The 572,532-nt window shown below is 52.1% G+C and overlaps 1 protein-coding gene across 3 annotated transcripts; it reads left to right on the top strand.

Annotated features, from left to right (window-relative positions):
* Positions 1-164,869: 164,869 nt before the first annotated feature.
* On the top strand, positions 164,870-504,502 carry HS3ST4 (heparan sulfate-glucosamine 3-sulfotransferase 4; the record flags this gene model as incomplete). 3 transcript variants are annotated; one of them, XM_081132803.1, is made up of 3 exons in its annotated part: positions 164,870-165,268; positions 165,425-165,687; positions 502,675-504,502. In XM_081132803.1, the coding sequence occupies 3 exons, from the start codon at positions 164,870-164,872 to the stop codon at positions 503,309-503,311; spliced, it is 1,299 nt and encodes a 432-aa protein (XP_080988929.1). In that variant the 3' UTR covers positions 503,312-504,502. The 3 variants fall into 3 exon arrangements, with proteins under 3 accessions (XP_080988929.1, XP_080988928.1, XP_080988927.1); XM_081132802.1 differs by having other exon boundaries at positions 164,870-165,271; XM_081132801.1 differs by having other exon boundaries at positions 164,870-165,277.
* Positions 504,503-572,532: the final 68,030 nt, after the last annotated feature.

Here is a 572,532-nt window from a genome sequence, read left to right as displayed (position 1 = left end):
GAACCTGCAGCCTCGGTGTGCGCCCCGGCTGGGAAGGGACCCTGCGCCTTTTGGTGTACCCGACGGCGCGCCAACCACCCGAGCCCCCTGGCCAGGGCAACAGGAAATGTCCTTGGAGGGCTTTAGGCTGTGTGTTTTGCTGAGGAACTCATTCTGGATCTAAGATTATAAACATATTCGCCTGCATTTTCATTTAGTATCTTCATAGCTTTTTCCCCCTGCTGTACTTTTATCTATCTGGGATCTATGTTTACATGTAGTGGGCGTGTGTGCATGTGTGTGTGTGTGTGTGATGTGAGAAGAATCTAACCTTTTTTTTGCAAGAGGCTATGCAGTCATCCCAACCCCATGAACCGGCATCTCATCATTTCATCATGGGTATCACGCGTCAGCTTTCACCCAAAGTGAATTCCTACGCACACATGAATCTGCCATGAGACACTATGGAATTTTACCGATTTTTTCACCAGCATCAAGCTGTTTTAATGATTAGAGCTGCGTGGTATTTTGGAGTTTGGCAGGTTAGTCCGTGTCAGTGGCCGCTTGCTGTCCAAGAAGAATGAATGGCACGTGTGAGGGGCTGGAAGCATGAAGGGCGTGATGTGATCAAGGCGCCGACACGCGTGTTATCACCGGGGAGTAACCGGGGGGCGAGGAAGCGAGGCTGGAGGCACAGGCGGACCTTGAGGTCGGGTCTGTGCCGCCTAAGGGGTTAGGGGAGTTGCTTCAGGATCAATCTGGGGGCCAACCTGGTTAACTTGTCTGCTGGACGGACACTTGGGCAGCAGCAAGAGATGAGGCTTCAGGCCCTAGATCTTGAGATGGAAGTGCAGGAGGGAGAAAGGGGCCACGAGAGGCCGGAGGAGGCACGGTCCGAGCAGGCGCAGCACACTGGCCGCACTCTGTCGCTCCGCGCAGGACGCTGGTTCTTCCAAACAACACAATAAATGAAAAGGCATCATTCCTGAGCACTACATCCCAGACTGGTGCCAAGTACCTTCCACTTGCCACCTCGCTCTCTCTCTCTAATAACACTTTTGCACTAAGCTTTCTATTATTACCCCCATTTCATAAATGATAAAAACTGAGGTTCAAACAAATTAGTACAACTAAACTGAGATTAAAACCTAGACTTGTCTAATTCCATCGCTGTCTTATCTCTTGAGTAATTAGCAGCCTTCCTTTGCACCTGGGCATTTCCCAAACATGTATAACAAAAAATGTGAAAAAAATTGAAATAAACAGACATTCACCTGACTAAAAGAAGCTGTGTGCTTAGTTTTTTATGTGAGGCTCATTCGGTGTCTCTGAAGGTTCCAGTACACTTGAGAAATTAATATTTGATAGCACGTCGAAAAATATCTTTTTCTATCCTGCCTCCTTTAAGACTTGTACATATATCTGGGCCTTTGTCTAAGCCACTTTCTTGAAGGAACCTAACTCCCTAGATTCTGCAATCTTTAGTTAAATTAAACCAGCCAACCCATTTTTTAAGATTGTGATAGTGTGTTTACTGAGGTTTCTTTCCTGCACTCTCCTGACCTCCCTCTTTCATTCATCCTAAGAGCGTGGAAATCTACCATTAAGAAAATATTGATGTAGAGAATTTAATTTACAGCGCCTGTTTTCCTCTGTAGTCAGAGTTATGCCTAGAGTAAGACTAAAATAAGGTTTGCCAATAAATTAAGTAGATCTCAGAGTATTGGCCAAAAGTGGAAGGGAATTTTCCAAGATTATGTGATTGAGATACAAAGTTAGAGGAGCAGAGCCCCCCCCACCCGACGCCCTGTTCCTTGACATCTTCTGCCCCACGCCACCGGGAGGGAGTGCGGAGCCAGTTTTGAACCGGGTCCTCCTGCCCCCCCCCCCCCCCCCGCGGCCACAGCTGACGGAACCGGGCTGGACACTTGGCCCCAAGTGGAGCAGTGATGCTAAATGGACCAGTGCTTTCTTCCTCCCGGAAACTTTGAATTGGATTTAGAAATGTGATTTATTTTCTGCTGGCTATTTTGAAACAAGAATGCAAATTTGGGAACTATGGGGCAGCCACGTTTGGCTCTTTGCTCTTCCAAGTCAGCCAAAGCTAGTCTGAGACAGGGAATAAAGTGGACGCATGGAAGCAGAAATGAAAGGACATCTGGCCCCAGAAAGGGAGTGAGAAAGCAGAGGAGGAAGGTGGGGAGAGAGCAGTTGGGGGGAGAGAGGAGGGTGGAGGGGAGAGAGAGAGAGAGGGAGGCAGGGAGGGAGGGAGGCTGGCTGCAGAGTCCCTGACTCTCCTCCAGCTGCTGCTCAGGCTCCTGCTGGGAGGCCTGGCTGCACTCGCTAACCCTCAGTTCCAGGCCATACCCCTGCATGATTCTCATTCCCTGTTTTGGTTTGAGATAACAAAAGGGACCTTGATTAAGACACATTTGCTCCCTGGTGCTTCTCCAATCGCGGGATGGCAGGCAGGAGTCGGGAGTGTGTGGGGCAGTGTCTGCGTGTGGATGGCGGGGCTGCGGCCGGAGTGGCCCGAAAACGCAGGTCAACTTTGTGAAGAGAATGTGTTGGGAAGTTTTCTGACCCCCAGTGGAAAGGCGGGGATGCCGGGGGATTCATGGGCATTTGGGGTAGATGGTCCAGTGGGAGAGGAGTTGGGACATCCATTTTTTGGGGGGGCTATCCAGAAGATCAGTCATACGGGTGAAGCACAAGGTTGAGGCGGCACAAGATCCTGGGTCACAGTCAGGAGGATGACGACCTCCAGGGTCTGAGCCACCGGAGCAGAACGCTCTGACAGGTGACCTGAAGCAGCGCTTAAAGCCTACACATCTGTAAGCAGAAGTGAGCCCACTGTAGCCACCCGAACTACTAGCTCCAGAGGGACGTTTTATGATGTTTCAGAGGACGTGTCTTATGTATCTGAAGGAAACAATGGTTTTAGCTCAGACCCCAGGTGGGAATGACTTTCTCCAAAAGGAGCTTTATATAAACTGTCTCTGCACCAATGTTCAAAGGATACTGTTCACGGCAACAAGGATTCATCTAGTAAAGTGACCAAGCTCAGAGCTTCTGTGAGAACGAGACAGAATTAAATCGGAGCCACATCAGCCCTCAGTACGTTTGAGCCGGGCCTGCCGCTCCCCCGGCTATCTGCGCCGGCCGCCGGGCCGCCGCTGTGGTTTCCCACGAGCAACGCCTGGTGCGTTCACACCCCCTGAATCCAGCCTCGCAGCTGATCAGCAGGGAGGCTGCCTTCTGTTTTTGGCCACTAGGAATGGAATCTCCGTGGTGTGCCCTGAAAAACATCCCCTTTCGCAGTGTGCCTCCTCTGGGAGGTGCCCGGAGAGGACCCCGGTCCTCAAATCGCAGACTCTGAGTTGAAGAGGGTCCTTAAAGGTGAGTGCCATGCCTTAAAGTCCCCCAAACTGACTGCGTGGACAGGCATTCATCCCATTTGCTGCGGCCCAGGCCCTGGGCCGGGCCATTCAGTGTGGGGCGGCCTTGGTCATTTCCACCCACTTGAAATGTGCTTCTCCGGAGTCTGCACTTCTGGCCCCCCGAACCACACGGGGTAAGCACAGCCTGTCCCCCACAACAGAAGCCAGCGCCCCGTCCTCTGCGGCCACCTTCTGCAGCTCACCCACTCTGTTCTTTCAACATTTCACGTCCTACGTGGTTTTAGACTCTAATTCTCACTCTTCCCTGGGCTTGTCCCAGTGTGACCAGAGCCTCTTTTAACAGATGTGTCATTTAAAATGGAACAGTGAAGTCCTGAGCTGCTCAGATAGTGCAGGACAAGCGTGGCGGTGTGTCTCCCGTAATCTTGACACCGCATTATTTCTATCGCTGCAATCTAAGTTCGATTAGCTTTCGCCCCTTTGAAGCCATGTAACACGCTGCCTCGGTGAGAGCCTGAAGTGCCTTTCACATGACTGTCATTGCGGTTTCTCATTCCCGCGCGGAGATCCGTTGAACCCACGCTTGTTAACCCATTCAGTTCTGCTATAAATGGGTTCCTTTGTGTGTCACCAAAGAGCCTATTACAAGTGTTACACTGACAGATCCAGTGATGCCTTGTTGCTTATAGGACACTATAAGCCCTGAATGACATAGACTTTCTCTTGTGACTTGAATTTTGGCACCATGACTTAAAGCTCCCTCTCATTCTACCCTTTAGCCATCTCAACTATAACAGCTCACCAAACATGCACGGTGTCATAGCACATGCGTTCCTTCTGCTGAGGATGTCTTTACTCCCGCTGTAGGCCTGGTGAACACCCACTCATCCTTAAAAACCCAGGTCAAATGTCACCTCCTCCGTAAAGGCTTCCATGATTTCACCCTCTAGGGCTCCTGGGAAGGCACAGAGTGCAGTGGCTTTCCCTTTGCCGCACACTTAGGGTCACAGTCAGAGTCCTGTGTTGAGGAAAGCTATTTGCTTTATTTACATATTTCCAGAAATGTTGGTATCAACTGCTACTAGTGTGTGCTTTCCTAGGTGCCAGTCTCAGAACGCAGGGCTTGGCGGGCATTCCTGCTCTTTGACTTCCCAGTGCAGCATGTCCCTGCCCTGGCTTCTGCTGGTGCTCCACCATGTTCCCCTCCTCAAGGCTTCTTACTGACGACGTCTGCGCCTCTCTGCTCGGAGGCTCTGGCCTCAGGGGATGTGTGGCTGTTGCTCAGGTGGCCTGACGAGCCCGAGTTGACACCCCTGCAGCAGCTCCGTCGGTGACGAACAGTGGTTGCTGGAGACATGCCGAGCTCTTTGCCTCTCAGTGGCACAGCTCTGGCGAATGTTCTACCGCATCTCCCAAAGGTGCCCAGAGGGGCCGAGCAGCAGGTGCCCCGCTGGTGACCTGCTCACTAACGTTCCTCGAATTTGCTCCTCCCACCCCATATCACCGCCCCGCTGCCCTACCAGCACTTGCTGTCACCTCCCGAATCAGCTACTTGCACTAAAACCCTGCTCTCAGGGTCTACTGCTGGGGAAACACCAAGTAAAACGATGCCATTTGGCAGATGAGGAAACTGAGGCTCACACAGGTGAAATAACGTGTCCAAGCTGCCTTTTCAGTAAACGGCAGAGTCAGGGTGAAAGCTCAGCTTCGTGGGAGAGCGACTTCATTGTCTCCCTGAGACCTGGGAGGGGAGGGGTCTGGGCCAATGAGACCTGAGAAATGCCTCTGGGGGACTCCTTCAAGGGCTCGAGTCCCGACACCCCCCTTTCTGCCTTTATCCACCGCTTGAAAACCAGCCGGCACACAAGCCTCCCAAGGGCAGTAAAGTGACACTGAGTAATTGAATTCTGAACAAGCCAGACTAATGCAAATATCTGACAAATTGATTTAATTGCATTCTCATACAATAAAGCTGAGCTCTAAAAGGTCAGCTAGAAAATGGGAGAGGACCCGTGGGAGCTTCCAGGAGAGGCCGAGTTTACTACACATTCATCACATTTTATCATCTAATTAGTCCACACAATGCCAAGCTGATGGACGGAGACCAGACCAGGGTATTGACTGGTTATCTGCTTGGCATCTATCATATCACCTTAAGGCTGTCCTGGCACGGTTGGCAGAAGTTAGCCAGTGGTTCAGCAAAAACGGCTGTGCATTTGGAGAAATTGTTTTTCTATAAGGGGTTTGAGGCTCCCGAAACATTTCTCCCCTGCACTGGGCTGCCTCAGAGTGTGACCATCTCACAGCCTGCTCCAAAGGCAGCCCGGAAAGCAGCTCTCCCTGCTCCCGCCCTCTGCAGAATGAATATTTATAAATCAGGTGGCCAGAAAGCCCTTGCAGACTGTGAAGTATTTAATCCAGGTAATTAACCAGTATCAGCCACGTATGGAAATACGTGGGCAGAGAAAGTGGTCTGGAGAAGTTAATGGGAAGCCACTGATTTCTACAGTTTTATTCCATTGGAAATAAAAGTACAAATTTCAGCTGAACCATTTGCGAGGTGGGTGGTGTCAGGTGAATGCGGGCTCTGTTCTGCTGTCTACAGGATGCCGCAACAGATCCCGAATTGGAGGTGTGGGGTGCGGGGCACGGTGTGGGGTTAGAGTCACCTGGATACTCCCCTGGGCGAGGTCAGGTCAGCAAGTGAGTGCACAGCTGGGCTCATTCGTTTTGATTTGTCCTGGAGTCTGGGGGTTGCATATGTATTTGTTTAATTATGTCTTGTAATTATGTAAAATACTAGCCTGGCTTCCAAGGCAGATCTCTAATACAAGTCTGATTCAAAGAAGTCTACTTTTACTCACTGATTCCTCCACATGTTTCCTGCCTTTTCTATTTGTGTTAAGGCTTATTCTACTCTTAACATAAATATGTGTCAATGTAGTATTTTTTATCACGTAACAGCACATAATAAGGTTATAATAATGCATGTATGATAGTAATAATGTTATGTGTTATAACATTATCGATGATGGCGTTAATATATTATGTTAATTGAACACAATGCAACACAACATATAATAACATCATTACACGTCAGTTAGCACAATTTAACATATTATAACATACATGTATCCAACATATATATCAAAGATAGTCTATGTGTTAATTCAACAGAATGTGTGTTTGTGTCTGTATCTCCCTTTTCTCAGATGAATGGTAGCAGGGGAGACACACATTTCTCCAATTCGCTTCTCCCCTTGACGGTATATCCTGAAGACCACTCCACATACGGGGTGTTGAGGAGGAAAGGTTTTAAGTCAAGAGCAAAAGTCTTGTTCAAATTTGAAAACAATAGGAAGACAATTTTCAGATATGCAAGGCCTTGTATGTATTTTATTAAAAGCAAACCAATAAACAGACTCCACAGAGAATGTATCTGTCTAATGTCTGCATGAATTAAAGAAGGTAAATCTTAGGAAAGAAATTGGAGCCCTAAATGGACTGGCAGAAAGTGATGGGAGCAATTGAACACAGAGTTAAGATGTAGAGCCGTTGTCAACTAACAGCATGCAGATGTGAATAAACTCTGAAAGAGTCCCATGATAAAAGTAGTGTTTTGGAAATGAGAACTTGAGTTGAAAATTTCAGATAATAACGAAGGGGGGGACTAATGAAAACAAAGTGTGCCATCTTTGCCATCTTTCTCACCTACGGATGCCGCGTATTCTCGATTTTAATAACTGAAGAAACACACTCGGTTTTTCCAGGGGAACCGTGGCTGCGCTCTCAGGGCTGAGGAGGGGGGCGGCGGGAGACCCGGGGGAGCCTGGGGGAGGTGGGGCCTGCGGCTCCGGGGCGGGCCGCCGACAGGGTGGCTGCAGGCAGAGCCGGGCCTCCTCCTGGGCGTCCGGCAGCCTCTGCTGCTCCCCAGATGTGCGCCATTAATCCAGGAGGAGGCGCCTCCTCCGTTCTCCGTGTTCACACCGCCGAGGTCAGAGGTCAGAGAGGACAGAACAGTCCACCGTTGCCGCCTGTCCTCGTGGGATCAGCTTGTGTTCCTTCTGGCCTTCAAGCTCCGGCATCAGACGTGAGAAGAGCCTTCCAGAAACTGCTCAACTATCTCAGTTGTGCACAAATTCCTATTAAAATGTGTGCGTGTTATAACAATACCAACACTAACGCATGTATACACTACATACTTAGGGATATAAGTACATTAGGGAAATGGCCTGGACTTGATAGTTACCTCTAGGCTTGGCTCTGCCATTCGCCTGTCGGGCAAGTCCCATTCCTCTGGGAATCTGGTTCCTCATTTGTAGTATGATGAATGGTCCCACTGATCTCCGCGGTAGTGAGGCCTTCCTGCTGTGGTTGGAGACTCACTATAGACTGTGCGACCGATACAGGGCACAGCGAGCGAGCAGCGTCACAGCAGTTCCGTGGGACGGGAGGGAGCAGGACGTCACTGTGCTCTCAGGGCGTCAGGGTGACCTCATGCTCCAGGCAGGTGACGGGTGGGGTGAGTGCTTGCGAAACGTAAAATGTATTTCTTACCGGGAGCTGGGCTAGAAAAGCTTCAAAGCTCTTTCCTTTTGTAACGAAGGGTCAAAGCGCACACAGCTTGGGTCTAAAGCAGTTGCTTAGTCTGGATGGTTCCAGGGGCCGAGGACGGAAGGGCACGGGCCACAGTCTGCAGCTCTGCACAGGGCTCCTCACAACCTCCGTTTCTGTTTTCCTCGGCTTTCCAACGCCTGGGTGCACGCATGAAGCACACAGCATTTTAAGTCTGAATTACTTACCAATGGGAAAACTTCCAGGATGAAAACCCAGGCTCTGGCTTCTCTGGAACATTCAATGTCTGTGATGTTGGGCTGGTTCTGTCGGGCAGCAGCTGTCTGGAAGTGAGGAGGCCTTGCTCCCTGCACAGGGGCACGTGTGTTAAAGTGCAGGCTCTATTTATTACTATTTAGATGTGGGGAGGCCAATAGACCAGGGACAGTTGTCATTGAAAATATAGTTTGTCGCTCGAAGTCCCCAAGAGGAGGGTGTGGTGTGTGTGGTGGGGACACGGGGAAGCATGGGGTGGGTCAGGAGGCAGAGGGGCTGGGCAAGGTGGGCAAGAACATTTACCGTAGGGTCTGCAAGGAAAGGCGAGGTGGGGGGGGTGGCAGGTCCAGGACTGGCCAGCAGGAGTAATTTCGGGCTGGGGCCGTAGTGGTGTCCCTGGCGGGCTGGTAGAGGGCCCTGTGGGGATTAGTGGCCCAGAGGGGAATGGTGGCCCAGAGTCTGGATAAAGGAGGTGGTGGGGGTGTGAGCGCTGGATCAGGTGGTTTGCACCTGAAAAGGGTGCTGGCAGGAGGGTCCTCTACCCTCCAGGAACTGGCTGGCCCTGAGGGGCAGCCTCTCCAGAGTCAGAGGGGACCCCAGTGTTAACGCAGAAAACGAGAGGGCGTGGTCAACGCGGCCTGTGGGAGAGTTCACTCTGGTCCCACCAGCCGGGTTCACGGTTCTCACAGGCATTGGGGTTTGGGACTCCTCGCCTGGGGCAATCTCCTCCTGGCCCAGTGGTGAAGACTATTTTTTGGCCTAGAACCCGGCTATCTGCTTGTCACACACACTGAACAGCAGAGAACACGAGGCAGCTGTCCTGCAGGATGTGAGGCCCGCGGAGCTCACCCTGGGGTGGTGGACTGGCTGACGGAGGACACAGTGTCTCTATAACCTCTGACTGCAAATGATGCAGTTCCAACGAGGTGGGATTTTTCTGGGGTTATTGGTAGGACTTGAATCCCTTTGGGCAACAACTGTCTTGGTCAATACCTTCCAGAGCGTCACTCTGACTCCTTGTTTTTAAAATTCTAGTTTAGGACCAGCACTCAGCATTGTCTCTCCCACCAACACTGGGGCGTTTAGGGGCTGGGGGAGAAGTTGGCATTTAGGACTGTTCCCCAGCTGGACAATATGCCAAAGGGCCCTGTCTCATGAAGCCTTTCTGTGCTTTGCAGGGGTTGTTTGAGATCTGAAGGCCGTCACCAGAAAGCCCTCTCCTCCGGGTCCCCGTTCAGCCTAATGCAGGATCAGAGTCATGTTTCTCGGTGATGCCCAGCGTCTGGCATCAGAAGGACCTGGTTCAAGCCCCCGCTGGCACCACTTCACATCAGGTGATCTTGCAATGTATTCAGCATCCTTTAGGCTGCTCTTCATGCGTTAAACTGGGATAAAACCTGTATACGCTGTTGTGAGGGCTGAGTCAGTCAACTAAGAAAAGCACTTAAACCATGCCTGGCGCAAAATAAGGGCACACAAACATTGGCTGTCATCTTACTATTATTCATCAAATGTCCCAGGCCAGGCACGGTGCCGTGCAGCAGAGCTGACACGGCAGGGCCTGTGCCACGGAGAAAGGCAGGCTAGTGCTGGGAGAGCCGCAGGAGGAGCTCTTCTTGGGGCAGGGGTAGAGGAACCCAGGGGAGGCCTTAAGGACAGTGCCAGGGATGGGGGAGGGTGACTGAGGCCCCTAGGGCACAGCATTTAGGAGGCAAGTGACTGACCCTGAGAGTGAGTGTCTCTCAATTTTGCATCCTGGCGCCTCTCCTGCCTCACCTTGGTCCTGGCCCGTTCAAGGAGAGGGGCTGTTAAAGTAGATATTTAAGTGTAAGCAAGTAGGAGGTGGCCATCTGACTACCCCAGCAGAGAGGAAGGCGTCTATAAAAGCATTCCAAGCGAATGAGGCATAGTGTGTTTGGTCTCCAGGATGGGTGAGAGGGCGCCTAAGGTAGGCAGGGTGGCAGGTTAGAGCTCTGCAGAATATGACGCAGAGATGTCACTGTCTCAATTTTATAGTGAACATTCGTACACACACAAAGGGACTTGACATTGATCTGCGGCAATGGGCAACCTCTGTAAACAAACTTAGCAACACACTTAACAAGAAACGCGCAGGAACCAAACCCACACAAACACGGGTAGAATTTTTCGGAGAGACGGGGAAGTTTTGAGCAAGTGGAGAGACGTAGAGCTGTTTGTACTCCTGGTATCACCGGGACTTGTAAACTCCAGACTGACTATATGGCCATGAAACTGTCCTTACTTTCAGGCTCAGTCTCAACGGAAGGCTTTCCCCTGGGCGTGCCTCAGTCCACTGGGTCACGTCAGCCAGGAGAGGGCCGGAGCTTCCATTTCACGCTGCGACCCCTGAACTTGCTCACAGCCGCGGTGACCGGTGGCGCCCCAGGGCAGCGAAGGCCCTTCCTGCGTTTGTCTGGTGACACACGGCCCTGGGTTCTGGATGTGACCGTATAGTGGGGAGAAGCTAGGCCTGAGTGACCTTGGTCGTATCAGCACGGTGGCCCTCAGAAACTTGGGGCTGTAACTAATTTGCGTTAAGAAACATACAGAAATGGAGCATTTCTTGCTTCGTATATCGTAGCCAAGTGCTTACCATCTACCACCTACAGTCCAGAATCCTTTTTAAAAAAAGTCCCAGTGGGCCCCGTAATTTATAACCGCTGTTTCTAGTGAAGGCAGTGGGGTTGGCCAACTATTTTCAGACTTTTTCACATAAACTCTCCCAAGGCGTGAGAGCTTGGACCGGCGCGTTTTCTGCTGCTCAGTGGCCGGAGGCGGGGCTGGGCCGCCATCGCTGCGCTGGGGGACCCCATACTTGGGGCACCGGGACGCGGGTTGGGTTCCGGGCTCCCGTGTCGTCATTCTCTCTAGGTCAGCCACTCCCCAGGGTGTGCTCTGGGGGGTGTCACGTGAGTGAAGGGGGCTAGTGGCACCATGGCGGCTCTTCAGGGCTCGGCTGGGAACTGGGCTGCCCGTGAGGCGAGCCACTCGTGGGCCGGCCTCGGGACAGCCTGCGACAGTCAGCCGCCCTGCCCGCCTTGCAGCAGGACTATGGGTTTGCTCACCAGGCCAATGCTGAAAGCCGCTCAGTTGCCTGCTTTTCTTCAGTAACTCACTTTTTAAAAAAATTATCTTTATTGTTGAAAGCATTACAGATGTCCCCCTTTTTCCCCTTGACCCCCTCTGCCCCTCCCGCCCCTCCTGGGCCTTCCCCACACTATTGTCTGCGTCCGGGGATTGTGCATATCCGTGTATACGTTCTTCGCTAAGCCCCCCGCCCCACGCCTCGGTGTCGGCCACCTCACAGCCTCTCCTGAGAGGGCAGGTGTGGGAATGCTCTGCAGAAGCCGAAACACCCGGAGGCTGCTCGACCCGATGGCTACAACGGAGAGGCTGAAATTAAATGGGCCTGAGCCCTCCACCTGCCCTCCTGTTAGACATTAACTTTCTGCAGGCGGCCCCCCGCCAGCCTGATGCGCCCTCGGGCTCGACGGCGCGGTCACCCCGCTGCTGCTGGGAAACCCTGGGCGGCAGGGAGAAGACGGAGGGGGAGCGCCCCGCAAACACCCGGGGCCCTTCTAACTTTTGATGTTGGTCTCACCCTGGCTTGTAACCTGCCCTCCACGGCGGTGGAGAAAACCTGGAACTTTATGTTTTCCTAGAAAGCCCACTTGGCAGCGCACAACACGTATATAGACAAAGAGCCTGGTTGCCTCAGATCCCGCACAGCGCGGTGCAGGAGGCTGCTGTCCCTCAGGCCCTGTCGCCTCCCTGTGGAGGAGCCAGGTGCCTGCCACACACAGGGCGACCTGGGCTCGAAGCCGGCCGCCTGCTGCCAGGGCTGCGTCTTCTGTTTCCTCATCTGCAAAAGGGAGGCAATAATAGGTGCCCTACTTTCCGGACGGGGGCTGTGGAGACAAACCGAGACACGTGTCCCAGAATAAGCCACACTGTTCAAATGCAGGACGGTTTTCGATCCTCGCTGCCTCTGAACTGACGACAGCCCTCGGGCAGCGCTGCTCCCTTCCCAAGCCTCGCACCCAGGCCGCAGCTCTGCAGCGGAGATGGAGGACGGGCGGGGGGCACCCTCCTGTGGCTGCGAGGCCATCGGTGAGCGACAGGGCTGGGGGACTGCCCCCAGCTGCTCCTGTGCTTCGTCCACGGAACCCGCTGCTTCGGCTCCGCCGCCATAGCTCGAGATCTCATCACATTTCTCAGAACAGCGAGCAATTGAAAACCTATGAATTATTCATTTCTGGAATTTCCCATTTGATATTTTTGGACCCCTGGTAACTGAAACTGGAAAGTGCGACCGTGGATAGGGGCTACTACTGCTCTTTCCTCCCGTGGCCATAGTGCGTACCTCTGAGCTGCGAGATTTTGGATGACTTATCTCTCTTGTTCTCACATTAATGTTTAAGTTTTCTACACTAAACATTAATTGCTTTTGAAACGGGAAGACCAGTTATTTATGCATTTATGTGCTGTTTTACTGACAATACCCAGCCCTGGATGGCCGGGGAGATGGGTGTTCTCGGGCTTCCACAGTGGAGTATAACTTAGTTCAACATTTCTGAAAACTGATTTGTCAGGAGAGAAACCTTCGAAGCCTACATACCTTCAAGCTGACAGTTCTGCTTTATTAAGTTCATCTTAAAATGTATGAAGGCATAAGATCTAGGAACAAGAATATTCATTACAATGTAGATATTTGTAGTTAAAATTATGACAGCTTAAATGTATAAGGAGGCAAGACTGGAATATAGAGGAGTCGGTGTTGCTGAAGCGTGTTATTCGAAGCCCGCCTCCAAAAAGGGAGTCATGCTCAAATATGTTTGAGTAATACCATGTTAAGCAAAGTCAAATGTTTTTCTTTAGTTGTAGGGTTTTAGAGACTTTACAGTTAATGTGGCTCAAACAGGCAGTATTTTCCAAACTTACTTTACCATAGAATTTATTTTTTCTCAATGTACCTATTAGAGTCCTTCAGAACAATGTTTAGAACATCGATTTTGGAAGCACTGCCGTGCAGAGCCATTCATACGGTATTGTAGGAGAGCGTCTCGTTACATGGGAGGGTGTGCACAATACGTATAAAGTGTTAAGACGGGCTACAGAAGAGAGCTCATAACCTGATCCCGTTAATGGAAGACTAAAAGGAACTGGAAAAACATACAGCAAAGTACTAGAGGTGGTTATGCCTGGGTACTGGAAATGAGTAATTTCTTATTTTTTCTCCTTGCTTATAGACAGTTAATAAGATTTCACAATGAACATATGTTACCATTAAAATAAAGAAATGATAAAAGTTACAAGAATGGTTTAGAAGAATATGCACTGTATGTTCTATGGGGAAAGGAGATCAAAAGCAGTTTGTCCATTATAATTTCTTTCTAAAATTACTTCCATTTGTGGGTAGCTGTGCAGAGAAAAAGGTAATGTACCAAGGTAGCAACAATTATTATTTTGGGGTTATATCTGGGATTACAGATAATTTATTGTAAACACATATCCCTTTCTTACTGGTCCCTTGCCCCTAAAAATGTGCCTTAAGCCTCTTCGTCCTCATGGGAGTGAGTCTCCAGTGAGTGCAGGCAGCCCAGGAAGGGTGTGAGACGATATATTGGATGAGAAACATATTAAAGCATATATTTTTAAAATCATCCTTTAAATGTCTATTTTTGTGTGCTTAGTAATGCACATAATATATTAGCACAGTAGTACATGTATTAAACTTATAGACATGTGTGTATGCGTTGGTGGTGCGTTCTCCAAGATTGTTTTCCAAAGGGTTTCATGATCAAAAATGTTTGTTAACTGTGCCCTGGCAGGTGACATCACTGGCCACATTTCCAGTTTTTGAAAAGATACTGTCCTGATGACATGGGCACAGTTTCAGTGACATAACTGCTCAAACCTCTTCCCTGGATTTGCTGACAGGATCCTGAAGATCCTGATTTTCCTCTCGGTTGATCCCCGGACCCCAGTATCTGCTGTGAGGATATGAGAACTGGCATTATCGATACGGTCGCCACTAATGCGAAACGCTAAATCGCCCGGCTCTTCACCTCCTGCATGCCTGCTAAGCTTGCCCGTCTTGTTCCTGTTGGGTGGAGCCACGTAGCCAGTCCCGGCCAGCGAGGCGTGAGCTGTAGAGTCAGGTGTCCCTCTTAGTGCGATCTCTTGATTCCTATTGTGAGACCCTCCTTTCCGCCACCATGCCCCGCGATGCTGGATATTGTGAGGGCTCCATCAGCCTGGGTCCTCCAGAAAAGAGTGATGACAGCGAGCAGAGCCCCCGACTGAACGAGTGAGAAATAAGCTCTGCAAGCCCACCAATGCCGAGCTGGTAAAGAGAGCGTGGCGCATACACACGCAGCAGAATACTATGCAGTCGTCAAAAAGAAGGAAGCAGTGCCACTTGCGACAACATGAGCGACCCTGGAGGGCACTATGCTGAGTGAGATAAGTCACACACACAGAGACAAATGCTGTACGATCTCACTACATGTGGGATCTAAAAAAGCCAAACTCCGAGAGCCAGAGAGTAGAATGGTTATTGCCGGGGCCTAGAGGGCGAGGGGAGAAGGGTACAAGCTTTCAGTTATAAGGTGAGTAAGTCCTGGGGCTCTAATGTTCGCATGGCGATTGCCGGCAGGAGTAGCGCGCTGTATGCAGCGACGCGCCCAGGAACAGCGGTGCCATCGACGCCGACCACACGTGCACGGCGGCTGGAGAATTCCACTGGCGTGGAGACATCGTGGCCGTGAGACGTCTTAGCGCAGCTCACATGCTGCGTGTTTGTGATGATGCTGGTGTCAGCGGACCTCCTGCACCGCCAGTCGTGTGGGTAATGCACATAATGCTTGATGACGATAATAAATGAGCATAATACTGGTTCATGTATTTACCACACTTTTATCGTGGTTTTAGAGTGTCCTCTGTCTACTATGAGGAGAGTTTGCTGTGCACACTGTGCCACGTTACCCCAGCAGCGGCCTTTCACATCCCGTGTTTGCCTTGTGTCTTGGTGGCGTCATTGTCTCCCGTGGGCCATTAAACCTCGGGCTGTCCCACGCAGCGTCGCGCTGTCCGGGCCGGTAGCCGGCCGCAACGGGCTGTGCGCAGCCTCGGCGTGCAGGGCCTCTCCCAGCTGGGCTGGAAGCACCCCTGTGCTCGCACCAGGGTGAGGTCCCTGGCGGCATGTTTCCCAGAACGCATCCCTGTCAGAAAGCAGCTCATGTGCTTGACATTTACTGAGAGTAATTTTAAGTGTTCTCAGAAGAAAAAGGTAACTATGTGAGGTGATGGATGTGTTAATATATTTAATGTGTATATATTATATGTAAATATATATACACACAATTTTTATTTTTCAGCTATACACCAATAAAGTTGGGGGAAAATAAGCCCTTATGTGTTTAAGCCCCTGAAGTGTGGGGAATATTTGTTACTACAGCACAGCCTAATCCATGCTGACTTGAAGATCAGAGTTCAGTAGTTAACCCCAAGAATGTTCTAGAAGCTTCCAAACTTGTCCAATATGAGAGCCCTACCCTTGGTTTTTATAAGTGAATGGCAAATAATTACATAGATTTTTATTTCTCTTTTAATTGAGGGCTACTTATTTGTGACCTCCTAAGGGATTATTAAACATCTAGAAGTGTTTATATAACAAAAGTTAGTAAGTTACTAGAGGTTTCTGGGGACTTTAACTCATTATGGCACTAAGAGAGCCCCTTTCATTCTGTACCCATCTCCACAGTGGATTCTCCATCGTTTCCTTTCTAATTCCTGCCAGGGTGTTGAGGTGTCACCACAGAGCCATAGCTTAGGCAGGAGTGAGATTTTAAAGTCAGCGAACAAAAACAATACATAAAAACAGGCAGTTCATTCTCAAAAATATTTTTCACGAGGTTTTATGATTTTAAAAAGTATGTTGACAACTCTAAAGCCCTTGAAAAGTGTTTTTAAAGAACAGTGCATGTGATTTTCTGTGTGCAAACCTGCACATATGCATGAATATTAACATACATAGTAAAATAAAATGTGTAGTAAAGGCTATGTAAGTGGCTGCATCTACACACACCAGAATCCACGCAGTGTGGCAGATGCTTGCACTCTGGGAGGCTCAAGGGAACTGAGACCAATGGGGGACAGAGGATTAACGTCACCCAGCTCATGTTCACTCTCACATGTAATCCTGTGGAGTGTGTGGTTGGCAGAATTTCCCGCATCATTTAAACACGTGCTCGTTTCCCCCGGTGGCCACCCTGCAACACATTTTAATTTCCAGATGTTAAATGCATGACTGTTAACAGTTACACTGTGCTTCCTAATTATAGTTTCTCTTCTATGCATTGTCTGACTTTCCCCTTAATGGAAAGCTAATGGAAAGCTAATATGTCCATCCAACCATTGGTTCCTGAGGAGGAGGCTCCCTGTTTCAGTCAAATGGATACCTGTCCCCCGGAGCACGCCACAGCCGGCCCGCCGGCCTCTGCTGCTCCGCCGAGAGCGGGCCCGGGCAGGGGCGGCTGGCTTCGGAGCCGATGTCCACTCTGTCTCTCTCTCGCCTCTTAACCCACCACTTTGTCCTACAGGTGACTGGGAGCCACCAGAGAGTTTCAATCAAGGACATGATGCAATTTCTCTTCTGTTTTGCCTCTGATCTCAATGGCAGCAAAAGAGAGAAATGGCATTCTAAAGCTGTCAGCCAGTGATTTAGGCAGGAGGTGACAAAGACGGGAAGGCAGTAATGGGTGCAAGAAACATCTGGAGGCCACGTCAGCGGGATGGTGACGGAGAAGTGGGGTGAGAGTTAAGGCTGGAGAGAGAGACACAGAGAGAGAGAGAGGGACAGACAGACAGAGTGAGACACAGAGAGATTTCCTGTCTTGCATTTGAGGCGGGATCGGAGATGTAAACAATTGGAAAACAGGTTTTCTGATTCCTCCCACTTCTCCATCATAAGCCGCCTCTCTGTTTTCCTCCTTGTGCCTTTTCTCCCCTTGTCTCCATTTTCCTTCCCCCCATTAATTCACTGGCTCATTTCACGTCCTCGCCGGGAGTGGCCCTGTGCCCGCCTCTGCCTCCCTGCTCCCTGCCCCGCCGGCACTGCTGGCTACCCGGCTCTGCAGCCCTGCGGACAGCTTTTCCCCGGATCACACTGTGCGGGGTCTGCGCTGTTTGCCGTGGCCGTGGGGCTTCCCGGGGACTCTGGGGCCTGAACTGTGGAATCTGATAGCCAGCCACACTGCTTGTGCTTGCTCACAATGTCCTGTGTCTCAGCTGTGCAGTGACAGGGTGTTTAGCTTCCAGAGAACTGTCACTCCTTAGCAGCCACGCGCAGTTCACGGGGATCATCCTTAACAACTGGATTTTCCATCCTGAGTCCCCTGGAGGTTCAGGGCTGTGCCTGCAGCAGCCGGCCGCACGCTCATCCTTGCACTTCCCCTGGGAAGCCGGCTCGTTGCAGGCAATGGGATTGGCAAAATACTGCTGGAATGACTGAGTTTCCCAGCAGGCTCCCTACTTACAGCCTTGTTACTTAGAGTGGCCTCAAATGTCCCGCTCCACCCTACTTCCTCCTTGCTATCACCTTATTTCTGTTCAGATCTTCCCGCAACATCCTAGCAACTTGTCAGGTAGTGAGAGGTCAGGTAGTGAGAGGTCAGCAAGATGAAACCCAACACAGACTCCGAGGTGAAGATGCCTGGAATCTGTACCCTTTGAATCACCTCCGCTCCTGAAATGACTGCTAAGGCTAGAATGGGTAAAACCCAGCAGCAGCGGCCTCCTCTGCTTGGGACCTGGCTGCTCGTTAGGTCCAGATCGTAGTGTCTGCTCTTTGCTTCCTTCTACTGCAGGCGGCAGGGCTTGGCTTTTCTCTTGTGGGTTTGCTAAAGCAAAACTAACAACTTTACCTTCCTGCCAGAGAGTAAAGAACAGGAGACGCTACTTTGGACTAAGAGGGCTCTTGTTATAAAAGGAATTTTGATAAGTCTATTAAGATAGAGTCCAGCTTGGAGTAGCCTCAGCAGCCTGACAGTTTTTTTCTTACGTTGTTCTCTCTGTTGCTGGGCTACTGAGGCTGGGATCAGAGTGGCTGAACACAGGTGGCCAGGACACTGCTGCTCAGCTGATGGCCAAATATTATTCTCCGACTCATGATGTAAAAACACTAACAATTTCTTTGTTAAGTCATTTTTAAAAGTGAACACAGACGTGGCATCTAGGTCACTTATTCATTGGCCAGTCTAAGTATGTGGTCCAAGTGAGATGGGCAGTGAGGTCAGCTTTTGGCTGGCCTTCAGGCAGCAAGGAAATCTCTCTGATGCTATTTCCAATACTAGGTGGTGCCATGGTGAGCAAGAAAACCTTGCTTTCAAGTTTGCTGGATTACAAAGTTGTCTAACATAGCTCATTAATATTCATTTTAAGTCACCATTGACACTTTAATTTCAGTGACTATATACTTCCCTATAATTTCTATTTGGCTCCTGTCAAATACTCTTGTTGTTTTTCATAATGATTTGTTTTTTCCAAAGTTGGCTCCCCCAAATGGCTGGAAGTTGGTGCTATCTGCTAGATGAAAGTTTAGCTTGAGTTGGCATCAAATTCAGATTCCAGGATTATATTTTCTAAATCAGGTCCAGGTGTGGGTGAGGCTCCTTGGTGTGGCTCCTTGAGTATGCTTCCTCTCAAGCTAAAGACTTAGAGAGACAAAGCACCTGTTTCTCCACACTCTCAATATACAATGATGATCTAAGGACAGAAAACTGCAATAGACACTCCTGTTCAAAAAGGTGTGTGTGGGAGAGAAATACACATCCATTGCTGGTCCATAGCAGTTCTGAAATCTAGCCAGGCTAGTGTTGTCAGTTCCTTGATTAGCACTCGGTCTTACACCTTGAGGGTCGTTCTCCATCACTCTTGTCTTCGCCCTCTTGGCCTCTGGTTATATAATGTGAGTCATTCCTCCTTACCTTTCTTTCTCCACTTTCCCAGCTTTATTGAGATATAATTGACATATAATATTGTGTAAGTTTAATGTTTAAAATATAAGAATTTAAGATATATAAATTTGTGGAATGATTACTGCAATAAGGTTAGTTAAGAACATCCATCACCTCACAGAGTTACAATATGTGCATGTGTGTGATGGTAACTATTTTTAAAAATATATGTTTTTATTGATTTTTTACAGAGAGAGGAAGGGAGAGGGAGAGAAAGAAACATCGATGAGAGAGAATCATCAATGGGCTGCCTCCTGCATTCCCCTTACTGGGGATTGAACCTGCAACCTGGGCATGTGCCCTGAACCAGGAATCGAACCAGCGACCTCTTGGTGCATGAGATGATGCTCAACCAAATGAGCCACACCTGCTGGGCAGTGGTGATAGCTTTTAAGATCTACACTCTTAGCAGCTTTCAAATATAGTCACCATGCTGTCCATTACATCCCCAGGACTTACTCATCTTAAAACTGGGAGTCTGTGCCCTTTGACAACCTTTACCTGTTATCATCCCCAACCCTCACCCCTGGCAACCACCAATCTGATCTCTGTTTCTATGAGGTCAGCTTTTTAAAGATGCCACATGTAAGTGAGATCGTGCAGTTTGTTTTTTCCTATTTGATTTGTTTTATTTAGTATAAGGCCCTCAAAGTTCATCCTTGTTGTCACAAATGGAGGAATTTCCTTCTTTGTTATGACTGAGTAATATTCCATTTAATAACACTTAGGATGTTTTCACGTTTTGTCTTTTGTGAATAATGCTGCAATGAATATGGGTTGAAAATATCTCTTTAAGATAGTAATTTCATTTCCATTGGATATATACCTAGAAGTGGAATTGCTGGATTATGTGATAGTTCTATTTTTAACTTTTTGAGGAACCTCCATACTGTTTGCCATAGTGGCTGCACCAATTTATATTCTTACCAACAGTGTATGAGGGTTCCTTTTCCTCTACCCCCATGCAAGCACTTGTTATCTCTTGTATTTTTATAGTAGCTGTTCTAACAGGTATAAGGTATTATCTCATTGTGAGTTTGATTTGCTGTTGAACACCTTTTTATGTACCTGTAGTGTATTCGTATTTCTTCCCTAGAAAAATGTCTATTCTGGTCTTTTACCTAGAATTAATTGGATAATTTGTGTGTTTTTTGTTGTTGATGAGTTGTATGAGTTTCTTATGTATTTTGAATATTAACCCATTACCACGTAGATGGTCTGCAAGTATTTTATTGCTGATTTTTCCTTTGTTGTTTGTGTTTTGGTGTCATATCAATAAAAATCATTGCCAAGATCAATGTCAAGGATTTTTTTCCTCTCTTTTCTTCTAGGAGTTTTAAGGTTTCAGGTTTTACATTTAACTCTTTAATCCATTTCAAGTTAATTTTTGTGAGTGGTATAAGATAGGGGTTCAGTTTCATTCTTTTGCATGTGAATATCCAGTTTTTCCAACACTATTTATCGAAGAGACTACTTTTCTCCATTGAGTATTCTTGGTTCCCTTGTCAAATATTAATTGAGTGTATATGCATGCTGGGCTCTTGATTTTGTTCCATTGGTCTATGTGTCTATTTTTACACCAGTACCATACTGTTTTGATTACTTTATAGTTTTGTATTATGGTTTGAAATAAGGAATTGTGATACCTCCAGCTTTGTTCTCTTTCAGGATCATTTTTTTTTTTTTCTATGAGAAGTGGCCCATTTTTATAATTGAGGGACCTGCTCAGGCTGATTCCTTCCTATAAAAGTTTGGGTATTCAAGGTCTCTTTTCACTTTGTATTCTCACTGTCCCTTACAGCTATATCTCATACAATTCCTTTAAAGACTTGAAGAGATTCTCTATATAAATTTAAAATTCACTCCACTAGACAAAAGTCACCCTGACAAATGTGTTTAACATGAGCCCTTCTCTACCTTGGGCTTCCCATGAGGCTGCTGTGGAAAAACACCCCTCAGTTTTTTGAAAGTCCCATTGTTTAGTGGAGAAGATCCCCAGACATCTTCTATAATCATTGGATGGTTTGTTGTCTGCTCAAAAGGGTCTATGATGCACCACCTTTGACCTCTCTGATGTGTTAAGAAAGGATCTTACGATTTCACCCTGGATCTGTTTCTTGCCCTGAGGCCCTTTCCTACATTGAGGATCTTTTGCTGGGAGAGAATGAACATAAGAAATAGTTTTATTTTTGAACCCAAAATATCTAGGCTTCTTTATAAGTCTTCTAAATTTTACTTGAAAACTGAGGAGTTCACTCTCTAGTTCATTTCCTTCATTTCAGGTTTTTCTACAGGTTTTAGATGGAGACAGATGCCACCTTCAGCAGCCTGTGAAGAAACCTCCTTAGCCTGATGACTGAGTTCTTAGGTGCATTTCTCATTATGCACATTACTGAGGAGGACAGTTTTGTTATATTTCATGCCACTACAAAGCTGTGGTCTTTTTTCTATCAGCTTTTAATGATATTTTCCTTACTTTCTTGTAAGCTCTTACTTACAGCCTCCTTGAGCCCCTTTAACATTCATTAACACTCTATTTGATGTCCTTTGGGCTTTTACTAAAAGTCTCCTTGAGATTTTTCAAGCTTTCACTTTTCATTCAGTCATTAAGCTATGCCTTTTTTTTTTAATGGAAGTATTCCACTTCCAGGCACAAAAATTTTGTTCCGGTAGTATTGCTGCATAAAAATTATCCCAGAACTTAGAGACTTAAACTAGCCATTTAAAATATATAATGAACTTCTATAACTCAATAACAATAAAACAAAACCCAACTAAAAACGAGCAAAGGATTTGAATAGACAATTTTCCAAAGAAGATACACGAATGGCCAATGAATATATGAAAAGATGCTCAACATCACTACTCATAAGAGGAATGCAAATCAAATCCACAATGAGATAGTCCCACATGTTCATGAGGATGGACACAGTCAAAACCCAGAAAATAATAAGTGCTGACGAGGACATGGAGAAACTGACTCTATACACTGCTGGTGAATGTAAAATGGCACAGCCACTGTGAAAAAGGCTCCTCAAAAATTAAAAATAGAATTTCCAGATTATCTGGCAACTCCAATTCTGAGCAGATATCCATTAAAGCAGGACATTGAAGAGATATTGGCATTCCTCTGTTTATCACAGCATTACTCACAGTATCCCAGAGGTGGAAGCAACCCAATGTCTACAGACAGATGAATGGGTAAAGAAAACACAGTGTGTATATGCAATGGAACTTTATGCACTTCAAAAAATATGTATTTTTTTGACACATGTTACAACATAGATAAACCTCAAGAAATGATGTTAAGTGAAATTAGCCAATCACAAAAGGACACATCCTGAATGATTCCACTCATATGAAGTATCTACAGTCCTCAAAAATCTTAGAGACAAAAGCAGAAAGGTGGTTGCCAAGGGCATGGAAGAGGGAGAATTAGTGTTTAATGGGTATAGTTTCAGTTTTCCAAGATGAAAAAGTTCTAGAGATCTGTTGCACAACAGTATAAAATGTATGCTTAAGAAAGGTTAAGATGGTAAATTTAATGTTATTTTTTGCCATAATAAAAAAACCTTGAGCCACTTCAATTTCTTCATGACCTGGGAGTCAAGAATTCAAGCAGGGCCCAGCTGGGGATTCTCATGAAATTGCAGTCAGATGTTGGCAGTTGCTATAGTGATTTAAAGGCTTAACTGGGCTGGCTGTACAAGATCACGTATGCACATGGCTGGCAGGTGACGCTGGCTGTGGGGAACTCAGCCAGGATGATTGGTTAAACAATCTGCTCAATGGCCTCTCCGTGTGGCTTGAGATTCTTCACAGTATGGTGGCCTCAGGTCAATGAAAAGTCTTAAATGGTGGCTTCAGACTCCAGTACAAGTGTTCAAACCAATACTGGACACATGATGAAAGCTAGACTGTATTTTTCTCATGTGTAGCTTCAGAAGCCACATAGAGTTACATTTGCCAGAGTCTTTGGGTTGTAGATGAGTTAAAAGCCTGCCCATGTTCAAGAGGAGGGGATACAGACCACCTCTGGATGGAAGGATTGTTCAGGAATATAAATATATTTAAACATACATAAAATATAAGTATATAATTTGTGGATATATCTTAAAACTGATGTAATACATAAGCTTTAAACACATTAATTCATGATACCTCCACCCCAATTACAAGCTAGAGTATTTCCCTAAAAACTGAGACAGTGAGCTGTGCAGAACATAATTCTCAACTCAGGGACCTGAGCCAGTCTCTGTGGATATCCAGAGGGCCAGATTGTAAATATTTTAGGCTTTGTAGTCCATATGGTCTGTGTCATAACTCCTCAACTTTGCTGTTATAGTACAAAAGCAGCCATAGACAATACATAAACAAATGAGCAATAAAACTTTATAGAAACAGTCAGTGAGCCAGGTTTGGCCTGCAGGCCATGGTTTTCTGACGCCTGGTCTAGACCGTGGTTCTTTCCTGAGCTCCAGACTAGCCACGGAGGGGGCAGCACTCAGTGGTACATGCCCCAAGGTGATGCTGATGTTGACAAGCCTGCCTTAGGTGAGATCCTTTCCCTACTGACCTCTGATGGTGGCTCACTGAGGGTCTGAAGCTACTCCTGGATTTTTCTTACGATCAAGGAACCAGCTGGGAGAGTTTACATAAAATTCCATTTACATAAAAATAAAATATCTTTTGAAACATTCAAAGATCTGGCAACAGAGCCCCTCGGTTAAGGCACTGTGACTTTTCAGTCTTGTTTGGTGGATGGCAGAATCCGGCCTGTCAGCAGGTTCTAGAAGAGTCTTCTGGGACTGTGATTAGTGGAGAGAATGGGGCAGGTGCAAGTCCAGGGCTATAGTTCCAAGGAAAAGTCTTTGTCAGATTAGGGCCGCTCCTCTGTCTCAGGAGATAGCCTGGGGGAACCAGAACATTATCAGAACAGCAACTTGCAGTGAGGATCACATGAGAAGCCCAGCCTTAAGGTTTAGATTTAGGGGCACAACAGAGGCTGAGAGGAAGGCTAGGCACCTCTTTCTCAAAGGGGTCGGACCCAGGACCTAATTCATCACACATCCCTCTATGGTCAGTGTCATTACCAGGCCTCGCCCTTGCCGGTTAGGAATCTGTTAGTCCGAAGGGCAGAGGGAGACGTCTGACTTCTTGCCAAGGCCCCGCGTCTGCTCTCTCTGAGCTCACAGTGGACTCAGCTCCTGTTTTCCATACAATCTGTGTTTCGGGGGGCAGTGCGCACTCTTGTTTACGGGTCCAGCTCAAAGGCCAGGCTGTAATGTGAAACAGCTGACGCGCCACCCGATATTTACACACCATTATTGGGGCAGAGTTACATTTTCGTTTTTATGATCTCAGTCTCCGAGCACATGGAAAGGGACAGCTGCCACGGGAGGGGCGGCCTTCCTCCGACAGCCCGTTTGCCTTCCCCTCTGTTCCTTTGTGTCTTGTAACCACAGGGATCTGGCCATGACTCTGACCGTCTGACGCACAGACATAGATCAGCTATTGATCAACTGACACATTCCTAAGGCTCAAAAATATCGTGAGTTCCTGAACTAGGCAGTGACTTCTAGGGTGTGAAAGAGGCTCGGTCCAGTGTCACATGGTGGGGAAGGGCACAGGTGGCCTGTTTTCAAAGTGGGCTCTGCCGCTTACTAATAAATATGTGTGGCATCCTCCAAGCTGTTTAGTGTCGCTGACACTCAGTTTCTATATCTGTGAAATGGGGTTGACTGTACATACTACAGAGGGCTCTTGTGGAATCGCATTTGGTAATATTTAGAAAGAGCTCGATGCGGTGCCAGGGCAATGCATTCCTTGAATTAATGGAAGCTGCGGCAGACACGATTGGTGGACAGTGTGTTTCGTTTCCCCCCTCACCCTGATCTTCATGGGGTTATGTACTTGATGTCCCATTGATGCTGGGACTTGCCAGATGACCAGCTATGGCCTGAGGAATGTGGGTGGAAAGGGCAGCACTTAAATTCTGAGCCTCGGCTTTAAGGGCACGAGTGTTTCGCTCCCCCTCAGGCAGCCACTCGTCCTTCCCCTGTGCAGCCAGGGCCCCAGGGTGGGAGCAGGGCTCCTCCCGGTGACCTGAGCCACCTGGTACCTGGAGCCCAACCCAAGAGAGTGTCGCTGATGACAGCCGAACCCCAGCTGACCTGCAGGCAGGCGCCAGTGAGAAATCACTGCCTGTCGTGGTATGCCGCTGATTTTTTTTGTTATGCAGAAACAGCTGACTGATACAGCGGAGAAAAGATTAATCAAGCTCATGCTGAGCTCTCAGCCTGGCAGGAGGGGCCCAGCAGGGAGAGTCAGCGAAGCCAGTGGCCGCTCCGCTGGGCCAGAAGCACATCGCATGAGCTTTGAGCAGCACGCTTTGTCCACTGGCTCTGGTCTCTTCTAATGCGAGGAGATTATACTCACGTTAGGTGGCCTGATACAATTGCAGTTTTAGTTATAAGCCTTTCTATATCTATAGAAATACTGTCCTATGAGCATAGACTAATCTGAAATATTTGTTCAGAAACAAGAAGGCTGAAGGGGGTTATGATTAAAGTAAATAAAATGACCAACGCCATGGATAAGTTCAGCAGGGTCTTCTTCCTAAATTCCTGGCACAGCAAAAAGAAGGACCTTAACATATATGGAAGAATTCGGTTTAGGGCCAAAGAAAAGAGCTAATTTTATAATTGAAGGAAACTTTTGGAGCTCCTTCTCACAGAGTCGTCTCAAACTGATAGCACAAGCCAAATATGTAAGCTTTTAGCTTCAAGAAGGTTTAAGGTCCAGGGTCATGGATAAATTTCATCGGTTAGCACAATGTTTTTAAAAATAAATTGTCAAGGCACAGAAATGGAAGCGTTTACATAAAAATCCAGTTCCATAAAAATATTTCTTTTGGAACATTCGAAGACCTGTCAACACAGATTCTCTCTTAAGCTCAAGGACAACCATTTGGAGCTAAGTAAGAGCTTTCTCCTTCGGACGGGACTTAAGCTTTCTGATTCACTCTGCCTTCCTCTGACCTGCTCTCCCTGCCTTGCCCAGGGCCCTTTGAGGACCTTGGTTATGACAAACCCAATGACTCTTCCTAAATTGATATGCAATGGTCTTGAGTGTGTGAAAGTCATTAACAGTCTATGGCTGTTGTCATAAAAGGTGACTGGGTCCTTTCCCAGGGAACTCTGGTGTCCCCATCCTGGAGCAACTTGGAGACCTATTTTTCTTCACACTTGATAGAGAGCAGGTTAGTTGAGGGTAAGAAGTAGGATGGGCTGTTTCGTGTCCAGAACTGAACCCATCCTCTCTTCTCCTAACTGGGTCCCATTTTGGTTAATGATACCTCCCATTCACTCAGGCTAGAAACCTAAAGATCATCTGAGTTTCTTCTTTCTTTCCTTCACCATAGCCGGGTTCACATTCAAGCCACCGGCTTCTCTGAAATCTCCTCTGTGCAAATCTCCCTTTATTCTGTTCTCATGGCCCCTGCGTGAGCACCGATTTACATCTGGACCATAATAATAATTGCTCTGTGCCCCTCCTCTACTTAACCTCCCCCGGAACCAGAGAGATTTCTAAGCAGGCGGCAATCTGTTCATGTCACCCTCTCTTTAGAAACTTTCAGTAGTTGATTTAGTCATTACCCAAAGAGTACAAACTCCTCAACTCAGGGGTCTTCAAAATTTAGCTCTCACTTCTTCAGTCTTGTCTCTTGCTATCCTTTGCTGTAGATCCTGTGCCGTAGCCACTCGACACAGTTGTCAAAATAAACTTTTCATGTGTATTTTTTCTGGTTCCCACCTTCCATGCTGTCCAACAGCTTTTACTCAAAGATCACCTTTTCTTTGAAGTCTTTTCCAGTTCTCCTCAACCATAAGTCAGATTTAATTATGTCACTCCCTCCTCACCGCTCCAATAGCTTGTTCCAATTTTATCTGTTACAAGGTTTACTCTGATGGGCATAATTATGTTTACATATGTTTCCCTGCCTCATTATTGACTTCTGGGAGACAGGATTAGGTCTCATTAATTGTCGTAGCACCACCATCCATCACGATGCCGGGCACATTGCGGGTATCCGTCAAGGGCTGCTCAGAGAAGGGATGGATTATAAACACACCTCTCTGAGCGCCCTCAGTGCAACAAGCCTGGGCGATACCAGGGCCTTTTAGTAGGGGCTTAGGGAACATCATGCTCACCCCACCCTGTCCATTCCACAGTCCAGACACCTCCCACCTGCAACCCAGCCCTCGGCCGCTCTCCCCTTTCCTAGATCTTCAACTCCCTCCAACTTCGCACCCGGGCCCAGCACTCACCTGGCACTGCCTGCTTACCGCTGGCTGTGCGTTGGCACCACCTGGGGAGCTTTCAGGAGGTCACTGAACAGGTTTCATTAGCAAAGATTTTGATGTAACTGGTCTGGGGGCAGCCTGGGGCGCCCGTGTGATTCTAACGTGCAGCCGGGGTTGAGAGCTTCTGCTCTGGGTCTTGAGTTGGCCCTTCCTCCCAGCTCAGTATAGCGATGCTGCGGACAAGGGGACACCCTCACCTTTTCAATGGCCCTGCGGGTTCCAAGTTGGTCGGGTCAGCACCATCCAGCTTCCCATGTGCAAGGGGAACCAGGAGAGGAAGTTCAAACTAACAAGCTGATATGGGCTCTTCATGAGCCTCTAAGTAATCGTGTTTTTTTCTTGATTTATAAAATAAACCTCACCCCTCAGACTCTATAGTTGTTTGTTTCTCATATATTTTGTTTCTGGGACCTAGGAGCCAAGTCTCTTATTTTCCTTTCTGACTTTTCTCTCAACAATTGCCTGGTTCCATTGAAAACCTGGCTTCAAAATGTCATGCTAAGAGGCTTTTAGTGTCCCGCTTCTAAGCCAGGGTGCACCCCGAAGCTGGCTCCCTGATAGAATATAATCGGCATGGCCCGGGTCTTTCCCACCAAGTCCAGCTGGAACCTTCTTCGGGGACAGGCCCCGCGAGCCTGCTCGGTGTGCTGGGGGTAGGGACAGTGGGACAGACGCAGGAGAAGGGTGAGCAGGGAGGGCTTTCTGGAGGGAGAGAGCCTTCCAGGCCCGGCTGGGGGACTGGATCTAGCAAGCGGGTGTTTCTCCCGGCCTGGAGCCTCTGCAAGGGGAGGAAGATGTCCTTGGGCTGGGCCGCAAGGACAGCAGACAAAACAGGGCCTCACAAGGTGGAGCGCAGAGTGCGGGGGGCCTGGCTCCGGGCCGGGTCTGCATGGCCGCCCCGCAGGGCTGCTGGAAGGGACAGGCGCTTAGTGAGACAGCACAGCACCATGGCGCGGGGAAGAGGAGAGGTGCCCCGAGGTGGGGGCTGAAGCACCCCTAATGTGCAGGGAGCAGGTAAGATCAGGCTCATGAGAAGCAAAATCGGAGGAAACAGCTCACAGTGGGAAAGTAGACTGTGGACAAGTAGGTGCAATTAAAGAAAAACTCCACTCCACTCAAAGACCACTTTAGGAGCACACACTGAACTATCCTCACTCTCGTGTGCATGCCCCTTCTCTCTCATTTTAACTGGCGATGCTTGATGAGGACCCAGGATCTCCAAATCCATTCATTGTTCACCTGTCTCAGGTGGAAACACACAAGTGAGATAGGAAAAATCATATTATTTATTACTGCAAAGTCCGGGGCTTTTAGTTTCTAAGCTACGCAATTTCCCATAGAAATGAACACATATGTTGTCATACACACACACATGCATATAGATGCCTGGGCCCCACTCACCCTTCGTGAATCAGGATTCCTGAGACTCCCAGTGTCCCCATGTCTAAGAGTTCCTAGAGGACATTCTGAGGCTCAGAGTCAGGACCACTGTCACAGGCATTTGCTCTGGACCCCGGTTTAGATTTGGGGTGAGTTTAGCTGAACCAAGACAGATTTAACACATGTTTCAGGACAACAGAGAGAATGGAGAGCTGGAAATAAGTTGATAGCATGAGAAACATTTTCAGAGGTGAGTAAAAATATTCTCTCTAGATCAGAAGGCCCTCCGAGCACCGAGGACCGTGAGTGAGAGGAAGACCCACCCCAGCCCCTGTAGTGTCCTCTTTAGGCTCATGCCCTGAGCTCTGACCCACGAAGCAGAAGGAGGGCATCGTCAATGCTTCCAGAAACATCGAAGCTTAGGTGTGGCTTAAGTCCTGCAGCTCAGGAGAGGAGAAATGTCAGGAGCTTCATAATTATTGCTTCTGACTTTCCATGCCTTAGTTTCCTTTTCTCTGTAAGATGGGAAAATAATAGTTCGGACTGTTAAATGCATTCCTACCTAGAAAATCTGACCATAGAGAGGGGCACAAAATAAATGCTCAATAAATACTTATTATTATTATTTCACAATAAGTATGTCTATCAAGACTGTTCAGTACTTTTCTTGTGAAAACATATAGGGCACTTCAGTGACTCCAGGGAGAGGGGTCCCAGTGGTTGTGGGTGGTGAGGCATCTGGAGGTGCATTAGGGACAGAGGGAGGCTGTCCTGGATGGTCCCCAGGAAGGTCCTGCCAGCCTGGCCCTGTATTTTATTTATTTATTTATTTATTTATTTATTTATTTATTTATTTATTTATTTAAAATATATCTTTATTGATTTCAGAGAGAGGAAAGGAGAGGGAGAGAGAGAGATAGAAACATCAATGATGAGAGAGTCATCGATCAAGCCCACAACCCGGGCATGTGCCCTGACCAGGAATCGAACCCCGATCGCCTGGATCCCAGGTCGATGCTCAACCGCTGAGCCACGCCCGGCCGGGCCAGTCTGGTCCTTTAAACACGCATGAGGTGGCCCCTTCCAGATGTAATAATATACTCCAAGTGTAACTTACTATTTCTAACTTTCGTTATAACCAGAAAACATGACTGAGGGAGCTGAGAGCAGGAATGTGACTTCCTGAGGCGCCAAGTTAACACCCATGGAGGACCTGGGACCCCACAGGGTGAACCGGAGCCCCCAGTCCATGGCAGGGTCTGGAGCCAGATGGAAGCAGCACCGGTGGTTTGGGGACGAGCCCAGAGCCTGGGCAGTCGGGACGCACTCAGTGCCCCTCCTGAACTCACAGCTCGCTCTGGCTGCTCACCTCTGCCCTGAAGTCTCGTCTTTCTTCCACATGCAGAGCTGGGGAAGAGGCCAGCTTGAAGGTGTATTCTCTGCACACAAGCGTTGCCATCTTGCGTGGCGTGTCCCCAACACAAGTGCAGAAAACGACACAATACTACTGTGGCTGGGGAGTAACAGAGCCGACCTGGAGAGGACTGAAAAACCCATTTTTTTTTCACAATCTCTCTGAAGCGTCAGGCTTGGTAAAATTGGGGGTACCAGTGAAGGGTGCCAGAACATGCCACCACAAAACAGGCCTCGGGCATAGGGATTGTCTGAGCTAAAGGCCAATGAAACCAGTGGATGCAAGGAACATCCTAAACACAGGGCACACGGTTTTCTTTCGCTTTCACAAAATTACATTTATGAAGAAAATGTCCATTCGTAGAGCTGTCTTTCTTTCTCATGCCAGAAAGAAGGCTCTTAACTCACAAATGGAGGAAGCATGGAGCTAGCTGAGCCAAGGCTTTACTAAGCAACCATGTTTACGACACTCGCCCTCACCTTCCGGAACCTTCCTGCCCCTCCGCTCAGCCCGGGCGCGATGCCCGTCGGCGCAGGGCCCCCGGTTCCCAGCGGGAGCCGCAGCCCACAGCCGGGCCGCGGGGCCTGCGCGGCTTCCGACTCGGGTTCGGAAACCGAAGCGCCTGCTGGCGGGGTTACGGCGTTTGTAACCCGGAATGTTCGTCCACAGAGATGTTCAAAAACCGAGTTGCCACTGTAATTGTTTGTTTTTCTCCTGTTGATCTCCACTTTTTAAATTTTATTTTTCAGTTGTAATTTACAATCAATATTATTTTGTATTAGTTTCAGGCGGCCAGCTAGACACTCATATACTTTACCTGATATTTCAAGTACCTACCTAGCACCATAAATAGCTATCACAATGCTACTGCTGTACTCCCTAAGCTGTACTTACATCTCCGTGAACAGTGTGTAACCACCAATTTAAAGGCCTCAGTCCCTTCACCCTGTTCAGCCGGCTCCCAGCTCCCCTCCCCTCTGGCGGCCATCAGTCTGTTCTCTGTATCTATGAGTCTGTTTCTATTTTATTTGTTCATTTATCTTGTTGGATTCCACATACAAGTGAAGTAGTGTGGTATTGGTCTTTCTCTGTCTGACTTATTTTACTTAGCATAATACCTTCTAGATTTATGCATGCTGTTGCAAATGGTAAGAGTTCATTCTTTTTTATGGCTGCGTAATATTCCATTGGTGGGCACTTGGGCTGCTTCCATATCTTGGCTATTGTAAATAACATTGCAATGAGCATAGGGGCGCATATATTCTTTTAAAGTGGCATCGCTGGGTCAAATGGCAGGTCAATTTTTAATCTTTTGAGGAAATTCCATACTGTTTTCCACAGTGGCTGCCCCAGTCTGCATTCCCACCAGCAGTGCACCAAGGCTCCCCTTTCCCCACACCCTCACCAGCACTTGTTGTTTGTTGATTTGTTGATGGAGCCATTCTGACAGGTGTGAGGTGACACCTCATTGTGGTTTTAATTTGCATCTCTGATGATTAGTGACATTTAGCATCTTTTCATATGTCTCTTGGCATCTGTGTGTCCTCTTTGGAGAAGTGTCTATTCAGATCCTTTGCCCACTTTTTAATTGGATTGTTTGTTTTTTGTTGTTCTTGAGTTGTCTGAGTTCTTTCTAAATTTTGGATATCAACTTCTTATTGATGTACCATTGACAAATACCTTCTTTTACTCAGTGGGGTTTCTTTTTGTTTTGTTGATGGTTTCCTTTACTGTGCAAAACAACTTTTTAGTTTCATGTAGTCCCATTTGTTTAATTTTTATTTTGTTTCCCTTGCCTGAGGAGGTATATCAGAAAAAAATATTGCTAAGAGAAATGTCAGCTATTTTACTGTCTTCTTCTAGGAGTTTTATAGTTTAAAGTCTTACATTTAAGTTTTTAGCCCATTTTAAGTTTATTCTTGTATATGGTGTAAGAAGGTGGTCTAGTTTCATTTTTTTACATAAATCTTCAGTCCAATTTTCCCAACACCATTTATTGAGTAGACTATCTTTACCCAACTGTATGCTCTTGCCTTTTTTGTTAAATATTGGCTGCCCATATAGGTGTGGGTTTACTTCTGGGCTCTGTTCTGTTCTACTGATGTTGGTGTCTGTTTTTATGCCAGTGCCATGCTGTTTTGATTGCTATAGCCTTACAGGATAGTTTGATATCAGACGTAGGCGAGGCAGTGCCTAGCCCGCTGCTTCATTCAGCAAGGGGCTCAGGGGCCAGGAGAACAGATGAGCGCATCGGCTGAGAAGTGCGCCAGGCTCTGAGCTCCTTGGAGGAAGAAGCGCAGACTGTGCCCCATTGTTCTAGGTAGGTACCTACTTGTTTATATAATGAGTAGCTTGATGACTAGATGGTTTTAAAAGGGAGGGCACTAGGAGTTAAAAAAGAGAAAAGTTACCTGCTGTTCTTGGCTTTGTTATGGGCTGGTTGGCACTTATTTAGTGGGTGTGTTAACTGTGCTTCAGGGGCTCAGAGTGGAGCACAAACATCCAGGTGTTTTTTTTTTAGTCTCCTATTGGTTTCCAGGTACCGTGCAGGGGCGAGTGATGCAACAATAAAAAAGACACGGTGCTTTCCCCTGAAAAGCTCAGTTTCACAAAATAAATGACATTCTTACTCAACAAAGCGTTGACACTGGAAGCAAAAGATCAGTTGTGTAACCATTTCATTGCCCACTTAAGAACTGATGAGACCAAGAACTAATATCCAGAAATGGCAGGGACGGCACACAAGAAGACAAACTTGACAGTAATTTAGGAGCTAAAATCAAGATGATTTGATGGCCATTTAAATGCAGGAGAGACTGAGGAGTTCCATGAAGTTTCTAACTTTGAAATTAGGTGGATGCTGGTGCTGTTGGCCAAGATCAGAACACAGGGCACAAGCCCGCTATTGAGGAAATGACTTCATTTTGATATATTAGTGTTGAAATGCCTGTGGACATTTGAACAGATTTGCCCTGTGTGAGTCTGGAGCTCAGTGCAGGGGCGACCTTGGCTTCCATAGGGCTCCTCCTTTTTCTACGGATATTACTTCATGAAGAGGAAAATTACTCCTGGGCTCTCTCCAGCTGCAGGTAAACTGAGTTTACTCTCCTCCATGAATATCACCTTAATTCCCCAAATGTATGTCTTGTGTATAAAATGAGGTCTGACTGCTAAACCTGAGGTCCAGGTGCTCAATGCTGGTTAGTCCAGGACATCTGGGGCCTGATCTTCTCCGTGAACCGGCAGAGCCTAACCGTGCCCACTCAGCAGTCACCGCCCCAGCCCTGGCCTCCCCGTCCTCTCAGTGACTCCTCGCTGCTGTGTGCTGGCCTCTTCCAAAGTCCCCAGAGGACCCCTAGCTGCTAATGTCATGGAATAGTGTTTATGCTTTTCTTGGTTGACCTCTCCACAGCATTTGAAACTGACTACTCCCTTCCATATTAAAATTTTAACTTTCTTAATGGGCCTTTTCCTGTGTTTTTTTCCTTCCTAACTCTGGCTACTTTCTTTTCATTGTCTTAGCTCTATCCTGACCCTTTGGAAATGTCTTTTTATTATTTTTACCATAGTGAAATTATTTTTCTCATTTTATAATAGACACACAATTATTGAACACTGAGGCCATGCAGGACATGGCAAAGTTGACTGACAAACCTTCCGCAGGGTGAGCCCCTCAACTCAGGTCAACGTTTCGATGTCCATCCTGTCTTCCTCCTGATCTGGATTCAAAATTGTGCCTAAACAATTCTCTCTTCCTTGATTTTTGGGGGCTTGCTTTGAATTTCGGAGGCAACTCTACCAGCCATCACTGCCAGGGAACTGTTACTTTGTATGCAGTTGGAAATACTCGACACAGCATCCACAGTTGGTTGTCCCCATAGTGAGCGTCTTACAGGGAAATCTTTTCTGTTTGCAGCCAGCCTTCTGCAGGAAATTAAGATAAAATATGCCTTGCTGAACATCAGGTAGTGAGTTCTGCAATGCACATAAACATATGTGAGGATTTGAAAAATGAACAACTTGTACTAGATTGTGGGATATGATGGAGAAAAGATGAACAGTTTTTATTTTACCTCCAAAAGCCACTTATTACAGTACAATCCACGAGGACATTGTGTATCTCCCTGCAAAGCACGCTTGATTGGAATAAAAACTTGAGTTGGGGCAACATCACACGAAGGTCCTGCTTTGCCATGAGGCTAAGAAAGAGTGGAGAACAGGGGAGGCAAAGCGCTGAACTGGGGTTAAAGGCGCTGAACTGGGGTTAAAGGCATGCCCGATGGGGCCTCTGTCATGGCCAAGCGGGGCAAGTTCTTAACAGGTTTGCTAGGTAGCTATTGATTTTCACCGGGAGTTGTTTCTTCAGAATTCCAAGCTGAAAATAATGACCTGGGTGTGCACACCCAGAGGCAATCCCGGGTCCCAGGCACCTGCCCCGAAAGCCGGCGCGCTGCCCAGGGGTTGCAATTCCCGGTCAGGGAATCGTCCTGAATTTCCCCTCACAGGTGGTTTTGAAAATCACTAGACAAGGAAAATGTTTGCTTCAGGAGACTTTAGGGGACCCAAATTTCAGAACAGGAAACATATTTCCCCACCAGGATATTTGCTGTCCTCAGCCCTTCATTGTTACAAACTCCCCCTGTCTGTCCGAATACACCCGTGGTCCCCAATTGGTGGAGATTTTGTCCCCAGGGGACCTCTGGCAATATCTGGAGACATCTTTGATGGTCACAACTGGAGGAGGTGCTGCTGGCATCTAGTCGCAGAGGCCAGGTGTAAAGAAGCGGCCTGGCCCCAGGGTGCAGGGCCGGGCTGAGGGCCTGTGACAGTGCCCACACAGACGCCAAGCCCTAGCTTCCCCTGCACTGTCACGTCCAAGGGACAGCCTTACCGCACTTAGGCTGCTTTCACCCGTAGTTTGGGGTCCGTTTTTTTCTTCTTCATATAATACGGGATAGTAGGGCCTGTTGGGTACCGTCCTGGAGAAAAGTACATCACGAGAGCTGGATCTTGGCATCGCCCACGCACTAGCTACTCTCCTTCTGCTTGGGCTTGCGCCTGGAGGTGGCCGTGCCTGCTCGCTAGGGAGCAGGCAGGTGGAATATACTGGGTGCTGCTGGTTTAACTGGCTAGTTCTTCCTCCTGGATTTCCTGGGCATTGTCCTCATTTTACAGAAACACCACCACCCTCCCCACCCCAGGCCACCACAAGAACAATTTTATAAATATTGACACTGTTACCCAGTTAACAGTTGGTTGAACCAGGGTGAGATTGGGTCAATCAGAGCGGATTCTTGAGGCCTTTGAGGTGAGGCCAGGATATTCCAGGTTGTGTTGGCTGCCTCACTGAACTAAAGAAATGCAAACGTAGAATATGATATTCGTAACTGTTTTCTGCCATATGAACTGGGAAGCAAACAAACAAAAAGAGGGGAGACTTAAGAATGAAACGTACGTCAAAGAGGAGTAGAGAGGCTGAGGGGCAGCCATGGCAGCTGTGTCGCTGCTTCTGGCTGCGGGTCAGTTCCTAGGGGCCGTGGGGCTGGATTGTGAACATAGCCTTAATGTTTATGATCAGACATCACAACTTATTAAACAGTATAACTTAGCCCACTTTCCAGGTAAACTTCCAGGGCTGTATGTCATTGCTGATGACCATACAATGGTCTAGTTAACAAGTTCTCCTCACTAATGGGCGCTAAGGCTTCCAACAGCTTCATCCCTACAACGAACAGCCTTTAAAAAATACCTGCACAATTATCTTCCCATAAGGTCTTTAGTAAGGTCGCTGGGTCAAAAGATATTTTTATTCAAAATTGTTTACATATTGTCACACTTCCCTCCAGAACAATATTAATTCACACTTTTACTAGGAGTGATTGGGCGATACTGTTTTCCCCAAGTTATTACTAGCTCTAGATTTTCTAAATATTTTCAGTATTTACAGTCTGGTGGGAAAAGTTCACGTCACACTCTAAAAGCTGAGTTTATTTGATTGCCAGTAAAAATGAACACCGTGAGCTTACTGGCGATTTGTATTTCTTATTTTGTGTGCGCTTCTTCATGTCTTTTGACCATTTTGATTTGGGAGTTTATATTTTATTACTTATTTATAAGCATTTTGTCTCTGTTTCCTTTTATTTTGGACCTTGTTTGTTGGAAGAGTGCAGGCATTTTTAAAGCTTTGGAGTCAAAATTCTCAACTTTAAAATTTTCTAAGTTTCCTAATTATGAAAAGAAAGGCAATAATTTTTACCCACATTTTATTCTGGGATGTTAATTTTAAAATATTTGATCCACCCTGGTTTCTGACGTTTTGGATTTTCTGCTCACAACCATTTGTTCCTTAAGTTCTTTCCATTCTATCTTACGCTGTTTTTGGACTGTATCCCTTTGTTCCACCTTCAACTTCAGCACCTTGGCCAGAACTCATTATTTTTGGCCCACAGCCTCCTCACTAGTCTTCCTGATTTCAATCTTAGAACTCTAAAATTCAGCCCCAGATGTTGCCAGAGTGTTTTTTTGTTTTTGTGTTTTGAAGAGCACTTCTGGGAGAGTCTCAGGAAATATTTAGACCTGGACACAGTCATTTAATTTTCTCTCCAAGATTTTTGTGGAAGATACTATAGTGAGAAGTTTGAACTACTCTAGAATATTCAGAGTGCAGATCCAGCCATGTTTTTGAATTTCTTAAAATTAAGTTAAATTTTAATAGGCTCCCATGCTTCAGAAAGACAGGAAGCTTAGTGTGGCCTTAAGTTGGACCTTCTGATTTAGGACACAAAGCTCTGCTGACCATTTATTTAAATAGCCCCAGAGCAAGAGGAGCTTCTATGAATCTGATGTTCCTTGTATGACAAAGCCATTTACTGCTTACCAGATATTTATGAAGTCCTTCACATTTCCAAGTTTCCTTGAGCTATGTGACTGGTTTTCATGAATGGTCTGTGAGCAGATGTGAGGTCTGACATGTCCAGGGAGAAGGTCCCAGACCCAACACATGGCTACCCCATCTTACTGTTCTCCTCTGCCATGAGACCATTATTCGTCCTGTGACCGCAGTGAAGAACATGTGGGCCAGAGTTGCAGTCAACTGAAGTAAACTTGAACTAGGAGAAAGGAACACATCGATGAGGGTTTGCCATTATTTGTTTCTGCGGCATAAATGAATCATAATTCCAAGACGCCAAGGTAACACCTGCAAGTCCTTTTAAAACCTAGGCTCTGAACTAGTACAGGGACACTTCTTCTATACTCTAGTGATCAAAGAGTTTCCAGGCCATCTCAGATTCAAAAGAGGGGGAAATGGGTAGAGGTGAGTGTCAAAAACTTTGTGCCATCTTTCATCTGCCACAGTCTGCTCTCCGGCCACACGTACATTTCTCTCACATGACAAACATACTCATTGTCTTCCAAGACCAGCCATTTCTCACTCCATGATGGCCTTGGTTCAGATTCCAGGATGCTGTCATCTAAATCAGGTCCGGGTATGGATGAGGCAATTCGGATGTGGTCCCTTGAGTATGGTTCTTCTTGATCTGAAGACTTATGGATTAAGGAGTTCAGCTATCTATCTTTCAAATACACTCAACATGCAACAGAGACAAAGGTCAGGTAACCACAACAGTAACTAAAGGGGGGAAATGGGGGCCCACACATATAGCAGTTGCTCATCTATAGCAATGCTGAAGTCCAGCCAGGAATGTGTTGTTAGCTCCTTGAGTTGGGCCTAGTTTTACTCTCTGGTAAGGATTTTCCATGGCTCTTGGTTCCATCCGCTGAGACCATTCCATTTCATAAGAAATAGATCAGTATACAACTGAGTAGCCTTCTCAGCTTTTTTCTTCCCAAAGAAAGTTGGATACTCAGTTTTATGCCATTTCTGTCCCTTTTAGTACAAATTGCCAGTACTTTCTTCAATTGACTTCTCTTAAATATTATGTGAGTTTCCCATAAATCATATTAGGTTTCATTCCATTAGGTAAAAATAGCACTCACAAGTCTCTTCATGCCACTCTCTGTCTGGCTTCTTTTAAGAGTCAGTGTGCTGTGAGAAAACCTCTACAGAAGCTTTGAAGACTTTTTGTCTGGTTGAGAGAGTCCATGAGGCATGTCGGTAAGTCTTTCTGAAGTGTTACAAAGGGTCTCAGTCTCTTCCTTGAGATTATCTTTTACCCTGAGGCCATTTTTTTGGGTATTGAGATCGCTTTGCTGTCTTGAGAGTCTGAGAATAAGAAATGATTTTCTTTCTGAAACAATGGGTTCTGGGCTCCCTTATATTTCTTCTAGATTCTTATTGAAATAGAAAACTACAGAGTTCCTTTTTTATTTTAGCTTACCTCTCTCCTTCCGTACTTTATTATATGTAGCTAAACAAAATAAACTGGCAGTTTCAATATTTTTTTCTGGAAATTTCCTTAGCAAAAATCTATAAATGTATTACATATATTTTCTGTTTTCCACATTCCCTCTGGCAACAATGTTGCCAAACTTTTCAGCATTAAGGGTACATATCTCCTATACTCCAGTCTCTAATGACAAGCTCCTACTGGACTTCAAGCTTTCACTAAGAATGCTTGAGGCTCTTCCAGCTCTTCGCTACAACTCATCCCAAAAAACAGTGTCATTTATCTTAGGTTTGTTTTTTTTAATGGAAGTGCCCCACTCCACATACCAACCTATGTTCTCATCATTTGTTGATGTGTCACAAACCACTACAAAACTCAGAGGCATAGAACTATTCTATGCTCATAATTAGTTGAGTGTGGGATTCATTCGGTGCACAGCAGGGGTTATTATTATTTGTGTCTGCTCTACCCTGTCTGAGATCGCAGGTGTGGAGGCTCAGGTGTCTGTAGATGGCGTGGATGCCTTGACTGGGGCCTAAGTGGAAGGATGACTTCATCTTTGGTTCTCTGTCTCTGTCTCCTGCTCTGGGGCAGCCCTCAGGCAGGGGAAGCCCTGTCAGGAGGACACTCAGACAGCCTAAGGAGAGGTCCACATAGCGAGAAATAGGTTTGCCATCAGCCGTGAGTGATCCTGGTGGTGGATCTTCTGAGGTGGGCATGCAACCACATGAGTGAGTCTGGAGGTAAGTTCCCCCTCAGTCAAGCCTTCACGTGGCCACAGCCCTGGTTCTCACCCTGATTGCCACCTTATGAAGGACACTGAGGCAGAGCCACTCAGCTGCTCCTGGATTCCAGATGGACAGAAATGGAGAGAAATATTTGCTGTTGTTTTAAGCTCCAAAATTTGGGGCAATTTGTTATGCGGTACTGGATAATTACAAACATTATCCCACTCTTTTCTCGTGATAATACGTTGGACATGTGCATGGCAGAGAACTGTTCTCTGGATCAAGAGCTGCCATATCTGCCCTGATGTAGACATCCTGGGCTTTGTGCCTAGTGCCTGATCGAATGGGACTTTCAGACTGGTCCCCCCGGGAGAGGAAGAGTGTGCTGTGTCTCCAGAAGGGAGGGAAGTGAATGCTCACGAAAAGAGGGTGGACTGTGGGACACAGCATGCTATGCAAAATATCTGCTGCCTTTCCTGTGGGGGAAGGTGGTCCTCACTCCACTGGTACCTGATGGGCATGTGGTTCTCCTCGGAAATGAAATATGAGCAGACGTGAGGTGTGCCGCGCTGAGCAGCAGTTTTAGTCACCTGAAGATTCTTCCCTTTTATCTTTTCCCTTCGCCAGAAGAGCACCAAGTCCCAGATGAGGGCTGCTTCTTCAGCATGAGCCCTGGAGTGAGAAATGTGTGCCGCAGCTGATCTGTGATGGGCGTGGAATGTGGGCCAGAGACCGGCCTCTGTGGACAAGCCGGGGGATTTCAGGTCGCTTGTCACTGGAGCATTTCGTAACCTAAGCTGACTCAGTCAGGGACTCGCCAGCTCTGCTTTTCTCTGCTGCAATGGTCACAGAGGCCCCTGCTTGCCCTGCGTCCCTGTGTGCCTGTGGGGAGCAGAGGTCGTGGAGACCCCTGGATCCGAACAGCAAAAATCAACATTTTCTCTGATAAGCCTCTGAGATATGGGAGTTATGCTTTTTAACAGATATAGCATAGAAGAGCCTATTCTAACACACGTCTCTCCGTCATGAGCATCGGTTCTATCTTCATCTAAAATTTTGATATTTGTTTGATGTGGATTTTTGCATTAATTTGATTTTTAAAAGCAGGCATTAAAATAATATTTATCTCAATCACTGAGTTTGAGGGCCCCCTCAAATTTTGCACTGATGTGAATGTCTCAGTGACCTCACTGCAATTCTGGTCCTGCCCTGAAGTGCTGCAGGGGACAGGCTTTGTCCAAGGCCACAGGGTTGCCCTCATTACCTGTTATAACTGCACGGCGTTGGCCCCGACACATCCTGGCTGGAGCATTAGGGCACCGTCAGAGGCGTGAGGTTGTGGGTTTTACAGGTAGAAGGATCTTAGAGATACAATCCCAAGACCTCCTGTTAGAGGGAAGGAGCTGGAACTCAAATGGGGTGCAATGGGGTGCAATGATTTGGCCACAGTCTGAGTCTGGGAAATCACAGCTCCTGTATCTAAACACATTATCTTTGGCCTCAAGTTGAGCATTCTTCCCGCTACAATAAAACAGCCAATTCTAGATCCCTATCTTCACAAAAAAGAAATCATCTCCTTGTTAAATTTCACTTGGGTATTCTGGATAAAAATGTCAGGAAATAATAAAAACCTGGAGCTCCTTTCCTGTAACTCCAGAGCCCAATTTTACTCCAGCGCAGCCTATAAACTGACATGGATTATGAGGTTATGTGGTATTTAGCTTCATGGTAATTACCTATTTGAATAGCTGATAAGAGTTCATTTATCCTGAAGACAACTAGAAATAAAAGAATAATTGGGTTATAAAATTAAAGCAATAACATCTGTAGTTTCTAGTACATTGAACATATTAGAAGCAGAGACTGTTTCGATTAGGCTGGAAACCCTGTGTGTGCCTTTCTGCCTCACATTCTTCCAGAAGAGAAAAAGGCCCACACACTCAGAAACAGTCATAATCGAAACTGGGAAACGCCCCAGCCCTTCACATTGCCCATGTGTCTGGAGAGAAGCACAGCCCCCAACCGCGCCCTGTGACCTGTCGCCGCCGAGTGAAACAAGCGGCCAGCCGCCTGTGAGTTGAGTTGAGTAGGAAGAATGGGCGGTTCCTGCGTGACCGTTGGCTTGGCTTAGCCCAGGGGTCACGGATCTCCACCCTGGCACTGTGGGTAACTCTGTGACTCTGGGCAAGTGGTCTAACCTCTCTGGGCCTTGGCTTTCTTAGCTGTGTTCACTCACGGCTTTTAACTAGACCAGCGAGAACCAATGGCCTTCTTCGTTTCGGACACCCGGCTGGGCGTTGGGGAGGGTGGAAAAGATGTGGTCCCTGATGTCAAACAGCTTATGATAAAACAAGGGCACAAATATCCTCCACACAAGACAAAGTTTGATCAGTTATATATATAAGTGGGGAACAAAAACACGTAGGAAGTAAGGGCGGCTTTTGGGCCCTTTGGCATAGCCATGTGGGGTGGGGAGGCAGGAGGAAGTCTGCCCTGGGTGTGGCAACTGCAGAAAACTGAAAAACAGCAGGAAAACCAACACAAAACGAGCCTCCTTTTTATTGTTACTGTACGCTGGTGGCTCTAAATACCATAAGCGATCCATACCCTGTCCATGGGGCTGACCACCGTGTCGTGCCCCCACCTGGAGGGGTGAGGAGAGGGTTTAGGAAGGCGGTGGGCGAGGACCCTGACCTCGGAGCACCAAGTTTATGGAAGAAAAATGGGAGGCCTGGTGTAAAGTTGGGTGGTGGCCAAATTGCAGAAAAACACATACCTTGTCGTTTTATTTATTTAATCCTGCTCTACGACGAGCACAGTATTTTAAATCTAATCGTTAGTATTTAAAAGGAGTTCATTGTTTGCTCTTTAATGCGTGCATATTTATTTTTAAGTGTATTAACTGGCTGGAGAAATATGCGTAAGTGTAATGTGCGCAGGGAGGGTCTTCAAGAGCTGCTGCGGTTACTGTGACTCGGAGAAACAGACCTGGCGCGGAGAGGGCGAGGCGGCCGGCTGGCAGGGTCCTGGCCAGAAGCGGCGAGTCACAACCCGCATCCAGCTCCACCAGCTTCTTTCTTTGTTTTATTACTAACAATTTCTTCGCTAATTAAGATACATTAGTTGACACAGTAAGAAAGAGGCTCCTTCTGATGTGTTTGACTTAAGATTTAAGAAGACTGTTAGGAGGGATTCATATTCGATGGATCCACCGTGGAGCATCTGGACGGGATGAGTGGCAGATGGAGGGAAAGAGACGGGGGCAGAGCCGGGCGGTGGGAATGACTTGGCTTTTCCAGCAGCAAACGCTCCTCTGTCCTTACGAGCTCCTCTGAGAGCCGGCGGGTCCCGGAGGGGCCTCCACGGCTGCTGTGCGCCTGCCAGGCCGCTGCCAGGGTGGGCAGCACGGCCGGGGGCCTGCCGCTGCGCCCAGCTGCCCGGCCCGCCGGAGTCTGCGCCTGGAGAGCGCCGCCTCCACGCAGAACCTTCCCCGGCACTTTTCATGCCAACTGCGCGAAATCACCGAGGGCCGCATCTTCCCGTCCTCCGCGGCTAGCTGGGGAAACAGAGTCACGGGCAGCCTCTCTTGGGAAAGCGGCACTGACTGGAGGCGGGCTCTCGGCCGCTTGCTGCCCTCCCTTCGGATGCACCCGGCTCCGCCCCCGCCCTTTCTGACCCTCATCAAGAAAGTAGAGGGGGGCCAGCGGCTGGGCCGGGAGGACTTCTGCCCGTAGCTGCGTGCGGGAGGACTGAGGCCTTTGAAGGTCTGCAGGGCCAGTGTCACCTCCTGTGCCCGGGAGGGGGTTTGGAGGGCCACGCAGTCTGCAGTCCCATATTTACCGGTTCATGCCAGCACGGCGACACCCAGCTGAAATGACCGGGACTCGACTCCCCTTCATCGCCCTTAAACGCTCTTAATGGACCCCTCTGCCTGGAAGCACATTCGGACACAATCAGCCTTTTCAGTCTCAGCTCTTCCACCCGCGGGCCACGTGACCTCATTGCTCCCCATGACTGATTCTTGAAACACCCCACGTGTCCACGCCCAGCGGCCTTTGTCCCCGCGCCCTGCCTGAGCTGCTCCCGGCCCGCGGCCTGCGGAGCTGGAGCACAGCCCTGGGGGCCCGCGGCCTGGGCTGACCCAGCGCCCACTCTGCTCCAGAAGCGCCTCTTCCCGTAGCCGCCCCTGTGAGCGCCGCGCGGGTCCGCAGGTGTCTGAACGAGCCTTTACTTTGCCTGTGCACTCAGCAGGTAGAAACTGGACTATGGTTGCCTTTCCCTGCGCCGTGGGGACATGCTGCTCCGCTGTCTCCTGGCGTCAGCCGCTGGCGCGAAGTCTGCTGAGGGTGTAACTGTCATTCCTTTGGGGGCTTCTGCAATTTCTTTCTGGCAACTTAAAGATCGTTCCTCTTGACGCCCCCAAACTTTACTAGGTTGTGTCCAGATGTGCCTCCGTTTTCGTCTATACTGCCTGGACTTGGTGCCTTTCTCAGCAAGTCCGGAACATTCTCAGCCATTGTCGTTTAATATCTCTGCTCCGCCCCTTGCTGCATCGTGTGCTTTTAACATTCCCATTAGATCTATTTTGAAGCCTATCAATTTATTCTCCACAGTTTCTTAACTAGCGTTCAGTGAAAAGACGTTTTGATCTCTCTACGCTGCAGTCCTGAATTCTCAGTGGTGTCGTCCAGTTCACTAATTCTTGCTAATGATACCGTTTAGCATTTATGTCATCTACTCATTTAACATTTTTAATGACCATATTTTTCATTTCCAACATTTCTAGGAGACACTTTGTAAATATACTTTTGTAACTATTTGTGTCCTCCCATAACTTCTTTTTAAAAATAATGTTATTTCTTTCTTTATTTCATTAAAGGATATGAGACATTATTTTATTTATTTATTTAAATTAGATGTTTGCTTTTTCCCAGCGTTGTTGAGGTGTGATTGACGCAACACCGGTAAGTTCATGGTGGATTCGATACTCACACGCTGCAAAATGGTGCGTTAACACTCACACAGTTACCATGTATTTCCTGTGGCGAGAACATCTAAGATTTGCACCTTAACAGCTTTCAAGTACGTCATCCAATATGATGAACTGTAGTCGGTGTGCTGCACATTGTTAGATCCCAGAGCGTACTTAGCTTCTCCCTCAGGTGCGTTCCCTGTGATCAGCATCGCCCGTTTTTCCCTCGTGTCCCAGCCCTGGTAACCAGGGCTCCGCTCTGTCTCTACGAGCTCGGCTTGTCCAGACGCCACACGGCAGTGAGACGAGGCAGCATTTCTTCCCCTGCCTGGCCTTTCTCACTTCGCGAAGGCTGTCCGGGTCCGTCCGGGCTGCTGCGATGGCAGGGCCCGCCCGGCTCACGCGAGCGACACGCCGCTGGGCACGTGCGCACCTCGCTCCCTTCAGCCGTCGGGGCAGCTGCTCCGCTGCCCCTCGGTGCCTCCAGCCGCGCGTCGGGCTGCTCTGACGTGCGCTGAACTTCTCCGGCCAAACCCTGGACTTCGGAAAAGCCCTCTCCCCTGGCGGGGATTGTCCAAGACCCTGCTTTCGGGCGGCTCCCAGGCGGCAGCTGAGAGGCCACTGCAGGGCCCACAGCCAGGACGGGGTCCGCTTGCCTCCTGCCTGACCTGGGCCGGCGGGGCTCCCCCAGGCCCCTCCGCCTGTGATGCTGGACCCCACGGTCCCTACAGCACTTGTGTCTCTGGGTGGATGCTGGATTTGTGTTATTGGGGTGAACGGCAATGACAGATGTCTTATGCCACCCTGCTGCTGACGCCTCCCTCCAGAACATAATTATTTTTATATTAAATTCAGATTATTCTATTGTTTTTATTACTGTTATTTCCATTAACGCTCACCCACTGTTGACTGTTCATTGCTGATTCTGCAAGATTTCCCCCTCACAGTCACATCTCACTGTGTGTGCTGTGGCTTTGCATTGTCGGCTCATCTTCAGGGAAAGTCTGTTTTTGCTCTCCCGGTTTTTGCTCCCCCGCTTTGCTCCCCCCGTTCACTCCTCCCCACTTAACAGCTTTGCAGCTGGCTCTCTAGGAAGCCCAGCTCAGAACCCAGTTCTCTCGCTGGACTAACAGTAGCTGGTGATACTGGACTGACCCAGGCCCAGCTGCCGAGCCATCCGGCTGCTTGTCCAAGGGGCTGTCTACTCGCTCCCGCTGCCTCGCCGCCCACGGGAGTCCGTCTCCGCTTTGCCAGCTTTCTTTCAGACGCGGGCAAAGGCAGTCTGTCTCCTGGGCCCGAGCGGTAATCTTGGCTCGGTCCCCTTCCCACGTAGGGGATGGACAGACCCATTTTATCTTAGGAGCCAAGCTCCTGGCTGCCTTTCGACGCTCGGGCCACCCATTTACCACCCTGGGTTTCTGGACTACAGATGTGTCACCCTCGTCTGTTTCTGGATTGCTGCGAGACAGGGCTGGAGGGAAGGATGTGCATTTCGTGGTTATTGGAGAGGTGAGTTGTCCCTCTCACCCTCACAGGATGTGACTAGGAAACCTGTTGCTCTAATAGCTACAAGAAGGCATCTTATTGCTGCAAAGACTCATCTTGCGACCAGGAAGGAAGTTATATCAGGGCAGTGTGTTAAGTGTGGTACATGGCACATATCTTTTTAATTTTTGTTTTTCATATATTATATAAATACACATTTTTACTTAATACTCTTCATAATTTATCTTTTGTTGCCATGTTTGGAAGAGCAGTAGGGCTTCGAGATGATACCTTCTAATTCTGCCTTGACCAAGAGTCGAGCTGTTATGTTTGTGACTCCGCCGCCTGTAGCAGAGCAGGGGTGACATGCCCAGGCTCCCTCGGGCGAAGCCCTCCTCCCGCTCCGCGTGGGCGCTGCTGGATGCTTGCAGCCCAGTCACTGGCGGGTTTCTCCAGCTGAAGGTGCTGCCTTGGCCAAGCTTATGGCCCTGCCGCGGGAGGGCCAGATGGAGAAACGGAGGCCTGACCTCCTCCAGGCGTCCCGGTGGGAGAGCTCAATAGTCCCACCTCTTCCTCTGGTCACCTGTGTCACCCACTGCCCGCAGGCCTTAATCCCAGCTCCTCGTGCGGACCCCCACTCACAGTGTCGTCGCCTCAGTGTCTGTGTCCCGGGACCTTTACTGCAGACACCACGCTCGAGTCCCCAAGAGCCTGTCCCGTGGCTTCTGCGTCCTCACAGCAGACCTTCGGGAATGTCTGCAGCAAATCCACGGAAAACAGAGTTGCCCGAATCCGACCTGCTCAGCTTTCCCAAGCTGCAGAATTTTTGATTTTGCTAACAGAATTCGGACCTCCGAAGTCTGGGAAGTTAATCTTGGGCCTCGGTACCACAGCTCACTTTGCAGTTAGCTGCATGTGAGTGCTGCCTGGATGCGCCTGGCCCGTGTGATACTCCCAGATTCACCTGGCCCGTGTGACAGTCCTGGATGGGCCTGGCCCATGTGACACTCCTGGATGGGCCTGGCCTGTGTGGGCCTGGCCTGTGTGACACTCCTGGATGGGCCTGGCCCATGTGACACTCCTGGATGGGCCTGGCCTGTGTGGGCCTGGCCTGTGTGACACTCCTGGATGGGCCTGGCCTGTGTGACACTCCCAGATTCACCCGGCTAGTGTGACACTCCTGGATGGGCCTGGCCCATGTGACACTCCTGGATGGGCCTGGCCTGTGTGGGCCTGGCCTGTGTGACACTCCTGGATGGGCCTGGCCCGTGTGACACTCCTGGACCTGCCGGAAGATGAGTGGGCGGCACACTCAGTATTAACGTGGGAGGTGAGAGTGGGAGCAGTGGGATTGGGATCAAGGGCTGAGCCTGGGCTGTGGATTGGAGCTGGCGGGATGTTAAAGAGTGGTGGTGACAGTAATTCCCTCTCAGACGTCCGGGGCGGGCTGCCCCCCTCACAACGCCTCCTGGAAGCCTTCTCGCAGGACTGGCATTGAGGCTGGCCAGGCGGCCCTCCTGGCAGAGGGCAGCGCCCCCGCGGGCTCCTGTGGGGGGCTGGGAGGGTGGGGGGCGCACACCTGGAGGGCAGCGGGGGGAAGCCTGGTTTCATGCCTGTGGCCAGGCGCTCGCGAGCTCTCTGTGCGGACCTGCAGATGGTGCACTGCCATTGGCATCAACAGTGATTAAAACACAAGCCTGTCCTGGGGCGTGGAGGTGACCGCCCACCGGGAGCCTGCTGTTCGCCTGTCCCGTCCCGAGTCTTGTTTCCGCTTGCTCTGTCAGGTGCTCTCACCCCCCTTCGGCATGTTCTAAGACAGAGCCTGGTTCTTTATGCAGTCATGGCAACCCCAGCTCCCTGGAAGTATTTGTTTAGAAACCGGGTTTCTGTAACCCAGCATCGTCCGGCGCGCAGGTGTGGGGCAGGCACAGGCTGTGGGACGAGCTTTCACTCTGTGGCTGGAGAGAAAGACTTTTCTCTCTCATTTACAGGATATAAAAATGGGAGGCGGTTTCCACGGTTGCCTCTAGTGGCCGTGAAGGACGTCCACTTGTGTCCATGCGGGAAGCCAGCTGTGTCCACGTGGGAGACATGTTGTCACCAAAGGGAGTTGACTGTGTGTCCACGTGCAGACAAATACACAAAATCTCAAAAAAAGGAAACTGAGTCCCAATTTTACTTACGCTGGGTCCTGCCTACCCTTGTCTCAGTGTACATGAGGTAATAAATTTCCCTCTTGGTTAAACAGGTTGGGCTGGGGGCCCTGCTACGAGCAGACCTCGGCACACTGCGCTTCGGCCCAGACCACCGCTGTAAAGCGACAATTGCAACAGAGACAGTCGCCCGGATCTTGGCTCCCCGGCCTGTGACAGTTGTTTACTCCGGGCTGTCGTCTACTAAGTGGGCACCAGCGTTACGCGTATGTGATGCGGCGTGTTCATAAACAATGCAGACCCTTCATTAAAAACGCTCTCCTGCCATAAATGCTGGCCGTCACTCCAGCCGGGGTAACCTTGGAGCGGGTGGAGGGCCCTGCCTCGATGTCGCTGACGTGCAGCGCCCACAAAGCACAGAAACGGGAGGCCTGGCTCGCAGGTGCGCGCGTCTTATTTGGCGCATAGTCTGGTGCTGTCTTGGCATGTGGTTTATAATTTCATTGTCACCAAGTAATCATGGGTGTCAACTAAAGGCAGCGTTTACCTTCAGAGATCCAGGTGAGCAGATCAGGCTGTCGGTCGGTCGGTGGGCATTTCCGATGCCAAGGCTGTAATAAGAGCTTCTGGCTGGAACTGCCGACTCCACCACGCGAGTGTATTCCTCTCTCTCCCAAAGCCTCAGTAAGAGGGTAGTTTAGACATAGAATAATATCTAAATGCTCAAGGGTAAGAAGAAGAAGAAAGAGCCGTCAGAGGAAAGGTTGTGTCAAGTTTCTGGAAGACGGATATAATACGCAGGATTGAAAACCGGTGAAGGCGAAGGAAGCCACAGCCCAGAGCAGCGAGAAGGAAGTGAAGAGGGAGCCGCGTGCCCTTCACGCACCCAAGGGCTCAGCGCCCGGGCCACTGCGTGCAAGAGGGGAGCAGTGCACCGTGGGCCGAAAACAAGCTGCTTAATCAAAAGCGTACCCATGAGAGCCAAACCCGCTTCACCCCAGGGCGTAGTTCTTGGAAGCCAGGCTTAAAAAAAGGAATATTGCCTTCCAGAGAAACTGGGAGGCCCCAGGAGATGCCCTGTACAGCTGAGCACTTAGGGGCTCACCAGGTAATAATTCATTCGTTCCCCCAAACTGATGACACGTAGAGCAAATTAGCAAGATCAGCAGGGTCTGTGGGCGCTACAGGCCCTGCTCAGGTTTAACTGGTTGTTCTTAGCATGAGCTCAGGAGCATCTTCAAATGGGGGCCCCGCCGTGGACGAGACATGGACACGCGCGGGGAGAACACACGGCCCTGAGTGTTCTGGAGGGACCTGCGCAGCGACAGAGGAGCGAGCACGTGCCAGGGAATAGCTCCTAGAGAGGGAAGGGCTGTCTGCCAGCACAGGCATAATTCAGCAGGAACGTTGGAAAGCTACTCCCGGGACGTTGTTCAGAAGCAAAGCAGAAAAAGGACGGTGGAAGTCTGAGCGGGAGACAGAGGCCAAGGCCGGGGGAGCAGCAAAGACATCGCGACGTCCTCCACGCCCACGGCGCTGGATGCTTAGGTTGAGATGTGCGCCCAGCGCCCAGCCCAGCGAATGAAAACAAACGAGACCCAAACGAAACAAACCTTACGCAACGTGTTACCACACGGTGTCCGAACATCAGGATAAGAGGAAAAATCCTAAAAGTAAACGAGAGAAGCATCGAAAATGAAAACGGTGAGTCAGCATGAGACTCTACTCTCAGCAGCCCGGGAGTGAGGAGCTCTTGGCTTTCTGAGGGGACGCGGTACCGCCCGAGGGTTCAGCGCGCAGCTCCCGGTCCCGGTGGCAGGGTGGAAGGAAGGCGCCATCCGGCACCAGGCCGGGAGGGCGCCCCGGGGGCGGGGGCGCTGGCACAATGCGAGCCTGCGAGAGGGGCAGCAACGTTAAATATATGCCCAAGTAATTAGTTCCAGAGAAACCGAACTCCAAGAAAGTCATACGAGAAAGGAAGCTCGTGAGAAAACGCAAGGGCCGTGCAGTGAGCCGCGTTTACAGTCGGGACCCTGAAATCGCTGTCGGTTTCAGAATCGACCTGTGAGGAAGCTCGGAGGGCCAGCTGCGGTTACACAGCGACACGTAAGTGCCGTGGATGTGATACTGCGACTGCAGCAGGTCAGGGAGTAGAAACAGGAGCAGAACTGAGACAGGCACCTGCATTCTCTCGTGGGAACGTCGGAAATGCCGAGCGTCGCCCACAGCACGGAGGGGTCCCTGGGTCGATCCCCAGATTCCTGGTTGGGGTGCATGCGGGGGGCACGGGCTCAGTCCCCGCAGGGGGCCTGCAGGAGGCAGGTGATCGATGTTTCTCTCTCTCTCTTTCTCCCTTCCTCTCTCGCTCTAGGATCAATAAAAGCATATTAAAAAGATAAAAAAGAAAGTAGGAAGTGAAAATACACTCTTGTGATGGAAGAAGTAATAAGGTCTTTTAAAATGATTTTCAAAAATTAACAAACAACAAAATGACACATAATTTCACAGCTCCTGGTTCTTGTAGTCATTTAGGATTATTTTGGCAGCAATAAAAGCAAAGGTTCCCTTTTGCAACCGAAAAATATTTTCATGAAAGATTTCAGCTCTTGATGTTATGATTAATCAAGATTTTGATTTGTCATTATGAAAGCAGCAACACTGTCATCATTGTCACCGCTAATGCAAAGTAAGCCGATAAAGGTGCCGTTGAGTCAAGCTGAGGCCAGGAAGCGGCGTGGTGAGCCAACAAACACGCACGTGCGGTTAGTGCGTGCACATCCAACCCCGCCAAGGTGAGGAGAAACCGGCCCTAGTCATTTACATCCCATTTGCTCAGTGGGTGCTCATTCACCACAATATTAAACAAATTCAATTAATGTAAAAAATTTAATTTTATTAGTTTTGCTTCTATTTAATGTTCATTTTTTAAAAGCTGTGCCATTAGTTACCACATTAAAGCATTTCAGTTCCATTTGGAGAACTAAGGAGAGATGTATGTGGACGGCCCCGGGCCCCATCTCCTCGCTGCTGTCCCCTTTCCTAAAAGAGCAGCTAGCTGGCTCAGCAGGTTGGAGTATCTCAGTGGCAAAACAGGCCGAGGCCAGAGCTGAGCAGGTCAGTTCTCCAACCACGAGCTCCATTGCTGCGTAGCTGCCTCCATCCTGGCTGATCCTAATGCGATCTCGTGATCGGGGACCAGCAGCAGAGCCATTCCCCAGGGACCGAATCAGGGTCCACATCTCTGACGACCCCCAGGTGACGCACTCACATTAAAGTCTGGGAGGCACTGACCCTGCCCTTTATAACTCGGCCAGTCCGGGAGCAGCGCCCGCCTCTGGGGACCCTCACCCTGGGTGCTTCCAGCTCTCCCTGCCCGAGCCCCCTCCTCCGAGGACAGCCGGAGCTCAGGGACCCCGTGCGCTCCCATCCCCAGCACCTGGCCCACTGTCCGTTGCTTCCAGCTGCCCTGATTCCTTCTCTGTAAGTCAGAATAGCAATAATACTTTTCTCAGAGTTGCTGTGAGGGTCACAGGTAATAATCTGTGTAAAGGGCTCAGCACACAGTAACATCTCAATAAGTGGTATTGTGACGATGCCCAGCAGGAAAAGGCCTGTGCGCAGCGGCCCCCAGCCTCTGTCCTCAGGCTCATTCCCTCATCACTCACTCATTACTTGACTGTCAAGTCACAAACACTGTGAGCCACAGGCCGTCACACCCACTCACGGCGATCACTGCAGGTCTGCGTGTAAGGCGGCAGAGTCCGTGCCCGTCCTGAGAGGTGCCTGCCGGAGGGGGTGTCGAGGAGCAGGTGGCACTGCTTGTGTCCGTGGGAACACTGTCCTCTCTCACCCTACTGTCCAGTCCAGTTTCAGGCCCTTGCAAGCGTCCTGCCCTGTGTCACAGTATTTCACGAAGCCGAAGGGCTCTGTTCCATGTATTTTCCTTTTACTCGCTTCTTGATGTGCCTTCTCCTGGGACAGACGGCACATCTCACAGGCTGTGCTACCAAAGACCTTTCCCTGCGCCCACCCCACCCCCAAACTGAAGTGTTGTAACTAACTGAACAAAACCCTTCCCCTGGACTCTCTTCCGAAGATGCCCCCTTTCGCGGGTGGGTCCTCAGCCCCTCAAACAGGCCTCCAGGGGCTCCCTCCGTCCCAGCTGCCGACATGCCACCTGTCTCCCCGAGCGCCAGGAGCGGCTGCGCTTAGTGTCCATGTGCGGCTCCTGCCCTTGAAATGGCCGGTTCTACCGAGGCTGGAGAAGAGAAGACATGGGACAGGTGAACATGAGCTCTTAGTTTTGTGAAATTAAGGCCATGATGGGAACATATGCTCAGGAGGGCATTTCCAGGACAACTGGACAGGAAAGAATAAATGAGGGAAACCGCCACCATGACCCTCTTACCTCCCTGTGAAAGGTACAATATGCTGTCACATTGAGTGTGGTGGCACCACATTCAATCCCCCAGACCAGCGTCTGTTTACCAGTGAAACCGCAGCTGGCTCAGGCTGTGGAAGCAGCTGGGATCTGGACTCCTGCTTGTTTTCCTCAGAACCCACGTCCTTTCCACGACGTGAAATGGCTTCGTAGAATGGAATCAGCTGTGGGTGGCGGTCAGTTCCCTGTGGGGAGAGCACTCAGCTGGGGCTGGAGGCTGGAGAGCCTGCCCAGTCCCCCAGACCAGGGATGGAGTCAAGGGCAGCTGAGGATCGGAGCCTGGGTAAGTCCTGGAGTGACACCGCAGAACCAGTGGTCCAGGAGGAGGTTATCAGTTCCATGCAAGCATGAGAGTAAAGAAGACCCAAAACACGAAGGGGAAAGTCCACAGCAGCTCAGCAAGCTGGACCTGTGGGCCCTGTGGAGTGGCTGACGGAAGACCAGGAGCCTAAGATCACACCCAGGGCTCAGGTCTACCCACAGACATGCTTTGTTTGGTCTGCAAGCATTAATTCCATTTTAGCTAATTGCCAACATCTAAACTTGGTAGATTTCACCCACAAATCCAGATTCCAACTCTTGGAAAACAGGGAGGTCTGACAATACTGGGCCCACATGTCTGCCTGGCAACAGCTGAGTGGTGGCTGGTTCCACAGGCAGGACACGTGCTCTGGGATCGCAGGCTCCACCTCCTTATGTGGCCCATGTCCTTCTGTCTTTACGTGTTTTCATTATCTGCCTGGACTCTGAAAATGACCAGGACAATTTATGTTTTCTGCTGCCACGTCAGGAGGAGTGCAGCTTAGAGAGACAGGCTGCTTCTGTGGCACATGTCGTGGCTCATACTCCCTCCAGACTGACTGAAGCTACAATACGCAGAGTCTGAAGGACCAGCCATTAGGACACTTGCCCTGATGCAAAGCAATTACTAAGTGGCATGTGCAACCACGTTCCAAACGGAGTCATGCCAGCCACTGAGCAATGGAGAAGTGGGATATTTAAAACACAGATACACCAAGACAGGCAAAAACTAGGGCACACGTGTCCTGGCAGGTTTTGCTCGGTGGTTCGGGCATCGGCCCATGGACTGAAGGGTCGTGGGTTAGATTCCTGGTCAAGGGCAGGTACCTTGGTTTCAGGTTCAATCCCTGGCCTTGGTCGGGGTGGGTGAGGGAGGCAACTGATCAATGTTTCTCTCTTATATCGATGTTTCTCTCTCTCATCGATGTTTCTCTCTCTCTCTTTCTCTCTCTCCCCCACCCCCTTCAATGGGGAAAAAAATAATCTCGGGTGACAATTAAAAAATGTAGAACTAGGGCACACATGCCCTGGCCAGTGCTGCCTGAGAACTGCACTGATACCTAGTGAGAAGATACTGATGGTTGTACTTTAAATATTCCTCATTGTGGGGTGGCTTCAGAAGACAGAAACCAAGAAAGCATGAAATATTTTCTAAAGTATGACTTCAGTTACCTTCAATTATATGTTTTGTTGTTTTTATCAAACTAATAAAAAACACACACCTATCCAGGTTTGGGTAAGATGAGCCATCAAGCTAACTTAGTGACCATGTAGACAAACATCAGTGGAGGGCCTTTGCTTTCCAGCAATAAAAACTGTCACCAGGAAACAAAAATAAAAGAGGATATTATTAGAGGCTTATTGGTGCTCATGGAATTGCTGGGAAGGCTGGAAAATGGGATATAGATATAAGTAAGCAGGCAGGAGTCCCTGTGCATGGAAGTGTCAGCAATTCTGGGGTCCAAGAACCAAAGACTCCCCTCATGACTCACAAGGGAGCCACGCTGGATAGATGAGCCAGTCATTTTTAGCTATTGCGTCATTCTGTATAAGATCCTGTTTCCAGAGAGGGAGCTTACCAGTTGGCCAAGCTTGAGTCAAGGGAAACTGGATTGCACACCAGTGTGTAAGCTCCATAAAGTCAGCACTGCTAACTAGCTACATTTGTTTTCAGCACCAAGGACAGTGTTTGAGACGAAGTAGATGCTCAGTGAATATTTGTGACGTGGAGCAATGTAGGGATGCCAGCTGTTTTTGCTCTTTGACTAGGGTAAGATAGAGCATCTGGAAAACTACTCTTAAAAGCCCACATCCAGTTGGGGAAGAGACAATTTTCCAAGAGGAAATCAGGGTGCTATATTATTAAGAGAGAGATGAGTGGGTGCTGGTCAGGTGATGGAGTGGGCATGTAGGGAGCCGCTTTTGCATCCCCAGCAAGGTTTATATAACACACAAAAAATGTCAGGTCTCTCCCAGTCTTTCACACTTCAACACAGCAATAAGGGGCCAGGGCTCAATTGCATCTAAGTCCATCTCGTTTTCTTGTACACACAATGGTCGCCAGATTTGGGGTGCTGCTGACTGGTGACCTGAAGTGTCATGTCTCCCTGTTCTGGTTCTGATGGAGAAGGCCACCTGCTGGTGCCAGCCCTGCCCTGCGTGATTCCCTGAGATGCAGGCACATGTCCTCCAAGAACATGCCTTATGTACAAGAGGCTGTTCCAAGGAGAGCAAACATGCACATCCCACTCAAAGGAGTGAAGGCAAAGACGGATGCAAGGAGCCCCCGGGCTTCCTGCTCTTCCTCTGAGGCACTTGAGGAAGGAGGAAAGGACTTATTTTAAGGATCAGGAAAGAACAACACCTGGAAAGGGGAAACGGCCAGGAAGGCTCTGACAGTGCAGCAGCCTTAGTTAAGTTGATAAGGAAGCAACGTCCTTCTTACGCTGATCTGACTGATCATTGTGGCTATGGCCCAGTCCACTCACTGCCAGCTGGTCATACAATTTAGCTCTTAACTTTCAGTTCTCTTGGGAGGTCCTTGGAGTGCATGAACCTCATTCAGGCAGTTGGAGTGCAGATCGGAGAGGCCTTCTGATCATGCCACAAAGCAGGCTTGCTCTCCAGCTTCTGCTCGACTGTAAGCTGGAGACCTCTGTGGTATTTCTGCTACTGGGGTTGGAAGCATGGATGCTGAGTATTGGGGTGAACTTGTTTGGAGAAGAAGGGATACTATATGCTCTCAGAGAGATCTGAGGGCCCGAGGACCTAATCTGACCAAAGACCTTTTTTCCAGCCTGCATAGGAATTAACTTTTTCACATATTATTTTTGAATTCTATAAAATTGGGGGGCTTTACATACACATCTGGATTTCCAACTTGTCTTTTTTTTTTACTTTATCTTTATTGTTGAAAGTATTACAAATGTCACATTTTTGCCCCAAAGATCCCCTCCCCCCATTCTTTCACCCCACTACTGTCTGTGTCCCTGGGTTATGCATATATGCATATAAATTCTTATGTTAATCTCTTCCCACCCACCCCGCCTTCCCTCTAAGATTCATCAGTCTGTTCTAAGCTCTTATGTCTCTGGATCTATTTTGTTCATTAGATTCCACCTATGAGTAAGATCATGTGACACTTGTCTTTCTCTGGCTTATTTCTCTTAGCATAATAGTCTTTGGGTCCCACCATGCTGCCTCAAAGGGTAAGGGATTCTTCTTTTATACAGCTGCATAGTATTCCATGGTGTAAATGTCCAAGAACATGCTTGACATGATTTCAATCTTCTTGAACTTGTAGAGACTTGTTTTGTGTCCTAACATGTGGTCTATCTTTGAGAATGTCCCATGTGCACTTGAGGAGAATGTATATTCTGCTGCTTTGGGGTGAAATGTTCTGCAAATGTCAATTAAATCCATCTCGTCTAGTGTGTTATTTAGAGTCACTGTTTCCTTGTTGATTTTTTTTCCTGGAAGATCTATCCAGTGAAGTCAGTGGGGTGTTAAAGTCCCCGACTGTGACTGTATTGCTGTTGATCTCTCCCTTAAAGTCCTCCAGGAGTGTTGATTTTTCTCCCCCCAAACCCCGTGTGAGTCTTTTGTTCTGAGATGGGTCTCTTGTAGACAGCATATATTTGGGTCTTGTTTTCTTATCCATTCATCTACCCTATGTCTTTTGATTGGGACACTTAATCTGTTTATATTTAAGGTTATTATTGATAGGTACTTATCTATTGCCATTTTATTTCTTTATGCCTATGTTTCTCATTCTCTCTATTTCTGCTTCTTATTACAGCAGTTCCTTTAACATTTCCTGCAGTGCTGGCTTGGTGGTGATAAACTCCTTTAGCCTTTTAATGTCTGGGAAGCTCTTTATCTCACCATCTATTTTGAATGAGAGCCTTGCTGGATAGAGTAGTCTTGGTTTCAGATCCTTGTTTTGCATTACCTTGAATACTTCGTGCCATTCCCTCTGGCCTGAATAGTTTCTGATGAGAAGTCACCTTTATGGGGGCTCATTTATAGGCAACAGATTGCTTTTCTCTTGCTGCCTTTAAGATTCTCTCTTTGTCTTGATTTTTGGCATTTTAATTATGATGTGCCTGGGAGTGGGCCTCTTTGGGTTCTTCTTACTTAGGACTCTCTGTGCCTCCTGGACTTGTGTGACTTTTTCCTTGACCAGGTTAGGGAGATTTTCTGCCATTATTTCTTCAAACAGGTTCTCTAACCCTTGCTTGCTTTCTACATCTTCTGACATTCTTATGATGTGAATATTGTGACATTTCATGTTGCCCCAGAGCTTCCTTAGACTGCCCTCCTGTTTTTTGTTTTTTCATTTTGGATCTCTGATTGAGTGACTTTTTTTACCCTGTCTTCCTATTTGCTGATCTGATCCTCAGCTTCCCCTAATCTCTTGTGCACTCCTTCCAGTGTTTTTTAATTTTTAAAAAATTTCTCCTATGTCTTTCTTAATTTTCTTCAGGCTTCTATATCTTTTTTTGTGCTGTTGAGCATCTTTATTATTAGTATTCGGAACTCTATATCTGATGGATTATTTATCTCTATTTCATTTGGCTCTTTTTCTGGAGACTTCTCTTGTCTTTTCATTTGGGGTTTGTTTTTTCTCTCCCCATTTTAGCTTCCTGTTTGGATTTGTTTCTATGTATTAGGTAGATCTGGTAGGACTCTCAGTCTTTAGGGTGGTCTCTGGTGCAGGCCAATGTCAGATGCTGTTTGTGACTGGCTTTGAGTACCCTGTTTGAAGTTTTCCACACTCCACAGCTTCTGGTTTCTTCTGCTGGGGTTGGGTGAGTTTTGATAGGACCAAAATGTGCACCAAGGTCTGCTTTTCCAAGCTCTGGGTCCAGAAGCAAATCAGGCAAAGACTCAAATAACCTAGAGGGTGATTGTTATTCAGTCTTTTAATGAACCTCAGGCTGAAGAAGCTCCACAGGGTTGGATGAGAGGTTTTTCTTCAGGGTGGGGCAACTGCTTCCCCCACCCCACTGCAAAAGATGCTTGGAAGGTAAATGTCCTCTGCTGTATGGGGCAATGACTCAGCACAGGAATCCAGATGGCAGAGATCCATGATGGGTGCCCTCTTAGCTCTATCTCCAGAGTCTGCAGCCCTGGTTCTCCTCACACAGCTCCAATCCACTCTGCCCTCCCTCTGCTGAAGCCCAAGGTGAGTGGCTGCACATGAAACTTTATGCATTGGCTCTTTAAGAGGGGGCCTGCATTTGCAGCTGTCTCTCTCTGGCAGACAGAAACCCGGCTGCTTTTTACAGCCAGATGGTATGTGGGGCACCTTTCTCAGTCCTGGTGCTCTGGGTTGGTAAACCCAACCTGGGGTTTAGGCCCCAGAGTCCTCAGTGGGAGCCCCCACAGCTGAGATCTCCCTCCAGACCTTCAGCTGCTGCCTGTCGGAGCCCAGCCAGCCTTCTCATGCCTCCGCATTTTCTACCAGTCTCTATGGGGTCTCCCTTTTCCTCCTTGGTTATGAGGGTGCTCTCCAGCTTGTCTTAAGTAGCAGTTGATTATTCAGGATGGTTCTTCTATATTTTAGATGTAATTCCAGTTTTGTCCTGCGAAGGTATCAGTGTAGCTTCCACTCAGTCCACAGCCATCTTGGATCTCCACCTCCAACTTGTCTTGAAGCATGAAACAGTGCCGTGGTCTGAGCGCTGCTTCCCCACGAGGATGTGGGCATGGAGCTGAGCCGAGTAGGGGCAGCTCCTCTGGCCAGGGCCTGAGCTGCCCGCTTACCTGTGGTTATACACAGTTTGTGTGTGTGTGGGAGGGGTTGTGTCAGTACATGAGTGTGCAACCCCAGACCTACAATTTACTCCTCACTAGGTGTGCACAGGTCTTAAATTGCTAACAGTCTTTCCTCTGCTTGGTGGATATAGAATGACTATTACGGGCTATAGGCAGCGTGATTATAACTTAGAGCAGACCCAGAGGATGCTGTGACCTGGAGCCAGAACTCTGTGCCCTGGGGAAAGTTGAGCAGACCCTTCAGTTCACCTTGGCAGCTCTTATCTCCTGAGAGAGCTAGGCCTGTGTCACCTCCTTATATGATGTGTCAGATCGTAAAAGGCCTTGAATGCCACCCTGAAGGTTTCTATGTGGACAGTGGGTTTGAAAACACCAGAGTATACAAGCCCTGTGGCCCTGGACCTGGTGCTGTGTGCAGTACCATCTGCCATTCCGGGTCCTGGGTTGGTGTCCACGGCTTCCCCAGAAGCCCTACAAGCCATGGGAGTGGGTCCTACTCCAGGGATCGCCACACACAAGAGGACTTTCATTTTATTAAAAAAAAGCTTTTTACTTTTATATCTTTTGACCCCTAGTCTTTTATTTGGTGAATTTATGTCACAGACATTAGCATATGTGCACCACGACATAAGCGTGACCTGTTTGTGGCAACACTTTGCTAAGTGGAGACTGGAGACAATCTGAGGGTCTGTCAGCAGGGAGGCTGACCTGGTTGAGGCCCAGACACACTATTCAACCCCGGGCAGCAGGGAAGAAGACACCGTCCTTGCTCACACAGAGTCACCTCCAGGGTACAGTCAGGAAAAGCGGCAAGGTGTTGACAAGGGTTTCTAATGTGCTTCCATTCATTTAGAAAACACGCAGACACTCACTCATTCTCATGTCAGGTGGAGTACTTTAGGAGGTAACAACTTCCGGGAGAGGGCCAGGGCCCATGGGTGGAGGGAAATGCACTGTCCACTGTATGTCCCTCTGTATGTTTGCTGATGTTGTCACGTTTATCTGTGCTATTTTTTTTCAATAATAAGAATCGAGCCTTGGGATTGTGTGTGCTTCATTCTAGCTTTATTTCTCCTGGAGGCTGCTTCATTCCTTCTAAGAAAATGTCCCCCCAGTCCAGTTCAGCGACGTCCCACAGTGCAGTTTCCTCGAAGGAATCACCCATGCTCCTGGCTGGCAGGACAGAACAGGTCACACCGGGCTCCTGCTGAGAGCCGGGTTCTTTGTTGGTGCTCTGGGTGGGCTCAGCTCCCAGGACCACCCAGTGCCAGGCAGCTGCTTAGAGGGGCAGAGCCAGGCAGCAGCTCTGTGCTGCCCCCTCATCTCAGGCTGCTGCGACACCGTCACTGGCTCCGACCCTCTCTCTTTTCCACATGTTGAATGCATAGGTCATATCTGTCCTTTCCTCTCTGGGAAACTTCAAGAACTAAATAGTGAGGATAAAACTCGGTCTCAGGGGACTGTCTGCCCCTGCAGCTCCCACAGAAAGGGTGATGTACTCCTGCCCAGTACTGAGCGAGGCCTTACCCAGTGGGGTAGGGTGAGTGGGGCCAAGTGTGAGACCATGAAGGGCTGGCCAGGGGACCATAGCAGATAAACTGTTCTCCCAGCCAAACGGGGAAGGAATTCCAAGGAAAGGAAAGCTAAAGGCATGAGCGCCCTGGACTCAGATGCGTCTAAGAGCAGACAGAAGCCCAGAGTACGGTTGGAACACAGACTGAGACAGGAAAAGTAGCAGGGGTGAGATTGGAAAATTCTCTGAGGAATTCTGAGGAATTTAGACTTTATTCTGAAAACTTTTGATTCCTAAAAGGTTTTTAAAATAAGAAAATATGATCTAGTTTTATTTGACAAAGATAACTGACAGAAGTATAGGATATATGTTACTAAACAAATCCCTCTTCCTAGCTCAAGATGGTGAGTCCTGAAGGAAGGTGGTGACAGTTGGGACCCAGGGGTGAGGGCAGGTCTGAAGGGGCTTTAGGACTTTGTGAAGTAAAATCAAAGAGCGAGGGAGGGACCAGATGAAGAAGGAATGTCAACAATGACTCTTTGGCTTGGAGTGAACAGTGACTTAGATCCACGGGACAGAGCACACAGCTGGAAGACAGAGCACACAGCTGGAAGATGGAGCACACAGCTGGATGACAGAGCACACAGCTGGAAGATGGAGCACACAGCTGGATGACAGAGCACACAGCTGGAAGATGGAGCACACAGCTGGAAGACAGCACACAGCTGGAAGACGGAGCACACAGCTGGAAGACAGAGCACACAGCTGGAAGATGGAGCACACAGCTGGAAGATGGAGCACACAGTTGGAAGACAGCACACAGCTGAAAGACGGAGCACACAGCTGGAAGACGGAGCACACAGTTGGAAGACAGAGCACACAGCTGGAAGATGGAGCACACAGCTGGAAGACAGCACACAGCTGGAAGATGGAGCACACAGCTGGAAGACAGAGCACACAGCTGGAAGACAGAGCACACAGCTGGAAGACAGAGCACACAGTTGGAAGACAGAGCACACAGCTGGAAGACAGAGCACACAGTTGGAAGACAGAGCACACAGCTGGAAGATGGAGCACACAGCTGGAAGACAGCACACAGCTGGAAGATGGAGCACACAGCTGGAAGACAGAGCACACAGCTGGAAGACGGAGCACACAGCTGGAAGACAGAGCACACAGTTGGAAGACGGAGCACACAGCTGGAAGATGGAGCACACAGCTGGAAGACGGAGCACACAGCTGGAAGATGGAGCACACAGCTGGAAGACAGCACACAGCTGGAAGACAGAGCACACAGCTGGAAGACAGCACACAGCTGGAAGACGGAGCACACAGCTGGAAGACGGAGCACACAGCTGGAAGATGGAGCACACAGCTGGAAGACGGAGCACACAGCTGGAAGACGGAGCACACAGCTGGAAGACGGAGCACACAGCTGGAAGACGGAGCACACAGTTGGAAGATGGAGCACACAGCTGGAAGATGGAGCACACAGCTGGAAGACGGAGCACACAGCTGGAAGACGGAGCACACAGCTGGAAGAGTGGCTTTTGACCTGGAAGTTTTAAATCTTTGTATTTCACCTACAATAAGAGTGTTTTTGTGTGTGAATGTCCTCTGATATCATGAGTTTACTTGACCAAACATTTATCAAGTCCTCACACAGGGACCTGGAACAAGAAATGGTGTAAGCCGTGAAGGTCAGGGGAGTCTTTGGAGCTGAATATTTTACATCTCACTCCCACTCCTTCTCCTCCAACAGAACCAGGCGGATGCTTCCTCCCCCTAAAGAACAGTTACCGTATCCATAGCAATTAACAAGAAACAGCGCTACTGTCCTTTGGAGATTAATCTCAAGCCCTTGCTACTTCAGGGCTTTCCCCCTGCACCAACCAGTCCAATGTCTCTTCTGCCTCAGTGGCAATAGTTTGGGGTTCCCCAGGAAGCCAGCACGGAGACGACTAGATTATGAACAAGTCATTCGTCAAAGGCTGTGCAAGACTAGAGAGGCTCACGCTGCTGAGCGGGGATTGCTTCCGCTTTGCTGCAAACAGCTCAGGCCCAGCAACATGGGAGTCACCGGGGTGGGGGGAGTGAGAGAAAGGAGGGGTGGACACCCACTGGATGACTGGCTTCTCTCTCAGCTGCAAATCCTGCTCAGTGGCACCCTGGGGAAGCGTCACCTTGGCCCCGCTGGGATGTGGTTGCTGCACTGTCTTGGGGAAGGCAGTTCCTCCTGGTGACAGCCTCCTGGAACCTGCTGGCTCGTGGCTGCCTTCTCTGGCCTCCAGCAGGATCTCACAGGCTGGGTGGGGAGGTTTCGCTCTGCTGCTTTTTCTGCGTCTCTTTTCTTGCTCAGGTGCCAGCAGGCCCCCGTCCTTCTAGGACTTCAAGCTGCAGCTTCTCTGTAGGCTGATGTAATGGTCCTAAGCCCCAGAACAGAGGACCCGCTTCTGATACGATCTGTTGTATGTTCACCTCGCTGGCTCCTCTTTCCTCTCTCACCAGCCCTTCTAAAGCCTCGCCGGCACCTTTCAGTGTCTTTCCCCAGAGGCTCTTCGTGGTCCTCTGATCTCTGCCTCTTCTCGCTCTGCTTGGGCTGCCCCAGTAAATGGTGTGTTTTCAGGTAATGGGGTCTTTATAAAAAAACCCCAAGACACTCATGTCCAGGCTCAGCTTCTTGTCTGAATTCTGGTCCAGAGTCTGCTTTTGGGGGGGCACATGATGCAGTGTGCAGATGATGTTTTGTTGAGTTGTAAACTTGAAACCTGTTTGTTTTGTGGACCAATGTCACCCCAGTAAATTCAATAAAGAAAGAGAGAGATCACAGGTATTTCCACATCCCATCACAGTTCTCGTCGCTCTAGATGCCAATCTAAAATACTGATGTATGACACAGCTTTGACGTAATGTCGGTTATCAGACAGGGCTAGGTCTTCTATTCAATATGTTAAAGAATCACATATATTACTATATCAAAATGTATGTCACTATTTAAAACAAAAAAGGAAACATTTGTTGACCATCTATGCTATGCCAGGCCCGGCCCTAAGCACGGGGCCTGTAACAAGACAGGCGCAATGGGCCCCATGGAGCCCCTTCCAGCTGCCTGCAGGTGCCCAGGCTCCGTGTGCCTCACGCCTGTCCCAGCCTGGGCTTCTTGTCTTGGCCTTCAACCTGTCCCTCTGTGGGCAGACTTCTGGGCAGCACTGCCTCTCAGCATGTGCCCCCGGGCCTCATCCTCGGGCCTCCCTCCCTCCCAACCTCACATCAGCCTGCTGCCCAGCGTTGCTGATTCTGCCTCCTGATTTCCCTAATTTGGCCCCTCCCCTCCTGTCCCGCCTCTGCTGCCTTCCTTCAGGTCTCCTGTCCCTCCCTATGTGGCTTCTCTGCTCATTTCTCCCTCCGCAGAGAGTCGCTGCGGGTGTTCTTGTGATGCTTTTCTGTGACATATCACCCTCCATGGCCCCCGCCACCTGGGAATAAGACCCCGGCCGTGGCTCCCAGCCACATGACCCACCCTGGCCTGCCCTTCGGAACGTGTTTGCTTTCCTGGAAGAAGGGAGAAGGGGAGGCGGGTATAGAAAGGAAAGGGGGCAGACTGGAGCAGGGGGGTCTCGGCCCAGGCAAGCAATGCACCAGGGGAGCAATTCGCTGACTGTGGACAGTGTGCTTGGCCTGAGCTGAAGCCTTATATCACCAGGCCACTTAATAATCCTTCCCAAGGGGCAACTGTTTTAAGCTCCCGTTAAACTATAAGAAAAGTGAAATTCTGAGAGTTTAGACAACGTATCCAAGGTGGATGGCGTAATAAATAATAAGAGTCAACCTCTGTTGAGAAGCTGCTATGGGTCCAACACTGCCAAGTGCTTTATTAACATCATTCCCAAGCGGCAGGTGCACTGGCATCATCCCCACGCAGCAGGTGCTCTTTGGTTCACATTTTACAGTTGAAGAAACTGGGCACAGAGGGAGAGTGACACCCTGGGCCCAAGGCCACCCAACCCCTGTGTGGTATAGCAAAACAAACTTTCAACCTATGTCCAAAAAAAAGCAATTTAAACAGATACTGGTCTCTTCTCTGCAGGAGCAGCAAAGGGAACTCCACTGCTGGACATGAAGAAAAGCCTCTTGTAATCCCCTCTCTCCCTCTCCCTTCCTCCCAACATCTTACACAGTATTGGCGCAGCTGATTCCTGTGGCTCCCGCCCTCCCCAGTCTCCCCAAACTCCCCCATCGCCTTCTCTCTCCCCCTCTCCTCTCCTCCTGCATCCAGGTCTCTTTTCTCCTGGGAGTAGCTCTGCACCTTTTCTAATGAAAATCCATCAAGCCTTTCTCGGCTTCATCCAATTTCCCTCTCCACACCAAATGTCCCAAACCAATGGCTCACAGGCTGTATTCAGCCACCAAGTGGGTTTTATGTTCAGCCAACACAATTTTAAAACAGTTCTAGACAGCAGTGAAAAATGGATGGCTTTCATCCGGACTCCCAAATTTCTGAAACACCTTTGCCTTGTTTCCCGGAGACCTAGTAAGAGTGGGCCTGCGTCATGGGCCACCAGTCACACACCCTCCATCTGCCTGTCCCCACCACCGACCTTGCTGTCTCCCCACCCCCAGGGCTTGGTGCCAATCATGCTTGGTTCCAGGTCACCTTAAAGATGGGAAATAAAAGTTAGAGAGCAGACACTGCAAATCTCAAGACCCCGTTTTTACTCTGGACACAAACAGTCATCTTCCACGTGTAAAAAATTCAAGGGCCTTTGACAAAGGGACACGACCCTTGCTGGCTGCTTGCTCCTTTACGAGTTCCTGGAGGCATGTGAGTTTATGAACAAAAACCTTGCTCACCTCCCAAGCCCAGATCAAAGGAACAGCAGAGGCCCAGTCGATCAGACAAACTCCAAACCCCTTCAGCGGGAGGAAGGAAGGCCAGAGAAAGAAGTGGCTACAGGCCATGTTTCCTGCTGCTCTAGGTGCAGCTTTCAACCCCACATAGTAACAAGCCAACCAGCGGGCAGGAGAACAGCTCCTTCCTAGCAGAAGCGGCGGCTTCTAAGTGCCGGGGCTGTGGCTGAATGTAAGTGGACTGGCTGCCTCGGCAGCCACCTGGAGCCCAGCTTTACAGCAGCTTCCTGACGCTCACGGCTTCGCGAGGAGCCTGTAGCCTTTTACTGCCACGCGTTACATGCCGAACAGGAAACTTAATAAGATTTTCAGTGGAGATTTTAAGAGCCCCATCATAGGACTTAACAACAACTGTGATCTATTATTTTTAGTGCATTTTCAATTTGACTTTATGGCCCCCGAGTTGTGTTCAAGTTAAATGAAAGTTAAAAATTGGTGCTGGGAGAAAGCAAAAACTTTAGGCTGCAACTTTGGTGTGAGTCCCACGGTTACTCACTTCTGAGCTAGTGCACTGCAGGCAAGTTGCTTAACTAATTTGTGCCCCAGTTTCCACAAGTACTAAAGGGAGTAATTCTATTGCATAGCACTGTTGCAGCAAAGATCATGGTGCAGGGCCTGGTATACAGCAGGACACCCTAAATAAGTTAGGTTGTATGGGACAGCAACTCCCCTTCAAAACAGCTTAAGCAAAAATGGGAACTTCCGGACTTGCCTAGCTGGAAAGTTCAAGCGCGTATTGGCTCAGGCATGGCTGGATCCAGGGGCACGAACAGCATCGCCAGGCCTCAGCCTGCTCCATACTGGGCTCTGTTTTCTCCTGGGTTTGCCTTCATCCGTCCCTGCGCCCAGCGACGGGCTGGTTGACTTTTGGGGGAAGGAGACTGGACTCTGAGCTGCCCAGCCGAGATGATGGCCTCCTCGGGCAGGGTGGAGCTAGTGTGGGCATCGTGGCTCACGCTGTGTGTCCTAGAAGGGGTGCCGGTCAGGGCCAGTGTAAGAACACAAGACATCGCACCCTCACCAAAGCCACGCAGAAGAGGCAAGTCTAAGACAGTGACTCCCATTTGACAGGTAAGGAGACTGAGGTCTGTACTGGTTTCCTGTTGCTGCTGCAACAAATTATCATAAATGTAGTGGCTTAAAACCACAAAGTTTATTATCTCGGCTTGGGGCCCTCCCATCGGCAAAGCCAGCAGCACAGCATCTCCAGTGTCTCTGACCCCGACTCTCCTGCCTCCTTTCCTTTGTCAGGACCCCTGTGATTGCATCGGGCCCACCCAGGTAGTCCACGGGAATCTCCCCATCTCAGATCCCAAATTTCATCCCACCTGCAAAGTCCCTTTGCCGTGGTAGTGACACTCACAGGTTTCGGGTATTAGGACAGGGGCCTCTCTGCGTAGGCCGCTGTTCAGCCAACCACGGGCTTCTGAAAGTGAAGCCCCTTGATCACTCTGTAAGTTAGTAGCTGAGCCCCGACCAGAATCGAGGCGAATGGCCCTGAATGAAGACAGCGGGTAAGGATCCTGCTCCCCTGCCGAGTGGCTGTGCAGCCTCAGCCGGCTCCTTGGAGCCTCTGCATACTCACCTGTGCAATGGGCGTCGTGTCTAAGGATGAAAGGGGACACTGTTGAAAGTGCCCAGCACCTCCAACACAGCAGAACACCAGCGACGCCAGGCGCTCCTGTTTCTAACTGCCTGGACCAGCAGGGGCCCTGAACGTCTGCTGCAGGGAACACTGGGGAAGCGCCGGCCGCATATTGGGGTGACAGGCCTTTGGGGTGAGCCAGCCATGTGCCAGTTCCTCACTCAGAAGCGAAGGCAGTAGGCCCGTCCCTGAGAGAACCGAGCAGCGAGCCCCTGCGGGTGCTGCGCCCCCAGTAACGCGGCCTCCCTGGGAGCTTGCCCCTCCGCCCCCTTTCCTCTCCCCTCTCCTGCCCTCCTGGCCCCTTTTTGCCTTCCTGCCCCGCTGGCCTCCCCGTCCCCCGTCCTGCTCGTATTTCCTTCTTCCCTCCCACCTTTCTCGCCCATACTTGAGGCCTCTGTTAGGGGCGATTGATCAGGGGCTTCTGGCGCCTGCGCTTGGTCCCTCCTTGTCTGTCACAGCCCAGCCGCACTGCTTGGCGCTCATCTGTCCCCGGCGGGCAATCTAAATGCTAATGCTGCTGCTGCCGGCCCTCACCCTCCGCTGCCGGCCGCTGAACACGGAGAGGCGGACAGGCCCTCCTCTCCCACCGCCCGCGAATCCGGCCCGGCTGGGAGCCTCTCAAGGTCCAGCAGGGGGGCCTTCCCCGGGCGCCCGCGCCTTCCTCCCAGCGGGGCCTGTCTCCGAGCTGGCGATGCCACGCCGCCCGCCTCGCCCCGGTCATGCTCCGGCAGTGCCCAGTCTGATGCTGAAAGTGCAATATGCTGCCAGTAATGATGTCTTATTGGAGTGTAAAGATTTTCCCATTTCACTGCTTTATCCTGAATTTAGAGCATTTTGAAATTCACTTAGATGGGAGAGGACCAGCAGCCAAAAATAAGCTGGTGCCTCCTAAGGTGTTATCTCTGAAGTGGGGGATGGATGGGCTGTGGGGGGCAGGCTCGGTCCTGAGCTTTTCCATCACCAGGACCAGGCGGCCGCTTCTCCTCCGTCCCGGTCCTGCGCCCCGAGGGCGCTCTGGCCTCATCTGCTCACTCTGTTCACTTGAAGTTTGTCCAGCATGTTGAATTGGAAGATCACTTAGCTCTTGAGTCTCTGCTTTGAAAACGGGGAAATCTTAGAGGCAGTGCAGAGGCTGGCAGTGGAGGGGCCCGCAGGGTGGGCCGGTGGCCGTGACCGAGGCTGTCTGCAGGGCAGCTTGCTCGGGTTGTCTTCACTGAGCCTCTTCACCCGTAAGGTACCGGGGGCCACTGAATCTGGCCGGTGCCTCTGGGAGCCTCGCTGTCACCTAGCATTGAGGCCATTGCCACCGGTATCTCTGGAAAATACACCGGGGCGGTTCTCACGCAGCTCGAGTCAGGTGCTTAGAATTACTGATGTGTCACAGTGGCCCGTTCATGACCAGAGTGGCAATGACGGCTGCCTGAGACTCTTTGGACCCAAAAGCAGGGTTTTGTCGGCCACAGTGGTGTCAGTCCTGGCCCCTCTGGGCTCTGTTCCCTCGGGGCCGTGGGGGATTCCGTGAGTCACCGGCTGTCGCTTAGGGCAACGCCTGGCACGGGGCACAGGTGCGTGAGCCTTCCTCAACCAGACGCTTCAAAACTGCCTCGCCCTCCCAGGGCTGGCTCAGTGGCATGTCCTGGTGACAGGCAGCCGAAAATGGGCTCGAAAGCTACCTGCTACCCCTCCGCTGCCAGTCCTTCCTCAAGACTGGTGTGGGAAAGAGGTGGCTGCACAGGGCAGCCGACTCCCCAGTTTGTCGGGGACCTTCCAGGTGTTGGCCTGCACGTGCTCCTGGGAGCCCCGAGTCCCAGACCAGCCGAGAGACAGATGCGCTGCTGTGTGGGTGTGGGAGGACAGGTATCCGCCTGCAGGCCACGAGCTTGCGAGGGAAGCCCTAACAATCTACCTCGGCCTGCGGCTTGATCACAGAGATCACTTCCCACGCTTCTGGAGGCTGGAAGCCCAAGGTCAAGGGGTGGGTGGGGCTGGTGCCTCCTGAGGCCACTTTGCTGTAAATGGAGGAGTGAGAACCCACAGGTGGGGCTCACGAGCAAAAGGCATTGTTGGGGGGCTCGTCGGTGCCTTTGAATGTCCCTGGGTCACAATCAGGGGAGGGCACAAAGGGAGCTTGTAGTGGGGACTGGCCTACTACACTGGTGCACCTGATCACCTGGGCAGGTGCTCACAGCCTGTTTGTGCGGATGCTGAGGTGTCTGGAAAATAGGAATTTTGAAATGAACAGCATCCTTGGCTTGCAGGTGGCCTTCTCACCTTGTCCCCATGTGGCCTCTGTGTGTGTGCGTCCAGAGCCCTCCTACGACAGACCCCTCCTCCCAAGGGAACTTACACTTTGAAGTGGGGAGGCAGAGGGTAATCATATAAACATCCAACGCAGCAATTTCTGGTTTAGTGTGATGCTTTGAAAAAGCAGTCATGTAAAACTGTTCATCCTGGAAAATTGTTGGACCCTCCCATAGGGCCTGAAAATCCATTTCCAAGCTCCCGCTCGAATGCAGAGCTAGAAGGTTCATCTTGGGTTGCTTTCCAAACTGGGAAAGCGGGTAGATCCTTCCTTTCCTTCCGGGGCTCTCAGGCTGCTTTGGTTTAGGAGGGGTCTGAGCTGTCAGCCACTTCTCAGTCATACTCAAGCACAGTGCTATTGGAGGGGGGAGGAGGGAAGGTGGCCTGTTGAGTCCCTCTCCCCTTAGCTTTCCTGGATCCCAAGCAGGAAACATCGCTAAAGGAGCCACAAAAGGAGGTCTGATCTCAGCGAAGGAGACAGGAAAGAGAAGGTGTCTGCAGGGAAACTGTGCGATCCCAGAGCCCCCACTGGGGAAGCGGGCTGGACCCAGGACGGCCGTATCCAGCACTGACAACCTCCTGCATCTCTAGAGATGTGTTGTATGTGCCCCTGCTTCCGGCTCTGTGTTTGTACCCAGGTCTCCTTAGAGCTTGGGTAATTATATGTATAGTTGTGTTACAGTGACCTTGAGAAGGGTGATGGCAGGAGTGCTTGGGTGTGTGCAAGGACAGGAAGGCCCGGTTTTGGTGATAGTCTGCTCCTTCCATGTCTAACATCGAGGAGGGACCCCTCTACCCACTCCTGGCTGTCAGCTGAATCTGAGCCTGCTGTGGGCTGGACGTCCACGAGCCCTGTGAATCCGGTGTTGAAGCCCTCGCCCCAGTGGGATGGTGTTTGGAGGTGGAAACTTTGATAGCTCAGTTCAGATGAGGCCCTGAGGGTAGGGCCCTCATGATAGGATGAGTGTCCTTACGAGAAGAGAGCCTGCGGTCGCTGCTCGCGGGCGGCCCGGGTGAGAGGAGGCTGAGAGGGCGCAGTCCGCCAGCGGGGGGCGCTCTCACCAGAACCCGACCACGTGGGTGCGCTCACCTGACTTCCAGTTTCTTTCGTGTCCACGCCCCTCAGTCCGTGGGACCTTGTTGCAACAGCCAGAGCTGAGACCCAGTGTCAAGTCAGACGTCCTACAGGATGGCACCCTGCGTGTGAGCTTCATTCCAAACCTCTCCAAACAGTCCTTTTGTTTGAAGCAAATGTTTGACATTCATAACCACCCAAGATGTCAAAGGCAACAGAATTGTTTTTTCTCATATTACTGGGAAAACTAGAAAATTCCTGAAAAGCAGAAAAGAAAAGAAAAAGTGACCCATGATTTTGCCACCCAAGCAGAGCCAGTATTTACATTTTAATGTCTTCTTCAGGGCTTTTAATGCAGTTTTTAAAACATAATTATATCCATTCTCTGTGTGCGATTATTACCTTGGTGTTTTAGTGACTATTAGAAGCATTTCCCACATTGCACAGTCTTTGTGAACATTGCATTTTATGGCTCTATAATGTGAGGATTATGGCATGGATTATTTAACCAAACATTTAAATCTAAAAACATTTATCTCATTACTTTTTCTGTTGTGATGATAACCCTTTGGCATGAACTCATCCCTCCCACAGCCCAGCCCACCGCCAGTATTTGTTAGGTCATTAAGTTGCACCCTCCAATATGTAATTACTGGATCAAAGGGTGTGGCCATTGCAAGGCATGCAATTCACGTTTACAAATTACTCACTTAAAAATGCTGTGTGAGTTTACGCCCAGATCTGCAATGTAAGAAAATTCCCACAGTGCTTCCCTTGTGCTAATGTGCCTGTTGTTTTAAAAGACCAGGAACGTGAAAGGCGGGAGGTGCTGCTGTTGTATTTGCATGGCTCTGATTAGTCGTGATAGTGGAGGCATTTCCCGTGTTTGCTCCACAGCAGCATTTCCTCCTCAGGGACCTGCTGCTGGTGTCTGCTCCCGTCATCTCCTGGCGTGCTGTTTTTCTTAAAGATTTGTACTAATTCAAATGCATAAATGCACAGTTCCTTTCGGCTGCATTTGCTTCACATGAGGTTGCCCGTTTGTTGTTCCCCTTTTAAGTTTGATTACACTTTTTCTGTACAGATTTAAATTTTTGTAATCACATCTGCCCATCATTTCCTTTGTGAATTTTTGATCTTCTCTAAATCTAGATGCTCCTTTTCTCTCCAGAAGCTTGATAAATATTCATTTCTACTTTCTTATAGTTGGGCTTATGCTTTGATTAAAAAAAATAACTCTGCTCTAACTGGGATTTCAGTGCATAACACTGAAGATGCTTTCCACATGGCTAACCGTTTATCCTAGTAAAATTTATTCAATGGTCTTATTGTTTCCTTCTTTATCATATGTCGAAAATTCACATGGATTGTAGTATAGGCTAAGCTATTTGTCTTGTGGAAGTTTAAGGAGAGACCTGCTTCGGATTTGAGGAGTGACAGCTGGAATGGAGGGTCTCTGTTCCCCCTCCTGTCTCGTGGTCGGAGGCGGGTTCAAGACAAGCAGGGCCCTGGCTGGGGTGGCTCCGTGGGTGGACGTCGTCCGGTGCATGGAAAGGTTGACGGTTAGGATCCTGGTGAGGGCATGTGCCCAGGTTGTGGGCTTGATCCCTGGTAGGAGGCATGCAGGAGGCAGCCAATGAATGCTTCACTCTCACATTGATGTTTCTCTCTCTCTCAAAGTTAATAAAATATATTTTTTTAATTGCTAAAAAAAAAAGGGAAGTAGTGGTGACAGGGAGATGACCCCGAAGACACAGAGGGCAGATCCCAGTGAGCCTGTGCCCCTCACTGATCTCAGACTCCTTTTAATTTTTACTTTTCAGTCTTATTGAGGTACAGTTGACATACACAACAGTAAATATTTAAAGTGTACACCGTGATGATCTGATATATATACATCATGAAAGGATTCCCTCCATCTAGTTAATTAACACACCCATCACCATGTATATTGATTTTGGTGAGATCATTTAAGTTCTACTCTTTTAGCAAATTTCAATCATACAGAGCAGTGTAGACACCATGTTTTAAATGCGATCCTCAGAACTTACCTTCCAGATCAAAGCTTGTATCCTTTCGCCAGCCTCTCCCTATTTCCCCCACCACCCGGCTCCCGCCAACCACATTCCTACTCTCTGTTTCGATGAGTTTGACTTTTATTTTAGATTTCACACCATGCATTATTTGTCTTTCCCTATCTGGCTTAATTTACTTAGTATAATGTCCTCAAGGGGCATGTAAGTTGTTGGAAATGGCAGGGTTTCCTCTTTCTCGTGAGTGTTATGTGCTGGTGAGTCAGCTTCGGTTCCTGACGACCCCGTGGATGAGTGATGCCCGCAGTGTCCCGTCCTCAGCCTGTGGCTTCTTCCATGGAGTCCATCCACCTCATGTTTGGCCTCCTCTTTTCCTGCTGCCTCCCAGCGTTATTGTCTTTTCCAGAGAACACTGCCTCCTCATGATGTGCCCGAAGCAGGACAGCTTCAGTCGTGCCATTTTGTCTCCAGGCCTAATTTGCTCTAGAGCCCACTCGTTCATCTTTCTGGTGCCCAGGCGTCCACAGAGCTGTCCTCAACACCACATACCAAATGAACCAATCTTTCCCCTCTGCCGCCTTCACTGTCCAACGTTCACACCGCACGTAGTTATTGGGAGCGGGAGCCTGTGGATGGTCTCAGGCTCTGTCTCTAATGACACATCCTTGCTCCTGGTGATCCTTCCTAATTCTCCCATTGCGGCCTTCGGAGTCTCCGTCTTCTCTTGATTTCTTGGCTGCAGTCTCCACTTGAATGTGTGACTGAACCCAGGCCAGCAAAATCATAGCTTCACTGTCTTCACTGTCCATGTTCAAGTTGTGTATTTCTCCTGTAGCTCGGTGTTTGTCTTGATGTTCAAGGGCAGCCCCGTCCTGGCACGGCTTCTTTCACTCCATCAGAAGTCGGTTCACGTCATTGCTACTTTCTGCAGTAAGGTGGTGTCATCTGCATATCCTGCTATTGCTGTTTCTTCCACCAGTGTCTCGTCTCCTTTCTCTGAGTCCAGCCCGTTTTCTCTGTGGTACGTTCTGCATACAGATTAAACAAATCGGGAGATAAAACGCACCCTTGTCTGACACCTTTGCTTGGAAGAAATCATTCCGTCTCCATGCTCTGTCCCGACAGTGGCTTCCTGCCCACAGTACAGGTTACTCAAGTGCTGAGGCTCACCCCCGTCCTTCGGAACAATTCATAGCTTTTCATAATCAACACAGCCAGGCTTTGCTGTATCTAGAAAACACAGACTAACCTCCTTCTGAAATTCCCTGGAGCCCCCCGTATCCAGGGACACTCGCAGTTAGGTCTGCATGCCTCTTCCTCATCTGAACCCAGCTCGAACCCTGGCCTTTCTGGCTCCGTATAGGGTTGTTGCGTCCCCCTGAGCATCACTTTACTTCGTGGGAAATTAGAGCAAGGGCCCTGTAGTTACTGAGCTCCTTGGCGCCTCCTTTCTTGGGGACGGGGGCGTATAGTGACTCTTCCAGCCTGTGGGTCACCGTCCTGTTTGCCGCATTAGTTGGGATATTTCCGTTAGGACTTGAACAGCTCCAGGCTCTACGGCTTCACCTAATTCTATCCCACAAACCGCTGGCGATTTATTTCTTCCCAGTACTTTCAGGGCTGCATTCACTTTTCTTTCTAGAACGACGGGGTCTTCCTCATAGGAACCTTCCTCAAGGGCGTCTGCCGTCCTCTTGTCTCTCCTGCACCGATTTTCCTTACACCGCTTCCACTTTTCTTCATTTTCTCCCGGCGAGGCAACGGCTTCCTTCTCGGTCATTCCGCTTCCCTAGCCTAGCTTTGAAGTTCCCTTTTGTTTCTCGAATCTTCCGGTAGAGACAGGCCTCTTGCGCTTCCTTTCTGCGTTTCTCTTCTCTCACCCTGCGTGTCGTGAGAGTTCTCTGCATCTCCAGGGGACAGTCGTGGAGAATCTGTGCGGGCTCGACCCCCGCTCTGCCACCTGTTGCCGTTGCCTCTCGCCTGCCGAAGCTTTCGGTTTCTCCCGGCGTGGCCCTCGGTCTCTCTCTCCTTTTTACCTCCAGGCTGCCTTTCACATCCCTTCCTGATATTCCTGGGTGAGTCAGGGTGAGCAGCGTAAATCCCTCCTCAGGTGGCCTTCGGGTCTCCGGAGGGCACTGGCGCTGTAGCCTGGCAGTCCCTTCCAGTGCCCCCCTTAGCGCCACTGTCGAGTTGGAGGGCAATGGCTCGCGGACGCTTCCTTCGCCCGAATCAGACCCCAGGGTGCGCACCCGCCTCCTCTGTCCCCCGCACCCCCCCGCGAACACGGCTCGTTCCCAAGCTTGGCTGCTGCGAATGGCGCTGCAGTGACCAGGGCTGCGGCGGAATCTTAGGGAAGGTGGTTTCATTTCTTTGGATACACACCCAGCAGTGGGATTGCTGGGTCGTAGGGTAGGTTTCCATGTGATTTTTAAAGAAACCTCCACACTGTTTCCACAGTGGCTGCACCAAGTTGCGTCCCCACCGCCAGGCGCGGGCCTTCCCCTCTCCGCATCCTCGCCGACACCAGCTGTCTCTTGTGGTTTGGTGACAGCCATTCCACCAGGTGGGGGGTGGTCTCTCATGTGGTTTGGATCTGCATTTTCCTGGTAATGTGTGAGGCTGAGCCCTTTTCATGTATCTGCTGCCATTCGTATGGCACTCTCTGACGCTTGAAGATGACCTTGTGTCTAGCTTTACTTCTGTCGTCCAGCCTGACTTCCACTCATTGTTCCAGGTTCAGAGGGGAGCTTGGCAATGCGGACGACCTTCCTAGAGGGCAGTTTCCCTTGGCAGCCGAGCCTGCCCCTTCACCAACTCTTCTTCCCTTTACCTCGACCTGGAGCTTCTCCCTCCCCCGGCCTGACACCTCGCCTTCAGGGTGCTGATGCTGGCTTTCTTTCCCAGACTTCATTTCCTCCTGGTATGAGACAGATGCTCCTCCTAAGGCCAAAACCTTATATTTAAATCCTTAGAATATATCTTTATTCCTTCCAGACCTGGTAATTTTCAGATTTTTGTTACTTCTGATTTTTCTCATGTAATCTCAGGTCCTTTGCTACACAAAGGGGAGGAATGGGAAGAGGTAAATTATGGGGTATCCAATTCCTGATAGATAGGGGGGCCTAGGAGCTGCTCCATAAGACCCACCAGCCCTCTGAGTGCAAGGACACATGTCCCAGAAGTTAAGGAGCAGTGTTCAACATCCACACTGCCGTAGCAGGAGGGCAAACAGACCACAGGAAATTAATACTCGGCCAGAGCTGCAGGCCCCTTGGACTTGTCTCCCTCTCAATCCAGCTATATAGAAGCTGCTCTCCTCTGTTTAGCATTTTGAAAATTTAGAGTTCAGATGCTAAAAATATGCTTTCAAAACTCATCAGAAGGATCTGAGCAGGTCTGTCACTGTGGGTCCAGTGTCAGCAAAGGTGCCCGGTGTGGTAAAAGTGTCCGGGGCAGGATTCATTCATTCATCCATTCATTCATTCATTCATGCATTCATCTCTCATGTGACAAACGCCCATCAGGTCCCTGCTCTGCGGCAGGTCTCATTCCCATTCTGGGAGTGTGGGATTCGGTCGTGAAATCAACTCAGTCCAGGGAGGAGGCGTTCTAGCCAACAAAGGGAGGAGGCAGGTAACATAATACACTATTTCTCTTCCTATTTATTTTTCAACCATCTGCATTAACTCCCATAGATAAACCGTGGAAATCGATTCTGGTTTGTGGTTTATCAATAATCAGTAGAGACCCCTTCCTTCCACGCCGGCAACGCTGCTGGGAGCTGTGGGGAACGTGCACTGTGGCTCTTTCATAAACATGCCTGCCCGTCGCTGCTCTTTGAGAGGGAATCGCTCCACCCCACTGGGGGCCTGTATGTGAGGCACTTTGCTAATAAACAACCGAACAACAGCTAGCCATCAAGCAGGGCTCCCTACGTGGGAGCAGAGAAACTGAGGCCTCCAAGGGACTGCAGAATCTTTGCTTGTAGATCTGCCCAGTATGTCAGGCTGATGGAAAACAAAGGCATTTTCTCCCCCTTTCTTCTCAGAGGTTAAAAATGGGAGAGAAAAATTGTTGAGCATTTATACAAGGGGGGGGGTTCAAGATTCATTACAGATACTTTAATGGCTTAATGGACAGTTGGAAAATTCTTAATTATAAAGCACAGTCTCTTGACTTCTTAATTCGATGCAGCAAATCCATGCTTAGCCACAGCTTATTACTGGACTTGCACAGCGCTGGGCATAGAGTGGGCGTTGAATGGTTTTTAATGATGCACAGTGACAGACTCTGAGACACAAGGCACTGCCACTAGCCTTAAGGAGGCCATAATCTAGAGTAGAAGGAGGCTATGTGAGCTGCTGACGCTAACGCTAATGCTAATGCAATAATGACCAGTGTTTACTGAGCACTGACTGTGTCTCAGGCACCAGGCTACACACGTGCACATTCCCCCCTCTAGTGCTCACAGTAACCCTCGGGGGCCGAGCGTATTCTGGTGAAAGATGAGAGCACAGACGCCATAGAGGCCCCAGAGCTCTGGCCGAGCTGTGGCCTGAACCCAGGTTTTGTGATTCAAATGGCCCTTGAGCGAGCACCCACCTGCGCGCCTCTCCCACGGTCCCCGCTGCTTCCAGATGTGAATGACATATCTAGAGACAGGACGGGGAGGCACTGCTCTCCTGGGAAGGGACTGGAAAACCTTCACAGGGAAGGTGCTATTCCACTCAGCAGCTTGGACGTTTCTAGAGTGGAGCTGCCACCAGCTGAGGTGAAATGTGTGGGAGACTGGACATCACACCACATCATTTGCAGCTAGCAGAGTCCTGGCTGGATGCCCTCCCCCGTAGCAGTGAGCTCATCCATGCGTGGGCCCCTCCATCCCCGGCTCACAGGAGAGCGTGGCCTCCCTCCCACTCCTCCTCCCCGATTAGTGGCTGAGGCTGTCCCCTGACAGTCAGGCCCCTTCCTACCTCGATGTTGGGGCCCTCTACTTTGGTGCTCCCTGTCTCCACTTCTATGGTTACACCGAGCTGGGCGGTGCTGATTCAGGCCGAGCCACCACCTCTGTTACTGACACACCCATCCTGGGAAGCAGTCCCAGTTGGCTGTCCTCTGAGTCCGCAGCCAGCCCTCACCCTGCCACCCCACCAGTGAGGATGCCAGGTCAGGGGCTCCAGGGAGCCCCAGATAACGGCTCTTTCATGCCCCTTCTACCTGCAGATCACCCCACTTCCAGTCTTAGGTGGGTGGCTCCTGTCCTGCTCTTGGAGCCAAGCAAGAGGGATTCCTGTGCCTCAGGGGACCCGGCTGGTTCCCTGTGGCTATACGCCTCTCCCCACCCAGCATGAAGTTTAATGCCAAGGGAACATGCACATCTGGAGACAGTGCCCTCCTAAACCATACTCTGTTCCCCAGGGTCCTGCGATTCCCTGTTCAGATGGCCCCATGGCCACATTGAACCTGGTGAGAGCTGTTTGAAGGCGGTGTGGACAGAGTGTGGACATGCAGGCTGGAGGACCCACCTCTTGTACCTGAGGGTATCCTATGGGACAGAGCTGAGCGTGGGCCATGGGCTGGCAGCTGACTTCCCCACACAGGGGAGGAATCCAAGAACTTGGTATGAGGACCTGGCCTTCAGGGTGGTTGTATTTATCAAGGAAGGAAGCTGGACACATTTTATTTAGGTTTTCATTTTATAACTGTCTCTCTAACACATGGTATGTGGGCCTCTGTTTTCACTCTTGCCCTAGGTTGTGCAACTGTACCCAGATCTCTCAAAACCAGGACCAAATCTGGTCAGTTTTATTTTCTGCAGGGAAAGGTGCTCCGTGGTGTGGGGAAATCAGTCTCCGTTGTTCAAGCCGCCATCTGTGACACTGCGCAACGGCAGCCGAGCTGCCTGCCACACACGGCACTGGAAACCCGAGAGAGTGACACCCGTTGCTTTCGCTGCATCCGGTTGGTTAAGACTAAGTCACTAGATCCAACCTTGGGGAGGTCACACGGGCCTGGGACCAGGAGGTGGGGCCATAGTAGCAGGCTGCCTTCCACAGATGTATTTAACAGAAATATCATTTAGCACATATGCCGAACATTAGGGGGTGTGAGCTGCTTGTGGACACTGAGATTTGGGGGTAACTCCAGTCTGTAAAACCACCTACGCCGTGCGCACCTGTGGCACTGTCCTATCCCCACGTGAGCCCGGGAAACCTGTGCCTCTTTCTCTTTGCTCAGGCGGCGGTGTGCACAGTGGCACGTGGCACACCGTAGGTTCAGCTCCCAACCCTGCCCGTTGTGAAGTGTGTGTCTTGAGCTCTCTGGGCCGTTTTCCTGCGTGTGAGGTGGGCACGAGCGTGTTTTACCTCCAGCCCCGCGAAGAGCACTGACTGCCAGGTGTGCTCCAGCCTGCACAGGGCCGAGCGCTGCTTAGATGTCACCCCTTGTCATCAGTGTTGACACAGGAGAGGGCACAACAACTGTAGAAATTAACTAAAGTCAAACAGAGTGAAGCCTGGGGCCTGCTCGTGCTGCCTGACCCAGAACTCACCTGGCGAATTCCTGCAGATCGGTCAACAGCTCTTCACCCAGACCTTACAGGGAAAGCGGACCGCAGACAGACCGCGTAAAGGTTAAAGCGAATCCAGCATTTGTCCCACTCCTACTTCCCCACAGCGACAATTCTCCGTAGGAACTATGGACACGTAAGCTCAGCCTATGGAGACGGGTGGGGTCTCCCCCTTCTCTCGTGAGGACAGTCGGCCGCTGCCTGTGGAGGGGCTGCTCCTGCGGGTCCCCGCCTCGCCTGTAAGGGGAGGCTGCTGCTCTGCCGGTGGAGAGGCCGCCCTCGGTCCCAGCGCGTCACTAATAAACTCTCTTTCACTTTAAACTCCATGCTGGCCCATGTCTGAATTCTTTCCTGTGCAATGAAGGCCAAGAACCCTCTTGGCTCAGGGCCAAGTCCCCTGGGCCTCACCCCTCCGGGGCCAGTCTCAGGAAGGTCTCCCAGACTACTCAGAATGCCACAGACATGTCACAGTGGAGGAAAGAAGCTCACATCACTCATATATTTTAGTTCATGTAATCACAGCCCACCCTAGGAGGTAGGTATTTATTATCCCCAGTTTACAACTAACAAGACTTACAAACCCTGGGGAGGCTGAGGGTTGGGAGCCAGGATCCGCACCCAGGTCCCCAGTGCTGCCTCCACCGTGTCCACCTGCGCTGCCTGTCAGAGCCCGTGTTTCACGGCTCAGGACTTGAGCAGCCGCGGCCCAGCTCCACGTTATAGCAAAGAGCGCATGGTCTGCCCATGAAAGCACTTGGGGCCAAGGGGAGGTTTCTTTCATCCAGGACACTTGGGTCACCAAAAACTGCAACTAATTAAAGTTTTACTGTTCTTCACCTTCCCTCTGAAATTCCAACACCACAAGCTGGAAACGGCACCGTGAGGCCTCCACTCAACCCTTGGGGACGGCATGTGGGACGGGCCAGATGGGTCTCCCTCTGCGCCTGGCTCGTGTCACCCGCAGCTGCAGCCAGGCGCTGAGTGTCAGGCCGATTCCTGGGGCAGGAGAGGGCTGGATGTGAGTTCTCCACCCCCATCCCTGCTCCTGACCCCCCAGTGCACTCAGTTAAGGAATTACATTCATGCTACAGCTTTCTGCTGAGAAGTGCTGTTCTGCTGGGGCCTCCTGAGGGGCCGCTCCTTTCATTTCCATTCATTCTGTTCTCTGGATCCCTCAATTTAATGAGGCCTTTACTTTTGCCTTTGAAGAGTGCTCTTGCCCCATGGAGCTAGCTGTTAGCTGGCATTTGAAAGCTGAGGGGAGCCTGGAGAGAACTGGAAGAAAGGGACCCGAGGTCAACCCCCCACATACTGAGAAGGGCTGCTATCTGGGCTCCCCTCACTGGCCGGCCCCACCTCTCCCTTTCCCGAAATACCAAATTTGGTGTCTGTCTCAGAGACCTCCCACCTACTGGTTGGACGTGCCCCAGTTCCAGAGCAGACTTTCTTAGGGGCACATTGTTTATTAATAGTCGCTACCCCTGCCCCCGAGTGGGGATCAGAACGAATTCAGATTCTCAGAAAGTAGAGCCAACACAATGGTTGGGCCTCTGGCTGCCTGTCTCCCCTGCTCCTCCAGGCTCTGTTGCTGGCACATAGACACCAGCCACTGGACTCAGTGCCAGGAGACCCTCATAGGCCACACCTGTCGCAGGCTGCACTTCCGAACATGACGCCCCTCTCACGGCTTACCCCTCTAGAGACTCAGCTTTCAGCTTGGCCGGCTAGGCCACAGTCCCCCCAGTGACCCTGCTTAGTGCTGTAGACTCAGTTAGGCCACAGTCCCCCCAGTGACCCTGCTTAGTGCTGTAGACTCAGTTTTGGCCTCAGGCTCAACCTTGGCCTAACTGTCCAGAACCCTCAGACACACTTAGGTCCTCAGAAACTGGGTCACCAGGGAGAAGGAACTGAGACCAGGCATGACCACTGGGACGGCACTCCACTGTCCTTCACACTGGAGTGACAAGCTCAGGCTTGGGCTGGCCATCGCCTCATGCTCAGAGTCAGGCAGGTGTGGGCAATGGAGCCACTGGAGAGTGGCTGCTTCTTCATGTCACCAGTGGTCATCTGAGGCTGAACATGGCCCTTCACCGGAATCACCAAGGGAGATTTTGAAATTTTAGATGTCTGGTCTCCACACTCAGAGATTATGAGTTAATTGGCCTGGGGTGAGGCCTGGGGTTTAGCACTTCTGAAAAACTCCCTGAGTAATTCTAATGGGCAAGTGTTGGCAGTAATGAGAGTTACTGGCCCAAACAGAGTAGGATTTAGAGCCTGATGGAGGTGTGGTGCACGTGATAGACAGGAGCAGAGTGATAGGCCAGGTACTGCAGATCACCAGGGTGGAAAGCCCTGGGTGCCTAGCAACAGACAAAACTGGGCTGGGACCTTGCCCTCAGGTTGACCTTTTCTCCCCTAGCATATCACTAGTCATGTGGTTTAGACCCCTGACCTTTCCTATCCCAGGTCATGTGGTTTGGACCCTCCCCTGACCTTTCCTCCCTTAGCCCGTTGCTAATCATGTGGTGTAGACCCCCTTAAAGGAGGAACGAGGGGGCAGGAGAACAGCCCCATAGACTCCCATACAAGCCCATGTATGACCACTCCCCTCAGCATTAAGCCCTCAGGACAGTGAGGTTCTGACCTGCATCAAATAATCTTAGGAACAAAGCCCCCAGTCTGCTGACCACAGAGACAGAGTTTTGATCAAACTAGAGATGTATTTCCTTTGTGTTTGAGCTCCGGGCCCAGAAAAGCAGCAAGGTTAAGCTGGACAATGCCTTGGCTGGCATCAGGACTGGCTGCCATGACTAATGACCCACTGCTCTGACTCCAACCAATCAGTGGAGAACAGGACCCCAGGGAACACACCTGGAAAGCTGATGAATATGCTATGGAGATCCTCCAGTAGGACCTTTCCTAGGGCCCCTGTCTTTGGAAAGCAGATAAAAGCCCTCAAGACTCAAGACAAAGCACTCAAGGTGCACTGTCTCTCTTGAGTGCACTCAGACCTTCTCCCCTTCCCGCCTTCCCCTCTTCCCCCAGGAGCATTTTCTTTGCTTTCTTTCTCCTAAGCTCCAAGAGCCCTCCTTTGCCTCTGTAACTTGCTTCCTGAGCCCACGCGGCCCAGCTGGCTCCCTTCTTCTATGGCTCCTTCTCCTACCTCTGTGACTTTCTAAATAAACTTTTGCGTGTATTTGAGTCTTGGCCCTGAATTCTTTCTTAGCCGAGGCTTGAGGACAAAGGTTTCACATTCTGGTGCTGCTTCACGGTCCACAGAGGTGATGAGGCAGAGGGTCTAGCTCTGGCCTGGAGGTGGACTGAGGCAGGAGGAGATGACACACTTGACTATAGTCAAGACTCAAATTAAAATTTCCTAACTAAAGATGAGTCATGGAGGGTAGTCATGTCCTAACCTGGTATCTCCCTGACAAAGGCCAACCTTTACCTCGATGGAGCCTGTCCATTGTCTTTTTGCATCTAGGATAATGCACCTTTGGAATGTAAGAGTGATCCCCTTTTCCAGACCCCCCAGCGCACCATCTCCTACAGAGCGGAGACCAGAGAGCCCCTCATTGTTATCTTGTCCCCCACAGACCATCTCTATGTGCTGTAAATGTTAATGGTTAACTATCCTCTCCCCACCTAGGTAAAAGAAGTGTGTGTCTTTATTTCACTTTTTATCTAATCTCAGAGGTTTCCCTACTTTGCTTTCTCCCGCCTCCCTGATCTATCACCAAGAACTTCACGTAACCAACCCCCTGATGTCTTCCCCTTTGATTGTAAATAAGTGGTAAACTGCCATTTTCTGGAGCATTTTCTCAATCCATTGAGATTTTGCTTCCTGGCAACTGTCTTCAGTTTGGCTCAAATAAACTCATTAAAATTCTCTACAGGTTTGGAATTTTCTTACGTCAGCAGAGTGAAGGGTCCCACTGACCACACCTAGATGAGTCAGGGGCTTACGCTTCGGTAACATCACTGTTCCCAGTAAAATTACATTTTTAATATTATTCGCTGACATAAAACCCTCCAGGAGTCTCTTTTAAATTGTTACAATAAGAGGAGGCTATAACCTGGGATGCAGAGAAGATAAAATGAGCCATTTATGAGCCTTCCGTTCTCAGTGAAATGGACTGAGTACATTCTTTTTATAAAGTTAACCAGGAAAGAAAACCATCTGCAAACAAACCCTGTGGTTGTTGGCGAGGAGCGCAGAGGGGACCTCGCCTGGAGTTGGTGCAGGAGGGGAGCCGTGCTAATGGTATAACAATGGCCTGTTAGCTTGCGAAGCTGAGCAGCCGTCGGGTCCGCTACCAGCTGGATCCAAGTGAGGGCTCTTCAGGGACCCCTGGGGGCTGTCAGTCTCGGAATAAAGCTGTGTGAGGCTGCGGAGGCCTTTGGCCGATTTCAGTGAGCAGATGCCGCCTGACAGAGCTCAGGCTCATTTCCATCCAGGCCGCCCCTGCCCTGCCCCGGCAACCTCTGCGCCCGCCTCTGCTTCCCGGGATTCGCAGGGCCCTGGGGCCCGGTCAGGGTGGAAGGGGCTGCAGGGAGCTTCGGAGACTGAATTTCGAGCAGGGAATAAATAAACCAACCATCTAATCCTATACTTTCCCACTGCTAACACGTAGCTCACAGTCCTGGTTTTTGCTAGGACAGTATAAAGAATCTTTTACTCATTCATGTAAAATATTTATCAAGTGTCTGCTTTGGGTAACAGACGTTTTTAGGTCCTGAGATGGAGCAGTGAGCACAACAAACAAGTTCTGTCTTCAGAGTAAGTATATTCTGGTAAGAGACAGGAAATAAGCAACTATACCAATAAATAAATAAAATATCAGTGAGCGTAAAAGCTATGAGGAAAACAGCACGAGGTAACCTGAGAGTCAAGACAAACTCAGCACAAGCAACAATAGAAAAATAGATAAATTGGACTTTATCGTAATCTAAAACTTTTGTGCTGCCATGGAAGCGATGCAGTGGAAAAGATAAATAACCCAATTATTTTTTAAAAAGGCCAAGGATAAGAATAGATATTTTCCAAAGAAAATATACAAATGATCAATAAGCACATGAGAAATTGTTCAACATCGTTAGCCATGAGTCCAATGCAAGCCAAAACTGCCGTAGGATAGCACCCCACACGCCCTAGGGCGGCTGCAATAGAAGACAGGTGAGGGTGTGAAACTCCTCGGCTACCTTGGAAACAGCGGGCGTTCCCCCCAGACTTAAACATGGACTTACCACATGACCAGCGGGTCCACGCCAACTCGTACAATCAAGAGAAGTGAAAACCAAAGTCCACACAAAAACGTGTATGTGAATATTCACAGCAGCATTATTCATAGTAGTCAAAAGTGGAAGCAACCGAGACGTTCATCCCCTGGCACAGCCAGACAGTGGAATATTACGTGGCAATGAAAAGGAATTAGGGGCTGACTCATGCTGACATCATGGGTGGACCTTGAAAACATCTTGCTGAATGAAGGAAGCCAGATGCAGAAAGGCACATATTGTATAATTCCATTTACATGAAATGCCCAGAAGAGGCCAATCTCCTGAGACAGAAAGGAGATTAGTGGTGGCCAGGGGATAGCAGGAGGAGGTGGGGGAAGGGGAGTGACTACTAACGGGTGCAGGTTTGTTTAGGGGGTGGTGATAAGCATGTTCTCAGATTAATTGTGGTGAGGGTAGCACAGCTTTGTGAATATACTAAAAACCACTGAGTCTGCTTAAAACAGGCGAACTGTGTGGTATGTGAATAGAGATTTTATTAAAAGAAGAAGAGGAGGCGGAGGGGAGGTGGGAGGGAGAGAAAGTACCAGCATCTGCCACAGCCGTAGGGGGATTAAGGATCTGGGGAAGCGTTCTGTGCAGAGAGAACAGGTAATGTCAGCGCCCTAGCTTGTCTTCAATATTTCATGACATAATAATCAGAATATGGGCTTGGGGCTGGGAACAACAGGGTTAGAATACCACCCCCACCATTTACCATGAGTACTTACCTTTAAGTATTTTTAAGTTCCTTTCCTAACTTGTTATGTTCTAGGTGTTGTGCTGATAGGCCTACTGCATTGGTGACTGGATCGTTGCAAACCCATCTGGGGAAGGTGGTATATTCCCCTTTCACGGGGAGCGGAGGCTCAGGGGGCCTTCACCACCACGAAGCACTGAAGGGTGACCTGGAGACACGCCACCTCCTGCGCACTCAAGCACCTCGTTTATGAAGCGGACGTGATATCTCGGCAAGATGATACTGTAGGGTGGGAACCCACGTGTACCTAGCACTGTGCCTACAATTACTTTATCATTTTTTAAAATTGAATTTATTGGGGTGACATTGGTTAATGAAATTATACAGGTTTCAGGTGTACAATTCCATAACATCATCTGTATATTGTGTGGTGTGTTCACCACCCCAAGGTGAGTCTCCCTCCACCACCATTTATGCCCCCTTACCCTCTTCTACCCCCCCACCCCCTTCCCTCAGGCAATCGCCACACTGTTGTCTGGGTCCATGAGTCTTTCTTTTTTTTCTTTGTTTAATCCCTCCACCCTTCTCACCCAGCCCCCAGCCCATGACAGCTGTCAGTCTGTCCTCTGTATCTATGAGTCTGTCTCCACTTTGTTGTTGTTTTTTGTTCACTAGATTTCACATATATGTGAAATCATATGGTACTTGCCTTTCTCTGACTGGCTTTTCTCACTTAGCATAATACTCTCCAGGTCCCTTCATGCTGTCCCAAGGAGTAAGATTTCCTTCTAGAAGTTGGGTTTTTTTTTAAGTTTTATTTTAACTTCATAGCACACAGTGTGTTTGATTCTCTTAGTGAGTTAAATAATGGCCCCCCAAATATGTTCAAGTCCCAACACCCAGGCGCTGTGAGTGATTTGGAAAAGGGTCTCTGCAGATGTAAATAGTTAAAGATCTTGGGATGAACTCATTGTAGATTACCTACGTGGGACCCACATCCAGTGACAAGCATCTTTATGTAAGACGGAGGAGAAGAGGCAGACACAGGAGGCCATGTGGAAACAGAAGCAGGGGCAGGGGCCGGGCAGCTACGGAACATCAGGGGCAGCAGCAGCCGGATGAGGCAGGAAGGATTCCCACCCTAGAGCCTTTGTTTTGGGGCCCAACAGACACCTTGACCTCAGATTCCGGCCTCCAGAACTCTGAGAGAACCCATTTCTGTTGCTTTAGGGCTCCCAGTTTGTGAAAATTTGTATGGCAGCCACAGGAAACTAATACAGTACTTAGTAGGTTATGTGTAAGTAAATATTGGTTACTTAAGGATGTTAATGACAAAGCCACCAGGGAACAGAAGGAAGAAAAAGAGGATTATAACCAGGAATTCTGAACACCCACTATACTGCTTGGACTTTGGAGTCAGAGCCAAGTTCAAGTCCTGCTTCCGCCACCTGTTTTACACGTGACGCCAGGCCATCGGTGTAGCCTGTGTGTGTCTCAGTTCCTCCACCTGTAAAACGGGGGAAACCATAGCATCTAAGGTGGTTGTGAAGAGCAACGAGAAGTTGAGTTAATATTGAGACAAACCATTTCTCTGAATAAATAGTGAGGTCTTGAAGGGCTAACGATTCTGCACAAAGTGAGCTTTGTATAGATTTTCAGCAGTTGACTATGATATGCTTAAGAATGGTTTCCTCATGTTTCATGTTTGTTTTGTTTTCTGGGCTTCTTGACTGTAATTTAATGTCTTTCACCAAAGGTGGGAAGTTTTCAGCCACAATTTACTCAAATAATTTTTTCTATTCAATCTTTCACTTCTTTGCTTCAGCAATTTTAATTATTCATATATTAGATCTCTTGACTTCCCCCCACAGATCCCTGTACATTTTTTTTCAGTATTTTTCTTTACTGTCTTCATTTTGTATAATCTCTATTGATAGCCCCTCAAGTTTACTTTACTGTCTTCCCTATGTCGTCTCCATTTTGCTATTAACACTGTCCAATAAATTTTAAATTTCAGACACTATATTTTTTTAGTTCTAAAATTTCCAGTTGACCCTTTCATATTTTCTATTTCTCTACTGAGCTATCCTATATTTTTATTCCTTGCAAGCATATTTTGCTTTACCTTGCAGAGCATAGTTATAGTGTTTTAAAGTCTTTATCTGACCATTTTAACGTGGAGACATCTCGGGGTTGGCCTCTGTTGATTGTCTTTTTCCTTGAGAATGGGTCACATTTTCTTTATTCCTCATATGTTGACTAGTTTGGGGTGGTATCCTAGACATTGTGAATGCTGGGTTGTGGATTCTGTTATATTACTTTAAAGAGTATTGATGTTTATGACCTGCATGAACTTGATTAGGTGGGTGGTAACTCAAGCCTCAGCTTCAATATTTTATATTTAGCTGGAGCTGCTTGCATCACTTGGGCGCTTGGGCAGAATCTGAACACAGAATTTAGGGCTGTGCTCGGATTCTTTCCTTTTGACGACAGAGCCTCCTCAGTCTTCAGCAGCCGTAGGTGTTCCAGGTTCCATCCCTTTGTTCCTTAGTTCAGAAAATTAGTGTGTGTTTTTTATGGTTTTAGATTCCCTAAATCATAAGTGGAGTTTGCCATGAGGGCAAGGCCCTCCCAAATGGAATCGCGCTTTCCAAGTTTTGACTCCCCTCCCCTCTTGCCTTTCTTCACACTGCAGGTCTCTCCTCGGGGTTGTGTGGGGCCTGTTTGCCGAGCTCGCTATTCCCCGTAGGAGCGCCAGCCTGCTGACGCCGACTCCTTTGTCCTGGAAGTGGAAGGTGCACTTATGTGGAGGTGGAAAATGTGAGAAGCACTTAGATAATGTCTGGCCCAAAGGAATCCTCAACAATAACCACCTCGGACTATTCTCATCACAACGCTGTGTGAGATGAGCACTATTATTCCCATTATTATTATTATTATTATTATTACAGGTGAGGGCTTAGAGAAGTTAAGTAACTTACCCAGTGCCTTACAGCTAGCTAGTAATGGGAGGGAGTGAGTTTCAATTTGGAGTTTTGGCTGGATATTTCCAATCCTGCTCTGCCTTGAATTTTGAATGACTTTGAACGACCCTGCCTATCTAAGTGTCACTGGATTCCGCCCAGAAATGGGGCTTCATAATCGTGCCTCTGAACCCCTGCTGCTACTTTTCATTAGGAGAAAGAGGCTTGAAGAAGCTATTGAAGGGCGTCAGGTCCAGGTCTGGCTGGAGAGGAGACACAATAGGCAACAATAGTCGCTGCTTAAGTGGGATGAGAGGACACACGAACCCCAAAGCCCCTGCTGGGCTACGGCAAAGACACCCGGCTCCTTTATTAACTAGGTGGCCTTGCTCAGGAATTCTCCCTTTGAGTCTCAATTTCCTCATCTGCAAATTGGATATAACAACTCCCCGGGCCAGACGGCGAGGACTCAGTGAGCAGGCTGGCTTTCCCACGCCCCACCTTGTCTTTCACAAAGGGCAGGGACAGAGTTAAAGCAGCAGACCTGGAAAGCGGGCTCCGTGTGCGGTGCAGAGAGAGACGGGTCCGCGGCACGGGGGCCAGCGGTTCCCTCTGTGCTCCCCTGACTCAGTTTCTCTCTCAGCTGGCGGGGAGGGGTCCCCCTGCCAGGGAAGCCCGGCCCCAGGCAGCGCGCTCCCCGTGGCCTGGGGCCTCCACAGACGGGCAGGCAGCTGACAGGACGCACGGTTCCTGGGGAAGTGGCTCGTTCCTAGTTGATGCTTCATTTTTATTTTTAATTTTCTCATCCTGTCCTGCCCCAGGGAAGGGAGAATCCTCACATCTGCCACCAGGCTCTTGCAACGGAAGGAGCCGTACCAAGAAGAATTTGTCAGCCTCTGGTCTCTAGGGATCGGCTCGCATAAGCAGAACTTTGTTCGTAAGCCTTTGGACTTACATTTGGAAATATTGGTTCGCCTCAGGTTTATCGCATAGGTTTTATTATCCCCATTTAACACATGAGGAAACTGAGTCAGGGATGCCGGGACCTGTGCCCAGTCCCCCAGCCTCTCAGTGCAGGCACCGAGGTCCATGGAGAGGAGCTGTGGCTGGACGGGCGTCCCTTCTGTGGACTCTGTCTCTGGTTTTTACCTGTACTTTGTCAGCCGCAGTCCAAATTACAGGCTTAATCTTATATTTCCTGAGATTTTTCCTTGGGGCTTTTTCGTCTGGGAGCTGGAGGGTGGAAAGCCAATGTGCGCATCCATTTCAGCGTGGAGGGGACGGTGTGAGGGTCTGGGGGCTGCAGGAGAGCAGGTGACACGACACTCTGAGCTGCAGCCGGCCTGCGCTCGCCCGCTTGTCTCTGGCGCCTGGCTCTGTCTCCTGCTGTGCCAGCTGCCTCCCCTCCAGCACAAGGCTTTCCTGCCTCCGATTGCCCAGGAGCCACATGGACAAGTGGACAGAATAGCCAGGCAGGCGGTGCTTTCGGGAGAGTCGGTGAGCTCCCCAGGCTCTGCGGAAGGGTTGATCTGGGAGGCCTCTGAGCCCCGTCTGTTGGGGACAGCTGTCCACATGCAGGAGGTGCTGTGCATTTGGAGAATGAAGTTATTTGGCTGGAGTGATGGCATGTGACCGTGAGCGGCAGATGTCTGTTTCTGTGCGGGCATCACACCCTCACAGCTCTTGGTTTCCAAACCAAGGCACGTTGGAGAGAAATGAACTTGAGGAATGAATAACATTATTCAGAGCGTGTGCTGTCCTGCCTCAAGCTCTCTCCACCCTAAAGCTAGTTCCTTCCTCCCGCCTTCCGGAAAGCCTTACCGTTTTCCCCTTGGCCTCAGTTTCCACGGTGCTCAGAGGACAGTGGCCACCGAAGGTCCCACTTGCCAGCCACATCCCTGGGGCTCTCATGTGCGTCTGCAGAATGGGATCTGCCCTTTAGGGCTACAGCATCTCCCTAGTCGGACACAGACGACAGGCTGGCTGACGGCCCAAAGGACAGAGCTGGATCCCCGAAGGACAGAGGCACGTGAGAATCTGGTGCCATTTCAGCCTCCACTCGGGGCAGGTGCTCTGGACCAGCACACATCTTCAAGCTGCCAGGTCCCAGCGCACAGCCAACCCTATGGCCCAAAGTCACTCCTTCGGGTTTACAGTTTCTGACCAATGAGGTAAAAATACCCAAACACCGTCAGGTGGAAAGGAAGAAAAGTGTGCTTGGAGAAGGTTATGTGGGGGGAGAGGAGTGTGCTGGAGAAGGTCAGGTGGGGGGAGTGGAGTGTGCTGGGGAAGGTCAGGTGGGGGAGAGGAGTGTGCTGGGGAAGGTCAGATGGGGGGAGAGGAGTGTGCTGGGGAAGGTCAGGTGGGGGGGAGGAGTGTGCTGGGGAAGGTCAGGTGGGGGAGGAGTGTGCTGGAGAAGGTGAGGTGGGGGGGAGGAGTGTGCTGGAGAAGGTCAGGTGGGGGGGAGGAGTGTGCTGGGGAAGGACAGGTGGGGGGGAGGAGTGTGCTGGGGAAGGTGAGGTGGGGGGGAGGAGTGTGCTGGAGAAGGTCAGATGGGGGGAGAGGAGTGTGCTGGGGAAGGTCAGGTGGGGGGGAGGAGTGTGCTGGGGAAGGTCAGGTGGGGGAGGAGTGTGCTGGGGAAGGTCAGGTGGGGGAGAGGAGTGTGCTGGGGAAGGTCAGGTGGGGGGGAGGAGTGTGCTGGGGAAGGTCAGGTGGGGGGAGAGGAGTGTGCTGGGGAAGGTCAGGTGGGGGGGAGGAGTGTGCTGGGGAAGGTCAGGTGGGGGAGAGGAGTGTGCTGGAGAAGGTCAGGTGGGGGGAGAGGAGTGTGCTGGGGAAGGTCAGGTGGGGGAGGAGTGTGCTGGGGAAGGTGAGGTGGGGGGGAGGAGTGTGCTGGGGAAGGTGAGGTGGGGGGGAGGAGTGTGCTGGGGAAGGTCAGATGGGGGGGAGGAGTGTGCTGGAGAAGGTCAGGTGGGGGGGAGGAGTGTGCTGGAGAAGGTCAGGTGGGGGGAGAGGAGTGTGCTGGGGAAGGTCAGGTGGGGGAGGAGTGTGCTGGGGAAGGTGAGGTGGGGGGGAGGAGTGTGCTGGGGAAGGTGAGGTGGGGGGGAGGAGTGTGCTGGGGAAGGTCAGATGGGGGGGAGGAGTGTGCTGGAGAAGGTCAGGTGGGGGGGAGGAGTGTGCTGGGGAAGGTCAGGTGGGGGAGAGGAGTGTGCTGGGGAAGGTCAGGTGGGGGAGGAGTGTGCTGGGGAAGGACAGGTGGGGGGGAGGAGTGTGCTGGGGAAGGTCAGGTGGGGGGAGAGGAGTGTGCTGGGGAAGGTCAGATGGGGGGGAGGAGTGTGCTGGAGAAGGTCAGGTGGGGGGGAGGAGTGTGCTGGGGAAGGTCAGGTGGGGGAGGAGTGTGCTGGGGAAGGACAGGTGGGGAGGAGTGTGCTGGAGAAGGTCAGATGGGGGGGAGGAGTGTGCTGGAGAAGGTCAGGTGGGGGGGAGGAGTGTGCTGGGGAAGGTCAGGTGGGGGAGAGGAGTGTGCTGGGGAAGGTCAGGTGGGGGAGGAGTGTGCTGGGGAAGGACAGGTGGGGGGGAGGAGTGTGCTGGGGAAGGTCAGGTGGGGGGAGAGGAGTGTGCTGGGGAAGGTCAGATGGGGGGGAGGAGTGTGCTGGAGAAGGTCAGGTGGGGGGGAGGAGTGTGCTGGGGGAGGCCCAGGGGTCGGGCCCTGGAGATCTACTCCTGTTCCATCTGAATGTTCTGAGCTCTTTGAAACCTTGGATGGTGAGCACTAGGAGCCAGAACGGACACGCTGCTGACAGCAGGCAGTGCAGCCCCAGGTCCCTGGGCTCCACCTCCTCCCTCTGCCAACCACAAACCATTTCTTGACACAACCCTGGACAGGCTGGCAGGGCTTTACCAACTCATTCCCTAAAAATAGCCAATACTCACTAAACAGAGGGCGGTCCAATAAGGTGCAAACACCTTATATACTTAATTCTCCTAATCTCCATAAAAGAAATACAAACAAGATGCTACCAGTATCCCCATTTGAAAGATGAGGAAACTGAGGAGCAGAAAGGATCGGTCACTCATCCAGGTCCATAGCTGGGCACTCAGGAAGCTGGTGTCCAAGGCCACACACTTACCTTCTCTGCTGCTCTGAGTCAGGGGCATGACTCGGCGCCAGGCCTGGTGCAGGGAGACAGGCTCCGTCTCCACCACGTGGCGAGCACTCAGTCCCCGCCTCCTGCAGGAATCTGCCCTCTTGTCCCACCCCAGGCTGTGGCTCGGCCCCTGCTTCACACTGTGGCTTCTCTGTGCAAGGGGGGTTGGGTGGGAGGGACTTTTGTCGTTTATTTTTATTTGTGGTACAACTTATTTATTTATATACTTTCAAAGCATTTTATTAATCGTTTCTGTGTTGGGACTGGAAGGTGGAGATCTTGTTTGGCCCGTTTTCATCCCGTGCACACAACCTGGTCACAGCTGATCCCTCTCCTGTTGCTGAATCTCCCTCCACCCACCCTCCCCGCCCCCCAGCCCTGCAAAGTTGAGCAGCAGTGAAAAGGGCTGAGGAGGCCAGCGTTTCTCCCACGTCCCCCAGCCACAGCCCTCCAGCCAGCTCGGGAAGGTTGGTTCTGGCAGGGCCTTCTATTTAGTACCTGCTGTAATTTTGGGAAGGGGAGCTGGACTGCCCCTTGCTGCTCCCTTTCACCCGGATTCCTTTGCACCCTCTCCAGGAGAAATTCCTGCATCGTCTGGCCACGGACGGCACTTGTTCCTGTTCTGGTGCTAATACGGACTTTCCTCCTATTTTTGTAATCTTTCGATGGTGTCAATGAGGACCTGACAAAGGGGGTCAGAGCATGAGGGTGAGGTGGTTATTCAAGACGCAAGGGTGCGAGGGCTCCTCGCCTGTCCCACCTCGCTCTTCCTCAGAAGGGAGCCATGCCAACCACGCGTGGTCAAAGTCAAGGACACGGGCCCGGTCAGGTTTCTGATGAGCAGAGGCCACGCACGGTGAAGGTCACAAGGGTGTTTGTGGCCCTTTCTCCTTCCTAATGATTCTTGAGGCCAAAGCAGCAAGTTTACTGTGGACCTCTCTGACCTTCCCCAGCACACTCTCCCCCACCTGACCTCCGGCACACTCCTCTCCCCCACCTGACTTCTCCCGTACACTCTTCCCTCCACCTGACCTTCTCCAGCACACTTCCCCCCACCTTGCATACCCTAAGCTTTGTGTCCATCTGACCAACGCTTACTGTCAAGCGATGCGACTCGGGTTCGCAACACTGTAGTCTGCACTTGGAGGCGCTAAGAGGAGACCTCGTGTTCTCACCACAGAAAGGAAGCAGATGGGGCTGCGAGGTGATGGGTGGGCCGATGAGCTTGACTAGGTGACTGTTTCACAGCGTGCGCACATCAAAGCATCGAGTCATGCATCCTACACACACGCGATGACCATGCGAGTGGCCGAGTGGCCGGCACACTGAGGGCTCGGTAACTGTCGGAGTGAGCGGGTGAGCGGGTGAGTGGAGCTGATCTCCCTGGGAAACTTTCTGCCCATCTGTCCTCCGGTTCCCTCCACCCCCCTTTACATACATGCGTTTGCCACCCTCAGACCTACCTGGCATCCACGAAAGACACTGCTAGGATGTGTGGATGACTCCGGGATGCGTGAATAACACAGGAACCTGGCCCTGAACGAGCACATAGCCTGAGAGGGCGTGAGGGGACCCAGGAAGCCCCTCTCTGTTCTGCAGGTGGCATTTTTATTAAGCGCCCGTTTTTTCCCTGAGTTCCTATAAGACACAGGAAGCCATCCAGAAGAATTTCGCAGTTGGCGATAATGGAATAGCAGCCAGGCTGCAGTGTCTGAAAAAGGAACCTGCCACACCCCGGGCTTGCTCGGACCACGCAGTTTGCCGAGGAGTCTGGAGGAAGTAGGTCAGTTTGCAGAGTTCGCTGCCATGGATTCTGCAAACAGCTGCCTTAGTTGGAGCCTGTGTTCTCAGGAAAAATCACAGATGGGGCCTCTTCAAAATATCCCATAGGTGCCTGCTGCTACCGAACTTTTTAAAGATTGTTTTACGAGATGTTTCCGTACTGACTTACTGAGAAATAGGTCACTTCTCCCACACAATTTGATGGCATCTAATTGCACATGCAAACTTTCTTTTCAGTGTTACCACTAGACTTTCAATAACCCCCCTCTGCCATTGGCTGAAGAGAACTGCCACACAAATCCAGGAGCGGTGCCGGTGGGCTGTAGGGGACACGGCTTCTCCTTCTGGAGTGACCAGCTGGCCCGGTAAGGGTACATCTACAGCAGGACAGAAAACCCTGCCTGCTTTCCATTTTCCTGGTGGAGAAGCCCACGATCTAAAATAAGGGCTGGAAAGCTACAGCTGAGGCCACTGCCTGTTTTTGTAAATAAAGTTTTATTGGCACACAGCCACACTTTCATTTACATGTTGTCTACAGATGCTTGTAGGCTGCGATAGCAGAGTTGGGTAGTTGTGACAGAAACTCCAAGGCTTGCACAGCCTGAAATACTGACTCTCTGATCTTTTATGGAGAAGGCTTGATTTAGGAGGCCGACAGTGCAGATGCGTCCCTTTGCTCAGGGGAGGGCTGGGGTTTCCAGAGCGTGCCCAGGAGTGGTGGAAAGAACACCGCGGGCTGATTTAATTCCGACTTGCCTCTGCCTTTTCAATCTGAAGTGCGCCAGAGGGTATCAAAGTCTGCTCCACCTCAAGAGGAAGCATTTTTATCTTGATGAAGGTATAGGTGAAATAAGACAGGCCCATAAATAACTGTGATATAAAGATCAAAACTGTAAGAGGTACAAAGAAAGGTACTCTGGGAGCTCAGTGCTGGAAAAAGTACTTAGACTTAGGGAACCGGGAGAGCGTTACAGGAAAAGGTATTAATCCAGGCTTTGAAACATGGGCAGAATCTGAACAAGAACCTCATGTGAGGGATCAGAATCACAGATCGCTTGTGGGAAAACCATCCCGGGTCTTGGGGCGTCTGCATCCATCTCTCTGTGCACCCAACGGAAAGTTACAAATTTTCTGCTAAGTCACAGGCACAGCATCACAGAGATCCAAACCCAGCAGCCCAGCTCTCTGCCCTCTCCTCTCAATCTTCAAGGTCTTGCCTAAGATGACCCAAGGAATATACAAAGAGGCTGCAGGGTAAAGTAGGGAGATGGCATACATACAGACTCCAAGGAGTGTCTCTTGGGGTTAGAGAACGAACTTGGCCAGGGAGGGATGCCCAGGAGGCTGGTACAACACCCTTTCTGGGCATGTCTGTGGTGCTTCTGGGGGAGGAGGGCATTTGAATCGGTGGGCTGAGTAGAGAAGCCCCCGCATGTGTGGGCATCACCCACCCTTGGGGGCCCAAAGGAGCCAAAAGGTGGAGGAAGGACAAATGCTTTCTCTTCTTGAGCTGGGACATGGTCTCCTCCCGCCCTTGGCCAGGGGAGCTCCTGGTTCCCGGGCCTCCAGGTTCTGCGACTTAACGCCAGCGCGCTAGCTTTTCTGGTCTTAGGACCCGGACTGACACCAGCTTCTTGCTTCTCCCACTTGCGACAGTAGATTGTGCAACTTCCCAGCTCTCATGCCCGTGTGAGCCAATTCTTGACATGCACCTCCTCCTATATATTTGCATCTCTCCCAGGGGCTCTGTTTCTCTGGAGACCCAATAGAGGAAGGCAGCAAAGGCCGCAAGAGATGTGGGAGGAGAACAGCAGAACCACACCGCTCTTCCAAAGTAGGGCCCACGCCTGGACCGCAGGAGGAGGCGTGGTACACGCGGGACCACTTCATGTGAACTCAATTATCAGCCAAGGGGAGCTGCCTCCACTGTCGGAGGCGGTGACCTCCAACAGGGCACTGGGGAGCTGCAGGGCCTCTCTGTGCCCTGATACGAGTTCCCCTGGCAGAGTGGCAGCATCCCTAGGAAGGTCAGTGGGCCAGTATCCACTGCAAGCACAGGCCAAGCTTCCAGAATAAAGAAAAGCAGCGCCCAGCTCAGTAGATTACCAAACACAAAGAAAACGCCGGGCAGGGCCGTCCTACAGCACCGGGATCCCTGTCCACGCCCGGCAGGCCCGCAGCCTGTAGGCGCCGGCACCTCAGGGGGCTGCGGCCGCCTCCGGAGGACAGTAGAAAACAAGGAAAACCTTCACAATATTAGGCACAGATAGAAATAAGGAAAAGAAACCAACCTGTGTCCCATGTAAAGCTATTCACATAGAGGAGGACAGAAAATACAGGATTCAGGAAAGGTACCTTAGGAAATAGAAGTGCGTTCCAGGTGACGCGCACCCGCTCCTCTCTGAGGGTACCGCAGCCGCCGGGGGAAGTGGCAGCCTGAGATAAAGGGAAATACACGGAAACCAATCACGCAGCAGAATTTTAAATCACATTAGGGAACGAAGCCCGTGAACCTGCTCATAAACGCGGGAGGCCCGGGAACTCAGAACCAAGGGAAGGCATCAGAAGCAGCGGCGAGAGCGTCACAGCCTCTGCCGGGACAGAGGCCGAGCTTCAGGACACAGAGCTCTGGCGCCCCGAGAATGAGAGGAATAAATGCATGTGACCATCAAGGCGGCGTTGAATGCAGCACCCCCGGGCTGGAGAAAGAGCCACACCCGGGGTGCAGGGTCCAACTAGTTGTGGGCAAATTTAACCAAAATTTATCAGCAAACTCTGCTATGTGCATATTGAATTGAAGGTTAGAGATAGAATTCTGAGCCTAAAGTTGATATGAAATGGAGACCTGCAAAGACAGGTCACTGGCCTGGCAGCTTTCCTGTGGTCCTCGCGCGCCCTTTCCTTCCCTCAGTCTCGAAAGAGAAGGATTCTGTCCAGGCTCAGCGGTTCCTAAAAGTGCCTTATAAAACGATTCTTCTGTTCAGTCTTGTGGTATCTAAATCCCATCCTTCCACTTATCCATCCAAAGTATTTATTGACCACCTACTCTGTGCCAAGTACTGTTCTAGACCCTGCAGACATGTCAGCAAACAAGAGACAGGTTTCTTCTGGTGTGAACCGTACATCCTAGTGGGGGGATGGCGTCCTCAGTGCTGTGAGAGAAAACACAGCGACGAAAGGAACGGACCGTGGCAAAGGCTCCTCTCCTAAGGGCGTTTGCACAGTGAATGGAGGAAACCCCCGGCAGATGGATGTCCCGTGTGGGAGGAACTGTAAGCAGTGGGAACGTGTCTGAGAAGAGCGGAGGCCCGCGTGGCCGAAGCAGGGCGAGTGAGGGGTGGTCAGGACAGGAACCGGGACACGTGGGTGGGTCGGGGTTAGACCCCTAGGGCTTTGCCGCTCTGAGTGGGATGATGGGGACCAACTGTGGCATTTTGAACCGAGGAGTGACACGATCTGACGTACATTGTAAAGGCGTCTCTGTGGCTGCCGTGCAAAAGGTGGCCTAGGGGAGGCAGGGAGAAGCAAGGAGACGGCTAGGGAGCCGCCGCAAAGGCCCAGGGCGGGGAAATGACGGGCCGGAGCTGATGGTTTCCCCCAGACCTCCAGCTAAAGGCAGGGGGCGCAGCTCCTGCCAGGCCTCAGTCTCGTTCAGCCCCTTCCTAGGCGCCCCTCTCCCCCGCAGTGAGGCCTCCTCCCATCCCCCCTGCCAGGTTCCCCCACTGCCAGGTTCCCCCACTGCCAGGTTCCCCCACTGCCAGGTTCCTCCACTGCCAGGTTCACCCACTGCCAGGCCCCGCAGCCCCTGAACTAAAGTTCCACCGACAGCACCGATTGCCGCTGTCTTCAGCCCTGGTGCTTTTCGGGCGGAGAGGACCCCTCCACGGGCTCAGCCCATCCCCTTCTCCCAGGCGGGCCTCTCCCTCTGACTGTGGAAGCGCGTGGGGCAGTCCAGGACGGCTGACCAGCCCTCTGATGGTTGCAGCCACCCCGCCCTGTCTCTGGGCCAGGGAAACACTGACTAACACAATGTCATTTTACGCTTTTCTGGTGCTTTGCTTTCAGGAATTAACGTAAATGAAAACCCAAGTAGGCTTTTTTTTTTTTTTTTTTTTTAATTAATCCAGATCCATTTACCCTATAATTGAATTAAGTTCTCCCCAGATCCAGGCATTACAAATTGTGTAGTTTTATTTTTTTGCTGTAAATATTTACCTTCAGTGTCTTTGTAGTTTTGGAGAGAGGAAAGCAGAGCCTTACACCTGAAGCTTTAGCCAGCATCACATTAAAACAGATATTACCAAGATTGTACTTAAAAGCACCAGGTAAGAGAGTAGAGACTAGTCCACGGCAGTCAGGGACAAGACCAGAATGGCAGCAGTTACCACTGTTACGAGCATTGTCCCAACAGAATGAGTCTTCGAAGAATTAGGTATACATGACATTAATTAGGGAACACAGTTTGTAGCATGGGGCCCACTAGAGTTATAACAAAACGTCAATTTTCCCAGAGACATAGAAGCATGGAACAGACTGAGGAATCTCAGAAGGAAGGTGGGGTGGGTGGGGAGAAATTAATCATAGAGCTTATATGCATATATGCATAACCCATGGGCACAGACAATAAATAGTGTGGAGAAGGCCTGGGGGGGGGAGCAGGTGGGGGGAGGGGATCAATGGAGGGTTAAAAGGGTGGCATCTGTAATACTTTCAACAATAAAGACAAATTTAAAGAAAAAAACCCCAAAACCTAAATTTTCTACAAACTCACCGAGAAACAAGTTGTTGCGTAGAACAGAGATACACACTTGCTTTGCTTTGGAGGTGGGCTGTGCTTTATATGCTGCACTATTTTGTTTATGTTTGATTGCTATATATCAATCAAAACTTCAAACTCAAGGTCATGGGTGAGGAAAGAGCCCAAGAAGTACCTGAGTGTGCAGATGAAAAACAAATAAGGGAGTGTTTAAGTCTGTTTATGTCAATTTTGATTTGGCATTTTTATATCTTATAATAACAAAAGAACTCTCAAAGCTCTTTTCGGTAAATTCTTGCAGGACAAATAATGTTACTGTCAATCGAAAGTCCTTTAACTCCATGATTATTTTTTCCAGTGGAATTTATGTTTATGATGCATTTTTGAAATTTTCACAAAATGTTTAAAACAAAATAATTCAGTTACAGCAAAATATACTTTACACTGTTTTAGAGATCCTTGCCAACATAATAAAACAAGAAAAGGGAAATTATCAGTATACATATTAAAAAATCAGAGGCAAAGCTATTATTTTTAAGTGATAGGAAATCTACCTCAAAAACCCATGCAAATCAAGTTAAAATCTATTAAGGTTAATATGGAAGTTTAATAATCTCACCAAACACAAGGGAAATATAAAAAAATTAACAATTAGAAAAAACAGCCATTTATTCGGCCATGAGTCTGAGGACTGGCAGCATAGGCTGGGCTCAGCGGGGCAGTGCGGAGTCAGCTGGCTTCCTCTGTGTCTGCAGTCAGCATCCAGGTCAGTTGCCGGCTTGTGATCCTAGTTTTATTTTTAATTAATCATTTAAAAATTTTCAATTACAGTTGACATTCAATATTATTTCATATTTTGTAGTTTCAGGTGTGCAGCATATTGGTTACACCTTTATATAGTTTATGAGGTGACTTCCCGATAAGTCTAGTACCCACCTGGCCCCAAACATAGTTATTACAATATTATTGTCTATAATCCCTATGCTGTACTTTAAATCCCTGTGAATTTTGTAACTACCCTTTTTACCCAAAAACTTTCTTATATGCTTGAAAAAAAGAGAAAATGGAATGGATTAAAAATGTGCCATTCCTATAATGATGTAAAAGTAAAATGTCTAGCAGTAAACTGAATGAATAAAAATAAAAACTTGGTGGGAAGACGTAAAGGAAGATTTAAAGCAACTCAAATAAATAATGCTAAGCCCTATCGAGTTACTGGGTAGAAAGATAGGTTTCCACAAAGATTTCTGTCTAATTTCCTGAATTAAATCTGAAGTTTAGCCATATCTCAATATAAATAACAAAAGTAGTTTTTAGAAGCTTGGAGGATGACAGAGTAATTTAATAGCTCATTTGTGAGAAGACACCGGATTGTCGCCGATGCTCTGAGAAGAGCTACAATGCACTGGGCTGCACTGGAGGTGCGAGGCCATGTGAGGGAGCAACGCGCTGTAGACTGTGTGACCCCCGGAACAGAACGGAAAGCGTAGAATTAGAGTTAATACGAACGAGCATTTATTACCCTAGAATGTTAGCATTTTAACTAAGTTTAAAAAATACTAATTTAAAAAATGACCCTGAAGTAAATGGCTAAATATTTGGGGGGGGGGGGGAGAGGGGGAGTGAATTTCTATGTGATACTATGCACCAAAATAAATTTCAGTCAGGTGAAGGAATTAGATGGAAAAGTTAAAATAGAAAATGAAGTGAGAAAGCGTTGGTAAACATGTAACATAAAGGGAGGTAAGATCAAGCTCCCTGGTACCCTCTAACCCGGTTAGTAGGAATGAGCTCTCTGGTATCCTCCAACCCAGTTGGTAGGAATGAGCTCCCTGGTATACTCTAACTCCATTAGTAGGAATGAGCTCTCTGGTATACTCAACCCGGTTGGTAGGAGTGAGCTCTCTGGTATACTCAACCCGGTTGGTAGGAGTGAGCTCTCTGGTATCCTCTAACCCCGTTGGTAGGAATGAGCTCTCTGGTATACTCTAACCCTGTTAGTAGGAATGAGCTCTCTGGTATACTCTAACCCTGTTAGTAGGCATGAGCTCTCTGGTATCCTCTAACCCTGTTAGTAGGAATGAGCTCTCTGGTATCCTCTAACCCTGTTAGTAGGAATGAGCTCTCTGGTGTACTCTAACCCGGTTAGTAGGAATGAGCTCTCTGGTGTACTCTAACCCTGTTGGTAGGAATGAGCTCTCTGGTGTACTCTAACTCTGTGCCAGCTCTAATGGAGAGTCACACATATCTGAGGTGGCCAGTGGCCTGGGTAGGGTGGGTTTCCGAAAGTTATTTATCACAGAGGCTTCCCAGGAAGGACTCGGTCATTGGAAAAATGAGTGATGTGACAGAATTGCCCCAGTATGTAGCACAGTGAGTGTAGTGTAGGATTACGTGGGGTCCCACAGTGACTGTTACCAGTTTTTGTCCCTGTCTAGCCCCGTGACTGATCACTGGGGTCTGGTACAGAGACTTGCACATTGAAACAGGAAGAGTGTTTCACCCAAGTTTGCAAAACAATGTGGCTCCAGCAGCCAGCCCACTGTGGTACCAGCTATAACAGAACACAAGGCAAATGGACGTGGGGCACACGGATGGGTGTTTTCTCAGTCACGCTGGGCCCGAGGAAGCTGCACTAACAAACATCCCAGATCTCCGTGACTTCTAACAGCACACGTCTGTTTCTTACTCACATTAAATGTCCACCTCTTCTCAGCACAGCTCTGAACAGGGTCTCTTCCCTCAGGAGCCAAGCTAATGGGCAGCCTCTCCTGGGGTCACCACAGCTCTCAGGTCAAAGGGAGAAGAAACGTGGGCAACCCCACGCTGCCTCAAAAGCCTCCTTTCGGAGTGACCCTGGCCAGAGGCAGTCATATGGCAATGGCCAGGAAGTATAACTCTCCCGGGGCGGGTGTCCCTGGGAGGGGACAGGGATGCTTGGTGGGTCGATGTTACAGCATATCCCCCTCATCTGCAGTTTCAGTTATCCATGGTCCACAGCAGTCCCAAAATATTAAATGGAAAATTCCAGAAATAAACTATTTGTAACTTTAAATTGTGTGCCACAGTGAGTGGGGCGGTGAGATCCTGCAGCGGCCCGCCCCTCCTCACCCGTTGTCTAGGGTACCCACAGCCCGCACGCTCCCCACTCCCCACTAGTCCCTCAGCAGCCTTCTGGGTGATCAGATATTTTCAGAGAGAGAGAGACCGCATTCACATAACTTTTATTACAAAATAGTGTTATAATTGTTCTAATTTACTATTAGTTATTTTTGTCAATCTCTTTTGTACCTAATTTATAAATTAAATTTTATCATAAACATGTATGTCTAGGGGGAAAAAAGCACATACAAGGTTCGGTATTACCTGAGCTTTCAGGCACCCACTGGGGCCTTGGAACGGATCCCCGTGGGTAAGGGGGGGCAACTGAACAATCTAGCAAACCCACCCTTCCGAAGACCGCCCTGTGGCTCTGAAACCCGCCAGGCCCCAGACACTGTGGGTCTGTTTGGGAAATTGCCCCGCGGCCTGAGGCGCAGCAGGACCGGCTGCCTGCTCCTCCCTTCCTGGGGTGAGCGCTGGGCCGGGAGCAGATGTGGGCGCCTGGGAGGGCCGGAGCCCACTGTGCCGCGGCTCCTCTGTTTTGTTTACTCCTCCAGGCAGGGTGATAGATTCCCTTCTAATCAGGTTTGGTGTCTCTCACTCGGCATGGACCCTGCTAATGAATGATTCACTGACGTTAGCAGCTAAGGCCCTGCGGTGGCAGCTCACTCTGCCTCTGCTATGCAAAGTCATGCCCCAGGTCTCCCCAAAACAGAACTGAGATCCCAGGATGGCGACGAGGGGTGATGGAGTGCCGCAGCCTCGGGTGATTTGTTCCCAGTGATTCAGGCCACTATATACGGCCAGGCCTGCTGCGGAATACATTTGGTTTAATGCGTGAGGGACGAGGGGGGTCTCTGCAAACAAAGTCCAGAGAGGCCCTGGCTGCCGTCCAGGAGGCCTGGGGCGTCCATGGCCCTGCACTGCACCCGGAGAAGCTCCATGCGGGGAGACCCGGGAGCCAACTCCAAGGAGCCCCGCGCCCTGCTACCCAGCACCAGAGCTTAAGAGAAATCAAATTGAATGCAGAATGGAGAGATTTTTTTTTCTTTTCTTTTTCAATCTGGTCATGTATTTCCCCCCTCAAAATTCATATTAAAACCAAGACCAGTCAAAAAGAGGTAAATGAGGAGGGCTCTTAAACCACAGCCCTTCTGCTGAAGCCACTTTCCAAGCAGTTGGATGTTAAAAATGGGTCAGGCTTAGGGGCAAGACTTGCTCGGACCTTAGTCACAGGGCAGAGAAGGGCACTGGCTGTGGGCTGTGTCTCTATGGGCAGCTTGGTCGTGAATATCTATGGGCAGCTTGCTGTGAATATCTAAAGGGTGGGAAGATGCTGCTGGGAAAGTGTTGCTTTCACGGAGGAGGACAGAGCTCAGCAGTGACAGTCCACATGCCCAGGGAGAAGGCAGAGCTCAAGGTCAATCGGGCAGAGGAGTTGTAGTCACACAACTGATTCCTTCACAACCTGTAACCTGAGCGTTAAATCAGCCCATGTGGCCTGATAGGCAGCTGAGTCAGGACGTCCATCCCAGTACTCACCTGGAGTCCAGGTGTGGCCTGAAACGGTGGGCAATACTGACTGTAACCGGGGAGACTGAGATTCTGTGGACAGTGGCTCCCAGTCTGCACACATGCGCAATGTGTCCGTGGGAGAAAACCCATCAGGGTTAGGCTTGGTTCTGGTGTTGTAATCACACCGACATTGACTAACCTGTACTGACAAGGAACCTGCATTTTTAGGACTTTGCGGTAAGCACTGAATGAAGCAGCCAGAGAGAAGACTGAGTTGATACAGATGTGCTTGGCTCCAGCTGGTTTACTTTCCATATGGACCATCTTGGTCAAGAATAGCTCTGACAGGAACAGAGACCCACCTGAGCCACCTTCAGTAAAGAGAATAGTTATTTTAAATGCAGTGGGTACAGATCTTATCCTAAAACTTGGATAAGAATATATTTTTTTTCCCTAAAACAATCTCTTTCCCCAAGTCCCTGACCCCCCAGTGATGTCAGAAAATGTAACTCACATAACTCTTCCTGTGGGGTTTCGATGCTACACTGCATGGAGGCATCCGGGGCTTGGATTTTCGGCTTTCCACTTCTGGCCTTCGTAGAGTGCTGCTGAGACTTCCATCACGTCTCCCCATGTGGCCTGTTGGGCTCAGGGGCTCTCTACTCTGCTTTCATGCTTGGTGTGAGGGTGCTCCTGCTCCCACTGCCTGGGCACACCGTGGGTCCCATGTTAGTCAGGGTTCTGCAGAGAACAGAACCCACAGGAGACAAAGAGAGAGATAGAGAGAGATTTGCTATGAGGGACTGGCTCACGTGGTTATGGACACTGAGGGGAAGCACAGTCTGTTTTCTGCAAGCTGGAGGCCCAGGGGAGCCAGTGGTGTAGTTCTGGTCCCGGTCTGCATGCCCGAGAACCAGGGCACGGTGTCGGAGGTCTGGGGAGGATGATCCCCAGCTCAGGGAAGAACAAGGGCCCTTCCTCTCCTTTTGCTGTACCAGGCCCTCCGTGGATGGGTGATGCTCACCACACTGAGGGGTCTTCTCTACTCAGCCCACCGATTCAAACGCTCATGTCCCCCAGAAGCACCACAGACACACCCAGAAACAACGTTGTAGCAGCCACTCACCCGGTCGAGCTGATGCATGAAGTTAACCCTCAGAGAGCCTCTCTGGAGTGTGTGCGCTCTCTTGCTGGTGTGACTGAGAACGGTCAGGGTCCCTCTTTAGGGCTCGAGACACGCACTCTTCCTCCCCCCTCCCCCTGACTAGGGAAATGTCTTGGGTTAAATATCTGCTAACCCTGAGAATAAATACCTGGGACAGTGATTTTTGAAAATAAAATCCAGGACAAGAAGAGATATTTGTATCTTGGGTTTTCCCAAGATGCTTGGGGCAATGAGCATAGAGCCAACGTCTACGAATAAAGGCCGGAGGGAGGAAAGTGAGGATGGTGCACATATACCATCTGAAAACACTAGAGCAGGCGCGTGAGGGAGCAGGCTGCTCCGGGACCCGGGAGCGGGCGCTGCTCAGCTCAGGGAGCGGCAGGCGCGGGCCCAGGGCTCCAGGGTGGCTGCCCTCCGCTGGGGCCCACCGTCTGCCGCCTCTCGCTTCTTGGTGAGCTTGATCTGCCTTTCTTTTTAAAAGACTGGTCTCCTGTCGTTTCTTACACGTACTCGCCAATGCCGGTCCCCCATGGCATGCCCCCATTCTGAGGTTACATGACCTTCACGTGGAGAAACGGTGGCCAGCAGCCTGCAGTCCCTGGCCTCCACCACACGCCCCTGGGGGAAGGGCCTCGCTGTGCCTGCTGTGGACAAGCTGACTGGCAGCGGCCGAGGGACGCGAGGCGGGGGCACAGATATGCCTCTGGGACCAGTGTTTTGGTAGCGCTGCTCTCCTTCCCCGCGGGGGCACCGGCTGGACTGCACTCAGGAGTCGCCACCACAATTTCTCACTGGATTAGCCGCTTCCTTGCATCTCTGCTCTAGTCCAGGCCTTATTATATTTTATTTGGATGGTTCCAACATTTCTAATTGATCTTTTTTTATCCCTGGATATTCTAAGAATCCATTAATCTCACGGATGACTTACAGGCCTCAGAACATCCCCTACTTGTTTACAAGCCTCTGATGATCTCTTCTTATCTCAAGGGTAAAATCAAAATTGTGTCACTGCCATGCACGTGCCTTCAGATCTGACCCTTCTGTCCTCTCTTGTCCCTCCCTCCTTTCCTCCCTCCCCTCCTTCATGCCTTCTTCCTCCCTTCAACTCTTTTTCTAGGTGCAGAATATCTAAATGCGTTCTAATCACAATTACCCATATGCGTGCGTGTATATTGAATGCAAATATATACAAAACACAAAGCGAAATTCCCCTTTGCGCCCCTCGGCCCCCACTTCCACAGTCCTCCCCCAGGGAGTCCTTGGCCTCCGCTTGGGGTGCACCCTTCCCGTTGGCCCACGTGGTGCGCGCGTGTCTAGCTGTAGCCATATCTGCGTCCGCGCGCACCGACACCTGCGTCTCCATAATGACCGTCTGTGTATTCCTTCAAAAATGCAGCTTACGCTGGCATTTGTGAGACTTCTTTCTTTGATCAGGAATTGTGTCGTACTATATGCATAGCTGCCTTTTAACTTCTTTACTTAACTCTACAGGGAAGATATTCCCAGATAAACTCGTAAAAACCTACCTCATTTGTCTAACAGCTGCATGCCTTCTATTGCGTCGGCACCCGAGCATTTATTTCACTGTTCTGCCCTGGACCACTTCGTGCCCATGTGTTTCTCTAGGAAAGCGACCAGATTTCGTGGCCCAGAGACGCAATTCTTTAAAAAGAAATTAAGATACTGTTGAATTGCTTTCTAGAAACGCCTTGCTGGATGGATCTTCCGCCACGATGTACGAAAAGGCTCATCAGTATGCACCGGGCAGCACCTAAACTTCACAGTCCCCTGGGAAACCCACGAACATCACTGCAGCTTCATTTTACATCTTCTTGGTTACTAGCAAGATTAAACGTCTTTTCATTTGCATTCTTTTCTTTGTTCATTGCCTGTTTATATTGTCTGCCCAATTTTCTATTACGTTTTAGTGTTTATATCTTATTGATTTTTGAGAAATCTTGATATATTTGGATATCAATCTCTTGGCTATATTTTTCTGCTTTATAGAGATACAGCTGACACACAACATCCTGCAAGTTTAGGCTGCACGTGTTCATTTGATACACATATGCATTAACACGCTGCAAAAGGGTTACCGCCGTGGTGCTGGCTAACACGTCCATCGCTTACTCCCAGGTAATGCATCAGTGTCCTTGCATTTTGGCTCTGGCATTCATTTCCTTCCATCCTTAGCACTTTTTGTAGGGTAGGGTGTGGCGATGACCTCCCTCAGCTTTCATTGGTCTGGGTAAGTCCTTCATCTCCTGCTTTTCTGGAGGATAGATTTGGCAGGTATATTTAACTTTTTAATTCATCTAGAATTTACCTTTTGAGTATGCTACAAGGTAAGTATCTATTTCTTTTTCTTCCCAAAGGGTTAAATACTATTCGTTCAATAACCTGTTCCTTTCCCCCATTTTGAAATGCTGCTTCTAGAATATACTGAACTCCTACACCACCTGAGCCTGTTCTGGGCTCTCGGTTCTACTCCACTGATCTGTTTGCTATTCCTGTCGCAGGCCACACTGTGACAGGCTGTATCCTTAGCCAGGGCTTTCCTGGAGATTCGGGGCAGGGGAGGGAGTTACCGCACAGAGCTGGGAGGACTAACCTCTCACCCTGCTCAGAGCTCTCCTGGGGACTCCGCTCTGCATGGCTCCTGCTTCCTGGGGCTGGCGAAGCCCGTGCGCCGCTGGAAGGGCTTCAGGCATTTTCAAACCTCAGGGTTTGGCCTATTGACTAGTGATTGCAGAAAGAGGAGAGAAAATGCCCCATCGTCTGAGCCCAGGACTGCCCCTCAGATCCTCACGTCCTGTCCTAGGGCCCAGGATGATCGGTGATGGGAGGAAGCATTCGCTTCTGGACAGGCTCCACCTTAAGTGTGCAACCATGTGGCCCTCCACGTGGCCCGCCCCTGCAGGACGACCACGCAATGCCCAGCGTCCGTTACTCTGGAGTGCCTGGCATTAAATTATATCCTGTGTGATGCCACAGCATGAGAATGTGAAAGCCAATCTTGTTACTATTCAATTTCTTATCAAGAGCTGAAAAAAACACCCGAAGTATGAGCCCTGCTGCCTGAGCCGGCCTCTGGGGCTGGACTGTGAGCTGCTCTGAGGCAGGCGCCGCGTCCACACCCCTCTGCATCTTACTTTCCGGGGCTTAGCACAGAGTCTGGCACGAAGTACGTACGTTATTCCAATACCATTTGTGTAAGTGGGCTGAATAATTAGCACTGTCTCTCATTTTTCCGACATGGGCCTCATCACAGAAAGCTTTCCTCGCCCCTGTCACTCGTCCCATCATTTCCACTTGCTCCTTGGTCCCCCATTGTGCAATTTCTTTATCTCAATATTTGCTCAATTGTCCGTGTGACCCTCGTGTCTGTCTCCATTAGCGCCTTTTACATTGAATCAGATATCCGCCCCCACAGAGGCTCTGAGCCGATCCGTGAGCAACGCGTCAGACAGCTGAGCGGGGCACGCGACTGGCACGGAATAGCGGGGCATCTGCTCCGCGGCACAGGCCTCCTAAGCCTGCTCTCTCATCTGCTCGGAAATGTCTTGGCCACTTGGAAAGACCCTGAGTGTCAGATGGCAGGTCACGAAAAATGGCTGCTTTAAGACAGAGAGCAGGAGTTTAAGGGAGGCTGAAGAATTTCATGACGCTGTCTTTTATCCTGCCTTCTCTTTGCAGCACTGACCAGTACCTGCCCGATTACACAGTCGCTTGTCTGTCTGTCTCTCTCAGTAGAAGCTGAGCACCACGAAGGCTGGGACTCTGTGCTGTGTGCTCCCTCCAGCTGGGGTTTAGATCTGCTATGACCCGGTGTTACACGGTCCACTGGGAGTCCAGGTAGGTGGAAAGAGGGTGCAGAGGCCAACACGGAAGGAGCCTTAAGTGCAATCTGGCAAGTTCAGTGCCTGTGGCAAACTTGATTTATGAGTAGGGTGGCCCTGGAGTTCCCAGGGTCTGTCCTAGAGGGGCAGAGAGGGCTCGGCGAGGTGGACTTTGGCAGTGTTGACCTTTCTGAACCTAGGTGTGTTCATTGTAAAGGGTTAGTACTTACTGCTTTCAGTTTATGAAGATTAGATGAGCTAATGTGCATGGAGTAGTAGGAGCACATCTAGTACTACATGCCCGGTAATGCTGTAAGTGCTTGGTATGTCCTGACTCACTACAGCTCTCTGGATTAGGAACTATTATTATCCCCAGCTTATTTAGAATGGGAAACTGAGGCACAGGGGTGTGCTCAAGGACTCCTACCTAGTTAGAAAGTGGTAGAGCTAGGATTCAAACCAAGGCCAGCCCCGGAGCCCACGAGGCCTGGTAGGTAATGGAATACAATGAGTGCTTCGATGCTCGAGTGTCCGACTTCTTCCCGCTTTTCTAGGCATTGGTGATCAGGAAGGCAAGACAGGATGCCAAGTAGGTTGCAAAACTGAATGCCTAGACCGTGTGTCTGGGTCAAAGCAGAGAGTCTGAGTGTACATCTGGAAAGAGAGGTTAAAGTGAATGAAGGAGGCGATAGACCCAGCTTCCAAGGGCATTGGGACGGGCGTCAGTCCAGTGGGAAATTTGAGAGGGACTCAGGGTGAGCTACGAGCAGGGCATGTGCAGGGAGATGGCAGTTTGTACTCCTGGTTGGGGGAAGGACCTGGTGATATGCTGCCCGGCAAGCTGCTGCTGGCCTGAGGCCTGGACAAGCCACATGCTTCAGGCGAGTATCATTGGTGCTCAGGCAAGGCTGGGCCTGGCCCTGTGTGCCAGGCTCTGTCCTAAGCAAATGACACAGATTAACTCACTTAATACTCTCAACAGCCCTGTGAGGTAGGCCCTATTCTCCTCATTTTCAGATGGGAAACTGAGAAACGGAGAGGACAGGAAGTCAGGGCAGGCAGACAGTGGACATGGTCAGCACCGGGCCTGGGTGGCGCCCTCAGACTTTCCTTCCATCCTGAGGTCTTTGAAAAGTGTTCAGGCTCAGCTTCCAAAGCTGCTTGGTCTTTCTCTGTTCTAGTCTCTTCCCCCTCCTCCATGTCCGTGACAGCCCCTCCCTCAGGCTGGCTTTGTTTCCTGACCACTCCCAGGTCTGAAGTTTTATTTGTCCACTCAAGTCGTTGTTCAGATGCCATATTGCCACCCGCTGTCTGGGCTCCAGTGGTCCTGCCCTCTTGGAGCTCTCATTTCCAGGGTGTGGGAGACAATGGAATGAATCAGCACTTACACACCCAACACTCGTTGAATAACAATGAGCGCTATGAAGCAGATAAAACAAGTCAACCAGGGAAGGCTTCTCAGAGGAGGTGGCATTTGGGTGAGAGTTGAGAAATGAGAGAGGACCGATGATATAAAGACCCTGGAGAGAATTCTAAGTAAAGGAGATGGAAAGTACAAAGTTCTGTGGTGAGAATGAACTTGCTACTTTCAGACACGGAGAAGAGGGAGCAATCGGGGGTGTGGGGCACTGGCAGAGGGGCAGCTAGTGAACAGCCTCCGGGAGTGCACTGAGGAGTAGCCAGCGGCTTGGTCTCCACCTGTCCATCCTGACAGTGTGGTTCACTAACATCCTCTAGGAAGAAGGGGTGTAGCCCAGTGGGCATGGCTCAGTGGTTGAGTGTGGACCTATGAACCGGGAGATCGCAGTCAGGGCACACGCCCGGGTTGTGGGATCCATCTCCAGTGGCAGGCGATCAGTGATTCTCTCACCACTGATGTTTCTCTCTCTCTCTCTCCCTTCTCCTCTCTGGAATCAATAAAAACATTAAAAAAGAAAAGAAAAGAAGAGGTATAGTAGTCTGGCGCCTGAACATACATTTCTGCAGTTGAAGGTGAGCGGTTCCAAACTTGGCTTATCCGGTCCAGCTTCAAATAGTGGTGGAAAATGCCTTTCACTGGGTGGAGGCACCAGGGTTTCCCAGGACTCCTCCAAGTCCAGAAATTTCCAATGGCTCATCCAGTTTCTCACAGAAACTTCTCTAAAGGCAGTGAGTTAATGATTCTGTTTAGTAAGGAGAACAGAGTTAGCCAGGGCTTCCTCCAGGGAAGGCTGCCAAGGAGGCCACCTGCATTTGGGCCGGTGGCTGTGAGTCCCAGCAGGTAGGCTGACTGACTACCTGATGCTGGATTGTTGCCGAGACTTGGTTGATGTTCCATTTGGGAAACTTGTGAATGGTGAGTGTCCCTAACCCCGTGGCTTTCAGCCTCCAGGTGCCTCTCGCCCTTAGACTCTACCCATCCTTCAGCATTTCCAGATCCTTCAGCCCGACTGTGGAGAATCAGCCGCCTGTGAACTTGATTGGGGTGGGTGTGGAAGAAGATGCTGGGTCCAGTTCTGAGATTCTGGTGGACAAACAGAAGAACATACATTCCTGCAGCTGAAGATGAGTGGTGCACAGCAGAGCGGTGCTGCGTGCAATGCAACCACCCTACACGCACTAATGTGCAGAGAGCACTCGTCAAGGGGGCCTAGGTCATATGTATATGGTATTATTTTGTAAATATATGTGGTATTTTATAAGTATTATCTACCTATATCTAGATAAATATCCTTCTATCTATGCAGAGACCACTCCGAAGACCCAAGTTAACCATCCCAGTAGACAAGTACATATAAAGGAAGCGCATGGAGATGCGGGATCCACTTCCACCACTGTGTACGTGAAGGCACAGAGAAAGTGCACTGACCGGCATCTGCTCTCGAGCTCCAATCCCTTCTCCATACGGTGACCTGGGTGGTCCTCCAAAAACACAGGCCAACTCTACCAGGGTCAGGCCTGGAGCTCGGGTGAACCAGGCAACCTCACTGGATCCTGGCTGCATCTCCTGGGTAGAAGAATCAGAGCCCTATAAACATTTCAGGATTGGATGATAGGAAATGTGAATTGAGCTGTCAGCTGGGGACACTGCTGGGAAACGGCAGCTTCCATTACCTGGTAGTCTGGAGAGCTCCTCGTCAGTAAGAATTTGAGTTTAGGCAAAGCTCCTTTTTCAGCGGTGGCTGGGGCATCATCACTGTCTGACAAGCTAAGCATTTGTCCAGCCCACTCACTAGAAAGTCCTGCTTGGTCAGAGCCTTTCAAGGCCATCCCATGCCGCCTGAATAAAACTCTTGAGTCCTTGCATTGTGTGCTGGGTGATTCTCCTTGTTCAGTGCGCCAGCTGGACTTCCCTCCTTTCCATTTCCTGAAAGCATCCTGCTCCGCCCTGTCCCTGGGCCTTTGCACAGCCTGTTCCCTTTGCCAGGGTCTCATTACAGCTCTGGCTTAAATAGCTACTATTCTTCCTTCAGACGTCAACTTGAATATCACTTCCTCTTGGAAACTTTTCCACATCCCTGAAGGAAAATTTTTCTTTAAGGAGAGAGTTTTCCTGTTAGTACCCTATAGTTTTCTTCCCATGGGTTACATGCAATTCTTTGCACTGTTTTTGTTTGTGATCTGCCTCCACACCCGCATGAAACCTCCATGACGGAGGTAACTATACAGTATGTTTTCTTTGCTATCGTAACCCTAGTGTTCAACACAGTGCCTGGAATACAAAAGGTACTCAGTGAATATTTGCAAAATGTGTGAATAAACCTTTAGAACATGCTGTTCGAGTTCAAACTATTCATCAATGAAATCAGACAACCTCAGTCCAACCTCAGCCATTGCTTTCCCCATTGCAGGGGCTCAATAAATATTTGTTGACCAACTGACAGACATGGAAGGAGGTAAAGAGAGATGCTGCTCAAAGAGGCCTGTTGCCTTCAGTATCCTTTTTCCAGACCATCAGCTCAGCCACAGGCATCCCATAAATGTTGGCATCCACCTGCACCCCGCGGCCTCTGGGATGCCTTCCAAACTGTGCCTTCAGAGCCCACTAGTGCTGCTTTGCATTCTCTCTGTTGCTAGTTGTCTACTTTGGCTCCAGTCTTCACTTCGTGTACCTGGAGGACCTGACCACTCCTGCTATTTCTTTGCTCCACCCTCTGCCACCAGGAACAGGCCTGTGGTCCTCTGGGATTCTGATATTGGTTCTTTCCTTTGTGTTCAGGAGCCCTAGGTCTGTCCCATTTTCTTGCTCAACTGGTCTTTAGAGTGCCCAGTCCAGGCCAGAGTGCGTGGCTGTCACTCCAGAGGGAAGTCAGGTGTCATATCCACTGAGATTAATATTGCTATTTTGGACATTTAACTGGTCATGAATTAACTCATAAAACCAGAAAACAGAATGGCCTGCATTTTAACTCCACAGCCAGGCGGAGCCCTGAAGCCAGGCCTCTGTGCCTGACCAGATGGGCTGTCTGTGGATCAGTTACTTTGGCCATTGGCCACTCCAGGCATTGGCTGGTATCATCGTCCAAGTGGCCAAGTGTGGTGGTGGCTTCTCTGTTGGCAGGGTCTCAGTTGTGGGAAGAATCGTGAGGTGCTGAGGCTCTCGGTGGCGCTGCTTCCTGGGACCTGGGGCAGAGTTAGGCCTCCCGCCCAGTAGCCTCTCAGCGTTTCCACCCAGCAGTGACCGCTGTGTAGCACAGTGACTTAGGTATGTTCAGCGCCAGCCCCACACTCTAGCTGAAATCACCTCTTCCTTTCAGAAAGCATGCTCCTATTTCTCCTACAGGGACAAAACACACAAAAGACGCTGAAGTCCAGGGCAATGGCCTTCAACCCTGGCTGCGCAGTACAACCAGCCTGAAGCTGTAGACTCCTGGCACCCAGCTCTGCTCCCACGTTACAATGGTAGAGGTGTCAGCGCCTGAAAGCTCCCCAGTGATTTCAGCCCCACAAGGAGGGGACGCTGGTGCAGGCTGCACTGCTCACCCACTGCTGAGCAGAAGAATGACCGAGAACGTGCGGAAATACAGATTCTCAAGCACCGGCCCTGAAACCTGGATGCAGTGGGCGCCTGTGAGCACCTGCAGGTCAACAAGCCTCAGCGGTGCTGCTGCTACTGCGGCGGATCCACAACCACACTCTAAGCTGCCCTGCTCTGGAGCTTTGCAATGTTTGGTCTACGGAGCAGCGGAATAAAAAATCGTTGGAAATTGAAAATCTCCAGCACACACAGACCTGTTCCCTCAGAATCCATGTTTTAAAAGGGGAGTTAGGTAATTGTATGCTCACCAAGGCCTGAAAAGCATTGATATGTACAGGGTGCCCATGTGCCTGCCCAGGCCAAGTTAGATGGCAGATGTGAATTATCAGGCTTGTACGGTGTTTTTTGAAATTTAAAATTAATTGACAGCACTTAAAAATTGGGATATTTGGCTGCTCTTGAAAAATTGGAAGATGTAGCAACATTGGGCCTCCATTCTCACCGATGGCAGCTGGAGACAGGTGTGCATGCTCCAAGCTGCCACAGAAACCGCTCCCCTCACTAATGATCCCTGCGTGGCCTCTGCAGACATTTGTTTGCGGCTCCTAGTTCATGCCTCTCCTCTCCGTGGAGGAGATTTGCTGCTCCCAAGCATTTTATCTCAAATCTGCCCATTTTATCACTCTGTACCTCACCCTATCCATCTGTAAAATGGAGGGTATCACTTAGTCAGGGCTCTGAGCAAGGCTAAAGGGAGGTGGAGATCATGCTTTAAGCTTTCTACCCTTTGTACCCATGACTTGCTATTATACCCAGAGTTTCTCAAAGTTTGTCCCTGAACCAGCAGCAGTAACATCAGCCAGGAATTTGTTAGAAATTAAAACTTTCAGGGCCCACCCCAGATCCAAACCCTGGAAGAATTACCAGGAGTCTCCAGGGAGATTGGAACTTGGCATGGATTTTATAGGACCAAAAGCCCACTGCAGGCTCCATAATTTATGTGCAGAAAGTGAAACCAAGACAGGGAGGCTGAAGTTTTGCAGGTGAGAGACAGTGAAAGAAAGGTCAGTATTGTAGGGGGAGCCTCCCCAGCCCTTTCCTCCAGAATCCCCAACCCCGTCCCGCCAGTTTTCCTGGAAGGCACTTGAGGTATGACTCTGGGTCTGCCTGCTGCCTGGACTCCCCTCACTTCACCATATCTGCTAGATCCTGCTCCTCAGGACATGATGTCACTTCCCCCCAGCCCCAAACTGCTGCTCCCTGGTAGACATTGCCTGTCAGGACCCGCCAGCTCTACGGTGAGGTCACTCCTCAGCCCCTGCCTCTCGGGTCTACACTGGCTGAATTCTCAGAGTCCCAGGAGACCTATGACCAAAGCCTGCTGGAGTAACAGGAGAAGGAAATTGGGGTCATAGGACCTTCAGAGAGGAAGCTATGAAGTCACCAGGCATTACGCTTAAGGCAAGAGGAGTGGCTGTTGAGCAAAAACTTCTCCCTCTTGACTGGCAGGAGAACTCAGCAGCTCAGGGAGGGCTAGAAGATACACATTTTCCTGGAGGTGATGACAGATGTGTGCTGGGACGGACTGGCCTACAGAGGGTTCCTCGGGAACCCTTGCTCCGGCTCTACAGAGTGAGTCAGCAAGATAAGTCATAGAACCAACTGGAGTTAACACTGATGAAAACACCGTGGACTAGCCGATCTTTCAGAACTGCTTCAAAGCAGAGGAGCCAGTCAACAACGACAACAACAGTGACAATGGTATTGATAGTAATAATGGCAGAACCATTTCTTGAGTGACAGTATTCTAGGTAGTTTCTAGACATTACCTCAGGGGTAGGCAACCTTCTGCTGTAAGGGGCCAAATAGTACGTATTTTAAATGCTTTTTTTTAAAGATTTTTAATTGATTTTTAGAAAGGAAGGGAGAGGGAGAGAGAGAGAGAGAGGGAGAAACATTGATGTGATCAAAACATCAATCAGCTGCCTTCTGCACGCCGGGGATGGAGCCTGAAATCTGGCCAGGTGCCCTGACTGGGAACTGGACCAGCAACCCTTTGGTGCACAGGAGGACACCCAACCCCTGAGCCACACCAGCCAGGCCTAGTCAGTATTTTAGGTTTGAGGGCCACGTGGCTGCAACAACGCAAGTCTGCCCTTATAGCATACAAGCAGTCAGACAGTAAGTAAGCAACCATCTGTCTGTGTTTCAATAAAACTTTATTTACAAAAACAAGCGGCGGGCCACACCTGGCCGGCAGCTGTAGTTCACGACCACCCGCTTTATCTCACGGGCCCCCGTGGCCCTGTGAAGTGGGCGCTTTTGCTCTCCCGCCTTTGCAGGGGGAGCTGAGCCGGGAGCGAGAGCCGCGCCCCCGAGACCCCGCGGGGAGGCCCGCGGCGCCCCCGGGGGCCTTCCTCCCCCATCCTCCAGGCCAAGCGCCGTCGCCTGGCCCCGCACGCCCCAGACCCGGGTTTGAATAATTACTGAGCAGCCGCAGCACGCCGCCGGCCCGCGTGTCCGTTCCCGCGCGGCAGCTGCGCGTGGCGCGGTTTCAGGGCGGCTCGCGGATGCCAGCAGAAGGCGCCGGGCAGCGGGCGAAGCCGCGCTCAGGACGAGGGGCAGCGTCGCGGGCGCCGCGGGCACAGCGCGTCCTCCAAGGGCGCCGCCCCAGCGGCGGAAGGCGGCTCTCCCCGCGGCAGGGACCCCCCGGCAGGGACCCCCGCCCCCCGGCGAGGCCGAGGGGGAGCCTGCGCAGCCGGAGCCACCCCGAGCGCGGAAGGCGGCTGCCCCTCCCCCCCCCAGCAGGGACCCCCGCCCCCCGGCGAGGCCGAGGGGGAGCCTGCGCAGCCGGAGCCACCCGCGCCCTGGGCGGGGCGGGGCCTAGCGCGGGAGACTCGGGAGGATGGCGATTGGCCCGGGGAGGCCCGAGCCGGGATTGGGTGGTTTGAAAGCAGGCTGCGCACGCGCAGGAGACACAGGGAGCCTACCGGGCGGGCGGCGCCTCTCCGCCGGGGCTGCGGGCGGCGGGGGCGCGGCGGGGGCAGCGGGGCCGGGCGCAGGGCCTGGCCCTCGTCCTGGGCCTGGTGCGGACCAGGGGGGCCTGTGGCCCAGAGGCCGGGCTGCGCCCCGGGGCACGGTGCTGGCCGCGGGCTGGGCCGGACCCGGGACCCGGGGCACGTGGGGAGGCCTTTGTCCCGCGCCCGCCGCTCCGCGCCCCGCGCCCCGCCGGCTCTCCTGCGCGGGAGGGGCCTGGTCCCCAGCCGGGCCTGGGAGGGCGAGGCGGGCGCGAGGCCGAGCGGCAGCCGGGCCGGGGAGAGACACAACATCCACGATGAGAGTCACGGGCCGGCCGCCCCCGCAGGCCCCCGACGGGATCGAGCCCACCCCGGGCCTGTGCCCTGACCGGGAACCACCCCGATCGCCTGCATCCTAGGTCGACGCTCAGCCGCTGATCCGCGCCCGGCCGGGCAGGCGTTGGTTATTTTTAAAGTACTTTAAACATAATTACAGATTGTATTATTTTAGAAATTTTTTCTTTTGTTCACCTCATTTGGTCAGATTTACCTAAGCCCAAATCAACAATAGAATTTTTAAAAATTTGATAATTTTGTGGATTAAAATGTTACATTTTTACTAAGTAGTGAGGCTTAGGGGGTTTCTTGTTGATTTGCTAGACTTTTTTTATATCTTAAGGACATGAATAGTCATTTTTCTGGCAAATATTACCTGCAGGTTTGTATTTGCCTTTAAAAGGAAAATAAACACATCTCTACTTACTTATGGCATTCGTAGCGAGGGTTACTCAGATCATTACCATTCAGCGCGTTCAGCAGCAGGAGAGTAGCAACAGCATGCTCCCTGAGCAAGCGGAGTTCGCCAGGCGGCTGAAGCCACACCGAGAGGCTTAGCAGACACCCCTGATCTCTGTGTGGACTGGGGCTCGCTGGGCTGCGCTTTCACACAGGTAACTCCAGGCAAGAAGTCAGCGAGGCAGGAGGCCGCGGGAGTGCAGACAGGAGCTCCTGATTGTCGGCGCTAAGCCAGGGGCTGCCTTTGTTCCATGTGCAGCCACAAGGCACTGACTGTCTCACTATTCTTTCAAATAAGTACAAGGAGGTAAGAACAACATCACGAAAAATTTTACTTAGAGGCTATGGAATTGAAGACTAGCAAGGACTTCATTTTCATACTTTTTGGGAAAATTTAGAGAAAATAAAAATGCTTTGAGGCCTGACATTTTCTCCCCTCAATCCTCAAGCATATTTCATTTTGAAGCAAAATAACCCTCTTGCCATGTAGGGCCCATCTTTGGAAACAATAACATTTCTCTCTGTGTATTGGAATGGGTTAGGTCAGTGTTTCTCAATTTTGGCACCATTGGCAGTTTTATTTTTATAACAAATAATTATTTGTAGTTGGGATTAAAGAATGAATGATCCAATAGACTCCATTTAAATATTTGGAGAATTGTGATATGAGAAAATCACCTTTTCTACCCTCCCGTCCCCCGTTGATCCATAGGGTTAAATCACTTACAAGAGAAATATCTTGGGGTCAGTGTAAAAAATCTTTGTTGTAATGAAAACTGCAAAACCGGAATGGTCTAGCTCCAGGATGGATGAGCTCCTGTTCCCTGGAGGCGTCCAAGGGAGACTGGATTGTTCTCAGGCAGGATGCTGTACAGACTCTCAACAGAAGATGGGGGGCTCAAAGTTTAGGGGTATCTTCTATCCCCCAAATTCTGTGGCTCTGTTTCTCTCTGTCTTTCTTTTTAAGTGTTTCATATTTAGGTTGTATTGCCTCTTGGGGAACTTATTTCTTCTAAAACAGAAGATAAACTTTCCTAGAGTACTCAAACATCATCTCACACTCTGCAAATACTGGCTTCTTGGGGCTCCACAGAGAAAGAATTCTTTAAAGAAGTTAAATTAGAAATTTTCTGCAAACCAAACTATTTTTACCAGCCTAGAGCTGGAAGACTTTTCATGGTCTCTCTCAGATACCATATGGTTGAAAATGGGCAATGGAATCAAATGTAGTGGGGAAGGCACAAGTGTGCGTGTGTGTTGTGGGGGGACAGGTATTGCACTTCTAGGCACGTTCCATAATTAGTGCTCCAGAGCTTGGTTGAGATCCCAGGCCTACCCTGAACTAAGATCTAGGTTTCTGGAACCCTGAACCTTCTAAAGGGCTGGATCTTTTTCTTCCCTCCAGAAGCCATGGGTGACCAAAAGACATGGATTAACAGGAGCTATGTATCAGCGAAGGACATGGGTCAGTAGAAGACATAAGTCAGCAAGAGCCATGGGTCAACAGGGGCCAAGACTAGTCAAGTCAGTAGCTGCCACAGATCAGCAGGAACAAGGGGTCAACCAAAGCCATGAGTCAGGAAGGCCTGCAGATCTGGTGAAATCAGGAGTCAGCTAGGATGAGCCGTGGGTCAGCAGAGGCCACAGGTCAACGGGAAACATGGGTCAGCAGGAGCCATACATCAGCCAGAAGGGGTCAGCAGTAGGTGGTGGGGCAGAGGCTAAAAGACACACAGAAGGAGCGCTAGAGGACGAGGTGGCTGATGCCACCACTGCTGAGACAGTGGAAGCCACACCTATGAAAAGCTATCAGGTAACATCAGGAAGCTGAGTAGAAATCACTTAGTAACAATAGTAACCAATAAAATACAGAGATAAGCAAGTCACCATCATATAGGTCAGGGACAATGTGTTTCTGAGAGGGTGGCACAGTAGCCTAGTGTCTGCCGGAGCATGGAATCCAGAGTGAGTGACCCAATTCCGGAACCTTCTAGTCTCTGAAAACTGGCAGTTTGGCCACTGAGACTCTTATCTTTCCTAATTTCCCAGGTGTCCTTATCAAAAACCCACCCTACTAGTTATTTTTTAGGTTGGATGCTCATGAAGGGAAATTCTTGAGATAGAGTGTTCAAGCCTACTTTTGAAGGTTCTTGATCCGTATTGCTAAATTACTTTTCAAAAATGCTGTAAAAATTTGTTCTTTCCCACCTTCTAATTAAAATACTTATTAAAATGTATTCTCTCAGGTACAAGGTTTTGAGGAGTACTGAACGCTATTAGTATTGCTATCTGTCAGGAGGAATTTCCAGTACAAAAATTAAAGGTAGATTCTCGAAGTGCAGAGCAAACGCAAAGGAGAGGGATAGCTCCTGTTTTGGCTGTGTATCTCTACCATGCGAGTCAGATGCTGTGCAATGCAAGGGGAAGAATCCAATTCAAATAAAATTGGCCTAATTCAACAAACTGATTTATAAGGACATGTGACTTGAGACTCTAGAAAGTAGGGTGGTAGATTTCAGGTGTGGCTGGATCCAGGCACTTGGCACTGTCAATAGGATAAACACATGTGCTCTTTTCTGTCTGTCTCAGCTCTGGCGGATGGAAGCTCTGATCGCCACGCACCACGCAGCGCGCCTGGTCTTGGAGCCAGATGTTGAGGGAGTTGCCTACTGACCTCCCCCACTTCAAGTGACATGACTTGGGAAAGTTGTGGTTTTGAAATGGAGATAGAGTAGGCAAGTCAAAGCAGATGGCCCATCTTATGGACATGGGACACTCTTCGACTGGGTAGCAGCCGCCTCTGAAAGAGTTCGAATGGTTTGGACACTGTCATCGGTTATGCCCACTTCACACGTCTTTTAGAATGTAGGCTATACTTTTCAAAGTCACAATGTTACAGGCTGGGAGAGAGAAGATGTACCTGCCTGTTATATCCAAGATGTGGAGTCCTCAGAGATAAAGTCTGTGCCTGGAGCAGGCCTAGGAACAATGCATAAAAACTTTAAAAAAATATATTTTAAAATTGATTTTTAGAGAGAGAAACATCGATGTGAGAGCAAAACATCAATGGGCTGCCTCCTGCACATCCCCTACTGGGGACCGAGCCTGCAACCTTCCGGTGCAAGGGATGACAATCAGCCAACTGGGCAAAAACCAGCCTGGGCAAAAACTCCTTTAAGTATCATTTTTAGTAACAGCGTTCCAGTCTGTCACTTCGCGGGGTGAAGGCTGACAAACGCGCCTTCCATGGTGCAGCATCCAGGAACTTTCTGGTGGCAGGGCCAGCCCCTCTCCCAGACCCAACCCCGACCCCCAGGTGGCATACTGTAGGAAGAGGCACCCGTTTTTATTTAATTTTGAGTGTTTCTAATATCTCATTAGGCAAAAACAGCTGTCCCTGGGTGCTCCAGAAATTCCAAGTCATCCATCCTCTAGACCCGTTCTTCTTCTGCATGGAGACATTTCCAGAATACCACATGCTCCTGAAAATGTACTTCCCTGCATGTGAGACCCGCTAACAGTCCCCCAGAGGAGCATCTGAACGTGTAACGAGGGCCCGGGCGCCCGGTGTCAGCGCTTGATGGAGAGGAGCCTCTCCCCAAGGTGGCATTCCCGTCAAGAACGCCCACCGGCGGCTCTGGGGAGCAGTTGGCGCTAACTCCAGGCTGCTGTGGTGGGGAAACCACTTTTCAAAGACTCAGCTCTTCTTTTCCTCTTAGCTCCAACTCTGGGTGGGAAATTGATTCTTCACAGGCTGCTCCTAATCTGCTCTTCCCCTCTGAGAACCTGTCCCTAAGGGGTCCCCACCCACCCTCATGGGCCACTCCGTGGTGGACGACACAGAAGTGTAATTAAGCCACAATGATATGGTTTAAAAAGTAGCAATTGTAAGACTAATCAAAATGCTAAACAACCTTAGAGGTGGGAGAAAGGACATTTTCCTGGGAGACCTAGAAGGCTTAGCGGAAGAGGAAGCGCTCACACGCGCCTCGAGAGCACGGGGGTCTGCCGGGTGGAGGCGACAGTGGGCAGGAGAAGAGCTAACATCTGCTGAGCACTCGCTGTGCCAGTCACCGTCCCAGGGCTTCCCACGTATTTGTGTGCGTTACATGTATTACACCACATGCACATGTGTTAGCTCATTTAATTCCCACAACACCCACACAAAGTAGGTGTTAATATTATCCCCATTATGCAGATAAGAAGACCAAGGCCGAGAGAATAAGTCTAAGGTCACATTGAAAGTGTGTGGTAGACCCGAGTTTCCAACCTAGACATGTGGACCTAGAGCCTGTGTTCTTAGTCTCTTTGCCACACTGTCTCAAAGAGCATAGGATCAATGCCATCCAAGGCATGAAGGCCTTGGGGTGGTTTTAAAATGTGTTCAGATGCTTTGATATTTGTTTCTACAAGTGGTGGAGGCGAATTTTCCTGTCCTGGAGTACAGGCTGGACTTTGTGACTTGCTCCAATTAAAACAATGAAGTGGCAGTGACAGGCTGTGGCTTTGGAGATTGGATATAAAAGCACCGTGCTGCATCCTGATTCCGTTTCAGGCCCCTGACTCTGGGCAAAGGCGGGGGACATGCTGTAAGGACACTCAGGAAGCCGATGGAGAGGTCCACATGGTGAGGACGGAAGCGTGTCGCCAATGGCCAGCAAGGAACCGAGGCCTCCTGCCAACAGCCATGAGTTTGAAAGCAGCCTCTCCAGTCCTGGTCACGCCTGCGAGACCACAGCCTTGGTGGACGTTTTGACTGCAGCCCGTGAGAGACCTTGACTGGAACACTCGACTAAGCTGCTCTGAACTCCTGGCCCACGGACACCGCGAGGAGATACGTGTGTGGTTCTAAGCCGCTGGGTTTTGGAGTAACTTGTCACACAGCTCGGATAACTAATTCTGCCATCAGAATGCCCATGTTTTCAGTGTAGACAGGCAGCCAGTGTGTGGGGGCGAAGGTCAGAGTTTGCAGACCAGTCGCCAGGAGCAGTGAGGCCTTCGGGATACATTACAAAGCGCTACAGCCGCTGTGCACACTCAAGGCCACAGCAACTCGCTACCTCTCCAACCCTGACCTCCGCGTCCGGCCAGAAAATGCTTTCGTTTCCGTAACCCCTTGTTCCTGCGCTGTAGCCGTCACGCCATCCCTTGCTGGCAAGCTCCTGGGAAGCCGAGCTCACACTGTACTCCCCCCTCCTGGCACACAGGCCTTCGGCGCTGCAGGAGCCCCGTGAGCTGCTCGGAGACCACACGGCCGATCGAACGTGCTTCCTTGTCTTCGGCCTGGAGTGTAATGCCCACCAGCCGGACAGACTGGGACCCAGCAGGCAAACTGGTTTAAACTCCCAGCAGGTAAGCTGGCCCCTCGGCACGGTGGTGCGCGATGACTCACGCCTATGGGGTGACAGGGGTGACAGGCCTGCGAGACAGGGCCGGGAGCCAGGGTAGAGACATTCTTGGGAAAAGCGAGGCCGACCACCAAGGGAGATGCGCACCAGTCCAGCTGTAGCTTCTGTGCAGCACGGGAATTAATTCCCCTGCTCTGCCTTGCTCTCCACTGTGTGCCCAGTGCCCGCACATAGAGTGTGTTGCGTATGTATTCGCCGGACTGAGGAATGCTGACGTAGAGGGTCATTAATACTCATGACACCCAAGTTCTCTGGGCTGTTCCTACAGCTAAGGAGTTGGGGCTCATTTAAGAGGGTGTTTATGGGTCAGAAGGACTCCCTCCACTCACAGGAGACCCAAGGCAGGCACATCCTCACAGGAGTAGGCAGGCAAGGTTGTCAGAGCTCCGGGATGCTGGGCGGGGGTTCAAGGAAATAAAATTCATATAAGAGGAGAAGCCCAACCACATTAGTTTATATTGGAGACACCTGTTTTTATTCATTTACTTTTTTAAAGCTATTAATTAGTTTATCCTTTTAGTCACAGTCCTGAATTCCACCGGAGAACCACCCTTTTGCTGGTTCTTGGTCCATATGATTTGAATGGAGTTAACTCTCTACCCCTGGGTCCTGGAGAGGACAACATGGCCCACACGTGGCCACTAGAAACTCAGTGCTCTCCAGGTACCAGTGATTGGTTCAGGAGTGGCATGCGACCCAGTCAGAGCCCACGAGGGTCTGTGGGACTTGCGCAGCTATTGCTGGGAGAGGACTGTCCTGGGAGGAGCTGGTCTCAGAGCTACTGGCTTGTTTGCCACCAGGAGGTGGAACTGGAGGGTGACGCCCACAGAGTGGAAGCTGTAGATCGAACAGAACAGGAAACAGAGTTCTAACGACAATTTCAGATCCTTGACGAGACCATTTCCCAACTATCTCTGGGATTTTAAGTTGAATACGTCCAATTCCCATTTTATTTTAAGCCAGTATGATTTTAGTTTTCTGTCACTTGCAACTTTGAGAGTCCTGACCAAAGGGACCAGCGCTGGATGCTACACCAGTAGCCCCGGGCCACAGGGGTACACAAAATATCAGGCTCAAGGCCGGAAGAGGGAGTCATTTTCCATTGATTTTTACCCTTACTTTTGTAACTTAATAAGAAAGTTTTTTTACCTTTATGCATTCAGCTATATAGGGGCAATATTTTTTCTCAAACGATTAAGCAATTATCTCTAAATTATTATCCCCAGGAGTGTGAAATGTCACCTTTATCATATTCTAAACTTGCATACAATTTTCTTTTATCTATTTCTACACTCCCCAGTCTTCTCCACTGATATGTGTATTCCTGGGACATCAACTGGCTGTTTTATCATTTAGCTTTATAATACATGTTAATATCTATTGAATGCTCATTACCCTTTTTTGCCTTCAAAATTCAATTTTCTGTTTTTGGCATGATATTCTTATAGACGAGAATTAGAAACTTATAATCAAGGTCTAAAAAAGTCCCACTGGGATTAAGATTAGAGATAATTGGAGATAAATGAGTCTTTCAATTCAGGATTTTAGTGTATGTTTTTCATCTATTCCAGTCTTTGTACACCTCCTGGTAAAATTTTCTAACCTCGTACTAAAAGAAACTATTATTCTGGCCTAGCTGGTGTTGCTCAGTGGTTGAGTGTTGACCCACGAACCAAGAGGTCCCCAGTTCGATTCCCGGTCAGGGCACATGCCCGGTTGCAGGCTTGATCCCCAGTGGGGAGCATACAGGAGGCAGCCGATCAATGTTTCTTTCTCATCATTGATGTTTCCATCTCTCTCTCCCTTCCTCTCTCTCAAATCAATAAAAAAACATACTTTTTAAAAAAAGAAACTATTATTCTGAAGCTCAGGTCGCTCACCTCTGACACCCTATGCCCCCATATCTCTTTCATCCAATGACATTCTGGGCCCTGCTTCATTGTTTCCCACTTTTTTCATTGCGCTGAGGCCTAACTGACGCATAGCCCGGCACACATCTAAGGGGCGCAGCGTGATGTGATGATCTTACTTCCATGTACTGTGGAATGATGACCACAGTGAGTGTAGTTAACATCCATTGTCTCACACGGAGATGAAAAATGAAAACAAGATTTTCCCTGGCAGTGAGAACTCTGAGGATTTCCTCATCCACTCTCGGAGTCGGCTGCAGTCATCACGTTGTACGTTCGTCCTTAGGGCTTGTGTATCTTACAACGGGAAGTTCGCCTTTGACCTACTTATTTAACTCTTGGCACACGTGTGTCCTCTCCATCCGGGCCCTTGCCATCCTCTGGGCGGGCGGCAGTGGCCACGCAGGTCATCCCAGGTCTATGACTGCCTCCTCTCTCTCGACCTGGACCTGCCCTTGGTCTCTGCTGTCCACTCTGACCAAGCGCCTGGTCATCACTCCCAAACGGTCCCTCTGAATTACTCATTCAAGCATCGGCCCTCTCCTCCTTACAATTTACTTACTTAAATATTTTTATTACTATGAAGATTAAATATTTTACTACTGCTCTTTCATTCCTTAGGTTCCTCTAGCTCAATGTTTCCTGCATCCCTCAGGGCCCATTCAGGAAAAAGAAATGACACAAGTTATTTGAACAGAAAGAATTTAATATTAAAAGTGCTAACCGGTACCGGAGAAATGAAAATTCTCTGACTTTGAGGCGTCATGGAGGCGGCACCAGCAGGAAGCAGCTCATGCCGGTGGGAAGGTGCTGGAACTGCCCGGTGCCGGGTCGCAGACCTCGGGGGAGGCTCACTGCCCTCGGAGGCGGTGCTGCTGACCCTGCGAGGCCGCCAGCAGGCTGGTGCCAAGGCTGCCGGCAAAGCTGCTGCTCGGGAGGTCACTGCCAACGGGGGAGTCTGCTGGGTGACGGTCGCAGGAACGAGGGGCTCAGAGGAACGAGCCAGTCCCTGCTCCCCGCTCCAGGCCCCCTCCAGGGCTCTCTCTCGCCCCCTCTATGGGCAAAGTCTAACGCAGCCAGCTGGCCCTGCGGAAACGCCACTTGCTGAGTCCCGGTCCCAGCTCCCCGTGACCCTGAAGTAGAGGCTGTAGCTCAGTGACGGAAGCAGCTCTGGGCTGTCTTTCTGTCCGTCGCCCGCCTGTCTCTGCTTCCCTGCCCAGGGGCATTACTCCCCAGCACTCAGTTTCTCTAGCTCACGTCAAACTCACTGGCTCCAGGTGGCAGGGTTGGTGTCACCGAGGAGCAGCCCAGCGCCACCCAGACCTCTCCCTACCTTTCCCCAGGCAGCTGGTTTCTCCACACCTTCAAACGCCCCAATCTTCTCCACGCTCCTCAGCTTCACCTCCTCTTTGCTTTCGCTGGCTTCTGCCTCAAAGGTGGGGACGCCTCTCAACTCCCTGCTAGCAAGCCAAGGACTGCACCACAGGGAGAAAGGTGGTGTCCCTCCAGGGAAGGCCGGCCCTGCTCTTTCTCTGGGTCCCACGCCCTTCCTCTTCTTTCTGGAAGCTAAGATTCACCTATCCTTACCTCCATTTTTTTAAAATGATTTTTTATTGATTTTTAGAAAGAGAAGAAGGGAGAGGGAGAGAGGAGAAACATCGATGTGATTCTCCTCCCGCACGCCCCTACCCGGGGTCGAACCAGCAATCTCTCGGTGCACCGGACAATGCCATCCAACTGAGCCACATGGGCCAGGGTCCCTGCTCCATTTTATATCTCTGCTCTCGGTCAACTCTGTCTTTGTCTTTGTCTTTTCATAAATTTTGATTTTATTCACTAATTTTTGAAAACCAATTACATTTGGCAAAATGGCACAGCCACTTCAGAAAAACAGTTTGGCAATTTATTATAAAATTAAACATGCAATTACAATATGACCCAGCAATCCCACTCCTGGGTGTTCATCTGAGAAAAAGGAAAACTTGTGTTCATACAGAAACCTTCGAGTGAAAGTTCACTGCAGCTCTCTTCATAACTGTCAAAAACTGGAAATGAGACAAACGACCTTCAGCTGGTGAATAGCTAAAGAAACTATGGTACCTCCATACAATGGATACTACTCAGCCCCGAAAATGAGCGAACTACTGATACACACAACAGCACAGATGGATCTGGAATGCATTTTGCCAAGTGAAAGAAGACAGACCCAAAAAGGGACACACAGTAGGATTCATTTATACAACATTTTGGAAAAGGTGAAATTATAAGGGCAGAAAACAGATCAGTGAATACCATCCAAATCCCTGTGAAATTTTTATAGACAAGACTCTTTCATTAAAAAAAAGTTCTCACCAAAGGCTCTTTTGGGCGTCTCCTAGACAAATTGCCAATATTATTCTGACTTTCACAGGAAATTTTACCAAAATGATTGTCCGCCTCTCTCTCTCTCGCTCTTTTCTTTTTTTAAAATATGTCTTCATTGATTTCAGAGAGAGGAAGGGAGAGGGAGAGAGAGATAAAAACATCAGTGATGAGAGAGCCATTGATAGGCTGCCTCCTGCAGGCCCCCGACTGGGGATCGAGCCCGCAACCTGGGCACGTGCCCTGACTGGGACTCAAGCTGCGACCTCCCGGGTCCCAGGCTGACGCTCAGCCCCTGAGCCACACCGGCCAGGCCACTGTCTCTCCTTCCCAGCCAGCGCCAGCCGCTTTCACAGGATGGAGCCCGCTGAGCTGAGCACGTCTCCCTGCCCCGGCCCCCGGCCCCGGCCCCCGGCCCCCGGCCCCCGGCCCCGGCCCCCGGCCCCGGCCCCCGGCCCCGGCCCCCGGCCTTGCTGCAGCACCGGGAGAGCCGGCGCCCTCCAGGTTTAGTCTGGGGAAGACTCTCCCTGCGGAGACCGAGTGAGGCGGGTGCCCTGTGGCATCCGCCCAGCCATGGCCCTGGGATCTGACCGGTCATGGAGGATGAGGGAAGACTGTGGACATTTCTGGGAAGCAGCTTTGGAACAGGTGGCTGGAAAAGGTGGCGCCAGCCCTTGTTTTCAGAAAAATTCAGTCTCTCACCTGCTGTGCACTGAGGATGTTTCCTCATCAAGACCTTTCCACGTTTATCCTGACAAGGGAAGAAAGAGACAAAGACAAATCGTAACGGTCCAAACTAACAAGGCCCTCTCATGTGTTTAACTTTTGCCCCTCTGAATATATTTCCCACAGGGACGGCTTCTCTTATCCAACCACGAAGGAGGAGCTTCTCTTCCCCGGAAGGGGTTCCGATCCCGGATCTATGGCCTGTTGTGTGTCCTCTGTGACTGGCTGGGCCGAGCCGGCGGCAGCATCACTGATTGCCCTGCGATGGAGTCACTGGAGGCATCGAGGACTCTACATTTGGAAAGCATCCCAGCCAAACGGAGGACCCCCCCCCGCCCCAGCCAGGCCCCGGGGCTCTCTCTCACTCAATGTGGCATCATCTATACCCTAGCAGGTCCACTGCAGCAGGGCATCCCTCTAGTTTTGCATGGTGATGACGGTGAATTCTGTGGAAATGCCCACTGTTAATGCCCACTGTTAATTTTCCTCTGCTCCTCCTCGGGTGGGCTGCTTAGGGCAGCAGGTGGAATGGGCTGGTGGGATGGGAGGGACCCAGATCTTCCCGTCAGCCTGTCTGATGCCTGAAGTTCCGCTGCTGACTATAGTGGGTCCTTATGAAACGGAGAAATTGTGGCCTGATTTCAAACACAAAGTGGGAGGGAGGGTAGGTTCGCCCCGACTCAGTAACTCAGGTCAGGCGGCCAGCACGCAGCACCATGTCCCGAGCATGTGCAGTGCTCGGTAGGCACCGGCTGCTGTTCCTGTGACTAAACTAAGCAGATTTTTGTGGACCAGCTACCTGGTGTCAGGTGTGAGGCGTACAGGCATGAACTGCCATCATCCCTCCCTCGCGGCTCATGCGACCAGGGCGGAATAGGCAAGGCCACGTGACAAGGAACAAACGATCACAGGGCGAACAGAAGTAGTCCCATGTGTTCAGGACATAGGTCTCGTGGAGGGTGCGGGGGCAAGTGCAATTAGGGAACCGTCCTGAAGGGTGAAGCGCTGCGCCTGGGTGGGTGATCTCGTGCCTGTAAAACCACAGGCCAAGGGCAGCTCCCTGAGCGGGACACAGTCAAGTTCACTGTCTAGGGAGACACCGTCAAACTGTAGCTGGGAGCCAGGTTCAGTCCTCAGGTTTTTCGTTTTATGGTTCATGAGCTAAGAATGTCTTTTGCATTTTTAGATGCTTGAAAATCAATCAAAGAAGAAGATTGGCTGGCACATGAAAATTATAGGAAATTGACACTTTAGTGCCATGAGGGTTTTAGTGGAGCTCAGCCACGCCCATTTCTTTATGCCTGGTGCTGGAGGACAGAGACGTCTAAAATATTTACCACGTACCCTTTACGGAACAGCTTGCTGGCCCTGGTTAGAGGGTGTGGATTAGACCAGAGAGAAAGCCGCAGGGAAGCCGGGGCGCAGGTCTGAGGGAAGACCTTCGCGTGCTCCTCAACCTGAGTAATGTGCAGATGCTCTCTCAAAGCTCCTCAGGAGTCTACGTGCCCCATAAGTTCCTTATACTCAATTATAAATTACATATTTACAGACATTGTGGTAAAAATTCCTTATTCTTTTAACTCTTACACAATTGTGAAACCAAAACAAACTTAAAAATGAAATACAAACAAAACCACAAGACCAGTCCGTTTGCATTACACCCTTAGTTTCACATGCAAGATGACGCCTTCCTGCTGCCACGAGCCTGCTGTGTGGAGGCCCCAGGCCGGTCCCCAGGCCCGTCTGCGTGTGAGCGCAGGTGTCTGCCACCATATCCCGGTGAGGATCTAGCTCTCCCACAGCCTTCTCTGGGTGCAAGTACTTTAGGAAACTTCATTCATATAGAATAGGGATTGACGAATCTTTCCGTGAAGAGTCAAATAATAAAAATTTTAAGTTTTGCAGATTCCTTTTGCACCTCCTCAACTCTGCCATTATTGCTTGAAAGCACTCATAGTATGTAAATGATGTGTTCCAATAAAACTTTATTGACAAAACAAACAGTGGGCCAGAATTAGCCTGTGGACTGTAGTTTGGTGACCTTTGTTAGAGCTAATGGACTTCCTTCAGGAAAGGGGAAAATTGGTAGGATTTCTGTTCTGCTGTGGACACACTTGCAGGCCAGGTGACCACTGTGAAATGGAAGGACTCTCTGCTACAAGCAACTCTAAAATGTATTTGCAAAAACAGGCAATAAGCTGGACTTTGCCCACGAACCATAGTTTGTAGGCCCTGGATATACAATAGTGTCAGGTAACAGTTACCTCCTTACCTAACATCTGTGTCCAAACCTGCTCACAGAAGGAATGGCCACACATTGCCACTTTGCTTGGCCCAGTATGTGGTTTCCACCTGTCACCACTTAACCTTAAGAGGCTCAGAGATGCCTGCGGGCTCCAAGGAGCTGGTAATCCTGGGTTCTGCACATTGGTCACCAGAAACCAGTGCCACTGGTGCAGTCTGAGCACCACGAGGTCAAGGCTCGAAGCTCTAAAACCAGCAAGAACGGAGACTTGGGGAAAGTCTTTCTCATCTGGTCCCTAGCGTTTTACCCACACCACAGGCATTCAGGAGCAGATTCGATTCTCTTTATGAAGCCCTCTGGACCGGAGTCTCATCCTGCCTTATCTTGCAGCCCGACATCCCAGAGAATCGATTTTATTATTGTTGTTGGGCTTTAATTTTAGACAAAGAATACATTTTAAAAGAAAGAAGGGCCAGGAAATACTATAATTAGGAGAGCAACAGTCTGCTTTAATAGTGCTGCGAGGAGAGGAACCTTTGCCATCCTTTCCCCCTCACCTGGTTACTCTCCCCTCCTAAGACCCTGCATTCAGCGGGGAAGGGGGTAAATCTGATTCTGGCTTGTGTGTGTTTAAACTTCTCACCTGGTGAGTGGATGGGTGGCTATTTACCAACCAGGCGAGGATGGTGAGTTCTACAGGGTTGGTGTGTTTTTCTAGGATCCTTGGACACACTGCCTCCCATTACTTGTAACAGTTTAACTGCACCAGGCCTGTGCGAGGCTCCTGTAAACTGGAATAGAAGACGGGGGGCCTGTCCCAAAGGAGACCACCCAAAAGTGCTAACTTTTGGGACTACCCGAAAGTGTTAATTTTTAAAAAAATATTGGACACTTCACAAATTTGGGTGTCATGCTTGCGCAGGGCCATGCTCATCTTCTGGGTATCGTTCAATTGTTAGCGTATGTGCTGCCGAAGCGAGCACAGCAAGCTTTAACTTTGTTTACTGTCTGCCCAGCACTGTGCTAAGTGCTCTACGTACAATTTCTCCGGCAATACTAATGATAAAACCACCTGATAGATGGTATCTCATTACAGATAAGGAAGTTGAGACTCATTGAGGTTAAGTGACTTGCCCAAGGACAGTCGGTATTACAGGCACAGTCAGGCTTCGTTCGCCCCCGTCTCCGAGCTTCTAGACAGACGGCGCACAGCCAGGCTGATCATCCCACAGCCTTCCCTTAATTGCCCCTCAGAAGACTAAGGTGAGGGCCCTGGGAGCACGGGCTGGGAAGTCCTCGGGCTTGGGAGGGCGGAGGGCTAGCTTTAGAGTTCACATTGACAATAACCTATGACTCACGGGGGGGGGGGGGGGTCGTAAGCAAAACCGAGCTTCTGAGCCCAATGAAGCGCTTTGCCCAAAGTCCCATTTAGATTGCTCGGGACTATTTCAGAGGGAAAGTGAAAGAAGAATCAGCCAGGTTCTCCTCCTAGAGACCCCCCCCCCCACTAACTCCCTCATCTCTGTCAAATCTTTCAAACACCTTCACAGTGAGAGCAACTCAAGCATCTTATTTAAACTGCAGCCTTCCCCTCAACGTCACTCGGATCAAGTTTACCTGCCCCCTTTCCTCAGGGAACAGCTTTCACCTCCGGCACGCTGCACTGTGTCACTTACCTGTCTCTTATGCTCGTTGCTTATAATCACGGTTCTTCACCCGAGTCCTCTCCTTACATCATCAGATCAACCAGAGGAGAGAGCTGTGTCTGTGTGGTTCACTGATATCGCCCAAGATCCTGAAGAGTGCAGAGTAGACAGTAGGTGCTTGATAAATGCTTGTTAAATTAATGGGCCAGTGAATGAATGCTTGAAAAGCAACGGTGGGGGTGAGACTGGGCTGCATGGTTTGGAGGCCCACCCGCCCTGGCATTCTGGTCTCATGCCCAAGAAGAGCTTCCTTTGGGACTCGGGTATTGAAAGCCAGGTTCTCGCCTGCTCGGGCCTGACGTAGGTCTCCCTGCGGCTGTGCTTCAGAAGCTGGGCTAAGCCCACGTGCTCCGTAAACTCATCTCTGGCTGCTGCGCTCATTTCTATTCCAGTCCTGTGCTCTCCTGACAGGGGCCGTTAGAGGAGAGAATTTAGTGCGTTTCGCAAACATTCCCCACTTCCCAGCGGCAGGCAGGACAAACCCTGCGATTTCAGTTGGAAATATTTTTTAAAAAATTCATGGGAGTGTCTTTGTGTTTGAATTAACATAATTATAAGATTTACAGGCACCCAGTGTGCTTTTTATAAGGCCTCTATAACAGATGTGTCAAGTGTCTCGTTTGAAAGGACTTCATAATTCAGTTACGATTTCCTCTGGGTTAAATATGGGAACCTGAGAGTTGGTGGGGTGGGGGTGGGGGGCAAGATTAATACATTTATTTCTTGACGTGCCGTCTGAATGCAGGATGGATGCCTCCTGCTTTTCCTTTTCTGTTATGTTGAGTCATCCCGTTGTCAGGGTGGGGAACACTCCCCTTCTACAAAGGTTGAAACCAACCTCCAGACTCTTTCTTGAGCACGTTTGGGTTCCCAACAGGCCCGGCTCTATCTGAACCTAGTATGGAAGGGACCGAGGGCACCAGCACTTATTCCTGTGCGCCCAGCAGTGATCAGGTCTGGAGCTCTGACCTGCCGCTGATGTCAGAGAGCAAATCTGTGTTGTTTGTTGTGTGCTCACTCCTTTTTCACGCAGGTCCCTCCAGCTTCCAAAGCCAGGAAAATCCGCAGTTCATTCTTGACTATTTCCCCCCAACCCACCGTCTTCCTTGGCTGTCCTTTAGCCACCAAGTTCTATCAACACACCTCCAAATGTTGTTTGAGCCATCACGTGTCCCGTCCTCACTACGCTTGCCTTGATGATGGCATTTGGCAAACATTCCTGCATCCGAGTGGCAGGCAGGACAAACCTGTGATCTGAGTTGGAAATGTTCCATCACACCATTCTTTTGCTGAGGTCCAAACTCTTGAATGAGGCCTGTAAATGGGACCAAGTCACCCTGGTTTGCTGGAGACTGTTCCAGTTTTAAAACTGAAAGGCCCACCTCCTAGGAGCCCTCCCCACCTCAGTCCTAGCCAAACTGGGGTTGCCAGTCGCCCTGCCCCTAAGTCTTTGTAACTCTCTGCTTCTTCTGTCCCCTCCGGCCCCACCGACCTCGGCGTAGTTCCTCGGCCTTGGCCCTGTGCTTTCCCATATCCGTGCCTTGCACAGGCCGGTTTTCTCTTGGGGCTGCTTTTTCAGTTGGGATCTAGCACCCGGCCCAAGTTAATGCATGACCTGCTCTGACCTCTCCCTGTGCTCTGTACTTGTCCTTCCTGGACTCTCAGTTTGCAGTTATGTTTCATCTGAGTAATTACTTGTTTAAAGAAGCAGGTCCTCATTCAAAATTCAGCTCCTGGAAGGCAGAGGACAGGCCTCTGTACAGCCGCTGCTCCCAGCGCGTAGCCCCGGGCCTGGCAGATGCTGAGCTCTAGAAATACTTCTTCAGTACATTCCCCTGCCCTGTGCTTTCCTCTCCCCATCATTAAACTTGCAACACCTTTGTCCACCCCACCCCCGTCTCTTGCCCTTTCTTTTGAAGGAAGGACTCTAGAAACTATTTGTTAATTCCACTGTTTCTATGACTTTTAAACCAATAATTTCTGATTTTATCAATATTAATTTTCTTCACCTAATTTTTGGGTATATTCTTTATTTTCCTTTTTGAGCCCCCAGGCCCATTTGCTGCCACTCTCTCCCTGCCACCTGATTAGCTGACGGAGTTGGCACTTTTCCTGAATTCACTGAGCTGTTCCAACATCATGGCTCGCACAGTTGTTGACTCTGTGCGACAGGACCCTCCTTCACGGATCTAACAGGTATTTAATGGATGCCTGCCCACCTTGCTACTGAACTGCGAACTCTTTAGGACCTGGCTGGGCTGTACCTCGTCTGTAATGCTTTCCTGCTCCCACCCCGTGAGTTCATCATTTCTTTGCCCCACAGCCGCACCCTGGGCAGCGTCCACACAGCACCCACGCTGCTCTGCTGCGCCTTCCCCACTGCACCGAGCTCCACACGGACAGTCACTCTGTGTCCACTTGGGGGAGGGTTAGATTCTCAGAAGAGGAGCATATACAAAATTAACATGGCTTTTCTGCAGCCTCAGCTCCCTCCTAAGTAAGGGGACCCTCTAAAAAGTAAGTCTAAGAAGTCAATAGGGAAATGGGCAAGGAGACAAATAAGAAAAAAATATTGGGTCATGGACCGTGCATGTTTTCAACTTTATTAGATAATTCCAAGGGAATTTCATTTTTTGAGGCAAGAAGAAAAAAAGAGGTAGACAAATACAAACATAAATTTGATGTAGATTAGAGAGATTTTGATAAAACTCACACTGGATGAACCTGGTCCCCACAAAATATTAATTTCTCAGGGTTTGGTGGTAGGGATGGGATATGGAGCTTGATCAGAGTGGAATAGGTTTGAAATCCTTTAGAAATATGTTATGTAGTCAACCAGTGCAGGATCAAGGACATTAGAGCCATCAAAATTGTTAGGATCCAGTAGGTATAGAGCAAATAATGTGCTTTTACTTAGTGTGGCCTGGCATTCTAGACAACAAAGGGGAAGTGGGGGCACAGCCGGGGATGGGGCAGGGGAGGCGAGGGCATCAGGGACGGCGGCGAGAGCCGGCGAGGCGGCTGGCCACGGGCTGGGCCAGCGGGGCCAGAGGCGTGCGGGGGAAGCTCCTGGGCTACGCAGGCACAGGCTCCGGGGAACAGAGGCGGGAGGTGGAAGGAGAATTCAGTGACCGGGGCGGGGGGGATTTCTGAATTCAAGTTAGGTTTAGGGTAGGTCCCCATAGCAGCCAATACCGGGCGTTCACGTCATTGGATGGAAAGGTAGTAAAAGTTAGGAGACATTAAAAAACTAAAACTGGTTAAAGGCTTTATCCATCCCTTCACTGCCAACCAAATCCTGCACCGAGGGGATGTGGCAGGGATTATAACTCACAGGACTGCTGCCTCTGGCAGTGGGTGGGCTGCTCGCGGCCTCCCGGTGATGGAGCATTTCAGGGTGATCGTCCCAGCTTCTGCTGAGCCTTTGCTTGGGGACAGCTGGGGAGGGTCCCCTCTTTCTTTCCTGGTGCCATCTAAGCATGGGTTTCCTCGATCGTATTTGGATGACTGAGGATAAGATGCTGTACATCTAATAGGAATGTAAAAGGCAACGAACAGTGACTTTTGAACACAGGGAGCTTTCGCTGCAGGCCTGCAAGCACGGCTCCCCCCCTGGTTGCGCACCCCTGTCCTCTCGGGGAGGAAACCCAGATCCTGGCGTTGCTTTCTGTAAAACAAGAGCAGAGTCAGAGCAGCTAACCTCACAGGCTTCACGTGATAGAAACAGTCGCGCAGCTGGTGTAGGAGGGGGCACTGGCAGGGTCGCAGGGGAGCGGATTCCCCCGGGTCCCCATAGCGGGGTTCCCGCAGGGGGATTCTGTAACGTGAAGATCCAGGGTGCCGCCAGGCCCAAGGGTAACCAAGCCCTTGGAAGGAGGCGGGGAGCCACAGCCAAGGGCCATGCGGGTGGTGGCCCTGAGGATACTGACGTTAGAGGAGAGGTAAGAAGGAAAAGGCACTAGGTCAGAGTCTCAGGAACCGAGTGACGGTGCGATAAACAGATGGCGCAGAGGAAGGGCGCGCTGCGTGTGCGGAGGGCCGGAGGCGCGGGGACTGAGGCTGTGGGGACAGAAGCTGGGGGGTCAGAGGGGGACGGCTGCCTGAGCAGACCTGCAGCTGCTCCATCTTCCTCTGGCGAGATTCCCCGGCACCTTCGTGGCCTGGGTTGTGCGTTTAGACAACCAGTTTCAAGGGCGGCCATCCCGGTGGCTGACGTGGGGGCAACAATCACTGTTGGGCAGCTGCAAGGGCTTTAAGCTCGAGTGCGCTCACATGCACGCTCCCCGCTCCTTCCTCCCCTCTGCCCTGGCCTGGGGGGGATCCTCGGTGGACTGCAGGCCCCTTGGGCGCCAGTGCGCGGTGCCCGGGCTGCGAGAGCCCCTCCCGCCCTCACCTGCCGCCTGAGCCCAGCGCCTGCCCAACCAAATTTCACATCTCAGCCTCACTTTCAAATCATCTAAATTTCAAGTATAGCATGTGTAAGTGACAAGAAGTCGTGTTCAAAAATATTTGCATATGAACTAATTTCTAAACCGTCCTGTGGGGCTCATACCGTTAGTCAGATTCTCCGTGAGTGCCTCGAACATGAATCCTTCATGTTTTATTAGTGTGTGTTATCACTGTGGCTCCCAAAGGCCTACATTTGGGAGGAGATACTTTATCATGGCTTTGAACTTTAAACTTTTTGGTAAATTAACCCTCGAATCTCCATCCTTAACCGTAGTAGTTTCCCTCCAGGGAAAGAACGGGTCTGGGATCGACTTGGCACTTAAAGATGAACACGGAGTAGCAACTCTATTGAATTTTAGATCGAATGGTTTTCCTAAAGCATCTAAAAAACAACCCTTTCCACCAGACCATACAAACCACTTTGCTCGCAGACCCCAGTCCTGCCTCCAGGGTGAATGGCTCGCTTACCCTTTCTTTCCCAGCCTCACTTCCCGGGGAGATGCTCTTCCAGCTGAGGGCTCCTGGGGGCACTATTCCCACTGGGTGACGGTGAGAGTCCCCACCCCACCGTCAGAGTTAGAGGCCTGGGGGTCAAAGAGAAAAGTCCTTCTCAGTTACGTAAATAACAGCCTAGGTCTTTATTCATACACAGGAACCAACCACCACGGGTCAACGAACCTCTGAAGAAAAGAAATCACATACCAGAGAAACATGGAGATTAACAAGTAAAATAATTATTTCTCTTAGAAAACAAAGATTACTCAGGAAAGAAAACAATCTTTTGGCCGTGGTCAGGTAGCTCAGTTGGTTAGAGCATCACCCCTAGGTGGCAAGGCTGCTGATGGGACCCCTAGTCAGGCACATACAAGGACCAACCAATGAATGCAGCAATAAGGGGAACAATGACCAGTATTTCAGTCTCTCTCTCTCTCCCGTCCTCTCTCTCTCAAATAAATAAATGAATTTTAAAAATAAATTAATAAATGTGCCCAGCGAGATTGGCAAGATGGTGCCTCCATCAGCAAGCACAGGCTGTTGCTACACAAGGCGTGATAGAGCCGCAAATGAGGCCTGTGAAGGAAAGCTTTTTTTGGTGTTAAAACAAATTCTGTGGGCAGCGTGGGATTTTGGAGGCAGAGAACAGAGGTTATAAAAGGGAGGAAAAATTCAGGGATCTATTAAAAGATAATTTCCCTGAGACAAAGGCTAGGAAGGTCTCTCGGCCCCTTTTAAAAGGCCACTGATCCCATTATGAGGGCTCAGCCCTCCTGACCTAATCACCTTTCAAACATCCCGCCTCCAAATACCATCCCATTAAGCCTTATGATTTTTTAAAAAATATATTTTTTTAATCCTCACCTGACGATATTTTTTCCATTGCTTTTCAGAGAAAGTGGAAGGGACAGAGAGAAACATCGATGTGAAAGGGACACATCGACTGGTTGCCTCCTGCCTGTGCCCCAACTGCGGCCAGGGATTGAGCCTGGAATCATGGTATGTGCCCTTGGCTAGGACTGGACCTGGGACCCTCCAGTCCAAGGGCCTGACGCTCTAACCACTGAGCTAAACCAGCTAGGGCTAAGCATTAGGATTTAACTTATGAATTCTGGGGGGACACAGCCAATACAACATTCAGACCATAGCAATGTGGCCACAGGGAATGCTGTAATTGGTTTTGCTTTGGGTACCTGGGAATAGAACACAGAGGAGATGCTATTTCTGCTCCACTTTGAAGGAAAAGTAGGAATTTCCAGCTGAGAGGGAAGGCACTTCAGGCAGAAGGGACGGCAGCTGAGCAGTGGAAGGGTCTGAAGTGACCTGGCACGTTTGGAGAAGCAGGTGAATAGTCTAATACGACGAGCGTCTGCAACACACGGCAGGAAGTCAGGGAGGGTGAAACGCTGGTTGCTGCCAGGCTGTGGGAGCTCACATCTGTTCCGAGAGGCTCACACACCTTCCGCAGTGTGCGGCTGGAAACCTTTGTGGGCTTCATGTCGCAGAGTGACACAATCACAGCCACTTAGTTCTGAGTCAGGACGATAGGAAGCCAGGCTTTCTGATTAGCCATTCCCCAAACTCACACAGCTAGAAGAACTCAAGAGGAGATGGAGACACCGGGAATATTATGCAAGGACCAGCTGGAAAACAGGGAGAACTCCCAGGAGTTAAACCTTCGAAGCCTATAAACACAATGGTGGAACCACTGTGGAAAATACTTCCAGATGCTCACAAGCTCAGACTCTAATTGTCAGAGTGAAGGAGTTCACATCTCGCTCAGTACAGGAACTGTTTGCTAGAGAGTTTAAAGTCTGTTCACACCCATGCCCGGCATTCGCCGTGATCTGAAATCTGCATTTAGGAGGAAACGAGCTGTGCAGCGGCTGTGGCGAAGGCTGTCGGTTTTAGCCATGAGTGCAGAAGTAGCCCGTCCAGGAATAAATTCTAAACAGTGTGGAAAGACAATGAGGTCGTGGATCACACTACCCCTCCTTGGAACACTGGAGGATTATTTTTAAGAATAAGTGACTTTTTGAACTAGAAAGTTTAATGATAATTAGCTGCCATAAACTAGAAATTTGGCTAAAGGGTGTGCACATCAAATAGTTCAGAGCAGGAAGAAGGAAGGGATCGCAGCAACCTGATGGTTCCTGAGGGACTGAGGGGAAATTACATATATAACAAATAGGAAAAAGCTATAAATTTTTTCTTCCTTCATAAATACGCAGAAATGGAAATAAGAATAACATATATCTCAGCCCTGCATCTTAGTCTTTTTTTTTTCTTCCCAAAATCGTATAGCACAAAGACAAAAATGTTAAGCTTAAGGGTCAGAAGAAGAGTCTTTGGACAAGTACTATCAGAGGAAACAAAAGCACACTCTAGAAAGCATCTGCTGCGTTTGTGTTCTCAATAAAACTCAGGAAGTTGTTTGCTCAAAACAAGAAATGGGAAACTAGATGACAAGTTGAGAGATTGGGAGGTAAAGGGAGAGGGGAGCATGACAGAAAATAGAGATGAAGGGAAATGCTTTGAAAAGAGTAAAAGTTCTGTTGAGATTAAATGCAGCTTAGAAATAATAAAGATCAGAATTTAAATGACTGAGGATTAAATTAATAATGCTGAAGCCATTCTTGAGAAACTATTTCAGAAAGAAGGGGATGAGAGAAGAGATAATGAACGAGAAGATTCCAGAGGTGGAAGAGGTTTCCATGTATGAACAATTTGACATGGCTGGTGGAGAGCACAGAGCAAATGGGGAAAATAACACCCAAAGAAGTGCAGAAAAAAATTTCCAGAACTCAAGGAAGACCCCAGTCAGCAAAAGGACACATTATATACTAGGCAAAAGTAAAGAGAAAAAAAAGTATTACCGTAATACATATTGAGAAAGTTTTTGCATTTAAAGAATAAACAAAAGTTTATAGGTATCTAGGAATAAAGAAAACAAGGTCATGCTGGCATTAGACTGCTCACCCACAATTCTAAAATACAATGGAGCAGTGGCGTGGACATAGATGAGGCACAACACTTTGTGAGATGAGCATTCTGTAGCCAGACAATCTCTCATTCGTGGGTGAAGACAAAAAGAAAACAAGGTTTATACTCATGCTCAAGGACGCAGAAAATCACCATATTGTTTAGCAGCAATACTATAAACAGTTAAAAGATTTCAGACTCAGAAATAATATTAGCACACACATTAACTAGACAAATGATTCATATCAATACTGAAGAAGGAGCTCTAAACCCCAATTAGCAAATGGGCAAAGGATATGATAAGCAGATCACTGAGAAATAAATACAGATGATCTAGATGCAAAAATGTTAGAATTGATTAATTAAAAATAAAATTGGTGATGGAATACCATCTTCAGTTGTCATATTGAGATGGGGAATGATGCTGATAATATTACATGTTGGGGAGGCATGTGAACATAGGTACTTATAAGAACTCTGGGAGAGCATTCAGGATTTGGAAGATAATGACATCTACATGAGTACAAATCCCTCCACAACCACACAGTCAATTCCTCCAAACCATGTAATCAACAGGAAAACAAAGGTACATGTAACCAAGCCCTCAGCATTACAAGAAGACAGGGAACACCATAACCTTCAAACTCTATGTAGGTTTATAAATAAACACTCAATTCCAAGCTGGCTCCTGCCACTACTGAGAGCCTTTGGAGAGTCAAGGCTTAGAAGTTTTAAGAGACTCTATGAAAAGGAGGAGAGGAATCACAGAAAACACAGATAAAAATCAACCCAAAGAGGAAGCCCAGCACTAAATTCTAAAATACTGAACACAGGCCTAGGACTTGGTAGTTCTCAGCATTGACCATAAGCAAACTGCTTGCAAGTGAAAGGCTCTGGAGGTGTCAGCCTGGAAGAAGTGATGCTTCTGTGGGAGAATCAGAAATCTGGGAAAGAGGTGGTGCTCCATAGAGATGTGTCTATGAAGAGAAAAGGAAGTAGGAAACAAGAAAGTAATATTAAAGATTTTGCATAAATGAAAAAAAAGCAAAAGATCTCTCTCACTTTCCAATGACATTATTCATTAAAAAAACTGAACCTCACTATACTGACAGAAGTGGGCTCTCTCAAACCCTGTCCATAAAGTAGCGAGGGATATATGCATATGGCCCCAAATACCAAACAAAATTACTATAAGAAGAAAACAGAAAAAGTGAATCATAACATTTCAGCTAATAAAAGTTATCTCCACGGTTCCTCCGAAGATGTGAAGGAAGAGCAAAACTGCAGCAGAACTCTCCACATTGAATCACTTCAAAGGAGTGTTTGAAGATGCTAAAAACACACCTAGAATTAGAAATCCAAACAACAGAAACAGAAATGAGCAGAACACAGGAAGAAATGCAGTGAGATTTGATCAAATTTAAGAAAAAATGGAAGAAAAAGCAAAACTATCTCAGAAATGAACACTAAACAAGATGCCTCAGCAAGAATTGATTTGAATGTGAATATTTAATAAAATTGAAGAAAGGCAGTAAAACGACCAAATGGGTGTAATGGGAGATAAGCAAAGAAGGTCCAACATAAATATAATTAAAGATTCAAAGGGAAGTAGAGGGGAAAACAATAGAATAAAACTAGTATTTAAGTTACAACCCAAAAAAACTTCCTGGAAATGAAAGAAAACTTAAATATGCATTTTAAAAGAGACCACAATACTCCCGGGAAATTGACTGGGAACAATCAAAATTGATTCAGGGAGGTGCCATATCTTAGTAAAGTGATTAAAATTCAAAGACCAAAAAATCATTTGGGCTTCCAGGCATAAAATCAGAATTATTTACCAGAATAAGAAAATTATGCTGCCATCAGACTTTTAAAAAGCAACAAACAATTCAAGGAGACAAGAAACGCTAGCCAAAGGCTTTACATTTAGCAGCTGTCCTCCATGTATCTGGGCTGCAGGACCGTGGGGCTATCCATACCTCGCCCCTCAGGACAGTTGTCAATGTCTGAGGCATTTTCTGTTGTCAGGAGTGGGGTCTGGAGTGCCACTGGCAGCTAGTGGACAGCAAGCAGGAAGGCTGCTAATCATCCTACCATGTGCAGACCAGGACTATAGAGCAAAAAATTACCCAGTCCCAAACAGTAATAGTGTTGAGGTTGAGAAATCCTGCTATAGAAGGAGTTCTGAACATGCAGGAATTCAGGAAATACTGTACACTTGTGACCATCCTAAAGAATTTATTTGTGGATGAACTTTGGCCAAACTAGAAATAATATGGAAAATGTTGGCAAAAGGGCCAATAATGAGCATTTAATGTATTTAATTGTAGAGGTAAGGCTAATACAGGGTGGGGACATGCGTGAAAGAATAGTGCATAAATGTTATAGGTTCTGATAAAACAGAAAAAATGCAACTAAGATGCTAACATTCTGCATATTAAAAAATAAAATGTAACTGAAAGACACACAAAGACATAGAGGCTAAATAACATGTTTCTATACAATGAATGGGTTAACAATGAGATCAAGGAAGAAATCAAGGAAGAAAAGAGGGATCCTACTTCAACATAATAAAGGCCATATATTACAGACCTACAGCCAACATCATACTCAGTGAGCAAAAACTAAAACCATTTCCCCAAAGAACAGGAACAAGACAGGGGTGTCCACTTTCACCACTCTTATTCAACACAGCACTGGAAGTCCTCGCCACAGCCATCAGACAGGAAGAAAACATAAAAGGTATCCAAATTGGAAAGGAGGAAACAAAACTATCATTATTTGCAGGTGACATGATATTGTACAAAGAGAATCCTAAAGATTCCACCAAAAAACTATTAGATTTAATAAATGAATTCAGCAATGTAGCAGGATACAAAATTAACACCCAGAAATCGATGGCATTTTTATACACCAATAATGAACTTTCAGAAAGAGAAACTAAGAAAACAATCCCATTTACCATTGCAACTAAAAAAATAAGATACCTAGGAATAAACTTAACCAAAGATGTAAAAGGCCTTTACTCAGAAAACTACAGGACACTGAAAAAAGAAATAGAGGAAGATATAAACAAGTGGAAGAATATACCATGTTCACGGATTGGAAGAATTAACATCATTAAAATGTCCATACTACCCAAAGCAATCTATAAATTCAATGCAATCCCTATTAAAATACCAACAGCATATTTCACAGATCTAGAACAAACACTTCGAAAATTTATTTGGAACCAAAACACACCCTGCATAGCCACAGCAATCTTGAGAAAGAAGAATAAAGTTGGAGGGATCACAATACCAGATACCAAGGTATACTACAAAGCCACAGTAATCAAAGCAGCCTGGTACTGGCACAAGAACAGGCATATAGATCAGTGGGACAGAACAGAGACCCCAGAAATTGACCCACGCCATTATGGCCAATTAATATTTGACAAAGGAGGCAAGAGTATACAAGGGAGTAAAGACAGTTTCTTCAATAAATAATGTTGGGAAAATTGGACAGATACATGAAAAAAAATGAAACCAATTACACCATACAAAAAAGTAAATTCAAAATGGATAAAAGACTTAAATGTAAGACATGAAACCATAAAAATCCTAGAGGAAAACATAGGCAGACATCTCTCGTAGCAATATGTTTGCTGATACATCTTGTAGGGCAAGAGAAACTAAGGAGAAAATAAACAAATGAGACTGAATCAAAATAAAAAGATTCTGCACAGCAAAAGAAACCATCAACAAAGTGAAAAGGGGGCCCACTGTATATGAGAACATATTTGCCAATGACACATCTGATAAAGGGTTAATTTCCAAAATATATAAGGAACTCATACACATAACAAAAGGAAGACAAATAATCCAATTAAAAAATGGGCAAAGGACCTAAATAGACACTTCTCCAAAGAGGACATACAAATGGCTAAGAGACATATGAAAAAATCCTCAATGTCGTTAATCATCAGAGAGATGCAAATTAAAATCACAATGAGGTATCACTTCACACCTGTCAGAATGGCTCCATCAACAAATCAATGAACTATGGGTGCTGGCGAGGGTGTGGAGAAAAGGGCACCCTAGTACAAGGCTGGTGGGAATGCAGATTGGTGAAGCCACTATAGAAAGCAGTATGGAGTGTCCTCAAAAATTAAAAATTGACCTGCCATTTGACCCAATGATCCCACTTCTAGGAATATATCCTAAGAAACCCAGAACACCAATCACAAAGAACTTATGCATCCCTATGTTCATAGCAGTGCAGTTTACAATAGCTAAGATCTGGAAACAGCCCACGTGCCCATCAGTAGATGAGTGGATACAAAAGCAGTGGGACATTTACACTATGGAATACTATGCAGCTGTAAAAAAGAAGGATCTTTTAACCTTTGGAACAACATGGAGGGAACTAGAAATAAGCCAGTCAGAGAAAGACAAGTACTACATGATCTCACTTATATGTGGAATATAATAAACAAAATAAACTGATGAACAAAACAGATCCAGAGACATAGAAGCATGGAAGAGACTGAGGGATCTCAGAGGGAAGGTGGGGAGGTGGGAGGGGCGAAGGACATATTAATCAAAGAACTTATATGCTTATAAGCATAACCCATGGACACAGACATTGGTATGGGGAGAGCCTGGAGGTGGGATGGATGTGGGGTGGAGGGGATCAAGAGAGATAAAAAGGGGACATCTGTAATATTCTCAACAATAAAGATAAACAAACAAACAAAGAAATCAAAAGATACTTTGAAATAAATAAAAATGAGAACACAACAACCCAAAACCTATGGGACACAGCAAAAGAATCCCTAAGAGGGAAATTCATAACATTACTGGCCAATCTCAAGAAACAAGAAAAAACAATCTAGCTTCACACTTAAAGGAACTTGGAAAAAAACAACAACAGAAACAAAGCCCAAAGTGAGTAGAAAGAAGGAAATAATAAAGACAAAGGCAGAAATAAACAAAATAGAGTCTAAAAAAAAATACAAAAGATCAATGAAACCAAGAGTTGTTTTTTTGCAAAAATAAACAAGATTGACTAAACTTTAACCAGATTCATCAAGAAAAAAAGAGAGGACCCAAATATACAAAATCAGAAATGAAAGGGGAGAAGTAACATCTAACACCAAAGAAATACAAAGGATTGTAAGAAAATGTTACAAACAAGCATGCCAACAAATTGGACAATCTGGACAAAACGGATAAATTCATAGAAACATAAAATTTTCCAAAACTGAATGAGGAAGAATCAGGGAGTCTGAGTAGACAAATTACAACTAGTGAAACTGAAGCAGTAATAAAAAAATCTACCAACAAACAAAAGTCCTGGACTGGATGGCTTCACAGGTTAATTTAAGGAAACATTCAAAGAAGAACTAACATGTACCTTTCTCAAACTCTTCCAAAAAATTCAGAGGAAGGAAGACTCCCAAGCTCATTTTATGAGGCCAGCATTATCCTAATTCTAAAACCAGATAAAGACACTACGAAGAAAGAAAATTACAGGCCAATATCCCTGATGAATGTAGATGCTAAAATCCTCAACAAAATATTAGCAAACACTGTCCAGCAATATATTAAAAATATCATAAACCATGATCAATTGGGATTTACTCAGGATGCAAGGCTGGTACAATATTCACAAATCAATGAATGTGATACATCACATAAACAAATTGAAAAACAAAAATCACATGATCATATCAATAGATGCAGAAAAAGTATTTTATAAAATCCAGCTCCAATTTATGACAAAACTGTCAACAAAGTGGGAATAGAGGGAACATACCTCAATGCAATAAAGACCGTATATGAAACACCCACAGCCAACTTCATACTCAGTGGGCAAAAACTACAAGTGTTTCTCTTAAAATTGGGATAGACAGGGATGTCTGCTTTCACCACTCTTATTCAACATAGTACTGGGAGTCCTGACATAGTACTGGGAGTATTGGGAGTCCAGCCATCAGACAAGAAGAAGAAATAAAATGCATCCAAATTGGAAAGGAGGAAGTAAAACTGTCATTATTTGCAGATGACATGATACTGTATATAGAAACCCTAAAGACTCCACCAAAAAAAACTACTAGAACTGATGAATGAATTCAGTAAAGTAGCAGGAAAAAAATAAATACCCAGAAATCAGTTGCAATTTTATACACCAATGACAAACTATCAGAAAGGGAAACTAAGAAAACAATCCCATTAACAATTGCTTCAAAAAAATAAAATGCCTAGGAATAAATTTAACCAAGGATGTAAAAGACCTGTGCTCAGAAAACTACAGAACACTGAAGGAAGAAACCGAGGAAGATACAAATAAGTGGAAGCATATACCATGTTCATGGATTGGAAGAATTAACATCATTAAAATGTCCAACTACCCAAAGCAATCTACAGATTCAATCCAGTTCCAACAAGATACCAATAGCGTATTTCACAGAATTAGAACAAATACTCCAAAAATTTATATGGAACCACAAAAGACCTCGAATAGCCACAGCCATCTTGAGAAAGAAGAACAAAGTTGAGGAATCATGCTGCCTGATTGATATCAAGCTATACTACAGGCCACAGTAATCAAAACAGTATGGTGCTGACATAAAAACAGAAACATAGATCAATGGAACAGAATAGAGAGCCCAGAAATAAACTCATACCTTTATGGTCAATTAATATTTGATAAAGGAGGCAAAAACATATAATGGGTTAAAGATATTCTATTCAATAAATGGTGTTGGGAAAATTGGACAGATATGTGCAAGAAACTGAAACTAGACCACCCACTTTCACCATACACAAAAGTAAACTCAAAATGGATTAAAGACTTAATTAAATGTTAGACTCGAAACCATAAAAATCTTAGAAGAAAACATAGGCAATAAAATCTCGGACATTTCTTATACCAATATCTTTTCTGATACGTCTTCTTGGGCAAGGGAAACAAAAGGAAAAATAAACAAATGGGACTACATCAAACTAAAGTGTCTTTGCAGAGCAAAGGAAACCATCAACACAATGAAAAGACAATCCCCTGAATGGGAGAACATATTCACCAATGATACATCTGATAATGGATTAATATCCAAAATTTATAAAGAACTTATATAACTCAACACCAAAAAACAAACAATCCATTTGAAAAATGGGCAAAGGACCTGAACAGACACCTCTCCAAAGAGGACATACAGATGCCAAGAGACACATGAAAAGATGCTCAACATCACTAATCATCAGAGATGCAAATTAAAACCACAATGAGGTGTCACCTCACACCTGTCAGAATGGCTCCATCAACAAGTCAACAAATGACAAGTGTTGGCGAGGGTGTAGAGAAAGGGGAGCCCTGGTGCACTGCTGGGGGGATGCAGACTGGGGCAGCCACTGTGGAAAACAGTGTGGAGTTTCCTCAAAAAATTAAAAATGGAGCTGCCTTATGACTCAGCGATTCCACTTCTGGGAATATATTTGAAGAAAGGAATACATGAATTCAAAAAAATATATGCACCCCTATGTTCACTGCAGCATTATCTACAATAGCCAAGCTATGGAAACAGCCCAAGTGCCCATCAGTAGGTGAGTGGATAACACAGCAGAATACTACTCAGCCGTAAAAAAGAAGAAACTCTTACCTTTTGCAACAGCATGGATGGATGTAGAGGGTACTATGCTAAGTGAAATAAGCCAGTCAGAGAAAGGCAGGTACCACATGATTTCACGCATATGTAGAATCTAACGAACAAAATGAACTAACAAACAAAGTAGAAACAGACTCAGAGGGAGCAGAATGACAGCTGTCAGAGGGGAGGGGGTTTCGGGACTGGGTGCACAAGGTGAAGGGATTAAGCTAAAAAACAACTCAGATACGGACAGCAGCAGGGTGCTCGCCAGAGGGAAGGGGGTGGGGGAGGTAGAAGAGGGTACAGGGATAAATGGTGATTGAAAGGGACTTGATTTGGGGCTGTGAACACAGCACACAATATGCAGATGATGTATTGTAGAATTGTATTTCTGAAACCTGTATAATTTCATTAACCAATGTTACCCCAATAAATTCAATAAAAAATAAAATAAAATGTAATCATTATAAAGAGAAAAATAAAGCCTAAACTGAGTGCAAACAGAGGCCAATGAACCCATTTGCTTGCAAATTTAAGGTGCAGGGTAAACTAGCAATGCAAGTAACATCTGAACACAGCACTTTTCCTACATACTGTCAGTCCAGGCAACAATGAATTGCAAATTAATATCGAGCTTTTCTACGTTTTTCATGGTATATAGGTGCAGCAATCCTGACAACTTTCTGTGGGATACAGGATTGTGCAAATGGTAAGTGTTTGTGTTGGGAGCCAGCGTCCCACTGGGGAGTGGGAGAAACAGGGAAGAACCCTGCAGGGCTAGATTGGAATTTGGGGGGCGTCAGTATAAATCTGTAATTTCTAATATACAAATACAAACATTTCACAGCTCTGTCCACTGAGAGGACGGAAAGGTCATCACGTCTCTGTGACAGTGAACAAACCCAGGGCCCAGATCTAGGTTCCAGTCCCCAGCAAAGAGAACCAGGAATCCTGGAACAAGTCCCACCTCAGGGCTGGGACAGGAAGGTGCAAACACTGGGAGCATATTGTGCCAGAAGGCGAGCAGGTACTAAAGGATCTGTAGGGGACTTATTGGAAGAAGGCAGGCGCCTGCTCAAAGGGCCTGCCAGCCAGATCTGGGGAAAAAGTGGGTATCAAAATAAGTAAGGACAGTAATGCAACATAATTCAGTGAATAGAATAGCAACCCACTGATCTACGCTAACAGCGAAGAGACAGGCAACTGGATGGATGGGGGGATGGATGGGTGGACAGCGAGACAACGGGCGAGCTGGATAAACACGAAAGGACAATATGCTCTCTCTTCAATGAAATGCCAACTGATAAGCAGGAGGGAGTGGCTGGGTGGACACGGCCGTTTGGGAGTCACTGTAGTAAAGACTTGTCCAGACAGTAACTGTCAGTGGCGAGCATGCCCAGGACATGAGGGTCTCATGAGCAGCAGGGTGTTCCCATGATCCGAAAGTGTCTCCCTCCAGAGAATTTAGTACTTATGAGTGCGTGGCGGTGATTACACTGGGAAACACAGCTGGACAAGACTTTTATCAGCTGAGAGAAATTAGAGTGAGCATTGAGTGGGCCAGTGGCGTGTGCCTCCAGGGGTCCCTTTCTGAGAGCACGTCATCACCCCCACGGTGTTGTGGCCAGAGATGGAAACATGGTTTTAATCATGAGGAAACGTTGGACCGACCCAGGCTGATGGACCTTCTGTGACATGACCTGCTGTGTTTACAGAAAGGTGTAAGTCATGAAAAACAATGAAAGGCCAAGTGAGGACCGTTTCCAGATTAAAAGAGGCTAAAGAGCCACAGCAATGAAATGCAGAACATGATTCTGGACCTGATCCTGCGCTGGCGGGAGAAAGGCGCTGGAAAGACATTGCTGGGACAACCGGCAGAAGTGGAGTATGAGCTGTGACGCAGGTGAGAGCGTCACGTCAGTGTTGAAATCGCAGGCCCGATGGGTGCTGTGAGGTTACGTAAAGGAACAGCCTTGTTTTCAGAAAACAGAGTGAAATATTATAGGATAAATCGGTATCACACTTGCAACTCCGGAATCAGGAGGAATGAGAAGAGGAGAGGAGGGTGAAGGGCAGGGCAAGGCTTAGCGGTGAACCTTGTTAAAGGCATTCCGGCGCTCCAGGTACTAGCCTTGTAGACCTTAGGTGAATTTAATGTTTCATCAAAATAAAAAAATTAAAACTAACCGTGAAAATACAAATTGCCACAGAATTTTAGTTGTTTGAATTAGGAAACCATGTATAAGCGACACAGCAATCCTGCTGCGCATGTACACACGTATATATATTCAGCATCTGAGGGCGGATGGGTTGACACTCGGTGGTCATTCGGGGGAACGGGCTGGCCTGTGCGTGCTGATAACAAAGGGCTCCTTCCTAAATCTTTGTGACAAAATGAATTTGGTAAATAACAGTATTTATTTTGCAATCCAGTTATTATTTATAACAGGGGAAAAAGGCCACGCCTATGGACGCGCTAAGACCCGCGGGCTGCCCGGGAAGCGCGCCTGGGCCCCGGCCCGAGGGACGTCTGCGGGCCCCGTGCCCGGCGCAGGGCGGCGACCCGCCCCGTGGGGCGCGGGCCGGCCTGGCCTCCCTCCCACTCGCGTTTTCCAGCAGATTCTTTCCCCAGAGAGACACTGTGCCTTCCTTGGGAATCTACGGCAGGTGATTGTCTCTCCCGCGGGACCTTCGCGGGCGCCACGCATCATTCTTCACAGTCGGAGCCCCACGCGTGTCACTTTGTCATCCACGCCCCTGGGTGATGATCCCCCCCCCCCCGAAAACCGGGTCCCCCGCGCCCCTGCAGGTGGCCTGGTCCTTCACCCGCGGCACCAGGTCCCGCACCATTCGCTCAACTTTCTCCAAATCGTTGGCTCCCGGGCGGCCAGGCAGCGCGCGTGCACCGCGGTCCCCCGGCCCCAGAGACCCCTCTCCTCCCCCCTCCAACCATGCCCCCCCCCCGTGACTTTTTCGACGTCCTTCTGCTTCTCCACTTGCCAGACGGGACGGCGCGGGTCTGTGAGGCCCCTGAGCGCGGGGCGGGCGGGTGCCCAGGGCGCGCCCCTGGCGCCCGGAGAGGGGCGCGCGCCGCGTGCGCACAGGGGCTTCCCCTCCGTCTGTGTCCTTGGAGCCACCTTTTGCTGCATTGACGGCTACGTATTTACCCCGCATTTTGTAATCACAAAGGCAGAAGATAGTAGAATAGAAAGATGCTTTATCGTGGGGCTGGGTCCGCAGGCAGAGGGGCGTTTCCCCACGTTTACCCCACCGTGGAAAATGCTTGGTGCCTTTGCCTGTTTTGATCTAATCACAGGTTGAGAGTCCTTTGTGTCAAGAAAAACAACTGATTTTTGTCTTTTATGTGAAGGCACAGGGCTGGATTGGGAGCCCTGCCAAGCTCTGCCCCAGCCCGGAGCTCAGACCTTGAGGAAAGCTGTGTCTGGAGAACCAGAGTCAGTTGAAATGCTAAAGGTAGGGATGTAAAGGGATGGGTGACCCATGAGGACTGAACTCCGCGGGCATTAAGGGTAAGTGATTGCACACACAGGCTGAGAATACATGTGCTATAAAAGAGGGCAATGAAAATGTGGATTCAGCCACGGCAATAAGGCTGAAACTCCAAAGTTTATTTGCAGGATTCGGTGAGGGGAAGGTTGGAGGAGCTCAGAGTAAAAGCTGGCTACTTTATTCCACACGGGAGGGGTGAGGGTTGATTTTATGTTTCAACTTGATGGGGTCACAAGGTGCCCATGTGTTTGGTTAAGGGTTAGTCTGGGTATTTCCATGAGGGGGTTTTGGATGGACTAACATTTGAATTGCTGGACTGAGTGAAGCAGATTGCCCTCCCTGAGGTGGGTGGGCCTCATCAATCAGGTGAAGGCCTGAGCAAACCAGCTGACCTCCCTCCAGTGAGGGGGAGCTTTTCCTGCCTGTGGATATGAACTGAAACACTGGCTCCCTGGTTCTCAGGCCCTCAGATTCAGACTGGAAAGACACCATTGGCTCTCCTGGGCTCCAGCCTCCCAACTCCATAATTGAGTGAGCCAATTCCTTACAATAAATCATCTCTATCTATCATCTATCTATCTATCTACCTATCTATCTATCTATCTATCTATCATCTATCTATCTATCTATCTATCTACCTATCTATCTATCTATCATCTCTATCTATCATCTATCTATCTATCTATCTATCTATCTATCTATCTATCTATCTATCTATCATCATCTATCTATCTCTCTATCATCATCTATCATCTATCTACCATCTATCTATATCAATATATCTGTATCTATCATCTATTAATATCTCTTATTGGTTCTCTGGAGAACCCTGAGTGATACAGGAGTTAATATTCTTTTATTGATGGCATTTAAATGTAATAACTTCACAGTGTGGGTAGGCCTTGTCCTGGGTGCCTAGCAAGGCAGATTCCAGGAACTTGCAGTCAGATGCAGTGGGGACTGTGTCTCCACGGATGGAGTGGGAGTGGGAGTGGGAGTGGGAGTGCTGTGCACCATTTCCAGGCTGAAACGAAGCAGGTGTGTCTGCTCCATGCTCCTTCTGCAGGTCCGTTTCAGGCAATGATTCTGCTCTTAGGTTGGCGGAGCCAAGAGATGGAAAGTCCTGTCCTGCGTCCAAGATACACACACCGTAGGAGAGACCCATCTGCCCTAAATAATACCCTCACCTTGGCCTGTATGGTGGTCAGAGATACACTTTTATTGTATTTGTGTCACTCTTTTATGGAATCTTGTTATTTTCTTAACTAATATGGACATATGTGGAACATACAGAAGAATACATGATATAATCTGTATTCATGGTCCCAATAACTAGTATAAACAGATGTTAAATTTTGCCGTGCTTGCTTCAGATATTGTAATAGTTTACTAGGCCTGTCATAACAAAATCCCACAGACTGGGTGGCTTAAGCAACAGAAATTTATTTCCTTACAGCCTGGAAGCTAGAAGTCCTGGATCGAGGTGTTGGCAAGTTCAGTTTCTCCCGAGGCCTCTCTCCTTGGCTTGTGGACGGCCACCTTCTGGCTGTGTTCTCACATCATCTCTCTGCAGTCTGTGTGCTGTCTGTGTCCTAATCTCCTGTTCTTAGAAGGACACAGGCCTTATCGGATTGGGGCTTATCCATATGACCTCATTTTACCTTCATCACCATTTTAAAGGCCCTGTCTCCAAACAAAACCACATTCAAAATGTGCATTTTGAAGGGCACATTTCAGCCCACAACAGTGTTTTTAAGAAACAAAATATTGCAGTTACACTTAAAGTTCATCGTTCCATCCCATTCTCCTCCCTCCCTCATCACAGGTATCAGTAGCCTGAGGTTAATACGAATTATTCCAATAATATATGTGTGTGTCACCATTAACAAAGTGTTACATTCTTATGCATCTAACTGTTTACACAAACAGTCTTGCAATGCACCAGCCCTTTTGAGCTGCACCTGTGTTGACACGTGGAAAACTGGTTGGTCCCATTTAACTCTAGTGCATGAGAAAAGCACAGTAGTCCCCCGTGCTGATGGGAAGTTAAGTTGTTCCGCCTTTACCTGCACACGCAGTCAGACCACATACACGTCTTGTGTGTGCAGAGCAGGAAGTGGTATTTGGTCAGACGGTGACACATTCACACTGTCCTGATATTGCTGTTTTCCCCAATGGACTTGTACCGACTCACTCCTGTCGGTGGGATGGGATCGCTTCTCCCCCACATCCTTGCTAAAATTTGGAGCCATAAGGCTTTAATTTTTGCCAATCTCATGGGCATGACATGGAATTTTTACTATTTAATTCTCACTATTCTGATTGATAGAGAGGCTGAGTATAATTTTACGAATGTCTGCCATTCAGATTTTCTCCTTTGTGAATTGGCTTTTTATACCCTTTTCATTTTTTCTAGTGATTTTCAAATTACTTCTGAGAGTTTCTTATATGTATTCTGAGTTTAAGTCATTTTCCCAGGCTACTTTGTTTTTCATTTCTTTTTATGGCATCTGTTGATTCAAAGAAATTTAAAACGCAGGCAAATTTATGGATTTTTTCACTGTGACGCGTGCTCCCTGCATTTTGTCTGCAGCACCCTCTCCTACCAGGGGCATCGAGATCGTGTCCTGTGTTTCTCAGAAAATGCAAACAGCCCTTTTCCTACTCAGGCCTCTAACCTGCCTGGACCTGGTTTTGCGTCCGGTGGGTTTTTTCTTTGGACTGTGGACGGCCAGTGGTCTATTAAACAGCCCGTCCTTTCCCCCTTCTTTGTTGAGGTCCAGCTGTCTGGTGCTGGGTCTTCTGCTCTCTTCTGCCCACTGGTTTGCCGCCCGGGGCCACTGTGCGCACTGTTCTACCTTCCAAAGCTCTCTGTGGAGCAGACGCACTTTTGCCGCCTGGTGGGTGAAAGCCCTGTTCTATTCGCTCCTCAGAGTCCTGTGGGGTGTTCCTGGCCCCTGCCCTTGTGTGGAGGGCTCAGCGTAGCCCTCTGCTGTGCTGTAAACCTAGGGGCTGTGGGAGGGAGTTCAACAGCAATTGTTACAGAGGGCAGACGACAGACCAGGCTGAGAGTTAAACAGCTAAAAGAGCCCTAAGGTCTTTGTCATATACACTAACCAATAATTCAGTTTAAGGGAGGAGAAAACCTGGGCCTGCAATTTCGAGGCCACTCTGTACGCCTCCTGGGGTTGTACAAATAAGTGAAAAGTCAGAATACTGGGAGGCAGAGAAAGCAGCTGCAGATCAGCAAGCGCGAGGCCCAGGGCTGGGCCAGGGCTCGACGCATCGGCGCGGACTCACGATTACAGACGTGTGAGAGTTGGTGTTAACACGCAGGTGTGCACATGCGCTCCTACTCCTAGGTCTGTCCTTGAGGGAGCCTAAAAGCAGTGACCGTCACGCCCACTGGCCGTGAGCACACAGCGCCTGCCTCTCGGTTTCTCTCTCTGGTGACGGGAGCCAGGACTCCCTGGAGAGATGGCTGGCGTCAGGGTCCGGGAGGAGGGAAGGACAGATGGTAAAAGGTGGAGCCAGCAGGAAAGAGCCCCCAGGGACCACATCTGGAGCACGAACAGCAGCAACGCTCACTGTAGCAGAATGAGGTTATACCGACTGCATGGGTCAAAGAATAAAATAAACATCCAGGAGCCCAGAGCCCTGTACACGAGGAACTGAACAAACAAGCAGATGGAGAAACGGCACCAACCTTCCCTCACGAGGAGTCCAGCGAGTAAGTATGAAAACGGTGAGAGAAACGGACAGTCGCCCTCAGGCACCAGTCAGCACTGCTGTGGGAAAGGTCCAGATGGGCTGCCGCCGGGGCGTGGGCCTTTAAAGAGAAACGGGGTGGCTGGGCAGCCTCGACATGTCCCCCAGTACTTATTAATTGTGCCCTGGTTTTAACAGGTGTTCGCACCATGTTTGATAGTCCTTCCTCCAGGAGGGGAGACTTAATTGTCCTTTTGGGTATGAGCGGGACTTAGTCACATCTAAAACATAGGCTATGGGGCCCTGGCGTTGTCCCGTACACCGGAGCGTCACGGGTTTGATTCCCAGGCAGGGCACATTCCCAGGTTTCGGGTTCCATCCTGGGTCAGGACGAGTATGGGAGGCAACCAACTGATGTTTCTCTCTCTCTCCCTCTCCCTTCTCTCTCTAAAAAATCAATTTAAAAAAAAGTTCAATAAAACAGATTATGGAAGGAGAAAGAAATAACTTTACAGTGCAGAAACCTGGCAGGCAACCCCTTAACCTTGTTTTCAAGGTTACTATCACCAATAAGTCACATTGCTGTCATGTGTCCCCAATATGATGCCATGAAGAGGACACTTCACCTCTGTGGTCTTCTCCCAAACCTATCACCCCAATCAAGTCATGAGGAAAACCTCCGACAAATCCCAAACTGAGGGATATTCTACACAGCGTTGGTCCGGTGCTCTGCAGAAGTGTCAGAGTGGTGACAGGTAAGGAAATCCAGAGGCCCGCGTGGCGTGAGCTCACAGCCGCGGGCAAGGAGAGAGGGAGTAAGAGGCAGCTGGCCAGCCAAGGGCGCTTGTGGGGCTTGTCTGGGCGACTGCGAGGCGAGCGGGTCTCCACCCGACCCCCAGGTCGAGGTTCCGTCGCGCATTCAGTCCAGATGGTCTCAACACGTTACCCTCTCAAAGCTTTGAACTCGAAAAGGCTCCCACTGGGGGACCGTGAGGGAACACATTCCGAAGAGGGGCGGGGGCCAGCCTGAGGGCCAGCTGGTGGGCCGTCCTCTGGATGACCACGTCCTCACTCAGCCCGGAGGAGGTGAAGGAGACGCGATGATGAAGCAGCGCAGTCGGACGCTGGAACAGAAGGGCACCCGGGAGAAATCGGTGCAATGCGGGGAAAGCGCGCGGTTTAGGTGGCAGCGCCGTGGCGAGGCCAGTGTCTGTGCCCGGCACCTGCGCCGCTTCTATGAGCTGCGGGCCCCAGAGGAGCTGGGCGGAGAGACTGAAGGAGCTCTCGGTGCCACCTCACACTCATTTGTCATGTTACAATAGTTTCAAAGTAAACGTGTTTTTAAAAACCCATCGAATTAACCGCAAGTTCATTTTTGTCACTCACCGAGAGGAATACAATGAGTAATCACTGCCTCTCCGGCGTTAGTCATATTTTTTGACTTCTCACAGTTATGGAAAATGTGTTTCGCACATCAACATTCACGCACGTATAAATTTTTACAGTTCAGATCCGTAAAGACATGCTCTGCTCTAAAAATTACTTCATAATGAGACTTCTTTTCCCTGCGAGGGTCGGGAGGCGCGCGGGGTCGGCCCTGTCACTTGGGGAGACCGGTGGCTTCGGCTTTCAGGACCTTCTGCTCGGGGCTCCTCCTCAGTCCCCACCAACACCTGAGCTCCCTGACTAGTTCACGAGCCTGGCCATTCAGCCTTCTCACCAGACATGGAAAGAATTTACAGCCCAGCACCTGGATAATCAAAGCACTTAGGGGCTAAGGAATTTACTTTAATCTTTCCATTTAATTACAGTCCCTCTGCCTTCTTAAAGGGACACTAGTTTTCCTGGCTACATGTTTACTTGTTTTTCTAAAGGAAAGGTTGGTATTAGTTTTCTTCTACATCTGATGTGAAATATAAAATTAACGTATCCAAATATACACATAACCCACCATACTTAATACAAACCTACGTATGACCCTATTGGGGATTTTGTTCAAAATTACATGGAATTTATTGACTAATGGTGAGAATTTTATCATTACAGTACTGAGCTTTTCATTTATAAATATAATAAAAATAAATATAATAAATGCATAAATGTGTAGGTTTTATTTGTTCATATATATTTTTTAATCCTCCCCCAAGGATATGTTTTTATTAATTTGTAGAGAGAGAGAGAAACATTGATGTGAGAGAGAAACATTTATCCATTGCCTCCCATATGTGCCTCCAGGGGATGGAACCCACAACTCGAGCATGTGCCCCAACCAGGAATGGAACCCAAGCCCTTTGGTGTATAGGATGGTGCTCCAACCTGCTGAGTCACCTGACCATGGCTGTTTATTCATATATTTTCCCGCCTGCCAGGAGCTGAATTGTGTCTCCCAAAAAGATATGTTGAAGTCCCATCTCCTAGTACCTGTGAATGGGAACTTATTTGGAAATAGGGTCATTGTAGATTTAATCAAGTTAAGACAAGGTCATTAGGGTGGGCCCTAAGCCAATATGACTGATGTCCTTACAAGAAGAGAAAAGTGCCCTGAGAAGACAGAGACACATGGGGAGAAGGCACGTGGCGGCAGGGGAGAGACTGGAGTGATAAAGCACCGGTATGGAGCTCCAGGACCGCTGGCCGCCGTCAGAAGCTAAGGCGAGGCCGGGAAGGATTCTGCTGAGTCTCCGAGGGAGAGCGGTCCTGCGACACCTTGATGTCTGACCCCTAACCTTCAGAACTGCAAATACATTTCTTGTTTAAGCCACACAGTGTGTTGTACTTTGCTATGACAGCCCCAGGAAACATATTTAATTCAATGCCCTTCCAAAAAGTTGTATAATTTTATCTATAAAGAACTTACTTGCCTTTTATTAGGTTTATTTCTAAGCACTTAATGGATTTTATTGTAGTTTTGAATAGAATCTTCTATTAAAATTATATTTTGTGCCCGGCCAGGCGTGGCTCAGCGGTTGAGCGTCAACCTAGGATCCAGGCGATCGGGGTTCTATTCCTGGTCAGGGCACATGCCTGGGTTGCGGGCTCGATCAATGACTCTCTCATCATTGATGTTTCTATCTCTCTCTCTCTCTCCTTTCCTCTCTCTGAAATCAATAAAGATATATTTAAAAAAAATAAAAAAAAATATTTCCTAATTGTATTCTGATTGTGTATGAGAATGTTGTTACTGTTTGCACTTTGAATTTATTCTTTTGTTTGTAGATTTCCATAGATTTTTTTTTTTCCTTCTTCCCAGCTCTCATGCTTCATTGTTCTTTCTTGCTTTATGGCCTTCACAGGGACCGGCCGAAAGCTGAATAAAGGCTATGGTGGGAGGGATGCTTGTTTGCTCTTGATTTAAGGGGCTCTCTTCTACCGTGTTTCTTGTAATGTTTGCTGTAGGTTTTTGGCAGATACCCCTTTTCTCTTAGGGAAGCTACCTTCAGTTTACTTTGCTAAGTGTATTTATAATAAATGAAGTGGGTGAGATGTTGCACATGCTAAAAATAATCTTGCTGTACCTGGCTTACTCCAGTTTCTCTTTTGCACGTGGGCGTAAATGCCACTCTGCGAAGGCCTTGCTGTGCGCTGGCTTCCGTGCGCACCGTGTGCTCCACAGCATCCGACTGCCTCTTCTCGAGCACTTGCCTCACTTTAGAAACGCGCTGGTGTAACTGCTGACAGGGAACTTACTTTCTGTCTCATTACTGCCTCCATGTCTAATCCAGGGCCCAGAATATACCAGTCACTTCAAATGGCAATTGGGAGAATGAATAAATGAGTGAAACAGAAAGAGCAAGAAACTTTATAAAATTAAACGAAGCACAATTAGATGTCAGAACATTCATCCAGGCAAAGATCTGAGCAAGGTCTAAGTCAATAAAATTAGAGAAGTCCCACAAGAGATAAAAAAGAAGGCTGAATGAGTGGAGATTCATGGTCTGTGTTTCTGGGTGGGAAACTCCAACATTATGGGTTTATTATATCACATTTGAGTTTCAAACTGTTAGGAAGTAAATAGTGCCAGGAAAATGAACAACAAAATACAGTTAGGTCCTTGTGTAAGACCAAAATAAATTTCAGATGCTTTCAACACTTAAGTTTAAAAAATAAACCAAAAATGTACTAGAAGAAAATGTACGTTGACTTTGGGGACACCATTTTCCACCACAGGTAAGAGCTACAAAGGGAAGACCGAGTATATAAACATGAAAAACAGATGTAATTAAAAACACTAGAACAACTTCCTGGTAAAGGCAAACTGGTAACTCAATAATTGGAAAATATATGATAGAGGGAAAAAATCTGATCTCCTGAATACCTAAGAGGGTTTTATGAATCAGTAAGAAATAGAAACCAAGCAATTGACAACTGATGAAAATAAAAATGATGCCTGTCTGAATGTGCGCTCACACTCGTGATCACAGTGGGGCTGAAGGATGCCCCAGCACTCAGCTTTCTGTTTTTCTGGTGCATCTGGGAAAGGGGGTGTGGAAAGGATGCTGGTATGACCCCAGTTCTTGCCAGTGGTGGACAATGATGATTGTCCTTTTCACTCTTCTTCCCCAACTCACCTCAATATTTCTTTCCTACATGGTGCAGTGGCCACGGGACCAGGGCTGCAACTACAAGGGCTGGGAACAGGGATGGTTCCCAAGCAAGAAGCCATCCCTGTGTTTTCACCTTGTGTCACAATTCCCAAGGGCCTGACTGAACAGGAGGTGCCTTCACCCCATCCGTCCGGCTAACGGGGATCAGCAGAGTGCAGCTGCACTGCCTGGTGGTGAAGCTGTCCCTCGAGTTCTGCTCCTGTGTCACTTCACCCCACGCAACCAGCTTGGGTGGAGGGAGGCGCTTGCTGGACCCGCGCTGCTGCCTGAGGTCCAGCCCAGCCCTGCGGCACACTCCACGTCCCTTCCGAGCGCAGAGCTTGGTTACACAGGTTCATTCCCGAGGGCAGGGGACGAACACCTGGGCTGGGTGTCGTCACCAGGGACGTCCCACACTGCATCAGCACCTCGAAAGAGGCCCAGAGCAGGAGACAGTGTTGTCTCTCGGGTCGGCTTGGAAGGGGGGCGAGTATTGCTGAGACCACCTCCTTCCGAGACCTGAAGAGGTTGGATGGCAGCCTGCAAACCTGAGTGGCCTTGCCTGCGAGGTGGGTTCACATGATAAGATGATGGGCCCGCTGGTTACTGTGACCCAGTGGGGTTCCAGTCACGTGCCAGTACCTTTTGACCTTTGTGATTGTTTCACTTTAAGGGATCCCTGTGAGAAGACCAGAAGCTAAACTGTGATGTTTTGATTTATAATAAGAAATATATATTTGGTCTTGGACCCGTTCCTGGCACAGAGTTCCTAAAACCTGTGGACTTTTCTGTGATAAGAGCAATAACGGTGTCTTGTTATTGAGGTGACTTCTGGAAAGCCTTGTGCTAACCTAAGGATGGGGCCCAACCACATACTTGGAGGGCTGGAACTTTTAGTGCTCCGCACCCCAACCTCCGGGGAGGGGAGGGGCTGGAGGTTGAACCTGTCGCCAACGGCCAATGATTTAATCAACACGACTACGTAACAAACCTCCACAAACCCCCCAAAAGACGGGGTTCTGAGCGCCTCCAGCTGGTGAACACCTGATTTAGGGAGAGGGACACCTCAGAGAGGGCAGGGACTCCCCGGGCCCCTTCCCCACACCTTGCCCTGCGCATCTCTCCCAGTGGCTTCCCTAATAAACCAGCGATCTGGTGAGTAACAGGTTCCTCCGAGTTCTGTGAGCCGCTCCAGCAAACTCACCAAAGCCAAGGAGAGAGTTGTGTGAACCTCTGATTGACAGCAGTGGGTCAGCAGCACGGGGACAACCTGGACGGGCGCCTGGCCGCTGAGGCGGGCGTGCTGTGGGACTGAGCCCTTCCCCGCGGCGTCTCATGCTCGCTCTGGGTAAAGCGTGTCAGAACTGAGCTGACCTGCAGGACACCCAGCTGGTGTCCGGAGAACTGCTTGTTGGTGTGGGCCCCACCCCCGACACGCACACTGGAACTGGTGCCAGAGCCTCCTTACAAACTGAAACACAAACGTAGCTCCGGGGACCAAACGGATACCACAGGCCGGCGGCTTAAGCCAGAGATTCGTCTCACAAGATTCATGCTGGGGCCTGGAAGCCTGAGATCAGGGGGCAGCAGGGGTCCAGTGAGGACCCTATCTGGGCTTGCAAAGGGCCCCTTCGCCCCATCCTCAGATGTTGGGGTGCAGGTACCTGTGTGAGGAAACAAGGCCCCTTCGCCCCGTCCTCAGATGTTGGGGTGCAGGTTCCCGTGTGAGGAAACAAGGCCCCTTCGCCCCGTCCCCAGCTGCTGGGCTGCGGGCAGCTTTTCGACTTCCTGTGAGGCCACAGTCCTAGCTGGTTAGGGATCCAACACGGTGACTCCATTTTCTCCTTCGTTACGTCCTTAAGACCCTGCCTCCGGACATGGTTGCTTGGGGGGTCAGAGCTTCAACAACTGGATTTTGGGGGGACTCAGTTCAGTCCGCGGCTGACTGAACAGCAGTGGCTGCTCAGCGTTGGTGCTGAGCTTCATCACCTTCCTCCTGCCTTCACGCCCTTGCTCTGCTTCTGGCTTCTCGAGGTAAACGTGCAGCCCGTTTGCCTTTAACTTGTCTCCTTTTGGGGCGAGTACACTGAAGATCCAATCTTTCTTGTCGGTATCGCCTGACCCCCCCAGGTTCTGTCCTGGCGCCTCGGCTCCAAGTGCTTCCTGATTTCCATGTGGGTCTCTTTCAGTGCGAAGTTCTGGACGCTCACGATCGTTATTGTTAGATTTTGCTCCTTTCACAAACAGATAGTGTCCGTCTTTGTCACCATGTTGGTTTGTCAGAGCTTTTCCTCCAGGTTTCTATAGGTGCACCTTTCCACTGACAGGCCAAAGACAGGTGGGGAATACCCTTGCTGTACGTGAGACAGGCCCCGTCTACACGGCCAGCACGGCCTGGACTCCTGACCTGCACATGAGATGGGTCCCGTCTACACGGCCAACACGGCCTGGACTCCTGGCCTGCGCATGAGACGGGCCCCGTCTACACGGCCAGCACGGCCTGGACTCCTGGCCTGCGCACGACACGGGCCCCATCTACACGGCCAGCACGGCCTGGGCTCCTGGCCTGCGCACGACACGGGCCCCGTCTACACGGCCAGCACGGCCTGCACTCCTGGCCTGTCCGCATCACCTCCGTGAGAGGGAATCCTAACGTCGGCTTGCTGAAGCCACTCGGTCAACAGGAGAGGGAATTAACAATACGAGTGTGTTCATCAGGCAGAGAGTGTAGGTTGTGTTATATTTACAACCAACCCCCAAGTCTTAGAAGCTGAAAACAACAAGGGGCACTCCTGGGTCACACTGCCTGTCACCAGCGGCTGGCCCCGCGCGATCCTCACTCAGCGTGGGAACTAACTAGATGGCGGCGCAGACGGGCTCTCCCTGACTCCCGGCACAGTCGCCAGGCAGGAGATACACTGCCCCCGGGCATCGCCCACCGCCTGCCCCAGCTTCCGCCGGGGAGAGACAACCTCAGCTGTGCCTGAGCTTAGTCAGCGTGTGGGAGTCACACCTCACTTGAAGGGGCCAGGAAAAGATGTGCTTTCCGTGGGCCTCTGGACAGCCGAGAACATGGTAAAGGGCAGTAACGACATTTATACACTGTGTCCTTTCAAAACCTATGTTTGCTTCTTGTTGTTTGTTGATTTTTTAAAAATCCCCTTCAGTTATGTGAGTTATCATACATCTCTCTAGTAAACTTATTTAATAAAATACCAAACAAAAGTGAAGTTAGCCAGTTAGCTTCTATTGCCTAAAAAAAATTTTTAGAAGGCATTTGACTTGGCACGATGAGTGCTACTGACAGCTCAGGAAGGCGAACCTCAGCTCGCACGCTGGGCTGCTGGGACACAGGGGCACGCACGTGTGCTCCGAGGGTAAGGTTTAGCTAGGGGCAGGTGTGGCACAAGCCAATACTTAGATTCAAATAGTTATTGGTGCCACCATGTCAGGCATGAGGCTGGTATTTTTGCATAAACTAAGTCAATTTCATTCTTTATAGAAGCAATTTGAGATGAGGTTTATCCACAACTTATATATACAGAAAATGGGGTGCAGGGAGGTGACATGGCCTGTCCGAGAGCCGCTTAGCTAGCAAATGACAGCTTTGTTTTAGCTGCATCCTCTCACCACATGCAGGGGAAGGAGAAATGCAGTGTGTTCGGGGGGCACGCACTTACTGGTTTGGCAGGACCGTGAGCTATAGGGAGGGTGGGAGTGGACCTGAGTGCAAAGGGGAAGACCCTGGAGTTTCTTAGTTAGGCAGCCAGAGGAAGCTTCCTGGGTAAGAGAGGGTAGACATGAGGCACGCAGGAGGCCCGGACACCAACCAGAGGAATATTATAAAAACTCAAGACAGTCCGACAGCATGGGTGCTAGCTGTGGAAACAAAACATCTCTCTAGTCTCTAGACCCACTGAGGACTGCTGAAGTCTGAGCTCCCCTATGCAGATAGCCCCTATAGGCTTCTTAAGGACTTGCTCCCAGAAAAATCCTGGATCAAGAGTAGAAAAAAAGCCCTGCTGGTGTGGCTCAGTGGTTGAGTGTCAACCCAGGAACCAAGAGGTCACTGGTTCAATTTCTGGTCAGGGCACATGCCCTGGCTGCAGGCTCTGTCCCCAGTAGGGGGCTTGTAGGAGACAGCCAATCAAGATCAATGTTTCTCTCTCATTGACGTTTCTATCTCTCTACTTCTCTCTTCCTCTCTCTAAAAAAAAATCAATGAAAATCGTATTTTAAAAAAAGAGTAGGAAAAAAGAACAGGCGGCCACCTGAGTGAGAAGTCCACAAAGCGCCTCTCCCACAAAACCAACACTTGCCATCAGCGGCAGGGCTCAGCTGCACCAACGGGCTCCATTCCTGCAGAATCTCTTATCACCTGTGACTATTTGGGGACCAGAGGGCAAAGGGATCCTGGGGAGTTTCCTCATTAGCAGCCTCCAGGCAAGTAAGATAAATGCAGGGGGCAATCTGGGTGGGCACCACGAAGAACAGGGCACCATGAAGACCGGGCACCTAAAGTTGCTGGATCTGTTGTTTCAACAGAAACCTCATATCGAGATATATTTGGGGAAAGCCCTTAATTTTACAATATTGCAACTGTTTTAAATTTCTTCATATCACTGTGCCGGCCACATTAAGCTCTCAGTTTGGCACCTCTGGGTTAAATTTTAATACCATTTTGTGTAAACCTTTCCAAATTTGAAAGTACGTCTTTAGTAAAGAGAACAGGTTTTTTGAATTGCTGAGAGAGTGGGTAGAGAGAGTGGGCACTGTCTGTACTGGGGGCCCCGGGCCACAGGCTGGGCATCGGGTACCTGGGCCTTGGAAGGGCGATGGCCCTGGCAGTGACAGTTTTTGCTGTAACCGGGGCCTCCTGGCTGGCCGCCCTCAGCTGGGCTGGAGTGGAAAGCAGGGTGGGTAAGCCCTACTCCCCGTGGCTCCAGTGGGCCCTTCCCAGGAGCAGCACAGGCACACAGCTATGTGGGGTTCGAGAAAGCACCCCCAGTTCCACGAGTGAGCTACAGGACAACAGACGCTGCACTTCAGAGGTCTCCAGTGCTCCATAAACATGTGTTATGAAGGAATAATCTTTATCTGAGCTGAAGCTGCAGTGAAGGAAACGCATGTCCAGCTGAGAGCAGCAGTGAGCTTCTGTTCGCTCGGGGAAAGCCCCGGCTCTCCGTCTTATTTGATTAACACTTCTCTCTCCTCTTTGACACTAGGCATCTAGTTAATATTTAGACATTATATACATGCTCTTTCAACCGCTGTATCTACTATGTGATCAAACACAACCAGAGATGCCAACCACATCGCAGCCGCCGGGCACCCAGCTGTGGCTGGCAGGGTACCTGGACTCCCTGGAGCCAGGCCCCGGGAGGGACGGCCCAGGGGTGCGCAGGGCGGGCTCCTGTGCCCAGGAAGCAGCCGCCCAACTTGTTTGTTTATTAGGTGTTTAGAGCGATGACGTCTCGGTCTATTTCAGTCCGGGGAAATGTGAATTCCTTCGGTGGCAATGTCCCCAAGGGACGCGGGTGTGACTGGTTAAGGAGGGGACCTCATCTTTCGGGGCAGAAAGCAGTCACCTGGTGGCAGGGCGGAGGCAAAAGGTTTGGGGCAGGAAGGTCTGGGGCTGCGGGAAAGCTCCGCCCACTAGGGGCTCCGCGCCGACAGGGAGGCTGGAAAGATGGGAGTCGGGATGGGGAAGCGGCCGCGGAGAGGAAATCGCTCCCGGGCGCCCGGGGGGGGGGGGGGGGGCGAGAGGGCGGGCCAGGGGCGCGCGGTTCGCCCGGAGGCCCCGGGCGGGGGGAAGCCCGGGCCCGCCCGCCTCCGGCCCGGCTCCGTGGCGCGCGGCCCCGGCGGCGGCCGGCTCCGCGCCCCCGAGAGCGCAGGGACGGGATGGAGAGCGCGGCGGCCCGGCTCCCGGGGGGCGCCGCGGCGCGGGGCGGCAGCACCCCCGTCCGTGCGCGCGGCGCGGGGATCCCAGCTCGCGCCCCGCGCCCCCGCCCGCGCTCGCCCCGCCCGCTCGCTCCCGCGCCCTCCGCGGCGCGCGGCGCACTCCCTCCCCGGCGGCGCGGCGCGCGCCCGGCCCCCTCCCCCGGCGCCGCTCCGCTCCGCTCTCCGGCAGAAAGTTAGCAGCGGGGAAGGAACTCGGGGCCGCAGCGGCGCGCGGCGGAGGCAGGCGCCGCGGGAGCGGAGGAGCCAGCGCCGCGGGCGGAGCAGGTGCGGCCCCGGCCCGCGCGCCCCCCGCGGGCCCCTCGCCGGAGGCCGAGGGGGGTCGGTGGGGCCACCGGACTCCGCGGGCGGAGCGGGGAGGGGCCATGCGGCCGGGCTTGCCCCCGGCGCAGCGGGACAGCGGCCGGGGCCGGGGGCGCGGCGGCGTCGCTCCATGCAGCCGGGGCGGCGGGGCGGCGGCGGGGGCGGCGGCTGAAACCATGTCCGGGCAGCGCCGGGGGCCGCCGCGAGCCGGGAGCCGCGATGGCCCCGTGGCCCGCACCCCCGCCGCCGCCCGCCGCGCAGCCGCCCGGGGCCGCGGCTAAGGGGCCGCCGGCGCGCAAGCTGCTGTTCATGTGCACGCTGTCGCTGTCCGTCACCTACCTGTGCTACAGCCTCCTGGGCGGCTCGGGCGCCCTGCAGTTCCCGCTGGCGCTGCAGGAGCCGCCGGGCGCCGCCGCGCCCCCGCCGAGCCCGCCGCCGCCCGCGCTGCCGCCGCCCCCCGCGCGCCTCGGCGCCCCCGCGCCGCCGGACAGCGCCGGCCGCGGGCAGCCCGCCGCCCCCGGGGCCGACGGCTGGGGGCCGGCCGGCGGCGAAGCCCGGGACGCGGGGCTGCGGACCCCGCCGGCCCCCGGCGAGACGACCACGGCGCCCGGCGAGACGATGGCCACGGCGCCCGGAGAGACGACCACGGCGCCCGGAGAGACGACCACGGCGCCCGGCGAGACGATGACCACGGCGCCCGGCGAGACGACCACGGTGGCCGGAGAGATGACCACGGAGCCCGGCGAGACGATGACCGCGGCGCGGGGCGCGCAGCCGGAGCGGGACGCGCAGGAGTCCAGCGCCGCCGACGAGGAGCTCGCGGGCCGGAGGGCGGCCAACGGGAGCGGCGAGCCGGGCGCCGCCGGCACCGCGGACTACGGGGAGCGGCGGCTGCCCCAGGCGCTGATCGTCGGGGTCAAGAAGGGGGGCACCCGCGCGCTGCTGGAGGCGATCCGCGTGCACCCGGACGTGCGGGCGGTGGGCGTGGAGCCGCACTTCTTCGACCGCAACTACGAGAAGGGCTTGGAGTGGTACAGGTAGGACCCGGGCTGGGCGCGGGCGGCTCGGGGGGGGGGGCCGGCGAACCCCGAACCCCGCGGGCCGCCCGGGGCGCGGCGGGGCTGGAGGCCGGCGGGGACCCCCGCCCGCCGGCCCCGGCGGCTGCCTCCCGTCGCAGCCCCGGCCCCAGGGCGCCCCGCGCGGGCTCGTGCGGGGCTGGGCCTGGCCGCGGGCGCCGGGCGGGGCAGCGGGGCTCTGCTGCTGAAGGACCTGAGGTCCCCGGGAGTCTCCAGACTCGCCCTCGATCGCGTTTGCGTGGCCGGAATCCAACTTCAAGTGTTTTCAGGTTGGAGCAAAATGAACGGGGCAGTTAGGAAGATGGTGCCGCGAGTTCGGGCTCCAGAGACCCGGCTGCTCGGGCCCCAGCCCTCTCCACCCGGCCGACGAACACCGCCCTGGGGCGTCCAGTGGGGCGGCAGTGGTGCCCGGTGCCGGCGGCCTGCACCTGCCCTGGCCCGGGACAGAGGCGCCCGCCCCTCCTGCCCCCTGGGCCGGCGGGGCGAGCGGAGGGGCTGGGGGCGCAGCGGGCAGAGGGAATTAGCCCGGCTCCAGGCAGCTCGGCGCGGTGCCCCCTCGCACAGCGCCCTGCTTCCTTCCCCGTCCCCGTCCCTCTTTCCGCCGGCTCGTGTCTCTGGAAAACAGATCTGGATGGCTGGCCCCGTCTCTGTTGCAGCTCAGTAATTAATTGCAATTGTCAAACAGAAACACAGGCCGTGTCAGTTAAAGTGATGTTATCATCTTAACAGAGCCAATGGGCAAAATAAGGATCGTTCCCTAACAAGTTGCTTCCCTGTGGAAGAGATGGGCTTTCTGAGTTTAAGTTACAGCCTGGGAAAGTTTTGGAAATAACAACCTCAGAAATATGTAATAAATGTGCATATTGTGATTGATTCTCCCCACTTTCAAAAACGTGCCTGGTGCTTTGAAAGCCTGAGAAAAGTAGACTTAGGCATAAACATTCCAGCACATTAAAGCAAATAGCAAATGTGTCTGTTAAGATCGTATCTGTTTCAACAGAGAACTAATTGCAATATTTTAGGAGGCTTCAAACAGCCCCTTCCTATCAAAACTTAAAACAGCAAATGCCTAATTTAACTGGAAAACGGTATCTGTCACATTACCGGCCACAACTCCAGTTTGCAGTTATCATCAAAAGGTGTTAGGATGATAAATGCAACCACAGAGAAGGCGCATGGTGTCTGGGGAGGGCTCAGTTTATTGTGGGGTACAGGAAGGTCCTGGCCTCTTCTGTGGGGGCAGCTTTGGCCTTATGAGGGTAACTGTCCCCCCCCCCCCCCTTCTAATTTTAAAGCTGTGTATCTTGTGAAAGGTGTCAGATGCCCTTTCGGGGAAGAGGGTGACATAAGGGTCAGGTCTTTCTAAATTGTGTTTGGGTAGCTTTGCAACGGCTGGAAACAGACGGGGGTGTTTGATTCCCACGACCTAAAGCAAAGTTGGTGGAGGGTGTGTGGTGGAGGGCCTGTGCGGAAGCCCGTGGTGGGGTCTGGGGGATTTTCTGACTGAAACGATAGGAGGTGCCCGCTTTTCCGCTGTTCTTTCACACGGAGGCTGGAGAAGTGGGTGCGCAAACCGCCTGGCTGCCAGGACTCGGCTGTGGAAGCCGCTCCAGCGCTGTGGAATTGGGGCTCGGTGTCAGCGTTGAGTAGCTGCCTTACAGCTGTTGCACTGCAGAGAAGTGGTTGGAAGTTGAGGACCACCTGATGTCTCTGTGTCCTCAATCCCCTGCCCCAGGCTCTTGCCAGTGGTGGGTCCATGTATTGCTTACTGGTGTGACTGGAAGTGCTGGGGAAGAATCTACCAGACACAGGGAATCAGCCTCCCACACCTGGCTGTTGCTCGGACCCCCTAAGCCCCTGTGCCCACAGGAGCCATGCGTGCTGGGCGACTTGGTTACTCTCCAGCCTCACCGCTTTGAGGGTACCTGTGGGACTTTCATCAGCTCCTCCTCAGGCTCCTGTCTCTCGGTTCCGTGGGAGAAGCGGGCATGGCATCCTCGCTGCTTCACAGAGGAGGCAGAGGCACAGAATGGACCCTGTTCTTGGTTCCCTGGTGGGCCTCTGTTTTTTCACTGGTGGCCTCAGTGCTGAAGGGGCTCCACTTGCCCTCGACACCCCAAGTCCTGCCTGGAATCTGACTCTTCTGTCTGCCTGATGAGAGCCCAGGTTAATCAGGGTTTGGATCCTCCTCTACGCTTACTTGTTTCCCCTTTCTCTTCAGTGTGCTTCCCAGTGGCCCACCAATTCTGCCAGTGTTTCTGGTGGTTGTGTTTTCCGCAGGGAGGTAGCAAGGAGAAACGGGGGCTGCTCTCAGCAGAGCGGGCCTGGGCTTTCCTTGGATCCGGCTAAGCAGCGCTAGCAGTTTTATTTCCTCCGTGCCACTCCAGTTGTGTCTAAATCCGGGTTTTGCTTTCTCCTGTGCTGTTGATCTAATGTGATTTAAAAACACATTTGGGATTAGAACATGTGCCTCAGATTTTCAGGGCAAGATAGCCGCCTGGATTAGGGCGTGTGTGTTACAGCTACAGGGATGTGAGCCTCCCTTCGTGGACTGACTCAGGCTGGCGGCTAATAAGGGAGTGTGGGGGTAGGTTAAACCCTGCACTCCCCGCCCCCAGCCCCTCTCATATGAAAGGGCAGAGCTGCAGTGCGCCTATCGCCTATCGGGACGAGATGATGCAGGCGGCTCTAAGGGAGGGGACCTCGTGGCAGGCCCACGGCAGAACTCATCAGAGTGACAAGGCGGCTGGAGCTGTGGCTTCCCTCGTGGTTTAGACAGTACAGTAACTGTGAGCACCCAGCCCCAGGGCGACAGGAAGAGACCCTCCAGGGTTTCAGGTTGTGCTCACTGCTAATGGCTAACACATGACCCATGGCGTCCCATGGCTGGGGCAGTCGCTGTGGTCGCCATCACGCCGCCCAGAGGACAGTGGCCAGCAGCGCCACTCGCACGCAGTGTGAGTGAGTGTGGCAGCGACAGCCCTGTTTCACAGGTGGCTCCCAGGTGAACAGCTGGCTCGGGTTTCTGGGTGGGCGGCGGGTGAGCTGACCGTGTCTGCTCGGCCGCAGAGCTCCTCCCGGGCCCTGCCCTGCTGCACGGAGCACTGGCACGTCCTTCCCGCCAGCCTCGCGCCCAGCGGGCACTTACCAGTGTTTACCACGTCCCAGGACCATGTCCGTGCCGGGGCTGAAGTACCGACAGAGCTGAAGCGGGTGCCTGCTGCTCCGGAGCCGACGTTCACGGGGGTGGGGGACACAGCACACCACCCAGTGTGGCTGCTAGATCATTGAAGTTACACCTGAGACTCACATTTTATTTCCACTGGGCGGGCTCCTGCGGAGCAGTGGGAACTGGCAGCCAGCGGGCTGCACCCAGCCCACAGGTCTCACCTGCAGATTCTGACCCAGCAGGTCTGGGGAGGGTCTGAGGTCGTGCTTTCCTGACTTCCGGGGGACGCTGAGCTGCTGGTCCCTGGACCTCACTTTGAGTAGCAAGAGCTTAGCAAGTAAGAATAATTGGCGCTCACGCATGAGTTACTTTAAATCAATTAATCAGGGATCCCTCTCTGTGGAGTTGATAGAGTGAAGTGATGGAGTAAGGTCCCCCCATGTGAAGATGTGGGTGGAGAGGTTTTCAAATGGAACAGCAAGTGCAAAGGCCCTGAGGTGGAAGCAAGGCCCGAGGATTTCCAGTGTTCTCTCATTTCCAAAGCGTGACGTTTGTAGCTGGGCAAACTGGCTTCAAAACCTGGCTTTGTGATGTACTAGTCGGATGCTCTTGGTTGGATAACGGATTTATCATCATTTGGTTCAGTTTATCTGAGAGTCATTCCTTCCTTGCAGGACTGTTGGAATAAATGAAATAATGCCTGTGAATTTAGTGGGTATCCTAGAGCAGAAATCCAGATGGGCCCACACTCGGTTTTTCCATTTCTCAGATCATGGTCTCATCTACTTATCTTCTGTCTCAGCTGTCAGAATGTTGACTGACTTTCTTTACTGTGGATGTTTTTGGGGAAAAGTCTAATACTGATCGGCTTTGTAACGTATCAGCTTAACCTTTTAAGCAGGCTGTGGGGATCCTGTAAATGAGGGACATGAACGAGCTGGGGGAAGTGGGTGCGTGTTCTCTCTCAGGGGCGGCCGCGGCTCGCTTCCATCTGCTCTTCATGCTCAGATGTGGCGTCAGGGTTACCCGATCTCTCACTTGGTAAGAGAAAGCGGAAATTAGGTTTTCATGTGAAATCTCCTGGTTTTTAATGTTGGCAACAGAATGAGGTTTCTTAAAAGTGCTGCGTGGGCCAGCACTGAGACCAGCAGAACCCACCTGTGGGCTGGGTGCCGCCAGCTGGCCACCAGTTCACAACCTCTGCTCAACCCGCTTCAGAGAGTAAGCGGCACACCCGCCCCGGGCAGCTCCAGGCTGTTGCTGACACGTGCTGCTTTAGATTCGACGTCCCCCTTTCCAGACCTTGCAGCAGCCTGGGAAACACCTCCCAGGTATTTGCAACAACAGCAAAAGGGGCAGATGGAAGGAGGGACTGAGGCAGAAAACGACAGTTCACAAATACATTTCCCGTTTGTTCCCAAGGGACATTTTCTGGGAGGTGGGAAAATTCTCATTTGTTCGCTTTCATCAGGAGTATCTGATCCGGGATGAATTGCGCTTACGAAAGAGACTGGTCAGAGTTGGAAAAGTTGGGTTCTAGGCTGTGCTTTGCCACCTGCTGGTTCTGCGGGACGTCGGGTTACCTAAGTGACTCTCTCGCATCTTTGTTTCTCAGGTGGTGAAGCTGTGTTGTCTCCAGAGGCTGCCCATTCACTAACTAAAACACTTCGTTTCTAGAACAAATTTCTGTATTACTCAGGGGAAGAAAAGGCAGAGCGGAAGCAACATTGTTTGGAGCACGTTTTGTAGCTTCGAGCCAGAATCCACTCACCTTCATTGTGCGACACTGGACAGGCTAGTGTCACGAAGCCTCAGTTTTGTCACCTGCTTAATGGGCTCCATATTACTTCCAAAGGGTTCGTGAGGATGAAGCAAAGTGGCATTTACGGTGCACACAGAGTTTGCCCCGTGGCAGATTTCCCTTCCCCCCTTTCCCCTTTCCCTCCCGGGTTTCATTTTCCTTTCCTTTCCTTTCCTTTTCTCTTCCTTTCCTTTCCTTCCTTCTTTTATTTTATTAGTCCTGAAAGCCCCAAAGAGAAAGCTGTAATGCATTTTTCATTTGAATATAGTCTTTTATTTCAAGATTATGTCTGAAGGAGGGATTTCAAACCCTGAAGCAGCTCTTCAGTAGCTCTACAGAGAGTAATCAGAACCCAATTCCCGAATTTGGTCTCTGGGAACTTTGGCAGAGGCGGCAAGCCTGATCTCACGGGGTGGCTGCCGCCAGGGTTGTCTGCCCGGGGTGAGCTGCGGGGCGGCAGGGCTGCGGGCCCGCACCTCTGGAGCCGCAGCAGGCACGATGCGGCGCGGGCAGGGCCCCCCGCGGGCCCGCTTTCTGCCCAGCTGAGGCCGAGACGCGGGACTGGTCAGGAAGACCCCGTGAAGCTCCCGTCTTGGCGTTTGGCTGCTTTCACTGGTGTCCTGCCATCCTCGCATAATTCATTTTTAGTTTACTTCTCAGTCAAGTCAGGAGAGCGGCCTGGAGACTTGGGGTGAAGGGGCGGTTGCCGGGGCCGTGGGTCAGAGAGTTTCCAAGGCTCTGGTTCTGCCTAACGATGGTTGTGGCTGCCCCGTGCCAACTGAGCCATGGCCAGTTATGGTGATCCCTTCATCTCATTGGCTTCTGTGGTTTAACAAGCGCCTTGGCCACTGTCTTGGGAATTTCAATCTGAAATTATAATTCACCGAGGGAACCTTTCAGCCCATCTTGCCATTAATTAAAAGCAGGCAGTTATTTTTTTAAAACACTCACTAGTTAGGATTGCCTTCTTTTAAAAATTTTTTTCTACCTTTACTTAGGGATGTGAAAACGTATTTGCAGGGAAACAAAGCAACGCATGAATTGGAAAAGATATTTTTGGTTGTAACTGTTAGGAATTCAACTTAAACTGTTGTAAACAAAGAAGGTAATTTATTGGCTTATGCACTTAGGGATTTCAGGGGTAATTGGCCTTAGGAAAAGCTGAATCCAGGGCTCAGATGATGTCACCAGATCTCTGTTTCATTCCGTTCTTTGCCATGTTGGTCTCTGCCTCGCTTCATGCTCAGATAGGTTGTTTCACTACATTTAGGGAAGGTGGTAATCAGCAACCCCAGACACACATATTTTATGTTTATCAGTTGTTTTAGGAATAATTTTGCTTCAGAGCTTCTGTGAGAAATTCCTGCAGATGCCTTTGGCCCCAGTTGGGCGTGTGTCCACTCCTAAGGCCGCCGTCCTGTAGCCCTGTCAGGCTGGCGGTGTAGCCACGCTCGTCTTGGGGGGTGGGGGTGGGATTAGGGAAGCAGGGCTAGTCCCATCGAAACCATAAGGAATGAGAGTCCCCCATAGAGAATGGGGGTCCAAGGGTTCTGTTGCTGGAAGAAGTGGGGGTAATTTAAACCACATGTCCATTAAACACACAGAGATCCCCTCTGGGACAGGCTCAAGATCTCTCTCAGTGTTTTAACCCAGGAAGAGGAACAAAGGGTTCACTTGGGAGGTTCATGCCTTTCTTTTAGTCATTCGTTTATTCGGGCATTGACATGCATTGATTGTGAGCTGGGTCAGACATGAATCAGTCCTGGCCAGTGATCTGAAAGAGCTCATGGAGCAAAGAAATGGACAAATAACTGATTACATTCAAGGTCATAAAGGCCCTGACAAAGTAGGATTCACTCCAGGAATGGAGGGATGGTTTAATTTAAGAAAAATCTAGTAGTTTGATTTATTATTAATATGTGTAAATGAGAGAAATCCTAGTATTTGTTTTATGGATGCTAATAAGATGTCTGATTAAATTAAACATCTACTTCTGATTTTAGTACAACCTGTAATAAGGTAGAGTCATTCCCCAAACTGGCACCGTGTTTAGTGCTGTCACACTGGAAACATCCCAACTCCAGAGCAACCCCCAGAACCCATGGTCATCACTGCTTTTTACCATTGCTCAGAATTAATAACTAACAGATGTGGAAAAGAATAAGAGTGGGAGGTGGTATTGTCACCATTTGCCAGTAAATCTCTTTTTTGAAAACCTAGAAGTAACCAATGACTCTATTAGGAGCAAAGAGCTCATGGAGCAGAGAAATGTTGTTACAAAGCACTTATTAAGGTGTTTGAAAATATAATAAGAGAAAATAGTCTAGTTATAGAATCAACCAAAGAGACAAAATAACTAGGAATAAACTTAGCAAAAATTGCAAGGGACTTGTAAGAACAAAATTTTAATACTTGACGGAGGGTCATTAAAAAAGAGGAGTAGATGGAGAGAGACCTTTCTCTAGGACAGTCTTTCTTTCTGTCTGCCCTCTGTCCCCCACACCCTTTTTGCTGGAGCTCTTTGCTGCTAGATTGAGATCGATCCTGTGCGTTGAAATACTGTTTACGTGAATGTGGCCAAAGTGCTGGGCTTTGTTTATAGCATTCCCTTACTGTCCACATTTTGTTTGGGGAGAGGATGGTAAGACAGCTGTTACTATTCAGATTCAAAAACTGTGTTTTAAATCCTTGGTGGGGGGTGTTGATTGATTTATTTCCCAAATTTAGGGGTGGTAAGACTGTGCCCAGGTGTGGATTAACAGCTGAGTGGGTGTAAATTAGTAAATATAGATGACTCCTGTTGTTACAAAGCAAAAAGTAAATCGGACAAGTGTTGGTTCTTTTTAATGCACCAGAAAGATGAAGATTTGGAGCTGAAACAATGACAGTATCAGTTGTGGCAACAGTATCGGCCTGGCAACTGTAGCAGTGGTAGCAACAGTGGCAATGGTAACACACTAGCGGTGGTAGCAGTAGCTGCAGCAGTAACACTGGTGGTGGCAGCGGTGGTGGTGGTAACGGTGGTGGTGGCAGCGGTGGTGGTAACAGTGGTGGTGGCAGCGGTGGTGGTGGTAACAGTGGTGGTGGCAGCGGTGGTGGTGGTAACAGTGGTGGTAACAGTATTGGTGGTAACAGTAGCAGTGTGGTAACAGCGGTGACAACAGTAGCTGCAGTAGTAACACTAGTGGAGGTAACAGTAGCTGCAGTGACAGTAGCAATGTGGTAACAGTGGTGACAGCAGTAGCTGTGGTAACAGTAGCTGCGGTAACAGTGGTGACAACAGTAGTGGCGGTAGGTAGACATGTTTTGTACGGGTGTGTGCCAGGCTCTGCTCCAAGCAGTGGCTTCATTCAGTCTCCACAAGGACTTGGTGAGACATATGCTGTTTCGTCCATGTTTTACAGGTGAGGAAACCGAGGCACAAGGAGTTCAGAATGTGGAGTTGGGGTTCAGGCACAGGTGTTTGGCCCCAGTCGCAGCGGGTCCTGTTTGTCCCACGGGTGCTGTCCTCCAGCCGTCTTTACTCGCCTTTCCCTCCAGCGGCTCTGATCCCGGCCTGCAGACCGGGCAGGCCCACAGCACAGCTCCTGAGGGCTCCTGTCCCAGCCCAGAAGTGGCTTCCATTCTGTTCTGGACCGAGCTCATTCCCGCATTAGAGCCTTTTTACTCTGTTTTCTCCTCCTGGGATACTTGGCCCCCTGACCCCTAAGCTGAAGGTGTCTCCTCACCTGCCCCTCGGACGGGGGCTCGGATTTCAGCTCCTCGGAAGGCCCCGCCCCGCGTCCCGCTGGGACCCTGCTCCCCTGAGCAAGGTCTGCTGCTCCTCAGAGCAGGGGCTGCTCGCCTTTGCGTCCTGAGTGCCTCTGTCCCTCACTGCGAGGTCCGCTACATGGGTCCGGGGGTCTTGTCCAACCTCTTTGTTGCCGGTGCCCAGAACAGTATTTGGCACACAGTGGGCACTCAGTATGGTTTATTAATCACTAATTATGACTCAACAGATGAATGAATGAAAAGGGTGCCTTCTCTGTGCTAAGTTGTCTTCTGAAAACTTCTGAAAAGAAGTAACACATCTTTTGGTACCTCTGGCTGAGAATTGTTCTCAGGTCTTCTGCTATTTTTGTAAGGTCATTTTGGGTGTAAGGAGAAACCCTCTCGGACGAGCTGTGTGGCTTCGGGGGTTAGAGAGTCTCCCCGAAAGTTCCTGAGCATGGCGCTGTCTCATTTCTTCTCCCGCACAGCAGCCTGGTGAAGTCGCTGCTTTCTCACCCCATTTTAACAAATGAAGAGAACGAGGTCCCAAAGCCAGGTGACAGTCCCAGGATCACGGCTGTCACAGGCCAGGTGTCTTCACTGCAACACGTGCTTTTGGTTTCGGCCCTATGCTGCTGTCACCGCCAGAGATCCAGGAGAGCCGGCGCTGTTCATGGTGGCTGCCACGCTCCAGGAGTAGCTGGATCATGTTTCTCTAAATGCATTATTAAAACTGCATAATTGCCACTTAATAATCAAACTGTTACACTGAGGCCCTGTGCTTGATTTGTTGCTCCCTGTAGGTGGAGGTACACCTCTCCCTGTGCCCCCAGGTGAAGCCTCGTGTGGCAGGGCGGAGGATTGGGTGTCCCAGCAGCTGGGGAGATGTTTGAGTCAGACTGCCTGAGTGCCTCTACCGTAGGACACTTGGGCTGCTTGGAGCTTTGTGGCATTTTGAGAAATAAATCTGAACTTGGAGCCAGGAGTTAAGGATTTGAGGCCGAGTCTGCGTCTACCTTGCTTTGTGTCACAGGTGAGCATTTAGCCTTTGAGCCCTGGCCCTCCTCTCTGCAGTGGGGCCAGCCTCTAGGAACCCGTGATTTCGCAGGGCGGGATGATGGTGGCACGCTGGGATCTGCCTTGCCTACCCAGGTTACTTGTTACTAATCCATGCACGTTTGCATGAATCCCCCTGGTAATTGGTTTTCTGGAATGTTGCACTCCAGGGAGTACCTGAAATACAGGACAAGCACTCTTATCATAAAGTTAGATTAAGAAGTTTAATTTACAGAAACATTACAGACCGTGGATATGAGACCCTGTGAGCGCAGACCGCGTAGATGCCCAGGACTCCCCAGCACCCTGTCTGTGCAGCTTTTCCACTTGACTCATAGCCACGGCTGCATCTGCTTTCACACTAAGAACATGAAAAGCTCCAGGGCACGTTTCCTTTTTAGGATTGCCCCGCAGTTGAGCTTTGGAGGTGACCAGAGACGCTCTCACTTTGTCCTCAATTGGCCTGTCTTCTGTCCTGTGCACCCTGTCAGTGTTTCCTTGTCAGGTTGGCATATTTATGTCCACCTCTGGCTGCCTGACTAGCCTACTTTCTAAACTATGGACGGCAGGATAATGGCTCCCAAGATAACCGTCCTAATCCCCAGGACCTGTGAATTTGCTCGATTATGCGGAAAAGGGGAATTAGGGTTGCAGATGGAATTATGGCTAACAGCTGGCCTTGAGGTGGGGATTATCCTGGGTTATCTGGTGGGCCCAGTGTAACCACAGGTCCTTTCGAGTGGAAGAGGGAGGCAGAAGAGCTTGAGCCAGAGGGACGGCAGCGTGAGGGGCTCCGCCTGCCGTCGCTGGCTTTGAAGGCGAGAAAGGGGCCACGAGCCAAGGAGTTCAGGCAGCTTCTAGAAGCTGGAAGAAGACAGGAAATGGGTTTTCCTTTGTGCCTCGGGGGGAAGGCAGCCCTGCTGACACTGACTTTGCCTCTGGGGGCCTTTCTGGGCTTCTGATCTCCAGGGCTGCTGGTGGCCGTTGGTGACAGGAGCGGTACACTCCTCGTCCTCCTCTAGCAGGTGCCCCTCGGCTTTTCCTTCCCTTTGCTTCTTCTCCCCTCCTGGCGGGAGCACCTCCAGGGCCTTTAACGTCTCTCACCAAACAGCCTAGATGCAAATGGTCACTGCTTGCAGATGGTCACCATGCTAGTGGGCTACAACCAGACTTCTGCCGCCAAGAGACCCAGCATACGATGGTTTCAGTAAGACCGATGGCTTCTCTGCTATGTGACGAAGCCTTAGTCACTGCGCAGAGCCGCGTGGTGGCCACGCACTGAGGGAGCCCCAGCTCAGAGCTGCGTGCAGGGGCACAGGGGTGCGCGGTGGGCTGCGGGGGACGGAGCTCCAGGGACCTCTCAGGGACCCAGGGTCTCGTCTTCCCATCCTGTTGCTCCACTGACCCCCAGGGACCTTGTCAGAAATGCGGAAAATCGGACCCATCCCAGTTTCCGAAGCAGAATTTACATTTAAGAAGATTCCTAGCAAATTATGGTGCATGAAGGTTGAGAGGCGCAGCCTTGGAGTAAGCTGATTGCACTCAGCACTGAGGACGTTTGGGGCCAAGATGGTCTTTGTTGTAGGGGCATCCTGGGCATTGTAGGGCATCTCTGGTCTCTCTCTACCTCCAGATGCCAGGAATTTGGCCCTCTCACCAATATTAACGGCCAAAGCCATCTCCAGACATTGTCAAATGTCCCCTAGGGTAGCATCACCTCTGGTGGGAACCTGTCCCTGCCCCAAAGGTTTTCTCCTCTGCCCAGTCAGAGCTGGGGTTCGGCCACATGCCTTCCAGCCTCGGGACCGCAGTGAGGGCCGAAGTCCAGGAGGAGATGTCCCCTTAGGCAAGCCTTCACTCTGTTGGGGACGTTTCGTGGCACGGCCAGGTCCAGCTGCGGAGGAGTCGGGGGAGCATTCGGAGTGTCCCTGTGCCCATGAAGGGGAGAGGAGGGGCCGGGGACAGTCAGCTGTCTGCCAGAGAGGTGACACGGGGTGTGGTCGCACTGCACCTCCTGTTCTCATGTCAGAAAGTGATCCGTCGGAGGGTGAACTGAATAGAGAAGGCTGATGGTGGTGTGTGTGTGTATACATGTATGTATGAACACAGAGCTACTCCAGGAGGTCACGGGATGTTTTAGAACATGTAACATTTACCTGGTTCGTGAAGGGTGTACTTTGATATCAAGATTTTGGTATCTTCTCAGCCTCAGTTGTGAGTATGACTTGTGCAGGTTTTTTTTTTTTTACCATATAGATGCACTTGCCTATATTGATTTTTATATGAAAAATAATTTTATTTAATAACTTTAAAGACTCTTACCATTACCATAAATGTGTATGTGAGATGGAGATATGCATACATACATAGCTGTATGCATCTGTTTATGTGTGTGTGTATGTATCTGTCCATCATGTCAGAATCTCTGTCGCTGTGTCTCTGTCTCTCCCTGCATCCGTCTGCCTGGCACCACCCTCACCACCCTCGCCGCGTGCCCAGGCTGCTGCAGTAGACGTCTGCTCTTACTCATGCGGATGCTCTTGGCCCTCTGTAGCCAGCTCTTCACACGGTCAGTAGAGTAAGTGACCCGTTCAAAGCAAACCACAATCATGCTCCTACTTTGCATTTTCCTATGCCTTCTTGTCAACCTACAAAAAAATTTTGTCTTGACCGTGGTCTGCAGGCCCTGCAGGTCCGACCCTGCCCCCTCTTCAACCCCACTCACTTGCCGCCTTCTGCTTGCTCCTCTGCTGGAGCCACCTCGCTTCCTGCTGTACCTGAGAAGCCAAACATGGCCCTGCCTCAGGGCCTTAGCACTTGTTGCTCCGTCTACCTGTACTGCTTTTTCCTCACATAGTTGCGTGGCTTGTATCCTCCCTTCAGTTCAAGCCTCTGGTCAACCACGTCCCCTCAGCATGGCTTCTCTTGTACCACCTGGACTGCGCTCGGTCACTCCTAGTGCTCAGAGCTCCATTCATTGGAAATTGCTGCAGGGTTGCCATTAACGTTTGCCTGCATTCCATCATCACTTCAGCTTCCCCAAATGAGGAACCAGGTGTCTTCATCTGGTTCTTAATTCTCCCATTCTGGGGGGAAGATCTCGTTCTGATCTGGTGCCACCAAATGACCTTGAGGCTGCTGAGGCCAATTTAAAATACGTTTATGTTAGGTCCGCTCTCCCTGTAATTTAAGGACACTGCCCCTAGGCGGTGGTTATGTGACACAGGCCGAGTCCAGAGTAAGGCGTGTCCTGAGATGTAGACCCGTGGCTCCGGGCCCCTTCCAGCTGGGTGACCCTGCCTTTTGCCCCTGCACAGTAAGAGGCTGTATAAAAGGTTCGTTTTTGGTAAACAAAAACAGGCATCAGAACAGGTGTTTACACATGTTCAAAACAAACAAACTCAAATACAGTCGGGTATCTTTTTTCTGTACCTATTTCTTACCAATTTTTTCACCTGTGTTTGGACACAGGATATCACCAGGGGGCATTTTTCTTTCTGTTTTAGCGCTCTTATGACTGGCTGGGTGTGGACACAATGAACAGACCATGTTACCACAGAGATACGTTGAGATGTTTAACATTAGGAAATGTTACAATACACACATCAATACCAACAGGGGCTCTGCCCACTGCACGTCTGAAAATGGCCTGGTGACTTCCACCAGCGAACCCGGACCTCCCCAGGCCCACGGTCCTACTGAGAGGAGGCAGGCGTCTGTACGGGCTGGTCCTCGCCCGCTGGTGCGCTGCTGTGTTGCGTCCCTTCGTTAACTTTACCTTCAACTCTGGGTCTTGCTGCTCCTAGATTTTCTTGGGACTGTGTTTCTTATCAGTCTTTCTATCTCTTGATCACCAGGAGTAAAAATTGCCAAAAATCATAATATATTAGAGCACGTTTACAGAAAAATTTGCCTGTTGGTTGGAAGCTTGGCATTAGCCATAGGACTCTACTATCTTGGAGTCTTCTGGTTAAAACACAAAAATTAGAGGGAAGATTGGAACCAAGCATGAACCGAAAAGGAACTGAATGGCTTGTGCATCTGAGAAGGCCTGGGCGGGGGGCCTAATGAGGGCTTAAACGGAGTCACCAGGCCTCCTGCTTCTGGAGCCTGCTGCCTGTGAGGCAGTTGGCTACTTTCTTGAACCCTGTCCCACGTGTTCGTCAGTGGGCACCAGCCCAGTTTTCTTGCCCCACATGCAATCGGAAAGGTGCACCATCTTTGTCCCAGACATCTCTGCTGAAGTGTCCTCGGAGCCCACTGTTTCCTTTGGGGTCCCACAAACAGCACAAACAGCACCCAGTCCTGGGCCAGGGGGGGTATGAGGCCAGGGGCACAGCCTCCCTGTGGGCACGAGGCGGGAGCAGGGGCGGGACTTAGCTCCCTGCGGGCATGAGGAGGAAACGAGGGCATCTTCCCAAAGCAGAAGCGGATGCAGTTATCGAAGATGGGGAGGGATGCTGGTGCCAGAACAGCAGATGTCTGTTTCGAGACCCGTCTGTTCAGATGTAATCTTTCGCTGAAGTACAACCAAAGGGAGCACCCACACCCAGACCTCCCCTGGCGTGTGGGGCGACGAGGACCTGGGTGCTGTTCTGTGTCCCCCCCGAGGAGGGCACCCCCAGTGGCTCGGGATCCCCCTCTCCTCCCTGCTTGAGGAGTCCGCAGGAAGGAAGGAGGAGGGGAGGGAGGGAGGGAGCCCGGAGAGGACGCTAGTCTAGCCTCTGCACCTGAGCTGTGTTGGGTACTGAGAAAGCTCTCTAAAGACCCTGCCCTCGCAAATCACTGATTATTTATTTAGCATTTTCTGTTTCCATCACTTGCTGAGGACCCCTGGAAGCTGCCTGGAATGTTTAAAGGGATTGCGTGTGTCTTACTGGAGAACCCTCAGCGAGCGCGTGGAGTGGTTTAGCATCAGTCTCTGTGGGTCCGCTTCAAGGAGAGAGAGCGAGGGGAGCCGGCGTCTGTCTGTCTTGCAGTGTGTGGCCCAGAATTTCTGGGACAGCCCCCATCGCATGTCATTTTACCTCTGCTTTACAGAAGGCCTACCATAGAGACTTACATGTGGCTTGTTTTTTCATGCTTTTGGAAGACTTTTTATGGAAATAAATCCACATTTTGGGGAAAGAACTTCTTTTGTCGAATGTAGTGTCTTGACATAACCGTAGGTACGTTGTGTGTTTGGAGGATTCTCAGTGGTGCACGTGGTGTTTTTTTGGTGCGTGTGCATCTGTGCGTGTGTGTGCATGCGTGTGTGCATGTGCAAACTGCTTCTGGAAGGTTCTTTGTGAAGATCCCTCAGCAGGGATTCTTTGGAAACTTGCAGAATTTGGGCTTGTAAAGCCTCAGGGTCTCTATTAGGTCCAGGCCATTTTCTGTGTGTCCTTTGACCTTTGAGCTCCAGCTCCAGGCACCCCTGCACTGTTCCTCTTTGCTGTGGGGTCCTCCCCCCGTCCCCGTGGAGTGGGACCTTTTCCCATTCCCCCAAAAGAAAATCACAGGACTTTTTCCTGTAAGGGTTGGCCTGTCGGAGGAGAAATGGAGGAGGCAGGATTCTAACGGAAACCCTTCTTGCTGGTCATACGGTCTCGGCAGGTGTATGTTTGTGCTGCTGCTGACAAAACCAAACACAACACAGCGAAACAAGAAAAAAAGCAAAAACATACACGAGACCCAGTCCCTGGGTGGTTTCTGTCCTTTCTTGATACAAGTCGCCGCCTCAGCTGGACCCAGCTGGTAAATCCCAGTGAATGTTCCCAGTTTACTTGAATTTCCAGCCTGGCCCTGGGAGGCGGTGCAGGAGAGGTCTGCCCGGTCCTCCCTCCTGCCTTAGGGGAGCCCTGATTGAGGGACAGGAGCGACGGCCTGGGAGGAGAACGCAGGGAGGTCCCCTCGGACAGGGCTGAGGGGGTGGCCGCAGGCGTGGACGCTTGTGTTCAGAGCTCGCGTCCAGAGAGCTCGTGACTTTTTAAAAGAGTCTCAAGACTTCTTCATAAGTCTCTCTTATTTCAAAAAAAGGCAAAATTGAACCACCAAGAGATGATGCAGGAAGCCGACTTCCCCAGCAGTGTCGTGTGCACAGTGTGAATTCTCAGTAACCGCAGCTGACTTCCTCTGAGCGCTTGTGATTAAAAGGAGTCCCCAGCGTGCTCCCGCCCCTCCTTCATCTCACGTAGTTCTCAGCAACCCACTGAGTTGGGGACTGTGTTTTTGTGGAAACTGAGGCAGAGGAAGTTGAAGACTGATACCCAGAGACCCACGAATCACCACTGATGGGACCTGGATCGGAACAGGGGCGTCTGGGCGCGTTGCTGGGCCTCAGTCTTGTGCTGCTGCTCCGAGAGAGGGTGCTGAGGTCCTGTCCCAGCCGCGGCGACCCAGGCCCAGCTGTTGCTGGTGCCGCCTGCGGACGGGAGCGGCCTCTGCACGTGGGGTCTGCGGCGATGGGGCTCCGAGGCTGCCCCCGGGGGCTGTTTGGGAAACAAACCCACCTGGTCCAATGCTGTGGAAGACAGCGGGCAGCGTCCACCTCCCCGGTCGGGGCAGAGGTCTCGGCGCCTCGGATGACTTTGGAGAGTCCTGGTGATTTTCCAGGCCCTGCTGAGACCTGGCAGCACAGAGACCCCGCGCCCCAGCCACGCCTTCTCCACGTGGCCAGTGGCCCGAGAGTGGCTCTGGGCTGTATTTTTAAAAGGAAGCCGAGGCTGCCTCAAGGCAGTGTGCGGATGCGGGGGACAGAGCAGCTCCTCCGACCGGGGCTCCCTGCGACGGCCCGCCGGGCAGGGCGCAGGCGGCGTTGGCTCCTTCACAGCCCGTTCTTGACCCTCCTGAAGAACCGCCCAGGCTGAGCCTGCCTTGGGAAGGTGTCCTCATGAGCATACTTTGGTCAAAGGCTAGTAACAGCGTCACTCCCTTTTACAGAGCTCCGGACACGGACACTCCGGTGTCTATGAAGCGAGTGCCGGGCACCTGGCCCCCCCGCGCCCGCTTCCTCTGCGCCGGCCCTGGCGGCACCCAGGAGCCACATCTGCGACGGTCATGTCCTGACGTGGCAGCTGCCCTTCCTGCCACTTCGCCCTCGTCACACCGTGAGAACACCGTGGCACGCTGGGGGCTTGTTACACGCCCGAGAATGTTCACATGTGGCCTCTCCAAACAGTCCTCATAACAACCCCATGAGAGAGACTCGCTTTTTAAAAAACAGTTCAGTTTGTTTTTCTTTTATTATAAAAAATACAAAATAGGCACTTTCCCATCCTGACCTGTGAGCACAGCCGCACTGTTGGGAAACAGGTCTCCAGGACTCTTCCATCTTCCAAATCCACTCTACGGCCATTAAACTTTATTTTCCTTAGCAATCAATCTTCCCAAGCACCGAGAGAGAGGCTGCTCTCATCTCCGTTTTACACATGAGGAAACTGAGGCAGGGAAGCTGGATGACGTGCCAAGGCCACCCCAACTCTGCCATGAGCTGGCCTGAAGCCAGAGCCTCACCGTGGAAGTCCGTGGTTGGCCGTGGTTGTGCCCTAATCTTCCGACTGCCCAGCCCTTGGGCACAGCAGGGCTCCACATAAGGTTATTAGTTAAGTGATACGTACTCAGTGAGGACAGTTAGAAAGCATTAAAAATTCTGTTACCCAAAGGAAGCTGTTACTAATAATTTAGTGTCAGCTCTTCAATAATTTTTTCAATAGTTACAAAGTACATATAAATAGTTTTTTTCAAAAGTGTGTATTTTTTTAATTATTATTTTTACTCTTCACCCGAGGATATTTTTCCATTGCCTGTCAGAGAGAGTGTGGGGAGGGGCATCGATGCGGGAGAGACGCCAATGGGTTGCCTCCTGCATGCGCCCTGACGGTCCGGGGATGGAACCTGCTGCTGAGGCGTGAGCCTTTGGCCAGAATCGAGCCAGGGAGCCTTCAGTACTCAGACCGATGCTCTAACCTCTGAACCAAACTAGCTAGGGCAAAAAAATGTGTACTTTTAAAAATAATTTTCCTTTTTCACCTAAAAGTGTATCGTGAACATCTTTCTATGGCCTAAAACACACTTTTATAATAAAAATTTAACCTATTTGTGTAAAAGTAGTGTAAACAATGGGCTATTCCACAAAGTTCGGGCATGATCACTAACAAATTCCAGAAATGACCTGCCGGTGACTAAGGAAGCAGAAGAGTGCCACATACGGCAACAGCAGGAGTGGCCAGAGGAAGAACGATAGAGCCTGTCGGGAGGCAGTGTGGATGTATCTCAATAATGTGGGCATGGCGGAGTCCTTTCAGATTAAGATTTTAAAAAATGACCACCCAGAATCCGTAAGGAAAGGCTGGTGGATGTGCACGTGGGAAGGTAAATCCCGTGTGGGAGAAGACTCCCCTGCGCGTGCTAGCCTGTGCGGGCCCCGCGGCGGGCACCGCCGCCAGGGCCTTCAGAGAAACCCGTTTCCACCGCTCTGGGGGCTGAAAGCCCAGGATCAGGTGTGGACAGGTTGGTGTCTTCTCCGGCCTCTCTCTGGCTTGCAGAGGGCCGTCTTCTCTCCCGGTGTCTTCGCAGGTCTCCCCTCTGCGTGTCTCTGTCCCAACTTCCTTTTCTTCTAAGGACACTGTCATGATGGATCAGGGCTCACCTGAGTGACCTCGGCGTACCCCAGTCACCTCTTGAAAGGTGCTGCCTCGAGATCCATCAAGTTCGGAGGTGCTGAGGGTGGGGCTTCAACACACGAGGCTTGAGGGACAGAGCTCGGGCGTCAACGCGGAGCGAAAGGCGAGTGAGGAGCCTGGAGGACACGCGGGCCTAGGGCCGAAGCCGCCTCTCCCGGCAGCGTCTGGGATGCCGGCCCCGCTGCCGTCCTTGCTTTCCAAGCCGCTCGGACTTGGGGCCACTCCCACCCCCAGCTTTGCTTATCTCTGCTCGAATCTCCATCAAGAGATGCAATTAAAGTTCAATTCTTACAGGCCAATCTTGGAAAAAACCTTATTGTAGAAGTAACATGAGCTGGTATTAGAAGAAAAGACACTAACAAATAAATGAAAATAAGATGAAAGACTTTCCTGTCTGTGTTTTCCACCCTGTCTCCTGCTCTGCGGCTTCGTTCCCAGAGGCAGCTGCTGCTGGCACTCGCTGTTACTTCCCTTGGAGCTGTTAGCACGGGGGTAAGAGGTGGCCATCGATACAGCCTGACGGCATTGATGAGGTGTCACTGATGCCACTAACACCGGCGTCCTGCCACTGGGCACCCTCCCGCCCCCCGGTGCCCCTTCACCACCACAGGCCGAGGGCCCGGTTTTCTCCGTCCAGGGCGCTGTGGGGTGGCCCTGCTGTCACCCCGTTTATCAGCTGAGCACACTGCAGCTCAGGGACATCCAGGAACTCGCTCACAGTCCCAGAGCTGCTGGCTCCCCAGCCGGCATCAGCTGTGGTGGCTCCTCGCTCGCTCCTGAGCACCTTCCACGGCACTGCACAGGGGCCAAGGCACTTCGCTGTGACCTCGACACGGTTTTCCTGTCGGGCTGTGCCGTGAAAGCAGTGCACTCCCCTCGCGACGGGCAGTTCTCGGGGTGCTGTCCTTCGACACTGCTTCCCTGCTGAGCTGGATTGAGATAGGATGACCACCTCTCCCGACGGGCAGCTCTGTGGGTGCTGTCCTTCTGCACTGACACTAGTTCCCTGTCGGGCCGTATCGAGACAGGACGGCCACTCCTCTCTCGATGGGCGTCTCCGCAGGTGCTGCCTTTTGCATTTACAAACAAGGCGCGGAGGAAACCCTTGTGCTCTTGGGTGCACGTGTCTGTAGAGAAAATGGACAGATACCCTTTGGTATATTTTGATGAGTTGCCAGAGAGCAATCTTATTTCTAAGTTCTTGGGAAAGACCTGCACGCAGCCTCCACGTAATGATACAGATTTAGTAGAACTCAGCCCTTTTCTGCCCCAGGCACCTACTGACTCCTGATAAAAGCTTCTAATAATAAGGATGGATCCAGTGTACAATTACCACGGGATGAAAGAAAATAGGCAGGTGGAGTGAGGTTATCGCTCCTGGATGCTCTTATTTAGAGTTTAGTTTCTATTATCAAAATAATACTCAGTGCTCCTTTCTTTTTGGCATGAAAGGGGGAAGGTAAATACTTCCTCTCTCTCTTTGAACTGTTGCAGAATCATATTTCTGGGAGACTTGAGAATTCACAGTGAGGCCAAAGATTCCTTTTTTAACTTTCCCAAGTAAATTTGAGCAGAGTGACAGGATTGTTTCAGCTCTGAAGCAGGCCCCAGTTTCCCAGATGCTGGATAGTGGTGGAGGGGAAGCCTGGCATCAGGTACAGAGCAGCCGGGGTCGTCCTGCCTGGGACTTGCCCCCTGTGGGATTCTGCAGGCAGAAGACTGCCCAGTGCCCCGAGAAATCCAGCGTGGCACCTGTTGGCATTTTTCAAATCCTGAGGCAGGCAGATGTGAGTGACGGTGGGAAGGACCTCTGGAGGCTCCTCTCCTGCTGGGATGAGGGAAGAGGTCAGGGGATGGGCAGGACCCGAGCTGAGCAGGCTCAAGGGGACCCGTGAGGCCTGGGTCCGTGGGCTAAGAAGGCTCGCATAGGACAGGGTCATGGCATTTTCTTTACAATGAAGAGGTGTGCTCGCCTGCTGTCACTGTGACGGGGGAGCTGCCGGTGACGCGCCTCTGCAGCCTCTGTGCCCCTGGAGGGCTCCCTGAAGGAGTCCCCCTTTCACGCCTGCTGGGAAGAGCTGCTCTCCGACTCTCGGTTTCTGTTGGCACCTGACAGTCAGTAGTGAAGACTGTCTGGGCTTCCTTCCGCGTGATGCGGCTGAGCCGGGCCGTGGGAGTGGAGAGCGGGTGCTTTAGGTAGACTATCTTACGAACTCTTACCGTTGTCCATATTTTATGGATGAGGAACCTGAGGCTTAAAGAAGGAAATTACAAGGGACTTGTCCAAGGGGCCACACCTTGATTTTGACTGACCCAGGATTTTAACCTGTTTGACTCCAGAACCTGTGCGTTTACTCTGTATCGCCCCAGAAATTACTCCAACATTTATTTCTCAGTTCCTGTGGATGGCCTCCCGTTGTGCCGGACACTGCGTGCTGCTGGGCGCACAGGTAAGGAAAAGCAGTCGGTGCTTGCTCTTGGGGCCCTTGCCTTCCAGCGGAGAAGCAGCGTAATCGGTCAAGGTCAACAAGTTAGAATGAGGAGCCTGACGAGTTCTGGGGGGAACGGACTGTGACGGGTGGAGTTTGAACAGCAAGAGGCTGACCTCTGGAGGATGGGAGAGATTGGGTAACCTCCTGAGGAAGTGGCATCCGAAGGGTGAGTAGGAGGTAAAGGGGGGTGTATGTGTGTTTGGGGGTGATCCAAGCAGAGGCACTGGCGTGTGCAATGGCCCATGACGGGAAGGCGGATGGCGTGCTGGAGCTCAGGAGAGGCAGGCATGGCGGAGGGAGGGGCTGGGGACGGGAGCTGTGCAGGGACCTGTAAGTCGTGTTAAAGACCTGGGGCTGTGTCTTCAGAGCGATGGAGATGGAAGGCTGTTAAATGGTTTTAGCAGACGGGTGACGCAGTTACTTTCCTACTTTGGAATGATCAGCCTGTTTGCCGTGGAGGGAAAAGCCTGGAGGGACAAGAGTGTGGCCATGTGGGAAGAACTCATAGTAGGGCACAAAAAGTTCCCAGTGGCTCAGGTAGGAAGAGGGCGGTGAGGAGGGAAAGGAGGGGTGATGTCTGGTGGCTCAGACTAGGAAGAGGGCGGTGAGGAGGGAAAGGAGGGGTGATGTCTGGTGGCTCAGACTAGGAAGAGGGCGGTGAGGAGGGAAAGGAGGGGTGATGTCTGGTGGCTCAGGTAGGAAGAGGGCGGCGAGGAGGGAAAGGATGGGGTGATGTCTGGTGGCTCAGGTAGGAAGAGGGCGGTGAGGAGGGAAAGGAGGGGTGATGTCTGGTGGCTCAGGTAGGAAGAGGGCGGTGAGGAGGGAAAGGAGGGGTGATGTCTGGTGGCTCAGGTAGGAAGAGGGCGGTGAGGAGGGAAAGGAGGGGTGATGCCTGGTGGCTCAGGTAGGAAGAGGGCGGCGAGGAGGGAAAGGAGGGGGTGCTGTTGAGTGATATGTGGGAGGCAAAATTGAAAGGCTATATGTTGGCCTTCCTCCGGGGATGAGATGGAGGGAAGCCAGCGGGACCTCGTAGGTTTCTGGCTTGTGTAACCAGAGGGGAGAATTTTGACTTTTTCCCCAAGAGGTAGCCACAGAAGGAGCGTGGGCTCGGGGTAGGCAGAGGACATCTGCTCCGTGAATGTGTCCTGCCTGCCCTGTGCCCTGGTCCTTTGAAGAACAGTTAATCCAGTCACACACTTTATAGTTAGATTTCGCTTAGAAAAGCGCAGCTGCCTGGCCGTGGCACACGGCGCTTCAGTGTCACAGCGCGCTTGGCTCCGGCGCACCGCCCGAGGCTTGAACACTGCGAAATTCCTCTGTGGGACTTCGAAGGCGGACGGGACGGGGCCTTGCCCCTGGAGTGCTGGAGTGAGAAGGGTGCTCCAGCTGTGGAAAGGTTCCAGCCTGTGGAGAAGGCTGGGGTGCCGTCGGGGAGACAGCGTCGGAGGGAGATAAACAGGACAGACAGGAGAGAGAGCGAGGGAGAGAGAGAGGGAGACCTTATTTTATTTAATTCTTTAATCCAGCACGCCTGAGACCAGCTCTGTCCAAAAGCTTTCTCGTGACTTGAGCCAGTACATTTCCTTTACTGTCTGAAGCTTGAGGTAGGTTTACGATACCTTCATCTGGGCCCCGATTAGTCAGGGGAGATGCCAAGCTCGGTTTAAGAAATGCTGAATGTCACATGGTTCTGCGTCCTTCATATGTAGATATCAAATAGTTGGATGTATGTGTCTGAGCCCAGGGGAGAGGACTGGGCTGGGAGATACACATTTGGGAATTATCAACATAAAGGTGATAACGGAAGCCACGGTCACGGTGATTTTGCATAGGGAACAAGTACATGGTGGGAGGAGAAGGCTTGGAATTCGGCTTTGAAATTGGGTGGAGACTACGTAAGGATGAAAAAGAAAGACGTAGGGGCCTGTAGAACGCAAGACACATTTTATGGCACTCAGGGTTTTGGAAAGGAAGGAGTGAAAACCACTTGGAATGTCACTGAAAGATCTTCTAAACCTAAGTCTGAAAACATCCCTTTGGTTTAGGGAAAGCTTGAGGAAGAGGGATTTTAAGATGTGTCCTGGCATCTAGGAGCTGGAGCCAGCAGCACAGGCCCAGAGAGAGAGAAGCGGCTCAGCTGGAGTCTTAGTTCCTGCGCACCGGGCGAGGTGGAAGTGGGGACATGCTCCTTGCCAGGCACTGTAGAGGCCGGGCAGATGGTAAATAAAGGGCTTTTTATCTCTGTGGAACACAGTCCAGGGAGGAAGACAGACCGGCACATGCCAATCGCAATTTAGATTAATAAGTGCAGAATGTGTCAGTTTGGATGCTCTTGGCCGTAAGCAAGAGAAACCTCTCGCGCAGTGACTTAGGGTGCGTAGGTCTCACTTAGCAAGAGGTGCAGATGGGTGGTCCAGGGCGATCCAGCGGGTTACCTGCGTGAGGGGTCGGCTGGCTGCTCTCCCACGCTCCCCCGTGAGCCTGTCAGGTTTTGCAGGTGGCTCGTAGATCGTGATCTGGAGACGGGGCTGCAGCTCCAGGCCTCTGCTCTTGCTGAGGGTGTGGGAGGAGGGAGGGCCAAAGAGTGAGGATCGGGGGATCCCAGGCAGTGTTGCCTTGTGAGGGAGAAACTTCCTCCCGGAAGACTCTGCTGGCCACACCTGGGTCACATTCACTTATTACATTACCACCTATTAAAATCAGTTAGGTAGCTGCACCTGCCTGGCGCCCTTGAGGATCTGGAGTAGACACAGTGACGAAAGCGGGGAGCTCCCGAGGGAGGCGACGCTTCAGCGGGGAAGCGAGGGCCTCCAGGGCTTAGCTGCTGAGGCTGGAGCCCTGGTGAGCGGAGTGTCGGGCATAAGGAACAGAGTGGGTGGAGGCTTGGGGCAGAGAGGACCTGGTGCATGAGCTCCCCGTGGTGACATGATGACTCTTTTTTTTAAACCTGTCATTAGTGCGGATCAGCGATTTTCAACCTTTTCATCTCATGGCACGTAAACTAATTACTAAAATTCTGCCACACACTTAAAATATATTGTATTTTTTGATCTGAAAATAAATAGGTATAATTTTGATTCATTTACACCAGACAGCTATTGCTGTGTTGGCTGTTTTCATTCTTTTAAATCTGACAATCTCGGGGAAAAGGGGCCAGTGCCCCCTGAGCCGTCGGCACCGCAGGCTTTACACGCTCGTGCTCAGGCCGGCCGGAAGTCCTGGTGTGGGTTTTTACTCACCGGTGGGGCTGTCACTGCCGCCCCCGTGGGCACTCAGGCCTCCGGGCTGCGGGCTGCCTTGTCACACTGCCTTCCACGGGCAGCCTGAGCTTGTTGGGGTTTTTCGCTATTTCTCCCTGATGCCCTGTGCCGGCCTGGCAGTGAGATGCACTCCTGCCACCCAAAGCGATCTTTCACGTCTCGCCCAAACGAACGAACGTGGCCACCGCCCCTCAGAGGTGCCCACCCGTGGGCGGGGCTCGGCGCTCGGTCCGCAGCGGGGAGCGCCGTTCTGCGCAGCCGCCCGACAGGCGCCACCCGGCCTGCATCTCGCGTGGCATCTGCCGAGGGCACGTGGCCTGTGGGCAGCGTCGTGGCTGCTCAGGGCGGGAGCGGCTGGGACGGGAGAGCGGAGGCACTTTGTTTCTCAGCCAGGTTTTCTCCCGGGGCCGCCGCCTCTTTCTCTCTGCGTCTGAGAAAGTCCTGGGTGGGTTTTTCTGATTCAAATGCATGTTTATACTGAAAGTTTGCTTCTCTTGACGAGAAACATCGAGCGGAGGGAAGACACAGAGGACGGAGGCTTTTGTGTGCCCCCTTGTCTACGTGTGACCAGATTTCTTCGGCGTGCCTGGGGTTTTTTATTCCCAAAGAAGGTTCTGACCCTCGGCTGTCGGCACTGTGTGGCCGGTTCCGGCAGCTCCCGTTATCAGGTGACCGCCTGGGGGTTCTCCTGGGAGCGGCTGGCCTAACAGACTTTTTTGGCGAATAAAACTAACCAGCTCTCTGCCCTGAAGTTAACCTGCTACCTAGCGCACCCTGCGATGCAAGAGGCTTTTGTCACGGCTGCTGTCAGATCCCGGCGGCTGCGAGCCCCGCACGGGGGCGGCTGCCCAGGTCTCTGAGGCTCCGGGCCGGGCCCTGGCCCGCCAGGCGTGCGCGCGCGACGCCCTTCCCCGTCGAAACCGTTTCATTTGCTTGGGTCCCATACGCAGAGCGTCCGAAGAACTGCTCATTCTCTGCCTTTAATTTTGTTTCCTTTTTGCTTTGCTTCTTAGCTGGTGGGAGTGAAGTTGGCGTTGCCGGAAATTACCTGGGTCGCAGGCAGCGCCCCACCGGGCACGGATGTAGAATGACTGGGGAGGGTCATCGTATTTTAACAAGCTCTTTCCGGGGGCTTGGGGAGGAAGGATAAAGGGTCAGCCGCTGGACGTTTCGACTGGTTTGGAAGTGGGGCCGGCAGGGCAGTGGGCCCTGGAGCCAGTTGCCTGGCTAAGAGTATCGGCTGTAAGGCCCGCTGGCTGTGCTGCCTTGAACGAGTTGCCGAATCGGCCTGTGACTCAGTTTCCTCATCTGTACAATGGAAGTGTTAATGCCTATTTCATAGGATCGTTATAAGGAATAAATGAGGCACACGTGCAAAGCTCTGTAGAAGTTGTGAAGGATCAGAGGTCAGCTACCTCGGAGGGTAGACAAGTTGGTCCCGGTGCCTTGGGCGGTTCCTGTATGTTTCTTTTCTGAAATCCTTTAGGATCCCACTAAAAATTCAAGCAACTATGCTTATCTCACGTTGGGTACCTGTTTTCACTGTCTGTTCTCTGCGGCACCTGGCAAGATGCTAGGGATGCACAGACGAACCCCAGGCCCGAGACAGGGATATAGTCTGACCAATGTGCTTGTCGACGATTTTATGTGACCAGTGAAGCCACCTTAGTTTGGTCCCAGATTTTGACAGGAACATCCAAAAGGATGGGTGTGTCCATCTGTCCAACAGTTGTGTACCTCTCATGTCCAAATTATAAACCGTGACCCCCAAACACTTTCCCCCTCCGCCCCGGAAGATTGTCACCCCGGGCCAGCGCCCTCCTCCCGTTGCTCTCGCGGTTCCTCACGTCCGTCTGAGCGGCGACAGAGGGCGGTTTCAGCTCCTCTCAGCGGTTGTTGCCATCCGCAGGCATCCCCCTCGCCCCAGTGGACACCCAGCGTCCCCCGCAGCGGACGTCCTGGAGCCGCCATTGTCCGTCCCACAGGGTGGAGACGCTGGGAGGACAGGTGGCTCCTGCACTTGAGAAGATTTGGGACGTGGAGGAGTGGATTCGTAAGGAAAGCTGCCATTCCCTTTTTCCCGCTGAGCGGCCACGTGTCACACTGGGTGCCACCGAGCAGGGCGGAGGAGGTGCGGCGAGCGGTGCTGTGCTTTCGCTCCAGCGCCCACCGCCTTCTCCCCGGTGTCCCTGCTTTCCTAAGGAGGGGTCACCGCAGGGCCTGAGGGACTGGCTCCGGCTGGAGCCTGAGGGACTCTCTCCGGCTGGAAGAGAGGCCAGGTCGTCGGCACTTCGTTAACTCATTATGAGTTAAAATAACAAGCTTACTGAGTCCTTGGGCAGTTTAAAATGTAATAAACTCGGAAGGACACTTGGTGGCCGAGACCCGTATCATAGGAAAGCTTTGTCAGGTTTTTTGCTGCTGTGTTTTAAAGACAAGCCTTCCTTTTTTTAGGATAGCAGATATTTTTGGTACTTCCTTTTCTTTTTACTTTCCCTCCTTTTATTTTTTCTTTTAAATATGTTTTTATTGATTCCAGAGAGAGTCATGGACCGGCTGCCTCCTGCACGCCCCCGACTGGGGATCGAGCCCGCAGCCCGGGCGTGTGCCCCGACCTGAGTCAAACCCCGATCTCCTGGGTCCTAGGTCGGTGCTCAACCTCTGAGCCACGCCAGCTGGGCCCCCCTTTTATTTCTTTTGCTCTCTTCCTTCCTTCCTTTCTTTTTTATGGAAACAGCAGTCCCTCGTGTGTTGTTTCACTACAGTGCACGATACTTCCAGCTCTGACACCACTGGTTTGCTCTTCACGTGCCTGTGCCCGTAGGAACGCGCCGCTCGCCCCACGCGCTGGAAGCACCGTTTCCGAGGGGCGGTTTTTCACGGGCGTGTTTCAGGGGCTGGGACGGCTGCCTGGTCACCGCTGTCATTTCTTCTGTCCCCATTTCCTCCCCGTTAGGAGCCATCTTAAGGTTGTACTTTACTTAACCACAACCACACTTGAAAAATAGCCTTGTTTTTTTCTGGTTATTAACCTAATAATTATTCATTATAGGAAATTTAGAAAATACGAAAAGCACATAGGAAACACGGCACTCTCCCATAGTCCTCTGCACAGATGCTCCCTTTCTGTGACCATATGTGTGTATCTATTTGGTTACTGATATTATCTCAAACTTGGGATTATACTGTGTAATTTTTAACCTACATTTTCCCCCTAAACATAGAATTTTAACATGTTACTAAGCTACTGAGTATTCTGTTATCATACAGTGGCTTTTTATTTTTATAATTAGGGAGGAAGGGAGAGGGGGCGAGAGAGAGAAACATCGATGTGAGAGTGAAGCATCAATCGACTGCCTCCTGCACGCCCCCTGCTAGGGGATCGAGCCCACAGCCTGGGCATGTGCCCTGACCGGGAATCGGACCAGCAACCTTTGGTCACGGACGGCCCTCAGCCAACGAGCCACACTGGCCAGGGCCCACAGTGGCTTCTCATTAATTTTTTTACTATATCCTGCTGTAAGAAATGTATTTTATATAGTGACCTAGTGCAAACACACATGCCTTTAAAAAGGTCTCCGGAAACCACCCTTGCACTCACTGTGTGCATTGCACTCGTATTTTCCAGTCTTCCTTTTGAGAAGCTGGCCATGGCCCGCAAACACTGGCTTCACGACTCAACACAGTTCGCTCACAGTGGGAACTCTGTTCCTTTACCGCATAAAGTTTATTGGCTGTGTGGTGTTCACTGTGTGGTTTCGGTGTATTACGGTGTATTTAACCACTGCTGTAGAGCCAGACAGCTCCACTGCTTCCGAGGTTTCCCTAGGATTGCAGTGGAGAAATGGGTACACAAAACACAGGCGCGCACACACACTTTCTTCGGGTAGATTTCTAAGACTATGTGAGTATACAGTTGTTGGTCAGAAGGCGAGTAGAGCCTGATTTTGCAGCTGTTGGTACACGCGGCTGAATCGCCCTCCGGGAAGCCTATGTAAATGTTTACACTCTCTCCAGCTGCGTGGAGCGTCCGGTTGTCCCGCCCTGGCAGGTAGAACCCGCATCCCCTGAGTTGGCGCCGAGCCTCGTCACAGTGAAAGTCACAGCGGCCCGGGGTGCCGCGCGTGCTCTGTGACTGAGGACTGCTGTGGCGTCTAAACTGATGTCCCGTGCACCGTGCCCTGCGGGCGAGGCGTAGCATTTCCACTTCTCACTTGTGCCACCAAAAAGAAACGCGTGGTTTCCACACTGTGCGGTACTGTTTACACCATGGTCCCCCGAGTTTCCCAGGAGTATACACACAGGGACCACGCCACACAGTCCAGGACAGAGCCCACTTGCAGTGGTCATGCTCTCTGTAGGCCCCTGTCTTCCTACTGCAGTCGGAGAGCCTGTCTCCGTGAGGACAGACGTGCCCCGCACTGAGAGCCACCTGCTCTGCCTTCAGTCTGCGGAAAGCTCAGTGTGCGGCAAAGGCTGTATACAAGCCCTGTCTTATTTTATGGCAAAAGACTGGCACCACCTGCGTGTGCATCAGTGTGAGCTTGGCTAAGTAAGTGGTGGCTTGTCCACAGATGGGACACGATGGGTGGTGAGGAGGCAGCACTGCTCATCCAGCGGGAGGCCGCCTCCCAGGCCTCTGTTGGGGAGACGCGGGTGCAGGGGTGTGTCGTGGGCATCCTTTAGACCGCGAGCTTCCCTGTTTGAAAAACACGTGAGTGGTTTCCGTCAATTAGAAATAGATCATGGAAAAAGTAGAGATAAAATGTCTAACATGTTTTAGAAAAATGTCCCTTAGAAAAACTCCCCAGTGACCTGATATTGGTACAGTGTTGTTTCTAGTTGAGGACTTTGGGCTGATTTCTTCCGGGGTGGAGAAGACGTCTGGGAATCACACAGGGGTGGGTGCCACAGCCCAGCATGGCCTGTCCCCTCCACCCGTTTACCATAGGGGCACCCACATCACTCAGTCCTCAGTCCTCTCACAGGCAGCCTTTCCGAGCTGAATTATACCAGTAGCTACCCCTCATGACTAGGGTTACGCTCGGCCTCTTGGGTTGCTGATCGTCATGTGTTAGAAGGAAGACTGAAACTGGGAGTTAGCACCCCACTCACACTCCCCCGTACACGTGGTGAAGCGGTGAAGTCAGTACTGAGTTCAGCACTCAGGACCTCATGGAAACTCGAAGGTGAGCACAGCCTGGGAATGTGCGTTCTACACCCCACACACCCTGTCACCTGAATTCAACCTATTCTTCTGGGTGGCTTCTCAGTAGGTTTAGATTCAGGTTTTAGAGTCATTCTGACCTGGCCTGAAATCTCAGGTCTGCCAAATCTTAGCTGTGTGACCTTGGACTAATTGCTTGACTTCTCTGAACTTTATTTTTTGATCTTGCAAAGTGGAAAATGTGATAATAGCTTTGCCTTAGTCTGTTGATCGGGTTAAAGGAGATACACGAAACACCTGGCCCACAGCAGCCCCTGGGTGGACACTGAGGATTCGCAGCTGCTGCTGCTTACGATGATGTCCTTCCCAAGGGGCCATGAGACCTGCGGTGTCTGGCTGTGTGGGGCCAGGGCCGGGAGGGCCAGGGCAGCAGCATCCGCGGCTACAGGGACTCAGCAGTCCCGAGGGCTCTGCAACCAAGACCCTAGAAGAATCGGTCTCCAGGTTTGCTGCTTCGCCTTCTATTTCCCAGCTATGGGAACTAGTTAAACCCTGACAAAGTTTTAGTCCTATAGATTTGGGCAGGGCCACCAGGGAAGAGCCTGGAGAGGTGGGCCCCCCCTGAGGAGCTGGCTGGGAGCAGCACACTAGGGAACCCAGTGGAAGAAGGGGACCTCCTTCCTGGGACCCTCCTGAAACAGGAATGGGACACAGTGCTTGGGAAATGACCCCAGAAACCTGAGGGTGTGAAAATCCTGTGGCTTCCTGCATTGGCCACAGTCTGTACACCTGTGCGTATGGAGCCCTCCTGTCCCCATCTTGTGCCATCTGATCCCAGATGCAGGAGGCGTCGGGGGGACTCAGGTTGCACCTGCTGCCTGGGCTCCCTCTCCCCTCTTTGATGAGGTGTGTTAGGGTTAACAGTACCATCCGGGCAGACAGGGGAGCAGAGGGGGGGAGAGAGGGACCCGCTGTCCCGGATTTCGTCCTAAAGACGGATTTCCAGGTACAAATTAGTGAGGCCTCGTATGTGAGGACCTCAGAGCCTCAGATTCTCTCATTTCCTTTCCCTTCTAGTTGTCACGGGGACTTCTTTTCCCTGAGTTATTACATCTTGCATTTCAGCAAAATTTTATTGTTTCGGGACCATCGAGTCTCGTGTGGGACATTCGTCACTGTGTATGGTGTAATACACAGAGGTAATTTCTTTCAAATGATTTTTGCTGGAAGTGGCTTTCAGTGAATGGAGAGGGGCGAGGGTGTGAATGCAGGGCCGAGATTCCCGCGTCGGGCCCTGGCAGGAGCACATCCTCGGCCCCCGGAGCTCGGCTGCTGTGTCCCGGTGCCTGCTGCACAGACATTGCATTTCATCCTCGCGTTCGAGCACAGAGAGAAAGAAAGGCATTGTTTAATGCCATGAGTGCTGAAGTCTCTGCCAGGCCACTTGTGAAAGTCTTTTTTGTTTCACGGAATGTTTTCATCAGAAGGGAGTAGTTATTCTCGAAGGTGGAGGCACGTTGCTGTTCTGGGGAAAGGGTGCGACGGGGTAGTCTCGGTGACGCACGGTGGATGTTTGATTACACTCTGGCTGTCGCATAGGCGGCCTCTGATTGCTGTCTGTGTTTGGCGCCTTTTGAGGCTCCTGTGTACATGGACACAGTAGGGAGTTTGGCACCAGAACAGGTCCCTGGCTAGTTTTCTACTTGTTTCATTCCTTTCCCTTCCCCGCCCTCTTCCCCCTCCCTGCCTGGGTTGGGGGTTCTCTCAAACCACTTGTTGGGCCCCAGGAGTTGATGGGCCCCGGGACTTGCACGGAGGACTCAGAACTCAGAACAGCTGTCAGACTCAGTTAGGGTTTATTATGGTGAAGGCGACATGTAAAAATCAGTGAAGGAGAAGGGTGCCAGGGCCGAGTCCAGGAGGAACCCGACCCAGCTTCAGCTGCGCCCTCCCTGGGGAGGATTCTCCCAGCAACCCTGTGACCATACGGCTGAGTGTCACTGACCAGTCAGGGAAGCTCACCGAAGCTTGAAGTCCAGGAAGTTCCTGGGGTTGGGTCATGTAGGCATCCCTTGCCCGTGGCCAGACCTTAGCCACTTAGTCACCAGGACAGGTCAAGCTGGTAGGGCGTGGCCCAGGGTGCAGCCTTCACTACAGACCACAGCGTTAGCAGAGGCTGCTTGGCAGAGACTCTGGCATCAGGCAGGGTATTGCAAGGGCGCAGAGCTTGTGCCCCAGGACATGGTCAAGGGTTGTCCTTTCCTTGGGCCATGCAGGGTTTGGCCTCAATGCCACCAGCCCCCAGGGCAGGCAGTGCAGCTTCAGGGGAAAGATGGGCTCATGTATTACCTGCAGATCTGAAGGCAGCCTGCCACTGAGAGGGCTTGTTTTCCGCTCTCCTGTCCCACAGTTCAGTGAGAGCTCGCCTTGGGAGAATAAACATGGCCCTGATGTTTGCCGAGGAGCAGTGACCACACTGCTGGGTTTCCGTTGCCTCTCCTGATCCTCGATTGGGGTAGAATTGTGGTGAAACCCAGGGGCACTCGGCCGGAGATGGCCTGTCCACTTAGGATCCCGGGATGAGTTTCAGTGACATCAACTGGATCATCAGGCTTCTTGTGTTTGAAACTTAGTTCTTAAAACAAACACTGCAGCTCTTCCCCCTTCTTCCCTTGCCCTCGCCTGTCACTCCTCAAGCCCTGGGCACCAGGGGAGCGTTAGCAGAGTTCCCCAGGTAGGGGGCTCTCTTCGGAGGCAGTTATTCCCACCAGCCCCGTTTACGTTGTGTGAATCCTGTCCACACGTCTGCTCAGATACAGCACTGTTCTCATCCTGGCTGACTCCTCTGTGAGCCACGCTGACAGGTCAGCTCTTAGGCTGACCCCGCGTCTCGGCCGTGGCCAGCAGGAAATGAGCACGCTCTCCTCTCCAGCTCTCCACGGGGACCCCACTGACCTGCAGCTGGCACCCTGGCTGTCACCCTGCATGTTAGCCTAGGTGACCCCGGGAGCTCTTGACAACCTCAAGAAGCCTCAGGAAATGGGTTTTGGCAATGATGTTGTGCAGTCCTGACCGACTGAAAACAATAACAACCAGAAACTCCCCAAAGCATCCCAATCCTTGCCGATTAAGGCTTCTAGAACAAGGCAGTACAGAAGCCCGGGCACTCTCTCTTTGTTTTACTTTTCCCATCACCATGTATCCCCTCCGTGCCCCCCCCCCCGTCACCACACTGCTCTCTGTGCCCATGAGTTCACCGTCTCTCTTTTTTTTCTTTTTTGCTCAATCCCCCCCCCCCCACCTGTCTGCCTGCTCTTTGTCTGTGGGTCTCTGTTTTGCTTGGTAGTTAAGTTTGTTCATTACATTCCCCTTTGGAGTGAAATCCTGGGGTGCTTGCCTTTCCCTGGCCTGCTTCGCTTGCTGCTGCCCAGCCGTGGCACTTGGGCGTGCTGTGTGCCCCTTAGGCTGCCCTTGCCGGGGGGGCGGTGGCGCCCGCCTCGTGGCTCCGTGGGCCGAGGGGGCGAGTGTGCGCTCCCAGCGCTGTGCTCAGCCGCGGAACGGCGGCGCTGTTGATAACATTAACAGGATTAATAAAAGCGATACCAGCCGAGCGCCTCTGCACTACCCACCCTGCAGGTTTACGGGCGAGAAGTGCCTTCCCCATACCACGGCCTAGTGCCTGAGGTCCGGCCCGGGGGAGGGATTTCTAGAACCTGCTGCCTGGGCTGCTGCTTCCTCCAGGATATGGGGACGTGGGAACAGTGGGAGAGGTGTTTTAGATAGCATCAAGATCGAGCACGTGCCTTTTATTATTTTAAAAGTTCCCATAAGCCGGTGATGTTGGATATGTCGGATATACTTCTGTTATCTTTGACGATGACTCCTCTGAGTGATACCGACTCTCGTCCTGACCTGGGCTCGCTAACTGGCTTTGTTCGGCATTCCCCTCTCTCGAGCACCTTAGTGCAGGAGCTGCCCCGCTCCCCGCAGACCCTGTGCACATCCCCCTGCATTCGGGCCTCTTTCCCCGTGGACCTGAGCGTCAGGCCTGGTCCTGGGGGATCACAGTTTACATAGTGACTGAGAGTCTAAAATGACTCAGTTCCCTGGTTCAGAAGGAAGCCGTGTGAGGATTTCACTCCATCTGGGCTCCAGGATTAAGCATCACGGTGCAGCAGAAAGAGAAGTGGGCTGGAAGTCGGCTCGCTTGGATTATGGCCCTTGTCCTGTCTCAATTTTTTTGCATAAATTTTGGGGGAACAAAAGACTTCCTATCTCTGGGAGCTTTAATTGGTTGACAGGTGAGTGCAGCGGTCTAGGTGTGAGTCAGGTCGGCTGGGCTCTGCCAGCTCAGAAGCACCTTGCAGTGTGTGTAGTGGGTACTTGCAGGCTGCTTGGGCTCCTGGCTCTGTGACCTTGCACAAGTTGCTTAACCTTTCTGTGCCTCAGTTCTCTCTTTAAAACGATGGATACTCATGGCACCTATCTCATGGGGTTGCTGTGAAGATTGAATGGGCAAGTGGATGTGTTGTTTGGACCTGGCACATGTAGTAGATGCGACGTGGACGGTTGATTGCATTATTGAGTATTTGGGGTTTAAGCTTACTCCTGTTAAGAAATATGCTCTCCCTAAAAGATTTTAAAACATGATTCTCTCTGAATCTTTATAGATATTTATTTACTAAAAGGAAAGAAATAGGGCCACGCAATCCTAAATGGCAGCTGACCCTTGGCCTTGGCGCAGGGACTGCGGGGACTGTGCGGGTGGGAGATTTGGGCCTCATTTAAAGGCGCAGCCATCACTCTTCTCTGCCCCTGCTGCCCTATGCAGAGTGGTCCCAGGGCTGCCAGAGCTTCTGTTCTGCAAGAAAAGCCAGAGACCTGAATTTATGTATGAAATCTCTCAATTTTTTAGATTGCTACAAACATGTAAAATCTAGGATGGGCCAAACCCAACTGTGCAGGACTCCAGCTTTGCCCTCAGGTCTCAGAGGCCCACCTCCTCAGGCTGGAATGAGACCCCGGCCTCAGGGGCCACGGCATGGATGTGAGGTGAGGACTTGAGGCAGAGCTACAAGCAGAAACCTAACTCCCAACCCCAGGACTGTCACCCATAAGCCATTTATTCAGTGCATATTGGTTGTGTGCTTGTGTTCCAGGCACTGTATGGGGTGCTGGGTACAATGGGCCCGGGAAAGACACACTTCCTCCCTCTTAAGGAATTCACAGTGCAATGGAGCCATTAGCACCAGCAGGCAGTGCCAGGCCTGTTTGGTTTTTCTGGGAGGCTGCACCTAGTGTGAGGAGCGTACCTGTGTTATCTGGGCAGGTGGCCCCTCCTGTGTGACACAGATTTACCCCAGCAGAAGCCTTTGAGAGAGAGGAAGAGAGAGAGAGAAAGAGACCGAGACCTAAGGGGGTACTTGGTGGTGGGGACCTCAGGCTTTGTGATAGGGTAGGGAGGGCCCAGTGGCTACCTTGGCCCCGTGGAGTTTTCTGTGTGTCTCACATCACTGCCCGGGGACCCCCGTGCGGGACCGTGGAGGGCTGGCCCCACCGGGAGTGCTGCGTGCAGTGCAGTGTGCTCTGGATTGCAAACCAGGCTGCGACTTGGAAAGCCCTTGATCATGTAGCTGGCTCCCTAGGGTCCTGCAGCGAGTGCAGGGCTGTGTGTGTGCATTTCAGAGCCGGGCACCAGCCCCTTGCATGTGGGCAGAAATTTCACTTAAAGCTTGGGCAAGAGGCCAGTGCCCTCCACCTGCCTGAACATTTAGCCGTCGGCTCTACAGGACATCGCAGTATATAGGGTTAGCTTAGTCAGGATTCTGTCTGTTGGAGGTGACGTCACCTTCCCTATGGAGAATTTATTTTCTTAGCAGACTGTAAAGTCTGTCATTGTACAGAGGTTTCATGCTCAGCTGGACCCAGGATTCAGACCACCAAGGCTCCGTCTCTCTCCGGCCCTTTACCCTGCATTGGCCTCACTCCCTGGCAGGCCTGCTGTAGGTGGTGGCTGCAGGCAGTTCAGGCTTCCTCTCAAATAGCCCATTGGAGCGGAGGAAGGGGAGTACTGCTTTCTTAAGGAGATTCAGCAGAAGTTTTGAGGCTGATGGTTACTGGCCCCAATTGGACTGCATGCCATCCCTGAGCCAGTCACTGTACCTGATGGCATAGACCTGGGTCTTTGCTGTCCCTGGAGCCAGGGTGGAGATGTTGGGGGCAGAAATATTAGTCATGCTCTGTTAATCACAATTTTAGCTATAGTTACAAGAAATATTAATCATGTTCTGTTAACTGTGATTGTTCTGTTCTAATGAAAAGGAAGCACATTCTAACCTTCTTGGGAGTTGTAAGGCCTGGGACATGGGAGTTGACCTTGGAATGTGAGCCATTCACCTTAACTGCCTGTCAGCAGGGAAGGATGAGCAACCTTGTTGCAGGAACAAAGGAGTCCCAGAGGGGCCCCACCGGTTTGCAGACCCCCAGCCCGCATGTGCATTTCCTGTACCCTGGAAACCATTGTACCCATTCATATTTCTTTTGCCCACTTCCTCATGTACTCTTTGTCCTTCTACCCAATAAAAGGATCTGGTTTATGGGGGTGAGATGGGTAGAGCAGATTTTATGTGGACAAATCGCTCTGCTCTCCCATTTTGCCAGCAGTTTCGGAATAAACACTCACCTGTGATTCAACCTTGTCTCTGCTTAATTGGCTGAAGTAGCGACAGGCAGCCCAGACCCATTCTGTCCAGTTTCAGGGGAAGCCTGCCTGGAACAGCACAGACCAGAGGAGGAAGGGATGTTCCCCAAAGGAAAATTAGGGTGCTAAGTACCAGAAAATTGAAAACTAGGAAGAGAGGCTCTGATGGGTCAGATTCTTTGCTGAGGATCTTACAGCAGTTTGCTTTCTTTGATCACTAAACTCCATGTAACTGCAGTGCCTTTCACAGGTGCACCTCCGTCTGTCCTGGCCCTGGTTTTCATTTCCTCATGCCTCTCATGGTGTCTAAGCAGAGGTCAAAGGACATTTTCCAAGGCTGTGGTAGCCAGGGCTCTTTAGAGCAAGAGAACCAATAGCATATAAGTGGAAAGAGAGAGGGGGAAGGAGAGGGAGATTGAGATTACAGGAATGGGCTCATATGATTGTGAAGACCAAGAAGTCCCATGATCTGCCATCTGCAGGCTGGAGTCTCCTGAAAGCTGGTGGTACAATTCCCTCTGGGTCAGAAGGCCCAAGATCTGGGAGTGTTAATGTTTGCAGCAGGAGAGTGTGGATATCCCAGCTCAAGCTGAGGGAGAATTCACCCTTCCTCCACCTTTTTGTAGTACTTAGGCCCTCAGTGGATTGGATGATGCCCACCCACATTGGTGAGAAGGATTTTTCCTTACTCTGCTGATTCAAATGTTAATCTGTTCTGGAAACACCCTCAAAGACACACCCAGAAATAAAGTTTTACCAGCTGACATCCCTTAGCTTGGTCAGGCTGAGAAGTAAAAAAGATAAAACAAAAAATAAACAAACAGACAAAAACATCACAAAGGAATGGGGGAAGTTAATTAGAAAAACAATCTTGGAAGAACCTGCCTGTGAGGTTAGGACCATTCTTGGTCATCATGTCCCTACAGACTGACCTTGATCCTTTAAATATTGGATATGATTTGTTTGGAGTGAGAAAAGAAATTGTGCTACATGAAGATACTTCTAGTACTTGTGAAGTGGAGTTCACACCTGGATTCTCAGTTGTATGAGGTGACCTGCTGTGTAGCCTGTTCGGAGTTCCTGGCACTCCCTGGGTGCTCAGTGAGTGCTCTCGGGTTTCCTTCAATCTGTAAGGTGCACTCTCATTCTTATGACCACTAGGAATAAAGCTACTTGAATCATAACACTGCTTTTACATTGAGAATTTTAAAATTTTATATTTATTGAAAGAGCATTCTTAGATATTTATCCTCTGTCACGCCTGCCCATTCATGTGTCAGAAAAAGTAAATGAAATAAACTGGTTCGAGTATTCCTTGGATCTCCTGTTCAAGCTTTGACACCTCTGCGTCACCCCCATTTGCAGTGTCCCCTTTGCCCTTTCTGTATTTTGTTTTCTGTTTGTCCTGGCTGCTACTCTTGCAGCCTTTCTTACAGAGTGCTCCTCATCGATCCAGGACTTCTTTAGGCTTCTGCTGGTTCCCATGCTCACGCTGAGGCAGTGACAATACCTCTACCTGCCCAGTGCTAATTGTGAGACACATTCTGATATCAGATAGGTTGAAATGTCAATAAAAGTAAACATTTAGGACTGATGACATAAGGTAGTCAGGTCACTTTCCCTTGCTTCTCGCATCTTTTGCAACAGCAGCACTGGGCAGCACATTTACTCAGATTGCCCCCCAAATCATAGTCCCTCTCCTGATACTGTGCAGAAAGGGGTTGGGAACCGGCTTCTTTGCTCTGCTCATTGTGTCTTTTATGTGAAACTGTTATCAGTGGGAAGCTCTCCATGTCTCCACCTGTTCCCAGGGGATGTGGGTTTCTTGTGATGTCACGAGAAAAAGAATTTTCTGAGACTCACATGGGATAATGAATGATATTTATTTGCATGGGATTAGGCCCCAGAGTTTCCAAGGTCCCATTTCCCTTCATCCCCCCAAGGAGGAAGTCCAGCTGTGGCTTTAGCAGGGCTAGGATTAAAGCCGTTGCCCAGAGTTTCCATTCCACGTCTGCACAGTCTAATCCAGCATCTGGCTGGCTTAGTTTGTGTTTTCAACTGTAGTCCATCAGTCCATTGCATGTGGGGTCTACAGGGCCACATAGCTATGGAGGGAACATGGCAGCAGCTCAGGCAGAGGAGCAAGAGATCCCCGAGCACCAAGAGCCAAGGGCGCACCAAGCAAGTGAACTCCTTAGTCTGGGGGATTATGTATTCCCAAATTTTCATGGGCTTGCATTGGCTCCATCTCCTCTGACCAATCCATGGTTCCCCAGGCTAAACTGATAGGCACCTTCCCTACATCACCCCTACTTCCCTGTGCATGTGTACATTTCCCCTTTGTCCAGTCCCTTCCCCCAGTGATCTGCAGGGAGTGGACTGGTGGTTCCCTGGGGAGTGTGAAATTGCAGCTTCCTGGTGAAGCTGCCCAGATGGTCATGCCTATAATGTCTGGCCTCCCTTTTGTTCCTTTCCTGTTATTCATAACCAGCTAATTACAACAGCATCAAAACCTTCCCAGCTGACAGCATGCGGTCTCTGTGTACCTTAGCTAAGCCTGCGTGACGATAAGCTCACCCTCCATCTTTCCCCATCACCCATTCCATGCCAGGTACCCAGCCTTCTCGGCTGATTGCACAGCCCATGCTTGTGCATAACTCAGGCTTTGCCTCTGTTCTTTCCTTTGTCAGCGGTTATGAGGGGGTTATGGCCCTCCCCATTGGGAGGTGAGTGCCAGCATTTCCTGCTACCCTATGACTACAGGGGAACCCTGCAGATAGTAGGTGGGTGGGATCATGAGATTCTACATGTTCTGCAGTGCTCAGGACAGACCCACATAAGAAAAACGAACCATTCCAAGTGCTGGTGGCATCCCCTTCAAGGAAACCTGCATCCACCTCAGTGGCGCTTGCCCAGACCTCTCCTGGCTGTCTCTTGTCACTCATTCATAAATGTTCAGAGCAGAACCTGCCTGTGTAGACCTCAGCCCTGCTCCCTCCAGCCCAGGTCTCTTCCCATCATGCCGCTGAGTGCAGTCCCACCCGAGCACTTGTCACTGCCCACGGGGCTCTTGTTCACCTGCTTATGTCATTGTTTGTTTGTGTCCTTCCTCTGGCACGTACATTCCATGAGAGCCAGGTTGTCCCTCGTTTCTTTACTGCTGCGTCCTCAGCATCCAGAACAGAACCTGCACTTAAATATTTATTGAATGAATGACTAAATGTTGAATGAATGAGTGGAGACTTAGAATGCCTGCTAATTATCTTAAGCCTCCAATTAGGCAGCCATCTGTACCTGCCCACTTTCCTTGTCTCCTCTTTAGTGAATGACACACTCGAAAAAAAAGCTGAAAAGACTGGCCAGTAGCCAGCTGTCATCGTGACTGTATGCGGTTCTCGTCCCTGTTTCCTAAGGAACAGTGACACTGCTCATCAGTGTCAGAGTGAACTGGATGGGTGATGTCGTGGCTGATTGTTTCCTGAAAAGAGCTTTCTCGACCAGGACTCCCTGGACGTGGCTGTCTGTTTGCGATGGCAGCGCGTGGGGGAGATTATGATGTTGGTTATTGGAAGATGTCTTTTCCACTTACGCTTCCTTTGAGATTCCAAGTGCTGTTCACAGACCTTTGATTGCAGTGCGGCAGGGCTCTCCTGGCCCCGGTGTCTTCCTGTGGTTGAAGCCGTGAAAGTGACAGCATCTCGTCCTGGCTTCTCCTGGGCAGTGGGATGTGGTCCCGGAGAGACTGGGTCAGCACACAGGGCTCTGAGCCAGGGCACGTCTCTGCCGGTTCCCTCAATAGGAATAGTTGCCTGCTCTGAGTAGGCCCAGGCTCTTAGATGAGTGAGCCTCAAAGATCTTAGGTTCCAGGTGAGTCCTTTTGCCGGTGGTGAATTCTCTTGGTGAGGTGGGGGACAGGTAGCTGGAAGCAGTGCCAGCATCTGCAGCCTAATGCTGTGGGTGTGCTGTGTTCGTGAGGGGGGGCTCTTTGATTTGTGGTCTGATTTAAACCAGGCACCATGAAAGGATAAATAAGCCAATGATGGGTCCCTGTGGTAAGCGCTTCCTGAGCCATTTTCTCACTCAATCCCAGCTACCCAGAGGGCATTACTTACCCCTTGTATGGATAGGGAAACTGAGGCCCAGAGAGGTGGAGCGATTTGCTGAAGGTCACACAGCAGCAGAGCCAGGGACTCACATGTCCCCTTCCTCCCAGACCCCTGTTCTTAATCACTTAGTGGGCGGGCTTTCCTCCTTCCCCGACATTTACCCTTTAACCTGATTGCTGAGAACCAGGGGAAGAACGTGTGTGAGTGACTGTGGGTGGATGGTGTGGTGAGGGTGTCTCATTACTGGGCCTAGTGTGGATTTTTAGTTCTCTCTGGAACCGGTCACTGTTTCATTTTTCACGATAGTATCCTGTGTGTGTGTGTGTGTGTGTGTGTACTTTACTTTTACAAAAAGTGTTTGAATTGAAGAGATTTCTATCTTTGAATCATCTGTCTTCTTTCCTTCCCATGCAGGACTTTAGCAAATGTTGTAAAATTCATTACACACAGACATTTCTCTGTCCCATTTTGCATTTGAACATCAGAGATGGATCATAAATTGTTTTTTTATTGCTTTTAATGATGCGCTGCTCAGTCTTTGTTGTTTTGTTTTGTGTAAGGGAAAGCATTTGCCTCGCCGAGGTCTGGCTTTAAGTACCAGCACTGCGTTCCCTTTCCCTAACGGTGCAGTTGAGAAAGGAGGGAAGACAGCAGAGGGCAGGCTGGGAGACGGAAGGTCGCCGAGCAGAGTACTTTGAGGGCACCTCTTCTTGGCGAACCTGATGGATTTCTGATCCAGTACATTTTAAAAATAAAGAGAGGCTATCATATCATCTCTGTTTGAAATAGTAGTAAAACACTTCACCGTTCATAGCACCGCCTTGCCTGTATCATTTCATTTAACAGGTGAAGTTAATTCAGTGGCATTTGTTCCTCCTGTGAGTGGCCTGCCCCGTGCTGGGTGCTGCCCTGGGGAGGGGGCCCCTCTCTGCTCCCAAGGAACTGATGGTGGAGGGCAGAGTGTGGGTGCATGAAGGCACCGCCGGGTCGAGGTCTGTCCGCAGATAGCAGCGATATCTTGGCCATCACTGTCAGCAGCAAGTGACGGAAACCAACAGAAAAGAGAACTTATTTGCTTACGTAACTGAAAAACTCAGGGATACATGTAAATAACCAAGTGGCTGGGTCTGGGTGTGCGAACACCCTCTCCCCTAATCCCCTGGCTCTACTTTCTGTCACGTTTGTTCATTTGTGGACAAGCTCTCCCCATAGCGCAAGGCCCCAGCGCGCCCCGCAGCCATCCTACCGGCGCAGGTCCCCTGCTGGTACAGAGGAAGTATCGTCCTAATACTTCCACCAAAGTTTACTGTTGATTCTCACTGGACCCCCGGGGCCGTATGTCCACCCTAAACCAGCCGCGGTGACCACTGGTCAGGTCTGAACGTGGGCAGCTGTGGACTCGGGGGTCAGGCATAGCTGGGAACGCAGAGACGGGAAGGCACGGGCGCCGCTGGGAGGACGAGGGAGGCGCGCCGGGCGAGCGGAGCGGCAGCGCCCTCGGGCCCGTCGTCGGACCCCGACACGCTTGGGCCCGTCCTGTGGGCACGAGGCCCTGCTCGCTGCCGGCTCCTCTCCCCTCCGTGCCGCGTGTGCCCCACGGTTTGCGCCTTAGCATCTGTCTCCTCGGTCTCTGCTTTGTGCCGTCTCAGGTGCAAATGATTTGTGGCTCAGCCGTCACATAGCCAAGGGAGGGATTCACTCACCCTTTGTCCCTTGCCCCGACCTTTCTGACAGATGGGTGCCTCTGATTTCCAGTGCATCTCTTGAGCCCGCACAGTTGTGTTACACTCACATCAAGCTTCACTCCACAGACCCAGCAAATCAATGGGTCCACTAACCAGAGTCTCCCTGAGCTTCCCCCGGCCCCCGTCGCTGACAGTGTGGCAGAGATGTGCAGTACGTGGCTGCCATCGCAGTGCATGGCCAGCTCCCCCGGTCCGCCCCGGGACAGGCGGTCGGCTCCCCCGGTCCGCCCCGGGACAGGCGGTCGGCTCCCCCGGTCCGCCCCGGGACAGGCGGTCGGCTCCCCCGGTCCGCCCCGGGACAGGCGGTCGGCTCCCCCGGTCCGCCCGGGGACAGGCTGTAGGCTCCCCTGGTCCGCCCCGGGACAGGCGGTCGGCTCCCCCGGTCCGCCCGGGGACAGGCTGTAGGCTCCCCTGGTCCGCCCCGGGACAGGCGGTCGGCTCCCCCGGTCCACCCGGGGACAGGCGGTCGGCTTCCCCGGTCCGCCCCGGGACAGGCGGTTGGCTACCCTGGTCCGCCCCGGGACAGGCGGTCGGCTCCCCTGGTCCGCCCGGGGACAGGCGGTCAGCTCCCCTGGTCCGCCCGGGGACAGGCGGTCGGCTCCCCCGGTCCGCCCCGGGACAGGCTGTAGGCTCCCCTGGTCCGCCCGGGGACAGGCGGTCGGCTCCCCTGGTCCGCCCGGGGACAGGCGGTCGGCTCCCCTGGTCCGCCCCGGGACAGGCGGTCGGCTCCCCTGGTCCGCCCGGGGACAGGCGGTCGGCTCCCCCGGTCCGCCCCGGGACAGGCGGTCGGCTCCCCTGGTCCGCCCCGGGACAGGCGGTCGGCTACCCTGGTCCGCCCGGGGACAGGTGGTCGGCTCCCCCGGTCCGCCTGGGGACAGGCGGTTGGCTCTCACCGTCCGCCCCGGGACAGGTGGCCTGGGCAGCCTTACCTGCGTCGTTGAGAGGAGGCCACACAGCTTCCTGGGGGCAAATGCCCCAGCTTCCAGGCCAGGATGCTTGCCCTGGAATCGGCTTTGCCTCCATCCCTTCCTCTGTGTGACCTTGGGCAGGTTGTTGAACCTTTATTCTCAGTTTGCTCATCCATAAAAATAGGGATAATAATAGTAGTTGCTAAAGGTGTTGTGCGAATGAAATGAATTATACATGTAAAGCAGTCAGAACAGTGTCACCACATAATCACTTTAGAAATGTTAGCTATTTATTCTGGGCGCAAGGTGAGGGGTAAATCAATTAATCAATCAGCGTGCGAGAGAAGTCAATATTTTGTGAGGCAGCTCATTTTCGGTTGGGTGGGTCTTGCACTGCTTCCCTCTGGTGCCCGTGTGGTGCCCCTTCGGCTTGGGGAGTGAGACCTATTGTTCCGACCGAGTGGCTTTGCAGGCATTTCCGTCGCGTCTCTCCACCCGTGCCCCCTTCCCCAGCTTACAGATCTAAGTTCTTCAGTTGCTGTTTCCTAGGCCTTGACCACTCTGTCCCATCTGGGTCACCTCCACTTTGTCAGCATTCTTCTTCTGGTGAAGTGTCCAGAAGTGAATTCGATATTTCATCTGCTTTCTAGAAGTATATCAGGAGGCTCATCTCTATGCTCCATGTCCATTAATATAACCTGACATTGAATTAGCTTTTTAAAATCCTCTACATCACAGAGTGGACTCATATTGAGTCCCGTGGCCAACTAAGACCCCTAAGGGACTTTTCCTTTGTCCCAGTTTTGACAAGATGTCTTTTATTGTTTTATCAGATTTGTCTGAAATTTGATTCTGGCACCCAGCACACTAGACAATGAAACCAGCTTGGTGTGAAATGCAAAATTAGTAAGCCAAATGTATGAGTTAAGATTAGGCTCAGCTGCACATAGCAGAAACACCCCAAATAACTGACTTAAAATAAGACAAGATTATATTTCTCTTCAACGTAAAAGAGTTCAGCCCCGGCCACTGTGGCTCAGCTGGTTGGGTGTCGTCCCATGGACCAGGAGGTCACCAGTTCAATTCCCAGTCAAAGGCACATGCCTTGGTCACCAGCTCGACCCCAGGTGGGGCCCTGCAAGAGGCAGCCAGTCAGTGTGACACATTGATGTGTCTCTCTCTCCCTTTCTCTTCTCTCTCTAAAAATCAATAAACCATTAAACAAAAAAGAAGTCCAGAGTGAGACTTGGTCTGATATAGTTGATAATTTCTCCACTGCCATCAGGGACTCAGGCTGCTTTTAACAGGTGCTTCTCCATCTCTCACATGTTGCCTCAGGGTTAAGGATGGATCTGGGACTCCAGCCATTGCATTCATATTCTAAGTGGGAGGGATGGAGACAAAAAAGGGCACTTTTCTTCTTTTTAAAGGAGCTTTCCTGGAAATCTTGAAACCCACTTCTCATTGGCCAGGACTTAATCTCATGGCCATATCTGTTGCAGGAGAGGCTGGGAAATACAGTGTTTCACTGGGGAACTAGGTACCCAGATAAGATTCATCTCATACTAGAGGTGAACGAGAGAATAAATGGTGAGTTGAGCGGCTGGCAGTCTCAGCCACACATATGCTGTTAACATTTTGCACAATTTAAAGTGTTGTGTCATGTGTCACACAGCTAGAGACCTCCACAAGTATGACTTTGAATAGACGATCAGTCTGCCAACATTTCTAAAGAGGTTGTTTTCAGACTGTCCACATCAGATTTGCTAGAGATGCTGATTAAAGATGCAGTCCTGGGTTATGTCCTGTATTTTATACACATTAAATATTTTATTACTCCGTTTAAAATCAATTTTATTGAAGTGTAACTTACATTCCATATAATTCACAAAATTTCAGTGTAAAATTAATGAGTGTTAATAGCTGTGCATGGCCATCTGTCCCGCCGAGGTACAGAATATTTCTGTCACCCAGGAGAGATCCCTTGTGTTGCCTTGCAGTCCCTCCCCACTCAGGCCCCTGTACATACGCTTTGGCTGTGTCTAGAATTTAGTATAACAAGAATCTTATAGCATGTAGTTGTCTTTCGTGTGCCGTTTAAACCTGAGATTCGCTAATCTACATGTTTCGATGTAAGTGGGCTTGGACTTGTTCTAACCATCGTTTCATGGGCTCTAATTTCTTCATCTGGTCTCTACAGTGTCGTGGGACAGTTTGCCAGGTGTTATGTTTGACAAATCCTGAAACCCACAGCCTTTGCCTTTGTTTCCACCGACTCAGGCGTCCTCCAGCCCCTGTAGAGGTTCCACGTCCCTTGGGAACGCTCTGCATCCCTCTCATCTGCACTGGCTGCTTGCTCATTAACATGGGGCGTCACGTCACGGGCTTGCCTGTGATTCTACCCTGTCTGCTCCCTTAGACTCTGAGTATCTGGACCTTAAAGGAACTGGTGGGCAAAGACTGGGATTAGGGCTTCCTAGATAAAGCAGTCAGTGTGTGCAAAAGCCCGGAGATATGAGTGGCTATGAAGTGTTTAAAGAGGAAGAGGTGCAGGTGGTCAGAGGCGAGGTGCAGCAAGCAGGAGGGGCTCAGAGCTGCGAGTCAGAAGCTGATGCTGACCGTCACAATCAGTCAGAAAGAAGTGGGAGACACTGGATGGCCCACATGGAAAAGTACCGTCTGCATTGTTCTCGAATCCAGTGTTGCCTACTCCTCTTACCGCCCACGTCTGGCCCGTTGGAGGCTGTGGACACGACAGTCGGGCAGCCTGAGGGCTGTTTCAGGAGGCGGGAGTGTGGCCCATTTTCAGGACCGCAGCTGTGGACAGCACCGGTCGCACTGCTGAGCTTTTTGCCGCCTCCCTTAGGCCAAGGTGCTTGGTTTGTCTCCACTCGGGAGTTGGGGCAGGACGGCCCCCCAGCCCGTGGTGGCAGATCATGGAGACAGAGCGCTGGCCAGGGTATGCATGACCCTTGCATCTTCTCACCCAGTCCTGCCAGCTCTCCCCCGGCAGATGCCATTTTTATTTCTCTAGTACTGAAGGAAGGAACTGAGGCACAGACAGAACAGGTGAGTGGCAGGGCCAGGACTCAGGCCTGTGTTTTCCTGACACCAGTACCTGTGCCCGTAGCCACTAGACTTGTCTTCCACTGGGCACGAGCAGACCCTTGTGGAGGACTTCAGCTTCGCCAGAGGTCCACGTGTGGATTCTTCCCAGCGGAGAGGCAGTGCTGCGGATAGTTCCTGGTGGGGTCCTGCTGGAGCCAGCTCATTCGCCTGCGGTGGTGGGGGGAGAGGGCGTTGCCCAGCTAGCCTCCCCCGAGCTGGAAAGGGCGCGCAGGCAAGCACGTCAGCTGGCGAGCGGGTGTGTGCACCTGCAGTGCTCCCGCAGCCCCACCTGTGGAAAGGGAAGTCAGTGGCATTCAGGAATTAAGTGTCCCTCACCCGTAGATGCTCCAGGGGAAAAACCCTTGCCTGCTTCCGTACCAATTTCATCTACAGCTGTCCTTTCCTAATGGCCGCCTGGGACCTGGTCAGTGGGAGGTCCCTCTCCCGGTCCGCGGGGGAGAGGCGCAGAGCTCGCCCAGCGCCACGGTTCCCGGCGGTGCGTGGGTGGGCTGCTCACGCATGGCACGGGCCCTGCTTCCCTAAGGGCTGCGCGCCACGCCCTCGCTTCAGACGAGCGCTCCGTGCCCAGGAGCTGAAATGGACGTGGCGCTTATTTTCAGGGCCGCTCTCTAAAGAGCCCAGGCTCGCTGTGCCTGCCAGCTGCCCCCTTGCTAAGCGGAAGGAAGAACCCCGGAAAGTGTGGGGCAGCTTTTCCCACGACAGAACCCCACTCCTGCCTCTCTGCCCTCACACCTACCGCTCAGAGAACGTCACACATTATGCGACATTAAGGATCCGGCCCTGAGCGCGAGTCCTCCGGAAGCCTCGCCTCGAACACTCCGTGATGAAAATGCACCAGGCACTGCCCTTCTTGGTAAACGTACGTGTCCAGCTGGGCACCGCATGTGATGGTGCGGTTTTCTGTGCAGAAAGGCTGTATCTCCAGCCAGATACGATTCCAGTTATTCATGGTAGAGGCGTGATCGCTGTCTCAGGTTAACTGATTGAATTTTGGGAAAGACAGCTTCCAGCTTATCTTACCGGCCATTGCCTCACTTCTTACAAATCGCCATTAGATTGGTAGGAATGGATAAATGTACACTCCATTAGGAAATATACAAGTTTTTACACTGCTTTAGAATAAAAACATGATTAAAGGGGGCCATTCCTAAGGTTCAGTACAGCATGAAATTGAAATCTTTTGGGCACAGGAAGAACACAATATGAATAGTCTTCCCGCTGTTTTCTGGGAGCTGGGAGGGGGTCTGAAGAGTGGACAGAGCCCTCTAAAGTTCACCTGTAGATGCTAAAACCAGAGGCAGGAAAGCCCACTCTGGTATTTCCTAAGTCTGTGCCTGCCGATTATCAGGTTCTTGAACAACAATAATAAATAACAATAGTAAGCTGTCCTTAAGCTTAAATATGTGTCAGGCACTGTCTTACATGCTTGTCTCCATATAAGCAGATTTTCTGAGCAGTTAAGGAGCTGGAGGAGACCGCTTTGTTTCAAGTTCACATCCTGCCTCTTACCGCATATTTCCAAAGGCCGCTCTTCTCTCTGTGCCTCAGTTTCCTATCTTTAAAGGGATAATAGCAGCTTTTTACTTCATGGGGTTGTAAGAATTAATTTATGCAATATGTGTGAGAAGGACCCTGAGACACAGAAACTCTAAGTAAATGGTGGTGGTGGTAGTGGTGGTTATAATTTTATGCTGATGGCTCTTCAAAGAGCTCTGTGAATGAGATATTATAAGTCTTAGTCCCATTTTCCAGATGCTGAATTAAGGCCAGTACTGTAGAAATTATTCCTTGAAGCAGAGAAAATAAATACCTACTATTCTGGTTTGCTATTATGGTGTGACAAACTCACAGCATTTTGCACCATGAAACAATGACCATTTTATTAGGCTCATGGATTCCGTGGGGGAGGATCAGAGCAGTGCCGGGGCCTCCCCTGGGAGAACCCAAATGGCCCGGCGCTGGAATCGCCTGAAGGCTCCTCTGTGCCTCCGGCTTCGCCCGGGCTGGTGAGCCACAGGCTGGGCCCGTGGAGAGGACTCAGGAGGATGCCTCCATGGCCCCTCTGTGTGGCTGGGGCTTCCTCCCAGCCTGGTGGCCTCAGACTTCTCACAGTGCGGCTCCGGGCTCCCGGAGCAAGTGTTGCAGCGGCAAGGGGCGGGGCTGCGGGGCCTTCCGTGAGCGGCCCTGGGAGGCGCAGGGCGCTGCTCCTGGGGGCCAAAGGGGACGAGCCCAGCTGGCCTCGAGGGAAGGGAGCTCAGGCTTCCCGACCCCGATGTTTGTGGAAGACGCGTCATAAAACTTGCAGCTGTGAGCTGGAGCCCCCGCTGCTGCTGTTGAGGCTTGACGTGAGTTACTGTTGAGTCTGGACCCAGGCTGCTGTTGGTGCTCCGCCTGCTGCAGGGCAGCTCTCCAGGAGCCCGAGGGGAACTGCGGGGATGGGGGACCTTCTCAGGCCCGCGGCCCAGCCCCGGCCCGGGTGCCATCTCGGAAGCTGTGCATTCACACGTGCACGGCTCCTCTCCTGTGCCTGTCCCGGGCGCCTGCCCTGCCTGTGTGCCTGTGCCTGTGTGCGCGCACTGGGTGCATGCATGTGCGTGTGTGCCTGTGCCTGTGTGCATATGTGCACGTTTGTGCACATGTTGGTGTGTGCGCCTGTGCGCACATGTGTGTGCACGTGCACACACATGTGCCGGTGCATGTGTGCACTCGCGTGTGTGTATGCACGTGTGTGCGCGCCTGTGCGTGTGCGCGCGCCAGCCTCTCCGCCTTCCACCGTGTGCCTCCCGCTCGTCTCATCCCTTCTCCTTCCTTCTCTCCAGTGCATTCAATTAGTTCTCTTTGCTGCCTTAGCAATAAAACAGTTTCCTCCACAGCATCAGAATGAGTCTCTCTCATTATTTCATTTAAATTGTTGTTATGTTTGAAAACTGGAGGGCAGGGCGGGCAGGAGGGAGGAATGCTAATTTGCAGGGAGTCCCTGCTGTACGGTGGGAGAGCTGCTGCGGGAGCCAGGGGCCGCCACCGCCCTGCCCCTGGACGGGAGGCGTGGGGGGGCCGCGCATGGCCTGCGACTCCTCAGGCCCAGGCCGGGCTTCACGGGAGCGGGAGCCCGCGTGTCCTGGCCAAAGGCCAGTTTAAATGATTCATTGTCATGACCCCGTTGTCCCCCTCAGAGAAGGCATTTCCCATGGCAGTGTGGGCGGATGCATGTGCGTGCGTGTGTGTGTGCACGTGCACGTGTGTACGCATCTGTGCGGCCTCATTCAGCTCTCCATTCTCTCAGTGATGGGAAGGCTCTTTCACTGTGGCCATCTCTGGGAAGACGAAGTGGCAGCGACCAAGCTGAGGGTCCTTGTCATGTGACTCACAGAACGTCACAGAGCGCTGCACAGGGCAAGGAATTAAGCTGTGTGCGTGCCGGGGCGGCATCGGTGATGTAGGCACGACACATAAATAATTACAGAGCACTTGGGCTTTCTGCCGGAATCTGTTTCGAGTCCCTCTCAGGAGTTTGGAAATGTCACCGGGCAGCCCAGTCGTGCTAACAGACCGGCACCCACTCCTGCTTCACACTGTGCCCAACAGGAACGACGTTTGCTACGGGACCGAAGAGCTTCTTAGTGGGGGGAGAGGAGGGCTGCTGGGGAGTAGGCAGGACTGGATTGAAATCTGTTTGCCTTTCACGCTCCCCCTGCTTTTGCAGGGGTGGTCTTTGTGGGGAATGGGGGCTAAACAGTCCTCTGGAAGGTGGAGTGAGAGCAGGCTGGCTCTGCTGCCCTTGGGGTGAGGTTCCCGCCCAGCTTGGGTGGAAGGAAGGCCCCATGTCCTTATGTGGGAGATCCTTTTATTTGTTTATTTTTTAAAGCCAGCATTTTAATTTCACTTTTTAATTTTTTCTTAACCCTCACTTGAGGATATGTTTTCCATTGCTTTTTCAGAGGGAGTGGAAGGGGGAGAGAGAGACATTGATGTGAGAGAGACACATGGATTGGTTGCCTCCCGCACACGCACACTCCCCGACTGGGGCCGGGGATCGAGCCTGCAACCAAGGTATGTGCCCCTGGCTGGAATTGAACCCAGGACCCTTTAGTTTGCAGTCTGACCCTCTAACCACTGAGCAAACTGTCCTGGGCCACTGGATCGTTTTAAAAATGCTTTTCCGACTGTGCATCCGTTTCTTTCCTGTTTTCCTTCTGCAATCAAGCCTGGGGCTGGTTGGTGGCTTCCGCAGAGGGGGTGGCTCAGGCCAGCTTTGGAAACACAGGTGGAGGGGCCTCCGAGGGGCCTCTGGGGGGCTTCTGAGGGGCCTGTGAGGGGCTTCCAGTTCCCTTCATCCCCGAATACGTTTGTCCTGGGGAGAGGAGTTTCGTGAAAGACTCTGAGGGTCACAGCCACAGATTATGCCAACTCGTTACCCAGTGGGGGAGCCGTGCTCTTCTCCAGCGCTGCCTGGCTGGCTCCGGGTACATTTCACATTTGCAAATGGCCAGTTTTCCAAATGGGCCGATTGCAACTATTATTAATAACTTGGAGACGTGAAATGGAGATGTTTGAGTGGCGCAGGTACGTGCACTTGGACAGGGAAGGCCATTCCGCTCATGAAAAATGAGACCATAGAGTGGGGCAGGAGTGAGGGAGCAGTTCAGTAATTAATCACACGGGTCCTAATGAGGAGAGGAAACCGACGTGATGAAAGGATTTGTCTGAATGGATTATAGGCAACTTGAAAAGGAGAAAAAAGCAACAAAGAGCATCGCTGGCTTGGGAATTGGGCGCCTAAACCCCCATCATTCTCAGTCAGCTCTGCGTTTCCTCTTAGCCCGGGAAACGTGGCTGCCTCCTCAGGCCGGAGTAACCACTGAGGGCACACCGCACGTTCCATGGGGATCGGGTATTCGTCTCCCCAAAGTGCACGGCCCGCGGCCTGTCCCGGGGGGCCGCTCTGCGGTGGCGGGGCCGCCTCGCCAGCTCCGCGCTGCACTTTAGTGTCTGCGCCTGCCCGCCTCCAACCGCGGGCTTGGGAAGCAGCTGTGCGGGCCCCACAATTACAGATAGAATTCTTCTCATAAACTGTTTAATTGTCTGCTTCTGGAAACAATTAGGCTGACGGTATTATGGAGCGAGCGTCGTATTGCAGCCAGCAATCCTCTTTATGAGTTTTCTTAACAAAATGCCATGTTGACATATGCTGGCCCACGGAGGAGACTCACATGCGGTGGCCTGACCCCAAGGGAACGGCTCGGAAGAAGCTCCCTGGCGAATGGCACCGCCGGGAGGAAGCGGGTCTGTGAATGGCGCCTTCCCGATCCGCTGGCCCCCGGTGTGCAGCCCATGTCCCCGCCGGAGGGGCGGCAACCGGCCACTTTCTTCAAAGCCCAGTGCGCGTCCCTTAACGCTCTGTGCAGCGCAGGAGGCTCTCCCCGGGCTGGCGCTTGCGGAGCCTCACCGCGTGCCATGCTCGGGGCGCCGGGTGTGCTGCTGCGTTTCACAGGCTCGCAGGCCAGGCCTGGAACACTCGTCATGGGCAGAGGCCTCACTGCTTCCCCGTGACAGCAATCCCGCGGGTGTTCAGCCCGTGAAGAGCCTCACGTCGGGTGCTTTTCACGCATGACCATCTCACTCCTCATGGGTGCCCTAGGAATCTGTGTTGTTACTATTCCTATTAGATGGGGAAACTGAGGCTTAGAAAGCTCAGTAGCTTGTCTGAGGTCACGTAGGATGACAAGTGACAGATCCTAGTCTCAAACCGAGGTCTGTCTGCATCTAAGTGCAGGCTCCTGAGAACTGTGGCAAACAGCTCCCTGGAGGGAATTCTCAGTAAGGACAAGAGGCTTCTATTCCCAGGGGGTTTGTTATGCCACAAAGACCAATTAAAGCACCAAAGACCTGGGTTTCACTCACTTATTTAATTGATTATTTCTCCTTCCGTAATCAGTTTACTCAGTCTTTCCGCATTTATTCAGCACTTGCCGTGGGCAGCACCGTGTAGGCTTGTGTACCGCAGTGTTTCCACGAGGCTTCCTAGTGGGGGGATGGGCCGCGTAACGTGCCAGGTGAGCAAAGGTGTGCCCAGGCCAGTTTCCGACCGTGAGATTGAGTCCCTAACGAGCACAGGAGGCACAGTCGTTGACTCGGTTGTGGGCTTTGGATTGGGATGGCTGAGAAGGGCTTTTCTCAGGAGGCTGCATCTGAGCTGTGGCCTGGCTCCTGAGAAGGAGCTAGTTTGGGGAAGACCTGGGGAAGAACAGGCTCCAGTCCCTGGTAAAGGAATAAGCTTGGTGCGTTTCAGGAACTTAAAGTGAGAGTGTCGGGGACTAACCTCAGCCGCTGTACTGAAGGCCCTCGGGAGGAGCCTTCAGTCTCACAGTTCACCCACCCGGCCTTCCCTCCCTCCCTCCTGCCATCCTTCTGCCCAGTCACTCTCCTACCTATTCACACCGCTCATGCCAGCCAACTCCATAACCAGCCCGTTGTGGGCACGGTAGCCACAGAGATGAAACAGGCACAGCTTGTCTTTAAGACATTCGCACACTGTTCAGAGAGAATTAGTGCAGGTGACGGGGAGTGTTTTCCACTGTGGTGCTCAGAGCACTGCGGGAGCCCTGGGGGTCTCGGGGGCTCGGGAAAGGCTTCCCTGAGCAGGTGACCCTGCAGGCCTGCTTTGCAAGAGGAGGGGCTTCCCAGGTAGAACAGGAGTAGAGCATGCCCAAAGGCCCACTGGGTAAACCTTGCACCCAGGGAGGGTCTGGGTGCAGGGAGTGACCCGGCAGTGCTGGAAGGTGAGGATGACCTTTGAGTTCGGAGGTCATAGAATGGAAGCCACAGGTTAGATGTGGCTTATAGCTGTGCCTTGTTTAGACTGAAGTTTTAAAAAATAAGTCAAGTTTTAAATGTTTAATTAGGAGGTCTCTCACATAAAAATCCAGATTTTCAGCCTTTCTTGGAAAAATCAGGAAATTTGGCAGCTGTGGGCCTGCCTTCCGACAAGGCAGTGATGGGGTCCAGGGAAGGCTGCCCCCGGGAGCAGCAGGCCTGCTCCCAGCTGTGCCGTCCCGCCGCGCTCCCCGGGGGTCGCTGACCTTGCAGCTCAGTATCAGCTGCACTTTCTCCAACTTCACTGTTGTCCGTCTTCAAGAGGAAAGACAGTGTTTCCTCTTCTCATGTCTCTGTGTAAGAAGGAAAACAGAACCTGCGCCGAGGGTCGGTGTGTTTCAGGAAAAGTGAGAGGAAACATCTTTCTTTGAGGCCCTGAAGACTCTGCATTTTTCATGTGCAAACGAAGAGTGTGGGTGTGGGGCGCGCAGCTCTGGGTGGCCTTACGAGGCACCATGCGCACGCTTCTTCCCTTCGTTACCTGTGGGACCTGAGACACCCGCGCTGGTGACCCTGGCGGCAGGAGTGAAGGACTCTTGCAGAATTTGAAGCTGAAAAGTGACAAAGGTGTTTGGTGATGTGGTGAAACCCCTCTGGCCACAGTGGGCAGGGTTGTTGCTGGTGGTGGCTCTGCAGTGGGAGGTGAGGGTGCAGGACAGATCCACAGGTAGAAAGGGCCTCACAGTTATCCAGCTGAGGACAGACATAGGTCTCAATTATAATAAGACAGGAGGAGTCGAGAGCGAGGTGAGTTGGAGGTGTCGACCTGACACAAAAGTGACGAATCACGTGACAGCCATTCTCACCCCATCCCCACCCCCATTGCACCCCAGAGAAGATCCCATGTCCCCAAATTCAGCAGAGCAGCTGCAGCCTCCTTGTAGGGGGACTGCTGTGCTGAGAGGAACGATTCCTGTGTGAACAGATGTCACTGGGGCTGGTGCAGAGGGGGAGAGACAAAGGTTTACGGTGGAGTTGAAGACACTAAGAAAAGAAGCTCCTACCAGCACAGCACGGCAGAGAGCCGGCAGGGCTTGGAGGCCCCACGTCCCCCTGCCTCCGATGGTGACAGTCTCACCGCAAGAACGGAAGCAGAACATGTTGGAGCAGCTCCCCCCGGAAGAAGGTCCTGTCCACGTAAGATCAAGAGCGACTTGCGAGCAGGTACCTGAGCCTGCGTTTCCTGAGCAGCTGATCCTTGGACAACATGGTCTGAACGTGTGCTCCACTTACACACGGATGTTTTCAATAAGTGTACACTCAGCCCTCGATGTCTGCGGGTATCACGTCCGTGGACTGAACCCACTGTGGATCACAGATGGTATTTTCATCGTGGGTGAGAGTCCGCAGCGGGGAGGTTGACTGCATTGCTTTGTGCATTTTACTTGAGGGACTTGAGCGTCAGCAGATTTGGCGTCTGCGAGGGTCCTGGAACCAATCCCCTGTGGACACTGAGGGGTGACTAAGTTTTGGGAGTCAGAGTTGTTTGTGGATTTTTAACTGCATGTGGGGTTGGTGCCCCTAACCTCTGCTTTATTCAAGGGCCAATCGTATGATATATTTTAATAACTCCTCACCTGTATGTATAGTTTGGTAAAATCAGTTTCCCACGCGTTCGCGGTGCCGTGTGGGATTGAGCAGGTGGGCACCGCGCACCTCGAGGAGGGCACTGTTCACGTAGATCCCATGTGAGTGGTGCTCTCAGATCTCAGCCCTGGGCTTCAGCCTGCACGGCTGTTCTTAGCGGCCCTGTCAGATCAAACTGATTCCAGTGCCACACTATTTTGACTACTGTAGTTTTGTAGTATGTTTGAAATAAGAGTGTGTGCGTTCTCCAACTTTATTCTCATATAACTTTTTAAGAACCATGTCAATATATTGTAATGACTTTGTATGGTGACAGATGGTCGCTAGTATAACTTTTTAAACCTGGGTTCAAGTCTCAGCTCTAACACTATACGCCATGTGACCTTGGGCAGGCTAATTAATTACCTTGAGCCTCATAATCCTTAACTTTCAGCCAGGTACAGTTATGATACCTGCCTCCATCCTGGGCTCTGGAGGGAGACTGCCTGGTTTTGAGCCTCTCCTCTGCCACCCCTGGCTGAATGACTTTGAGAAAATTCACTTAAACTCTCTGTGCCTTCATTTTATCATCGATAAAATGGAATAATAGCAGCATTGCTCTGAGGGTTAAATGAGTGAGTACATGTAAAGTGCTTAGAACAGAGCACTGTGCATTGTAGGTATTCAGTTTGCTCCAGCTCTTGCTATGGTAAGCACTCGGTGCCCCGCTGGTATCTGGCAGCAGCTCAGCCAAGATTATTGTTGTAACTGAGAGCAATCTCTTGCTTGTTTTGTGGGTTTAAGAGATTGTAGGGCCAGGAGAAGATCCCAGGGCCTGGCATGTAGTAGGTGTTCAGTTAGTTGAATGCCCTGTGCCACATAAGCCTTGCCAGTAGGTTTTGAAAAGACTAGAACAAGGGAATGGCCATTGAAGCAGTTGAAGCAGGAGACTGTGAGGTTTCTTGTTGCTAGAGGACTAGTAGAGTCCTACTCCGTGTAAAAATAGGTTTATTTTTATAGTTTAAAATGTTATATTTAATTATAGTTATTTATTTACTTAATTTTTAAATATTTTATGATTTGTTTAGTGCCATTTTATGTGACTTTAAAAAGTAGACTATTTTTAGAGCAATTTTAGATTCACAGCAAAATTGAGAAGGTACAGAGATTTCCCATGTGAGCCCTGCCAGACACATGAACAGCCTCCCTTGCCCTCCCTTGCCCTCCCTTGCCCTCCCTTGCCCCCCCCCCCCGCAGATGGTACATTTGTTACCACTGATGACACACTCTAAACATCATTGTCACCCAGAGTCTGCCGTGTCCATTAGGGTTCACTCTAGGCGATGTGCATTCTTTGGGTTTGGACAAATTTACAGCAACATGCAGTGAACACTATTGTGTCATACAGAGTATTTCACTGCCCTAAAAATCCTCTGTGCACGACCGAGTCGTCCGTCCCTCCTCCCAAGTCCGACAACCACTGACCTTTCACTGTCTCCATGGCTTTGCCTTTTCCATAATGTCAGATGGTTGGAATCACACAGAACGTAGCCTTACAGATTGGCTTCTTCCACTTCGTCAGATGCATTTAAGGGTCCTTTCTCTTTATGGCCTGATATTTCGTTTCTTTTTATCACCAAATACTATTTCATTGTCTGGATGGACCACAGTTGTTTACCCATCGCCTACGGCAGGACATCTTGGTTGCCTCCACGTGTTGGCAGTTGTGAGGAAAGATGCTCTCAGTGCCCGTGGGCAGGGCTCTGTGGGGTGCGCGTTTCCAGCTTCTTCGGGTAAATACCACGGAACACAGTTGCTGGGTCGTGTGGGGAGTGCGCCTGGGAAGGATCTGCCCGCCGCCTCCGCGGTGGCTGCGCACCTGCGTCCCCAGCGGTGGCGAGCGTTTCTCACTCCCGTCCTCGCCAGCATTCGGGGTGTCGCTCCAGATTTTTGCCGTTCTAGTGGGTGTGTGGTGGGATCTCTGTGTTGCTTTACTTTGATTTCCCTGATGACATAGGTGTGGGGCACCCTTTGTCACTTAACTTTATGTTCACCCATTACATTTTTGTCACATGGGTGGAACTGCTGTCTCCCTTTTCCTCTCCTCAGGGGCCGAGTTTAGGGGAATCTCAGACCCTCAGCCTTTCTTCCTAGACACTGAGGTGGAGACTGTCTGGGTGCAGGTGTCTGCGCAGGTGGGGCTGCTGGAGAAGCCTGTCATGCTCACCGCTGAGTCCCAGCCCCTAGTATGGTCTGGAACATTGAGGAAGGACAGTGAATGTTTAATATACGAGCTCCCGAGTGGGGTCCTGGAATGGAAGGTGAGTGTTTTACAGAGAGAGGTTCTGTTCTGGGGATGCACAGTTCCTGCACTCCCCCTTCCTCCCCGTGTCTCCCCTGAGCCCCAGAATAACTCGCTGTCTTTCCCGTGTGTCCCGAAAGGACTTTTGTGTGTCCAGACTGGCAGGAAAGGTACGTCCCTCCCTAGGTCCACCCCTTACCCATTTCCTCCATCTCCCTCCACCCAAAGGTGAGACAGGGAGCTCTGAGTAGAGCAAGTACTTCCTGCCTCTTTTTTACCTGTTTAAATGGTGTCTTCACTCTAATCATTATATCACTCCAACTGATACCAGTATTGATCATAGCTTCGACCTCTTTCGGCTGTCTCTGACTGGTTGGAGGCGCCGATCATGGTCTCGCCTCACCGCTTGTTCCTGCTCTCAGTGCCGGCTCTCAGCCTGCCGTTCCCTGTGGATTTCCTCCACTGTCAGAGCTCGTTGAGTCTCTTGTGTTGTCATTGGGCCAAGCCTGCTTCTCTCAGTCCTTCCTTCCATGTGGGCCCAGGTGCCAGGTCTTCGAGATGCCTGGACCTCCACGGCCGTACCTGAACTTGAGAGTGGAGAACCGTTTGCTGGGTCTCTGTCCCCTACAGGGATGGAAACAGCCACCTTTCTGGAAGCACCACAGCCACCTGTGCAGCTGCTTTTGTGCCAAAGGAAGGCAGGCGGCGAGGTGGGCAAGTGGGGTGCTAACCATTGCCTGCCAGGCTCCAAGTAGCTGATGCCGGAGAGGAAGAGGGACCTTCGGGGTAAAGGAAGGTGCTAAGAGGGGTCACCTGGCTCAGAGACGGCCTGCTTAGCAGTAGGAAACGAGAGGCTAACTAAAGCCATTCAAGTGACTAGCAGGTGATCAGAACACTATTAATTAAAGCAGTTCACTAAAGGTGACCCAGCTGGTGTTTGAGAAGGGCCTGCGCTGTGCTGGGCACTGTGTTTATGCTCCATTTGGATTCTCTAATTTAATCTTCCCAGCAGCCCATCCATTTATTCACCTGACGGCTCTGCCACGTCCTAGGCACAGTGCTGGGTGCTGAGGGTGCTCAAATGAGCATGAGAAAGCAAGGCCCCTGCCATGTAAGCTTACGGCCTAGCTGTGCAAACCAGTATTGATGAAATAGCCGGGCACACAGGAAGGCAGGTGCTGTGAGGAGAGCCGGGGCTGGCCTGGCCGCAGCAGGGCCCTGAGCTTGAACAGGCCCCAGTGGAGGCTGGGCTCTGAGTGTAAGCTGGGCTCCAGGCAGGGCCTCCGAGGCTGAGACGGGAGGGAGAGCCTTCCTTAGCCCAGGAGCTGGTCCTGGAGCCAGGGAGCAGCGAGCATGAGGGACTGAAGCCCTGGCAGGCAGGGTGTAGGCGCTTCCTTCAGTTATAAATAGGAAAGCTGAGGCCGAGGTTCAGAAACCTGCCGGAGGCCGCACTGTGGAGGGCAGAGGCAGAATTTGAAATCCTTTCTGAGCAACTGTGTTCGCCTGCTCAGGCTGCCATGAAAAATACCACACCCTGGGCAGCCTCAAGGATGGAAATGCATTTTCTCAAGTTCTGGAGGCGGCAACTCCAAGGTCAAGGTGCCAGCAAGGCAGGTGCCTTCTGAGGCCTCTCTCCTGGCTTGCAGATGGCTGTCCTCTCTCTGTGTGTCCACATGGTCGTCCCTCGGTCTGCGTGTCTGGGTGTCTCTCTCTGTGACCTAGTCTCCTCTTCTTGTAGGCAGACCACTCATATAGGATTAGGACCCAGCCTAATGGCCCCATTTTAACTTAATTACTTCTTTAAAGGCCTTATATCCCACTACAGTCACGTTCTGATTACTGGGGGCTAGGGTTTCAACATACAAACTTTTGAGAGAGACACAATTCAGCCCACAGTAGTGGCCGTCCCATAAACAGCTTAGGATGGTCTAAGGAAGTGTGAGGGGGCTGGCGGGGTGGTGTGAGGGGGAGACGGGGTAGAACTTCAGAACCTTCTTGAGGCAGAGCCCGCACAGGAGTGTGTGCAAATGGCAAAAGCCAGGTAGGGAGGGTTGTGGCTGGCCACGGTGAGTGAATGAATGGATGCATGCAGACTGGTCTCCAGGTGAGACACCGGAGCTTGAGAGAGCCAGGTCAGAGCTTAGGCAGGCTGGGTAAGCTTCAGGGCTGCCTGGGGAACCAGGGCCTGGTTGGGGCCCACCGGAAGATTTCCTGCAGCCACATCATGCTCAAAAATACAAGCAAGTCATCTCTGAGCATCACCCCACTCAGATATTTAGCTCTGTCTGACTCAGGTGGCCCTGCGCCCACCTGCTCAGCAGAACTTTCTGTGGTGATGGGAGATACACCCTCTCTCTGTACTGTCCAAAATGCTGCCACTGGTCACCACTGTAATTTAAAACATTGCACGTGGCTAGTGGCCACCTGTTGTATAACAAGGTCCTGGCCTGTGTGGCCTCCATCTGACCTGCCTGGTAGGTCAGCCAGGAAGAACTAGGGTCTCCATGAGCCCCTCCGAGAGGTGCGGGTGTTGGGTGGAGCAGTTTTCGCACGTCCGCCCGACACGGAGACTGAGCCGGGAGGCTGAAGGGAACCTGCTGCCATGAGCCTGATCTCCAGCATCCACTTAAACAAAGGCAGAGATCCCTCGTTCGTTCATTCAGCGAATATCTCTTAAGTGCCAACAGCAGTCAGCCCCCCCATCTGCTGTTTGCTTTCCAAGGTTTCAGTTACCTGCGGTCAACCGTGGTCCAAAATGTTAAGTGAAAAATTCCAGAGATGAATGCTTCATAAATTTTAACTTTTGTTTAGTTCTGAGGAGCCTGAGGAAACCTCAACTTGTCCCATCCCATCCACCTGGGACTTGAGCCACCCTTTGTCCTGCATCTCCACTCTGTACGTGCTCACCGCCCATTTGTCATTTAGCAGCCATCTGGGTCATCAGAGGGATGGTGCTTGTGTTCATGTCACCCTTACTTTACTCAGTAATGGCCCCAAAGCACAAGAGAAGGGATGCTGGCAATTCGGATGTGCCAGAGAGAAGTGGACAGTGCTTCCTGAAGGGAAAGGGTGGAAGGTCTCGACTCTGGGAACACACAGTATAGAGAGGGTCCGGTGCTCTCCTTGGTTTCAGGCGTCCGGGGGGTCGTGGACCCTCTCCCCGCGGATAAGGAGGGCTCCTGTGCCCCGCCCTGTCCCAGCCCCGCTGCTCTGTCCACTGGAGGAGCAGCTTCCTGACTGCTGTTTGCTAGAGGTTGCCGTGTGCCGGCTACACCCACCTGGTATTAGTTAGTCCCTACAGGGTCCTCTGAGGGAGATGTTCGGGAATTGGGGTCAGATCAGTGTGATTCGGGGGCCCACACTCACGGCCACTATGGTCTTCTGGAAGGTTCCTGTGGAGAGGGTGCAGGTGAGGGGGTGGCCGAGCGCCCCGTGAAGAGCAAGGGAAGTGAGCACATCCTGGTGACTTTAGCGGTATTGTCACCGCAAGACCTGCTCCTGTGGGGGACGCCAGGGGAAGGCCTTCACTGGCGCCTGCTAAGAGATTGTCTCAGCAAAAGCCAGCAAGAGGGCAGGCTGTGAAAATACCAACCAGAGGGCCAGGGCGCCAGACACAGTGCAGGAGTGCAGTGTGCTGGGCCCTCAAAGGCATGCTGGGGACAGGGACAGACACCCGGCTGCCCCGGAGGCGGGGCAGGCGTGGGGAGTTGAAGAATGGGGCTCATCTCTGTGCCCATTGCTTCCACACCCCTGCCCCTTGGCAGCTGCGCCACATCCGTCTTAGTGCAGCCCTGGTAGCTACCTGGCAAGAAGGCTGCTCCGACCTCGGGCAGGTCATCGAGGCCCAGGAGGCATGGAGGAGACTTCAGGTCTGTAGGAGACTCTTGCCGTTGGGAAAGTTGCGACAACTGCTAATTTCTAGGCTGCTTTGCTTTCTGCTCAGCTGGTCCTCCGGGATGGAAGGCAGCCCAGGCAGTAGGAAGTCTCATTTGATGGCTGTCCCCCAAGTCCTCTCTCAGCGGCTGCAACCAGACTGAGAGCGGCGTTGGCAGAGGGAACCCAGCCAAGACCCCCAGGGCGTCCGCAGTGGGCACTTTCCTGCCACCTCTGGGCAAAACTTTGAGCGTGAAATTATTTATGCATTTATCAAATATTGATGGAGCACCAGGTGCTGAGCATGGACAGGACAGACACCGAGTCAAATCTCAGAAGGGTGAGGCTTCAGCCAGGTGAGGGAGGGAGTGTGGCTGGGGGGACGTGGAGTGTTGCAGCAGCGGGAAGGAGTCTGCGCAGAGCTGGGAGGGGTGTGAGCAGGACAGAGAGATGGCCGCTGTGCCTGGCCCTAAAGCAAGGGCCGAGGGGCGGGTGTGCCTGCAGGAGGACCGGGAGCATGAGGGTGAAGGGTCTCCTGACAGGGCCACGCAGGTTGTCTTTTATGTTGAAGGCAGTGCTGAGCCACGGACGGTTTCTAAGCAAGGGGGTGACCCGCGCAGATTTGAATGTTCAGGAACATTGCTCCGGCCGTATGGCTGGAGAACAGGCTAGACACAGGCAAGAAGGGACGAGCGGTTAGGAAACCAGCACAGGTAATGGCCTGGACAGAAGCGCGGCTGGAAGCGGGGTGGGGAGAGGCAGATGGAGTCAAGGAAGCAGGCGCTGGAGGACTTGGCGAAGGAGCGCGGCACTCCGCTGACTTCTGGCTGCGCGGCTGGTGGAAGGGGGCCGTCAGCGATGCGGGGGCCAGACGGATGAGCAGGTGTGTGGGGGAGGATGATGAATTCGTTGGGGACATGTTGGGACATTGAAGGGAAGCGCCGCAAGCAGTGAGACTCGGGTCCTGAGCCCCGCCGGCGGTCTGCGCCAAGATGACTGGCGGAGCTGCCGGAGGAGGGGGTGAGAAGGGCACTGCTCTCCTGAAGAGCAGGCACTTCCATCCGGGCCTTTTCCTTTAACACTCACGGAACAACCCATTTGACAGACGAGGAAGCAGAGGTGCACAGGCTGAGGGTCATACACCACTTCACGCGTGGGCGGGTCTGGACCACAGCCTTTGTGTGCACGCACGTGTGTGCATGTGAGTGCATGGGGCCCCCCAGTAGGCAGTCCTGTCATCACGCTTCCCTGTGCCAGCCAGTGTTTGAAGATACCACCGTTGCCTTTGCCCACTTGGCACGTTCCTTGGCTTAATTCCATAGGACATCCAGTGCTGGCTGCCCCAGAACAGGGATGGCGCAGGGACACTGGAGCTTGGGACTCACATTAGTGCTGGCTTGATGGGCAGGAACATGAAGAGAGCTGTGCCCCCAGGAGTGCCGGTGCTCTGTTTAGAAGCTTCCTTTTGCACCCTGCCACACGTGGCCCCGAATGGAGATCCGGGTGAAACCCCTCCTCTCCGGAAGGAGAGATCAGAGAATCACTCCCTCGGTGCTGTGGGCCCCTGAACTCGTGGTACTGTTATTTGACGTCAGAGTAACCCGCAAAAGGCCACCTCTGACCCTGCCAGCCATCTCCTTTACCCGGAGGGAAGCTCAGACATAAAACAAGAGAAACAGCTCGAGGGGAAGAGATGGATGAGAGGGAAGAAACAAATGGCTGGGACGGTGGCACGGCCACGATCTGAGTGCTCTTGGCTGTCGGAGCGTGGCAGACCACAGCCACCGGGCTCCCGAGGCCGTAACCTTATTGAATTTATGTCTTGATCCTGAGAAGTGCACCTTTGTTTTATGAAAAGGAAACAGATCCTGGCATGAAATTCTATTTCACCAAATTCACTCTGAACGACTCTCCTGCTCAGTGGGCCACAGCATCACGAGAACTCAGACACCACTGAGAAGCTGGCTCTGGAGGGGTCGGATGGTCTAGACCCAGCCATGAGGGTGAGGAGCTGGTTGCCCATCAGGGCTGAGCCGGGCCTCAAAATGCTCACTTCTAACGCCCCTGAAACGAGGCTGACTCAGCTGGGCCAGGAGCCGGGACCACAGGTTCTGATCAGGTGCTGAGGCAAGAGCACCGTCCTCACGTTGACCAGAGCCATTCATGCTTCTGCGAGTGGGACTCAGGGTGGGCCACATCCTCTGTCGAGGGCTGTGACAATCGGCATGTGCCTTTAGGCCCCGCGTGGGCTCTTGGCTGCTGCTCATCTCAGTGAATTTGAGGGCACTGGTCCAGAGGGAGCGGCCTCATCGGCTTAACTGGGTGCTGTGGCCCGCTAGCGGGCAGAGCCCTCTACAGCCAGCCCCACGGGGATTGTTGGCCAGCCTCTGGCTGATCTTTGAGTCAGGTGGCCCATTCTAGTCCAGTCAGTGGCCAACGCGGACAGAACAAGTTACTTTGCTGAGAGTGGTGCCGGGAGCAGGCAGTGGCTGGGCCACGCTGACTTGCCCGTGCCCGTCTCTAGTGTCTCTTGTCCTGGGAGAAGCCTTGGCTCAAAGCTGAGTCACAGACTGGTTAATGATCGGTGTGTTAGTTGATCGTGTGGGACCAGGAAGAGCACGTCCAGGGGCAAGTGGGCGAGGTAGGACTTGTGAGTGAATTTTACGGATTGGCAGCAAAAGAGCTTGGCCACTGTGGCCAGACTTTCTAGGTTAGTGTCCAGAGAGAAGAGGTAATAGGTGGGGTTAGCTGGTGATCGTCTGTCTCTCTCTGTCTTTCCCACTCGCTCTTCTGTCATTTCATTTTAGTTATCTGTCTGTCTCTATATCATCTATTGTTCCGTCTATCAGCCATCTGTGTGCACGCATCAGTTTTTAAATCAAGAAACATTAGCTGAGTGCCTGTCCTGTGCCAGGCACCCGGGACACAGTGATGGATAGAACAAGCACCTGCCTCCGTGGGGCTTGCACTCAGGGCCGGAGGCTTAAGAGTGGACACTTAAAGCAAACTTGTTGCAGGGTACAGTGTGATTAGCTCCGTCTGCATTTCCTCAGTGTCCTCACAGCATCTCTGGAAGGAAGAGATCTTCTCAGCCCCGCCTTGAAGACGAGCGAGTCCGGGCGGTGCACCAGGTCACCGGGTGGGCACAGCCATCTGCAGAGCCTCTGGCCCCGAACCCTGTGAGCTTTTGTGTCCCCATCACGTAACGTCCTGGGGGAAGGAAGAAATAGGAACTGAGAGGAAAAAAAGGGGAGGTTTTCAAAATTAGAGTTTGTAAGTCAACCGTAAGAAGTTCCATGAATTGCAGGATGAAAAAATAGCTCACTCAGTTACTTTTATTTTCACTTTTGGTCTTAAATTCCCACAGCACACTTTTGCCGAGCAGCTCGGGTACTTTGGCGTCTTGTGTTGCCAGGAAAATACCCTATGGATGAAGCGATTTGTTCATAAGACCCCCTTCCTGTGCCGCTTCGCGCCCGCCGCTCTCCTTCCTTCTCAGATGGGCCCCGGGCTGCAGTGCCGGTGCCCGGGGGCCCCGCAGGTGGCGGAAGGAGCGAAGGGCCTGGTGGGGACGCTGGGAACCTGGGAGCGGATGTGCCGCCTCCAAGGGCAGCCGTGACTTCTTTCCACCCACGTCCCGTGGTGATTCGAGGGTGTTGTATGTTGTCAGTGCTCCTCATTTTTTAGAAGAAACAAAAACCAAACTTTTATATGTGAAATCTTGAGTTTAAATGTTAGTTCAGTTTTGAACAAATGAAACGAGACCGCAGCGCGGGCCACACCGCACACACCTGCAGTCCAGGCCATCCTGGGTCACAGCTGAGTTTCCTGTCTCTGGACTCCAGGATCCAGGGCCTGGCGCAGCGGTGGCTGCGCACCTACTGTGCACCGGAGCCCTGAGCAGTGCCTGGCACGTTGCGAGTGCTCCACAAATACTTCCCAGGGAGGCGGGGCCTCAGAGGGGTGTCACGTGCCCAGGGTCCCGCACCTGGTCGATGACGAAGCTGCCTCTCAGACTTAGCAGTGGGTGTGGACAGAGTCACACCTGGTCCTTGTGGAGCGCACCTTGGACCAGGAACGTAAAGCGTAAGGCTCCGCTTTCCGTTTTCCAGGCAGGCAGCGGAGGCCGGCGCCAGGGGTCGGGCCTGTCGCGCAGGGCGGAGCAGTGTGCGCAGCGGGGTTGAGGCCGTGCTTTCCTGGTCCCTGGGCCACGCTTTCCTGCCTCCTTCCCCAGATGCGTCTGAGTCAGCACGCTGGAAACCACGCAGCCTGTGTGTTTTCACGGGTCACGCCCTGGCGGTTGTTTATTTTCCTCTGTAAATCCTCGCAGGCTGCTGCTTGCTGGAGAGGGAAGGGCGTCTCCTGGGGAGACCAGGCTGGTCCCGGGGAGGCCCTGGGCGCACGCAGCCCTGTCGCTCTCTGTCCATTTCTCTTGTTTCCTCCGCGAACACGCTGACCAGACGACCAGCTCCGAGGTGGCAGGAATTCAGGGCGGGATCCCCCAGATGGGAGCCACCAGGAGTTGAGAAGCCAGGACATTGCCTGGGGTGCAGTTTGGACATTCTGCAGAGCGGGTGGGGAGTGGAACAGGGCCTGCCAGGCCTGCGAGGAAGCTGCCTGTGGTGCTCCGCTTTGGACCCGAAGCTGTCCGGCCTCAATGGCTCCCTGTGTCCTGCACTGTAAACGTTGGCCTGAAAGGGCCACTTGGGTCCTGCTGTTCTCAGCAGATGAAGGGACAGGCTTATACCAGAGGTCAGGTTTGATTTGTTTGGTTTAGTGGGGTTTAAGACAATTTTGAATCAATGGCTAATATTTTAACATTTGTAGATTTTACATACAAATCTGGGTTTCTAGATTCTATAAAAAAAATCAAAATGTGGAACAACACTGGGTCCACATGCTTACCCAGTCACAGTCCACTGATGCTGAGTGGTGGCAGTCCTTTAGACAGTTAGGGGCCTCTCTAGCGTACCACAGTCCCCACCACTCCCTATTGTTGACCTCAGGCCCACTTCATTCATTGTTGTGATCTCCCGGGCTCCTATTGACATTTGAGTTTGTGATCCCAGGTTCAGATGTGTTGGGTCAGGACATGAAAGGGTCACTTATACTCACCGGGGGTCAGTATACTTGGGCACAGTCTGGCTCTTCCCAGGCAAGATAAAATTCTCAGGAGCAGTGAGTCCTGCTGGGACCTTTCCCTGCCAGGACTCCTTTCCTTTTCCTATGCCCAGTGTAGGGCTGTGTGCATGTGCGGGTGTGAGTGTCTGTGTGCCCACCTGCATGTGTGTCACAGAGCTGTGGTCTCTCTCATGTCTCCTGCCGTCCCTCCCTCCCTCACCAGCCATCCCGCAGGCCCCAGCCCCGGCTCCCAGGCTAGGGAAGGGGTCGCTTGCTAACTGGAACAGGGAGGACCAGGCGTCCTCACACTGATGTGGGGCCCCTGGAGTGGCTGGCAGTCTTGGCATTTTGCCTTTATTGCCTCACAACCAGTTTCCATTTGTCTGCTCTGAACTCTGGAAAGTCCCCTTGAGATGCCTCGTTCAGCAGCTGGTGCCACTCGAGGCTTATCCCTGCCTCCTGCTGCTGCTGCCCTCCCAGGAAAGGACTTCAGAAGGAAACCTTGACATTCAGATTGATTTTTAAGTAAGCACCTATTTAGCTGTTGGTGCTCCAAGTGCAGCTGGATTATACCCTTCCAAGGAGAAGCGGTGTTCCAGTGGCTCCCACTCCTGGATAACCGGGGGCCCGCCTACAGCAGTGTCTCTCCAGCCTGGGGACCTGAGATTCGCAAGGTTGTCGACACAGCGGGGAGTGGGAGAAGACAACTGCAGACACAGGAGGGTCCTCCTGTCCCAGTCCTTCCTCACGGGCCCCTGTCCTGCCCCTACCGCTCCTTCTAAGTACAAGGTGCAGACTAGGACGTGTCGCTTGTCCCTAACCTGGTGAGTTTCCAGTGAAGATGGACAATGTTTACACTTAGAAGGAACTTAGAAGTTTCAGGATTTGTCCTTCCCTCCCACTCGGTGAATATTTTTCTCTGCTTTTACTGAAATGTCTGGAATCTAAAGTGCTTTTGCTAAGTGAATAAAAGCCCGTGCTCCTCTCTCAGGGCTTCCTAGGGTGTGAGGAAAACATACACACTCTCCTCCACTCAGGTAGCGATGGCTCGAAGAGAGCAAGTTGATAGCCAGCGTTTCTCGCTCACTTCCTCCGTGCCAGGCATTGGCTGGGTGCTTTATGTAACCATCTCACCCAGTTCTCATAACCACTTTAGGTGTCCACTTCTGTTACTGTCCCCACTTTACAGAGCAAGAGACTAAAGCACAGAGAGGTTAGTTAACTTCAGGAGGTGTCCCCAGTTTACAGAGCAAGAGACTAAGGCACAGAGAGGTTAGTTAACCTCTCTCAGGTCACACAGCCAGGAAGGGGTGGTGCCTGGATTTGAGCTCGGCCTAGTCTCTGAATGGAACGGTGCCAACTACAGCCTGTGCTGATACATTTCATCTGGATACTGCTCCCTGATACTTTCTCCCCACCAGTGGAAGCACCCAGAGAGTGGAATGTTGCAGCATATGGAGAGCAGTCAGCTGCAGGACCTTTCTGATCAGCCCTGATAGGATAGCAGGAACAATGACAGTGACTGCTCCATGCTTAGACGTGTCAGGGACTGTGCTAAGTACTAGAAATGCATTTTCTGTGCACTTATTACATGCACTGTGCCAAGTATATAAATCCATGCGGCCCTGACGATGACGGAGAGCTGGGTGTGGGTCACTAACCGTGACCCCACAGGCAGGATGGAACCGGGGAGCTGTCTGCAGACCTGACCATCTAGCCCACGGTGTTGCTTTCTCCCCTCTGCTACCCCCACCTCCTGCGCTCTGCTCCAGCCACAGTACAGCTCTTGGCTGGAGGTTTAACATGCTGAATGCTGACCTACCTCAGGACCTTTGCACAGCTTCTCCTGTCTGCGTGGCACACCTTCCTCCTCTTCTTTGGTGGACCATAGTTTACCACCCGTTCAGGCGTCACCCAGTCTCCCTCCCCTGAGGTGAGAACAACTAGTTGCTTCTCCTACCCCTCCTCTGGAAGCCGGTGTCGCCAGACCCCTCCCTACCCTCCTTGGCTGTGCTGTCGTAGTCTGTGTGCCCCATGGAGTCGTAAATTCTGTGAAGCAGAGACCATACGGACGGGACGTATCTCCTACGTCATAGACTGTGCACCTGATGTTTACCACCACCTCCCGGCACCTGCTCCTCTGCTTGTACACTGGGGGTGCTCGGGTGCTCCGAACACCCGCGCTGAGTGAGTGAGTCCCGCTGGTGCCCAGCCAGGAGACAGCGGCAGTCACACTGAGCACACACGAGAGGCGCTTGTGTTAGTCAGGGCTCTGCAGAGAAGCAGAACCCATAGGATAGAGCTGCAGGTAAGGAGATGATTGTAGGGGTGGAATCACATGGCCGCAGAGGCCCCGACGTCCCCATTGTCTGCTGTTTGCAAGCTGAAGAACCTCAAGAAAGCAGCTGGTACAATCCTATGGGTGTGAAGGCCCAGGAGCCGGGAACTCTGACGTCTGGGGGCCGGGGAGGTGGGCGTGCCGCAGCTCAAGCAGAGCCTGGCGGTTCCCCGCCTTGTGCTCCACGCAGGCCGCGGCTGCCTGGGTGCGGCCTGCCCACGTCGGAGAGGCGGGTCTGTGCTGCCCACCGGGCCCGTCTCCTCCACCCCCCCCCACAGACACGCAGAGACGGCGTGTCCCCAGCTCCCTGGCCGTCCCTTGGCCAGTCAGGTGGACTCATGAAATTAACCGTTGCAGAGCCGGATGCATTTTAATGGATGGCTCTTGTTGTCCGTCCTGCCCCGCCCACCTCTTTGGCATCTTCGGCTTCTCTTGGCACTTGCTGGAGGACGGGTAACGCTGCACCCCCGGGGCTGGCGAGCTTTCCTGTAAAGGGACAGAGAGGGAGCGTATTTTGCAAGCTGTGTGGCTTGTCACCACGGCTCACCTGTGCTTTGTAGGGTAAATAAAACGTGGTCTACGCGACGTGGCGGCAGGCTGTGGCGGCGCACCGGCCGCAGCGTCCTGACCGCTGTTCGAGAGTGTTCTTATCGTGACAGGTACCGGAGGTGGAAACGGGCTTCTCTTACCACAGTCAGGACTAGCTCAGTGGCTCAGCCAGTCGTAGGCTGGGCCTTGAAGGAAGGAGTATCTGTGTGATGTCCCACCCGGCGTCACTGTGAATGCGTCACTGCTAGGTCGTGAGGTGTCGTCTTCCCAGAGACTTTGGGAAGAGGACCTGTGCTCTGGAGCCAGCTGTTTCACCATGAATTCTGCCTCTGAACTGTGTGGTCCTGGGAAAGTTACTGAGCCTCTCTGATCCTCACTTTCGTGAAGCCTAGATCTTCATATGTACCCCGCATTTACTGGCTGAAAACAGTGTGTTTTAGGACATGAGGATTGAGTGAATGTTAGTTACTTTGTCTTCTTGCAGGCGTTTATCCAAACCTCCACCTTCCCGCCGAGCTGTGGCGATGTGAAGTGTAAAAGGGCAGCAATGCCGTCAGGATTCTAGACGGAGCCTCTCACAGGCGAGAGGTGTCTGAGTCTGAGGAAGCCGTCATCTTGGTCCCACCATTCTCTCTGAAAGGCAGTGAGAAAGATTCGACATTTTATTTTCACACCTGTAATGTCACAAGCCGAAGGCAAACCCAGGAATGGAAGGGGCTGTGACGTCAGGACTGGGACCCGTGGCTGGAGGGTGAGCGCTTGGCATCCACGGGCAGGGGCGCCGTGCCCAGCTCTGCAGGGCAGGTGCTTAGACACCTGCAGGGTGTCACGGGCTCATGAGCACCCTGGGCCCAGGAGCAGTAAGTGTGAGCCTCTGCGTCGGGGAAAGGAAAACTGGAGCGGACACCACGTATGTACACGCCGCACGCCCTAAGTATGTGGGTTCCCCAGCCGCTTGCCTGGGCGTGCTGCAGCTGAGTGTCACACAGGGCGGCCTGGTCCCCCGGCTGCCCACACGTCCCCAGTTCTGTTCCCAGACAGGAGACTCCCGGCTCCCGTGCTCCAGCATCTTTATGCTTCTACACTGAGCTTTGGTGGTCTCTCCTGTCTTGTTGCCGGGGACTGGGGGCTGCTGTGACCGGCCCCTGCCCAGCCTTCAGCACTGCGCTGGGGCACCTCAGAACACTCCCAGCACGGAGTTCACCTCGTTGTGAGTTTATCTCCCCAACAGAGTAAAAGCTGCTTGAGGACGGGGCGTGTGTCATCAGTCCTCTCAGCTCCAGTACCTGGCCTGCGGCAAGGAGTTGCTAAATGTTGCTAGACTTGAAGAAAGGAAAATGTTTTTAAATCTGGAGGTGGTCACTGGCTGACATACTGAAGTATCTTGAAATTCTGTCTGGAAAAAAAGGTTTTGTGCCGACTTTAGCGTTGTGTGGCCCATCTTTTAAACCAGCCCTGCAAAACCCTGGCGTTGCAGAGCGTCTTGGTGACCAGAGCAAGGAGTCCCAGAGACCTGTGGTGATGGGCTTTGTCGCGGGTGCACGGCTGTGCCCAGTGCCAGTCTTGCAGGCGCTCCTGGGGAGCCACCCTCAGAACCCGCCCAGGGTCTGCTGAGTGACTCTCAGAATGGTCAACACGCGGGAGGCTTGGTCTGGCGTGATGGGAGGCCGGGGCGGGTGGTCACGTGAGCACTTTGGGACGTGACTAGTGAGCAGACACTGAGTCTTAATTAAGAGCGAGTGGCCATGGCCGGGGCCCTTGGGACGGCTTCTCAGTGGGGGACTGGCAAACATCTGCTGCCTACCTGTGCCAGGCACTCACTCCCTTGGTTCAAGACCTTCTGAGACAGGCACTGCCAATATTTTCATGTCGCCGCTGGGAAAATCAACGTTCAAAACTTAAGCAACTGTCCCAAAGACTGGGAGCTGGAGCGTTGGCATAACTACAATTCAAACTCAGGTCTCCTGCCATGGCCACGGGGCCTCAGACCACAGACTCCGAAGCCAGGCTGCCAGGCCGGGTTTCCGTTCCCGCTGTGTGACCTTGGACAAGTCCCTTGATCTCCCCATGCCTCAGTTTCCTCATCTGTGTAGTGGGGGTAGTAATAGGTCTCAGCTCACTGAGGACTGAGTGATGTGTGTGTAGATGGGAATATGCAGAGTGCCAAGGACGGGGTGTGGCGGACTGCGCCCTGCGCAGGCAGGCGATCGCTGTCTCGTAGGACGGGCCCCCCACAGGACCTGCCCGGCGTGCTTGCTGCAGTTCTGCGTTAACCTTCTCGGGGGGGAGCTGGCTGACAGCAGAGCCTGTTTGTGTATCGTGATGTTCTCACACACTGTCCCTCTCAGGCAGCACTGAATTTCCAGGGACACAGATACCTTTGCTGCCTAATGTCCCAGCTCATAGCTTAGACTCTGGTCACCTGATGATTTTTCTTGTGCAAGACTGAGCACCCTGGGGTTTCTCGTTTAGCACTGACTGCACAGGATGCTGTTGAGCAGGGGCCTTGGCCCTGGACTCCTTACACCCACCACGTCCAGGTCGGCCCATCGGGTTCCAGAGGCAGGCGCGCATGTTGTCCTGTCATTCGCTGAGGACCTTGGCCACGTCGCATGGCTGATGGTCCCAGGTCAAGGGGCGTCAACACGGAGGGCTCTGGAGAGTGGGTCTGCATGGGGAGTGTTGTGGGCACACGAATGCGGGCTGAGCAGCCCCCCTGCTGCCCCCCTTAAAGGAAAGTACCACGCACTGCACAGGGTCCTGTGGCTGCAGCAGCACCGATTCTGTTACTGAAAACACCAGGGCTTGTTACGTGGGTTCTGGGAAAAGCCCTTCCCTCACAACCCGATCGCCTCCCCTGCTTGCTTGCAGCCCCCCGTTAGGTGGAGAGCAACCCCAGAGACCTCAGCCAGGCACCGAAGGCCCTGCAGCCGCAGACACCTCATCTCCGGCTCTCCCACTGTACCCCACGATCACTTTCCTGAGTTTCCCGACTGCCTCCTGGTAGTTTACACTTGCCTGTGCGCGTGCTCTTCTTTTGTACGATTGCCCTTCCTCCGCTTCTCCTACGGCGAACTCCTGCTTGTCCTGTGAAACCCCACTCTGATCGTCCCTCCTTTTGGAGGAGCCTTCTGCAAGCCTGCGAGCCCAGTCATGCTCTCTCTCCTGTGCTCATGTGGTAATGGAGCCACTTACTGTTTGCCTCTCTACCAGCCATGTTCCTGGCTGGCGGAGGCCACATGTCCCTGAACTCCTGGGATAGCCTTAGCCTTATATTTATTTTAGGAATTAAACACGAGTTCCGAGTCCAAGTGTGAGGGAGTCTGGGTGAGACTAGCCTCGAGCCAGCAGTGATATCCTGTGGAAGGACTTAGGCCCCTCCTCTGGGCCAGCGGTGCGGTGCGGCCTTCGGTGAATTGCGGCCTCAGCACGGAGGGCCTGTCCCGCGTCGACTCCTGCTCGCTGCTCCTGCTCGGAGTCCTTCGACGCCATGACGCAGAGGCAGGGGCAGGAGGCACGACCTCCGTCCTCAGGTGCTGGGCTTATCCCACGGGCCCTGATAAGAACCACAGGGAAAAAACAGCCCGGCACTGTGCCCAGGATGTTCTCAGCTGCACACGTGTGGTACGGTCCCTTTTATCTCCAGCTCAGACCCTGGGCCGCGTGCTCCTCAGCTCTTAGTGACACCCTCTCTTGTGGCCACAAGAATGTCTCAGCTCTAAATCGCGCCTCTGTGTCATTCCAAAGTCCCTACACACCTTGGTGACCGAGACACAGTCTTCTGACTGTTGTCTGGTTCTGTTGAGTTCATGCTCTCTATTTTCAGCAACAGAGCATGACAGAATTCCCAAAGGTGCGTGCCCTCGTTACGAGGTGCGCTTTTCCATGGGCCTTGCTTGGCCAGTACTTTCTCCCGCTTGCATTCCCGGCCTCCTGACCAGGGCCCACACCGTCCCCTCCGAGGTGCGGTGGGGGGCTCGATGCCCTCCTCAAGTGTGGCTCGGGATTCGCTACTGACCCGAGCACGTTGTCACTACACACTGGTGAGTGAACCTGGGTGCAACACACACAACCTAGAATTAATATTTCTGTCGCCACTTTATCTGTTTTGTTTCTGTAACCTCCTGCTAATAACCTCCACACCTCCCAGTCTTTGCCAGGATTCAGTAATTATTCTTTTCCCCCCAGAAAATATTTGTTTGCCTTCTGTATCAGGCACAGCTCTAGGCTTTGGGATACATCAGAGAGCAGAACGATGTATGGCTGAGATATTGGCTGCATAACTAAATTAAACACTATGGAAGAAGGTGAGGGCCCTCTGGAGAGGAACGGAGGTGGAGGAACAAGCCTTGTAGATATTTGGGGCAGAGCATTCGAGGAAGAGGAAGCAGCAGGTGCCAAGGCCCTGAGGTGGAAGAATGCTGTGGATTTGAGGAACATCGGGGGCAGGTCACGTGGTAAGCGGGTCATTGTAAGGACTCTGGCTTTCCTTCTTTCCTTCTGAGTGAGGTGGGAGACCTTGGAGAGCCGTGCGTGGACAAGCATGATTGACATCACGTGTCAACAGCATTACTCCGGCGTTCGTGTTAGAATAGATTATGTGAGCACGGGGTGGAAACTGGGGAAAAATGTGTCCTGTGCTGCAGACCACTTTTCAGATATTCTGAACAAAATCCACTTTTCTTGAGCTTCTCAGAGTAAACAGCAGTCTAGACATTGCTGTGAAGGTGATTGTAAAGAAGTGATTAACATTTAAACCTGTAGATTTTGAATAAAAGCAGATCACCCTCCATAATGTGGGTGGGCCTCATCCAATCAGGTGAATCTCTCTCTCTTTCCCTCCCCCCCATGTCTGCATTTCCACCTGTGTCTACATCTTTATCTCCACTGCCTCTCTGAATCTATAGGCAGACCTCACCTTATTGCAGTTCACAGATACTGCATTTGCGTCGACATCAAGGCAGAACCCTTCCCCAGTAAAAAGACTACGAACTGCTGAAGGCTCAGAGGATGGTTAGCATTTTTTAGCAAAAAGTATTTTTAAATCAAGGAATATACATTTTTTTTAGGCATAATGCTATTGTACATGTAATAAACTAAAGTATAGTGTAAACATAACTTTTATATGCGCCGGGAAATCAAAAATTTTGTGACTCACTTTATTGCGGTATTTGCTTTATTGTGGTCATTGGGAGCCGAACCCACGGTGTCTCCGAGGTGTGTCTGTATCTGTATTATCTACGTGGACACCTGTCTGTATCCTGTGTCTATCTCTGTGTGTCTCTATACGTCTATACTATCTACGTCCGTGTCTGTTTATCTTTGTGTCTATACCTGTCTGTGTTTTGTTATCTACATCATGTGTCTATGTCTGTTTCTATTTCCATCCCTGTATCTATATCCCACATGTGCACCTATATCTGTGTCGACACTGATAGCCCCTATTGCTTCTGTTTTTGGAGAACCCGACGGATAAGTTGTGAGTGGCCTGGCCTGAGTCGTGGTCCTGCCCTGATGCAGTCACTGTCTCCATGGCAACACCACACACCAGATGGCCCGGCATCAAGTCATACATGCTCACTCCTGGGGCTGTGGGGCAGGGTTGGATCCGCCCAAATGACCATGGTTTCGAGGATGGGAGGGGGGTGGGTCACCAAAGTCAGGGTGAGACAGGAAGTAAAGTAAATAGAGGCTGAAAGGAAACAAGAAAACAGAATGGAAATCCATCACGGTAGTTGCTGCTGTCGCCTTTTACAGGTGGCTTAGCAGGCTCAGAGAGGTCACGCGGCCTGGTCAGCCACTCGGGGCATTCTCCAGTGATGAGCAGGATCCAGGCTTGAGTGGGCCTGATCTTGAAGTCTGTGTTCCTTCCACGGCACAATCATTTCATCCCTTCATTCACTTACTCGTTGTATCCACCAGCCAACCAACATTGACTAATGCAGTTAGTTGCTCACTGTTGACCAGCATGAACTGCAGAATCTAAACCATCTGATCTTAAAAGTGTCCGTCACAGGGAAGCAGCATGTCCTGTGCTGCAGACCACTTCTCAAGCATCCTGACGAAGCCCCCTTCCCCTGCTCTTCAGGCAGGCACCTTCCCAGCAGACTGGCCTTCGGAGATGGTTGGGATTCTTCCCCACCAAGCTGAGCCATCTCCAGTTCACTCCGTGAGGCTGACGGGCAGGGGGGTGCAGGCAGTGCTGAGGATAGCACCCACGCCATTTACAGGAGGGGAGCACTCCTGGAGGGCCAGAGGAAGGTGCCCCGCACCCAGTGCCCCAGTGGGCTCGGCCTCCTGGCGTCTATGCTCTGTCGTCGCCAGAGGAGTTGGTCATTGCTCTGTTTCTTCTTAGCATGAGTGATGAGAATGTCAAGCGGGCTCACAAGTGCCAACAGTTGTGTGTTGGGTTCCTGGTGTATTCTCTCCGTGATTCCCTCTCCTGCTGCCCCGGGAATGAGTCCCTCTGTGACAGCAGGTCCTGGCCTCGCTGCTCCGGGAATGCGCCCTCTCTCTCCTGGCCTTGGGCCTCGGCTCTCTCCTGGTCTGGCATGCGCTGCTGTGATCGTCAGTCCAGGCCTCGCCCCTTCCCTGTGGCCTCGCTGTGTGACAGTAACCGTGGCCCCTTGACTCCATGCAGCACTGTGCAGTCTAGAAGGTGCTTTCAGGGAGGCACGGTCATGCTGGCTGGGAGTGTGGTCCTCGGAGCTGCACTGCCTGGGTCCGGTCCCCGCTTAGCCTTCCCTGGCTGGATGGCCTGGGCCACTGACCCCTCTACCTCTGTTTCTGCATCAGGCAAGTGGGGGCAATTCTAGGGGGCTCCTGTGGAGAGTAATCACGGGGTAAGTCCAAGGGGGCGAACTAGAGAATTGGCACAGTGGCTGGATACCCCAGCTGACACTAACTTGTGTGACCTTGGGCACATTGTCAGCTTTCTGTGTCTGTAAGATTGGGCAATGGCAGTGCCCACCTCGAGGGTGGTTGTGAAGGTAAAGGGATGTTGCCTGGAAAGGGGGGCGCAGTCTCAGGAAATGCCCAGTGGAGTCACTGTTGGCGAACATGTGGACTCTAGAACCTTGAACCACCGCATCACACGCGAGCGTGGCCTGTGTGGAGTATCCGAAAGCAGCTTTGTTTCTGTCTCCTGGGGCCCCTTCGGATTTACCAGGGGCCTGGCTCTGTTGCTGCCTGTGGATGAAGATTCTGGAGGGACTGACTTTCTGGTACTGACCCTGTAATAGATGGGCCTGTCGCCTCTGCGAGCGGCAAACCTCGCTGCACATCAGCAACTCCAGTACTCAGTCCAGGGCAGTCGCCAAACTTTGAACTTGGTTTCTGGGGCTGGCCACACGCAGGGCAGCCTGCTGTCACCACAGGGCAGGGCACTGACCAGCTCCTCTCTGCCTCCTCCCACATCTGCCAGCCGCAGTTTCGGGGTCAGGGAAAGGGGGTGTGAAGGGGTTGATGTGACTTGGCTGGAACTGGCAGATGTTTGAGGCAGACTCTTCCGCTCGTGGCTGCTGTTGGGTGTCACGGGAGATACACGCACACATCCCAGACTGCGCGGCTCCGACCAGCAGTCCCCGTGGCGGCCGTGACCGCGTCTGCATCTGCATTGTCGCTCGCTGCTCCTTCCTCAGCTCTCAGGAAGCCAGACTTCACTTCGATCCTGTTTCTGCTCAGGCTCCCTGTCCCTTCCAAGTTGTCGCCCTGGACAGAGCCTTCCCTCTCGCGTGGCTCACATCTGGTCCGTGGAAACCCCAGCTTCCCACAAACTCATTTTCTCTCCGCCTGCCCTGTGTGGCGGAGCTGCCAGAGGCAGAGCCGGAGGCACTGAGCGTGCCCAGGTGCCCACGCTCCTGCGGCTGGCGAGTGGGGACGCCGAGGCCTTCATCAGGCCATCTGACCCCAGCACCACCCGCGTTGTACTCTCCGTAAAAAATTAGCATGCTATTTTCCTCTTTTGTCTGAGAAGAGATGTTTAAAGGTTATGTAGTATTCACTTTCTTCCCTTTTGGGTTTTATTGTGTTTTTTGGGGGTGTGGATAAAGGGCTGAAAGCGTTCTAGTCACCTTCATCTCGTGGTTCTTCCCTTTCCGCTTCCCCCACCAAAAATCTCGCCCTGCAGAAGATCAAGACAGCCTCCGCCGGCAAGCAGAACACCCTGTCCCCGGCCTGCACTGCGCAGCGTCGCGGCGCTTGGCCCCGGGCTCAGTGCGCATGGCGCCCTCCCCACGCCTGCCTCTGCCCGGCCCTCCCCTCCCGTGCCTCACGCCGATCCTCCCCCAGGCGGAGGCTTTCTCCACCTTCGGATCTGAAGAGCATCGTGTGGGATGCGGCTTATGAGGGAGAGACACTGCCTGGTTCCCGACGTCTTGGTGTCTGCAGAGCCTCTCAGCCGGCTGGCAGCCCGACCAGCTAAGCGAGGACGCGCTCTGCGCCCTGCAGCTGCGGGACGACCGTGGTCTTTTAAGAAAAACGTCGACAAGTCTAATGCAAGTGAATCAAGTATCAGCTTGTTTTCGTGAATGTTCTGACTTCATTTAAAATTAATGAGATTTTATTAAATTAGAAGATTCAAATAGGTTGAAATAAAACCGATTCACACGCTTTCACAAACATGAGCGTATGGAATCAAACCGCCCGTCTTACTGGCTTAGCAGTTTGAAAATTCTCTCCACGGAGCTTCGTGCTCTGGTGGAAGCTCGCCTGCGTCAGCGGCGCTGGCTCTCCTCAAACCTTCCATTGTGATCAGCACTTTCTCTCCCCAGCACAGAGAAGGCCTACGCCAGCCCGCGCTTGGCTGCTTTCTTTGAAAACGGGAGTTATTTGGCCCCTGCCCTGCTCCGTTTCTCCTCTGGGAGGGACCCTGCTGCCCGACTCCCTCCCGTCCCGTGGACTGCGGGTGCCCGAGCAGGTGCTGTCACTGTCGGGAAAGGGTTCCTCCAGGTTCCCACGGTTTCTTTTGCAATCTAATTCTCTCTCTAACTCGACGCTGCTTTTATTTGTAGCTTGTGACACCCCTTCCGAAACTCCTATTGCTTTCCAGGACGGTTCAGGTGTTAGGGCTGCTGCCGATGGCCCGCATGTCCAGCTTTGTGTTCGACCCGGGGGTTGGCTCCCCTGCCCTCTGCCTTAAGGTCAGCGCGTCCAGGGCGGGTGTCGCTGGAAGTCAGGGGCCCGCGTCTCCGGAGCTCGGCGAATCCGCCAGTCCCAGCGTCTCCCGCTTGGGGTGACGCCATTTCCTGCTTTCTAGACGCTCGAGCCGTCTTCAAGCTGCAGCTACTCGGGGGGAGGTGGCAGGGATTCGTTATATTGAAAGATAGGGCAGGGCCACAGTGAACCATCTGATGGAGAATTTGTGGCGATTCAGAACTGAGCTTCCTTACTTTTACTCCTCAGGAAGAGACTTGTGAGCCTATTTTTGTTGTGGTAAAACAGAAATAACACAAAGTTACCGTGTTAACCGTTTTTAGGCCCCGGTTCAGGGACATAGGTGCGCTCGGTGATGTCAGCCGTCGCCACCACCCAGCTCTGGAGCTTGTTCTTTACACACGCTCCAGGGGTTTGGAACTACTCGGGGACAATACGTGTTAAACACTTCCACGGCATTTTTGTATCACATCTCATTTACTTTAAGAAGCACCTTTTCGCTGACTCACAGTAGGCCTGTTGTTTCTGCTCCCTCGGCGGCTTTCGGCACCGCGGGCTCAAAGCTGAGCGGGGGCTGGCGGGAGTCGCACGCGTCCGTTAGCTGGGCACGTCCCCGCCTGGCAGTGTGGGCGCGTCCCCGTTTCCAGAACAGGAGGCCGGGGCCCCTGCGCGGCCCCCGCAGGCTTCTCTCACCCGCCCGGCGCTGTGCGTGCTCCCGATCCAGCCCCTCTGGACGGCGCTCAGTGAGGCACAGACGACGCTGTGTTGTGTGCGCCGCCGGTCGAGCTGCTGGCCTTCTCCAGGTCTGTTAATCCTAGGTGACGTGCAGCACTGCGTACATTTAGGGTACACAGCGCAGCAGCTTGACTTCCATCTGGGGTGAAATGGCCACCCCGGCCAGTTTAGCTCATGTGCAGTGTCTCGTATGGATGCAAAAAGGGAGGAACGTTTTCCCGAGACGAGAGCCCCTCAGTGACCCTCAGACACCGCACCGCGGCGGGGCGACCCTCACCGGGCTGCACGTTTCTTCCCCGGGACCTAGGTAGCGTGTAGCTGGAAGCTTATACCTTTCAACTCCTGTAATTTGCCTTTTTATTCAACAATATTTCTTGGACATGAATCCATGCTGTTGCACGCAGGTCTCCAGCACGCGCTGGTGGAGTCCTCCCCGTGTGGCAGGTGCTCTGAGTTAGTTATCATCACCTTTCTGTCTCTTTAACCTCGACAGCAACCTGGGAGGGGGTGGGGTGGGCGCCACCCCCTCTTTACATATGCAAACAAGAGGAATCGGAGCTCAGGCCGAGTAGCTGGTGAGTAGAGGCAGGGTTTGAACTCAGGTCCCTGACCTTGAAGTATCTGTGGCTACCATTCCACCAAGCTGCCTCCACTGTTTGTTAACTCAGAAGTTGCAGTCATTAAGGAAGAATTTGTTTCTAATTAGTCCAAATAAATGGCCTGTTAATCACGTGGTCACCCGCGTAACTACATCGTAGTTGTGGTGAGTGGGGTTTGACCTGGCCTGACCTCCCTGCCTCAGCTTCCCGAGGAAATGCTGAGGGGCTGAAAACCAGGTGAAGGGGAAAGGAGGGGACTTCTGGGCGGAGGGGACCGAGCGTCCAAAACCCAAAAGTCCAGTGTGGCCTCTGCGGCACAGACAGGAAGAGGGGCGCTGGGGAGACAGCGGGAGAGGTGGGGTCCTGGGCTGGCAGGAACGGGGCTTGTTATGGGTTCCAGTCTGTATTTTGAGAGTCGTGGGAAACCATTAATGGTTTGGAGCAGGAAGGGTGGCGTTTGCATTTCTAAAAGACCACACTGTGCTCAGCCACACTGAGCACAGATCGACCACAGACCGGAGTGGAAGGTGGAGAAATGGTGGCCTGGACACGGCTGCTGGTGGTGGAGATGCAGAGGCGGGAGCTGATGGAATTGCTGCTGAGGCAGAGCCAGCAGGTCGGCAGGTCGCGGAGTCACGCTGGATTTGGGGAGGGAGGGAGGGAGGCAGAATATGAGTCAGTAACGTCTCCTGCATTTCTGACTTGAGCAGCTACATGGAAGGTGGTGACCGTCACTGGGCTGGGAGGACTGGAAGGTGGTGACCATCACTGGGCTGGGAGGACTGGAAGGTGGTGACCGTCACTGGGCTGGGAGGACTGGAAGGTGGTGACCGTCACTGGGCGGGGAGGACTGGAAGGTGGTGACCGTCACTGGGCTGGGAGGACTGGAAAATGGCCGATGTGGGGGAAAGGTTGGGAGGTTGGTGTTACTGTACAGAGTAGATGGTTGGGGAGCTGGGTTCCCAAGGGCCCTCCAGCCTCATGGGCTGGGGATTGTGGGGTGGCAAAGAACAGTCTCCCGAACAGCGGCAGCTTGCAGCCAGTCCTCGGGGCCCCAGCCTCCCCCAGTCACTCCCCAGAGCCCCGGGCTCCTCCTGTCACTCCCCGGAGCCCCAGTCTCCTCCTGTCACTCCCCGGAGCCCCGGTGTCCTCTGGGGTCTGTGGGAGGTCATCAGTATCTGCCCTGAAAGGGTTGAGAGGGCTGAGTAAAAAGTGTGCGTGAACCATTCAGCCCAGGGCTCTGCGGACACTAAGTACTGGGTCCAGGCACCCAGGTCGTCTTTGTCACCGAGGTTGCTACTCTAAAGTGATTTGTAACTAAAATACTGAAGGAGCCTGGATGACTTACTCAGTGCGTATCAATTAGACCTTATTCTTGACTTAACAAAGGACTCCCCTGAACAATGGGATCTTGTTCTCGTAAAGGACATTTTATTACAGGGACATCAAGCAAACAGCTGCCTTTGAATCGACGGTGTAAAGAGCCACATACATAATTGGAAAGGTCACTGGTGTCAGTTTTAAATTAATTTCCCTTTCTTTAATGGATCAGATCAAATTCTTGATTATATTAAGTTATTAAAAAGCCGCCCAGCTGCCCCGTGATTTCAGAGGCTGGGGTCTGCCCAGGGTGACAGCAGGGGTGGCGCTGTGAGGGGGCTCCCAGCAGCAGGAGTGGGGAATCTCTGTGAACAGCAGGTCCTCCTGGGGCAACCTGCCTCTCACATGTACCAGGAGGAGCTGCCAGTTACTGCCGTCTCCAGACTTGCTAAATTAAAAGCAATTCAAACATTGCTGGTTAGGGTTGAAACTCCGAGGGTGTTAAAAATGTCACCTAAAATGTGCGTGTGCCTATTGGAAAAGGGTAGTTTCCTCCTCGAGATTGCACAGCAAAGCCATCTGACTTTCAGAAAGTGTAATATCGTCTCACTAAGTAAATATATGCCAGGGCTTCAGTGCCTCATCTCTGTTTGAAAGAAATATCTTTTAGAAGATGAAAAATGCTGGATATTTGGAGAACAGATGTTAACAAATGTGCAAGTATTGGTTGCATCTTAGGTGGAATATGGAAGAATGTGTGTTCAAGACCCGAGTTGGGGCACGGCTGTGCCCCTGGCAGACGGGCTTGGCCTGCCTGGGGACTAAAGGCATCCCAGGAGGCCACACTGCGTGGAGCTGAGTAGCAGCTGCCCACCTGGGACACTCCTTTCTGGACCCTTTTATCTTACCTGCCTTACCCCCTGTAGGAATCTGAGTCTATAAGCCCTTCCCCAAATCTATTTTCTTAAGCCAGGGAGGGGTGGTCCTAGGAGGACATGGCGCTGGGCGAGGGCATGGGCAACTTCCGGGTAAGACGTCTTCTTGGAGTGTCAGTTTTACACGACGGTCTGGAGGAAAAATATTTCCCTATTAAGACAAAAAAGAGTAAGTTAAAAGATTCCATGATTTTCTGTTTTTTAAATTAACCTAAGACTTTGGAGGCACCCCGAGGTTGCTAGTGGAGGAACTTGTGGCCGAGTGGCGCTCATTCGTTGGCGTAGCGACGTGCAGTGGGAACGTTTGGGAAGCATTGCCTGAGTCGCGGACTTAAGCTGCAAGTGGCCTTTGCAATTTGAAGTCAGGGCTCTTGGCCTCCAGTGTCAGAAACCCAGCTGCTGCCTGAAGCGAACGAGGGAAGTTACTGGCTCGCAAACGGAAAAGTCCGAGATTGGATGTGACTTCATTCAGGTCCTCAAAATACGTCAGCACAAGCCAGTCTCCAAGAATAATCTACTTACCTTCTCTATCTGTCCACCTGTCCTTTATGTGTTGTCCATCTGTGGCTCCATCTGTCATCTCTTGTCTGTCTGTCGTTGTCATCATCGTCATCATTTCTGCTTTTCTCCATTTTTTCTTTATTCTCAGGCGGAGTCTTACAGAGTGATAGCAGTGCCAGGATTGTCCTCACCAGCTTTTTGTCCATCTCGATGGCAAAGCCTGCGGTCCTTGTCAGATAATTCCGTGGATCTGCCCCCAGTCACTGGCCCTGTGTGGGTGACATGCTGGCTGTTCGTGCGTTGATGACGTGGCCAGGGTGGTGTTCGCTGCTTGGCCCGGCTGGGCCGTGTGGGGCTGGGCCGTGCTGCCCGATTCCTGGCCGGGGTGGGCACCGGCGTTTCCTTCCCGAGAAGCTGCAATGACAGCTGCAAAGGGTCTTGTTTAGTTCCGATTTCTCATTTTACTGATAAAAGAACCCAGGTCCAAAGAGATTTATCTTGTTTTATTGTCTCATGAGAAGAAAACACGGGTAGAACTGGATTTTTAAAGGAAAATTTTAAATGAAAATATAACACATACAGGAATGTGCATAAATCTTAAGTGCACAGCACGATGAACCGTCGCAGAGCGAGTGCAGCGGGCGCCCGCTGCCCAGGCCAAGCAGCGAACCGCCACGCAGCCCCGCCCGCGCCCTGCCACCCCGCCACCCGCCAGCGGGCGGGCCTGGCCTGGAGCTCCCCTGCGGGCTTGTGAAGGCTGTGGCGGTGCGTCCGTCCTCTCAGGCCCACAGCCGCGAGGTCGTCCAGGCCCGCGCCCTTTCCCTGCGGCATCCCCGCGGCTCACGGGAGCGCGGCCTCCGAGCACAGCGCAGCCCCTGGGCCGCTGCGGCTCTTGGGGCCGACGCTGGGCTTGGTTATCACAGACAGCGCCTTAGTGAACGTTCTTGGGTGTCCCTTTGGGGGCACACGTGCGCCTTCCGCTGGGCTATATTCAATCAGGAGCCGCCCGTTTAGGTCACGTTTTAAACGGTTTTCTGAAATTTGCTGCTCACAATTTGATTTCCCACCCCACTTGGCAGCGTGTTAACTTTGAGCTTTCGGTGGTTGCGGGGACCCTGCTGTGGTTCTAACGTGCGCTTCTCCGGATGGCTGAGACCGGGCGCCTCGCCGCGCTTTGCGGACACCGGGGTGTGCTGTTCTGAGGGGCCCTTCAGGCCTTTCCGTGCTCTAAGGGTGCTCTTTCCCCTGACGGGCTTACAGTGTTCTTTACACATTCCGGGTAAAGCCCTTTGCTGGGTATTTCTAGCTACATACCTATGTGCATTTCAATAAACATGTAACTGTGTGTATAAAGTCTTCAGCCAGTCCGTGACGTGCCTCTTGGCCTCTCCATGCTGCCGCTGTGAACAGGGATTCTTGTTTTCAGACAGCCTAGTTTATCAGTATCTTTATATAGTAAGTGCCTTTTTTGTCCCACTTAAAAATTAAGACTTTATTTCAAATTTGTGAAGATATTTTATGTCTTTTTCCTAAAGATTTATTGCTATACTTTTCACGTGTAAATCCACAATCCATATGGGATTGATTTTAGAGTAAGGTGTGACGTAGGAGAAAAGATCTTTCCTTTCTTCTTTCTGATGAGATACCGAAATGACACAGCCATTTATTGGAAAGTCCACTTTCCCCCACTGTGGTGAGATGTCACTTTTGTCACAAGGGAAGTGATTATGTCTCTGTGGGTCTGTTCTTTTAGTCTGTGTCCTGTTTTGCTGGACTATTTGTCTGTCCTTGAGCCAATTTCACACCGTTTTAGTTCTTGTAGCTTTATAATAACTCTTGGTATCTGAAAGCCTAAGCCCTTTAGGCTCGTGCTTTGTCTTCATAATCGTCTGGTCTGTTCCCGGCCCTCTCAGCTTCCATGTATATTTTAGAATTGTCATGTCAATTGCCACAAAAGTAACCTGCTGGATTTTGGTTGGAATTACTTCAAATCTGTGGCTTGATCTGTGGGACAGTTGGCATCTTTGTCTAACCGATCTTTTCACCCATGAATGTGTACACCCTTACATTTAGTAAGGTGACTTTTACTGGATCCTAGTCATGCTTCCTCGCTTCTTGTGTAGAGATCTTGTCAGATTCAGTCCTGAGTGGTTAGTGATGTCACAAAGGCACGTTTAAAACGTTCTCATTTCTTAATTATTTGTTATGAGTGTGCAGAAACAATAGATTTTTTTGGAAAATTTTTTTGAAATTCACTTTTATTTCTAATAATTTGTATATTCTTTTAGATTTTCTGCATATAATAGTCCAGTGAACTGTGGATGATGATGGTTTTATTTCTTCCTTACTAATCCTCTTATTTTGTTTCCGGATCTTGGGGCACTTTATCTTCAATACATTGTTGGATAACAGTGGGGGTCGCAAGCATCCTTCCTTTGTTTCTTACTTCAGAGGGGAAACTTTCAACACTTCAAAATTAATTATGATAATTGTGTTAGTGTTTTAAAGTTGCTCTTTAGCAAACGCAATTTTATTTTAATTACTTTATTTTTTAACAAATTATCTTCATTGTTGAAAATATTACAGATGTCCCCTTTTCCCCCCCTTTGATCCCCTCCACCCCGCATCCATCCCAGCCCCAGGCCTTCCCCAGACCAGTGTCTGTGTCCATGGGTTATGCTTAAATACATATAAGTTCTTTGATTAATCTCTCCCCACCCTCTCCCCCACCCCTCCTTCCCTCTGAGGTGCCTCAGTCTATTCCATGTTTCTATGTCTCTGGATCCATTTTGTTCATCAGTTTATTTTGTTCATTAGATTCCACGTATGAGTGAGATCATGTGCTACTTGTCTTTCTCTGCCTGGCTTATTTCACTCAGCATCATACTCTCCAGGTCCCTCCATGCTGCATCAAAGGTACAAGATCCTTCTTCTTCACAGCTGCGTAGTATCCATGGTGTGAATGTCCCACAGCTTTTTATCCACTCAGCTACTGATGGGCACTTGGGCTACTTCCAGATCTTGGCTATTGTAAATAACGATGCTGTAAACATAGGGGTGCCTGTATTCCTTCTAATTGGTATTTCAGGATTCTTAGGATATATTCCTAGCAGTGGGATCACTGGGTCAAAAGGCAGCTCCATACTTAATCTTTTGAGGACCCTCCACACCGTTTTCCACAGTGGCTGCCCCAGTCCGCATCCCCACCAGCAGTGCACTAGGTCCCCTTTCCCCACACCCTCGCCAGCATATGTTTGTTGATTTGTTGATGGAGCCATTCTGACAGGTGTGAGGTGACACCTCATTGTGGTTTTAATTTGCATCTCTGATGATTAGCGACGTTGAGCATTTTTTCATATGTCTCTTGGCATCTGCATGTTCTCTTTGGAGAAGTGTCTATTCAGGTCCTTCGCCCATTTTTTAAGTGGATTGTCTTCCTTTTGTTAAGTTGTATGAGTTCCTTATATATTTTTGAAATTAGCCCCCTATCAGATGTGTCATTGGTAAATATGTTCTCCCACACAGTGGGCCCCCTTTTCGTTTTGTTAGTGGTTCCTTTGCTGTGCAGGAGCTTTTTACTTTGATGCAGTCCCATGGGTTTATTTTCTCCTTTGTTTCTCTTGCCCTAGGAGATGTATCAGCAAACATATTGCTAAGAGAGATGTCTGAGATTTTGCTGCCTATTTTTCCTCTAGGATTTTTATGGTTTCAGGTCTTACATTTAAGTCTTTTATCCATTTTGGGTTTATTCTTGTGTATGGTGAAAGTTGGTGGTCTAGTTTCATTTTTTTGCATGTATCTGTCCAGTTTTCCCAGCACCATTTATTGAAGAAACTGTCTTTACTCCATTGGATGCTCTTGGCTCCTTTGTCAAATATTAATTGACCATAATGGTCTATTTCTGGGGTCTGTGCTCTGTTCCACTGATGTATATGCTTGTTCTTGTGCCAGTACCAGGCTGTTTTGGTTACAGTGGCTTTGTAGTATAATCTGAAATCTGGTGTTGTGATCCCTCCAACTTTGTTCTTCCTTCTCAATATGGCTGCAGTTATTCGGGGTGTTTTTTGGTTCCATATAAATTTTCTAACTGTTTGGTCTAGATCTGTGAAATATGCTGTTTGTATTTTAATAGGGATTGCATTAAATTTATAGATTGGTTTGGGTAGTATAGACATTTAATGATGTTAATTCTTGCAATCTACGAACACAGTATATTCTTCCACTTATTTGTATCTTCCTCTGTTTCTTTTTTCAGTGTCCCATAGTTTTCTGGGTACAGGTCTTTTACATCCTTGGTTAAGTTTATTCCCAGGTATCTTATTTTTTTAGATGCAGTGGAAATGGGATTGTTTTTTTAGTTTCTCTTTCTGAGAGTTCATTATTGGTGTATAAAAATGCCATTGGCTTCTGGGTGTTAATTTTGTATCCTGCTACCTTGCTGAATTCAGTTATTAAATGTGGTAGTTTTTTGATAGAGTCTTTAGGGTTTTCTATGTACAATATCATGTCGTGTGCAAATAATGACAGTTTTACTTCCCCCTTTCCAATTTGTATGCCTTTTATGTCTTGTTCCTGTCTGATGGCTGTGGCGAGGACTTTTAGTACTATGTTGAATAAGAGTGGTGAGAGTGGACATCCCTGTCTTGTTCCTGTTCTTAGGGGAAATGATTTTAGTTTTTGCCCATTGAGTATGATGTTGGGTGTGGGTTTGTCATATACCATCTTTTTTATGTTGAGGGATGATCCCTCTATTCCCACTTTGCTGAGAGTTTTTATAAAAAATGAGTGTTGGATTTTGTCAAATGCTTTTTCTGCATCTATTGATATGATCATGTGATTTTTGTCTTTCAATTTGTTTATGTGATGTATCACATTTATTGATTTGTGAATATTGTCTCAGCCTTGAATCCCTGGAATAAATCCCACTTGGTCGTGGTGTATGATCTTTTTAATATATTACTGGATCTGATTTGCTAATATTTTGTTAGCATTTATGTTCTTCAGGGATATTGGCCTGTAATTCTCTTTCTTTGTAGTGTTTTTATCTGGCTTTGGAATTAGGCTAATTCTGGCCTGGTAAAAAGAGTTTGGAAGTCTTCCTTCCTTTAGGATTTTTTGAAATAGTTTGAGGAGGACAGGTGTTAATTTTTCTTTGGATGTTTGGTAAAACTCTCCTGTGAAAGCGTCCAGACCAGGGCTTTTGTTTGCTGGGAGGATTTTTTATTACTGCTTCAACTTCATCAGCAGTTAACGGCCTATTCAGGTTTTCTGATTCTTCCTGATTCAGCTTTGGAAGGTTGTATTTTTCTAGGGATTTGTCCATTTCATCCAGGCTGTCCAGCTTGGTGACACATAGTTGTTCATAGTATTTTCTTACAATCCTTTGTATTTCTGTTGCGTCAGTTGTTATTTCACCTCTTTCATTTCTGATTTTGTTTATTTGGGTCCTTTCTCTTTGTTTCTTGGTGAGTCTGGCTAAAGGTTCATCAATCTTGTTTGTCTTTTCAAAAAACCAGCTCTTGGTTTCATTGATCTTTTGTACAGTTTTTTTAGTCTCTATGTCATTAATTTCTGCTCTGATCTTTATTATTTCCTTCTTTCTACTCACTCTGGGCTTTTCTTGTTGTTTTCTTTCTAAGTCTTTAAGTTGTATGATTAGAAAGTCTATTAGAAGTTTTTCTTGGTTTTTTGAGGTAGGCTCGTAGTGCTATGAACTTTCCTCTCAGGACTGCTTTTACTGTGTCTCATAGGTTTTGAGTTGTCCCTTTTCTTTTGTTTCCAGGAAGTTTTTTATTTCTTTCTTGATCTCACTGGTAACCCATTCATTGTTTAATACATGCTATTTAGCCTCCATGTGTTTGAATGTTTTTTAGTGTTTTTATTGTAGTTGATTTCTAATTTCATGCCACTGTAGTCTGAGAAGATGCTTGAGTCTTCTTGAACTTGTAGAGACTAGTTTGTGTCTTAACATGTGTTCTATCTTTGAGAATGTCCCATGTGTCCTTGAGAATAATGTATATTCTGCAGCTTTGGGGTAGAATGTTCTGTAAATGTCCATTAACCCATCTGATCTAGGGTGTCATTTAGGGTCACTGTTTCATTGGTGATTTTTTGTCTGGAAGATCTATCCAGTGAAGTCAATAGGGAGTTAAAGTCCTCTAGTATGACTGTATTGCTTTCGATCTCTCCCTTAAAGTCCTCTACAAGATTTTTTATAAATTTGGATGCTTCTATATTGGGTGCATATATATTTATCAGGGTTATATCCTCTTGTTGGATTGATCCCTTTAGTATTACATAGTGGCCTTTCTTGTCTCTTTTTATGGCCTTCATTTTGAAGTCTATTTTGTCTGATAGAGTATTGCTACCCGAACTTTTTTTTCATTTCCATTTGCATGGAAAAATTTTTTCCATCCCATCACTCTCATCCTGTCTGCGTCTTTTGTTATGAGGTGGGTTTCTTATAGACAGCATATATTTGGGTCATGTTTTCTTATCCATTCAGCCACCTTGTATCTTTTTATTGGAGCATTTCATCCATTTACATTTAAGGTTATTATTGATATTTATCGATTGCCGTTTTATTTCTTTATGCCTATGTTTCTCTTTCTCTCTATTTCAACTTCTTACTCTAGAAGTCTCTTTAACATTTCCTACAATGCTGGTTTGGTGGTGATAAACTCCTTTAGCCTTTTTTTTTGTCTGAGAAGCTCTTTATTTCACCATCTATCTTTAATGATAGTGTTACTGGATAGAGTAGTCTTGGTTTCAGATCCTTGTTTTGCATTACCTTGTGTACTTCATGCCATTCTCTTCTGGCCTGTGGAGTTTCTGATGAGAAGTCAGTTGACAGCCTTATGGGGGCTCCTTTGTAGGTAACAGATTCCTTTTCTCTTCCTGTCTTTAAGATTCTCTGTCTTAAATTCTTTGCATTTTAATTATAATGTGTCTGGGCATGGGCCTCTTTGGGTTCTTCTTGCATGGGACTCTGTGTCTCTTGACCTTGTGTGACTTTTTCCTTGACCAGGTTAGGGAAGTTTTCTGCCGTTATTTCTTCACACAGGTTCTCTAACCCTTGCTTACTTTCTACCTCTTCTGGCACTCCTATGATGTGAATATTGTTATGTTTCATGTTGTCCCACAGCTCCCTCAGACTGTCCTCCTGTTTTTTAATTATTTGTTCTTTTTGGATCTCTGGTTGAGTGATTTTTTCTACCCTGTCTTCTGATTCACTGATATGATCCTCTGCTTCCCCTAATCTGCTGTTTATTCCTTCCAATATATTCTTTATTTCTTCTGTGTCATTCTTCATTTCCTTCATAGTTTCCTTATCTTTTTTCATGCTGTTGAGCATTCTTACAATCAGTATTCTAAACTCTATATCTCATAGATTGCTTATCTGTTTCATTTAGCTCTTTTTCTGGAGACTTTTCTTGTTCTTTCATTTGGGGCTTTATTTCTGGTCTCCCTATTTTGATTACCTTTTTGGGTTTGTTTCTAAGTAGATCTGCTAGGACTCTCAGTCTTTTTGGAGGGTCTCTGGTACAGGCCAGTGTCAGACGCAATTTGTGTCTGGCCCTGAGTATCTTGCTTGGAGCTATCAACAACCCTAGGCTTGAGGTCCCCTCTGTTGGGGCTGAGTGTGTTTGGACAGGACCAAGATGCACACCAAAGTCTGCTTTCCAAGGTCAGGGTCCAGAAGCACATCAGGCAAAGCCTCAAAACACTCTGAGGTCTGCCTTTGCCTGCAGGCTGATTAATCTGATTCTCTTAATGAGCCTCAGGCTGTAGAAGCTCCACATGGTGGGGCGGCTGGTTGTTATCAGTCTCTTAATAAGCCTCAGGTTATAGAAACTCCTCTGGGCAGGGCAAGAGTCTTTCCAGCAGGGTGGGGCAATTGCTTCCCTCCTCAGGCAAAAGCCAAAAATTTTCCGATTGAGAAAGATGTCCTCCGAAGTCTGGGGGAATTACTTGTGTCAGGTGTGTCAGGTAAGGGCTAATAGGTCTAGGTGTCCCGTCCATGACCCCGACCATCCTGCATGTGCGCAGGATGATGGCCTCATGTAATGATGATCCAGCATGATGCAGCTGTGATGGGCTTAGCCTTACAAATGATGATTCAGCAGAATGCAACTGTGCATGCGACAGTAGTGTGCTGCTTGCTATAGTTTATATAACCAGCACTGTGCAAAATAAAGGAAGGAATCGTTCTCTCGATGTTGACTCCGTGGACCTTCTTTACACTGGGGATCTCGCGTGCGAAACACCCCTTGCAGCCTCCCTCCCCCGACAACTGGGCAGAGGAATCCAACCGGGCATCCGCTGACCTCACTCTCCAGAGCCCACAACCCCAGACTCTCCCCCTGCTGGAGCCCAAGGTGAGTTGCTGCACAGGAAACTTTGTGCATTGCTTCTTTAGGAGGGTTCCTGCATTTCCAGCCACCTCTTCCTGGCAGACAGAAACCAGCCAGATGATATGTGGGCCCCTGTCTCAGTTCTGTTCTCTGGGCTGGGGAGCCCCGCCAGGAGTTTAGGCCCCAGAGTCCTCAGTGGGAACCCCCACAGCTGCAATGTCCCTCCGGACCTTCAGCTGCCCTTGCACCTCCGCACTTCCTACCCGTCTCTGTGTGGTTTCCGCTTTTCCTCCTTAGTTATAAGAGTTCTCTCCAGCTCGTCTTCAGTTGGTTTCCAGGATGATTTTTCTACGGTTTAGTTGTAAATCCAGATTGGTCCCTGGAGAATGTGAGTGTAGGTCACACTCAGTCCGTCTCCATCTTGGATTTCTCCAAGACGATTTTATTTTATCAATAATTGGCTTATAAGTGATCATGAATAGGTATTTTATGTTATCAAATGATTTTTATACATCTATTTGGTATGAATTTCCTCTCATTCTGTTAATATGGTGAGTTACACTGCGTTTTAAAAAATTATTGATATGTATTATTACATTTTTTTGCTGAATGCATTTTGGAATTTTTATTTAGACTTTTACACCCATGTGTATTAGAGAGATGGCTTTGTAATATTCCTTTCTTGTACCAGTGTCAGGTTTGGGTGGATGTTTGAGGTAATGCTGGTCATAAAGGACAAGTTGGGAGATATTCCTGTGTTGTTTTTTTTTCTGAAAAGTTTTGTGAAAGGCTGGGATTAAATTATAACTTAAGTGTTTGGAAGAATTCACTGATGATGGGCCTGGAGATTTGTGTTGGGAAGTTTTAATTTATATTTATTCTCCTTAGCTGATGTAGGACTATTCAGGTTTACCATTTCTTCTACACTATTTATCTAAACTGTGTTGTTCTAAGAATTTTTTCGCTAGTCTGAATTTTCAAATTGGCATAAACTTATCTTTAAAAATCTTACACTGTCTTTTAAATACCTGTGGGATTTGCAATGCTGCTCTTTTCACTCTTGACACTAATTTATGCAGTTTCTCCTTTCCTTGACTGTCATGCTAGTTGTTTATCAATTTTGCATGTTTTTTCCAAAGAACCAACTTTTACTTTTGATTTTTCCTGTTTTCATATTAAATTTGTTTTCTTTTCATTTTTTAATGTTTATTTGGCTCTTTTATGAATGTTTTTACTGTATTAGTAGAAATTGTTTTCAGCTTTTCTAATTTTCTAGTAGGTATACAAGGCTATAATTTCCCCTTTAATTACGGCTTTAGCTCCTTTCTACCAGTTGCATTTTCATTAATATTTGGAGGCATGTCAATATGTCCTTTCACCCATGATTATTAACACATATAATTGATTAGTTTCCATGTCAATATGTCCTTTCACCCATGATTATTAACACATATAATTGATTAGTTTCCAAACATTTTGGATTTTCTAGTTTTTCTTTTATTATTGATTTGTTGCTGAATTCTAATGTAGTCAAATACTGTACTCTAGATGACATTTGCTGGGACTGACTATGATCCAAAATATGGTACATAAAAACTTGAAAACTTCGTATATTATGTCATTGTGTGTTATGTCAAGTGCAGTGTTATATGTAGTTCAATTTGGTAAACACAGTTAATCATGTTAAGATTTTAAAAAAATCTTTCTGGATTTTGTTCTGCCTATTCGACCATTAGTGAGTTTCTGAGAGTATGTTAAAGTTATTATGTTTGTGCATTTACTTATTTCTTCTTGTAGTTATATTAGTTTTGCTTAAAATATTTACTGTTGTGCTACATTAGTTGCAGACAAATTTAGAGTGTTTATATCTTCCAGGAAGAATGACCATTTCATTAGGATGGAATGTTCTTTATCTTTAGTGACCTGTCTTGTCTTAAAGTCCACTCTGTTCTATATTAGTACAGCTCCATCCACTTTCTTTTGCTCAGTGTCTGCGAGGTATAACTTTTTCTAACCCCTTACTGTAAATTTTTATTTGTTCTTATATTTAAGGTGTGTCTCTTTTAAGATCAGCATATAGTTTTTAATTTTAATTCATCTCAAATATATTTAATTTGGTGCCTCTAGACTATATTTATTTTAATACTGATAAGTTGAAATTTTTATATAACAATTTTTTATTTTCCCACTATTTTATATGCCTTTTCTCCCTTACCTCTGTGTTTACTTTCTTTTTGATTAGTTCAACATTGTAAAATTATTCCATTTACCTGCTCTATTAGTATGTAGATTTTTTTAAGGAGTTTCCTAGGGAATAAAATGTTAATCTTTGAATTGTTACTACCGATTACCTAATATTAACAAATTCACAGATAATGCTAAGAATGTGGAACCTGTTAAGTTCTACCCTCTGTGGCCTTTTGTGCTATTGTTGCCATACATTTTAATTCTGCAAATGGTTTGTATACCACAAAGCATTACAATGAGTTTCAATAAACTCATTCTCATAGTTAGACTTTCTTTATTCCTTCCTGCATTTCCTGGTCTGTCTGGGATCATTTCCTCCATCCCAAATAATTTCTTATATTATTTCTTTAGCAGGTCTGCTGCCAGGGAACACTCTTAGATTGTTTGTGTTCCAGAGTGTTTTTATTTCACCTTCATTAGTGCAGAATGTTTTCTCTGAGGACAGGATTATAGGTTGGTGCTTATTTCTCTGCTCCAAAGATGTAGTCGCATTTTTTCTGGCTCCTACTATTTTATCGAAAAGTTAGCTGCTAGTCTAATTTTGTGTCTTTTTCTCCCCTGGATGCTTTGAAAATTTTTGTTTTCTCATTTCAGCAGTTTATAGACGAGGTACTTCAGTGTAGCTTCCTTGGCATGTATCCTTCTTGGGCATTGTGTCGCTTCCTGAATCCACATCTTGACATCATTACTAGTTTGGAAAATTCTGAGCTGTCATCTGTTTATATGTCGGTCTGGTTCCATTCCCTCTATTTTCTCTTGGAGGACTCAAGTTCTATATGTGATAACCTTTTCCAGGGTTTCATAGAGCTACTTCCTGCTCTTTTCTGTATTTCAGCTTTTTTTTAAATGGCATTCTGTGCTCACCATGGATATTTTTCTCCAAGCATTTTCCAGCTCTCTTCACGTTTGTCTGCTGTTTAACCGGCTCTGCGAGACTGTCCCTTTTAGTTTGGCTTCGTGCTTAGCCTCTGCCCTCGACGCTTCACAGACAGATGCCTCAGGAGGAAAACAGGCTGAATATTGGTCTCACTGCTGAGTTCTTAATTCGAGTTATTGTAGTTTTTAGTTCTAGAATTTCTACTTAATTCTTTTCTATATATTTCAGTTGTTCGGTCAGATTCTCTAACTTCTCCTCTTTCTTAGTGAGCTTTTTAATCAGCGTGTAAAGCCTGAGCCTCATAACTGCAGAAACTGGACCCCTGGGTCTCGTGGTGGCCCCCCTTCCCCACCGACGCTCCCTTCGGTGTGCGCCGGGGGTTTCTGCTGGACGTGGGACAGGAGGGACTGTTGCAGCTCAGGGCGGTGATGATGCTTTCAGTGAGGACCCCGTCTTTTCTGTGACGGCGGCAGGGGACAGATTGTCTCAGGGGTCATGGGCAGAGCCGACTTGAGTTTGCATCGCATTGCTTGTGAGGCTCGGCCACCTTTGGCTCAGCTTCACTCCCAGGGTCTTGCCCTCCGGTGATCCAACGTAGAGCCCGTGGTATTTCTGCGGCGCCCCCTTGCAGGCCTTCAGGCCTAATTTTTGTCTCCCCAGCCCTGTGAGACTGTCCCTTTTAGTTTGGCTTCTTTCTTAGCCGTCTGCCCTCGATGCTTCACGGACAGATGCCTCGGGAGGAAAACAGGCTGCATATCGGTCTCACTTCTCAGTTCTTTCCAGTCCTGATTCGTGTTCCTCAGGTTCTGGCCGCTGGGCAGCGCCGAACGCCGGTGTATTTAACCCCTGCCCCGCACACTAGCCCGCATCGCTGCTGGCTCCCACAGAAACCCTGATGCTTTCACACGGGTGCATTTTCACCCGCTTTGGGCTTTGTCATCGCTCTTGCTGAGGATGCTGGTCTGGTACAAGCTCCTGCACTTTAGAGGAAACTGGGTGCTCAGGATTTGACACTTGGATACAAGGCTGCGATACTTGGGTTCCTGTCTGGGTCTAATGGTGCTTGTCAACATCAGTCCACTGCTGCTGTTGAGTGACAGTTGTGACATCACAAACACGAATCACTGTAAATGACGCTTACCTAGCATTTGGGGGGTTACAGTTGGACCCCATCTAGTCTCGCTTTCTCTCTCTCTGCAGCCACATACAACAGGAGTCATTTCCTCATTTCATCAGTGAAGTGTCATCTCCCAGCAGCGATTAAGTAGGTTATTTAACCACACAGCCAAAAAGTGCCATTATTTGGACTAAAAACCCCCCATTTAGACAGTAATTTATTATTATTATTATTTTTTTTACTTCTTCCATGTGGCTTTTCTTGAAAGAGATTCTAGATGTGGAAAAATCCCCGTGTGTTTATTTATTTGTACCATTAATCTCAAGTCCTGTGATATATGCTTAGGGGCTTGGACTCTGATGCTGAGACACACGTTCAAATGGACTCTTCTATTGATCATGATGCGATCGAGTTCCCTCTTTAATCGCCTCTCTCCTCACCTTTAAGGTGTGATAACAAGTCACACCTCATTCTCAGGTAGGTTAGGAATGGCCGAGAAGTCATGCTTGGGGGGGCTTAGAGCCCATGCACCGGGGCTTAGAGCTCATGCCTGGGGGGCTTAGAGCTCATGCCTGGGGGGCTTAGAGCCCATGCCTGTGGGCTTAGAGCCCATGCCTGGGGGGCTTAGAGCCCATGCCTGGGGGGCTTAGAGCCCATGCCTGTGGGGGCTTAGAGCCCATGCCTGGGGGCCTTAGAGCCCATGCCTGGGGGGCTTAGAGCTCATGCCTGGGGGCCTTAGAGCCCATGCCTGGGGGGCTTAGAGCCCATGCCTGGGGGGCTTAGAGCCCATGCCTGGGGGGCTTAGAGCTCATGCTTGGGGGCCTTAGAGCCCATGCCTGGGGGGCTTAGAGCCCATGCCTGGGGGGCTTAGAGCCCATGCCTGGGGGCCTTAGAGCCCATGCCTGGGGGGCTTAGAGCCCATGCCTGGGGGGCTTAGAGCTCATGCCTGGGGGCCTTAGAGCCCATGCCTGGGGGGCTTAGAGCCCATGCCTGGGGGCCTTAGAGCCCATGCCTGGGGGGCTTAGAGCCCATGCCTGGGGGGCTTAGAGCTCATGCCTGGGGGCCTTAGAGCCCATGCCTGGGGGCCTTAGAGCCCATGCCTGGGGGGCTTAGAGCCCATGCCTGGGGGGCTTAGAGCTCATGCCTGGGGGCCTTAGAGCCCATGCCTGGGGGGCTTAGAGCCCATGCCTGGGGGGCTTAGAGCCCATGCCTGGGGGGCTTAGAGCCCATGCCTGGGGGCCTTAGAGCTCATGCCTGGGGGGCTTAGAGCCCATGCCTGGGGGGCTTAAAGCCCATGCCTGGGGGGCTTAGAGCTCATGCCTGGGGGGCTTAGAGCCCATGCCTGGGGGCTTAGAGCTCATGCCTGGGGGGCTTAGAGCCCATCCCCAGGGGGGCTTAGAGCTCATGCCTGGGGCTTAGAGTGCTGCGCTGCCATCCGGCAAGAGCTCGTGGCCGTTGTCATATTTAGTAACAGTCATGAACGTTGATGTTGTTCCTGGGGCCCCCTGGCCATTCCCAGCCCTCCCGGGTTCTTTTCCTTCCTCGGCTCCCCTGTCATACTCAGTGACGGGTTTGCAGAGTCCGGAAAGCCCTGCTCACAGGCGCCCAGAGGCAGATGCCTGCGTTGGATGCCAGGGCCGCCCATGCTGTGCCAGTGCACGGAGCTCTGAGTCACAGCGGATCCTGGATTCTTGGAAGACGGTGTTACTCAGACGTGTTTCTTTGTGCAAAGCTTGAGACGCCGGCAGCCCTCGGGGATACTGACTGTTTTGTCGCCCCTCGGCTGGTGTCTGGAGGCCACGCCGCTCTTGCTGGTGTGGCTTCCGCTGCTCCTCCTCTCCCCTGGTCGCAGGAGTGGGAGGCCGTGTGCCGCCCTGGAAGGAAGGAGAGGCGTTGGATGTAAGGGCTGAGGGACCAGCGATCCCCTCGGTGGGTGCAGCGGGGGAGAAAGGCCTCGGGTGCAGGAAGGAGGCCCCAGGCCGGCTCTGCTGCCTGAGAATGCAGGGCGGGCGCGGGGCCGCTCAGGGAGCGTGGTCCTGGCCTTGGGTGGTCCCCACGCAGGAAAGCAGGGATGCAGTCGTGTGTGGGTCACTTCATCCTGAGTTACGCCCCACTGACAAATGCCCCAAAGTGTCTGGCTCGCACCGCAGAGGCTTAGTGTCACATTCCGTGTCCATTCTGGGCCAGCTGTAGCTATGTGGCGCAGCGAATTTACCCTTGGGCCTGGGCTCATGGGGCCGCGCCTGTCTGCCATCGCACTGGGTTTATGATGGACAGAAGGGGGCATCGCCGGGCACCGTAAGTGTACAGCGACTCTCCGGGCTTCTGATGACAAGTGTTTACAGGAAGCTTCTGTTTTATTTCATTGGCCAAAGAAAATCACAGGGACACCTTGATGTCAGTGGAGTGGAGAAAAATCATCCTGCCAAGGGAGTGGTGGTGAGCATTTTGAACAATATAATCTACCCCAAGGCCAAGTTCATCCACAAAGGAAGGGATTTGATGCCGTAGGAGGGCTCAGTGGGAGAAATCTGAAGATTGAGTGCCGGCAGCTGGCAGTGCTGAGCCGGGTAAGCGTCACGGCACCCCGATCCTTCAGGGGTGTCTCCAGCCCCCTGTGGGAGCCTGCAGTCCCGTCACGCTGTGTCCTCACTGCCGATCTGTCCTCACCAGCCGCGCCCACCCGCCTGCGTTTGCAGAGCTTCCCTGGGCCTTGAGTTGAGACTGCTGACAGCACAGCACAGGGGACGCGTGATCCCCGGAATGAGCAGAGACCGGCGTTCTTGGAGGCCCCAGTGCGCACGTGCGGGTGGGTGTGAAGCGGGCGCCTGGGCGGTGGGAATCCCCGGTGGCTGGGTCTCCAGTGAGGAAGCCCTTGTTTCACTCATGGAGCCGACTGGAAGGAAAATTTCCCGAGCTCTCCTGTCTCTCCTAGCTGCGGCCTGGAGAGAGCGTGGCGCGGGGTGTTAGACGTGGTTCCCGTGCCACCCACGCCCCGTTCTCGTCCCGAAGCGCCGCTCCTTCCAGAGCTGCACACTCGCGGGGCTTTCTCCGCGGGCTGGGTTTGGGGGAGTCGCCCTCACAGTAGCTTTTACTCTTTCCTGTTAATACACAAAAAACACGTCCCCAATTAAATGTTTATCACTTACGTAGCCCAGGTCCTCTATGATCTTCAGAGACAAAAGATAAACCAACAGAAAACACAGTTAAAGTTACTTTCGGTGGCACGACCGGCCACGACTAACCATCGCTCATGTTGCAGGGCCTGGTGTTTCAGACTTTTCCTCTGTGAGCGCCACCAGCAGCTGACGATAGGACGGGAATAGTGACCACTAGCGTGGACGCTGGACACGGGCGCCCTGGGATCCGCCACAGCTGCCCCCTCTCCTAGCTCGGGGCCCTGGGCCAGTTACTCAGACTCTCGTATGTAAAATGTCCGTTAGGAATAACACGCTTAGGATACTGCCTAGCACATGTCAAGTGCTCTATATCGATAGCTGTATATTTTTCTTGATAGTGTATTAATAAATCCCTATATCACTGTGTCTACATTCATGCCATCCTTTTAAATGAAATGATTATATAACAATAGCAGTGTATAGCATAACTCTTTTAATCTCCTTTTTATATTGTAGAGTATTTAGGATGCTTTTAATTTATTTTTTATTATTGAAAACAACATTCCCTCCAATATTTATCTAGAAGAAATTCTTAGTATTCGAGTTCCTGGGTCAAATATATGCCCAGTTTTACACCTTCAGCTGTAAATTTCCAGTCTGTCTAATATTGGGCTGTATTTGGTCCTATTATTTTTCTTAATCCTGTTTGATAACTGGGAAAAGTTATCAAATTTTAATAAAGATTTCTTTTTATTCTAGTAAAAATGAATGTTTATTAGGAATATTTTTGGCCCCCCCTCCCTGCACCACCCTCTTTCTCTCTGATTGAAATCACTTTCCTTTTCTGATTTAAAATGCAACTCGTGTCGGCTGGAATATAGACTATCCACGTGAAGGAGAGAATGAGATTCCCCAAGAAACGGCACCCTGAGATAGTTTGCAGGCTGGAGTCTGTCTTTCAGGATTTGCCGGTGGTTCTCGCCCTGTGACATTAGAAGGTCTTGGAGGGCTTGTAGGACTGAGGCCCTGAGTCCCGTACCTGGAGTTTACGGTTCAGCAGGTTTGGGGTGAGGCCCGAGAATCTGCGTTTTGGACAAGTCCCCGGGTGGTGCCGATGCTGCTGGACCGGGATTAGGGTTTGGGAACTGCTGTTACACGTGCACACGGACGCAAGACCTCCGCACTGCTCGGTGACTTAAATCTGTCGCAGACACCGTGCGCGGCTCGGACCCGCACCGCTGGGCAGCCGAGTGCCCTCCGGCCTGCCGCCGTTCCCTCGTTCATTTGCTGTCAGAGCCCTTTCGGTTGTTCCGTTTGCCAAGGTTACGGCGGGCGTGCGTAGGAAGCTCGGCTCTCTGCCTGCGCACGGCCCTGTGCAGGCCCTCCTGTGAGGGCTTTCGGAGCCCACGCGCTGCGGGCGGGCCGCCGCTCCCGCAGAGACCCCGGCTGCGCCCGAGCTCGTGGGCCACGCTTCCTTCCACCGCGCCCCCGCGCCCTGCCGGCCAGACACGCGGTCTTTCACTCTCGATACGATTTCATTTCTACTTGTGATTATTACACCTTTTAAATGTCATTGACCATTAACGTTTCTTCAGGACGCCGTCTTTGCCCGTGTTTCGTTCTCCTTGCTTAAAGGCTAATTATTTAATCATAGCCTTATGGACTCTAGGTTGCAGGTGTTTTTCCAATCTATCATATACTTTCATTTCCCTTTCTTGATTCAGAGAAAAAAATTAATTCACCTTATAACTTATATAAGGTATATTCTGTAACTTTTCTTTCATGTTACTTTCCTCTTTGAAGACAAACTTTTCCAATCCGATATGATTTGTTTACTCACTTATTCAACGAATATATTCTGCTTTGCTACTACGCACCAGGGGCCCTCGAGGCACTGGGGATAAACTGTAAAGCCCTGTCCTCCCGGAGCCTACGCGTTAGTGTGAAGAGACAGGCGGTGCGCAGCGTGACAAGGAACAGCGCTCACGTCCTTGGAGCCGATCGTGCTTTGGGGACAGGCGCAGGAGGGGGCATCGTGAATATTTGCTTAGTTTTCCCTCAGTTTATTTTTATAATTTCATTTTTCAGTTTTTATTTTTTACTCACTTACACATCTTGGTGTAAGGCCCAAGGTGTGGTTTAAACCTTTTATCTAAATTTATTTACTGAGGACGTGGATCCTTTCTCACCTGTCTGCAAGGTCAGCTTTAGGGTCCACTAAATATTTATGTGTTTGTGTGTATTTCCCTCCTTTTTATTCCGACCCGTTGCTGCACCTCAGTTGTGGTCTTGAGAACAGTCATTTCATTCTTTATGTTGTGTTTTGCCCCCATATTGTAATTTCTCCCTCCTTACCATCCTTCAGTATTTTGGGGCTTTTCTGATCTGCTTGCTGAGAAGTTTTGGAATCACATTGTCAAATTCCGAGTAAAATCACGTTGGGGTTTTAGTTAAATTTAGTTAAATGATATCACATCCGCAGCCGACCGTTTAAGGACTGAGACTCGATGGGGCACGGTCGGGTCTCAGAGCCTGACGTGGCGGCAGGTGTGCCTGGCCCCCCGCGGCCGTGTCCTGCGTGGGGCCTGCCGGCTCCGAGCCGCCCGAGCGGCTCACGCTGCTGAGCGCCGGCGGCCTGCGCGCGGGTTAGTGTTTAAACTGGGCGTTGCGCCCACGCAGGAAGCCGGCGGTTTCCGCCGTGTGTACAGTTTTGCTTCGCTCCTGTGTCCGCCTCCCACACTTTGCAGAGCGAGGTTAAATGCACACCGAGACGACCTCCTTCCCGGCTCTTCAGCGAGAGCCCCGCGTCCGTGGCGGCCGAATCCCGCACCCGCGCTGCGCCCAGGGCTGGGGTGGGGAGCCGCGTCCCGGGCACGGCTGCCGCAGGCGTTTCTCTCTCTGCGTTTCGCTGGGATCCCTGCCCCGCCGGTGGAACTACAAGTGTCAGGCTGGCTGGATGCTGCTTTGCTTTGACTCCTTTCCCTCGGTGGCCCTTCCTTGTGCATGTATCGCCTCCCTGCGTCCAGCTCCGCTTCTCGGGCTTGATAAGCCAGTCCTCACCCCTCCAGGCCTCGGTTTCCCCGCCAGCGGGACGCAGGTGAAGCCTCGGGCTCCCCGGCGACTCTGTCACCCGTGCTGCCTGGTCCCCGTCCTTCCTGGGTGCCGCGGGATGGCCCGTGGGCATCGTCGTCCGTGCAGCCCGCCGTGGAAGCCGCCGCCCAGTAGCTCTATGTCCTTCCTTCCTCCTGCAGTCAGAGCGCTTTCAATTTGTTTTGCTTAACAAAGTGTTGAAATTTCCTGTCTTGTCCACTCAGATCGTCCGCGTTTTAATTCTGCGAATTACTGTCTTTCCTTGAATTAATTCCGTCCCTCTCTCAGCGCTCTCCTTATTTCCCCTCAGTAAATTGCCTTATTATTTCCGCTTATTTTACAGGGTCTGTTTTCTATGATTTCCTTGAGAGTGAAAAGCAGATGGTCTCTAAAATTTCCCAGGCAGTTTTTGGAAAGTGAGACGCTCCTCTCGGGTTTATGTCATGGTTAACCCCCTCCGCCGCTCCGAGTCTCGCCGAGGCCGCCGGTGGCGGTGGTGGTCGTGCCCCCTTTACGTTCATCCTCGAGCGTGGCAGCCGCGGTCCGCCCGCCGGCCCCACCGCCGCAGGGCGTTTCTAGGGCTGTGCTGAGCCCCTCGCGCCGGGGACCCCACCTCGTCTCTGAGGTGGTGGCTTCGTGAAGTGAGAGGATGTATTCAGTGAGCGCCGCTCATTGGCTGACGCTGATGTTCGCACTTACTATCATTGTTCTTACAGCATTTCCTCAAGCGGGAGGGGAGGGTGACTTCGGTTGGCATCAGAAGGGCGAGGGGACCACGGCCTTAGGTGGGTGCGCGTGGGCTTTGGGGACCAGCGCAGGCCTTCAGCTCCGGGTCAGGTTTACCGTGGAGGACGTGCTGTGATGCTGACGTCAGGTGTGTTCGGGTCCTGGGGGGAGAACTTTGTACCTGTCAGCTGGGTCCTGTGGCCGACTGTGGCCGATCTTCTGCATCTTGGCCCATTTTCTGCCTCGTGGTTCCTCGTATGCTGAGAGTGAGTGTTAATAATGTTCCCAGGCTGACTGCAGACTTGTCTCTTTTCTTAGCACTTTCAGTTTGTGCTTCAGCTTTTCAGGCTCTTTTGTTTTTGGGGACACATTTAGGATCATTCTCATATTTCTAACACCGTACCCGGCATATAAGGCGGCCTTCAGTAAATATCCCCAAGGGACCTAGCAAGTTAAAATTAAGTGAATAAAAGAGTGAAAGACAGGAAATACTTCACTTTTTCAACCTGTGATTGCCCCCCCGATGTATAAATTTGCATCATATAGTTTTCAGTTAAATCTTACTAGTTTCTCATTTATATTTTTAGTGTTGATTCAAAATTGGTAAGTTTGTGAAGGAGCAGAACTTAGCAGAAAAGCATGGACTTTTGAGTGAGACAGTTCTGATTTTAAATACCCTCTGTGTGGCAAACAGGTAATTTAGCCTCTTTAATTTTTAGCTTCTCCCTTGGAAAATGAACATGCTATGCTGGCAGTCTGTCAACGAGGAGACTGTTGGTAACAAATGAAAGAACTGCTGGCTTAAATAACAACAAAAATAGGTTTCTTCAACAGAAAATTTGAGAAATAGCTCATTCCAGGGGTGGCTTGATAGCCAGTGCGGAGCTGTGTTTTGTCGTCGGGGAATCTGGCCCTGTCTGTTTGCTGACCCATCTCCCTTCAGTGCTGGTTCCCTCCTGAGAGTGGCTTCCCTCACAGGAGCAACGTGACTGCCATTGCTCTAGCCCTCACGGTTCTCATCCCTCCCCCAGTTTTCATGGAAAGGGGGATTTCCCCAGAAGTACCCTATACTCTTCTTGCTTCTCATATGACCTTCCCTGACCGATCACCATGGCTAATAAAGTGGAGCTAAGGGAGGGATCAGTGTCAGGCCATTTGGAGTCTTTGTGGGTCTAAGGAGACCGAGGCAGGAGGCAGTCAGCACGTCTGCTCTGGTTGCCAGGATTCTGAGGCTGCTGTGGGAATTAGAGACAATATTGAAGGGCACCTTTGGTAGTGCCTGTCAGTATTTGTTACATGTCAAATAACTTCTGTTATTATAATGATGGTGGCTATTAGTAGAGTTTAGTAATATCAGCAAATGTTTCTAGAAAGTTCTTAGAAAGCCAATATTGTAGGGATACCTGCAGGATAAGTTGAGCCCTGAAAGTGTTTTTATCTCCAGGGAGACTTCCAGTGATGAGCTCACCTGACCTTCCTGTCTGCGGGCCCCCCTCCCTCACACCGTCCACGTTGCCTCCGGGGTGAGATTCCTCGTCTATATATCTGGTCAAACCATCCCCTTCTCAGCAGCTTCCAGGGCTTCACTATGGAACTTTTCAGACTTTATTTGCTTATGAGTCACACGAAGAGCAGTGAGTACAGGTTTTCATCCCGTCATTTCTTGCAGGCTCCTCGGTGATGCTGGTGTTGAGGCTGCTGCTGTTTGATGGGCTTGGAGAAGCTGGGCCTCCAGGACAGGAGCAAACACTCGATGTGGCAAAGGCCTCAGTGATCTGATACCCTCCACCCGGTCTCATCGCCCATCACATCCCAGCCTTCACCACACGTTGCCACCCTCCTGCGTAGCACAGGCATTGGCACCTCACCGAACCTCTTATATATTCTTCCCATCACGGGAAACTAGATCCTCTCTGCCACCTTCCCAAGTCTTCCCGGTGCCCAACAGCCTTTCAGTCCTTTGTTGCAGCTGACGAAGCTGGAGCTGCAGGCAGCCCCTCGCATGTTTGCCGTCCATTCAGGACACAAGGAGCCCTACAGCTTGCTCATGTGGTCATTTTAAAACATGAAATATATTTTATTTCCATTTGCCCCAAGCATGTGAGAGGCTACCTGAAGCCTCAGCTCCATCAGCTTCACGGCGAAGTTACCTCCGTGCCCAGGGTTCTGCACACAGCCAGCTTGCTTCCTGCCTCACTCAGCACGTCTCCCAGCAGCTCCCGCCTCCAGCCTCCCAGCTCCAGCCTCGCGGAGCCTCCCACAGCTCCCTGAATTTACTAGGCTAGTGGTTTTCAACATCCACTCCCCAATATTCCCTTTTTATAAACAATGTTTTATAGGACGTCATGGAATAAAATTCATAGGTAATATAACCCATCCACATACCTGATTAAAAAATCAGTATGACCTAATTGTAATACAAAGGAGAAATGAAAATGAAAGGAATCACGATAAAATAACGCACATACCAATATGTAAACGCTTGATCATAACAACAGCCAAAGGCTGCCGTGTACCCACCCGGGCTGGTGCCCTCAGGGTTGGGAAGCAGCTCAAGATCGAGAGCGTCTCCAGCTGCGGGCTCAGCACCCCTTCTACACCCTCTCTGCAGTGCCCTGCCCTGCTGTCCCGTCTTCCACAGTCCTCCAGAGCTGCGGCGCCAACGGTGCCCTCATCCCGCCCCTTCCAACTGCCCCACAAGGGATCCGTTCCTTTGCCATCTGTGCATCTGCCATTCGCCCTGCCCGGCGGTTTGCCCCGGCTGCACCACATTGTTCCTGCTGATGTCCGATCCGATTAGTAGTATTAATCATCTATGTTCAGAGTTAGGGACAGTGGCAGAATTCCAGGACTTGGGCAGAGATAAGGCCGGGAGTGTCTCTGTTTATGATGCCAGAGGCCGGGACAAGCGGGAAGGAAGAGGAACCGGAGCTGCGTCTGTGACTTTGACGTCAGAGGCAGTGTGTCTGCGCTCAGGGGGCCTCCGATCCAGTCCCAGCTCCCTCTTTTACAGCTGTGTCACCAGCCTCCCTCTCCTCGGCCTCCTCATCTGCAAAGCGAGGTGAATGGCATCGCCTGCGGCACGGGGCTGTTGGGAGCATGAAATGAGATGCCCGCAGAGCGCTTGCACGGGGCTGGCGCCCGGGGTGCCGCTCAGACGGCTGTCCGGACAGAGCAGCACAGCGGTTGGCAGGCTTTTCCTGTAAAGGGGGAGATAGCAAACATTTGGGGCTCTGCTCTCATGCAGTGTCTGTTGCAATTACTCATCTCAGCTATTGTAGCAGCAAAGGAGCCATAGACAGTATGCAAATGAATGTCTGTGTTCTAATAAAACTTTATTTGCAAACCAGGCCTCAGGCCGGACTTAGCCCAGGGGCTATAGTTTGCCACCCCTGTTCCAAAGGATGGGCTAAGGGGATGGTCTGTACACAGAGGGGGCCGTACCACTGGCAGTTAAACCCTGGGCTGCGTATGTATGTCTTTTATTTTTCTTTTCACAAAAATAAGATCATATTTTGCAATCTGTTCTGTGCCCTGTGTTCTCTCTATCAGCATAGAGAGGGTGTATTTTGAGTAAATAAATGTACTTATGCAAACTCATTTTTGCTGCCTGCGCTAGTGATTTATTATACGTGGATGAACCATCACTCAGTTGGCCACTCTTCTGTTGCTGGAGATATAGGTGCAGTTTTGCTTATTGAGGTTTGTAATTATATATTTGTGGTGTTATTTACTTAATATATTTCTCCTGCCAGACTGAACAGTGCGTGGCGGTGGGAGCTGGTGGGCACTGCGCCGTTCACGCTGGACGGCAGGGCCACAGAGCCACAGTGGGCGGCCAGCCGGCTTCTCCCGCCAGTGTCCCCACCGGCAGAGCGGGGTGAGGGACACGTGGCCTGGGGACAGAGCTAATGCTCTGCCAGTCAGGTGTCACCAGGGTGGCAGCATCTTCTCTGGCTTCGTATGTTATTTATTGTCTAGTTGGCCAGGGAGCGAGTGTGCCCGTGCCCGTGCCCGTGGGAGATGTCAGCTCTGCACCGAGAGGTCTGAGTAAGCGGCGCTGCACTAAGGACCGAAAGACATGCGAAGGGTGCGCAGTAAAAGCAGGAGACGCCACCTGGGTGCCAGCATTTAGCTGCCATGTGACACAAGTCCTGGTACAAGTCTCATGGCTCAGCTAGGTCTTGATTTCTGTTTCCATCCCCACTTTCTGCTTTTATCTTTCCATCCAGAGATGCTCTAGGGAGGGCCGGTCCCTGGACACAGGCCTGCGCCGGCACTGGGTGTGTGAAGAGGGGACGGATTCAGAGAAAGGGACAGAGGATAGAGTCCAGACATGGAGAAGGTGGCTTCACAGCGCTGTGCGGGCTGTGATCGCTCCGGCATGTAGACCGGGGGCCGTACAGTTTCCACAGAGGGTCTGCGTGAGAGGCAGGGAAACTGAGGCAGGGGAAAGGAAGTCAGGATTTTTGCTGAAAACCATGGCAGAGCTGATGCATCGTTGGGGGCCTCAGAGTCTGCAGCCCCCAGCGCGGGGGGAGCAGGACAGATGCACATGCAGACATACACAGTGCACTGCTACCTCATGAAGCTTCCCCGAATCAACCCCGTCTTCTGGGCCTTCTGTCTCACAGGACATTCCAGGCAGACGTCCTAGGCGAGACCCAGGCCACAGAGGGTCACTCGGCTGCAGCCCTGGGCGGTCTGTGTTGACCGTGTGGTCTCCAGGTCTCCAGAGAGGCAGCCTTGCACAGATGAAATGCACTCAGAGGCCACAGGTCCTCCCCTCCCTCCCCTCCAGAGGCCTGTGTCCAGTCCTGTGTCCACTCACCCCTAATTCCAGTGGGGTCATGGGGCTTGCTTCTCCTGCAGAACTGGGCTGCGGATTCCATTGCCATAATCCGCAGAGCTGTGGTCCCAGGTGAAACTCAGCTCCGCGGGCCTCGTGCTCCGGGGATGCGCTGGAGGGAGGTGACTTGTCATTCAGGACACGAAGACTCTCGCCAGTGGGAGAGCTGTATGTTTCACACCGTGGGTTGGCCAAGGGGGTCAGTGTCCATTGGAGAATCTGGTCTTGGCCTGGAGTCCTGAAGAAATGCCTACTGAGCAAGAAAAGTGGGCATAAAGCGCCCCCTCCCCCGAATGCTGGATCCTCAGAGATGTTGTGTTCTCCATTCCGCCCACCGGTGCTCGGGGACTCTCCTGGCACCTGCAGAGAGAGCAGCGGCCAAGGCCCTGGGTCTGGGCACGGAGGGTGACTCTGCCCTGCTTGCTGGGGCTGTGCCTGCGTCGCTCTGGAGAAGGCAGGCTGGGTCAGACACCCGTCCTGCCACCTGGCAGCTGCAGGGACTTAGGCGGTGGGGAAACCTTTTCTTACAGAACTGATTTTCTATTTATTTTCTTGCCCGGTTTCCTCAGGACCGGTGCCGGTGGTAGGATTGTTGGATGAAAGGTTATTCACCTGAAGGTTTGATGTAGTCTGTCTTTTTGCTCCAGAAAGCGCCTGTCAACATCTAGACTTACCAGAGGAAAGGGCTAATTTCTTTTTCTTCTTTAAGACCACAGGCTGTAATTATTTTTGTGCTGTTTTCAAAGATGACAAGTGAAAAATGTTTATACCTTTAAATGTTTTAGTGATGCTAAATCTGTTATTACACATCTGATTATGGCATTTGCAGTTTTGGGAGGGTTGGTGGCCCTGTTTGTTGTGTTTTCCTCTTGTTGATTTATAAGGACTCTTTACATAGTGATGCCCTTAGCCCTGCATCTGGCTGGATGCTGCCAATGGCTTGTCCTCTGTCATTTTTAAGCTATTTGTTTTTTGATGTTTTGTATGTGACTGATCTGCCAGTCCTTCCAGTGCACGTTCTTTCTTTGTAGTTGTCTTTGGAGACCCCTCACTTCTTGGCGCTCATGGCCGAGGAGCTCTGCTCATCTGAAGCTGTTTCTCTAATCTGATGAGTCGACGCCTCCCAGCCTGGCCTCCTAGGTCTGCTGTTCCCCGTTCTTCCCTGCACTCCTGGCCCAACCTCTTCTCCGGAGCTTCTGCAGGTCAGAAGGGGACTGTCTGATGGAAGCCAGGAAAGACGTCCTTTTTGGGGGGGCCTCCTGGCCTATTGACGATAAATGGCTTCTGCCCGGGGTTTCTCCAGGGCAGAGCTGGTCATGTGTGGTGAGTCCCTCAGGCCCCTCTGCTTGGTGTGAGGGTCTGCCATCGCCACTTTGCCGTTTTGAATGTGTGGACCTCCAGTGTCATTTCGCTCTGGGCCCTGCAAGTTGTGTAGCTGGTCCTGGTCAGCAGGCCCCACTGACTCCTGGTTCATGTCATTCTTTGCAGGGTGTTGTCCTGAGCATTGGCCAGAGGTTGGCAGCATCTCTGGCCTCTGCCTACTGGGTGTGAGTGTCAACACCCCTCTCAGTTGTGACGACCAAACATCCCTCCAGACAGTGCCAGGTGTCCCCTGGGGGCAACATCACCCCTGCTGAGAAGCCTGGGTCAGATCCCTGTTTTCCCCACAGTGTGCCTGTGTCTCCAGCACATGTTCCTTCTGTGCAGGGTGGGGAGTGAGGGGTGGGGGGGTGGGGAGCAGGGGGTGGGGGGCAAGGGGTGGGGAGTATGAGGTGGGGGGGAGTGTGTGTGGGGAGAGTGGGGGGGCTGGGGGGCGTTCCTCCAGGGCACTCGCTTTCCACTCGGGTAACAAGGAGCACCTTCGGAAGGGACTTGCAGCCCAGGCCCGGCTTCCTCTACACTCAGTCTCACCCCTGCCGTGCGAGAGGATTCCGAGCCGTTTGTGCCAGCCGGCCGTGTCGCGCCTCCGATTCCTTGCGCTCAGGGACTTCTTTCTGTTCCAAGGCTCTTACACATTACGTTTTCTGCTTCCTGATTCCCCCGAGGGCTTAGGTTTATGAAATTCAAAGGTCTTAACTTTTCTGTAGCGAAAGCCAGGGAAGGCCCTTGTTTCCCCCTGTGCCGCCCCTCCTGACAACGACCGTCGTTCCCGGGGCGGGGGTCCCGGGTGCACGGCAGTGCAGGACGAGGCCTGTCTGACCTCGCCAGTCGTCCCGCCGTAGCCTCCCTTAGCTGCTTGGTGTGATTCCTGATGTACCGGCTTTATAAGGCTTTCAAGACGTCTTCTCCAAGCCACTGTTCTTTATATGTTTACTTATTTTGCCTGTTTGTTTTTTTATTTAAATCAGAAAGTAATCAAATTTATATATAGTCTACAAAACAGTGGGGGCCCTGAGTAAAGGGGTCTGCAGTCCATTGGAGGGGACAGGAGTGGACTGACCAGCACGTACCTGGGCGCGGGCCGCTGGGGGCTGCCCTGGCAGCCCCGGGGAAACAGGGCTGAGTGCAGAGTGGAAGCCTTGAGTCTGAGGCTGGGGGCCCTGGCTGAGCCTCGTGTCCCTTCAGGGCAGACACAGAAGTGGACGCCAGCTGAGGAGGTGGCCTGGCTCAGACTAAATCGGGACACTGCAGAGAGAGCCGAGGCCTGGCCTGGATCCTCTGGGAGCAAGCCCAGCCTTCCCATGTCCTGTCCGTGGCCCCTGGAGAGAGCCCGATGTGGGACACGAGGTCTGTATGCAGGACCTGCTGCTCGTGCCCCAGCCCCGCGGGGCCAGTGATGGGACATACTGGAGAGCTCGGTCTGCTCTGGCACCGAGGTGACCACCAGGCCACCCTGGTGTCCACGTCGCTGTGAGCTCCGCATCTGCTGTTTGTGTTCACTGTCTCACACCTGGATGAAGGTTACAAGTTGAATTGAGCACCTTCCCCAAAAGATATGGTGAAACGCTAACTCCCAGAACCTGTGAATTTTTTGGAGGGGACACAGCTCAGCCCCTGACACATCGGAAGGGGAAGGATATGTGTGGTTCATTTGGGGCTGCGATTTTGTCTTGGTGGGTGCAGTTCAATGAGAAAGGGTAGGGTGGCAAGGATATTATCAGGAAAATTGCAGAAGTAAGGAGTGTGGACCAAGGGCACCGAGAGAGAGGAGTGGGGGATGGGGAGGACACTTGGGAAAGAAAGGAAGAGTGTTGGAGCCAGTGAGGTCAGAGAGGGCCGAGGGGAGTGGAGAGGAGGCAAGTTGGGGGGTCTGAGGCCGCAGTGGGAGAGGGGTGACCATGCTAGTGGTTTTGGAGGTGACTTTAACACCGTATGTGCTCTAGAATTTCTACAGCAGTTTGTTTCTTTATACAGTACAGACGTGCTTGCCCTCCCAAGCCTTCCAGGATGTCCACTCAAGACACTGATGATCCGGCCTTACCTCCAACCTCAGTGAAACAGCTTCGGTTGCAAGGCCTTTATTTGCAAGCAGGAGGGGCTCATTCAAACAGGCCAAGAAAAAGGGGAAGGGAGGTTTATTGTATGGATTCAAAGAGAGAAACTGGGACGTAATAAGAAATAGAGCCGGAATCAGAAACTGGAAACCCAGCTGGAACTAAGTATGAGAACCAAGGACCCGAAACCCGCTGGGATCCAGGGTAGCTGCTCCCTCAGTGTCTTGCTTGGAGCCTTGAGGTCCTAGTGTCAGCCGCATAGAAAGCCATGGAGTCCTGCGCCTGGCTCTCTCCCCCTCCAGCACGTGCCGAATCGGCCCGCGAGAGTCTCAGAGCTCGAGTGCCGTCCGTTCAGGCCCAAAGCAGAGTGTCCCTGCTACCGGTGCCCTGGTCCAGCCACAGGGTCCTAGGACAAGCAGATGCCAGCCAGGTGGCATGGGGGCCACCAGGACATTTGCTGACAGTTGAAATAAGTCCCTGTGAAGATTTTTTTGTCTTTTAAACTTACTATTAATTGTCACATAAAAATGTGCTTTTGCACAAAAAAGCGGGTGTTTTGTGTTCATGTTGCTGGACCTCAGTCATTTCCTGAAAGAGTCAGTGAGATTTAAAGCACTAAGAGGTTTTAGAGGAAGATCCCTGAAGATGCTGCATTTAGCGGGTTCTGATTTCTCCCACGTACACCTGCGCCTCGGCTGACGGTGGGGCACGTCCCAGGTAACCGGTCTTAAGTTGACAGTGTTGTAAGCTGAAAATGCATTAAACACACCTGTTCTACCAAATGTCGTGCCGACCTGAAAGGTGCTCAGAGCACTTACTGTAGCCCATAGCGGGGCAATTGTCCTGAGTTCTAGCTCCGGAGTATTGCCTCTTCTCACAGAAGCAGGAGCTCAGGTGGGAGTTTTGTAGATGTGACGGGATCTGAAAACACTGAACACAATATCCAAAGGCGCTGCTCACACAGTGCACCGCAGGGCATCGGTGCTGACCCGCGCAATCCTGTGGCTGACGGGCACCTGCGGCTTGCCTTGCTGCCAGCATCATGAGAGAGAGAGAGAAGGAGAGGGAGAGGGAGAGGGAGAGAGGGAGAGGGAGAGGGAGGGAGAGAGGGGGAGATAAAGAGGGAAAGGGAGGGAGAGGGAGAGGGAAAGGGAGGGAGAGGGAGAGGGAGAGGGAGGGAGAGAGGGGGAGATAAAGAGGGAAAGGGAGGGAGAGGGAGAGGGAAAGGGAGGGAGAGGGAAGAGAGGATATCGAACTGCATGTCACTCACTAGCCTGGGAAAAGCTCACAATTCAAAATTCAGAATACAGTTTCTACTGAAGGTTTACTGCTTTTGCACCATTGAAGTAAAAACAGTTGTAAGCCAGGGGTCATCAGTGTATAAACTAATCTGTAGGCATCTCTTTCAGGAGTAAACCTGGCCTACTGTGTGCCAGGCTGACTGTGGAGTTTGTCTCGTTTACTGCTCACTGTTTGTTCTGTGAGTCATTGTCTGGCTGTCGGGAGAACTGGTGTTCAAGCTGAGTTTTGGACCCGGAGGGGATGTGTCACTGGTTTGCTCTGTGAACTTGGGCAGGTGTTACCCTCATGGAGCTTCGCTTCCTCCCTGGTGGGCGGTCATAGGAAGGCAGGGAAGGCTGGCCTGAGGATAAGTGCGCGTGAAGTGCCCGCTGGGCTTCCGTCAGTAGCACCCTCCTTTCTGCCTGATTGTGAGAGGAGACCAAGGAGAGGCAGAGGGTGGCCGGCCCGGCACCTTCGTGCTGAAAGGGCAGGTGGGGATGTGGCTTAGCGGGTGCAAGTGGGTCCGCTGGTTGAATCCAGCGTTGGAAGGAGGTGCCCACTCCGTTCCAGGTAGCATTTGGCTGGACAACCTCTCTTCATGGGGACTCCCTGGTAGGACTGCAGTGCACGAAGGAGCAGAGGGGTCCCGCCCCCCGCAGGCAGCTGGCTTCCTAGAGGAGGGGGGGCCTTTCCCCAGTGGGACAGTGGAGAACATCACTCCATGTCCCTTAGGGTGGAGAAGACAAAGGGTGGAGCAAGGCGGAGTGTTTCACCAAAGGCCTCCGCCCCGTGGGAGGAAGCTGTGGTGAGGGGGTCACTGTTACCCCTTCGAGCTCCGTGCGGACAGTGGACGGCCGTCAGCGAGACGCAGAATGCAGCAGCTCTGAAAGGCAGATGAGTGCGCGGTGTTGTAGGGTTATCCCGCCTTTCTTTCCTCACTCCGTCCTCTGGCATCTTGGCCATGCGGACTCTGTCGCCTGGATGAAGATCCTGGTTGAGGCATCGTGTGGTGGAAGGATCATCGGCTGCTGCTTGGCCACCTCTGTCCTCCGCAGGCAGAGAGACCCCTGTTCTTGTTCATTAAATGCGCCCATTGCACCTCTGGCCCCTCTGACCCCTGCTCTGAGCTCATTCTTGAACGTCCGATGGCTGACTCGACCTTTACACTCAGCGATCTTGTAACATCACTAAATGGATGCCTTGATTTCCCCCAAATCTGTTCCTTTCTGACTTAGAAAGTGGGCCCCCCCCCGCTGATGTCAAAAAACGATTACTTAATCTTGACCCCCTTTTCTTTGCCGTCTACATTCAGTCCGTCGGCAAGTTCTGCCTTTTTTAGCTCTCAGATGCCGCCCGACTTGGTCGGCCTGGGTGCCCACTGCTGACTCCCTGCTGCTGCCTCCAGCTGCCTCCATCTCGTCCCATGAGCAGCGATGGCCTTTCAGCTGGGCTCCCCTCCTGCCTCTCACCCCACTCATCCGGCTCTGAGGGTCTGGAATGTGTCAGTGTTGGGCGTGGGCGCTCAGGGGTCCCCTGCATTTAGGATCCTCTCCAGCCTCCACACTGTGGCCTCAGGGCCCCACCCTCCCTGGCCCGTGCTGAATTCTCCTGCCCCAAGTTCTCTGCTCTCCCGGGAGTCCCCTCCTTGCTTCAGACTCTGATCCCACCTCACTCCTGCTTGAGGACCATGTGCCCTGAGCATCTTCCCTGATCGTCACACCATTCGAATTGTCCCTCACATGTCACCCCTTCAGATGGACATTCCCTCACACCCCGTCAAGAGTACTACGTCCCTTGGTAGGTACACTCATGGGTCACTGCCTGAGATAACCATGGTTTTTATCTGGGCCCCAGACTATACATTCCAGGGGGACATGGGCCCTTCCTGTCCTGCTCATTGCCCCATCTCCAATGATAGAATCATGTCCGGCACATAGTAGGTGCTCAGTAACTGTTGAATGAGTTAGTGCACGGAAACATGGGTGAAGACATGTAGGGTTGGTACTAGTAACCCTCTATGGTCACATACATGTCTGTCTTTTAGGCCTTGCTCGTGGGTCCCTATAGCACAGTCTCCTTCAGGACCTGCTCCTGTCCCATCTGCTCCTTACTAATCACGGTTGATTCTCACTTCCTCAAAATTTATCTTGGCCGAAGGTTCTCATGACTAATCCATAATAAAGAAATATATCAGGCAGCAAAGGCGAGACCTGGTGTCATGAGCAGAGAGCCTCTGGCTGACTGAGAAGCGGCGCCCCGGCTAAGGGCATCCGAGAGGGTGCTGCCAGGGAGGGCATCGGTGCCTTTCTGTGTAATTGAGCAGCTCATAATGTGGGGACTTTATATTTCCCTGTCATTTTGCTGACTTTGCCATTTTAGCAAAAAATAATTTATTCCGATGTAATTTGCATTGCATAAAATTATAATAAATGTTTTTAAGAACAAGGTGCCATATATTTATGCAATCGTGTTTATATGAGGGCGAGGTTTAAAATGTATTGGCGTGTATTTTCCACAAACACTTATATGCAAAGCTATATGCTCTCAGCCTTGACATTAACATACATTATTTGCATAAACCATAAACAGTGGGCAATTTCTTTGTCAAACAAAAAGTACTGATTACCTTAGAAAGGATATTAATATCTTTTCTTCATCCATATTTTTAAATTTTGCTGACTGCATTTTGATGATCATTTGTCTTGTCTGGGAGCACAGTCTGCAGCAAAGACTCTCCGTATTTCCCAAAACAAAAAGAAGATACCGGAAAGGCGACGGCTTCTGAATGTGAATGGCCCGAGAGACGGCGGCTCCGGCCCGTCGCGGGGAGCTTTTCCTCTGCTTAGTTCACGGCTGTTAGACGGGCGCGTACGCCGGGTGGACGTCTGATTGACAGGGGGGTGTCGGTAAATCTATTTTCCAATTAAATTTTCAGCTTTCCTTAAGAGCTTTCCAGTTGGAGTTTTGGTCCACTGAACCTACCTAGTTTCCTCTGGAAAAAAAATAGGCCTTTCAAATAATTCTCTCTGCATTTCCCCTTAATAGCTTGGCATCTTTGGGACTAATTTCAGCTGAATTGATAGAAACAAGGCTGAGGTTACGTCCCCCCAAAGTTGGGACTTCATTTCCTGTGTGGAGAAGGGAAGCGGCCGATGGCGTGGTCGGGATGTCGGCCTGGGAGTCAGCAGCTGACTCCGCGGATGGTGCTGTGACTGGGATCAGACTCCTCAGCCCCTCTGCTCGTCACCCCCGAGGGGACAGGGATGGTGGGGCCTCCACCTCGGATCCCGGCGCGCGTCACCGAGCCGGGCCCCCGAGGAGCCCAGGACGGAGCCGACGCAGGGAGCGCTCGCTGACTTGCTGGGCTGCTGTCGTCATCGTTACCGTGGGAACGGGAGGTGCCCGCGTCCCAGACTGTGGAAACAAGCAGGACCAGGTGCCCGGCGCGTGGTGGAAACCCGGTGTGTGTGGGTTGGCCCGAGCGCTGCGGGACGAGCGGCAGCCAGCGGGGCCCCACGGCGGCGCTGCGCAGGGGAGCATGGCACGGAAAAGCAGAATCTGAAACGCAGTAAGTTAGTAAGTGGCCAGCAGGCGTGGCCTTTTCACAGAAGACGTTTCGGCGGGTCCTCGCAGGCTGGCCTTCCCATCCCCGGGCCAGGGTGCTGAGTGGGCCGGGAGCCTGGCCGGCGCCCGTCTGCAGCCCGCTGTGCCGAGGGTGCTGTGCGCTCGGCCTGCTGACACGAGAGATGTGACAAGCTCACTGCCTGACGGGGATGACGACTGTCACTTTCCGAGAAGGACGCGGTGTGTCCGGGGCGATGAGAATTCGGAGAGCAGCACCTCCCGTGCGCTGTGCATTCAGCGGCTCTGGGAGACAACACCCAGTGCCTGGCGGAGCCGACCCGCCACCCGCCCTCCAACAGCCTGGAGCGCGGCTCTCGGGCGGCCCTGGGCCAGCGTCTCCGCCCGGGGACCTGTGAAGGTCTGGGTGCCCGAAGCTCATCTCCGACGTGTGAGTCAGGAACTTGGGGAGGGGCCCGCGATCTCTGTTCTGAGAACCCCTCTGATGCCGATGGACTCTGAGGTTTGAGAACCACTGGCCCAGGCAAACTCCGGCGTCGAGGCACAAAGGAGACGGACGGACGAGAGTGTTGGGATTGGCAGTGACCTAGCTGTCCCCCCACTGAATCCTCGTGATGGGTTCCCACAGTCGGACTGCTCAGCATGGGCGGGGCTTACGCAGCCGCAGTGCCTCAGAGCACAGTGAGGTCATGTATGTGGTGTATACGTGTACATATGTAGTTACATATTGTTCAGGGCTGAATGCACGTGGTGGGGAGGGGGAGGGAAGTGTGAGACGCTACAAGGGATTTCAGCGCTATTAGCCAGGTTTTCTTTCTTAAGGTAAGCGATGGGTTGTTGGTTTTCATTATATTATGCTTTATATTTGTTTGAATGGCCAAAATATGTCATCATCAATTCATTTTTAAAAAGAGAGACTTTCCTAAAATACGTCTCTTCATTTGCAGGGCAGCTTGCCTGCCCCTGCCTTTGTTTCAGCATGAAAACTCCCAGCTGCAGGTTCACCATCTGTTTCGGGGGAATCTCTGGGCGAATGTGAGCTCTTTCAGTTCTGTGCGCGAGCAGAGGGCAGCTTAGCTATTCTTTCTGGTTTTGTATTTGTAGATTCTTTATATACTTCAAAGCGCTGTCTCACACATTTCATCTTGAAATAGCTCCCTGGGTGATGAGCATATTATTATTTCCCAGTTGACAGGTGAGAGAAGCACCCAGGTTAGCTCACGTGCATGGAGCAGGTACCCTGTGCCACCCACCGAGAGGAGGCTTTCCCGTGTTTGCTCATGAGTCATCCCAGCGACCGCACAGGACAGGTGAGGAAACCCAGGTGGGGAGAGGTTACAGGAGCTTGCTCAAATCCAGTAACCCGGAGTCAAAGGCAAAGTCAGAGTCAGATGGCGCCAAGGCCAGGACTCCTCTGCTGTCTCCGAAGGAAGGGGCGGCTCCATAACCTGCCTCCTGCTGCTTGGGTTTGGAGTTAGCTCTGGACAGATGCCCTCTGTCAGGCCAAAGGGCCGCCCGCACTGCCCTTGTTTTCCCTGGAACCCTCTCCGTAAGTCAGGCTTCCTGATGGTAAGCAACAGCATCGATGCTCACTTATGCTCACTTCAGCAGAAGAGAACTTGGTGGGAAAATGTCACGGGACTAAGGGAAGGAAGTGGAAACGGACAGAAGCATGTCTGGAGGGCTGGGCTGGGCAGCAGTGACCGCAGAGTGGCCAGACCAGGAGAGAGACGGCCAGTCTCTTCTTCTCTGCGGGGAGACAGTCATCTGAATGACTCTCCTACCAAGGCCGCAGAACGGAGAGGGAATCTTCCCCCTCTTACCCACACCACAAGCCAGGCGATTAAGAACCTGAAGGCTGCTGGGTGCAGTGAGAGACGCAGGCAGGCAGTTCATGCCCCCAGCAGGCAGCCAGGTCAGACCAGGGAGGAAAGAGGGAAATAGCGCTCTGCTGCCTGGCAGCCCCCGTGGGTAATTAAAATGATGTCACTGTGTTTTTACTACATTCAAAAGTGTTTTAATTTGTATTTAGCCAGAGGCTTTCTAGCAAGAGGAACATTTTACAAATCTAACAAATAATTATAAATAAAGTCTCCACTTCTGCTATTTGGGGGAACGTTTCCTTCAGGTAACGCCTTTATAAATTCACCTCTTTGACAATATGGAGCTAAAATAACAGTAGGGCTTGAACTGTTGGCTTAAGTGACAGTTGAAATGGTGTATTAATCAGTATAGAAATGAAAAACAGTAACATGCAGGGCGGTAATCTTGTCCCAAAGGCACCATGGACGGTAAATGCTAAAATTACAATAGACCTAGAACACAACCCTGCATAATTCTTGAATAAAGGGTGTGAAGCACAGAAAGCCCAAGGTAGCAAGAACTCAGATTAGAAGAGGTCTGCACAACATGTGGTTGAGGTTATCGACCGGTTTCCAGGTGCCCCGCGTGTACCTGGCAGCTCCTCCTCAGCAACACTGGATGTGCTCGTGCTGAGAAAGACCATTTGCCCGGCAGCTGTTACGTGGTTATGAGCTCACGTCCCCGTTTGGGGACCTCACATCTTCTCAGGTCATTGTGGCTTGATGTCAATCACCATTGAGTTTCCAGTTTAGTTTAGAGCTTAGCTGATCCCCGATTTCCTTCTTGAGTATAAATTTGACCTTATTTGGGGAACCAGAGCTCCATACTTCACTGCAGAACACGTCGGGTCAGAAAGCTCACTGGATGCCACCGGCTTGTTCGTGTGAGGTGAGCCGTGTGAACCTCGCGTGTGAATGCAGGCCCACCTCCCGCTTCCCTTCCCTTCTCAACAGCCAGGGACCAGAGAGGAAGCTGGGGCCCAGGTGGCCTCAGCGGGAAACTGTTCTCAACAGGAATCCGTGAAAAATGGTGAGACTCTCTCTCCAGAAACTCTTCAGAAAGGGTATAATCTTGTTTTTAACATAACGGACAGCTGAGGAAGGGAGATGCCAAAGTTAAAGAAATACACGAAGAGCGTCTTTAGGCCGGGGAGAGCCCCGGGCCCCCCTGCACCTGTGTGATGGATGTGTGGGTATCCCCACCAGGACAGCCGTGGCATGGTGTGTGTGAGGTAGGGTTGCTCCCTGTAACAGAGCCATCGGGAAGTGTGTGGATCATATTTCCAATGCAATAATAGGTCTCGCTCTTTAAAGAAGTCCTGTTGTGAATTAAATGCTCCTTTTGGAAATTGCATCACCTCTTTTGCTGAAGAGAGGCAGTGCAGCCTGGTAGTGAGAGCAGAGGTGCTGGCCGGCGTCAGTTGTCGGGGTTAGAATCCGACATGGCAGCTCCCCAGCTGGGTGACTCCGCGTTGGCGTCCCAGGTGCCATGTGGCGCCGATAGCGGACCGTGTTTGAGTGGTGCGCGGTGAGGATTCGGTGGGTGTCAGCTCCTGCCCTGTGACTCGCCTGCGTCGGGTTTCTAAGTGCTGTCCTGCTTTCCTGGAAGGGTGCTGCGGGCTCCTTGCCTCGCGCGGTCCTCCCAGAAGCGCTCACCCCTCTGGTTCATTCTCCTTATTGCTCCCTCGCTCTTCCATGCAACACTGACGGTGTACCTGCCATTTGTCAGACATGTGCAGCTTGTTTAACAAAAGGGGAAGATAATAGTTTCAGCCCTCAGGGAACTCACAGGCCAGGGGCAGGAGACCAGAGTGGATGGTTTTGACTCCGTCTCTTCGTTTGCTGGTGGAATTTCCCCAGCATGTTGCTCACTCCAGTCTTTGGGTGACCGTTCCATGCCCTCAGTTGGCCGTTGCTGAGTTGTGGTTCCCTCTTTGCTCTTGCTCCTTGAGGACACTAGATCCTTCAATGTCTTTCCTCCCTAGATGCTTCCATTTCTGGGGACTTTGCTGGGGGGGAGGGGGTGCATCTTTCCAGAGAAGCTGGAATAGGTCCAGCCCATTGAGATGGCCCTTAGACAGACATCACTGGATATCTTCAAAATAATTTAGCCAAGAAAATAAATAAACCCTTTGGGGCCACTTTGCCCACTAACCCCAGTGAGATTTTAAGGATCCCTTGGAGGGGGGAGGTACCACAGGAGAATTCCCTTTTGTGATTTGCCTTCCCTGCCACTGGGTGTCACTGTTCTACATCAGTAATGTGGGACCACATGGGCCTGGGCACTGGGAGAGCTGGCCTTTGGGTAAGGGGTCAGGCAGGCGCGGGCGTCTCCCCGTTTTGAAGTTGTCAGGTAGCCATCGCGGCCACCGCAAGACTGGCTTCAGTGCAGGAACCGGCCCTGCGTGGGAGCTTTAGATGGACGCATCTGACACATGGAAATTCAATACTCTGTAGATACCCTCTTTGGTATCGATCCTTTTAGAACAGATTTTTAAAGATTAACTTCTTGGAACAAAGGTGGTGCATTTATGGCATATATTATTTATGTATCTGCTTGGGAAGAAATACTTGGTTGCATCAAGACATCCTATAGAAAACAGGAACTCTCACAGGAGAGGGCTACTGGCCTCCGTCGGTGACCTTCCTCTCTGAGAGGCAAAGGGAGCTGTAAACCCACAGTTGGAGACAAAATAGGACATTACCCACTGAGACTTGCTTCTGCCATTAAAAGAAATTTTCCAGAATTTTCTGCCATGAGGACAATCAGTGGTGGCTTCTCAGCAGGTACAGGGGGTTACTGGCAAAATAAAACGCCCCCCTCCCACATCCACAGAGGCACATAATGATCACTGGATCGATGCCCTCTGACACACGGAGACCCCTCCTTGCGTTCTTGCATGGCTTTTCTGGAAAAAAGGGTGCTGCGTTACACTGCAGTGTTGATGAAAATGCGGGGCCTCCGCAGCAAGTGTGGCGTCAGTGAACTCCCACCCTCACCTTCGTCTGTGACGAGACGGTGAGCGAGGCTCTAGAATGTCGAACACGGATGGGGTGGTGTAGCAGAGGGGGACCTCATCTGGAACGTTTTCAGAATGGAATGCTTGCCTCAGGAGACAGCGGCCAAGCCCGGAACGCTGCAGTGGAGATCCACGCTCTTTCCGCCCCATCTCTTCTTTCAAGGACTGCGCACGGCATCTTGGTCACGGGCACACCCCTTTCACCCTGGTCCTCGCTGGGCCTAGCGGGGTGTGAAGGACACAGCTCGGAGAAGGTCCAGTCCAGAACTCCTTAAACGCCTTTCACGTAAATGTCCTAACGATAGTTCCAGACAGTGGGCAGAGAGCTGGGGTATTGCAGTAGGAATAGGAATCCGAGACCGGCTTAGGATGCCCTGGAGTCGTTCCCCACATACTGTGGAGCTGTGAAGTCAGCATAGGATCTTGACTTTCCACTAGAGAGTGTTTTGATGGGTTATATCAAATAATTTCCATATTTCATTTTACTTCCAACATCAAATACATCGTTGGTCATCTTGTGTCTTCTAGCCTAGCCAGGCCTCCATGTGAATATTCTTAGATGCTCTCCCACTGTAATGATAAAGATAATGTAATGTCAGCTTCCTGGCATCGAAAAGTGACTTTTCCATAAAGGGCATTTTTAAGTGGGTCTTTGACTCATTTATGAGGAACTTAGTGCTCTGAGTACTGGGAGAAGGAATGTGCCAACCCACTGGGGCCAAAATTGATTCAGGAAAGGATTTCATCCCCTCTGGAATATTCTCTTATAAGACATCACACGTCCTAACAGCCTGGATCAAGTACACACTGCAGGGCTTTCCTTTCTGCAGGCGGCACCCACGTCGATCTTACACTTGGGTGAGCTGGCAGTGCGAATCCCACCCGTAGGCCCCGTGGTCAGGCAGGCTTGGTGTCTAGGAAGAGTCTCCTAGCTGGCCAAATGGAATCCAGCAGTTAATTCTTCTAACATTTTATTTCTTCACGTTGAATTCACAACCAGGGGCGACCCGTGCGGCATTCTGTATGGCGAGGAGAGCCTTCCCGGAGGGTCCCAGTTGTCCTGCCTGAGTTCCAGTGGTGGCGCTGTGCTGCGGGTCAGCGCCGCGGGTGGGCGTGCCGGGTCTTCACTCAGCAGGGCTGTGCCGCCCTGCCAGCCCACGGCCTCGTCTTGGGCCTGGAGCTGTGGCGAGGAGGGGAGGGCCCCCCCAGAGGGGGTTCCGGCCGCGCTCCCACGGAGGCCCGTCCTGGTTCGCGCAGTCACGGCGTGGGAGGGGTCGCTCTGCAGATGGCTTGGTTCTCGAGTCCGCGGTACCATCTGGCACCGTGGGGCTGAGCCAGCCTCACCACTGTAAGAACCTGTATGTGCCGCCTGTTGGCACCGACACGGGAGCCGCTGGCTCCTTGACATTTGGACTCTGTCACACGGCGGCCCGGCTGCGGAGCCTGCCCTTTTCCGGCGGGCAGGGAAGTGGCTCAGAGGTTGCTTTCTGTGGAGGGAAAGGTCACCCCCGGGAGTCGTGAAGCCTTGGGGTGAGTCTGGCACATGAACCACTTCTTTCAGGTTCAGGGAGGTACTTTGAGTGTTGATGTAGAAATCTAGCAATTTCACACTAAAAGATCTGAGTTTATGCTAAAATAAACTTAGATAATTGATATATTGAAACAGTGTGGGCTTTTCCCCGTCTGCTTTTAAAACACTGCATACAGACTCCAATCACCATGCGGCACATACAGAAATGCTGCACTTCTCCGACCCCCTTTGTGTTCTTGTGGTCAGAGTTTGCTTCTTTTTATATTGTATATTTACTTCCAATTTTTTCTTTTCTTTTTTATATTAAGGTTAAACATAATTTATGCAGTGTGGCATCTTTCTGCATTTGCCTCTACCATTACAGCTGAGGTTGCGCTTTCCTCTGCTTTCACATGGCTGTCAGCATGTTCTCAATGTAAGAACCCCTTGAAACGCGTCTCGGAAGGCAGATCTGTTGTGACACGATCCCCAATTTATTTATTTATGTTTGAGAAGGACTTGATCTCTCCACTGATAGAGGATAGAATTGCCCAATATAGCCTTCTTGGTTGGCTGTGTTTTCCTTACCGTGCTTCAGCGTATCGTTCCTCTCTCTCCTGGTCAAAGGTTTCTGCCGAGAAACCCTCCGACAGTCTGACAGGGCTTCTCTTATACGCGACGAGTCGCTGTTCTCACTGTGCTTTCAAAATTCCGTCCTTGTCCTTGACTTTGGCAGTTTGATTATAATGTGTCTCAGTGCAGTTTTCTTCAGGTCCATCGTCTTTGGAGTCTTTTGAGCGCCACGAGTCTGGTTCACTCCTCTCCCAAGGTTTGGGACGTGTTCACGGTCCTCCCGTCCGTGGTGGCGACGCGTCTGCAGGGAGGTGAGCGCTGCTGGGACCCCGCAGCGAGGGCTGCTGGCCGTCGCCTTTCCCCAGGGCCTCGCGCCCCAGCGGAGCCTCCTGCTCCTGAGCTGTGCGCTGAAGTGATGCCAGGAAAATGCTTCCTCCGCTTTTCTGTGTGGCCGCCTTGGTGTTTGTGTCCCGCGGGGTTTCTGCGGTTCCCTAATTCTACTCCAGAGCTCTCCCAGAGCTATTTTGTCGATGGGTAGCTGTTAAATTATTGTCCTTTGGGGGACCTCCCAGATCACCATCTTGCTATGGTCACTTTCTGGGTAGTGAGCTTTGTCAGTATCTCAATTAAACTTGCCCTTGGTTTCTGAGTTGCCTGTTCTGTTTCACGCCCTGCCTTATCTGCCTGAACCATTTTCTTTTAATTACGGCTTCCTGTGAAGGCCCATGCCTCTGTTCAGGGGCAGACGCCCTTGTCTGCTCCTCCCTCCAACCTGGACATTTTATTTTGGCAGGTTCTCTCGTGTTTGTGTTTCCAGATAAACTTTAAAAGCAGTTTATGCATTTTGTTAAATCTCATCACTTTAAGGTTTTTCATGGGATTGCCTTGAAATAATAAATGATCAATAAAAGAAATAAGATAATAGATTAATACTTAATCTTTTAAGTGCTTTTAAATGTACTTCAGTAAAACTATAATTTTTCTTACATCTTACACATTTTAGTTACGCTTCTGAGTTTTTCTTAATAATGTTATAATACATCATTATAATTGGAAACTTTTCCCACTGTAAATTGTTATTGGTGTTTAGGAGAGCTATTAATTTTTGTTTGCAATTGGTCACCTTTATAATGGTTTTTAAAAAAATTAATAATGCTCTTATTAAGAAAATTAACTTGATTTTAGCTGAATTTTTTTTTTTTTTTTTAAGGTCAGGGATGAAAACACATGCAAGTAATGATAATTTGTGGAATTCTTTATAATTTTGACACTTGTCAGTTTTTTTCTTTTAGACTCAATGCAATGTCGACTCTCCAGAACAGTTTGGAATAACAATGACAATGAACCGTTAAATTTAATCCTTAATTCTAATTGGAATACCTATAATGTTCACTTCTGAAGGAGATGTTTCTAATAGATTTCTAGTGAATGTCCTTTATCAGGTGAAATAAAATCTCCTTTTGTTTCTTGCTTGCTGTGAATTTTTCTGGGAATTTAGTTAGATATTTATCAAAATTATTAGCATGTTAGTGGGGTGATTATACAGGGTTTCTCCTTTACTTTATGAAGGTAGCAAACTCCAGAAATCCTAATGATGCACCATCATAGCATTCCTGAGAAAGCCCTTCTAGGTCCTGCTGTGTTATTGGTATAGACACGGCTGAGTTTAAATCACTGAGATTTGGCATAATTTTGGCATTCATACTTATAGGTTAAAATGGTTTGTTCTTTTGAGAGTCTTTGTTTCTGGTGAAATACAGTTTGGTGTTTGTATTCGCTTTAGGTTTGTTTTTGAGAATGATTTATAAAGATTCCACTGATCTAAAATAATCATGATAAAGTGCAGGTTATTTGTTGTGAGAATGTTGGTAGAACTTACCCATAAAACTATCTGGGCCTGGTGATTTGGGAAGGGTAGGTATTTTGATAACTTTTTAATTTTTTAAGTTACTTTTTGCTTTTTCTAAACCGTTTTTGAGTTTACTTTGGTAAGTTAAAAACGCTTAATCTATTTTATCTGCATTTTCAGATGTATTGATATAAGTTTATATATAGTACAAAGTTCTCACATTTGTAGTTTTATGCCCTATCCTTCTGAAAATTGTTACTTGTGCCCTGTTTCCTGATCAGTTTTTCTAGAAGTTTATTTCGTTGCTCTTTTGCAGGCACAGCTTTTAGTTTCCTTGCTGTGCTCTGCATTTCTTCTGTTTTCTTTTGCATGGATGCTTGCTTTTATCTTCAGTGATCTCTTTTTACTTCCTTCGGTTTATTATTGTCATTCTTTCCCAGATTCCTGAGTTGAATGTTTATTAATTTTCAGTCTTTCTTGTTTTCTAATCCAAGTATTTAAATTATAAATGTTCCCCAAGTACTGCTACATCCCATAATTTAGATTTGTAGTGTTCCAGTTACTGTCCAATTCTGAACAGATCATAATTTCAGTTTTGAATTTCTCTTTAACCCACGAGTTATTTAGAAAACAGTTTTAAATCTAAAACTGGATAGTTTTGTGATGATGTTGTTTTGCTTTTTGGCCATTTATTTGTTCATAATTCAAAATTTACCACATTAATTCTCCTGTACACTTTTACAATTTTTGACTTCTTTTGAATTTGAGATTTTTATGGCTTAATAAAAACATTGAAATCTTTGATGAATTTCTTTTGAAAGGGTACAAAATATACCTGTAAGTGCAGACATGCTTATTTACATACACATAAGCACATATATGAACATACCTGTTTACTCAGACTTGTTAGTTTTCACCACTGAAATCCCCTCTATATTTTATTTTGATCTGTGACCATCTGAGCAGGAAGTATGTCCCTCTCCTTGGAATTCTGAATGTTTTTGATGTATGTATTTTGAACTTCTATTGTTTAATATATAACGTCTTATGATATAGCTTCTTTTTTTAAAAAAAAAGTATCTTTATTGATTTCAGAGAGAGGAAGGAAGAGGGAGAGAGGGAAACATCAAGGACGAGAGAGTCATTGATCGGCTGCCCCCTGCACGCCCCCTGCTGGGGATCGAGCCCAAACCCGGGCATGTGCCCTGACCGGGACTCAAACCATGACCTCCTGGGTCCTAGGTCGATGCTCAACCACTGAGCCACGCTGGCCAGGCATAAATTTGTTCTTAATCTGTAACGTAGTGAATTAAATGAATGAAAACCCTAAAGTTTATCAGTTCTTGAATTCTTTGCCTTTTACCATGCCCTGTAATTTTTGGTTGAAAGTTGGACATGATGCTTTGGGTCACAGGAACTGAGGTCAGCAGCCCATTCGTGTGAAGCTTCATGCTAGCCTGGCTGTGGGTGGGCTGTGCGTATATCCGCTGTCGCTGCAGGTGCCAGGGACGTCACAGTCCCGGAGTGAGGGCGTGAAGCCTTTCCCCAGGAGGGATGAAGCTCGGGTCAGGAGAGTAGCTCCCTGTAATGGAGAATGCTCTGGCACAGCCTGCCATGGAAATGCTTCCCTTCCCTCCCTCCCCCCCAGAGCCACAGGCTGACCATGGGTCTGCGCTGTGAGAACCTGGTGGGTCCTGGAGATAAAACTCAAGGTAGTGTGGGGGCCTCCCTGTGGTATAATGAAAAATGAATATTTGCTCTTTGGGACAAGTTCCTGGTTCCTAAAACCCTTGGAATTTACTATCTTATGGATGCTAATGAGATGACCAGTAGTGGCGGGGCCCCAACTGGCTGCAGAGTGGGGAGTGCTCACCAGAGAGCTCAAGTCCTGATTAGAAGTTCGGAGCTTTCAGCCCCTCACCCAGCCTTCCAGCCACAGAAGGGGGCCTGGAGATTGAGTTCAATCACCAGTGGCCAGTTGCACCTGCGTAATGAAACCTCACAGCACCCGGAAGCTACCGTGATATTCAGAGGGCTTTTGGGTTAGTGAGCATATCGGTGCACAGGGAGGGTGTTGTGCCCAGAGGGCATGGAAACTGCAGCACCCTCCACCCCACCCCTTGCCCAGTGCCTCATCCATTTGACTGTTCCAAAGTTACATCCTTTATAATAAACCAGTAAATGTAAGGAAAGTGTTTCCTGAGTCCTCTGAGTCATTCTACAAATTATGGAATCTAAGGGGGTGGTCATGGGAACCCCGAGTTTGTAGTGGACTGGGCAGGAGTGTGGGTGGGCTGAGCCTGTGCGTGGCTGGCCTCTGACTGCGCCCCTTCCCCGTGGGCTCTGGCTGGCTGGTAGTCAGAGCGAGACTGAATCGAGTTGTTGGACGCCCTGTTTGCTTCTCCAGTTCAGTGCCGAAGGTGGAGGTTTGCCCTGCGACGTCTCACTGATTGTCCGTTTGTCCAGCTTCTTGCTGGGTAATAGAAGGACGGGCGGGCGTGATGAGTTCCAGGCTCCTCCTGGGCCCAGACAGAAACGGAGCCCCCTCACCTTGACTGAGGACCCGGCTCGGCTGTGGGGCGTGGCTCTCCCGCACTCACCCGGTAGCACTGGCTCTGAGCTTGCCTCTGTCTGTCGGTGGGACTAGGCCGCAGTGTTTCACTGGTGTGTGTTGTATTTGTACAGCGTTGCCCCCAGGATTCACAGGATGAACTGAGAAACTTTCTGCCTTTTTAGTTCGAGGGCTCTTTGTTGTATCTTGAAGGTTTGGCAGAACTGCCCTGGCTGGGGGCTCAGTTGGTAGGAGCGCCCTGCCAACCGCCGGGTCACGGATTCGATTCCTGGTCAGGGACATGCCTAGGGTTTGGGTTCAGTGTCTGGTCAGAGTGCACATGGGAGGTAACCAACTGTTGTCTCTCTCTCCCTAAAATCAATGAAGGCACGTCTCAGGCGAGGATTTAAAAAAATAAAAGGTTTAGCAGAACTGTGTCAAAGACGTGATTTGGTGTCTTTTCATTTATTTATGTTTTTATTTTTTTACTTGCATTTGTTACGCTCATAAGTACACACAGAACAAACACACACATACACGTGTATACTCACGCATACACGCGTGTGTACAATTCTACACAGAAGGAATCACAGCATGAAGACGTTCTATCCTGGAATCTTTAATTTACACGTAATGTTTTGTTTCTCCATTTTTGCTAAACTTCTCCTTTACTTTGCCTCTATTTTGTTTCTTCAACTCATCCCCCCACTTCCCTGTATCACCAGTGCTTACAGCCTGGTACACAGTTTCCACAGCCTTCTCTGAGTTTCTGTTTGTATGAAAGCACACAGATGCATGTGTGTGCGTGTGCGCTCGCCCACAGAAGCACACACGGGGTTGTCTTGATTGTTTTGCAAGAGCGGGAAGATACACACGTGCTCCTCGGTATCTTCCTTTTCACCATCAGTACGTTCTGCACGTTGCTGCAAATCACCTGATAAAAATCTAGCCGTTTTTTATCACTGTAGAATTTTTCATGGTAGGATTTTTCATTTTGTTCCTTGTGTTTTGCCTTCTGCAGATAATTCAGCATTAATGACCCTGATACATGATCTGTGCACTGGGCTTCTGTTTCCATCGTAGACTCCCAGGCATGGGATTTTTGAGTTGTTTTTAATTTTAATAGCTATTTCCAATTTGCTTTCGCTGGTGCCTTGTGTCGAGTAGTTTTTGAAAGCATTTCCAATTTCTCGAGTGGTTACTGGTCTACTTCAGTTTTCTATCTCCTCTTGAGTCAACTCCAGTAGATCATGTTTTCCCAAGAAGTCATTCATTTTGCATGGACTCTCAAGATCGGTGATACAAATTTTACATTGTGCTCTCATATAATTTTAAAAGTGCTCCCCCAACCTGACGAGCTTTGAACACTGTGTATCTCCCCAGTTTTCTTCTAGCTGCTTTCCGTGGGACACACAATTTTAACGGCCCAGGGATTGCAACGTTTGCATTTGTTATTTTAGCCGTGGAATGAGTTGGCCACTCCGCCCTCCACAGCAGTCATCCCCCTACCACGTGGGGGTCACTCCGTCACCCCGTCTCGTACATCTGACATACCTCCTTGGCTACTATGAACTTACTCTTTGAAAAGTTTTTTTGTTATTCTTGGAATTTTGGAGAGAAGGCAGGCACTTGTTCTAAAATCATATATAATTCAGTTTCTCACATGTATTTCTGACGGACCAGCACTTCTAACAAAAGTGTGTTTGGTGGGACGGAAAGCACAGATACAGTAGAATCCTTGGCAGATCTCTGAGGAGGACAGTGACAGACACAGTGAGGCGAAGGCGGGCTCTGGGGGGCCATCTCAGGTGTGCTGGCTTATTTAACTCCCACAGCTGTGCTGTAAGGTAACTGTAATCGCATCCATTTAATAATTGAGAAAACCACGGCTCAGGGAGGTGCAGAATTCACCCACAAAGTTCAGGGTCAGGACTCAAAATCAGTTTCCTGACCAGTTTTCCTGATGTGCCCTGAGGTGCTCTCCTGTAAGCAGCTAAGTTTTATTTCTCTGTCAACATTCCATCCACCTGAAAAATAGCAAGACCTGTCTGGCTGCTCTAGTGAGTGTCTGCCCTCATGGCCCATCATTTGTGAGCGCTGTTACACCCCACGGCATAACTCTGGCCTTAAGCAGGCCCAGTGACAGGAATAAAACACCCGGCAGCCTGCCTTCGCCCAGCCCATCTTACGGGTGGGGTGCAGGTGTGGCCCCGGTGCTGCTGATCGGAGGCACCTTTTATGAGGCATGTACTTGGGCTGGGCGGGGAGCGCCCGCTTTCTGGTGGCGACCGGAGTGGAAGCGAGGAGGCTGGGCATCGCAGCCGCAGGGGCGCTCGCCCAGGGGCTCCCAGCCGCAGCAGCCCTGCGGGGCCCGGCCTGCCGTGTGGCTCTGTGCGCTCAGCTTAGCCTGTTCCTCCAGCCGTCCCGCCAACCCGAGTGGATTTCTTTCTGGCTGCACAGGCCACGGCAGAGCCTGTTATTCATAAACGGACCGCTGGCCGGTGGATCAGGCTCATTCCTACTGTCGTGTTTTATGACTTAAATTGGCGTGCTTGAGACTTTGTTTGTTTGTTTGTTTGCATTCTACATTTTTATTGTAAGATAAACGTGAAAAAGTGCACCAGAAAGCATAGCGAATGCTAACCGTGCCCTCTCGGATCACGGAGACCCTGCCCCTCAATAGCCCGAGGAAGATCACACGTTCCTGTTTCTCTTGGGAAAAAGAAAAAAAACACAGCTCTGTAAAGTTAAAATAATTGATTCTGTGCCTTTCTTTTCCATTTTACCACCTGTCACACTTGAACAGTATAGTTTGCCAGTTTTTGAAGTTTGCGTGAGTGAAACTGCTCGACGTGTTGCATGGCGCCGCTTTCGCTCAGCGCGGTCTGGAGCGCCCCTGTCCGTGTGAGCTGGGATGTGCCCCTTTCGTTCTGTGTGGTGTTCCGCCGTGGACATCGAGTCCTCAGACACCGTGTTGTTTCCAGTTTACGGCAGTGACGGTGACACAGCTGAAGGGAAAAAGCTCCCGTGTTTCTCCTCCGCGACTCACGCGGACGCCTCTGCGAGCAGACGTGTGCGGTTCTTCCCCCTCCAGGCGATTCTCCGATTTTCTGTGGAACCGACGGACTGTCCTATGGTCAGTTCTGCTCTGACACTGTTTACCTGGAGGTAGATCAGGCCCACGGAGGAGGGCTCAGCTCCACCAGGCTGCCCGTTCAGGCCCCAGCGCAAGTCCCAGCGTCGCTGCGCTCTGACCGACCTGCTGGCGATCAGGCTGCCCACGGCCTGCTCCTTGGAGTTGGCAATTTGGGAGAACAGCTCACGGAACTCAGGGAGACACACTGCTGCTTCATTATAGAATAGAGGACGCGATAGTGAATACAGATGAATGGTCAGATAAAGAGAGATTCATGGAGGGAAGCCCGGAGGGCGCGGAGTCAGGAGCTCTGTCCCCTGGAGTCGTGTGCACGCCCTCCGGGCGCGTGGATGTGCCCAGCAGCCCAGAAGCTCTGCACACCCGGTGGCTGCGAGATTTTCGTGGGGGCTTCATCTAACGGGCACAGCTGGTTAGCTGTCTCCAGGCCTCTCCCCCCCTGGGGCGGGGGCTGAAGGTTCCAGGCTTCGTACCAGGGCTGGTCTTTCTGGTAACCGGCCCTGTAAGGATCTGGCACCAGTTCCGACATGCAGAAGGGTTTTGTCCCTGTTTTGTTGGTGTTTTGGGTGTTAAAATTAGGCCCAGGGACTGTTTTTGTCTCTGCCAGCAATTTATTTAACACCGGTTCAGTGTGGGAATTTCACCAGTCCGTAGCACATGGACAGTGTTTCTTAATAAACCAATAAATAAGTAGCATACTCCAGAGCAATAGTACGTTAATTATACTGTTCCAGGCAAGGGGAGATGAAAGCAAGAAAGAACAGAGGTAGACCTTTGTGTACGAGTGGGCGATGCCAGCAGACAACGCAAGTCCGAGTCCCTTGTAGCTGGAGACACCGCGGGGGAGGCGGGGCTGTGTGGCGGGCGCCCTGAGGGCCCGGAGCCTCCGCAGGGCTTCTTCTGTCCTGCCTTTACCATGGCAGGAGCGAAAGCCCCAAAGGTCTTCCGAGAGCTACTTGGGTCCGCAAAGTGTCGTCTGGCCCAGGCTGAAACGCTTGGTGGCCTTCATAAACTCTGGGACTTAGAGGCTGAATGTCCCCTTGCCATCGCTGCTGCTCCACAGGTTTACGGATAAGCCCCCAGCGGTGGGCGTCACCAGCGGGCCACCGCGAGCTTGCCAGTCACAACCAGTGTGGCTGATGACATGCGGACACAGTGTATGCTTCCACCAAAGCAACTTTCCTTCTAAAAACCACCTTTTGGGGGTCTTTGTCATAAACAAGTGGGTTCAAACAACTTCGCTTAAGTCGTAAACAAGTGGATTTGAAATCGTATCATCAGCACACAGCATTCCCACAGCACAAGCAGCTGGCTGGCACCGGTTGGAGTCCTAAAACACCGCCCTTGCCCTCTTCAGACACCAGTTGCAAGCCCAGGTGGTCACCCCTGGTGACAGGTTGAAGGTCCCCACCGCGCCCTCCACACCCTCCTTGGGTTCGGTTGCTTTGCTAGAACCGTTCACAGAACTTGGGGGCTGTTTACGCTCTAGGTTAATACCCGGTGTATTAGGAAGGGTGGTAAAGCGTAGGGATCCACTGCCGTATGAAGAGACGTGGGACAAGGTACAGAGAGGGAGCCTGAGCTTCCATGGTCTCGGTGCCACTGTCCCCAGATCTCCACGTGTTCACCAACCTGGAAGCCCCCCAGTCCCGTCCTTTAAAAGTTTCATGGTGGCTTCATTACGTAGCCATGATTGATGGTTGATTGGTTAAGTCATTGGCCCCTGACAGTTAATTCAACCTCCAGCTCCTTCCCCCTCCCTGAAGGTTTAGGGGCTGGGGAGGGGAGCACTACAAGTTCCAACCCTCTAATCAAATGATAGGTTTGCCTGGCAACCAGCCCCCATCCTTGGGTGAAATCCAAAAGTCACCTCATTAACATAGCAAAAGACCTGCTGGTTAGATCACTGTCAGGGCCTAGGGAGTCCCCAGGGTTTGGGGGCTCTGTGCCAGGAATCATCAGAGGCCAAATATATATTTCCTATTATAAGTCACAACATCACGAGCCCCATCCGGGAGCCCACCAGCAGTCACCTCAGTAGAGAGGAAGATGCTTCTGTCCTCCAGGAAACTACAAGGGAGGTAGGAGCGATGTACCAGGAATTGGGGCCAGATACCAAATATTAGAGCCGAAGGTGCTCCCAGTGCCTTTACTGCGGGAGTTACGAAGATTTCGGCGGCTCTGGCCGGGGGCCCGGGGCCCGGGATGAAGCCGCAGAGTGTACGTCTTGTTCGTCTCACTAGCCGTCACCTTCTTGCACCTGTACCGGGTGCTCCTGTGCGCGCTTTCTCCCGAATGCTCGTCCGGATCGTTGGGTGTCTGTCGCCAACTTCAGGGAATAATGTGAGCGCCTCCCAGGCGGTCCCGGGGCGTCGCCGCCCGCCGGCAGGTGCGGAGCGCCCGCGGCGCCGCTGGTGCTTGCTCTTGGCGGCCGAGCTTCCCGCCTGCGCCGAGTGTGCAGCGTGGCTCCTTGCGGTTTTTCGGGTGTTTCCCTAATTCGGAGGGACTCGGGCACTTCTCTCCTTCCGGCTCCTGGGGCTTCTCTTGTGTTGTGTGATCCGGTATTTTGTTCGCTTTGCGGTGGCACAGCCCCTGTTCTCCGTGACTCCTGCGTCCCTGAGATGAATCCTTTGCTGCTTCACGCGTCAGAAGTGTATTTTCCACCTGAGGCTTGGCTTTCCTCTGTGATGTTTCATGATAAATAGAGCTTCTTAATGCTAATGGAATGGAGTGTATTATTCTGTGTCTGAGGAGGTGAGTTTCCTGGGTCTCACCTGAGTTTCTCTGTCCACCCTGCGGGCCTGGGGTATCCTCCTGCGTGGTCCTCAGGAAGTCCTGTGGGTTTCACCAATTGGGTTTTCTAAAATGCTCACTCTGCTTTAAGAGATCAGGTCATCTGCTGAAATTAAGCACTGTTTTGATTTCATAGAGAGGTGTTACATAGTTACTTTTCTGGGGGAATATTTAACCCACGTCTCTTTCCTGTAAAGTTACCTGATGTAGAAGCTTTATTCGTAGGGTTTTCTGTGATGCTGCCTCATTTTACCCACAGTGCCCAGGGTCTGACTCTTGTTCGCCTACTCGGGCTGCCCTAACGCACACCACAGACGGGGCTCAAACAGTAGACGTTTGTTTTCTCAGCTCTGGAGGCTGAAGTCCAGGATCAAGGTGTCGGCAGGGTGGTTTTATCCTGGGGCCTGTCCCCTTGGCCTGCAGGCGCCGCCTTCTCGCTGCCTCTCCGTGCAGCTGTTCCTCCGGGCACGATGCCCCGACGTCTCCCGGGGTGCCCTGACGTTTTATAAGTACACCAGTCAGGTAGGATTAGGGCCCACCCTGGTGACCTCATTTCCACTTAACCACCTCTTTAAAGGCCCTGCCTCTAGACTCGGTCACATTCTGTGGTACTGGAGGCGAGAGCTTCAACACAGGATTTCTGGGGGGATGGGGTTCAGCTAGTAACAGTGGCGGATGATCCCAGACATCCTATGTGTGGTCTGTGGTTGTGAGCTCACTTGTACTTCTAGGTAATTCACTGGTCTGTCTGAAGGACTAGCGACTTGCCTGGTACTCCTGGTACTTAGTGCATATATATTTTTTATTTTATTAATATGTTTTTATTGATTTTAGAGAGAGGACGGGAGAGGGAGAGAGAGATAAAAACATCCTTGAGAGAGAAACATCACGGATCAGTTGCCTCTTGCACACCCCCTACTGGGGATCGAGCCCACAACCTGGGCATGTGCCCTGATGGCGAATTGAACCATGACCTGCTGGTTCATGGGCAGACACTCAACCACTGAGCCACCTAGGCCGGGTAGTATATTTTCTATATTAAAGAGAGCATTTATAGCTGAGGAGGCAGTAAGGTTTCTTATTCTGTGTACTGGAATCTCACAGAGGAATTTAGTGGTCAGAATGATCATTTCATTGGCCTCGCTGAGCCTAACATGCGTTCTTTACAAGTATTTAGGGAATCCTGGTCTCCTGGAAGCTCACCCATTCATCCACATAGGAGAGGGGTGGGCTCTGTCTTACCAGACCACAGAGTCTCTGAAAAGGTGTCCATCCCAGGCCACCTTTCTTTGATCAAGTTAAAACAAACGTTAAAATAAAGTGCATCCTTAAAATCCTACCATCCACTGAGAGTAAAGGAGACTGGAGCTGAGGACCCAGTTCACACAGCAGGGGTGTGCTTTAGGGCAGTCCCCAAGGCTTAGGAGGAGTCAGAGGATGGCCGTGGGCAAGAGGCTGGGGAGGAGGGTGGTGGGGAAGCCAACAACCCCTTGAGAGGAGCAGGAAATGCTGCATTTCTCAGGGTTTGGCAGGGCTGGAAGGGGAGAAATGAGGTCACCCCCTAGATTTCAAATTCTCCCTAAGATGAGAGTCCGCTCAGTGCCCCTGCACGGCTCCCAGATCAGCACTCGTCAAACTGACTTCCTTCAACCTTGGCAGACACGATCTGCTGGGATGCAGTCCCTCTGCTCTCCATCCAGTGCCCAGTGTCTTCATCTTCAGTAAACAACCACACACACACACACACACACACACACTCTCACACTCACACCCAGTCTCACACACACACACACCCATACTCACACACACACCTAAATACACATACACACATATACATAAACACACACAAACACACACACACTCATACCCACATACAATTCACACGCATACAAACACACCCCCCCCACTCATATACATCCACATTCATACGCACACACATGCTCACACACACTCACACAAACACTCACATGATTGCTCAATGCGTAAGGGCTACTAAGGCATTTTCTGTGGGTTTTTAACCCCAGCGACTCAGCCTGTGTCTCTCACTAGCCTCAGGGCCCAGCACCTGTTAGGTGCTCAGTGAAGCAGGTTGAGTGACTGCTGAGTCCTGTAGGGTCAAGACTAAGCATCCCTAAGGCAGCAGGGTCCCGGGGAAGGACATTGGGGTGAGGTTGGGAGAGCTGAGTTAACCTCCACTCACCCACACATGTGCAAGTTGCTAACCCTCACAGAGCCTGAAGCGTACCAGGAGCTAGGAAGTATTCGCTGGGCCTCCGTGTGCCCAGCTGTGACATGCACGCAGATGGCTGGCTGGCTGGCTGATGGATGGGGAAGCTGACCGACAGGCATGTAGGTTTGGCGAGTGTGTCTCCCTCAGAGTGTGCTTTGGAGAGACAGGAAGGTAAGGCAGTGAAGACCTGGCATGGTTGATGTCCGGTCACGCCCATCGGCTGAATCCGAAGCTGAACCACTTCCTGGCCCTGCTGCCCCACTGCCCTGATGCCCCCTCCGCCTGCCTCCACCTGAAGATGGAGAGGCAGGGCCAGCCGCCGGCTTTGGAACCTGTAAAGGGAAGGGAACCATCTCAGAACTTTGGCGGCTGCAACGACTTCTGTGCCAAAAAGCTGATTTTAAAAAAAATGGAAGGTTCACTGTAAGATACTAAATCCGGATGGAACAGCAGGCGTCGCAACCTGCTCCTCTCCCTCCCCCTCCCCCCTTGGAGTCTGCAGCCCGACAACAGATGTCCCCTGGCCAGCCCGCCACTGACGCCCAGGAGCACCTGACACAGAGCAACAGCCGGCTAGATGCCAGGGTCCTTTTCACAGAAAAAGAGATGCAGCCACTGTTTAAGTTGGAGGAGAAAATATTTCGTAAACAGAGTCCATTTGGTGACCTCACGTGGAGAGGGTCAGAAGCAAACGGGAAAGCCGGCACTTCCCCGGAGGCTGCTCTCCTCCTGAGTCATCTCCGTGACAGCAAATGTTGTCACTCAGATTGTCAGCTTGAAAACCTGGTTAGGAGTCAAGAGAAACAGAGATGGCCCTCGTCGGCCACGGCTGTCGCCTACCCCGGCCACGTGCCTTGCAGGGCAGCGGGTGAGGGGGTGAGGCCTGCGGTCACCGCTGCAGAGCCGGGAAGGACCTCGGGGCGGGCAGTGAGCTGGTGGGACGGGGCCCGGGAGTTTCCTAGTCCGGCACAGCCCCGCCACTCCCTGTGGCATCTAGGGGCTTGTGTGTCCCACTGGGCCTTTGGAATCTGATTTTATTATCTCATTTAATGTACGACTAATAGCAGTGATTACGAAAGGTTCCTGGGGTAGCACAAGGGAGCCACATGAAAGGTGGCTTCAGAGGCCGCTATCTGCCCCTGGGGAGCAGGGGGGCTCGTATGCAAGTCACAGCTTGAGGGACCAGGCTGGTGACTTCTCTGTGGAGAAGGTGCGCTGATGGGAAGTGAGACAGGCACATCAATTGGTTGCATCCCACAAGCCCCAACTAGGGCCAGGGATCGAGCCTACAACGGAGGTATGTGCCCTTGGCCGGAATTGAACCTGGGACCCTTCGGTCTGCAGGCTGACGATCTAACCACTGAGCCAAACCAGCTAGGGCCCTCCTGTTTTTCAGCTGATTTTTCTTTTTGGTTCTCTGAGTGATTTTTTTCTGCCCTGTCTTCTAATTCGCTGATCAGATCCTCAGTATCTGCTAATGTGCTGTTTATTCCTTCCAATTTTTTTTTAAAATTTCTACTATGTCATTCTTACTTTCCTTCATAGTTTCTGTATCTTTTCTCATGCTGTTGAGCATCCTTATGATCAGCAGTCTGAACTCTATATCTGATAGATTGCTTATCTCCATTTCATTTAACTCTTCTTCTGGAGACTTCTTTTGTTCTTTCACTTGGGGCTTGTTCTTTGTCTCCCCATTTTGGCCGCCTATTTGGATTTGTTTCTATGTACTAAGTAGGTATGCTAGGTCTCCCAGTCTTTTGGATGGTCTCTGGTGCAGACCAATGTCAGACGCTGTTTGTGACTGGCCTTGAGTACCCTGTTTGAAGCTTTCCGCACTCCACAGCTTGTGGTTCCCTTTGTTGGGGCTGGGTGTGTTTGGACAGGACCAAGGTCTGCTTTTCCCAGCCCTGAGTCCAGAAGCAAATCAGGCAAAGACTCAAAACACCCAGAGGCTGATTGTTATTCAGTCTCTTAATGAGCCTCAGGCTGCAGAGACTCCACAGGGTGGGGCAATAAAAAAAAAAAAAAAAAGATGCACTGATGGAGCCAGTTCTCAGATCTCCGGAGCAGGAGCAAGTGTGGGCTGTGGACTCAGACCCGTCTCTCACCAAGTGGGAAGTTCCGGCTGTGGCAACTTGCCCTCCAGTGCTGGATGATCGCCGTGGCCTCTGGCCTCGGGGACTTGGGGCAGATAGATGCTGGGGGCAGGCCCCCATGAGTTCAATTCTGATTTTGCCACTTGCCAACTTTGTGATGTTGGGCAAGTTATTTGACCTCTGTGACTTTTCCCTCAGATGCACAATAGGGGAATAGAAAAGTCCCATAAGTAGTTACAGGGATGGCTCGGGAGCTCGGTCGCTTTTTCCAGGCCAACGGTGGGACACTGGGCTCTGTCACTGTCTGGAACCCGCCCTCCTCAGCAGGAACAGGGGCACTGCTGACACTCACTGCCTCCTTGTCTTGTCCCAGCCCAGCCGAGGCTCAGGGACTCTCATGGAAACTGTCAACAGGTGTTGTTGTTACCCCCTTCCTCTGCATGGGGACACTCATCCTGGCAGCAACTGGCATTTATTGACTTACGGACTCTGGGCCTGGCCCTTCACATGTGTTATTTAATTATTAGAATGCTTCTGTTATTTTAGTATAAGCCTATTATTTTAGTTTTGGCAATGAAGAAAATAAGGCTCAGAGAGGTTCAGGAACTTGGTCAGGGCTGCACAGGACCTGAACTCAGCTCTCTGTCTGTCTTGCTTTAAAGCTTCAGATCTTCCCAGAGTGTTCTTCTCCACCGTTGTGATGTTAACAGGTGGGTTGTCCCACTCAACTCAGGGCTTGGAAGGGTGAGTTCATAGAAATGAGAACAGGGTGTTTGCAGGATGAATGCATGGGCTCAGTGCCCATGGGCAGCAGTTAGGTCCTTTCTGGGGGCAGTTGCTTCTCTCCGATGAGCCTCATGCTTCCCAGTACCTGCCTGCTCTTTCTTACCCTCCCCTCCCTGCTTCCTGTGCCTGACACCATACTAGGTATTGTGGATACAGCAGTGAGCAAAACAGACAAAATTCCCTGTAACTGTGGAACTCACATTCTATTAGGGAGAAATGGACAATGCCCAACATGAAATAAAGGAGTGTAATTATGTTCCATAGTGATTAATGTTATGAAAAACACGCAAAATAGTGAAGGGAGTAGGGAGGGGACATTTGGAGCTTCAGGCGGAGTTGCCAGGGAGGGTCTCACTGAGAAGGTGGTGTTTGAGTAGAGCGAGGGAGTGAGTGAGAGGGTCGTCTGCAGGAAGAGCCTTACAGACGGAGTAGCAGCCAGCGCCGAAACCTGAGGTGGAAGCCTAGGAGAAAGGAGAGGCAGATGACAGTGCAAGGAGCGCGTGGCAGCTCAGAGCAGGGTGGGAGGGCTTTGCAGACCTTAGTGAGGACTTTCGTTTTTTTCTGAGTGGGATAGGACCCTGTGAGCAGAGGTGCTGCACTATCTGATGAGCTGTAACAGGACCACTCAGCTGGAATAGTGGACTGAAGGGACCTACTCAGGAATAGGAGCCGGCGAGGGTGCACACCCAGCAGGGCAGGCAGAGGTGGCAGAGGTGGCGTCAGGATCCAGCTGTGTTTTCGGGATGTGGGTGTGAGACGCAGTGGGTGCCTCTTGGTGTTCCTGTCCCTCCTGGTCGGTGGGGAAGGAGATGCTCCAGTTCTGGAAACCTGCTCTTTGGTAAGAAGCAGAAGCAGGTGCTACTACAGGAGGAGACATTCTGGAGGCCTGGGGAGGATGCCGAGGGAAAGGGGAGCCGAGGGAGGTGGCAGCCGGGTATTCAGCTGCAGTGCAGGCTTGACGCCTTCAGGGCAGGGGCAGAGGAGTCGGGGAGGAACTGTCCCACGTGTGATTCTAAAGGAATTTCTTTTGTCCCGGCCTGTGCAAAGTCCTCAAATCAGAACCACCCCTTGGTTGTGCTCCCCACAGACAGGAGAGGTGTATGTTCGTGGTGACCTCAAGCAGGGAGCTGGGGTCTGAATCAGGGAAGGCAAATCCATGTCGGCCCAGAAGGGCCAGAGCCACATGTCAGGAGCTGGGTAGAGTGAGGAGCGAGACGAGGGGACAGCAGCAGGGAAGAAGGGTGGTAGCAAATGGTGATTACCTTGGAGTGCTTCTCCCGTGGCCCGCTAGTCAGTGCCTACGTGCTGTCTTAGTTTTTCAACAGTCCTACAGAGTCACGATATTATCAGTCCTCTTTTTAAATAGGAAAACTGAAGCAGGGAGACTAATTAACCCAAACTGTAAGTCCTGGATTAAGCCTCAGACAGCGGAACTGTCCCCTTCACTGCTCTGTGACGAGCAGCGACAGCTGTGTTCCCCCTTCCTGGGTGCTGACAAGCGGTGTGTGGGTGGCTTTTTTGGCTAAAGGCTCAGGATCAGGACGAAATTGTCATAATGCCACTTCCTGCTCAAAACTCTCTTCCTGTTTAGATTCCCAGTCCAGTCCTGATAGGATCAGTCAGCCATGTAGGGATACGCTCATGTCCGTGTGACACTCGGCCGTGGGGTACAGCGCCGTGTCCGTGTGACACTCGGCCGTGGGGTACAGCGCCGTGTCCGTGTGAACACTCGGCTGTGGGGTGCAGCGCCGTGTCCGTGTGACACTCGGCCGTGGGGTGCAGCGCCGTGTCCCTGTGACACTCGGCCGTGGGGTGCAGCGCCGTGTCCGTGTGACACTCGGCCGTGGGGGTGCAGCACCGTGTCCGTGTGAACACTCGGCTGTGGGGTGCAGCGCCGTGTCCATGTGACACTCGGCCGTGGGGTACAGCGCCGTGTCCATGTGACACTCGGCCGTGGGGTACAGCGCCGTGTCCGTGTGAACACTCGGCCGTGGGGTGCAGCGCCGTGTCCGTGTGAACACTCGGCCGTGGGGGTGCAGCACCGTGTCCGTGTGAACACTCGGCTGTGGGGTGCAGCGCCGTGTCCGTGTGAACACTCGGCCGTGGGGGTGCAGCACCGTGTCCGTGTGAACACTCGGCTGTGGGGTGCAGCGCCGTGTCCATGTGACACTCGGCCGTGGGGTACAGCGCCGTGTCCATGTGACACTCGGCCGTGGGGTACAGCGCCGTGTCCGTGTGAACACTCGGCCGTGGGGTGCAGCGCCGTGTCCGTGTGACACTCGGCCGTGGGGTACAGCGCCGTGTCCGTGTGAACACTCGGCCGTGGGGTGCAGCGCCGTGTCCGTGTGACACTCGGCCGTGGGGTGCAGCGCCGTGTCCGTGTGACACTCGGCCGTGGGGTGCAGCGCCGTGTGTGTGTGACACTCGGCCGTGAGGTGCAGCACCGTGTGTGTGTGACACTCGGCCGTGGGGGAGCAGCACCGTGTGTGTGTGACACTCGGCCGTGGGGTGCAGCGCCGTGTCCGTGTGACACTCGGCCGTGGGGTGCAGCGCCGTGTGTGTGTGACACTCGGCCGTGGGGGAGCAGCGCCGTGTGTGTGTGACACTCGGCCGTGGGGTGCAGCACCGTGTCCGTGTGACACTCGGCTGTGGGGTGCAGCGCCGTGTCCGTGTGACACTCGGCTGTGGGGTGCAGCGCCGTGTCCCTGTGACACTCGGCCGTGGGGTGCAGCGCCGTGTCCGTGTGACACTCGGCCGTGGGGGTGCAGCACCGTGTCCGTGTGAACACTCGGCTGTGGGGTGCAGCGCCGTGTCCATGTGACACTCGGCCGTGGGGTACAGCGCCGTGTCCATGTGACACTCGGCCGTGGGGTACAGCGCCGTGTCCGTGTGAACACTCGGCCGTGGGGTGCAGCGCCGTGTCCGTGTGACACTCGGCCGTGGGGTACAGCGCCGTGTCCGTGTGAACACTCGGCCGTGGGGTGCAGCGCCGTGTCCGTGTGACACTCGGCCGTGGGGTGCAGCGCCGTGTCCGTGTGACACTCGGCCGTGGGGTGCAGCGCCGTGTGTGTGTGACACTCGGCCGTGAGGTGCAGCACCGTGTGTGTGTGACACTCGGCCGTGGGGGAGCAGCACCGTGTGTGTGTGACACTCGGCCGTGGGGTGCAGCACCGTGTGTGTGTGACACTCGGCCGTGGGGGAGCAGCACCGTGTGTGTGTGACACTCGGCCGTGGGGTGCAGCACCGTGTCCGTGTGACACTCGGCCGTGGGGTGCAGCGCCGTGTGTGTGTGACACTCGGCCGTGGGGTGCAGCGCCGTGTCCCTGTGACACTCGGCCGTGGGGTGCAGCGCCGTGTCCATGTGACACTCGGCCGGGGTTGGTAGCGCAGATGCATCCACCCCCCTCGCTGGGGAGAGCTGCAGGCGTCAGTGAAGGGCCAAGTCTCTGAGAGCGGCATTGGGGCGCTTCTGTAAATGCCACCCGTCTCAGGGTCCAGCTGCCCGGGTGGGTTTCTCTCGCCTGCATTACCTCCTACAGCCCGGCCCTGTTTCTCATCTTCCTCATGTCATCTCAGTAGAAGTTTGTCTTTGCTCCGGATCTGCCTCTGTTATTCCTGTTCCATCCAGTTTTTAAATTTGGGACATTGGTTCTAAGTGGACTGGGTTTTGCCTCTGAACATAGATTTTGTGAAGTCCTGACTGTTCCCATCTGGACCATAGGTTTAGCTTTGTTAATCCATCCACCCTTCCTCCCTTCCTCCCTTCCTCCCTTCCACCCTTCCTCCCCCCCACCCTTCTACCCTTCTTCCCTTCCACCCTTCCACCCTTCCTCCCTTCCTCCTTTCCTCCCTTTCTCCCTTCCACCCTTCCACCCTCCTTTCCACCCTTTCTCCCTTCCTCCCTTCCTCCCTCCCTCCCTCCCTCCCTTCCACCCTTCCATCCTTCCACCCTTCTTCCCTTCCACCCTTCCACCCTTTCTCCCTTCCACCCTTCCTCCCTCCCTCCCCCCTCCCCCTCCCTCCCTCCCTCCCTCCCTCCCCCCCTCCCTCCCTCCCTCCCTCCCTCCCTCCCTCCCTATTTTTATGTCCATTGTATACAACCGATTCTTCTTTCGGTGTTGTGCGACCCCCTCTAAGAGCCCTGTTCATAGGGGAGACTCATGGGCACAGTAGTCGCTCCCAAGTGAAGTGACGGGACCGTGGAAGAGGAGAGGCTGATTCCACCCTGGTCAGAGACTCCCTTCGGGCCCCACACTTCCCTCTTCTCAACACTTATTTGACATGTTTGTTTTTCCCTGTCTCTTCTGCTAAACTAAGATTTCTCTGAATACAAGGACCACATCTGTCCTGTGTCCTGTTGTAATCTTACCCAAGCACAGTGGCTGATAAACATTTGTTGACTTGAATTGAATTGAAAGCTACAGAAAAGAGATGACATTTGAACTGGGCTCCAAACACTAGCAAATAGCATTTAATCCACAGCAACTGTGTGAGTAGCTGGGGTTATTCTCATTTTATAAGTGAGGAAACAGGTCCAGGGGTTAAATGATTTGCTCCAGGTCACAAGATGGTAAAGGGATGGTGCCAGGCTCCTGGTCCTAGAGCTTGTGTGTAGTCCAGGGACAAATTACTACCAAAAGCGGGAAAAACCTGAGGAGAGAGCCAGAGCCTCACTTACCGACGACTCAGCTGTGATATTCTGCTCTCTGTCCACAGTTCCGAATCCCGCCTTGCTGTCCATTCATGCTTCCGTCCTTCCATTCTTACACCCGTCCGTGCATCCTTCCACCCATCCACCCACCGGTGTTCCAGGGACACCTTACTTATTTTTGTGTGACCGCGTCCCCGGCACCTAGAAATCGCCTGGTATGTGCTCAGTGCTCGTTAAGTACGGTTGCCTGAGTGTCGGGCCGTGCGAGGGCGGCACCGACAGTGACGTCAGAGAGCACGCGCGCTCGAGCCGGTTTCTGTTAGGTCCACATCCCGTCTCCACCGTACACCGGCTGTGACCGTGTGCAAGCTCTTCAACCTCTGCCTCAGCTTACCCGTCTGTACATGGGGTCATGAGGGTGCCATCCTGAGGGATTACTGAAGGATCACACATTGAGACACACACACACACACGCGTCAAATATTGCCTGGCCTGCCGCAGTCCCATTGTACTGTTACTGGTCTGTTATCGTTACGTAAATGGAGAGTGTTGATCCAGAAAGACAAGGCCTCTGCTGTCATGAAACCTGCATTTAGAGAATTAGACGATTATCAGGCAAACAGCCAGATAACCAAGGCAAGTCCAGACAGGCAAACTCCCGTGGCTTCCGCTTATCTGAGATTGTTCCCCGCCTCTGGCGCTGCTTCCGCGATAGCTGGTGTGCGGGAGCCTGGCTGCCCTTTCACGCGGCCCGTTTGAAGAGGGCGGGGACCCTGGCCTCTGTGCGTGCTGGCCATTCGCCATTCACGGCACTCAGGACAGGGCCAGGCAGGCGTGGCGTCCGCGTGCGAGCCCGGCCTGTGGGCCCACCCTCACCGCTGATGGCTGACTGCAGGCCTCGCCTCCTCCCGACACACGCAGATGCCCCGCGGGCCGGGTGCGGTGTTCAGAAGGAACTGCTGGCGATCCCTGGACAACGGGCTCCTCTGTGTCACTGCTGCTGAGCCCAGAACGAGACCCAGGGACACTGCACATTAAGACGTGACTGCAGCCTTCAGCTCCCTTTCCTACTCTTACAAACCCTCTGGCGCCCAGCGTGGAGGTTTCCAGCATCCATGAGGAGCACTGAATTGCGAGTACCTGGGGGCGCGGAGATGTGGCCAAGGGGAAGCTCGTGCAGGCTGTGAGGCTCCTGCAGGTGCGTGATCAGCACACCCAGGGGTCTTGGGCTCAGAAGCCCAGGGCAGTAACTCTTCCCTGGCTTCCGCTTCCCTGCAGACGGATGGTCACAGATGCAATGTCCCAAAGCAGCCACAGCGGGTCCTGAGGTCGCAGCTCAGCAAGGCTGCTGCTCCTGGGCTGATGATGATGGTCTCCTGCAGAGGCTTCGGGAGCTCAGGCTCAGAGACCAGAGAATTTCAGAGTCAGGAGGGCTATAAACCCTCCACGATGAAACCCAAGCCCAGCTTGACCTGGAGTCCCTTGCGGGGAGGCCTCCCACGTCCCTTCACTCACCCACCGCGCCAAACCCTCCGCCCTTTCTAGGGGCACCCTGCTCCTTTGCCTCTGCGACTTCCCCGTGACGTGTTTGCTTCCTGGGCTGCCGTCCCAGGTAAGAGTTCACACTGGCTTCCACAACATTAGGTATATTGATTGACTTCCGTAATGAAGGGTCCGCGGCAGGTCCGGCTTCAGGAGTTTGACTCAGTACATAAACAGTGCCAAAGGAGCCGGCCTCTGCCGCACGCCTTCTGGATGGCTCCACTCTCAGGATCCGCTGTTTTTCTTGGCAGCTTCAAGATTCTCCCTCTGGGGTTGCAAGGTGGTGCCGGCAGCTGCCAGCCTCCGGTCTGCACCCCGAGTGCCGTGGCATGCAGACCTCTCTCCCCGCCGCCCCAGCCACTGTCCCCTTGGCTTTCATTGGCTCTAGTTAGGGACGTGGAATACTCCGCCTGGAGCCCTGGGTGAGGCCCTCCTACTGTCGACAGTGCACAGAATGGAGAAGTGGTTTCCTGAAGGACATTCTGTGTTGTCACCAGAAGGATGGAGGGTGGGGCCTGGGCCGGAGGTAGCACGTCTCTGCCATGATTTTTCTGCCTGGGGAGCTCCACTCGTTACTGACACTCTTCCGTCTCCTCCGTGCTCCCACAGCTCAGAGTGAGCTTTCTCACGCCATGTCTGTTGTCCCTTTGCAAGTCTGTCCTTCCCCACCAGGCTTTGGGACCATCAAGGGAGCCACCGTGCCTCACTCATGCTGGGATTTCCAGCCCCGTGACTGTGCTAGAAACGGAGTCAGGTTAGTAGTGTTGCTGAAGGAAAGGATGGTGCCCTGCCTAGATCAGCCCTTGGTGTCCTTGGCCCAGTCCTCACTCTTTACGTCGACCCCTCGGCTTGATCATTCCTAGGGGGGCCATGCCCCATCTCCGAACGTCCTACTCAGCGATGACACTAAGTTGAACAGTGTCTCCCGATATTCACGTCCACCCCAAATGTGTGACTGTCACCTAATTGGAAATAGGGTCTTTGCAGATGTGATGAGTTAAGGTGGTCATACCGGATCAGGGGCGCTTATTAGAAGAGATAGAGACACAGAGGAGAGGCCCCAGGAGGAAGATGCCTTGTGAAGGTGAGGCAGACATTGGAGCGGTGCAGCTGCGCACCCAGGCAGTCCGAGGGACGTCGGGTGAGGCCAGAGCTAGGGGCAGACAGGAGGCTGCCTCCCCAGAGCCTCCAGAGGAGCATGGCCCTGCTGACACTGGATCACACATTTCTAGCCTACAGAACCATGCGAGAATAGCTTCTGTTGTATTGCCCCTGCGCCCAGTTTGTGGCACCTCGTTACCGAGCCCTGGGAGTGGACTACTCTGGTGGTTCCTATTGTAGAGAGTTACTCTCTGTGCAGCCTGCAGCTGGTGTGTTCACTGATCCACTCATTTCTTAGCAGGCGCCTGTTAAATATTTACTGAGTCCTGGGCCTGGAGATGGGACGGTGACCTAGACTGGGACCACACTCTCAGATCTTCCTGCCCAGTGCAAGTGTGGACAGGCAAAGGGCCTTCCCTCCCGTCCCCTCGCCCCAGGACATGCCTCTGGAAGGAGCGTCCCACGTAGCAGGGCGTGCCTTGGTGAATGGGCTGAACCTGGACTCAGACCTGACCTCCTATCCTGGGTCCACCACTCCCCCGACATGTGGCTCAGGCGCTTTCCTCTGCCAGCCTCAGTGTTCTCTCATCTGTGGATGGCATGGAGTTGTGATGAGGACCGGATGAGTGGTTGTATCCTAAATGTTCAGCCCATCGCCTGGCCCACAGCAGTTGCTGTTTATTTTTCCAGCTGCTTTCTAGGTTTTGGGGAATTCGGAAGTAGCAGTCCTGCCACCCGAGTCTTCTCCTCTCCAGTTAATCTTCCGTTTCTCCAGCCCCGGCAGTGGGATCGGAGGTCCCCATCACTCCTTATTCATAGGTACTCAAGAGCGCCAACGTCAGAGCAGGACAGACAGGCCGCCTCCTTGCTCTAGAATTCTACCTCAGGCCATGCAACGGAAATGATCGATTGTCCCTGAGAGCGCGTTACACTGACTGCATTGAGCTCGTGGGCAGTGACCACCGGCCAGGTGCCTTCACACCTGCTTCCCGGCTAAGGGCTTGTCCAGATGGTTGCTGGGCCCGGAGGGCAGGACCCCGTGTTTCTCTGTGCGGTGCTCCATGCTGTGTGGTCAGCCTGCCACACCAGCTGCCGGAGGTCTGCTGGGATCCCCAACCCATTAGGTAGCATATTGCCTACAAGATACATCCCCACTTGGTGTCACACACAGGTTTTTATCCGCTTTGATAGAAACGTTGACTATTGGGCCAAGGCTGAGACTGCCCTCCCTCCTGGCTAAGCCAGGGAGAGACGGCTCTGGCTGCATCCCGGGGCCCCTGGTGGCCGGCTCTGGAGGGGCCACCGGAACCCTCCGCCAGGTTCCCTGGGGTCACCTCTGGACACGCTGGCCTCCTGCGCAGTCCTCTGGGGCCTGTTGAGTCCTGAAGGGTTTGGAGAGCAGTGGGATGGCTCCCTGCAGAGCACACCTGCCTCGGCGCAGGCTCAGCGCCCTGACGCGCGCGGTCCTTTGAGAAAATGTTCGAGCAGACGCTCCGCTGGATGAGGAGACTGAGCCTAAGGAAGGTTCCCAGCCCTTGGGGTTTCTCAGGGCGGGGAGCTCACAATCGGCGCTGGAGTTTCTCAGGCTCGGGCCTGTGCCTCCCTCTGGGTCCGCGGCCGCTCAGCACCAGCAGTTCCCGTTTCCCAGCAGCGTGTGTGAGGTTCATCAGTAAATGGGCTGCATTTGCCTGATGGCTGTTTCCTTCGTGAGACCCCAGTGTCCCTGGTCAGGGACCGTGTCTGCTTCTCATCTGTGTTCCTCGTGACCCAGCGCCGTGCCTGGCACGTGGCGGACACGCGACGATTCCCCGAGAGAGCGCACGGCGCCCGCGGCAGACATGCTGTGGCCCCCTCTCCGGGAGGGAGGTGACCTTGCCGTGGGGTGCCTGTATTTTGAAGTGCCGCCATCTCCGCGCAGGAGTTCTCCGTCCCCCACGGGACGTGCACTCTCCTCCCAGAGCATCGAGAATTAGTTCAGGTTGGCGACACCCCTGAAATTCCCTGTAATGTACAGCCGCCCCCGGTGGCTGAGTGTGAGGCGGCACCGCCGGGTCATTAGGGTCCTGGTGCTAATGGGCATTTGTCACTCCTCCCACTGCCACGGCATGAGACCTGCCTGTCCCCGTAATTGCTGAATAACTCATGCAGTGCCTGGGTTGCTAAATTAATAGATGAAATAATAGAGTGAAACCAGGGACAGGCGTGTGGAACGAATAGAGCCGCCCAGCTGTGTGTCTCAGGGGAGGAGGGTGACTCCCGTTAGGATGGCAGGCGTGGGATGTTTAGCGTTTGGGCGAGTCCGTGGACGGGGGAGGACTTGGTGCTGGCTGGGTGGGTGGTCCTGTGGGAGGAGGGCCCTCAGCCTGCTCACCCTGCGGGTGAGAGAAGCAGCGCTGAGCAGGAGCGAAGGTGAGGGAAACGCCTCCTCTGCAACCACTAGAAACAAGCAGGAAACCAGCGCCGGGCTGGGCAGGGGCCAGACGCCTGCGCAGGAGGAGCTGAGCCAGGGGAAGGGCCAGGGCTCCTCCCGTGTGACCCAGATGCTCTTCTTCACCGTGAGGGGCTTTCACATCTCCTGTCTAATCAAAATACATTTTGAATTAAAAAACTTAACCAAAACTTGGCTCCTTAGAGATTCAGAGTAAAAAATGAGAATGGAACGAGAGAAAGCCGCTCCTAAGGATACGGGACGTTCCTGCAGACCGGAGTCCTTCAGTGTTCATCGGACGTGTAGAAGTAAGGCAAGTGGTCCTGAGACAAATTAGATTTTATAAAATCCTTAGCTGTCGAGACTGACCGTAAGGCACGCCTGGATGAATGAGACACTCAAAAGGGACTGAATTTGGCGGGTGACCAGGATCCAGGTGAAGGTTTACTTGGGTGAGGTGGACAGGGACCTGCCTCCTGGGGACCGAATCCCACAGAAGGCTCCTGGGGCCTGGACCAGCGTGGGGTTCTTTTCAGAAAGACTTGATACGGGGCATGGGCCCTTCGTCATTGGCCTCGGGTGGGTGGCCACCTGGCTCCCTAGGTGGTCATCCTGGGTTGATGGGGGACAGGCCAGAGCAGAGGGCAGGAATCAGAGAACGAGTGGTTCCTGGGGCTGGGCCGCGACTGCAGCAGGGAGGCGAGGGCAGTCGGAGCCGGGCAGCTCTGAGTTTCAGTCTAAGCTCTGTCTCTTCTAGCAGTGAGATTTTGGATAAAGAGCTTCATGTCTCTGTTCCCCGATCGTCTCATCTGCAAAATGGGACTAAAATAGCACATACTGTATAAATTTTTTAAATGAAAATGAGATTTGACTGATATGTTAAAAGTTTAGCTGAGCACCTGGGACACTGTCAGTGATCAATGAGTGGTAGCAGTGATTGCTGTTATAATTGGAATTATTCAAATAAGGGTAAGATAACAACAACCTGGCCTCGGTCAGAGCGCACCGAGGACATAGGGTGCACCCCGGGGAAAGGCAGAAGCCCACTGGGCAGTGCCAGGTGGTAAAACTGGGCGGAAACTGCTCTTTGGCTTCCCAGGGTGTCTAGGGTCAGATTTCAAACCCACTAGTTTGCAAGAATACTTCTTAATATTATTGTTTTGGCAGCTTCTATCATTTATCATAGTGTGTGGTAAAGAATTTAATCTTGCCCAAGAAGCCTGGTTTTTGTCCTTGGCTGCTGGGAGGTGACCTAGTGTCTTACCTGATAGGAGTGTCTTGTTCGCTTGGGATCTTGGGTCACGCTGGATGGTCTGACAGATTTCGGGGGGTCGGCCACACCAGCAAGGTGGTTTAGGGTGGAGGCTTTGGGTCATGCCCAGTAGGATGGAGACTGGAGACAGAACAGCCACGTGGGCAGTCAGCCCCAATAAAAACCCTAAGCATGGGGCTCAGGGAGTTCCCTGGTTTGCAGGACTCCATGCATATTGTCACACACTGATGTCGGGAAAGGTCCCCGATCTCTCCCCTCAGGAGAACGTCGGAAGCTCCCTTTGGTCCCAGGGTCTCTTCCTCTTCTGGCTGCTCTCAGTCTGCACCCTTCCCCTGTTGGAGCTGTAGCTACGAGCGTAACAACTTCAGTGAGTTCTCTGAACCTTCTGGTGAATTATCGAACATAAGGGTGGTTTGGGGAACCTCCCAAACTTGCAGTTGGTGTTGGAGTGAGAGTAGTCTTGGGGGCCGTGACCTCTAACTTCACAGTTGCCCTAAACCCTCCCACATAGGAAACTTAAATTCACTCATAATCCCACCATCAAGAGAGTCGCTGTTTGTTTTGAACTTCTTTATAATGTGAATATTTGCAAACCTTGTAAATACTGACTTGAAACATAATTTTAAAATGTTATATCCTACGCAGTTCTGCACATTATTAAATCGCCTTCAGAATGGAACGTTTAAGGACAATATAATATCCTATGGGTGTAATTTAGTTCATCATTACTCAGCTGTCACATATTTAAGTTATTTACACTTTTCATTATTGTCATGAATTCTGCGATGAACATCCCTGTAGTTAAACTTCCACACATATGCATGATTATGTCCATAGGACACAGCCTTAGACCGGGATTGTGGAGCTTCGCAGATTCTGCCGAGCTCCCCTGGACTGGGCGGGGCGGCCCGGGGTTGGGACCGCGGCGTCTTTCAGGACCGGAGCAGCACACCCTCCTGGAAGGCTGGCATCTGGGGGCAGACGGAGAACTCAGGCCTGAGCAAACCCAGTGGCCATGGGGCTTGCTCTTTTCTAGGACAAGTCACACTGACCATGCACTTTATTTTATTAAAAGTAAAAAAGCCCTTCCATAGGCTGGGCTCTAGCAGTTCCTTTTAGTGGCAGTCCTGATGGACATTCTTCTCAGAGCAGCCAGTCACTTACTTAAGTGAAGTGACCTCGGCTTCTTATTGCTTTGCTTTTAGTGGCTTCAGATTGCTTTGCTCTTGGGAAACTGAGGCAGCCACCTTCGTCCCTCTCGCTGATCTGACTGCGAGCAGGGTCATTGTAAAGCTAGTCCCCCAGTGGCTGGAGCTCCCCATGTGCGGTGCTGGAGGGCAGCTCAGGACAGCGCGGTCCCTGAGCGGGCCCATGTCAGAGCTTTCTCCGTCCCGCCTGCCAGCGTAGTTGTCCGAGTCCCGCGAAGATTTCTGGAGCGTTCGGTCCGGAGGGTGAGAGGCGTGAGCCGGGGGTCGCTGGGGCGCAGGGCGCTGGGCCGACTGCGTCTCTGAGGTCTGTGCTCCCGGGATTCCGGCTCGGGTCTAGGGGGGAAGGTGAAGGGAGCGGGCGGGAAAGCAGGGCTCCAGACGGTAGTTCATGGACAGTGGTTGTCTTTCCAGCAAATCTCCTTTGACTGCGAGTGTGTAATTGCGAGTGTGTAACGGTGTCCTGGTGCCTCCCAGCTCGGGAGCTCAGCGGGGCCTCTCTTCCCCACGGAGGTGCCGTGCTGAGCGGATTCGCCTGGGTTCCTGGGCCGCCACTCCACCTGGAGGGCTGTGACCGCTCCAAGCCGTCATAAAGGCCATTTGTCCACCTGGGTAATTCAGAGGTGCCAGGCACAGTCTTGGGGCACAGACGGCTTTCTCTTGGTTGAGGATGTTGGCTGCTGTCCTTCCCAGGTGCCCAGGAGGGGCGCAGTTCTCATGGTGATGTGAATGCTCCCCTGAAAGGCTTCAGCCTCTGTCCACAGAGCCTTCCAACCTGGGAACCTGCCTGGGTCCCCGTCAGCCAGGCTGTCCTTCCCTCCCCACTGGTCTGACCCTCAGGAGGGTGCTGGTGAGCCTGAGTCCAGGCTGCTTTCCAGTTCTCATGTGCGCAGTGAGAAGACGTTCCCCTACATGCTCACATCTGTAACTTTATTCTTTTTTAAAGTAAATAGTCTCCTATTTAACTTATAAATTCAAATACTTTTAAAAAATGTTTTATTGATTAATTTTAGAGAGAGAGGAAGGGGAGGGATAGAGTTAGAAACAGCGATGAGAGAGAAACATCATCCATCTGATGCCTCCTGCGTGCCCCTACCAGGGATCGCACCTGCAACCTGGGCAGTGCCCTGACCGGGAATCAAACCGTGACCTCCAGGTTCATGGGTCGGCACTCCACCACTGCGCCACACCAGCCGGGCTGTAATTTTAATCTTACCTTGCCCTGGCCTTGACCTCAGTGGGTACCCTGAGTGGACTCTGACCCTCATGCTTCCCTTCTCCTGCTTCTCCCCAGCCCAAGGGACTTTTCTTAGGAGACGAAACCTCCTTCTCACAGATCAGAGGCGAGTTTTCTATGCCTGTTGTTTCACCTGGGACTTTGGTCTTTTGAAACTCAAAGGATGCAGGTGCCTGAAACTCAAAACGCCTTTTGCTCGAGACTGTAGTCTTTGCTGGAGTTTCAAAGGCCTGTTTTGAACTTCAAAGGCCAAGCACTGACTCTCGTTTTGGATCCCGGCTAGAAAAAGCCCTACACTGAAGACAGTGGGCACAGAATGACCCAGCTATTGGAGGGTAACAGAAAATGTCTGGAACCCCAAAACATAAATAAGTGAAATAAAATTTTCATCAGCTCCTATTTCACAAGAATCAGCTCTGCCCCATTCAGACAAGAATGGACTCAGAATTCACATTCAGCTGTGCTCTTTCCTGGGCCCCATCCTTTAGCTGATATGAACCGATATGTCTTCATGTGTCCGGGGAAAGCAGGGACTTTGGGGTGACGTGTAACTGTTGTTGTAACCCAGGAAGCAAGCTGAGCCTTTTAGCTACACCAAAGTATTTTCCCTCGAATCCTATCAAACAGGTCTTTTATCCTTGGTACCTTTCACCAATGGGAAAACTGAGACTCAGGGAATAGTTCCTTGGTTCGTTGGTGATGGAACTAGGAGTGAAACTCAGCCCAGAGCACCGTTGCTGAGTGTTAAGAAAAGTGGAGGGTGCAGAGAAATGTCGCTACTTGAGGGAGGTAACGAAGAGGTGAATCGCAGGAGTCCAGGGGCCCAGCTGTTATACATGGGCCTCCCTTAGCCAGGAAGACCCTTCCCTCCGGTCTCAGAAGGCTCAGTCCTTCCATCGTTCAGGTTTCAGATCAAAATATCGTAGACGTCACCCTCGGCCACCAGGCTGACCTCCGCCGTGTGCACAGCGCCCAAGGCATGTTTCGATGGGCCCGGCTTTATTTTTATTTTTTTTTAATTTTTATTTATTTATTTTTTAAAAATATATCTTTATTGATTTCAGAGAGAGGAAAGGAGAGGGAGAGAGAGAGACAGAAACATCAATGATGAGAGAGTCATTGATCGAGCCCACAACCAGGGCATGTGCCCTGACCGGGAATCGAACCCTGATCGCCTGGATCCTAGGTCAACGCTCAACCGCTGAGCCACGCCCGGCAGGGCCCGGCTTTATTTTTAAACAGCATCGCATCTCTGCCTTTCTCCTTCCACCCATTGCCGTTCGCGTGTGTTTGCTGCCTGTCTCCCCTCTAGGCTCTCGGGAGCATAGGCTTTTGAGGTGAAGTGTTTTGTGGCCCTGGCCTCTTGTGTATCTCTGACGTTTAAAAAGTGCCTGCCTCATAAAAGCCTGTTCAGTGAATATGCATGAATGCGTTTGGCTGAGCGAGAAGGTGCAGTCAGGAGAGAAATGGGCCACCTTGCAGGTCTCTGAGCCGCACCTCAGAATGAAAGCAACAGGCCTGACCACTCCTTGCTTCCAGCCTTGAGGCCAAAGCTCTTAGGAACGCCGGGCCATCTGCCGTGGGCTGTAAGCGAGGCTCCGACAGCACTTCCATGTGGAGCTTCCTCTGTTGTCAGAGACAGCAGCCAGCCTCTGTCCACATCACGCAGGGCCCTGGGGGTGCGCAGTTCCGGGCCTGGGGGGTCCCTGGAGCCTGTGGGCTGGAACAGTGGCCTTCAGCCCTGAAGTAATCCGGGCGTGTGGAAATTCCACCCAGATACCCCGGGGGGGGGGGAGCTCAAGTTATTACCTGGTTTCCGAAGCCCTTTGTGCGCTGAGGAGACCAGTTTCTCAAGCTGTGCATCTTAAGAGTGTGGTGGGCACAGCTCCTTTGGGCTCCGGCCACCAAATACTTCCTATCAGGTATCGGGAAAGGAGGCGTCCTAAAGGCTGCTCCTCCAGCCCATTATTCTAGGTCTTCTCCCCTTAAACATGACTCGTTTGAGTGTCAAATATTGGCCGTATCCAAGCACCACCTGTGGTTAATACACGTAGTTACATATATAATATGTACATATTATAGCGCATGTCTTAGACGTTATATTACACATGTGTATGCATTACAGATAGCACGAATATGTGTATATATGTACGTGTGGGAACCTTTACTTAATACAGGATCTTTATTTTGAATCTTTGCATATAAATGGAAACTTCACATCATTAATATAAGTGGAAAAGAAACAAAAGGCCTCACTAAACCCAAGTAGAAGGGAATTATAAGCATAATACAATGAGAACAAAACCATATTCATTCTGTGCCTTTTATTTTATTTATTTATTTTTAACCCTCACCCGAGGATGTTTTTTTCCGTTGCTTCTCAGAGAGAGTGGAAGGAGAGAGAGAAACACTGATGTGAGAGAGACACACTGGTTAAGGTTTCTTCCCGCACTCGGCCGGCCTGGGGCCGGGGATTGAAGTTGCAACTGAGGTACCTGTCTGCAGCCAAAACTGAACCCAGGACCCTTCAGTCCACAGGCCAACGCTCTAACCACTGAGCCGAACTGGCTAAGACAATTCCGTGCCTTTTAAAATGAGAGCTTAGCGAGTTATATGTCAGAGAGATGTCAGTAGCAGAAAGCGGACTTTCCCTTTTTGAAGTGATCAGAGAGTGAACTGAAGAGCGAGCGGACTGTTCCTCTCTGTCTGTTAGTGTCACCTGCCGCTGTGTTCATGCCCCACCGGAGACGCCTGGCCGCCCCGGACACGGCGCTGTGTTTGTGGGGAGCCTCAGGACCCCTTCAGTAGCTTGTCGGAAGCATCTGCCCAGGTGATCGTCAGGCTCCCCGAGATCCTCGCTGCGCAGGAAGCCCCACCTTCTGAAACAGTCCGCCCGCCACCTCTCTCGCTCAGCTGAGAAAGCCCAGGGACACGGGCGTTGGAGTGGGTGAGATGGAAACAGGCCCTTAAGATCCTCCAGAAGACAAGATCTTTCAGGCAGATGGAACGGCTTTGAAAAAGGCAGAAGGAAGGAGACAGCTCGGCCTATTTTAGGGGAGCTGCAGGTCGTTAATGCAGTCTGGCTGGATCCCCATGAAACCTGAGAGAAGGTAGAAGGAGAGAGGGGTGACGAGATTCGTGGGTGGGGCCAGCCCCCAGGCTGGCAGCCCTGCTCCTGACTGTCCCTGCAGTGCCAGCACGGTGCTCGCTGCCTTCCCCCGCTGGTTGTGTAGGTACGACCCTGTTCGGGTGACAGCAGCTGCGCCTTCGCGAGACGCCTGTCTCTGAGGCGTGGATGCACTGATGGGTTTTGGGGGTGGGTGGGAGAAGCCTGTGAGCTTCTAGGATTTTGCTTTGCTTCACGGGATAGGCAGGCTGAGGGGAGAGATGATTTCTAAGGATCATGAAGGGGAGTTGGCTGAGGAATGAGACTGTTGGTGGGGTGGTTTCTGTTAGGGGAGTAACGCGGGTGATGAGGGAGAGTGTGATGAAATGTCTGCTCCGTGCGCAGAACCAGGTTCTGAGACAATGCTGAGCGGATGTGGCTTAGTTAGGAGGTCCCGGGGCACCACGCAGGGCAGGAGGCGATAGAGGAAGGGACAGGGTGCCCCAATGAGCCAGCTGGCACAGTGCGCGCCTCATGCTTACCCTGTGGGAGAAGCTCTGGGAATGGGGTGAAAAGATGCCTCAGAACCATCCCGACCAGACGGCATGTCCATGGTGAAGGGCTGCCCCAGGAGATGCTAATTCCCAGGCACGGGGACGCGTCCCGGGTGCAGGCAGAGCAGGGCTCGGAAACCCGGCAGCTTCCCACGGAGCCGAGGCTCAGCTGTTGGAGTCAGAAGGTGTGCGTGGAGGTGCTGGGGCTGAGTGGCATGGGCGCACCACCAGCACCTGCCGGCCGGCTTTGGAGGCCGCCTCTGCTTTCCCAGGACCCACCTGAGGTCTTTAGTCACATGCCTGCGTTGCCGATTCAGTGGAAGACCGAATCTGATGGGCAGATGTGTGGCCTCCAGTTGGGCTCCACAGAACTGGTGCTGCCGAGGCCTCCTGTGGTCACACAGCTGCCCCGGACTCTCCAGAGCTTTCTTAGCTGCAGTGATAAAAACCATCCTCAAGTTGGCTTAAAACCAGTAAAAATGGGGCCTACTGGATCTTGGAACAGAAAAGTCCAGCAGGTCTTCAGGTGCAGCTTGATTCCAGGCCCTCAGATGGTCTAATCAGGTGATGTTGTCTCCTTACCTGTCTTCCTCCGGGCTGATTCCATTCTCCTCTGTCCAGATGGTGTCCAGGAGCTTCAGGCCTGCACCCCATCTCCCCCCGACCCCCTGGAAAGATGGCTCCCTTTAGCTGCTGTTTCACTGGGTTCCAAGCCGGAGCCTCACTGGCGCTGATACGCCTTCCGTGGTCCTGTGCACATCCCGGATTTACTCGCTGAGGCCCGGGGCTGCTCAGCTCCCATTGGCAGGTTGAGCTCAGCTACCCTTAGAGCTCGAGGGGGGCTGAATTCCACTGAAATCCCTGGGACTGAGAAGAGGTGCTGTTCTCAGGTAAAATGGGGGCCGTTGGTAAAAAAAAAAAAAGAGGCGTGTGGGGATGCCGGCAGGAAAAAACGAGCGACATCCCCTGCAACCAGGACAAACCAGCAGGGTGCTCCGAGGTGGAAGCTCAGGGGGCCTGTTTTCAGGACCTAGTGCAAAACCAGCACCTCGGGCTGCTGTGCCCCAAATCCCCGTCCTCATCACAGCCCCTCTCTGAGCCAGGCCCACCCTTCCTCCCGCAGCTGCCGAATGCAGCTAATGGATGGGGGTCTCAGAGTTTCCGAGCACTGGATTTCCCTCCACTGCTCTGCCCTTGAACTGCAGGCTTTATTGGCAGTATTTAAGGCAAATCTGTTTTCCATTCTTGTCAGATCCCACTTCAGTGTGCGCGGCAGGAGGGGGAAGTCGAATGCTAATTGATTTCTTTCAAGGGGAGTGCTCTGGGGCCGCAGCGCCCCTCCTGGAGGTGCCTTAGTGGGATTACGCGGAATCTTTCTTACTGGCTTTTATGGACTCTCTTCTCTGCCAGAGGACAGGACTCTGAATTCATCATTTGCCCAGCGTTTGTTGTTTTGTTTTTTTTAGGCTGGAGACTAAGAAGGCCCCGGCTCCAGGCCAGCAGCTGGGACTTCCAACCACCAGCCTTCCCAGAGAGGATTGAAATTTAGGAATTAGCCTCTTCAGGTGGCTGATTAGTGTCAGACGGTTAGGATCAAAGTGCTTCCTACCATCGTGGGTGCAGCGAGTGGCTGGGGCTGTGCGAATGAACACTTCCTCGGGAATCGGGGGCTGGCGCCCTTGCCTCTGTGTGGTGTGGGGGGCATTGTGTGGAGTGTCACGTGAGATGACTGGCTATTCTTTCCCAGGACCACTGGCACCCTGCTTGCCTCTGTCTGATAAGGACCAGGGTGTTCCTGTGTGTGCTAACAGTAATAATGGTCACCCCCCTTTCTTCTGTGCTCTGTGCTTCATCATCTCACTTAGTCCTCACAGCATGAGGCGGCGCCCATCCTGCCTGCTGCACTGATGAGGGCATGGGGACTTGCCAGGTCACAGCTCGCCCCAGGTGACATGACCGACATTAGTGGGACCTGCATCTATACCTTGTTTGACTCCCAGGATGGTTTGTTTAGCCACCACTCTCCATTTCTTTCAAAGGGAGGCATTGTATGTCCATCAGTGACAGATCTGGGACCGTTCCCAGGGCGAGGACCCGGATTGGCCGTCTTGCCTCCTGGAATGTGACGCACAGAGATGACAGCTGGGGGGCCCTGGGCAGAGCGGACCTCTTTAGCCACGCCCACTGTGCCCACTTACGAGGAAGGACCATCTTTGTTCCCCAGGTGTGTTTCTGGGAGGGGGATGTTCAGGGTAGAGGACATCTGCCAGGGCTGCTGTGTTGGGACATCAGGTAGACTAGATTCTCTGCCTGGAGAAACACCCAGTGGTTTTCCATCCTGAGAACTGTGACCTGTCTTGCCTTCAGTCTTCCAAGATTGACCTCTCGGGACACTGAGGCAGCTTAACACAGCTGCATGACCAGAAATGACCGGCTTTCTTGAGCCCCCGTATAAAGGGGCCAATGATATTATTAATGACTCGGGATAACTCGCGCGGGTAAAATTCAGTCATGCACAGTAGGGAGTCAAGAGGTGTCAGTTGCTACTATCTTGTCTTACTTTGCCCGAACCATGACTGAGTCACCTGGCCGGCTGGGGCTGACTGGGAGAGGGGACAGCAAGCTGAGGCCTGTGGACAAGCTCGAGGCGTCAGAAGCAGCTTCAGGAAGTGACAGCAAGCTCAGTCTCGCTGGGGACAGTTGGCTACAGACAAGACGCAGTAATTGCGGTTGGCTGTTGGCACTCAGAAGTTCAGCGGGAAATGGCGGGGGGCATATCAGGCTAGCCAAAGATGGCAAGCCTGTCACTGGGCATTAGGACCGAGGCAGGTACTGTGGCCTGGGACAGGCGAGGCTGTGGACGGCTGCTGCTCCGGTTACTGTTACTGCAAGCCCCAGTGGCATAAGATCACCGTCTCCTCAGGCTCGTGCACTCTGTGGGCCAGGCGTTCGGGAGGGCTGGTCTCTGTGCCCTGATGTCTGGGCCTCTTTAGAGGCTGACAGTGACTCGGTGACTCAAAGCAGGGCCCATCTGGAGGGCTCCACCCACACATCTGGCGGTGGTGCTGGTTCCAGCTGGGACTTCGGCTGGGCTCTCAGGCAGAACTCATGCACGTGGTCCGTGGGCGGGGACTGGCTTAGGCTCTGCTCACTAGCACGGCGCTAGGCACCGAGACTGAGTGTCCCCTCGAGCAGGCAGAGATCCGTGGCTTTTTATTATCTAGCCCCCACGTCACAGAGTGTGACATGCTCCAGGGTTAGGGGGAGAGGATGGGAGCCCCACCCCTGGGTGGGAGGAGGTCACAGTGGCCTTGTGAGGAAGCATGTAGGATGGGTAGTCATATCCGTCTGTAGGGAATCTAATCTGCCACTTCCGAGTGGCTCTGTGATGTCAGGCTAGTCACTTACTCTCCGCTCCCCAGCTTCCTCACCTGTGAACTGGGATTACCAACGGTCCCTATCGCATTGGTTCATCATGTGGATTAAGTGAACCAGAACATGAGAGGACTCAGAACAAAGCCTCGCATGTCACAGACACCAACTACAGGCAACTGTTTGCTGTTATGATCATCACTAAGAAGGTTTCTGAGGCAGAGACAGGTCGTTGGGCTTTAGCCGGGGACAGTTCTGAGACCCAAACCAAGCAACAAGGCCCAGGCCAGCCAATTGGAAAGTAGGGCCTGGTGCTGACCCAGTGTGAGACCACAGCTGATTAATTGCTTCCCTTTTGGACCAGAACACATTCTAGAGGTGGAGCCTCTGTTTTAGGGGCAGGCAGGAGATGGGGACCAGTGGCCCCTGCAGGGTGGGGTGGGCCCCAGGCACAGAAAAAATGCAGGGCCTGATTCCGTCCCATCTGGCAGTGTCTGACCCTGCCACCCTTTCTTTCCCCTTTCTCGTGAAAGCCCCCCGTGCCTCATCTTACTTGCCAGGTAAATGGCTTGGAACTGAATCATGTTAAACTGACAGTGAGTGCCAGAGGACAGGCCGAGCCTACTATGCCTAAGGCCTGTTTAATCTGTCTGAGGATATGCGAGTTGAAGTGGAGGACAGTCACATGGTTGGGCTCTGCCATTCTCTCTGTGCACCCCCGTGCGCTAAGTCAGAGTTCTTTGGGTTCAGGTGGCAGAGACCCCATTCAAACTAGTTTAAGCTAAGGAGGGAAATTATTTGCTCGCTTAACTTTAAAGTCCAGGAGAAGACAGCCTCAGTTGGGCCATGGGCCCAAATGATGTTAGGGAGCCTGTTTCTGTCCTTCAGAGCTACTTTCTTTTACATTTTTGGTCCGCTCTCAGGGTAAATCCCTTCGATCATTAACTTATCCATCAGGTACTGGTTAGGGGCTCATGGTGCACTGGCCATGCTTTGGGCACTGGGAATACACAGTGAATTAAACAGCAGAGTCCTTGACCTAGTGGGATTTGTGTCCAGAGGGAAGAGAGAACAAATGGGGAGACATACGGCAATGGATGTGTCTCTTCAGGTAGTGCTGTAATGAAGGCAGGGCTGCTGGGCACAGGGATATGAGCGAGAGCAGGTAGCATGGCCGGGGAAACGTCTCTGAGCTGGCGACGTGTGAGAAGGCGCACGCGTACTGAGAGGGAGCCGCTGTGTCTGAGGAGGGAACAGCTTCCAGGCAGAGGGAACAGTATCTGTGGAGGCTTTGAGGCAGGCCCAGTCTTGCTGTGTTTGAATAACTGAAAGGGGGCCCATATGGCTGGGGCTTGGTGACCCAAGAGGAAGGTCATGTGAGCACAGGTCAGCAAGGCAGATGCTACAGGGACTGTGTTCATGAGAAGGAGTTTGTTATTTTAAGTGTAATGAGAAGCCACAGGTGATTTATAAGTAGGGGAACAATATCATCTTATTGGCCTGTTTAAAAGATCACTCTTTGAGCTTTGTGGGGACTGTGGTAGCAGCGAGGGACATCCTTGGCCCAAGGCTGACAACCTTCCTGATTAGCAACCCCTCCAAAGTCCCAGGGAGGGATCTCATTGGTCAGCCTTGAGTCACATGCAAATTCATGGACCAATCACTGTGGCCATGGTGATGTGGTACTTAGAATGTCCCAGCTGAGGTCTCATAGCCACTCTAGAGTCTGGGGCTGGGGTCAGACCCGTCCCACCCATTGCGACTGGAGGAGTAATGAAAATTGTGGGTACACGCAACAGGTGAGGTGATGGGTGCTGTCCAGACAAAAGCGAGAGGACCCTCTGTGCCCTCAGTGCCATTCCTGCAGTGTGACACTTTCTCTGCTTGGGAATGTTCAGTGATGCCCAGGCAGCGCCCTCCTCCCTGTCCCCCTGCCCCGCCACTAGGCGATGGCCTTGGTGGTGAGACATTTCCCCCAGGCGTTCACCTGGGGTAATTTCCACCTGTGTGGTCCTTGCCCTCCTCAGGCTTGTCAGTGAGCCAAGGACCTCTGTGTGGAGCCCTTCTGATGGGAACAGTTACACTGCCCCAGGGCATTTATTTTTTCCCTGTAACCTCTACCAGGTCACAGTTTAGGGCTTTCTGGTCACCTTCTTAGGAGAGCTTTGGACTCTTCTGATTTTCAAACACCAGGTTCTGCTAAGGGGGGTGGTTTGACTCCCAGTTCAATTGGAGCAATTCCCTATTTTAAGCCTGATTTAAGCTGAAACAAAACAGTATAGTATGCAAATGCAGTTGTTCCCAACTCTAGACAAAGATGTCACACTGGTCAATAAATCATTGATATTGGGGGAGACAAGGTGAGCAAATAGCAGCTCAGAAAGCAGAAAGGGAAATATCCTCGGCTCTTCGGCTTCTGTGATTCCGTGTTAGCCTGTGGGTCGTAGACTTCTGTTTTATTCACGGGAAGAGAGCTGGTAGGAATATTCCTCCCATGCCAGATATACCTCCATTTGTGGAACCCATCATGTTTCCTAGTCATGCATTTATTTAGCAAGTATCTATTGAGCACCTGCTGCATACCAGCTCCTGGGAAGTCAGGATGTGCAGATGAGAAAACCTTCTGGACTCTGTGGTATGGGGGACAGATCAGAACATCAATATGGCAGGGAAGTGGGATCAGGGCTTTAGTAAGAGTATATGATCTGGGAAGGGCCTGAGAGTGGGGCTGGGAGGGCAGGGTACACGGACAAGGCAGGGTGTGCGTGTGCGTGTGCGTGTGTGTGTGTGTGTGTTCTGGGCAGCGGAAGCAGCATGTACAAAGAAAGGCACTGGGCTGAGAGACGAGGTGATGTGAGTTAACACGTAACTGGGAGGAAAGATAGATGGGATCTGGCCGGATATTAAGCTTGTGGTTGACAAGGATCAGACAGTGCAGGTCCGGATGTCATATGGGGGCAGTGGGAGGATGGAGGGTTTCGATCATGGGCAGCGGCGTGATCAGAGCTGTTTCAGAAAGATCACTGTGATGGATTTGCGGAGGGGGGAGGGAGACGGTGGCCAGAGGACAGGTGACGGGTGGGGAGCAGGCAGTGGACCAGGGAGGACGCAGTGGCTGTCGTGGGCAGTCCGGCTGCTGTGACAGAACCCGCAGGCGGGCGGCTTAGCCATGAGGCAGGTACTTCTCACAGTCTGGAGGCTGCAGGTCCGAGATCCAGGCACCAGCAGACTAGGTGTCTGGCGAGGACCCCTGCCTGGTCTCACAGTTTCCCTCCTGCCCTCTCCTTACAGGGCAGAGAACGATCACCTCCCTCAGGCCTCTCATAAGACCACTAATCCTGTTCATGATCTGTCTCCTCATGACCTGATCACCTGCCAGAGGCCCCACCTCCAGACACCATCACACTGGTGGTGAGGCTTCAGCATAGAAACTCGAGAGACACAAATATTCTATCCATGCCAGTGGCCAGGGGGTTGGTGGGACAGGGAGGGGAGGGCGCGGGGGTGGGGTGGCATTAACATCCCTGGTGACTGACTTCCTTCTGGGGCCTGGGCAGTGGTGGGCAGGGCTCTGCACCCAGGTCCCTTGGGGCCTCACCAAACAGCAGGATCTCCGTCTCTTCTTGGAGCCTCTCCTGCACCGAGGACAGTGGATCCAGAGGTGCCGCTTGTCTAGTGGTTCACACACCTGACGGTGACAGCACTGGAGGGCGGTGACATGTCGGGGGAAGTGTTTGGGTGATTCAGCACATGCAAGTCAAAGGCAGTGGGTTCTCTGAGCTTCCAGGTCCTCATTCCACCCGGACTTCAGATCAAACACTGGCGCCTGGGTGCACTCAGGCCACGTGACCCTGGCAGGTTACCTAACTCCTGGGGGCTCTGGGCTCTTTACAGGATTGTGATGAGGACCGAACCAGATGGGGAGGGAGGAGCCAGTGGGTGGGGGGCCTGCCTGGCCCGGAAGAACCCCCAGAGTTGGGCTTCCTCCCCTCCCTCCCGGGTGAAGCCCAGCAGGGTGCTCCTGGGCTCTGGGGTTGATGGTATGTTCTTCGGCCCAGGGTTTAGTCTTCTAGTTTATGTTCAGTTTTTTCCTTTCTCACCTTAGCCGATGAGAACTCTCTCTGTGTGACAGCTGGCACTCTGGAAGTGACAGGCGCCTCCTTTGGGACAGGCTGTGCTTGGGGATTTTATCTGTGTGCACAGTGTTCATGGGAGGGAGTCCGTGCAGGGCCCCTGGCAGTGTGTCAGCAGTGGCAAGCCGAGCCAAGGGACAGGAGGCGCTCACCAAGCCCCTCACAGGGAGACCTGCAGGTCCCGCTTCCCACAGGCCCCCTCTCGCCAGCCCTGCTGTCCCTAGATTTCACTTAGCTTATGTCAGACTAACAACCTGGACTGATCTCCAGAGCCAGTCTCCCCACCCTGGAACTCACTTTCCTCCAGGCTGATAATGACATTGGTGGAACTAAGAGCTCTCGGTATTAATGTTTATTTTATGTGCCAGGCACGACTCTAAGCGCTTTGCATGCATTAACCCCTGTGCTCTTCACAGCAGGTCTTGTAAAAGAGCCCTCATGGCCCTCTGCACACGGCGCCGGGCTCCCCAGACGCCCGGCCCTGCACTTGCAGTGTGAGGACACGGGGGCGCCACTGCGCGGGCTTCGGCAGGGCTGTCCTTGTCTCCCACCTGTGCCGCTGTTTGCTCAAGTTTTCTTGTGAATTAACTCACTTTGAAAAAATTTACATGGATTAAAATGAAAGAAAGCTCTGTCTCTTTCTGGTGCAGTGTTGTCAGTAAAGGACAATTGTAAGCACAAATAAAACGCAAATAAACCAGGACGGTTACTAAGCCTAACTGGGGACGGTGACCGGGCTCTGCAGGAGGCCGGCATTGCCTGTGCTAAGGTGGGTGAGTAAGCGGGATGTTAACACTACAGCGCCAACCAGGACTTTCTCCTCGCTGCGAAACCAGGCCGTAAGCACGCGGCTCTCGCACGGCCTAGCGCTCTTCATACTGGGGCCCTCTGCCTGCCAAGTGCTCCAGGGCTCGCCGAAAGTCCTTTATTTGGAAACTGCTGTCTGACAAGTGGGACCCCGACTTGTCAGCGTCTCCATCTCTTCCTACTCCCTGGTCCAGGCTCCGTCCCACCCCAGGGTCACCTTTCTGCGCAGTGTCCCTGTCCTGCCTCTCTGCCTGTCCTCGGTGTCCTCCGGGACGGCGGCCTGTCCCTCCCACTCCTGCCTACCCAGGACCTTGAGCTTCTCTAGATGTTGCCCCAGTGTTCTGTCCTCTGTAAGGTCTTCCCCGACTCCAGAGTGGAGCGGCAGCCCATCCTCTCCCCAGTTTCAGTGTGCCCGTCCATCTCAGTTGTCGCTGCACACTGGAGGCCTCTGGGACACACGGCTCGTTGGCTAACCCAACCCGCATCCGCATCTGCCTTCCCGCGTAAAGCTGGAGAGCTCAAGGCGTGCCCCACCGCCCCCAGGCCTCCGGGAGGGCCTGACCAGTCCCGTCCAGTGAGACGCTAGCACACGTCTGTTGAGCGGCTCCTAGAAAGGGGTTTGCCTCCTGGTGGTGAGGGCGGCAGAGAAAACCCCACTGGAACTGCCCCCCCTTCTGTCCTAGAAGCAGACGTGGCACCTCCGTCCGTGGCAGCCCGCTGTGGTCACACAGCAGCATGCGGGGGTGATGACGCGACATCCTAGGGAAGGACGGGGGGAAGCGATGCCCGTATCTCGTTAAGCGCTCGGGGCGCTGCCAGGCCAACCCGGGCGCCTCCTTTCCCACTCGGTAAGTACATTTCACATGTCCTGGTTCCAGCGCTATTAACCGAGTCGGACGCGTTCTTACAGACCTTCTTTGCCAGTTTCCAGCCCTTGGTGGATTTTGAGCCACTTCAGGCAGGAGCAGTGCCATTGTGACCCCCTCACCCCCACGGGCTGGGTGCGCGGCTGTGTTTATTGTCATCGCCCAAAACAGCTGGTGGTTACTCACACTCCGCGCCTGCCTGGCTCCAGAGCCTGGTTCTCCACCACTGGGCTGTGATTCTGGTCATTGATCCTAGTGGAATGAGTGAACGAATGAACGGATAACTTATCAGCCAGAGGATCTGCAGAAATTGGTTTCTATGCCGATTTTACTTCACAACTTTATTAGAACTTATACTGCAATTTTTAAAATGAGGCTCTGTCATTTGTTCTGTATTTTGTTTTGCTTTTGTTTTATTTTTTCTAACTTCTTTTATTCTAACCCATGAAAATTTACACTCCTGAGCTTTCAGCAGAGCATTAAAGGGAGACAGGATGGATTCGGATCCTCTTATGTACCAGGTGAGTTAGGTACGTGGATTAGTGTGACTGTGACCAGAGGAATGATAGGGAGGGTGACTGTTTTAATAGGTCCTATGAGACTCTGGGTTCTTCCTGCTCTCACCTGGGTAACACCTGCTTCAGGGTGGCTATGAGGCCCTGCCATTGAAATTTGCTCAGCTCTTCCACGAAGTCAGGGCAGGCCCCCCATGCTTGGTGCACTGCTGTGGTGACGGCTGGGTGTGCCCCTGCAGTCCTAGGCCGGGGTCTCTGGCTTCCCTGAGCTCATGCATCGAATCCTGCCTGCTCCTCTGTAGTTCCTGCAAAGATTCCTCGGACAGAATCCACCCCTGGCCCTATACACCTTCTGTCTCGGCCCTAGGACCTTCACTTAGTAGCCGTCACTCCATGGGGTCCCAGGTCCATGTAAAATTGCCTGGGAGCAGCGCTCAGCACCTGTGGAAACTGGACCAACTCTCTTGGAGCCAGGGAGTAACAGGAGACCTTCCGTAGTGGATCTTAAAATGCTGTTCCCCCCCCACGGTCCCCCACGCTCTCCTCACACTTCCCCCATGCTCCCCCACGCTCCCCCACGCTCTCCTCACACTTCCCCCATGCTCCCCCACGCTCCCCCACGCTCTCCTCACACTTCCCCCATGCTCCCCCACGCTCCCCCACGCTCTCCTCACACTTCCCCCATGCTCCCCCATGCTCCCCCACACTCTCCTCACACTCCCCCCATGCTCCCCCACGCTCCCCCACGCTCCCCCACGCTCCCCCACGCTCCGCCATGCTCCCCTCACACTCCCCCCACACTCCCCACGCTCCACAGGCTCACACAGCAGAGCTGTTTCAGCACGTCTTAGACTATTTCAGCAGGTCCTCCAGTAGCATCGTGGACACATCCTGCAACTTCAGATGAAACGACATATAACAGAACCAGTTTCCCATAAGCTAATTGGTATAAACAGGAGTGAAGTTCCTTCCCTCCTCATTGATGCTCAAAGAGGCGCCGATGAGCCAGACGGGCTGCCTGGGACCGGCTGCCCCCGTGGTCCTCAGCCCGTGGTCCCTCAGCCCGTGGGCCTTCAGCCCGTGGTCCTCAGCCCGTGGTCCCTCAGCCCGTGGTTCCCTCAGCCCGTGGTTCCCTCAGCCCATGGTCTCTCAGCCCGTGGTCCCTCAGCCCGTGGTCCTCAGCCCGTGGTCCTCAGCCCGTGGTTCCCTCAGCCCGTGGTCCTCAGCCGTGCTGTCCTCACGCCTTTTCTTGCCCTCTGCCCCCTGCTCTCATCTTGTTTTATTACAAAACTCCCCACAAACCTGCATGGCCAGACAGGGCCTGCCTCAGAGTTTTGGAAAGTGGGGGAAACATGAGTTTAGCCTGCAGGGATTAGGGGAGGTTCAGAAGTACAAGTGTATCAGTGTTGTTCTGTCTTATCCTGTGCATGTGTCGCCCATCTGCTGGCTCTGTCACTGTGTCTTTATCTATGCCACTCCCACACCACATCTCTGGTAATGTGGGTATTAATCTCTGTGTTTTTCCCTGCATGTCTCTCCCCAACCCCGTTTGTCTCCTCTCTCCTAGTCTTGCCCCCGTGCTCATTGCCCCTGGGGAAGGATCTGGCAGGAAGAAAACCCATGTTGCCTGCCCCACACTTTCTCCCTGGCTTTTGTGTTCATAAGCTGAAGCTCTAGACGGGGCGAGGGTTTCAGATGGAGAGTGTTATCATGGGGGGGTGTGGGGTCTTCTCACCACCATGCTAGAAAGGGGCCTCTCCTTCAACCCACCCAGTTGGAGGATGAGTGCAGAAGGGTGAGGGAGAGACCCCTGGGCACAGAAGAGAAGGGTCATGGGCTGTACCTGCTAGAAGCAGGCAGGGGACCATGAGACTCCACACCAAAGTGCAGCTGTGGTGCTTCCAGGCAGATGGGGCCCAGGCAGCTTGAACAAGTTGCCAGGTGCTGAGCATGGTACATAAGTGGCCCAGACCCTCGAGGCACAGGGACAGGGGCACTGGCTGGCCAGGTCACTGGAGTGATTAGCATCTTGCCTGTGAACTTCCAGCACCTGGACATTAAACCTCAAGGTCAGGGGAAGAGCCCCGGAAGAACCAGGAGCGTTTCCCTGACTACACTCTGCACAGTGGAGACTCGGGGTGAGGACTGGTGTTGCTTTACAAAGGTGAAGATGGTAGGCAGGTCGGCAGGAAGGTCACAGATAGACATAGATACAAGTATGTATGAGTGTTTGTGTGTGTGTATGCACTTGCACCCCATACTTGAGTGCTGTAATTCATACTTGATTCCTCATTTCATCGATGACCTGTAAGGATGTGGGTATAACTATGAATATGGTTATATTAAGTCCCCTCAACTTGGCACCGGTCTTTCTCAGGGCGTATCTTGTAGCTACACATAGCTACTGACATCCCCAGTTATCAGAAGCAAAGAGGGGACTGAGCATCCCTGCCCACACCTTGTCTCACCTTCACCCTGACTGCTGTCACTCTCGTTTCTGTCCCCCACTCTGCCCCCCTCCAGTGCCTCACACAGCCAGGCTCCTCGCACACAGCACAGCTCGTGCACCGAGCTTCTGTCCAGAGCCGCGTCCGCCTGCCCATTCATTGCACAGCCGCAGTAATCCACATACCTTTTTGCCTGAGTAGTTCTTATATATCTTTTGGGTATCAGTTGAGAGGTAATTTTTATTTTTAAGGAACATTCCTTCGACCACTGTCTTCCTACTTTGCCATATTTGCAGGGCTAAATCATTCCACAATCGTACCGAGACTTAGTAGATACTCAGTGAGTGAAAGAATGAACATGGGGATGAGTCAGTGACCAGATTAGAATAAAGAGCTGAACCAATGAATGGGCAGGTGAGTGCGTGAAGATGCGGACGGACCGACGGACGGACAGGTCGGGGAGGGGTGGGGGTGTTTGGGGTCTCTGGCCTCTTGCAGCTCAGCGGTACCTGGAGGTAAAGCCTGAGCACTGTTCTCTAGCTCTGTGGCGTCCAGCGTGCCAGCCAAGCACCTCCGCGTCCTTCATCTCAGAGTCAGGGAGCCAAGTAACAGGTGGAGGCATTTGCTTTTTAAAATCAAATTTTATTTTGAGCTGCTTAGAGGTCAGGGCAGTAAACCAAAGGCATACGTCACCCGTTTTGTCTTTGTGTGTGAGCACCTGCCGTCGGAGCAGGGTCCTTGCAAGAACTCGTGGGAAGAGGCTGCCTGGCCTCACAGGTCCCCATTCATCCACTGTGTTCACTCATCTCTTCAGTCAGTCTTTTAATAAAGCTGGGCATTTAAGAGAAAGAATTTTGGAATTTTAATAAAATTGAGGTCTGCTTTGATTTTGCTGCTTTGATTTTGTGTCTTTGGGGTGGTTATGCAGCTTCTTGGAAGCTCAGTGAGCTCTTGTATAAAGCGGGGCTGCCCCTATTTAACTCTCGGGGTGGTTCTGCACATTAACGAGTTACTAAACATAAAGCATATTGCACAGTGCCTGGTACAGATGTTACCTCTTATTATAAACCCCTAATTTATTAATCCCTCCTGTCATCAAGCACTTATGGAACTTCTATTGACAGCAGACCCTGAACTGAGTAAAATATGTTGCTTCCTAATGTTTACGACATCGCAGTCGGCTGAGGTTGACAGACACATGGGTCAATAATTAGGAACTGACCGATTTAAAGGCGCAGCAGGCAGACAGTGGCGGGACCATGGGCGTGGCTCACCGTCTGCGGGAGGTGGGTAGCCTGGCTGGAGTGGCTGGTTCTGGGTTAACCTGCCGGGAAGGGATGTTGGGATTATAAGATGCCCTAAGCTGGGAAGCGGTATGTTGGCCTTTCCCCTGGGACGTCCTTGGCAGCCCAGGGAAGGGAGAGCTGAAGGCAGATAGGTTGCAGAGAGTGGACTGGGGGCAGGCGTGAAGGGCCCCGTGCAGTGGGAAGGGTCTGCGCGAGGGGGAGAGGCAGAGGAGGGGACGCGTGGGCTCTCTAATATTTTGCTTCTCAGACGGGTCCTTGGAGCAGCAAGGTGGGCCTCCCTGGGGATTGGTCAGAAACGCAGGCCCTCGGGCCCCCGGCTCCCTGGCGGTTCGCGGCTGCGCGAGGCTTGCGGAGGGCTGCAGGGGTCTCCCGAGGACCTGGTGGCCGCCCGGGTGGGCGCAGGCAGGGCGGCCAGTTAGCAGTTAGCGAGTCCTAGGATCACGGGCACATCCAGATGTCGCTTCTTCACAGACAGGAGAAGGTTCTCTTCCTCAGCAAGGACATTTTCTCCCTGAAATGCCTGAGTTCGAGCGGAAAGGCCCGCGGTCTCTCGGTGAGCCCCGGCGGCCAGCGGGCTCACTCACATCCCCGCACGCACTGGGCGGTGCCATCTCCTCATCACCAGACCAAGACGAGTTTCTGGGGAGGGAGAAACCGCAGGCGGGGCTCCGGCTGCGAGCGCTGACTCAGCCCCGCCAACCTCACCGCCACGGTGAGTGTGTAAATCAGGCCTGTGGGGGCCGTGACCCCCTTTTAAAACTGAGTTGACACTGCGGTATGTTTCCTGGAGATAAGATGAAGATTTACTCTCATAAATAGAATCATGAAGCCTGAGTCGCATAATTGCCAATTCGGGGTGTTGATATTTGGGGTCTTTTGTCCTTGGTTCCCACAGAAGGCTCCTTCTCTCTCTGTGGGAGGCAATGTCACTTTTCAGACTTGACCTGGCTTTGTCCACAGAGACAGGGAAGAATCCGGACGGCAGCTTCCCTGGCAGGTGCTTTTCAAGCCAGTTCATTTCAAGAAAACGTCATTTTCCGAGTCCTACCCTGTGCCAGGCACTCAGTGTGCACCGGGATGCAGATGAACCCGAGGTTTCTGCTTCAGCACATGCACGATCCAGCCTGCGAAGCAGACTCGATTTTTCATTCATTTGGCAAATCCATGTTGAGTGCTAATTATATCCAGGCAGCCGTTCTCGGGGCTGGCGTTCCAGCAGTAAACGTGACAGAGTCCTGGTCCTCGGGAGCTTATACCTCAGAGAGGAAGCCAGGCAGGGAAACGGGAAAGCAGGTAAATAGGAGCCACGATACAGGAGGGAAGCGATACTGAACCGGGGCCCTGTGGGTCGCAGAGAGAAACGCTTGCATCTGCCCCGGGAAATCCGGAGTCGAGGGCAGAGAGAAAACTCTAGAATGTGTGTTGCTGGCTGGCTGTTTGCAGCAGAGGACTGGAGATGTGAAGCTACCAGACATGTTCACTACCAGTGTGAGTGGTGTCTGGGACATATGTTTGGGCGTAACTCCTGAGGGAGGCAAAATTAGTCAGATGCCTAGTGAACTGCCCAAAATGTTAGATTTCAAGCAATAGAGAAATGTAAGACACCAGTCTCCACGAGGGCTCCCTCAGGCCAGCAGCCGAGAGACGGCAGGCGTGGCGTACCGGCGTGGGGACCGGACGCGGGGTGGCTCTAGCAGGCCTGGGGGATGCGGGGAGCAACTGATGACGGAGACCTGAAGGAGGAGGGTGGGCTAGGTGTGGGCATGTGACCTCCTCTCCCAGATCAGAGGTAACAAGGATCCTGACATTCTGGCCATTTCTTTGGGGCGTGTAGTTCTCTCCGACCCGTTTCTGAAAGGTGTCATCGAATGCGGGGAAAGGAAGCTAAGGCCCCTCAGAGATCTGAGGCCTCAGCCACCTGCGTGCTGGGCACACACAACGCCTGGGAGAAGGGCCTGCGACGCCCGCATCCCAACTGTCAATACTTACGCTCCTCCGAGTGCCCGATTAGGGCTGCTCATCGCGCCGGCCCCTGCAGCCCACGTGCAGCACATGCTCTGCATTGCAAAGTGCGTATTTTTAATATCGATCTCTCAGAATCCTGCAGGCCCCATTGATTTTCCCGGGACCAGGGAGGCAGGCTGCGATAAACCAGACACACTTACAGCTTCATCAGCCCGAAGGACATGACTTACTTTCCTCTTTCTTGAACTTTGCTTGGCTTCCTGGGAATATAACTTATTTTTATTCCTCTCTTTATTTCTTTATTTTGTATCAGCCTGTATTAAAGTCCTATAAATAACCTTGGAGACACACGAAACAGATTCATTTAATTTTCCTTTAGTTGTCCTAAGTCGGAACAGATGTGTGTTTTTGATAGGCTGGGGGGGCGCGGATGAATCATAGGTGCGGGGAGAGATGAGAGGCCTCCCAGGCATCTGTGCTGGAGCAGCTGCCTGATTTCAAGGGGCCGGCAAACAGCGCCGCTCAGCCTGGCTGGGTCTGTTTGGACCTAACGACATTGCCACTGCTGAGACCCCAGCCACGATGCCAGAACCTGGGCGGGAGGGGTGGTGGTCACAGAAGGGTGGGCTTCCTGTGGCTCAGTCTGCCTCCTTTGCTGCCTTTTCATGTGCTCCAGAGGTGAAGGTGGGTGGGGACCTGAGGTGGCAGATGCAGCCTTGGGGGCTATAGAGGCTGGAGATCAGTTGGTCGATCAACAAGCCGTGGCTGCGCGTTTGTCATGGGCCAGGCCTGCCCTGGACGCTGGGCTATGAGGTGTGTTCTGGATCCTTGTGGGCCAGGACCCTGAGTGAAGGCAGATGTACTTGTGTTGCCCTTGAAGATCACCAAGTGTCTCGGCTCAGGCTCAGGCAGGCCAGGGCGCTGGGATATGTGCTAGGTGGGCGCAAGCCCTTGAGATCCCCCGTGGCGGCAGCATCAGCTTGTCTCTGCGAGAATTTGGGGCGTACCTTTCCCGGGCCTGACACTGTATGACACTCAGTGCCTGGAGTGCACTGTCATGTAGTGTCAGACACAGCGAGGAAGGTGCAGGAAGTAGGGAAGGGCACAGAGGCCAGTCCTGGGGATAGGAGGCCACAGGCTGGGAAGGCGTCAGGGTTCAGCCCTCCTGTCCTGGGACACTGACAGGGCTGCTTTTGCTGAAAGGATTGAAGAGAAGATGCAGGACCGCAGTGCACTTGGCCAGCGTGGAGAGGCTGTGGACTGCGCCCCCACAGCTGGCTGAGGCCACTGGCATCACCGTCTCCACTGCGTCAGGGTGGGGATGAACCCGAATTACATGTGCCCCTTACCTTGGGGGTGTTGTGAGCATGCTCCATAGGTCCAGGGTAGGCCGAGATTCTGCATTTCTGACAAGCTCCCACGTGGTCTGCCGGCCACGCTGAGAAGCAAGGGCGTAGAGGAGCCCATCAGAGTGGATACAGTTGGCAGGCCGTAGAGGATGCGACCTGCCATCTACAGACGGACGCAGGTCACCCAGGAAGTGCCAGCAGAGAATGTGCACGGAGACTCAGTATGTTGTTACCTGCCGTCCCTCATCTGACTCTCCAAACAGCCCTGTCACGTGCGTTATCATGAGTCTCTGAACAAATGTGCAAAATTCGGCAAAGTGACTGCCTCATTTAACCAGATTCCTTAGCTGGTGAGGGTCCTCGCAGCTCAGGTCTCTGGAAGGGTGCGAAAGCATCGATCAGGTGGCGACGGCTCTGCTGTTTTGCTGCTGCGGGACTCTGGGCCTTCACTGCCGCGCTTGATCTTCTCGTCTGTAAAATGGGATCTGATGTGGGTCAAAGGACACACCCCAGGCAAAGGCTTTTGCACAGGACGTACTCTAGAAACATTCATTATTATGCAGGGTTTGGCAGTCTCTGTAAGGGCTGGATAGTGAATATTCCAGAGCTTGAGGGTCTCAGGGTCTCCGTCGCAGCTACTCAGCCCTACTGTTTTATAACCAAAGCAGCGCAGAGTGTAAGTAATGGGTGCAGTGGTATTTCAGAACAATTCCATTTACAGAAACAGCTGGCTGGGCCCTTGATAGCATTATTATAATAAGATCTTACTAAGAAGAAGGCACAGTGAGAGGAGAGGGGGAGAAAGCCCAGGAAGGAGTGTAGACAGAGCTTTAACTCACATACAAATCACAAGCGATGCCCAGGCCTTGCCGTTCCTAATGGCTTATGCCACTGAATGGCGAGCAAAAAACAGAGTGAGAGTAGGTAGGTTCATGCCCGGTGGTACGGAGCCTTTCGTAAGGAGCTGGTGGGGACAATGAAGAGGGACATCGCTGTGGCCTGTTGTCCTGAGGAACTGGACGTTCCCACCCGGCCCAGAATTGCAGCATGAACCTCGAGGCAGAGTCGGCAGATGCAGGCTATCAGGCAGGGCAGCTGCTCTGTCCTGGGTGATTCCCACGTCCGATAGACCCTCAAGAGTCACAGAATCAGGCCCCTTCCGAATGCCCGCAGCCCCCGTTTATTTAGGGGGCATACAGAACTGGGGGCGCCGGAGGGGCTGCAGGTGGTGGGGGGAAGGTCCGGGCGCCCTGGCTGTGGCTCTGGGCAAGGGGCTCACGTGGGGTTGGCTCTGGCAGAGGCCAAGCCAGCGCGAGGGCTGATCTGGGAGCCCTCCCTCCCTTGTCCGGTCTCCTGCTGCCCAGCCTCCAGCTGTCCAGAGGGGCAGGCTTTGGTTTGGTTTGGTTTGGTTTGGTTGTTTCGTTCACGCCTGTGTTGCCAGGACTTGGCATGTGGAAAGGCTGATAAATACCCCGAGCGAGCGGGTGGGTGGGTGGGCGAAGGAGAGCGATCGAACCGCCTGCCTAAATGCAGCGGGAAGCAGGTAGGGCCGGTGCTTGGGAGGAGCAGGACGCAGCCTTCAGGGCGCAGGGAGGGCGCTAAGTCAGAAGGTCTCATATTCAGCTGGGAGAGGAGGCCCGGGGCACCCAAAGAGAGAAGGCTCCGCAGAAGGAGGCGGGGTGTGGGCAGTGATGGGATTATCCGCCCCGTCTCGGGAATCCCGTGGGTCCTCCCTCTGTTACTGCATCTGCAGCTGCTGTCCCCTCCTTGGCTGACTCCTGTCCCCCTTCACTGCTCTGCGGAACTGTCCCTCCTCCGGAAGAAGACTGAGGCAGTGGGAACGCCCCCAGCGCCCTCACTTCCCGGCACGCGCACCGCCTGGGGTTACTTGGGCACTTGGATTCCCTCCCCAGAATGTCAGCCCCAGCACGAGTGGGGAGCAGGTGTGATTTCCTCTTCCTCCTGTCCCCCGGCCAGGACAGGGCTTGGCGCCCCGGTGCCAGCAGGGTGTCACAGGACGGCAGCGCTGGTGGGGTACTGAGAGTGACCACCCGCCTGTGGCTGGCCCGGGGCCGACACCGAGGCAGTTGTCTGGAGGACATGGTGTCTCCTCCGGCTGGCGGGGAGCATGGACTGACCGCGGCCCACTTCTGTGGCCCTCATATGTGGCTGTCTGTTCTGTTTTGATGCCAGTGATATAGAAACGATGCCCATCACAGAAAGATGAATGAAACGCCATCCAGATCAGCGGCATGACGTGGAGAGGGACACACAGACGGCGCCGCACTGGGACTGATCTCGCGTAGGGTCTGCCTTGGAGGATCTGGGCCTGTAGACGGGTGGCAGGTGGCACACGTTTCCCACGGTCCTCTTGCACCTTAAGGAAGGCAGGCGCTGGTTCCCTGGACCCAGGGGCGGCCAGGTGATGCTGATGTTGCTGGTCCCGAGCCCTACCTTGAGTAGTAATGGTTTTCAGAAAGTGCTGAAGGTGACCTGATGGAGCCCAGGGGGCAGTGGAGGTTCGCAAGGTGGAGGAGGGAGGAGAGGGTCACCAGGCTGAGGGGGGTGGGGCAGAGGCCGCTGGGCAGGCGCAGGGCTAGTTGGGGTGATGGGAGGAAGTCTGGCATGCCTGGCTCGCAGGGGGCGAGACATGGGCGGAGAAGGTCACGGAGATTCGCAGGCGCTGTGCTGAGGGACTCAGCCCCCTCAAGGGACAGGGAGACTTGGGGGCTCAGTCAGGAAAGAATATAAAGGAGTGTGTTTTAGAAAAACCATGTCAGTGACAGGCTGATAGTAATTTGCTTTCTAATGGAAAGTTTTTTTAAAATTTGAAAACAGAGACACTCCCTGTTTCTTGACCTTGGCACTGTGGACATCATAGCCAGATGATTCTTTTGGGGGGCTGTTCTGTGCACTGTAGGACACTGCGTGGTCCCCACTAGATGCTCGGAGATCCTCCTCCCAGGGTGACCCCAAAATGACAGCAGACATAGCCAGGTATGGGCCAGCGTGCAAGACGCCCACCTGAGAACTGCTGCTCTAACTCTCGATGCTTCATTCCTCCTGCACTGTCTGCACAGAAGCCCTGGATTCCTGGAGGAGGCTCCGCTGGGCACCTCCTCCCAGCCAGGTCCATTCCTGGAGGAGGCAACGTGGGCACCTCCTCCCAGCCAGGCCCATTCCTGGAGGAGGCAACGTGGGCACCTCCTCCCAGCCAGGTCCATTCCTGGAGGAGGCTTCGCTGGGCACCTCCTCCCAACCAGGTCCATTCCTGGAGGAGGCAACGCTGGGCACCTCCTCCCAGCCAGGTCCATTCCTGGAGGAGGCAACGTGGGCACCTCCTCCCAGCCAGGTCCATTCCTGGAGGAGGCAACGTGGGCACCTCCTCCCAGCCAGGCCCATTCCTGGAGGAGGCAACGTGGGCACCTCCTCCCAGCCAGGTCCATTCCTGGAGGAGGCTTCGCTGGGCACCTCCTCCCAGCCAGGTCCATTCCTGGAGGAGGCAACGTGGGCACCTCCTCCCAGCCAGGTCCATTCCTGGAGGAGGCAACGCTGGGCACCTCCTCCCAGCCAGGTCCATTCCTGGAGGAGGCTCCGCTGGGCACCTCCTCCCAGCCAGGTCCGTCCTTTCATCCGGATGCTTCTCTGAAGCAGCAGCGGGAGAGGAGCCTGGCGTGAGCAACACAAACGACCTGCTTATGAATTCTGTTTCAGAAATAATACAATTACTTGCCTTTCCTCCCATTTCTCGGCCCTTGTCTCTTCTTGATGCACAAGGAGCTGTTGAGGAAAATACAGTCATAATGAAAATTTCATGTCCTTAACCTCCCAGGATGTGTTTGGAGTTCTAACAACACTCTTCAGGTAAAATAATACCCAAAGCAGATTTGCACAGATACTGAACTTCTAGTAATTTCCTGTCGGTCACAATATCAGCTTAGGCTGGCGGATTCTCTTACACACCCCAAGCTGATCTGCCCCGACCTCTCTACCTTTACATTGTCATGGTGGTTACGCATACACAGAATGCCAGACTAGGGAATATTATTGTGAAAAACATGATTGAGCAAAAAAGGCTCATATTTTTCGGTATTTGTTGCCTCGGAGCGATGAGGGAGGCAGTGTGCACCGGGATTAGGTAGCTTGGGCTTCAGCTCGCACTGGGCTGGGCTTCGAGTGTGAGTCCTGACCCCTGTCTGAGATCGGCAGCCCCGTACCCCTCCAAGACTCAGTCCCGTGACCGGAAGAAGAAAGCTTTGTGCGGATTAAATGAAAATACATAAGGATTTCCTGGCATGTAGGAAAAAGGAAAAATTGTCAGGTTGTAGGGGATCATCACAGGCGGGTGTACTTGCTGGAAACAGGGCGGAGGAAAGGCGAGCCTGTCTTCATTCTGCGTCTGTTATAGGCCAGGCCACCATGGACACCTGACCACAGGGACAAAAAACCGGCATGTCCCAAACAGGTCCCAGCATATCGGAGCTCACACAGCTGAGCTTACCTCCTGAGTTCACACTCCTCTACAGCAGGGGCGGGGAACCCTTTTTCTGCCAAGGGCCATCTGGATATTTATAACATCATTTGCAGTCCATACAGAATTATCAACTTAAAAATTAGCTATGGAAAAAGCTCCCAGATTTACTGAATTTTGAGCCCTGCCTGCGGTGGCCTTGTCAGGGCCAGACTGAACGATGTCCCCAGTCGTGTAAGGCCTGCGGGCCCAGCGTTCCCACCCCTGCTCTGCAGTGTTGTGCCTGTGCTGAGATGGGGCTGTGCCTCAAGGGAGCTGCCCCGGAGGCTCCACGCCGCGGCGCAGGTCAGCAGGAACTTCCAGAGGCCTGGCTTGCTGCTCCCTCGGCCCTTGTTCTGTTCTTTGCATTCATTCTTCAGTGCGGTGCCACTGCCCTCCACCCTTTGCCAATTCTGCGACCTCAGGCGAGTCACTTAACCTGTTGAACCTCTGTTTCCACATCTCTCAAAAAGGAATGACATCCCCCCTGCATGGGGTCAAGTGAGTCCCGTGAGGATGCACCCCCAGTGCAGGCACAGAGTAGGGCTCATGGACGTTTTCTCTGTTATCCCTCCGCCCAAACGTGTGAGTTGGACGGGGTCAGAGGCTGTGTAGCCCAGGCCATGTGGGTTACTGTACACCCGTTGGAGAGCCACGGAGATGATGTTCGGAGCCTCCTGGACCAATGTGAGTGTCCTGCTGACCACACCCCCGCTGGCTCGGCCTCCCATCCCCATCACCGTATGGCTGGCTTTAACCTTTCTGGGTGTGAAGTAGATGTTTGCCTTCTTTGGGTCAAGACAGACTTTCTGTAGTTCTTTTGCTGGTCAGACCTTTAAGCAGCAGCCTCACCTTTATTGACGGACCTCAGGCACCTGGAAAAATAAAACAGCCAAGAAACAGAAACTTGCTCAGGGAAACGAAACTCTGCCCGAGGCCGTAAGCTCACTGGTTCACCGCCTCGGTCAGGTCGGAGCGTGTTCTGGAAGGATGGAGAGGAATGCTAACTGCGGGCCAGGGAGCTGACGTCGGCTCCCCTTTCTACCTTTTGCAGGCAAATAATAATAGCAATTCAGTTCAACACGCATTTGTTGGGCAGTAACTTTACACCAGGTGCTGATGATACAAATACGGGCAGAAGAGTCTTTGTCTCCTGCAGAATAAAAATGTAATAAAATGGTAGGTTATCTCGTGGTTTTATTTGGTCTATCAAGTAATCTGTGAACAAAGGAGGTCAAACAGCCCTGCTGTCACATTACAGGTGAGGAAACAGACACTGACTCTTACTGCGTAGATGGCCTTCCTTCACTCACTTGCCTAACCCAGGTGTACTGTGCCCGGCACTGGACATCCAGTGATGACCACCACGGAGAGTGGACTTGCGGGTTTTCAGCCTGCGGGAGGAGAGGTGGGACCCAGCTGTCAGTCACACACGTCTGCAGACTTAGAAATCGCGGGATGTGCCGTGAAAAAGCACAAGACAAGGGCAGTTTCGCTGGGGCTGGGGATGAGGCCAGCATATATGACGTCGATTAAAGTCTGCGGGATGGTAGGGCCGCGTGGTGAGAACGGGGGCTGCTTTCCTGGCAGAGGGGAGGAACTGGGCAGAAAAGAACCTGGATCTTCTAAGGAATGAAAAAATACCAGTGTGGATGGATCCTGGAGCTGCCAGTGGGGACAGAAGTGCAGTGGGAGGCTGGCGTGGCCACTGCCCTCCCCGCAAACGCCTGCTGAGGTCAGGGAGGTTGTATATTTGTGTCCATCGAGCCAGCTCCCTAGAGCATTCGCCCTGTGGGAATAGGGCCCCAGGCCAGCAGCCCTTTTCATTTCTTCGGGGAACATCCATGATCTAGGAAGCCGGCATCCCATTTTAGAGGTGATCCTATTAGGAGCTAACTAGAGGAGGTGGGACGTGTTTGGGGCCGGGTGGGGGAGACAGTAAGACTCCCGTTCGGGTGTGTTAGTCCAGGACACCTGGTAGCACGCACATGGCGTGGCCGGGACAGCAGTGTATGCGTTGGTCTAAGGTTGGGGCGTGAGTTAATTGGGGGGTCACTGGAAAGAGCTGGTCTTGTAAGAAACAGGACTCTGACATCCCGGGAGGTAGTGTGGAGGGGAGAAGAGGCCCGGGCCTCAGCAGGCCCCAGCCCAGCAGCAGGAGCGGGAGGCCCGGGTTAGGAGGCTGAGGAAGGGCGGCAGGGGACTGGGGGGACGTTAGGAACGCTGCTGCCGCCAAAGCCAAAAGGGGACAGTGCTCAGAAAAGCAGCGTCGTCGTGTGGAAACGCTGCCGGGAGGTGTGACAGAGGAGGCCTTAAGTGTGTCCCATGGATGTGGAAACGATTTTAGAAGAATGATAAGGAAAGAACCCGTATTTGATGGGGTGAAAGAAGGGGGGGATCAAATTCAGTACGAGACAAGTCCTTCAAGGAGCGCGGACGTGCGGGGCCTGTGCCAGCCCTCGCCCAGCTGCCCTGAGGTGGGCTCAGCAGCTGTCCAGTAAGGGGGTGGCCCTAAGTCTGCTCGTGTCGCCTCTGGGATCTGTCCTCTTTCCACCCTTGTCTCTGAGTTTCCACAGTGGCCCTGGTCCAGCGTCAGTGCTGGTGACGTGGTTCTGCTCTCCGCTGCTCCGCCTGAGCCTCAGCCTCCGCCGTGTCTTCTCTGGTTTAAGTCGAGCCACCGGATGGGTCTCGTACAGACAAGTTACTGGGCCTCGGTTTTCCTCCGGACCCGACTGTGGCTTCCCACTGGCTCCGTGACAGCCCTGCTCCTTATGAAGGTGACCTGTGGGCCCTCTGTGATCAGCAAACCGCTTTGGAGTCACCCCTCTCTGACTTCATCTCCTGCTCCGCGGCCTCCGTCGTTCGTCTGCGGGACGTGGTCTCCTGCGTTTCCTCAGACCCCCCCACCCCACCCCAGGGCCTTCTCCGCACCGGGGACGTTTGCTCTTCACAAGGCCACACACTGCCCTTCGCTTTCTTTAGCTCTTCATTTATCCCATCGTGCCTTTCCCGCTGCCAGATCTAAAACTGTCACCCTCCCCTCTGGGCACTCTACCCACGCACTTGGCGCTCTCGGGTGGCCCTGCGCCCCCCCGCATGCACGCCTCCCCTCCACGCTTCCTCCGCACCTCAGCACCCGCCCCCGTGGGCTTCGTCTCGTCTACCGGTGTGTCCCTGGTACCCGGAACAGCGAGTGGTGTGGAGTAGCTGCTCAGACAACAATAGTACAATGAAGGAAGGAAGGAATGAAGAGTCAGTTGCAATATATTCTTAAATTCCCGAGTTCAGGACAGAGACTGAGAATACACACGCATTTCCTTGGTTCTTATTACGGGCCACTCATTACAACTTGCAGTTTGATGTCCATTGTCCTGGTGAGGGGGAAATCCTCTGCTTCACAGATGAGTAAACAAACATGGGAAGGATTTAAATGACTTTCCTTGGTGGCCAAGACACAAGTCATGGAGCCAGGTTTGGGATCCAGGTCTCCTGGCTAAGTTGGGTCGATGTTTGGCCCTTTCTGCTGTGGGTAGCAGTTCCCTCGTGACCTGGGGAGAGGGTGGTGGGGACACGTGGACAAAGAGGAAGGCAGGGAATGCTGTTCTCTCCCCTACAGAGACTGAAGGATTTTTAAAAAACTAGAGCCTCATGCAATCTGGTGGTCTTGTCGGTTCATCAGCAGGAGAGGGTTTGGGTGCCTTTTCTAGCTCTGGAACTTGGCAGCTCAGTGAGTGTTCCCCGTTGCTTCCACGGCCCTGTACACCAGCGACCAGCTTCCTTCCTCTCTAGGTTTTGACCCACACGTGGCCGCTGGAAGCTCAGGCCTTTAGTGGCCTCACGGCTTCTGCTGTCTCGTGGCTTCCTGCTGCTTCCTTTTCTGTCTTCGGGGTTTCTCTTATCCACTGACTGGCTGTCTCTAAATTTTGTAACTCCTTGAGAGAGGGTCATTTATTCAGTAAATATTTATTGGGCGATTACAATGGCCCAGCACTGCTCTGGGCACGTTGGGTACCTGAGTGTCCCTGTCATCACAAGTAACAGCTGGTAGACAGAGTGCGTGCGCCAGTCCTGGGCACCGGCGACCTCAGCATTGCCACCCGGGGGCTGTGCGCTGACCTACGGCATTCCCGCCTCGAGCTTGGGTCCCAGAGCGCTGAGTTTTAAGCACGCTTTCTGGGTGATCTTTTGCACATTGAAATATAAGAGCCACTGCTGTAGAGAATAGCTGCCCCTGGGCGGTCTCGCCCTGGTCCGGTGCCGTGGCAGAGGGACCCGGCCATTGGTCACTGTTCCTCTGAAGGGCCTGTTGTGTGGCACCATCCAGGACATAATACACACTCTTCCAATAAAAGCGCAGTTTCTTGCTGACTGTCACAGCCACCCTTAAGAATGAGGTTTTCTGACTTCAGTGCATAACGTTCAGCAGCCTGATTTCATTGCTCTTGGTCTCCTGTGTTCCTGCCCCTGCCGCTCAGACCCCTCCGCTGAGAGTTCCCAGCGGCGCCTGCTGCCCCCTCACATGGGCTCTGTGCTCCGGGCCTGCGGGGGCCGCATTGCCTGAGAGCTTTTGGGAGGAAGAGCGGATGCTAATTGGAAGGTGCTTCTAACACTCAAGGCTGATTCCACCTTCGTGTTAAACAAAGTTATTAAATGCCTGTCCTCAGCCAGGCTTGCCCAGTTCTCTTCTGTCCCCGTGTCCAGGCTGGAAAGCTCAGCTTGGCTCACCCGTCACCCAGGGACGGGCCACCTGAGGGGTCGGTGCCTGCAGCTCAGGGCGCCCGTCAAGGGGAAGACAACAGTGGAGTAGAAGAGTAGTGAACAGGTTTCTATAACAAAATCAAGTTTGGGTTTGGTGTGTTTTGTTGTTTGTTTGTTTTGGAGTGAAGTTTCAGACATGTTTTATTTGCCTGCAATTTTTGGCACTATGTGAATTCTTGAAAATTAAGAAAAATATGAGAGACAGTCAAAGGGAGTCCGGAATTCAGGAAACCAGAGCTGGGCCCAGGCCCGGTGTCCTCTCACAGCCTCCAGGAAGGATCTGTCCTGCAGCTCCAGCGTTCAGCCCCTTCATGGGCTGACTGATTGATTGGTTTATTTAGCAGATAAATATTTATTGAGCGGGGCTGGAGGCATTGGGGGCGCTGGAGGGGCTACAGCATCCACCATGCTGATGCGATGGCGTTGGCTTTCTCTGAGAATGTGACCCTGGACACCCGGCGCGTCTCCTGTGTCCCCGTCGCTTCCACTGGGCAACAACGATGACCCGAGACTTTTCCTTTTTAGGTTCCTCCTGAGCTTCAGATGTCAACATCCAGGTCTTAACTGACATCTTGGCTCTCACATTCACACTCGCCCACATGCCCAGTGCACAGGCCAACCTCAGTGCCTTTCCCACGGCTTCGTTTCTCCCAATTCGGTGTCCCTGCTAAGTGACACGACCAGCCACCCAGTGGTTCAACCCAAACCCTGACTGTCACCTCTGAGCTGCTTGCTTCTGTGTCCCACATGCTGTCACCGGGCCCCGTCAGTTTCTCCTTAGGTGTCTCTGACGTTTCAGCTTCTGTTATATCCGCTGACGACCTGCTGGTTAAAGATACCCTCCCCTCTCGGTTTGAGGTTGGCGCTGGACTTCTGTCGGCCTCATGTCCCCTCTGAGGGCTCGACCAATCCATTGTCCACCCCACACCCAGGAGACGTTTCAAAACCTAAAAGTGGCATTACACCTCTGCTAAAAACCCTCCGGTTGCTTCTCACTATCCGAATGATACCGGTAACTATTGTTTATTAATAGTAACTAGTGCTTGTTTTGTACCAGGTCCTACTCTGTGTTTTACATAGTTGGCCCTCCTTTCGCATACTAATTACCCCCTTGGAACAAAATTGAAATTGTTGCAATGGCCGTAAAGTCCTGTGGGTCTGACCCCTAGCTGCCCCTCCTGGACTGTCTTTGCTTGTGGATTCCACACACCTCCCCGCCCACGTAAAAGGCAGTCCCCTCGCAGGTGCCACAGCTGGCGCCCAGCTGCCCCCCGCCCCTGGGTGTGGACCAAGAAGATGCTGTCTGGAGGGAGAGCAGGGTTCTGGGTCCAGTCTGCACTGTGCTTCAGGCAGGCCACTCTCTGACTCAATTAGGACACTGATTACAGGAAAGGGAATCCATTTCCAACTTGTTTAAGCAAAATGTAGGCATTTACTGGAAGCATACAGAGAACCTAATAAACCCCAGGGTCTAATAAAGTGAACCTAGCCCCTCAGAGAACTAAGCCCAGGCAGCAGTCAAGGAGGAGGGGAGGTCAGCTCCACCAGCGTCCCCAGACCACACGTCCTGCTCAGCACACAGGGCTCCCACCTCCCTGTGGACTAAGCTGTGCGCACGTCCCAGCTCAGGGCCAGACTCTTCAGACAGGCTCAGCGCCTCGCTGGGACCAGGGATCCAGTCTCCTAGGTCAGGAGGGGGCGTCCAAGAATGTACCTGTCTGCCAAGGTGGAAGGGAGGACACTGTGGCCCGGCCAGAAGCCTGGAGGTGCGGCCTGGCCTCAGCTTTGTCGTCTTTAAGCTTTCTGAGCACCTTGCTTTCCCGGGGCCCCTGCCTGCGCGGAGCTCGAGCTCACTGCCGCAGAAGGCACACTACAGGCCGCTGAACTCTGAGGACTTGGGATAAGCAGGAAAACCTCTTGTGCTGTGTCTGCAAAGAAGCTACAAATCCCTCAAGTGCCAGTGAGGGGAGCTCTGACCGGGATGCCAGCGCAAACACTCCTTCTGCTTCCGTGTCCTGGGAGGGGTTTCTGGTCGCAGACAGTGAGCTGAGCATCTCTTTGCAAAGCCAGAGCCCTAGCGCCTGTGCCCCTGTCCAAGGGGCCCCGCCACCCAGTGTCAGCTGCACCAGGGCCTCAGCCAGCCCTCAGGGTCTCTGCCCCCACCTGCCAGGCTGCTGCTGCAGGCCGGTGAGCCCCGGCCGCTCGCCACTCTGCTCGTGCCCAGCACCTGTCTGGGAGCCCCAGGCCGCCTCTCTGGGTGGTGAGTCCTACCTGCCGCCGGCCTAGCTCACAAGATACCTCCTCTGTGAGCTCTTTTTTTTTAATTCTCACCCAAGGAGTAAAGACATTTTCCCCATTCATTTTAGAGAGAGTGGGAGGGAGGAGGAGGGGGGAGAAAGGAGAAATCAGGAAATACGATATGACAGAGACACATCTGTGGTTGCCTCCCACACGCGCCCGGGGGGGCAAGGGTGGGACCTGCCACCCAGGTTGTGCCCTTGACCTGTGATGGAACCGCAGCCCTGCCGTGCAGGAGCGACGCTCTAACCACCGAGCACGCAGGCCAGGGCTGCGAGCTCTTTTTAAGAACACTTTCCTGAGGTATAATTTGCATATTATAATATTCACTCAAATGAATGAATAATTCATTTGTTTTCAGCAAATTTACAGAGTTGTGCCATCCTCACTATCACCCGGTTTTGAACATTTCCTTCCTCCCCCAAAGATCTTTCATGGCCTTTTGTGACCAGTCCCATTCCCACCCTGATTCCAGGCAGCCACCAGTCCACTGGCTGCCTCCTGGATGTGCCTTCCTCGGAAATGGACGCACACGCGCGTGCACACACACACAGACACCCAGCCAGTAATTCTGTCCTCTGGGCTCGGAGCAGCCTTGTATGCGCGTGTGAAATGGTCAAGTGATTGTAGTTCATGTGACCAGTCGTCCCCCCTTATCCGGGGTTTTGCTTTCTATGGTTTCAGTTACCCATGGTCAACCACAGTCTAAAATATTAAATGGAAAGTTCCAGAAATAAACAATTCATAAGTTGTAAATCTCGAGCCATTCCGAGTAGCATGATGAAAGCTCAGGCCCTCTTGGCCTGTCCCACACGGGACGTGAGTCATCCCTCTGTTCTTGTGTCCACGCTGTGTGTGCTCCGTGCCCGTGAGTCACTGTGTAGCTGGCTTAGGTGTCAGATCGACCACCCAGGTACCACAGTGCCCGTGTTCCAGTCACCCTTGTTTTACTTAATAATACCACATTCGCATAACTTTTATTACAGTATATTGTTAAGATGATTGTATTTTTATTATTAGCTATTATTATTAATCTCTTGCTGTGCCTAATTTATAAATTAAACTTTGTCGCAGGTACATACATATAGGAAAAAGCATACATATGTAGGGCTCGGTACTATCCGTGGTTTCAGGCCTCCACTGCAGGTCTTGGAACGCATCCCCTGTAGGTAAGGAAGGGGGGCAACTGTGTGTTTCTCCGACCAGAGTGTAAATACCAAGATCACTGTCTTGCTCTGGGGCCTGGGCAGAACCGTGCACGCGGCAGGTGGACCACACAGTCTGTGTGACTGAGACAGGCGTGGGCTCAGTTAATTGCTTGCTGGGGGGGTGAGTGTTCATGCTCTTTCTCTTTACGAGTCGCGTTTACTGAGCATCTGGTATGTGCTGGGTGCTGCACCAAGTGTTTATACTGATGTGGAAGCCTCCCGGTCCCTATCTAACCTCCACTTCATTTGGAGAAGCACTTACTGTTTTTATTGGCATTTGCAGACATGGAGACTGAGGCTAAGAGAGGCTAAGAACCTCCAGATTACAAAGGGGCAAAGCGGGACTCAAACCTGGCTCTGTTCAGTTAGAAATCCCTTCTCTTAACCACAATACCCCCTGCCTCCCAGCTGCCAACGGCGTGTCCACAGAGCCATGCCCAGGTAGAGGCTTCCTGGGAGCTCAGGTTTGTGATCTGCTCAGTGAGTGCCCCCCACTGCATTCACTGGGGTCCCTCTGAGAGGAGCAGGGCCACTCAGAATACTTAATGTGAAGCCATTTGATTTTCCTGATCAACTACATGTTTTCCTTCCCCAAGGATCCTTTGCCCTCAATGGCCAGTGGAATATGAGGTAATAATAACAAACTTAGCATGTGTAAAGCATTTTAGGACAAAACAGGCTCACTGGAGAGGCTCACTGCAAAAACAGAACTGGATATTCATGTTCCACATTTTGGAAATGTTGGAAGCAAAGCAAGAGGGAGATGTGGGATGGGTTTGTGACATTTCACCTCCCGCAGCCACAGACACTGGCAGAAGTGAGGACCAGCTTCCTCAGGAGGGATGCTCGAAGGGCTGGCGATGCCAGGATAACCCGCACTCTGCTGTGCCCACTTCAGGGATTAGAGGAGACTTAACCTGGAAAACTCACTGTGGCTTAGCTCACAGTCAATGAAGGTGAAAGCTTACAGGCAGGTGATGGGTAAAGATGAGGTGAGCTCAGCCTGAAACAGTACGGAGCGGTGAGGACTGTGGTAAAGGGGAAAGAACAGCTCCTGTCTTCAGGGAACAGCTGCTACTTGGACCCAGCTCTCTGTTTTCCTAATTTTTCTGTTTACCCAATTTTTCTAACTCTTTTCCAAAAGAAGCTGGAAATCTGGATGTTCATTGAAAATCACTTCCATTACACATTCATCCACTAGTTCAGTAAATCATTACTGAGCACTTACCCTGGGTCAGGCCCTGCTCTAGGTGCTGAGGACCTAATGAGCAAAGAAGGCAAAGCCCAGTTTTGGCATCCGGTCAAGATGGCAGAGAGCAGGCCAACGCAGTGCTCACCTCCTCCCGCAGCTACTCCGCGCTCACAAATAAGCTACTTCTCTGCGGTAAAAAGGAAGACAGTTGTACCCTTTGGACAGCATGGACCGGCCTGGGGAGCACTATGCTAAGTGAAATAAGCCAGGCAGAGAAAGACAAGGACCATATGATCTCATAGGTGAAATTTTTATTTTTATTTTTAAAAACATGTCTTTATTGATTTCAGAGAGAGGAAGGGAGAGGGGGAGAGAGAGAGAAACATCAATGATGAGAGAGTCATTGATCGGCCGCCTCCCACACACCCTGCTGGGGATGGAGCCCGCAACCTGGGCATGTGCCCCGACCGGGAATCGAACCTCGATCTCCTGGATCCCAGGTCAGTGCTCAGCCGCTGAGCCACACCTGGCCGGGCTTCTATGTGGGATCTAATGAACAAACTGAACTACCAAGCAAAATAGAGACAGACTCATAGACAGAGAGCAGGCGGACAGCTCGGGGCAGGCGCTGGGGGACATGGAGGGATTGAGTAAAACAAAAAGAAAGAACTACGGACGGGCCACAGTGTGGTGACGCCGGGGCGGGGGGCTGGGGGGTGGAGTTGGAGGAGGGTATGCGGGGTAAATGGTGATGGAAAATTTTAAATTAAATGTAAAAAAGAATTACAACTAAACTACAGAACAGCCATCATTCAGAATCACCTGAAGTCTAGCTGAACGGAAGTCCTGTAACTAAGGATCTGCAGAAGCAGCCACGTCAAGACTGGTAGGAGGGGCGGGGAGGCGGGACAGGTGGAACCATCGGGGTTTGGGGCTGAGGGAGACAGGCAGGCTCTGAGAGGGCCTGTGCACAAACTTCCTCACACCACTCGCCTTGAGCTGCGGGGCTCGGGCGGCAGCTTGAAAGGCACCAGGGACACGGAGGAACTGAACCATCTGGTTTTGGGATAGAGGGGCAGCTTTCTCCCACAAGTGCTGGCAGAGGCCATGGCACTTCTGCTGAGCCCTCCCTTATCAAAGCTGGCAGGTGGGCACCGTATCTGAGTTTCCGTCAGCCTGATTATCGGTGTCTGCCCCGCCCTGATGATTCCTGGAGGCCCCACCCACCTTTCAGGCTGACCCAAGTAACTTTTCCAGTAGCTTTTCCATAGGAATGGCCTGTCTTGGCTCAGGCTTCGGACTTTCCTACAGTCTCTCAAACAAGCAGCATCTGGTCTCACTGTGCCCGGTACCTCTCCCTAAATGGCCCCAGGCCCAGCACTAGCAGCAGCTGGCCTTGGCTTGCAGCTCGGCCTCTCCTGGGCACCTCCAAGCCCAGCGCGAGTAGCAGCCATCTGCAGATGGCTCTGTATGCATGCCAGGTGGCCCTGGGCAGGGCGCAGGCGGTGGCTGATTTTGGCTGCACCTTCTCCCAGAAGCCCCAGAGCCGCTGGACAGCTTTAGACCAGGCTGAAGCACCCCCCACCCCCACCCCACAAGCAACACTCTCAAGGGGCAAAGTCATCAGGCACTAGAACCAGATGGGAAGGGGCTGGGGGTGGGTGAGAAAGGTGAAGGGATTGAGAAATACAGAAGGGCAGTTACAGAACAGTCAGGGACCCGACGTGCAGCACAGGGACACATCAGTAATATAGTGATAAATGGGTGTGGTGCTGGGCGGGTGCTAGGTTTTCAAGGGGGCCTCTTTGTAGTTATACAAATGTGATTGCTGGGTTGTATACCTGAAACTATTATAATGTTTATGGCAACTGTAGTTGAAAAATATGAAATTATTAAGAAAAGAAAAGAGGAAGCCTTTGTCCCTCTTGGTCAGTCAGAAACCTGTGGAGCCGAGGCCCAACCTCGAGCCTCCATGTGGTGGGAGCACTAAGGCGGCTTTTCCCTGCCGCGTCCTTCAGGGCCTCCGAGCGCTTCCACTGCTGCTTCCTGCTCCCCGCGGGGCGTCCCCTCGGCCGCCCCGCGCACTGAGATGCCGGCTACCGGCCGACTGCGCACTGTGCCGGCAGGGGCCTCTTTCCCCACCCGTATCCAGGGCTCAGCCTGTATTCAGACAGCACCCTGTCTCTTGAGAAAGCTTGGAGCAGCCCCATTTCCCACCCCACACAGTGCTGCCCACTGACCGCAGACCACCAGTGACGCGAACTCCAGCGTGCCCCGTGGGAGAAGGGCGTGGGCTCCGCAGGGACCCATCTAGCACTGAGAAGGCCACGCAGGCTTAACTGCGCGTGTGTGTTTTGATATTCAGTTATTTTATTTCATTATCATTTAAAATTTTTTTAATTACAGTTGACATTCATTATTAGGGGGATCATTTTGTAAAGTATCTAATTGTCTGAACACTATGCTATGTATACTTGAAACTAATATAAAATAATATTGAATGTCACACACATTTAATTTTGCTGCTTTGTAAACAGGCATCAAAGGACCCAGTTTCAGGTGAAAGGGATTGGTCATACCAGAGGTGACACTAAACAAGCAAAAATCACAAACAAAATAGCAACAAAAAGAACCTCTATCATCATGTAGATGCAGAAATCTAAGTAAAAGATGTTCGAATGTAATGGCCACGCCTCCAAACTATGCTCCAAGAATTCATGTGGCCTCGGACGCCATGTCCCACTCAGAGTCCTGTAATCTTCATAACCTCAGTATTTCCCCCAGGCTGATTTCTGATTTCTTGTCTCCCCAGACATCTCCTTATGAACTTGGGTACAGCAATTGTCCTTCCTCCTATTTGAGGGAGGTCCCTCTTTCAGTGTCCCAGGCCCCAAGCACCCCCCAAACCCTGTCCTCTAGCTTTGCCACGTGGCAGGGGGAATGTACCCAGCTGAGGTCCCTCGTGGCCACCCTGGGCCATGAGCATTTCTTAGTTTCAAGCCTCTTCTGGAGCCATGAAGGCACCGAGAAGGTCAGGCGCGAGGGCGATGCTGTGGTCGAGGGATGGCAGCTGTTCTGTGCTGTGGCTGAGCCTGGTGAAGACAGGGAGCGAGTGTATGAGACGAGTAGAGAAAGACTAGACCTGGAGCGGCTGGCGAAAGCAGCCGTTTGGCAGATGATGGGTGAGGAAACTCTCAGGAAGGTCAGGGTCTTCTTCAAAGGCACAAAGGAGCCAGGTCTGTCCTCCAAGCTCCCTGCCCTCTTATCTCACACCCCTGCCCACCACTGTGCTATCCCCCTGCCTGGACCCCTGACCCCCTGAAGGCCTGGTGAGCGGACTGTTCCTGAGGCCACAGGTCTCAGGTGACCTGGGCTGGACTCCAGGGAAGCTCAGTTTTCAGCACTAAAGTCTGAAAGCCTCGGCCCGGTGACCACCCAGAAAGTTGGACCCAGGGAAGGAGAGAAACGAAACAGCAGAGTTCAGCCTGTCAGCTAAAGAGGAGGAAATGCCTCTGTTTGCTGGCATTTGCAACGCCAGGTGGCCGTGGTCCGGGTCAGCCTGTCTAAACTCCAGCCTCTCTCATCCTGATCCTTTTGCTCCAAAAACAATGGAGTGAAATTCAGTTCCCGGCCGGCCATGAGATTTGCTAAGTCCTGGCCTAAGAAACTCAGGGCTCTCTTCATACGACTTTCTCCTTTCTCTCTCTTGGCCAGTGCATCACAATGCTTTTAATTGCAAAGGACAGGAATCTACTCAAACTGGCTTAAGACAAAAAACAAACAAAAACCAGTACTCAGTTAGCTAGGAAAGGTCAAGGAATAAAGACGTCCTCAGCTGCGGCTAGATCCAGCCTAATTCAGTGTCACGGTGGCTGAGGAGACGTCAGTGGTCCCTCACCTCGTGCCTCTCTTTCCCCCGTTGGCTGCCTCCTCAGCTGTTCCTCCCTGAACGCTGATGAAGACACACTGGTCCCCCTGGATTTCCATCCTCAGCGCAAGAATCCCAGCAAGATGGCGCAACCTCTTTTTCAGGAGCTCCAGCAAGTGTCCAGGTGCGACTCTCGATGGCCACGTGGGTCCTGTGCCCACTGCTGAACCACACTCCCACTGGCCAGGCCCGTCCTCAGGCTGTAAACCCCCCTGGGCTCAGGAGTGGAGCGAGCCGTGCCCGCCTTACAGCCTGGGCTCAGGGAACACCAGGAGGAGAGGATGCTGGTGCGAATCCTGGCTTCTGAACTCCAAGCGAGATGCGCAGTGCTGGCTTTCCGCCTCTGTTTCCAGTGTGGAGCAAAATGTCAGGCCCAGAGTGGGTGCTCAGTAAACATTTGCTGGGTAAGCAGTGCCCGAGGACCCCTTGCACATGCTTTACCCTGAGTGCTGATCAGAGGGCTTTAGACCTGCTCCCCCGGGGCCTGCCTCCCTGGAGGCACTGAGTCCTTTGGGACTGTGTCTTACTTGCCACTTATATTCCGGCCACTGAGCTCTGTGCCTGGCACCTGGCGATACTCAGTAAATAGTTAATGAAAATAGATTAAAAAGGAATGAATGTTCTTAGAGATCTGGAAGCGATGAAAGAGTATAAAGGCAAATGGTTATAGTTTGTGAGGTTGAATGAGCAATGGAGGGGAAACTTGGCCCAAGGCTGGAAACAAGTTGCGGTGCTATCCCCAGAGTGCATCCTGCAAGCCGGGTGTCACTCCTTCACCAGTGCCTAGGGGCAGGCTTGCTGTCCTCTCAGCAGTCCAGGCTGGGGACAGCATGGGAGCACTGAGCTGGCAGTGATGGTGCCCAAAGCAAGTGACACACTCTGTGAGTGCTCGGGTATCGCTGCATGGAGGAGGCACACCCTGTGGGTGCTAGGGTATTGTTAGGTGAAGGAGGCACACCCTGTGGGCACTAGGGTATCGCTGGGTGAAGGAGGCACACCCTGTGGGTACCTCGTGTGCTTCGTGTGTGCCATGTCTTGAGCACTTTTACACGTCACAGTAACCCCATGCTGTCACTATTGTCATCTTTTTTATAAAGAAACTAAGGCTCAGAGGGATTAGACAGTTGCTCAAAGTCGCGCTTCCCCCCGCGGGCCAGCTGCACAGCCTGTGCTGGGAACCACTGGCCGCAGGGTTTCCTGTGGGGTGAGGAGCGGGGGGGCGGGGAGGGGCCACGGGGACCTGATACAAAGCCGACACCTTGAGGCCACTTACCATCGGCCAAATGAACTCTCCGAGACTTAGTTGCCTGTTCTACAAAACAGGGATAAAAGGTTGAGGAATTCCTAGTGGAAGGAGGAGGGCGGAGAACCTGTGGATTTGGATTTGGAAGCCCTGAGCTCCAGTGCTGGCTCTCCTCAGTGGGGTGAAAGCCCGGCGTTGGAGCTGAGAGGCAGGACGGCCTGGGTTGTGCTGTGGCCACAGACAGTGCCAGTCCGGTGGCATGAGGCGAAGTGTGACTCCTCAGTTTTGCTCCATGGCTTTGCTGGAGCTCTGCTCCCCACCTCCTCGCTCCAGGACCCCCTGCCGGGCCACCACTGTTTGCAATGTTGGTTTTGTAACAGCCGAGAAAAGTCATGAATTGCACTCCGCCTCTCAAGCTTCTACTGGAGGTGACACCCTCCCCTTTGCTCATGTCCCATCGTCCAAAATGAGTCACAGATCACACTTAACGCCAAAGGGCAGGGGCATGTGAGTCTAAAGAGAGAACTGGAAACATGGTTTCCATCGAAGGTCTAGAATCCTGGTGTGACCTTGAAAAAAAACAACCCTCCACCCCTGGTCCTCAGTTTCCCCTTGTGTAAAATGAGGTTAATCTCTCAAAACTCTCGGAGTATTGAATGTCACGCAGGGGAAAAAGGCCTTGTAAAGTGCAGAGGTGTTCCTTTCATTGCCCCCACCCCACCCCAGTCCAAGCCGCATTTTTCCTGCCTGTGGTGACCTCCTTGCTCCCGCTGCTCCCGGCCCTACAGGAAACAGTTCGTGCCCGTCCTAGCTCTGCCCCTGGCCTGTGGCTTTAACACACTCAGATAACACGTTTTATTTCCTTGCAGGAACAAAGCCTAAAAACAGATAAAGTTGGAGTCACAAACCAGAACCACGCAATATATTGACGCAGTCTTGAGTTTACGTTGGTGAAATTCAGATTCGCTCTTTATTCCCAAAAGCCAAAGCACCTTCTGTGGGCAGTTATGGAGGCATTACCAGGCCATCTGGCAATGAAATGTGACCGACTTCATTATGGAGAGTGGAGACAAGAAATAGCTGGTCTTAGATCACAGGGCAGCTGACCAGGAGCCCTGGGCACAGGCCTCTGCGGATGGGTCCTGTTGGGTGGGAACGGAGCTGCAGAAAGGGACGCTGTTATTAAAACACAGAATTATCTTAGTTCTGTTGTTTAGCTCAGTGCCAAAAGGAAATTTATGTGGAACGTGTAGCGCACCATATGGTTCTGTCTGCTGTCGCTCTGCCTTCCATGAGTGCCGTCTCTGGGAAGCATCGCGACAGGGGGCCACCTCCTTGCTTCCAACAGGCGATTGTGGGGAAACAATTCTATTGGCAGGAACTTGCTCTCCCAAGGCTGGGCTTTCCTGGGGTGGGGCTGTTTGAAAGGAGGGGGGCAAGAGTTAAGTGTGCGGGGCCCTTTCTCAAGCCTCCCCACCCACCGGCTGCAGTGCTCGCCCTCTGCAGGGCAGCCTCCACCCACCCCACGCACCCTTTGCTAGCGGCCTGTCTTTAGCCCAGAGAAGGCAGGTTTCGTGCCTGCTTCCTGCTGGGTGGAGTCAAGGCCGGGATACATCTCAAGTCAGCCTGACATCGTTAGGTAGGATGTTATCACTCCACCTGGGTGAGGGCCTGAGCCCGAGGGCCAGCAAGCTGATAACAGTACCTGACGCTCTGAGGCTCGCAGGAGCCAGGTACGTGCTTGGCCCTTCAAACCACTGCGATCCCACCGAGTCCTTCAGATGAACCTACTGTGGCTGTTCCATTTTACAGAAGAGGCCTCAGCAGCAGAAGGACCTGTTCAAGGCAGAACAGCTTCCCAGCGGCAGCACTGGCCATAAGGCGCAGCGGGGTCTGCCTTCCATCCCTGGGGAGCATGCGTTGCGCAGCTGAGTCTTCTCCAGAGACGGGAGGGGCAGATCGCAGACAACTGGCCTCTTCCAGGCTCCCCCCCCCTCACTCAGGCCTTTGTTGACTCTGAGGCTGACCCCCAGGTGTCCTGGTCCCACAGGTTGTGGGAGGTTGAGGGTGACTAACACCCAGCGCTGGCCCCCTCCCTGCTGTCTGCTTCTGCACCCAGACACCCGCTCTTGCTCTCGGGCAGTCTCATTAAACCGTCCTTAATTACTGCTGTGAAGGTGCAGAGGGGGGCTTCTGAGCCCCCCGCCCGTATTGATCGCAGCCCAGAGGTTGCTGTCAGGGTGGATGGGAAGGTGCGTGTCTCTCGCTTTCCGGCGCGCTTCCTGCTGCTAATTGGCTCCCAGGTGCAGCGTCATCCAGACCGAGGCGCGGCCGTTTCCTCCGTTCAGTCGCATCTGCAAGAGCATCAGCATCACTGGTAGTGTTTCTGGTGCACGCGGCCCTGCTGTGTGAGCGCTCCTGCCCCAGGTCACCGTGTCAGTCTGTGGGCCCACCTCCAGGATGTGCAAATCGCACCTAGTTTTTCAGCCCCCATCAGAGCTTCCTGTTTACCTTAGGAAAGGTCAGAGGATTCCTGGGGTTCCTCCCAACCCTGAGGCTCCATGACAGCTCCTGGCAGGGTTCCTACTCTCAGGTAGATAACGTTTTGCTTGTTTCCGAGTGTCTGCTGCCTGCTTGGCTCCTGATGCCACCCTGCACTCTGGGCTCAGAGTAGGTGACCAGGCTGACACGTGGGGTCTAGAAACCGTTGTCCATTAACATGGTGGACGGAACTGAGGTCACTTAGATGGCAGAAGAGAAGACCCACTCTCTTCGGGGCGAGGCAGGGGGCAGGGCCCTCAGAACATGAATGTGGAAGAGGGGCCGTGGTTTCCAGCGTGGCTCCAGGACAGGATCGGGTCTAGCGGAAGAAGCAGGGAGGCTGGGGGACAGTTGTATCTCCTGTGAGAAAGCAGCAATGATCAGCTCTGCACGGAGGGTCAGGATCGGTGCTGTGGCGCCTTGGGCTTCTGGAACTGGAGACGTTCAGGCTGAGGTGGTTCGCTTTCCTGTCTGAACCCCGGTTGGGGACCACGCGTGGGCATCTGGAGTGGTGCCCTCCTAAGCACGCAACGGTTGCTTTAGCTCATGAGAGCAATGTGGGGAATCAGGCCCGTGGGTTCCAGCGCTGATGCGGCCGGGCAGGTGGGGGAGCAGGCGGACGTGGCAGACTGGCCGATGCTCTGTCTCAGTGCTGAGCTGCAGCTGCTGGCTACACTTTGCTAACATGGACCCCGTGTTGCTAGGTTCGGGGCCTTTTTTAAAAGCCAGAAATTGAGACCTTTAGATGGAATCTCCCAAGTTATATGAAAAAAGTCAAGTTTAAAAAACCTCTATGGGGCCAAGAGAGCGTGCAGGGCTACTAGGCCTTGACTTCTGAGTAACCCAGGGAGCCTCTCCACGTGTCAGACGGTGATGCGTGTAGCTGATGATGACTCCGCTGCGTAGCTGGCCTGCTTGTCAAACCCTGGCACGTGATGGATAGTCCCTTTTGTTTCTGGAGAGAGACTCCCATTTATGATCCGTGGGTCCACTGATGACCCTCTGTGTTTAGTTCTGTCCAGCCTAACATTTTTTTATTTGGGGAAGTGATTTGATGAGGACCCAAAAGGCCTTCTAGTCAAATATGCAGCTAACACAAAGTTGAATATCATAGTAACTAAGAGGCACAAACAAGTCAGGACTTAAAACTACCTGGTCAAGGTGGACAGCAGAGACCCAAGGTGAAATTCACCAGGGACTAAGGCAGGCTGGTATTTAGGTCTAAAATCTGGATTGCATTTTCACCCAATGGGAAGGAAAACCAACCTGGAATCTGTTCACATAAAAAGGGGACGAAAATAAGATCTGGGAGGATTTCTTGGGCCCATGATGAATGTAGCCAGCAGTTTGATAAAGATAATTAAAAAACTGAGGCCAAAAATGTATAGATAGTGATCCATTGATCATCTCTTACTGCGCATGTTCTCTGTGTTGGGAAAGGTGCTACCTGTGGGACAGAGGGATGGGTAGGGTGGGTCCTGCTGCTGAGGCTCCTCCAGCAACAGATTTGCACACATCACAGTCCATGGGATCGGTCTGCAGGTGAGATGCCCAGAGTACAGGGTACCTGCTTTCTTAGCTTTGCACTATTTCACATCGGAGGAAAAGGAGTTTTTGAAGGCAGAGCAGGAACACTTCAGGTGAAAAGTGGAGAGTGTGGTTGCAGGAGTAGCAGTCCTGGGTCTTCATGCTTTTTGTCACCCAGCGCCTGGCATTTGACATTATGGGGCTCTGGGCATCTCTGGGACCTTGTGCTTTGCATTACGTGGACTTGGCTTCTGACTTAGGGCACCCTATCTTCTGGCCAACAAGTTGAACTAACTAGGGACAAGGTGATACCTTTCTGGGACAGTTCTTTGGGTTAATAGTGAGAGTTGAACATCTGTCTAGCTGGTTGCCCCAGACCAAGTTGTGCTTGAAATATTGCCATGGACTCTTCAGTTACACATACCTGTCAATAGCCTCCCCTCCCCTCCTCTCCCTTGAGTTGAATTATCTTAGTTTCAAATAGCCTTGTGGGATTTTGCTTACCTGTTGGTCATGGAAAAGACATTCCAGTCAGGGAAACAGCATTTTGGACCAAGGAGGCACCGAGAGGCACCGTGTGTGTCACTGGGTGTGCAGAGCAGGCGGCCGGAGATGCAGCTGGGGAGAGGCTAGGTCGTGCTGGGCCTTGAGGCCTTGTGGCCGGCACTGTCCCACCTTGTCTGGCCTGCACCGGGGTGGTGATTAGAGCTTTCCTGGGCAGGGCTCTAACCTCCTGTGAGAGGCTTGTACAGATCCCGTTCGGAGTGTACCGGATGCATCTACATTTGTTTACTGCTCTGTCTCCCCAGGAACATGATGATGTTTGCTGAGTGTATCCGTTTCATAAATACAGAAATAAGAACAGAGAGATGTGGCACTTAGCTCAAGATGACCTGGAGAAGCATCCCGGCTCTGCATTACCGAGGGTCCACTGGGGGCCGCTGGGAGGCAGGAGGGGCGTAGAAGCCTGGAGATGCCCCCTCAGCACAGGCCTCCGGGGCAGCATTCGGGGGCAGCCCTGCCCATGTTCTCCAGCTTCGGGAGTGCTTCTGAATTCACACTGCAGGGCAAGTGCTGGAACTCCCAGGGCTGTCCCTTGGGACCTGGACAGTAGTCTCCTGTCCCAGAGCCAAGTGCTGCATGAGCAGGTGCAAGACAAGAAGCTCCCAGCAAACAGGAACCATGCATCGCTCTGGATACGGGAGCCCAGCGAGCTCCCAGAAACAGCTGGGAGACAGTTGCAGGGCCTCTGGCCATAGTAATTTGCATATGAACGCAGAGCATAATCTCATTTTGTAGTCACAGGCCGGTGAGAGTGAGGTTGGGGGCTTATGAATTACAGATATTTCATTGCCTTTTTAGGGGGAAAAAAAGCAGTGTGCATTTTCCGCCAGCGATTCTTGCATTTGTGTACGAAAACCCAGCTAGGAGCACTCACGCCCCGTCTCTGACTCAACAATACCGAGCATATTGGAAAGATCGCTGTCGCGATAGGGAGTTGGTACCTGTTCCTAAGGAAGAAAGGGTAATGAAATTCTGCCAAGCGTTTATCTATAGTAGTAACAATAAAAATAAGAGAAAAAAGCCGTCTCTCAGTTCCCAGGTTGTGCCAGCCTCCTGCCTGCCTGCATTCCTCGTCCTGGACTCTCCTTCCTCCGTGTCCCACGCGTCCCGTCTACTTCCCTGTCCTTGGTGTCTCCGCTGAATGTCACTGTATAAGAGAAAGTCCCCCTGGTCCCTGGAGAAGGCAGTTTTATTTGTCTTCATGGTGCTCTCTGCTTCTCCTTGGAAGTACTTCTTACCTGCGGTTAGCCAGCAAGGCTGACCCTCTCCTCTGCTAAGCTGGAGGTCCCGCCACAGCAGCGCCGCCTCCCTGCTCAGGACTGTAGCCCCGGCCCTGTGAGATATCTCATTGCTGGTGAGGGGTCCGTGATGGCTTTCTGGCCAAATGTAGAAAGTTGGCCCTGAGACTCCAGATCAGATGTTTGCCACGGTTAATTGTTTGGCTTGTGAAGCCGACATGCAGAGATCAGAAACTCATGTACCTGTTGGACCAGGCGGGAATGGTGGCAAATGCGAGCTCATCCCCAAAGGGAGCAGATGCTAAAGGGCCCCAGCTGTTTGTTGCCTGAGAAGCCAGGTGGACCCAATGTGGGCAGGTCTTGCAGTTGTGTTAAGAGAGCTTTGAGACCTTGATTTTATGGGTTCCCTTCCAGTGTTTTAATGTTGACAGTATTTTTAAAAGTAAACACTATCCTGATCCAAGCAGTCACATGTGGGAGCTGGATCTGGCCTGCGGGCAGTGCGTTGCCTTCTCTGGAGAGAAGCTCACCAGCGCGCCTCTTTGCGTGGTTCAGACTGCACTGGAGAGGATTCCATCCTCAGTACCACTTAAAACAATGCTTATTGAAAACCACAGGCAAAAACAGGGCAGCCAGGGTGATGAAGGGTCCAGAAACCATGCCATGGAAGGAGCTGTTGCCCCAAAGGCAGATGTTTCACATGATTCTTCAGCTTTGCTGCCCTGGCTCTCCCAGTTGGTGCCTAATTTACCAGATAAGACTCTGGACCCCACTGTGCTGCAGGCATTGTGACCAAGCACATGGGTGCTGGGTAGGTAATAAAGCCAGTTATTAACAAATAAGTTGGTTCATGTGCACCCACATGGATGCCATCCGTCTTCCAAGTAGATCCCTGAGGAGGTCAGAGTTTTATTCCAATTGCTTGGCAGTTTCCCAGCTATTCTGGGAACTGCTCTTTGGAAATTGCCATCAGAACCTGAAAGTAATTTTTAAATGTCCTCAATTGTGACAAATCTCCAGATTTGAGTTTTTGAAACAGCCCAGAGTTATCTGGAGCTAAGTCCAGTGAATCAGGTCTGGCGATTAAGCTGAGCAGCACTGTTTGGGGCCACTGTGGTGAGCACGGTCTGGACAGTCATGCTAGGATCAGGCACAGGGTCAGCCGGAGGGAAGGACATAGGACCAGGTGGATGCCCCCTTTGTGAGGACAGGCTGTGGACTTAGGGTGTGCTTACTTGATTCCAACATGCCCCAGGTGTCAAGTCCTAAAGGTAAACAGAGCAGAATTAGACGGGTTCCATGGACAAGCAGAGATTCACAGAATGAACCGGAATGTTGGAGTCAGTCCAGCTGTGCCATGGGCTGGGGAGATCTCCTTTTTAGGCGAGTCTGCAAGTCTTGATCAGGGGCACGGAGAGCAGAGCCAAGTCCCCAGGAAGAAGGTTTATAAGAGCTACACACAAATCATACGAATAGAGGTTCAGAAGAGATCTTCAGTTCTGTTGTGAGAATGAAGTAGGTTGACCAGATGGATGAAAGAGCCTCTCAAAGCAGAGGTCCCGCACTCCAGGGAACACGGGCTCCCTACCTAGTCCTCCCGGCCCAGGGCACCTGCTCCCTGGCCTCCTCACCGACCTCATCGCCCCCCCCCCTCCCCCCACCTCGGGGCTGCAACCAGAAGAGCCAGCCAGTGGCCTTCTTCCTGTTCTCTCACTGCATCTACTTTATTTCCGCTGGGGCCTTGGCTCTCGCCGTCCTGCCTGGAACACGCTTTCTTTCAGTTTCTGCTTGGCCGGCTCTTTCTCAGGCAGGTTCCACCTCAGACAGTAGCTTCCAGGGAGGCCCTCCCCGACCACCCAGACCAAGGTGGTTTTCTTGCAGCCCCGTTGCTCGGCCCAGTGCCATCTGTGTCCCAGTGGCGAATCCACGCTCGCACCGTCCACGGGTGCGTCGTTGCTGCCGCCTCCCAGCACACAAAGGAGCTCCACGAGGCAGGGCTTCTTTGTTCTCTCATCTGCCCTCAGAGCTCTGGCTGTGCTCGGCGCTCAGTGTTTACTGAGCAAATCAATGAGTGAATGACAGCTTAGTCCCTGGGACAGAATTAGCCACTTAGTGTGGGGGTTGAAAGAATTCGGAGGACAGATAAAATGTCCCTGTGTCACTTCGTCCCAGATCATTTGGCCACAAGTCTGAGGTCGTGGGGATTGCTCCGGCTGATGGGCTCCAGAACTCAGCAGTACTGTAGGACCTGGGGCCCCAAACTCGGGGAGCAGGGAAGGAGGAACCAGAGATGACCGAGTGTTTGTCACAAGATGAACAGCACAGAGTGGGTTCTGAAAAACCCGGCCAATAGCGGGACTTTGGAAGAAGCGAGTCAGTGAGTGGACGCACTCTGCGCGTGTGCTGGGCAGTCAGGCTCCCAGGGCTGTACCACAGGTTCTCTTTGCAGCTCAGCTCATGACAGCCTCGGGCAGGCAGGTCATCGCGCGTCCAAGTTCCCTCTCAGAGGGAATGAAGGCTGTCATCACCCCAGGCTGACTTACTCTTTGAAACAACCCGTCTCTCTGTAGAATTCTCTCTGTGGAGACTGTATTTCACATTGAAGTTTACTGTAATGTGTGTTCTCTGCCCTGTTTCATTTTAAAAATAAACCTTGTGGTAGCTGCAGGGTGATTTTCTTCTTTATCTTAAAAATTAAGTAAATAAACCAAGCAGCTCGTTAAACAGCCCGCTTCGGCAACACAGAATGACAAAGAACCGTGGCACTAATGGGAGGCTGTCAGGGGAGCCCCTGCCCACCCCAGCTTCCCCACGTCCCCAGCACCGGGCACCCGTAAGCATGCGGGGTGCCCCAGAGGATGGACAACTGCGCACCTACAGGGTGTGACGATTATTCCAACATGAAGGATGGATGAAGTACATCCTCGTACCTCGAGTCTGGGGAATGCCGCTCAGCTCGGGAGGCTGGGGGCTACTGGAGGCGTTTGTGCATCAGGGAAGATGCAGGTTACGGAGCGTGGAGCTGCGCCGCACCCAGCGCCGGGCACAGCCCGCTGAGAGGAGAGACGGGGCGGGGGGGGGCAAAGCCACACAGAGGGTCCGCGCCCTTCATTCAGGGTGCACTTGGCACGTATCGCGTGACATGTGCGGCCATTGAAAATATGGGCGGCTTCCTTTCTGTCTAGTTCCCAGGCTTCTGCATTTGCACATTGAAGCTCTGCTTTCCGAAAGGTTGGCCCCTGGTAAACAGCATCGTGCCTGTAAAGTGCTCAGCGTCGGGGCTGAGTCAGGCGCTGGCCAGAGAGGAGGCCAGAGTCCCTGGGGGGCCCGTTAGCAGCTCCGGGGGCCAGTTCTGATGTAAACCACCCACGACGGACCCCAGAGATAAGCGGCACCTGCGGAGCGCGCGGTCCCCGGGCGTCCTGAGCGCCCTGAGTCTTGGCACGGCGCTCAGGCCTGTGGTCTGAGGCAGTCAGGCGGGGTCAGGCGGGGTCAGGCGGGGTCAGGCCTGTGGGCTGAGGTGGGGTCAGGCGGGGTCAGGCCTGTGGGCTGAGGTAGGGTCAGGACTGTGGGCTGAGGTGGGGTCAGGCGGGGTCAGGCCTGTGGGCTGAGGTAGGGTCAGGCGGGGTCAGGCCTGTGGACTGAGGTAGGGTCAGGCGGGGTCAGGCCTGTGGGCTGAGGTAGGGTCAGGCGGGGTCAGGCCTGTGGGCTGAGGTGGGGTCAGGCGGGGTCAGGACTGTGGGCTGAGGCGGTCAGGCGGGGTCAGGCCTGTGGGCTGAGGTGGGGTCAGGTGGGGTCAGGCCTGTGGGCTGAGGCGGGTCAGGCGGGGTGAGGAGGGGTCAGGCGGGGTCAGGTGGGCTCCTGCGTGGCCGCTCCTGCCCTGTGCTTTTTCCTCCTTGTCTCTGCCTGGCCCTTTCCTGCGCCAGGGAGTAAATGTACTTTGCACATTTAGATTCAACAATTTGTAAAAACTTTAAATAAGCTCCGTGTCGGATGGTGTTTGGGAAACTGTCTCCACCTGGGAGGTGTGGTCACCTTCCTGTCCCTGCTCGGAGCTCCTGTCCATCAGGACACAGCCTCCTTCCCCACTCTTGTCAGGGGCTCCTGAACCCGGAGGTGGCATGGGGCTGAGAATGTCCACAGGGACCAGCCGTCAGGAAAAGCCCTCGGAGCCGCCTGGGCATCAGGGCACCTGGGTTTCGTTCTGAGCCCCTCTCCCTCCCCCTGCTGCCGGGTCGCTCAGCAAGGTTCCTTGGCTTCCTTGTTACTCAGTCCTGCTTTTGAACAACTTGATTTTTAAAAAAAAATTAATTTCACTAGTTTACCATCCCTTGTGAGATGAACAGTCCTATGGGCAGTGCCAACCTCTCCTGGCCCCTTTGCCCTCCCCCAGGGGCCGCTGTCCCAGTCTGTGGTGCAGCCCATCGCGCCACCCCCCACAGTTACACACAGATATACGGCAGCAGAAAATCACAGTGTTGTTATTTTGAAAAACTTGTAACATCTTATCTGACAACTTGCTTTTTCTCTCTCAACAAACGCCTTGGAAATACCTGCATGTTAGGGCCTTTCTCCTTGTTGCCCACAGGGGAGGGCGTCCCAGCTGAGTCCTTCCCCGGGCTTGCCTACCATGAGCACGTGACGGGGAGCTCACCACCTCCTTCCTCCGCGCTCCAGTGAGTGTCTCTAGGGAGGACCTGAGGGAGGAGCCGAGCATCACAGTGTAGATGAGTCCCGAGGCCCAGCGGACAGCACCGACGTGCCCTCCGAGCAGGCAGGCCGACTTTTCCTCCCACCCTGTCCTTCCACCTTGATTTCCCCTCTGCAGAACTTGCTCTGTCTGTGCAGCTCTTGCAGGTGACCTTGGTTAAGTCCTAGTTCCTGGTGCTCTACTTGCCTGTGGCCGATTTTCAAGGACAGGGTCCTGCATGTAGCTTTCATCTCCCCTCCATGCAGACACTGCTTCCACCATCTCACCTCCATGCAGACACTGGCTTCCATCTTTTGATCAAAATGATCCTAGGGTATCTCTTAATTATTCAGTTTATTGAATATTTCGTTTGTTGAACTCACAAATATTGTGTGAATGCTGGGATGTCCTTTTCTGTCATTCAGATTAAAAATAAAGCCATGGTTTGGTCCTATCCATGTCCTCTTATTGCCGGATCCCAGATCCCCGGTTACTCGTGTCAACATAAATGTCCAAACCTGTAAGAATTGTTTGAGTTTCTTTGAGCCAAACTGATGACAGTTGCCGGGAAGCAAAATCTCAAGGGATTGAGAAAATGCACCAGAAAACGGCAGCTTTACCACTCACTTTATACATCAGAATCAAAGCGGAAGACGTCAGGGGGTTTGAAATCCGTTGGTGACGGTTAGGGAGGCAGGAGAAGGCAAAATGGGGGGCAGATCTCCGGGTTTCCTCTTTTCACCTACGTGGGTTAGGACAGTTAACAGGACAGCAGTAACAAGCATGGGCTCTGTGGTCTCTGCTCCGGGGGGAGGTTGTACTGAGGGGTCGGGAAAAAGGGGCTCACTCTGACGTTCCAAAGGTGTGTGATCCTAGATGCAAAAAGACAATAGACAGGCTCAGTTAAGGTAAAGACTTCTGTCAGGGAAAATATCCAGCTAGGACACGACTACGTCATGAAGTGCTTTTAGTTAGAAGGTTTCGATTTTGGCCCATGCTGTGTGGTTACCTTAGGTCTCTGAGTCCGTAAGGCCACCACCCAGCCTCCCGGAGCTTCTCAGGGTTAGCATGTGGCCCCTTTCCGCCCGCACCGGGAAGATCCAAGGCGGCTTTTTCCGTGCCAGGGAGGGACTGAGGGGCAGTGCCGCCGCGGCCTGCTGCCCGACTCGCCGCTGCGTCGGTGTCAGACGGCCTGTTGGGGCATGGCGGCCTCTAGGCGGTTCATCCGCCCCCGGCTGCAGGAGTCCTTGGATGGGAAGGTGGCAGTGGGGATGCCGAGGGACCAGAGGAACACCCGCCACGTGGTTGGGCCGCGCTGCACTGGGGGAGGTCACGTTCCCTGGGTGAGAGCAGAGGGGTGCATCCCCTGCACACTGCGGCCTCACGAGGGATCTGTCCTGGAAGAGCCTCGGAGAAGGGCTGCTGGGGCTGAAAGGGCCGATGGAGGACGGATTGCTTCTGCTCGTGGGTGCTTTAGGCAGCTGGGCCAACCGCTGTCCTCGCTCCTGTGTGGGCTGCCACCCACAGCAGCCCTTCATTCAACAAATGTACTAGCCACGTGTCAGGACCCAGCTGATGCTGGGGAAACAAGGATAGGCAGGGAGACTAGCTGCTTTCAGGAAGTAGAGATGGACACTGACCACATTTTATGAACAAATGTGAAATTACAACTATACTAAGTGAAATGAAAGAGAAACTCATGGTGCTAAGAGCACATGTAACGGGAAATCGGCTTACCAAAGGGCTCAGGAAAGGTATCTAGAAGGAGATGACAAACTGAGAGTTAAGTAGGCAGAGTGAGTGAAAGAGCATTTCTACCAATAAGAAAAGCACGTGCAAAGGTCCTGTGGCAAAAGGAATGTGCACATTTGAGGAACTGAATGGTGCCAGGGTGGTCGGGAGCGCACAGCGCAAGGGGAAGCTTGGTGCACTGTGGCCGGGCCGCTGAGCCGAGCCGGGTCCAGGCAGGAGGACCTTGGGTTATGCTAAGGATTTGGGGTTTTGTCCTTAAAGGGAAGCCGCTGACGGGTGTTAAGGGAGTGCATGTGTGCTGATGGGGAGGAAGTAGTAACTCGATGTTTCACCTTATTTTTTGGATACTTCCCAATATGGCTGAAGTCAGCTTGAGATCCTCACGTCAGATAGTCCTCCCGTACCCACCTCAAGCTCAGCGATGAAATGAGCAGCTGCTGCTGCGATAATGCTGAGTGAGGAGCACCCCGCCCCAGGGCCTGCAGCGCAGTCTCAGTTCCCCCTGCGCCCGCCAGCTGGGGAGGCAGCTCCGCGTCGGGCTCCGGGTGGGTTCGGGCTGGTCTGCTTCTCCCCACTCAGACTCCCGCAGCGACCTGCGTCCTGCTTTGTCCATAATAAGTCACAGGAGCGTGAGAGGTCGAGCCCAGCGCAGAGCACGTTTAGCTTTTGCTCACGTCACCTCTATGAACATCTCACTGGCAAACGCAGGCCCACAGAGCCATGGGAAGTGCATGGGAAGGGAAAGGCCTGGACAGGGAGGCGAGGGAAGGAAGGGGAGGGTTGTGAGTCAATAGGACAGCCAACCGCGCTTGCCGTACTTACAGCAGTGCAGGCGGCCGGGTGCTGTGCTGAGGGTGCGGCCTTGGGGGCTCTGAGCACCGGCGTAGAAACTTCCCGGCTGTGTGAGTCTGGACAGGTTAGTGGCCTCCTTAAAAATCCATTTTATCATCTGTGCACAAAAGATATTAACAGTACCTGCCACACCAGAAGGGTTGCTGAGGTGCTTAGAGAAGTGCCTGAGTAAGTGCTTGGCAAACACGAGATTTCATTGACATAGACTCACGTCCCCTCACCCAAACCCTGGCACGTTTGGAATTTAGACTCACTGCTATTTTAGAAAAACAGCGTGGTATGTACCATCCCAGAGGGTCTGGGCAGTGCCCTGTCCACAAACTCACGGGCAACCTGCTGACACACAGTCACGCCCTGAAAACGGGAACATGAGAATTAAACGAGCTGTTGTATCAGGTTAGCTCAGGCTCTGTCACCAAGATCAGCTGTGAAAACATTCTGGTTTCAGAGCCTTTTGGTTTTGGATTTTAGTTTTGTGGATAAAGGATGGTGGCCTGTGTTCACTTTGACACATGGTGTGCCCACGGGTCCTGCGCAGCCCTGCTGCCCTTCCCTCCTAACGGCCCTGCAGACACCTTTTTGTGCATAAATCTAGTTGGGCCCACTTCCTCCAAGGCCCGTTGTCCCCCGAGCTGGAGGCCATTTCTCCCGCTGTGGGCTCTCCCCACGTCGATCACTCCGACGCCTTGTTCCAAGTGCACGTGCTGACTCCTGCGTTTAGGGCTGTGAGGCTCCATGCTGCTGGCCACCGTCGCCTGGTCCCTTCCTCTCACCTAATACTTCCTCACACCTTTGCTACCAAAGCCGCCACTGCTGCTACCTCCTGAGCACATGCGCTGTGCCCACCACTGTGCCAACCGAGTGCCTCTGCTGCCTGACTTGATCCTCACATCTCTGCAGTGATGCCGTCATTAGGCCTGTTTTACAACAAGGAAACTGAAGCAAATACAGATTTACTACCTGCCAGTTAATAAATGCTGGAGTCTGGGGGCATTGGACTGACAAAGACCTGGGGTGTCGAATGGTATTTGCTGTTCCCCGGCTCAGAACCGTGGGCTACACCGCTGTGCAGAGCAGGTGCCATCCACTGAGCTGCTTTTGAATGAGCACAGGAATCTCTTTTCCATGTGGCCCTTCCTCCCGCAGCATCCCTGTCAGAGAAAACCAGAGCTGGATGGAAGTTGAAGTGGTGGGATCACATTTTATCCAGGAGCTTCTGCATTTGGGGACTTGAGACCTCGGTGTAGAACTGGGCACCATTCCAAGGACAACAGAGAAGGAGGGGATTGGTAGCCAAGCGTCAAGGTGGGGCTCAGGGGATGGAAAATTACCAAGAGGAGACATCAGGGGTCAGGGGGATTCTGGCTAAACTGACTCAGCAGGAGTTTTGCTGACAGGAAAGCCAGGGGGATAAGATATGGAGCTCGGGGGGTACGGAATTGGATCAGATATCAAGGATGGGGGTTTTCTCTAAACTGACCCTGTGCGATTCTTGCTAAAACTGAACTAAATGGGTCAAAGATAGGGCTCAAGATAAAGACCTAGTCAAAAATCGAGCTCAGAGGAGCCTGACAAAGTTTGCTTCAGGAGGGAGTCTCATCACATGGGATGGTCATCAGGGTCACCTTGGACACCCCCAGTGAGCCCAGTATCTCCTAGTGTGTACCCCTCTGCAGGACAGTTCAGATTAAGAATTCTCCTTTACAACTTCACAAATAACTTGTGTTTTACCGACTTCTGACATCTGTTCACTACCCCAGATTCTGACCTCTGTGGGAATGGTAGCTTGGCATCTGCAAGGGCAGTGGGCAGCAGGGAAACGAGATGGAAGTCATCAAGGAACACAGGTTTAGTGACGTCCAGGTAGATGACCCATCCGACTCCCTGGTCATGATGACATCCAGGTAGATGACCCACCTGACTCCCTGGCCGTGAGTGGCCCTTTTACATGGGTCTTCACCTGCCTTTTTTCCACAGTTCATTCCCACTGTCACTGAGAAGCATGACCTCTGTAAAAGGTTAAACCCTGTGGATGGACAGACACTGCGTTGTATTTGTTCTTGTACTTCCCCTCTCCAAGGCCAGCAGGGCCTGACACCCAGCAATACTGATTACATATTTAAGTGAATGATTGATTAATTGGACAGGATTTTGGATGGGTGGATGGATGAATGATAACTGTTAAATTTCAGACGAATGAATGAATGATAACTGTCAAATTTCTTGTTTGATACCCGATAGATACTACTACTCTTTGGCTGAAACGTTTATTTTTAATCAGTTCTATTGGGTTCATTTTGGACATACAGTGTCTAGGTCAGAGGCTGTTGAGCCCTTGCAAGCCAAAGCAGGGTAACAGGTGCAGGTTGGACACTTTGGGCTGCATCCCTGAGCCCTGTAGGTAGAAGAGCGTGGGCTTTGGAATCCCACGCACGTGCTCAGTGTGAGACAGCCATCAGCTGAGCTCTGTTCCTTCATCTTCAGGTAAGCACAGGAAAGCCACCTGCTGGACTTGTCATGAGGATTAAGATGCCTGCTGACCCCAGCCCAGCACGAGGACAGGTCCCTGTGATGCCAGCGTTGGTCACCCTTGCCATCATCATTGGAAACAGCCTGTGGACCAGCTCCTCTGCCCCCACCCTCCTGGGCACTCCTGTCCTGAGCAGCAGCCCAGCTGTTTTATAGGAAGGAGGGATTGTTGTTGCAGGGCCGTCCCACTGGGTCTCCTAATGAAGTTCTTCCTGACAAAGGTTGGCCCACCTGTTGCTAGGCCACAGGCCTTCCGACATAGCGGTGCTGAGCAGAACTGGGGTTGAGAGGGGACTTAGCGGAGACACTGCTGTTCCCAGATCAGGCCTGAAGCAGGGACTGGGTGCAGACCAGCAGGAGCCGCTGCCCGGGGGAAGCGACTGCTCATTTCTCTGCTCGTCTGGAACCCGCAGTGATAGAAACTGGCATCAGGCACCCCTGGAGGTGAATTCCCGCAACAAGTTGGATGATGTTGGGCACATCTGAGTTTTGTTTTCTGTCACTATAAAATGCGGATAAAAATACAGTCCTAACTGTGTCATGATGGATACAAGGCGTGAGACACTGGCACGCTAATCCCAGGAACCGTCACATGGTGCTACCCCCAAAATGGCAGCTTGAAGGAGGCACAGCCTCCTCAGCAAGGTAGTGGGCCTTCCTGGAGGGACCCTACTATCCATTCCAATCTTCAGGTGCGGACATCGTACGCTAGCCCTTGAGGTTGAGGTGGCCCAGCCCCAAACTGTACTTCAATTCTCTAGCCATTTGCCATGTCATTAAAAATAATAAAAGCGCCGTGCACTGCCGTGTCTTTTAGGGCCTTTGTAAGTGGAAAGGGAGACCAGGGGTCCTAAGAACCCGTGTCCACCACACGCCTTTCTCAGCACTGAGCCAGAGGTTGGCCCACTATGGCCCACTCGTTGATTCTGCCAGCTGCCCAATGTTGTGTGGCCATGGCCAAGAATGGTTTACTCATTTCCCAGTGCTTGGGAAAAAATCAAGAGCATAAATGTGGGGTACATGAGAATGGCGTGACATTTCGAGTTCAGTGTCCATCTGCCAAGTGTTCTTAGTGCCCAGCTGCGCCTACTCCTGCAGGCACTGTCTGTGGCGCCTGTGAGTGGCAGTCCTGGAGCTAAGCCCTTGTGTCAGAGACGCTGGATGACGAAGCTGCAAATATCTACTTTCTGATCCTTTCCAGAGCAAGTTTGCTGAGCTCTGTTGTAGGGCAGGCCTCTGTGTGGGCTGTTTGGTGTATGTATGTATAAGTGGCCCTGACCGTAGCAAGCTCACAGCCTTGGATGTCAGAATCAGAGACCCTGCAGCTGGCTTCCTGCAGGAGAGCAGGGCGGTGGGGCTAGGAAGCTGCACATCCCCGACCTCGGGCCTTCCCAGGCGATGGCCATGGGCTCACAGTTCCTTCAGGGGGTTCAGTATCTGATTGGCAGTCGGCCAAGATGGTCTCTTACATCCTGATGTCACTCTTTTCTTTGTCTCAGTTTCCTTATTTGGAAAATGGAGATAATAGTCGTCCTCATCTCAGTGGCCCCTGTGAAGCTTACCTGGCATGAAGCGTGACAGACACTCGCCCAGGGCCTAGCAGGGGAGAAAGAGTCCAAATAGGCGTCAGTGTTACTCAGATTTTTGTTAATACTATTCTAGTCTGTCTCTTGCTGGCTGTGTGACCAAGGGGAACCGACTCCATCCATCAGAGCCTTAATTTCTTTATCACCACAATGCGCCAACACTGAAACCCACCCGAGAGACTGGGAGGTTTAAACGTCTGTAGGCAGCGCGGCTGCCTCGGGGCGCAGTCGGGCCTGTTCTCAGCCTCGTTCCCTGCGCCCCGGGACCCTGAGTGCGCGGCAGCCTCGGAGCTTCCGCCGTGGCGCCCACGGGCACACGCACGTCACCGGCTCGGGGCGCCCCGCAGCGGCCTGACGCGCCTCTCGCCTCCCTAGGAGCTCCGGAGCCTTGGAGGGCGGGGCTCCTGCGGGACTTCCGACTTGCCTGACACGAAGGTGAGGAGCCAGCTGGCATGCCTTTAATGGAGATTGGATTCTCCAAGGCCAAGCTTTTCTCCCGGGCCCGGAGAGACAGGGTGGAGCTGAGAGTGGGGGCCCAGGTGGGGCGGCAGGTGGCCAGGTGAGAGCTCGGGGCTAACCGGGGGGCCTGGGGCACGCTTCTCCCTGTTCCGCAGGACCCCAACGCCCGCGGCACCAGCTCCGCCTGGCCCAGCCCGGGGGCACCGACCAGCTGCAAAATCAGAGCCCTTTCCCCTTCCCGCTCCCGGAATCCCGCCCCTTCCTCCTCCCGGAATCCCCGCCCCTTCCTCCCGGAGTCCCCGCCCCTTCCTCCTCCCGGAATCCCCGCCCCTTCCTCCTTCTAGAACCCCCGCCCCTTCCTCCTGGAATCCCCGCCCCTTCCTCCTCCCGGAATCCCCGCCCCTTCCTCCTTCTAGAATCCCCGCCCCTTCCTCCTAGAATCCCCGCCCCTTCCATCTAGAATCCCCGCCCCTTCCTCCTAGAATCCCCGCCCCTTCCTCCTTCTAGAATCCCCGTCCCTTCCTACTTCCAGAATCCCCGCCCCTTCCTCCTTCTAGAACCCCTGGCCCTCCCTCTTCCCGGAACCCCCGCCCCTTCCTCCTAGAATCCCCGCCCCTTCCCCCTTCTAGAACCCCCGGCCCTCCCTCCTCCCGGAAGCCCCTCCCTCCGGGAGCCCCGCCCCTTCCCCATAGAATGGCTGATCTCACGGGGATGCGCCTCGCACACTGAGACCTTCACCTCCCAGCTTCCTGTGCCCCCCTTGCGGCCCTGCCGGTGTCCTGCGTGACCCCAAGACCCGTCCTCTGCAGGAGGGGCCGCCCTCCCGCCCCCTTGCTGCTGCCCTGTGGGTGGGGCGGCCGCGGCCTCAGTGGCCGCCTTAGGCACGGCTTCGGTTGCGTCCCCCAGGGTGCCCCTGAGCCGGGTTGGCGAGGGAGCTGCTGGGTGACCCCGAGGCCCGGGGGGGCGAGGCCGGTGGGGGGCTGGCGGCAGATGAGGGCGGGCCGCCCGCCGGGGCCTCGGGCGGGGGTGTGGCCCGCGCTCCAGGGGTGACCTTGGGAGACGGGCCTGGGCCTGCGCGCGCCGGGGCTCGTCCGCTGGTGGCCGAGGCTGCTCCGGCCGCGGCGCTTCCCGGCCCTTCCCGGCACCTGCCTGCGGCCAGCCCCTGCGGGGGCCAGAGCGGGGCGAGCGGCAGGGCCTGTAGTCCGGCTGTCGGCGTCCCGGGGTGGCGGGGCTCAGAGCCGCTGCGGACCGAGGGGCGGAGCGCGGAGCGCTGAGGACCGGGGCCTGGTCCCCGCAGACCGCTGGCCCACAGCGCGCTAGGGCGGCTTTTCTCCAGATTTATGTCAAAGGAAAAATATGTCTTGTCTAAGCTGTTGTTAGCTTTTCTGTTATAACCAAACCTAATCCCAAATGATGCATCGAATTAATAATAATAATAATAGCACGTATTGAACATAAGATATTTGAATCTACCCCCACCCCCACCTCCACGCACAAGAAGGTAACGAGCTTTATGACCCGTTCTGGCTTGGTCACTGCCCAGTACCTAGTACGCTGTCTGATACATGGCAAGCTCTCAAAAAATATTTATTGAATGAGTGAATACATGAGAAAATCAATAAAGGAAAAGCCAGGGTTTAAACCCTGGTCTGTCTGCTCCCAGCTGCCCAGTTCTAACCACTGGCCATGGTGAGAGGTTTAGAGAACCTGTTTGACAACCGAGGGAAGGAAGGCAGGATACTGCCTGGGCCTGAGCCTGGGAAAAGACAGGGCCGGGGTAGAGATAGAGCAGTGAATGTGCGTGTGAAACAGGTAGTTTTCATAAAAGTCCAGGTGAGGCGCTGAGTCAGAGACTTGTAGCACAGACACTGTGAAGCCAGGGCTGGGTCGGTCTGTTGGTCCCATGCAGCGTGAGCCTGGGCACAGGCACTGCTGACGAGCCCTCGCCACTCATAGCCGCTCTGTTCATCTGCTGAAGCTGTGATCACATAGCCTCTAGGCACCTCCAGCCCCCAGCACAGTGGCTTTTACCCTAAAACTTCAAATGAGCTGGTTGGCGAACGGCAGGGGTTCTGTGAGGGTTGTGGCTGGGCTAGGTCACGAGGTGAGAGGCTCTGCGAATGTCCTGAAGGCTAATAACCCTCATCTGCAGCTGTGTAGCCTTCAGGCTAGGGCTCCAATCCACATTCGCAGGCCTGTTTCTGTGCGCTGGTCGCCTGTCCAGGAGGCCCTGCAAGTGTAGAGCAGCTGCCTTTGCTGTTGGCGTCTGCAGGGACTTTCCCACTGGGAGCTGTTACAAGGGCGCCGTGAAGAGATGAGCGTGGGAGTTACGTTGATCTCCTCTGTGGGCACCCCTGCAGCTCCCGTGCGCAGACTCAGACCCCGGTCATCCAGGGCAGCTGTGCCCCCGGCACCTCTAACGCGATGCTCCATGAACTTACTCAGAAGCACTTGTTGGAGTGCTTAGCATGTTGTAGGCCCTGGATAGGGGGAGAGGACACCAACGGAAGACGTGGTGCTTCAGTTTGCAGCATTTGGGAGAAATAGACTCAACTGTATTACAGCGCGATGTGTTCTGAGTGAGGCGTGCAGAGGAAGGAGTGACGGCTTCCACCAGGGGACTTAAAGACGCAACAGCTCTCCTGAGCTCTGGCACGAAACTCCACCGTTCTGCTACCCCCGGCCTCTGCACGCCGGTCCCTCTGCCCGGAGTCCCTCTCTTTGCTTTCTTGGCAGGATCTTGCTTATGTTTAAAGCTGCAGCAGGCTGTGCTGGTAACCCCCCGGAAGGAGCTCTCCTCTCCAAGTTAATATCTTGTTTGGGGAGAAATGGCAACACTTCTGGGAGGTCAGGCCCTGGATAAAGCTTGGTCCGTCTAAACCAAACATGGCGTCCCAGTTCCCTTTGGCTGAATCATTCTATAATTTATTAATAAGGGATTATTATTATTAGTAGTAGTAGTAGTAGTAAGTGTTTCCTTGAAACAGCATAGCTAGAGCTTACGTGGAGTGGGGTCTGGAGGTGGAGATGTTCAGAATGGGCACAGTGGATGAAATAGGTCATCAAGCACTAGGTCTTCTCTGCATTTCCAGCCACCCTTCCCTACGATGTCTGAGTTTTCCCTCCGACCTTTCCTGCAATGTTGGGGCTGCCTCAGGCCATCTGAAGGCTGCCTCCAGCCTCTGAAGTCTGCCTCCAGCCTGGGCATCACTTTTGCACACAGCGGAGCTCGTGGCCTGAAGCAGAGCCTGGTCTCCCCACTGTTTCTGTTCCTCAGGGAGGAAGAGCATTCCTGGAACCCAGCTGTCAGGTCTCACTAGCCAGGACTCAGCCAGTCGCTCAGGCCATGGCCAGGGATGGGCCACGTGAAGAGGAAATGGGCCAGAAGGTGAAACACTGACTTCCCTGGATGCCTTCCAGGGAACGTTAGGTTTGTGAATTAACAAGCGGTGGTGGTTGGGGAATCTGACTTAAGCGGGCGCCTGGTGTGGGGTGTGCTGACTGGAGACAAGGAGGACAGCAGTGTTTCAGCAGGGAGAAGACCAAAGCCCAGGGTTCTGGGGAGGTCGGAGGCGGGGAGGGAGGCGGGACGAGTACTCTGCTCGAGCTCAGGTTCCCCACCCCGGCCCTTCCCGAGGCCCTGCGATTCCTCCTTTGGAGAGAAGCCTCCTGGGCCTCAGGCACGCAGCACGTTACCAGCCAGGCCCCTTCCCTGCACTTTCTCTGGTAAAGGGCAGGAAAGGAAACTAATTGCACTTGATTTGGAGCAGTGGGCACATCACTGCAGGGATCCATTTAATTAAATTTTACCTACAGCTCTGGAGCCTGTGGAAAATCAGGGAACCTTTCACGGCCCTCTTAACACAAGCACTTTAAATCACAGAACAGCCATGTGCCGAGAAGACGCTTATCATTGGCTAAGTCCAGCACTGTCTGGGAGCTGCCCTGAATCCCGGGCTCAGGCGGAGGTGGAGACAGACTGTGTCGGGAGGTGCCATTCCACGGCGCAGTGGGCAGCAGCGCTGCAGGCGTGTGGCTGGGCTGCATGCCGGGCAGGAGAAGTCACCACACTCCTCCTGCAAGGCCTCTGCATGCCTACTGTGTGCCAGGTGTTGTCCTGGGCTGAGGCTGCTCCACAGGGACAAGCCCCAGGGAGTCCACATAGGGAGGGAGACAAATACTGAGACAGTTCCAAATGTTTAGAATAACTGCTCTGATGGGGCAGTGCCACGGAGGGCTTTGGCTGTCCTCCCTGCATAACAACCCACCTTGAAATTTAACGGTAACAGTTATATCTGTTTATGATTCTGCAGTTGGAAAAGAATGCAGTTAGGGAGACTTTTCTTTAATCTGTGTGGCATCGACTGAGCTGGCTCCTCGGGACTGGAGGATGGTCTTCTGAGATGGTCTCTCACAGGGCGGCAGACTCATGCTGGCTTCGGCTGGAGCTCAGTTGTGGGCAGCTCTCCACGTGGCTTCTCTCGTGGCTTCTCTCGTGGCTCGTCTTGGCTTCTCCTGGCACTGAGGCCTCAGGGTCGTCAGACTTCTTGCACACTGGCTCACGTTCTGCAAGGCATGGGGGGGGAAGGTGCTGCGCCTTCTTCCTGACGGAGCTCAGACCCCAGAATGTCACGTCTCCTGCATTCTGTTGGTCAGGGCAGCCGGGCCGGCCCGAGTCAGTAGGCAGGTAAATCGACTCTGTCTCCTGAGTGGGACAGTCACACTGCAGAGTAGCCTGGGGAGCAGGATCTACACGGCTGCTGTCCTTGGAATACGATCTGCCAGAACCCAGAGGAAGGGCGCCTGTTTGGGGGCAGGGAGGTACTACCTAAAAGGTAGGATCGGGAGGAGAGTGGCAGATACCTAATCCCTTGGGATTTATGGTCACAGTTGTTTCTCAAGTGCCACTTCTCTTCTGAATAGAATAAATGAGGGGAGCCTCATTCTCTGCCGGGTCCAGGAGACTTAGAATAAGCCCCCCATTTCTCTTACCTGGAGGAACTCTGTGTGCTTCCAGTTGCTGGGCTTGAAATCTGAGGGTCTTCGTTGTGTGCCCACCATGGCCACAAATGTGCCCTGTGACCTTGGCCCAGGGGTGTGAACTATCAGCTGGGCCTCCAGGCCCCAGAATGGGGCCATTTAAATAGTATTAGCAAAATGCAGATTTGTTGGGACTTTGAAAATGGTACCACTTCCCAATCTACTTACACATGCTCTGCAAACTGTGAAGAGCAGGTGTCGAGGCGTGATGGTGTGGCTGATATTTAGGAAATAAACTCGTTGGGCTTTGACACATCCACAAGGTTATCAGTCGCTAATTCTCCCTTGGGTCAGGTGTGACTAGTATGTGACTATAAAGGGAACTGCAGACAAGTAATTCCTGGACGCACTCAGTAGCATGTCCAGTAGAACTTCTGGTGGGTACCCTCCTGTACACCCAGCAAGGACACCAGGTACAAAGTCACAGGTCTCCCCAAAAATCCAGGAAAAAGGTGGGTCCCCCAGGGCTCACTTTCACTGTTGCAGCTGGTACAAGGCGATATCCATCCTGGAAAATGTGAAGAGAGACACAAAGATATGAACAAGGTGAGACGAAAGGAAGAACACAGGTTCCAGAGATTGACAGGCGTGCGCCACTCTCAGCTCTGCCACTCGCTGGTTTGTGACCGTGGACGCGTTGCTGAGCCTTTCCGCCTCAGTGTTCTCACCTGTAACCTGGAATGACGACATGGTTTAGCGAGAGCAATCAGTCCCTGCTGCCTCCCTGGAGGTCCGGCCGTTCCTGCTCACACAGGCGGTGGGGGGCCTCCCACCTCCCCTGGATGGTCTCCTCGGGCAGTGGTGGGGAAGGCGTGGGTGGAGAAGGTGCTGCTCCATGGCTCTGGAGTCCTGAGTCCTGAAGTCTAGCTTTGAAAACATGGGGCGGCAGCTCCGTGGGCCCTTAGCCACTTCTGCCTGCAGTGACGCGCATTGTTCTCCGTCGAGAATGAGCTACCTGCCAACCAACCCGGGCAGGAGGTGTGGGGGTGTCCGTGGTGAGCACTGAGAACCTCTCCCCCCCGTGTCATGGGTGGTTGTGGTTAAATGAGGTGACACGTGCCATCATGTAGAACAGGTCCAGCAGGTAGTAAGTGCCCAATAAATTCTATGGCCAGAGCCACTCCCCGGCTTCATCTGAGCTGCAGAGGGCTGTGTAGTCACTCAGAACAGACAGGATGCCAGGGACAGATGCTGGGCAACAAGAATAACAGTCCAGTCCAGTCCGGAAAGCAAAGGTGGGCTCGAACAAATGCAGTCACTTACTTTTGTGACATAGGTATCACCCCTGTTCCCCAAATTGCGAGCAGAGAGCTCAGCAGCCTGAATCTCGACCCTCAGATTCGGACCCTGGACCAGTACCTGTCCAGCAAGCTGAGTGTGCCTGTCCCTTCCCTCCCAGCGCCGCTTCTCCACCCTCCTGACGGCTGGGCATCCACGGCTGCACCAACTCACCTGCCCCCAGCTCCCAGCCTTTCCACCCCGCCTTGATTAGTGTCTTAGATGTGTCTCTGAGCCCTGCCCCTGTGGCACGTATGGCCCTGGGAATATTTACTCTATTCTGAAAAACAGAGACCTCACCAGATCCCAGCCGCCCCCGGCTTTTCCCCGAGCCCTCCGTCTCCGCCTGCCCCCAGGTTCCGTCCCCAGGCGGACCTCGCGCCTCCAGCGGCTTTGACCCGGGCAGTCCCGCAGGGACCTGGGGGTGGAGGTCCCTACCCCGCACGCCTGGGAGGCTGGCTCCCTTTGGGGGAGGTGCAGCCCAAGTCGTGGGACGTTGACTTCAGCATCCTGGACCCTCGGCAGGACGCGTCACTCAGGAAGCCGCAAGCAGAGGCCTCCGCTGGCGCCAGGGCCAGAATTCCAGCCACACCGTGACCTCACCGCCCGGACGGGTGAGGCTGGTGAATTCCGGATTTGGGGTACTTCACACCCAAGAAGTGACTGAGCCCCCAGGCTCATGCAGCACCTCCCATGGATGTCCCTGACCCCCTGAAAAAGGCTTCCCTGCGAGTCCTTCCTTCTGATCATGCCTGTAGCTCCCAATACCTTGTTAACCGAAAAACCTCCTTTCGCCCCATGTCGTGCCCACCTGTCCGTACTGGCTTGAAGGGCTCTCTCCTTTGCCCCAAATCGTAATGAAACGTTTACAGGGCCACCTGATGGCAGCGCCATGTCGTTTTGCAGACGAACCCTTCACAGGTACTCCCCGGATACGTTATTTAACGTAACGTGTGTCCCGCTTTGGAGAAATGGTGGCTGACGCTTCCCGAGTGCCCCTCAGGCCGGCTCTGTTCTGGGTCCTGCCTGGACCAGCTCCTTACTCTTGCTAGTCACCCACTGAGATGGCAGGGTCATCACACCCACTTTACAGGTGAAGACACCGAGGCCGAGGGAGGCGAAGGACTGCCCAGGCCAGGTGGCTGGCACAGGGAAGGGCCGGCACTCAGCCTGGCTCGGGCTGTAGCTGCTGACGGTGCACTAATGTCGCCGTGGCTGTGTCGCCCGGGTTGCCTGGTGGCAGTTCTGGGGGTGGGGATGGTGCGGGGGCGTGGAGAGGGGTCACCCAGAGCAGGCAGAAGAGGACCGTCGGGGGCCTCAGTTCTGAGCGGGAGTGGCTGGGCGGACGCCTCCCTGACTTCGGTGGGTTTTCTCAGAATGCTCCTGGGCGTGGTTCCAGAATGTGCTTCCTGGGCCTCGGCCTGCACAGTGCCCGGGCACACGTGGAAACACAGTCCCAGCCCCTGCCCAGCCCGACAGGCAGAGAGCCTGTGGGCCCCAGGAGTCCTGCTGCCACGAGCCCGCCAGGCATATGGTGCTGGCTCGGGTGAGAACCACTGGCCCAGAGCAAGAAATGTATGTTATGGTTCTCATTTTAAAGTCCAAAACCTGAAATGTTTTACTTTTATTGTACAAATGATACAATATTCCTTCAGAAAAATGAGGAATTGAAGAAACAAAAGTTGAGAAAACTGCCCACGATCCTCTCCCTTAGCAGGAAACCGCCATGACCAGGGTTTGGGGCTTCTCTTCAGAGGGTTTCCTGTGCCCCTCACGATAAGGTTGCCACTGGTTCGCGTTACCCTTGGTGAGCTGGCCGGAGGCCACCCCCTGGGCTCGGGGGAGGAGGGGAGGCGAGGGCGAGGGCGGGAGTCGGGCTCAGCCTGTCCCCAGCAGGGGAGGCCGGGCCAGGGGGCCCCCGAGGCAGTGCCCCAGCCGCTCCGACCTGCCCGTGAATCAGCAGCCCCGTTATCTCGCTTGTCAGATGGGGTCAGATTTACGTCAGCTCAGAAATCACTCCAGCGATGAGGGACAAGGCCTGACCTCAGCGATTACAGAGGGGGGCAGGCAGGGGGCCGGCCGGGGCGGGTCTTGACTGGGGTTGGGAAGAGCCAGGCGATCAGAGGTGAGTGACGATGGCGGGACTGTGGAGTGAAGCGGGGGCTCGTGGCCGGGCCCTGCTGCTCCCGAGGACGAGTTGCAGCCGGGCAGCGGGCAAGCCGGTGTGGCCTGCGGTGGGCCCTGCACGGCCAGCCCAGGGCCGACACCTGGAAACCAGGACCTCTGGGAACACCGCAGGCACCAGGACATGGCCAGTGGCTGCCCCTTAGGTGGGCACGAGTGCTCCAATTTGCCCCTTTCTCTTGCGCCCAGTCACTCACTTAGGTTGATGACAGGTGCCGGTTACCTCATTTCTGTTGTGTTTTCACAATGTCGCCCTCATTCTGCATTCTTATGACTGATCGATAGCATCAGGCAGTGTTAAGACTGCAGGTTGCCTGGGCTCAGACCCTGCCTGGCACGTGACTTTGAGCTGTTTGTTTAAATGGGCTGTGCATTGTGTTTCCTCCACTTTAAAACTCATAAAACAGGCTGCTGTGAGGAATGGATGAACCAGTGGTGCCTGGTCGCTGCCCAGTGAGGGCTCTGATGGCTGTTAGCAGTGATCCTTGTCACTGCGTCCACTGTGTACCTGCCCCAGGGTCTGAGTGACCGGCTGCAGGTGTAGGGTCCCTGAGTGCTTCTCATGCTCCGAGATCTGGAAGACAAAACTCTGGGCAGTGTCCTGCCTGGAGTAGGTATTTTATTCTTTGAGGCGGGGAGTTTCCTGGGACCCTGGCCACATGGAGGATTCTAGCTGAATTCCTTCAAAAATACTTTTATCCTGTTGGGGTGGGGGGGGCTCTGCAGCCTCCCTGAGCAGAGCTGGTGGGGGGTAGCAGTGTGGTCTGAAGTGTGTGTGCACATGCTGTGTGTGCGTGTGTGCGTGTGTGCACGTGCTGTGTGTGCATGTGTGCATGTATGTGTGTGCGTGTGTGCACTTGTGCATGTGTGTGGAAGGGCTTTGCAGAGCAGTCCGTGTGCGTCTCAGCATTCTGGTTAAGGGTTTGGGCTCCAGAGCCAGGCAGCCCTTATGTCCTTCCAGGGCCTGGCTGGGACCACAGCAAGTCCCCAGGCCCCTCTGAGCATCTGCTTTCGGCAGAGGTAGCTTACGGCTCACGTCGGCGATGAAGGATGCAGTCTGCATGTGGGAGGCTGGCACTGCAGGGTGGCAGCTTCCTGCCCTCTTTCCTCTTTCCTAAGGGAGAGTGAGGGCTTCCCGCAGGAACCTGAACTTGAGCTGTCCATGTTCGGACAGGGAGCAGCTGGTCCCCGTCAGACCATCGAGGAGCCTGGGCGAACGAGCTGATTATTCAGGGTGAGCGCACTGTGGCCACCTGCTCTGGGTTCCCGCTCCTGTGCTCAACTTTCCAGGAGCAAAGTTCCACCCCGAGCCTCACCCAAACATTGCGCTGCTCCAGTGCCTAGCCCAGTGCCGGCACAGAGCCCGTGGATGGAAGGAATAAACAGTCCGTGCCCCTCCTGTCGGCAGCGGACCGGGACAGGACCCTCGTTCTAGGCTGAGCGCACCGCCCTTCCCTGTCGTCGGCAGCGGGCATGGACGCCACGCAGGCACAGCAGTGGCCTTGGAGTCGGCAGTAGCCTTCAGAAGCCTGACACTAACTCTGGGCAGGCCGCATGGCCTTCCTGAGCCTCAGTTTCCCCTTTGCAAAATGGAAATGGGGTAATCAAACTGCGGTGGGGCTTAAACATGGTTTCGGGACAAGGCTGGAACGGAGCAGGGGCTCAGTAAATGTCAGTTGCCTCCGCCTTCCTCTAGCTGCCTTAGGGAAGGGAGTATTCTGGCCTTTGAGCTACTGTTTCCTGTGTGAACTGGGTGTTAAGTCTGCCCATATGACAGTCATCACCGCTCGTCTCACCCATCCGTCCGCTCATTCACTTTTTCCTTTAATTTATTCACTCATTTCGTTACAAGCACATTCTTTTAAGAGCTCCCTTTCTATGACAAGCCCCAAAGAGGCACTGGAGACACAAACATTAATAATACCAAATACTAGAGGACTTCACATGCTTTTGAGAGATAAAAGGAAGTGCTGCCTGCAGTGCGACCTGATAGGTGGCATGTCTGTTGGAGGCCTGCCCCAGCTCCCAGGGGTTCTTGAGAGCATCACCCTGCCCCCGGCTCCGCCCCCTCCCCATGCACTCCCTCAGCCAGACCTGCCTCCAGCAGGATGTAGACACTCGTGCAGAGGCCACATTTTAGGAAAATGCTCTGTCTGGGACTAACATGCAATTTGATGGAGTTAACATAAGACCACCTCTTCTCTTGGCTCCCTCCGGGGTGAGCCCTGGCGATGGGGGAGGGAGAAAACCTTTGGCCTGTTCCTTCCTGCACCCGACCCCGTCACTACTACACACAGTGGTCAGGAGTGAGACAGAGGAGCCGACGGCCTCAGCTCAGGTCCCAGCTCTGCAGCTCACTAGCTGCATGATTTGCAGGAAATTCCTGGACCCTTCTGGGCCTTGGTTTACTAATCTACACAGTGGCACCTAGGTGGTGCATTAGCTGTGTGTTGCTGTACAACAGATTACCCCAAACTTAGTGCTTGGAACATTAGTTAGCATCCATCATCTCACAGTCTGTGTGGGCCCAGAAGCCAGGCACAGCTTACCTGGGTCCTTCCACCTGGGCCTCTCAGGGCTGCAGCCGAGGTGTTGCGGTGCCGTTATTTTAAGGCCTGAGGTAGGTCAGCTTCCACGCTCTCTCAGAGGGTGTTGTCAGGATTCAGCTCCTTGAGGATGGCTGGGCTGAGGTCTCAGCTACTCCCAAGCTGTTGGCCAAGGGCTTCCCTCGGTCGCTCGACACGTGAACCTCTGAATAAGGCAGCTCCCAGCACGTCAGCTTGATTTGCCGGAGACAGAGAGAGGGAGAGAGACAGAGATAGAGACTGTGTCAGCTTGATGAGAGAGAGACAGAGAGGGAGAGAGACAGAGAGAGACGGGGAGAGAGACAGAGAGAGAAGGGCACGGAGGGAGGGAGGGAGGGAGGGAGGGAGGGAGGGAGGGAGGGAGGGAGGGAGGGAGGGAGGGAGGGAGCCAGACGGAAGGCCTCGTCTCCCGTAACCTAACCTGAGAAGTGGCACCCACGCTGGTGTGGGCTTTTCATTAGAAGTGAGTCGCTCGGTGCAGCCACCCTCGGGGACGGGACCGTTTGGGGTGTGAGTGCCAGGAGGGCATCCTGGAGTCGTGCAGGAAGCTGCCCGTCACAGCGGCTGTGAGGATTAAATGAGTTTCTGTGTAAAGCATTTAGAGGAGTGTGAGGAACATAGTTCGCACTTAATAACTCTGGGCTGTTATTATTACTAATATGTCATTTTTTTCAGCAAATATTCAATAAGTCTCCTATATCAAAGCCACTATCTCCGCTGCTATTGGGAACGATTAGAGGGGTGACTGGGGTAATTCTTACAGGTGAGTTATACGCGGGCCCTCCGGGGAAGACTCCCGGCGCACGGGAAGGCCCGCAGAGGGGAAAGGGCTGCTGTGCCGTCAGGGGCAGTGTGAGGGCTGGGGCCTGTCGTGCCCCCGACTAGCAGTCCCTCAGTCTGCCTGGAAAGCAGGACGCCTGAAGGCTGGAAAACTAGCTTAGCGCCCGACTGGGACCAGGGTTTGGAGTCCGCCTCCTTCGAGGTGGGGCCACGGAGGCGTGTTAGGCTGAGGAACGTCATAGGCACAGATACTTGGCCCAGGAAGGCAGGGACAGGGTGGGAGGCTTGCAGCCACCTCCTGAAGTTCGGAAAAGAGGTTCTTTCTCGTGATAGTGCAGCAGAAGAAAATCCAGTATAAGAAATGACTGTTTCTCCTTGGAGACCCTTCCCCAAGCCGTGCCCCGAAGGAGAGCACCTTCTCCTCCCCCATGAGGCCGCCGGCTGCTGGGGACAGCCCGGAGACCAGGCTAAAGACAAGCCCCGTCCCAGTGACATGGTCCGTGGCCTCAGGCCCATCATCCCACCTCCTGCACCTCAAGTCCCTCATCTAAAGGGGACTCGCTGACCTTGAATGCTTGGATGAACACACGCACACACCCACCACACACATGCACACACCACATGCACGCCCACGCCCACACATGCCCACGCACCACACACATGCACACACGCGCTCGCACATGCACACGCACACCACACATACCACACACGCGTGCGCACACACACTATCACTTACCGAGTGCCTTGTAAGAACTCGGCGGTTTTGTAGGCTTTTATTATCTCCATTTACCAGTGAGAAAACTGAGTCAGGAAAGTTACTTAAGTGCCTTGCTAATGACGGGCAGAGCGAGCCCCGCTGCTGGACCTCTCGCCCACCTGGCTGATGCCAGTGCCCGAATGCTGGGTGCACGGCCCATCCCTCTGCAAACAAGCCGTTGGAGAGAGAATCCTGTTCACCTGAAGGTGATGCATCCGGACGGCTTCGTGGCAAGGGTGGGGCCAGCCAGGCCGGCCCAGGCCCTTGCCCAGCCCTGGCCAGGAGGAGACCCCTGTGTGTGCTGCTCGACCGAAGGAACTGGAAACGTACAGCTTCTCCGCGCTGCTCCACAGTCTGCCGCCTGCCTTTTGAGGACTCACCTTTAACTGTCTCTGAGCCGAGTTTATCTAAATACTTTATCAGTCGTCAAACCATTCGATGCCCTTTGGGGAGACCTCAGAGGCCTTGAGTGGCCCCCGCGTTGTTGGCCTCCGGGCGCTGACCTCGTGGTGAGCAGCCCGGGTCACGGGCGCCGCTTGGCCACAGCCCGCGCCCACCCGGGAGCGCCTCTGTCGCAGCCCGAACTGCGGAAACCAGCTCAGAAGCTGAAAGATGCAAGTCCCTCCAGAGACGACCTCCGTCTGGATGCGAGGATGGGGAACAGGACCCGGCGAGAAGCCAGCAAAGGAAGATGCTGGGTCCTTAAAGCTCGGGGGACGAAGAGGCTCCCCCTTGAGAGACAGGACGGTGTTCTGGGAGCATATTGTGGAATCTGGTCTCTAAAGGCAGAGACAGCACTTGGTATCTATGAGACGGGGCATTATAAATAATTTTAACTTTCTTTTCTTTTTCCAAATTTTCTATAATGAATTTGTTATTTTACAATTTTTACCAAAAAAATGTTATTAGAAAAATACAGCATTTATAAAATGATACACTTTTGTCCCTTAAATAACTCGTGATAGGCAGTTGCTGGTATGTTCAAAATTATAGAATCACATGAAATCGCTGTAATATTAACTTTGGACATAATGTATCCAAACCAAACTTACTGATTTATTTTTCTGTCCCCGAACCTCCTCCAACTCTGGCTTCCCCATCTCCGCAGACAGCCACTCGTGCGTCCAGTTGCTCGGGTTAAAAGCTCTGGAATCCACTTGGACCTCTGCTGTCACCAAACCCTGTCATCTCTGCCCCTGGAAAAAGCCCAGCCGCCTCCTTCCGCCAGAGCCACACTGGCCTGAGCCGAGCCCCTCGGCGGTCACTTAGCCACCCTCCAGTGTATCCCCACGTGGTGGGGGAGGCGGCCATTCGGTGTTAGGTCCAAGCAAGCCTCGTCTCTGTTAATCTCTCTACGGCTTCTGGGGTCACCCAAAATAAAATGGACACACTAATTATTCCCCCAAAACAGGATTTTTAAAAGTCTGCCACGGCTAAGTGGTGTGGTACGCCGTGTGCTGCTTGTTGACCCACCGGTGGGCCCCCTCACTATTGACAGAGGCACGTAGACCACGGTCTTTCTCTACATCTCATATAGTCTGTCGACGATGGATCTTAGACATGGGATTGCTAAGCAAAGGGAATTCTCCAGTTTTATTAGGGAAGTAGAGAAGTTGAATAATGCTGCCAGTTTAATTTCTGTAACTTTTTTTCCAGTTTATATTTCCACCAAATATGTTTGAGAGTATCTGGAAAAGTACACCCTCAACAGCAGTGAATTTTGCAAATCTGTTCTGTACCCCAACTTCATAATTTACAATATTAAATCTATTTTAATGGCATTTATTTCATCACAAGCGGCTCACATGCCTTTTTAAACCACTGTTGACCCCGTGCACTGTGTATTGGTGTGCTCTGCTCCTATTTCTCCAGGAGCGTCCACTTGTTTCTTGCCTGCCCTGGTCCTGATGCCCCAGGAGAGCCTCGATGCTTCCTGCAGACAGCTACCTGGAAGGAGCGGTGGCTGGGAAGTGTCCACTGGTTTCCAGCTGCTGCTCCACTGGGTACCAGCCGCGCGAGCTAGGGCAGGAGGGTACTCGCCCAAGTGCTGTTTCCTCCAGTGAAACGGGTGGGGAGAGCGCCAGCCGTCTCCCAGGGCCAGGTCCACAGGCCCTTTCTGTAAAGGGCCAGACGTGGTGCATGTGTGTGGCTTTGTGGGCCACGCAGTCTTATCGCAGCCCCTCGGCTCTGCCCCCTCGGCTCTGCCCCCTCAGCGCCAAGGCAGCCGCAGACAACCTCCAAATGCACAGACATGACTGTGTCCAAAAATTGTATTTATTGACATTAAAATTTGAATTTCATTTAATCTTTAAATTTTTCTTAACTTCTTAACAATGTCGAAACCATCCTTAGCTCTCAGCGGGGTTTGACCCTCGGGTGGCAGCCTGTAGACCCCTCCCCTACGGTCCTGTGCCAACTGCGTGAGAAGACGTTTGTAAGTCGCGTGGCCATTGCTTGGCACCGACAAGGCGCTGAGCACCCATCACTGTTTTACTTGTTACGCGAGTAGGGTGTTGTGGGGTGTTGTCAGATTTGTCATTTTTTCAATGAGAGCTGGTTCCCGCGTCACAAGCTTGCTGAAGCCAAATGAGTCGACCTAATTGTGCAGCCCTCCCAGGCGTCACAGGCATGCCAGGCTTTTGTTCCCCTTGCCCTGTGTAAATGCAGATAATTCATGTTCTGCCGCATCAGTCGCCTGCCCACCTGCCGTCTGTGCCCCCAGGACTGAAACCCTGTTAATCTCTGACACCCGGTGCCTCTCCCACCCCTAAATCCCCACCACGCCTGTACCCCTAGTTCTTTGCGCACGGCCCGCCGCGTCTGCCCACACTGAGCCCGCGAGTGCAGCTGCGGGCCCGGGACCCAAGGCCTCGCGCAGGCATCGCCGCCTCCTGTGCGCAGGCCCTGTCTTTTTGAACGGTCTCCCCCACGGAATTGCATTTGAGTTTTCCGAAACAGCCCTTGGGCGATGCTGGGAACCTCACCCCCAAACACTGTGCCATCAGCGCCCTAGCAAGTCGCTGCCTACTTGGAGCTCAAAGCCCCGGCCTCGTGGCGCTCGGCCCAGGGAAGGGAAGCGGAGGGGCCCGGGTCCTTCTTGACTCAGAGCTTAGCACTTACAGCATCGGCAGCCTGGCTCACACTCCTGAGGACAGGAGGTGGGACCCCACACTTGGGTGGCGGCCGCCGCGTCCCGGAGGTAGGATGCAGGTTGGGGCCCCGCCTGCAGCCCCCGCCAGAGGCAGGCGGTACTGGCAGAAGCCAGGTTTTGGAGGGGTCTGGCCAGGCGTGGAACTGGCCTCACCAGGTGTTAGCTGTGTCGCCTAGAGCGAGCGCCTTCATGTTTTCCAGCTTCTGTTTCTTCATCTGCAGAACTGTGAGGAAATGTGTGCTGTGCATGACTGTGGTGCCGCGTGAGGTGCCCTGCAGGGCCTGACACACAGTAGGCCCTCAAGCCCAGTAACTACCACGCGTACGGCGTCCAGGGCTGGGCAGTGAGGATGGGGGATGGCTGTCCGCAGCGGGCAGTGGCCTGGGGCAGGGACACTGTTTCCGTCAGGGAAATGCCGGCTGTTAGAGGGAAGAGCAGAGACACTTTCTAGAGCAGGGTCAGCCACCTTTCTGTACAGGGCCCAGGGGTAAATAGGCTTTGCAGGCCACGCAGGCTTTGTTGTGACTACAGTCCTCCCTGCCTTTCGTCGCTTTGCTTTCTACGGTCTCAGTTATCTGTGGTCAACTGCAGTCCATAAATATTAAATGGGAAATTCCAGAAGTAAACGCTTCATAAGTTATGGCTTGCACACTGCTCCGAGCAGCGTAATGACACCTCACTCTGTCCCACTGGGTTCCGCCCAGATGTGCCTCATCTTTGTCCAGCGTGTCCGTGCTCTAGCCGCCCCCGCTCATCGGTCACTCGGCAGCCGTCTGGGTTACAGACTGACTGCCACGGTGCCACAGTGCCGGCGTCTGAGTCACCCTTGCTTTGCTTAGTAATGCGGCACGCTCATAACTTTTATTATGGTATATTGGTGTAACAGTTCTATTTGATTATTGGTTATTATTAATCTCTTATTGTGCCTAACTCATAAATTAAAGTTTCTCAGAGGTATGTATATATAAGAAAAAACATAGTATATACAGGGTTCCGTACTATCTGCAGTTTCAGGCATCCATGGGGGGTCTTGGAACATGTCCCCCATGGGTAAGGGGGCCCCTGTGAAGGAGGTCATGGGTGGGTGCGGACACGGGAGCCCCTGTGAAGGAGGTCACGGGTGGGTGCGGACACGGGGGCCCCTGTGAAGGAGGTCACGGGTGGGTGCGGACACGGGGGCCCCTGTGAAGGAGGTCACGGGTGGGTGCGGACACGGGGGCCCCTGTGAAGGAGGTCACGGGTGGGTGCGGACACGGGGGCCCCTGTGAAGGAGGTCACGGGTGGGTGCGGACACGGGGGCCCCTGTGAAGGAGGTCACGGGTGGGTGCGGACACGGGGGCCCCTGTGAAGGAGGTCACGGGTGGCTGCGGACACGGGGGCCCCTGTGAAGGAGGTCACGGGTGGGTGCGGACACGGGGGCCCCTGTGAAGGAGGTCACGGGTGGGTGCGGACACGGGGGCCCCTGTGAAGGAGGTCACGGGTGGGTGCGGACACGGGGGCCCCTGTGAAGGAGGTCACGGGTGGCTGCGGACACGGGGGCCCCTGTGAAGGAGGTCACGGGTGGGTGCGGACACGGGGGCCCCTGTGAAGGAGGTCATGGGTGGCTGCGGATACGGGGGCCCCTGTGAAGGAGGTCACGGGTGGCTGCGGACACGGGGGCCCCTGTGAAGGAGGTCACGGGTGGGTGTGCCCCCGCATTTGTGTCTATTTGCACATGCACACACGCACAGCTTCTGCCGGAATGCCGGGGCCCCTGCTTGCACCCGCCAGCGTGCCTCAGGAAGGCAGCTTCTCAGAGACTGACAGGCATTCCTGGATTCAGCACGGCTCCGGGAATGTCCGAGCAAGACCCCTGACGTTCCTCCTTCCCGGTGCCCCCCCTCTGCACCCACCACACTGGGGTCTGGCCTCCTTGATGTTTGACAAATAGCGTCCCTGTGCTTCCAGCCGCCCAGGAAGGAAGTCAGGCCACCTTTGCTGAAAGGCCTTGAGCTGGGCCCGCCTCTGGCAACCGTGTAGGGTCACCCTGACTGCCTGTTGCCTTGGCCTCGGTCCCCTTGTCACAAACAGGTGCCCAGCTTTACTTCCTGGGGCCAAATGTCTCCTGGCCACTGCTCCCTTATTAAAATAAAACTGGTCACAGCACTTCCCTTTACTCTCCATTTTAAAACCTGTGTCCAGGGCCCAAAGTCCTGGTCCCTGGCCTTATTTGCCAGCCAGTCTGTACTGAGCGCTGGCGGGGGAGCAGCGTTCCAGGCTCGGAGGATACACGGGGAGGAAGCAGGTAAAACCCTGCTCAGGAGCCTCCCTCCCAGCCGGGGTACATGATGCCCACAGGGCAGGTGAGAGTGAGAGCTGGGCAGGGTGAGCAGAGGGCAGGGAGGGACAGGTGAGGATGGCCCTGCTGTTCTCCCTCCAGCAGCGGAGCCGGCGCCTCTGGCTCGCCCACCAGGTCGCCCGGCCTGCGCAGCCTCACCGCGTTCCCTCCCCTCCCGGAGCCAGGCGGGGTGCTCTCCCGGCTCTGTGTACCTTAGGCTTGGCCTCCGCTGCAAGCGAGCATAGAACACGGCCTGCACCCCAGGTTCTGTGCAGGACGCGGATGGGGGCTCGGCAAGGCTCGCTCCTGGTGTGCAGTCTGTGCCCCTCCCGGTGCGCACCCCGCGCCCGGATCCGCCTCTTTCCTTCTCTGTCCCTCAGCAGCGCCCCCGTCTCCCTCTCGTGAGCCCCGATCATCGATCATCCTCTCACTGTCTTCCTGCCCCATCGCCCGTGTGCTGTAATTCATGGTGGCTGCGAGTCCGCGGAGGGTGGACACTCCCCAGACAGCGGCCTCAGGCCCTCACTTGTCAGGAGCCTGTGGAAGCCTGTGGGATGGACGGGGGAGTGTGGAGGGCGCGCTGGGCAGCAGCCGTTCTCCAGCCCGAGCCGGCTCTGGGCCCCAGAGGGTGGGCTTCCGGGGCAGAGGCCCACAAGGGTGACATGGGCCGTGGGGCCGCACAGCTTCTTTCATCTTCAGTCCCCAGTGACTCCGGATCCCCGTGGACACAACGTGATCCTGGAGACCTAGAACAGTTCCGTTCGGCTTCGATCGGGGACCCGGCAAATTCTCACCTAACTCCCCCCGGTCCTTGAGAGGGAGACTGCTGTCTCGGCTGAGGGTCTGTGCCCTGTGGGCGTCTCGCTGCGCAGGTGGGGTGCAGCGGCCAAGGGGGTGGGCTCTGAATTAGGCTGCGGGGCTCTATGGCACCCGGCAAGTGACTTGAGTGTTTTCTGCGCTTTCCTTGTGTATGAAGTGTCTTGTGCTTCCCTGGGGGGAGGCTGTGGGAACTGCAGGAGGCCAGACTTGGGGACATGCCTGGCCTGTGAGCTGCGTCACAGGGAGGCGGGACACTGTGAAGGGGGCGTCTCAGAGCAGCCCGGAGGCCGCCGCGCCCGAGAGATGGGCGCGCAGGCGGGAGACGCACCGGGCCTGTTGGGCCCGGCATTAGATGGCCGCGTGCCCTCCGTGGAGAGCGACTTCAGTGACGTGGGTGTGAGAAGACTGTCACAGGGAAGCGAAGCAGCTCCCCGGAGATCCCGGCGGTGAGGAGAGCCGGGCGGGAAGCAGGTCCTCTAGTTTCAAGGGCATCTCCCTTCCCGTCCAGGACCAGCACGCTCTTTCCGCCACCTTCCTGTGGCCGCTGCCCCCTCCCTTTCCCCGTAAAGGCCGGTCACTAAGTAAGGCGCCGTCCTCTGCGGTCATTCCCTCCTTCGTTGTTCATAGTCCACCCACCATCCTGGTCTGGCCTCTGCTCTGAGAGGCCGAATCCCACCCCTACCTCCTTTCTCGATGCTCCGCCCCAGCTCACCCCCTGCTGAGCAGCTTTCTTGCGGAGGCCGGGCCTGTGGGGGTAACTGAACAGCCTGTCAGCAGGTTCTCAAACCCCAGCCGTGTGCTGGAGCCCCCAGGGGCTTGTTAACACAGTTTCTGATGCAGGAGGTGAGGAGTGCACCCGAGAAACTGCATTTCTAACAAGTCCCAGGTAACCCAGATGTGGCCAGTCCCTTTTAGACGCCGCGCCTGACGGTTAGATCACCAGCACACAGCTGGTGGGTGAGGGACCTTTTTTTTCCATGGTGGCAGAGGGGAGTCTAACGTCCACACTGCGCCGGCCTCCCGGGGGTGGTTAGAGATGGTTTGTGCTCATGAGAAACAGAACGCGTCCTGAAAGCCCAGCTCATTGTCACCAGGTTCCAGAACGACCGTCTGAAGTCCAGAGAAGCACAGTCCAGGGGTCAGCCAACTTCCCAGCTCACAGACAAGAGACCCAAGGGTAGTAAGCCCAGGGCAAACACTTCCCTACATTCTGCGGGTTTCGTCTATTCAAGAAACAGGTGTCTCAGGCAAGTCCAGGAAAAGTACTTTCTCTGGTCTCAGATTTATCCAGAAAGGGGGACAGTTTAGGCCTGAGGCACACCATGCTTTTCTGGGCAAGGGTTGCATGGAGATTTTAACCTTGGACGCTGCTTGAGTACAGCCCTGGCCTTGCCAGTTATTAGATGTGCTCTGGGGTAAGTGATTTCACCCCTTGAGCCTCCTTGCTTACAGCAGGGACAGCAGGCTTGGCCCCATTCATTCAGAACACTGAGTGCCCACTTCGTGCAGGCCTGCTGCGGGCAGGGGGAGGGCACAGCAAACCAAATACTTAAAATGTTCAGCGAAAGACAGCGCCCATGGTTTCTACCCCCATGGAGCTCAGGGTCCTGGGAGGGAGACAGACATTAATCAGAGAATCAGCAAATGAGGAAAATCCGCTCTGGGAAAGACGCCGTTAGGAGATGCCCGGCGTCTCATCTGTAACGAGCCCTTTCTCCTGGGCAGGAAGTGGTGGCGAGGGGCAGAGCCCAGGGCTTGTGCAGAGAGCTCAGGGAGAGAGCCCGCGGGGAAGGCGGGGGGGAGAGCCCCGCACACAGGCCTCAGCAGGCGTGGGCGTCTCGAGCCGGAGGAAGCAGGGGTGTTTGAGGGACTAGACAAAGCCAGAGTGACTGACGCAGGGGGGAGAGCGCCTGGAAGGAGCTGGGGATTTGACCTTCATTGTGAGAGAATGGGAAATCAATGACTGCTTTAGCTAAGCTATGGGGTGAGGTTTGCACCCTGAAAAGAGCGATGGTAAGGGTTAATATGATAATATAGGTAAAGGGCTTGTCATCCCTAATACACAGAAACGACTTCACAGTGACAGTTATTAGATAGTGATGATGATGATACTATGGTGTGAATGTCTGTGTTCCCCCCAAATTCACATGTTGATATTCTGACCCCCAAGGATGGTGTTAAGAGGTGTGGTCTTTGGGAGGTGAGTGGATCCCGAGGGCGAAGCCCTCATGGGTGGGATTAGTGCCCCCTTCACCCCTCGCCCTGTGAGGACACAAGAGGTCCCCTACCCAGAGAGGGCCCTGGCCTTAGACTCCTAGCCTCCAGAACGTGAGACATGATTTCTGTTGCTTATAAGCCACCGTCCGTCTGTGGTGTTTGGTGACATCAGCCCTACCAGCTGACGGGTAGTGTCCGGTTTGTTGGCACTAGTCTGAGCCAGGCACGTGGTGGTGGGAGCGGTGGAATCAGAACTAGCTGTAGGCCCGGCCGTGGTCTGTTAGCCCAGCGGCAGGAGGGGCAGCACCGAAGGTTGTGAGAAGGCACCTGGGCTAGCTGCCTATCGCTGTGTCATTCATTATCTTAAAACTCAGTGCCTGACGTATGAGCCATTCCCCGTTTCTCCGGGTCGGAACTCCAGGCACCGCCGACCCGAGCCCTGAGTCTCAGAGTCCATGGCTGCAGTCAGGGTGCCAGCTGGGCTCTGGTCACCTTCGGTCCTGGGTGGGGGACGTCTCCTTTCAGGCTCACTCCCATGGTGGCTGGTGGGGCTCAGTTCTGCACAGGCTGTGGGGCCTCAGGCCTCAGTTTTTTGCTGGCTGTTGGTCTGGGATTGCCCTCAGTTCTCAGCCACCGGGGCATCTCCACAGGGCAGCTCCCAGCACGGCTTTCTCAGGGTGAGCAAGTAAGAGCCAGAGCGGGTGTGAGCAAGAAGGACCCGAGGGCCTCACACCTTCGCCTCCCAGCCGGAGCGGGCGAGGGAGTGGAGCCCGCGCAGGGGAGGGTCCCGCCCTGCCTGGGAGCAGGGCGGGACCCCTGGGGCTTCTAGAAGCTGCAGCCACAGCAGCACACTTATTCCGCAGGCAGTGGCGGGTGGACGCGAGGCTGGTCAAGAATGACCCAGAGGCCAGATGGGGCTGGACTGTAGAGAGAGGACAGGGTGAGGGAGGGAGACACCCTCTGCATTCTCCCCTTTCTTTGTAACCTCCATGCTCATAATCCCCTTGAGCTGCTTCCTTCAAGCTACGACGTCTGCGGACAAGCGTCCTCCTGCATTTTCACAGCCAGGGTCTGAGGTTAGGATCATGCCGTTGTCCTGAGTTAATATTTATTGCGTGGTGTGGGTCAGCGCTTGGCCCTCAGCGAACCTCAATACATATTAATAAAGATGAGCCAAGGGCTTTACTCGTTCGTCATGCCACCTGGCGTTTCGTCCCCCGGAGGGAGATGAGCTGTGCTTGTGAACACCGGCGTCAGTGGAGAAGCCAGGCGAGGCCCCCCCATCTGGAGCTGGCCTCTGGTTCCCGGGGGTGACACAGTTCCATGGCCTGCTGTGAGCCTGGGGTCCAACTGGGAGGCTCGGGGGATGCATCGTGTCACCTGGAGCCTCAGTTCCCTCCTCTGTAAAGGGGCATGATGCCTTAGCTTGGGTTGTCCCGAAAGCTGAGCCTAAGACGATGACTCCCGTGCACATAGTATATCTGGGATCTGATTCCAGGAGACAGCGACGGGAGTGGGGAAGGGAGAGAAAACACGGCGGGATCCGTACTGTGGCTCTGGGAGCCAATGCAAAGCTTGACCCTCCAGGGGTCCCACCCAACAGGCCAGGGGACTGGGGTACTTGCTCTCCAACTCCCATCAACCGCTGGTTCCAGCTGGTTGTCCCAGGGGTGTGGGCAGGACTGGCAGCGCCTGCCACCTGGGCTCCACGCTTTCTCCTTACCAGGCTGAGCTGCGTGGGCCTTTCCTTTAACCCTCAGCCGCCAGTAAGGAGCCTGGAGCCGGGACTTGGGCATGACTTTGGATGACATGTTTCGTGTCGTGTCCAACACTGAGGAGGCGCTCCCCGGATTTTTGTGCATTTTGCTGAGGTTTATCAGCCAGGGAAGGAAAGCGTGCCCTCAGGGACTTGTTTGGATTTTGAGAAGGATTTAAAACTTCTTGCTGACCCGAGGCACGCGTATCCCCTGAGGCTCCTGATTCTCCTGATCGCGTCCTGTGGTGACGTGCAGTTTGCAGGCCGTTTTCTCAGCATCTTTCATATAACTGAACAAGAGCCCTGGGAGATGCCGGCTCCCTTGCTCAGCAGCACCCCGTCCTGCAGGCCCCGTTGCGTTCCCCATGGAGCGGACATGCCCGTCTGCGCCACTTAATCTCACTCCTTCACTTGTCTAGAGCAGCAGGTACATTCGCCTGTGTGGACAGGGACAGAGGTAGGGGGCGAGGAAAGGGGAGGGATGGGAGAAGCTGCTTGCCTTTCTCAAGAAATGAGAAAGTCAGACGGTGCGATGGTCTCCGGCTTATGTGAGGGCACTGAGACTCGGACAGGGGAAAGGACTGGCCCGGGTCATCCAGGAGGTAGGCCGCACAGCCTGAACTAGGCCCTGACTTTGCATCTCTGTGTCTGTCCCTAACACCAAAGAAGCTGTAAGGCTGCCCCGCAGGTCCGTGTGATCAGGCACCAGGTATCATGACTCTGGTAAGTTCCCAGGCCTCCCTTTGCAGCCTGCTGTGTCCTTGAGGCGTCTGTAGGCCTCTCGGTAACGGGATATATTGTTTGCAGAAGAAAATTACAAAAGGGGTAGACCGCAGGGAAAAACCTTAGAGAATGTGTACACGTTAAGAGTCTTTTAATTGCAAGTGACAAAAGCCCAACTCAAAATGGCTTTAGGAAAAAAAAAGTCTCGGAGCATTTAACTGAGTCAGGTGTGGTGGGTCAAGGAGCTCAAACAGTGCCGCTGGGTCTATGTCTCCTTTTGTTTTCCGCTTGAGGTCACCCAGGCTCTCCTCCCTGAGAAAAAACGTGATCACAGGCCACTCGAGGGTTGACGTCCTACCTACTTGGCCACCCCAGCAGAAAAATTGCGTGTTTCCCATTATAGTTTAGCAAACATCTGAGGTGCCTTCCTTGCCCAGGTTGGATGCTGTCTCATTCCTGGAGCTTGGGGTTGCAGCTGGACTTCAGATTAACCACCTGGACTGATGCTTGGATGTCACGCTTCCTTCAAAAGAAAAGTAGAGGTGGTTTCTGTAAGAAGAGGTGAGGGATATTGTCAGGCAATAAAGCAGCAAACAAAGAACCAAAAAAAACACTTACTTGCACGTCAGTTGAATATCTGGAGTTTAAGATGAGCCCAGTCTTCCCAATGCCACTACTCTAACTTCCCTTTAACCTGCTAAGCGCAGAGGAGACCATGCTGAGACACAGGACAGTGCTTGAGGCAGGAAGCCGAGAAGTAGGACCAGGAGCAGGGAGTATAGGCCCTGTGGCAAGGGTTTGGCCTCACACAAACGCCAGGCTCCTGTCTCCTGGTTAAATACCTACTGTGTGCCCGGAGTTGCCCAGCTCTGTAAGGCGTACGTGTAATAGACACTCACAGCACGAGATCTGGAGTCAGACTGCTTGTGTTTTATCAGAATTTTCTAGCTGTGTGACATTGGCCAAGACCTTTACTCTCTGGGGCTCGGTTTCCCGTTCTGCCCAGTAGGAAGGATACCAGCCTGCGTCAGCACTAAAGCCGGCGGTGCCCTGAAAGCGCTCAGCATTGTGCCCGTGTCATACTAATGCTGGGGGAATGCTTGATGTTGCTTTCGGTCCCCTCGACGATGTGAGGTCAGCTGGATGCAGGTAAGTAACCTGTGTCACACTCCTCTGTCTGAATCCAGAGCCCACGGCCTCCCGTTGTCAGCTTTCTGTCGGAGGGAAATGCAGTTCGACGGCAAAGGCAGGGCCAGGCTGTGCGGCGTCCTGTGTTTTCCTGCTTAGCCTTGTGCTTCCAGCAGAGCTGAGCTCTCCTTGTCTGCGCCCACGAGAGCGTGAGATTCTGAGTCAGAAGGACCTGCATGTATGTCTCGTTTCTACCCAATGCTGGTTTTGTGACTCATAAGCGACTCTTGGAATCCACACTTCAGGGTAAGTGACATTTTCCAACATCACACAGTTCGTTGGAAAGCGTCAAGTGTGAGGAAGCCCAGATTTTAACTTCGGTTTTCTGATTCTAGAAAGAGAAGATCAAAATCCAGGATTTTCAACTTTTTAGGAATCTCTAGAAAGTCAAGAACCTAAATGACAGGACAGACTTTAGAGAATTCAGGTAGTGGCTGGAAGACCGAGGTTCTCGGGGCTCCCCACGTCCCGTGGCCTGGTTTAGCTATTAGGCAGATACCTGAGTGTCCCCCACCTAGCTGACTCTCTAGGGGGCAGAGGGGACCTGCTCAGACAGGGTCAGGCCCCCCCGGGCTGCCTGGGTCCAGGGCAGCTTCTCCCGCCCACTCGACCCACCGCAGAGCCTCTCTTGCTTGCGGGATGGATGGCAGAGGCTGTCCCGAGGTTTCCGTGAGTCGCTGACCTGGGCTGCCGGGCCCCTGCGGCTGGAGAGCTCTCTCACGGAGGCGTTTCCCACCCTCCTCCCAGTGCCATCAGCACCAGCTCAACAGCAGCGGCCGCTACCATCTAGTGCACGTTCCCGGCGTGAGCCTGGCTCTTGGCTGAAGTCCTGCCCTAGATAGACTCCTCCTCCAGGGTTAGTAAAGGTGGCTCAGTGTGGCCTTCTCCGACCACCCTCCTCAAAATGACCTGCATGGCCTGGCCGGAGGGGCTCAGTTGGCTGGGCATCATCCTGCTCACAGAAAGGTTGGGGTTCGATCCTGAGCTCGATCCCCAGTAGGGGGTGTGCAGGAGGCAGGGGATTGATGTTTCACTCTCACATTGATGTTTCTTTCTCTCTCCCTCCTTTCCTCTCTAAAAAATCAATAAAAGTATTTAAAAATAAATAAATCAAATTGCCTGCCTCCCACTCTCCCTCTGATTAATTTTTCTCAAGAACGGCTACCTTTCTAACATAGCATCCAACACACATGTGCATTTTCTGTTGCCTGCCTTCTCCCACGAACACAAGTGTAATTCCCCGGGAGCAGCTGTTTCTGTGGGGCTTAGGGACTACTGCTGTGTCCCCAGAACCCCAGACCCAAGGGTGGAAAACTCGCACGATGGAGGAATGAATAGATGAGCTTAATACTTACAACATCTCTCTGAGGTTGGTGTTATTACCCTCCCCATTTTATAGGTGATGTGACTGAAGGCTGGGGCGTGTTTTATTTTCATTTTCATTTTTAGTTAATGTGCTCCCAATGTCACAAAAAAGGAGAGGCCAGAGGCACCACCTGGCCCAGCCCCCTGGATTCCAGGCCCTGCTGTCTGGGTAGCCGGCAGGGGGGAAACGAGGCAGATCCGTGACAGTCCTGGCTGAGTCAGTGTGGCTGTTTATGCTCATGGTGTCTATAAAAATGTTATTTTAGTCCTGACGCTGATGCTTATGAATAAAATTTAGTCTTCATTCAAAAGCACATTAGCTGAAGCCATTTGGCAGCGTGCTGTGGCGTTAATTTTACGGAGAGGATACACTGGCAGGGAGGCCTCTGCCACCCTCGAGTGGAGCAGGCCCGCGACGGCCAGGCCTGGTGCGCGCCTCCGGTCGCGAGATGCCCGGGCGCGGGGCTGCAGCTTTACTTAGGGACCTGGGATATAATTTTCAGATGGCGGTTTGCTTTGCCGCCACGCTACATCTCGGGCTTGGCAATTACCTTTCATTAACAGGGAACCATAAACCATAAATCATCGATCAGAAACAGGTTGTTAATCGGCCCGGTTAAAGCATGTGCTGGCTGGCAGGGCGCGAGCCGCTAATTGATGGATGCCTGGGCTCAGGACTTGCCCAGGTAGCCCATTAAAGCAATACTGCTAATAATTTTCACTAATATTTATTGAGCTAGTTTCCTCTATGCCTGTGAGCACTCTATCCTCACAGCAACCCTGGAGGACTGTTCCCACGTTACAGGCGAGGCGGCTGAATTCCAAAATGGGTCACTTGCCTGCTGTGCTCCATGAGCGCAGCTGAGGTGGGTCCAGCTCCGGAAGGTGGGCTCCGAGGGCCACCTTCCTCCTTCCTAAATGTCACCGCGGGGGGGGGGGGCTGTGTTTGAAGCCACCAGCGAATGTCCGACTGTCTCTGGGTCGCCTACCCCGCGGCAAGGCCCTTCTGTGGAACCGACCACGGATGCCTTGAGGCTGAGGGGAACACTCAGAATCTGCAGGACTGAATTTTAACCGTGTCTCCCGCAGCTGAGGTTGACTGGCGCAGCCAATCTGTCTGACTCGGGCCCACGCAGCCCCACGCCCGGCGAGGGGGAGCCGGTGGCGGCAGCTGGGCCTGTGCGCATCCGATTAACCTTGTCTGTTGGAATGACACCTGGCTGCGCTGAAGCCTTGGTTCCCGTAATTAGGCCTGCAAATGGCGCCAGCTTCCTCCCGTCAGCCTGGCTCTGTGCCTCCCGCAACAGATACCCTCCTGCAAGCCAGGGCCACGAGGGCTGTGGATGCCCCTTAGCCTTGGGTCTAACGCTCACTGATGGCCTCTCCTGGGCCAGCGGCTTTCTACCGCATGATCTCGGTTAAACTCAGCACCAACCCCCGGGGGCGTGTCCTCTCTTTCGGTGGAGAAGTGCCTGGACTTCTGCATGAACACAGGTTCTAAGGGGAGGCAGCTACCTGTTCTCTGGCACAGTTTACTTTTTAGTTATCGCAAGCCCTTGGTATACATTCACCCTCGGTGCTGTACGTCCATCGACAACATAGATTTGTTTGGACATACCAACCATTGCAGCCTCATACAGAGAATTCACTGCCCTACACACCCTCTGTGCTCCTCCCATCCTCCCCCACCTGAACCTGGCAAACACTGGCCTCTGGGCCTTTTCCAGAACGCCACAGGGTTGGAATCGCACGTATGTAGCCTTTCAGTCTGACTTCACTTCTTTCGCTTAGTCAGATGCATTTCAGGCTCCTCCGTGTCTTCTCATGGCCTGATAGCTCATGTCTTTTGGGCACTAATATTTTACTGTCTCGATGGACCACAGTCTATCCATCACCCACGGAGGGACTTCTTGGTGCCTTCGAAGTTTTGGCAACTATGACTGAAGCTGTTGGGTTTTGTGTGGACATATGTTTTTAACTCCTTTGTGTAAATACCAAGGAGCACAAATGCTGGATCATATGGTAAAAGTATGTTTAGTTTTGTAAGAAACTGCCAGCCTGTCTTCCAGAGTGGCCACGCCGCCTGCATCCCCACCAGCAGTGAGAGAGCTCTTGCTGCTCCATGTCCTTGCCAGCACTTGGTGCTGGCAGCGTCTGGGTTTTGGCCACTCTAAACAACTTCTGAACCCACATATTTTGTCTCTAAATCCAGTGAGCCTTCTAGTGGGATAATGCAAACCCGGTAGGAGCAATGTGAAGACGAACCTCCAGCGCACATGGATTATAATAATAATAATAGTATCTAAAATCTGGCATTGTGCCAGGCGCTATGCCAAGTGAATTTAATTCTCACAATAACCTAATGAGTCAGGTGGTGTTACCTCCATTTTGCAAATAAAGAAAGAGCAGATCAGAGGCCCAAGGATTTGTGGGTAGCGGCAGAGCTAGATTCAAACCCAAACCTGCCTGACTCCGGGACCTGTGCCCTTGGCCGCGTGCTTACGTTGCCTCATGTACAATAGATACGCAGTACAGGTGCTGGGCTTCTGCCTCAGGCTCACGGCAGAACCAGTCTCCATCCATCTCAGCGCTGTGGTGCCAGGGTCCCGGTCGCGCAGCCTGTGGTCAGACCCTGCCCTCAGCTCAGCCGCGCACCTGGCAGAACCCCGTGTCCATGCCTGTGGAGAACACAGACCCCAGAGGGCGGCCTTCCCATTACGGCCCCAGCGTGCTCTCTGAGTCCTCCTGTCATCAATAACGGTGATGCCAACTAATTGAAACCCACTGAGCCAGTGAACTCGGCTGCACATGTCTAAGAGTGGGATCCTAAGCAGCTATTCTAACTAAGTGGAACACTTCTAGCTTCAATTGCTGCAGAAGGCAGCAACTCAAAGGAAATGTTAGGAGCATTAAGTTTTATATTGGCACCATTTATTATTTATGATATTTAACACTTTTAATCACTTTACTTCTGTGTTGACAGCTACTGAGAGAAAAAGAGCTTTTCGTGGTGGCTGTGACCCAGGAATTACTGTCAAGCTGAGATAGATTATCACTAACCCTGGAGTTGTCCTTGTCTCCTGAGGATACAGAGGATATTATTAGCTTTATTAATGGTAATCAAGGAGATCAAGTTAGTGATTAGCAAAGAAGTGACTCCATAAGAAACAAATCTCTTAGAAAAGCTAAGATGACAGAGAAGGGAATTAACACTTACTGAGCTCCAGCTGTGTGCCCGATATATGCTGGGCTACCTGCGTGCCCAGCTAACTCTCCAGGCACTCCTGTCCATTACACACGACCACATGGAAAGGCTGAGGGTCGGGTCCCCCCACCGAAACTTGGCACTGTGCTTGTCCACCATGAAGACTATTGTACGCTCCCTGTCCTGGTGGGGCTTCTGTTCTGGTGGAGGAATGAGACGTCCGTGATTATAATAGTGAGACAAGTGCCGAGACAAGGAAAGAATGGAAACTGGAAAAGGTGAACATCATTTACACTTTAGGGTGAGAAGTCAGGGGGGGCTTCCTGGAGGAAACGGCGTCCAAGCTGAGATCTGGGTGATGGGCACTGCTCAGCCAGGCACACGGAGGTGGGAGAGGAATCCAGGTAGAGGAAATAGTATATTTCAAGGCACAGAAGTATGGGGAAGCCACTGACTTCCAAGGACTGCTTCTAGGTGACAAAGCTAATATTTGAATACAGGTTATCTGACTCTTTCTGCTGAAACCCAATACAAAAGGGAACCTGGGATCTCCTAGGCATATAATCAGCATGGTCAGTCTTCAAAGGACTGGTCCAGGAGCTCGCTATAGGCTGGGAGTCCCCAGGTAGGGCCCCCGCAGCCTGAGGCTGACACCTGTGGACCAGGGGTGTCAGAGCCTGGTGGGGCTTTGAAGGGAGGGGCGAGAAGCTGCCTTGGCCTCCTTGTGGCCTCTCGCAGGAGGGATGCAGGAGTTTGAGCTGAAGTCTCTGTCAGTCAGTTTTCGGTTGTGAGGAAGAGGCCCCCAGACATTCCGGCTCCAGCATCGTGGGGCGCAAGGGCCCTTTGCCGCGTGTTGGCCTGGCTGAGGTTGAAGAGCTGGAAGCCCCTCTCCACTGCTCCCAGCAGGCCCTCCCCTGTGGTTCAGACACGGTGGGTGCGACATGCGGGGGGGGGGGGACCCAATTCCCCCTCAGCTCCCCAGGAAGCCTGGAACCCTGAGCTGGTGGCTCTCCTTGGCCAGGCTGGAGTCGCCTGCCCGCTCCGAGCCAGCCTCTGCCGTGAAGGGACAGCAAGGAGCTGAGGCCGAGGCTCGGGCCCAAGCTGCTCGCGGGCTGAGCTGAGGAGGGATGGGCTCCGGAGGGGAGGTGGGCTGTTGCTGGAACGGGGGGGTGGGCCCTGGGCTCCATGCTTTACCTGGCATTCCAAGGGCATCGCGCCGTTCTGAAATTCCAATGACACCCAATGACAGGAACCCGCTTTTGGGGGTGCTGAGGGGGGGCCCAGCTGTTTTAGAGGTAGTGGTAGTGTGGGGGAACCAGAAAACTGGGTCCCCTTCCAAGCTCCCCTTACCTGCTGTGATGCCGTGGGCGCATCCTTAACATCTCGGGGCCTCAGCTGCCCTGGAGGTTGGTCCTGAGCCTGATGGGTGCCTGTTAGAATGAATGAGCCACTGAATATAAGACACCTGGCTCCTGGCACTTGCTAATGCTGGCAGTCAGCGTGGGGCGCCTCCGGCAGGCCCCCCATTCCTCTTAGCACCTCCTTTTACCTAACTCTCGTAGCTTTGTAATATATTTCCCTGGTATTGCCTAATCACGTTTTTATTTTATCCTAAATAGTCTTGTTTTGTGTTTTTAATCCTTTACATTTATTTTTTCAATCTTATTGTACCTTATTTATTCTCTTTATTGCCCATTTTATCTTATTTATAGTACCTCCGTATCTTACTATTTCATATAGTATTTTAAAGAGAACCTAATGTATAGTGCTTACTTATAAGTCACCATTTTACCTTTCCAATGCGCCTTCGAGCTCATTTCTTCTATTAGTAAGTGGAATTAACTCAGCCCTACTTATTTATTTTTTAACAAATATTCATTGCTTTAAATGTTGTTTTTAATGCTGAGCCTGAAGAATCGCCGTTATAGGTCGTGTTAATAGCATTGGAAATCTGAGCTGCGGTTAGGCGCCCGCAACACTGATGCTTTTGCAGTAGAGCCCGGCGATTAAACAATAGAAGCCCGTTAACAGCCCCGGCCTTGCTCGGTCTCACAAAGCTGGGGGAGAGCCCCGCAGGCTCAGGGAGCCGCACCCTTGCCTGAAACCGCACAGCCAGCGGCCCCTGCTTGCTCCCTCTCACTCCTTTCGCCCGAGTACCATGTGCCTGCTGGACGACCCAAGCCCTTGGGAACTGGGTTTCATTGTTGTTTTCAACACAGTTTAAATCTCATTTCCATCCGCCTTCCCAGAGCGCTCGCCCTGCTCCATCATAGAGGACGGTGCAGTGTCCACAGCAGGTGTCACAGCAGGTTCTTTGGAGAATTGCACCGTTTTCCTCCAGCTGGTAAATAGTGCTTTTCCAGGAAGCACGGCCTTGTGGGAAGATAGGACCTTTGGAGGCAGAATGACATTTATATCTTGGCTCTGTGGTGACTCAATTAAAATATTTTCTGTGCAGGGGACAGCAGCCCTGTGCAAAGTGATTTTAGTACATATAGGAATTTACCAGTTCTGTAACTACAAAGTCCAGAGGCAGCATTTGCTTCAGGTATGGCTGGATCCAGGGGCTCAAACTCGACAATCTAGAATGTCTCCTGGTCAGCTCTTGATGCTTTCGTCCGTCCAGCTCAGTTCTCAGGTTGCTCTGTCCTCCAGGCGGCTTCTGGCAGCTCTAGGTGCACAGTTTACCAGCTCAGCTACCTGAGTGAAAGGAACTTTTGCTTTTCAACAATTCCACCAACATTTTTAAATGGACTCTAATAGGACAGACCAGAGTTCCAGGCCTATCTCTGAACCCATCACTGTGGCCAAGGGATTAAACAAAGGATTATCTATGCCTCAGCCACGTGCCCACCCAGATGCACAAGGACTGAGAATGGGGTGGACGGTTCCTCAAAGAGAGAGCCGAGTGTCAACGGGAGAACACAGGCAGGCAGACACCCCAGTGACCCTGAGCATGATACTCAACCTCGCTGAGCCTTAGTCTCCCCATTTACAAGGCGGGGGTGATGACACTCACGTTTTTGGATGAGATACTGAAAATATTTTGCAAGTAGTAGGCGAACAGCAAATGTGAGTTTTCTTTTCTCCCTCCTGCCGCCTCCACTTCTGCTCTGCCCAGACTGCCAGGCCCAGGAGCTGGAGCGGTGACCCAGGGCTCCTCGCTGAGAAGCACGTTCGCTCCTGTTGGCGTGTTCTTCCTCTTATGAGAAATGGTATATTTGTAGATAAGATGGGCCAGGAGATAATCAGTATAAATAATGATACAGGAAATTCTTTTCTTGGCTGGAGACAAGTGAAGCAATGTGATCAGAGACCAGATCAGATTCGGGACCAATGCCATCTCGTGTTGGTTGTAGCAGTTTCCTGCGGGCCTTGGTGGTGACCGCTCACCCTGACGCCCTCCTGAGTGCTAAGAAGTCCCCTGTTGTTACGGGCTGCGTGGCACTGTCCTGCTGCCCAGGGCTGGGCAGGGCTGAGACAAGACAGGGTTCTTCAGCTTCTGGGTGCTTGTGTGGTTAAGATATCTAGGGATATGCACATCACTTAAATTATAACCTAGGATTTTAGCCATGTTATCTCTCTTTACATTTAGTTTTTAATCTACCTGAAGTTTAACATACAGTATAAGGTAATGGATTCTGTTTTTGTTCCAGATAATAAGCAGTTGTGTCAAAACCATTTATTAAAAAACAAAAAAACTATGCTTTAATTACTGGTATTTGTATTGTATACAATTGTCATATATAATGCAATTTATCTCAAGGTTTATTCTCTGCTTCCCAACCTATTTATTTATTTATATCAATTCCACATTATTTGATGATGGTGCTTTCATAGTATGTTTTAGTACCTTGGAAGGCAAGTAATTCCTCAGTGTTCTTCTTGACTCTGATTTTTAGTTATTCTAGGAAATTTATTTTTCCATATGAAAATTAATATCACTTTATAAAATTAACAAATATTTGGTATCCAAATTGAAATTATATTAATATGGTAATTTCAAATAATTGATATTTTAATACATTAAGTCATCCCATCCCTCGACATAACATATTTTCCCTTTATTGATATCTAGATTGACATTCTTAAATACAGTTTTATGGATTTCTCTGTATAAGTTCCATATCTTTAGGGTTTAATGCATTTCTAAGGGTTGTTTTTGTTTTTTGCTTTTTTAAAAATAATATGTCTTTATTGATTTCAGAGAGAGGAAGAGAGAGGGAAAGAGAGAGATAGAAACATCAATGATGAGTCATTGATCGGCTGCAGCCCGCAACCCAGACATGTGCCCTGACCAGGAATCGAACCCCAATCCCCTGGATCCTAGGTTGATGCTCAACCACTGAGCCACGCCCGGCTGAGCTCTAAGTACTTTTTACCATGTTTATGAATATGATTTTTTTCAATTTTTATTTCTAGCTAACGAGAGCTTGATTTAGAAAACATGTTGATGTTTTATATTTATCTTACATCCAGCCACTTTATCAAAATAAAATGTTTTTTATCTGTGGCTTCTTAGACTTTCTAGATTTACAATTAATTATGTCAGCAAAGAGAAAAAAATATTAAACCTCCAGAAAATGCAAGTAACACCAGCGATGCAGGTCATTCTTACAACATGGGCTAAGGATGGTGGGGGAGGCAGAGGCTTCCCTAAGGAAAAATGAATATTGTTCCCCAGAGAATGGGGGTGAGCAAAACAACAGAGTCCACCAGTGGCTCCTCCTTCTCCCAGCCTTCCTCTGGACGTGTTCTCTCTCTCTCTCATTTTAAATATATTTGAACCAGAGCACTAACTATATCAAAATGTACTGGCCACATTATATTTCTGAGTCACGTTGAGTAGGTGTTGAATAACTGGTCCCATAGAGGTGACTACTTCCCTGGCCTTGTCTACCAGTGTTTAGCACCATATGCAGGTGTTTTTAGAATTACCGTCAGGCCTCGGCTCTCAAACATCTCCCACCTCGAACAATTCGCTTCTCAACCCAACAACCCTTTCATGCTGACATCTGAACGATCAGACACGCGTCTCTCAGGTGACAAAGGACAGAATGTTCGAGGGTGAGTCAGTTTACCACCGTTAATATTTCAGGAAATTGTGTTGTGAATATTTTTGTGGTTTTTTGCTTTTGCTGCTGCTTATTTTTATTAAATTTTCATTTTTTACTGTACATTTCATTTCTTTTTTGTTCAATTTTCATTTATGTTTCATGTCCGTTTTGTTTTCAAAATGTTTACAGATTAAACAGTACGTTAGACATGTGCTGTATATAAGAAAGGCTAAAACGGAATCATTTGGGGTCTGGAACGGATTCATTCACCTTACATTCTTCTAATGGGAGAAAACGCTTCGGTTTCGAACAGCCTTCTGGAGCAAGTTCAGTTCCATCGCCCCATGTTTTCAGAGTACTTCGTCCCTGGTCTAGACGCTTCATCTTTCTTTCGCTTTCCCAGGCTTTAGCCACCTGACGAGTATTTATTTCCTCAGCTGTTCATGGCCCAGCCCCCCAAATTCCCGCTGCGGGATGAGGGCCCGTCTGGTGCATTTGAGGAAGCCACGGTCCGACTTTGAGAGCTAGCAAACGGCTCCTGCTGAAGCGCTCTGGTCGGCTTTGAAGGATTCTCTCTGAGCATTTATCACACTATACTTTTTTTAAATTTTTTGTTCTCACCCGAGGATATTTTCCCTCCATAGCTTTTAGCAAGAGTGTGGGGGGGGGGGGGAGAAAGACAGAGAGAGAGAGAGAGAGAGAGAGAGAGAGAGATTGGTTGCTTCCCGAACTTGCCCCAACAGGAGCTGGGGATGGAGCTTGCAACAGAGGCGCGTGACCTTGACCGGAATCGAACCCGGGACCCTTCAGTCCACGCTCTAAGCACTGAGCCACACTGGCCAGGGCTGTCACTATACTTCAAGGGAATACCTGTAACAGCAGGTGGCGTGGCTCCCGCCGAGGCCTCAGTGGACCCCCTGCAGCCCTGCAGTGTTGTTCTTGCAGAGGGAACCGCCTCTGGATCGGAGGCCGCCCTCGCGCTTGCTTCAGTCTCATGAATCTGCACTTGGTTAATTGAGCAGATTTTTTTCCTTTCAGAAAACTGTGTTTGGGATGGTGTTCATCATTTCAGCTATTTTTTCTATTCCATAATCTAGTAATCTCTGCTTTTCTCTTTGTAAGTTGATGCCATCTGTTTTCTTTCCACATATCTTGTTATTTTTCTAGATCCTTGAGTTCAAGTACACTTTATTTTCATTTGTAGAATTTAAAATTTTTAACATTTAGAACTTGGCGTTTTCCTCTAAGAACTACTTTAGACACATCCTATGGGTTTTCAAAAGCCCATATTGAACTTTCTGTTTAAAATATAATATTAAGTAGCATGTACTTGTCTCTTCTACCAGACTCCTCATGAGCAAGGTTGAACAATCCGTACAGCAATCTGTGAGCACAGAATCTAAGAAACGGTGACCATTCTGTGGGTAAATGGCACAATGTCGGAAAGTAAGTGTAGGTATTATTGCCCTGTCTTTAGTCATGCCGGGATGTCAGCAACACAGAAACGGTGAAGAAGGCGATAGAGCTAGTCCTCGTGGTTTGCGAGACGTAGACACCCACTTTCACTTAGGCAGCACAGGACCTTTCCCGCTCACACGGCCGAAAGCCCCAGGTGAGGAAGGCTTCAGGCACCGCAGGCCTCAGGCGCTCAGACGGTGCCACCACACACCTCTTTCTCTTTCTCTCGCACGCTTCAGCTCAGGAAGGATGAGATAAAATACCCTTCCTCCAGAGATTCAAACACGCTCTTCACCGCTCACAAAGCTCAAAGGAAAGAGCGATGTCCCGAGAGTGCAGGAAAAGCTCAAGACGACCTCACTCGTCAGGTGTGCACCGCCGTGGCTGCATTTCCGTGGCTAAGGCGAGGGAGGGCTTTAGCTGATCGTTCCTAGTTCCTGATGACGTCTCTGGAACCAGAGGGGTGGGACCTACCCGTGAAGACCATGCAGGTTGAGCAGCATCAGTAAGGAATTGGGGGGGCATTCCCCAAAAGAATGAAGGTTGGACAGCCAAGCACATGCTTATAGGGCTGGCCCCTGAGAGCTCAGCCAGACGGGGTTCAGTTGTCAGTGTTGGAAGGAGGAGTGTGTAGCCTCTAGGAAGGGCCAAAATGTAAAGGCCTTGAATGCCACGTTAAAGATAGCTGGGCTTCCTATGTGTGTCACCTAAGAAGGAAGGGATATCACTTCTGTAGCATCTGTGCAGGGAACAGTTCATTTGAATCTAACCCTGAGGGAACATCAGGCAACTCCAAATGGGGAAAATTCTATTCAAAAGTAATCAAGGAGCCCAGCAGGAGAGACTCAGTTGATTGCGTGTCCTGTGCACGGAAAGGTTGCCAGTTTGGGGCATTCCCTCACCCCCCCCGCCCCCTCCTAAGCATGTCCTGGGGTAAAGATACGAAATAGAAAGTGAAAAAGGAACTGTGTTCCTCAAAGACAGTCACTGTCGTAGAAGATAAAGGTTGTGGAAATGTCCCAGGGTAAAGGAGACTAAAGAGATGGAGCAACGGAGTGCAGTCCCTGATCCGCGCGCGGGCCCTGCCCTGGACAGCAGGGCGGGCAGAGGCGGCAGGGCGGGCCGGGGAGCAGAGACGGCAGGGCGGGCAGAGATGGCAGGGCGGGCAGAGACGGCAGGGTGAGCAGAGACGGCAGGGCGGGCAGAGATGGCCGGGCAGGCACAGCGGGCAGGGCGGGCAGACGGGCAGGGCGGGCAGAGATGGCAGGGCGGGCAGAGATGGCAGGGCGGGCAGAGACAGCAGGGCAGGCAGAGACGGCAGGGCGGGCAGAGACGGCAGGGCGGGCAGAGACGGCAGGGCGGGCAGAGATGGCAGGGCGGGCAGAGACGGCAGGGCGGGCAGAGACGGCAGGGCGGGCAGAGATGGCAGGGCGGGCAGAGACGGCAGGGCGGGCAGAGACGGCAGGGCGGGCAGAGACGGCAGGGCGGGCAGAGACGGCAGGGCGGGCAGAGACGGCAGGGCGGGCAGAGACGGCAGGGCGGGCAGAGATGGCAGGGCGGGCAGAGACGGCAGGGCGGGCAGAGACGGCAGGGTGAGCAGAGACGGCAGGGTGAGCAGAGACGGCAGGGTGAGCAGAGACGGCAGGGCGGGCAGAGATGGCAGGGCGGGCAGAGACGGCAGGGCGGGCAGAGACGGCAGGGTGAGCAGAGACGGCAGGGTGAGCAGAGACGGCAGGGCGGGCAGAGACGGCAGGGTGAGCAGAGACGGCAGGGTGAGCAGAGACGGCAGGGCGGGCAGAGATGGCCGGGCAGGCACAGCGGGCAGGGCGGGCAGACGGGCAGGGCGGGCAGAGATGGCAGGGCGGGCAGAGATGGCAGGGCGGGCAGAGATGGCAGGGCGGGCAGAGACGGCAGGGCGGGCAGAGACGGCAGGGCGGGCAGAGACGGCAGGGCGGGCAGAGATGGCAGGGCAGGCAGAGATGGCAGGGCGGGCAGAGACGGCAGGGCGGGCAGAGATGGCAGGGCGGGCAGAGACGGCCGGGCAGGCACAGCGGGCAGGGCGGGCAGACGGGCAGGGCCAGCCGCGCCGGGCAGCGGGCAGCGCGGGGTTCCGCGGGGGAGCGGATGGCGCCGACTCCCGCTGCGCCTAGTGGCTACGTAAAGACGCCTCGAGCCTTGGGCAGGGCACCGGGCTGTTCCGCGGTGAGAGGCCATGGTGCATCAGTGTATTCCGAAACGGTTCGGAGAAGGCCTTGGGTGTGACTGTGTGTGTGTCTGTGCCTGTGTGTGTCTGTGTGTGTCTGTGAGTGTGTGTCTGTGAGTGTGTGTCTGTGTGTGTGCCTGTGCCTGTGTGTGTCCGTATGTGTGTCTCTGTGTGTGTGTCTGTGTGTGTGTGTGTCTGTATGTGCGTGTGTCTGTGTGTGTCCATCTGTATCTGTGTGTGTGTGCCCATATGTGTGTCTGTCTCTGTGTGTGTCTGTGAGTGCCTGTGTGTGTCTGCGTGTGTGTGTCTCTGCGTGTGTGTGTGTCTGTGTGTGTCGGCGTATGTGTATCTGTGTGTGTGTCTGCGTGTGTGTGTCTCTGCATGTGTGTCTGCGTGTGTGTCTGTGTGTGTCTGCGTGTGTGTGTCTCTGCGTGTGTGTGTGTCTGTGTGTGTCTGCGTGTGTGTATCTGTGTGTGTCTCTGCGTGTGTGTGTGTGTCTGTGTGTGTCTGTGTGTGTCTGCGTGTGTGTGTCTGTGTGTGTCTGTGTGTGTCTGTGTGTGTCTGTGTGTGTCTGTGTGTGTGTCTGTGTGTGTCTGCGTGTGTGTATCTGTGTGTGTGTCTGTGTGTGTGTCTCTGCGTGTGTGTGTGTCTGTGTGTGTCGGCGTATGTGTATCTGCGTGTGTGTCTGCGTGTGTGTGTGTCTGTGTGTGTCTGCGTGTGTGTGTCTCTGCGTGTGTGTGTGTGTCTGTGTGTGTCTGTGTGTGTCTGCGTGTGTGTATCTGTGTGTGTGTCTGTGTGTGTCTGTGTGTGTGTCTGTGTGTATCTGTGTGTGTGTCTGCGTGTGCGTGTCTCTGCATGTGTGTCTGTGTATGCGTGTGTCTGCGTGTGCGTGTGTTCACGCAGAGCAGAGTGCAGCAGGGGAGGAAGCGCCCCGGGAGCTGATCCTGGGGGAGGTGCGGGTGCTCCCAGTACTGGTTCTACTGTTGCAACTTCTCTGAAGGTTTGAGATTACTTCCAAATAAAAGGTTTTAAAAGTATTAGGATTTATCTTTCTTTAGGCAGTAACAAAGTAATTGAGGTTTTTCAACAAGCTTGCAACATAAAAATATGTGTTTTAGATCTATTTCGAAAGGCACTGAAATTAATATAACTCGTCCTTGGTTCACCTGCGATTGCGGCTGATTTCCTCCTGTTGGGGAGGTCACCCGCCTCCTGCGGAGTGTTGGAGGGCACTTTAGGGGGTTGGGAAAGGGTCTCCTCACGGCTGGCGCCTGCCTCTCTGCGGTTCCCCGCGGCTCTGGGATGCCTTCTGAAGAGAGACTGTGCTGGGAAGGGCAGAGGAGGGAGGGAAGACCCGGAGGTGTGAGGATATTTAGGGAGCCCCTGGCAATAGGTCAGACAGGACGAGCGGAGGCGAGGGAAGAGAGGATGTCCTGGAGAGATTTTTAAGGGAGTGTCGTCAGGACTTGGTGACTAGTTGAACAGGAGGGCCGTGGCAAGGCCGATGGAAGCCAGTTGTCCCTGTAGGATCCTGCGCGGTGATAGGCCACAGACAGGGCTGAACTACAGGTGGGGGAGGGCGGGTGGGAGCCGTGTGGAAGAGTGAGGGCCTGTGGGTGTTCTTCTGTGGGATTTTCAGCTGCACCTGTTCAGTAGGAAACTGGGCTCACAGGTCTGTGCTCAGAAGGAGAATCAGAGCTCCCCGTGACCTTTGGGTCGTCAGTACATAGGTGGGCAGGAAAGCCTCGGGCGGGGAGGGTTGCTCAGGAAAGCAGAGTCATATGAACACTAGGGGACTAACTCAGGACCCTGCGAGCATTTTCTTAACAGATCGCTCCAGAGCACGGGGACAATACACATTCCCCTCGATTGGAAACTATCTCACGAGGCCAAGTGGGCAAGTTCTGGTCTGTTTATTATAGAGGAAGGAAACCAGAAATAGTGTAAGAGGTTAAGGCCTAGATTCCTTGCTGAGCAAGAAGCTCAGTGGCTGACAGGTGCAGGTGGAAGGTGGAAGGTGGGCCTCAGCATTGGGGGAAATCCATGAACCTTCGGGCTTTAGAGAGAGCACGAGATTTGGGTGATTCAGTTTCTAGAAGAGCACTGTGGCTTCCTACATACGTCCTCAGAACTCCTACTTGAAAACGACCCACAGGGGAGGGCCTGTAGGCATTTCACAGTAACAGTGTCTGTGTGCTCGACGGTCCCATCAGTAAAGATTTCTCCAGAGACAAGACAGTCGTTTGGCTGAGTCTCTCAGGAGGACAGAATTCCAGCTCCAGCTGGCTGACGTGAATTTACTGACCCACAGCACCAACTGCCGGGGGTTATATAATGAATGTAATGTTTAAACTCGCAGGTTCTGGGCCAGACCGCCTGAGTTAGAATCTGAGCTTTACTACTTACTTAACTTGTCTACTTTTCCCATCGGTAAAGCAGGGATAGTCACAGTACCTCATGGAGCTGCGTGAGGTTCACGGTTTAATCTGTAAGTGACCCTCTTAGGACAGGGCTGATACGGGCTCCTGCTCAGTAGCGCCGGCTGGCTTTGATGGTGGCTTCCGGCATGTCCCAGCACAGTCCGTCCCTCATCTTTCCCACCGGCTTTGTACTTGACTTTATTCCCAGGCGGCTCTTCTCTGGGGAAAGATGACCACCAGACGCAGCAGCATGGATGCCACCAGGCTCGCAGTCCCAGCAGGACGGATGCATCTTTTGCATACTGTTTCCAGCAAAAGTTCCAAGGGGACTTTCACCAGGAGGAGGTGGCATGGCCACCCCTGAGCTGGTCGCCGTGGCAGCATGTGTTCCCCTCGTGGAGCCTTGGGCTGTGTTTCTGGTGCCTTCGAGTGGGGTTATTTTAACTGTGGCATTTGAAGGGGCAGGTGGGAATGGGGAGAGCTGCCTGGCCCGTGCCCTGGGAGGAGCGGACTCCCGGCCACCACCACCGCCCTGGGCTCCGTGCAGCGCCCACCCACCCCTCTGCGTGCTGGGTCCCCAGGCCTGCGCCTCCCAGGTTTCCTTGGAGCGCGCTGGCTTCCTTTCGGTGTTGGCGGAGGGGGCGCTTTGTTCCCGCTTTCCACGCTGCCAACCCTCCTCGCCCACTCCCGCCCCCTCCAGTCCTCTGTGCGCCTGTGCTCCCCTGTTCACCGGGCATCTGCGGTCCCGTTAGGGGTCTCTCTGGAGGGGAGGAGATGGAGGCACATGCTCCCTCCACCTGGTAGCCCGAGACCCTACCCAAGGTATTAAGTGTGCGTGCCGTCCTGACAAATGATGTCGCGGGTGTAGCATTTCCATCTATGCGGCACACTGAGTGGACGGAAGACACTGGGTATCTGCATGTCCCTGAGCAGTGGACACACTTCTTTCTCTGCCACTGGCCTGGACCACGCCAGCCTCGCTGCAAGAGCAGCTGGCGAGTGAGCTGGTGCTTCCACAGGCAGCAAAGCCCCTGCGGTGGGGACAGTGGTCGGTGGAGATTTACAGGGGCAAGGTCCTGTGTCCAGCCCTGTCACCTGGAGTAGAGGGAAAGCCCTCAGGGGACGCCTACAGGAAACGCAGCGCGAGGAGCAGGTGTCTAAGTTCTTTGGCACTTTCGGAGGCGCGCACTGCACCAGACGGCACATGCTCGCGTCTGTCACACGCACGGCGTCCTCTGTGCCAGCCCCCGAAGGAGCTCGGGGATACGCGGGTCAGTGAGACAGAGCGTTCACCAGGCTTGCTTTCCACGAGGGAGACGTGAATGGTTTTGGTGCAATGCGATGGTAGGATGTGTGATAGGGGCTTGGCACACGGTGCCTTCTGCAGAATAAGCTAAAACGCCCATCGAGGGCTGTGGAGATTGCGTTCCCGCCCCTCCGCCTGCTCCTCCCCGCCCGGAGATGCTTCCATGCTCCACCGTGAGCTCAGGTGGGTGCCTGTGGTTAATGCTCACAGTTAACCCACTTTGATTACCACACTGGTGGTTTGGTAGCTAGTTTTTCCTTTTTTAATATCGCAGTTCATCTTCCCATTCAGTAGCCTTCCTTTTGAGCATAAAATTTCCTGCCTGGGCTGAAATAGCATTGTTTTAAAAGGATTCCCATATGGATGCATGTTTTTAGGGCGAAAGTGAAGATCCTGTGAAGGTAAAGACAACACTCCTCCCTCGGCTTGTCCTGGGGGGATGCTGAGGCCTGCTTGGGAAATCAGGAAGGCCTAACAGTGGGACTTCTCAATAACACGGCCCAGCCCCAAAACTCAGGTGACTGTTTGCACTCAATAATATAATGAGTTTTATTTTGAGTGATGCTGGATTTAATGGCTAAATCAATATGTGTATTTAGCAGGGGGCTTTATTTGCCCAGGAAGTAACAGGAGATAAGCCGCCTCCCTGTGTGTTAATTGGTTTCTGTTTAGCATTTCTGCTGATCAGCAGCCCAGAGGCCCCTGGGCCACTTCAGGCCAGTGATGGGGTTTATCTAAACCTGGCTTTGTTTACACTATTGGCTGGAGTTCAATTGCTCCTGTGTCTCATACACTTGAACGTTAAGCTGGATTTGCAAGTATAACTCAAGACCTTTAGTAAGAATTAGCCCAGGTCTGGCACAAGGCAAACAAAGGGAATAGCAAGGGAATATTATTCCATCCCCGGCACAGGAGAGCTGTGAGGGGTGGTGAAACCAGGAGAAGACTTGGCTGGGTGAAGAAAGCTTTCAATCAGACAGAACTGAGGGACCACAGGTTAAAGCAGGATTTCTCAACTTCAGCACTAGTGCCATTTGGGCTGGATAATTCCTTGTGGTGGGGGTTGTCCTGTGCAGCATAGGATGTTTAGAAGCATCCATGGCCTCTATCCACCAAATTAAAGAAGCACTCCCTGTCATCAGCTGTGGCAAGTAAAAATGTCTCCAGACATTACCATATGTCTCCTGGGGACGAAAATCACACCCCAGTGAAATGAGGCTTAAGTACATCATTGGATTGTATAGAGGTGTGGATGGATGGATGATGGATGGATGGATGGATGGATGGATGATGGATGGATGATGAATGGGTAGATGGATGATGGATGGATGGATGGATGGATGGATGGATGGATGATGGATGGATGGATGGATGAATGATGGATGGATGGATGATGAATGGGTAGATGGATGATGGATGGATGGATGGATGGATGGATGGATGGATGGATGATGGATGGATGGATGATGAATGGGTAGATGGATGATGGATGGATGGATGGATGGATGGATGGATGATGGATGGATGGATGGATGGATGGATGATGGATGGATGGATGATGGATGGATGGATGGATGGATGGATGGATGATGGATGGATGGATGGATGATGAATGGGTAGATGGATGATGGATGGATGGATGGATGGATGGATGGATGGATGATGGATGGATGGATGGATGGATGGATGATGGATGGATGGATGGATGATGAATGGGTAGATGGATGATGGATGGATGGATGGATGGATGGATGATGAATGGGTAGATGGATGATGGATGGATGGATGGATGGATGATGGATGGATGGATGGATGGATGGATGAATGATGGATGGATGGATGATGAATGGGTAGATGGATGATGGATGGATGGATGGATGGATGATGAATGGGTAGATGGATGATGGATGGATGGATGGATGGATGGATGATGGATGGATGGATGGATGGATGATGGATGGATGGATGGATGGATGATGGATGGATGGATGGATGGATGGATGATGGATGGATGGATGGATGGATGGATGGATGGATGGATGATGAATGGATGGATGGGTGATGAATGGGTAGATGGATGATGGATGGATGGATGGATGGATGATGGATGGATGGATGGATGGATGGATGGATGAATGATGGATGGATGGATGATGAATGGGTAGATGGATGATGGATGGATGGATGGATGGATGGATGATGAATGGGTAGATGGATGATGGATGGATGGATGGATGGATGGATGATGGATGGATGGATGGATGGATGATGGATGGATGGATGGATGGATGATGGATGGATGGATGGATGGATGGATGGATGATGGATGGATGGATGGATGGATGGATGGATGAATGATGAATGGGTGGATGGATGATGAATGGGTAGATGGATGATGGATGGATGGATGGATGGATGATGAATGGGTAGATGGATGATGGATGGATGGATGGATGGATGGATGATGGATGGATGGATGGATGATGGATGGATGGATGGATGGATGATGGATGGATGGATGGATGGATGGATGATGGATGGATGGATGGATGGATGGATGGATGATGAATGGATGGATGGGTGATGAATGGGTAGATGGATGATGGATGTATGTATGTATGGATGGATGGATGATGGATGGATGGATGGATAGATGGATGGATGATGGATGGATGGATGGATGGATGGATGATGAATGGATGGATGAATGGGTAGATGGATGATGGATGTATGTATGTATGGATGGATGGATGATGGATGGATAATGGTGGAGGATGGATAGAGATGGATGGATGGATGGATGGATGGATGGATGGATGGACAGATGGATGATGGATGGGTGGATGGATGGATGGGTGGAGGATTGATGGATGGATGATGAATGGATGGATGATGGATGAGTGGATGGATAGGTATTTTTATTTTTTGTTTATATTAGATGCTAGCATTTGCGCAGCTTGGAGAGTTCACCTCCTTATTTGGATTTTAGGATTTTCTTGAAATGTGTGGAGATCTGTCCTCAGAACCCCATGGCAGTTGTCAGTAGGAGTTGGGTAATGGCTTCTCCTTTTCAAAAGGACATGCTGCTCCATCCGCTCTCTGCTGTGCTTCTCCCTGGCCGCTGGAGGCATTTGCTTCTAGAATTCCTGCTTTAAATTTTGCACCATTGGAAGCCTATCCCTTAGCCCCAGGAGGACTCGGGATCAGGTGGGACTGGACGCAGGTCTTAGCTTTACTGATTACCAGCCTTTAGACTTCTTGTCTCAGTTTTCTTATCCATTGTATTGTTTAGCCTCTGCAGACACCTGAAAAACGGGGATGTTTACACGTACAATTCAGGGAAGTTTGGAAGGTAAAAGGGACAATATTAGAAAGCCCCCTAGAACTTAATAAATATTGCCACCCTGTCCCATTTTCCCCAATCCCTGCAGGCTCCTGTTCAGAAGCTGTGCAGTCATAGGCCAGGCCATTTCCTCATTCCCATGCTCTTTCAGGCAGCGAGGACCAAGCTCTGTCCCTCAGACGGCACTGGCCTTCAGGGGTGTCACACTTTGCTTTCATGATCCCTGAGTGGAAATGGGGCTCATGAGGCAATGTCCAGGGAGGCTACCTCACCACACTGCTTCTCTCTTCCCGAGGATCTAAACTTCTGGGGTCCATGGAGCTGGATTCAGGGTCCCTGTTACAAAAACAAAAAATCATGCAGGTTTGAGGAGTTCAGTGCAGCAGCCATGGATTCAGACCCGCTGGTGTCTGAAGTACCTGCAAGGTCCAAGGCACCTTCCAGGTCCTGCATAACTGCACATATGCCGATTCCCTCAACAGCACCCTTGGGTGGCCAGCCAGTGCTGGGGCCAGAGCAGGCACAGACTTTCCTAGCTGGTCTTCCTGCAGCTTCTTTCGGTTCGTTTGACAGGGTCCTGTCCTGGGGTCTCACCCATGCTGTTCCCTGTGTCTCACGGCTCTTCTCCAAACCTTTAGGTAGTCTACCTTTCTCTTCCTGCCGCTCCCTGCTCCTCTGTGAGGTGCTCAGGGACGTCTCTGCTCACCTGATTCTCTTAGCTTATCTCATGGCGTCATGTTCCTCATCTTAAAGCACCTGCCACTGTTGGACATTTAAATGCTTCTTTCTTTAATAAATATCTATCTTCCCCAATAGACGTGACTTCTGTGAGGTCAGAGGCCTGTCTGATTTTGTGCACCGTTGTATCCTTAGCTCCCAGCATAGTGCCTGGAACGTGGGAGGTGCTCAGTAATCTTTGTTACCTGAATGAAGAAACAGGTTTTGCTGCAGGAACACTCTCCAGGTACCAGTTGCTTACACAGTGAAAGGCAAGCATCACATCCATAGCAGTGGGCTCAGGCCTCTGCTTCCACCCCTTTCTTCAGGGAAGTGGGCAAGGCAGCCTCTGCCACCTGCAGTGACACGTGGTCGGTGGCCAAGCAAAGGAAAACAGTGCACTGTGCACCAGTTCTCACACCTTCCATCTAGTGGGGACATGATTCACTTCCATATGCATGGTGTTGGCGAGAGTCACTGCTCTTGCCTCCACTCGGGGGGTGCGAGGTACAATTCTGTGCCTCAGATGTGTGAAGGCTAGCTCACTGTCAGCTGTGGGACCCCGTGAGCTGCAGCCACTGGCCTTAGGAAGTCAGCTCTGAAAAGTCAGCCTTCACATTAGCCTCACTCTGCCTCCCAGTGTGGACCACAGCCCCTCTGTCCTCAGGAAGCCCACGCTGTCATTCATTCATTCATTCATTCAAATAACCTTTCAGAAGCTGCCTTCTGGGCCAGGCCCAAGGCTGAGCAGTGAGGATCCCCAGGTGGGAGAAACATGGCCCCTGCCTTTAGGGTGGGTATGGGTGGAGTTTTCAGTATTTCCATAGTCTAGCTGGCTTGGCACTGTGAAAAGTGTCATTTTTAAATATGTTTCTGTTTGTTAGGGTGGGTCTTTTACATTGAGGTTCAAGGACCCCTGGAGAATCTGTGGATATATTCTCAGATGTCTGTCATTTTCAAGTCTGAGAAGTGCTGGCCTAGAGGGATATTTACATGGAATCTAATAAATGCAACGAAGTCTGATAACTTCACGAGCCCGTGCGTGTGGAATGCTGAGGGACACTCAGGAGGGAATGCGGATTCTGCCTGTGGCACTCAGAGGCTCACAGAGGAGAGACGTCTGAATGGAGCCCTGCTACACACGGCAGCCTTGCTGAGGTGGTTGGTAGGTTTTGGAGCTGAGGGCCTGAGCTGCAGTCTGAGAGCTGCCGTTTATTAGCTGCAAGATTCTGAACACCTGTCTTAATCTCTCTAAGCCCGCATTTCCTCTAAGGTAGGATGGGATGCCAGCGTTCCCACTCACGACAGTGCCGAGTGCAGCGCCCACCCGCACCCGTCCTCAGCTGTATGTCCAGCGTGGGAAGGGGGGCCAGGCAGGAACAGCAGCGCGTGCGTGGCGTGGAGCTCGGCCCCGGCGCGGGAGGTGAGGGACTCTGGGCGCTTCTGTGGGACTAAAGATGGGGATTGCAAGTGGAAACCCCTCCAGGGGCCAGATACACGAGCGAAATCACAGAGTAAGGATTGGTGGGGACTGCGGCACATGGGGAGCCCTGGCGTTACTTGAAAGCATGCAGATTTAACTATTTAAAGTACACAGGCGAGCACAGTAAAGAGCAACTCGGTTGGCCGTTGCTGGGGGACGGCCAATTACAGTGGACAGCAGGTGCGGGGGTGACCTCGCAGGCATCTGGGGGACGGCCAGTTACAGTGGACAACAGGTGCGGGGGTGACCTCGCAGGCATCTGGGGGACGGCCAGTTACAGTGGACAGCAGGTGCGGGGGTGACCTCGCAGGCAATCTGGGGGACGGCCAGTTACAGTGGACAGCAGGTGCGGGGGTGACCTCGCAGGCATCTGCGTGGACTTGTGCCGTGCGCGTGTGCATATAGGAAATAGGATTGCAATGAGACAATGTGGTGATGGCAAGAGAAAGGGATGTGAAATCCATTTTCATTGATTCATGAAACATATTGTGAGGGATGCGCGAGGCTGGGGTGAGTATAGAAAAGAGGGAGCTAAGTCCCTGATCCCAGGCTCCTCCTCCCATGTGTTGTTACTTGAGCCAAGATTAATGAAACGCAAGCCAGGGCCAAACAGCCCTTGCCGTTTCTGCAAGAAATTGAGAGGGCTGTAAAGTTGAAGAATAGAATAGATTCTACACCTGAATAATCAATTAATGCCTCTTTAATGATTGTGAGGGAGATAGGTACAAGTTCCAAATCAATCTCGAGAATTAATCAAGCGAGGCAATGGGGCCTGGCGCCTCATAGATAAGCCGGCAGGGTGTGGCTCGCAGATAATCCTGTTTTACCAAACGGCAAGGAGCCAGATTCCTGCCTCACCTCCTTGCGCCTGGTGTGTGGGGCAAGGACTGCTTGTCAGGGTGTATGAGCTTGAGGACCAGGGAGAGGAAGAAATGTGCAACCAAACCGAAAGAGAGGGAAAGTGTGTTCCTCACCCAGTAGCCAGCTCATCCAATTAGGAGGAAAGATCACAGGAGAAAAGACCAGGCCTGGCGGCTGGGAAGCCAGGTCAGCAGAGTCGCTTCTACGCGCAGCCAAAGGTTCCTGAATCTGTAATCCTGCTGCTCTAGTTGTGTTTCTCAGAAGCCACAAGGTTTGTTCCATTGTTTATGAAAATGCCCAGATACACAAGCAGTGCATTTATGCACCACAGCCTCTGCCTACACGTCCCTGCTGGGAAGACAAGCTGAAGACACACAGACAATTAAGTGGCCTTTTGGGGCTGAAATAGCTCCTTTTAATTTCGCAGTGTTCCTGCCTCCACTCTCTAGCAAGGATCGAGGCCCAGCCACATTCTTTATATTCTCAATGTCTGCCCAAGGGCTGGAAGCTGGCAGGTGTTTGATAAATGTTCACTGAATAAATAAATTTATTATATAAGAAATTCACATTGAAGTCCCAGTGTGTTTTCAGGGGTCAGAGAAAGGAGATCAGACCTTGGATTAGAGTCCTTGTTAAAACAGGCAGTGCAGGGAGCGGCTGGGGCCAGTGTGCAAGAGCCAACCGCCCAGCTCCCATCCTGGTTTTACCGATTAAAAGCTATGTGAATGTGGGCAATTTACTGCAGACTTTTGTCTCCATTGGCCCATCTATAAAAACAAGGAAGGCAACATTGTGTACCTTAGGAGGTTGTGAGGCTCAAATGAGTTAATTCACATGAAATATATGGTGAGCACACAACAGAATCAACCGTTATCATTCCTGAGTCAACACAGTCAACATGCATTTGTGTGAGTTCACCTAACAGGTGTTTACATTGTCACCCAAGTGCCAGGTACTCAGCCCATTAATTTCCTAGCCTTCCTTTCACTTCATCCTCAACAATCATGTTTTTCTATACTTCAGAAGTGCCAGACTTGTGCCTGCCTCAGGGCCTTTGCACCAGTGATACCTGCTAAGAGACGTGTTCTTAAAGGGCTCTGCTGAGAACATCCACTCTTATTACTGCTTTCTCTTTCCTCGCCCTGCTTTATTTTCCCTGTGGCATGTTTCATCTTCTGAAGGTATTTGTTGCCCATCTCTCCTACTGAAGTATGAACTTCATGAGGGCAGGGACATCTTTCACTACTGTGTCCCTGGTGCCTAAGTCAGTGCACACTCCTTGGATGCTGATGAATGAATGAATGAATGAATGAATGAATGAATGAATAAGTTCTGTCATCACCATCTGTACACATGAGGACAGCAAGTCTCAAAAAGGCGAAGTGACTTTGTTAACCATGAACAGCACCAGATGTACTGGACGAGTAGATCTCGGACCTTGAGTTTGGCTAAGAAAGAATTCAGAGCCAAGAACTCTAATTATAAGAGAAAGTTTATTGAGAAAGTCACAGAGGTAGAAGAAGTGAGCCAGCTGGGCTGCATGGACTCAGAAAACAAGTTACAGAGGCAAAGGAAGGGCCTTCGTAGCTTAGGAGAGGGGAAGGCAAAGGCACACTCCGGAGGGAAGAGGTGGGGGAGGTGCAGGCGTGTCCGGGCAGGGGAGGGGAGGGGAGGGTGGTGGAGAGCTCCAGCAGCTGGCTCCTTCCTCTCAGGGGTTTTTATCTGTTTCTGAGAGGTAGAGACTTTAGGGGCAGTCTCAGGGGAGGAGTTCAATAGACTATCCATCAGCTTTCCAGGTGTGTCCTTTCAGGGTCCTGGTCTCTACTGATTGGTCAGGGCTAGGGCTGGGGAGTCATTAGTCATTGCAGCTGGTCCTGATGTCACTTCATCTGGTTTTGCTGCTTTTCTGGGCCTGGAGCTGAAACACAACCAAAGCCTAGATGTCATCTCTAGTTTGACCAAAACTCTGACTCTGTGGTCAGAGAACTGGGGCTTTGTTCCTAAGATTATTTGATGCAGATGAGAACCTCATGGTCCTGAGGGCTTAATGCTAAAGGGAGTGGCCGTGCAGAACTTGCTCGGGAGTCTAAGGTTATTCTCTGCCCCCGTTTTCCTCTTCTAAGGGGTCTACACTGCATGACTAGTGACATGCCAGGGAGGGAAGGTCAGGGGAGGGTCCGAACCCCATGACCAACGATATTCTAGGAGAGGATAGGTCCCCCTGGGGGCAGGGTCCCACCCTCCCATACTAGTTATACTAGTTTTACTAGTCTTTCCCGGTGCTAGGCTCCCGGGGCTTTCTGCCCTGATGACCTGTACCTGCCTATCGTTCCTGCACTGCTCATGCCTGGCTGACTGCTGCTCCATCCACTTGACTACCACGTACAAGCGAAAGGAGGGACCTGGGCTTGCACCTGTGACTCAGAGGTCCAGGCTCCTTCCATCACCTTTGTGACGCCATATGTTGGAAACTCCTGGTTATTATAACGAACTAAAGCTGTTGAACATAGCCCTTTCCAAAAGGAGCTATGGTAAACCGCTAGAAAGGATATTTTTAAGACAAAATTAATGGAAGTGATGGTTAAAAATAGATGACCCTGTTGCACCTGTCCTTGGGTTGGCAGAGTAGAGGTTGAGGGTATCGTCTTCTACGTGTCAGATCTGCCCGAGATTTCTGGCTCTCGCCACTGGCTTAGGGGTCCTCAGGGCCACTCCACTTCAGACCAGCTGGCTACAAGTTTAGGGGTTTCCACAGCTGCCCTCCAATGTGAAAATTCACTGGAATGACTCACAGAACTCAGGAAAGTGCTATACTTACAATTATGTTTTATTATAACAAAAACATACACATCGACACCAGCCAGCAAAAGGGAGACACAGAGCAGATTCAGGTGTGTGTGTATGGAAGGGGTAGGTGTCGATATAAGAAACAAGTTTATTTGAGCCAAAACTGACAACAGTTGTGGGGAGCAAAATCTCAAATGCTCCAGAAAATTACAGTTTTGCAGCATCTTTTCTGCATTTGAAATTAAGGAGGGACCATAAGGCAGATTCCTTGCTGGTGGGAGAAAGCAAGGGGGGATTGGGTTATAGGATGGTGACGATTATGTGCTCTCTTGAGGGGGGTTATGGCTTATTTCAAAGGTGTGTTAACGTAAATGCACAGACAATGGACAGGGCTTGCTTAAGGCAAATATAAACCTTTCACTAAAAAATTATATGCCTTGGGCGTGACTACCCACCCTGACCTGCCCAGTTGGGAAATTGTGATTTATTACAGCACCCCTTTCCATTCACATAGGGGTCCAAAAACAAAGCTTCTGTCATCCTTGGAGAAGCCCCATCCTCTGGCCATCAAGTGTAGCAATACAGGTGAAGTTCACCCAAGGTCACGCCGAGTTTTCCTGGGCTCCATTACCTAGGGCTGATCCTTTGAGCCATTGCCCACGGGGTGAATCAATCTCCCCCCCTCCCCCTGCGGAGGTCCAGCTGAGAGGTGGCTCAAAGCCCCCCCCCCCCCCGCTCCCCCCGCTCATCACAGGGCTGGTCCTGAGGAGGCCTGGCAGCCCCACCAGAGTCTGCTGGTTAACACGCCCTCTGGGGCCCACCAGGAGTCACCTCACTAGCACAACTGTCCTGAATAACCAAGGTGCTCCTATTACTTGGGAAATTCCAAGGGGTTAGCAATTAACTCCCAAGAAGCAAAGACAAAGTCAGACCTCTTTTTGAAGGGCACATTTTTTTAAAAATATATCTTTATTGATTCCAGAGAGAGGAAGGGAGAAGGAGAGAGAGAGAGAGAAACATCAGTGATGAGAGAGTCATTGATGGGCTGCCTCCTGCAGGCCCCACACGGGGGATCGAGCCCACAACCAGGGCATGTGCCCTGACCGGGAATCGAACCGCGATCTCCTGGATCCTAGGTCGATGCTCATCAGCTGAGCCATGCCTGCCGGGCAGGGCACATTTTTTTAACTCCATATTTATGCAAAACCAGTACTTTTCAACTAGGGATGACTGTAACCCTAAACTTGGGGACATGGCGCCAGGTATAGAGACAGGTGCGGTTGTCACAACTGGTGTGGGGGGTGGTATTACTGGGACTTAGTGGGTGAGGCCTGGGATGCTGATAAATATTCCACAGTGCACACAGCCCCCTCTCTCCACAATGAGGAGTGTTCTGGCCCAGACTCAGTAGTGATGTGATCCCGGAGCCTCGGAATAAAGTCAACCCAGGAATGAGCCTAGACAAGCCTGAGTTGCTAGAACAGAATATGAGCTGTCGGGCTTTGTCCCCTCACATGCCATCTTGTCCCTGCAAACTCAGGGACACGTCGTTATGAGTGAAGTACCTCGGAGTCTGCCTGCAGATGTGGCTGTCAGCCCAGCCCCCAATCCCTGAGTCCGAGGAGTGTCTCAGAGGTGATTCCACTGGTGGTTCTGGGTGACCTCACCAGCTACATGGGCAGGGCTTCGATGACACTGACTCACAGTCGGGAAGTTACTCACATTTCCTTCTTCTGTCCGATTAGAGCCCGGAGAGCGCCTCAGCTTAGCTCCAGCGTATTTGCACACCTGTCTACCACTAGCTCAGCGCCCTCTTTTTTACAAAGGGAGAGTGGGTCTCAGCCTGATCATCTACATCTATATCGTTTTGGGCCCACCCAAAGTGTGCTCTCTTGCTGTTTCTGATATGTTCGTGTTTACCACCTATTTGGACAAGTGATACCTGTTATCTTTCCATGGAAGACATATCAAGTTTCTCTACACACATAATTTCTCTCAAAAACTGGGCTGAGTAGCAAGAAGTTGCTTAAATTCAGTACAGTCACCCCCTCTCTGCTGCGTTTCACCTGGCCCGGCTCCCCGCTGTCATCTGCCTGGCTCCTGCAGTCAGGGGACCTCGCAGCCCCTGCCCCACGGCCGTCACCGCATCTGGATGCTGAGGGCTCCTCCTGCAGCAAAGGGCGGCCAGCACCGCCTGCCTGCGTCCTGAAGCGGAGGCTGCCAGCCACCCAATGTTCCTCTCCTCTGCCCCCCTCGCCCCTCACCCCTGATCTCCACACGTCCAGATAGGAGTGTCCCGTCCACTCTCAGACCTCGAGGACCAGCACTGGTTCGTGAGAAAGGCCACCAGCATTTAGTACTTTTATTTCCTAATTAATCTTGTCTCTAAGTTCACTCATTATGTATGCAAAAATGGAAATAACTGGTATGTAATGCTCTTAAGCATACAATGTTCTTAACACAATATTCTTACTAATCAAATGCCTTTTTCATCCATATCGAAGGTTTGCTTTGTTCAGCTAGGAGTCTGGCAACAGAGAAGTGGGTGTTTCCTGGGGCCACGGGGAAGACGCAGGAAGGCGGGGGGCCCTGTGGGACCTGGGTGCGGCGTGCCACTTCTCCAGACAGACCCCGATCTGCACACTGGGGCCGCTCCCTCAGTGATGACAGCCGAGCGTGAACACGGACCCAGGGCTATTTATATCAGTTTGTACATTTAATCAGCTTTTTGCAGTTTTCGAGGCGCTGTGAACTCTATCCCTGTTCAAGGCATTGGGTTCAAATCGGCTGAGACAGGAAATAATCAAGATTTATGGCTCTCATTCCGACGCCTATCACACAGTCGCTGTGCCTGCCGCTCGCCAGCCCTGCCACCCCAGCCCCAGCCGGCTGACACCCACTCCACTTCCTCTCCTGCGAGTGATTTAGTGTCCATCTCACGCCATCAGGACACTTCTGCTGCTGCAGATAACAGCTGCGCGGCGTCTGCTCCCCAGACACCCCCTCCTTCACACACGCTCCCACCCATCCTGCCTTCCGAAGGCTGTGAGTGCCCAAAGCCTGGGACGGGGGGCTTCCGGGAAGGGTGCCAAGCCCAGGGCACACATGGCCATCACCTTGACAGGTAGTTGTGGAATCAGAGGTGACTTGAGTCAAATTGGGATAATTTCATCTCACTTGATCTTGGCCTGAGTGCAAGGGAAACGATCCAAGGTCACAGCCCTTGTATCTGTTTAGAGCAATGCTGCCCTTTGAGGCACACCGGGAATTATAGACTCAGGGCCCTGGCACCCCATACGTGGTGCCCCCTACCTAAGGTTCCAGGTCCCGGGACTCGTGGAGGCTCACGGACCCTTCTCGCAGCCCCATTGGGATGGTAAGGAAGGATGGGGCTGGGGAGCCCTGGAGGGAGGTGTTGTGTCTTTAAAAACTTGGACTTGCATCAGAATCATCTGGTAAACACATCGCTGGGCCCCAGCCCAGACTTCCAGCGGCCCCCGGGGGCAGTGCTGCTGCTCTGGGTGGTCGGACTCTGAGGTCCGGGCTGGCGGTCCAGGGCTGGGCTGCCAGTGTCCCTGCACCAGCAGCGGGAGCGTCCCCGGGAGCACGTTAGAGGGAACCGCAGGCCCACTCCACCCTGCTGCACACGGACCTGCATTGACTGGATTGTCGGGGGCTCTGTGTGCACATTCAAGGGTGGGAGGTGCCGGCTGAGAGCCCAAAGCCGGGGCCCAGTTGCCAGGCTCAGCCCAGTCCCCACAGCTGCTCGTGCTCTCACCTTAGTGGGCGAGTCAGCGGCCTGTGCCTCAGTTTCCGCATCTGTGCCATGCTGTTGGTGCCGCGCCCTCGTCCCGGGAAGGAGCGGCTGTGTCAGCGCACGTCCAGCACCCGCAGCAGCGCCTCGCTGTCCCAGCGCAGCCCACGGGCGCACAGCTAATGCTCACACGCGTGTCTGGAGCGTATAGCCTCACAGGAGACCTGTGGAGGGACTGCATCCCCCCGATGTTCAGTTACGCCCCCCCGGGGTGCTTCTGAATCACCTCCAGCCCTGTTCAGTTACCCCCCCCCCAGTGTGCTTCTGAATCACCTCCAGCCCTGTTCAGTTACCCCCCCCCCAGTGTGCTTCTGAATCACCTCCAGCCCTGTTCAGTTACCCCCCCCCAGTGTGCTTCTGAATCACCTCCAGCCCTGTTCAGTTACTCCCCCCCCCCCCCCGGGGTGCTTCTGAATCACCTCCAGCCCTGTTCAGTTACTCCCCCCCCCCCGGGGTGCTTCTGAATCACCTCCAGCCCTGTTCAGTTACCCCCCCCCCCCGGGGTGCTTCTGAATCACCTCCAGCCCTGTTCAGTTACTCCCCCCCCCCCCCGGGGTGCTTCTGAATCACCTCCAGCCCTGTTCAGTTACCCCCCCCCCCCCCGGGGTGCTTCTGAATCACCTCCAGCCCTGTTCAGTTACTCCCCCCCCCCCCCCCGGGGTGCTTCTGAATCACCTCCAGCCCTGTTCAGTTACCCCCCCCCCCCGGGGTGCTTCTGAATCACCTCCAGCCCTGTTCAGTTACTCCCCCCCCCCCCCCCGGGGTGCTTCTGAATCACCTCCAGCCCTGTTCAGTTACCCCCCCCCCCCCGGGGTGCTTCTGAATCACCTCCAGCCCTGTTCAGTTACTCCCCCCCCCCCCCCCCGGGGTGCTTCTGAATCACCTCCAGCCCTGTTCAGTTACCCCCCCCCCCCGGGGTGCTTCTGAATCACCTCCAGCCCTGTTCAGTTACTCCCCCCCCCCCCCCCCGGGGTGCTTCTGAATCACCTCCAGCCGGTACGCGTGTGATTTAGTCTTAGCAGAACTGACAACTGTCTGCCCACAGACCAAACTCGTCTGGCAGATTTCTACTGGTCTATGAGGGGATAATTTTTAAGTTGCCAGCTTTCACATATGGGGAGATTTTACCTTAGAAAAACTACAAACCTGGCCACATGGGGCCCACATTCCTGGGGAGCAGTGACCAGCCTGGGTGGGAGCCGCCCGCCCCGTTGGATGGACGGTGTGCTTTTCCCGTTCGCCTCTGTCCCCACCACGCCTGTCATCTTACAGGCCCCCCACTCACCCGCGCCACCTGTCTCGCCCCTGAGGGCATCTGAGTTAGCAAGTCCTGCCCTCTCTTGTGGGGTTCACCGGAGGTGGTAGGAAGGGGCATCGCTGCACCAGAGACCTGCAGGGCAGCAGGCCGGGGCGTGTGGGCAGCAGGCCGGGGCGTGGGGGCAGCAGGCCGGGGCGTGGGGGCAGCAGGCCGGGGCGTGGGGGCAGCAGGCCGGGGCGTGTGGGCAGCAGGCCGGGGCGTGGGGGCAGCAGGCCGGGGCGTGTGGGCAGCAGGCCGGGGCGTGGGGGCAGCAGGCCGGGGCGTGGGGGCAGCAGGCCGGGGCGTGTGGGCAGCAGGCCGGGGCGTGGGGGCAGCAGGCCGGGGCGTGTGGGGAGCAGGCCGGGGCGTGTGGGGAGCAGGCCGGGGCGTGTGGGCAGCAGGCCGGGGCGTGGGGGCAGCAGGCCGGGGCGTGTGGGGAGCAGGCCGGGGCGTGTGGGCGGCAGGCCGGGGCATGTGGGCAGCCGTGGCCCCCAGGGCGCCCCATGAGGCCCTCTGCTCAGCGAGACCTCCGCACTCGCCGCGCGGTGCGTCGGGGTCAAAATCAAGAAAGCGGAATCTAAACAAGCCTGTGGGGGACAGTTTCCGGTGGCCGACTGGACCTGCTGTTCCCACAGGGTGATATCCCAGCCTCAAGGCAGGGAGGGGGCGGCACAGGTTTTCCGTAAGGTGCAGATAGTGAACGGTGTTAGCTTTGGGACCGGAACGCCACCGCTGTACCCGGCAGCGGGAACACAGACACGATGTGCCAGCCAGGGCGGCTGCCTGCAGGCTGCGGGGCGGACCTGGCCCGGACCTCAGTTTGCCACCCTGCTCTGGGCCAATACGAAGGGCCCTGTGGGCAAAGCAGTGCTTTTTATTCCACGAAACCCCTTTCACGTCATGATAGTCACTTTTCCTTTCTCTTTCCCACGTTATTTCTCGAGCATCCCCATGTGTTGGAAACCTCGGGATGAATTTTGATGTTCTCGACTGCAGCTTGTGTCCCATTGATGTGCCACCTACGTCTCACAGAGACGATTCATGTCCCTGGGCCACACATATGGTGACTCTGTAGACGTGCTTTTGGCTTTTTCTTCCCCAAACATTGGCACAGCTACTGTGAACTAACTGACTGCACTGAAAGGCCCACGCGAATGACGGAGCTGTCCTCGGCGGCTCTTATCTCAGACTTGCTAGGGGACACAGCCCAGGCTCGGGGCGGGGCGCCGAACACGGGGTGCAGCCAGCCGTGTCTATGCCTGCATCCTGGCTTTGTCACTTGTAAGGCGTGTGACCCAGCAGGTTGTGCAGCCTGAGTCTCAGGGTCTTGGTGAAAACGCTGTCCCTGCGAGGTGGCTCTCAGCCCTGAAGGTGGCGAACAGGGGGCACCTGGGTCCGTGCGCGGAACCGGGAGATGACCCTAAAGGAGATGCCCGGTTACTACGATGGACCATTCCTGTGTCCTGTCTATCTTCCCCTTAGACCTCAACGTGAGTCGCATATGGAAAGAGCTCCCTAGAACCATTTTGTGTGTTTTTAGTTTTGTTTTGGTTTTATTATTTAAACAAGTCTTCTTTGAAAAACAAGTGCTTCATGATTTACAAAAAACACTTTAAATATCTCCTTAATTAATCTTCATAACTCCAGCCTCAGACAAATTGGTGAAACATAGTCTACCAGAGGCCAAGAGTCAAGTCAGCAGCCCTGTGTCTGGTGGGTTAACCAAAGGCCAGGGTATCTGCTTGGCCTGCTCAGTGTGTGGCCAGCCAGGGGCTTGTGACAGACAGGACTTGACCTTATTTTATGGAGCCCTCCCGTTCCACTAATAGTAAAGTCTATAATGGGTGACTCTCTGATTTCATTTTTACTTAATTCCACCCTAGTCCCTCTAGACCATGAGGTACATGTTCTCTTTTATAAATTTGCAGAGAGTAAAAGTTACACTCTCAAGTTATCTCTGATAGAACAGATGTGCGGCTTTTTAACGGAAAGGTCACACTTTTCCAACAGGAAAGTTCTATAGCATCACCTGATGTTAAGAGAGATCCCAGTGGTAGGTTTGGGTGAGGCTGGGCTTCTCTGAGCATCCCACTCTCTGCTACTATTGTATTCTCACTGTGGGTCCACGTCTGATATTCACAGTGCTCCAGAGCTCACGCGGTCTTTGCTTGGCTGCTGATGTGCCATCGGTTCCTAAATTGCTGCTGCGAAGGCGGGTGGTGATGTTAACAGTTCGGCAAATGTGACGGCTAGGATTGCCCACGGCCCTTGCAGCATGGATCGCTGTCACCAGGAAGGAGGGGCAATAACAGAATTACGTTTCCCAAGGACCAGAAGGCTTAGAAACAATATATTTGGTTGAGAAGCCTCCCTCCTTTCTCTTTATGTGATAACCAGGACCAAGTCTTGGATTTCAAAAGCCAGGAGACTAGAGCTCATCATAAAGCAGGCTTCAGCCCCGGATAACAGAGAGCTCTGACCCACAGTGAGAGCAGTTATCACTGCACGTAACACTGCGTGTGGAAGGTCGGGTGGCCCAAGTTTGGATAATTCAGCAGCTCAGTGACATCACCAATGATCGAGTCAACCATCTCCCTCCTCTGCTGTTGTGCGAGGTCGGTTTTTCGTACAGGCTAAAAGGGTAAAAGAGTGAGTGTCATGTAGGGGCTATATTTTAACCCCTCTTAAAAATGGTGGTGCCCGGCCGGGCGATCGGGGTTCGATTCCCCTGTCAGGGCACATGCCCGGATTGCAGGCTGCAGCCGATCAATGACTCTCTCATCATTGATGTTCCTATCTCTCTCTCTCCCTCTCCTTTCCTCTCTCTGAAATCAATAAATATATATTTTTTAAAATGGTGCTTATTAAATAGAAAACTCTCCTGGGCATGCTTGGTGATCAAGGAGAGAAGCCCTGGACCTGCCTGTGGAGTGGAGTGCTGGGACCTGGTCCCAGTGTCGTCAGAGAGTGAGGCGGACTTGGCAGCAACGACAGATTGTTAGAAAGTTACAGCCACCCAGGGGCTCCCTTTGGGCTTCTTCCCTGGGCTTTGGTACTCGTGGCACCAGACAGTTGCTGACATGTGCATTCATTTCCTCTCTGGGTCAAAGCTTGACTGGCCCAGGCCACGTTTACAACCAGGCCGGCCGGGTCCAGGCTCTGGATCAGGCACAGCCATTTCCGGGAGGAGGCAGGGCCCAGAGGGCGTAGGAACCAGGTACCCGGTTAGCTCCACAAAGCTCTGCTTGTTTCTTCGTGATCCTGACTCTGACACAGTTACTCTGAGAACTGGACCAAGTCATTCTTTGCCTCGGGGTTCGTTTCCTCGACTGGAAACTCGGGCGTTGAAAACACTCAGTTCCCAGAATTGTGGGAAGGACAAAAGGAGTTAAGAGATGAGCTGCGGTCACAGCTCGGGGACACCCGGGGACAGGACTAGCTTCGTGGGCATATGCTGAGTGGTGCACAGAGCCCCACGCTTGGTTTAAGGATCAGCTGTTGCCATCCTGACATTCTTTATTTTGCACAGGGGTCCCCCATTTTCACGGTGCACTGGGCCCTGCCTGGGAGAGGCGGGGCCTGCAGCAGCAGCACCCATCTGAGGCCGAGGGTGCCAGCCTGAGAAACCAGCCAGTGGGTGCCCTTCCTGGTGGAACCGGGGGGGAGGTGGCTGCAGGACAGCCGGCAGCTCCCAGCGGTGCAGCAGGAGCCATTCCAGACCCAGCCCTCGGCAGAGGACAGGCTCCTGTCGTCCTTGGTCCTGGAGAAACAAGCTGAGTCCTGGTGGAGCTTAGCTTTCCAGGGAAGGTGTGTGTCCCACCAGGGAGGGCCCGGGAGCCTGCCCACGACACCCCAGCGCAGAGGCAAGCTCGGATTATCCTGGCATCTGTGTGGACTGGGCCAGCGTTAGCTCCTAATCCAGCAGCGAGGAACATGTTGGTCCCAAATTAAGAAACCAGAAGGGAAGACGGGTCATTTAGAGAGACGTCACAGGGGCCTGGCCTGCTTCAGGCCCAGCACGGCCCAGCAGGAAGAGCAAAGCGTGGCTTTTAGCCTGACTTAGATTCGGCCCAAAGTGTCCTCACAGCAAAGGAGGAGACAGTGACTGCAGCTCTGCTGTTCTCTGCAGGAGGGTGGATGAGGTGAGACCTGCTCCTTAGGCCGGGAGGAGGCTGTGGAGTTGAGTGGAAAGAGCCCGGCTGCGACTGGGCAGGTCCGGGGTCCGGTGCTCACTCCACTGCTTGCGGGCTGGGCAGCCCCCACCTCTCGGAGCCTCGGTCCCTCGTCTCGTCTCGGAGCAGAGGCAGGGAAGTGCCGGGGTGCGGCGAGGATGCCGTGGACCTAGAGAGGTGCAGGGCATGGTGCATAGTCCTGCTCCGTAGGTGTTCTCCCGGTCCCCGCCCGCCCCCACGACATAGAACCCAGGTTCCACAACCAGGCTGCGGCTCTGGGGGACCCTCAGGAGAGACCGTGAGAGCTGCTGTACGTGACTGAGTCTCACCCTGACGGGCTCTTCCCCAGATCCGCCTGCAGCCCCTGCTGTCTCGCTCTGGCTGCCACAGGTTCCCGGGAGAAGGCAGAGCAAGGGAGGGGCGGCTGGAGGCCGGCGTGGCCCCCAGGACGTCAGGGCGGGGTCCTGAATGCAGGGGATGTACGCACAGGGTGCTGATGACCCCCAGTACCCTCCACCCGCCTGATCGCCGCTCCCTGCGATGGCCATCGTCCTGGCTGTTCAGCTTTGTGACAGCCTCTGCTTGGCACAGAACAGAGGAGGTTCAGGTGGTGGATCCTGCTGTTACTCCCGGCCACGTGGAATGAGTAAGGCAGCTTTCTCTTCTTGCCAGACTCTCGGTGGTACCCCCAAGTTACCTCGCTCCCATCCCGCACGGCTCGTAGGCTGGCCTCTGCCCGGGACCCTCATGCACAAGGCTAATCGAGGCCACTCGTTCCTGCCCTAAAACGGATGCTCCATGAGGCGGGGGATGGGAGGCCTCGGCAGGTAGAGCACAGGGTTTCGGAGCCCAGATGCTGGCTTCCCCACGGGGAGAACCAATAAAAACCCGCGGAGTCAGCTCCCTCTGACCATCTCTGTGCCATGAGAAATATTTCACAAATCAAAACACCATCCAAACCGGCCGTGTGACGTGGGTGTAGGAAGGAACAAGTCAGGGCGGTGCCCCCGGAGGAGGGAAACGGCCGGTGGATGAGCGATGCAGGAGGGGCTGTCGGGGGAGCAGGGACGGCCAGTGGGCAGTCACCTCCGGCCCTTCCTCTCTGCGCTGACACTGCGCCCGTGCGGCCTCCTGCAGGGCCCGGCAGGTGAACCCCCCGACCCGGACGTACCCCGGAGTGCCACACGCGGTGCCCGCTGCCTCCTCACGCTGCCCCTGGGTGTCCGGACGGTCGGGGCCGAAGCCGTGCCTCCAGAGCCCTCCCCGGTCTGCTGCTTCCCACGCCCCTCCCTCGTGGAGCCACCATCCATCGCCGCCCGAGCGCACACTCGGGGATCACATGCGACACCTCTCGTTCCCTCCTCCCGGCTCCATTCATCACCAGGCTGTTTTGCTTTTTGAATCCCCACCTGAGGGTATGTTTTTATTGATTTTAGAGAGGAGGGGAGAGAGAGAGAAACATCGTTGTGAGAGAGAAAACACCTGCTACTGGGGATCGAGCCCGCAACCCGGGAATCGAACCCTGATCGCCTGGATCCTAGGTCGACGCCCACCCGCTGAGCTGCACCGGCCGGGCGCCTAACACCCCTGAGTCAGTCTGCTCCTCTTACTCCTGCCCACATTGCAGCCCAGCCTGCCGCCTCCTTTCCGCAAACCCTCAGCTGTCGCCCAGCTGCTCTGCTCGTGGTCAGTGTCCTCCCACTGCAGCCAGAGGCTTCTTCCAATGCACATGGGACACCGTCGTCCCTCCCCTGACCCTGTCCTCCTTGGCACCCTAAGGCCAGTAAGAGCTGTCCTCTTACTCACGTGACAAAGACAAAGCCACTTCCCGACTGAGCACTGAGCAGGGATCAGAGCCTGGGGAAGGGCGGGCCCTTCCTCGAGGCCAACACCTGCTGGTCACCATCGGGGAGACAGCAGACACCCGCCCTGGGTGGCCTTCAAGGGAGAGTGTCCCGGGGAGAGCTTCACAGGGATTCATGGTATCGAGGCCCCGTACAGGGGGCTGAGGTGAGGATTCCAGCGAGTGCCTGGTGGCCTGGCAGGGGTAGGGACAAGGGACAGTGGAGGAGGCAGGGCACATGGGCCTGGGCACAAGCTTCTGGTGCCCCACCCAGGTCGTGCTGCTGGTGAGGCTGAGGCACCTGGCGCAGGCCTGCTGCTGAAGCTTCTGGGCTCCTGAGCGGCTCAGTCATCCCGGCTGCTCCCTCGCAGGGGCCGCCTGCTCCAGCGTCTTCCAGAACCGACGTGGGGTTGATGCCACACCACCCGGCCGGGAGTTCCCGGGAGCCAGCCCTGCACCCTCCGTCTTTCCTGAAAATGGCTCATTTGTCCGCTCCCTGGTGTTGCTCTCAGCCACTTACCCTGGGTTTTTCTTCTTTCTTTCTTCATGTCTGACTTACACATCCAGTAGACGCCTCCCCCGTGTTAAGCGACCATGTGCAGTGCGGGAGGGGACGTTTCTTTCAGACCAGTCCATCTTCCATGTCTCTCCAGAGGCTAAACAAATCCCTTTCTCTGTTTAAAAGCCAATTTCCTACAGAGTCAAGGTCAGCTGCTCCAGTGTGGCACACGCAGTTCTCTGTAACATGTCCGCGTCCTGTACAGGCTCTTGGTTCCAGCACAGTAACCATCTGAGCAGTGCAAGCCTTAAAAATAACACATGGGGCAAAGCTCATGAAAGGCAAGGGGGAGCTGAACAAAGACTCCTAAGAAAAGGCTCCACCCAGACCTCCAAGAACCCAGAGAACAGCAGCTGAGAGGATCTCAAGACCCTGTGGCAGGACAAGCCAGCTCCCACACTTTTCCTTCAGCCCCCCATTCAGGATTCAAAGTCCTGGGAATTCCCAACCACTCTGTGGCTTCCTGGCAGGGACCAGCCAGGAGTCCCAGGCCCCTTGGGTGGAGCCAACTTGAGTACAAAGGGCAGTGCCGTCCTTAGCCCATTCTGGAAGCATCCCTCCGGAGCTCTCCCTCTGGCCTTCTGCCACTGCATGTCTCCTTGTGGGGTAAGCAGGCCACAGGCCACAGCACGTGCCCACGACGCCTGCATCCTGCCTTCTGGGCCCTGGACTTCCCTACCCAAGCTGCCTTTTCCCTGGATCTGTCCTTGCAAGGTCAGATTGCACACCAAACCCAGACGGGGTGTAAAGGCTGTTGTCCAGCGATTTTCAATGGCCATCGACTCACACGTGTACAAAAAACCACTGCAGTGATGGGCAGAGCCGGGGGCAGGAGGCCATGGGGGACAGGCTGAGGGCAGGGAGCCAGGAGCCAGAGCCTGCTCTCCCCATCCAGCCGTAGTTTGGCAAGGAAATCTGAGGTCACAGGATTCCAGATTTGAACTTGGCCTTTCAGGTCATATGAGGAGAGGAGGGTGGTACATATTTTATATACCACTTTAAACTTTCAGATACCTAGGCATGTGGCATATGGCCCTCCACTGGCACCCTCAGCCTGGGTTCTGCGGTGTTACAGGCAGAACCTGTAATGTTAATTCTCTATTAAAGAGAATTAGGGTGCTGCGACCTAAGGGAGAGGCACCAGCGATGTCCAGGTGCTGCTGAGGCTGTGCCCCACATCTGTATCTGATGACCCCCCAGGCTCCGGGCCCTCAGCAGGTTCTGCAAATGCAGGAGACTCCTGACTGGCCTCCCTGCCGCCGTGCTCGCCCCCGGCCTGGCGCCTTCTCAGCAGAGCAGCCCGAGAGGCCTTAGCAAACACTCGCAGATGAAGCCGCTTCTCCATTGAGAAGCCTCCAGGACCCCTGCTCCCTCTGAGCAGAAGCAAAGTCCTCCCACATTTCATAGCCCTTCACGGGCCGGGCCAGCCCCCAGCCCTGACTCACTGTCCTCCGCTGCGCCCTGCAGCTGCGCCGCCTCCTGCTGTCGCTGGGACACGTCAGGCGCAGCCGGCAGCAGGGCCCCTGCACCTGCCGTTCTTGCGCCTGGAACGTTTGTCCCCTGGTTGTCCCCGTGGCTGGTTCTCTCAGCAACTCCAGTTGCTCTCCTGATAGCTCCTGGTGTGGCCTTCCCTGGACCCCATTCCCACCGCTGCACGCGCTGTCCCGTCCCCACCCGATTCCCCAGTAGCCGTCGTTGTCACACTATGCGCTGTTTGTTCCTACACTGTCTGTCCGGACAAACTAAACAGAAGCAACACGGGGGCGGGACCTTTGTCTGTCCGTCTGCCCCTGGCGTATTGCCAGCACCTGGAACACTCCTGAGCTCAGAGAAGACGCCCCACAGATGTCTGTTGAGTGAGCGAAAGGAGAGGTGGGTGCAAGCATTCCTGCCCGAGCCCCGGGCCGTGCTCGTGGCCCCCTCTGTGCCAGCTCTTCGTCCCAGCCCAGCAGAAGTCTCTTTGGTCCCGCGGTCATACCACGCACACGTCTATAGAACGCTCGCCATGTCCAATTACGGTCCTTTAAAAAACGTCTCTGAGAAGGACCTGAATATATTCATCTCACTCATTAAATATGGAAACCATAAAGGTGGTAAGTGGAGGCTCCCCTGTCCTCTCTCAGTCCGTCCCCGAAGCAGGCGTGTGGGAATTCGCCCGCACTTATGGGGTTGTGGGCGCCGGTTTTCAGCTGGCGTGAGCTCGAGATGCGGGGGTTCTCAGGCGGCTCTTACTTGCGACTTCACCATAAAGTGCTTTGGACACCTGTCCACGTTCTGCCTGCACGGGTTCATCACTAAGTGACCGGGAGTGGAGGAGTGGGGGCCCAGGGGGCGTTGCTCGGGCTGCGGGGTTCAGACGACGCCTTCCGCCCTCGCCTTGTTCACAGTGAGCACCGTGCGCCGGCCGCTGTGGCTGCCCCTCCGCAGGCCACGTCCCCGAAGGAGGCGGAGGCGTGGGAAGTGTACGGGTTTCAGGGCTCCAGGTCACCCGTTAAGCACCCCGGGAACGCAGACTCTCTTCAGTGTTAATGTTACATGTCTGCCTGGAGAAATGTGTCCCTCAGGCCCGGTCGCTCGCTTCCCTGGTCGTTACTGAAGTCGAGCACGTTCGCGCGTAGTCATTGGAAGTGCGCTCTCGGCTCGGACTTGCCCGTCCGCATCCTCTCTCTCCTGCTCCTGTCACTTTTTACGTGCCTGCTTGTTGCACTCGACCCTGAGCTCCTTCAGGCGGCCTCGCGTCCTGCCGTCTTGGTCCCGCCGCCCGGAGCACCCGGCGGGCGCCTCGTGGGCGTGCCCTCGGTGCGCTGGGGAACCGCGAGCCGTGTCCTCTGTAGCTGCCATGTCATCTCCGTCTCCCTGCGCCTCTGCTCGTTTGGGCTCACTGCGTGCTAAGCCCTGTCTCGGGAGGAACGCATACGTTGTCTCCAATCGGCATCCTACCTTGCTCAACAAAGTGACTGTTTTTAATCAACAATTACTTTTTTTTAAAAACATTTTTATTTTTAATTACAGTTGGCACACAGTATTATATTAGTTTCAGGTGTACAGCATAGTGATTAGATAACTTACGATGTGAGTTATGAATCTAATACCCACCTGGCGCCGTACGTAGCGATTACAGTATCATTGACTGTTCCCTGTGCTGTGCTTTACGTCCCTGGGACTGTTTGGAACGACCGACTTGTTCTTCTTAATCCCTTGCCTTTTTTACTCAGCCCCCTACCCACCTCCCATCTGGCAACCGTCAGTCTGTTCTCTGTATCTCAGAGTCCGTTTTGTTCATTCACTTTGTGTTTTAGATCCCACACGTACGTGAAATCCTATGGCATTTGCCTTCCCCGTCTGACTTGTTTCGCTCAGCACAGTCCGCGCTGGGCCGTCCCTGCTGTTGCAGATGGAAAGAACTCCTCCTTTTTTTAAAGTGCTGAGCCGTACTCCATTGTGTACATACCCCGCTTCTGCGCCCGTCTTCTGTCAACGGGCACTCAGGTGGCGTCCATATCTTGGGAGTGATGCTGCCGTGAACATAGGGATGCACACGTCTTTTCAAATGAGTGCCTTGGGTTTCTCTGAGGAAACACCCGGGAGTGGAGTGGCTGGGCTCTTCTTTGTCTTATGTCTGAAAGTCTATTTTGTCTGGTATAAGCATTGCTGCCCCAGCCTTTTCAGTTGTTTCCATCTGCATGAGACACCTTTTTCCACCCCTTTCCTTTCAGTCTGTGTGCGCTTTTCGACCTGAGCTGGGTCTCTGGTAGACAGCATACTACGGGCCTTGTTCTCCTATCTGGGCAGCCACCCTGTGTCTTCTGATTGGAGCATTTAATCCGTGCACATTGACGTCTTGATTTTGTAGATAAGACAGCGGAGACTCACCCATTGCATAGGTTTCCCAGGACACTGAGCTGTGGGGAGGTGAGTGCATGACTCAGGTTATTTCCAGTCAGGCTGCACACCACCTGCAAGCCCCTTCGCAGCCACAGCCCTCACCCCGGCTGCACCACCTTTCAAAGGAGACCTGTATTCCAGCCCCACTGAGTGAGGCTAACAAAAATATCCCTAGGCGGTTCTGATAGACAGAAACGGTTGGAAACCATGCCTGCATTGGAAGTGGGCCAGCCTTTTCTGTGAAGGGCAATAGTAAATGGTTCAGACTCTGCAGGCCATGCAGTCTCTGTGGTGACTACTCAACTCTGCCATTGTAGGGTCAAGCAGCCGGCAACAAAAATGAATGATACGGGCCTGGCCAGCATGTTTCAGCAGCTGAACATCCTTGGATCCAGGAGATCGAGGATCGATTCTGGTCAGGGCTCAGGCCCAAGTTGCGGGCTTGATCCCTTGTGGGGGGCATGCTGGAGGCAGCTGATCCATGACTCTCATCATTGATGTTTCTCTCTCCCCCTCTCCCTTCCTCTGTCTGAAATCAATAAAGACATTTAAAAAAATGAATGACATGGCTGTGTGCCTAAAAAAATTATTTACAAAAGCAAGTGGCTGCCAAATTCGGTGGATGGGCTGTAGTTTGCTGACCCCCTGGCCTATATCATGATACCTCTAAGACCCTAGAGTTTAAGATTGTCCCTTTTAAGTCATGACATCTGGTCACATTAATCACCATGGTCATTCTCAAGGATGCTGGCATAAGAATCCTTGGCCCCCACCCCTCCAAGGAGATTCTGCTTTAGTGGGTTGGGGCCTGGGCCCGGAAGTCTGCATTTCAGCCAGCAATACAGAGTGTGCTGATGTAGGTGGATTGGGTCCATACGGCACGCATCCTGGTCTTCTGAAGCACAGTGTTCCTGGCTAGTAGCAAAAGCTTGGCTGGAGAAGCAGAACTGGCGTTGATCCCAACCTCCTCTCAGATCATGGACAGACAGTCTGTGTGTCCCTGCCTGCCTTAGTTCCAGCACCTCCTCCAAGATCTGGAACCTTTGGTGCTCGCCACCCGACCCTCCCGTCTGCACGCTGGCAGAGCAGGAAGCCCCCCTTCCTCCTCCCCCCTGTAATCAGCAGAAGGCCCAAGTCCTCTCATGCTTTAAAACATTGAAGAGAGAAGTGCCTGCTTAGCCACTTACCTCATAAAAGTGACACTGGCATTTATCAGTGTGTGTGCATGTGTGTGTGTGTGTGCGCATGTGTGTCTGTGCATGTGTTTTATGTGTGTGCATGTGCTCACATGTCTGTGTGTGCACGTGTGCCTGTGCATGTGCGTGCACATGTCTGTGCCTGTGCCTGTATGTGTGTGCGTGCCTGCCTGTGCATATGTGTGTGTGTGCATGTGCATGCCTGTGCATGTGTGTGTGCCTGTCTGTGCACGTGTGTTAATAGTTAAGGACTTAGAAAATGGAGCCGCCATCCTCCCACCATCAGCTTTAGAGCCATGTGGTGGGTGAAAGCCATCATTTGTTGCCCAAGCTCTTTAACATCCATTATTTCCCTGTTGTCTTTGTCTGATAGTCTCAATCCTTTCAGTGGTCGATGGCCTGGCGATTCTCCCGGCTACAACTTCAAGGCTCCACCCAAATGCATCCGAACGGGCTGGCACTTACCGGTGCTGCCCTCTGGAAGCTTTCATCCTGACCCAGCTGGGAAGGTTTCTTCGGGGGGGCCGTTATTTGCACCTCTCTTTTTTTGGGAGGTGGAAATAAATTTCCCAAAAGATGAAAGTGAAGGCTGCTCGGTGAAGATCTGCAATATTACTTTTCCTTCTCTTACTTCTTTACATTCCATTTTCACAGTTTTCCTCGAGAACTCCTCTCGGGGAAATGGGAATGCCTGAAATTGCACAATTGAGTCCAATCAATATTTAGAGTGCTTTGGACTCTTAAGCCCTTTGCTGGTTTGGGCAGTGACATTTTGTACCTTAACACCCCCTCTTCCCGGGTAACCTATGATGTTAATATTGAACATTAGTCACAGCTTTCTAACACCCCAACTTCAGTGAGACAGCGGCTGAGCCAGCAGTGCCCAGGGTTAAAATATGCTATCCGAGAGCGACGTGCTTCTATGTTCGGACGCTGTTGCCGCGGCCCCGATCTGCGTACGTCTCCGCGCATGTGATAGCCTCCCGCGCTGTGGTCAGACACAGGCCACGCCGAGCGACGGCACACAGGTTTGTGAAGCAGCTGTGACAGGCGCGCAATATGGTGAGACACCTCTCCCCCCGCGGGGCAGAGCCTCGTCCACAGGAGGGCCCCAGGTAAACGTGATGGAGCAGCCTGAGCTGCGCTGTGCAGGGGGACGCAGGGGACAGTGTCTGGAGTACTCTGGAGAGTGTGTGAGAGGCTGTGTGCAGCACCGGAGGGGTAGCTCAAGGCACCCATCCTCAAGGGTTTAACCCCAGGCAAGGCGCTGAGTGATCTCGGGCAAGTTGCTTCATCTCTGAGGCTCAGAGACTTTGTCCCATGATGGAGACAACAGAACACTTACCTGTTGTAAGGACTGAGGCGCAGAGGTCAAGCTGCAGAAGGTTTCCTCATCTGAGGGTTGTCACCGCATGGTGATGACAATGAAAGTACTGGGTGATTGTTACAAGAGACTCCTCTGAGGTGAGTCTGCCACCCTCACGGTGAAGATGAGCATCGTTGCTGATCCGTCTTGGTTAACAGCACCCACATTTGCTTGGCTGCCCTAGTAAAAGACTTGAGCTACACCTGAATGGTTTCTCTCTCATCTTACCCCAGCCCCTCTCCTTGTACCCAGAACCCTGGTCAGTTGATCACCAAATTGTGCCATTTGATGCCCTAAATAACTTTCCAATTCTGCCTCCTTGCCTTCATCTTCCCTGTCACTGCTGAAGTTCAGGTCCTTATTACCTTTTGTCTGGATCCACTCAAGAACCACTTAGCCAGCTTCACTGTCTTCAGCTTGGTTCCCCCAAGATCCCTCATTAGCCCTAATATATAGGCTAAGAAACTGAGGCACAGAAAGATCCGGTAAGTTGTCCCAAATCACACAGCGAGTAAGTGGGGTTATGGGTATTCCAACCCTGGCAGCCTGGCTCTAGGGGCTCTGCGCCTTCCTACCTTGGGGTTCCAGGTCAGTGCAGTATTTGGGTGGGGAAACTCAGCAGTACCACCTGGAATTGTGCCTCAGTTTCTCCATCACCAGATGTCCCATTCGGGCTGTGCTGATTGTCATACTGACCCCTCAGGAGCTCCAAGGAGCAGCCAGGCCATTCTGCAGGAGAGCAGGAGAGGAACGGGCAGGAATCCACAAATGAGTGCCAGTGGGAGGCCATCAATGCTCCATCCCTGACCTGGGTCGGGCACCAAGGGAGGACCTGGACTGGGGATGTGGAAAGTAGGGATTCAGATGCATTTCAGCATTCCAGGACTCCTGCCTGATGGGCGGATGCGGCATGGGAATTCCCGTGGTGACAGAGGCCGCTGGTTTGGAGCAAGATCCTGGGTAGATGTGATACCTGGGGTGTCATGGAGACACGTCATCCATGTCCCAGTGAAGCCACACCCCACAGAAGCAGGGCCCAGGGCTTTCCATGCCTTGTGGTCCCTGGCATTAGAGTGGCAGAAAAAGTAAACTGAGGCACGTAAGGTCTGCTGACCAGCCTGTAGGTCTCGGTGCTCTCCTGCAAGGCTGATAGTGGTCTTCCCACCTGTGATTTTGCAAAAGACACTGGCAGCCTCTGTGAATGTTTCATTTGTGTACCAGGCTGATCTTCATCGGGGGTAGCACAGGGGGCACCTCTGGGGTCCTGCCACCCTGTGGCCTGGCATTTGCCTGCTGAGTCCACCTCGGCATTTCTCAGCCTTGTTTGAGAGATGTCAGCAGCTGCTACAAGAGATGAAAAAGACAGGAGGTTGGCATCATGGTCAAAAGTATCAGAAAAAAATGACCTCCACCCTTTCTGAGTTTGAAAACTCAGCTTAACATCTCTCTTTAAAATTCACAGTGCATCTTAGCATTAAAGAGCTGCAGCGAAGGATTCATTTTGAGTTTAACGTGTTCTTGCCCAAACTTATTCCAAAGGAGACCTGTTTTATTAGGAAGAGCCAGGAACGTGCTGCAGACAGTGGCCCTGGGATTCAGTCTGGGAAACACTGATGTAGTGGGGCAGGCACTGGAGCTGCAGGGCCTGGGGGATGGAGAGCGAGTGGTCACACCAGGGGTGCGGGGTCCTCACTGGCGGCTGGGCCTGGCCACCCCCCCCCCCACGGGCCGCCAGCTCCGCAGGCATCACGCCCGCCTCGGTCCCGCTGCTTTCCTAGGCCTTCCAGTGCCGGCTTTCCTGTTCTGGCCTTTTCTTCAGGACCGGCTGTCATTGTGACTTTTCTGTCTCTCTCGACACGTTTGTCCTTCTTGCCACCTTCTGCACTTCGAGAACACCCACGTCCCCTGACGTTAACGGTCGCGCCCGCGTGGGAGGTGCCTCCCTCCAGCTCCCCGGCGCTCCCCTGCTTGCCGAGTCTCGCGCAGTTAGCTCGCCTCAAACAGCTCTTCTTATCTCAGCTCCATTTCCTGTTTCATCGAGTTCATGTTTTTGAAACTTTGCAGAGACCACAGAGCATTGTGCTTTCAGACGTCGCTTGTGTTGCCCACAGCGTGGCTTTTCCTCGGCTCGCCCGGCCTCCTGAGTGACTCCCGCGCCCATCAGTGACGGCCACGCCGAGCCAGATGAGGACTTAGCCAGCGTGGTTCTGTAGCCTCTGGAGGAACGTCCCGTCCCTGCTTTGTGTCTGTGCGCGCACGCGGGCACATATACACGCACATATGCTATAGATTATTTAACAAATGCCACGCGGTGCTCACTGGGCCCCGGGCGCCATCCCAAAGCCCTTCGTCCAGTCTGCGCACCAACCCCAGGAGGTTGAGGCTCTTAGTGCCCCCGCGTAGAGGTGAGGAAACTTAGTGCCATTTACCCGACACCCGGGGTAAATGCGGCGGGGCCGGAGCCAGGCTGCAGGCCGGGCAGGCTGCCGCTGCGCCTGTGCGCCCACGGCTCGGCTTCCTTTGGTTCCCATCCTGCCCAAGGGAAAGGAAGAGAGCGGACCCTCCAGCCACCGTGGTTTTTGCGTCTCTCCCTCTTACGTGGCGTGGCGGCCGTGTTCCACGCCGGGTCGCAGTCCGGAGGGAGCGTAGGCTGGGTGCCCTGATTAGAGCAGTGGGGGGTGAAGCCTCCAGGGCACCTCCCGGGAGCCTGCACAGCGGGGACGCCCCCCTGGTTGGCCCCACACCCTGGCTCTCAGGCCCAGGGCTGAGAGGTGTAGCCGGGAGCTGGCCTGATTTTCTGCATCAGGGACCCTTCCCCATGATTAGTGGAAACTGCTCCAGGGCCCCAAAGATTTTGGTCAATATTTCTTGTGCCCAGGGCTGCAGGAACATGGCATTTATTGGTGTATCCATTTTCATGAATATTTTAGTGGAAGTTAGAAGAGAGTGAGTCAGGTCGTTTGCTAGCTAGTGCCTTGCCCTGGAAGTCCCCCTTCTTCAAACCACCGCGCTGAGTGCTGCTACCAGCCCTGCCTTACAGGCGAGGAAACCAAGCTCCGAGCGCCCACGGGTCACCGAGGGCCACTCCGCTCCCAACGGCTGATCAGAACCCAAGCCCGCAGCTGTCTCCAGAGCCCTTGCCTTCAGCTATTTCTCGCCCCCCCCCGTCTTTTTATTTCATTTTACTCAATTCACTCTCACTGATGTGCATTCACTGAGCTCCTGTTACATGAGAAAGTGGGCCCCGCACTCAGCAAGCTCAGGGCGAGAGGGGGGCAATGGTGGGTCTGTGCCGGACGGCGGGCAGAGTGGACGGGGCAGGGTTTGGGAGAAGCAGGAATCGCATTTGTGTGGGTGATTGGACGATAGCTCATGAAGAAAGAAGCTCAGGTGGTGCCAGAAGAGGCCCAGACGTGACCTAGTGGCGCGGGCGGCTGGGCACCGGGGGGGACGCGGGATGGGAAGTGGTGCAGCTCCGTGTGGATGGTGTCGGTCATCGGTTGCAACAGCAGAGGCCGCAGTGGGGCCTGAACAAAACGACTGTCTTCTCACAGCCCTGGAGGCTGGGAGGCTGAGGTCGGGTGTCAGACGGGGGGGCTCTCGAGGCCTCTGCCCTTGGCTTGCGGGCGGCCGTCTCCTCCCCGAGTCTGCACACGGCCCTCGCTCTGTGCCTGTGTCTTAACCCCTCTCCTCACAAGGACACCGGCCGGACTGGATGGAGCCAGCCTCAATGACCGTCTGCAAATAGAGTCACTTTCTGGGGTACTAGGGCCGAGGGCTTCAATGTATGAATTTTGGGGGGAGATAGTTCAGCCCATAATAGGCTGGAACCAGGCGGCCACATGGAAAAGGCTTTGGATAAAGACCAGGTCATGTCGCCCAACCCTTGGGATGCCACTGGGGGGAGGGGGCTCCCGCCTCCCGGTGGCCCGGTGGCCCGGTGGAATACCCGTGCCCACACCTGTGTGTGCTGTGCGGTTGTGTGTCCCTAGGTGTTCAAGTGGCACCAGGGTGCAGCATTAAGCCACACCGAACCCCCAGCAAGGATGTCACTCCCTTCCCATTTTTCTTTCCATTTCCAAGGAGAACATCTCACCGGCGCTGACATGTCATCCACACCTCCTGACACGCGCGAGGAGCGTTGGAGGGTAATGGCATCTAGCTGGGATTTGATAATGCTCTGTTGTTCCCCTCTTACTTAATTTCTGTGCTTGCCTTTCATTTATGACAGGTGATTCTGGGCTCCCACCTGCAATAATAACGTGAAGCTTTCCGTCAGTACCTAAAGGCAGCCACATTTTTAAGTGGGTTAATTTAAAGGCGACACTGGAACAGTCATAGAGTAACTCCTACAAGCCACGGCAAAGGTGATGAAGGGGCTTGCAAATGCCAGAGCGCTGGGAGCACTGGTGTGGCCACAGCGACGGGGGAGGAAACAGAGGCGCCTAGTAGGAAAACATCCGGAGGAGGGCATAGTTGTGCCTGTGTGTGTCTGTGTGTATCTATGTGTCTGTGTGCATGTGCGGGCATCTGTGTGTATGTGTGTGTTTGTGTGTATTTATGTGTCTGTGTATGTATCTGTGTGAGTCCCTGTGTATGGCTGTGTCTGTGTGTATCTGTGTTTACGTGTATATGTGTGTTTGTGTGTATCTGTGTGTTTTTGTGTCTATGTATGTCTGTGTGTAACTGTGTCTCTGTATGTATCTGTGTGTCTATGTGTATAATGTGTGTTTGTGTGTATCTGTGTGTTTTTGTGTCTGTGTGTAACTGTGTGCCTGTGTGTGTATCTGTAGGTTTATGTGTATAATGTGTGTTTATGTGTATCTCTGTGTTTTTGTGTCTATGTGTATCTGTGTGTCTGTGTGTAACTGTGTGTCTGTGTGTGTACGTGTGTGTTTATGTGTATCTGTGTGCTTGCGTGTATCTGTTTTTGTGTCTGTGTGTGCCTGTGTGTGTCTGTGTGTCTGTGTGTCCCTGTGTGTGTCTGTGCGTGCGCATGCGTGCTTTCACACCCGGAGTGGTCCCATCCCCCAGGTGACCTGCACGGTGGTTTGCCTTTGCTCTCTCTGTAATGTGTAAGCAGAATGAATACACTCGCTCACTCTGAAGTACATGATGGTGTGAATCTGGCTGTTTCTCTGGAAACAAATTGTTATCCACGGAGAGTTATCGAGGACTTTCCACACGCCAGGCCTCGGGCAAGGTGCTGTAACCATAGCAGGGCCTGCGCCCCACAGGGTCGCGGCCGAGAGGCCGGAGGCTGGCATGTGACTCACACCTGACCCCCAGCAGCACCTCTGACTGCCACGTGCCCCTGGCCAAGTGACTGGAGCTCCGAGAGCCTCCACTGAGACCCCCGGTGTCAGCCTGGCGGTGCCCGCCCGAGGCGTGGGGCTCTGCCGTGTGTGGAGCGAGTGGTCAGGGGTCCCGGGTGCTTCATGTCCCCGCTCAGGGCGCCTCTCAGAGACCCCTCGCCTCCTCTGCCCGCAGGAGCCTGCAGAGGACACGGCCACTCCGAAGACCTCGTTGCCCAACTTGGGCAGTTGACTGGAAATGTAGGAACTGCGGCAGGGCTGTGGCGGTCAGGATCGCCTGTGGAGACAGGCATCGGGGTGTGTTCCTCTGGGGGCGGGTAGATTAACACAACTCGCCTCTGCCTTTGCATTTTAATAATGAGCCCAACACGCGTGCAGAGCTCCAGGCAGAATAATTGGAGGAAACCATCTTAAGTGAGACCCGGTTCATGAGAACCACCGAACCACCGCCAGCCTCTCTTCCGGGCGGCGGTGGGGAGAGACGTCAGGTTAACAAGGTAACGACACCTGCCCGCTGCGCCTTTCATTACCCGAGACTGACGGTGCCAGGGCCGCGTGCACACTTCCCGGGCGCTCTGCACGCCGGGCACACGGCGTCTTCCCACGGGCTCCCCACAGGGCGAGCGTCACTCCACAGCCACCTGCCCCGCAAACCCAGCCAATCACATGTCCTACGGGCGTCCCCTTTAGTCTTCAGGACCAACCTGGGAGGACAGTGTGCTTGTGTTTCTTACCCCCGAGGACGCTGAGGCCGAAGGCGTGGGAGCCACACGCCCAGGATCGCCCGGTTGGTCAGGACGGCCGTGGGCAGAGCCCAGGCCTGTCACCGAAACGCGGCTCTCGCCCGGGCCCTGTGCGGCCTGGCCGCCGTCCCCAGTCCCCCCGCCCCCCTGTCCGTCCCTCCCGCCTCCCGCCTTCCTTCCTCCTGTCCTGCCGTCTGTGTCTCTTCTCTGCCTCTTCTCAACAAATGTGCCCGAATCCCGCCCCCGGCTGGTGGGAGCCCTGCAGACAGGTGAGGCCGGCGCGAGGTCGCGGCTGGGGCGCCCCCGCGGCCTGCGGGGGAGATGAGGCGGAGACAAGAGTCCGTCAGTGACCCCGCAGGACGCGCGTCTGGGGAAGGGTGCGCTGGGCGTGGGACGGCGTTTTACTTCCCATTCTGTTTTGTTTTCGTTTTGTTAATCCTCACCCGAGGATATTTCTTCCATGATTTTTAGCGAGAGTGGGGGGGAGGCCCTGCAGCGAGGGACGCGTCCCCCGCTGCCTCCTGCGTGCGCCCGCCCAGGGCGGGGCAGAGCCTGCGCTCAGGGCGTGCCCGGGCTGCACTCGAACCCAAGACCCTCAGTGCTCAGGCCGACCCCTGGCCACGGAGCGGCGCCAGCCAGGGCAGAGGCGGCAGCATCTTAGAGAGGCCCGTAGGAGCCCGCCTCGAGGGGGCAGCGGCTGGGATGTGGCCCGGTGGCGGCCGAGCCCCGTGCGGCCTGCGCCGGGAGCTGCCGGTGCAGGAGGCGGTTGCGCCCAGGTGCCCGCCCGTGGCCGTCAGCCGGCGGCGTGACGGTGCCCAGACAGGGCGGCCTCAGCCGGCGGCGTGCACTCTGCCCGCTGCGCCGCTGCGAGTCCCGGGCCGGGGCGCAGCCGGTGTCGTCTGGGGAGGCTGGTTCCTGCGGGCAGACGCGCCGTGGCCCGGAGAGCAGCGGCTCCCCTGCCCGCCCCCCTTCCTGAACTTACCTGTATCGTTCAAAGTATTTCAGAGGCCCCTCCCCCCACCGGCCCCCGCGGTGCTCCACCCCCGGGCCGCCTCTAAACGGCACCGCCGCTCGGACGGCCTCCAGACACGGTCCGGGCGGCTCGGCCTCAGCGTGTGGGTTTGGGGGAAGCCGGGGCGCGGGGCGTCACCGCGCCTGTGGCGCGTTGGGGAGCAGCAGGCTCCACACGGCTGGGGAGATGGGGGAGAGGGACGCGGAGCCGGCGGCTGGGGGGTCCGCTTCTAGCCTCGTGGGCCAAGGGGAGAGACGGGCCTGTGGGCCAGGAGCTGCCAGCAGGCGGGACCTGGCGCTGGCACCCTGCTCTCTGCCCCGCCCCCCTCCTCGTCCTGCGCCCGCCCACCCAGCCCCTGCCCCCCAGGTGCTGCCAAGTTTCCTGTTTGTCTCATACAATGTGTTTTTTTTAAGTCAGGAGACTGGATATTTCATTTAAAAACATAAGATCTAGAATTCTGGCTTATTCTGAGAAGCTCAAAGGCCTGTCGGTGTTGGCACTGTATCCCTCCGTGTCAGCCAGCAGGGCACGTGGCCGCAGACGCTCGCGTGGGACACCTTCACCCTGGTCCTGCCGCTCGATGCCGCCCCGACCCTGACGCAGACATTGTCCGTGCTCCCTGCGCGCTGTGCTATTAGACCCCCACAGGGACCTTCACCCCGGGGCACGCTCCGGTTTGAGATGGGGACTTCAGATTTACTAAACACGTATTTGTTTAGCTTCTTTAATTCTTTCCATCTTACATAACACACGTCAGCTGCCTTCAGATGATTCCGTGACATTGGTTGGAAAAAGTGGAGCAGACCACAAACATGGGCACCTGTCAAGCCCTGGGCCCCTCGTTGGCTGTGTTTCCTTAAGCAGGCCCTCCTCCCTCTCGGGGTTGCAGTTCCCATCTGTGAAAGATGCTCTCTGGGCACCACCCCTCCAGCTTCGCATCTACCTGTACGTTCTGGCCACAGAAGACACCCCCATCAACAATCCGCTTTCCCTGTAAACAGATGGCCACGCTGTCAATTCCACAACCGTCCATGAGAGCGGGGGAAGTTGAGGTCTGTCATGCACAAAGATGAAGTGGGACCGGTCCTGTTCAATGCTCACCGCAGCACTCGGAACAACTAATTAACATTGTCATTGCTATTATCACACAGCAAGAACCTCCAAAGTCATAGAAATATCGCACAGAGAAAAATAAACATTTGGTTCCAGAGGCTTCAGCAGGGTCTTTGGGAAGAAGCAGATCTATGCGAAGGCGGCATGGATCATTCCTGCTCAGGGGACCAAATTGGGGCTTTGGAGCGTGGATCTAATCGGCCTGGGGCCAGAGACCTTTGTTCTAGGCTTGGGACACACGCACGTCTCTGCAGCACCCAGGCCAGTCACTTTCTCTCTGGATCCAGGGCACTTGCCTGAGACTGAGACATCAGAACCTAACATGCCTGCGTAATGTTTTTACAAACATAGCCATTGATCTCTCTTTATTTCCCTACTTGTTATTATTATTTACTGCGGATGCTTAGGCAAGTGTGCTGTGGTTAGGCCAGACTCTGCTGCAGTAAAATCACCATGAAGTCTCAGAGATTTAAAATGTTTCTTCCTCGTGCATGCCCTGGCCGGTGGGCTAAGTGGTTAGAGCACCAGTCCAGGGACCGAAGGGTCAGCGTTCAATTCCCGGTCAAGGGCACATATTTTGGTTGCAGGCTTGATCCCTGGCCCCAGTTGAGGCGCAAGCGGGAGCTGGACAGTTGTGTGTGTGTCTCTCTCCCTCTCCCCCCTTCTATTCTCTCTAAAAATCAATGGGAAAAATATCCTCGGGTGAGAATTAAAAGGCCCTATGGTTGATCATAGAAAAGCGTTTGCTCTCTCCTTCAGCAGAGATGGTAACTCCCCGAAATCTCATAGCTGCACCCCCAAGCCACATGCATTTCCAACCCCTGGACTAGAGGTTCTCCGAGGACCTGCCAAGACTAGATCTGATTGCGCTGTTCTGTTCCTAGGAGGCTGAACTCAGAGTTGCTTATCCTGCCACATCCCCCATTATACTTTCTTAAATATGATGCTTTGATCTTTTGGGATCATCCAAAATTGCTCTTTAATGTGCATCATTAATGGGGGGCTCCCAGCAGGGAGGCAGCCTGATGGGGCCTAGAAGGTGGACTGGCCCAGCCCCGCCTCAGCTCGGGGCTGTGGGAGGTGCGGCTGGGGCTCCTGCTCCGTGGGGAGCTGAAGGAGGCAGTGTTTGCAGGCTTCGAGCAAGGAGGAGGGCCTGGGGAAACTAGGCAGCGGGACTGGGGAAGGCGAGGGTGTGGTGGGAACAGGGCTGTCTGGGAAGCGGCGGGTGTGACTAGGCAGAGCCTAGTTCTAGGCGTCACCACCGCCGGCGCTGAGGCCGTGGACACATGCCAGAGGTCATGGGTTTGAACCCCAAACCTGTTTCCCGTATAAGAACCCACACATCCTACTTTAAAGTCCTTGAAGCTAGTCACTGTCCTGTGCCAAGTGTCTCCCACCCTGTAGAGCTGCTGGATGGGGGTGCACACGAGGCTCTGCCCCTCTCGTCTCCTCTCAGGTGTTCCTGGGACGAATGCCATCTAATGCATTGTGATTTGCAACAGTTGAATATGCACGGACCAGAGAGAAGTCACGTGCTAACCGTGTGATAGGCTCTGTTCCTGCGGACAGTGAGGCTTTGCAGTGTGGGCCAAGAGCTCTATATGACCTGACTTGTCTACCTATGGTTCAGGCTCACTGGACGTTTGAAAAAGATGCCCTCAGGCTATAAACGCAGGTTAGGCTTATATCCTAATGTGTCCTGACCTGAGAGAGAGAGAGAATATGCATCCCTCTTATTTTGCAGAAGGATGTAACTATTGTCCAGTCAAATTAACGTCTACTCTCAACCCTTCTCAGCTGACTCAGTTTACCTACCAGTACAGTGCCTCTCTCCCATGAATCTTAGTCGGTTTCCATCAAGGGGCCGAGAGAGCTGGGCAGCTGAGTAATGAGAGCTGTGGCCAGTGGCCAGGGCAGAAGTTTCTGAGAGCGGTCGGGAAAGGGTGGTGGGGTAACAGTTCCCTCCACCACAGTGAGGTAGAAAGGGGAGGAGTGGGAGGCCGGTGGGTCAGTACTGGGTCATTATTTTAGAGGCAAAGACCCCATCAGGGTACAAAGGCTCAGGAGAGCGCCTGAGCTGAGGAACGGGGTGTAGACGTGGATAGCGAGGACCCAGGTGCTCAGGGGCTCTAGAGCCATCCCGGGTAGATCACCCTTTGCAGCTCTGCCTCTTTTGTCCATTTCCCTAGATGGAGCTTCTGCCCCTCACCCACCTCCTAAAAATCACAAAGGTGTCATTCTGTTCCCCCCATAATGAGCCATAACACTCACATTTATTTATTGCTTTTCCTTGGTTTTCAGTGTAACACGGGTGAAGCTGTACTCGGTAGTCCTTGTTATGTAAATCCTAGAGGACAAGTCAGCACGAATCAGTACTGGATCGTAAGGTATATTCGTGTTTATGATTAGCACTGGGTGCACTTCGCCGAGTGGTTCTCACTGTACCGTCACATTTAATCTTCACCGTGACCTTGTGTAGTCAGTATTATGCCCATTTGATAGGTGGGGAAGCCGAGGCTCGCGGAGATGAAGCAGCACCCAGGGTCACACAGCAGAGCGGTCTGAACCACGACTGTCCCTGTGAGTAGGACGCAGAGGCCAGGGACCCAGCGAGGTCTGCACCTCGTGGTGGGTGCATCGGGGGGCTGGAGGGGGCATCTCACTGGGGTGCGACAGAGAAGGTCACAGTCCTGCCCAGAAAGTGTGAGAGAGAAGGAAAGTGCGGTTTGATGGCAACCTGAGAAGCCCCCATGAGGACGCAGGTCCTGATGGCAGAGGGGTTCCCTGATGCAACGGGGGAGCAAGGCCAGGCCTGTAGGGCTCTGAACTAGAGCTGCTCCTGACGGTGGACTTGGGGCCCTGTGGTTTCCAGTCACCGAACCTCTCTAAGCCCAGTTTCCCCATCTGCAGGGGGCAGGGCTGAGCTACAAGTGCTGTTATTAGAGCATTGTCTGGGCATCAGCTCAGGGCAGCCCCTGGGGACTTTCGATTTGTCAAGAAGAAAAGGAAATCAGGTCCCAAGTGATGGGGATATTTTTAGATGGCGTTGCTTCACGCAGCGTCTTGGTCGGTGTGAATGTGGGCTTTGGGGCACGGCCGTGACATGGACAAGCTAAGGGACCAGCATGAGAGGCTCCTGGGCCAGAGGGGGGGTGCCCCGGGCACAGGGGCAGCAGGAGGTGGACAGCTCTGCGGCAGCTTTGCTGAAAGGTCTTGATGGATTGCGCTCCCCCCCCTCGTGATTACAGGAGTCTCTGCTGTCTGTCACGCCTGAGCCCGGGGCAGTGCCCAAGAGCCTCGCCCTCCGCCTCCTGCCGCAGCATCCAGACTACTCAGGGGGTTGGAAACCGCTTCTCCTAGGTCCTTGCCTCTGCTTTCTCCCACCCAAAAGCAGAAAATTCCAGAATTTTGACTTTGGAAGCATCCTCAGGGATCATCTTAGCAACCCCTTCATGCACAGATGGGGAAACTGAGGCCCAAAGAAGGATAGGGCCTGAGTGAGATCGTGGAGCCCGAGCCGCACAGCTGGCCCTGGCGTCCGGACGAGCAGTTCCAATGAGCAGGTGTCCGGGAACATCGCCTGCCCCCTCATCCTGCAGGCCAAGCCGTCAGGCCGGGGGCAGGGGCCCCGGTCAGAGCCCGTGGGCCAGCCTTCCGAGGGAGGAGGGAAGCGTGGGACCCAAAGGATGGGCTCAAGTAGGGATCAGGCCGGGAGGCCCGAGCAGCAGTGCTACGCGTCCCCTGCAAATAATGCGGCACAGCCCGAAACTAGGAGCCTGGTCGCCCGACAGGCGCAGGACACGGCTGCAGGGCTGTCTCGGCCGAGTCTCCTCTCTCCCTCTCTCTCTGCCGTGGGTGTGGAAGCTGGTTCTTACGGAAACCCGCCAGGCCAGGGGGCAGAGCTGCTCACAGCCTCTGTCTGATTCCTCACAGGAAGCTGCTCTGGGCGGCGGAGGAGCCTTCGGGTACCGATACTGAAAGCAGGCGAGGTACAAACTCAGGTGGAAAAGCGGCGTCGCCAACCAGTCCTCTCCCTCGCGTGCTCATTGCGTCCCAGACACGCCTGACGTTCGCCAGGTGTCCCAGCCACCCTTCAGTCTGGGCCTGAGCCCGGCAGATGGTGACGATGCTGACACCTCACCCGGGCTCTGATAGGACTCAGTTACTCCAGGCGTTGGGGACTCTGTAAAACCCTTTATCTTACTGTGATTTGCTGATTGTTGTGAGAGCCCTGAGTGTGTGCGTTGGGAGTTCTCCTATGGCCAATTCACAGAAAGGTTGGTGACCACTGTTTCCCTAGGAAGCAGGAGAAGCCGCGAGCGCTGGGGAGTAGCTGCATGGACTTGAACTTGCCTGTGTTCTGTAGCCAGTCACCTGGTGGGAACTCTCCCACCTGGCCGTTGTCTTTCCTCCTGGCTCTGGGACTCGGGGGCCCCGAGCTGCTGAGGCGCATGCCCCCTGCGTGCCTTGCTTCCTGCTGTGACAGCCCGGAGACTGTACAGCCTCAGGCAGTGAACACATTTGCTTGCCCTCTGCTTTCCCCCGAAACAGACATTGCCAACCAGTCCTAATGCTGACACCGCTCCAAGACAGAGGCCGGAGACGGGGGCCCTTTCTCAACAGTTTTCTGATTAGCCACCGGGGGGACGGCACATTGTTCCGAAATCCCGCGTAACAGCCAGCCCACGGTGACTGAGGGCCTAGTGTGCGTCTAGCATCCTGCCAGGTGCTGTGCTGAGGGATAAGCAGCTGTTTCTAGTCCTCCTAGTCCAGAAATGTCCATGAGGATAGAGTAGTTTCAAACACCACCTTGCGATTGATCAGCTTGGATTTGTAGTTAACGATCAGTCATTGATTACTGAGTGGCTGGGAGTCCTTGGAGTCTCTTTCCCTTCCCTTTGGCTTCTCCTAACTGGAAGAATTCACTGCTACCATGCATTGGGGCTTCTACCCTACAAGGGATCCTCACTCTCATAGAAAGATGTTCAGTAAGAGGAGTATTGGGGGACACCGTGTCCCCATCCTTTAAAGGGCCTGTTTACAGCCCTGTGCTTGGTTTCTGAGCAAATTTCTATTCCTGGCAACACACACACACATCCCCAGTCCCATGGTGATGCTGTGTTTTGAACAGGTCTTGATATGGAAATTTGTCAAAGGCTTCCTTGTCTTTCTTTTTTTTAAGGGTAATTAAATTATTTCCACAGACTCCTTTAGCCAGATGCCTGTTTACCATCTCACAAAGCACTGCGAAATTAGTTGAGCATGTTGCCTCCTCTGACGGGAGGTCATTCATTACCCAGCAGGTGCCGAGCGCCGAGCAGGGTGGTCCTGGCCCGGCGTCAGTGTGGGGTCGTGGTAGAGAACCCGGCCTCAGCTGGCTCAGTCCCCACACCGCTGTCCCTTCTTCAAGCTCTCCACTCACATCTTGGCTGCACGCCCGCATCTGGGAACAATTGTGACCAGAAAGAAGGTGGGTTTAAATCCTGGCAGATCGTCTGGAACATAGCATACTTTTAACTTTACTTCTTGCCCAGAATTCAAGTAGGACTCTTTCACGGTGACAGAAAACCTGCCCACACTGGTCTCGGCAGCCAGGAGTTTGTTGGCTCAGGAACTGGACGAATAGAAGAGCCCTTCTAGCTTCAAACGCAGTTTGACTCGGGCTCAGGCGATGTCACCAGGACCCTGCTTCTCAGTTTCTCTTTATTCTTCCATCTCCAGGCTCAGGCCTGTGCTGACTTCATTCTTTGATCAATTCTGATCCTACGGTGACAAGACGGAACCAGCAGCTTGAGCCTCAGATTCTCTTGGGTTCAGGTCCCATGGGGAAAGGCACTCTTTTTTTTTTTCTCTCCCAGTACTTCCTACAAAATTCCTAAGACTCATGTTTGGACTGGCCCAGGTCCCGTCTCATCCTTGGACGAATCATCATGTGGTCCGGGGATGAAATATTCTATTTTGCTAGACTGGGTCATGTCCTACCTTCTGGAGTTGGTGATGAAGTTCTACCTGAAGGACATGGGCTAAAAATGGGAGAAAGACTTTCATGAGCATTGAATGACTAAAAGATCACATACCCACGATTCCAATCATTAAGTTTCTGTCTCAGAGCCAGGTTCCCCCAATCCAAATTCAACCAAACTTCTCAGATCCAATTTAGAGAAGTTAGAGAAAAGAACGTTGGCATAAGATAGAACTGCTTCAGCCTCTGGGCCTTAGTCTTCTCATCTGTAAAATGGGAATAGTATGGCTTTCTCACAGTGCTTAGCACAGTGACTGGTGTATATTGAACTAATAAATGGGAGTCTGGCTTGTTCTTTCCACTTAGAGCTCTGCCTTGGTAACCTCCTTGGTGCCGTCGGTCACATGAGGATGCGCTTTCCTCGGCCCTTTTTCCCTCCGGGGATGAGACAGTTACACCTGAGCGCTGGCTCGCTGCCGGCAGCCCTGCTAGCCAGCTGCTCTGACACGTGCCTGTCTGCTTGCGCATCTCGGGGTCATCTTTGTGGCCGGGCATCATGAGCTGCCGGGACGCCTGTGCCCTGTGCTGAGCATAGCTGAGAACATGTCCACACTCCCCAGAGCTCCTGGCCAGTGGGACTTTCTCCTGTGGCTCAGAGCTGGACCCAACAACCATCTCACCCATTCCCAACATCTTCTCCAGCCCATTTGGTTTGTAAATGGCTCCTCACTACTCCCTATGTGTCTCATCCATTTTCAGCTAACAGGATGGTGCTCAGCCTTGTCATGAGATGTGACAGGAAGACTGAGTGGGTGGATGCTCACAGAACCATATTGAGTTGAGTTGAGTTGGAAAAGATGTTGGAGGCCACCTGGTAACACTTCACTCCTGTGGGAAAGCCTAGCTCTGTGACTGGGGCTGCAGACAAAGAGGGTTTGGAAGGCAATTGTGAACCCCCAGGATTCCAGCAAAACCCTGGTTCACCAGTAAACCCCACTAAATTAGAGCATTCTGGTGGACAGTCAACATCCCATACTTCTTCGGGGAGACAACTAAAACACAACTAAAATGTACTTTTTGGAGCAAATGATCTTAAATTAGGTCCGATTCATTAATGAACTATATAACAGGCTCGGTGGGCCATGCCTGTGGGTGGGTGGGGCTGGTGTTTGCACCTGTTTCCTGGGGGTGGGGACTATGGTGAACCAGACAGGACAGTCCTCCTCCAGAGACACCAGCTGCTATCCAGCTCTTCCCAATAGCTTCCACGCAGCTGGAGGGAAGTACAGTGTAGCAAGTCTTCTGCTATCTTAAGAGATGATGGAAATCTGGATTTTTAAGCTAAACTCAGTTTTTAAATGTTGGCTATTTTAAATCACTAACAAAGAAATCCTTTCCACTGTGTGTTGAGGGTGTGGAGGGGCGAGGGAGGAGCCCAGGTGTAAGGAGACCATGAACAGAAGCCCGACGCAGACTCGGCACCATGTGCAGGAGCCACTGTGAGGCACGTGGACGTCCTGGAGGCAGGGACTGGCGGGGGGAACAGGGCACGGGGGCAACGGAGGACGGGCGGCCGTGAGCCAGGACGCCTTGGCTGTGCTTCACGGGCTGTGGGAGGCCTTGCAGGCTCTTGAGCAGCAGGGTTTTAGGGAGTAGACCTGGCAGAGGGCGGGGAAACCCGGGGGGCAGAGAGGGCGCTGGAGATGCCTCTGTATCTCTGAGTATTCCCTTGTCCACTGCCCAAGCGGTTCGGGGGCGAATGGAAGACGTGGCGCGGGGCAGGAAGGTGGCCATTCGGCATAGACTAAACCACACGTGGGAGAGAACAAAGGAGGGAGGGAAATTACGGCCATGGGTTTCCATATTTATCGAGGGCCTCGGTTCCGAAGCTCTGCACCCGCCTGCTCCAGGAGCCCAGACAGAAGCAGCAAGCAGACCCCCTGAAACTACGCACCGCCCGGTGGGAGGGCGCTGAGGGGCGCCCGAGCACCAAAAGCTGCCACTAGCTTCTCGGCTCTGGTAGAAAACTGCGGAAGACGACAGTAAGACAGGACACTCGTCTCCATCTCGTCTACGTTAACCAAACGAGCTTCTGCCCACCGCTATGTTATTATACCCTTCACAGCGGCGGGTGGGTTTGCACCAAGAGAGGACCGTCCTGGGTGTGTTACATGGCAGCGGGACTGGGACCACCTGACAGGCTAAGATCTCATGAAGGGGACAAAGGGTGGTACCCACTACCCGCCCCAAAATGCAAGGGACAGGAACACACCCAGCAGACTCGTTTGGAAAACGAGCTGCTCACGACCCGGACTCCTGCCTGTCGGGGCAGCAGCGGCGCCGGGTCGTGGGAAGGGCCCCTCGAGCGAGGTGAGGCGAGTGAGTTGCTAGGCCAAGGACGTTAGTTCCGCACGCCCATCGCGTCACGGGACACCGGCCTGTCCCCACCCTGACCGCAAAAAGACTCTGCTGAGGGAGGTGGGGGGAAGGGTATTATTTTTGCAAGAGACAGTGACCATTTTAGTGGATGTCCTGTTATGGGCTGAATGTTTGTGCCCCCCCAGTATTCGTACGATGACTCTCTAATCCGGGTGTAATGGCATTAGGAGGGGGGGCTTGGGAGGTGATCGGGTCACCAGGGTGGAGCCCCCGAATGGGCTTAGCACCCTTTGAGAAGGGGTCAGAGAGGCAGCCGCTCTCTCCCTGCCACAGGGAGCTGCAAGGAGCAGTCTGCAGCCTCACCAGAAAGGGGGCCTCGGCAGAGCCCCACTCCGCTGGCACCTGGACCTCAGACTTCAGTCTCTAGAGCTGAGGAATGAGTGTGTCACCTATAAGCCACCTGTCTCGGTGCTTTCTTTGAGCAGCCCCAACTGACCAAGACAGGCGCCTGGCGCACTAAGTGGGGCGGACACTTCGAGCCCGACTGCCTGAGCCCTCGGGAGGCACAGGGCGCCCACCGACCCGAGGGCCGCCGCTGGGACGCACAACACTGACGCTTGACTGTAAAACGGCTTCGACCGTGCGTGCACCCCAGCTTCAGGCATGTTAAGAAGTGAACGTTTAGAATGCTAATTACATGAAAGCAGGTTCACGGGATAGTGGGTAGGAAGAGGTGATTGAGCATATTGAGGGTGTTGTGTGTTCATATATGTATGTAAATGACCAACAAGATGAAAGAACATACAACACATGAAAAGTGTACCTTGGAATTAATAAAGTACAGGGTGGACAAAAACAGGTTTACAGTGTAATACAAATAAATAATGCAATCATTAGTAAGGAATAATACAAGAATAGACTGTTTGTGGACTCACAACTGTAAATCTAATTTTCCCCACCCTGTATTACACCTTCATTTTCAGAGGAGGGTCCGAGATCGTCAAGGTCAGGCGTCTCACCCAGCTTCATGCAGACGGTCAGTTTGAGGGAAACTTTGAACCCAGACACTCTGACTTGAATGAACTTCTGTGTCCATCAGCTGATAGTGGGACATTACAGCTGGTCTCAGATCCGCCCTCGGTTGGACGGCCTCAGGCTCAAACGGTCACTTGGCTCTGCTCAGTTTGGAGGAAGGCAATACAATCAAACAACAAGCACTAAACCCTGGAAATACATCATCAAAAATTGTGTCGAACACCTGTGCTGTAATTTGGCATTTTATGATATTGTTTTGCTCTATGGAAGCCAAATGCCTTTTAATATGTGAGTGGATTGTTTAACTTTTTAATTTTTTGTAATCCTTACACAAGGAAATGTTTTTAGTGATTTTACTAAGGGGAAGGATGAGAGAGAGAAACATCGATGTGAGAGAGAAACATCTATCAGTTGCCTTCTGCACACACCCCGGCTGGGGATCGAACCCACAACCTTTTGGTGTATAAACTATGCTCCAACCAACTGAGCCACCTGGCCAGGGCTGGGTTGTTCGACTTTTGCATGTTTAACTCTTGTGTGTGATTTCAAGGGTATGCTATAAATAAAAGTTGGCATCATGGTTGATTGTAAAAATGACTTCAGTTCTCCATTCCTGCCTCTATCTGTACCCTTTGCAATGGGACGCTGTAGCTTCTCTCATCAAGAAATGGAGTGTGTTCAGTTATTTTGTGTTTTAGATTCCACATATAAGTGAAATCATATGATACTTGACTTGCTCTGACTGATTTATTCCACTTACCATAATATCCTCTAGGTCCATTCATGTTGTCTCAAATGGCATGATTTCATTCTTCTATTGTGGTTGAGTAATATTCCATTGTATATTTGTACCACATCTCTACCCACTCACCTATCGATGGACACTTAGGGGGCTTCCATATCTTGGCCGTTGTAAATAATGCTGCAATGAACAAGAGGTGCATATATCTTTTTAAATTAGTGTTACGGATTTCTTCAGATAAATACCCAGAAGTGGGATTGCTGGGTTATATCAGGGTGATCACTTCATAAGTTATATAACTGTTTAATCACTATGTTGTACACCTGAAACTAAAATAATATTGTATGTCAACTGTAATTGAAAAATTAAAATAAAAGAAATGGGGTCTGTTTGCATACCTTTTGAATCTGGGATGGCCTTGTGCCTCGCCTTAGCTGATAGAATGAGATAAAAATCATAGCCTGCCAGTTCTGATTCGAGGCTTCCAGGTGCCTTCTGAGATGTGACTTTGTTTTATTCCAAAGTTTAGAGTAGCCTGCTAGGGGGTGAGGCACTAAATGAAACAAAACCAAGTCATGCCAGCTGCTGCCTTCTTAGTCTAGCCGGTCCCCAGCGGCCCTGCTAGCTGACTACAGACTCTTGAACAAGCCTGAAACCAGACGAGCCTGGCATAGATGACCTGAGCCCAGCCTGGACACACAGAGCTTCCCCACCAACCCAAAGGCTCAGGAGAAAAATAAATGGTTATTGTTTAAAGTCACTACAGTTTTCAGATTATTTGTTACACAGCAGTAGCTAACTGATACAGCTTCTGTCTTAGAGCTTTGCCAACCAAACAAAGTTATGGGACAACTCTTGATTAATGTAAAAATTTCTTGGGTGTTCATTCACCCCCGAATATGCTGGCACTGAAAACTTCCCTATTGAAACAACTCTATTTTCTGTACATCCAGTTGCTATAGCAACCAGATACTTTTGTTCTCTGCTCTGGTCTTCCTGATCATATCACGTTGCAGTTAGTCAACATGATGTTGGAACCTTGGTTGTTATGGTAACCTGGGACCATTTTTTAAAAAATGTATTCCATTGACATTGTTTTTGAGGAGACTCACAGTTTCATCGTGTACTCATCTGGAGGACCTTGTGGTACAGAGCACAAAGCATGTCAGGAAATGCTTCTCTGGGGAGGAATTCTTCATTAAAGCTGCTTCCAGAAACCTCAGACACTCTGCGCTTTAATAGATTTTTCCTATTTAAATGCCTCTCAGAATTTTGGTGAATTGCAAAGTATGTTTTAAAAAGTCCTAAAAGAGCCTGAATTGCTAATAGAAAACATGTGTAGCTGAATTGTCATTAATTATGCATGAAGCCCCATAGGCGCCCCTACACAGAGCTCCACAAGCCCCGGAGATGAATTTCTTTGTGATCCGAGGAGGAGGCACATGAAACAGACGAGGGGAGTGCCAGGGGGAGTCAATGAGGCGAGGGGGAGAAAGGGCCAGGCTTGCGGGGGGGCAGGGGCAGGGGGGGAGGAATCTGGGTGCAAGGCGGACTCTAAAGGGAAAGGAGGTACTGCTGTGCTTAGACATCTCCATTTCTGAGAAGCCAGGCACTTGCATTTTTTGAAGCTTTTGCAAATTTGAAAAAATGATGAAGTGCCAAAATGCTTATAAAATGGGGGTACATACCAAATGTTTACATTTAATGTTTTTACTAATAAAAATACCGTGCACTATAGCCATGCTCTTCACAAGGTAACTAGAAGGTTTATTGTAAAATATATTCATTTGTGGGACCCCAGGCAGGTCAGAGGACTCAGGCTCCCAGCTGCAAATGAGTTGGGGCCAGGACTAGCGGGGGGCAAGTGAGGCGCCAAGGCTGCAAAACAGGGGCTCTGGTGCTCAGGACCAAGCCCGCCTCCAGCTCTGCGGCCCGGTCACTGCCCTCTCCTCCCTCCAGCCCCGGAAGGCCGGTTCCTCCTGCAGCCGCGTCCGCGCGTCACCCGGACTGAGCGGCGTCTCATCGGGACGGCTGCCAGAAGTCTGCGACTGAGGCCACCCGGAAATGGGCTTGAGCCAAGTGCTCTCCCCCCTCCTCCTCCGCCGGCCCCCCTTTGCTATCTTTGGGTTTTGATGTTACGGAAGGAGTGACCATCCAACATGGGGGGGAGCTGTCTGAGAAAGTCAGCACAGAGCAAAGCAGAAACCTCGGTGCCAGAGGCTTGGGCTCTGGGCCAGACGGGCCACTCGCTCACTGCGACCTTGAGCAAGCGCCTTGCCTGTCTGGGCCTGTGTCCTCAGCTCTCAGAAGATATTCGGGTGGGCTTTCTGCTAGGACCATCCTGGCTCACGCTGCCCAGTGGGGGGCTGTTAGCTCCAGGAGAGTGAGGCTGTCTGGAGGAGGGACACTCCATCTTCTCCTGCCACCCGGGGTCCTGTGCTCCGGCTGATGTCCCAAAGATTAGAACAGTGCCCAGCACATCTGCACATAGTAAACCCTCCAGTTCTTACTCTTCTGTCCATGGATTCATCCAGCAAACATCCGCTGAGCCCTCGCCCTACGGCTGGCACGTGCCGAACCCTTCCGCGCACTGTTTTATTTCACCGTCAGGCGGCGTCGTAGGGAGCCGGGTTCTAATGTCCACGCTGGCTGACAGCTGGGGGAGGCAGTTACTCTTGACGTGTCTTTACGATGATGTAAATTTGGGGATGTACCAGGACCTGTGCTCTCAACATCAAAATGCTCATTAAAGCACCATAAATATCATTAAATATCCTGGATTTAGTTTAATTAAATTAATGAGATAATGTGGCCTGGGGAGGTGGCAACAGAAGTCCTGGGTTTGAATTTGACTTCGGCCACTTTTACCTGGTCACCTCGGGTGGCTCCCCATCTTTCTCCCTAGTTTCCCCGGGTTGTCGTAGGACAGAAAGAGACAAAGCACAACTGTTCGCGCTGTCAGCTCTGAGGCTCTACCTGGGGCGTATTATGAAAATGAGAGAAATTGGTAGGCAAGCTTGTGTTGTACCGTCAATAACTTGCCTTATTTCCCCCATTTTGAACATTCATGCCGAATATCTCAGTCATGCCCTCTGAGCTTCCAGTTTCCTAACAGGGCCGCCCTGCGGGAAGCAGCGGTTCCTCGCAGCCACTCCGCCCACCCCACGCCTGTCTCGGCGGGAGCTGTGGCTTCCCTGCCCCTCACAGAGCGCTTTCCCCCCAAAGCGAAACTTCAGCTTAAAATCTCCCACCAACCACAGCTGTTTCACTATCTCAAAAGACTCTTTCTACTTTTGTAGGAAGCATTTCCAGCCTTCTTGGCAACTAGGTCAAGGCCAAGTGGCACTTTGTGGGCAATGAGATGCATATAGACCTGTGTTGGAGGCCGTGTGGGGGACGATTCTGATTTCCCGATGAAGAGAATAGTGGGTCTGGTGCCCCCACCTTCCCTCCTCACTGTTTCGGATGTTAGGATGGTGCCTGGAGCGGGTGGGCCAGGTGGCAGTGACGAGCAAAGCCAGCGGCTGAGAAGGATGGACGGGGCCATGGAAGGAGGCAAGGTCCCCCGAAGACATTGCTTATCAGCTGAGTAGCCTCTTACCATTCTTAATATACAAATTCCTGAACTTTGACATCAGAAAAAAGCTTTAGTTCCCAGACTGTGCACCTGACACAATTTGTGATCTGGCCAATTTTATCTCTTGCCTGCTGTCCCTCAACCATTGTGACCCCGTGTCTGTTCTGCTGGTGTCCTGACTCTGAGCTTCTAGGACGGTTCATTTGGGAAAATGCCTGTCCCATTTCCCTTATCTGACTAACTCTCACTTTAAGACTCAAAACCAGTCTCAATAAGTCCAAGAAACTTCTCCAGACCAGCTCTTTCCACCTCCTCCAGTATGGGCTCACAGAGCTCCGGCGGCCACACCGCCCTGTTCCTGATGGCCCCGGGTACTCGGTTTCAGTCCTCACACTGTCTCCCCTGTTCTTGGACAACAGCTACCTAAGCACAGGGACAATCTTGTTTTCCTAGCACTCAGCCTGGTACCTGAGCAAAACAGATGCTCAAAAAAGGTTTGCTAAAAGAGTGACTGAATGGATAATGGAATATTTTCTACTGGTGTTTGCTGTCAGCACTATGAGCCCACAGTGCGTCTGTGCAGTTTTATAGGAACATGCTGGAGACCTTTGGGGACATGGCAGCAAACCAGCCCGAGGGCTCGGGAAACGGTCTAGCAGGAGCCTTATGCCCTCTTCTCCGCAGGTTGGGCTACAAATATGGTTGGAATTTATGTTTCTTAAATACGTAAGTACACTGCCTACTACGTTCCCAAAGGGCGGCCCAGTGCTCTCTCCAACCCCCAGGCACCCACCCGTGGGGCAGGGTCTCACGGACATTTTTCTTGCAGTGCTGGACATTTCTTTTTCTGCAATGATCTCCGGTCTCTTAGACTTACTTAGTCCCAACACTCCTCTCTGGGGGGCATACGATGCTTATCTATTGTCACCTGGAAATGCTATCGTTTACCCCTTGCCTTTATTTCTAAATATAATCCATTTCTCCGTCAATAACAAAGAACTGCCCTGCAACCTTCACTACCAGTCTGTCCTGGACTGGCCGGTTTAAAGGAGCTGCTTCAAACGATTGTGGTTTTTGCAAGTCTTGGTTGTACTGGAGGCTGTGGCTTGAGCCTACGAGCTTTGCTAAGTACGGGTGCGTTTGTGGGCACAGACCAAGGGCAGGGACCAGAGGGGCGTGGTGAGCTTGCAGCTGTGTGGGCTTGGTGGGGAGTGGGCGAGCATCCCAGGAGTCCAGCTGGGGCTCAGTATTTGGTTCACCTGTTAACACAGTGACTCTGAGGGTGGCTCCCCCATCCTGCTTGTTGAGCCCAGCTCGCTGCACCTGAAGGATCATGTCCACTTGGTGGAAGGTGCTGGCAAGTGTTGGGTTCCCAGAAGCGTCCTGGGCTCGCCATCCTGTGAGAGCAGCTGCAGGGAAGGCAGTGGGTTTGAAGGTTACCCCAGCGCTTGAGCATGGGGGTGAATTAAGGGTTGAGGCTTTGGAGTGAGAATAATTTTTGGTTCTTCTGCTGAACAGGTGGCTACAAAACTTCTCTGCAAGCAAAGCTTCCTCTTCTCTACACTGGAAATTACGACATATACCACATAGGATGCTGGGAGGACTGTGTCGAGGTGGAAAGAAAGGACCTCAGTCAATGGCAGCTATTGCTCCTGGGATACGAGGATGTCAGAGGCAGGGGTAGCCACTGCTCGTATAGGCTCATAGAATTGGAACTCTGTGTTCCTTAGAAATCATTCAGAATTGTTAAGAATTCTTGCACATTTTATTCCAGCCACACTGGCCGTTTTGTGGTTCCCAGAACCACCCTCTTCTTTACTTCCCTGCGCCATGACTAAGCAGAGTCTGCCGCAGGGCCTTTGCACTACTCTTCCCCTCTCTGGCGATATTCTCTCCCTGGTGTTGCAAGTAGTTATTGCTGCATAACGAACAGCCCCAAACTTAATGCCTCCTGCAGACGCTGATCTGTAACTCCTCATGTCTCTCTGGAGTGGCACCGAGTGGCTCTCCTCTCCTCTCACCTGGAACCACTCTCAGGGCCTGCAGTCTTCCAATGGTCCAAGCCACCTCCCTCGCTTGTCCCGGCTGTGCGGGCTGTCCACTCGGGCACGTTAGCCTCCAGGAGGCTTGACTGGGCGTCCTTGTGGAAGGGTGGGTGATGTCTCAGGGTTCCAGGAGGGTGAGCTTGGCAGGGCTGCACAGCGCAAGCCCAGGCTCCAGGAGGCAGGGAGATGGACTCCACCCACCTCCGGGGCGAAGGGCAATAATGCGTGTGGCGCAAGAGGGTGTGGTCCCTGAGGGCTCATCGGTCAGGGGTCAGGAGGAGGACCTCCTGCATCGTTCGGGTACCTGCCATGCTCCCCGCCCACTCCACTCACTCAGAGGAAGCTGCATCGCTGCCACGCTCACCCCACTGTCCCTCCAGCCCCTCATGCGCTGTACTTAGGCTCTGAGCACTGGGCCACCCAACTCGGAACATATTCACTTGCGTGTGTTTGCATGTCAGCCTGGCACAGGAATGCCAGCCCCAGGAAGGCCGGTTCCTGCTGCATGCCCCACGCCCAGGCCGGTGCCTGGCACATACCCGGGGCTCAGGGAATATTGGTTGTCCTCCTGAGTTGAGTGCATTCAGTGACACTGTGTGAATGTGACCGAAGGAATTTCATTCCAAGCAGTTTCAATAGCCCTCCCTGACGAGCGGTGTCTGTGTCACTTGCGGTGGGGGCGGGGTGCGCAGGATAACACATGACTGATGTCCCTGCTACAGTTGCTGTGCTTTAATTTTTTTTAACAGATCCAGGCACGTGGCCCTGATCCTAGCAATGTGTGTTTACTGCTTGGCAGCACAGGTTTCGTGCTCTCATTAGAAGGACCGGCTGCTCTGGTTGAGTGGTGCGCAGAAGAATTGGGCTTAGAGGGATTAAAATTATTTTCCACATTAAATGTGATCTATCTGAGCAGATGCATCCAGACTTGAATGTAGATTCCCAGACCAGAATGATTATAAGACATTAAATCTATGTAAATTCAACTATTAATTTGTGTTTGAACAAATTCAACAAGAGATTTGACTTGGGGGCTTACAGACAAGTAGACTGGGCTGGGAAAATGCATACTGCGGTCTTAGCCGTGGCGCCGCAGTCCCCGTGGAAAGCCCCGCGGAGGGCGTCTGCCAGGGCGGAGCGGAGCCCCGCAGGTGCGCCGGCGTGCGGGACGTGCTCGGAGTCAAACGGGGAAGTGCTGTTTGTCAAAGCAGCTCTTGGTGCTGGTTCGGAAAAGTAATAGCGAGCGGGGCGGCTCTGATGGCCCGGGGGCCCGGCAGGAGGAAAAGATGGTCTCCCTGGACCTTGAGGGCCGTGTGCGGGTGACCGGGCCCTGGGCGCCGCCGCCCCACTGGGTGGCGGTGGTTGGCAGACAGTTTACAGAGCTGCCCTGAGCGGGCGGGAAGCCCAGACACAATAAACAACGGGCCGCCCGATGATAAACGGCGGCTGGCGGCTGCGGGGGAGAAATAAACAAAATAAGGCCGCGCAGGAGCCACAGGGGGCTCTGGCCGCAGGGAAATGCTCAGCCTTACCAAATGTACCGTCGACGTGCAGGGCTCTTTTGAAGCTGGCAGTCAAGGGAAACGAGTCAGGCCTGCTCTCCTGGGTCCTCACGGAGCAGACACTGGCAGGCCCCAGGCCCCTTGGGGTCATAGGTCTGGTAGTAATGACAATAATTAATAAAGACAACAGCAAGGAGTTATTGAGCTCCTAGTGTTTGCCAGGTAGTTTATAGGCCTCTTGCCATTTATATATCACAATAACCTTATTATTAGGAGCTGAATACAGTCATTCTGCCCATTATACAGATAAGGAAACTGAGGCTCAGAGTGGTTAACTAATTGCCCAGAGTCACCAGTGCCAGAGCTGGGATTTGAACCTAGGCCTGCCTGTCAGATTCCAAAGCCTCCAGTGTGATAGGCAGACCGGCCCACACTCAGGTGGACAGAAGGGAGCTTCCTCTTGGGGTCCTTGTATCCAGATCAGCTCCACCTCTGTTCTGGAGTGAATTTCAAACAACAGCCAGAAAGGCCTTCGCACTAGGGTTGGCTGATTGGAGGAAGCCAAGTCGCGACCGTGACTGTAATGGGATTTAGCACTTTCCTAGCACCATGTCAGTTATGTTTGGGGAGTTGATATTCATGCGTTATCTCATTTAGTCTTCATAATAACTATACCCCCCAAAAGAGGTTCTGCTGACAGCCTGGTGTGAAGAGGAGGACACTGACACACAGAGAACTCGAGAACCTTGTGAGATGTCAACAGAAGGGCAATTTGAGTGTCTCTGCCTGACAGCTCCACTTCTGTGCTTCAGAAATGCACCTCCCCCAGCCCCACAGCTGCTGGGCCAAGGCTGGGTCCAGGAGTCGGGGCAGAATAGTTCCTCCCTGCCGCTCTCCCTTCTCTCACCAACCTACACTTTCCAGAGCTGTGTCTGTGTCTGGGAACACAGAAAACCAAACAAAACTAGTCTCTACCCTTAAGTACCAATTGACCTTTCACTACATGCTCACCTGTGCAATGAATGAATGAATGAGTGAGTGAATGAATAAGTAAGGACAGACAGAGCAGACAGCTGAAGTTTTAAAGACCTGACTGAAGCTGATTTTCTCCCAAGCAGCGCCAAGACAATGATGGGATTGCAAGGGGTTCATTTAGGGACTCATCACAGGAAATACCAGTGGAGGAGTGGAGTGTGACAGAGAAGCCACGTGGCAAATAGAAAACTCACTCTGCAGTAGGTTACCAATGTGGGTGACGAAGCACAGTCCCCCGGAGAAACTCTGTGGACACTGTGGGAAATGTCTCAACCATGCTCCATTCCTGGATGAGGGAGCTAAGTACCTATTCACCAATACTCATCAGTCACTGGTGGATGGCAGCTCCTGCGGGTGTTAACTCTAAGTCGCTTCCAATCCACCCCCTGCATGGGCTGAGTGGGCTCCAGCAGGCAGAGGAAGCCCTCAAGCAGAGTCCCAGGTGCTGGCAGCTGCCATCTGTCAAGCTGGTACTCCTGGGACAGTGAGATGAGAGGACAGGGGTGGAGCACCAACAGCATCAGCGACAGCCTCCTTGCTGAGCAACCTGTGTCCACAGACCAGCATCAATTAGCATCAACAAAGAGCTCATTGGAAATGTACCAGCTCGGGCACCAGCCCAGCCCTGCTAAGCCAAAACCAGAGTTCAAAATATCCCTCGGTAATAAATATACACTCAAAGTTTAGAAGCACTGGGCTACAGGAAGTTTCCCAAACAGTCAATCTTTCGATAGGCATTTATTGAGAATCACAGAGGTGCCAGGCACTGTGTTAGGTGCTGAGGAATCAGGGATGGATTTGTCCCAGGCTGGGCCCTTGAGGGGTTTGTGAGGCATTTCAGGGTGAATGATATTGAGGGACAGGGGAGTGTCATAGATTCAGTGAGCTCTTCCTCATCTCCCCCTGTCCCCTGTCCACGCATCAGCCTGTGGTCCCAACGACACAGCCACATCCCACATCCTCTGCAACACATAGGCTACAGCAATGTATCTGCCGTGTCTCCCATACAGCTCTTAGATCCCAGCTCTGGACCGGAGCCCATTGTCTCTATCGTTTCTTCCCCTGCTCTAGGCACAGAGAGTGACACCACAGTGGCTGTTTGGAAAAATATATTAAATTGAGTGAAGTGCTTTAATTCGAATATTTTGGTAGCCACTTCACCAGCCTCAGCATTTCTGACATTTTTTCCCCTCCAAACCTTTATTTCATTCTGTTCGCTAATTCTATCAAACGTATCGCAGGCGCTTTCGTATTCGGAGCTAAACATACTTAATTTGTTTAATTCCCCCATAATATGTCAGTGCCTTCAGCCACGGGCTTTCTTGGAGACTTTAGAAGATTCTCGTTTTCCGAGTCACCAGGCCCTTCAGAAACAGCCTCTCCACTGGAGCTCGCTTCCTCTGGCACCTTTTCTTTCTGAACTCAAGTCTCAAAGCTCACACTCCAGCTAATCTGCCTTTTTATCCTGTAAGATGGCAGGGATTGTAGTTTTAAATGCTCCCCGTTCTAAGCTGTGATGATGTTTCCCCATCGTCTTTGTCTCCTAAGATCCTTACCCTGCCAACCAAAGGTTTGGAGTGAGTTGCAGTTTCCTTTGTTCTCTGTAAGCCCCTTGAGTCCCTGGTTGCTAGGCTTTGCCATGCTCGCTGCAGCCCCCTCTTCTGAGCACTGCTGTCATCTGTGCAGTGACTCACCCAGTAGGACAGCACATGGCCTTCCAGGTATGACTCTTTGATGGAAACTCGTGTTTTTGCTGGCTTCTCTCTCATCCAACATCCTACAGACTTTCTGGAGAGAGTTCTGTGAGGTGAGATGAGATGATGCTGGGGTCTTGATCCAGGAAAATTAACTCAGATCCTGACTCTTCCTTAGTAACTGTAATTTGGGCAAGTTTGCGCGCCCCTTTCTAAAATCCTCAGTTACCTCATCTGTAACAAGGGAACCACTCTGTTACCGGTGGGAAGAGGTCCTTGTCTCCACCTGGGGGTGGAGTCCTTGCCATATCAGGAGATAAAGAATTCTCTGAGACTCTCACAGGAGTGATTCTTATTTGTGTGTAATTACATCCCCGAGTTTCCAAGGCCTCACTTCCTTTGTCTTTCCAAGGAAGAAGTCAAGCTGGGGCTCCGGCAGAGCTAAAATCAGAGCCAGTGTCCAGAGTTTCCTTTCCATGTTTGCACAGTCCAATACAGCCTCAGGCTAGCTGCCGTCCATCAGTCCATTGCATGTGCGGTCCGCATGGCCGTGGGCCACATGACGAATCAAGAGAGCCAAGAGCAACAAGAGAGAGCTCCTTTGTTTAGGGGATTATGTATCCCCAAATTTTCATGGGCTTGCAGTGGCCCCACCCATCCTGGCCAATGATATCTGTTCCCAGGTGTGACTGACAGGCAAGTACCTTCCCTATATCACCCCTACTTCCCTGTGCATGCCTCCATTTCCCCTTTGTCCAGTCCCTTCCCCCAGTGATCTGTAGGGAATGGGCTGGAGGCTCCCTGGGGAGTGTGAAATTGCAGCTTCCTGGTGAAGTTGCCCAGATGGTCATGCCTATAATGTCTGGCCTCCCGTTGTTTCTTTCCTATTATTCATAACCAGCTAATTACAACGGTATCAATATCAATCATATTCATGTCACAGGATTGTGTGGAGACTATAATTATTCATTCAACAGATATTTACTGAGTGTCCAGGGCACACTGGCCCTGTGTGGGAATGCAGAGATGGAGTGGCTCAGAGATCATCACTACACAATACAGGCATGGCAGTGCCTACAGGCCTACTCTTGGCCCAAAGAAGAATATCCTGCCATTTCTTGAAAGTTATTTTAACCACACATATGCTAGTGCGTGAGTGGTCTCAGTCAGTCCTCATGAAAAATGCATGTATTAGAACTCGCTTATGCATCAGATAATTGAGGTTATAAGAGGTTATGGAACCTGTCCAAGGTATCTAGTCATAGGAGCACACTTAGGACTTGAGTCTGGTGGACCTGTCTCTACAGCCGGGGCCTTCACCAGTAGATTTGCTGCTTACTGGGAGTAGAAGGACAGTAGAATTCCCAGACTCTGTAATTAATAGTCTGGCACAGGTGATCCCCATTAAAGCCTCAGAAGACAGTTGGATAGTTAACACTTCCTGTTGGGTCTTGCTTCTGTGTGTTAGGGACAGACTCTGAGTAATTCCTATAATGATGCTTTAGAGCTTTTAGCTCATGTCCCAGACACTGCTTTTTCCAGAAATTCGTGGATACCATATACTAACAGGTCCTTAGGGCATCTTAGATCATATATCACATATTAACCATAATAACGTTTATTAAAATTCTACAGGGTATCTCAGAGGCCTCTCCAGCCACATAAAAATCCTTACTCTCATCCTCCAAAAAGCACACTTTATGGATCCATTTAAAGACAAACAAAAGCTTTAATGGCCATTTGTAAAACAAGGAGAGGAGAGATTAATTCTGCTTGGGGGGACCCAGCAAATAGCAATAGGGGGTGCTAGTTGGCATGGACCTTGGAGAACAAGTGGGAGATGGCACTCATTGTGATAGTGTCTTTCAAGGGACACGTAGTCCACAGCCATGACCCCTTGGTGCTCTCCCCAGCCACACGGGGTGGGAGCGTTTTGCAGTGGGAGGAAGTGAATCTCCTGTGTGTGAATCAGTTAGGAAGAGGGACACGTCCTCCTCTGCTCGGGGGCCCGTGGCCCGTTTCCCTCACCGAGGCCTGGCTCTTTAAGCAAGCTTGTCTGAGCTCCCGCACGGCCTGGCGGAAACCTAAATAAATTCAACAGCAGACACGAGTTCAGTGCAGTTGGGAGAACAGCTCATTTAAAGTCGGGCCAGTCCAGGTTCAAACCTCAGTGTTACCAGCCGTAAGCGTTACAACTCCAGACATACCAGCTCATCTCTGACCCTCGATGTTCTCATCTGGAAAGTGGGTTCCTAGAACCTATTGGTGGTATGAAGCGGAATTTATCCGGGACGTGCCTGGCGTGCTCACCCCTCAGCTAACCTGAGGCCCCGCTTCCTCCCATGACGCAGGGCTCTGCTCGCGCGTCACCTCGCTGTTTACGGCAGCGCTGTCCCCTCCACCCCTTGCTTTCATTTTTCTGTCTAGTCCCTAAAATCACCTGGCGTGCATCACGTATCTATTTGCTGATTTCCTTTTCTCAGACACCCACTAGAGTGTCAGCAGCACGAGGGTGGGCGCAGTGCGTGTGCAAACGCCGGGAACGATGCCTGGCACTTAGCAGGCGCACGAGGAACGCTCGCTGCCTGTCCTGCCTCAGTTTCCCCCTCACTCTGCACCCTCTCTTCTCCCACTGTGCCTCTCCTACCTGTGGACTGAGGCTTCTTCTCCGTGTTTTCTGATGACCCGACGTGGTCTGGTTGGGTCTCGGGCACTTGCTCTCGCGGCTCAGACAGCCCAGGCTCTGCCCCTTCCCTCCACCTCCCCGTGCCGCTGTGAAGTGCCCGGCTCCTCCTCCCGGCGGCCTCCGCTGTGAGGGTTTCATTTGTTCAAGCCTTCAGTGTGGAACATGCCGATTGATTGTCTTCTGATCACTTTTGGGGGCCAGGTTTCGCACCTGTTTGGTGGCACCTGGAGGAGCCTGTAGTGGGGAGCCTGCTGCTACCTCATCACAGGATCCTGGGGGGCCCGAGTTTAAGTCATTTGACCATTAAAGTAAGCGGCAGGCACGCTGCTGGCCACACAGCCGGCACACCCACGCAGCTCAAGTGTATTTACTTACGGGGAAGGATTTTGGTCCCTGGCCCGGGCAGAGCAAGCCCCAGCTCCAGAGTGGACAGCGACCCACCTGCACCCCGTGCTCTCCTTCCCCGTGAAGGGACAAAGGGCCCTGGAACTGGGGTTCAGCCGGACCGCGGCTCCTGTCAGAACCAAGTGCACCTTCTTTCTGCTGAGCCAGCCCCAACCCAGTACCTACCTGAACACCTCTGGCTCCCGTGCTTCCCCAACAGCAGAGTCATCAGCAGACCCCTGATTTACGCTTAAATAGCTCCCAAATCTCTCCGCTCTCACCATCGCACGTCCCCAGGCCAAGCCGACGAAGTGTTTCGCTCGGATGACTACAATAGCTTTGGCCCAGCCACCCCCACTCCAAACCACCCCACTCTGACCCTGCCTCCACCCAAAACATTCTCCCCATCATAGCCAGAGTGATGAAAACCTAAAATAATTTTGATTACCCCCCTCACATCCCCATTGCCTAAAACCCTGCGATGTTTCCGATTTCTCTACAGACAAGGGTACAGCCCTTCACGGGTGTGGGCTCCCCAGAGGCCTGGGAGATTGGGCCCCAGCCCCCCAGTCCTCTCCTCACTCCGGCCACCCTGGCCCTCTGGCCAGTCACCCTGCATCTCCCTGTGCAGCGCCAGCAAGCTTGGACACGTGTCCTCCTCTAGTGACCACACTGGGATCACAGCTCAGGAGCAGCTCTTCTCCATGGGGCCACTCCTGTCCCCAGCCCGCTCGCGTCCCTGAATTGTAGGGTCTGCCACTCATGGAGCTTCATCTCTGATGCACTTGTAACTGTTATAAGGTGACATTTATTGAATTACAGGATTTTACTTCTGTCTCTCTCATGAGGCTTTAAGCTCCAGGTGGGCAGGACCAGACCCACGTTTGCTCACATTTTGCTTTCACTGCCTAACATTGGGGAGAAGCCCACCTGACAGAGGACAGCAGGGCCAGCCCTGCGGGGAGGCGGGACACGGTGCTGGAGCGGGATGGTTTGTGACACGTGACGTAGGATCAGCGACATCATTATGACACTTCCCCTTGTTTCCCAAGTCCTGGGGCAACAGAATGGCCCAGACAGATGCCGCCCACGCTGTTTCTGCTGGGGAACCCCGGGGCCGAGGGCCCAGCGCCTTCAGGAGGAGCACCGGGGAGCTGCCTGGCCCCTGGGAACGGGCAGGTTCGTGGTGGCCACACCACGGCCTCCTCGACCCACTGAGCCACCCCCGTGAGCAGCTGCAGGCCCTGCTCGGCATCTGAGCAGCATCCGATGGCGTGGTGGTTTTGCGTACTCTGCACGAACACGCAGAATTACTCGGGGCCCATGGCAGGCCACCTCCCCAGTACCTGGCCCCCCAGTACCTGCCTGAGTGCTCAGCATTGGCAAGGTGCCAGGGAGCGATGTCCCCACCAAGTGAACAGACTTCCCAAGGCACCTCCAAGTCCCCAAGACAGTCCCAAATATTCTTTTAAACAGAGCTTTCTGTGTGGCTTTAAAAGCAATTTTATTTAACTCTGTGATCCCTTTTCTTCACCTTAAACAATTAGATCACACTATTTTCCTGTTAGGGCTGGTTAGGAACTAGTGAGGTGACGCCTAGAAGCAGCTAGCACAGCCCCTGGCGACAGGGTGCTCCCTGCATGACACAGGGACTGTTTGGGGAAGAGTATTTCGTGTCAAGCTGAGTGCCCAGGTTCAACTGCTGCATCTGCCATTGACTGCTGTGTGACCCAGGGCAAACGACTTAACCTCTCTGTATCACAACTTCTGCGTCGGTCACGGTGGTCACTGCACCAGGGAAGGGTGCGTAGCTCCTGGAATGTGGGTCGTAGGGGTGGTGACAATAATGGCGGCAGCGGCAGTGGGAGGTAACAGGAGGTCACCCATAGAAAGCATTTCGCACAGCCCCCAGCACACGGTAATGCTACACAAGAGCTGGTAACGGTGGCTGCTGGGTGTTCTTGCTGTTGGTTGGCCGTTGCGATGCGGGGTGGTTGTGCTGGTGATTGGCTGTGTTAGGTAGCTGGTTGTAATGTTTGGTCAGATCTGAGGGTCACTGATTAGCCGCGAGTATGGTTGATGGCTGTTGTGGTTGCTTGTGGTGTTTCCTGGTTGGCGGCAGCGGGTAGACGGTCGGTTGAGAATGTGTTTGTTCGCGGCTGGCTTGGTGTGGTGATATTTGGTCGGCTGTCGCGATTGCTTGGCTGTAACAGTGTGTGGTTAGTTGTGGTGGTGGTTGACCATTGTGTGACTCTTTGCTTATATTGGTTGTTTGGTTGTGGTTGTGTTTGGTTGGTTATTTATGTGGGTTGGTTGGTTGTCATAGTGGCTGTGGAGTGAAGGGGAGGCTGATGAGCTCAGGCAATTCTAATTGAAGGTGACATTTCTCTAACCTGTATGTGTCGGTCATGCTCATGGTTACACAGGGTGGAGCCTGCAGTCTGAGTGCGGGTGTGCACGGGAGGGCCCACCCCTGCGATTAGGGGCATCGGCTCAGGTGGTAAATGGCAGCTTGTTTCATCCAGCTGGGCATCGGAGCAGGTGCTATGCTATCTCCTCTAACCAGCACCCCGAGAGCCTCTCGTGGTCTCTGCTTCAGCTGCTCTAGAAAAACACCACCTTTCTATGTGGGGTCTCCGTGAGGATCCCCAGTATTGACTTCTCCTTGGGCCACGTAGGCTATATGGTAAGTTAGACCATCAAAAATATACCCTGCAAATTCTTCAAAATCCACCTCCATTTTCTTCTGCTGTGATACAGACAGACAGACAGCAGAAGCTTAACTGCCCCTGAGTGAAAGGCCCCCAGAGGATGTGTCTCCCGGTGTTTGTTGTCTGACTGTGGAGTTGCTCCAGGGTCCCTGCAAGGGCTTCAGGTGTGTGTGTGTGAGTGTGTGTGTGTGTGTTAGCAGCAGGACTTCCCGAGCAGGTGTAACCTGGTGGTCATCCCCCACTGATCTAGAAAGCCTGTAGCCAGAGCCCCTCAGCCCCTCCCAGAGAAAGTGCCTATAAGGAAGCAACCTAGGGACCCCTAGAAGTCGGAGCGGATGATCTGCTTCTCCAGATGGCAAAGGCTGACTTCCCAGGCTGGAGGTGGGAGGGTGGCTCCCACCTGTGCAGCTGAGGCCGGTCAGGTGTGGCCCACAGTTCTGATGAAGGGTGTCCGCAGCCTGATTTCCACCGTCTCTGTCACCTGCTGGAGGAAGAAGGTCTGATGCAGGAGCCAGAGAGGTTAGGGGAGGTTTATGAGAAGAGACAACTTGCAAAGTGTCACTGCAGAGGGAGTCTGAAAGCAGATAAAAAGACAGAGACACTTTCAAACAAGGAGGAAAAGACTTAGCTGCGCTGCGGGTTTCCCTTGTGCCAGGAATCCGCCTGCTGGCACTGCCGCGCAGACGTGTTCAGTCCTGGAGGCGGGTGCTTCCAGAGCAAGCAGACCCTGGGTCTGCCGTCCAGGAGCTGTGCTGCTTGAGGCCAGCTGTTTTGCCTCTCTTAGCTTTAATTTCCACACACGCAAGATTGGAACAATGAAGCTTCTGGACCCGGGGCTTGAAGAAACACACCTTGGTCCTCATCTTGGTCCTGTCCAAACACACCGAGCTCCCAGCCTCAGCAGAGGGAACCATAGCTGTGGAGTGCAGACAGCTTCAAACGGAGTTCTCAAGGCCAGTCACAGACAGTGTCTGACATTGGCCTGCACCAGAGACCCTCCAAAAAGACTGGGAGTCCTGGAAGATCTACCTAATGCATAGAAACAAATCCAAACAGGCAGCCAAAATGGGGAGACAGAAAACAAGCCCCCAATGAAAGAACAAAAGAATTCTCCAGAAGAAAAGCTAAATGAAATGGAGATAAGCAATCTATCAGCTAGATTACTGATCATAAGGCTGCTCAACAGCATGAGAAAAGGTATGGAAACTGTGAAGGAAATTAAGAGTGACACAGCAGAAATAAGAACACACAGGAAGGAATGAGCAGGGAGGGCAGGCACAGGAAACAATATTCGGGGACTTCTGCAGCCCTTTCTAAGCTACTACTCAAGGGTCTGTCTTTGTCATATCCCTAACCCCATTCATGGCTGCACTTTCCTCAGCGGAAAAATACATGGCAGAGAACTGGCATGGCAAGTTTCTTCACAGGACACCCCCAGCTCTGTGTGGTTTACAGTAAGAGGCAATGTGAACTTGGTCAGCCAGGAATCATGAGAATGTCACCAGGAGACCTGCCACAGCTAAGCAGTGTGGCTCCCGCTGCTTCATGTCCAGTCACGACTGTCCCAAGGCATCATTGATGAATCAACAGACCTGGCCAGGTAGAGGCTCTAGGTCCTGGTTCTAGATCCTGCAGTGGATATGTCTTATTGTGTAAGTCTGGGTTTTCTAGAAAATCAGAATCTGTAGGAGATTCTCTATCTATCATCTATCTATCTATTGAAATTAAGGGAGAGAGAAAGAGAGACGAGGGAAAGAGATAATTATTACAAGGAACTGGCTCATGTCATCACAGAGGCTGAGAAGCCCCAAGGTCTATAGTCAGCCAGCTGGAGACCCCGAAGAGTCCGTGATATAACTTCTAGTCTGACTGCGGAGGTCTGAGGACCAGGAGAATGAACAATGAGTCCAAGTCCAAAGGCAGAAGAGGATCAGTATCCCAGCTTGAAGACAGTCAGGCAGACAGAGCCCTGTCTCATTCATCCATTTCATTCTGTTCAGGCCTTCAGTGAGCTGGAGGGTAGGGCAATCTGCTTTACTCGGTCCACCAGTTCAAATTTACTCTCACCCAGAACCCCTCACAGACACACCCAGAAACAATGTTCAACCAAATGCCTGGGCACACCATGGCCTAGTCACATTAACACATAAAATTAAGCATTTATGTACCTTGGGATCTCTGGAATATGACAAGGGATTTAGCACATAGTAGGTGCTCAGTAAATGTTTATTGAATGAAGGGAAAAATGGGTGAATGGTCAGAACAGACATGGCAGTTTGGATGTGTGGATGGTGATAGATGGCTGTACAGACGGACTGATGGATGGACTGATTGATGGGTAGAGGAAACAAAGGAGGGTGTTGATACAGAGTGGTTAAATAACTTATCTCAAGTGAAACATCTGGTCTGTGGCAGAGCTAGGATTTCAACTCAGGCATCAGACTCCATCCTTGTACTCAGACCTTGAGAGGAAGGACAGATCTGGAATGAGCTGCAGCAAACATGGCTCTAAGAAAGGAAAGCCAGCCTGGGCTCCTCACCTGTGACCGTCAGACACCTTGAGTTTATTCACACTCATTTATTCATCCATTCATCAAATGCTCACTGCGGGTTAGTTATGAGCCAGGTCTTGGGGACAGAGAAGTGAGAATGACAGACAGAAATCCTTGCGCTAAAGGAGCTGCATTCTGGCTGGGGAGGCAGACCTATATGCAAGTAAACACACCTTATGAGTCTGCGGTGATAGAGCAGGAGGAAAGACAGAGCGGGGGTCATCCTAATCCAGAAGGGGAGACGGGGCACCCTGGGAAGGAGGCAGCGGAGGAGCTGTGGAGGGGCCGAGCGGACACCTGGGGAAGGCTCTCCCTGTCCCTTCCACCGTCCCGTCCTCACAGCAGCGGTGCCTGGGGGCATTGCTATTCCCGTGTCATGTATGAAAGCATGATTATTCAATGTTAGGTGCTTGCGTCAACGCCACGGTGGCAGCACCTTTGGGACAAGCTATGGGGACCCTCTCAGATCCTCTAAACCCATGCTCCTGAGCAGGAACCTTCTCGTGTCCCCGAGGCTTCTGAAGATGGCTGTCATGGCGGCCCTAGATTTGAGGATGGCAGGGCTCATTGGGGTGTGCGTGACTCACTCAATTGCACCGCCCCTTCCACCTGCTCCCGGTCCATGGTGCAATGCTACAATGATGAGAGAACTTTTCTACTCTGATTTATGAAATTAGTCCCATCGCATTATTTTCAAGCCTCGCCAGTATCCCCGAACCGCAGTGGAATCATTAGGAGCCTGAAAGAAATTTGCTCCAGCCGCCACCTGGCATCGCAGAGGCTGCTCTTCTCGTCCCCCTTCATCGGGTGCTCATTACTATCACGTTATCTCCTGCGATCCCCTTAATAGTCTTATTCGTCTTATTCGGTAGTTAAGGAAGCTGTTATTAGCCCCATTTTGCAGCTGGGCGATGGCAGCCCTTAGCTCAGCCAGGGGGAAGCAGGAGGTGAGGGGCTGAGCCTCGAAGCCTTCAAGTTCTATCAGCAGCATCACCATCTGCCCACTTACCAAAGCCTGGAGTCTGGGAGTCATCCTTGTGTCACCATGTCCCTCACTGCTCGTATCCAGGCTGTCAGCAGGCCCTGTTTACTCCAATATCTGCCTGCAGCTCCCTCCCCCCTCCCTGTGCCCTCCAGCCCCCCCCCAACCCGAGTTGCCATCTTTCTCCTTAAATCAAACAGTCACCTTGCTTCCATTCCAGGCCACCCCTCCCCCCAGGACCTTGGGTGGATTCTTAAAAATTGACCCACCTCAAGTCCTCCCTTTATTTAAAGGGCTTCCTAATGAAATCCACACTGCCATGCCCTGTGTGGGCCCACCCTCCTTTCCAGCCTCCTGTCGAAAGCCTCTCCCATGTCCATTACGTGGTGGCCATTGGCTAGTTTTATTTCTTTGACTCAAAGCCCAAATACATGCCACTCCTTCACCTTGGAACACTATTCCTTCTGGCTTCTTTTGGGGTTCACTTTCTCCTCCTTCAGATCTCAGCTTAAAGGTCCATCACCTCCGCAGGCAGGTTTCCTGACCACCTGCCTCGTTATAATTATTACTCCTCTCTTTTGTAAATGGGTACGTGTGTTCACGGTCTCTACCACCACGAGCCCTGTCACCACTGGAGTGCAGGTTCCATGAAGAGAGAGAACTTGTCTGTCATTCCAGTGCCCATCACCCAAGAGCACTCATTAAACACTTGTAGGAAAGTGAATGAACTTAAATGAGTGAAATGAAACATTAACTTGGTTGCATATATTAATAATCAGTATATCCCTATCTTCTCTTCAATAGGATTCCTGATGAATGTTCCTGCATTTTTTTGCAGAGTATGTACTTTTTGCATTTATATGCAGAGTATGTACATATAGAAGGTCCTCATCAATGTTATTGAATGGATGTGTGGAAGGGAGGAAGGGAGGAAGGAGGGACGGAAGGAAGGAGGGAGGGAGGGAGGGAGGGAGGGAGGGAAGGAAGGAAGGAAGGAAGGAGGGAGGGAGGGAGGGAGGGAGGGAGGGAAGGAAGGAAGGAAGGAAGGAAGGAAGGAAGGAAGGAAGGAAGGAAGGAAGGAAGGGGAGATGGATGGAAGGAAGGAAGGGAGGGAGGGAGGGAGGAAGGAAGGAAGGAAGGAAGGAAGGAAGGAAGGAAGGAAGGAAGGAAGGAAGGAAGGGGGGAAGGAAGGAAGGAAGGAAGGAGAGATGGATGGATGGAAGGGAGGGAGGGAGGGAGGGAGGGAGGGAGGGAGGGAGGGAGGGAGGAAGGGAGGAAGGAAGGAAGGAAAAGAAGGAAGGAAGGAAGGAAGGAAGGAAGGAAGGAAGGAAGGAAGGAAGGAAGGAAGGAAGGAGAGATGGATGGATGGATGGATGGAAGGGAGGGAGGGAGGGAGGGAGGAAAGAAGGAAGGAAGGAAGGAAGGAAGGAAGGAAGGAAGGAAGGAAGGAGAGATGGATGGATGGATGGAAGGAAGGGAGGGAGGGAGGGAGGGAGGAAGGAAGGAAGGAAGGAAGGAAGGAAGGAAGGAAGGAAGGGGGGAAGGAAGGAAGGAAGGAAGGAAGGAAGGAAGGAAGGAAGGAAGGGGGGAAGGAAGGGGGGAAGGAAGGAAGGAAGGAAGGAAGGAAGGAAGGAAGGAAGGAAGGAAGGAAGGAAGGGGGGAAGGAAGGAAGGAAGGAAGGAAGGAAGGAAGGAAGGAAGGAAGGAAGGAAGAAAGGAAGGAAGGGGGGAAGGGGGGAAGGAAGGAAGGAAGGAAGGAAGGAAGGAAGGAAGGAAGGAAGGAAGGAAGGAAGGAGAGATGGATGGATGGATGGAAGGGAGGAAGGGAGGGAGGGAGGGAGGGAGGGAGGGAGGGAGGGAGGGAGGGAGGGAGGGAGGGAGGAAGGAAGGAAAAGAAGGAAGGAAGGAAGGAAGGAAGGAAGGAAGGAAGGAAGGAAGGAAGGAAGGGGAGATGGATGGATGGATGGATGGATGGATGGAAGGGAGGGAGGGAGGGAGGGAGGGAGGGAGGGAGGGAGGGAGGGAGGGGAGGTAGAAGGATGGACGGACACATGGTCGGGCGCATGGATGGATGCATGCATGAGTGGGTGGGTGATGGATGGAAGACTAGGTGAGTGCCTTTTCCTGTGTGATCGCAGTTTTTCCTTTTCTTTCATAACCAAATAACCAAGCCTACGTTGTCTCCGTGAATGCCCGCTCCCTTTTCCTTCTGCAATATCCTCTCTGTCTTCCTTCAAAATCTGACAGGGTTGTATTCTCTTAACAGACAAGAGGTTTTTATGTGGCCCCAAAGGTGGGGCTTTACCACAGCGACGTGTTATTTTCTGAAGTAATATATTTCTTGTGGTATTAGTTCCCTTCATCCAGGGATAGATGGATAAGAAATGTGTGATAACTAAAACATATCCCACCTGCAATGACTCTGGATTTATAGACACAGGAAGTGTTTTAGTTGAGGGTGGACAGGTCACTATAACATTTCCAAGCCTGGCTTATGGCCCTGGGAAGCCCAATGTGCAGAAACGCCGTCCTCTGTAAGGTCGATGGCAAGGATTTGCCCTATCAGGGGCCACCAAGGCATTTCCGTGACCCAGGATCCCTGCTCTGATGTTTCCTTCCTGCTGGGCATTGTCATGGGTCCTCTGGGCTCTCAGATGTGGTCCTCCGGCGGCCCCTGTTGCTGCAGGAAAAGCCGCCGGGTTTCTTGTCATTGCCACCACCAGTCCCTTTTCTTTGCTTCTCCCCCGGTGTTACCATTTCTCACATGGTAACAAATCAAGCAAAGTGGAATACCATTCCCCAAAACAGCTGTCCCTGGGTGGCATGCGCTCGTTACCCCATCCGAGGTCTGGTGCGTGCAAAACAAACGCGTTCTACCTGCAGCCCACCGTCGCCGTGCGTGAGGGCTCCCTGCCGCCTGCCGCCTCCCGCCTCCCGCCTCCCGCCTCCCGCCTCCCGCCTCCCGCCTCCCGCCTCCCGCGGGTAATGGCAGGTGATTTACTCTCTCTGCGTTGTAGCTCATTTGCTCATGTTCTTTGTTCAGGAAAAGGTGAAAGAAAGTAAACATTTATTTAGCACTTACTAGGCGTCGGATTCTGTCTGTATCAGAATGAACAGGCTAACACAGTAAGTTTAGTTTTTACTCATGTGAACAGTCAAGAGGTTATTAGGCCAGGGGAGGAAAGGTTTGCTCCACACAGTGATTCAGGGGCTCAGGATGACAGAGTTGCTGACATTTTGAACATTCAGCTTCCAAGACTGCTTTGGGTGCAAACATCGCCCAGGCAGAAGAGACAAGAACACAGCTCATGAGTAGGGAGTTTCTAACGGGCAGAACTGAAAGTTAACACATCACTTGAGCTCATATTTTATTGGCTAGAATCCAGTCATAGGACCACATCCAAGTGCAAGAGAGGCTGGGTAATGTAGTTATCTGTCCAGGAGAAGAGAGCTTTTGGAGAGGAGCTAGCCTAACTCTGCTACCCAGTGTGTGTTTCTACTTAATTGCTTTACTTAATCTTCACAGCAATGGGCATTATTATCATCATCATCAGTAAGGAAACAGAGGCCCAAGATGTAAACTGCAAAAGAACACACCACTGTTGTAGGGCCTGGATTCTAGCTCAGGTCCATATGATTCCAATTCAGTTTTCTTTTCAGGGAATCACAGTTCTTCAAGAGAGAGGAAAACACCTGGCTCTGGAGCTCACAAAATAGTCAGGACCACCTCTGATGGTCATCACATGTGTGTGGAGTGAACTCCCCATTGGTCTCACGGCTGGGCAGGAGTTACCCTGGCCGTCTCGGTTAGTTCCCCAGGCCACCTCCTCCACCCCCGGTGTCTTCTGTCTAAGAACACTGTTATGCTAATGATTTCTGGCTATTTTATTTGATCTCCATGAATGAGACTTTTGGTACATGGTTAATCCAACCTCCCCAGCTTAATTAATCCAACAACATTTTGCCCAGTGATAAATTCATTTAAAGACTGTATCATTTAAAATTCAATGTCCTGGAGTATTTTGCATCCATTTGTGTTTCCTGTTCTTTTTAGCCTCAGAAACCAAATTTTAAAGAATAGATTTTGATCAATGTCACAAAAACTACTTTTTTGAGTTTGAAGGTGGCTGAAATATGAGGCAATGCCCACACCAGTGCCGAGAAAGCCCATCTTTCCTAAAATGAACAAATTGATAAACACGCACACACACAAGCACAAGAAATACAAAGTTCAATTGGAATGCATTTGAACATGTCCTTTAGATTTTTTAAATGCCATAAGGTAGCTTGTCCGTCCATTTGACAAGACGTGGAGCCCTCACAGGATGTGTGCTTCTGACCCGTCGCTCGGCGCACTGCTCACCGAGAGGCGTGTGTTTAGCTTCAGTTAAGTCATTCGTCCACCTCTGTGTCATCTTGTTTGAAGGTGTCCCTTCCCCTGCTGCTACTAACCAGTCACCCTCCCTAAGTCCAGCAGGGCCCAGGCTGCCCTCGGGCCCTCTCCCACCCACTCGGCCTGCAGGTGGTGTCCCCAGGCCATGCGGGGAGCTCGTGGAGCCCCGCCTGCTGTGATTGACACGGCTGACAGGGTAACAGGCTTGTGGGCTGAAGTCACATTAGACTTACTCTTCTGACTCAAGTAAGTGACCAAAACAAGAAAAAAGAAAGCACTGGTTCCACTTGCTGCAGGGCCAGCAGACCCTTTCGGGAAGCGCTGTGCCGAGCCGCACGGAGAGCCCAGGGCGCGGTCCTCTGGCCTTTCCTGGCTGCCACCCCACCCTTCAGGAGTCGGCCAGTTGCACGGCTGCGATACGTCCTATTTGCTGATTCCCAACTTACAGCTCTCGACGTGGACCTGCGAACCCTCGATTTGTAATGCCAGCTGCTCCTCAGCATTCCCACTGGGATACCTAGGAAGCGCCTAAATATTAGCGCATCCAAAATCACTCGCGCCCCAGTGCTGCGCCTCTGTGAGGCTCCCTCTCCTTGGAAAACGTTGGCTCTCTCCTTCCTTCTCTTGGGGGCCTTGGAGCCATCCCTGCCGCCTGTCCTCCCCTTGCGCCTTGAATCCAGCCCTCAAGCACCTTCTGGAGCTGCCACATCCCGTCACAGCGCCACCACTTTTACCTTGCCCGTTCGCCATCGCTGAGGATCTCAGTAACCTCCTAAGGGCCTTCCTGCCTCAGCACTCACCCGGAGCCCTCCACGCGCAGCCAGAGTGGCCTCGAGTGTGCAGGCCTGGCCAGGGCCTTTCCCTCCTCGAAACCGTCCCATGGCTCCTGCTCGGCCCAGACAAAACCCAGAGCCCGACAGCGGCCGCGAGCTCGGCACCGCCTGGCCCCGCTCGCCTGCGCGGCCCGCCCACGCCCAGCGCCTCTTCCCACTCACGCTGCCCCGCCCGGGCCTTGGACACGCCGGTCGGGCGCTCACCCCGTTCCGCACCGGCGTTTCCTCGGCCCTCCTCCACGCGGCTGGCTTCACGCTTGGCCGTGTCCCCGTTGAGCTGTTCCCCCTGACTGGCCATCCGGTTAAAAGTGCCCCTGCTTGCACACAGGGGACGGCCTGGGTCTCCCGGCCTGTGGCTTGGGGCGTCTCTCGGGTGTTTTCCATCAGGATCGGGACTGTCCGTGGAGCGGCGAGGAAAGGGAAGGGGAAGAGGGAAGAAGGGGGGCAGCTGATCCGCCCACCCCGTGAGGGGCCTGGTACAGGTGGGCAGGTGCTCGGCCCGTGCCCGGCTTCCCTGCTCCCCACTTCCAAGCCCACTCATAAGCCGTCAGTCCCCTCGCATAGCCGCTCAGTAAACTCCCTTTAACAGGAGTTACCCAGGGAAGTTCCCTGATGCTGTTGAAACCGCTACTCTAACGGTGGACAAGAGCAGGTGTGAGAGCTTCAGGAAAAGCCAGGGCTGGGCGTTGAAGGCGGGGCGGAGTGGGAGCGTCATGGAGCCCACGCCAGAGAGCAGCTTTCTGGTGAGAGTAGGGGCATGGACGGCCTGGTCAGCCCTGCCTCCGGCCGCTCTGGGCCATTTGACAGTGGGGTGAATAAATCCCAGACCAATGACCTGCTCAGAAACTCAGCCAAAAGTGAGCACCAGGAGGGTGAAATCAGACGCCTTTCCTCAGGGCTGATCCCCGGGGGGGGGGGGGGGGGGGGAGGCAAGATGTCAGGGGAACTGGGCCCAGGCCCTCTCCTCTTAGCTTTTCCTGTGCCACCACTGGCCACCTCTGTCCCCATCTGCCGAGTGCACACGGACTGTCATGCCCTGCATGCAAGGACTTGGGCGATCCCTCACGTCAGCACGTGCTGGTCGGCAGCCTCCTCTGCATTACGCCCTGGACCACCTAAGGGCTCTTTACCTAGCTTAGCCCGGCCGCCCCTCTCACCTCCAGCCCTCCCAGGGGTCAGCTGTCCCCTCTGCTGGCTCACAGTGCCCTGAGCAGGCCTTCGTCTACATCAGCTTTGACCACACTGCAGCCTGAATGGAGCTGGATCCTCAGGAGACCTGCACTCAGACGTCTCCTGGGGCACAGTATTTGGGTGTCCTTGGGTGGGTCTTTCTCAGAGCCTAATTGTCTGGTAAAAGGGGTGAAATCATACAGCTTATTTTCAGGAGTTAGAAATGAAAGGATGTATCGCCATGGAAATCACCCGCCGCAGACCTGCCTCAGGGAGCATGTGGCGTAGATGCTTCGCCAGGAGTCGCCCTCTCCCCGGGCCTGTGTGCACATCCACAGGTGGCCCTGGGCCGTGGGTAAGGGAGCTGCTTTACTCAAATGCTGCCAGCGGTGACCTTGAACCAGTCATTGAACTGCCCCTTGCCTTGGTTTTCGTATCTGTATAATAGGGATAGAGTAATTTTCACTCCAGAGAAGTGCTGTAAGGGTTCCCTGAATTAACCTTGTGAAGTGCAGGGAACAGTGCCTGCCACAAGGTAGAACCCAGTACATATTGGCGGTGAGCACTTGCTGGGATGAAGTTTTAGGTTATCAGGGCCTCCCAAAGAGGCTGTCCCTCCCCGGTGACAGGGACATGTAACTAGACGCAGAAGGGTAGTATCTGGCACTCTCAGCCAATCAGAAATTGCTTAGTAAATGAATGAATAAGTTACTTCAAGGTCCCCAGTGGGCCCCTCTTGGAGCACAAAAAGGAACCTGCCCCTTCCCACCCGCCCCGCCCCGCCAGCCCCCAGGAGGCAGAGTGGCGTGGACTCCAAGGGCATGAACACTCTGAGGACTAAATTAAGAGCACGCTGAAACCGGGAGACGACATCACAACCCCGAGAAGAAGCAGAAACCCTCTCCTTCAGTTCACCCTCTGGCACCAGGAACTGTGATTTACTCCCACAAATTACCAACTGTAAAATATTTACAACTAATTCCCTGCCTTCCAGGGTGGCCGTGGCACCAGGAGGGGGCCGTCTAGGCAGTAAGTGCAGGCTACGCTTTGCATTATGCGGCCTGTATTGTGCAGCAGCCGCGGGCGACGGCCCCATTTATATCCACCCCCCGTCTCTCTCCCTGCGCCTGAGCTTCGGTTGTGGCAGTCGAGGCTGTGTGGTGGGCATTATGCATTTATGAGCCAGAGCAAACATTTACTAGTACTAATAATTCTCCTAGGGGTGGAGGGAGAGAGGGGCCGGAGCCCCAGGCACAGCACTGGTTCCTGACAGTGTCGCAGGCCTGGGGCGCGGAAATGGCACACAGCCAGGAAGAACTGGCCTGAGGTCTGGGGGCACCGGCCTCCCAGCCTCGCCTCCTGCCACCTCCCCCCCCCCCCCCCCCCGAGATCAAGAGAGAGGAGCCCAAGGCTCGGGCCTTTTCGCATCTGCTCACACACTTGGGTGGGACCGTCTGTGCACAGCGTCAGCGCCCGAATATTGCTCCACCCGATCTCCGCCGGCCTCATACTCTCTGCTCCCGGACATTTCCATCTGGGTGTCTACGAGGCACCTCAAACACGAGTCGGAAGCAGAGCTTCGGACTCCACTCCACGCCCAAACCTCCTCTCAGTGTCTTCCTCCAGCTTAGGAATAGTTCACTTGTCTCTCAGTTGCTCCGGCCTGTTACTTGGAGTCACCCTGATAGCTCGCTTCCTCCAACACCCTGCATATAATTCATCAGCAAAGGCCATGAGCTACTCCTTCCCTGTATGTCCCGAATCCGCCACCCCCCAGTGTGGCGCTGACCTGGGCGGCTCCGATGCTGCCTCCTGGGCGTCCCGGCTTCGTGTCCCTGTGCAGGCAGGTGGGGAAGGGGTCCTGCAAAACTAATTCAGATCAGGACACTTAGTCCTCTGCTCAGAAACCCCCAAGGAATTCCCAGAATTAAGTTTCATCATCAGGCCTCTGGCTGCCTCTCTGATCTCACCCCTGCCAAGGTATCCGCCTCATCGTGGCCACCCCCACCGCCTGTGTGCACTAAAAACACTCCTACCTCAGGCCCTTTGCACAAACTGTTCCCTCTGCTTAGAACGGCTTTCCCCGGAGAACCATGTAATCAGTCCCTTCACTTCCTTATACATATATTCTCGGGGAGAGAAGTATTTCTTAAACAAGTGAAAAAGTGCTAGTCACAAATGAAGACTGATAAATGAAACTAGGTTAACACGGAAACCTCTGGCCATCAAAAGACACATAAGGGAAGGTGATAAGGTAAGCCGCAAACTGGGAGAAGACACTTGCAATGTATATAACTCAGAAAGTAGTACCTAGAACATACAAAATCTCTCTTACAAGTCAAAAAACAACAACAAAAAAAAGACAATTGAATAGAAAAATGGGCAAAAGATACAAACATTCCACCAGGAGGAAACACAAATATCAATTAAAAAGAAAAAAAGATCTCTCAAACCCAGAGAAATTCAAATGTAGACAGCAGCCAAATTAAGTCACAGGGAGGGTGAATGTGACCTCTTATGCGTAGCTGGAGGGAGGGTAACTCAAGTGCCACCATCTTATAAGGGCGACATCACAGAGCACCCATCAGCATGGCCATTGTTTGGAAGACACTCGGAGGCATGTACAGATTCACGTAGCAGCAGTTTTATAAAGCAAAAGTCTAGAAACCACCCATGTCCATCATCAGAAAAATGGACAAATAAGGCAATAGTCACACAATGGAATATTATACAGCAGTGAAAATGGATTAACCAGCACTAGACACAATGGCATGTCTAGATTTAAAGAAAAAATAACAATAACAGAAGACTAAATAGAGTAATGTGCCAATTTTCAAAACATCAAGACTAAACAGTATATTGATTAGAAATGCAATGTCACGTGCACGCACACGTTCACACACACACACACACACACACACACACACGAGAATGAGAAACAGGAAACTCGGGAGCATGGTGCTTTAGCCTTTAGGCCAGTTCTCCAGCGGCTCTCGGCTTTCGGTTCCCCGAGAGTGGGTGGGGGTGGGCCTGTCCCTGGTTTTGATCAGTCAGTCTGTGGAAATGATGAGCATCCTTTCTAGGGTCGGCATTCAGTTACCAATGTGACATTTTCCAGCACCTCACATACCTCCCTCCCTCCTTCTTTCTCTCAACTTTCCCTCTGGTGCAATCCCGGGAATGTCTGAGATAATGGGGAGCTTCCCACCAACAGATATAATGCTCTCGGTCATTTCTAAATGGATACACGCGTGTCCCCAGGGAGGCTCAGAGGAGAAGCCTGGAGCTTGCCTGCCGGGAACAAGGTTGGCCCAGACAGTGGGCCCGAAGCAAAGACCATTCCAGGAAGTTCGGGCATCTCTCATATGCAAATCCAAGGTGTGGCAACACCTGGTGTCCCCAGGAAGCCACAAGATTCCAAGAGGCTTGGAGGCAGAATGGGGGGGGCTTGCGGCAGGTCCGTGGCCAGAGCACATTGCTCCTCGTTGGGGGTCTGTGGGCCTGGCTAATATTTATTCCCACCAGCAGATCCTTGTCTATGTCCTATTTCTCTTCAGTTGCAGCACATTAATTTCCATATATAATTATTTTCACAAATATTTATCAATGCCACAGTTCACATGGAACTCCACTGTTCCTGGTGCTGCTCCAGGCACAAGAATTCCTGGCAAAGACCTGGCACAGCATCTGGAAAAAGCAGGGGGTTAATCTGGTCCAACTGAGCAAACTTTTCCTGGGAGCCTTATTTGGCCTTCTTCCCAAAGAGCTCGCAGTTTCGGAGAGCATGCGAGAAACACATACGGCCATATGGCGTGAGGTGTCAGGAGTGGAAATTGGGGGCTAGCCACAGGTAGCAAAGCCCAGGGTGGGGGCGACCAGCAGCCTGGGAAACAGGACATGGGAGCTGAGTCCTGAGGGATGGAAATAAAGAGGTTTAGTACCATTAGGAGCTGCTGAGGGACATGAGCACCCTCACGGTGTTTGGGGGAGTAGCCTGGCATGACCCCCAGGAAGGGCGGTTTGCCAGTGTCTGTTCAAACCTTTATACGCAAACTCCTATGGCCTAACAGGTCAGCCTCTCTAAGGCCGTGTTAGGGAAACAAACAAGTGCCTGCAGAGTCATGCACAAAGGGTGCTCGCTTGAGTCCTGTCATAATAAAAAATGGTTGAAACTATGGGCAATGATTCAAGTAAATGGTCATTTGCAAACAGAATGCGACAGTCATTTAAAAATGACGCGCGCTGATAAGGGAAGATCTTGAGGAGCGTTACTGAGCAGATAACCCAAGTTTTAGAACGAGTGCTCCCTAGGGCATGGCACTGTCAGCGCTGCCCCGAGAGGCCACGACAGCCTGGCCCCGTGCGGGATGCTGAGCCGCGACAAGGCGGGTGGGCAGGGGCAGGGTGGTGGGGAACCCTGGGGGGTGAAACATCTGTCCCGAGGGGGCACAGTGGTATTTGTGTTTCTCTGCACTAAGGCAGACATTTGGGTCTGGAAAGGGGAACGTTTTACCCACTTGGAATCAGAGTAGCATCTATCCCAGCTCAGCGTGCACAGGTTTGAGGCTTATTGAAAATGTATCCACAGTGGTCGGCAAGGCAAGGGGAGGCCTGTCCTGAGGCACCTGTCAAATGGGTGTTGAGCTCTGGAAGGGGAAGAAGTCTGCAGACCAGGCAGAGGGAGCCCAGGCCGAGGTGGGATCCAGAGCAGCTGGGCAACATCCTGCTCCCCAGGGATATTCCAGCAAATGCAGAATTTCACTTTGCCAGGGCTACTGAGGAAAGGTCCAGGTAGGAGCATAAAAAGAGAACAGCAAGGGGACCATTAGTCACCCTAAAAACAGTTTCCAAAGTTGATAAACTAACTGCAGGGGGAGAGTGGATAGATGTGAGGGAAGACATGTGCCGGCAGTGTGACCAGACATGTAGCAAAGGCTGTGACTTTGTCTGTACCCCCCACACCTGGAGCTTCCTGAGGTTCCCTCCCCCAGGGGCTCAGACCTGGCGAGGACTCTGAGTCCAGCACCTGAGAAGCCTGGCAAAGTGCGTCAAGCCTCGGGGGGGGGGGGGGCATACCTTCCACAGCAGCAGAGAGCGGGGATGTTTTGCAGGAAAATGGGCAGAAAATCTAAGACCTGTAGATAGAACCAAAATAGGTGACACAGAGGAAAGACAGGACCTCCCAGGTGCAGGAACTCAGTGTAGGTGGGACAGGTACTCAGGTCAAGGGCATCCGTTGTCTCTGGGCGCCGCGTGCTGACGCCCCCAGCCTGAAGGAGGCGCGACTCCCAGCTCGCGGTTAGAGGTCCACGGGGAAGTGCAGTTGCTGCAGGAGTTACCGAAGATGAGAACCATGCAATTAGGCAGATAGGGAAGAGATGATAATTCCCTTTCAGTCTTTTTCAGACGATCTCATTTAAATCAGAGGAGGAGACCTCGCCTTGGTGCTGGGAGGCCTTTAACAGCCAGCTTCGCTGAATCCCCATAGCCAAGGGAAATATCAGACTCAGAGTCGAGGCAGGCTCATCCATCCTTTCTTTATTACCTTCTAGTTGTGGCAATCGTGCGGGTTACCTATCGATACGTTACAGATTACCGCACACATAGGGCTTCAATCACACACATTGATGGCCTCACAGCTCTGACTTTCCTCTGCTTCAGGGTCTCGCGATGTTCCAGTCAAGGAGCTGGCCAGGTCTGGGGTCTCATATGATGCTCAGCTGGGGAAGGATCTTCCAAAATTGGGTGTTGTTGGCAGGATTCAGCTCCTGGTGGTGATCGACTGAAGGCCTCGGCTTTTTGCTGGCTGCTGACCAGAGTTTTTCCGCTGTTCCTTGACAAATGGACCTTTCTACATTGTGGCTTTCTTCATCAAAGGGAGGGAGGGAGCGGGAGAGCCAGAGAGCCTGCCAGCAAGAGGGAAGTTACCATTTTATGTAACAAACTGTGGAGGTAATATCTCATCCCGGTTGCCATTAGATTAGATTAGAGGTAAATCCTGGGTCCTGCCCACCCGCACGGGGGCAGAGTGCACCGGGCTCACATGCCGGGAGGCGGGGACAAGCGGGCGCCACCTGAGAGAGTCTGTCTGCCACAGCAGCTGTAATTGTTTTTCTACTCAAGGTAGTGATATACAATTTCTCTTATACCTTGTTTGCTTATCAAACAAGAAAGAATTTGATATAAAAAATAATGAGTCCACAATAGCATGAATACAGGTGGATATCCACAATAAAGGTACTCAAAGTTATCAGGATGCGCTAATCACAGTGCTTTTTCATTCACTCACTCATCTGTCCATCTATTCATCTGTCTTTATTAGTCAGAGAACAGCACCAAGATAAATGTAAGATATATTATAATTATATAAATAAATAAATAAACATATATATATATGTATATATGTATGTATAAATAAACAGTGAGAGAGTATGACTGATTAGTCAGAGGAACTGAGTTATGGGATTGGGAAGTCCAAGAAGTCCTGCGATCTGCCATCTGTAAGCTGGAGACACAGGAAAGCTGGTGGTGTAATTCAGTCCAAGTCCAAAGCACTAAGAGCCAGGGGATCCAATCTTGTGGCCTCAATTCAAGTCCAAATGCCTGAGAACTAGGGCTGCCTACAGTGTAAGTCGCGGTCTGAGTCTGCAGGCCAAGGACCAGGAGTTCTAGTGATCAAGGCAGGAGAAGATGATGCCTCAGCTCGAGCAGAGAGCAGACTCTCTCTTCCCCACCTTTTTGTTCTATCAGGCCCCCCACGGAGTGGGGGACACTCACCCACATTGGTGAGGGGACATTCTTTACTCAGTCTACCGATTCAGATGTTCATCTCTTCCGGAAATGCCTTCACAGACACACCCAGAAATAATATTTTATCAGCTTTCTGGTAAGAGGACACATCAAGTTAACTATCACAGCTGTCCATCTGTCTATTCATCTACTTGTCATAGAGTAACATCAGTCTAGTTCTAGCCCTCCCCTGTCCTCTGAAGTCACAGAGATGGGAAAGATGTGCTTTTGTCTTTTAAGGAATTTGGTTTAGCGATGAGTTTCTAAATCCTGGCTTCACATTTGAATCCCTTGGGGAGCTTTTAGAAAACGCCAATGACCAGGCACCATCCCAGACCAATTGAATCAGAATCCCCCATTGTGGGCCCCAAGGAATTCTAATGGGCCCCAGAGTTGTGGTCACTGGTGTGGTGGCTGCAGGGCATTGATCTGTTTGCAGCAAAGTTGGCAGATGTGGGAATTCTTGGAGATAACAGGCAGCAAGCCCCACAACCACAAACCAACCACAAGTGTAGCTTCTTTTTTCTCCAGAAAGGCAGTTGGCTTTGAGGAGGGAACAGGTTGAACCTTGCCCTGAAATCTATTCCCTGTTCTTTTTAAAAAATTATTTTATTGATTTTTAGAGAGAGGAAGGGAGAGGGAGAGAGGGAAACATTGATGTGAAAGCAAAACACTCCTCAGGTGCCTCCTGCCCGCCCCTGCCTGAGATCGAACCCGCAACCTTTCCTTGCACGGGACGGTGCCCAACCAACCGAGCTGCACTGGCCAGGACCAGGCCCTGTTCTTAATCTTTAAGTCTGTCCCCGGCCTGCAAGGTGACCTCCAGCATGACTTTCCACTCAGCCTCCAGCCCCTCCCTTCCTCCCCTTGCTTTTCCAGAGGCTGGGGACGCGTGAGTCCCTATTGCACATGCACTTCAAGGGGAGGCCTCGCATCTCTAACGAGTGCCACTTGGCCTGCTGCCTGGCCAGCGGCAGGCGTGAGCATCAGCGTGTTCAGCAGGTCAGCCCAGCCTCTCCTGCCTGCTCACCACCGGGATGCAGAGATGGAGGCCTGCCTACCACCAGCACAGGCCCTGCTTCACCATCTTTGTCCTGCTTCTCACCTCTCGGGGTGTAGGAAATGAGTGTGTATTAGTGTGGGGTCCATGTCCAGAGGGGTCGTTCGTTCACTTATTCACAGTTCATTTATTAAGCACCCATTGTATACCGTGCTCTATTATAGACAGAGATAGTACCTAGTAAATAAGACAAAGCTCTGCCATCATGGAGCTTAACTCTAGGCAGAGAGGAATGAGAAATCATGTGAACCACCAAGGACAGCAGATAGTTCCAGCCCTGGCCGGTGCCACAGCATGCGGTGAAGAGGGGAAAGCAGGCCCACGGATGGAGAGCCTTGGGGCAGGCGTTATTTTCAGTAGAATGACCAGGGGAAGTCTTCCTGAGAGATGACTTAAGTGGTATGTAGATGTCACAAAAATCATGGCTGGTGGCCCCGACCAGCACTACCAGTAGAACATTCTGTGAGAGCGGAGTGTGCTACATCTGCACTCTGATAGGCTCAGTGGCCACTAGCCCTTCGTAGCTACTAAGCACCTTCAGTGTGGCTGCTGTCACTAAGGAACGGAATCTTTAGTTTTATTTAATTTTACTTAATTTAAGTAGCTACATTTGGCTAGTGGCTTCCATGCTGGACATTTAATGTAAGACCTGAATGGCCATGCCCGGCTGGGCGTCTCTCAGCGGTTGAGTGTCGACCTAGGATCCAGGCGATCCAGGCGATCGGGGTTCGATTCCCGGTCAGGGCACATGCCGGGGGTTATGGGCTGATCCCCAGTCGAGGGCATGCAGGAGGCAGCCGATCAATGACTCTCTCATCATTGATGTTTCTCTCTCTCCCTCTCCCTTCCTCTCTCTGAAATCAATACATGTATTTAAAAAAAAAAAAAAAAAAAAAAAGACCTGAATGGCCAGAAGCAGCCACCTCTGCAGAGACAGCATTTCGGGGTGAGGGACGGACAAATCAAGAGGGGGGTGATTTGGAGTGCGGAGATGAGATGGAGAGAAGGCCAGTGTGGGGACTGTGAGGAAATGGGGTTGCTTCTGGAGGACATGTCACACGGAGCCCGCAGACCGTGAAAGGGAGAGCAATTTAAAAATATAGGGACTTAGGCAGAGGAATCATGTAACAATGATATAATGATAATAAAATTTGAGTAGATTTATTAAGTGGCCTTTATGTACATATAATTCAATCCTCACTCCTCAATAATATCAACGAAATCCTTTTGTTATCTTTGAGACCTCCATTTTCAGATGGGGAAACAGATTAATTTCCATCTGCAAGGGGCACGATTCCCATCTGAACCGAAGTAGCTGGCTCCAGACTCCGTGCCTTTAACAACTAGGTTCCCTGCACGGGACACGGGGGACAGGACCGGCGCAGGGGCTGAAGGCGGCCGTGCTGGGGGCCAGAACGCCCCAGAGGAAGGGCGGGAAGAAGTGGTTACGCTTAAATATATTGTAGAAGTGGAGGCAGCAGACAGGGCTTCTGTGATTGACGACTGGGGGCGGCTGAGGCCAAGAAGAGCCAGGGACGGCTCCGAGGTTGGGGCTGAGCACGGGGTGCCTTCCCTGAGGTCGGGAGACGGGGTGGGCAGAACCCAGCGGGGGCGCGGCAGGCCGGGTGTAATTCTATGCCTCCGTTTGGGCGCCTTTCCTCCTGCCTGCCTTCCTTCTTTGCCTCCTTTCCAACCACGCCTCTTTGCCATCCATCAGTCATCTCTTCATCAGGACCTGAGCAAACTGATTGGTTTGCAAATCTGTTTAGTATTTCATGAGCCCCACGCTGTGAGAGTCAGGTCTAAACACAGACACAGTGGGATGGGCTAATTAATTTATGAGTGTGGTTTCCATCATAGATGCTAGAGGTCTTGATTTGGGGATGAAGCTTTTGAAAGGAACTGTCTCCAGGACAACATGCCGGGTGTTTGTAAGAGAGGCTGTCCTGCCAATCTGGGCACACGTGGGGAAGGGGCTGCTGGGTCGCATCCCTCAGCGGACAGTGCAAGTCTTCCCAACACAGACTCACCGCAGCAAAGCACTGGGTGCAAGGCAGGGTGACCCACAGTTTCCACAGCCCCGTCCACACGGCGGTGTCACCCACACTGTTCCCACAGCCCCGTCCACACGGCGGTGTCACCCACACTGTTCCCACAGCCCCGTCCACATGGCAGTGTGACCCACACTGTCCTCACAACCCTGTCCACAGGGCAGTGTCACCCACACTGTTCCCACAGCCCTGTCCACACGGCAGTGTGACCCACACTGTCCTCACAACCCTGTCCACAGGGCAGTGTCACCCACACTGTTCCCACAGCCCTGTCCACACAGCAGTGTGACCCACACTGTTCCCACAGCCCTGTCCACAGGGCAGTGTGACCCACGTTGCCCTCACAGTGCCCAGCACACTCACCCCTGGGCCCGTCAGCTGGATGCTTCCCTCCAGGCTGACTGGGTCCACGAGTTCCCAGGGCCGGGCACCACTGGCCCAGCAGCCCCTCCACCCATGACAGGGCAGGTGCTCTGCCTGCGCATATTTCCTTGGATCACGAGGCAGCAACGTGCGAATTCCTTCCAACAGCAGCGTGTGTGAAGGGTGCACGTGCGGTGAAAGCTATGCCCTCGCCAGGAGCGCGGTCCCGGGCCCGGGAGCTTGGGGGTGCGGTGAACCAAGAGCGAGCCTTCGCCCTCGGCCCGAGGGTCCTCCTCCCAGGCCCACGGCCGCCGTCCGTCGCGCTGCTCTCACGACACCATAGGCTGGGTGGCTTCAACAACAGATATTCATTTCGTGCATTTCTGGAGGCTGGAAGTCCAAGGTCAAGCGCTGGCTGATGCGGTGTCCGGTGAGGACCCCGGTTCGCAGGGGGGGTCTTTTCCTCCGCCTGTGCCCTCACATGGCAGAGGGGCAGGGAGCTTTCTGGGGTCTCTTTCATGGGGTCACTAATCCCATTCAGGGCAATTCCACCCTCATGCTCTAATCCCCTCCTTAAGGCCCCACCTCCTGGCACCATCAGGCTGGGACCGGGACCTGGCACGACTTTCGGAGGAACACGACCGTTCAGTCTGTGGCACAGCCCCGAGCACCAGCCCTTTCGTCTCATGAACGCGCTCTGAGGTTGCTCTGGCTCTGACTCCCTCTGTCCGAGGAGGAAGCTGAGTTCGAGGTGGTTAAATAGGCCTCCCAAAGTCCTTCACAGTGAGAATGCAGTCAGGTCCTAGGGGCAGAAAGTGTGCGTGTCAGGTCGCCCGCTGCAGCTTGAGGGACATTCCCCCAGGGGGCAGAACCGCAGGCTCAGGCGCAGGGCCGCAGATGGCCAGGAGGGAGGCTCTGGGCAACCGGTGGTGAGGGCCCGTCACCAAGAGCATGCGCTAGAGTCTCGAGAACTTGAGAGGCAGGTGGAGCAAAGTACAGTGGGCTTCAAGCAAAGGCAAGACGAGTGAGGCTGACATATCCGCAGTCACCTCCCTAAGGGGCAGCATCTTTGTCACCCAGGGCTGCGGGGGCCCACAGTTAGAGGCAAAGGGCTTGGACACGCATAAGGGAGCCAAAGCGAGCAGGGCTCGGGACAGCAGGGCGCAGGTGAGGGGGAGGGAGGGCTGGCAGCATCCCCGAGACCGAGAGGCCCTGCGACACAGCTGGGAGCGGAAGGTGAGGTCGGCACCTGGAGCGCGGCCTTCCGAGAGGAGCCCTCCTCTCACCCGCTGTTAAGCCGTGAGCTCAAGGCCTTGGTGCAGACGTTTGGACAACTCTGTGATCATCATTTAATTGTGGCACCTGCCCCTTGAAATGCTGAGCGCAGGGAACGAAAATACAATAAAACCACTAATGGAAGTTGGTGTGTGCGGTCTGCAGGGGGCAGTCCTTGAATGTGCATGAGTAAAGTATCAGAGGGGCCTCGGGTGGGGTCTCCCCAGCACAGCAGGTGAAGAGGGTCCGTAATTCATTCTACATCAGTGAGTGTCTTGTCTAGACCCTCTGGGGTGCAGTGGCCCAATAAGGAAGGAGGGCAGGGTGGACCGGGAGTTGGGGGCGAGGGGCACCGATGGGAGCTGAGGTCGCGGGGAGGCAATGGCTTACATTTTCAGCCCCTGCCTCCCAGCCTGTGGGCTTGAGCAGTATTGCAGGGACTGCCACATCCTCAGAGATACCAAACATTGTACAAACTAAATCCATAAAAATTCACAGACACACGCAAAGACACACGCAGGGCGACCTTTCAAAACCACAGCCGCAGTGTGGATGACTCAGTCGCAGGTTCATTTTAAAGGACCGTGGAATTCAGAGTTGCTTTCTGTCCATGTGTGTTTCCTAAATGAAATCATGCAGGGGAGTGATTGCACTTGGAAAAGTCGGGTGACAGGGAGAAATGAAAGCAGTGCCTGTGACGTGTGCAGTTGGAGTCGTGGGCACCATACAGTGGCCCAGGTCTGCCCAGCAACAAAGCTTCCCAAATGCTCAGGCCCCTCGGGGTGGCAAGGAGAGGACATCTCTAGTAATTCGCTGGAGTGTGTGTCAAGCGCAAGCTGTTGGGTGGCTGTCCACGGCCCCCATTCACAGAGGGATGCAAGTATTAGTAACCGGGGCAGTTATTAGATTCAGAATGCGGGTGGAGCTGTCCCCTTCACATAGGTGTGCCTGTGCCCACTGGGGGCTCCGTGACACTAGCAGCAATAACAGGAGGGGACATGTGCCAGTGCTTGCTGTGTGTGAGGACGCTGGGTGTCTTTTCTTGGGAATAAGTAAATCTCATCCTCATTCGACGGTGATGGAAATGAGTTGCTTAGAGCAAGTATGGTTCAGGACAGGACCCTTAGGTCCATGCCCCTGCTCTAACCACCATTCTCCTGGGTTACAGTTCATCGGGAGAGCTCAGAAAATATTGCTAATTTCTGCACCATTTGCTGTCCTGGATAAGGCATTAGGGAAGATGTGCGGTGTCCGCGGGCCTCTAAGGCAGGCAGTGCAGAGGCGCTGTGCCGCTGACCCTCCCGGAGAATGGGCACGTCACAGCTAACGCAGGTGATTGCTCCTCCCGGGCGCTCACGATGCTCTCCACTGGCTTCCACTGAGGGGCCCTAGAGACATATCACAGATTGGATGCTGCTGCTTAACCTGGCAGGAATTTCGGGGATTCGGCCTGGGTTTCTGCACCCCCAGCAGCACGCCAGCGGCAGTCCACCTTGGCAACACACACAATGTGCCTCATTTCAAGATGCAGCTTTGCCACCTACCGCAGAGCGTCGCCTTGCTGAGCCTTCATTGCTAAGCATTGCCGAGCGATGACTGAGAGCTTGGGCTCCAGCGCAGCAGGGGGCTGGGACTACGTTTCAAGTCCACTTCTTGTGACTTTGGGCAAACTAACCAGTTTCACAGGGCCTCAGTTTCCCGATCTCCAAGGAGGGGATAGTAGTAGTACCTTCTCTTTTTAAAATATATTTTTATTGATTTCAGAGAGAGGAAGGGAGAGGGAGAGAGAGAGAGGAAGGGAGAGGGAGAGAGAGAGAGAAACTCAATGATGAGAGTCATTGATCGGCTGCCTCCTGCACGCCCCCGACTGGAGATCGAGCCCGCAATCTGGGCATGTGCCCTGACCGGGAATCGAACCTCGATCGCCCAGATTCTAGGTCGATGCTCAACCGCTGAGCCACTCCGGCTGGGCTAGTAGTACCTTCTTAAGAGAGTTGTTTAAAAAGTTAAAAGCTGATGCATCAAGAATCTACAGTATATGAGGCACCCTTTTCAGTATTAACTCACTTACCCCTTCGTACGGTCCCGTGAGATGGGCACTATCAGCTAACGCCTGTTTCCAGGGAATGAGGTGGACACGCGTTACCCTGGCTCAGTAACCTGCCCTAGGTCACACAGCTGGGGAGCGGGTCCAAATTCAGTAAGTCCAGGGGCCCTGCTCTTGACCACCAGGCTGTAGGGTCCAATGTCTGAAGACGCCTAGAGACCTTGGTCTGCTGTGAGGATTTGAAATCTCAAGCGCAGAGCGTAGCGGAGAGTGAGCGCCGCGTGACAAACGCCATGTGACAGCTATTGCACCACTCTTGCATAAAAAATGCAACAAGGTCAACAAGCAAAAACACATCTGAGGACAAACCCTGGGAAGGGCCATGTAGGACCATCTACCTTTAGGAATGTACGGAATCGATGCGTATTTAATATTTCTGTGGTGAGAGCACGTGTCCCCGGCCGAAGCAGGAGCGGACGCCGGGCTGTGCCTCACCGCTGGCTGCACAGCAGCACAGGCTCCGCGCCGCTCCCAGCTCCAGGTCGGGGAGTGCGGCTGCTGATACCGGCCTCCATCAGAATATTCTTTTTCTCTGGGTCCGTTCTGTGGCTCTCATGCCATTCAACTTTTCCACTGGGCCAGATGTAAATATTTTTCTTGTTCTCTAGGAACTGCTGTGCCAAGGACCCTGTGCACCTGGCTTAAGTTTTAAAAGTTCTGGCATTACTGGGCACTATTCTAAGTGATTTGCCTGCATATCACACTTAACCTTCACTACAGTTCTATGAGGGAGGGACCCTTATTAACCCTGATTTTTAGATGAGAAAATTGAGGCTCGGAGTAGGTTAGGCAACTTCATTGAGGTGATGTGGGTCAGAACTCTTACCTCATGCACATGACTCCCAAGGGCTATGTTCCCTAGCCCTGTCCCTTCAAATGAGACAGACACATACACATGAAGAGTTCAAAGTACTTTGAAGAATACGTTGGCCCAAGATGAGCATGGTTAGGGCCAAGGCCATTGCTATGATCTGAAACTCCTCGCTGCCCAGCATTAGGCTCTACCTGCGCCTGACTCTGCATTCCTCTACCAGGCCAGTCCCTCCTGCCTATGACAGTGCTTGTCGAGAAAGCTCAAACCTAGTAGCAATTAATTATTGACAGAGCATGCGAATTAGAGATAAAAGAAAAGAAAAGTCATTATTTCTGTACACACGCGATAGTAAATAAATTTAATTATGGTAGGGAAGCTAAGGGATCTTCATCTGTATTAAGGTTTATTAGCGGAGACATTTAAAAGCATGTCATTATAACAAAGAGGTCTTGTGTAATCCTGAATGCGCCACTTTGGTACAAGGCTTGGGAGCGAGCAGACTTAATGGAGCAAGTGGTGGCGGATGGCCTGCCGTGCCGGCAGGTATTGAACAGGTTTATCACCAGTTAACTTCAGTCTCCATGTGCCTATAGCAAATTGACTGTGTAGTAGGATCCCGAGCTCCCTTTGTCACTGGTCGGCCTGCCACACTGGGGTCGGGAGGGCAAATAGTATCCAAGTCCTGTAATACCTTGAAGCCCCCAAATGAGAGGAAGCCACTCTGAGGGTGAACGCGGACAGAGGGGTGGGGTTGAAGAAGCAGCCTTAGAAAGGAAAGCAAGAGGTAAGGGCCCTGGTGTGGGGTCCATCACTGGTCCACTGGGCAGCCCTGGAACAGAGAAAGAAGGAATCCCACTCATAGAACCAAACCTATGCTAGATGCCTTCATGCTAGATGCCCTTTTATTCCCAGGTGATCTTGAGGTAAGTTGTAGGCCTTTACAGATGAGGGTAATAAGATTCGTGGATGTGATTCGACTTCCTGAGGTCAAAAAGCCTGTCTCATGCTCTGCCCCTGAGCTCCTTTCCCCATTCGCACAGTGAGGCCTTTGGACTAGGTCAGGGGACAGCAGGCTTTTTTTAAGGGCCCGAGAGTAGACATGTTCGGGTTGTGTGTCACGTGGTCTTGCTGCGTGTAGTGGCCACGGACAGCACATAAAGGAATGCATGTGGCTGTGCTCCAATGGAAGTTTATTTATGAGCATTGAAATTTGAATTTCATGTAATATTCATGCATCACAAAATGTTATCATCATTATTATTGTTATTCTGTTTTTTTTCCTAACCATTTAAAGATTTAAAATCATTCTTAGCTGCAGGCACTACAAACACAGAAGGTGGGCAGCAGTTTTCCAACCCCAGGACTAGATAATCTTTGACATGTTGTTGAGTGCAAAGGTTTCCTGAGAGCTACAATAATAATAATGTTGATTTATAAGCCCTTGCACGTGCTGGACTCTACGCTGAATGCTCCACAGCATTATCTCCCTTAAGCCTCACACCGCAGGTGGAAGTAGGTGCTATTATCTCCATTTCCAAGGCTATAAAACTAATGCATAGAGAAATTAAGAGTATATTTAGCTTAAACATAACAGGTAAGAGATGAGCAGCAGCTTACACCCAGGTGTATAAGGCTCCCGGCATGAACCCGTAGCCTCACGCTGCCTTTTCTGATGATTCTGTGATCAGAACCCTAGTGGGGCAGGTAGTTAAAAAGAATTTCCAAGTGGTCATCAATGAATTTCACGCGGTAGCTCCCCACAAGGCCACTTATATCACACATTTTGTGCAAAATTAAAATATTTCTGGATAGGAATAACCACTCTCTTTCCTTGCCCTCCCTCTTCCAGAAACGTGATGCCTAAGACCGTGGAGGGGCAGATCACCATGGAGAAGACACCAAGTTACTTTGTGACAAATGAGGCACCCAAGCGCATCCACTCCATGGCCAAGGACATCAAGCTGATCGTGGTGGTGAGGAACCCCGTGACCCGGGCCATCTCCGACTACACCCAGACGCTGTCCAAGAAGCCTGAGATCCCCACCTTCGAGGTGCTGGCCTTCAAAAACCGGACCCTGGGGCTCATCGACGCCTCCTGGAGCGCCATCCGCATCGGCATCTACGCGCTGCACCTGGAGAGCTGGCTGCAGTACTTCCCCCTGTCCCAGATCCTCTTCGTCAGCGGCGAGCGGCTCATCGTGGACCCTGCTGGGGAAATGGCCAAAGTCCAGGATTTTCTGGGCCTCACGCGCGTTGTGACTGAGAAGCATTTCTACTTCAACAAAACCAAGGGGTTCCCCTGCCTCAAGAAGCCGGAAGACAGCAGCGCCCCGAGGTGCTTGGGCAAGAGCAAAGGTCGGACTCACCCCCGCATCGACCCCGACGTCATCCACAGGCTGCGCAAGTTCTACAAGCCCTTCAACATGATGTTTTACCAGATGACTGGTCAAGATTTCCAGTGGGAGCAGGAAGAGGGTGACAAATAAGGCTGGGGTGTGAGGGAAGGCTAGTGAGTGGCTGAGCCCCAGCCCCCCGAGCCTGCAGCCTCGCCTTGGGGGTGCTCCTAGGCCCCTCCTTCGTCCAGCTGGGATTGCTTCCCTGGAGCAGCAGGCCTGCCTGGGCAGCGGATCTGGTTGACCAGGTGGCCACCAGACTCTACTGCTGATTGCTCCTGGTTAAGAGTCTGAAGACAGGATTGAGTAACTGTCAGGGTCAGAGACAGTGCCATGAATATTCATTTAAGTGAAACAAAGAAAGGAAGGTCTGCTTTCGGGGACTCTCACTTTGCCCTGGGAAGCCTGAGTTCAGGTCCTGTGTCTGGCCTGGCCTGCTGCGTGAACCCTGCTCTGGCACCTCTCTGAACGCTAACTGTGGCTGAGTGCCCCGGGATCCTGGGGGACGAGGTCCTCACTCCAAGGGGTCTTTGGCCTTTCTGGAAGGTCTCATCCCACAACCCCGTGACTTCCTCCCTCCCCACCCTTATGAAGGGAGGGGCATGCACATTCCTCACCAAAAAAGCTGACACCCCTGGAAATCTCCTTCTAAGAGCCTCCAGGGCGGGTTGGGCCGCTCTCAGAGCCCTGAGCTTGGGAGAGATGAAGGCCATCTCTGGGAGCGAAGGAAGACAGCCAGTCCCCGTGGGGGAGGTCTCCACACCTGCCAGCCGCTCCCCAAGCACCATGGTTCTGAGACACACTTTTGGGGTGGGCTCTGTCCCTTAGGGTCCCCAGAAGAACAAGGACCAGAAAGTTGGCATGTCTTATGTTATGGATAACCCTTAGCCACACAATGAATGGGGACCAGTCACCATCTTCTGTTTGCCCCATGTCTCCCCCTCACATGTCTCATGGTTCATTTGCTCTGTTCAGACACAGCACATATCGGGGAGTGACGAGGGCTGACTCCACTTGTCATATCCAGTTTATGGGGTAGGGGGAGCAAGGGCTGTCTGGGACACCCCCTTCAAGGGCTGCTGACTAAAGTGCCCCTTCCCATTAGTTTTATTTGATTGAGATGCAGCATTTGACACAAAGCCCTTGTTCACAGGTCTCCTAGTCCAGGGATTGTTCTGGTAAAATTGGAAACACGTGTGAGTGGGGAGCTACCTGTTCAGCTGTTATTAAACCACCGCCATTTCTCCCGCTAAATGAAAACTGTGTTGTTATAAAGCTTAATGCAACCTGATCAATGGCTTTTGATGGTGTGTTTGTGTTGGTCACCTCCACCCCAGCCCCATTCTCAGACTCTGAGAGTGTCCCTGCTCTGGGACGACCAGAAAGGCCCAGAGTAGACGATCTTCCAGGGGCTCCGTCTGCAGAGCCAGAGGACCCTTGAATAGCACAGAGGAAGCAGCTCCTGTAAGGGGCACCACTCTCCCAACCTCACTGCCTGGCGAGGAAGGGACTGATGTGCCCGTTTCGGAAACAACCTTGCAAGTCATTGTTTTTCCAGAGAAGAAAGTGGTCATTGAGCTGACATGTTATGCCTGTACTACCCAGATAAGAGCATACATAGCCTGGCCATTTGGCTCCGTTGGTTGGGGTGTCATCCACACCAAGAGGCTGCAGGTTCGATTCCCAGTCGGCGGGTACAGGAGGCAGCGATCGGTGTTTCTCTCTCTCTCTCTTTCTCTCTCTCTCCCTTCCTTCCACTTTCTCTAAAAAAACAACAATAAAAACATAATCCTAGGTGAGGATTAAAGTTTAGATAAATAGATAAAAATAGACACACACACCTGTTTCAAGGAAGAATATGCATGAATGCGCGCTTGTTCAGAGGAGTGTGGCCGTGTTTTGTATGAAGGGCCAGGAGCGAGTCCACTGACACCTCGGGGTCAGCTGTGGGGTTTCCCAGGTACAGCCTCCTGAGCCCATCTCAGCCCCCTGAGGAGTCAGGGTCTCCAGGCGGGGCTCGAGCTTCTGCTCCTTCAAAAATAGACTTGTGGCTCAATTTGTTGGAGCATCTTCCCACACACCAGAGGGTCACTGGTTCAGATCCTGCCCAGGGCACATACCTAGGTGTCGGGTTTGATCTCCGGTTGGGGTGCACACAAGAGGCAGCCGGTCACTATTTCTCTCTCACATCAACGTCTCTCTTCCTCCCTCCCTCTTTCTAAAACAAATCAATAAACATGTCCTCGGGCGAAGATTATAAAAACGAAGGGATATTCTTACGGAAGCTGGGATCATGAACAACAGGAGGAAAGTCTTAGGCGAATTCCTTTGCCCCTTCCGCCCTCCCTCGCACCCTCCGTGGACGTGTTGGGGTCCCAGGGTCTTACGGCTTCCTCGGGGGAGCATGGTCTCTTTTGGGGGAGTCTAATGGGGCCAAGTAAGGAGTGAGTTTATGACTGAGAAGCTCAAAGGAGCATCTGCTTGCAGAAGAGCTTCCCTGCGATTTTCCACCAGCTGAGGGGCGTCTCTCCAGCACCCTCATGTCTTCGGCCCTGAGCGGACGCGTGTTGACCCGGCCCCTCGGTCACACCTCCTCTTCATCTCCCGCCTCCCTGGCTGGCGGCGTGTCCCCATGAGCTCAGCACCAAGGCCTTATGGCCGCTTAGAAGGAGCCTAGTCCAGGTGTCCTCACGTACGCGGCCGGCTAACTCTTGTTTAACTGGGCCACTTGGGGTTACAGCCGGCTCGCCTGGGGAAAGGCGGGGGCCCCCCTCAGAGCACTTTCACCCTCTGGCGCACTGCAGGGGGCTAATACTCTCTGGAGAAACGGGGCAGAGGCCTCAGTCTCGAGATCTTAAGGGTTTTTATTTTAAGGGTCTGTTTGATGATATGGTTGAAAGCTCCTGGTTCTGGGAGAAATGCGAACTTGAGATGCCAAAGTTCTATTTTCCGCGGTGTCTCCTCCAGTTGGATCCCCAGGACCTGGGACCAGTGGGGAACTTGACAAAGGAATTATTTCCCATCCAGAAAAGCTGAGCCAACCTGCTCAGATCGTCAGGTTAATCATCCTTCCACCCTGTTTAAACGTGAGCATTGAGGCTCGTGGGAGATTAAATTTTGTATTTGATTTCAATTAGCAAAGCACACATTATATTTAATTTCCATTGCCCTCCCTTCCCTCGAAAGATGGTTCAGACTCTGGAAAGCCTGCTTCAGAGGCGAGAACGGGGAACCCACCCTCCACCCTCCCACTAGTGCCGCCGCCCCGTCTCCTTTGCCAGCACCATTCTGTCCCCGAAGGGCATGGCCACCTAGGCCTTGCCCTCGACCCACCAGCTCTGAACGCAGAACAACACCACCCTCAGCACCCGCAGACCTTCCCCCTTGACAGCAGTAGGGCCTGGCCGTCCCGGGCACTCCCCCGACCCGGGGGCCTCGCAGGTTGAATCTGAAGTTGAGGAGGGTGGCCGCTCCGTTCTGTGACCCTGGGGGCCCGAATCAGAGTCTCACTTCCTAAAACCCTGCCCCGGTCCTTCCCGTTACTTGTCCCTGCTGCCCCCTCCCACCTGCTCTCCCTCAACCTCCTCAGGCCCAGGGAAGGCATCTGCCTCGTGGTGGTCAGAGGAAGGGTAGCTGGCTTGGTCCTGGCCTCTACCGATGTCTTGGACAAGCAGCGTCACCCATCTGAACCTTAGTTTCCATTTCTCTAAAATGGGCTCCTTTAATCCCTACTGGCCAATCACCAGAGTTTCTGTGATGGTCAAAATGATGGGAAGATATTTTTTAAAAAATATAGTGCTTCACTGACACAGTGGAAAGTGATAATGATGGCGAAGCTGATGACGGTCATGAAGAAAGTGGAGGAGGGTCCCGTGCCCCTGCCGGAGCAGCACTTCAAGGGTATCTTCACTCAGACTAGACAAACGTGATGACGCTAAGAGAAAATGGCTTTGCCCAAAGCTAAGGCCAAAAACAGCCCTCTATAGACAGCACAGAGCTGGCCGGGTTTCAGGGCTTCAAATACAAGACCTTCCCCCACCCAGGCCAGACCACCCACCCCACAGACAGGGTCTCCTCACTCGGGCCTCTCCTGGCCCCACCCTCAAGGCTCTTTCAGCTACGACAAGGCCCCGAGGCTTATTCACACATGGCCAGACTGACCCTCTTGAGATGGAAATGGGTGGTGTGGTCAAGCTTCTGGGCTTTGGATTCTGTGCCTGGAGCTTGGGCTCCTAAACCTTCACATGGATGACAGGACAGGCGCTGGGAGCCGGCCTCACAAGCCCTGGAACTGAAGCAGGGCTGGTGGATCGCCTCCGGTCCTTCAACACAGTGAGTGGGGAGAGGTGAGTCACAGTTTCCGGGTCCTCAGGGGTGTGAGGATGTCATTTCCAAGTATAGGAGGCACAGGAAACCGCTCCTACATTGTGAAAATGTGTGACAAGGTAACGGGAGTTCTCCATTCGTCACCGAGGGGGAAGCGCAGGCCAAGAACAGGTGGGGAGTGTGGGTCCACGGACGGAAGGTGGGCAGGAAAGTCTAGTGTCCCCTGAAACAGGTCAGTCCCACAGCTCTGGAGTTAATCACCTTTCACTGGGGCCTTTATTCGACAATATGTGCACAGTGAGCAAGTGGCAATTGGAAGGAACGGGAGGGAGCAAAGCTGATCTGCCTGACGGGCTCCCAGCCCAGTGGGGACGACAGCGTGAAGGAGCACACGCAGTAAAGGTTGACACTGTTATAAGAGAGGTGCTCGGTGCTATGGAAACAGGAATGGGGGGGGCGGTAAAAGGACCACCAAGAACTTGTGGCATTAAAGACCACAGTCAGCAGAATTTTGTCTCATCCCAACTCATAAGACTATTCTTATGCTCCACAGTTAGGCTAAAGCACAAATGAGCAAATACTATTAAAATAAAATAAAAAAATACGAGATTTGGGTAATTAAGAAGGCTACTAGGAGGAGTGTATGGGAACATTGCTGTCGAGGCTAATCTCCCCAGAGGGAAGCCGTTGTCTCTTTCGGGTAAATAACTACAGCCAAGCCACTAATGAGACAGAGGTCCTTCCAAAGACACCCCCCCCACCACCACCACACACCCCTAGCTTCCTTGTCATTGTCTGAGGCCGAGGTCACAGGATGGCCTCTTCCCTTAGCTGTCAGCTGCTACTTGGCTCACACAGATCAACAAGGGAAACAGACCAATAGGCATCCAACTTCTCGGAAAATGTGCTACAGGCAACAATAGTTAAAATGAAAATGTACATACACACTTACACACCTTGAGTTAGAGTACGAGATAAATGGACGATCCACAAGTCTTCCCCCGAGGTTCACAGATGGGGATTGTGATGCTTTGGGGATTTAAGGCATATTCCAAAGTTCCACAGCAATGATATGACTGGGGTGAAACCACAGCAGGAGAGGGACGTGCCCGCAGCCTGCCCTGCAGCAGCAGTAACAGAATTGAAGGGTATTTTCATAATCTTTCTCTGAGCCCAGGAAAGGGCAGTTTGTCACCTGGACCACCTGGAAAGGCGTGATTCTGAGACAGAGTAATGACCGATGCCGCCTCCGGAGGCCACGAGTGGGCTAGAGCTAGACCCACAGATTGTGCGAGGGGTCAGCGGAGCCTCTCATAGCTCTGGCTCCCGGTGGGCCCGGCACACCAGCTGCTGTGATAACTGTGGGCACTGCTGGGCTGAATGTGAGACGTGGAGCCATTTGGGTTGACTTCTCACTGGCCAGTCTCAAGCCTGACAAACCCATCCTCTGGCCCTTCACGTGAGGTAAAGATCTACATTCGCACTAAGACCCAGAGCAGCAGACACCTCTCAGCCACTTGGCCCCCAAAAGTACTTTTTGGGGGTTTCCTGGACAGTTTATTTTCCTAATTAATTTCTCTCTTTGCTCTTCTCTTCCAGCACCCATATCTCATTCTTGCTACAGAGAGAAGTCTCCCCTTACAGAGATGGCCGGTCACCAATTCCATGCACCTCAGGAACCTGGGTCCCATAGCATTTCTCCAGAACAGGGTATTGAAAAACTGAACACAGGCAGTGCAGCCGGGAGGATGGCCAGAGCACTCTGAGAAGCAGGGAAAGTGGATGCGGGGGTCCAGATGCAGGCATCAGAGCGAGGCTGGGAATGCGGCGTGAAGGACCCTCAGGGCCCAGGTCCTACATCTTCAAGGCGTTGCCACAAAGCAGGGAGCACCCTGTCTCCCTCCGGGTGAGAAGAGCCAGGCTTCCAGCATGGACCTGCTGCCTTCCAGCCCAGTGCACTCCCCACTGCCTTCCCATCAGAGGTTAGGAGACAAACCGGACGTGTTTACAAGTAATGTCGCCCGGCACTTGGCCTCAGGAAGTGAGGGCTGAGTTTGTGCTCCATTCTGAATGTGCCTGGGCTTGCGGAGCCTTCCCCCGGGAGGTGCCACCGCAGCGGGCTGAGAGGCAGAGCACGCCTTTGGGTGGGCCTAGCCCTGTGTGCTGGGCCGGGGCGCATGGCTTCCCACTGTGTTCTGCCCACCGTCCATTCGGTCTGTGGACCGGGCGGAGCACTGGGTAAGGGACAAGCTGATGCCCCACGTGTTAGGATGGTCTACCTGTGGCCGGTTTTGCTCAATAAGCTTTATTTAACATCTTCCGCCCAAGCGCGTTTTCCTCCATAGTCTGGGGCCATTGACACAAGCAAGCCCCTCTGCAAGCAAAGACAGACCCTGACCACCCCGCTTGACCAGGGCTGCACCCGCAAAACATCCTGTTATCCACCAAGACATCCTGTTACGCTGACAATTCTTCCTGGCCCGTGGATGCCACACTGGCCGCATTGTCACCTATCCTAGGCCCCGATGACAGAAAGCCTGACCCACCTCCAGGGCAGACCCCGTACCTGCTGGCCTCAGGGCACTGAGCCGCTGCTTCAGTAGCATCTCCTGGGCCCCCGCAGCGCTCCTCGGCCCACTCCTCTCGGCATCGGCCTGACCAAGGAGGCCACTGGGAACCAGCTCCGAGCCGAAGCAACGAAATAGGCATGAGAAGGAAAATGTGGGCAGCAGTGCTTGTTACGGCGAACCGGGAGGCGGTGAGAGCCCCATTCGCTCCACCAGCACTCGCCTGCTGCGTGTCTCCGGCCGGCGCTGAACAGAGGGGGCCGCCGCGGGTCCCCGACGCAGCTGCGGGAGGAAGGGCCCCGGCTGGACAGGGCCCAGGACCGCCAGCCCGCACACAAGATGGGGCAGAACATCAGCTCCAGGACCTGGTGCTTGAGGGACCTTGGGCTGTAGGAGGTGCTGCGTGTCTCCTTCTTTAAGTCTCGGCTTGAGAGACGGTTCGATTTCTAACTAACTGTATGTTTTCTCTTTTGTAATCTCTCCCTACGTGGAAGAGGCACAAAGTATTCTGGGGAAAAGGGTTGAAACTAGATGGAATTGCAGGGTTAGGCTGGAAGCAGGCTGGGGACATGACCAGTGAGGTCCTTGCAAGGTCGAGAGCCTGTCACTGCAAGTCCTGCTCGCCTTCCTGGGCCGGCTGGACGGAGGTGGGACTGTCTGTGAGGGACACAGAAGCCCCACACAGTCTGTGCCCATGGGAGCATTTAGTCTTTTTTCCTAAAAAATGTCCTGAAGCCCAGTCCCCTCTGTCACATCTCTATTTGCAACTTGGTGACAGCAGTGTCTCTGTGACAAAGGACATTTCCCCTTAAATGTACGTGTCTTTAGGGGCTGAGGCTTTGTTGCCAGTTTATTCTAAGATTATGGGAACAGCCTTGGGATGATCAAAAATATACAGAAAATGGCATAAAGGAAAAAAAAGTAATGTGTGTTCTTTCTGATAATTCACTGGAAAAGCCATGTTAAGCAAGCCCTGTGGTCCCTCTACCCTGAGAGGAATCAGGCAGCTTCTCGGGGACGCTGAGATTCCGTGTGGCTCTGACGATCAAAGGCAGGACTATCTGATGTGTCATTAGGGAGCCTCTTTTCCATCAGTTAAGGAAGAAAGGATTTCTTCATTTTGATCCCAGGAGAAGTGCCTACAAGGGCCCCAGGGGAGAGGCTCTGCCTCTGGAACGCTTGTGCAAAATGCTCTGGAAATAAAGGCTTTTGTTACCCTGCCGCTCCTGGGAGGGGAGAAATGGCAAGGCAGGAAACCAGAGCTGTTTATGCCCTGGGCAGCGCACCCGAGACCGAGTCCAAGTCACTGCTGCGCCCAGCCCTGCCGGGACGGGCCCAGGGCCTGTCCACCCGGCTCAGCTGTCCCGGGCAGAGTGCAGACTGGGGAGGCCCATCAGCCCTGGTTCCCAGCCTCAGCTCTGCTCTCAGTCCTGCTCTTTATGCTGTTCACTTCCCCGGGGAGCTCTTCCCCAGGCCCCTTGTATTTGTTTCAAAGATTCCACCTTTTTTCGAGCTTCCTATCCCTGCCCAGCCGCCCTCCCCTTGTTCTCTTGGTCAAGGGAGCTGGCCGAATGGAGGAAGTCGAGGTTTTCTCTCTGCTCTGTTCTTGCCGCCCCTCACCCATCAGGCGGGGACAGTGCTAGTGCCCCCTCCCAGGACAGAGTGGGAGCCACGTCAGACAACATGCAGGGAGCTCCCAAGAGGGACGGGTCCACAGAAAGAGTTCAGTGGGCTGCCGTCACTGCCGTTCGTGTAGACTTAAGGCTTACCAGCTGCAGGACCCCTCCACGCGGCTCAGCCTTTCCTCCTTCAGCCTTGGGTCCTAGCTCTTAGCCTCCTGTTTAATGTCGCTGTAACTGGAAGTGACAGACAGCACAATTCAAGCAAGATTAAGGCCTAAAGGAATTTACTGACTCCTATAACTGAGATTTCCAAGGGCGGGTGGCCTAAGGTACAGCTGAACCCAGGAGCTGTTTTCCAGTCCCCTCCCTTTCACCCCCTGCCTTCTTATACTTTGCCTCCCTGGCACCTTTTCACATGACCGGAGCCTTATCGTTCTGGGTTGTTTCACATGGTATCGCTGTGGCTGCTTGCAGCCCAGCCTACACCACTCTTAATTCCACGGAAACAGTTTCCTAAGAGCTCCATAGAAAGTGGGCCACACGGCCACTCAGGAGCCAACCACGCGGCCGAGGCCCTGGAGCGCTCTCCCAGCCTGGCTGAACACGCGCTTGGGGCCCGGGCAGGCCCACCCCTGCTCTCACGACACCAGAGACAATTATTGAAGGGGGGAATGATCCCATAAGGAGATGCTAGGAAATCAATAAAATGTTTCCCATGATTCCCTAGTGCCTACATGAGAGATTCCAAATTCCTCAGCTTAGCACAAAACGGTTTTTACAATCTGTCTCCAGACCGCGGCTCCTGCCTCCTCCTGGCAACTCCTGCATCCTCAGCGCCCCTGCCACACTGACTGATCACCATCCCCGCACAGTTTATTTGTTCTTGTGACACCTTCCCTACACCAGCCTTCCTTTTCCTGCAAAATAGTCCTTGTGCCTAAAGACCAGATGGACCTTGTTGCCAGCTACTCAACTTGCTGGGGTAAGGCCCCTCCGCCTTTTAAACAGCCATTACATCATGCCATTCCACTGAAGATAGACGCTGCTCCTCCTGGACACCCAGTGTTGCTAAGAATGACCTTGGAAAGAGGCCCCCAGTGACAGTATTCCAGCAAACCTCTCTCTAGTTCTTGATGTTACCAAGTGCTTAGTGGCCAACGAGACTGACCAGACCCTTTTACCCAGAGGGAAATAACATTGTGGAAATGAATAAAGGAAACCTCATTTGGAATGGAGTCAGGAAGCCACGACTACCAACCATCACAGCTGGCATGGTCCAGAAGGAAGAAGGAAGATTTTCTCTGCACCCAGCAACAGCAAGCCGCCCTTGCTGCAGCCAATGAGAGGCTGCCACCACTTCCAACTCTCACTTTCCTCCAATGAACTTTTGTTAAAACAGCCCCTCCCACTTCCTCTCCTCTATAAAGAACGTTCCTCGTCTTTGTTCTTTGAATTTGTCCATGGTTCCTCATAGATTGCTTGTCACAAACTGCAATTCCTCTGCTATTCCCAAGTATACTCATTGCCTGCTCAATGACCTTTGTCGTTTAATTTTTAAGGTTGCCCACATCTTCTGAGAGGTGGTTTTACTAGACTGCAGGGAAGTGGCCCAAATAATCTGTCGCTCAGGAAAATTACTGGACCTCACTAGACCCTTAAACTATTAATTCTTATAATACCAAAACTTGAAGAAAAGCAATAAAAGGGATATTGTTGAGCAGTCCAAACAGCTGTATGGTGCATAATATTGATCCGCAAACCAAATCCAGTTTACAGAAGTATTTTCATCTGGCCTGCACAGTTCTATTGTTTTCAGCAGAACTGGTGTGGTTCACTACTCACCCTAGTCCCAGAAAGCCCTTGGAGTCTTAGATCAGCCTGATTTATGTGTCTGCCTTTAGAAATCTCAACACTTAAAACACAGATAGAGAGTGTTAAAAAAGCTACAGGACGAGTTTTCTAGGCCTGTAATGTCATAATATTTTTGTGACATTCACACTTAACAATACGACGGGAAACAATGATGCCCAGAATCTTGAAAGCATCTTCCAGATTTTTCCCAGAGCACATTCTCAGGTGTTTGCTCACAGCATCCCTGGAGGGCATTGGTTCTTACACTCAAGCATACATACCGAATACCTGAAAACTTATGCAAACACAAGTATCTGCTGCACACCCCTAGAGATTCCCTTTTGGTGGTGTTGAGGAGGAGCCTGACTTCTGCATTTCTCACAAGCTTCCAAGGCTGCTGCCGTGGCCCATGGACCATGCTTTCAGTAGCAAGTAGGGGAAAGATGCAGAGACTGGCTATCACCTACAGAAGGTTTAAAGGACAGAGACATCAACTGAATTCTCTAGTAAGATCTCTGGTAAATTCATTTCTATTACTCCATTTCTCCTGGTAGCTGGGTGGAGAGGAGAGTTGAGTCACTGGTTGTAATGAATATTTCTACAAGCTCATTAAGCTGTAGATGGATCTGGCCTAATGCAGAAACAGTTTTCTTCTGTACTCTCACTGCTAAGGCTAAGAACACCCAAGGTCAAAGCCAGGCCACCTGCAAGCTGCCTTCCTACTACTTTCCCCTGTCCTTGATGGAGGGTAATTTACTGCAGATGCAAAGGGGAGATTGGGAGGGTGGGGGTGGTAGTGGAGGGAAGGTAGCCCTACCTTCTAAGTGATGAAAGAGCTAATCCAACAATGTTTTAACTGTATTTCTCTCTCTAGGGGACCCATGTTTCCCTCCACTTGGGGCAAGTGAGTTCATAGCCGTCATGGTGGCTGATACAACCACTGGAAAAAATGGATCCGCAAAATGAGAAAGTGGCGAACTAGAAAATTGCTAATTATTTTCTAGTAAATTTACTTTTAAATAACTTTAGACATCAATTACAGGCACCATTAGGCACCATTAAGCACTGGGTGTGTTTACCGAGCAGGGGCAGTGCATTGCTGATTCCTGTGCCGTCCCGGCGCCTCGGCGTCCGTCACCCCCGCGCCCCTCCGAGCCCTCCTCACGCACGTGGCGTTGGTGTCAGAGCTGAGATTAAGCTCCATAAATAAGGGCGCATTGTTTCCATTTCAGGTGTCATTGCCCAGTCAAGCCCCAGGTGTCTTGGATGGGGGTCCGTTTAGGGCCAGGTCTTAATTCTGATTGCCAGTTTTGAGGGCCTGGCCGGGCCCAGGGTTCCTCTGACATTGCCACGTACTGGAATCATCCGGGGAACTTGAACCGCCAGCAGACAAAAAGCCTTCATGCCAGGGCTGCATTTCAGGCCGCTTACATTGAAACCTTAACTTAAAAAATCACTTATTCCCCAGCGTTTCTGAGCTTCAATCACAGCCTCAGCCACCCCCGGGTGCAGTAGCCCCCTGCCCCCCTCACCTCTCCTGGGCTCTCGCCAGCCAGCGCTTAGCACCAACAGCAAGCCAGAGCCGTGATGCACTGGCCCGGCCATAGTCGTGGCACCTCCTCGGGCGAGTCTCTCCCTGCCCATCACATACCAGGCTTGGGGGGCTTTATAACCCTTATTTGTAGCCCTCTCCCCACGATGCAATTGAACATGCTGTGGGTTCAGGCCGCCTGTATTCTAGACCCAACTTGCTTTGGCATCAGGGGCAAACCTCAAGCTCCTCCCTGGCAATCAGGGGAGAGGGCTGTGTGGGGCCGTGCCCATCGGTCTGGGGGGATGTTCAGAGTACAGGCTTTGGTGCGATGCCTTCGGGTGTTCAGCCTGACAGCTGCATCGTGTGTCCTCACTGTGCCTCGTCTCACCTTAGCCACCTCGTAAGACTGTTAGGAGGGTCAAATGAGTGAAAATATGAAAAGACGCCCAGAACACTAAAAAGGGCTCCATCCCTGGTGGCTCTCACGAAAGCCGTGTGTAACCCCGGTACGAGTTCCTCCTGGTTCTCCTGCGTTTCCACAGAAAAGGAACCCTTGTCCGTGCCTCCAGCCCTGCAGAAACGGGCGCAAGGGGAGTTTCCACCGCCTTTCTCGTTCTGCCCTGAGGGAGGTAGAGTGGCCAGTGTGACTGATGAGAACATGATGTGTGCTGAGCAGCATTTGCCAGCAGGTTTGTCCTGTGCTCATTAGCACCAGGTTCTCTTGCTCTCTTGGTCCCGCCTGTGCCTAGAGAGAGGACAGGAGGAGGAGAGGGCTCTGTCTCCCAGCTTCTTTCCATTCAGCTGTGGTTTAATTCCAGGTCTGCTACACAGAAAAACATCACCCAGAAAGCCTGGGGAGTAGAACTGGAAACCTTCAGCCTGGGATCAGGTCCAAACCATGCTTTCCTTGTGGGCTCCTTTTGTGGAGAGAAGGGCGTCAAGGAGGGGCTGGGGGAATTAATGAAGCTGATGGCCGAGTTCTCACTTGGCTATTGGCTTCTTTTCTGTAGTCAGACCCTGGAGCAGTTTGTGTTGGGCCTTACGCACCAGAATCCATCACACTGGGGTGGTTCCCGTGTCCCCTCTGTTGGCTCTGTCCGTGGGACAGAGCTCCTGTAGCTGTGCTTCCAGTTAGGACTGATCGATTCCCCTGTCCAAGTCCTCTGTTCTTACATCAGACCCAGACGGACCCCATGCACAGGACAGTTGCCTACAGTGGCACCATGTCACCGTTTCCCAGTAGATGAGAGAGCTTGCGTGGCAGACGGGGGGAGGAGTGGGTGATGTGACTGGACCTGGCCCCAGTGCCGGATCGTCACTTGGCTTCCAATGTGCCATGCCTTGGCTGCTGACTAGGACTCCCACACCACTCAAGAATTAGGACGTGGGTTTTCCTCTTATCTTGCTGCTGGGACCACCCACCGTGATCTGTGAGGCCAATAAGTCATCTCTTTGGTCCCTTCCCAAGACCTTGCTTCTGTCCATGTTGATACACAGAAAACCTCAGAAAACCCACCACGTCTTAATTAGACCCTTTTTTTTTTTTTTTTTTTTTCAGAAAGAGTCTAGAAATGTTGGTGGAAATTGTCTGGGCAGGACAGATTGGCTCCTTGGTATAGAAAAGATCCAGATTTTAATAATACAATGAACTTGTGAATTCCCATATGTAACCATAATATTGAACTGTAATTGCTTTGGTTGTAAGCTCAGCGCTTGGGCCAGTGAGTGGGATGTTGTGGTGAATTCTCCCAGCAGGGTCCATATCCCAAGGCAAGCAGCTACGAAAAGAGAGCCCTTGAAAACAAATTGATATTTTTATTGTAACATCTTTTCTCATTAGCAACTATAAAATTAATGTAATAACAGTAAGGAGAATTTGGAAAACAGAAGAAAATCACTTACTTAAGCCCCAACCTCTAACACAGCCCAAAATTTATTTTTGTGTCTTTTTCCCCATTCCATCCCCAACACATATGCGAGCTGTTTATACACATTCACCATTATTGGTTTATTCAATAAATAATCGCTGTCTCCTATTATGTGGGTTGCTTTCTCTAGGAGTTCAAAGCCGAGGAAGACTCAGTCCCTGGGCTTGCCCAGCTCACAGGCTGGCAAGGGCAACACACGCAGTGTCACTGCCACAGAGGCAACTGCACCCCAGGAGCTGGATCTCACGTCTGAACAGAAGTAATGAAGAGAACGGGTTGATTCTTCCAGAATCAAAACCCGTCAGACAGGCGTGGTGATGGGAGAACACTTGAGGGGGTGTAATTCAGAGGCCCCAGCTGGGTCAGTTTCTGGAGGTTCCACAGTCGGAGGCTTTGGGGGCAGGGGAGCTACTGCTTTGACAAATGGAATTCATTGCTGATGTTGAAATAAATCGGGGGTCTTCATGTAAAAATCCAGGTTTCTACTGAATCAGCCAACGTCAGGCTTGCCTTTTCCTTTGGGGACATTTGTAAAGAAAGTGACTAGGATCAGTCCCAATCGGATGAGGCAGACACCCCTGTCTGCCCCGAGCCACCTGAGCAGCACTGCTCCGGACACGGCCTGTCCGGCCCATAAGGGCGACTTAATCTGCGTCCACGGCCTTTCCCATGCTTCCCGTACAGAAAACCGAGTCGCAGGACGGCCTCCACGACTCCGGGACGACCTGTCCTCCTCCCTGTGGCCTGTCCCCTTTCTTCACGCCCGCTGACGGCCTCGCCGCACCCGCCCGCCAGCCCGCTCTGCCTGCGTGTCCCCGCCGCCTGCCCGGGGCTGCTCTCCCCACGCTCCAGCCTCATCCCGGGTCCTCCGCCAGGTCTCTGCTCAAAGGTGTCCCTCTCATTTAAAATTGCACCCATTTCCCACTGCACAGACCCTTTCAACATATCACCCAGGTTACTCAGTTGTGTCACTGTTAACCCTCCATCTCTCCCATTAGAACGGCCCGGGGGCGCTGGGTTCTCAGCGCCTAGACGGCAGGGTGCACAGTAGGTGCTCCATTCCTATTTCCCTTCCTAATTTTTTATTGTGGTAAAATGCACAGCTTAAAATTTATCATCCTAATCATTTTAAGTGTCCAGACCAGTGGTATTAAATATATTCATAACACTGGGCAGCCATCACCGCCAGCATCTCTCTACCTCCTTTGTCTTGTAAACCGACCCTGTTAAACAGCCCCCGTTCTGCTCTGCCCCGGCCCTGGCACCCGCCGTGCTACTTTCTGTCTCTACGGCTCTGACTTCTCTACCTCAAATGAGTGGAATCCCACAGTATTTGTCTTTTAGCTACTGGCTTACTCTCCTAGCATAATGTCCTCGAGGTTCATCCATGTTGTAGAATGTGTTAGAACTCCCTTCTTTAAAAAAAAAAAAAAAGATTTTTAGAGAGAGAGGAGAGGGAGAGAGAGAGAAAAAAACATCCATGTGAGAGGGAAACATAGATTGACCGCATCCTGCATGCCCCCTACTGGGGATTGAGCCAGCAACCCAGGCATGGCCTTGACTGGAATTGAACTGGTGACCTCTCGGTGCCTGGATGACACTCCAACCCACTGAGCCACACTGGCCAGGGCAGAACTCCCTTCTTTTTTAAGGCTGGATAATATGCCATTGCATGTATAGACCAGATTTTGCTTATCTATTCAGTGGTCAGTGGACACTTGGGCTGACTTCATGTTTTAGGTCAATTCATTTATGTTGAATAAATAAATGACCCTCGATCGAACTGTTGGACTTAGAAGACTAGTTTTGGATTTCACCTCTGTCCCAGGGGCTAACTGACTTTGGCATGTCACCAAACCTCTCTGAGTGTCAGTTTCCTTATTGGTAAAATTAGTTGAAGTATAATGATATTAAATATATCTATATCTATAACTATATCTATAACTATATCTATATCTATATCTATATCTATATCTATATCTATATCTATCTATAATATATATATGTGTATTATATATGTGTCTGTGTGTGTATATATATATATGGAAAGATGAAGTCAGTCTGGCTGGGGTTTGTCTCCTGGTCACTGGGTGACCTTGGCAAGTTACTGACCTTCTCTATACCTCAGTTTCCTCATCTATAAATTGGGCCTCCCAGATTGCTTCCCCCTGGAAGAGTTTGGACAGTAAGGAATGCAGTGTGGAGGCTGCATCCCAGGCCTAATCAGTTAGATGTTCCTCCTCTTCTCAATACGGGAGATTCCTCGGGGACCTGGGGCAGATTCCTGGACCGAAGCTTCAGGTCCGACCTTTCGAGACCAAGAGTCTCCGTGCAGTGTAAATCTGGAGGCAGACGCTGGGCGGGACAGTGGGTGGGGACCTGTGTTCTTGGGATGAGAAGAAGCCGAATGTGACTCGCCGTCTCCACGCACGGAGCAGGGGTGTGGCGTGTGGGCCAGGGCGCAGGGCAGTGGCCCAGGCTGGCGATGGGTGCTAGGTAGATGAGCCCATCTGAGTGGGCTAAGAAAGCGTGGCTGTGGCGAGTTCACCTGGGCCTCCCACAGCTCTAGGGGCAGTGAGACCACCTACTTCTACACTGACAATAATAGTGATGCTTCCTCCCCAGGCAGCCAACGTGTGTGACAACAGCCCCAGCCCCCTTTCCTGGCGTTGGCCAAGGTGCCCGCCAGGAGATGGTAAAATCACCAATTTGATAGCCTCTTTTTTTTTGCACTGAAAGTTTTCAAGGCTTAGAAATTATCATCATGGTGAGAAAAGCCATCACTGCTGAGAGCATTTGTCGGGCCTGAGCACTTTGCTGAGCGCTCTGCTTGGTGATCTTATCCCACCGGAGCCTAAGAGCTTGGTCCCATTAGTATCACAATTTTGACTGGCCAATTCTGCAAAATTGGTCCTGGGTGGGAGCTGCAAATGGCTAGAAAAGAGGCTGGGTAGGTGCCCCAGGGCTAAATTGTGAAAAAATGCACATCTCACAGGCTCTGCTTCCCTTCCCTCCTGCAGGACGCCGGGATGTTTACTCTCCGGCCGCTGTTTTCTCTCCTTTCGAAGGGAGACCATCTGATTGACCTCCCAGCTCTTCTGTATGGATTGAACGGGCCCAGTACCAGTTTTGCCCAAAGTACAGTAGCCAGAGAAGCCGTGCTCTTCTCTCTCTCTCCGCTTCTCTTTTTTAAGGTTCCCGTGTGTCCCCCTCTCCCCTGCCAAATTCGTTTGTTGCAGTCCTAACTCCAGTGTCTCGGGATGTGATGCCTTTGGAGATGGCGTATTTGATGAGGTGATTAAGGTGCATGAAGTCACATGGGCCCTGATCCACTGTGACGAGCGTGCGTCAGAAGGAGAGGAAATCAGGACACAGGGGCACAGAGGACGGGCAGTCAGTGGTGTTTTGTCACAGCAGCCCTGGGCGCACACAGGCGGCCCCACAAAGCACCGCAGCCGGAGCTTCAGCAGGCAGGTTTCCTCTCCTCCGAGTCCCCTTCCCTGTGCTCAGACGCTGCTCCCGGGCTGCTGTCCCCAGGGTTGTTTCTCTGTGAGTCCCTGGTGCCCTCTCCTCTTCCTGGGAGGACACCAGTCCTATTGGATATTAACTTAATCACTTCTTTTAAGGCCTTGCCTCCAAATACAGCCACATTCTGAGGTTTATGAGGGTTAGAGAGTCAACATATGAGATTTGGAGAACACATTTCAGCTCATAACTCAACCCTTGTAAACTCCAACAGTCTCTGAGCAGTGGGGATATTAACACTGAGGCCTGGCTTGGCTCCGAACAGGATCAGCTCCGAAGAGAGCCAGGGGCCACTCAGTGGTCAGCCCCGATGGGGGAGTGCCAGGAGCCCTCCCAGCTCGCCAGCTTCACCAGCCACGCCTGGGCTTCATCATCTGTGGCCGGTCCATCTGCGATGAAGGCTGCGGGATGCGGGCAAGCCACGCCCTGGATAATCAGCCGGAGGACCCAGGTCCCCTGTACAATCACCTGGGAGGCACTATAGACACAATTCACTCAGGCAAGGGAAGTGTCTGACCATAGACAGGCCCCTTGAAAATCCTGTGAAATGCTTATTAAAAAGAAAGATCAGATCGCCTGCTCTGCTCTCCTATTTTCATTCTCTGGGTTTAGAATGAAACCTAAGGGTCTCTCTGCCCCCCACCCCCCACCCCCACCCCTTCTCCTAACAAGGTGATTCTGCTATGCAGCCTAAGTTTGGGTGGAAACCAATGTGTTTTAGACCCCAGACCTGCAATAGGGGAGGCAGGGCCACCTCTCATGTCTGCACAGGTTGTGTGCTGACCCACAAGCTGTGCACAGGGGCAGAGCAGAGGCCTGAGTGTGCCACACCGTCCAGGATCGCCCTCAGGTGGTCAGCACTCTACCGTTTGCATTGCCCTTAGCCTTTGTCATGTCTTAGCAGGGCGGCAGAGAGGGTGAGGAAGCAGTAAGGCAGGGCCTGAGTGGGTGATGTTGGGTGGGGCAGGGCCCGCTCCGGAGGCCAGCACTGGGGGATACAGGGTACAGTTCTGCCTGGATGTGGTTCCCAACACTGGGCAGCACCCGAAACTAGACACTGTGAGATAGGGAGGAAAAGGGAGAGAACTCATTTATGACACTAAATGAGTTCCCCCCTGCACTGGCTTCCGGCGATACCTACCTGGTACATTTGAGGAGTGGATTAAATGGGTTATGCCTCAATGCTCTCACCACAGAGCACGGTACAGAACAGTGCTCAGTGCATGTCGGTTACTGCAGAATCCTCAGCATTAAGCAGACGAGGAGAGGAGCTGTGGTCACTGGGCAAATCAGCTGCAAGACAGAAAGAAGGATCTAGAAGTCCAGTTGTATTCAGTGGCCGATATCCACCCCAGAGCTCACACAGACACAGTGGGGCTGGGCCACACAGCACGTGCGCAGGAGAGATGCCCCCCACACTCATCTCAGGCGGGAGATGCTGTGCCTTGGAGGACAGCCTGTGCTTTGGTCCATGGCCATGACTCAAAGTCCCAGTTACGGAGTAAACTGCCTGAGATGACCCTGAGCCTGGAGGAGAGATTGTGTTCAGTTGGGAGGGACTGCGCAATCCTGGGTCTCAGAAACTGTCTGCCCACCTTCATCCACGGCTCCAAGGAAGAAGCAGCGTTGAGCCCCCGAAGCCCGACCCACGGCTTGGGGCGGTGAAGCGTACGTGACGCTGCAGCAAAGTTAGCTTTGGATCTTAGGGGCCAGGCTCTGCTGCTGGGCCTTTGCTGTTCTCACCACTTGGAAATCACTGCCCCCAGGGGTTTGGGTGGCTCACTCTCACTTCATTCAGGTCTCTGCCTAAATGTCACCCCAAGATATGACTGCACTCCCTACAGAAACCTCCCCACAGGAAGCAGCTCTCCCTTCCTTTGACAGTCCCTGGCCCACTCACAGGCGCATCACTTCCAGGTTGGTGACCGCTCCCACCAGGCATCTAAGGACCGGACTCACCCAGGGGCTTGTTGAGTGCAGTGGGGAACGATGAATGACAGCCCTGCTGTCCAAGCCTCCTGTCTTCCAGCCGCCCACAGATTTATAGACTCCCAAAAGGAGTTATGGAGAAGCTTTTGTGTATGTTTTTATTTATACGGATTTATTTAATTTATAAAAATAGTGTCATATTACATAAACTACTTGGTAGCCCCCTTTTTTCTTGCCATACATCATAAGCTTTTTCCTGTAGCAATACATAATATTTTTAATGTAGTCACAATATACCATTGTCTGACTCCTTCATGGGGTACTTGATCTGTACTTAATGAACATTTTTATTGCTTCCAATTTCACATTCTTATAAATAAAGCTGTGCATTAGTCATCTGTTGCTGTGTAAGTAATTGCCCTAGAGCGTAGCGGCTTAAAACAGTGTTCACTGTCTTGCAGTGTCTGTGTCCTCCAGCTGTGAGTCTCCAGCGGGCTGCAGCCAAGGTGTGAGCTGGGGCTGTGGTCTTGTCTCAGGCTGGGAAGGACCCACTTCCTAGGTCACATCTGCGGGGGCAGGATTCAGTTCTCGTGGGTTCTGAGTGCTCAGTTCCTCACCGATGGCTGGCTGGAGGCCTTCCTCGGTCCCCTTCCACCTGGCCCTCTGCACCGGGCCGCGCACAGCCCGGCAGCCGACTTCATCCGAGTGAGCCAGAGGGCGAGAGGGAGGGGTTAACCGACCCCAACCTAATCGCAGAAGAGAGAGGCAGCCAACATTTTGCCATATTCTACGTGTAATAGGAGCAAGTCACTCGGCGCCGCCCAAACCCAGGGGGCAACACAGGGGCGTGAACACCGGCCAACAGGAGCCGAGTCCTGCAGACGCTGCATCTTAGCCAGAGACATGGATGCCCACGTGCATATTCGAGCACAGCTCTGATTGCTTATTTGAGTACACGTCTTGGAAGGACAGTCATGGGTTGAATTATGCACGCTCACTGCTGGGTCAAGTGCCAGGCGCGCTTTGTAAGGCTTTTGATCCTTAAACCTAGAAAACCTTCGAAAATAAGAGTGATGGCAGTTTATCCCTTTGCCCCTTTCAGGACGGTGTGGGCATGACTTGTACCCTCACATGTCAACAATGGTTCTCAAGGTCACTCCCGAGTTCACCGGCGAAGCACGTTTCACGATAAATTCTTTAATTTCTAGAGACCCAGCACATTTCACATTTGTACCGAGTATTTGGAATTTTTTTCTGTGAACAGCTAGTTCATACCCTTCGCCCATTTTGCTATCAGAGCATATGTAAACTTTATTAATTTGTAGAATTCTGCTTATTTTATTCTCAATTTTTGTTCCCATTTCTCTAGGCCCCGCCCCTTGGCAGCCGTCAGCGTTTTCTCTGTGATGTGTGTCTGTTCCTGCTTTGCTTTGCTTGTTCATTTGTTTTGTTTTTAGACCCCACATATAAGTGAGATCGTGCGGTCTTTGTCTTCCCTGTCTGGCTTCTCTCACTGAGCACAGTGCCCTCTAGGGTCACTCCCGCTGTCGCAAGTGGTGAGGTCTCCTTCTTTCTTATGGGGGAGTAACATTTGGGGTACAATGCACGGCTCTTGTCTATCCGTTTGTCTGTCGGCACCAGGTTTCTTCCACATCTTGGCTGTTGTAAATAATGCTCAGTGTCCTAGGGCTGCTACACTTGTTTTCGTCAGGTAATTACCAGGAAGTGGGATTGCCGGAGCATAGGGCAGCCCTGCTGTTAATTTTTAAAGGAATTTTAATCACGTTTTCCACAGTGGCTGCCTTCCCACCAGAGGTGGAGCGGGTTCTCTGTTCTCCACAGCCTCGCCAGCACTTGCTGTTTGTTGATTTATTGACGATAACCATTCTGACAGGTGTGAAGTAATGTCTCATTGCCATTTTAATTTGCATTTCCTTGATGATTAGTGATGTTGAGCATCTTTTCATGTGTCTGTTGGTTGTCTTCGGAGAAATAACTATTAAGGTTTTCTGCACATTTTTTAACCAGATTATCTGGGCGGTGTTAAGTTTTATGAGTTCCCTACATATTTGGATATTAACCCTCATCAGACGTATCATTGACGAATACCTCCTCCTATTCAGCAGGCTGCCTTTTTGTTTCGTTGATGGTCTCCTTTGCTGAGCAAAACTTTTCAGTTTCATGTGGTCCCATTTGGTTTATTTTTTTTCTTCTGTTGCCCTTGTCTGAGGAGACATATCCAAAAAGACTTTGCTAAGAGTGATGGCAAAAAGTTTCCTGCCGACGTTTTCTTCTAGGGATTGTATGGTTTCAGGTCTTATACTGAAGCCTTCAATGCATTTTGAGTTTCTGTTTGTATACAGTGTAAGAAAGTGGTTTAGTTTCATTTTTTTAGTGCATCTGTGCAGTTTTCCCAATATCACTTATTGAAGACACCGTATTTGCCCCACTGTTACTCCTTGCCTCATTTGTTTGGACTAATTGACCATGTAGGTCAGAATCTCTGTCTGGGTTCCCTGTTGATCTGCGTATCTGTGCGCTTTGTCTTTTCTGGCCAGGACCATGCTGTTTCGATTATTGTAGCTTTGTAGTATATTTTCCTATCACATAGCATGATACCTCCAACTTTGTTCTTTCTCAAGGTTTCTTTGGCTAATCAGGGTCTTTTGTGGTTCCATATACATTTTAGGACTAGTTGTTCTAATTCTGAGAAAAATGCCACTGGTGTTTTAACACGGATCACATCGACGGTGTACAGCTTTAGGCAGGAGGAGCATTGTGACAATATCAGTCCTTCCAAGACATGAACACTTACTTGTAACTTGTCCAGTCTCTTTCTTCAGTGTTTTGTAGTTTTCAGAGTGCAGGTCTGTTACCTCTTTGGTTAAATGTATTCCCAGGTATTTTATACTTTTTTATGCAATTATAAATGGGATTGTTTTCTTAAATAATTCCTCTGATCATTATTGGTGTGTAGAAACATAACAGATTTCTGTGTATTGATTCTCTATTCTACAACTTCACTGAAGTCATTTATTAGTTCTAATAGTTTTGGAGTCTAGGGTTTTCTATATATGGTGTCATGTCATCTTTAAATAATGACAGTTTTACTTCCCCCTTTCCAATTTGGATGCCTTTTATTTCTTCTTCCTGTCTGACGGCTGCGGCTGGGACTCCAGCACTATGTTGAATAACAGAGGTGAGAGTGGACACCCCTGTCTTGTTCCTGATCTTAAGGGAAATGCTGATAGCTCTTGTCCATTGAGCAGGATGTTGGCTGTAGGTTTGTCATATATGGGCTTTATTATGTTGAGGTATTTCTACTTTGCTGAGAGCATTTTTTAATCATAAATGGATGTTGGATTTTGTCAAATGCTTTTTCGGCATCTATTGAGATGATCCTATGGTTTTTATCCTTAATTTTGTTAATGTGATATATCACATTGATTGATTTACAGATGTTGAACCAGCTTTGCAACCCCGGGATGAATCCCACTATGCCATGGTGTGTAATCCTTTTAACATATTGTTGAGTCTAGTTTGCTAATGTTTTGTTGAGAATTTTTGCATCTGCATTCCCAAAAGATATTGGCCTGTGTTTTCCTCCTCCGCCTCCTTCTTCTTTCTACTTTTAAAAAATTTATTTATTTATTCATTAATTCATTTACCTATCTGTCTATCTATCTATTTATTTTGCAGTGTCTGCATGGTTTGGTATGAGAAAAATGCTGGCTTCATAAAATAAGTTTGGAAGTGTTCCATCACCTTCAATTTTTTGAAATAGTTTCAGAAGGATAGGTGTTCATTCTTCTTTGAATGGTTGGTAGAATTCACCTGTGAAGTCACTTGCTCCTAGACTTTATTTTTTAACCCTCACCTAAGGATATGTTTATTGATTTTAGAGAGAGGAAGGGAGAAAGGGAGGGAGAGAGAGAGGGGGAAAAACATCCATATGAGAGAGGAACATCGATTGGCTGCCCCGACCGGGAATCAAGCCTGCAGCCTCTGCTGCCCTGGACGACGCTCCAACCCACTGAGCCACAGGCTGAGGCTGGTCCTAGACATCTATTTATTAGGAGGTTTTTATTGCTGCTTCAGTTTCATTGCTAGTAATCAGTCTGTTTAGATTTTGTATTTCTTCCTGATTCAGTGCGTTCTGCATATTTTAAATATTCTATTTCTGTTACATAAATAGCAACAGAATAACCATAAATGTTAAGTAATTTAAATGTCCTATTCTGTTAATATACTTTACAAAAACATTTTTACAATTTGTAATTGACCTTTCAGCTTTGTTTATGGTGGTTTTGATATACATTTTTGTTTAAAAATATTTAAAGTAATCAGATCTATTCATATATATTTTTTCTTTTTTCTTTGTTATGCTAAAAAGTCTTCCTAGCTATACCAAGGTTGGTAACCTAGAGTATCTCTCATTGTTTCCTTCCTTCCTTCCTTCCTTCCTTCCTTCCTTCCTTCCTTCCTTCCTTCCTTCCTTCCTTCCTTCCTTCCTTCCTTCCCTCCTTCCTTCCTTCCTTCCTTCCTTTGTTTACAACATTTCAATCCACCCTCTCTCATTTGTTTTGTTTTATATATTCAAGGAATCATTCAGTGTTTCCTTTCCGCTTCTTTGTTTTCTTCTCCTTTTTACTGTTATTCTTTTTATAAGTGTATAATGGATTGGCCACGTATTAAATGACACCTGAGACCACATGTTGAATGATTCTTCCTTTTTCTAGTGACAGGAAATGCCATATTTATCACATTGTACGTTTTTATACATGTTGGTCTCTTCCTTGGCTTATCACTACTTTTTCTTTGATAAAACTATCCATTCTTGAACCGGTTTCCATTGTATTTTAAATAAGTATAGTAATTGTATTAATATTATAATTTATTTGCATATTATTTATTAGCAATCATTGCCTTATCTTAGAAAATTAATCTATTGCTACATTTATATACCTTCTTCTCATTGCTTATTAATATTTATTTACTCTGGGATATTCATTTCTAAAATTTAAGAATAATTTTGTTAAGATGTAAAAATTATTTGGATTTTTATTGAAAATGTTTATACAGATACCTATAAGTTAGGAGAGCTAATATTTTTAAAAATCATTCTTTCAAATAAAAGCATAGTAAGTTTCTGTTTTTTCTCGTTTACCTTTATAAACACTCAGGAAGGCCTGGCAGGAGCGGTTCAGTGGTTAGAGCGTCAGCCCTCGCACTGAAAGGTTGTGGGTTCGATTCCTGGTCGAGGGCATGTACCTGGGTTGCAGGTTCCGCCCACAGCCCTGTTGGATTTCTGATTGAAGTAGAAATCCCCCCATGTTCTGCCTTGAAGCATGATTTCGTGGGCCAGAGTGGCCGAGTGACACACGCACCAGGGTGCACAGACGTCGTTTCGATGGGTCCCCGAGGTCCTCCTCGCTGTTCCGCTCGGGCTCTAGGTGCTGCTCTCTGTGAGCCAGTGTCTAGTTTCTGTCCCCCCCTCCCTCTGTCCCCTCACAACACTGCAATGCTTGAACCCACCATCTCCCATGTGTTTTGTTTTATGTATCAAGTCGCCACCCAACATCTCCTCCTTTCTGTTTCTCTTTTTTCTTATTTTTCCTTCTCTTTACTTATTATTTTCATAAGTGAATAGTCAGTTGAGCCCACACTGAATGATTCCCAAGGCCGGCTCTTGCGAGCGGGTCCCCAGCGCCCCGCGGTGGCCTCTGTTGCCCGGGAGGCGGTTCTGCGGTGGCTGCCCGAGAGGAGCCCGCGACTGAGTGCCCCCCGGGGCCGTGTTGGGACTCTTGGCTCTAGGAGCTCCCGCCTGCTGCAGACGGTGCCGCCCAGATGGAGGAATGAGAGAGGAAACGGAGGCTGACAGAGGGATCCGGAGGAAGAGGCAGGGGGAGGAGTAGGAGGAAGGACACAGTTAGATGGGCAGAAACAGGCTTGGCGGGGGGAGGGGGGCGGAGGAGGTGTGGGGGACCCGCAGGGCCAGAGGAGGCGACTGAAAGGGGAGAGCGAGCCGAGATTCTTCAGTTCCTGCAAAATCGTAGCGGGAACGTCCCGAAGGGCTGCCAACAACACACCCCGTGACTGTGACTGTGCGGAGACGGGGCCGGAGGGCAGAGCGCACATAGTGAGTGACCCCTCCTCCTTGGCACTGCCCTGCCTGCAGTGATGATTTCACCTCGCAGTTCTCTGCAGCCTGCTCCTTCCCTCCGGGCCCTCTCCCTGCTACGGCTCACAGAGCTGGGGCACTGACCGCGCTCTTTCTGGAAGAATCTCCCTTGTTTGGCCCCTTTCTCCCGGTTCTCCCCACCACGTCTCTGCCTCCCTGGCTCTCTGTCAGGTGCCGTTGCTGTAGCCGCGTGGGGCAGGGTGGCTGGCACCCTGCGTGCTCCCCCCTCCCGGCCCCCGCGGGGGACACTCACATTCACCGCTCTAATCCCCATCTGTCTGCTGCTAACAGCTTTTCCTGCGAGCCCAGGTCCTTCTTTGCAGGTGTCCCCGTGTATCTACCTGGCGCTGATGTCAGCACCAAGAGAGCTCATGGCCCCCAGTGCGGCCGAGACCAAGCTCACGGCCCAGTTCCCCGCACCTGCATGTCCCACACTGACCTCCCCCCCGGGCCGGGACCCTCAGCACAGACACCCGCCCACCAGGCAGCCGCGGGCCTCACCTCCCGCTCACCACCCGCCTCCCACATCCACAGACCCTGCGGTCTCCTGCCCAACTTTGTCTCCGACTTTCCCTCCTTCCACAGAGAGCTTTTAAAAATGCAAATCTGATCATGTCACCTTCCTGCTCAGAGTCCATCATTATCTCAAGATTAAGACCCAAATCCTTCACCGGGCTCTAAGGCCCGTGTAATCACACTGCGGCTTCTCCCCGAGCCCCATGCCAGCCCTGTCCCCTGGCTGCCCCACTGCAGCCACACTGCCAGCCTCGCCCCCGTCCCAGTCCCCATGGCCTCCTGGTTGCATGGCTGCCTGTCCGCATGGCCGCATGGCCACCTGGCCGCCTGGCCGCATGGCCGCCTGGCCGCATGGCCGCATGGCCGCATGCCCGCCTGGCCGCATGGCCGCATGGCCGCCTGGCCGCATGGCCGCATGGCCACCTGGCTGCCTGGCCGCATGGCCGCCTGGCCGCATGGCCGCATGGCCTCCTGGCCGCTTGGCCGCCTGGCCGCCTGGCCGCATGGCCGCCTGGCCGCATGGCCGCATGGCCACCTGGCCGCCTGGCCGCCTGGCCGCCTGGCCGCATGGCCGCCTGGCCGCATGGCCGCATGGCCTCCTGGCCTCCTGGCCGCCTGGCCGCATGGCCGCATGGCCGCCTGGCCGCATGGCCTCCTGGCCGCATGGCCGCCTGGCCGCCTGGCCGCCTGGCCACCTGGCCGCATGGCCGCATGGCCGCATGGCCGCATGGCCGCCTGGCTGCATGACCACATGGCTGCATGGTAGGAGGTGCTCCGGGAGCATGGAACCTCTTCCTCACCTCCCACCCAACGTCACCCTGTTTCCAGGGGACTGTCACTTTCCCACACTCTGTGAGGCTCACCACTGCATCTTAAGAGTGTTGGATCCTGCCTGGCACCGCGCAGGCATCAGAGAACATTCTCTGAATACACAGATAAATGAATAAGTGAGCCTGCATTTCTTGCAGCATTGTTTGTGGAATGAAATAAGGGAGTGTGCAGACTGTAAAGCGCTGCCTGATCCCCACTCGTTTTCATGCTTAGGGCCCTGAGCACACAGCTGTGGGGCCGGGCAGCCAGCTACGGAGACTGAGCTGAGGGGAACAGGGCTCTCAGGGTGATCAAAGGTGACAGACTGCGCCTGACGCCCCTCTAACGGTGTGTACAACCTGGATTTCACTGCGTGGGGACCAAACCCCAGGCCCAGTTCCACCAGGTCCTCCACGGCACGGCAGGCTTTGGATTCCCCCCTCCTGCTCCCCTGTCCCCACTCCAGGGTTCTACAGAAATGGCAAGAAACTCCCCTGACCACCCCCTGCCAACCTGGGAGTTAGGGTCTTGGTTCGTTCTCTGATAACACCCTGCACGCCCCTCTACAGGAGACGGTATCGAACTGTATCTCTGTGGTCTGTTCACACTTCCCCCCGCTTCCACTAATGATGAAATAGTAGCTCCATATGGGAGCATAAATCGTGCCATATGCTAAACGCTTTCCCTCCTTATCAATTACTCATCACAACAGTCCTGTGAGGGGTACATAGGTCTGTTTGCAGATGGGGAAACTGAGGTCTAGAGACCTTAAGTGCCTTGCTCCAAGCTTCATGTATTAACGGATACAGGGAAACTAGAATTTGAACACAAGTAGGTGTGTCTGATTCGGGGGCATGTTGGTAACTGTTAACAAGGAGCTCTCCAGAAAATAAAAAAGTCCTCATTTGTAGAGTTTGCTAATTTCTCTGGTGTAAATGTGCCCACCATGGCTGACTTCAAGCTACCAATGGGTTCTTGCAAACCACTGAGTTTGGTTCCAGTATATCACTGACCAGACCAGACATCTCTGCTCTTAATCCTTACCTTCCAGCCGTGTTCCGAAAGGGGCGATCCCAGACTGGCAGCAGCACCCCCGCAGCACCCAGGCACGTGGTAGAATTGCAGATTCCTGGGCCCGCCCCAGGGCTCCTGCATCGGGAAGTCTGAGTGGGGCCCAGCAATCTGCATTTTCAGCAGCCTCCAGGTGGTCCTGATGCTTGTCTGCCTCTGCTGGGCAGAGCAGCAGTGCTACCCTGGCCTGAGTAAGTGTTGAACTGAAGTGAATGGGCAATTGTAAAGAATCCGTCAACTCCAGAGCCCAGCTTAACCCCAGGGAGTCTTGGCTCTACCGTCGGGGAACAAGGCAAAGGTGGTAAGGAGCTTCGGGTGGGGCTGATGTTTTCTCTGAAGCCCTCTGCGGACTCCTCCTGTTACTTCTCAGCCCTGCTCGCGTTTCTGCTTTCTGGGAACCCCAATGGGAAGGCACCTTCTTTGAATGATTGAGACAGAGCAGCCCCTTCACACCAGGGTTGTTGGAGATAAGATTTTGAGTCATCTTTGTCTAACCAGAGACCACAAAGGCTTTCCCCTCTTTCATTCTAGAAGTCTCATAGTTTTATCTTTTACATTTTGATTTATGCTCCATCTTAAGGTATTTGTTGGGTGTGGTGTTAAATCAGGATAGATGTTCATGGTCTTCCATAGAGACAGCCAGTTGGTCTTTCACATTGATTAAAAAGGCTATCATCTCCCCACTGAACTGAGCTGGCACCTTCGTCAAAAATGGGTGACCCATGTGTGTGCGGGTCTATTTCTGGATTTTTGGTCTGTTCCCATGGATTTTTATGTCTATGATTTGCCAGTACGACACTGTCTGGATTATCATAACTGTAATAAATCTTGAAATTGGGTAGTGTAAATCCCACGGATTTGAGTATTTGAACAAAGTTGCATTGGCTAGTCTAGTTCCTTCACTTTTACACACAAATTTTAGAATTGGCTTGAAACTTTTTTCAAAATGTCTGCTGGGATTCTGTTTGGGGTTTCATTAACTCTGTAGGTATATTTGGGAGAACTGAAATTTTAGCAACACTGAGTCTTCACATCTATGAACATGGTATATTGCTTCCTTTATTTAGATTGTTTTTAATTTCTCTTAGCAATGTTCTATAGTTTTCAGAGAAGAGTCTTGCTTTTTTTTTTTTTTTGCTAAATTTATTTCTGAGTACTTTAATTTTTTGCACTAATATAAGTGGAAGTGCTGTTATAATTTTATTGTCTAAAGATTTCCACTAGTACTCAAAAATCCATTTGAATTTTGTATATTAACTTTTATCCTGCAGACTTGCTCAGTTTAATTTTTAGTCTTAGGAATTGTTTTGTGAATTCCTTAGGATTTCCTACATGTGAGAAATGAGACCCTTCTACTTCTCTTTTTGCAACTTGGATGCCTCACACATATTTTTCTTGCCTTATTACACTTACTCCAGGACACTGCTGAACAGAAGTGGTTACTCCTTGTCTTGTTTCTTAACTTAGGAGGTAAGTGCTCAACGGTTCTAAATTAAATAGGATGTTGGATTCCATTGGTTAGGTTGAGGAAGCCCCATCTATTTATAGCTTGCTGAGCGTTTGCTTTTATCTAAATCTTAAATAAGTGTTGGATTGTACCAAATTATTTTTCATCATGTATTAAAAAGATTGTATTTTTTTTCCTTTATTCTGTGACTATGATGAATTATATTAATTGACTTTAGAACCTTAAACCAACCTTGTGTTCCTGGAACAAGCCTTACTTAGTTGTAATGCATTTTGATACATTGTTGGATTTAATTTGTTAATATTTATTTATGGACTTTTGTGCCTATGTTCATGAGGCATATTGATCTGTAATTATGCTTATTGTAATGTCTGTGTCAGGTTTTGGTATCAGAGTAACTATCTTCATATAACTCATTAGAAAGTGTTCACTACTCTATTTTCTGAAAGAATTTGTGTCGGATGATTATTTCTTTTTACAGCGTGTACTTTAAGGCGGTAGTGCTGCTCCCTGTGATCAGAATAGCCTCTGAAGGTCAATGGCCTCGGCAGGAAGAGCTCTCAGGGATCTGCTGGTAACCTGGCCCGAGGTCATGGCTGCCTCTTCTAGGGTGATAGTCGGGCTCTGGGTGTATACAGAAGGTACAGCAAGTCGGTTTCCTAGCAGATGTTATAGGGCCGTAAACTAAAAAGATGACTTCAAGATTTTTGGCCTTTGGAACTGAAAGGTAGAGTTGCCTCCGCATGAGACAGGGAAGGTGTGGTTGAGCAGGGTTTGGGCCGGTCAAGAGTTTAGCTTTGGACATGGAATGTTTGGGATCTTAGATATCCCAGTGGGATGTCTAACTAAGCAGCCCAATGTATGAGTCTGAAGCCTAGGGGTGAATTCGGGTTGGGGATACAAAATTAGGAGTCATGAGGAATCGTCAGAGACTGACTGGACCACCAAGCGAACGCGTATACATAAAAAAGAGAAGAGAACCGGGGACTGCGTCCTCGGACCTCTAACACTGAGATGTTAAAGGCAGGTGAAGGTCTATAAAACTGGCTCACTGAGGAGCAGCCAGTGAGCCCGGAGAAACGCCAGGAAGGCCCAGTGAAGAAGGGTATGGAAAGGGGGTGAACCTGATGTGGGGTGCTACTGATGGTCCAGCTATGATAAGACCAGGAATTCATCCCAGGTTTTGGCCCTGTGGAGCTCGCTAGTGGTCTGAAAAGGAGCAGTTTTTGTGGAGCAGTTTAAGAGAGAAAGGAAAGAGAAGAGTTAGAGATAGAAAATGTAGAAAAGTATATATTTTATTTTATTTTATAAGGAAATCTTTTTTTTTTTTTTAATATATCTTTATTGATTTCAGAGAGAGGAAAGGAGAGGGAGAGAGAGAGAAACATCAATGATGAGAGAGTCATTGATCGAGCCCGCAACCCGGGCATGTGCCCTGACTGGGAATCGAACCCTGATCGCCTGGATCCTAGGTTGACGCTCAACCGCTGAGCCACGTCCGGCTGGGCTATATTTTATTTTTAAAGAGACCAAAGAGGTGGCAGGAGAAGGGCCATCGAGTTTTGAGGGTTTTTTCCTGGAAGAATGGTGTGCTCCGCAGTGAAGAGCGTTCGCTCCCCGCTCCTCCGGACGGCGCCTGGGCCTGTTCCGTGCCGTCCCCCGTGGCAGCCGCTACGGCTCCAACACTTTTGGCTCCTGAATCCTTCTCTGGCTTGAACTCAGATAACATCTGGCTGAGGCTCCTGTTCGGTGTGCCCAGACCTCACATTATAATAAAAGCAGAATGTTAGCCAGAGCTAATGACTATTCCTTTGTTCCCTCTGCAAGTGAGCACATCCTCTCCGTTTTCACTCGTTAACAGCGTCGTTTTCTAAGCAGGAGCCTCTCTGGCCTCACTGGCCGTTCCCGCCGTCCCCTCCAGCCCCACTCAGGCCCGTTGTCCGGCTCTTCCAGCACGTGCCCCGGCCCCTCAGAGCAGATTCAGGAGTGAGATGAGTCAGTTAATTTCTCAATGTTAGCTTTACTTCCTTCTCACAGCCCCCGTTTCCTAGGTTCACTCAGCAGTCTTTCCCTGCGGGCATACTATGTGCTGGCCCGTTAGGGCTGCCAGGACAGCGGAGGCGCGATACCCGCTGGGGGGCGCTCGCAGCGTCATGAAGAGTCGCACAGAAACACGTCCTCATGGCAGCCTTAGCCCTGCGGGAACCAGGGCACCACAGTGACTGCCAGTAACGGGAGAGAGATGATGTAATGTAATTTATTCTATCAAAACAACACCCAAATATGGGTTTACAAAGCCTAAGGTAATAGGATAGCCCATCATAAAAAACAACTATCATTTGTTGGATCTTTCCCCCGTTTTTCCTCGACTTTTAACCGGCAGCATTCTTACCTCTCTTGGCCGTTACCTCCACGTTTAAAATAACACTCTCCTGTTATTTTCTGACGTATCGCCCTCACACACCGCCACTGACTTTCTGTTGCACTGACGGTGAGGCGGCGCTCGTGTGCCTCCCCAACACAGCCTTCCCTGCTGTCCCCACCCCAAGAGGCCTGCCACCCTCAGTAACTCTACTGGTCTCTCTGCCCGGTCCGGGCGACACTTGCCATCCCTCTCCTGGTTTGACAGACCCCGGAGAGACTGCTGTTGTTTAGAAGTGGGGTAGGAGTTTCCAAGGACAGAGACAAGTGGAGTGACCACAAGGTGGACGCGGGAGGTGGGTGATGTCACGTACATGACGTGGATGTGGCCGAGAGACTGTCGGGTCCTCAGTACCCGTGGCGTCCACGCCACAGAGCCCGAACGTGCCTGCAGGTTTTCTGGTGGGTGATCCGGGGCACTGTGTGGGGACAGAGCAAGCCCAGGAAATAAAAAGGAGTGGGTTAGGGAGGTCGACGCCGGACTCGTCACAAGTCAATTCCTGTCACCCAGCAGCCTCATTAGTGAAAACAAGAAGACCAAGGCATTTTTCATTGAAAAATATCTTCCTAGTCAGATGTGAAATATTGTAAAATGTCACAACCTTTTTAGCTACTTTTGTAATTTGGAGACCAAATAGAAAGAGGTATTTTTCAATTAAGTCCTGTGTGGTATAAATTTGTAAATGGAAAGCCGCATAAAGAATTATTTTGCCAATCGTTGGTCTGAGAATCTAATTAGAAGAACACGTTGGTAAAACCCGCTTCCTCTCGCATACGCCGCTCCCTGTCCGATGAGGCTTAGCCCGCGCGTCGGGCCTTTACTCAGGCCGAGCCGTGCCCAGGAGCCTCGCGGCCGTGGGGCGGGGGCCTCGGCGGAGCCGGGGAGTGGGCCAGGCTCCGGGGCGTCGGCCACCTGCCGAGTGTCGGTTAACCGGCAGCAGCAACGATCTGTGCGTTTAACGCCCCGTGTGCCACGGCCTTCGCCAGGTGCTTTACCATGTTGGCGTCATGAGTCCTCACGGCATCCTAGTCAGGCTTGGTCTCGCCACTTTGCAGAGGAGGAAACAGGGTTTGCTGGGCAAAGGTTATAAACTCCCCCCACCCCTTGGCTGTTAAGCCAGAATCTTGCCACTTACCTGTGACCGCTGCTCGTGTGTCCATACACCTGCCCTCTGAAGCCATGTAGAAGCATGCCCGTTTTCACACTTTTTATGCATGTACCAGCCATAGTTGTTGTGCCCCTGTCACATTTCTGGCATGATGGGAGGGAAAGTGCGCAGGTAGCCGGACAATGCACCGAAAGCCTGATGCAGAGGAAGGAGTTGTGGAACTTAAGAGGTGGGGACAAGTCCAGCGGGACAGGAGAGGAGACTGCCCTGGAGAGAAGCTTAAGACCGGCTAGGCGGGAACACTGTACGCCTCAGGCAACGACTTGCGTAGGGTCACAGGGACGTGTTGAAAGGACAAGGGCCAGCGGACAGGGCCACCCCACGCCAAAAGCAGGGACTCTGATCATCAAAACAAACGACTGTAGAAATGGATGCTGATCCATCAAATGAAATAAGACAAGTAAGTAATAAATCAATGAATAGATAAAAAATACATATCGGAGGAAGGGGTAGCTCCTCCTAATAGAAGAATGTCGCTAATAAATACAGAAGGAATGATGGAGTCAGGAAGTTGTAAGTGACTAAAGTAGTGAGGAAGGTTTTATAGGGAACAAGCTGTTATATATCCCCTCCTGAGACGCTCATTAATAACAAACGGGAAGGGAGGGACCTTGCAGTGGAGAAATTAGCCACCACTCTAACCGACTGATCGCAGCCACGGGGCGGATCTGGGGCACCCGCCCCCCTCCCCCGGCCCTTGACGAGGCCACGCTCAGAGGGGAGCGCCAGCGGCTCCCTGGCATTCCTGCCAGCATCCCCAGTCCAAATCGAGCCAACGAGAAAGCAGCAGGCAAACTCAAGTTGAGGGACATTCTACAAAGTCAGTGGCCTGCACTGTTTAAAATGTCAAGGTCAAAAGGGCGAAGAAAGGCATGGAGCTGCTCTGGAGGGACAGAGACCAAAAGAGACGTGGCCGCTGAGTCCCCCGTGACTCCCGACTGGATCCCGGACTGGAAGACAGGAGTGACTCAAAGGCCGTCATTAGGACATTCGACACGCTGTGGATACGGCTGCGGACTAGATACTGGTATTGAATCGGCGTTGAAATTTCTGCCTTAGATAATCGGCTAAGTGAGAGAATGTTCGCATTCTTGGAAATACACGGGGAACAGGCAGGGCACGTCTCAGGGAAACACCCCAGCCTGCCTCTTTCTTTCCCCTTTCTGTCTCCTACCTGCCTACAGAAGTGGAAGTCAGACGGGGCAACGTGGAAGGAGCCCAGCTGAGTGAGGAGGACGTGGGACTTCCATGTATTATTTTTACAACTTTTCTATAAATTTGAAATTACACCAAAATACACAGAGCCGGGAGCAGCTGGAGAGCTAGACAGAGCCCAGTGCAGCGGTCATGCAGGTCCCTGCACACCACCTGACAGGCTTGGGGAAGGCCTGGGGACTCCTGACGGGTGTCATCAAAGTGCATCGGGGAGGGCGTGGGACCCGCTCGGGGCGGGAGGTGACAGGCTGCCGATGGCAGGGGAGAGAGGAAATCTAAGCGGAGGCAGAGTAGGCTGCCGCCCTGACTGACTGCGCGTGGGAGGCGAGCGAGGGGTGGGCGGTGCCTCCCGCTGACGGAAATAACCACCCGGGCGACTCCGCACCCGGGACAGCCGCCTCTGCCCCTCCTGGGGACAGGCGGCCGGCTGGCTGCGCCCCGCGCTCAAGCCTGATGCCCAGAGCCGGCCTTTCTTCCCCCTGTTATCCAACCAGTCACTGAATCCCCTTGATGACGCAGGACCTCGCGCCCAGGGCACACGGTCCACGGCCTCCTCTGTAGCCCAGCACCACCCTTCTGGCCAAACGCCATCAGCCCTCTCACAGAACCTCTCACTTCTTTCTGTCTCAGCTTTCCCTTCCCCCTCGCACGGGATGGAAACGACTAAAATGAAAACCTGGTTACGTTTTCCTTTCCTTAGAAAGACCCCCAGCTCGTGATAGGACACCACGCAGCTCCCACAGCTCCTCGCTGGACTCCCCTCCCGGCGGTCAGCAACGGCTGAATCCCGCCCGGCAGGGAGCCGCTGCGCCTCTTACTACGGGTTTTTAGCTTTTCATTCTGAGGCACTGTTTGGAAAATAGCGGCAACAATTCTGCCCCATGGTAGACTGTTAGGAGGATCAGCTGCAGTGAAGGGCTGCGCACAGCTCTTGGCTCGCGGTGGTTGCTACACAAGTTGCTGGGCTTCTCAGTGGCCTCTAGTGTCAGTGCTAATGTCCCTTTGGGTCTTTGTGATTGTTCATCCAAAATTTCCCGGCATCTGCAGAGACTCCGATCAAATGCTGCCTCTTCGGGAAAGCCTGGCACTCCAGGCTCTGGGTGGATGTCCAGAGGGGAGTAGCTTCATACGTCACTTGTTCTACATATTGGGATGCATGCGCTGGGTGCCGGGAGCTAGCAGGACACTGAACGTGGACCAGGAAAGGAGTTCCCGTCCCCACGGCACACGTTTCAGTGGAGAGGCAGGAGACGGAGGAAACACAAATGCATAACAAGGGAGCTGGAGAGGGCGCCGAGTTCCCCAGGGAATAGATAGGCCGTGAAGGCGGGCGGCTGGGACCAGGGCTACAGTCACGTCTGGGGACGCCCCCCCCCCCCCCCCGCCTCCAGTGCCTGTGGCGAGGCTAAGGCAGTTGACTGACACAGACCAGCTGAACAGGGGGAAAGCCAATTGAACGCGTGCACATGGGAAATCACGACTGATGCGCAGGGAATGATCAGGACAGGCAGCCTTTTATGCTTTTAGACAAAGAAGGAAGAAATTTGTGAAGAACTGACGGGACGAAGGAACAGGTCGGGTGCCGGTCATGAGGAATCTGAGCAGGAGGCGTGGAGAAGAGCCTCAGTAAAGAAGCGGCAGGTGTGCTTTCCAGGCCTGGGGCCCGGGTTTCTTACGTCAGGCGAGCAGGGGTCTCTCGGTTCCCTGGCACCTTTCACAGGAGGCGTTTATTTCCTCCACTTGGAACTGGGAGACTGGAGGGAGGGTCCACCTGCCCTTCTTTACAGGCTGTCGTCGGTTAACTTTAATTAGAAATGATCAGTGCGTATTGCGGGCATTTGGGGGCCTGCCGTAGAGAAGGCAGTCGGGGAAGACTTTCTTGAGCTGGTCGGTCAGCTGGGACCTGAACCAAGAGGAAACCAGGGGAACAGCAAGTGGAAGGATGCTCCCGGCAGGCGCAGAGCACCTGAAACTGAGCTGAGCTGTGTGGACCCGGGAGCACAGTGTGACTGGAGGACATGAGCGCAGGGTGCGAGGAGCACCGGGGTTTGTGGCCGAGTCTGCATGCAGTCAGGGAGTAGGCCCTGCAGGACCCGGGTGGCACGGCTCAGGCGGGTCGTGCAGAACTCAACGGTCTGTGTGCCCCACCCTGCAGCAGGGAAAGCGCTAATGGGAAAGGTGGAGTGACTGGGGCCGGAGGTGGGGAAGGTGGTGAGGTTTTCTGCGTGTGTTGTTGCTGTTTGCTATCAGTAGTAGAGGTGTGGCTGGTGAAAGAAAGTTTGTGAAAGTACAGTGAGGGATACATCTTTCTGAGTGTTAAGAGCTTTGCCATTTGCTCCACTTGCAATTGGAAATATATACTTTATCTCAAAATATTGCAATATTGAAAGTTATGGTGGAACCAACCTTATTTTGCAGTTAAGTATCTGAGAGTCACAGGCTCAGTGGAGAAAAGATTAATACATTTTTAAAAATTGCTTCCAAGATTTATCTTTAAAAATGAAACTATTCCATTGCATGTGTGTACAATTTGTCTATGTGCCCGTTCATGGACGGGCATTTGGCTGCTTCCACACCCCGGCTGTCGTAAGTACTGCCACTGTGAGGACTCAGACAGGCTTCTGTGCAGACGTGTGTTTTCGTTTCCCTTGGGCACATGCTTAGGGCCGAGTAGAAGCGCTGGGTCACACGCGCGGCCCAGGAGTGATGTTCCGAGGAACCACCGCACGGTTTCCTGAGGTGGCCTCTCCCTTTGTGTTCCCGCCAGCCACTGACAAAGGTTCCTTTCTCTAGGTCCCCATAAACACTTGCTATTTTTCCATTAAAAAATTAAAGCCATCCGAGTGGGTGTGAAGTGGTATCTCATTACGGCTTTGATTGTGTTTCCCTGACGGCCAGTCACACTGAACATGGTTTCATGTGCTTCTTGCCCAGTTGTCTATCTTTGGAGAAACTTCTATTTAAGTTCTTTGCCCGTTTAAAAAATTGGGTTGTCTTTTTGGTGTTGAGCTCTTGGTTCATTCCGGGTACTGCACCCTTAGATGAGTCCGTAAGAGGGAACGCAGTGTGTGCGGGGGTGGGCGGGGGGGGGGGGGACGGCTGTGCGTTGAGTGCGGGACGTTTCGTGCAGGATGAAGCTCCGAGACCAGCGAGCTGATGGTCGCTCGGCGCCGTGAGCTTGCTGAACGCCACTGCATCTCAGGCTGTAAGGCGGCTAGTGGCATGTTAACTGGATTTTGCCCCAATGAAAATTTTCATGTTAAAATAAAAATAAAATGTTTTCAAAGGCAGAGGAGGGTTAAATAAATGATCAGTGAGATTTGCATGCTTTGAATTTTCTTATATGATGAAATTATTTCTTTTGATAAATTTATATTTTCTGATTAATCTTCATGCAGAAGCTGCGCTCACCCCTTCCAGAGCACTTAGGCCTCAGCTGCGGGGACCACGGGGACACAGAGCTTCACCGCGTTCCTGCCTGGCACGCTGCCCTGTGCCCCAGAGGGTGTGCGTTTGATTCCCGGTCAGGGCACATCCAGGTTTCAGGCTCGCGACGCAGTCGGGGCGCGTATTGGGGCAGCCGATGGAAGCTCCTCTCACATCGATGTTTCTCTCCCTCCCTCCCTCTCTCTGTAAAATCAATGACAACAGCCTTGGGTGAAGATTAAAAACACAAGCAAAAAAGATGGATGATGGGTGGAGTGAACAGTGGGTAGAAGACCGATAGGTGATAAAGCAAAAATTACAAGACGTTAATGACAGAATCGAGGTGATGGGAATATGGGTGTTTATATATAGTTCTCCCAACTTTCTGCATTGGGCATTTCATAAGAAATTGTCGGGGAAACGGGATGTGGTCACGTAGCCCTCCACTGGGCTGTAGCGACACCATGTGTGAAACGCAGACCCCAAGCACCCCCAGAAAGGAAAGCGGGTGTGAAGGAGGAGCACCCATGGTAACTGCTTTAGCCAAGAACTGGAGCTCATCACTTCTGCTCACAACCCACCAGCCTCTGAGTGCTGAAGAACCTGAGTCGAGTGGATTCCTAATGTGAATTGAGGAGTCAGTAGAGACGCCTAGTGCCGTTTTTGATGGTCTGTATGTTTATATCTTCAAATGTCACTGTCCAGTTCAGTTCATCTCGTCAACTAGACGGAGCTCCTACATAACCAGTTAAACTTTGCTAAATTTATAATCTATGTCCCTCTGCCTGTGTTGCAGCTGGGAAGTTGGTGTTCATGGGGATCGCGCATCAGGCTCAGACTGGATTTTACACCGGAACTTACACCCGCGTCTCAGGCACTCAGACCCAGGCTGGAGCTGTGTCATCGGCTGTCCGGGCCTGGACCTCTCAGCCTCCATAATCACATGAGCCAATCCTTTATAACAAATAATCAGTTCTCTCTGTATCTCTCTACTTAGTATGTATATATCTATATATGTATATATGCACATATAGTGTATCTATGTGTATATATATCTCCCATGTATTTTATGTAAGTGAATATATGTGCATACTATCTATACTTCAATACATATTCTATTTCTCTAGAAAATCCTACTGCAGTTTCTGTTTATTTTTGTTCTAGGAGTGAGGTTTTACATAGACATTCCTCCTACTCCATATCCAGATTTTTTGGTATAAAAAATAGTGTCAAGGGAAGATGTTTGGAAAATTCTAAAAGGACATGTCTGTGCCCTAGGTGGGGGCAGGTGACTTCATTCTTGATGGAAAAGGCAACTGCTGAGACTCCCGTGGTTTCTGTGCGTCGTGGGTGGAGGCGGTGAGGCTCCTGCTGGGATGGACTGGGGATGGCAGGTTGTGAGGGTCCAAGGCCACCAGGCAGAGAGCTGGGTGCCTGGCCCCTGAAGGAGGGCTCCACACGCGTGAACAGGTGCTCCCCACAGTAAGTTCCTCAGGTCTTCATTTCTCAGCCTCACAGTCCTCGCATTCCCATTATTAAGCACTTGCTTTCCTCAAAAAACTTTTTGTAAACCCAGTAATTCCCTGGGAGCACTCACTCGTCTTATACGCAATTTGCAGTGGAAACCGGGAAGTGTGCCCTAAGTCCTGGCTTTCACGTTGGAGCCCCTTTACCTCGGTGAGGCTGGGGTGGAGCTCGTTTCAGCCCTAAACTCTCTCCCTCAGCTTCGCCCAGTCACTCACTTATTCATCAAGTATTTATTGAGCATGTATACATGGCACTTCATTACTTGCCCTGTTCGTGGTGGTGGACAACCCTGCCTGTGGACTGTGCAGCCTGGCCCACGTGTGGACAGATTGGAGAGAACAGCATGGCTCTGCCTGTGGACTGTGCAGCCTGGCCCACGGGTGGACAGATTGGAGAGAACAGCGTGGCCCTGCCTGTGGACTGTGCAGCCTGGCCCACGTGTGGACAGATTGGAGAGAACAGCATGACCCTGCCTGTGGACTGTGCAGCCTGGCCCACGGGTGGACAGATTGGAGAGAACAGCATGGCCCTGCCTGTGGACTGTGCAGCCTGGCCCACGGGTGGACAGATTGGAGAGAACAGCATGGCCCTGCCTGTGGACTCTGCAGTCTGGCCCACGGGTGGACAGATTGGAGAGAACAGCATGGCCCTGCCTGTGGACTGTGCAGCCTGGCCCATGTGTGGACAGATTGGAGAGAACAGCATGGCCCTGCCTGTGGACTGTGCAGCCTGGCCCACGGGTGGACAGATTGGAGAGCGGCCCCAGCAGGACAAGCGGCTTGTCCTGTGGACACACATGTCTGACAGTGCCCCCCGGGGAGCGGGGCCGGGCCAGCCGTCTGAACCGAGTGGGGTTGGTTTGGTAAAGTCACCGGGAAGAATATTCAGTGCTCCCTGCACAGGGGGGCGAGGCGCAGAATTAAGGGCCATGCCCTGTCCTGAAGGAAGGAAAGGGTTTCCGAGCGGCTGGGGAGTGCCCGGGACGGGCCGCGAGGGCGAAGCGCAGCGTGTGCTGGAGTGGGCGCCCTGCTCTCTGGCCTGCTCTCGGGCCCTGCTCTCGGGCCCTCGGAGGGTTCTTCTGCCCGTGAGGATCCAGCTCTTCCGCAGCCCGGTTTCCTCCCGCGTCTGGGAATCGCTGCCTGGGCGCCGGCCAGCCCCCAGGCAGAAGACGAGAGGAAACGCACCGTCTTCCGTTCAGGAGCGGCTGCTCGAGACATCTAATTTTACAGAGCATGGTTTCGGAGGAAAATGTCACCCCAGGAGTGAGTGGGAAATTACTCACTCTGGGGAGATGGAAATGTCAAGACAGATGGGTCAGGCCCGGAGCTGGATTCCTGGGCTGTTCACCCAGAGCCCTGGGCGCCCAGCCCCTCCCCCATCGCAGGCTCGCAGACTGGGCACCCGCAGGGCTCCCGCTCACCACACCCGCAGGGCTCCCGCTCACCGCTCCCGCAGGGGCTCCCACTCACAGCACCCGCAGGGGCTCCCACTCACGGCACCCGCAGGGCTCCCGCTCACCACACCCTCGGAGGCTCCCACTCACGGCACCCGCAGGGGCTCCCGCTCACGGCACCCGCAGGGGCTCCCGCTCACTGTACCCGCAGGGGCTCCCGCTCACCGCACCCGCAGGGGCTCCCGCTCACTGCACCCGCAGGGGCTCCCGCTCACCGCACTGCAGAGGCTCCTGCTCACAGCACCACTGGACCTTTCTCACAGCTGCTGGGCGTCTCCTGCCCCTTCCCTGCCTGGGCCTCCCTCTCCCTCCCCCTGGATAATGCCCATCCTCAGCTCAAAGGCCACTCCCAGAACCCTTCCCTGCACCCAAGGTTGGCTCAGTGACCCTGCTCTGTGCTCACAGAGCATATTTTAATGCAACTTTATCAAAGTATAATAACTGCTTTGTTTGTTTTGGGTTCTTTCCCTGGCAGACCTTGGATATTCATGCACACCATGCACACAGCACTTACGTAAACTACAGTGCATTTTACATAATATAGGAATAGCGATGACAATTAATATCCTCCTTTTAGAAAGTAAAGTTAAATACACACACACATATATGCACATACACATATGTCCTCAAAAAATGTTCTAGGTGAAATTCAGAAGAGAAAAATACCTATATGCATAAGGTTTCGCTTCACTGTTATCTGTACTAGTCTTTTTCCTCTCCCCGAAGCGCCTGAGGCCCAGCTGATGAAATTTCTCTCTAAATCGCTGTATGAAAAAGCCTCAGAAGAGACATTAGATAAATTGGCTGATTTTTCCTTGGGGTCTCGTTTTTCTGTGTATTAAATAGAGAGAGACAGGATCAGTGTTGGGAGCTCCCTGACATTATCACGCCCGCGAGGGTGTTGCCACAGTGCAGGGAGGGCTGTCTCCTGAGGAGACTGGGCGTTAGAACTGGGTGGAGACAGGGGCCGATGTGTGTCCCTCTCTGTGGATGGTCGTAGGACTGGTCCTTCTTTTTCCCACCCGGTGCTCACGTACATGTCATGAGCTATGGTAAGGATCTTGGCAGTGAATTAGAAAATCCGGAAAGAATAGAATAGAGGTAAAGCTAAGCTGCTCTGATAGAGACTCCAAATCAAAGTGGCTTAATTGGAATGGAGTTTGTTTTTCTCTCCAGGGGTAGGCAGGTGGCAGACAGGTTGAGCAGGGAGTTCTGCCACCTTCCACGTGAAGCTTCCTCTAATGGTTCAATCAGCTGCCACCCTCCTCCCATCTGGTAAGGAGACAATAAGAGGTCAGGGGAGCCTCTGCCCCATCAGTTTAGTGATGAATAGTTTATAGCTGCAAGGGAGTCGGAGGAATGTGTTTAGCTGGCATGTTATGTGTGTGTTCAGGGTCTATATAAAGTGGCCAAGAGGGAAAGTCAGGTCACTCAGGCAGCACTTAGAATTAAGGCAGGGCCTTACTTGATGAGGACAGAAGGTGACATTTAAGCATCTTACATCGTCCTGGTATTTCTAGGGGAAGACCCTACTCAAGAAACTTGACTTCTGGTCTCAGCTCTAACTTTTATGACCATTAAATTTGGACTCAGGGACAGTGAGTATATTGTTCTTGTTATTTTGTTGACCTGGATTCTATCCCCTTTCTCTTCTGGGAGCATTCTTGCACTATCTCTAAGGCCTATGCCACACGTCTTTGTAAACAAGGCTGGGCTGGTGGTTTAAGCCTGGCTAATGAGAGCATTTCTCTGCCACAGTGGCTGATTCCTGGATGGGCATATGGCATGAGATGGGCAGACCAATGACATCTAATCCAGATAATTTTGATGCGGTTATGAAAGAGATGCTCTCATTCTGCCAGTGTTTCTAAAACAACCAAATGCAAGCTCTGAGTCATTAGTGGCTATTTTTGGCCCTATAAGGGCGAACCTACTTGAGTATGAAGCAGAACTGGGAGATTAAGAAAGATGGCAGGTGATGTTACTCAGAGCCCCTGGATCCAGTCATGCCTGAAGTTGCTAATCCTGGGATGGGCTTCATGGGCATTGAATTCCTGTTTTGAATTTGCCAGTATGAATTAAGGACTTGGAATGAGAATAAAGTCTGATATATCACATGCCAATTCCCTTGTTTTTTATCTCGTATCATGGCTCTCAGACATGGCTGCACAGAAGAACATCTAAGGAGCTTCTTAAAAAAGTACATATTTACTAAAAAATTTTAGTTCCACCAGTGTGGAACAATTGTTTAAAAATAGCTTTCCAGGAGTTTCTGAAAGGCAGTGAGATTTGGGCACAGCTACCTACTCCATGCTGTCTCCCAATGCAATCACTGCTGTGAAACTGGAAAACTGACATCTCTGGGTCACTTTAAAATTTTTTTTTACTTACAAGAGAAAGAGGGAAGACCAGATGATTTCTTTTAAGTAGCCTTTCTGCCCTAAGAGCTTGCCATGATGACACTCTCTGGGATTGCCACGGCCTTTGTTTCCCTGCTCCAAATTCATGTGTGTACCCCCCCCACACACACACACACTCCCATTGTGAGCAGACACAGCCACAAAATGCACCCCGAGGCTCGGCCCACTTTTCCCAGCTCCTTCCGCCTCCACGCAGGCACTGACAGGTGCGAGCTGAGACAGACACTCCGGGTTTGAAGCATCGTGATAAGAGAAGCTGGGAGAAGAAATAGAAATATTGATCTCAGGAGCTGACAGGTTTTACTGCAGGAACCAGTGGCAGGAACGGGTGAGCCCAGACTGAGAAGTTTATACTTTCCCTGTGCAAGATTTGCTTGTGGCAGACGATGAAAACGCTTTCCCCACATTCCAGAGCTCTCGCCTGCCTCGCCGTCTTACTTCCGACACTGCAACCCCTGCCTTCGAGGGCCTGCTGGGCCTGGAGCCTCCGTGTCCTCTTTGGTCTGTGCCCCTGTGTGGCCCGGTGTCGCTGGGCTCCTGGTCCTTCTTCTGAGTCTTATGAATGGCTGTCCCCTTGCAAGGCCCTGGTCAGGCAGCCGTTCTCTGGGACCTTGCAGGTGCTGCAGGCACAGTTGTTGGCCCTTCCCTCCGCTGGCTTCCAGGGCGTGGCCCAGGCCTGGTGCCGTCTACACTGTGAGAGCAGTGTTTGGTCCCGTGGCCCCCACCTGGAGAGGCAGGTGTTGTGCCCAGGACAGAATTCCCAACGCTTTCTTCCCGAATGAAGGAACAGAAGAACTGAATGTGGATAAATAGGAGAGACTCTTCAGGAGAGTCCCAGCTAGTGGGCTTAAGATGTGTTGGTGGGAATCTGTTTAAAATGCACTTTGCATGCGCAGGCTTCCCAGTGCATAATTTAATTTTCCGCATAGCCATCACTTTGAACATCGCTAGAATATGGTTCCGAGGCTTGGGTTTGTGTCAGAACCACAGAGATTGGTTAAAGCACAGATTCCTCACCTCTCTCCCCACCCAGAGGTGTTAACTCGGCAGGTCGGGGTGGGCGCAAGGTTCTGCATCTCCAGCAAGTTCAGGGTAAGACTGCTGGTGCGGGGCTGGGGGCCACACTCCGAGAACCACTGTACCAGGTGATAGTTCTGTAGTTCAGGGTCTTAGAGATGAGCAGGATGGTTGTCCCCACACATTTCTCTGTGGCACTGAGCCTTCGAGGTCCCCTGGCTCTGCGCCATGTTGCTGCTTTCTTCCTCGGGACCCCACAGGTCCTGATGGGCCCCCTTCCTCTGTGACCCCTCCCCACAGCACTGCACCGGCTGGGCAGGAAAGTGAACGTGGGAGTTGCTAGGAGAGAGGAGGCAGGACTCGCACTGCTGGCCGGCGGGAGCACACGCTGGTCAGGGACACAAGACCAACAACAGGGAAATGAGAAAAGGGTGCACATTGAGAATTAAGAATTTTCTTCAGACTGCAGAGGGATTAAACCTTTGCGTGGAGGTCACCCAGGGATTCTCACCTTGGGGCGTTTCGTTTCCAGCAGGCAGATTCCCTGCCCCACGGCCCCACGCTGGAGCAGCGCTGTGAGCTCACTCTCCCTGCTGCCCCCCAAACCCCCAAGGCCGAGGTGAGCCCGCCACCATTTCACCTGCGGGTGAGGCCACCACAGGCACCCAGGCAGCCTGCAGGTGCTCACAGAGGCAGGGGCGTCTGGCAGAGATGGGTTGAGACCACAGGAAACACGGTTGGCCTACAAAGACATGAGCTAAACACGGTTGCTGTGTTAAGCCACTAGGGTCTTGCAGCGGCTTGTTACATAGCAAAAGCTACCTGGTACATCATCTTAGGCCTGGGTCCTCCAGGTGATGGATAGCCGACTGGAAGTATTGCCTGTTTGTATTAGGTTTCTATTCTGACATAACGCGTTATCCATGTTAGCGCCTGAAAGCAACACACATTTATTATCTCATATTCTGTGAGCCGGGCAGGGCTTAGCTGGTCCCTGCTCAGAGGTCTGATAAGCCTGTAGTCAAGTGCTGGCTGGGATGCAGTCAGCAAAGGACCTGCCTTTGTTGGAAGATTGTAATTTCTTATGAGTGTAAGACTGAGGGCTGGCTGTTAGCTGGAGCTCGGCTCCTAGGGGCCGCCTTCGCCCCGTTCCCGGGCGTGCGGCCTCCTGTCATAGGCAGCCCACCACCGGGAACTTGCTCATTGAGAGTCCACGGGGAGTGAGAGCCGGAGCCCAGCGAGGTGAGCCCGCAGTCTTAGTGCAGAGTCACGTACACAGCCGCGCCTACCCCATCACCCTCCACGGGCTCCACGGCCCAGGAGTCAGTCCCGGGGCCCAGCACGCTCAAGGGGAAGAAGTTACCAAGGTGTGACTGGGAGGCAGGGTTCCTGGAGCCTTCCCCACTGCACTAGCCTCCCCGCGCTGACCTGGGGGGCTTCTGCTCCTGGGCTCCACGCTGGGCGGACCTGCAGGGGGCGCTCCATGCAGGCTGGGCTGCAGCAGGGAGCCAGCCCGGGGGAGCGACGCTGTGACCACAGCCACGTGCAGCGCTCAGGGACTTGGCTGTTATTGACGAGGGAGGGCAAGTCATCGGAGTTTTGAATGAAGGAGAGGGGTAACCTCAATGGCTGCCCTTCTGATTCTAGACTTCAGCACAGCCATTAGAGGCGGCTACGCTTTCTTAGTGAGACCCGAGGGAGGGTGGGTCAGGGGGCGGAGGAGAGGTGGAGAGAAGAGCTGGGGCCGACCTGGTCCCAGCAGACCTCAGGCTCTTCCTGCAGCTCCTGTCTGCCTGGCGAGGGCGGCCGCTGTGCTTAAGGCCTCGTCAGCTCAGGGCAGCCGAGTCCTTTGGGGGGTTCTGCTTTCAATGGTTGGGCCACCTGTAGGATCTTCACCACCAGCCTTTAGGTCTGTTACTGGCTATTGCTTGGCTAAAGCAACTCAGTGTAGTTTCTGGTTTCAAGGTAGGAGATGGGATCTACTAGTTACTGCCTGGATGAGCCTTATTTACTGGTCTGCAAAATGAGAGGAGCAATGTGGAACCCCCAGGTTTGTTTATGGACCTAATAACATAATCCAATCAACGGCTTTAGAATGACGCCAGCCTCGTCTCCTCTCTCCCACACTCGCCCGCCCCAGCCCGCTCCGTCCTCGAGCAGAGCCGCCCTGTCTTGACAGTCTGTCTCGGTTCCCTCAATCTGACTGTGATGGCAGGAGCTTGTGTTAACAGAAGGAAACCACTGGACTGTGGCTGCTTTTGAGACATGTTGGCAGCTTTTTCAGGCTTAGAGGACCACCTCCACCCCCACTGCTTCCTCCCCAAGGGCATGGAATGCAAACCCCATTGGAGCTCTTCAGAGCCAGTAAGATTGGGGAGGTGAGAGAGGTCAAGGGGAGACATCCCGGAATGGAAGGAAGGCTCTCCTGTCGCTGGCTTTGGCTGCTGCCATGGACACTAGTGAAAGTGCCCAGCAAGTGCATGTGTTCCAGACCCGTGGCGGAGTCAGGGAAACCTCAGCAGGTAAGACAGTGAATTTACAATGAATTATGTGCACCATAGTTTTCTACACACACCTGGTGCTTCACTGAGTATCTACTTTTAAAAAGATATGAGCCCTGGCTGGTGTAGCTCAGGTGGTTGGAGTGTTATCTGTACACCAAAGGGTCACAGGTCCCATTCCTAGTCAGGGCACCCATACCCGGGTTTTGGGTTTGATCCCCGGTCAGGGTGCATGTTGGAGGCAACCGATCGATGTTTCTTTCTCTCTCTCTCCCTCACTTCCTCTCTCTAAAACTCTAAAATCAATAAAAACATATCCTTAGGTAAGGATTAAAAAATTTTTAAAGATATGAAAGGGTATAGAGAAAAATTAAGATGCAATTGTCAAGGAGACGCATTTATGAGGGAACACCTCCGTGGGCCTGTGCTGCGGCAGGAGGGCGAAGGCGTGAACAGGCCCCGCTGAGGCTGCTGTTGCCGAGGCGCTGGGAGAAAAGACGGTACAAAGACTGCCAATCAACTGCTGAGCGAAATCAAGACAAAGCGGGGGCTCATAAATTAAACTGTCAGATTTCAGAGCTGTCGACAGAGCCCAACGAGCAAGTGTCAGGCAGGAAAGGGTTAATTGGAAGACGTTCTGGCTGCCACCTATTTACCGCCAGTGACAGTCAATCTATATTTTCATTTTCTCTAATGATGTTAATTAGGCTCATTACAATGACAAAGAAAGGAGATTTGTGGAGACTGGGAGTTCTCTGTAACTGAGGCTGGGATCTGCGTTACGCCCGCCCCAGGTCTGGGGCTGAGCCTGCCAAGGAGGCGGAGCAGGGCCGCCTGCAAACCCCGCTCCAGCCCCACTCGCTTCTCCGGGCGCCCGCGGAACTCCAGAGGCTCACGGGGGCCTCACGGAAACTTGGAAGCAAACAGGCTCGTGCCCTCTGTTGCTGTCACCTCCATGTCACTGACATCTCGCCTATTGTCAGCGGCATGCATAAAACACACAGTTTTTTCCCTAATCTTCGCAAACGGTCATCCTCAAGTTCTCGAAGCACTGCTGGGTGCCATGGCGGCCCGGAGAGGATTCTGTCCCGTTTCCACTAAACTCGGTTGCCTTGGCCAGAAGGGCAGCGCGGCCTGTGTCCCCTGTGTCACTGAACGCTTCAGCTTGGGCACACTTCTCACCGGGGACGGAAGCCCCGCACGAGGCTCTTACTGTCCCCAGCTCTGCCGGGGGCACTGTGCCCTCCCACCGAGTCCCAGGGAGAACACCCGAGACCCGCGTGGGGCTGTGGTGCGGTGACGCTAGAAGGCGGCCCCTGCGTTCCCAGCGCTCCATCTCCGTCCACCCACCATGGAAAAAGTCCAACCTTGCTTTCACCGGGCTGGAAACCGGGCCCGGTGCAGACATTTTGCATCAGCAAAGGCCAGCCCGGCCCAGCCTTTGTCGCCACCCACCCGGCTGCTTAGCTTGTTCCAAGGCAGCCCTGGCCGGCGTGTTCGCAGCCTGCGGGGCGCCCCGTCTGCCGGCCGCCGGCTGCAGGCTCCTCTCCGCGGCTCTCGGGGAAAACGGCAGGGAAAGGGGTGAGTGTGTGTTACTGGGCAAGGGGTGCTAGCTGGAGTTATATTACCTCGTATCTCGGGCTTGGGAAGGACCAGGGGCTTTTCAAAATAACCAGCTGCCTTCCCCAGGTGTGGTGGGACTGCTGTGTGGGCCTTCTCCCCAGGCCCCTGTCCCAGGCTGGACTGACAGGCCTCTGTGGGCACCACTGTGGCTCCCACTGTGCACATGCTAACCCCCCTTTATTATTCTGACCCTTTCTCCCAGTGACCTGTGGGGAAGGGCCAGTGGTTCCCTGGGGAGCGTGTGGAGCTGGACCCTCCGGGTTCAGCTACTTAGGCTCCCTCGTTGATTATTTTAATAATGTCTGGTTCCCTTTGCTGCCTTCCCTTATCAACACCCACGCACAGCAACCATCGCCCCGCCTCCACAAGGAGGCTTCCTGGGCACCCAACTCGTGTAAATAAGCACCGAGCTCGAGTCCCGAGGGCTGCGTAGGGCACCTGAGTTTCGTTCCCACCAGGCATAACCTCCTGCAGCTTTCAGAAGTCATTTCAGCAGCTGGCCTTCGGTACTGAGCAGAACTGTCATTCAGAACCCGGGTGGCATTGATCTCTGCAGTGTAACTGCTCCGGTGCTGTGGGGAGCGGGGTCTGTTCCATTCCCCTCTAGGCCCACTGTCTCTCAGCTTCTCCTTACGGCTTCCCTCGGGGGATGTCTAGGCTTCTATGCTATCTTTTGTGTCTCTGTCTCTTCTGGGAACTTCCCAAGAGAAATAATCTGGTTGAATCACTAAATTACTCTCCAATATTCCTCAGTCAGTCACGATGCAATCTAGCACAGCCCTGTCAGGCAAGACTCCCCCATCGGGCCGCTTCATGGACTGTGGGCCTGAGACCGGACACACCCTGGTGCTGTCAGCTCCAGTCATGGTTCATACCACTGACAGCTCAGCATAAAACTTTGCTCATGGTCTGGCTGCTCAGAAGGAGCATGTGAATGTAAGAGCCACCCTGAAACTCACAAACGCTCTCGTTTAGCCAAGCTCTGGACGCGGGCATCTGACTCTCCCCGGCCCAGCCACCTGAGCATCTGACTTACCACACCCTGAAATGAACTTCCATCTTCCTTGTGCAGAAGCTCTTTCCTTCAGTGTGGCCCCATTTGTTTATTTTTTCTTTTGTTTCCCTTGCCTGCAGAGTTGTATCCAAAAACTTTCTAAGAACAATGTTTACTGCCTGTGTGTTCCTCTAGGAATTTTATGGTTTCAGGTCTTGCATTTAAGTCTTTAACCCATTTTGCGTTTACTTTTGTGTATGGTGTAGGAAAGGGTCCAGTTTCATTTTTTGCATGTGTCTGTCTGCTTTCCCAGCACCATTTATTGAGGAGAAGTCTTTGCCCCGCTGCTTGCCCTTCCAGTGTTGTCACAGATTACTGAGCGGGTAGGTGAGGATTTGTCCCCGGGCTCCCTGCTCTGCTCCACTGACCCGGGTGCCTGTCTTTATGCCAGCGGGGCTGTTTTGGTTGTTGCAGGTGTGTTGTATAGTTTGACATCATGGAGCATGGTATCTCCCACTTAGTTCTTCCGCAAGATTTCTTTCACTATTTGGGGTCTTTCGTGGGTCCGTGTAAATTTTAGAATTAGTTGTTCTAATTCTGAGAAGAATACCATTGAAATTTTGGTAGGGATCGCATTAAATCTGTCTACAAGTTTAGGTGGTAAGAACATTTGAACATTTTTTGGTAAGTACGCACTTTTGCCACTTTGTTTGTTCTTTTAGGTTGTTTTCATAGCTGCCCGCTGTTCCTTTCTCCTCTCAGTCTCTTCCCTTGACTTTCCTGTTTTTCTTCACTGTTTTGTTTGGGTTCCTTTCTCTCTGTTCCTCGTGTAACTTCCGTGGGTGTTCGGTCTGTGGCCACCGTGAGGTTCATGCAGGTCCGTCTTTATCAATAGCAACTGCTTTACGCTGACGGGAGTTGAGTTCGAGTGATTCTGTCAGGACGACGCTTCTGCTCCTCCCCAGGCTTATGTTGGGGCGTCTTGTTTTAGCTCGTCTGTGCTGCGCGTCTCCTGACTCCTGGCTGCAGTTTGAGTTGAGTTTGATAATTTTTCTTTTAACCTTAACCTTTGTAGTAGCTTCTTAAATGTCTGCTTTACTGTGTTTATCAAATATCTGGGTTTACCTGTGAGGCGTTTTGTTTTGTTTTTAATTTCTTTTGTGGTCTTTGTACTTAAAGAAGACCCTTTAACATGTCCTGAAAAGCTGTTTAGTGGTGGTGAGCTCCTTTGGTTTACGCCTGCCCAGGAAACTCTTTATCTCTCCTTCAACGCCAAACGGTAACCTTGCTGGGTAAATTATTCCAGGCTGCAGGCTCCTCTTTCTCAGCTCCCTTCCGGCCTGTGAAATTGCTGCTGAGAAATCAGCTGACAGCCTTAGAGCCTCCTTTGTGTGTAATTCCTTTTCTTTTGCTTCCTTCGAGGTTGTCTCTTTATGCTAACTCGTGTGTTAATCACGGTGTGTCCTGGTGGGGGTCCCTCTGGAGCCACCTTGCTGGGAGCCCTGTGCTTCTTGGACTTGGCGGGCTGTTTCCTTTCCCAGGTTAGGAAACTCTTAGCTGTCATTCCTTCAAACACAGGTTCTGTTCCTTTCTCTCCCTCTCCTCTTTCTGGAATCCCTGTAACACAAATATTTCAGTGTTTGATGTTATCCCAGGAGTCCTTTAAATTATCCTCATTTAAAAAAAATTCCTTTTCTTTCTGATTTCTGATTAGTTGATTTCCATTAGCCTGTCTTCTAGGATCTGATCCATTCTTGGATAAGCTAATCTGTGTTAGCTAATCTGCTGTGAATCCTTCTAATTTATTTTTCATTTCCGTTACTGTAAACTTCAAGTCTGCATGGTTCTTTCTTATAAGTTCTCTGTGTTGACTTTCTCCCTAAGTTCCTCTATTCCACCCTTAACTTTGGTGAGGGTCATTACAAATGTTTCCTTGAATTTTTATCAGGCAAATTATATATTTCCATTTTCTTAGGGTCTTTTCTCTGGGGATTTTTCTTGTTCTTTCATTTGAGAGATATTCCTCTGTCTTTTCATTTTGTTTTACTTTCTATGTTTGTTTATATAAATTAGACAAAATAGTTGTCTCTTCCAGCCTTGGAGAAGTGCCTTTATGTGGAAGTGGGCTCTGTGTAGACCACGTGCCCTTGGTGGTTGTGGCAGGCCCAGTGGGAGCTGAGCAGGTGCCGACGACACCGGGGCGCTGGCCCACCTGCCAGAGGGGCCGGGTGGGGAGGCCAGGGGCATGCAGTAATGTTCTGTTGACTCTGCTTTGCTCCCTTTGTTTGGGCCCAAATGGACTCGGGCAGTGTGTCTGGAAAAGCACTGCACTAACCTTACAGGTGGCCAGAGCTCCTGGAGGGAACCCCCCCGTTCTATGGGGAGGGGCAGAAACAGTGGACCCAGGAGAGCTCGCGAGGCTCTGCAGCCTTCTGCAGTCTCCCTCTGGTATGTTGTGCTGAAAGCGGCCCCGGTGTAGACTGTGTGCCAGGCAGTTTTGAGAAGCCTGGGTATGAGCAGGCTTCTGCGCACCCGGGCCCTGGCATTCTGGCTGGAGCAGCTCCCAGCAGGTTGACCAGGTGGGTGTGGTGACGCCCTGTTGTTTGTGCTCCCTTTGTTGGGAGGCAGAAGGCCACAGGCCATGGAGCGGCGATCCCAGAGCCCCAACGGAGCTTCTGCCCCAATAAGCATAGAAGAGAAGGACTCTCACCCGGCCCTACGCTGGAGGGCTCACGCAGCTCCGGGAGGGCTCCTCGGCCTCCCGGCCTCTCCCTCGGGTCTCCTCTGTTTGTTTCCGAAGCTGTTCATTCCGTGACCAGCTGCCTTGCAGGGGACAGTGCTGCCTCCTTACGCATGTATTTCATTTCGCTTGTGGGAGGGACTCGGTGACCGCCCTGCCCCACCGCCGTCCTGGACCTCTAGTTATTGTGTTTTCTTAGGTGTGATAATTGCACCAAGGGTATGTTGTTTCTGTAAATAAGTTCTTATTTTTCATAGATATATAAACCCATTATTTACAGAATAATGCCTGCGATTTTATACATGTGTATGAAAGTGGGTGAGAGTATAAATGAAACCAGGCTGAGTTCATAATTGCTGAAGCGAAGTGATGGTTACGTGGAGTTTCATAATATTATCTCCTTTACTTTTGATTGTATCTGAATTTTTTTAGGTGATGGGGAAGGAAAGTCTAAGATGCTTTCTCCCTTCCCTACTCCTTTAGTTAGTTTCTTCACATTTCAGCCCCGTTGTCACTTCCTCAGAGGAGCTGCAGTGGACTTTCTTCATTCTTTTCTGGCTTCTGAAAAAGCAGATACTTCTGTTTCCAGAACTTCCTGCAGTTGGAAAGGAGACACCCCTCTGCCAAACCGTTGTACGTGCCCAGATTTTATATTGAGAGAATCCGGGACTGGGGCTCAAGATCATGAGTGCACTGAGTCCAGCGTCCCCTGATTACATCCCTGGTCTACTTAATTCAGCCAGAGATGGATCCTGTTGCTTGTGATCAAAAACATTACCCGAAGAAAATCCTTTCCTGATTCCCAGGGTCGATCACACTGTGCCATAGATTTTTTACAGCCACCTGCTTACCTTGGTGCCACTCCGGTTTGCTCGCGGGCTTGCTGCATGAGTAGGTGCCTCTAATCACAAAGGGAGCCCTTGAGTGCGGGGATCCTGTGTCTGCTTTACCCGAGTCCCAGGGTCAGGCGGGGAGCCCTGGGTATTGCACAGGCTCACTCAGTGTCTGCCGAATGAGTCAGTGGCTGAGAACAAGAGGAGGAGGGGTGTCGCGTGGCACTCAGCAACAACATTCATCATAACGCCCTCTAGCTCCATCCATGTTTTCGAAAAGGGTGAGATCCCCTTCTCTTTTACGGCTTAGTAATATCCCCTTGTACACATGCACCACATCTTCTTTGTCCCGTAGCCTACCGAGGGGCAGTGAGGTCGCTTCCGTATCGTGACTGTTGTAAAAAACAGAAACAGACTCATGGATACAGAGCGCACACTGCCGGCCGCCGGGTCGGAGGGGAGTGGGGGGCTGTGGAGAGGTGAAGGGATTAAAAAGTACAAATTAGCAGTGACAAAATGCCACGGGGATGCAAAGTGCAGCACAGGGAATACAGTCAATGATTTTTAATAAGTCTGTGTGGTGTCAGGTGGGCACTAGACTTATGGGGGATCACTTCATAAATTATATAAACGTCTAACCACTGTACTGTACATTTGAAACTAGCATAATACTGAATGCCCACTCTAATTTAAAAGTAAAATAATAAAACAAAATGAAAATGTTATATCTTTTAGGGCACATGAAGGCTTCTGAATCCTGCTCTAGGTAGAGGGGACCACGGTGAGAGGCTGGAGGCACACCCCTCAGGTGGTGGCACTTACCTGCCGGTGCTAACCTCGGCCTCTGCCTTGCCCCTGCGTCGCGACCCAGTGACGCCCTCACGGGGGGGGCAGAGGCTGCCAGCCTCGGTGCCTGAGTGGCGATGTGGAGTCTAGACTCTAAGCTTGACTGTATTAACGCGCAGGTTGAGCAAAAACTAGAAAACCTTCCGTTGCATTAAGCCATCGAGATTTGGGGGTATGTTCCCTTCAGCCGAACCCACCCTACCCTCACGTGTACAAGCGGAAGAGGAGGCACAGTGAGCAGTGTGGGCTGCCTGGAGGGCCGTAGCCGAGGGAGACAAGCCAGTTACAGGGGACACAGCGCGTGACCCCCCATGCACGGCACCTGAAACAGCCCAACGCGCAGAAGCAGCCAACGGATGAGGCTCATCGGGGACAGGGGGGCCGTGGGGGGCTGTCCAAGGGATGCGAAGGACAGGGCGCAAGCCCAGAGGTCTGCCGGACACCTGGTGCCTAGTGCCCGGTAGGTACTGTGCCCCTAACACTTGTGAAGAGGGTAGATCCCATGTTAGGTGTTCTTACCACCAAAACAAACAAACGCAGAAGAACAATATAAAACAATAAGGAGACACCAAGGCACCCTTGGAAAGGACGGATATTTTTATTACCTTGATTGTGGTGCTGGTAACAGAAGCATATACCTGCATCCAACTCCTCGAAATGGACGCATTACAGATGTGCAGGTTTTTTGTATGCCAACTGCACGTCTGAAGAGCTGAGGGGACAGGGACAGAAGGAAGCACCGAGCGGGGAAGCGGGAAGATGCTGTGGGCAGAGGAGGCGACGCACGGCCACAGGGAACCTGACCCTCGGTGGGCAACTCGCGGGCTGTCCATGGATACTTTGGGGGTTGAATCTCAGCTCTGCCACTTACTAGCTGTGTGATACGGGCGTTTCTTAATCTCTCTGAACCTCAGTTTCTTCTCCTGAAAAATGGGAGAAAAAATAACAGCAAGTTTCTGGGGTTTTGCACAGATGAAATTTAAATGCGATAATTTATGCGTATGGCAAGCGAGGTGCTCCGTGAGCCTTGATTGATGCAGGAGTGAGCGAGGGAGAGAAGCCTCCGGTGGGCCGGGGAGGGCAGAGGGGAGGGAGCTGTGTCCTCAGAGGCGCTCTGATTGCTCTGCAGGCTGGGACCCCGCTCTCCCAAGTCCGCCCCTGTGCACTGTAACTTAGTAAATCATTTCGAGCAGTGGGGTGCTCATTTATTCAACCCAGAAGTGGATTTATGCCTAATTCCCGGGCTCCTCTGAAAAGTGCTGTGAGCTGGGGGGCTCCCCCGCTCGGGAGGCAGGCTGCGGCCCCCCCCCCCGATTTATGTGATCGGGGAGGCTGGCCCCACAGCCGGCGTGTAAATCGGAGCCTCGCAGGGAGCCCTGATGGGCCTGGCACACCTTGGCACAGAACCAACCCCTTCTCACCTCCTGTGGGTCCTGATGGTACAAAGAGTGAGGGCAAGGGCCTGGCTTGGAAGCTGCTGGGGCTCATTTTTCACGCAGTTATTTAACCAGTAAGTATTGGGCGCCTTCTCTGGGCAGGTTCGGTGCTTGGTACTGAGATGTCCGTGGAGAACTTGAAAGGCACGGCCCTGACTCTAGTCTTTTGGTACCGCATTGGGACACTCATCAAGACGGCATTAATCCTGTTTCACAGTGAGAAGGGAAGAAATGAGGAAGCACAGGTGCCCTGGGCAAAGAGGGCGGCATCTCAGCTCCCCTGGGGGCATGGCGGTGGTTGGCTTTCCTGGAGGGGGCCTTTCAGCTGGGACAGGAGGAGATGCCCAGGAAGCCGGAATGCGTGAGAGAAAGACAGAGAAGGCAAGACATCCCCACCTGCCTAGTTGTCCAGCAGAATCAGTTTGGAGAAGGCGAGTGGGGGACAATGCAGGGGGGGTGGCAGGTCTCTGGCTGCAGAGGCCTTTGCAAGCCCAGCTGAAGAGCTTGGACTCTACCCCAAGGGCAGTGAGAAGCAGGGGCGCAGTGCGATCAGATCTTCTCTGCACTAAGTTCCCACAGGCTTTTCTGTGCAGAATTGACTGCAGGAGGCCGGGAGACCAAGTAAGAGGCAGAGAACTCCAGGTGGGAAAGGACAGTTCCAGGACTCAGCTGTGACAGAGCTTAAGGGTCGGACATAACCATGATAACAGTTAACAGCGAGCCAAGTGCTTAACAGACTTAACTTTCACTCCTCTACTGTGGGTTCTACTCTCATGCCCTTTTTATGTATATATGTGTGTATACATTTATTTATTATTTTTCATTGTCACCCGAGAGCATGTTTTTATTGATTTTAGAGAAGGAGGAAGAGGGGAGAGAGAGAGAAACATCGATTGGTTGCCTCCCTCACTTGCCCTGACGGGAAGATCTAACCCACAACCTGGTTATGTACCCTGACCGGGAACTGAACCTGCAACCTTTTGGTGTAAGCGATGACACTCCAACCAACTGAGCCCCTCGGCCAGGCCTCTTGTGCCCTTTTGAAAAGTAAGAAAAATGAGGCACAGAGAGGTTATGCATTTTGCTTAATTAAGGTCACAAGCTGGGATTCAAACCCAGTTGTTTAATTCCAAAATCCAGGCATTTAACCCATGAGCATGGCCGTCTCCTTAGACCATGCGCTTTCCGGAAAGCCGGTGCCCAGGCTCTTGCCATTCCTGGCCCCTGGCCCCGAGCCTGGCCCCAGCAGGTTCTTCATTACTCTGTGGAATGAGTGACCGATGGATGAGTCGAGCCAGCCCAGAGGCCCGCGTGTCCCAGCAGTGACCACTCCGGCACATCCCTGCACCTCGCCCAGCCTGGGTCCTGGCCTCTCTAACGCAGGTTTAATTGGGAAACGAGGCAACAACCTCTTGGAGCTCCTGCACATCCAGAGCCACAGTGAGTGTCAAACCTTTTGTAAGGACGCGGCGCACTGCCCGCCAGGTCATGACATCTGTCGCTGCCCTGGCTGAAGGCAGCGCTGGGGTTCCGGGCGCAGTCCCCTTTCCGCCGGACCCCACAAGCTTCCTTTCCCTGAATCTCCAGCACAAGGCATCACCCTGTGTGGGGGGCTGTGGCCGCCTGGCCCTTCTCCCTCCCGACAGCTGGGGCAGGCCCAGCACTGGGCCCTCTTTCCTCCTGGTGGCGGCTCCTTTAATCTGCATATTGTCGTCAGCACAAAGGCCTCAGAATAACAGCTGACAAAGGATCCTGTGAAAACACGGCGGCACTTCTCTGGGCCGCCTCCTCACTCGGAGAAGCATCATAACTGCGCCCCGCCAGACAGGCGCATTATGTTAAGATCATGATGAAACACCGGCAGCCCCGTAATGGCACCAACCAAATGGTAATTTCTGCTTCAGAAATCGGTCATTTATTTTGCTGGTCTGGTCTTACGTTCAAATTAGATGAAGTTTAATAAACTGTAAAATTGAACGTATTCTGTCCTCAGCAGACAGGGCAAGTGTGAAAGTGATTCATGGCTCAAGGGAGCCTCTGAAATGTTAAATGGTCTCTTTCTCTGTATTTCTTAAGTAAGTTATGCCCGAGACTTTAAACACAGAGAAAGCAAAACTTGGTAAGCTGCAGGCCCTGGTTCCGCCGCTGGCCGTGGAAGGACAGCTCTGGCACCGCCCATGCCATGTTGGCGGGAAGGGCGGCCACACTGATTGCTACATTAATTTTCTTCTATTAACTGCAACTGGGAGGAAGGAAGTCTTCCCCGGTGAGGTTGTAATTTGCGGGTTAATTTTTAATAGAGCTGGGTTGGGACCGTGGGCGCTCAGCGCAGGTGGTTTCCCCCGTGGTGCGTGGCATCCTGCTGTCCTGCTGCTCGGGACGAGTGACCAGTTGCTGGGGGCGCGTGCGTCGGGCAGGAGGCAGAGAGGACCAGGCACAGGCGCGCAGCTCTCCCGGGGCAGGGGTAACGGGCCCCCTTCTGGAAAACGCTTGCCTTTCCCCTTTCTCCGCTGCCACCCACCCTCCACAGCACTTCCCCAAGCCCAAGGGAAAACTTGAGAAGCCCAGCTAATGGCCGGCGGGCACGGCTAGAGGTCGCGGACAGTGGCCCTGCCACAGCCCCACCCTGGGAGCGCAGGCACGTCTTTGGAACACAGCCTCAGCTTTCTCATCGGCAAGCCGGGAGGTTACACAATATAATGACAATGATGGACTCTTTCATCACATGTACCATGCGCCAGGCTCTGTTCTGAGTACTTTACGTATATTAAGTCATCACATTCATTCTCCTGACGAAGCTATGATGTGGTATGTCGGCCCCATTTTACAGATGGGGAATCCGAGACGCAGAGACATTGGGTCGCTTGCTCCGGGCCACACAGGGGGCGGCAGGGTTTCACCCTAAGTGGCCTGACTCTACACTCCATTCCTTAAGCCTCAAGGCTGAGCAGTCCACACCTGGAAGGGACTGAATTAAGGGCGGCAGCGGGTGTGGCCAGGCTCGGCATTTCCTCACCGGAAAGTCTTCTGTTCAGAAAACGTTTCCTCTACACCTCCTGTGAGGGGCGCAGTCACCGGGCACCCGGGTGTGGGTGGAGCTACAGTGGCCTAGGAAAGCTACGGTCTTCAATGCATTTAAAGCACACCTGAAAGCATCCTGTAAGCACAAGTCTTCCTGCACCCACTGACCTTGCAGCAGCTGGACCCTGGTGCAACGTAACTTTCTGTCGCTGAAGCCTAGGGAGCCGTCCAGCTCGTGCAGTTGGAGAAAGGGAGGGAAGTGAGACTTGTCCGAGCCCTGCCAGACACTGACCATTTCTTTATTTATGTTATTGCTTGGTTCTCACGAGGAGGTTCACTTCAACATCCTTATCTGACAGATTAAATAACCAAGAGCTCGTCTGCAGGTCCTATGATCCTACCACTGCCTAATTAACCTTCTGACTCCTACCATTAGACCAGCTTCATCCCAAAGCACAGCTCCCCTGGCTGGTCTCAGCAGAAGCTAAGGGTAACGGGTGGCTTGGGGAAGAAAAGTCCCTGGGAGAGGAAATTTGCAGACACAGTGGAAGCCTGGCAGGTGGGGGCCGTGTGCAGAATAAACAGCAATGTGGTCGATAGAGCATCGCATTAATTAACGGTGGAGAGTCCAGCTAGTCAGTCCGGGATCCAAATTCTAGCCTCTCAGCTAGGTGACCTTGGACAAGTTTTATCAACTTTTGGGGCCTCAGTTTCCTCATTTCTAACACTAACTTGAGTGTTGACGTCCTAGCGTGTGGTTAGAACTTAATGAGATGTTGTTTGGATGAGTGATCTTAGCCCAGTGCCTGCGGGGAGAAAAAGTTCCTGATTAATGAGCACTCTCATTATGTTAGGAATTCCTGTTCAGGGCTCATCCTAAAGACAGTCAAAGCCAGGCTGTCCTCAGCACAGTGGGGATGCCTCCCACAGTCTGTCACCGGCTTCTGCTTACCCTTTCCTTGCAGAGAGGGAGACCGATCAACTACCCAGTGAGCCCCGGCTGACCAGCAAAGCAGGACACAGCAGTGACCCGCTGCTGCTCCTTCCACCAACATTCTACGTCTCTCGGTCTGGGCTGGGCTCCTGGGCTGTGTATGTTCATTTCTGAGTGATTCTTACAATTGGGAAATTGGGGAAACTCTGCGCTTAATGGTGGATCTCAACCTTGACGTGTGTAAGAGTCACATGGAGAAACTTTTGCCCTGCAGATTTCTGACCCCCTGCCACGAAATTAAAATTCAGGATCTGGGACCCCAGATCCTGGGTCTGGGTTTGGTTTGCTCCTGTTTTTTAATTACAATCTCACTTTTATCAAACTATCTTATAATTACTTACATAGCCGGTCATCTCCGTGTCTCCAGAGTTCAACACAATGCTCAACAAATACTGGTAGGTCCATCCCCATCTCTCCATCCGTCAGTCCGTCCATCCATCCATCAGTCCCTCCATCCACTCGTTTATTCAACAAATAGAGTTTGAATGATAAACATGTTGTGAATATTGTTTTTGGTGCTGAATTATAGAACAAAAGGATTTCTAAAAATCCAGGTTCTTCCTCATAAGTGTAAGATCTTCATTTATTGGGAGAGACACTGACCTTGTTCCACCCATAGCAAGACTTGTAAGTTTCGGTGAACTTAGGGGGCTTACTTAACCTCTCAAGACTTTGGTTTTCACCTGGGTTAGCCCGATCCTTGAGGAGCACCTGGTACGCAGTAGGGGCTTTGAAAAGCGGTAGATGTTGGTGCTGGTGCCAATACGTAGAAAAGGCCGTCCACAGGGCAGCGCTCCCCGGAAGAGCTTTCCTCTGACGCCGTTTCCCAGGCGAATGGCTGGGTAAGAATCGTAACACAGTGATCACGGAATCCGTAAGTGCCTCTCCCACGCCCGTGAGGTCCTTGCTCTGACCTCAGAGACTTCCCTTCTCTTCAGAGGCTCCATTGCTCCCCTGCATTTGGATTAATGGTTTCCATTCCAGTTTTCCTTCTTCATCGCTATCATTGCCTCTCTTTTTTCCTTATTGCTCTTCTCTGCTCTTATTTCCCCTCTTTGTCTCCTTGCTCATTACTTATTATATTCTAACATTCGCCATTTTCCCTCTGATTTTAGGTTTTCTTTTTCCGTCTTTCGGCTTACTCATGAAAAGAGTGAGTTCCTTCTTGTTAACTTTTACAGTGGACAAGCTAAAGTTTCATATTTCTCTTTAAATGAACAACAAAAAAGGGGAACGTTGCCCTCTCACACATACAGCAAGCCGTTCCCTCCCGTGCCCTCGGTGGCGGGGGCGCCCGCGGCCGCACCGGGCGCAGCGGCGTAGCCACGAAGGGGCCGAGGGCTGACGGGCGAGAGGCCCCAGCCCCCCGTCGGCGCCTGTCTTGGCCAAACCGCTCTGAGGGCTGGAGGGCGGCACCCAGCGCCGCTGGGCCCACTCCCGCGGTTATAAAGCAAGCGGGTTGCACCAACCATCTCTCAGGCACTTCCTGGCGCTGAAATCGCCGCCAGTCTAATCTCTGATTCACTTCCTGTGAAATGCTCTCAAGCGCCAAATTTCATTAGCCTGACAGGCCTCACCGGGCATGAGCACCAGGTTCTCAGTTGCAGATAGAAGACATCGGCATTAGAGTTTTCGATTTTCTCTGGGTCGAATGCAGTGTTAGACGTGGCTTTTTTTGGAAATATGTCTAAAAAGTCCCAGAGGGCATGGGCAGGGGGAGTGGTCTCAGGACCCTCTTTTTCCGTAGGTAAAGAATTTCTTTTCCTACCCCTTGAAAACACTGTTAATGCTTTTAAAGATAATTTCCTAGCTTTACTGAAGCGTAAGGGACAGCATTTTGGTATATTTCTAATGTATTTCCGGTGTACAACGTGCTGAGTTGACGCACACATACATGCAACGTATATCACTGATCAAACTCTTTCCTTCTTGATCCTTAATAAACTTTCCTCCCATCGAGCATTTAGTGCTGCCAAGGAAAGTCCTGCACACACTGAAGCACGTCAGGTACTCGCCGTGATGCTGAGAAGCACACGGATAAGATACCTGCCACCGGCATTGCCGCAGGCACCTCGTCATCGCGGTTTCCTTCCCCCAGCTTGTCCTTATCCGCCTGACGTGGGCCTCGGACACCAGTCCCTGGTCGGTTCCCACCCTGCACCTCCGGTCTCCATGCTCCTGCAGGGCCCTGGGCACACCCCCAGCCGTGAAGCCCTGTGCCCACGGAGCCCAGTCACTCTCACGTCGCCCGCCGAGCCCCGCAGCTCCCCTCACCCCCCTCCTCAGGCTTCCAGCACCAGGCCACTCGTCTGGACCTGCGCGGTCACTTAGCTTAGGCACACCCGGCCAGCCCCAGGCCGCGGCCCCTCCCACAGGGCGGTCAGAGCCTCCCGCTGGCCTCAGAAGTATTTCTTGGCTCCGGATTCTCTCCTCTGTCCTCGCTCCCATCACTTTGGTTCACTGCCTAATGCTCGGCCTCTTCCTGCAGCCGTCTTATCTTCTAACTAATCCCGGTGCTTTGACTCCTGCAACCCTCCTGCATTTTCTCTTCTGGGGAGAGAACGGCATCTCCGGCTTGAGAACTTTCGGGGCCCCCCTGGCTCTCCTGATGAAGCTCCTGCCCCCGGTATGCACCCGAAGACGTCCTTGGTCTGCTTCTCCACTGCTTTACCTTCGGGTAAGTGACATTCTCACTGATAGACGGCTACGCGGGAAGGATATAAACTTAGGGAGAGTCTGTTTAATAAAAAAGCCAAAGCACATGAGGGTAGAGCTGTGACTCAGAGACAGAAATAAGCATATAGGAAAATGGCATCTCAGTGATGTGCGGACTAAAGATGCAGCTTCCGCCACTCCTGAGCCTCCTTCACCGCCTCAGCAACGCAGCCAGTTGTTCTCTTGGAGGCGTGTGAGCTCGAGCTGGTGTTCCTTGGGTTTCCTTCATTGTCGCCCGCCCCTCTACCCCGAAAGCAAAACTAATTTCAACTTGAGTTGTCTCATCATGTCTTTCAGTAGGGCAATTAAAAAATTTTAAGATCCCTAAATCAGGATTTACTGGGGTTCTTTTCGTTACCCCCAATCCAGATAACCTCTGTGACGTTAAGACACAGATGTCACCGGTGGCAGGAGAGGCACAATATGAACAGGAGCTTCTATTTGTTGGAAATCTACTATATATAGGATGCTTTAGTTACATTGTAGCTTATTATTGTTACAACCCATGTGATATACAATTAATCCTATTTTGCATCTTTAAAAATGAGGATCTAAGAAGTATGGTTAAAATCACATCCCTGGTGTATGAGGTAACTGAGATTCAAGCCCAGGTCTTGTCTGCCTTTCAAATAAATATTTGTGAGGTCACATTACACTGTTCAAACTGCAGATAAGAGCTGTGTTCTCATACCAAAGAATAAAGTCATTGATTAAGCACCTACTGTGTGCCAGACACTCATGTTTTCATAGACATCAACTAAAATCCTATGAATTAGGTGTTATCAACCCAAATTTACAAGTAATTGAACTGAGCATGGACCAGAAAGTTCCAGACCCGAAATGTGGCTGATATTGGCATCCAAATTCATGAATATCTGAAATTAAAGTTCATATTTTATTTTTCTGATTATTTCTATTGATTCCTTAGGCGAGTTCAAAACTAAATTGTCTAAATAATCAGAGACCCCAGCCAGGTGTGGCTCAGCGGTTGAGTGTTGACCTAGGATCCAGGCGATCGGGGCTCGATTCCCGGTCAGGGCACAGGCCCGGGTTGCGGGCTGCAGCCGATCAATGACTCTCATCATTGATGTTTCTCTCTCTCTCTCCCTCTCCTTTCCTCTCTCTGAAATCAATAAAGAATATTTTTAAAAAAATAATTAATAAATAAATAATCAGAGAAATTAGGGTGCCATGAAATTTGTGCAATTGGATTAAAATGTAAGGGTATTTAACGTAATGAAGGATAAGTATTGATTCATTTTTAAAAGAACACTCCAGTCTTGGGAGACTCAGGGCTCCCATTTCTAACCTGTGGGTGTGGGACTTCACAACCCGAAAGCTTCCTTCCCACTGTAAAGTTTTACATTTCTATTATATGGCAAATAAAATGGATCACTTTTAAGATTAGGTTTGGCAGCACCTAGAGAGACTAAAAAATAGTATCTTAAAAAAGGAGTGTATGCCCAGCTGGTGTGGCTCAGGGGATTGGGCGGCATCCCAGGCACCAAGGGTCACCAGTTTGACTCCTGGTCATGGCACAGGCCAGGGCTGTGGGCTCGATCCCAGGGGGAGGCATGCAGGAGACAGCCGATCGATCGATGTTTCTCTCTCATCAGTGTTTTTATCTCTCTCTCCCTCTCCCTTCTTCTCTCTCTAAAAATCAATAGAAACATATTAAAAAACAAAAAAAAAAAATCAACAAGAACAGGAGTTTATCTCCCTCTTGTTATATTGAGGGGAAGCCATCCAGGGCTGGTATGGCGGCTGTGCCCCGCATGTCCCACAACATCCCCGGGACCCAAGCTCCTTCCAGAAAACTGCATCTCCATCATGATCCAAGTGATGGCTGGATCTCCACCCAACACACTCATGTTTCTGCTGATGGATAACCGAACAAAGATAGAAAGAGCAAAGGGTAAATCCCGATTGTCTGAGAAAGCTGCCGCAGGGCACGTCCGCTTCACATTTCCTTGGTTAGGACTTCGCCACGTGACCACGTAGCTGCAAGAGAAGCTGGGAAAGGCCGTCTTCCTCCCACGCGTCCTGCCCCTGTTGCCACGGGAGGAGGTGGGGAGTGGGGACAACTATTGGCTTTTACCACACACATTTGTTGGTAAAGAATGAATCATTGAAAATAACAAAATTATTTGCCTAAAACTAAATGCTATATAAATGTTAGATCATAAACGAAGTAAAAAGTGAGATGTGAAAACTAGATCTTAGTTTTGTGAACAAGTCTCATGGGAAACAAATAACCTAAAAATTGCTAATCACTAACATGTTTTACTCTTTCCAAAAAATAAGACAAACTGATTGGTCCTGAGCAAATTATTTTGTTGAATCTCAATTCCTCGAGCTTACAATGAGGATGAGTGCCCGTGGCCCAAGGTGTTTGCCAGAATGAGGCTGGAATTAGTGACTCCCTGCACAGGTCGGTGTGTGGTTATTTGGTTGTTAGGATTAAAATGTTGCTGTTTTACTCTATATACCTATGAAGAGGTGATATAAGCAGTGGAAACTGTATCCGCCAAGGCTCTCCAGAGAAATATGACCTATAGGATGTGTGTGTGTGTGTTATAGTAACATGGGTGTGAGGTTGAAAAGTCCCATGACCTGCCCTTTTCCAGGGAGAGCACCAGCCTGGAGTGGGAGAGAAGGGGTGTGGGGCTTGGGGACTGATGGTGTAAGTCCCCACCTGACTCTAAAAACCTGAGAACCAGGGGCCCTGCTGTCCCAGAGCGAGAGAAGGGAGGAGGGCTGTCTCCCCTCCTCGCCTTTGGCTGGGCCTGGGCCCCCCTCAGTGAGGCCCTCAGTGCCCACAGGCATTGGGGGCCCCTCTGCTTCACTCACTTCACCCATTCAAATGCTGATCTCTTCTAAAACCTCCACAGACACACCCAGAAATGCTGTGCTATCAGCCGTCTGGGAATCCCTTAGCCCGGTCCGGGTTCATAAAATGAACCACGGGGCAGCCCTAGTTAAACAGCGTCACGCTTTCCACAAGGGAAGCTAGGTGATCGGCTGCCATAATGGTTTCAGGAACGGCTGGGCTCAGCTGCTCAGATGACACTATTGGAGTCTTCGCTTCTCCCCTCGATCCCCCCACTGGTAAACTTTATATCCAGCTTCTGCTACGGCAGCAAAGACGGGCCCCAGCGCAGCCGCCTGGCCGCTGTCCGTTGTCGCAGAAAGAGGTGGCTCCTTCCCGCCCACCTTGGAGACGCCCTTGGTGCCAATCTCCCTGGTTCTGTTTGGGGCTCACACCCACGTCTAACGGTGGACTTCCCCTCCACGGAGTAAGCTGAGGACTGTCCCACTTGTCCACCACTGTGGTCTGGTTTGGGGCCCTCATTTCACACCAGGTGCTGTGACCAGAGGGTTGTTACGGTGATGCAACAGGCTGAGCATGGAAACCGGCCTCTGTGCCCGCTTCCCTTTGATAGACGGAGGGCTCTTAGACTCTAGAGAAACTGCACACTCTAGTTCTGTCTCTCATCTTATATGTGAGCAGGACTAAAAGGTTAGGAGACTCGCCCGCTGATGTAGGGCTGGTTAGTGACACATCCAGGGCCACACGCGTTTCTGTTGGCTCCAGTTTGGTGACTTTCTCAGTGTTCAACTCTGACTCTTAAAGCAAAACTAGTCACAGTCTGACGTGTGATAAAGCTGACCGGTAGTTGTTTCCCTTCTTCCAGCCACTGATTCTTCCTCAAGGATTTTTTTTTTTTTTTTGGTTTGGCTCATCACTTATGCTGCAAAAAATGTGGAACAGGAATCTAGTCCCATGAAAACCTGTGATGCTTTATTGGAACACTCACCAACCACATATGCAGAATTCGCACATTCGTTTCCTAGATCTGTGGCTTAAAAATTCCTCTGGAAAAATTCATTATTTGTTCAAGCGACCATAAATTAAAAGAATGTTTTCCTCTTAAGAAATGCAAATTTATTGAAGGAACATTAGGAAATACAGTGAAGCCACATACCCTTGATAGCCCCGCCTCCCAGAAACGAGCACGGGAGAGCTGGCGAGTAGGGAGGTCGGACAGCGGGCCACACCTACACACACACTGCTCCGCACCTCGCGCTCCCCACTGAACAATATGTCAAACATTTTGCAAGTCAATGATTATGTCTACGTCACAGACTCAAGTTATTGTAGAATGCTTTGTTGTTTAAATAAACCCTTATTTATGTCCAACTATTTCCATGTTTTAAGGAATTTCCTCCTTTTTTTCAATCCTCCCCCAAGGACATGTTTTTATTGATTTTGAGAAAGAGAAGCACAGATCAGCTGCCTCCTGCACACACACCCTGACCAGGCTCGAGCCTGCAGCCCCACTATGTGTCTCCACCTGGAATTCACCCCCAGACCTTTTGGCGCCAGGGGTGGTGTTCCAACCTGCGGAGCCGCTTGGCCAGGGAAGGAATGTCCCGTTTTCACTATTATGAACAATATAATGACGAATGTCTTACATGTTTTGGATAATATTTCAGTCAGGATCCTTTAATTTTAAGAAACAGAAATCAATCATGACTGGCTTGAAGGGAGAAAGAATGTGTTGGAATGATTGCTAATTCACAAATTTGAATCACAAACTGAATAACTAAGGATCAGAAAGCAGATGGATCTGGCCCTGGCCAGTTTGGCTCAGTGGTTAGAGCGTCCACCCACAGACTGAAGGGTCCCGGGTTCGATTCCAGCCAAGGGACGCGTACCTCGGTTGCAGGCTCAATCCTCTGCCCTGGGGGGGCTTCTGCAGGAGGGACCTTTGATGTGTCTCTCGCAGTGACGTCTCTCTCTCCCTTTCCCTCCCACTCTCTCTGAAAAGCAAGGGGAAAAACAGCCTCAGGCGAGGATTAAAAAAAAAAAAGAAAGCATATGGGTCTGGGAAGCTCTGAGCCTCCAAGTAATGGAAAGTAAGGGAAAGGGGCGGCAAGTGCACTGAGGCCACTGCTGGGGACAGGAATCCCCGCGGACCATCCCGTGAGCCACCTTCACTGAAGTCCAAGGCCAGGGTCCTTGAGGTTTACCTTGTGTCCTGTCCACCATCTGGGCAACAGGACACGTGGCACCTTTGTTCACACTGCTGCCCAAACCACAGAGGAGTGCTCGCCCCGGAGGAAAACCCCGGGGCCTCCGCCCAAGAAGGAACCGGCACCCTCAGCTGGCGGGGACACCGCCGGCCTGTCTGGGCGTTTGCAGATTAAATTTCTAGGAATAAACATGAGGAGTCAGGAGGATATAGATTCATTTTGAAATCTTCTAAACATTGTAAACACTTTTTGGCAGCTGGAAATCTAATAAAGGGAAAGCTGCTATTCCTCTGACCGATTTCTGAAAATGCCGTCGGAAGACCCGGGGCCTGGGCCCGCCCTCCCCGGAGGTCTGGAGCCCTGGGCCGGGTCCTGCGTCCAGCCCACCGCCCGGCCTTGCTCCGTGCCTCTGGCGCCGCAGGAAGCGCCGAGGGGGAGGCCGTGGCCTCGCAAGCCCGCTGTCCAACAGAAAAGAGGGACAAATGGAAACCTGGGCCTCAGATTCTTAGGTTTTTGTACTCGGATTCCTGTATTTAAGTGCAATTATATAAACTCAAAGAGAAAGTGTATTTAATGGTCTAGGGCACAGGCTTTGGGGCCAAGCGGGGCTGCTTGGCTACCAGGCGATGCCCCTTTCTAGCCACCACGCTGTGAACAAACGGCTCAGCTCCCGGTGCCTCACTGGGAAATGTCCAGCATCATATCTGCCTAACTGAGTCTTGTGACAATTAAATGAAATAGTTTTTATACGACACTTCGGGAGTAGCTCGGTCATAGTAAGTGCCCAATGACTATTAGCTCTCAAACACTGGATTTGAGAATGTCCCAAGGACTTCTACCTGTGAAGGACCTGCCGGGGGCCCCCATCACACGGGTGCATCTCACCTGTTCCTTCTCTGGTTGAAGCTGTGAAGATGTTTTCATTACGCAGAGTTGGTTGAAAAGATACATGCACCCCTAGGCACCCCTGCGTTTACTGCAGCAGCACTGACAGTAGCCAGGATACAGACGCAGCCGGGCGCCCACGTAGTGATGGCTGACGTGACGGGCGCCTGCCTGCCGTGGAGCACTGCGCAGCCAGGAAAAGCCTGTCCTTTGTAACACACGGGCGGGTCCAGAGGGGGTTATGCCGAGCGAAGTAAGCCAGGCAGGGAAAGGTAAACGCCGCACGGTTTCCCCCGCACTCGAGGGACATGGTTAAGCCAACCCTTTCCTTGGCGGGGACTGTACAACAGCCGTCCTGCTGACTGGCTGCAAATGGCCTCACTGCCTCAGACTGCACTTCATTTTAAAATTATTTTTACTTATTAAACGTATCTTTTTAGAACAGTACATAAAAAGGATGTGCGTAGCTTCAGATAGCGTTTAAACAAACATCTAAGTACCTGTGACGAAGCCTGAGAGCTGGAACGTTGCACATGATCAGAGCTTTGGAAGGCTTCCCTGTCGCTTTCTGATCACCTCCTCGTATGGCCCCTGCTCGGAGGTAACCGCTCTTCAGATAGTTTGTTAGTTATTTCTTGCTTTACTTTATGGATTTTCCCCAGAGGTATGCATCCCCAAACACCTTTTTACCTTTTTAGAAAATCTACAAAGCATATAGAATGCATTTTTAAAACTTGCTCTCTGCGGTTAAGCTTATCACCCGAGACCCACGCTTGCTGCAGCCACGGGTTCATTCGGCTGCTGCCAGCGTTCCCTGTCCCACGCGCCAGGCTCTGTGTCACCCTCCCTTGCGGACCGGCGCTCGGACGTGTCTCCCGGGCACATACGCAAGAGTTTCTCCGGAATGTAGGCCCGGGAGTGGACCGGCTGGGCAGGGCAGTCTGCATGTGAACTCGTCACCTGAGGCTGGGCCAGGTCCTAGGCACCGGGTGGGACAGCCCCTGTGCAGCCGCCGGAGGGCGAGTTCCTGCCGCTCCACTCCCTCCCCAGCTTCACCTCAGACGTTCCTTTCAGCATTTCCATTCTGATGATGTCCAGTGGTATCTGAATGAATTTTCATGACTAAGAATGGTGTGAAATATTTTCACGTATTTATGGGCTGTCCATAGCTCCTTTCCGTTCCTCTGGAAGTTCATTTTTATAGTGGGCAGGTTTTTCTTTTCCTTGTTGAGCTGTAGAAGCTCATTAAATAGGAGAGTATGGGCTCTTCCTTTGTTTTTCACGGGGCTGGTTTGTTCTCAGTGTCCGGTTTCTCTGCTCACGGTCTGAGATGGAGAACTGGTGGTGCAGAGACGGAGGGGAAGCTGGGCCTCCGCATCGCTGCACAGTCCCGGGGGGTCTGCAGCCCGCTTCCCACCGGCTCCTCACCATTCCTGTCTAGCCCCCCCCCCTTCCTCCCCCTCCCCCTGCCTCTTCCTCCCTCCCTCTCTCTCCCTCCCTTTCCTAAATCTAAGGCAGCCACCTGGAGCCTTTGACCTTGCAGCCAGGCTGTCCTGTACTTCAGCTCTTGGCTTGGACCCTCTGTGATCACATCCACAGCCTGGAGCCAGCTCTACTGCTTGCCTGGCTTTTAGGATCACAGGTCCCCCAAATCTTGCTTCCTGACATAGGGATGAAGATTTCCATGGTCCAAACACATATGTGTAGGCAACT

The sequence above is a fragment of the Miniopterus schreibersii genome (assembly GCF_964146895.1).
Source record: "Miniopterus schreibersii genome assembly, chromosome: 3".
Lineage (NCBI taxonomy): Eukaryota > Metazoa > Chordata > Mammalia > Chiroptera > Miniopteridae > Miniopterus > Miniopterus schreibersii.
The sequence above is the reverse complement of the archived record's forward strand: the minus strand, read 5'-3'. Positions and strand labels throughout refer to the sequence as shown.